This window comes from Mobula hypostoma, chromosome 5 (assembly GCF_963921235.1).
Source record: "Mobula hypostoma chromosome 5, sMobHyp1.1, whole genome shotgun sequence".
Classification (NCBI taxonomy): Eukaryota; Metazoa; Chordata; class Chondrichthyes; order Myliobatiformes; family Myliobatidae; genus Mobula; species Mobula hypostoma.
In genome coordinates, this window is record NC_086101.1 from 88,429,165 (window position 1) to 88,914,071 (window position 484,907).

At 41.1% G+C, this 484,907-nt stretch overlaps 2 protein-coding genes and 1 long non-coding RNA gene across 3 annotated transcripts; all 3 read left to right on the plus strand.

The window, feature by feature from the left end:
• The first annotated feature begins 24,282 nt into the window (after nucleotides 1–24,282).
• si:ch211-246m6.5 (von Willebrand factor D and EGF domain-containing protein) lies at nucleotides 24,283–352,041 on the plus strand. The gene is made up of 31 exons (XM_063049712.1): nucleotides 24,283–24,382; nucleotides 80,481–80,665; nucleotides 81,103–81,334; nucleotides 85,132–85,197; nucleotides 98,654–98,886; nucleotides 100,923–101,012; nucleotides 103,807–103,951; nucleotides 115,095–115,312; nucleotides 125,377–125,450; nucleotides 140,633–140,906; nucleotides 141,711–141,925; nucleotides 147,501–148,459; nucleotides 188,979–189,115; nucleotides 199,254–199,415; nucleotides 201,177–201,281; nucleotides 205,022–205,136; nucleotides 206,004–206,254; nucleotides 226,798–227,017; nucleotides 257,971–258,108; nucleotides 297,859–298,023; nucleotides 308,759–309,295; nucleotides 321,466–321,561; nucleotides 321,704–321,799; nucleotides 328,159–328,254; nucleotides 332,839–332,934; nucleotides 334,385–334,480; nucleotides 335,897–335,992; nucleotides 337,623–337,718; nucleotides 338,260–338,355; nucleotides 345,373–345,470; nucleotides 351,942–352,041. The coding sequence occupies exons 1-31, from the start codon at nucleotides 24,283–24,285 to the stop codon at nucleotides 351,960–351,962; spliced, it is 5,508 nt and encodes a 1,835-aa protein (XP_062905782.1). The 3' UTR covers nucleotides 351,963–352,041.
• A 47,009-nt stretch (nucleotides 352,042–399,050) lies between these two features.
• Nucleotides 399,051–417,515, plus strand: LOC134346230 (uncharacterized). Its single transcript, XR_010017877.1, has 3 exons — nucleotides 399,051–399,066; nucleotides 410,103–410,187; nucleotides 417,463–417,515. It is a non-coding gene; the product is annotated as an uncharacterized LOC134346230 (long non-coding RNA).
• Nucleotides 417,516–421,845: 4,330 nt separating this feature from the next.
• LOC134346231 (transcription factor 15-like) lies at nucleotides 421,846–424,229 on the plus strand. Its single transcript, XM_063047541.1, has 2 exons — nucleotides 421,846–422,425; nucleotides 422,722–424,229. The coding sequence occupies exons 1-2, from the start codon at nucleotides 421,979–421,981 to the stop codon at nucleotides 422,752–422,754; spliced, it is 480 nt and encodes a 159-aa protein (XP_062903611.1). The 5' UTR covers nucleotides 421,846–421,978; the 3' UTR covers nucleotides 422,755–424,229.
• Nucleotides 424,230–484,907: the final 60,678 nt, after the last annotated feature.

The window sequence follows — 484,907 nt, forward strand, 5'->3', positions numbered from 1 at the left end:
CCTATCAGATTTCTTCTTCCACCCCCACCCACTTTTTTGTTCTGGCATCATCCTCTTTCTTTCCAGTTCTGAATAAGTGTCTTGGCCTGAATTGTTGACTGTTTATTTATTTCCATTGATGCTACCTGACCTGCTGAGTTCCTCCAGCATTTTGTGTGCATTGCTGTTGATGGCAAAGTCTTGATTTGGAATAGTTCTTCAGAATCTGAAAGACAATTGCATAATACACTAAACTATCAATTTACTCCTTGCTGGTTTAGTTTGTTTCAAGCCAGCATGCTTAAATCCTCTGTCTATTCTATCTTTTCAATCCACCTCTAAATGAACTGCATTCCACACAGCATGTGTACAAGTGATGGATTAGTAAGATAAAGCTGTTGACAGCCGAGGCTAATTGACATGTGGATCAGAATACCCCACAAGTGTGCAGTAAGCACAATGTTTGGTCAAACGTTCTTTCAAAGTGACATCCCGGAGATGCCTAGTGTCCCAACTATTTTCTTTGTAATGGAAGTCTGGCTCAGCCACAGATGGGGAAGAAGATCAAGTAAAACAATAACCTGTATTTGTGGAACCTTAGTTGCACTAGTGAAAATGTCACAAATATTCAGCATTGTACAAAGCAATATCTAAATTAACTATGGGTTTAATTAGCTGCAAATACAAATATATCTTTAGGAATATTATTAAAAGCTGTCAGTGATTTTATAAGACCCCACAGCATAGGAACAGAACTATGTCATTCAGCCCATCAATTCTGTTCCACATTAAAATTAAACAATTATTGTTATGAGGATAGGAGAAATAGCTATATTAATATATTAAAGCATAATATCTGTGGGCCAATATTGAATTTTAAGATTACAACATATTTTTATTGTTTTACATTGGAAATCAACAAAAAAGAACATTTTTTGTTAAAAATAACTACAGTAATTTACAAATTAAGCTATCATATTTCTGCACATTTATCTCCCAGGAGATGGCATTTATATGTAATTAATTATTTATTATGTTATGAGGCAGATATCACAGGCAATTCTGGTACTGACTGTGCATTCCTAATTGTCTCTGAACCGAGGAGTCAGTCAAAGTGATAACATATAAGTTGCCCAGTTAGGGATAGTAGATTTCTTTTTCTGAAGAACATTTTAGAACCAGATACAGAGATTTGCTGATCTATTCTCTGATAGACTTTATCCACTACTGCATTGCCATTTTGATGCCTCATTCCTGACAATAAACTTACTAGTTCCCTAAAAATGTGGCATTTCATAACAGATTTCTGTAAACTCGTAGACTTCTGGGCTAAGAGATTTGATCTCCTTTTCTCCACCGCTTCAGCTAGGAATTCAGAGGACCATTTGAAAATTTAGGGCACTTAGACTTGTGTTTGCTCTGCCACAACATGATGCATGCAGCCTACCCAAGGATGCAACTCAATGAAGAGACTTCTAGTGAGTCATATCCAAGGGCATGTTCATCATTTTGATTGTTGTTCCTCATTTTGTCCAATTTATAAGCATATACTCTAGGCTGGCAGTTTTTAGAATCACAAATAGAAAGAAAACCATAACTTTTTCAGCTATTTGTTCATCCATCCAACTCAACCTCCCAACACTAACGCCCATGGCTCCTCAAGAAAACCTTCAAGAACTTTATCATTGTGATGAATATATCTGTTTTCAGAAAGGAGGTCCATCATGCTCTGAATGAATTATTTCCTTCATCTCACCTTTAGATATCATCATCGCATGAGTGATTTTATTTCCTTCGTCTGCTACTTGCTTTGAGACAATAATCTCTGTCTTTTAATACTTTTGCTAAAGGAAATACAACCTTTCTATTCACTCAGTCCAGAACCCTTATAATTTTGTCCATCATAATTAAGACTCCACACCGCCTCTTCTATTCCAATGAAAACAAAGCTAGATTATCTAAAGTTTTCTTCTGGCTGCAATTCCCTGCTCCGATCACCATCCACTGCCGATCTCCAGTGCAATCATATTTTTCCTACAATTTGCTGACCTGAACTTTTTGAAACATGCAATCTTACCCTTATTAATAATGTATACAAATCTAGCATAACTTCTCTGCTTTTATATTCTACTGCTCTGGTAATAAGAGAAAGCATCTTGTGTTCCTTTTTCAGTGCCATATTAGCTACTCCTGTTACACTTAAGAATCTGAAGACATGCACTCTTTGTGCATCCATCCCAGTCAATAGACTGTCTTTTGTTTTATATTCCCTGCCTTGTTGCAAATTCCCAAATGCATTATCTCAGTCCTGCACTTTTACTGCAACCATTATCTTTATTACACGGTACTACACTCATCAAAAATGTCACCCTTTAGTGAAGCCGATAAACCAAAGATCTATTTACACTACCAGTGCTTAAAGAAGATGGTAAATTCTGGTGCTGGTTAATGAAATGTGCTATTAACCAGACATTATCCCAGGAAGCAACTCAGCAATGTATTCATGCAATGTACAATGAACATTTACAAGGACAGGTGTGTAAAAAGGGCCCATAGGATCATTGGGGACCCAAGCTATCCCAATCACAATCTATTTCATATGCTATCATCCGGGAAGCAGTACCACAGCATAAAAGCCAGGACCAACAGGCTCCGGGACAGCTTCTTTCACCAGGCCATCAGACTGATGAACTCACGCTGATTTGAGTGTACTCTATATTACGTTGACAGTTCTATTTATTACAGATTACTATGATTGAACATGGCACATTTAGATGGAGATGTAACATAAAGAATTTTACTCCTTGTGTATGTGAAAGATGTAAGAAATAAAGTCAATTCAATTCGATTCAATTCATGTCACCGGAGGCAATACCTCAGCTCTGCCCTGATTTTACTCCTTACTGTGCTGTTCTGTTATCTGTCGGGATGCTCACTCATTGCTTTCTTCTATCAGCCTAGCAGCTGCATCTGATGTGCCAGTAACGTACCAAATAATCAAACTTTTATTGCATATAAAACTCCACTAAGTAAAACAATTGCAACTTTCCTCGTGGGGAAAGTGTAAGTGTATCATCAGTGCTTTGATGAGCTATTTCAAGATTTACAAAGAATATCACTTGGGTAATACCTCATTTAGATAACTGAAAATACAGTTTATTTCTGAATTCTGTTATAATATCTGGGAGAAACTAACAAATTCGAAATTCTTGTACAAATGCACTCATTTGAAACATGCTGCTTTTTGCCTAAGCTTCCGCACCAGCTTATAAAAATACTGATGAACACGAAATGTGCTAGGATTGGGCTTTTTAAAAATTTTGATTTAAAGATATCTCTTGGTATATGTAAGAGGTGATAAAGGTTGTAGGTTGATTAAAGTGTTCTGTGATTGTTTTAATCATAACATTTAAGCATTTAAAATCATTGCCCATCTATTATTCAACTATGAATAATACAATTACAAATTACCAAAAATATTTAAATGTTTCAAATTCAGAGATACAGTATGGTAACAGGAATTTCTGGCCCAACAGGCACTCACAGCCCAATTAAACCCATGTGACTAATTTGCCTACTAAATTGTACACCTTTGCAATGTGGGAGGAAACTGGAACACCCAGAGAAAATCCATACAGTCATGGTGGGGAGGTGTCATACAAACTCCTTATAGACTGTGCAGGAATTGAACCTGGGTCACTGGCGCTGTAAAGCATTACACTAACCACCTTGCTACCATGCCAACAATTTTCACGAAGATATCTTCAGTTTTCCAATTAACTTATCAATCATTCGTTCATTATGTGCCATGTCATATGACGTAGGTGATCATGGTCTTTCCACGATCATGAACGTTCTTGGCAAAATTTTCTATCTTCTTCTGGCAGTGACTTTAGAAGACAGGTAATCCCAGCCATTATCCATACTCTTCAGAGATTGTCTGCCTGACGCCAGTGGCCGCATAACCAGGACTTGTCAATACACCAGCTGTTCATAACGACCATCCACCACCCACACCCATGGCTTCACGTGACCCTGAACAGGGCTCTAAGCAGGTGCTATACCTTGCCCAAGGGTGACCTGCAGGTTAGTGGAGGGAAGGAGTGCCTTACACTTCCTATGGTAGAGGTGTATCTTCAACCCGCCACCTAGTTTATTAATGTTTCTTAAAATGGCTTAATATTTGAACAACCATGAATGGTTTCAAATACATCTGTCCAGTGTAATTGATTCGTTTTAAGCCAGTTTTCTGACTAGACCCTGCTACAAGAACAAAGTTTTAAAACTAATTGCATTCTACTTGTGGTAGTGAGCTACATACAGGTAAACAGTTTAAATAGTCTCTTCCTGAGACAGGCATACCAGTACATAGTTTCATGTACCATACCCCAACCCCCTCCCCTGGATTTTGCAATATAACAAAACCTCACTGGAGTTGGTATTCTGCCCGTTAGAAGATATAAGTGGAAACATCACTCAAGCATCAGATTTTGTAGTGTGACAAATCTGCAGAAATTGCTTCTGCATGTATTCCATTTCAAAGTCTCTGTGTAGTATAGCAAATGTACTACTTGACTGACACATTTGCAAAACAAGAACACTATATGACTGAGATATTGCTCATTCAGTAGTTAATGGAAACAATCCATTTATTGGCTCAATTTTTAATTTATTTATGATCGTTTTTGGCAGCTACCAGAAATACTGAAAAAGCCTTCTAGTTTTAATTTTGTTCTGGAAATGCAGCATGAAGTGTAAAGGTGACCATAACTGGTGATATTCACTGATAATGGACAGAAGTGGCAGGAAATCCAATCCACCTTCCCGATATTTTTAATCAGTTCTTGTCTTTCCTTGCAGATATTTCAGCCCATTGTGTGAAATATATCAATTTCCCTGCTTCCTTACTATTTCTCTGTCTACTTTCCCCTAACTTCTCACAATCTAGTTATGTACTGTCTTAACTATTGTTAACTTTGAAATTCTGGCTAAATTTATTCAGCATTTTCTCAACTTCTGATTTGTTGGATATGAAGTGGTATTAATAATGCACAGTTATAAACACAGAATAGTACCAATCAAGTGTGACAGTGGAAAAGTGTGTATAGAACTGGAGGAAATAGCAGAGGTACTTAATGAATACTTTGCTTCAGTATTCACTACAGAAAAGGATCTTGGCAATTGTATGGATGACTTGTAGTGGACTGATAAGCTTGAGCATGTAGATATTAAGGAAGAAGATGTTCTGGAGCTTTTGGAAAGCATCAAGTTGGATAAGTCACCAGGGACCAGAAGGGATGTACCCCAGGCCACTGTGGGAAGCGAGGGAGGAGATTGCTGAGCCTCTGGCAGTGATCTTTGCATCATCAATGAGGATGGGAGAGGTTCTGGAGGATTGGAGGGTTGCAGATGTTGTTCCTTTATTCAAGAAAGGGAGTGGGGATAGCCCAGGAAATTATAGGCCAGTGAGTCTTACTTCAGCAGTTGGTAAGTTGATGGAGAAGATCCTGAGAAGCAGGATTTATGAACATCTGGAGAGGCATAATGTGATTAGGAATAGTCAGCATGGTTTTGTCAAAGGTAGGTCGTGCCTTACGAGCCTGATTGAATTTTTTGAGGATGTGACTAAACACATGGATGAAGAAAGAGCCATAGATGCAGTGAACGTGGATTTTAGCAAGGCATTTGATAAGGTACCCCATGCAAGACTTATTGAGAAAGTAAGGAGTCATGGGATCCAAGGGGACATTGCTTTGTGGATCCAGAACTGGCTTGCCCACAAAAGGCAAAGAGTGGTTGTAGACAAGTCATATTCTGCATGGAGGCTGGTGACCAGAGGTGTGCCTCAGGGATCTGTTCTGGGACCCCTACTCTTTGTGTTTTTTATAAATGACCTGGATGAGGAAGTGGAGGGATGGGTTAGTAAATTTGCTGATGACACAAAGGTTGCGGGTGTTGTGGACAGTGTGGAGGGCTGTCAGAGGTTACAGCAGGACATCGATAGGATACAAAACTGGGCTGAGAAGTAGCAGATGGAGTTCAACCCAGATAAGTGGGAGGTGGTTCATTTTGGTCAGTGAAATATGATGGCAGATTATAGCATGAATGGTAAGACTCTTGGCAGTGTGGAGAATCAGAGGGACCTTGGGGTCCGAGTCTATAGGACACTCAAAACTGCTGTGCAGGTTGACTCTGTGGTTAAGAAGGCATACAGTGCATTGGCCTTCATCAATTGTGAAACTGAGTTTAAGAGCCTAGAGGTAATGTTGCAGCTATATAGGACCCTGGTCAGACTCCACTTGGAGTACTGTGCTCAGTTCTGGTCACCTCATTACAGGAGGGATGTGGAAACTATAGAAAGGGTGCAGAGGAGATCTACAAAGATATTGCCTGGATTGGGGAGCATGCCTTAAGAGGATAGGTTGAGTGACCTTGGCCTTTTCTCCTTGGAGCAATGGAGGATGAGCGATGCAACACCCACAAAAGTGCTGGTGAACGCAACAGGCCAGGCAGCATCTATAGGAAGAGTTACAGTCCATGTTTCGAGCCCAGACCCTTCGTCAGGGCTAACTGAAAGAAGAGATAGTAAGAGATTTGAAAGTGGGAAGGGGAGGGGGAGATCTGAAATGATAGGAGAAGACAGGAGGGGTAGGGATGGAGCTAAGAGTTGGAAAGTTGATTGGCAAAAGGGATATGAGGCTGGAGAAGGGAGAGGATCATGGGACGGGAGGCCTAGGGAAAAAGAAAGGGGGAAGGGGGAATCCCAGAGGATGGGTAAGGAGTATAGTGAGAGGGACAGAGGGAGAAAAAGTAACAGATGGGGTACGAAGGGGAGGTGGAGCATTAACAGAAGATAGAGAAGTCAATGTTCACGCCATCGGGTTGGAGGCTACCCAGACGGAATATAAGGTGTTGTTCTTCCAACCTGAGTGTGGCTTCATCTTGAAAGTAGAGGAGGCCGTGGATAGACATATCAGAATTGGAATGGGATGTGGAATTAAAATGTGTGGTCACTAGGAGATCCTGCTTTCCTTGGCGGGCAGAGCATAGGTGTTCAGCAAAATGGTCTCCCAGCCTGCGCCGGATCTCGCCAAAATATAGAAGGCTTCATTGGGAGCATCGGACGCAGTATATCACCCCAGCCGACTCACAGGTGAAGTGTCAGCCCACCTGAAAGGACTGCCTGGGGCCCTGAATAGTGGTGATGGAGGAAGTGTAAGGGCATGTGTAGCACTTGTTCCACTTACAAGGATAAGTGCCAGGAGGGAGATCGGTGGGAAGGGATGGGGGGGGATGAATGGACAAGGGAGTCGCGTTGGGAGCGATCCCTGCGGAAAGCAGAGGGGTGAGGGAAAGATGTGTTTAATGGTGAGATCCCGTTGGAGGTGGCGGAAGTTACGAAGAATTATATGTTGGACCCAGAGGCTGATGGGGTGGTAGGTGAGGACAAGGGGAACCCAATTCCAAGTGGGGTGGCGGGAGGATGTAGTGAGAGCAGATGTGCGTGAAATGGGGGATATGTGTTTGAGAGCAGAGTTGATGGTGGAGGAAGGGCAGCCCCTTTCTTTAAAAAAGGAGGACATCTCCTTCGTCCTGGAATGAAAAACCTTATCCTGAGAGCAGATGCGGCAGAGACGGAGGAATTGCGAGAAGGGGATGGCATTTTTTCAAGAGACAGGGTGAGATGAGGAATAGTCCAGGTAGCTGTGAGAGTCAGTAGGCTTATAGTAGACATCAGTAGATATGCTGTCTCCAGGGATAGAGACAGAAAGATCAAGAAAGGGGAGGGAGGTGTCAGAAATGGAACAGGTAAACTTGAGGGCAGGGTGAAAGTTGGAGGCAAAGTTAATGAAGTCAACGAGCTCAGCATGCATGCAGGAAGCAGCGCCAATGCAGTCATCGATGTAGCGAAGGAAAAGTGGGGGACAGATACCAGAATAGGTTTGGAACATTGATTGTTACACAAAGCCAACAAAAAGGCAGGCATAGCTAGGACCCATACGGGTGCCCATTGCTAAATCTTTAGTTTGGAGGAAGTGGGAGGAGCCAAAGGAGAACTTATTAAGAGTAAGGACTAATTCCACTAGATGGAGCAGAGTGGTGGTAGAGGGGAACCGATTAGGTCTGGAATCCAAAAAGAAGCGGAGAGCTTTGAGACCTTCCTGGTGGGGGATGGAGGTATATAGGGACTGGACATCCATGGTGAAAATAAAGCGGTGGGGGCCAGGGAACTTAAAATCATTGAAAAAATTCAGAACGTGAGAAGTGTCACGAACATAGGTAGGAAGGGGTTGAACAAGGGGGGATAAAACAGTGTCAAAGTATGCAGAAATGAGTTCCGTAGGGCAAGAGCAAGCTGAGACAATGGGTCTATCATTGAGGATGAGAGGCGTATAAAATGATGAGAGGCATTGGTCAACTGCACCTCTTCCTAGAGATGCTGCCTGGCCTGCTGCGTTCACCAGCAACTTTGATGTGTATTGCAGAGGCATTGATCATGTGGGTAGTCAGAGGCTTTCCTCCAGGGCTGAAATGGCTAGCACAAGAGGGCATAGTTTTAAGGTGCTTGGAAGTAGGTACAGAGAAGATGTCAGGGGTAAGTATTTTAGGCAGAGAGTGGTGAGTGTGTGGAATGGGTTGCTGGCGGTGGTGGTGGAGGCGGAACCAATAGGGTCTTTTAAGAGACTCCTGAATGGCTGCAAGGAGCTTAAAAAAATAGAGGGCCATGGGTAAAGCTTAGGTAGTTCTAAGGTAGGGACATGTTCGACACAGCTTTGTGGGCCGAAGGGCCTGTATTGTGCTGTATGTTTTTTATGTTTCTATGCTTCCATAGCTATAACATCTTTATAACATAGTTATAAAGAAGACAAGACAGTGGCTATACATCAGTTGGAGTTTGAAGAGATTTGGCACATCAACAAATACACTCAAAAACTTCTATAGATGTACCGTGGAGAGCATTCTGACAGGCTGCATCACTGGTATGGGGTGGGGTCTAGTCAGCTCCATCTTGGGTACTAGCCTACAAAGTACCCAGGGAATGGTGTCTCAGAAAGGCAGCATCCATTATTAAGGATCTCCAGCACCCAGGGCATGCCCTTTTCTCACTGTTACCATCAGGTAGGAGATACAGAAGCCTGAAGGCACACACTCAGCAATTCAGGAACAGCTTCTTCCCCTCTGCTATCTGATCCCTGAATGGACATTGAACCCTTGGACACTATCTCACTTTTTTTTAATATGCAGTATTTCTGTTTTTTGCATTTTTTAATCTATTCAATAGATGTATACTGTAATTGATTTATTTGTTTATTTATTATTATTATTATTTCTCTTCTAGATTATGTATTACATTGAACTGCTGCAGCTGTTAACAAATTCCCGTCACATGCCAGTGATAATAAACCTGATTCTGATTCTGATTCTAATGTGGTGCTTTGAGTGGCTGATGTTGAACGTCCTCCCTCTTGGACTCTAGCTGGGGATTTAAGGCATCTGATCCAAGAATAATAAAGGTATACTAATTAATCTCCAAGTCAATATGTTGTGTGACTTGGCGGGAAACTGAGAAATGATGATCTTTCAAACATTGCATTGTTTGTTCTTCCTGGTTGTGTGGATCATGGAATCAGGGACTCAATTAAATGTAACCTTGGGGAGTCACTCCAATTCATCCTTATTTTACAGCCACAATCATCGAGTTTTGGAGAGGATAGTGATCCTGGATTCAGTGCCAGAGCATGAATTGGTGTTAAAGGTGATTAATGGCATTAAGTTTCTTGAATGTTGTTGCAGTTGCATCTTCAATGTGGTTGATTAGTATCCTATTATATCCTGAAAAGAGCCTTATAGATGATAAAATGGCATTGACAAATTGGAACGTGAGCCAATTTTTGTAAATGAGCTTGTTTGTATAATTTCAATTTTTGACACTGTTAAAACAGATGTTTCTGAGTTTTACTTCATACTGTAGAGGGCGTTACTGAATGTTCTCTGCAATATGAAGGAAAACATTTTTTTAGGCAATCTGTGAGGACTTTGGATGAGTAGCTTCAACTATATTTATGTGGGTTCTGAGGTAACTAATGAAGTTTATGTGGGAATTGCAAACAGATTTGCTGATAAGGTAGATGTTAATCAAAAGAGCTGAATTTATTTAGAAATATTGTCTTAAATTACTGCCTTTTGAATCGCTCAGTATTATAAGTTATCAGACAGTACTGTGTCAAAGCACAAATGTAGGTACCACTGATATTGCATGACTTAGAAAGGACATAAGAGGAGTAAGTGGAAGCACGTAGACAGAATGTGTGTGGAAAGTGTATACAGTAATTCAGTATAAGTATAATTCCAGGTGAACTGCAACAGTATCAGCTCTTCAGAAATGGAGAAAGAAAATTGAGGCAACCTAAATAAAACCGAGAGGAAATGTTTCAGTTTGCATCTAAGTGTGAAAGAAACTTGTAGGGTTAGAATGTCACTTACCAGTGACCCAACCCAGAAGATGGCCTTAAATCCCTGAAGTGAGCTCTTTTGCATGCTGTTTCTAGATCTCCTCATTCATCAGAAAACTTTGCAATGATCTCCCTTCTTAAATGTTACCTATATTTTGAGGTGTATGGGGTGACTCGGGAAGGGTAGCACCTCTGTTGTGGGGGGCTGCCGTGCCCATTTTCACGGCAGCTCGTCCACCTTTGGTTGCCACCTGGCGCTCAGCTCTCACCTGTGGCTCCAAGTAGCTGTAACACGCGCAGCGACCACAACCTGGTAAACCGTCTCGGCAGATGGGCCAAACCAGGTGAGGGTAGCCAACGGGTCTTCGACCCTCGGTGAGGTAGGGGAACTGCCTATCCCAGTGTGTGAAGTCTGGCCATGGCGGATCAAGCGCAAGAGAGCGATTAATGGTCCAACAATCAAGAAGGCAGGCCAGCAGGTGTTGTGGAGCACTAGGAGCACGACAAGGTCATCCACGGCAGGAGGTGGTGATCTTTTTAAACTCACCTGGCAGAAAGCAAAGGCAAACCACCGCTGCAACCTGCCACAAACATGATTTCCTAATATGTCAGAGTGGCGTGGAGGGAAATCGTCCGCCAACTGGAAATTCCAGATGTGACCTAACAATATGACGATATTTTGAGATGCACCATGGGAACAGGCCCTTGCGATCCATCAAGCCTGTGCTGCCCATTTCCACCCACGTGACCAATTGATCTTTTGACCCGTACATTTTTGGAATGTGGGAGGCAGCCAGAGCACCTGGAGGAAAGGCACGTGGTCATGGGGAGAATATACAAACTCCTTACAGACAGTGTTGGCAATTGAACCCTGGTCGCTGGTACTGTTATGGCTTTACCCTATCTGCAATGCTAATGTGCTGACCCAAAATGAATATAGTTATTATTTTCCATAGACATTGTGCTACAAGTTATGGAAAAGGAAACCATGATCTGAGGCACTGAATTAAACATGAGAAACTAAACTCCAATTTCTTCTAATGAACTCCAAATTGTTGTAAGATTCTTATGGACAACTTAATGAGTGCTTTTTTGCTCCATTTTTTGATATAATCTGAATAGCCATCGAAGGCTTTTTTTCTGCCTTAACTGGCCAGCTACATAAAATACAAAATATTCAAAACATTTCCTTTGATACCTGCTGCTGTGTCAAGAACTACTTTACATGAAATGTGGGCATATTGCTGTTGGATTGTCACATAAATAGAACTACGTGATGTTGCACAGCAGCATAATGCCCAACAGATTGGTTATGTTACTTCTAAAGTGAAGCCAGTCAGTTGTTAAATTGGGAATCATCAGCCTTTTGTTAAATCTATACACAAACAGATTAGGTGAAGCTGGTTGGAAAGTGAATGGGGAAAGACAGCGAATAAAATATCAGATTGAACCACTTATATTATTTCATTGACTTTTTTTTTGAAAATACATAAACATTGGAAGATATAATACACTCAGTGGCCACTTTATTAGGTACACCTATACACTTGCTCATTAATGCACATATATAATCAGCTGATCATATGGCAGCAACTCAGTGAATGAAAGCATAAAGACGTGGTCAAGAGTTTCAGTTGTTGTTCCGGCTAAGCATAAGAATGGAGAAGAAATGTGGTCTAAGAAACTTTGACTGTGGAATGATTATTAGCGACAAACAGGTTGTTTTGAGTATCACAGAAACTGCTGATCTCCTGAGATTTCATGCACAACGGTCTTCAGAGATTGCAGTGAATGATGTGAAAAACAAAACAAAAAAACTCCAATGAGCAGTCGTACTGTGAGTGAAACAGCCTTTTAACACCTTGAGCCAGACTGGTTCAAGCTAACAGGAACTTGATACTAACTTAACTAATACACGAGGAAATCTGCAGATACTGGAATTTCAAGCAACACACATAAAAATTGCTGGTGAACGCAGCAGGCCAGGCAGCCTGTCTCGGAAGAGGTACAGTCGATGTTTCAGGCCGCGTCCCTTCATCAGGACTAACTGAAAGAAGAACTAGTAAGAGATTTGAAAGTGGGAGGGGGAGGGGGAGATCCGAAATGATAGGAGAAGACAGGAGCTAACTCAACTAACAATGCATTACAACGATGGTATGCAGAAGAGCATCTCTAAATACATAACATGTTGAGAGTTGAAGTGGATGGGCTATAGCATCAGAAGGCCACTTTATTATTATAGGAGGTACCTAATAAAGTGGACATTGAGAGTATATGCTATTTGCTGCACCTGTGCTATTTAGTAAAATTGCTGGAGGGCATCTGTTCTCAAAGCCTTTTGATCCTGTGAACAGTGAATCTGGTTATCAAGTCTCTCAACTGGTCGGCTGGTTTATCTGCTAACATTATTCTGGCAATTTAATTTTTTTTCCTTGAGGTGTGATTCCATAGAGGGGAATAGACTTTCCTGAAGACTTCGCCTTTTGTGCATTAGACCTATTGACGTATCTTCATATTTATCTGGCTAATGCATATTAGTGTGAAAAATAACTGAGTGTTAACATAGACAATGGCACTAGATTTGCAGACAACAGTGAGACACCCATGCTTATGTCCAAAAAGGGTTTAGACTTACTGTGCTTCCCTCAGTGGCAACTTTTGATTGGTTCTGTGGTGCATTGTGAGGCCATATGTGACAAAAGGGCTTTCTGCAATGGAATGAAAACATGTGGTGAGAGTAGGTGAGTCAGTGGGTGGGTTTGCAAATTAAACCTTGCACACAAAAATGATGCAAAACCCATGGGTTGTCAGTTAAGCCATTTCAAAGTGGGGGAAAACACAAAAATACATAAAAATGTGTATAATGTTAATTAGTTAATTAGACAAGAATGAAAAAAATGATGAAAAAACTTAAATCTCATGTTCGTATCTTCTGCTCTGATGCATGTTGTCTTACTTCTGGAGCTAAATCCTGACCAGATACATCCATACACATTCTTAACAATGTTGTTCACAAATACAATTCTAATGATGATTTTTTTTTCAGCCCCAGGACATGGGAATGAAGTGAAATATGGCAGATGCTCAGGCTGTGCAATGGGGAAAAACAGTTAATATTTCAGATTAATGAGCTTCCTTTAAAACAACACACATAAAAGTTGCTGGTGAACGCAGCAGGCCAGGCAGCATCTGTAGGAAGAGGTGCAGTTGACGTTTCAGGCCGAGACCCTTCGTCAGGACTAACTGAAGGAAGAGTGAGTAAGGGATTTGAAAGTTGGAGGGGGAGGGGGAGATCCAAAATGATAGGAAAAGACAGGAGCGGGAGGGATAGAGCCAAGAGCTGGATAGGTGATAGGCAAAAGGGGACACGAGAGGACCATGGAACAGGAGGTCCGGGAAGAAAGACGGGGGGGGCGGGGTCCTTGTCTTTCTTCCCGGACCTCCTGTCCCATGATCCTCTCGTATCCCCTTTTGCCTATCACCTGTCCAGCTCTTGGCTCTATCCCTCCCCCTCCTGTCTTCTCCTATCATTTTGGATCTCCCCCTCCCCCTCCAACTTTCAAATCCCTTACTCACTCTTCCTTCAGTTAGTCCTGACGAAGGGTCTCGGCCGGAAACGTCCACTGCACCTCTTCCTATAGATGCTGCCTGGCCTGCTGCGTTCACCAGCAACTTTTATGTGTGTTGCTTGAATTTCCAGCATCTGCAGAATTCCTGTTTGCGTTTTCCTTTAAAACCTTCCCCATTTCTAGTTGTCCTCAAAAGGCAGACATGGGCTTTCTTCTTATTCCACTGAAAGAAATTACATGCAAAGAACTTTGCTTGTCATTTCGTTTCAGATACTAAGTAATAATCAAATCAAATTCAAGTAGGAATGAGAAAGATTCTGATCTTCACTAGCCGAGCATATTGAACATTTTCTATTTTATTTCAGATTTCAGGTAAGCACTGTATTATAACTTCTGTCCTGGGAGTGTGAAATAGTGGGAAATAATATCAATCTTGCTCAAAGTAAAACTGTATTTTCAGTTAGCTAATTTGAAAGAATATTGCAGAGGCCCTAGTTGTGTTATCAACATCTGTGTTATTATTTTGGCAGAAGCTTTGTTTGTAACGTTCGTCTTAACGTGAAGATGCCTTCACTATCTGCAAAGCTCTTTGGAGTAAGACCAACAAATCTTTATTTCCTTGAATCCTCTTTTGGTTCTATTAATTTCTCCAATGATAATATTAAATTTGATTACTTCACTGTTATTAGAAACTTGGTTCCTAATTAGCATGAGTATAATTATTTGTATATCAGCTGTAAATATGTGTTTTGCATCTCACTGATCACCTTATTCTCCACTATAATTCCTTCCATTTCTCCCACTAAGGATTGCTCTTACTACTCTTTTCCTTTCTGCATCTTAATCTGTTTTTATATTTCTTGCTGGTTTACTCCCATTCTATTGAATTTGTCGGGCATGTGACCAAGTGGTTAAGGCGTTCGTCTAGTTACCTTGGGGTTGCTAGTTCGAGCCTCATCTGTGGCAGCATGTTTGTGCCCTTGACCAAGGCACTTAATCACACATTGCTCTAGTCTGTACGAGGAGTGACGCCCCACACAGATTTCCAATCTGCGCCTTGTACGGCATGAAAATGCCCAACGCAGGCCTCTCATGGTCTGAGTCGACATTCCCCCCCTCCATTGAATTGAGTTGAATTGAATTGACTTTACTTCTTACATCCTTCACATACAATCTTTGTTGCATCTCTGTCTGAATGTGCAATGTGCAAATTATAGTAATTTGTAATAGTTAGTATGTACAGGAAGATATATAGCAGAACAGAAAATATAGCTTAGAAATACAATTGTGTCGGCGTGAATTAATTAGTCTGATGGGCTGGTGGAAGAAGCTGTCCCAGAGCCTCTTGGTTCTGGCTTTAATGCTGCGGTACTTGCTTCCTCTGTATGTCAGAGTCCCAATTTGTTGGTATTTAATATACAACTAATCCTCTGACACTGTTTCTTTTAAACTAATCCTTAGCGCTTTCATTTATTTGCTCATGGGGAGTGGATATCCCTGGGAATGTGAGGATTTATTGTCCATCCCTAATTACTTCAAACTGAGGCAGTGAAGAGTAAATCACTGGGTCTGGAATTATATTTCAGCCAGACCAGATAAGGGTGATAGCCTTCCTTACATGAATGGCATTAAAGAACTAGGTCGAGCATTTTTTTTTGTAATCAGTATGTGATTTATTTACATTCCCCAGTCATGACTTATGGTTGGATTCAAGATGATGTCTCTGAATGATGTTAGGACTACTTATCCAATAACCTAAGCATTCTGCTACTTTGCAGAGGAACAGCTTCTTCCCCTCAGAATTTCTGAATGGACATTGAACCAACCTGCAAATTGTGATTTATAATTTTTAATGTATTTTCTGTATTGCTGCTGTAAAACAACAAATTTTCATGACCTGTGCTATAATAAACCTGATTGTGATTCTGATACTGATAGTCCCTTAGTTAGCATGAATCTACTTTTTTCTATGAGTTTTTAAGCTCTTAATGAAATGCAAATTCATTGAGAATCATATTTCTTTACAATTTTAATTAACATCAGACCTTTGAGTCTAAATTTTGAATTTCTGTATACCAAAGACTGTCTAATGCTTAAGTCATTGACTTTATTCAAGGTTAAGGCCCTCATTTTTGAATTATGTCATCCTCAGTGGAAAATCATCTCACTCTGATCACCATTCCCTGGAGACTGTTATATTATGGCATTACTAATAAACTTGTCCTTGCTGCATAAAACATAATGTATAGGTGCCTTTCCCTTGATTGATTCTTTGGCATGTTGGTCCAAGAAACAGTTTCAAATGCACTGTAAGCATCTGATCTTTAAACCAGTTTTGACAACTTTATTTCTCTTGTTACGTACCCCGTAACTGGGTTGCCAAACGAGCAGAAATGGACCATTAGTTGGAGTCTGGATTAATAGGAACTCATAAAGTTTTATTAAAGAAACAAATAACACAGTACTCTAATCGTAAGGATATAAATGCAACAGGTTAGCAATGATAAAACACACATGTACACAGAACTAGGGTAATAGGAATCAACCAAGCTCTATCGCCGTCTAGGGGTAAAATGATCAGTCTTAAGTGACGCAGAGTTCAGTTCAGCTTAGTACAGTTTGCAGTAATCGCTGTTGTGCCATTGGAGAGAGAGAGAGAGAGAGATGTAAATTTGATTCAGGCAGACCTTTGATGTTCACAGGTGGTTTCGGGCGGACCCTTTTATATCTTCTATCCCGCTGTGGTCACCGACTGTGACCCCTCCGTTCCGATTACAACCGTTCTTCCATGGTGAATCCGGCACACAGGCAAGGGCGGACACACACACCAGGTTCCCACCGATGGTACCTTTACACCCTGTGAGCCTATGGTTGGTTCCCACGAACCGGACCTCCAAACTCCCAACACTTGTGGGGGCACACCGCTCTTTCCAGGGGTCTCGTTATCCTGTGATCTCGTGGTGTGTGTCGTGCCTTAGCAAACCTGTTTTTTTTATCCCCCTGCTGGGGTATCGCCTGTCCATCAAACTTCAAACAGTTCAGGTTCAAAGCAACCGGTCTGTCAATATTCTGAATTGTGTTTCTTTTCCGTTATCTCTCTCTCCTCTCTCATTAACATTTTTAACATTTCTCCATTGTCTCCCTTATCTCTCTCATCAGCATCAATCGTCTGATAACTTGGTTTGGCATCACACCCCTATCCTTCAAAGGATTTTTACCGAAGTAAAAATTATGGGCATGAATGCATTATTAGATACACACTAATATACAGGGTCATCAGCTATTCGGCTAATACAGAGAACTTTAAGTTGTCAACACCTTGACAGACAGTCAGCAATCACATTTTCCATTCCTTTTATATGTTTTATTTTAATATCAAGTTCCTGTAAGACCAGGCTCCAACTTAGCAACCTTTTGTTTTTATCCTTCATAGTGGCTGAAAACACTAATGGGTTGGGATCAGTGCAAATTATCAATGGTTTCTGTGCTGGACAAATATAACAAAGGTCATCCCACACAAGCTTCGCATTCTTTTGCAGAGCTTAGTAAGAGGAAGGGTAATAGCCGCAAAGTTTTTGCAAAACTTCCGATAGTACCCCACCATCCCCAAGAACCTTCTCAGGGCTCTCTTGTCTGTCGGGGTGGGGACTTCAGAGATAGCCCACACCTTAGCCTGCATCAGAGCCAGCTGCCCCTGTCCTACCACAAATCGCATATAAGTGACCTTCGCGTGGCCGAATTCACTTTTTTCGAGGTTCACTGTTAGGCTGGCTTCAAACAGCCGTTTAAACAGATCCTCTACTGCCACAATGTGCCCCTCCCATGTGTCACTCCAGACCCCTAAATCGTCAATGTACACTTCTGTGTTCTTTAGCCCTTTTTTCACTGAATTAATCATCCTATAGGGGTGTTGCTTACTAGGTTGACCTGATGTGACAACAACACCATGTACCGGCTCTTTGCATCGCCTCGGGACATCCGGACATACGTCTGCGTGCTGGTTAATTAGCTTTCTCAGTGGCTTGCTCTGTTCGGGGGTTAAGGGAGAGACCTTATCAGCAAAGCTGGCCAAAACAATAGAGTTCTCCCCTCTGGTCGGCACCATACCTATCTTTTCAAAATGGGTTTTCCCCTTATCAGGTGGCACCCTAGCCTCATTAATTTTCGTGATAACACCGACTAGGTCTGCTCACTTATCGTGGCAAGCTGTTAACATATCAATAGCCTGTAACTGTGTTAGCTCACGTCTACAATAGTCAATAGCATCCTTCCTCCTGTGCAGCCAGTAAAACTCTTTCATAATTCTATCGACTGTTTTGCTCACCTCAAAATGTCCACCTAGGGATATCTTGTGGGCCAGGTTAAAAATCTTGCCCCTATAAATTTTCGCCACTACCACCTGGTACACCAACCCCCATTCCTCATCTGCGAGCACGGTACTTGGTCGCCATTTCCTCATTAGTACTCCCTCCTTCACATAATAGCCCACTGGCTCCTTTTTTAATTCTGCTTCGGAGAGAGCTGTCTCCGTCAAAACCATCAGCTCCTTGTCTCGTTTCTGTGCCTGTATAAATTCCTTCCTCGCTAATGATAAGTCTACCTCAATTCCCTCACTTCCTTCTGCTCCACTATGCTCCATCTTCTCACTTTTTAACCCCTCCTGGTACAAGGCTGGTAAAAACGTCTCAGCTAAATCTATATTCACTTCGGCAGCCTTTCTGGACATGCGCCAAGTCACTGCGCAAACGGAATAAACCTGTGAGTCCATGGGCGGGTCTTCAATCCTGGCAGGTTTGCTTGTCAATCTTTCTGCTAGGTACACCTCTCTGCCAGCAAGGTCATTACCGAGTAAGACCTCCACGTTTTCCATCGGTAGTTCGGGCCTCAGCCCTATCATGACCGGTCCGGAGACCAAGTCGCTTTTTAGGTGTATCTGGTGCAAAGGTACTGCTTCAGTCCCTTTCCTAATGCCTTTTATCAACCTGACCTCCCCAGTCTGGGTCTCTGAACTAAAGTCTAACACACTCTTTAAGATCAATGACTGACAAGTCCCAGTGTCTCTCCAGATCCGAACTGGAACCGGGTTTAACCCCTCCTTCACTGACACCAGTCCAGCCGAAATAAACTTCTCGCACCCTTCCTGAACTTTACCAGACCTCTTCTCCCCTAGCGGTTTGTCTGCCAGCTCAATACAGCCAGTCAGAATCGTCGTTTTTCCTTTTCCCATCTCCTTCTTTGGGGCAAAGCACCTGGACGCAAAGTGACCGGCTTTCCCACTATTATAGCATACGACCCCAGGAGGCTTTCGACTAAACAGCTCCCTGTCTTCCTTATCCTTCTCACTAGTCCCCAGCTTACTTTCTGGCTTTTCTGGCGGACTCTCTCCGCCCTCTTGATCTCTCCGCCCTCTTGACTACCCTTCTGGTAGCTTTTACTCAGCGTAAACTTCGCTTTGTGCATTAACGTGTATTCATCCACTAACTTGGCAGTTGCGGCTAAGGTTTCTGCCTCTCTCTCATCTAGATAGGGCCTCATACCTTCAGGGACACAACCTTTAAACTGCTCAATCAGTATTAGCTGTAGCAGTCTGTCATAATCCCCATTGACCTCTTTCAAGGCACACCAATGCTCATAATACATCTGCATCTCACGGGCAAACTCTAAATACGTGCGGCCCCACTGCTTCCTCATATTCCGGAACCTCTGCCGGTATGCCTCCTGGACTAACTCATAAATCCTGAGTATTGCCTCTTTCACCACATCATACCTCTGGGCATCTTCTGCGGACAATGCCGAGTAAGCTTGCTGAGCTTTTCCTTTAAGTACGCCCTGAAGCAAAACAGCCCACTTATCCCTCGACCAGTCCTGACTTGCAGCAACTTTTTCAAAATGTAAAAAGTACCGATCAACATCGGCCTCCTCAAATGGGGGAACCAGCCTAACCTCCTGGGTCACCCTGAACCCCCCACCTTGGTTCAGCATGGGCCCCTGCGCTAGCGTCATCCTTAACTTCTCCAGCTCAAATTCCCTTTCCCTCTGCTTCTCTCTCTCTTCTCGTTCTAACTGCCTGTCCCTCTCTTCTCGCTCCAGCTGTTTTACCCGGAACTTGTGCTCGAGTCTCAATTTTTCCATCTGCAGCTGTACTGCTTCTCCACCAGGTTTGCCCATAGATACCACCTCCAGCTCCCCTTGGGAAAACACACCTTTAGATACATAATGCTCAATGATAGCTCTGTGAATCTCCGCTCTCCTCATTGTCGACTTCCCCTTAAAAAGATTCAACCGTTTGGCAACAATCGCCAATTCTGATTTCCTGGCATCCTCTAATGCCTCCAAGGTTGACGCCTTTAGAAATTCCTCAATCTCCATTTCTGCTGTTTGCCCTTTCTTTTTTTCGGGAATTTTAACCCAGTCAATTTACCCAGTTCCAAATTTGGCATTCAAAATCGCGGACAAGATCCCCACTTATCCCCCCGTAACTGGGTTGCTAAACCAGCAGAAATGGACCACTAGTTGGAGTCTGGATTAATAGGAACTCATAAAGTTTTATTAAAGAAACAAGTAACACAGTACTCTAATCGTAAGGATATAAATGCAACAGGTTAGCAATGATAAAACACACATGTACACAGGACTAGGGTAATAGGAATCAACCAAGCTCTATCGCAGTCTAGGGGTAAAATGATCAGTCTTAAGTAACGCAGAGTTCAGTTCAGCTTAGTACAGTTTGCAGTAATCGCTGTTGTGCCATTGGAGAGAGAGAGAGAGAGAGATGCAAATTTGATTCAGGCAGACCTTTGATGGTCACAGGTGGTTTCAGGCGGACCCTGTTATGTCTTCTATTCTGCTGTGGTCAGTGACTGTGACCCCTCCGTTCCGAATACGACCGTTCTTCCTCGGTGAACCCAGCACCCAGGCAAGGGCGGACACACACACCAGGTTCCCACCGATCGTACCTTTACACCCTGTGAGCCTATGGTCGGTTCCCGTAAACCGGACCTCCAAACTCGCACCACTTGTGGGGGCACACCGCTCTTTCCAGGTGTCTCGTTATCTCGTGATCTCGTGGTGTGTGTCGTGCCTTAGCAAACCTGTTCTTTTTATCTCCCTGCTGGGGTATCGCCTGTCCATCAAACTTCAGACAGTTCAGGTTCAAAGCAACCGGTCTGTCAATATTCTGAATTGTGTTTCTTTTCCGTTATCTCTCTCTCCTCTCTCATTAACACTTTGAACATTTCTCCATTGTCTCCCTTATCTCTCTCTCATTTGCATCAATCATCTGATAACTTGGTTTGGCGGCACACTCTGAACTCTAGGTCTGCTGGCTTTCATCAGTCAGGGTATTGAGTTTAAGAGTAGTGACATTATATCACAGTTATACAAGTCATTGGAGAGGCCACAGAGTTTGATCACCCTGTTATAGGGATGACATTATCAAGCTGGAGCGGGTGCAGAAGAGACTTATCAGGATGTTGCCTAGATGAGAGGGCCTGAGTTATAGGCAGAGGTTGGCCATGCCAGATCTTTATTCTCTGAAGCACCGAAGAATGAAGTGACCTTATGAAAGTTTATGAAATTATGCGTGGCGTGGATACGGTGGATGGTCGTTGTCTTCTTCGTATGGTTGAGGAGTCCAAACATTAAGCGCACAGATAAAAGATAAGAGGGGAGAGATTTACCAGCATTTGGATAGATGGAGTCTGATTAAGAGGAGTCCACATGGTTTTTGTGTGAGAAGTCATGTTTGATAAATATTTTAGAGTTTTTTGAAAATGAAACCAAAAAGGTAGATGAGGGTAGGTTAGGGATGTTGTCTGTTTAGACTTTAGGAAGACCTTCAACAAAGTTTCATATACTGTAGTAGGCTGGTGTAGAAGATCCCACGGAATTTTTATTTTATTGAGATACAGCATGGAACAGGCCCTTCTGGCTCTTTGAGTCACGCTACCCTGCGACCCTTAGCTTAAAGACAGGAAAACTTAGACTGGCCAATTAACCTACTAACTGGTACGTCTGTGGACTATGGGAAGAAACTGAAGCACCCGGAGAAAACCTACGCATTCCATGGGGAGGATGTACAGACTCCTTGCAGATGATGTCAGAATTGAACTCCGAACATTGACACTTCGAGCTGTAATAGCATTGTGTTAACTGTTATGTTAGTGTACTGCAGAGAGCTGTTCAGATGAGGTCAGAGGTGGAAGGTGAGGGTGGTGGTTAATGGTTATTATTCAGAATGGAGGGCGATGATTAGTGGTGTGCTGCAGGAGTTGATATTGGGATCTTTTTTATTCATTATTCATATAACTGATTTGCATGCAAATCCACAAGGATTGACCTGCAAGTTTGCTGATTCCACAAAATTAGGAGATGTTATTGATAGTGAAAAAGGTTATCTTGATTACAAGGGGATCTTGATCAGTTCAGGAAGTGGACCAAGGAGTGGCATATGGATTTCAATATAGATAAGTGTGTGGTGATGAATTGAGAGAAGTTAAAGCAATATAGGATGTGTGCTATTAATGGCAGGGAGTGTAATTGAACAGAGGGATCTACAGACATCCCACCCTGCAAAAACTTATTTCAGGGAGGTAGCACCCCTGCCCGTCATAACCCCATATTCCCCCCACCCCCCCGGTTGACCTCCAAGGGTGTATGTAATACTTTGTTTAGTGATTTTGTCTGATCTGTAAACCAAGTTGGGCATATGCAGAAAATGTGACATTAAAATATGTACTTATATTATATTATGCTTATTCTATTACAACTTCAAGCAAGTCTACAGAGAATTTGGCCTCATCAATAGAGTAGTTCCTTAGCAGCTAGCCAGCTAGTTTAAATAACGTTAGCTATGCTAATGAACGAATGATACCTGTTAAACTCATCTCAACATGTCTTTTACATTTTAACCCACCATGGGCAATAGAAAAGTCACTGTTGCAAACAGTGCAGTGAGCAACACTGTCATTATTTTTGAGGTCGACTGTAAAGCCCGCCCACAGAGAAAACTGATAGGTCTACTTAGCACAAAGAGAGACCAATCAGGATGCTCACTCTCCCTCTCAAAGAAGTCGATTTCCGGGATATTGTATATAATCTCCATGTGTCAGCGAGCCACTATCAATATGCGGGAGACTCCCAGAACTTCCGGGAGAGGTGGGATGTCTGGATCTAGGAGTTTAATTTTGCTGTTTGTCGAAAGTGGAGGCAAATATAGGGAGGGGGAAGAAAAATGTGTTTACTATGTTGGCCTTCATTAATCAGGGTACTGGGTATAGGACTGGGAGGCAGAGTTGATGAGACATTGATATTGAAGTGCCTTGTCCCGTTTAGGTCACCATTTTTTAGGAAGCACATGATGGAACTGGGAAGATTTATGGGGATGTAGACAGGACTAGAGGGCCTGAGTTATAGGGAGCTTTTGACCAGGCTGGGTCTTCATATCATACCTTGCATTCCTTGCAGGATAAAGTGCTTTGAAACAGCCTTTTCCTAGAGGTAGGGGAGATCAAAACTACGGGGCATAGATTTAGGGTGAGAGGGGAAAGATTTACAAGGGACTTGAGGGCAACTTTTTCATGTGAAGATGGTAAATATATGGAATAAGTGAGTGGTTAAGTGGCATTTAAGAAGCACTTAGATTGGCATATGGAGTGGTGGGTCTTAAAGCGTTATTGGGCAAACATGGGAAATTGGGCCGAAGGTCCTCTATTGCACCATGACTATATTGCAGCGCTGTCTGAACAGTTAATAGTGATTTTTGTTCAGATTTTTCATTAATTAAGTTAACTAATAATTCAATATTCCAGTGCCATTTTGTCGTATTGTCAAGGAAAGTTGAAAAAAAGTATTGTCCACTTTGTGGAGTTTTAGGAAATCAGATAAAAAATCTTGTTGGGTAACAGAAATAGCAATAAATACTTTCCAACTCTAATTTATAATCATTATTGGGTTGAGATCTCTCGAGTTAACGAAAAGCTGCATGAAATATCCTTTGCATTTCAAATGGTAAATTGTTTTTTTTAACTTCATCTGTCATTGAAGATTTCAATGGATTGGATACCCGAGCATGCTTTTCCTGTGTCGGAAATGCTAATGTGGGAATGTTGTGAGCCCTCTGCAGGATTATTGCGATCTGACACCAGCCGGGATTGCATGGCGCCGACTGACTGCTCCCGCTGACTTTCTGCAGCCTTTTTTGATGGGATTCTGCTTGAAATCAGCAAGGACTCCGCGGTTCATAGGGAATAGCGTGGCGCAGATGAAACGTTGAATTCACCATGGATCCTCTGTCCCCTTTGCGTCTACAAGCATTATCTGGTCACTATCAACTCTTTGGGCTTTTTCTACTCATTGTGTATATATGTTCTGCACAGTTTGGTAAGAATAAGTTTGTATTTTTATATAAATGAATGTATCTTTTAATATAACTTTTTACATGATTGTTAAATATTCTAACACCTAAGTTATATGGCGAAAGAGCAATGTGTTTGTCAAAAAAAACATTCTGCTGATAATACATCTCCGTGTTTAATCAGTCTATTATTAGAGTTGGCAGCTGGATTCTACTTTAGCGGATAGGGAAAAAAAACACGAGCATGTCAGTGATAAGTTTTCCCCGTGAGGCATTTTTTATGGCTGCCTTTTGTTGTGCCTAAATTCTGGGAGGTCACGGGAGGAACTTGCAGACAACGGGAATGCGAAAGAAAAGTTGAAAAGACATCAAACGAGACTGCGGGTACTCCTTGCAATGAAAGGTGCTGGTTTCTACGCTGCTCTTTGGTAGGGGCACGTTGTCAGAGTTGCTTTTGTTTGAGAGAGGGTTGCACACATGCATTTGTAATCTTAGAAGAATGATCTGAGGGGAGGTGATGAATTTGTCCAGATTGCATACTGATTGAAAACAAATTTGGCGTGTTTCTGTAAGGTGTGGACCGGGCATAATATTAATCACCACAGACGCCCGTGTCTGATACTGACAACATTGTCAAAGTATTAAATCAAAAACTTGCCACCGCAAAGCTGACTTTTTAGTGGTTTTGTTTAATTGCAGGTACTTACCCCCAAAAATAGACAGATGCAACACATAGGTTCAAAGAGATGTTTACTGTGGTTGTTGAGACAAACTTTTGATCAACCTTCAAAGCTTGTCATGTAGTCAATCTCCTTGAGATATGAAATTGTGAAATTTAAAGAAAAAACATTTTTAATGTCTGTATTTGTTTTGTAAGAACTTGAATTTATTTCAAAACAACACTTCAGTTTTGTGGAATGTTGTTATAAGGATCTGCAAATGTCCTCTTGTCACAAATGGGGTTGTAACCTGCCAGGCCACTTTGATATATAACCATCGCTGTTAGCAGGTAAATGTGCTAATTCAGTGCCACTAAAGATAAACATGCTTATAAAGTAAGTAAGCGTCCCTCTTGTTTTAAAATAAAGTGACCAAATGCATGATAAATTTTCCAACTTAAACACAAAAATAAGAAATTTCTACTGACTCTTCTTCATACACAAGGAAGATATAAGTATATGATTATGTGAACAACTGCATAACTTATCTGATTATTCTAGCTCTAAATTGACAGCAACTTACATTTATATAAAATTTTAAATGCGACAAATTATTTGTTAATTTATTTGCGTAATATCACTTTATTTGTTAGGTGAGTTATATGTATTGTGTTGTGTATGTTGGTCAGAGGAACATTGTTTTATTTGACCATATACCTGTGTACAGCTGAATGTCAGAAAACTGAACTTGAACTTGAACCTGAACTTGAAATTCCCCCTGGTGCTTCAAAGAAATAATGGAAAAAAGAAATGGCCACTAGGATTACTATCAGAGATCAAGGCAGCATGGATTGCCAAATTCAAATTTCAAATAACTACAAACTAAAAAAAAGAGTGGTCAATAAAGTGAGAATTGGACGCATGAGTTTACAAAGGGGATTCCAGAGTTTGGGAATATAGAAACTAACATTGGAGAATAAATTAAATTTGGGAATTACCGAGAAGTGAGAATGAATGAGTTAACATATCTTAGAAAGTTTTAGGATGAAAATTAAAAACAAAACTTCAGCTGCTAGAGATCTGAAATAATAACGAAAAATGCTGGAAACACTCAGCATTGTGAAAATTTAATGTTTAAGGCGCTGAACACCAGGGCAAGAGCGATGACTGATTAAGGATGGATAAAACAATTGAGGGATTTGAAAACTGGGGAAGAATATTAAAATTATGGTTAAATAAATATGCTTTGCAGGGATCTAAAAATAAATATAATCTTAATACTTGTGGTGCCAGTGTAGCTGGAGAGTTTTGTTAAGGCAGTTTGATCTCCATGACTTATTTAACTTCCGAAACATAATAAATTAGGGCAGGTTGGGGTAAACACGATATGATAATTTAATTTTATCCTGTGGTAGAAGTGGCAGCATTTATTATTTGTTTTACAATTGCATTTGATTTCCATTGGAACAGTGAACAAGAATGACTTTAGGAAAGGCTATCTAAATGGAGTTAGAAAGATAATCAGTTATTAGTAAATGCTATAGCCGGCTGGTGGTGTAGTGGCATCAGCACTGGACTTTGGACCGAAGGCTCCCAAGTTCAAATCCAGCCGGCTCCCTTGCACGCTTTCTGTCCGTGCTGGGTTGAGCGTCGAGCTAGCAACTTGGTCTCGTAAAAATAAGAAAGCCTGCTAAAAAAAAAATGCCATCATGACGGTGTCCCGATGACTCCACTCAGAGTTAAGGGCTATCTTTTAATCAATAAAACAATAAACCACAATGGGATTTGGAATACATTAGGAGGATTCAAGCTTTACACTTTTAGTAGTAATTTTGGAAAGATTATGCTGTAATGAGAACTAATTTATCAGTAGGTAGAATTGTACTGTATAAAAAGATATACAGTATATGCTCTCCATCTACCTCCAGGAATTAAGGAAATTTAAATTAGTAGGTATAAATTACTTTGATAAACTCCTCCTTACAGTTTTGGATAACAGTATAATGACACAATCCAAATTTTCTTTTGAAGAATTCCAGATGTGAAGATATGACTTCCTGGATTAAAATCAGACCAAAGCAGTAGTAGTGGAAATCAATATGAATATTTGTTTTTATTCAATATTAAAGAAACATGGTCATGTGTTTGATGGAGGCACAATCAAATCATGGATTCGAAAAGTGAAGGAGAGAAAGTTTTGTGTGGTGAGAGATAGAAGTTGACTGTTTCTGAGATTAGATGGGAATTGGGAAGAACCATCCAAAATCCAAGCTGATACTGTGAAAGGGATGACCATTAACTCTTGGATGAAGAGAGGATAAGAACATGTCAAGAATTTTGTAGATGTCTGGGGAGATTAGTGAGAGAAAAATAATAGATACAGGCTGTGAAGAAAATAAAATATAGTGTTCTGATTCCTGTGTTTAATTTATTAGATTAAATTCAACTTTATTGTCATTGTGCCGAGTACAGATACAAAGCCAATGAAATGCAGTTAGCATCTAACCAGAAATGCAAATAATAGTGTTATTTACAAAATAACTGCGAATAAAAGGTAAGTACTACAGCACACAAATATAAAAGTACTGAGACAGTACAGTATGGGTGCAATACTGCTTAGTGCTGTGATGTGAGGTTCAGTAGGGTCACAGCCTCAGGGAAGAAGCTCTTCCTGTGCCTGCTGGTCTGGGAGCGGAGGCTCCTGCAGTGCCTACGAGACGGGAGGAGAGTAAAAAGTCCATGATTAGGATGAGATACATCCTTGATAATGCTTTTCACCCTGCCCAGGCAGCGTTTATGGTAGATGTTCTCAATGGTGGGCAATCGGGTGCCAATAATCCGCTGGGCAGTTTTCACCACACGCTGGAGTGCTTTGTGGTCCGATGCGGGACAATTGCCATACCACACTGAGATGCAGTTGGTGAGTATGCTCTCAATGGTACAGCGGTAAAAGTCCGTCAGTATCCTGGGCAGAGGTGAGCTTTTTTGATGCTCCGCAGGAAATAAAGGCACTGTTGCGCCTTTTTGATCAGGATGGAGGAGTTCAGGGACCAGGTGAGATCCTCGGAAATGTGGACACCAAGGAATTTGAAGCTTGATACACGCTCCACTACTGCTCTGTTGACGTAGATGGGGACGTGAGTGTGGCTCCTAGCATGCCTGAATTCCACAATGATCTCCTTGGTCTTCTGGGTGTTAAGGGCAACTGGGCGGAAGTTAATTTATTGTGGTACTGGGAATCAAAGTTGGTTAGTGAGGGGCCGTGTTAATTTACGTGGGGATTTTTTAAATCCACGAATGGGATGTGGAACAAAGGATCACAGTAATAATTGAATGTGGAAGTTCTGTACAAGTGCATGATACTGAGATACGTCCTACGATGTGCTGAAACACGTCATCAGCAATGGGGTCACTGGGTGTTTTGGGTCTTTCAATATCAGACACTCTTGCTCTGGTGACCCAGCCAGGGTTGATCAGGCCCCAGCTTGTGCTCCCAGCAGCATTGGTCCATGGGTCACACCTCTTGATCCATAGCCATTCGGATGCTCACTCAGCAGCCTCTGTGACACTCCTGATGGCTTTTATCTTTGCAGCCCCCCATAATGCCAAGGAGAGGGTGGATTCTGCACAGTGAGCACCCAGCAAATCCTCTACACCCAACTTCTAAAATGTTAGTCACAAGAGGTCAAATTAGGTGGTCTGTGGTAAAAAAGTTAATGTGATTGCATGCATATTCACATGCAAAATGTGAAGAGTCTAATTCTGTTTAACATGCTGTCTTGGGCTTGAGGATAGATTCAGTGTTGCATGCAAAAGTATTAGACAATGTCAAGTTCAGTGGCTTCAACCTTCTCACAATTTGACTGAAAGAAGTTCAGTTTCAACTGAGGTTGCATTGTACTTGGATGCAAAGGCAGTAGAACAACTACGAGAGGGAGAGACATGGAGAATCTCGAACTTTCTACATATGAAATTATTAAATGGTAACCTAGAGGTCAAGGACCAAAGGCTGAATCCTTGAAGGGTTTCAAAAATAAGACAGATTTCAGAGAAGGATGAATTGGAAAGTCTCTGCTTGCAAATGGAAAATTCAATTATGCTTAAGTTGGCAGGGTGGTGGAATGTTGGGGAAGATGGTTTGATGATCTATGCCAAAAGCTGCAAGGAAGATAAATATAATTGAGGTATAATAATATGAGGGGTGAAAACAAGAAGAATGAGTTGTGGGATGGGATTTGGAGTAGAAGAAGTTCAGTGGCAGATAGATATAAACCATTCCCACATTGAGTTGAGATTGGCTGAAGAGAGTTCTCCAACTGGGTTCAGTTTCCCTCTTCTTGGTGTGAAGTCTTGCTGGTTATGAAACATCAAACTCAGCTCTTGGTTTCTGACAATGTTTCATTGCCTTGTCAGAAAACTGACGGTATGAAGAGTCAGACTTTTCAACAGAAAAGCTAGCTGTATTTGATATCACAGGAGTTCCCAGATGTCCTTAAGACCAAAATAAATCTTAAGAAGTACACATGAGAGAGGATTGAAGAAACGTTTGTAATTAGGCTGTCAGCAGGCACAGTAAAAGTGGTGGTCAGCTGGGTTTACTGTATCAGTGAGAGAGCGAGTGAGTTTGCTCAGTACTCCCAGCTCTTCTTGCCTCAATCCATCACCCATTCGTTGCAGCACAGAGGAGGAGTTGGGATGAAGAGGTATGTACCCTCCTGGCAGAAGATGCCTGCAGGAAATGTCCATCCCCACCTGTCCTACCAGTCTCACAAATGCTCATTTTTAGACACTGAATGGCCACTTTATACACACAGTATACGAATAAGGTAGATGAACTTGCAGTACAGATGCAGATTGGCAGGTATGATGTTGTAGGCATCACGGATTCATGGCTGAAAGATTACACCTGGGAGATTAATGTCCAAGGATGCATAATGTATCGAAAGGATCGGCAGGAAGGCAGAGAGTTGGCGTTGCTGTGTTGGTAAAAAATAAAATCAGATCAATAGAAGGAGGTAGCATAGGGTTGGAAGGTGTTGAATCATTGTGGATAAAGCTAAGGAACTGCAAGGGCAAAAAGACCCTGATGGGAGTTGTATACAGACCCTCGAACAGTAGTAAGAAAGTGGCCCACAAATTACAATGGGAGATAGAAAATGTGTGCCAAAAGGGCAGTGTTACAATAGTCATGGGGGACTTCAATATGCAGGTAGATTGGGAACATCAGATTGGTGCTGGATTACAGGAAGGGGAATTTCTAGAGTGCCTACAAGGTGACTTTTTAGAGCAGCTCATGGTTGAGCCCACTAGGGAATCAGCTATTCAGGAGTGGGTGTTGTGTAGTTAACCAGAATTGATTAGAGAGCTTAAGGTAAAAGAACAAATAGGGGCCAGTGATCATAATATGATCTAATTCATCCTGAAATTTGAGAAGGAGAAGCTGAAGTCAGATATGTCAGTATTACAGTGGAGTAAAGGGAATTACAGGCATGAGAGAGGAGCTGGCTAGAATTGGTAGTTAATGAACACTGGCAGGGTTGGTGGCAGAGCTGCAATGGCTGGAAGTCAGGAAGCAATTGGGAAGAAATATACATTCCAAAGAGGAAGAAGTATTCTAAAGGAAAATGACACAACCATGGCTAACAAGAGAAATTAAAGCCAACATAAAAGCCAAAGAGAGCATATAATATAGAAAAGATTAATGGGATGTTAGAGGATTGAGAAGCTTTTAAAAACCGACAGAAAGCAACTGAAAAAGACTTTAAGAAGGTAGAGATGGAATACGAAAGTAAGCTAGACAGTAATATTAACCAGGATACCAAAAGTTTCTTCAGATACATAAGGTGTAAAATAGAGGTGAGAGTGGATATCGGACCACTGCAAAATGATGCTGGAGAGGTAGTAATGTGGGACAATGACATAGTGGATGAACTGAATAATTATTTCGCATCAGCCTTCACTGTGGAAGTCACTAGCAGTATGGTGGAAGTTCTAATTGTCGGGGCATGAAGTTTGTGAAATTACCATAACTAGAGAGAAGGTTCTTAGGAAACTGAAAGGTCTGAAGGTCGATAAGTCACCTGGACCAGATGGTGTACACCCCAGAGCTGGCTGAAGGCATCATGGAGGAATTAGTAATGATCTTTCAAGAATCACTCGATTCTGGAATGGTTCTAGAAGACAGGAAAATTACAAATGTCACTCCACTCTTCAAGAAGGGAGAGTGCCAGAAGAAAGGAAACTATAGGCCAGTTAGTCTGACCTCAATAGTTGGGAAAATGTTGGAGTCGATTATTAAGGATGCGGTCTCAGGGTACTTGGAGGTATATGATAAAATAGGCTGTTGTCAGCATGGTTTCCTTAAGAGAAAATCTTGCCTGACAAATCTATTGGAATCCTTTGAAGAAGTGACAAGCAGGATAGTCAAAGGAGATTTGGTTGATGTTGTGCACTTGGATTTTCAGAAGTTCTTTGACAAAGTGCGACACGAGGCTGCTTAACAAACTATGAGCCCATAGTATTACTGGAAAGATTCTAGCATGGACAAAGCAGTGACTGATTGGCAGCAGGTAAAGAGTGGGAATAAAGGGAGCTTTTTCTGTCAGGCAGCCAGTGACTAGTAGTGTTCCACGGGGGTCTGTGTTAGGACCAATTCTTTTTATGTTATATGTCAATGATTTGTATGCTGGAATTGATGGCTTTATTGGAAAATTTGCTGACGATATCAAGGTAGGTGGAGGGGCAGGTAGTTTTGAGGAAGTAGAGAGGCTGCAGAAGGACTCAGATTAGGAGAATGGGCAAAGAAACTGCAGATGGAATACTGTGTCTGGAAGTGTATGGTCGTGTACTTTGGTAGAAGAAATGAAAGGGTTGACTAGTTTCTAAATGGAGAGAAAATACAAAAAACTGAGTTGCAAAGGGACTTGGGAGTCCTTGTGCAGGATTCCCTAATGGTTAATTTGCAGCTTGAGTCTTTGGTGAGGGAAGCAATTGCAATGTTACCATTCACTTCAAGAGGACGAGAATATAAATCGAGAATGTAATGTTGAAACTTTATAAAGCACAGATCAGGCTTCATTTGAAGTGTTGTGAGTAGGTTTGGGCATCTTATTTTAGAAAGGATATGCTGAAACTGGAGAGGGTTCAAAAGAGGTTTGCGAAAATGATTCCAGGATTGAATGGCTTGTCATATGAAGAGCGTTCAATGGCTGTGTGCCTGTATTCAGTAAAATTCAGAAGAATGAGGGTTGAAATCTATTGAATGGTGAAAGGACTTGATAGAGTGGATGTGTATATGGACAGGATGTTTCCTATGGTGGGAAAATCTAAGACTAGAGCACACAGCCTGAGTTTAGAGGGGCATCCTTTTAGAATGGAGGTGAGGAATTTCTTAAGCCAGATGGTGGTGAATCTATAGAATTCTTTGTCACAGGCAGCAGTGGAGGCCAAGTCCTTATGTATATTCAAGGCAGAGGTTGATCGATTCTTGATTGGTTAAGAAATGATGGAATTCAGGAAGAAGACAGGAGATTAGGGCTGAGGAAAATTGAATCAGCCATGGTGGAATGGCGATGCAGACTCGATGGGCCAAGTGGCCTGTTTCTGCTCCTACATCTTCTGGTCTTATGGTCTTTATTAGGTACAGGAGATACCTAATAAAGTGGCCACTCACTGTATGTTCATGGTCTCCTGCTGTAGACCATCCATGTCAAGATTCAACATTCAGAGATGCTCCTCTTAATACCATTGTTATAATGTGGTTGCTTGAGTTACTGATGCCTTCCTGTCAGCTTGAACCAGTCTGGCCATTCTCCTCTGACCTCTCTCATTAACAAAGCTTTTTCACCCACAGAACTGCCACTCACTTTGCGTTATGGAAGCCATGGGTAAGTGCAAGTCCTTCAAAAAGATAAGAGGCTGGTAGAGAAAATAGTCCTGTACACCTCTGCCTTGTGAAAGTAGAGGCTGAAGAAATGGAACTGTGATAGCAGTAACATGTCTGAAGGTTTTAATACATATGACTGATGTATGTACATAGATTGCAAAATGAACTACAAAAAAAATTATAGTTTGTTTTGCGATAGGCTAAGATGTGTATCACGAATATCTTTGCCATTTTCCAGTGATGTCAACCAAGGTATTGTTGTGCATATTCTGAGGGGTCATTCTCAGAGTCATGGGTGATAAAGACTGGTCAGTATTGGTAGGTCAAGTTACCCTTTGTATGTTCTGGTCTATGAAGATACACTGGTAATCTGGGAGTGAATCGGATCAAGTTGCTCAGACTGTCTTATTCAGAGTTCTAGGGCATTGAGGGAATCCTGAAGCAAAACATTCTTTTGCCAGATGGACATTGATGGTGGAGAGTGGTCTCCAGTTAGCAGATGCTGGGTGTGAAAGTTTATAGGATGCTGCTTGACTGAGATAAAGCAGAGGAAGCAGTAAGAAATAAAGCAACTGAGAATGTGCAAAGCAGAAGCTGAAGGAGAGGAAGATGTATTACAGGAAATATGGCCAACAACTTACTGTCTTTGGCAGAAGAGCAGTCTTCCCTTCAGGCAAACTAAATTGAGCCATCTGGTTCATCTGGAATGTTCACAAAGCAATAACTGATCTTCAGTAAACGTCAGAGCTGTCATCAGCTTAGTAGGTTTCATATCATCATTCCAGCAGTGTGGGGCAACATACTGGTGCAGCTAGTACAGGTACTGCCTCATTGCTCTCGCACCCCAAGTGAAATTGTTATGTTTCGTCTGTTGTCTGTAAGGAGTTTCTGTTTTTCCTGTGACCAGGTGTGCATTTCCCCCTTAAGTATTCTGATTTCCCTTCCATTCCCCAAAGACATGTTGGTTGGCTAGTTGGCAAATGTATACTGACCTTTCTGTGCAGGTTCATGGTAGAATCTGCGATAATTAACTAAACCTGGGAAAAATGGATTACAGAGAAAATTAGTGGTGAATGGGGTTATTCTGTGAGCTGGCATAGGGTCAATCACTTCCAATGTTATTCGGAAATATAGAAATGAGATTTTTTATGTGTGCAATGCAATACTTTGGAGAAGAATGTTAAAATGAAAGAAACAAAAGTGTTAAACTTTCAAGCTACATAGCTAACCAGAGATAAACTGATGAAGGTGCACTTTGGGGAAGGTAACCTGAAAAATATGCACATGCAGGATGCTATTTTCAAAATGCTTCCAGGCAAAATGGAAAATGTCACTGATATTAAAATTTGTACCTCTCAAGTTGGCACAGAATCTTTGGGGGGTGGGAGTGGAAACAGAAATGAGATTTTCAACTTTCCAACATATACAGTTTTTTTTTGGCTTTTTGAGAATTCGGTGTGTTGCATTTATAGAATTTCAGAATGAAGTATCTGCAGTATCAGTAGTGTGCAGCAGAACAGCACAAGCCAAAACCACGTGCACGAACACCAAGACAATCTGACTAATCTCGGCTGGGAGCAGACCAAACATGCCATGTATTTTCAATATGAACGCAATGAAGAAAGCACAACTGGATCACCAAAGTTGAAGGAAAGATGAGAACATGATCACAATAGTTTACAGGTCAGTGAAGCTGCTGGAGATAATATGCCAGGATGAGGCCAATCTAAAGCCATCTAGATATGGGAGCAGTGTTGGTAGTATGTACACCCATGACAACAATAAACCTGAATTTGGAAGCGTGCCATGCAGTCAGGACTGGAGGGTAGTCTACACTTTGAAGCCTGAGTGTTCATAATAAAGGTGCAAGCAAGAGACATATGATTCGAAAACAAAGAAAGTCTGAAGAGAACATAGACTGTGGTGGGTATCTATCACACATGTCTGATCAACGTTGCCCAGAGAGTCAAAATGGAGAACACTTGCTCTACAGAAGAAGTGATAATCGTGCTTAAGGTAATCAGTTTCATTCACAGTTTGGGCAAAGGGTATTTGAGTTCCTGACAACTGTGTATAGGTCCTCTTGGTGTGCTGTCACTACAGCATAGCATTGTTGTGTGCGAAATGTCCTGAGGGCACAAGCTTTGAATTAGAAAAGAATGCCTACTGTCATAGACAAGGCTAAAAAGGCAATAACAAAAGAAAAGGGAAAAAGGATGAGCAAGATTAGGGAATGAGTGGAGAAGTCATCCTGAATTTAAACGCAAGAAGGTGGTGGGCGTTGAAAGATAACTGAAGCAGAGATTGTTACCAATTTATTCAACGTATTTAGTGGTGCTAGAAGCACTGTAAACTTGTATTTGATCCAGTTGTAATAATCATTATTGGATGTTTGTCAAAATCTGTACAAACAGTGCATCACATGGTGTGTTCAGTTATGGAGAAAATAATCTGACAGTTATAGACTTTTGAAGTGAACTCAGATAGTGTTAAGTTTGTGTTTGACTTTACATAATAAGTTTCTTACTTTTTTTTCTTAAAGGGGAAGCTGTGTAGCCTTTTTTCAGTACAGAATGTGACATGCTGTTTTCCCACGATGTACTGCAGTTCCCGATGTTTTTTAAATAATAAAATAAAAAGGCATTCTGCTGTTATCTCTGTGAGTGATTGAGTGATAGTGCAATAAAATCTCTGTTATATAGTATATACCAAACTTGACAAGTTGTAGTTAAGAAACCAGTTAGCCTGCTGTTGGCTTGTGTTATTCCTCATAACTGCCCTGGTGTTGGTCGAGGCTTCATTGACTCAGGGGATCACAGCATGTTTGTTCAGTTATTAGCAAACTCCTGCCTGAAATAAGCGAAGATTTTTCTGAGAGACAAGCAGATTCCAAATGGTCGAGCATTGGCCTGCCATTGTATGAGAAGTGATGCTTAACTTCATGCAACCACCCTTCCCTTGTCTGTGCTCCCACCACAATTATTCCCAGGGTTTAAGTCATTCTACATGGTCCTGGAGCCAGCAACTGGATGCAGCACATGTTGCTGCTCATGGGGAAAATGGCCTCTGTGGAATCAGCATAACCTATTATAGATAAGCATTTCTTCAGGGTTTGGGTAAGTAGTACAATTAATATAAATCAAACTGCCAAAACAAACCGCAAAGGAGAGAAGATTGTATCTTTATATTGATATGCGATTTATTTTCTGGATGAATGCTATATCCCTTAAGTTATGTTTTGTAATTTCAAAACATTAAACTAATTCAAGCGAAGACATGGGAGTCCAAAGCGCGGGTCCTACTTAAAGTTTACTTTAAGAAGGCATGCATATATCATGTGATGATGTATGCAATTAACATATGTCTACATACAACCTGTAATTAATTATTACAATGAACAAGAATGCTTAATCAATATATACATACAAGATTACTCAAATATTACTGAAATTTTAAATACAAGACACTCCTCCATGCTTAGCTATAAACTCCAACTCAATAGAGAATGTATCCCGACTATTTACACATATAGCATATGATACAACTCCTATATACAGACATCACAGCGTAGAAAGTTTTTTAAATTGACCCATTCATGACAAAAGATTTCATCACAGTAGAGGCTTTTTCACTCTTGTAGGATATTGCCTTTCCTGACAAGAAGAATCCCTCTGCTTGTCTGGTGACACTTGTGACTGTGAAAACAATCTCAGGTTCTGGGGCCTCCTCTGTGGTGGTGGTAGGAGTTGACCCTGAGACTGTAGGACGTGGTTCTGACAGCTCTGGAAACTTTTCTTCTCCTTTTCTCTCTCTGGATCTACTTTGATCCCTTTTTCTTTTTCACATTCCTTCTCTCTTTCGCACCATTCACTTTCTTCTTCACATTCTTTCCCCCCATCTCTTCTTTCCTTTTTCATTTCCTGGTTTGTGTATCTTGATCATGGTAAGGTCCACTTAGCTCACTGAAGTATTATCTTATTAATCCTTCTATTGCTTCCTTTCCTATCTGATCTCTTTTCTTGACTTCCTCATCCACAACATCATCTGACAAATCCTTTCCATATTTCCATTGACTCTTTTCTCTTTGCCCTTCCATTCATCCAGCTGGGCATTAGTTATTGCATTTATTTGAATAAGCAGCCTTTTGTCTTCCACTTGAAGCTCATGCGTTAACCTTAACGCACGCAGAGTAGATTCTGGTTCCTTATATTCACAATAGTCGAAAGCTTGCAACTTTCCTGAAGCTCCTTGAACACCCTTCCAGCTTAAAACCAAGCCACATTTTGCAATTAACTGTCTGATTAACATATCAGTAGCTTTCTCAGATATGTTGCCTACAAAAACTGTTGTAACCAGACTGCTGCTTTCGTCACTTTCACGATTCCTCTGAGCAGCAAGGTCCTTCCTTAGTCCAATATGCTTTTCAGTCAGATGCACAGAGGTTGGCACTAACACCTGTTTGTCCACTGTTGGGCAACAGTTCATAATGTACAGCATGGAGACAGTTTTGGCATCATCTAGTGCCTTCTTTAATTTGCTTTCAGTTGGCTTCATTGCAGGGGGTGTGGCATGCAAATTGTGGATGGATCTCCAATCAAGTGATACTTGCGTCAGCCAATCACACGTCAACATTGCTGGTCCTTCTGTTTTTACGACATACAAGCTCAATGTGGCTTGTTGGTTGTGGTACTTCACAGTTATCGGATACTTTTAAGAGACTCTTGGATAGGTACACGGAGCTTAGAAAAATAGAGGACTATGGGACTAGGTAATTTCTAAAGTAAATAAATGTTCGACGCAGCATTGTGGGCCAAAGGGCCTGTATTGTGCTGTAGCTTTTCTAAGTTTCTGTGTTACAGATGCCATTCCACACAGGAGTTATCTTTTCTCCAGCATAAGTTCTTAGTTGAGCATCTGCAAGCTTCAATTTGTTATCTTTGATATGTAAACTATTTTGTGGAGAGTATGTGGGTCCCTGCCACCGTGGTAACACAACCTGTTTGGCCAGGTGGTTTCTGTTCAGACACTGCAATTTTGTTCACGCTCACTTTCATTCCTGACTGCAACTCAGTTGAGTCTCTGTCTGTGGTTTCCATTAATACAGTGATTTCCATTGCTCTTTTAAATGTAAGTTGTACTTCAGTTAGGAACCATTTTTGAGTGCTTTCATGTAAAATTCCACAAACTAAGCAATCTCTTAGTGTATCATTAAGCCCTTTACGGAACCGACATTACTCAGACAACCTCTCCAATTCAGCCATGTACACTGACCTGGACTACCCTTCCTTCTGAGCCTGCTTATGAAACCTAAAGCATTCTGCAATCAACAATGGCTTTGGTTTTAAGTTTTCCTGAATTACATTGACAATATCAGCAAAGCTCATTTCTGCTTGTTTGGTTGGAGCAGTCAAACTTTGAAACAGACTGTATGCCTTTAAACCCAATGCACTTAGCAAAATTGGGACTCGGTTTTTGTTGGTTATTTCTTCAGAATACTGTTCTAATGGTTTGGTATACATGAGCCAGTTACTCATTGTGTAATCAAACTCGACGATCTTTCTGATTTTTTTAAATGATTATTATCATTCGGTACTCACTCTTTATGAACCCGTGAAATCATCTGTACACTGCGTTTCTTCCCTTCCAAAGAACGCGAGCTGCTTTGTTTTGCTGTTCTTCACTGTTTTTTTTAGCTTGAACATCTCACTGTGCTTGACTGGGTCCATAAGACCATAAGACATAGGAGCAGAATTAGGCCATTTGGCCCATCGTGTCTGCTGTGCCATTCAATCATGGCTGATCCTTTTTTCCACTTCTCAGCACCACTCCCTGGCCTTCTCCCCGTAACCTTTGATGGTATGTTCAATCAAGAACCTCAGTTTTAAATACACCCTGTGGCCTGGCTTCCACAGCTGCCTGTGGTACCAAATTCCATAAATTCACCACCCTCTGGCTAAAGAAAGTGCTGCGCATCTCTGTTTTAAATGGGCACCTCTCTATCCTGAGTGTGCCCTCTTGTCCTAGACTCCCCCACCATGGGAATCATCCTTTCCGCATCTACCTTGTCTAGGCCTTTCAACATTTGAAAGGTTTCAATTAGATACCACCCCACCATCCTTCTAATTTCTAGTGAGTACAGGCCCAGAGCTGTCAAACGTTCCATGTATGATAACCCTTTCATTTCCGGAATCATCTTTGCGAACTTCCTCTGTACCCTCTCCAATGCCAGCACATCTTTTATTAGATGAGGAGCTGAAAACTGTTCGTAATACTCAAGATGAGGCTTCACTAATGCCTTATAAAGCCTCAGCATCACATCCCTGCTCTTGTATTCTAGACATCTTAAAATGAATACTAACATTACATTTGCTTTCGTCACGACTGACTTAACCTGCAAGTTAACTTAACTTTCCTTCCTATCTACATCTGTGACCCTTCACACACTCTGGATCCTTTCAATGATTTCAGGTTCCCTAGCACTCATCATCTTACTTTTACTTCGGATGACCAGCCCTATGCACCTCCATCCCCTACCTGGAAGGCCTCAAATCTCTCCTTTTCATTCTGGCCACCAGCCCCAACCAGTTCCCCTCCATCACCAGTCTTCTTTCCCTAGCGGTACCAGTCCTCCTTCTGAGTAATTTCTCCTTTGGATCCTCCCACTTCCTTCAAACAAAAGGTGTAGCCATGGACACTCGCATGGATCCCAGCTATGCCTTCCTGTTTGTCGGCTACGTGGAACAGCCTATGTTCTAAGCCTACTCGGGTAACATTCTCACACTTTTCCTATGCTACATTGATGACTGACCTGGTGCTGCTTCCTGCTCCCATGCTGAACTCATCAACTTCATCTACTCTGTCTCCATTTTTCACCCTGCCCTCAAATTTACCTGGTCCATTTCTGAAACCTCCCTCCCCTTTCTTGGTCTCTCTGTCTCTACTGCTAGAGATAGTTTATCTACTATAATATGAGCTGCCTTAATGACTATTGCCTGATAGCACTCACATCGGCAGTGATGAAATACTTTGAGAGGTTGGTCATAACTAGACTGAACTGCTGCCAAAGCAAGGACCTGGACCCATTGCAATTTGCCTATCCCCACAAAAGGTCAACGGCAGACGCAATCTCAATGGCTCTCCACACAGCTTTAGACCACGTGGACAACACAGACACCTATGTCAGGATGCTGCTCATCGACTATAGCTCAGCATTTAATACCATCATTCCCACAATCCTGATTGAGAAGTGGCAGAACCTGGGACTATGTACCTCCCTCTGCAATTGGATCCTCGACTTCCTAACTAGAAGATCACAATCTGTGTGGATATATCCTCCTTGCTGATGATCAACACTGGCGCACCTCAGGGGTGTGCGCTTAACCCACCGCTCTACTCTCTATATACACATGACTGTGTGGCTAAGCATAGCTCAAATACCATCTAAAAATTTGCTGTTGATACTACTGTTGTTGGTAGGATCTCAGGTGGTGACGAGGCGGCGTACAGGAGTGAAATATGCCAACTAGTGGAGTGGTGTCACAACACTCAACGTCAGTAAGACTAAAGAGCTGATTGTGGACTTCAGGAAGGGAAGACGAAGGAACATATACCTCAGTGGGATCAGAAGTGGAGAGGGTGAGCAGTTTCAAGTTCCTGGGTGTCAAGTTCTCTCAGGATGTGACTGATCCCAACATACCAATGCAGCTATGAAGAAGGCAAGACAGCGGCTATACTTCATTGGGAGTTTGAAGAGATTTGGCATGTCAACAAATAAACTCAAAAACTTCTATAAATGTACTGTGGAGAGCATTCTGACAGGCTGCATCACTCTCTGATATGGCGGGGGTACTGCACAGGGCCGAAAGAAGCTGCAGAGGGTTGTAAATCTAGTCAGCTCCATCTTTAGCACTAGCCTAAAAAGTATCCAGAACACCTTCAGTGAGTGGTGTCTCAAAAAGGCAGCGTCCATTATTAAGGACCTCCAGCACCCAGGGCATGCCTTTTTCTCACTGTTAGCATCAGGTAGGAGGTACAGAAGCCTGAAGGCACACACTCAGTGATTCAGGAACAGCTTCTTTCCCTCTGCCATCCAATTCCTAAATGGACATTGAACCCATGAATACTACCTCACTTTTTAATATACAGTATTTCTGTTTTTTTTGCACAGTTTTTAATCTATTTATTTATTTATTTATTATTACTATATTTTATTTCATTATTATTTTTTCTTCTATATTAGGTGTTGCCTTGAAATGCTGCTGCTAAGTTAACAAATTTCACAACACATGCCGGTGATAATAAACTTGATTCTGATTCTGATATTGATACCTTTTTATAAACACACTGATTCTCACAGCCAGCTGGACTATACCTCCTCACACCCTGTTACTAGTAAAAATGCCATCCCCTTCGCTCAATTCCTCTGTCTCCACTGCATCTGCTCTCAGGAAGAGGCTTTTTATTCCAGTACAAGGGAGGTGTCCTCCTTTGTCAAAGAAAGAAGCTTCCCTTCCTCCACTATCAATGCAGCCCTCAAACGCATCTCTTCCATTTCATGCACATCTGCCCTCACCCCATCCTCCCGCCACCTTACCTGGGATTGGATTCCTCTTGTCCTCACCTACCACCCCACCCGCCTCCGCGTCCAGCACATAATTCTCTGCAAATTCTGCCATCTCTAACGGGATCCCACCACCATGCACATCTTTCCCTCCCCCCACTTCCTGCGTTTTGCAGGGATCGCTCCCTATGTGACATCATTGTCCATTTGTCTCTCGCCACAGATCTCCCTCCTGGCACTTATCCAGGCAAGCAGAACAAGTGCCACACCTGTCCCTACACCTGCTTCTTCACTACCATTCAGGGCCCCAAACAGTCCTTCTAGGGGAGGTAACACTTCAGCTGTGAGTCTGTTGGGGTCATATACTCTATCTAGTGCACCCGGTGGGGCCTCCTGTATATTGGTGAGATCCAATGTAGATTGGGAGACCGCTTCACTGAGCACCTACAAACAATCCACCAGAAAAAGCGGGATCTCACCAATTTTAATACCACTTCCCATTCCCATTTTGATATGTCTATCCATGGCTTCCTCTGCTGTCATGATGAGGCCACGATTACGTTGGAGGAACAACACCTTATATTCCGTCTGGGTAGCCTCCAACCTGATTGCATGGACGTCGATTTCTCAAACTTCTCTGGTAAAGCCTCCCCCCTTCACCATTCCCCATCCCCTTTTCCCTCTCTCACTTTACCTCCTTGCTTCCTCATCGCCTCCCTCTGGGGCTTCTCCCTCCTTTCTTCCATAGCCTTCTGTTCTCTTCTATCCAACTCCCCCTTCTCTAGCCCTGTATCTTTTTTCACCAATTAACTTCCTTGCTCTTTAATTCATCCCTCCCCCTTCAGGCTTCACCAGTCACTTCTGTGTTTCTCTCTCGCCTCCCCCACCTTCTCAATCTATTCTTCAGCTTTTTATCTCCAGTCCTGCTGAAGGGTCTCGGCCTGAAACGTCAACTGTAATCTTTTCCATAGATAACATATTTTTGTGTTATTTTTGCTTGAAGAATATATAATATTTCAGAAATGTTGCTTTAAATGTACACATCTCCTGCAGACATTATTAACCCCAGTGATCCATAGTTTTGCAATCCGTACTTATTAATCATTCATGGAATATCAGAGTGAAATCCGGTTTGATCATTTGCTTTCTACTATGTAAATTATCTAATGCAAAGAGTGTTTCAAATGAACAAGAATTGTAAGGAAACTTTAACTGTAAAATAAAATACAGATCTTGGACATTGAAGATACTTTGCACGATGGTGCCTTACCTTAATGTGTTGAGAATTGCATATCGTTAAAGATACTGATATTCAAAGTTTCTCTTCTGAAAGGGACTAATCATCTCCAGTGATGTTAGCCCAACAAAAGCTGCTTTGTAATGTATTGTAACATAAACTGTTATATTAAAAATTCCTTTGTTACTTACAAATATTGTCTCTTACTGTATAGAGATAAATGACACGACAGCACATACACGTGATACAAATTATTTACGTAACATTTTTAAAGATGCATTGTGATCTTTATTAAAATCGAGGAATGACTGCGCAGGTACGTGGATGTTAGCGAGTTAGACCGGCGGGAAGAGAATAAAAGGCGATCATTTTTTCTTTGGCGGTTTGATCAAGGAACGACGGCACAAGCGCGTGGACGTCAGCGAGTTAGACCGGCGGAAAGAGTTTAAAATCAAGACAGCATTATAGAGCAGGTGGTGGAGTAGAGGTAGATAGAGTTGGAGGGCTTTGGCAATAACAGGTTGAGGTGAGGTAGGTTACCTGTGTAGAGTAGGAGCGGGAAGTATGCGTGTGAGGCTGGTGTTCTGTATTGGGTGTCAGATGTGGGAAGTCCGGGAGACTCCCAGCCTCCCGGAAGGCCACATCTGCGTCAGGTGCATTGAGCTGCAACTCCTTAGGGACCTGGTTAGGGAACTGGAGATGCAGCTCAATGAACTTTGTCTGGTCAGGGAAAGTGAGGAGGTGATAGAGAGGAGCTATAGGCAAGTAGTCACACCAGGGCCTGGGGAAATGGATAAGTGGGTAACAGTCAGGAGAGGGAAGGACAAGGGTTAGATACTAGAGAGCACCCCTGTGGCTGTCCCCCTTAACAATAAGTACTCCTGTTTGAGTACGGCCTACCTGGGGGAAGCAACAGTGGTCACACCTCTGGCACAGAGTCTGGATCTCTGGCTCAGAAGGACAGGGAAAGGAAGAAGGCAGCAGTGACAGGGGACTATATAGTTAGGGGGTCTGACAGGCGATTCTGTGGATGCAGGAAAGAAACAGAGCTGGTAGTTTGCCTCCCAGGTGCCAGGGTCTGGGATGTTTCTGATTGCGTGCATGATGTCCTGAAGTGGGAAGGTGAACAACCGGAGGTTGTGGTACATATTGGTACCAATGACATAGGTAGGAAAAGGGAGGAGGTCCTGAAACCAGACTACAGGGAGTTAGGAAGGAAGTTGAGAAGCAAAACCTCAAAGGTAGTAATCTCGGCATTTATTCCTTGTGCCACGTGACAGTGAGTATAGGAATAGAGTGAGGAGTAGGCTAAATGCGTGGCTGAGGGATTGGAGCGGGGGTTAGATCTCTGGATCATTGGGACCTCTTCTGGGGCAGGCGTGACCTCTACAATAAGGATGGGTTGCACTTTCATCCGAGGGGGACCAATATCCTGGTAGAGAGGTTTGCTAAGGTTATTGGGGAGAATTTAAACTAGAATTGCTGGGGGGTGGCAACCGAACTGAAGAGTTGGAGAATGGGGCAGTTGACTCACAAATAGAGAAATCTTGGAGACAGTGCGAGAGAGAGGATTGGCAGGTGATAGAGAAGGGATGTGCTCAGACCAGTGGTTTGAGATGTGTCTATTTTAATGCAAGAAGGATCATGAACAAAGCAGATGAGCTTAGAGTGTGGATCAGTACTTGCAGCTATGATGTTGTGGCCATTACAAAGACTTGGATGGCTCAGGGGCAGGAATGATTACTTAGAGTGCCAGGCTTTAGATGTTTCAGAAAGGATAGGGAGTGAGGCAAAAGGAGTGGGGGCATGGCACTGCTGATCAGAGGTAATGTCACAGCTGTAGAAAAGGAGAAAGTCATGGAGGGATTGTCTGCTGAGTCTCTGTAGATGTAAGTTAGAAACAGGAAGGGGTCAATAACTCTACTCGGTGTTTTTCATAGACCATCCAGTAGTAACAGGAACAATAAGGAGCTTAACAATGAAATTAGGAGAGCTAGAAGGGGCCATGAGAAGGCCTTGGTGAGCACGATTAAGGAAAACCCTAAGGCATTCAACAAGTATGTGAAGAGCAAGAGGATAAGATGTGAGAGAATAGGACCAATCAAGTGTGACAGTGGAAAAGTTTGTATGGAACCAGAGGAGATAGCAGAGGTACTTGATGAATACATTGCTTCATAATTCACCATGGGAAGGATCTTGGCAATTGTAGGGATAACTTACAGTTGATTGAAAGGTTTGTGCATATAGACTTTAAGAAAGAGGATGTGCTGGAGCTTTTGGAAGGCATTAAGTTGGATAAGTCTCCAGGACCAGATGAGATGTACCCCAAGCTGCTGCGGGAGGCGAGGGAGGAGACCTCTGAGCCTCTGGCAATGATCTTTGCATCATCAATGGGGACTGGAGAGGTTCTGGAGGATTGGAGGGTTGCAGATGTTGTTCCCTTAATCAAGAAAGAGAGTAGAGATAGCCTAGGAAATGATAAACCAGTAAGTGTTAATTCAGTCATTGGTAAGTTGATGGAGAAGATCCCCAGAAGCAGGACTTGTGAACATTTGGAGAGGCATAATATGATTAGGAATAGTCAGCATAGCTTTGTCAAAGGCAGGTTTTGCCTTACGAGCCTGATTGAATTTTTTGATGATGTGTCTAAACACATTGATGAAGATAGAGCAGTAGATGTAGTGTATATGGATTTTAGCAAGGCATTTGATAAGGTACCCCATTCAAGGCTTATTGAGAAAGTAAGGAGGCATGGGATCCAAGGGGACCTTGCTTTGTGGATCCAGAATTGGCTTGCTCACAGAAAGCAAAGTGTTGTTTAAACAGGTGATATTCTGCATGAAAGTAGGTGTCCAGTGGTATGCCTCAGGGATCTGTTCAAGGACCCTTTCTCTTTGTGATTTTTATAAATGACCTGGATGAGGAAGTGGAGGGATGGGTTAGTAAATTTGCTGATGACTCAAAGATTGGGGGTGTTGTGGATAGTATGGAGGCCTGTCAGAGGTTACAGCAGGACATCGATAGGATGCAAAATTGGGCTGAGAAGTGGCACATGGAGTTTAACCCAGGTAAGTGTGAGGTGGTTGATTTTGGTAAGTCAAATGTGATGGCAGAATATAGTACTAATGGTAAGATTCTTGGCAGTGTGGAGGTTCAGAGGGATCTTGGGGTCCGAGTCCATAGGGCACTCAAAGTTGCTACGCCAGTTGACTCTGCGATTAAGAAGGCAGATGGTGCTTTAGCCTTCATCAACTGTAGGATTGAGTTCAAGAGCCGAATGGTAATGTTACAGCTATATAGGACATTGGTTCGACCCCACTTGGAGTCCTGCACTCAGGTCTGGTCGCCTCACTACAGGAAGGATGTGGAAACTATAAAAAGGGTGCCGAGTAGATTTACAAGGATGTTGCCTGGATTGAGGAGCATGTCTTATGAGAATAGATTGAATGAACTCGACCTTTTCTCCTTGGAGTGGCGGAGGATGAGAGGTGACCTAATAGAGGTGTATAAGATGATGAGAGCTATTGATATTTTGGATAGTCAGAGGCTTTTTCCCAGCGCAGAAATGACTAACACAAGAGGGCACAGTTTTAGGGTGCTTGGAAGTAGGTACAGAGGGGATGTCAGGGGTAAGTTTTTTATGGAGAGAGTAGTGACTGTATGGAATGGGTTGCCGGTAACTGTGGAGGAGGCATATATGATAGGGTCTTTTAAGAGACTCAAGGGATAGGTACACGGAGCTTAGAAAAATAGAGGTCTATAGGTAATCCAAGGTGATTTCTAAATTAAATACAAGTTCGGCTCAGCATTGTGGGCCAAAGGGCCTGTATTCTGGTGTAAGTTTTCTGTTTCTAAAATCAAATAATAAAAATTGTTGTTTTCAATAGAAATTCATTGCAATATACCCATTCCCATTAGATTTTTAAATCATTATAGGTCAATGGCCTTTGACTAAGATTTAGAGTCCACTGGAAATATTAATTTGTTTTTTAATCAGTCTATGATTGATAGTTTTGATGATGACCTGCCAGTCACCAAAATTAGTTTATTATAGTTCAAAAAATCATTTTGCTTGAAGTGGTTGGCAGCTGAAAATACATTTTATTTGTTGCTAAATATGCTGTATCACTCAAATCCCTGGAGAAGTAGTACCATAAAAACCTGTGGCTACATTGAATTTTCTGATGTTTAATAAAACACAATCCAGTTGTAATTTGCCTGTTGACAATTTCAAAGGAAGCTATGCATTCTGCAGGAAATGATGAATTATATAAACAAGCAAAGACTGCTAAGTTAAACTGTATATACAATATTACTCAGATATTACAGAAATATTAAATACATAACGGTCCTCCCTGCTTAGCTGTAAATTCCATCTCAATATAGAATGCAAGTCAATGCAAATATGTAATGTAATTCTCTCTAGTTATATATACAGTTAATTGCTGTGAAGGATCTTTTACTCTTGTGGGACAATGACTTTTCTGAGAAGAGGGTCACTCTGCTTGACATGGGAGACTTGTAGCTGTGAAACAATCTCAGTTTCTGGGGACCACCATCCTGGGAGTTGACCCTGGGACTGCAGGAAGTGTTCTGACATCTCTGGCCACCTTTGTTCTCTAATGATTGACTCTGCTCTCCTCAACTAATCGATGTATCGTCTCCAGAAGATATCGAACACAAAATCCACTGTGTAGGAGAATGATCCAGTTTGGTCCTTAATCTTTCCAAGTTCCCACTTTTGATCATCTCTGCTGTTCCCGGCCAGGACTCCTTGTCCAGGAGTGAAACATTGAGCCTCCTTGTTTGAGGAGTCTTCATTTAGTCTCATTTGTTTGTCTTGCTTACTCCTCTGAGATTGGATTTGAGGAGATCGAAGCGTGAACAAACGGGATGACCCAACATAACTGTTGAGTTGTTGGTCGTTGACTGTGTTGCCTTGCAATATGGAAGGAAGAAATTTGTGAGCTTCAGATTCAGTGTCAATGTAGTATGTTCTGCTGATGTTGCTCACAGTGCATTCTTTAGACGCTGGACAAACCTTTCCACCAAGTTTGCAGTGAGGTGCGACGGTGCAGATGTAATTTGTCTTATTCCATTTATTCTCAGGAATGACTGAAACTAGTGTGCATAAAATTATGGTCCATTGTCACTGACTAATTGTTCCAGAACACCAGTCCTTGAAAAGAGGCTTCTCAACACATCAACAGTGTGCAAGCCTGTAGAGGAGGCTATTGGGAACACTTCTGACCACTTTGTAGCTGCATTCACTACTACCAAGCCACTTGTGCCCATGAATGGTCCAGCAAAATCCAATGCAGGCCATTCCCTGCGATGGAGAGGCGCTGATCTTGGCATCCCCATAATCAACATTTCCATGATTAGTCGTCCTCTTGAATTCAGTCTTGTAATTGTGTCCTGAGGCAGTGTGGAATCTTTTCTGGTTTCCCTTTGGATCATCTCTGCTGTAGTAGAGAAACTTTAGATTTGCATTGGGGAGAATACGTCAGGATGAGTGTCCTCTTTTATAAAGTTTTCAAGTACTTTAATTTCCAAGAACAAACAGAACAATCCAACAGCATTTCCACGATTAGTTGTCCTCCTGAATTCGATCTTGTAAATGTCCCTTTCATGGAACAGAGCCCGTTTCTGCACTCATTCTTTTGCTGTTAATGGAACGCACTTCTGTGGATTGAAAATGGACACTGGTGGTTGATGATCAGTAACGAGGGTAAACTGTCTTCCATAAAAGTACTGGTTGAAACGTTTTACACTCCCAACCAGACTCAAGGGCTCTCTGTCAATCTGTGTGTAATTTTGCTCTGCAGCAGTAAGGGGGCATTCATTTCCATTACTCATAACATGTGACACAACTGCACCTATACCATAAGGTGAGTATCATAGGCAAGCTTCACTGGTCAAAATATATCATAATGTATGAGTACATTGTCTGTCGTCACCATTTCCTTTGTCTTTTGGAAAGTCAACTTATACTGCTTAGTTCATTGCCATTTCTTCCTGATCTGCAGTAATGATCTGAAGAGTTGAACACAATAGCCAGGTTTGGTAAGAACCTGTTATAGTAATTGGCAAATCCTAAAAGAGACTGGAGCTGTGACATATCCTTTAGCCTTGGGGTATCTGCAACTGCTTGAGTTTTCTCAGCACGCTTGTGTAATACTTATGCGTCAATGGTGTGAGAATAGTAAGTAATGCTTGGTTTAATGAATTTACACTTGTTGTCTTGAGCTCTCAGCCCATAATCTTCTAATATTTTCAACACTGTCATGATACTCCTTGTCAGTCTCACTGGTAACAATAATGGCATCCAGGTAACGTCAAGTGCTTGGGCAGCCTCGCATCACCTGGTCCATAGCTTTCTACCAGAGTGCGCGTGCACATGCTACTCCATAAATAAGCCTTTATAGTGATAAAGCCCTTTGTGAGTGTTTACGGTGAGAAACACATTGGACTCTTCTTCCATCTCCATTTGTATGTAAGCCTCAGCTCAGTTCACTTTGCTGAAGTGTTTTCCTCCAGAAGGTTTTGTAAAGATACCTATGTAGAAGGTATTGATCTACCTTAAGTACTGGGCTGATGGTGACCTTAAAATCTCCAGAGATCCTGACAGATCCTTCTTCATGGTACTGGGACTTTGCCCACAGGCTCTTCTCAACCTTGGAAAGAATTCTTTTAGCCTCTTTGTGATCTAGTTCACTGGCTACTTTATCGCGGATGATATAAGCAACCGGACAGGGTTTGTAAAACTTGGATATGACATTTTCTTGTAATACCCTTGATATGTTTGAGTTTTCTAAATCCATCCTTGTGCACTGCTGTGGCATCATCTAGTACCTTTCTTAGTTCACTTTCAGTTGACTCTATTGCAGGGGATGTGGCATATCAGTGGTGGATGGATCTCCAGTCAAATTATAGTTGTCCAAACCATTCATGGCCCCATAATGCGGCCCTCCTGTCTGTACCACATACAAGGCCAATCTGGTTGTTGGTTGTTTTATTTTATTGTTTCAAATGCCATTCCCACAGGAGTTATCTTTTCTCCAGATAAGTTCTTAGTTGGATATCTGCAGGCTTCATTTCAGTATTTTTGAAATCTCATTTAAACACATTTTGTGGAATGACTGAAACAGCCAAGCCAGTGAATTCCATTTTAATCAATTCTGGTGTAAGCCATATTGCTTGTCTCTTGTCAGTTTTCACATTATAAATCTCAAGGCTATTTAGTCCTTTGTCATTCTGATTATTGTCAGATTTTTCATCAATAGCATGGAAATTAGTGCTCTTTTTTGAAACTGCAACTTGACTTTTAATTTTTTTTTCCTTCCCTATGCAGACCATTTATTTTTCTCTGCCTGACATACTCTTTGTCTGTGGCATTTTCTGCAAGTTTCACCTGTAAATCTGTATTAGTCTGCTGTGTGTGAGCATCTGCCACAACGGTAACATAATCTTTTCAGCCTGGCAGGTTTCTGTTTAGATGTTGCAATTTTGTTTATACTCACTTTCATTCCTGACGCAGCTGAACTGTGTCTCTGGCTGCTGTTTCCATTGATAAAGAAATTTCAATTGCTCTTTTAAATGTGGCTTGTGCTTCAGTTAGGAGCTCTTTTTGTAAGATTCCATCATCTAAATGTTCTCTCAGTCCATCACTAAGCCAATCAATGAACTGACAATGCTTCAACAATTTCTTCAATTCAATCACGTAAGCTGAAATTTACTCCTCTTCCTTTCGATTCCGTTTATGAAACCTAAAGCATTCTGCAGTTAACAATGTTTTTGGTTCTAAATGTTCTGCATTAAGTTCATGGTATCAACAAAGCTTGTTTTTGGCTGGTTTGGTTGCAGCTGGTAAGCATTGCAGCAAACTATATGTTTTTGCATCTATTATGCTCAGCAAAACTGGTACTCATTTCTTATTGGCTATTTCATTTACTTTAAGATACTGCTAAATTTGTTCAGTGCACATCATCCAGTTATCAGTCATGCAATTGAGCACATCTGCCTTTCCAATGTAGCCAACCATTTGTGTTTTTTTAAAATCTTATTATCACCTTTACTCACTGTTTATGAACCCATGGATTTGTACATCTTCTGCCCTTTTTTAACTCAATTATCTCTCCCCCTTCCTGAAGAAAAGAATATGCTGCTCTTCAACAGGCAGGTAGTTGTCTCGGGTTCATTTTGAAACTTACTCATCGCCACTGTTATGTTCTGTAACCCCAGAAAATAATTGACAGGAAAACATGGTTGCCAGGATGTGTGTGTACTTAGTTTCTCTTTAGCGAGGCGCTCACATATATAGTACGTGATGTATGCCACATACTTTTACATATAACCCGTAATGAATTATGTAAACAAAGAATGCTTAATCAAACAATATATTTACAATATTACTCAAATATTAGTGAAATATTAAATACACAGTAATTTTCAGTTACTGGGCTAAAGGCCAGAACTTTGCTCTGAGTTTGAATCCAAACATGGTAGTACTTCTATAAAAGTAATTAAATGTGGAGTGCATGATTAGTATCAGTTATATTGATCTTCAAGCTACCAAATTGTTGTAAAGATACATAAATTTCACTAAAATTCTTTAAGGAAATGAAACTTGCTGTGCTTTCCAATTTTGACCAATATGTAATTCTCCTCTGAAATGGCCTAGCCTTTCCCAGGGAAGAAATGGCTAATACGAGGGGGCATAAATTTCAGGTGTTGGGAGGAAAGTACAGAGTGGATGTCAGAGGCAGAATTTTTTTTCACACAGAGCAGTAGGTGTTTAGAATGTGCTACCAAAGATGGTTGTCCAGTTAGATACATAAGCAAGATTTAATAGACTTAGATAGGCACATAGATGAAACAAAAGTGGAGGGCTATGTGGGAGGGAACGGTTAGGGTGATTTTAGAGTTGTCAAAGGGTTGGCACAACATTGTGGACTGAAGAGTCGATATTGTGCTATTCTGTTCTACGTTCTATGTTCTTAAAATGCTTTCGTAACTGCGTACATAATATGAACCTGGGTTCATTAACTTCCCTATTTTAGTAGAAATAGAGAGGCTGTATTCACAAATGTATCAGACGAATTTCAGAGCACTAATGAGTGAGGCTATGAGCAGATCACTTTCTGTCAATTGTGTTAGGTGTCTGTTCTTCAGAGTGTGAAAGAAAGAGGAGGAAGAGCAAGAAGAGGCTGCTACTTCACATTTTACATGTACAAAATTAACAGATTTACTATTCGCTAATCACTGTTACAATCTTTTAGTTCTTCATAGTGGTGTAATTTGATTAGTAGGGTATAATTGGAACAGGTTTGATGTGTGGGTTACCTCAGGGTTTTTATATATTGCAAGAATGCCGTGTGAATTTTAATGAGAGGTGCACAAATAGCAGTGTATCCTTTCAAGTTCTACATCTGAGTTCAGACAGTAAGCACTTCAGAGTAAAAGTAATGCTTTATTAAATATTCTTCACTTCCTTAGGAGATCACAAAATGTTCCACAGAGAATTAGAAGCTGAAGTGTGGTTATAGGCATTTGCAGGCAAGCATGTTGTACAACGTAAGGTACAATAAATAGCATTTTATGGATGTATTGGTTAGGTTGGATGAGGGCTAATTGTTATCCATATCTAACAAGAAAACTCTCTTGTATTTTTTTCAGATGTATTGTGATGCAGTTTTTTAAAAGATCTGAACAATCTTATCATGTGAGCCAGAGGATAATACCTTTGTTAGTAAAGTACACCATTGTTGCTGTGCTGAAGTGTCGATCTGGGCTGTGCATTCAGCCCCTGAAATAGGATCATTAGACATAGGAGCGGAATTAGGCCATTCGTTCCATTGAATCAGGTCTGTCATTCGAACATGGCTGATCTATTTTCCCTTTCAATCCCATTCTCTTGCTTTCTCCCAGTAATATTTGATGCCCTTACTAACAAGAACCTATATATCTCTGCTTTAAATAATAATCTGAAAAGTAATGGCCCCAACGCTGACCCTTGCGGAACACCACTTGTCTCCAGCAGTCAACAAGAGAAGGCCCCCTTTATTCCGACTCTTTGCTTCCTGTAGTCAGCCAGTCTTCTGCTACATGCTAGTATTTTTACTATAATACATGGGTTCTTATCTTGTTTACCAAGCTCATGTGTGGCGCATTGTTAAAAAGCCCTCTGAAAATCCAAGTAAACAACTTACTATCTATCATAGAAACATAGAAACATAGAAAATAGGTGCAGTAGTAGGCCATTCGGCCCTTCGAGCCTGCACCGCCATTCAGTATGATCATGGCTGATCATCCAACTCAGAACCCTGTACCAGCCTTCCCTCCATACCCCCGATCCCTTTAGCCACAAGGGCCATATCTAACTCTCTCTTAAATATAGCCAATGAACTGGCCTCAACTGTTTCCTGTGGCAGAGAATTCGACAGATTCACCACTCTCTGTGTGAAGAAGTTTTTCCTAATCTCGGTCCTAAAAGGCTTCCCCTTTATCCTCAAACTGTGACCCCTCGTTCTGGACTTACCCAACATCGGGAACAATCTTCCTGCATCTAGCCTGTCCAATCCCTTTAGAATTTTATACATTTCAATAAGATCCCCCCTCAGTCTTCTAAATTCCAGAGAGTATAAGCCTAGCCGATCCAATCTTTCATCATATGAAAGTCCTGCCATCCCAGGAATCAATCTGGTGAACCTTCTTTGTACTCCCTCTATGGCAAGGATGTCTTTCCTCAGATTACGGGACCAAAACTGCACACAATACTCCAGGTGTGGTCTCACCAAGGCCTTGTACAACTGCAGTAGTACCTCCCTGCTCCTGTACTCGAATCCTCTCGCTATGAATGCCAGCATACCATTCGCCTTTTTCACCGCCTGCTGTACCTCCATGCCCACTTTCAATGACTGGTGTATAATGACACCCAGGTCTCGTTGCACCTCCCCTTTTCCTAATCGGCCACCATTCAAATAATAATCTGTTTTCCTGATTTTGCCACCAAAGTGGATAACCTCACATTTATCCACATTAAATTGCATCTGCCATGAATTTGCCCACTCACCCAACCTATCCAAGTCACCCTGCATCATCTTAGCATCCTCCTCACAGCTAACACTGCCGCCCAGCTTCGTGTCATCCGCAAACTTGGAGATGCTGCATTTAATTCCCTCATCTAAGTCATTAATATATATTGTAAACAACTGGGGTCCCAGCACTGAGCCTTGCAGTACCCCACTAGTCACTGCCTGCCATTCTGAAAAGGTCCCGTTTATTCCCACTCTTTGCTTCCTGTCTGCCAACCAGTTCTCTATCCACATCAATACCTTACCCCCAATACCGTGTGCTTTAAGTTTGCACACGAATCTCCTGTGTGGGACCTTGTCAAAAGCCTTTTGAAAATCCAACTATACCACATCCACTGGTTCTCCCCTATCCACTCTACTAGTTACATCCTCAAAAAATTCTATGAGATTCGTCAGACATGACTTTCCTTTTACAAATCCATGCTGACTTTGTCCGATGAGTTCACCGCTTTCCAAATGTGCTGTTATCACATCTTTGATAACTGACTCTAGCATTTTCCCCACCACTGATGTTAGGCTAACTGGTCTATAATTCCCTGGTTTCTCTCTCCCTCCTTTTTTAAAAATTGGGGTTACATTAGCCACCCTCCAATCCTCAGGGACTAGTCCAGAATCTAAAGAGTTTTGAAAAATTATCACTAATGCATCCACTATTTCTTGGGCTACTTCCTTAAGCACTCTGGGATGCAGACCATCTGGCCTTGGCGATTTATCTGCCTTTAATCCCTTCAATTTACCTAACACCACTTCCCTATGAACATGTATTTCCCTCAGTTCCTCCATCTCACTGGACCCTCTGTCCCCTACTATTTCCGGAAGATTATTTATGTCCTCCTTAGTGAGGACAGAACCAAAGTACTTATTCAGTTGGTCTGTCATGTCCTTGCTCCCCATAATCAATTCACCTGTTTCTGTCTGTAGGGGACCTACATTTGTCTTAACCAATCTTTTTCTTTTCACATATCTATAAAAGCTTTTACAGTCAGTTTTTATGTTACCTGCCAGTTTTCTCTCATAATCTTTTTTTCCTTTCCTAATTAAGCCCTTTGTCCTCCTCTGCTGGACTCTGAATTTCTCCCAGTCCTCAGGTGAGCCACTTTTTCTGCTAATTTGTATGCTTCTTCTTTGGAATTGATACGATCCCTAATTTCCCTTGTCAGCCACGGGTGCACTACCTTCCTTGATTTATTCTTTTGCCAAACTGGGATGAAAAATTGTTGTAGTTCATCCATGCGATCTTTAAATGCTTTCCATTGCATATCCACCGTCAACCCTTTAAGTGTAATTTGCCAGTCTATCTTAGCTAATTCACGTCTCATACCTTCAAAGTTACCCTTCTTTAAGTTCAGAACCTTTGTTTCTGAATTAACTATGTCACTCTCCATCTTAATAAAAAATTCCACCAAATTATGGTCACTCTTATCCAAGGGGCCTCGCACGACAAGATTGTTAATTAACCCTTCCTCATTGCTCAATACCCAGTCTAGAATAGCCTGCTCTCTAGTTGGTTCTTCGACATGTTGGTTCAGAAAACCATCCCGCATACATTCCAAGAAATCCTCTTCCTCAGCACCCTTACCAATTTGGTTCACCCAATCTATGTGTAGATTGAAGTCACCCATTATAACTGCTGTTCCTTTATTGCATGCATTTCTAATTTCCTGTTTAATACCATCCCCAACCTCACTACTACTGTTAGGTGGCTTGTACACAACTCCCACCAGCGTTTTCTGCCCCTTAGTGTTATGCAGCTCTACCCATATCGATTCCACATCCTCCCGGCTAATGTCCTTCCTTTCTATTGCGTTCATCTCCTCTCTAACCAGCAATGCTACCCCACCTCCTTTTCTTTCATGTCTATCCCTCCTGAATATTGAATATCCCTGAATGTTGAGCTGCCATCCTTGGTCACCCTGGGGCCATGACTCTGTGATCCCAACTATATCATATTCATTAATAACAATCTGCACTTTTAATTCATCCACCTTGTTACGAATGCTCCTTGCATTGACACACAAAGCCTTCAGGCTCGCTTTTACAACACTCTTAGCCCTGAAACAATTATGTTGAAAAGTGGCCCTTTTTGATTTTTGCCCTGGATTTGCCGGCCTGCCACTTTTACTTTTCACCTTACTACTTTTTGCTTATCCTACCTGTTATTTCCTAAGTAAATCCAACAGCTTTTGTCAGGCATGATCTTCACTTAGGGAAGCCATGCTAATTTCAACCTATTTTATCACGTGCCTCCAAATACCCTGAAACCTCATTCTTAATAATGGAATCTAACATCTTGCCAACCACTGATGACAAGTTCACTGGCCAATATTTTCCTGTCTTTTGTCTCCCTCCCTTCTTAAAGAGTGGAGTGACATTGGTGAATTTTTTCAGTCCTCTGGAACAATTCCAGAATCTAGTGATTCCTGAAGGATCAAAATCACTTCAACTACGACTTTCAGAACAACTTGAACAAAGAGCCATAATTGCTGAGCAATGATCATTACCAGCAAGTTTAAGTGTTATCATCCACCCTTCTGCCCCACTGATATTCAAAGGCATTATGGTCCCCAAGTCAAACACACAAAGTACTGAAGGTCAGGCAGCACCTGTTAAAGAGAAATCAAGTTAATATTTCAGGCCTAAGACCTGTCATCAGTTTCAGCAGTTTTGTGTTTGTTAATAATTTCCACCATCTGCAGATTTTTTCTGATTTTCATGGTCTCCAAATCCTTGGGGATATCATATATTTAATGGGATTAGAAATGTAAATAGTGTTGCTCTATCTAGGCCAGGTCAGTGACTAGCTAGCACATAACATTTAACTCACCTTCTGACCTCTCACTACATCCTGATTGTTTTATTTATTTATTTAGTGGTATAATGCGGAATAGACCCTTCTAGCCCTTTGGGCTGCATCTCCCACGACAACCCGATTAACCCCAACCTAGTCACAGGACAATTTACAATGACTCAGTAACCTAGCTGGTCCATCTTTGGACTGTGGGAGGAAACCAAATCACCAGGGAAAGCCCATGCATTCCGCCGGGAGGATGTACAGACTCCTTACAGAATGGCACCGGAATTGAGCTCAAAACTCGGGATCACCCCAAGCTGAAGTAGCATTGCACTAACTGCTATGCTACGGGGCACAGATTAGGAGTGTGGTGAAATACCCACATTGCCTGAATAAGTGTAGCTCTAACATTGTTTAAAAAACCTCATATTATTTAGGAAAAGAACCCTCTTGATTTGTATCCTATCAACCACTTCAATTGCTCATTTCCTTCCCATCAGCTTGAAGAGGTGCTGTAGCAACACTTGGTAATAATAAATTTACTTTGAACTTTGAAGTGCATACCATCCAGATATAAATGTACAGCAGTTTTTTTGACCAGTAATTGTGGCTGAGCTAAAAGCCTGTAATTCCCTCCAAAGCACCATTACATGGAACATTTTGTACATGGGTAGTGGCAAATATACTCCGTTCCCCACCATGCCATCCATTTACAATTCATAGCTATATAGCTTCTACTGTTTCTCCTGCTTATTAACTGTCCTTGTCATGTGAAACAGAGCAGCAGGACACATTTTGGAATAGTTGATAATTTAAATAATTACAAATGATCAAAGTAAAACAATGTCTTTTCCAACCAACAAAATACTGGGCTTCATATGGCTTTGGGGTTGCTGCACTGCATTTGGAAAGGAATGAACAATTAAAGTAGTCGATACACCAAATATAGCCAGTGTGAAGCTGTGGAGGCGAGTTGTGAAGTGTATTCAGCCTCTTGCCTGGTATGGTGCTGCTGGAATCACTGTGGAGTACGGGAGTGGAGCAGGAGGTCGGGACTGCTACTATCTGATCGCCTGCACATTTTGTACTTCTGTGCCATGAACACAGGTTTATAGATCTGGACCATGTTGGTCTGTACACTCCTGCTGGCCAGGGCTTCTCTGGTTGAACTGCTGGCTTGTTGTCTGTGTGATCTGGTCCAGTGTGCCTTCAAAGTGTGCATCACATGCCTTAGGAAGATAGTTCAACATCAACTTCTCGGGCATTTGTTAAAGGGTGTTGATTGCTAGACTCTCACATTCAATAAAGGAGAGTGCAGTCATCGAATATCCAACCCACTCAGGCCATTGTGTCAGGGCTAGTCCTGTGAATGAAATCCACTCTGTCATTCAGTGCCCATGACGATACACATTTTGCCAGTTCCATTTGAGAAGGTGTGATGAATGCAAGATGTTGCAAGGTGAAAATTCTGTGGTATCCTACAATAAAAACTGGAAACAGATTATGTAGCAGCTATTTGTAGGTTTAATATCGAAATTCTTTTTCAATAGTTTTATTAGTTTCTATATTAAAGAATACAGAGTACAAGAAAGTATACATGAAGGGCAAAAAAAACTACCAATTAAAATATATCTGTTCCTAACAACAATCTCATTACCCCATATTCATGTAGGTTAGTCAAAGTTATATTGAAATATACTAATTCATTACAAAAAAAATTTAACCCCTACCAAGACCGAAGCTGTTTATTAAGGAGAAAAAAAGGTAAAATACCTTCTCGTATAATAAAAATTAACAACAGCCAACATCTAAATTTAAACAACAAATTGAGGGTTTTGAAAGTTTTGAAAATAATTCAGAAAGGGTCCCCACAATGTTTGAAAGTCTTGAGGAGATTCAGAAATAGAACAACGAATCTTCTCTAAATCTAAGCCTGACATAACATCACATAACCATTGAGAATGAAATATTGAAATTCAAAGATTCTATATGGTTTCCTTTATTGAATGCCTGATATTTCATTTTATTTTACCTTACTGTGAACAAACTGAGATTATGAGATGGAGAACGGAGGTTACAAAGCAGCTGATGTTCTCTCCCCTACTATTGTTTAAATTTCAGCTGGAAGGAGAAAAATCTTCAAACGCGAGTCATTTTTTTAGACATTTGAAATATGCTTTGGGGAATTTCATCTGATCAGCTTCCTATTGTGAGTTTGAATTTAAGATATTGCACTCTGTAAAACACAATTCAGTTTTGAAATATCGAAGTAGAAGTAGAAGTTTGTATCAATCATTGAAAAGTTATTTGACCCACAGTGCATGTCCTTTGCAAATTAATCAAACTGTCATTGCTTCTTATTTTTCTACAAGGTGTATGTTATCTGTAAAATTGTGGTCTGAGTAATTAAGGACTCTTGCAGATATTTCTGCTAATAATTTGCTGTGATGTGTGCTCTTACTAATATGAAACAGTGCAACATTTAGAAAGATACTGCATAACATGCAACCAAATGATTAACTTCTTATCAGCCTGTTACTGAAAATTACAGGTACCAAAATGAAAGATGTTAAAACTGAAATTGTATAGCAGATTAAATAGCCTATTTCAAAACTGCACAGGCTAGATCTGCCTCAATTCTAATTTAAGTTGTTGATAAGGGTTTTAGTGTGGAATTGTCATGTAGGGGAAATGTAGAGCCAGGATAACTTTGTTTTGATCGGGCAACACACATAATAGACTGGAGGCACACAACAGGTTAGGCAGCAATAGTCAGGATGGGAAACAGCTTCTTCACTCAGGCCATTGGGCTTCTGAACTGTCTGAGCAATCGCATTTGAAGTGTCACCGGTTAGTTTGTACTGTACTGTACCAAGTTTAATTTATGCAATTAACTTTGCTTATCTATGTGTAATTAATGTGTAGAATTAATTCTTACTTTCTTAAGTGAGTATGTGTTACATGTGTGTTATGTGTACTCCTGTGCTTTACACCCTGGTCCGGAGAAATGTCTCATTTGGTGTTATACGTGTATGTAGTTAAATGACAATAAACTGGACTTGACTTGTTCTATGGAGAGGAATAAACGAGGACATTTTGGGCCGTGATCCTTTATCAGGTCATCGAGACCCTTCACTTTGACAGCTAGCCCCAGTTTACCAATCACTTTTAACCAAAGTAAAGAGTTACAAAATACACATGGACTAAGATGTTTAACCAAAGTAAATGTTTATTGTCTTATACACAAGGACAGTATATGTGTAAGGTGCAATGGAAGATTTACTTGTAGCTGCATATTAACAACATTTGCAAGAAAATCATAAATTAAACATGAATTATATACATATTTTGTTACAAAAAAAACACAATTAGAACAATCAAGTACATCTTAGTGTTGAGTGGTTATAGTGTTCCTAAACAGCAGTCATTAGGATTTTGTTGATTAGTTCAAGAACTCAATGGTTGAAAAGAAGCAACTGTTTTTGAACCTGCTGATGTGTGACTTCAAGCTTTTGTACCTCCCGCCTCATGTTATCTGTGAAAAGATGGCATGGTCCCAGTCTTTGATGGTAGATATTGTCTCCTTGAGACAGCGTCTCTTGTAAATACTACCATTGGTGGAGAGAGATGTGCTTGTGATGTTTTGGGCAGAGTCTGCCATACTAATGGGGCAGCACGGTAGTGTAGTGGTTAGCACAACACTTTACAGTACCAGCAACATGTGTTCAATTCCCACCGCTGCCTGTAAGAAGTTTGTATGTTCTGCTCGTGACCATGTGGACTTCCTCTGGGTATTCCAAAGGTACACCGGTTGGTAGGTTAATTGGTCATTGTAAATTGTTTCGTGATGAGGTCAGGATTAAATTGGTGGATTAATGGGAGTATTGTGTGCAGTTTTGGTCTCCAAATTTGAGGAAAGACATTCTTGCTATGGAGGGAGTACAGCGTAGGTTCACTGGGTTAATTCCAGGGATGGTGGGAATGTCGTACGTTGAAAAATTGGAGCGACTGGGCTTGTATACTCAGGAATTTAGAAGGATGAGAGGGAATCTGATTGCAACATATAAGATTATTAAGGGATGGGACATGCTAGAGGCAGGAAACACGTTCCCGATGTTGGGAGAGTCCTGAACAAGAGGCCATCGTTTAAGAATAAGGGGTAGACCATTTAGAACGGAGTTGAGGAAAAGCTTTCACACAGAGGGTTGTGGATCTGTGGAATGCTCTGCCTCAGAAGGCAGTGGAGGTCAATTCTTTGGATTCTTTCAAGACAGAGTTAGATAGAGCTCTTAAAGATAGCGGAGTCAAGGGATATGGGGAGAAGGCAGGAATAGGGTACTGATTGTGGATGATCAGCCATGATCACAGTGAATGGTGGTGCTGGCTTGAAGGGCCAAATGGCCTACTGCTGAACCTATTGTCTATTGTCCATACTCTTCCTTGATAAATAAAATAAATAAATCGTCTTGTGTTCCTGCACATTTGATTTGTCATACCAGACCATAATGCAACCAGTCAGGATACTTTTCACAGTACATGACTTTATCTATGTGCTAGGCCCAGGACGAGTTATCCTATTATGTTAATACCCAGTAATTTAAAGCTGCTGACTCTCTCTACCACTGATCTCCCAAAGCAGATTGGTACATGTTTCCCCTCCCTTTCCTAAATCAGTTTTGCTGACATGAAGCAGGAGATGGTTTTTGCAGTACCACTTAACCAGGGTGATCAGTCTCACTCCGGTAAGCTAACTTATTGCCACCTGTGATTCATTCAATAATGATAGTGAATCGGCAAATCTGAGATGGCATTGGAGCTGTACTTAGCCACACAGCCTTGTGCTTAGAGAGCAGGGTAGGGGTGTAACTGCTCAGCCTTGAGGTGCTCCTGTGTTAATGGCCAAGCAGGGAAGAGATGTTATTAATCCTCAGTGACTGAGTTCTGCTGATGAGGAAGTTGAGAATCCTGCTGCAGAGGGAGGTACGGAGGCCCAAACCCTTGGAGCTCAAATTGAGTTTAGATGGGACGGAGCCACATTTTGCTGCAGTGTAGTTAGCTGTATGTGTGAACTGTGCTCACCCCTGCATCCTCCAAAGACAGCTGGCTTGTCACTTCCAGCACTTTACTCAGCTGCAAAGAATTTACTGAGAGTTTGGAGGGCTAACTAGCGAGACATATTTTGTTAGTGCTTTCTGGAAATCAGAATCAAGTTTATTGTCACTGACAGATGCCATGACATTTGTTATTCTGTGGCAGCAATACAATGCAAGACATTAAAGAATGTGATAGGTTATAATAAGGAATATAAAAACTGGATAGTGTTTAAAAAAAGAGCAAAATTGTGAGATAGAGTTGATGAGTTCAGAAATCTGATGCAGCGGGATAGAAGCTGTCCTAAAGCATTTAGTGTGCATCTTCAGTGTCCTGTACCTCCTCCTTGATAATAGTAATGAAAACAGGGCATGTCCTGGGTAGTGACAGTCCTTCGTCATCGATGCCATTTCTTGAGGCACTGCCTGTCGAAGATGACCTTGATGGTGAGGGCACTAGTTCCCATGGTGGAGATGGCCAGGTCTTCAACATCTGCAGCTTTTTACAGTCCTGTACATTGAGACTGCTGTACGAGGCTGCAAAAACAAGGTGAGGAGGTAATGGTAGCTGAAGGGGCTCAGGGTAGCATGTCATAACTCATTGCCATTTTCTGACTGATTCTGTGGAAGGGTTTGTTCACAGTGCATGGACTGGGAGCATTGCTGTATACACCTTGGAGATTTAGAAGCCAAACCTGCGTCTTGGAGTTATGAGCTATTATATGATCATGTTCACTGCTTATACTGTGTAGATTTGGACATTAGATGAAGGCTATGATAACCATTAGCGGCAGCGATGGTAGAAAATGTAACAACAGCCTGCTCACCTTGCACCACAAATATCCCGCTGCTCACTATCAAGAGATTCCAAGGGTGATGGGATCAGCACAGAGCACACAGGAGGTCATCCCTGGTACCTGGGGTCTGCAGAGAGTGGATGAGTTTAGTGTCTTTTGGGAGAATCGGTTAACACAATGAGTAGAAGCAAAATGCGTGACTTAAAATAGTATGCAAAATGTTTCCGATTTGTTTCCTGCACTGTAAAATGAGACCATTTGTGTTAGTTTATGATTGTCACGTCTGCTGATGTACTATGAAAAGTTTTGTTTTGTTTACCATTCTGACAATTATCCCATAATTACATTGTGGTGGTGAAAAGTAAACAAGATGCAGAATATAGTATTGCAGTACTGGTAGACAAACCCACCAGAAGCCTTTTGAACAACACATCACCTTCCATATGGACAGATTGCTCCTTCAGATTCATTATCAAATTCTCGAAAGTTAGATAACGTGCTCTTTTTTTTCCTTGTCAATATAAAAGCCATTTCTGCCTGCCATCCTTTATCTTCCTTTTCTCTGTGTAGTCTGCCTTGCTGGACATATCCCATTATGCAAAACCATATGAGCAACAAATAAACCTTCTCCCAGCTACCATATTGTAATTGTTCATTCTATTAAAGAAATTCCTTTTGGTTTCATTCACATTTTGCTGGATGAAGTTTTCCTCATCTGAAATACTGTTTTCCTTTCTATAAACATTACCTAACTTGCTCAGTATATTCATCATTTTCTATTTTCTGTTTTTATATCGTGTAGGCTCTCTTTTTCTCATCTAGTTTACCAGACAGGCACTACCACCTTAACACTGAAAACTTATTCCACAGACCAAGAAACTGAATGTGCTAGTAACTACACTGGTGAACCGTCTGAACCCATCCGAGCAGATCCTTTATTCTAAACCTTCATTTCCCACTTTGTCCCCTTATGAAACATAAGTTGCATATCTCTCTTTCTCAGCTCTGACAAAGGGTCAAGGCCCTAAATGTTGACTGTTTCTTTCCTTAGATGCTGCCTGAGTTGCTAAACTTTCTTGCACTTTCACTATTATTGCATTATTTCCCAACAGAATTGTTTGGCAAAACAAGGACTCTCCAAAGTTTCTGTTTTCGGTCCTAACCTTAATTCCATTCCCCAAGCATATTCCACTGTATTATTGTTGACAATTATGTTTTTTATAATTGTTTTTCTCATAATTGTGTGACATTCCCTGAAGAATAAGTGGAGTCGCTTAGTGAAGGCTCCTATATGTGGTACAATATCTCTTCCAGCTCGGTATTTGCTCACCATCGTCATTATGTGCTGTGTCATATGATGCAGACGATTATGGTCTTATCCATGACCATGATTATTCTTGGCAAATTTTCCTACAGAAGTGGTTTGCAAATGTCTTCTTCTGGGCAGCATCCCTACAAGATGTGTGACTCCAGCCATTGCCAATACTCTTCAGAGATTGTCTGCCTGGAATCAGTGGTCGCATAACTAGGATTTGTGATATGCACCAGCTGCTCAAACAACCATCCACCATCTTTTCCCATGGCGTCACATAACCCTGATTGGCAGGGTAAGCAGATGCTACACCTTACCCAAGGGTGACCTATGGGCTAGCGGAGAGGAAGGAATGCCTTACACCTCCTTTGGTAGTGATGTATATCCAAACTATATTTGATATTTTACTATTTTACCTTTCTCTTGCACCCATTTTTGTCCTAACTTGAGCGAACTAAGTTAAGTCTTAAAGGTAAGATGTAAAAACTGCCCATCCTTAGATAATCCTTGACTTCCACCAAGAAGAGAAGCTTCATTAACTTTCCATTGCATCTGCCATGGTCACTCGTCGTCATGGTGTTCATGTTCCCTATGTTATGATTCCCACATATAATTAAATCCTTAAACTTATGATGCAATTTTCCTCCTTCCTTTTCAGTCTTTAAAAATAATTTTAAATTTCAGTTTGAGGTATCATCCAAATGGGATTTTTTTTGGTGGCATGTCAAGTGTTATAGGTTACAAAACCTATTTGCAGTTTGTGTTGAGGATTTGTTCCATCACTTTCTATGTAGATGGGAGGTTCCAAACCTTTTTTATGTCATAGACTGAGGGGTCCATGGACTGCAGGGAAGGGGCCACTCTAGGCCTTGTATTGTGAAATGAGCCTGCCTCAGTGAATGAAATTTCAGTAAGCAGGAGCATTTTAGGAACATTAAACATTAATTCTGTAAGTTTGTAAGCAAACTGCTATGGTGGTGCCGTGTATGGCAGCTGTGTAGTGTACTCCGAATTGGCATTTTAATTTCCTGTTTATCTCTCTACTTCTTTCTGCATATCTCATACAAGAATCTGAAAGTCACATTAGGAATGGTCGATTGACTCTTTTGAACATCGGAAAGATTGCATTCAATCATAACGTGCCACCTTTCTACCACTGGAACCCCCTGCTCGCACGAACCATGGGAGGTTCATTCACCACACTGGCATTACCGAGGAAGGTTTGCCAGAGGCAAGGAGGAAGAGCCGGCATTTTGGTTAAGCTGAGACGGCACGCAAATCAGCCGCCATTCCCTGGCATACTCCTGGCCAACGTACAGTCCCTGGACAACGAGCCGTGTGGGTTGAAAGCCAGAATCTCCTACCAACAGCAAAGCAAAGCACTGTAACATCGTATGCTTTACCGGAAACTGATTGTCAGAGCAACTACCAGACCAAGCCATCGAACCCATCGGGTTCTCTGTGTTCTGAGCGGACAGGTCTAAAGACCTCGCCGGGAAATGTTTCTGAGTATGTTTCCTGGTGAACAATGGTTGGTGTGGCCCAGGCAGTGCGCACACCCTCAAATATTTTTGCTCCCCAGATCTGGAGTACCTTATGCTGCTGTGTTGACCTTTCTAGCTGCCCAGAGAACTGATGTCTGTTATTATAAACAGCGATGTATATCACACCACAGACCAATACCAACCTGGCTGTCAATGAACTTTATGAAACCATCAATATCCATGAAACCACACACCCAGAGGCTGCTTTCATCATCACTGGAGACTTTAATCAAGCATTGCTAACCAGAGCTTATCTGAAGTTCTGCCAACACATCGAGGTGAGCACATGAGGAGGAAACGTACTCGGCCACTGCTACTCTCCCTTCCGCAATGCCTACAAGGCACTTCTCCACCCTCCCTTTGGAAGGTCTGACCATTCCTCCATCTTGCTCCTATCCGCCTACAGGCAGAAATTGAAACAGGAAGTGACCATAGTGAAAACTTTCCACTGCTGGTCCAACCAATCTGATTCAATGTTGCAAGACTGCTTTGATAGCGTCACCTGGGAGGTATTTCGAGCCAAGAACATCTCCGAAAACACGGCGGCAATCACAAGCTTCATTCAGAAATGCATTGAAGGTATTCCCAAAAATTGGTTCAGGTCTGCCCAAACCAGAAGCCTTGGATAAAGAGTTTAGTGTGTGTTGCTCTCAGCCCAAGGGATAAAACCTTCACCTCCAGAGACCAAGGGAAGCTCAAGAGATGCCACTATGATTTGCATAGAGTCATCCAGGTGGCAAACGGCAACATGGACAAAATCCAGTCACAGCTCTGCGGCAATGACAATGGCAAGGACTGCACACCATTGTGGACTTCAAGAGGAAATGCAGCGGTACAGCAAACATTGCCGCCTCGCTCCCGGATGAGCTAATTGTCTTTTTACGCTCGATTCAAGGTTGACAGGACTGAACCCTCGGAGAGCCGCCAATGAGACCTGCACCTTGGTCATCTCCGAGGCTGAGATACATAGAACGTTCCAACGTGTCAACAGCTGCAAGACAGTGGGAACAGAATGCATTCCAGGGTGCATCCTCAAAGTGTGTGCTGAACAGCTGACTGATGTGTTTGCGGACATTTTTAATCTCTCCCTCCCCAGTGTGTAGTGCCTTCCTGCTTCAAATTGTCCATCATTGACCCTGTACCTAAGAAAACCAAGGTAGCATGCCTAAAAGATCAGCACCCTATTGCACTCACCTCAATTATAAGCGAATGTTTTGAGAGGCTGGTTAAAGCCTATGTCTATCACCCACATTGGACTCCCAACAATTTGCCTACCGATGGAACCGGCCTGTAGATGACACCAGAGCCACAGTACTACACACCATCCTCACTCACCTGGAGAAGGGGGATGCATATGTTAGAATGCTGTTCCTGGACTACAGTTCAGTATTCAACATCATAATTCCTTCCAGACTTGACAGGAAGCTCAGAAACCTGGGCCTGCACCCCACCTTGTGCAGCTGGATCTTAGACTTCCTGTCTGATCGCCGACAGGTGGTAAGGACAGGCTCCCTCACCTCTACACAGGTGCCCCCAGGGTTGTGTTCTGAGACCCCTTCTCCATTTGCTTTACGCCCACGACTGTACTGCCACTCACAGCTCCAATCTGCTGATCAAATTCGCCAATGACACAACTTTGATCGGCCTTATTTCTAGTGGTAATGAGACAGCCTACTGAGGAGAGGTTGACACCCTGACACAGTGGTGCCAGGATAACAACCTCTCCCTCAATGTCCAAAAAACAAAAGAGCTGATTGTGGACTACAGGAGGAACGGAGACAGCTTAGCATCAATGGGTCTGCAGTTTTGAGGGTGAGTAGTTTCAAATTCCTCGGTATACACAACGCCGATGATCTCACCTAAACTGTACACACTGGCTTTGTGGCAAAAAAAAACACAACAGTGTGTCTTCCACCTTGGGTGACTGAAGAAGTTCGGCATGGACCCCCAAATCCTCAAGACCTTCTACTGAGAGCATACTGACTGGCTGTCTCACCACTTGGTATGGGAACTGCACCAACCTTGATCGCTGGGTACTTCAGAGAGTGGTACAGAAAGCACAGTGCAACTGTGGATGTGAACTTCTCTCCACTGAGGACATTTACAACAGCAAGTGCAGAAAGAAGGGCTGGAAGATCATCAGGGACACCAGTCACCCCAACCATAAACTGTTTCAGCTGCTTCTGTCTGGCAAATGCTACCGTAACATTAAAGCCAGACCAACAGGTTATGAGACAGCTTCTTTCTACAAGCCATTAGACTTTTAAATTCACACGTCGGTACATTGCAACGGAGTCATAACGCAAGAAAATTTTACTCCCTCACGTTGTAGGATGGATGTAAGATTTAAATAAATTCTAAATTCTTAAAGATAGCTGAAATTATGGATAAGACTGGTCCTCGGGTGAAAATGCTAAACTGGTAATAAAAAATTAAAATAGGAACTGAGGAAAGTAGATTAGAAGCAGTTGAAGGACGTGTTTGTCTGTTGTACTCTTGTATCTTCTGTATGTTCCAATAAAGTAACAAGATTGGGTTTACTTAGAGCATATAGCTCTGATCCAGCCAGATGTCCTGGCATTCACAGCTGCCAGTCTCCTGTTGGAGATCCCGCATCCTGAGGGAAACTCCTTTCTGGAGCTATGCCCAGTAGATTTCAATTCCAATATAAACCTCTCTTCAAAATTTTATTTTAAGGGAACTGACTTTGGATTATAGAAGATTAAATTGATTCATATGAAAGGAAATAGTAGATCGTCACTCATGCCCACTGAATGTGAAGTCTCTCAAATCTTTATTGCTGTTATTAATGACTTTCTATTCTTATTCTTTGTGCTTACATGGGAATAATAGTTTTGTGTGGATAGTGAGTTACCAATAAAATCATTGCAGAATAGAAGCATTTTGAAATAATGCACTTTTATAGAAACATAGAAATATAGAAAGCCTACAGCACAATACAGGCCCTTCGGCCCACAAAGTTGTGCCGAACATGTCCCTACCTTAGATTACTAGGGTTATCCATAGCCCTCTATTTTTCTAAGCTCCATGTCCGTATCCAAAAGTCTTTTAAAAGACCCTATCGTATCCATCTCCACCACCATCACTGGCAGTCTATTCCATGCCCTCACCACTCTCTGCATGAAAAAACCTTACCCCTGACATCTCCTCTGTACCTACTCCCCAGCACCTGTGACCTCTTGTGGCAACCATTTCAGCCCTGGGAAAAAGCCTCTGACTATCCACATGATCAATGCCTCTCATCATCTTATACACCTCTATCAGGTCACCTCTCATCCTCCGTCGCTCCAAGGAGAAAAGGCCGAGTTCACTCAACCTGTTCTCATAAGGCATGCTCCCCAATCCAGGCAACATCCTAGTAAATCTCCTCTGCACGTTTTCTATGGTTTCCACATCCTTCCTGCAGTGAGGCGACCAGAACTGAGCACAGTACTCCAAGTGGGGTCTGACTAGGGCCCTATATAGCTGCAACATTACCTCTCGGCTCCTAAATTCAATTCCATGATCGATGAAAGCCAATACACCGTACACCTTCTTAACCACAGAGTCAACCTGCACAGCTGCTTTGTGCGTCCTATGTACTCAAACCCCCAAAATCCCTCTGGTCCTCCACACTACCAAGAGTCGTACCTTAATACTATATTCTGCCATCATATTTGACCTACCAAAATGAACCACTTCACAGTTATCTGGGTTGAACTCCATTTGCCACTTCTCAGCCCAGTTTTGCATCCTATCAATGTCCCGTTGTAACCTCTGACAGCCCTCCACACTATCCACAACACCTCCAGCCTTTGTGTCATCAGCAAACTTACTAGCCCATCCCTCCACTTCCTCATTCAGGTCATTTATAAAAATCATGAAGAGTAACGGTCCCAGAACAGATCCCTGAGGCACTCCACTGGTCACCGACCTCCATGTATAATATGACCCGTCTCCAACCACTCTTCGCCTTCTGTGGGCAAGCCAGTTCTGGATCCACAAAGCAATGTCCCCTTGGATCCCATGCCTCCTTACTTTCTCAATAAGCCTTGCATGGGATACTTTATCAAATGCCTTGCTGAAATCCATATACACTACACCTACTGCTCTTCCTTTATCAATGTGTTTAGTCACTTCCTCAAAAAATTCAATCAGGCTCGTAAAGCATGACCTGCCCTCGACAAAGCCATACTGCCAATTCCTAATCATATTATGTCTCTCCAAATGTTCATAAACCCTGCCTATCAGGATCTTCTCCATCAACTTACCAACCACTGAAGTAAGACTCACTGGTCTATAATTTCCTAGGCTATCTCTATTCCCTTTCTTGAATAAGGGAACAACATCCACAGCCCTCCAATCCTCCGGAACCTCTCCTGTCCCCATTGATGATACAAAGACCATCGCCAGAGGCTCAGCAATCTCCTCCCTCGACATCTCATCCAGCCATTTTTATGCCGCAGTAATTCAATTTTTCTTTCTGAGGTGAAAACTTTGTCCAGTAATAATAGTAATCAATCTTCAATGACCTCAGAAAATCTGTGAAATGATTTTTTTCTCTCTGACAGAACAGTTTCAAATCTGCTTCATATCTATCTCCTAAATTTAGGTACTAAGGTCCAGACCGTATGAAGTATATAATTTATTGGACTATCTTTCCGAAACAGAATCAAATGGTTAATATTAAGGTTGGATTTAAGACTTGTTCGCATATGATTTTTTAATTCATTTATTGATCAAGTCATATCTATATTGCAAACACGAGGAAACCTGCAGATGCTGGAATTTCAAGCAACACACATAAAAGTTGCTGGTGAACGTAGCAGGCCAGGCAGCATCTCTAGGAAGAGGTACAGTCGATGTTTCGGGCCGAGACCCTTTGTCAGGACTAACTGAAGAAGAGCTAGTAAGAGATTTGAAAGTGGCAGGGGGAGGGGGAGATCCAAAATGATAGGAGAAGACAGGAGGGGGAGGGATGGAGCCAAGAGCTGGACAGTTGTATGGCAAAAGGGGATACGAGAGGATCATGGGACAGGAGGCCTAGGGAGAAAGAAAAGGAGGAGGGGGGGAGCCAAGAGGATGGCAAGGGGTATAGTGAGAGGGACAGAGGGAGAAAAAGGAGAGAAAGAAAAAGAAAATGTGTATATAAATAAATAAATAAATAACAGATGGGGTACGAGGGGGAGGTGGGGCATTAGCGGAAGTTTGAGAAATCAATGTTCATGCCATCAGGTTGGAGGCTACCCAGACAGAATATAAGGTGTTGTTCCTCCAACCTGAGTATGGCTTCACCTTTACAGTAGAGGAGGCCGTGGATAGACATATCAGAATGGGAATGGGACGCAGAATTAAAATGTGTGGCTACTGGGAGATCCTGCTTTCTCTGGCGGACAGAGCGTAGGTGTTCAGTGAAACGATCTCCCAGTCTGTGTCGGGTCTCGCCAATATATAGAAGGCCACATCGGGAACACCGGACGCAGTATATCACCCCAGCCGACTCACAGGTGAAATGTTGCCTCACCTGGAAGGACTGTCTGGGGCCCTGAATGGTAGTGAGGGAGGAAGTGTAAGAGCATGTGTAGCACTTGTTCTGCTTACAAGGATAAGTGCCAGGAGGGAGATCGGTGGGGAGGGATGTGGGGGATGAATGGACAAGGAAGTTGCGTAGGGAGCAATCACTGCAGAAAGCGGGGGGGGGGGGGGGGAAAGATGTGCTTAGTGGTGGGATCCCGTTGGAGGTGGTGGAAGATACAGAGGCTGGTGGGGTGGTAGGTGAGGACCAGGGGAACCCTATTCTTAGTGGGGTGGCGGGAGGACGGAGTGAGAGCAGATGTGCGTGAAATGGGAGAGATGCGTTTGAGAGCAGAGTTGATGGTGGAGGAAGGGAAGCTCCTTTCTTTAAAAAAGGAGGACATCTCCTTCATCCTGGAATGAAAAACCTCATCCTGAGAGCAGATGCAGTGGAGACAGAGGAATTGGGAGAAGGGGATGGCATTTTTGCAAGAGACGGGGTGAGAAGAGGAATAGTCCAGATAGCTGTGAGAGTCCGTAGGCTTTAGTAGACATCAGTAGATAAGCTGTCTCCAGAGATACAGAAAGAAAGATCTAGAAAGGGGAGGGAGGTGTCGGAAATGGACCAAGTAAACTTGAGGGCAGGGTGAAAGTTGGAGGCAAAGTTAATGAAGTCAACGAGCTCAGCATGCGTGCAGGAAGCAGCGCCAATGTAGTCATCGATGTAGCGAAGGAAAAGTCGGGGACAGATACCAGAATAAGTTTGGAACATAGATTGTTGCACAAAGCCAACAAAAAAGCAGGCATAGCTGGGACCCATACGGGTGCCCTTGGCTACACCTTTAGTTTGGAGGAAGTGGGAGGAGCCAAAGGAGAAATTATTAAGAGTAAGGACTAATTCCGCTGGACGGAGCAGAGTGGTGGTAGAGGGGAACTGGTTAGGTCTGGAATCCAAAAAGAAGCGGAGAGCTTTGAGACCTTCCTGATGGGGGTTGGAAGTATATAGGGACTGGACATCCATGGTGAAAATAAAGCGGTGGGGGCCAGGGAACATAAAATCATCGAAAAATTTCAGAATGTGAGAAGTGTCACGAACATCGGTAGGAAGGGATTAAACAAGGGGTGATAAAACCGTGTCGAGGTATGCAGAAATGAGTTCGGTGGGGCAGGAGCAAGCTGAGACAATGGGTCTACCGGGACAGGCAGGTTTGTGGATCTTGGGTAGGAGATAGAAAGGGGAAGTGCCGGGTGTGAGAACTATAAGGTTGGTAGCAGTGGATGGGAGATCCTTGGTATCCGCAAGTTGTCGCTGTGCCTTGGCAAGATAGAGGTCAATGCGCCAGACTACAACAGCACCCCTTTATCAGCGGGTTTTATAGTAAGGTTAGGATTAGTGTGGAGGGAGTAGAGAGCAGAGCGTTCGGAAGGAATGAGGTTGCAATGGGAACAAGGTGCGGTGAAGTCGAGATGGTTGATGTCCCATTGGCAGTTTGCAGTAAAGAGATCCAGAGCAGGCTGAAGACCAAAGCCGGGTGTCCATGAAGAGGAGGAGGGTTGAAGACGGGAGAAGGGGTCATTGGTGGGGGTGGGAGAGTCCTTGCTGTCCCTCCCATCTTCTCCTATCATTTCTGATCTCCCCCCTCCCCTGCCCACTTTCAAATCTCTTACTAGCTCTTCTTTCAGTTAGTCCTGACGAAGGGTTTCAGCCCAAAACGTTGACTGTACCTCTTCCAATAGATGCTGCCTGGCCTGCTGCATTCACCAGCATTTTTTATATCTATATTGCACAAGCTAATCCTTTAGATGAGACACATGAAACATTGATCTGGAGAGAGCTGCCCAAATGACTGATAATTAAATAGTTTAAAAGATTTTTAAGTGATCACACTTCGAAAGTTATCCTGAACAGATAACATTTATACTTACTAGACAACGGGGTTACCCGTTAGGGCACCCTTTGAGAGAAGGGTAGTGCAGTCTGATGTGAACAGAATGAGCATTATATTTTCCTGAATGCTATTGGTATCGCTTTGCTTTGGAAATTGAAGAAGAAAACCTCAGTTTATTAAAGAAGAACGACGCATAGCAAGGCAAATATAGCTCCTCTTCGTTTAGCGAAGGACACTTTTGATGGCAGCATTTCTGGTTGATCTGCCACCCTTGTGCCTCTCGTTGACATTCTGGAGACGTGCAGTCCTTTCATCCGCTGTCTTTTCAACTCTTCTGTTGTTCATTCTTTGTCTCTGATCTTGGAGACGTGCATTCTGCTCCTTTGTCTCTTCCTCTGTCCTCCTCCTGTGCCTGTTTTTGTCATTCTGGAGACATGCAGCCCTTTCATCTCCCGTCTCTTCATCTCTTCTGCTGTTTATTGTTTGTCCCTGATCCTGGAGATGTGCATTTCTCTCCTCCTCTGTCTCTTCTTCTTCTCTCGTCTTTTTTATCCTGTCTCTTTGATCCTGGAGTCATGCGGCCCTGGCCTCATCCGATTATTGTTCTCTCCCTCTCCTTGTCGCTTCCCGACGATGTTTGACGTCATCTCCTGACCATAATATCCCCTTTCACTTTCCACACGGCACAATTAGGCTGACCATATTTTTTCTTACCCTAATGCTGGATAGAAGTTATGAAGCAGTAACACCAAAGCCTCCAGGATGCTGATTATTCTTGATGATGTGGTTGGCACTCTCCTAAATTGATGTGATATCGTCACCGCTGTCCTTTGACTGCAGCAAAGGGTTTGATGGGTATCTCGAAGTACTTCATTACAATAAGATTTAATTATCTCTTATTGGTGGGTCTCAGTTTCATCTATCCCAATCCTGCACATGCTGATGGTGATTAGCAGAATGTGACCACTCAAAATAGAGCTGCCCTGCCCTTTTGCTCCGGTTGGTGTCGCTGCTGTGAGCATCGTAAGTCGCTTCTGAGGCTGGCCATGCACGTGCGCCCTGGTGTCGCGTCGCGGTTTCCATCATGGCTGACATCGGCTCTCAGGTGAAAGCGGGGCTGTTGATTTTGGTGAGTGAGCAATTTTTAATGAATATATAACCCTGAACCTTGCCTGCATTCTGTAGGGCATTTTAAGTTGATTTAGCCAAAAATAGTGCTGCTGTAATGCACCGTTTGCGCTAATTGGAGGTCACAAACAGAAGAACAGAGCATGCGAGTTTTAGTAGTATATAGATAGATAGATGAATTGTTAAGAATGTGCCTTATGCCAGTTATCTGATTCCATGCAGTCAGGCCTCAGAATTATTGGCTTTTTAATCTAGCAAAATTCTTTCTCATAATCTATACTGTGCTTTAGATTGGACATTGTGTTTATAATTTTTGAATGTTAATCATCAGAAGTTTTTGCTGCTACGATGATAGTTGGCACGTCAGACAAAGAGACTGGTTATTGAATGGGCTCACCTGAATAGTTAATAAATGAGCTATTGAAACTGTTCTCCACAGCTATCTGGGAGAAGAGATTATCTGTTATCTCATTTCAGACATCCAGTCAATATTCACACCAGAGATTGGGAGAAAATGTGTTCTTGCATACAAATCATAGTGTGTTGTGTTCTGCTGACTCTTATCTGCATTGGTAGCACTCTTATTGCTTACACAGAGGTCGCGGGTTCAGATCCTGCTCCAGATTCTCATGCACAAGTGAGTGAGGCTGCCTCAGTGCAATACCTAAGGAATGCTGACATGTCAGAGGTGCAAGCATTTAGAAGAGCTTTTACAACGTGGCTTTATCAATTTTCCCAGATGGACATAAATATTTGGAAGAACAGAGGCAGTTGTGGTGATGTACTGACAAATATCTGTTTCTTAGTCAACATTACTAAAATTTTCTCTGTTAAATTGCTATCTGTGGGAATGTGTTGTGTGTAAATTGCCTGGTCTGTTTGTAATATTGCAGTACCATGACATGTTAAAGCTTTACATTTGCTTTAAGCTCTTTTGGACATTACAAAAGACGAGGAATTTGCATAAGAATTGTGACAGTCAAGTAAATTATCATCTTTGCAAAAAAAAATTGGCATAGACCCTTTGACCTTCATGAGTTTTTAATCAATGCATAATAGATAGCATTCTGTCTGGATGTATGACAACTTGGTATGGCAACGGTTTTGGCTGAGATCACTTGAAGCTGCAGAGTTGTGGATATAGCTCACCACATCACAGAAACCAGCCATTGTACCCTGCCTACACAACTTGCTTCCTCAATAAATCAGATAACATAATCAAAGACCCCATCAACCCCAGACAGTCTCTCTTTTCCCCCTACCATTGGAGAGAAGGAGCAAAAGCCTGAAAACATTTACCACTCTGCTCAAGGAGAACCTTTATCCCACTGTTGTAAGGTTATTGAATGGTCTCCTAGTATGATAAGATGGACTCTTAACCTCACAATCTACATTGTAATGGCCTGACACCTTATTGTCTGCTTGCACTCTACATTCCCTGTAATGGCGAAACTTTATTCTGCATTCTGTTATTGCTTTTACTTGTACTACCTCATTGTACTGTTGAAATGATCTGTCTGGATGATGAGAAGAACAATTTTCACTATACCTCAGTGCATGTGATGATATAAACCAATTTACCAATGTACTAATCAGCAATTATTTTTTACCCAAAAGATTAGACTCTGTGACCTGTTTGGCATGGGTGATCCGACCAAGGGCCAAATCATGAAGCCCTGACTCCAGCCAACATAGCTCTCCAGGTCTTTGAGGCACGCAAGCCTCCAAACCTTATGTGGCCCTCTTGGAGGTGTCCGCAATGAACACAGCTCTAATTTAAACACTTGCTTTGATTTCAACCATGGAACTAATAGAAAATTGTGGATATTGTCCACTCGTCGGGTTAGTGGTGCAGCAGTTTGTGCAGCTGCCTCAGCGTCGAGCTTCTAGACTCTCAGGTGTAGTCTGCATTGTATCAAAGTGCCTGCTTTGACTTCCTTCAGGTGGTTCTGTTTCCTCTCATATCCTGAAAGATGAGCTGGTAGTTGATTGGCTCTGTAAATTACTGTTTAATTAGTCAATAACAAACTGTCAGAAACAGACTTGATGTGTAGGTGTGGGAGAATAAGTTGTACATAGAACAGTGCAGCATTTTACAGGCCCTTCAGCCTACAATGTTATTCTAACCTTTTAACCTACGCCAAGATCGATCTGATGTTTGCCTTCCTCATAGCCGTTCATTTTTCTTTCAATTTTGTGCCCGTATAAGAGTTTCTGAAATCTCCCTCTACGACCACCCTTGGAGCTTGTCACGGTTTGATGGGCCAAATGATCATTTTTTTGTATTTTTATAATAAGGTGGCTTTGTATGTTATTGTTAGTTTTCACCTTGATTGTGTTTATGCTGCAGGCCAAGTTAACTTCTTGAATAAGAATGAGATAAGTTTGCAAGGAAATTTGACCTTCTTATTAACTTGTGGAAGGAGACCATTTGATCCATTGGGTTCATGCCGGCTTCCATTTGAAGAATCTGCAGAGAAATCATTCTGATAACTTGTGACCTATTCTTTCACACATGTTCGTCCACCCCTTAGAAATTTTCACCAGAATAGTAGCCAATTAACCTATCAGCATGTTCTTGGGATGTGGGACAGAACTAGAACACCCCTGGGAAATCCCTGCAATCACAGAGGAAAAATACAGACAGCACCAAGGTCAGGGTTGTAGCCCAGTTACTGGAACAGTGTAACAGCAACACTAACTGCTGCTGATTTGTGTGGTCATTGCTGGCATTTGAGGACTTTCACTCATGTATGTGCTGGCAATCTGAACTTGCTAACAACTACTTGATGGCAATTCTCCATCTCCACTCTGACACTGGCGTCCTAATGACATCCAACAGCTGAGCAGGATTTACACAGAGAACAGCCTCTAATTTAGAAGAGTCCAATTGTTCACGTGTCAAACTGTTAAATTAGTTTTGGTTAATGGTGTATTTAATAGAAGCATATATTCAAATTAACAACTATTTAGCTCCTTTGTTTCAAAATGCTTTCCCTAATAAATATATAAGAGGATGTCTTGTTGATTTGCTTTTGGGAAGTCCAGTTAAGCAAATTTTCTTCAAGTGCTTCAATTTTGCTGTAGTTATGGTTATAGGCTCTAGCTGCTTAGCTTGTGAAATTGAAGGTCTGGATATGTGTCACTGAAGGATAATATCAAAATAAGGAATGCTTTTCATGTAGTTTAAATTTACTTTGATGTTCTGCCTGAAATTATCCTCTTTTTGGCAACTCAGTTATGTTGTAAAAGTAATGCCAAATTGTCAAACCCTTTGCCCCTTAAAGATTAATCTAGGGGTCATTACCAAGGTGAATTTTGTTGAATTGTCCTAATAGCAAGTTTGCTAAATTTTTGGGTGGTGACCCAGTGTAGTAATATGGCTCATGACAACTCAGATCACTTTTCTATTTAAGATCTTAAAGCTGTATTACTGTCAGCATCCACCTTCCCGTGAACCCTCGTTAATTACTACAACTTTCCCTTCTCTTACTCCCCACCCCTCCACCTCACTGCTGTGTTTTCAATGCACATGTTGAAGCATTCAATGTGTGGGCTCCATATTACAGTCCAACTTGCAACTGTTTAGAAATTCTCTCGCATGATGCAATGCTAGTTGTGCACCATAAAACCAAGGCTCATCTAAAAACTAACCAGAGCCTGCTGGAATCCCTTTGGTGTGTTCTGTCTATCACTTCAAAGTACTGAATCTCTTATATGATTCAATATTGCTGTTTGATGGTTCGAGCTAAAATCTGGTGCATGCCCTCAATGTAAGACCACAGGGCATGGGAGCAGAATTAGACCATTCAGCTCATCAAATCGGCTCCACAATTTAATCATGGTTGATTTATTATCCCTCTCAACCCCATTCCTCTGCTTTCTCCCCTTAACCTTTCATACCCTTACCAATCAAGAACCTTTCAATCTCTGTTTTAAATATACTGAAAAACTTGGCCTCCACAGCAACCTGTTGCAGTGAATTCTACAGATTCACCACCCTCTGGCTAAAGAAATGTTACCTCATCTCTGTTCGAAAGGAATATCCTTCAATTCTGAAGACATCACCACTACTGGAAACATCCTCTCCACATTCTTTCTGTTTAGGCCTTTCAATATTCAATAGGTTTCAATGAGATCCCCCCTCATTCTTCTAAACTCCAGTGAGTACAGTCCCAGAGTCATCAAATGCTTCTCATTTATAAAAATCCCTTACTCACTCTTCCTTCAGTTAGTCCTGACGAAAGGTCTCGGCCTGAAACGTCGACTGCACCTCTTCCTACAGATGCTGCCTGGCCTGCTCCGTTCACCAGCAACTTCTATGTGTGTTGCTTGAATTTCCAGCATCTGCAGAATTCCTCATATGTTAACCTTTTTATTCCTGAGATCATTCTTGTGAACCTTCTCTGGACCCTGTCTAGCTAAGTGAGTGTGTAGGTGGTGACTGATCAGAAGAGGGAAAGTTAATGTCAGTGTAAGCCTATGTTTGTAGTGCAAGATGAGCTATGTTTGAAGATTCAATGGTTACCAATCAACTAACCACAGGAAACAAATTCTCATGCAGCTTTTGAGTGGCATTTTCAGATTTGCATCATTATATCCGTGGTCATGGGGTAATATCCAAGGAGGATTTTCAGGAGGAAAATTCAAAATACCATAGAGCTGTTATATATCACTTTTAAGTTCAAAGTAAGTTTATTACCAAAGTTCATATACGACAGCGGTCCCCAACCACCGGGCCGCGGACCGGTACCAGGCCGCAAGGCAAGCGCTACCGGGCCGCGAGGAAATGATATGATTTGGTGATATGAGTCAGCTGCACCTTTCCTCATTCCCTGTCACGCGCACTGTTGAGCTTGAACGCACGTGAGGTCATTACCCGTGCGTCGTCCATGTCAGCGTGAGAAGGAGATCAACTCCTCAAGTTTGCAAATGACGGCGGGCTGAAAACTATGTTTGCCATAACATCTCTGCCGGCATTCTGGATCAAAGTGAAGGGCGAATATCCTGAGATAGCCACGAAAGCACTGAAAACGTTGCTTCCATTTCCAACTTATCTCTGCGATGAATGTAACAAAAACTAAATTGTGGAATAGACTGGACATAAGGAACCCATTCGAGTATCGCTGTCTCCCATCACCCCTCGATGGGGCAGCCTTGTTGCAGGAAAACAAGCCCAGGGCTCCCACTGATTCAGCGATATTGGTGTGTTGCAATGATTTTATATGTTCATACGGGGAAAATATGCGCTGTGTGTTTAATATCCAAACGTTACTTAAAATGTTATGATGCTATTGACTTACTTACATAACCATATAACAATTACAGCAAGGAAACAGGCCATCTCTGCCCTTCTAGTCCATGCTGAACGCTACTCTTACCAAGTCCCACTGACCTGCACTCAGCCCATAACACTCCACTCCTTTCCTGTCTATATTCCTATCCAATTTAACTTTAAATGATAATATCGAACCTGCTTCCACCACTTCTACTGGAAGTTCGTTCAACACGTATTTCAAGCCCCCCTGTCCTCCCCTGATAATTGACTTATCACTATATTCATGCGAGGAAAATATGCGCTGTGTGTTAGATATTAAATACGTTAGATAAACCCTTTTAGAAACGAAATTGAGTGTATTAGCCACTTATCACCGATATTCCAGTTGTGATTAACAGCGCCCCCCTCCCGAACAGAATCGCCAAAAACGATTTGTAGCAAAAAACGGCACATGCACGCATATGCAAGTCACGCATGCGCACTGGTGCCCGCGCAAGGCTTCATGGTCATTGTAGTCTTTTCGTGGCAAACACAACGTATTTGACTGCTACTGTACTCTTGTCCGTTGGCAACCATCCCCCCCCCGGTCGGCCGGTCCGCAAGAATATTGTCAATATGAAACCGGTCCGCGCTGCAAAGAAGGTTGGGAACCCCTGATATATGACATCGTATACAACCCTGAGATTCATTTTCTTGTGGGTATATACAGTAAGTCCAAGAAACACAATAGAATCAATTGAAAACTGCAGCCAACAAGATGGACAAACAGCCAATGTTTAAAAGACAACAGAATGTGCAACTACAAAAGGAAAAAAAAATAATGAATAGATCAGCAATAAATATTGAGAACATGAGATGAAGAGTCCCTTGAAAGTGGTTATAGGAACTGTTCAGTGATGGGGCAATGAAGTTGAGTAAAGTTATCCTCTCTGGTTCAAGAGCCTGATGGTTGAGGTGTAATAGCTGTTCCTGAACCTGATGGTGTGAGTCCTGATACTCCTGTACCTTCATCCTGATGTCAGAAACGAGGAGAGTGCGTGTCTCGGGTGGTGGGGGTCATTGATGATGGATTTTGTTTTTTTGCGACAGCGCTCTGTGTAGATGTGCTCAATGGTGGGGAGGGCTTTAACTGAAAATATTAGCTGAAATCTTCAACATTCGTTACTAATGGAATGTCTATTGAGTATACTTCTTATGTTGCACTATCTTGTATTCTTATTGAATTAAATCAGTAATTACTAATTTCACTTGAGCTTTTAAACATAGTAACAAGGTTTTGCAAACTAAAGGTACGGTTGAGAATCAGTCGTCCTCTTAATTAATTGTAACTTTTGTTTCCTGTAGCCCCAGAATGCTACCCGGGAGGACATCAAGTTCTCCGGAACCCTTCCCGAAGCATTCACTTCGATTCTATTCAGCTCCAGCAGTTTGCAATCCAAGACCTCATATGTGATCATTCACTGACACCAGGATGGTATCGCTTCATGATTCGAGACAAGCCAGCAGAAATTCCAACAAACTGTATAGAAGTTAGTAATATATGCAACATTCGTATGTTTTAAATGTAACTCAACTTAATGAAACGAACTGAGTGCCAGAGCTATGAGCAATCTAGTCTCTTTGAGTCAGTTAAACTCTAAACATGTAAATTAACAGAATTTATAAGGGATGGCACAGTAGTGTAGCTGTCAGCATGAACCCCAGCAACTGGGGTTCGATTCTCACCACTGCCCACCACTGTTTGTACATTTTTCCCATGACCACGTGGGTTTCCTCCAGGTGCTTCGGTTTCCGAACACGTACGGATTGGTGGGTTAATCGTCACATGGGTATAACTGGGCAGTGTGGGCTCGCTGGACCTGAACAGCCTGTTAATATGCTGTGACTTTAAATGAAACAGAACTATTTATAAAGGATTTTATGGACTATTCATTCATATGACCTTTCTAATGATGTTTCTTCTCAGATGAATAAGTGTGGCACACAAGCTCCTGTTTGGCTTTCCCTTGACGGTTCCAACTCGTTGCCTCGCCGTGGTGAGATAAAGAAATTAACGGCCTGCGCTACATGGCAGTTCTCAGGCAGCACCCAAGACTGTTGCTTATTTCGGATCCCTGTCTCTCTAAGGAACTGTGGAGCCTTCTTTATCTATTACCTTCAACCTACTCAGGGATGCATGGGTTACTGTGCAACTGAAGGTTAGCAGATAAATTACCGAAATAAAGATCAGATAAATATCATATTAGAATGGAAAATTCCATGTTTGAGGACTTCACTTATTAGAATGCCAATGTTGTTAAAGGGATACCATTCAATGAACAGCTAACTAACTTATAAAGCAATGTTCTGTAAGTAAACCAAAGATTTGTTTCACAAAGCATACTTTTGTTGAAAGTGTGTAAGAATATTATGTTCGGTATTTAGTTAAGTAAATTCATCAAGACAAACTGCATCCACTAGATCAGGGATTCAAAACTTGGGGTCTACAGGCCCCTTGCTTAATGGTAGGAGTCCATAGGCTGGGAACTTGCACTAGATGGTATTAACTTAAGCTGCTGGCTCAAACTTTGTCTTCTTTAATTTAACATCAAATCAAGGGCATACCACTCATAGTCATAGTCATAGTCATAGTCATAGTCATAGTCGTAGTCATAGTCATAGTCATACTTTATTGATCCCGGGGGAAATTGGTTTTTGTTACAGTTGCACCATAAATAATAAATAGTAATAGAACCATAAATAGTTAAATAGTAATATGTAAATTATGCCAGTAAATTATGAAATAAGTCCAGGACCAGCCTATTGGCTCAGGGTGTCTGACCCTCCAAGGGAAGGGTTGTAAAGTTTGATGGCCACAGGCAGGAATAACTTCCTATGACGCTCTGTGCTGCATCTCGGTGGAATGAGTCTCTGGCTGAATGTACTCCTGTGCCCACCCAGTACATTATGTAGTGGATGGGAGACATTGACCAAGATGGCATGCAACTTAGACAGCATCCTCTTCAGACACCACCATCAGAGAGTCTAGTTCCATCCCCACAACATCACTGGCCTTAGGAATGAGTTTGTTGATTCTGTTGGTGTCTGATACCCTCAGCCTGCTGCCTCAGCACACAACAGCAAACATGATAGCACTGGCCACCACAGACTCGTAGAACATCCTCAGCATTTTCGGGCAGATGTTAAAGGACCTCAGTCTCCTCAGGAAATAGAGACGGCTCTGACCCTTCTTGTAGGCAGCTTCAATGTTCTTTAACAAGTCCAGTTTACTGTCAATTTGTATACTCAGGTATTTGTAATCCTCCACCATGTCCACACTGACCCCCTGGATGGAAACAGGGGTCACCGGTACCTTAGCTCTCCTCAGGTCTACCACCAGCTCCTTAGTCTTTTTCATATTAAGCTGCAGATAATTCTGCTCACACCATGTGACAAAGTTTCCTACCGTAGCCCTGTACTCAACCTCATCTCCCTTGCTGATGCATCCAACTATGGCAGAGTCATCCGAAAACTTCTGAAGATGACAAGACTCTGTGCAGTAGTTCAAGCCTGAGGTGTAAATGGTGAAGGGAAAGGGAGACAAGACAGTCACTTTATAGCAACAAATTATCCAAGTTTCATTTTGGCATATCAAAGCTATCTCATGTTATCTGTTCAGCAGTATACCAATATAAACTGAACTATTTACTCTGAGGTGCACAAAGTACTGAATGAATGATCTTCTGTCTTGGTGAATGTAAAATATCCACAGCCCTGTTGGATGAAGGCAATTAATTGAGTGAATTAATAAGCAACAAATGTTACAAAGGCAGTTAAGTTATATCACAGTAATTCAGCATTAGTGTTAAGCTAATTAGTAATGTATAGTTGAAATTGGTGCCTGAGGCTGATATAAGTTGGGGAGATTAATTTAGATTTAAACTCTGGAGGTAACCAATCTGTTGAACTGATTAAAGTTGAAGCATTTGGAGTAAGTAGTGCTGCGGGAACAGACTGACACCTTATTTCGTAGTTGGGATGTGTTCCCAAGAATGAGGGTGCTGGTGGAGTCAGTGGTAATAAGGGCCTTACACAAATACCCAGCAGAAGGCATGACTACACAAAGAATCTAATTTAAGTCTCAGTGTGCGCTTAAAAGCTCTCAGCAGATGAGTTTTCCATCTTTCTGAATGCAAAGTATCCAGCCTTTCTTTGCCGGTACTTCTCTCACTGGTTAAACTCACCCCTGCCAATGCAAGAAATAGTTGATATCCAAGTAGTGCAAACGTATCTGGTGGTGTATCTTTTTGTTGAGCTTGGAGTTGGCAAGTTTCAGTTGTAAAATTAGAAGGTTTACTTGATGTTGAGTCAATATTTCTGATCTTGTGAAAATATTGCATGGTACTAACATAATGATTTGGTAGTTAGTGCTGCTATTGCACAGTTCCAGTGACCTCAGGTGCTGCTTTTCTGGAGTCTGCATGTTTGCCACATGTACCGCTTAGTGTTGTAGCCAAAAATTTCCACTTTATCTGACCACAAGACTTTATTCCTCATCTTTGCAGTATCTTCTTAGTGATGCTTTGTAAAGATCTTACAGGCAAGGATATGCAATTTTTGAGGTATGTGTGGCGTAAATCTAATACTGAGCATCAGCCAGGTAACACCATCCCTACTGTAAAGTATGGTGGAGGTAGCATCATGCTATGGAGATGCTTCTCAGCAGCAGAGTCCAGAAATCTGGTCAGGATTGATGGGAAGATGAGTGCTGTTAAATAGAGAGGGATGTGGCATTAAAAACCTGCCAGCCTCTGCCAGAAAGCTTAAACTAGGGAGGAAGTTCATCCTTCAGCAGGACAATGATCCAAAGCACACTGCCAGAGCAACCATGGAGTGGTTTCAGTTGAAGAAAATCGATGTCCTTGAGTGGCCCAGTCAGAGTCCTGACCTTAACCCGATTGAACATCTCCGACAAGATCTCAAGCTTACTGTCCACTGTCGCTCCCCAACTAACCTGGCACATTTTGAGCAATTTTATAAAGAGAAACGGGCAAATCTTGCTCCATCACATTGTACAAAGCTAATAGAGACTTATCCAAAAAGACTGCTGGCTGTAATAGCTTCAAGAGGTGGTCCCACTAAGTACTGAGCAAAGGGGATAAATACTTTGGAACTGCTGATATTCCAGTTTTTGAATTTTTTTCATTGCTTTACAATTTTCCCTTTTTTGGGCTCTACTGTGGTAAAAGGCAGCATGTGATTGACAAATAAAAACTCTCAGTGAAATTAATTAAAATCCATGGTTGTAATAATCATTTATGTGAACAGAGAGATGGGGGCTGAATAATTTTTCATGACTCTGTACATCCTAGAAAAGGTTCTGAAGAAAGCCATTGGGTTACTTGGCCACTTTTGTGCTGTACAATTCTATAGTTTGAGAAATATTCACTGACTAATAATTGCTACCATCAGTAGGGTTATTCATAGTTATTAAAGTTCAGGCTGAAGGGGCATAAGTAAAGCTGGAGCATACACTAGTCCAAGGAGAGCGATCAGACAATATGATGAATAATGTTTGATCCAACATGTAGGAAGTAAAAGGGTAACAACCTTCATTTGTAAAGAACAATGTATTGAATTTAATTAAAATGTTCTAATTATTTGGTAAAATGCTACATAAAAATATTATCTTTCTGCTGTATATTGTACCTGCAAATGACTTCCATTTGTAGAAAAGAAAATACAAAGGACTGGAGAAATCTTTGGGAAAAAAAACTCAAAATTTAATTGCACGTGTCTTAGGCTGAACTCTTGTTATTCTGCTATAATAAATGATCTGAGTAACCTTTGGATTAATTGTACATGACCATGAAGAACATAAATTGCTAACAAAAAATTGTACCCTTGTTCTTCAAACAAGTTCTACTGCTTTGAAAATTAAATGTTTCTGGATGCAATTTGTCTCCTTGACAGTTATTCATCCTAATTAGTTCACTTTTCTTTCCATTTAAAATAGTCTTTGCAGAAACAAAGTCAGCACCCTGTGCTCCTGGAGAAGTGGAAATAAATGGGATTTGTCGAGGTAATGAAAACTTTTATAAAATTTACAGAATTTCATGACCATACAATAACCTTTTATGTTCACTCTGAATTTTCAGGTTCGTTCAGTTTTGGGATCTCTCACAGGTATTTTCTTGAAACATAAGTTTTGCAGTGTGCTGGGAAAGAATGTTGTAATATGTAATTCACATTCATTATTTTGTTCTTTCAAAGCTAAAGTGGCCTTTTAAAGCTAGGAAGTCTAATTTCTGCTCATAAACAAAGGATGAGATCATTCATACTTTAGTGGTTGTTGAGGGAAATTGCTGATTGTAAATTGTAAATTACAGGTTCTCATTTTAAAGATGAAAGCTCAGAAATTCTTTTTGCTCTTTTAAAGCTACCATGCATTTTCAACAAAATCCAGCAATTTGAAATGTTTTAGATCTGGATAGCAATAGGTTAAAGGCATACACAGGGTAACAGTTACAGTTTAGGTCTACACTGCCATGATCAGGGTACAAGATATCTGTATTCTTTGTATTAGAAAATCATTTGTAAATAATGGTACAAAGTGCAATTTGTGTTAAGTTAGGGGCATTTCAGTAATGTGAGTTCAGTAAACAACTTAATTGTGTAGAACAGAAAGCTTCTTAATTATAATTTATCATTTAGCATTAACAAGGTAGGGAAGTACAACAGCTGCATTACAAGGCTATTAATACAGGAGTCTCCACCAATGATTCCGAGGCAGTGGTTCAAATCTCTGCATGGCAGTTGGGAATGTATATTCAGTTAGTGAACTACTAACGCAGTTCATTTCTGCACAGCTACTGATTGACATGCTAAGTATTTCTAGCATTTTCTGATCTTATTTTTGAGCAAGTTTAAGCAACGTTAGAGGACAGAATGGTGACTAAATTAAAGAAGGGAATTGTTGAAAAAGAAAAGGGAGAAAGAAAGTGAGAAATTAATAGTAGGATGAAGAGAAGAAAGGTAGGAAAGACGTGAAAAGAAAGGAGATGATACAAATAGTGCTTAACTCGGAGCCAAGTTTTAGCATGAACTTCTGCTTCACTAATTGAGTGATCCGATTTTGCTTTGGATGGGCATGGCAGAATTTTTTTTGTCATTGGGAATTTTTACTTCGAGTTGTCACCTTAAATAAAATTTGGAATAATTATTTTGAGGAGCATTGTCTTGAACTATACTATTGACAGTACCTTGCACACAAAAAAACAGCCTATCAGGAGATCACAAACATATTAGTGCATTTTGTGTTACCTATTGCCATCACCTGTTGCAATAGTGGATTTCCTTAATATGCATGATGCATGAAAGATGTGGGGCCCTGAAGATTTATAGGTGTTATGTTTTGTAACTCCAAAAGAACACCCTTCTGTGGATTGAAAATGGACACCGCTGGTTGATGGTCAGTACTGAGGGTAAACTCTCTCCCGTACAAGTACTGATAGAAACATTTTGCACCCCAAACCAGACTCAAGCCCTCTCTGCCAATATGTGAGTATTGTTTTTTCCCTGCGTTCGTAAGGGAACGTGATGGAAAGGCTATTTGGGGCATTCACTTCCAGCACTAATTCCATGTGACATAACTGCACCTATACCATATGGCGAGGCATCACAGGCAAACTTCACTGGATGATGATGTTGCAGTATCTGAAAGTCATCGTTTCCTTTACATTTTTGAAAGCCACGTCACACTGTTCATTGTCATTTCTTCCTGACCTGTGGTAATGAGGTCAAGTGTTGAAGTGCAGTAGCCAGGATTGGCAGAAATCTGCATTAGTAATTGACAAATCCTAAAAAAGACCACATATGTGACATCTCCTTTGGTCTTCGGGCATTCACCACTGCGTGAGTTTTCTCAGCACGTTTGTGTAATCCTTTTTGCATCATTAATGTGACAACAGTAAGTGATGCTTGGGTTAAAGAATTCACAGTGATGTTATTTAGTTAACACTCTGCCTGGGCAACCTTGAAGCACCTGGTCCATCGCTTTCTGCCAGAGTACATGTGCAGGTGCTACCCCAAAAGAAACACTTCGGTCTCTTTTTTTCATCTCCATCTGTAGGTAGGCCTCAGCTCATTCTGCCTTGTTGAACTGTTTCCCTTCATAAAGGCTTTTCAAAGATATCCTCCTTCCTGGGCAGATGTTACTGATCTACTTTCAATAATAAGTGATGGTGACCTTAAAATCACCACAGATCCTGACAGACCCATCTTTATTGGCTACTAGGACCACTGCCATTGCCCATGGGCTTCACTCAACCTTGGAAAGAATTCCTTCAGCTACTCCTATCATGGATGGCATAAGGAAACGGATGGGCTTTCTAAAATTTGGGTGTGGCATTTTCATTTTACCCTTGCTGGTTGAGTTTTCCAATACCATCCTTGAGCACTGCCGTGACATCATCCAGTACCTTTCCTAATTCACTTTCACTTGACTCTATTGCAGGGGATGTGGCAAGCAAATGGTGGATGAATCTCCAATCAAGTTGTAGTTGCTCAGCCACTCACAACCCCACAATGCTGGCCCTCTTATTTTTATCACATAAAAGCCTGATGTAGCTTGTTGGTTGTTGTATTTCACTACTACAAATGTCATTCCCACAGGGGTTATCTTTTCTCCAGTATAAGTTCTTAGTTGGATATCTGCAGGCTTCATTTCAGCATCTTTGAAATGCCATTCAAACATGTTTTGTGGAATGACTGAAACAGATGAGTCTGTGTCTAATTCTATTTGAATTAATTTGCTGTTCACTTCCAGTATAAGCCATATTGCTTGTCTATTGTTAGTTTTCACATGGTAAATCTCAAGGCAATCTAATCTGAGTCACTATAATCACTATCAGATTTTTCTTCAACATCATGCAGATTAGTGCTCTTTTTGAAACTGTAACTTGCCTTATTATCTATTTTCTTACCTTGTGTTGTCTACTTTTTTCGGTTCAGCATGCTCTTTGTATGTGCCCTTTTTCATTGCATTTACTGCAAGTTTCAACTTCAAACCTTCATTGGCCCATGTCCCAGGCAAAGTAAGGCCCGGCCAGGTTTCATTCAGACATCTCAATTTTGTTCATGCCTAATTTGTTGCATAAATGAAATCACTGGAGAAAAGTACTGGTAGATATGAAGCAACTTTTTTATTTGACAAACAAAATACGTCAGGCATCATATGAATCCTGACGAAGGGTCTCGGCCTGAAACGTCGACTGCACCTCTTCCTAGAGATGCTGCCTGGCCTGCTGCATTCACCAGCAACTTTTATGTGTGTTGCAGGCATCATATGAAGGTGCTTTTGGTTGAAAGATCTGCCTATGCTCAGCACTAGAGATATTTTATATGCTAAAGATCAAAGAAAATTCAGAACGTTGAACAAATCCATATTTACCATCCTCCCACCATCACACCCAAAACAATTGTTAATCATTGTTGCATCCATGCAATGGAGTATTAATTGGACTCATGCATATGCAGACCATCAGCGAAGTGCCTATTTCCTGGTCTGTCTGGTATGTGAACCTATTGTTCAGAGCTGCATTGAAATCAAATCCACAATTCAGATCTGAACACTGACGGCTGAAGTTATCTGCTAAATGTGCTGGACCCAAAAATCGCTATAATACTGCAGCTCACTTGTATCTCTAGCCGCTGTTTCCAGTGATATGGCGATTTCCACTGTTCTTTTAAATATGAGATGTTCTTCAGTTAGGAGTTGTTTTTGAATGCATTCTTGTAAGATTCCACAAATAAACAATCTCTTAGTGGATCATTAAGGCCATCACTGAACTGGCAAAGCTTAGGCAATCTCTTCAATTCAGCCATGTATGCTGAAATGGATTCCAATTCCTTTTGATTCCACTTATGAAATCAAGAGCATACTGCAATCAAGAATGGTATTGGTTCTAAATACTCCTGCATTACTTTAATGATATCTGCAAAGCTGATTTCAGCTGGTTTAGTCATGGTCATAGTCATACTTTATTAATCCCGGGGGAAATTGGTTGAAGCAGTTAAACTTCTAAGCCAAATGTATGCCTTTCCACCAATGCACTCAGCAAAGTTGGCACTCGCTTTTCATTGGCTATTTGATTTACTTTAAAATGCTACTCAATTCGCTCAGTAAAAAAAAATCCGGTTATCTCTTGTGCAATTGAGTGCGTCTATCTTTCAAATGTAGCCAGCCATTTCTGCTTTTTTTTAAATTTAGGATTATTATTCCCTGTTAGGATTTAAGATTATTAACTCACTGATTATGGACCCGTGAATTTGTCCATTTTCTGCTTGTTAAAAATCTCGACCAAATCTGTCCCTTCTCGAAGAAGCACGTGCTGCGCTGTTTTATACTCGATGATTTCTCACTGTGCCTTTTTTTTTAACTCAAATGTCTCTTTGCACTTCAACAGGTATGTAGTCTTCTTGAGTTTGTTTAAAACTTCATTGTCATCAATGTTATGTTTTGTAACTCCAAAACATACAACTAATCGAAAGAAAAACACGTGAAGTCTGGAATGCTTGTGCTTAGTTTCATTTTTACTTTAGCGAGATGTGCACATATGATGTGGTGGCCTGATGACGTATGCTATTCACGCAGTTTTATATATAACCCATAATGAATTGTGTAAGCAACAAAGAATGCTTAATCAAATAATATATTTAGAATATTACTCAAATATTACTGAAATAGTAAATACATAATTTCAGCATATTCTTAAAAGTTATCTTCACTTATATTTGGACTTGGCAATGGTCAGTTTTTACTACATTAGTTGCAGAAAGACGAACTTCCTTCATAATTGGACAGTGGGGCAACCTTCACATTGCACTGTTGAAGTTTAGGAATTTGTGTCACTGCTATATTAGCCAAGGAAATTTAAAATAAGCAATAGTTCTGCCCATGTTAGTGACATCTATGTGTCATAAATAAAATTAAGCTTTAACATTTTAAGACAAACATTTAGAATTGTTGTTCATTAACAACTCCTTCAGAATATTAAGTAACCCAGATGGATTACAAGAGCTGATTAATTAACCTAGACAGAAAGGCTTTACAATGGGTAATCAAAACTGCCCAACATCACTGGCACCAGCCTACCAGCCATCAAGGAAATATACACAGAAAGGTGCTGGAAAAGATCCAGTAGCATCATGAAGAATACGACTCATGCAACACACCCAAAATGCTGGAGGAACTCAGCAGGCCAGGCAGCACCTATGAAAAAGAGTAAACAGTTGACATTTCGGGCCGATGTCCTTCATCAGCACTGGAAAAACAGATGAGAAGTTACCTTACTTGTGGACTGTTTGTCCCATTCCCCTCAAGGTGGAGGCTACGTAGCATCCATGCCAGGATCACTGTGCATCATTCCTAATGAAGATGGTAGAATTTGTCATCGAAATGTCAGTTAAAATTGATACCTGTACCCGGCTGGAAGCCTGAGAAGATGATTCATTATATTTATCGTGTCTTTTTATTATTGTGTTCTTTATCTTGTGGTGATGCATAGGAACTGGAAAACAAATATTTCATTGTCCATGTCATGTGTACAGGAAATGACATTAAACAATCATGAATCTCAAATTTTTCACGGTTTCTTTAAAGTTCAGACCTTATGCTTGCAACTTGTGGAATCAATTTTTTTGTTTTTTTTAAAAAAAGGTCCATGTCAACCAATATTATCATTAAGTGAATCATCTCATTGCAAGGGGAATCAAAATTAAACTGAAAAAATAGTTGAATTTGTTTCTGAGTTAAATAAATACTCTGCCAACTTTCTCAAGAGTGAGATTTTTAACACTCTTTAAATTCAGCATAAATTAGGCTCATTTACCTTTTAAGGAGGTATGGTCACTTGTAAGATTTGTCCTCATACTCATTCTCTTGCGAACCTTACATCACTACTAGTAGTGAATATACATGTAGTAGACACTGATCACTGTTGTTTTGCCTCTTTAAGCATAAGGTTGGGTCACAATTGGATGGTTACAGACATTTCAGAGCTTTTATGTACATATTCGTTCTATTCCTTGTGCTTAAAACCTTACACTTGTTCTAAAATTAAAGGGTGTCAACTCTGAACAGGTAATTTGCCTTGAATTTTTCAGGACAGTTTGCTTGTATTATTTAAGGAGTTGATAGAAATAGGCAGTGTAGATTTGGGGAGTGCACAGCTGGGGCCTGTGCAGGGAAGATTTCCAGAAAATTGATGACAGTCTGACATTGGCGGTATCATGGTCTAGATGGAAGTATGAGATGGTGTCAGAGAGATCATAATCAGCCTTTGTAAGGCCGATATCAGTTTGCTAAATAGTAAAAACACCACATTTACCTACAGGGATGTTGACAATGTTGGGACTGATTTGAGAGTTTAGCATGTTCAGACAGGAAATGTTTGGAATAAGTAAGTGGAGTGGAAAAATTGAGAAAGTCCATTTTACATCAGCAGTTGACAATGAATAATGCTGGTGAAGCAAGGGGCCAGATTGAGGATTGAGAATTTAGAAGATGGAAGACTGTCTTCAATGAACCTTCACAAACCTCCCTCACTGGCTCTACCACTACTTTTGTCTTTTTTTTTGTCTCTCTTCAGCCCCAGATCATCACAAATATCCCCCTTGTTCCCTTCACCCTACAAACCCGTCCCTCCTCTGCAACTTAATTTCTATCTTTGCTTTATTCTGATGAAAGTTCATCGATTTGACTCACCAGTCCATTTCTTGCTCTACAGATGCTGCCGGGCCTGTTTAGAGTTTGCAGTATTTACTGTAGGTGAACTTATACCCTGCTAACACAAGCTATTGTTCTCATTAGAGGTCACGTTAATGCCAGTTTCACTTGTTGATCAAATCTGAAAACAGTAAAACTTCAGGATTCAAAATTGTTTAATGTCATTTCAATTGCACAAATATAAAGGAGTACAAAATAATTGATACTCTGTAGTACGAAAAAAACATCATAATATATAAATATAAATACTTAAGATATACTAAAATTAGATTGATTATATGTCCGTAAGGCAATGCTCGGCACAGGAATGTATGTACATAAGGTGACTCTGACCGGAGATGATAAAGTAGCAGTGGTAGGGTGGCGGTGTTGCTCAGCCTTTCTGCTTGGGGAGAGTAATTGTTTCTGGTGGTTCCAGCATGGATGCTATGTAGTTTCCTTCCTGATGCAAGTGGGTCAAACAGTCCATGAGCAGGATGAATGGGATCTTTCATGATGTTGCTGGCCTTTTTCTGGCCCCTTTTCTGTACATATGTCCTTGATGGTGGATAGGCTGGCACTGGTGATGCCAAGCAACTTCAGCTTACAGAATGGAGAACTTAAACACGTTTCACAAAATGGCAACCTCCATCTTCAAGCGCATGGCAAGAACAAAGACAATAGATCTGCCTGTTTCCACTATCTTTAACCTTTTTGACTTCAGCATTTTCTTCCATATTTCCAATCTGCCATAGCCAACAACGTCATGAAGTTGTAGGGTTGGAGGAGTGACAAGGCCAGGAAAAGAATCGAAAACAAGGGCCCAAATCTTTGAATCAATGGATTGCTTAATCAGCAACAAACACAAAGCAACAGGACATGAAACGAATTAGGAACTGGCTGCTGCTTTGAAGAGTGTCTGGTTCACACATGATAACGTGAGAGAAACTGGCCAAATGTTCACCCAGAAGGTCTGATAAATAGTCAAAGGCTAAGTTCTGGAACATGCTGCTGCTCTCAAATTCATGCCTGTCTTTCTTGAATGTTTTTGTTGAAATCCTTTCAATCAGGCTTCTGCCACACAGCCAAAAAAAAGACTTGACAACATTCATGAGTAATATCCCAGGTGATCCTTAATAAATTGATCCCTTCTCATTTCTTCTTGGGCAGTCCAGAGTCTTTGATATGGTAATTGCACAATTCTCATCAGCATCAGGCAGCAAGGATGACTATGATACATGCTGTAGAGAAAACAGTCTCAGTCCAATAATTTTATACCTTCTTTGTGCTACTAATAAAATTAAAAGCTACCTTGGTATTTATTGTCGGCTATTATAAACATGTCAAAATAAGACACGCTATTTGCCTTTGAGGTATGAGCAATAAATATGGCAAAGTGCTGCATATGGAACACACAAAAGGCTGGATATAATGTTCTTGCGTAGAACTGGAAGCAGTATTTTTTATCTGCAAGATGATTAAGAACAGATAGGCTACAGGTAGTATTTTTATTTAATTCATTCAAGGGATATGGTCTTAACAGGCTGAGCCACCATTTAATTACCCATCCCTATTTGACCTTTAGAAGATGGTGGCGATCCCTTGTCTCTGAGATGAGGGTACACTCACAATGCTGTTCCAGAAGGAGAGTCAGGATTTTAACCCAGTGACTGTGAAGGAACTTGCTTTACACTGTTTCTGGGACATTAAAGCAATTTTATGGGTTACCCCATTGTTGTTTATAAAAATATCATAAATTGCCAATGAGTTCAGTTGCCAGCTGTTGGGCGCCCTGTGAAACTCTATGCTGATACTGACATAGTCGGTCACCAGATGTTCTCTGTGGATGTGTATGAGTTCTCATTGTGGTTATGATGAAACACAGCATATGTGAACTCACCAGGCAGCTCTAAAAGGGATCTCCAGCATGACAAGCAATATTTTTTTAATCACTGCAACTGAATTAATTGATGCACAATGATGGTGCAGCATGAGAGTGTTCTGCATATGTGGACAGTAAAGTCACTGCAAATCTTCCCTTCTTTTATGCATCATAACCCTAGCAGTAAAGGCCAGCATTCCATTAGCCTTTCTAATTACTTGTGGTACAAGCATTCCAACCCTCATTTTCATCAGCAGGATTCCCAGATTCCTTGTTTCACAGTAGTTTGAGTAAACTCGGTTTATTTCAATAATTATTCCTTTTTTTAAGTTATTTTTTTCAAAATGGATAACCTGATATTTTCTCCTCAGTATACTCCTTAGGCTATCAGTATCCCTTTGCAGGCTCTTTGTTGCCTTGCACTTTATTAATCTGCCCCTCTTTGTGTCATCAATTTGGTTGTAGTACACTTAGTCCTTCATCCAAATGGCAGCGTATATTGTAATCTCCTCTCTTGGTGGTGATCACGATTAGGGCATTTTGGTGATGCCTGGCATATTTTTCTTGGAATATCTTGCACCAGAAGTATATCTCCGCTATGACCAGATCATCAATAAAAGATGTAAGGAAGGCTTTAATATAAAAAAATAGTATTTATAGATTCCAGAGTAAGCAACATTTTAAAAACCAAAATCAATGATCCAAGCTGATGCGTGCCACTACATTTACTTTGCTTCTTTCCTGGAATGCAATCAGTCAGCCTCCAGACAATGTCATTGTTGATCTACACGTACTTATGTGGAATTGTCCGCTGTTCCGTGTTGCGTGTAAATTGCTCCTAACACTGTGTAAAGTCTTTCCCAAGTTGATGTTTGACTCCTCTATGTTATTAGACAATAAAAACAAATTCATATTCAAATTCGTAAGTCTTCTTCCTTAAACCATTTAATCAAAAGCGTAGTTGGTGTGACCTTCCCTTCTGCCACACAAGCTTTGCTCTTTGCTTTTGAAGCTGTGTGTTATTGCTCTTTCATTCATTAACTGCGTATCCTGTCTTACCACATCCTTTAAGATATGTGTAGTATAAACTCTTGACATGGTGCTTGTGAATTTGTGGGAAAGGTGTGCCCATTATCAGTGATTTCTTTATTTAAAAAGATCCAGTCTTAAGAGGAAAGGATAGAACAGTCATATTTTTACAGCAGTTTTGGCTTATATATTAGCAAAAGCTGTTCCAGATTGTTAACTATTCATCAATAGATCTAGGTTAGTCTATTCACTATGCAACACAGAGCAAGAGACTCTTGCTGTACATGGGGCTTTAAAAAATAGAGGGCTGTGCGGTAGGGTAACTCTAGGCAGTTTCTAGAGTAGCTTCATGGTCGGCATAACATTATGGGCTGAAGGGCCTGTAATGTGCTGTAGATGTCTATGTTCTATGTTCACTTAATTAATCAAAGCTCACTTTTTATTGCCTCTGTATAAACATCAATGTAAGTATGTTGACCCCAGGCCAACAGCTTAAAACATGATTTCTACTGTTCTCTCTGCACCAATATTCACTCAGAGCACCTCTATAGTTTATAACACTGACATAGAGGATCTCCTATATGGGCAAATGATCCTCCTCCTCCCAGCCTCTGGCATGGGGGAATCTTCTTTGCGATAGCTAGTCTTAGGAGTCCTCGCTCCTTTCCCTTTGTTCCCTACTTTTAAACACTTCTTATTGGTTCAAAAGTTGTGCTTCAATCTTGTTAGCTCAAGGTAATCCGACTGAACTCTGTCAGATTCCCATTGGATGTAGCCAAGGGCTACACAACTTGGTGCCTAGGGTGACTTCTTTTGGTCTACTAGACCTTGGCTCAAACCAGTCAAACTGCATCACCCAAACACTGGGCTGAGATGACAAAATTATTTCTGCAAACCTGCTGTTGTACACAATAAACAGCTTATCTGAGCATGATCTCAGATTTAGCAAATCAATAGCAGAAAACTCCTTGTGTCCATGTTCAATTGCTCTGATTAAGTTATCTCAGAGCAAAAATCAGTTCATCAGTTCACAAAATGGAGATTAAAGAGCAGCTTCACAAAATGGCAACCTCCATCCCTTCAAGCACATGGCAAGAACAAAGGCATTTGGTTTGTCTACTTCCATTGTCCTTGACCCATTTAAGTTTGTTCTACTTTAATCCTGTTCTTCCTCTTTCTCACATTCCTTCTCTTTCACACCATTCACATCCTTTCTCTCCATCTCTTCCCTCCTTTTTGTTCTAGTTTGTGCATCTTGATCTTGGGATATTGCATTAATCCTTCTATTGCGATCTTTACAATCTGATCTGTCTTCTTGGTTTCCTCATCAACAACATCATCTGACGAATCATCTGTTTTCATGTCTCCATTGCCTCCTTTCTCTTTGGCCTTCCAATCATGTAGCTGGGCTTTGGTCTTTGCATCTACTTTTACAAGCAGCTTTTTGTCTCGCACTTGAAGTTCATGCAATGATCTTAATGCCCTACATTCCTCCTTAAAACACCTGGCGAATAAAGACACATACGTAAGGCTCCTTTACATTGACAACAGCTCTGCCTTTAATACCATCATTCCAAATAAACTGATTCCTAAGCTCCGGAACCTGGGCCTTAGCACTCAGATCTGCAGCTGGATCTTCAACTTCCTCACAGACAGGACTCAAGAGCACCGGTGCCCCACAAGGCCGTGTCTCAGCCCCCTGCTGTACTCACTGTACACCCATGATTGTGTAGCCAAGTTACCATCAAACTCAATATATAAGTTTGCTGATGACACAACAATTGTAGGCCGTATCGTGGGTGATGATGAGTTTGAATACAGAGAGGAAATTAAGAACCTGGTGGCATGGTGCGAAGACAATAACCTATCCCTCAACGTCAGCAAAACAAAGGAATTGGTTGTTGACTTCAGAAAGAGTAGCGGACCGACCCAATTTACATCAGTGGTGCGCAAGTGGAACAGGTCAAAAGCTCTAAGTTCCTTGGGGTCAATATCACAAATGACCTGACTTGGTCCAACCAAGCAGAGTTCAATGCCAAGAAGGCCCACCAGCGCCTTTACTTCCTGAGAAAACTAAAGAAATTTGGCCTGTCCCCTAAAACCCTCACTAATTTTTATAGATGCACCGTAGAAAGCATTCTTCTAGGGTGCATCACAACCTGGTATGTAAGTTGTCCTGTCCAAGACTGAAAGAAGCTGCAGAAGATCGTGAACATGGCGCAACACATCACACAAATCAATCTTCCGTCCTTGGACTCACTTTGCTCCGCACGCTGTTGGAGCAGTGCTGCCAGGATAATCAAGGACACGACCCACCCAGCCAACACACTTTTTGTCCCTCTTCCCTCCGGGAAAGGCTCTGGAGCTTGAAGACTTGTACAGTCAGATTTGGGAACAGCTTCTTTCCAATTGTGATAAGACTGCTGAACGGATCCTGACCCGGATCTAGGCCGTACCCTCCAAATATCTGGACCTGCTTCTCGTTTTTTTTTTGCGCTATCTTACATTCCATTTTTTCTATTTTCTATTTATGATTTATAATTTAAATTTTTAATATTTACTATTTTTTTTTACTATTTTTAGTATTTAATATTTGTAATCCAGGGAGCAGGAAACACAGAAACCAGTGTCTAATTCCAGTTTAATTAATTTGCCATTCACTTCTGGTGTAAGCCACATTGCTTGTCTGTTGTTAATTTTCACATATTACATCTCAAGGCTACACAATCCTTTGTCACTCTCATCATTATCAGATTTTTCAACAGCAACATGCTCTTTTTGAAACTGCAACTTGACTTTTTATCTTTTTCTCTTCTGTCTGTAGCCCATTTATTTTTGTCTGCCCAACATGCTCTTTGTGTGTGTCTGACTTTGTTGCATTTTCTGCAAGTTGCACCTTTAAACCTGCATTTACTTGCTGTATGTGAGCCACAAATGTAACACAATTTGTTTGGCTAGAACGGTTTCTGTTTATACGACAAAATTTTGTTCATGCTTGCTTTCATTCCTGCCTGCAATTCAATGATACAGTGATGACCCCCATCACCCAGGGCATGCCCTCTTCTCTTTGTTACTGTCAGGAAGTAGGTACAAAAGTCATCACTTTCAGTGATTCAGGAACAGCTTCTTCCCCTCTGCCATACAATCCCTAAATGGACATTGAACCCAAGCGCACTAACTCACTTTTTTGTAATATATATTTGTTTTTGCATTATTTTAACCTATTCAATATACATTATATATACTTACTGTAATTGATCTGTAATTATTAATCTTTCTGACGTAGACAGCCATCTCTGTTTTTTTTAATGATTATTATCATCCAGCACTCTCTTTATGAACCTGTGACTTCTTCCAATTTTGGACTTCCTTTAAAAAAAGCTCGATTGTGTCTTCCCTTCCGAAGACTGTCTCTGCATGTGTTCGGCTGTTTTTTTTAACTTGCCGTTCTTCTTGCTGTGTTTTTTTTAGTTCAAATGTTTTGCTTTGCTTCAAAAGTTTGGTAGTCATCTCGGGTTTGTTTTAAAAATACCTCACTGCAAATGCTATGTTCTGTAACTTCAAAACATTAACTTAATTCAAAGGAAGACATGGAGTCCAAGAATGCAAGTGTAACTTTCTCTTAACTTTTAGTGAGGCGCAAGTGTATCTCATGGTTGTGTGATGATGTTTGCAATTGAAGTATTTATACATGTAGCTCACAATTAATTATTTAAATGAACAGGAATGCTTAATGAATCAATATATATACAAAAATACTCAAATATTATTGAAATATTAAATACGCAACTGAGCAAGTATGTATAAATTGTGGAATTTGTGACCACATCAGAAATAAGAATGCTTATGTCTTTTTTTCAGCCAGGCTTCCTAATTTGCCTACTAAGCCACTGATTACACCTGAGTTAGTAGGCACCAGTATCCATCTGAAGTGCGCTTATGTTAGCCCAGCGATAAATGGCAGTGTGGGATATGTGGTGGTATGGTCCCGGATTTCCTCACTTCACATGAAGGAAGAGCTAAAGAGAGACACGACCCGACAGATGTTCTCATTTGTGGAGATGGATGGTACTTCTTTAAGACTGGGGGACACGGTAATGATTTCTATATCAACTATGTCTAGAATTCATTTGTGTTCAAGCTCATTTTTAATCAAAAGGCTGAAAACTGCAGATATTAGAAATTTGAAATAAAGATAGAAGTTGTTGCAAACACATCTGTAGAGAAGGAAACTGTAAACATTTCTTCCAAAGGGTTATCAATTTATGTTTCCTTCTTCACGGAGTATCCCTAGCCTTTTCAGTGTTAGTCATTCTTGAATCTTGTTCTGGTATCTTTGAAAGACTTTGGGATCAGATATCAACAGTAAGGTTATCCTGTTCTGTCCTTGCTTGTTAGTAGCTCCAGTACTGTTTCAGTAAAGGTCAGTGTAAGCCTGAAGAACAAGACATTTGTTTTGACTGGGATTTTCAACATCTGTCGTTTTTATTTTGTTAGTTTTCATTCACAGAAGCCAGTTAGATCACATGAAGTGTTTTTTCTCAAATGTGCCTTGGGTTTCATTGGAACCATGTAGGTTGTCAAAGACAGACAGGTTATAGGTTGAAAAATTAAAGTGACAAATACAGGAAGCTTGAGATCTCATGTAGGAGTGAATGAAATGTTTTGCAGTGTCCAACAAACCTGCATGTGGTTTACCCCGCACAGAGGAGATCACTTTGTAGTGTGCATTCATATCCAATACGCTTCTGATTTAAAGAATAGGATAACTTGCTACTGTCATACTTAACATATTTTTGTAGGAAGTGGCTTGAGTTATATTTTTGGCTGATTTTCAGTTTATTTCAATTGCGGATTTTACATCTGCTCAGAAATCTACATTAGATTAAGGCACAGTGGAGACTTGACTGGATTGAAAATTGGCTTGGTCATACAAGGTGGGGTTAGTTTGGATTGATATCACAGACATCATGGGATGATGGACTTGTTCATATGCTTTACTGTTCTATATTCTGTGTGGCAGTTTATGGCAGAAGGTTTCCTTTCATGAAATATCTCTACCATAATTTGTTTAATTTATCATTTTCTCTCATCAAGCTGGAAAGCTGAATCACATAGATTGGAGGATGTCCTTCAACCAAACTATAATGCGGAAATTAGATAGTCACATGTAAATGATGTGTGGCTTAGAGAATCAGTGCTGCGGGACTATGACTGATTGATTTTCACTACAATCTGTCAAACCTATTGAATAGTTTCCCTGTGCTTCATGATCAAAGCATTAACATCGATATACTATGCTCTCTCCAGTATACGATAATGAGGTTGTTGTTTTATTGAAATATCGGCTGTACCAGATGTTTTGCATACAGGGTTTTTCGGTCCTCAGGGTGTCTAAGCTTGGCAATAGCAGCTATGTTTCATACAGAATGTGAATAAATATCTTTGGATAATAGCCCAGTTTGAGCATGGCTGCGCCATCTGGGAGTCCCAGCGGATGCCAAATGGTTGCAGATTATTTTATTTAGAGATACAGCGGCCTTAACAGGCCCTTCTGGCCCAATGAGCCCCGTGCTGCCAGATTGCATCCATATGACCCGTTGACCTACGAACCCATAAGTCTTTAGAATGTGGGAGGAAACCTGGGCACCGGGGGAAGCAGGGTCATGGGGAGAATGTACAAACTTCTTACTTAATTACTTTCTTAAGTCAATCACCCCGAATGAGGCAGAGGCTGCCTACAGAGTACACAGTCCTGGGCCAGTCTTTCAAGTTGTCCCCAGGTGAAGCAGATCTTTTTTTCCAATCCCGGGACGCAATCTTTGGAGTGTCTGTTGCTGTTCCTTTAGCACTGGGTTTTTATGAGATGGGATTGCTAGACGCATGCCCAACTTTCCTCCTTCCACAGCCGGGCTGGAGTTAAACTCCTTACTGACAGTGGTGGAATTGAACCTGGGCTATGCTAACCACTATGCTGCTGTGCCTCCCCTATGCTACAATGCAATAAGATACAGGCTGACTTCTTCTCTGCAGAATGGGAAATGTGCCTTGTGATAGCATCTAAAATAGTATCACTTTAAAATGTTTACAGGAAATCGGTGATTTCTATTAATTGCATTCTGATTCACAGGTATACTGCAGTGTATCAATTTTCTTGCGGGACTTTCCAGATATACACAGCTCATCCAAGAGTAGTGAACCATTCTTTGCTGGAATTAAGGTGAATGAAAATATTCTCTTTACTTCAATATCTCAATGCCTTTGTAGCACTTTGTGATAGTGTTTGTTGAAGTTCAAGTTAAAGTGGATTGAGAGGAAGTATCCTGTGATTTTTAGATCTGGACCTTAGTTGGAGATGATTTATCTCAACCAGTGATATGATCCATTGTATTCAATGCAACACACAGACAAAATGCTAGAGGAACTCAGTAGGTCAGGCAGCATCAGGGAAAAGAGATGTTTTGGGCCGAGACCCTTCTTCAGGAGTCATTCAATTATTGATGGAGAGCCTTTGAGATAAAATATTTCCATTTTCCAATCTGCTTCTTTTTACAGAGTGCCAATGTCAATAATAAAATTACAGTTGCATTAAAACACATCTTTTGATGTAAAGTTAAAGTTGGGTGGATTGTCAGATGAACAACTATGTGTACACATAGCTGTAATGTAAAGCTTACTTGCACATTTTCACTGGCACATAATGCCGGATATACAACATTCACTTGAAAAGTGTAAATTAAACATAAAATACAAAAAAAAATATTAAACTTTAAAAAAAAACATCCACTGAGGTGCAATGTGGTCAATGTGACCCTTGTGTTTTTATACTGAGGTATTGATTAGGATTATGTAGCTTGAAGAGAAGTAGCTGTCCTTGAATCTTGTGGTGTGGAACCTCAGGCATTTGTACATCCTGCCTGATGATGCTTTTGAGAAGATGGAATAGTCTAGATGGTGGGGATCTTTGATGATAAATGGTACCTTTTGGAGGCAGCACCTATAAAGTATATAAAAAGTATAAAGTATGTGCAGCACTGTGCAGAAGTCTTAGGCTCATGTATCTAGCTAGAGTGCCTAAGACTTCTGCACAGTACTGTAGTAATTTTATCTATTGCACTGTACTGCTACCATAACAAAACAAATTTCATGACATACGTAAGTGATGATAAACCTGATTCTGATGTGTGTCTCTATTGTGGACTGAGAGTGGGAAGGGAGCAGGGAAAGGGGAATCATGGTTGTGAAAAGGGGAAGGGAGAGGGGAGGGAGTGAGAAGCACCAGAATGATCAATAAACCAGTTGTTTGGAATCAAATTCCCTGGTGTCTCAGGGCTAGGTGTGTCTACACCTGCGCCACCCCTACCCCTGGCACTCCTTCTCTGCCACATTTCCCACACCCCTCCTGCAGTGCTCGACCCTCGTTATTCCCAACATGCTTTGCTCCTGCCAGATTTACAAACTCGCTGTCCACTCCACGTTGACAAATATGGTATTGTGCAGAAGTCCCAGGCACCCTCGCTACTGCATATATGTATGTGCCCAAGACTACTGCACAGTACTGTATATATTTCTGATGGTGAGGAGGGATGAGGTGGAGATGTATAGGGTTGAGTCCTCTATTCTCTTGAGCTTCCTATGTTCTTTGGTATTCAAATTGCGACACCAGGCTATGATGCAACCAGTTGGGATACTTTCAACAGTGCACCGATAGAAGTTTGTTAGTGTTCAGTGACATTCTGAACTTCTTTAACCTTCCAAGAAAGTAAAGATACTGGCGTGCCTTCCTTATTATATTTGGGCCCAGGACAGATCATCCAACGTGTTAATGCCCAGGAATTTAAAGCAGTTAGCTCTATCCACCATCGATCCACCAATGTATACTGACACTTGTTCATCCTCCTTCCTCTTCCTGAGGTATATATTAGTTCTTTAGTTTTATTGGCAGTGAATGAAAGGTTGTAGTTACAACACCCCTCAATCTGGTGCCCTGTCTCGCTCTTGTGTGCTGATTCACCACCACCTAAGTGTTCCAAGGCATTCCACTGAAGCAATATTGCAGCCCATAAATGAGGTAGAAGGCTAAAAGATGGAGTAAATATAAAAGATTCACAGAAGCAAGAAACGTTGACTCTTGAACATGAGATAGTCTGTAGATGCTGGAAATGAAGAAGGGTCTCGGCCCAAAATGTCAACTGCTTACTCCTTTCCACAGATGCTGCTTGACCTACTGAGTTCTTCCAGCATTTTGAGTGTGTAACATTGACTCTTCATTCCTCTTCATAGATACTGCTTGGCCTGCTTAGTTCCTCCAACATTTTCTATGTGAAGGTGGATTAAAAAATGGATTTTCAGAAACATTTTAAAGATTGGAAAATTCAGGAGGGAGGCTGAGGAGGAAATCCGAGCATAGAACCTTAACAGCTGATCGCAAGGGTATAGATGTCACAGCCAGATATAAGGATTGATGATTGAGGAGGAGAGAAGCCATGAAGAGATTTGAAAGCACTTTAAAAATGGTGTGTTCATTAGCAAGCATTGTGGGAAAAAAGACATAGTATGCTTTCAGCAATAATTTATTCTGTAACAGCACCCAAGTTCGAAGGATTGACCACCAGGATACTGGAAAATAATGCAGATCATACATAGGCAAAAAGGAATCTGCTTGATTTTTATTCCATTTGTCCACATTCACTGTAATCAGTTACCAGTATGCATAGTCACAGACAAAGAAGAAATTCTGCTTTTGTTTCTTAGAACTATAAAAAAACTACTGTATGGTTTTTTTTTAAAAAAGGCAGACTTTATAATTACAAGGTTGTGTTAATATATAGTGGTCTTTGATTAAAACTGAAAATAATTTTTTCATCGTAGCCCTATACAATAATTAATTGAAAATAATTAACTGGGATGTCATTTGATACGTGGACTTTGTTCTCCAGTGAGCTAATATTTTAAAACTAACTGTTTACTATAGTTGTAAAGTTTGCTGGTTGAAATTGATCTCTTTCACATAGTTTGAGCCAGAATCTTTGCACATCGCTGAAGATGAAAAGGAGCATCCTCTGTTGATCAAAAGTACTATTCCTATCCCTTGCCTGGAGAACAGCCAGAATCTAAACAATTGTAAATTAACTCTGCAGCTAACCATCAATGACTCAGGTAAGAATTAAGGTTGTGAGTGAATGCAACAACTTGAATGTTATGTAAATTGTGCTTTAGCAAATGATAAAATCGGTCATACTTTCATTGTTTGGTGTTAAGTCTTTTCATGAATTGAAACATTCTTGCATGTTGTACTTCATTTGTTTATTCCTATTAATGAGATCTTGTTTTATGCTGCACTTCTTAAAACTTAATTATTTGCTGAACATGGAATAGGCCTTTCTGACCCTTCAAGCTGTGCCACCCAGTGACCCCCAATTTAACCCTAACCTAATCACGCGACAATTTACAATGACCAATTAGCCTATCAACCCGTACACCTTTGGACTGTGGGAGGAAACCGGAGCACCTGGAAGAAACCCTCGCAGTTACAAGGTGAATGTACAATCTCGGTACAGACAGTGATGAGAATTGAACCTGGGTTGCTGTACTGTAAAGCGTTGTGCTAACCTTATCAAAATAGTTCACCTATTTCCTTTGATGATAAGGAGTTATCTGAATGTGAAAAAGATACCAAAATAATACATTGAACAGATTTTCTTTATCCACAAAATATGCACTTATATGCTGTATCAAATACTTGTAATCTCTATGTCAACAATTCAAATGTTAAGAGCATTTTTGCATACTCCAAAGATGTAAAAAATTATCTTGTATTTGCTGATGTCTATATGAAAGCCCATTTAAACAGTCTTTATTTTGATATTTACGTTGCCAAGTCTCTATGAAAATAATGTGATGTTCCACATAAGGATGTTGTGAACAAATTTACATTGGATTTACTGACTTACATATGAAAGCCAATTTAACCAGTCTTTACCTTTGCACTTGCATTGCGAAGGCTGTTTGAAAATATTGTGATATTTATCAACATGTATTGTCCATCTCTCTGATAATGAGAAAGAAACTGTAATGCTCTCTGCTCTGGACTACAAATTACCAACATGCAGCTGTCTAAATTAACACACTTTTATATAAATTGGTCTGAAAAGCATGACCAAATCAACTAGTTAAAATAATGAGCAATATTTATAGAAGAGCACTCGATGATTTCCAGTATTTTTTTTTTAGCAGGTCTTTTGCTCTGTAACCTTAATTGCAAAGTTAAAAATCAATCAGCAGATTTGGAAAACAAAAATAAAAATAACATTTCTGGAAATATCCAAGGATCAGACAGCCTTTGGTGAGAAAAGTAGTTTAACTGTTCAGGTTGATGACCTTTGTTGTTGGGTTCTGAGGAAAGATCATTGACCTGATACATTAATTCTTTTTCACTCTCCACAGATGTCGTCTGACCTGCCGAGTAGTTCCAGAATATTTATTTTTAAAAGAGTGTAAAATTATTTGAGCAAGACACTGAACAAGTAATCATTTACATAACCCCTGCTGGTGCATCTCTGAATCAGTCATTCATTTCAGATTCCTTTAAACTGATAAAATTACTTTGGCCATTTGTTTCTCCCTCTGGCGATCTTTCCAGTGTAAAACATGTTATAAAAATCAGTTATAGAGACCTGGGGTGTTTCAGCTAAAATATCTAATGGCAGAAAAATGTTTGTATAAGGCAGAATACAGACGTTAAAGTGTTATTGTAAATGTGAAGATTTTATTATAGATCACTAAGCAGTTTGGGAATGGGTATATTAGAATTGGATTGCCAAGGATGAAGTTTTTTTTTTGCAATACAATAATATGTTTCCACACGCTAGCTTATATCAAAAGAACATAACAAGTTTGAATTTTATTGAATCAACGTTAATAAAATGTATTTTGACAGCTGAACAACAAGCACAAGCAATCAGGGCTAAAGTGCAAAAATATAATTTTCCTGGAAAGGAAGGCATTTCGGATTGGTGTGTTCTTCATCTCCGGCAGACCTTGAACATTAGCTACTTCATGTACATACATTACAGAAAAAAGCCATTCACCCCACCAAGTCCATGCCAACACACAAAGCACAATGCCATTAGTACCCATTCCTTATTAATATTTCTCCGTATTACTGCAGCTTATTCTCTCTCACAAATGACCATCAACTACTATGGTTCTTCTTAGAATTCCTCTACAATGAGAGTAATTTACAGTAACCAATCAAGCTACCTGCATATTTTGAAATGTTGAAAGTAAGCAGGACAACTAGAGGAAGCCTATGTTTCTACAGGGGTCATTCAGGATCAAGTCATAGCTGGTCTTATTGTAACATCAACTCTCCATTCATAGAGTCATGGAAAATTACAGCACAGAAGCCCATCTAGTCTGTGCTGAACCATCTAAACTGCCTAGTCTCATTGACCTGCACCCAGACTATAGTCCTCCATACCCCTATATTTGTACATTTGGCAGACACTTCACCTCCTGCTTATTAAGAAACTTTCTCACTTAAAATATTTAAAGGAGAGAATTCCAAAGATATGTGATCCTCTACGAAAAAATTGAACTCATCTCATTTCTTCAATATTTTAAACAGTGATCCCCTCATTCTCCATTATCCCATGAAATGAAACATCCTCTCCATTTTTAGAAACTTTTGTATTTCACTCATTTATTTCTCATTCATATAAACTCCAGCTGGTCTCTTCAGTCTTTCCTCTGAAGACAAACAGCCATTCTAGGTGGGAAGACTCTGAACTGTTTCCAACACATTTACATTCTTCTTTAAGTAAAGAGACTGGTACTATACATAAATTTCAAAGTAAGTTTATTATCAAACTACATATATGTCACCATACACAACACTGGGATTTGTTTTCTTGTGGCATTCTCAATAAATCCATAATAGAGTAATAATCTTGACAGAATCAACGAGAGACTGTACCAACTTGGGCATTTACCCAGGGTGCAAAAGACAATAAACTGTGCAAATACAAAAAGAAAGAAAGAAATGATAATAAATAAATAACCAATAAATATCAAGAACATGTGCTGATGATAGTCATAGGCATAGTCATAGTCATACTTTATTGATCCTGGGGGAAATTGATTTTCGTTACAATTGCACCATAAAAAATTAAATAATAATAAAACCATAAATAATTAAATAGTAATATATAAATTATGCCAGAAAATATTGGACAGCAACTTGGACAGCATCCTCTTTTCAGACACCACCGTCAGAGAGTCCAGTTCCATCCCCGCAACATCACTGGCCTTATGAATAAGTTTGTTGATTCTGTTGGTGTCTGCTACCCTCAGCCTGCTGCCCCAGCACACAACAGCAAACATGATCGCACTGGCCACCAGAGACTCGTAGAACATCCTCAGCATCGTCCGACAGATGTTAAAGGACCTCAGTCCTTGAAAGTAAATCCATAGTTTGTGGGGACATTTCAATGATGGGGCAAGTGAAGTCGAGTGAAAATATTCTTTTGGTTCAGGTGTCTGATGGTTGAGGTGTAATAACTGTTCCTGAACCTGGTGGTGTGAGTCCTGAGGCTCCTGTACCTTCTTCCTGATGGAGGCAGAGAGAAATGAGCATGTCCAGGACCGTGGGGGGCTCTGATGATGGATGTTGCTTAACTGCAGTAGCGTTTCATGTAGATGTGCTCAATGGTGGGAAGGGCTTTACCTCCCCGGACTGGGCTGTATCAACTACTTTTTGTAGGATTTTCCATTTAGGGCCATTGGTGTTTCAATACCAGTTAGTGATGTAGCCAGTCAATATACTCTGCACCATACATCTGTGGAAATTTTTCAGAGTCTTAGATGTCATGCCGTATCTTCGCAAACTTCTCAGACAGTAGAAGTGCTGCCGTGCTTTCTGTCTAATTGCCCTTGCGTGCAGGACCCATGCAGGTCTTCCAAAATAATAAAACAAAGAAATTTAAAGTTGCTGGCCCGGATGCAGTCCACACGCAGATGGACCCTGGATGTAGTCTCACCAATGCCCTATATAACTGAAGCTCTATCTCCCTACTTGAGCATTCAATTCATTCATCAATAAACAATAATAATCTATTAGACCATAAGACATAGGAGCAGAATCAGGCTATTGGGCTGATTCATGGCTGATCCTTTTTTCCCCACCTCAACCCCATTCCTCAGCCTTCTCCCAATAACCTTTGATGCCGTGTCCAATTAGGAACCTATCAATCTCTTCTTTAAGTACAGCAACCTGGCCTCCACAGTTGCCTGTGGTAACAAATTCCACAAATTCACCACCCTCTGGTTAAAGAAATTTCTCCACATCTCTATTTTAAATAGATGCCCCTCTATTTTGAGGCTGTGCTGTCTTGTCCTGGACTCTCCCACCATGGGAAACATTCTTTCCACATCTGCTCTGTCTCAGCCTTTCAACATTCAGAAGCTTTCAATGAGATTCCCCCCCACAACCTTCTGAATTCCAGTGAATACAGACCCAGAGCCATCAAACGTTCCTCATATGATGACACTTTCATTGCCGTAACCATCCTTGTGAACTTCCTCTGCACCTTCTCCAATGCCAGCACATCTTTTCATAGGTGAGGGACCCAAAACTACTCACAATACTCAAGGTGAGGCCTCATCAGTGCCTTATAAAGCCTCAGCATCATATTCCTACTCTTGTATTAAAGACCTCTTGAAATGAATGCTAACATTGCATTTGCCTTCCTTACCACCGAATCGACCTACAAGTTAACCTTTAGGGTGTTCCGCACAAAGACTCCCAATTCACTTTGCACCTCAAGTATTTGGGTTTTCTCTCCATGTTGAAAATAGTCTGCACATTTATTTCTGCTAACAAAGTGCATGACCATGCATTTCCCAACATTGTATTTCATTTGCCATTTTCTTGCCCATTCTCCTAATCTGTCTTAAGTACTTCTGCAGCCTACCTGTCTCCTCAACACTACCTGTCCCTCCACCAATCTTCGTATCATCTGCAAACTTGGCAACAAAGCCATCTATTCAATAATTTAAATCCTTGATATACAACATAAAAAGCAACGGTCCCAACACTGACCCCTGCGGAACACCACTAGTCACTGGCAGCCAACCAGACAAAGATCCTTTTATTCCCCCTCACTGCCTCCTACCAATTAGCCAATGTTCTAACCATGCCAGTAACTTTCCTGTAATACCATGGGCTCCTAACCTGGTAAGCAGCCTTATGTATGGTACCTTGTCAAAGGTCTTATGAAAGTTCAATTATACAGCATCTACTGCATCCCCTTTATCTGTCTGACTTGTAATCTCCTCAAAGAATTCCAACAGGTTCATCGGGCAAGATTTTCCCTTAAGGAAACCATGCTGGCTTTGACCTATCTTGTCCTATGTCACCAAGTACTCTATCACCTCATCCTTAACAAATGACTCCAACATCTTCCCAACCACTGATATCAGGCTAATTGGTGTATAGTTTCCTTTCTGCTGCCGTGCTCCTTTCTAAAAGAGTGGAGTGACATTTGCAATTTTTCAGTCCTCTGGCACCATTCCAGAGTCCAATGATTTCTGAAAGATCATTGCTAATGCCTCCACAATCTCTGTGGCTACCTCTTTCAGAACCCTAAGGTGTAGTGGTGCAGTTCGTCTGGTTCAGGTGACTTATGTACCCTTAGGTCTTTCAGCTTTTTGAACAGCTTCTCCCTTGTAATAGGAACTGCACTCAATTCTCTTCCATCACACACTACAACATCTGGCACACTGCTGGTGTTTTCCACAATGAAGACGGATGCAAAATACTCATTTAGTTGACCTGCCATCTCCTTGTCTCCTGTTACTATTTCTCCGGCCACATTTTCTAGCAGTCCTATATCGTCCTATATCCACTCTCATCTCTCTTTTATATTTTGCATATTTGATAAAGCTTCTACTAGCCATGTTGATATTGTTTGCTAGCTTGCTTTCCTATTTCATCTTGTCCCTTCTAATGATTAAGTTAGTTGGTTTCTGCAGATTTTTAAAGGTTTCTCAATCCTCTATCTTCTCACTAATTTTTGCTTTGTTGTATTGTTTTTACATTAGCTTTGACTTCCCTTGTCAGCCATGGTTGTACTATTTTGCCATCTGAGTACTTCTTTGTTTTTGGAATACATCTGTCCTGCGGCTTCCTAATTTTTTACAGAAACTCACACCATTGCTGCTGTCCTGTCATCCCTGCCAGCATCTCCTTCCAATTTACTTTGGCCAACTCCTCTCTCATACCACTGTAATTTCCATTACTGAACTAAAATACCTCTACATTAGACTTTACTTGTTCCCTATCAAATTTCAAGTTGAACTTAATCATATTGTGATCACTGGCTCCTAAAGGCTCTTTTTAGCTTAAGCTCCTTAACCGCTGCTGCTTTATTACATAACACCCAATCCAGGATAGCTGATCCCCTAGTCGGCTCAATGACAAATTGCTCTAAAAAGCAATCTCATAGGCATTCAAAAGACTCACTCCCTTGAGATCCATTCCCAATCGACCTGCATGTTGAAATCTCCCATGACTATCATAACATCACCCTTTTGACATGCTTTTCAATTTCCTGTAATAATCTGTGGTCCATATTGCTGGGAGGCCTTATATAACTGCCATCCTGGTCCTGGTCCTTTTACACTTGCAGTTTCTTAACTCAATCCACATGGATTCAACATTTTCTGATCCTATGTCACAACTTTCCACTGATTTGATGCCATTCTTTACCAGCAGAGCCACACCATCCCCTCTGCCTACCTTCATATCACTCTGATGCAATGTGTAACCTTGGACATTCAGCTCCCAACTACAATCATCCTTCAGCCATGATTCAGTGATGGCCACAGCATCATACCTGACAAAATATAAGAGTGCAACAAGATAATTGACCTTATTTCTTATACTCCATATACTGAGGTACAACACTTTGAGTGCTGTCTTTGCGACCCTTTTTGATTGTTCATCCCCATTGCACTGATACTCACCCTGCAGGCTGTAATTTTGTCCTATCATCTGCCTGGCCTTCCTGACAGTTTGACTGCACGCTATCTTTGCTTTTTTACCATCTGTCCTATCCTGAATCTCTTCATTCCAGTTGCCACCCCCCTGCCAAATTAGTTCAGACCTTCCCCAACAGCTTTAACAAACCTGCCTGCAAGTATATTGGTCCCCCTCTGGTTCAGGTGCAACCTGTCACTTTTGAATAGATCATACCTCCCCCAGAAGAGATCCCAGTGATCCAAAAACCTGAAGCCCTGTCCCTGGCACCAGCTTCTCAGCCACGCATTTATCTGTCAAATTATCCTGTTTCTACTCTCACTAGCACATAGCACAGGCAGCCATCCAGACATTACTACCCGGGAGGTCCTGCTTCTCAGCTTTCTGCCTAGCTGTCTAAACTCTCTTCAGGACCTCATTGCTTTTCCCTCCTATGTCATTGGTACCAATTTGTACCAAGACGTCTGACTGCTCTTCCTTCCTCTATAAAATGCTGTGGACACGATCTGAGATGTCCCTGACCCTGGCACATGGGAGGTAACATACCATCTGGCTTACCTTCTTACTTGCTGTGCTTTTGTGCAAGTCCTTTGTGTTCAATTAGATAACATGTTTTTAGTTAGAGCACAGGACAATACTGCACAGGAACAGGCTATTTGGCCCACAGTGATTTGCTGAACCAGCTAAAAAGCAAATCAAAAAACACCCAAAAACTCATCTCTCCTACCTACACCATGTCCATATCCCTCTAACTTCCTTACGTCCAAGTGCCCACCCAAACGTCTCTTAAAAGCCTTCAATGTATTTGGCTCTACCACCCTTCCAGGCAGCATTTTCCAGGCACCTACGACTCTCTGAGTAAAAAACTTACTCCTCACATCCCTTTGAATTATCTGCCTCTCACTTTCAATGTATGCCTTCCGGTATTAGACACTTCAACTTTGGGAAACAGATACTCTCTGTCCACTCTATCTATGCCTCTCATAATCTTGAAAATCTCTACTAGATTTCCCCTCAGCCTCCGGCACTCCAGAGAAAACAACCCAAGTTTATCCAGCCTCTCATGATAGCACATGCTGTCTCAACCAGGCAGCATGCTGTAAACCTCTTCTGCACCCTCTCCAAACCTCAACATCCTTCCTTTTGTGGGGTGATGAGAACTGTATGCGGTACTTCAGATATGGCCTAACCAGAGTTTCTTTGCAACTTTATTTCATAGTTTTCCGACCAAAGGGATCAACTGCACATTTTTCCTTATACCCTATTAAATAAACTTTATCCATGCACTTAATCCATTCATCCCCTTGGTAATCCCCTTTTGTCCTCTACCCATCTTTGTCTCATTAGTAACAAACAAGGGAGAATCTGCAGATGCTGGTGTACTTTTTTCCATTGATTCTGCCTAGCCTGCTGAGTTCCTCCAGCATTTTGTGTGTGTTGCTTTGTCTCATTAGTAACCGTATCTTTGGTGCCTTCATCCAATAACTCGTGAGAAGGTGAGGCCTCAGGATGCCACCCAATACATCTTGGTTTCCTATTAGTTACCTGATCTTCTTTCCAGGCTAGTAAGTCACTTTCTCGACCATACGCTTTTCTTTATCACAATCACCTTTGATGTGGTCCAATATCAAAGGCCTTCTGGAAAACTAAGTATAAATTCTCCTTTATCCATTACTTCTTCAAACACATCCAACAAAGTGATCAGACAAGATTTTTTCTTCCCAAGCACTCGCTGACTTTGCCTGATTACTGTGAATGTTTCAAGGTGCTCGACTTTTGTAACTTCAGCTTCTAGAATTTTAATAGCAGATGTTATTAATTGTTATTTAATAACAGAGGCTTCTTGGCCAACAATTTCTGCTTTCAGTGTCCATCACGTTTTGAATAAAGGAATCTCATTTGCAATTTTCCAACCAAATAGAGCTTTCCCCATATCCAAGAAATCTCAAAAAATTTCAATCAAAGCATGAACTATCTCACCAGCCTTTTCTTTTAAAACTCTTCGCTGAAGCCTAATAGGACCTTGGGGTTTGTCAGTAAATGTGCCCAACAATTGCTCTGTACCATATCCATAGTTTTCATAATTTTCTTAAGTTTCTCCCTTCCTTCCAATTCCCAAACACTTGAGATCTATGTTACTGTGCCATCTTGTTATATACCAGATCTAATTGTGTTTTTCAAAAACAAAATTGTGAATAAGTTTTGCTATCTGATCTGGGACTACTAACCAAGACAACTTGTTATCTTAAATGTCAAATAGGCTGGAGGAACATTTGGAGTTTACAGTTTGCAGTACTGTATTGCTATTTGCCAGCTGCCGCTTATATAAATCTAAACATGCAATCTCACTGTATCAAAGCATTTTGCATAATCTCCACTGAGTCAAATTCCAGATTCAATAATAGAAATTAAGTTTAGAAGACTCCTTATGACTTGGACTGATCTCAAATTCTACTTCTAGTGCCTCGAGCGTTAAGTACAATAAATGATCTGTCTGTCTTTTCTGTTCTGAAATTGCAAGAAGTTATGCAGATGAATTTAGAGAACTGATTGTATTATTGTTTAGAGTGAATTGCCAAGTGGATGATTAGCTGGGCTCTGATACAAAGATTTAGAAGCAGTTGACACAAAACTGGATCCATGAATATTCATACAAGCAAAACATGTCTTGGCAATAAATGTAGTTCACCCACTCCTTCACCAAAAAAGGCTGAAAATCCAGTGTGAAATAGTGTAAAGCTGAAAGCCTATCAGCTATTATAGACAGAAAGTTCCAAGGCATTCAGCAATTTATGAGAGGACTGTATATAAACCTAAATGTCTTTGCAATTTTTTGGTGCATTACTCCACTTTCTCTTGGCCCTATTGGATAGGCCTACAACTAGGGGTCATGGGTTAAGAGTGAAAAGTGGAACATTTGAGGGGAACATGAGGGAAACTTCTTCACTCAGAGGGCCATGAGAGTGTGGAATGATCTGCCAATGCATATGAGCTCAATTTCAAAGTTTAAGAGAAGCTTGGAGAGGTACATGGATGGTAGGTGTACGCAGGGCTATGGTCCCCGTGCAGGTTAATGGGAGTAGGCAGTTTAAATGGTTTGTATGGACTAGATGGGCCCAAGGGCCCGTTTCTGTGCTGTATTTTTCTATTACTCTAAATGGATTAGAGGCGGTAGGGAATTGCATTGACATGCTAGAAATTCTATTCGCTCAAAAGAACAATTGCTGTATATTCAATGTTGGAAAGCTCATTTCACAGATTTAGAAAGATATGATCTTTTAGGACGTGCTTTTTTCTCATTACTATCATCAGAGATGAGATACAGGAGCCTGAAGACCCACACTCAATGATTTAGGAACAGCCTTTTCCCCTCCACCATCAGATTTATGAATGCTCCCTAAATCCATGAACACCAACTTGTTATTCCTTTCTTCACACTATTTATTTTTTGTGTGTCTTTGTACTTTACTGCTGCTGCAGAACAGCAAATGTCACACCGTATATCGGCGATAATGTATTTGATTCTGATTCTGGAGCTTGGAACAGATTAGGGTGAATGGCAGTGTAAAAAGAGCACAATATGTCAAACAATCTAAAGCAAAGACTTCATACGAAAGACATTTTGTCCAGCACAGGAGGGTATCAGAATGGAATCTTCTGCCACAAGTAATTCTTGAAGTGGAGTCCATTGGTTCATTTTGAAGAAATCTAATTAACCTGAGAAAGGTGAGCCTTAAAGTTTATGAGGAGCAACCAGCAGAATGGGATAAACCACTTGAGCAGGATGAAACACTCATGGTCTACTCTAAACAAACTGTTGCTGTTCAATGCACTTTTGTGCTTCCAGAAACAGTGTTCCTTTATGCAGTTATTGCTTTAAAAATGTCAAAATGCATACATATATTTCTTCTACTGCACTCAGATTACAGAAATAAGAGCTAAAATGTATGACGCTGTAGTGGTATTTATGGTTCCTATAATTTCCTCTTGTTGGAGATGAATACTGACAATTATTGTGATTCATGACACTTTTAGCCATCATCAATATACATATGAAAATGAAGAAACAATTACCAAGAACAAATTTAGGTCTGATGTCTCTGTTCCTATGCTGAATCGGAATTTTACATTTGTCTTTCAAATTAGGAATGATAACATCTCAGAATTAACTTTCTCCATGTTATGAGCTGATTCTCTGTATCTATGAAAAATGACACATGTTCGATATCTTTTTAATGATTTCATTTGCTGTTGTATTTCCAGACAGTCAGATTTCTTCACTCCTAAACGTAGCACTGTCCTCATGCCAGGTGGATTTAATATGGATGCCTTGTATGGCTGGGAGTTGTGCAAGAAGTACTCTGTTTGTGACAGCTGTGACAGACTTTGCTCGAGATGGAAATCGTGTCAGCAATATTAGGATTGAGCCTATTAAATCAAACAATTTCTTGTGGCATGGTTACACCCCAAAGGATATGAAGGTGAGTTTCTAATAAAGCATTTTAGCAGCATCAGCAGGTTACCTTGAATTTTAATTGCAAAAAGTGTTGATGGTTGTCATTAGGTATCAACCTTTGAAATTGTAAATCATATACCGCAGGGAAAATATACACAACTGAACGACTGAGAAACTTTGTACAGACTATTGAAACGATTTGTAGTCCCAGAAATTTATTACATAATGGTCCATTTGGTTTTCTCATCAGATTACAGGGATAATATATTATGATGCAGGGATAATGCAAGCAATTAGGGGCATCAAGCTAGTGTGGGTGTTTTCTTCCTTCTGAATTGTTTAATCTAATAGAATAATTCACTTTACTCCACTCCTGATATATTCAGCTTTGTTCTTTGTAACCACCTGAGTTCCATGATTTCAAAAAAACATCACTGGAATGCCAGTATTCAATGAATAATTATGATTGAACGTCTGCTTTTACCTTTGCTTTTTAAAAGTTTCACATTTTCAGTACATGGTTATAATTGCCATATTAATGGTTCTTGTTTTTAAACATTAGGTCATCAGCCGAAGTTAAATTCCACAACTGTTAAAGTGGGATTTGAATTGAGGTCTTTGGATGTACTGCTAGTCTGGTCATCTAACCTCTGCCTACCAACACTTAACTAATTATATTGGACTAAGTGTTTCCCAAATTCTCTCTCTCAACTTGCCTGCAAATTTTGTTATGTAACCAAGAACTGGTCCAAGCCGTATTGAAGCTAAAACTATCCAGGTTAAAGATTGGCTTTTTTAGCTTTATATACATCTAATCATTGAAACATACAATGAAATTTGTCACCTTGCTTTAAAAACAAGCACATTGTCGCCAACAGAGCATGCCCACAACTCGTTAACCCTAACCCTACCTTATGTCTTTGGAATGTGGGAGGAAACCTGAGCACACAGAGGAAATCCAAACAGTTACCAATCTCCTTCCAGACAGCTGCAGGAATTGAACCCTGTCGGTGACTGCTGGTGCACTAACCATTGTGCTACAGTGCCACTTTGTCCATCCACTGGCTCACATTCAATCTTCATCCTTTTTGCAATAACTATTTGAACATTTAATATCACCAAACTGTTGTGCAGATTTCGTTTTTTTTGTAATGTAACCATTATTGCTGTAATCTTATCTGAATTAAAAGGGATTACCAGTTTCCATTTCAAGCTTTGGTGTCATGTCAGTGTTTATAATTAATATCACAGCTTCGACAAGCTTCCTTTTCTCCATTTTTACTATGAAAATTTTATACCTTGAATTACATAACTTACAAGTCTGTTTTTTTCTGTGACTCCATTTAATTACAGTTACTATATCAGAATTCTGCACATTATTCAAAGCCCTGTCTCAGAGTCTTATTTCTACATTTTAATAAATAGAAGATTTAATCTGGTTCTGTTGGATTAGTAACTGAGGAATCTTTGGATTCAGAAAATCCTTTTTTCACTTTACCACATGAAGTGCCTGACCAAAGTGCATTTGACAGTATAGTTTGGAAGAAACTTGCTTCAGTGAAGATTTCTGAGCTTTGATCTGCAAGTCAGTGGATTGCATTTTAAGCAACAGACACACTATGCTGGAGAAACTCAGTAAGCCAGGCAACATCTGTGGAAATCAGTAAACAGTCTACATTTCGGGCTGAGATCCTACATCGGGACCTTTCTTGTGTTTGTGGTTGCATTTTAAGTCAGATTCCCAAAACAAGAATAATTGCAGGTAGACATTGCATTGTATACAGAGGAATTACAAGATCACAAGACAAAGGAGCAGAAGTAGGCCCATCGAGTCTGCTCCGCAGATCCCCCATGAGCTAAACTATTCACTATTCAATTAGCGGACTTTTCAATATACTGGCCTGGAAAATCTTAAGCATGCCCATATATTTTATGAGCTCTGCGTATGAATATTGGTTATTATTTGGGCTGCAAGAAAATTGTGCTGATTACCCAGTCAAATCCCACAATTCTGCAAGTCTGTTGGGATAACCCCAGCTGTGAATCATGCTTGCAACAGTGGGATAATTTCTTTGTCAGATGTGATGCGATTTCATTTTGAGCATAGTCAGGAAATTAGATCACCTTTTTTTGAGGTGCAGCTTTAATTAGGCATATTTTAAACAGCCATTTTTAATGGTGCTACTTTAGGAGCAGCTTCCGACTGGAACGCTAGAAGTCCACTCAGCTAAGTTTTCTTACCCACTTACGGCACACTCTGTTGGTACTAATGCCCCCCGCTTTCCCATCTCGCTGTTGGCTCTTAACTCTGGATTGCCCTTCCTTGATCTGCACTTCTTGAACTTGGACTTCATGTCAGCTTGATTCTTCCTTACTTCCCGATCCAAGCACTCCCCTTCCCCGTTCCACACCCAATTTTTGTTCTGACTATTCAACGTGCTAACTCTGTTCCTGATGGCATCCTGGATCCTCAGAGTAGTCCAGCTCTTAGGAAACGCCACAGCTACTCAACCATCTGAACTCCACAGAGGTCATTATTGAAACCTCAGCAATTCACACTCAATGTACAGTAGTCAGACTTGCTGTTAAAGAGGACATAAAGAATTCCAGAGCTCCATTTGAACTATACCTGGTCCTATTTCATATAGTTTAATTTCTTATTTTTTGTGCCTTAGTTAGCAATCAGCTCTCATTAAACAACATCAAAACAGAAATTTTGATAATTTTCTGTTGGACTTTGTATGCACGAATTGGTAGCCATATTGGCAGTGTGATCATAATGCAATCTCTCGAGTCGGGACAAGTGTGATGTTCTCCTAAAGGGTTGTCTATTGATGGGCTTCTCAGGTGGCTGTAGAGGCCAATCCAGGATCCACATATTCTGGTGCAGTGTGGGATAGAGTAAGTGGTGGCTCTGGATAGTGGTTGGGTCTTTTGGTTGTTCACTCTCTCCTTTCACAGTTGTGGCACAGCGGAGGTTGTGCTCATGTAGCACAGCTCCCTCTTGAATAGATTTCTTCCAGGTGTATCTATTGAGTTCAATGTATTCCCAGCGTTTAGATGTCATGTTGAATGTCTTCAGGCTGATTTTGATGTTATCTTTGAAGTGTGTCCACTGCCCACCAGAGGCTCACTGGCCTTCCTTCAACTGGGAGTAAAGGATCTCTTTGGGGAGACTTGAGTTAGGCAACTGGTTGGCCTAATCTATCCATTGGAATTGGTGTTGCTGTTCATGTTGGCCTCCTCCAGTATGCTGGTTGTTAGTGTGCCTGTCCTTCCAGATGATTCTAAAAACCTTTTGTCAGGCTCTTGGTGGAACTGTTCTAGGATTTTTAGTTGTATCTTGTAGGTGGTCCATGATTCAGTTCCATGCAGAAATGTAGGCAGGACATCTCCTCTATAGACCAAGAGTTTTGTTTGAACATGTAGGGTGCAGTCTTCAGAGACTCTTTTCCTTCACCTTGCACAGGCTTCATTAGCACTGCTCAGGTGGTGGATGATTTCTGTGTTGATGTCTGCTTTTAAGGAGAGAATGCTGCCAAGGTAGGGAAAGTGCTCTGCATCTTCAAGGGCAATATCGTCATTTTTTCTGGAGGGTTGAATAAATGGTAGTGGCTGATGTAGGACCTGTGTCTTTTTTATATTCAGAACAAGACACAAGGCACTATATGCCTTGGCAAAGGCATTCAGTTATTCTTCTGAGTGTGTTGTGATAGCATTGTCATCCAGATATGAACCTCTATAATGGTGATGATGCTGATATTGATCTTGTCCTTGATCTGCTTAAAGTTGAAAAGCCTCTATATATGACTGTGGCAGGTCTTGTGCAAGGAGGGGAAGGATGGCAGCAATAAAAATGGCAAATAGTGTGTGTGCAATGATACAATCCTGTTTGACTCGTGTTGACAGTGAAGGGTTCTGATTCAACACCATTATTGCTGAATACTGTGGCTGACATGCCATCATGGATTAGCCTTGGTATTTATAGGTACTTGTCTGGACAGCCATGTCTTGATAGTTTACACCAGAGAACTTGGCAGTCTACTTTTTCAAATGCCTTTGTCAAATCTTACTGTAAGGGCTGCCTTTGTTCATGGCATTTTTCCTGTAATTAACATGCTGTGAAGATCATGTCTGCGTACCTCTAGATGGGCAGAATCCACACTGCAATTCAGGGAGTACTTCAGATAGTAGAAGAAGTTGGTTGACAAGGATATGTGCAAGCACGTTACCTGTTGTTACTAGAAGGGAGATGTCTTTGTAAGTGTCCCAATCGACCCGGTTTCTCTTCTTGAATATGGTCACTACTACAGCATCCCTGAGCTCTGAGAGCAGTTCTTCCTTTTGCCAGATATTCATGAGTAGGGCATGTAAGTGGTGCAGGAGTGCTTGTCCATCTTCCTTCTAGGATCCTGTCAGGAATGGTGGGTTTGTTGCTTTACAGTCTCCTGATGGCTTCATGGACCTCTTTCATACTGGGAGGTTCTCACATATCTTCTCTCAAGGTCTCTGGAGGATTTGGTTATGAACCTTTGGTTCAGCAGAACTGTTGCGGTTAAGAAGTTCTTGAAAGTGCTCCCTCCATCGATTGTTGATATTCTTCCAATCCTTCAGCAACTTCTTTCCATCCTTTGAGCGTAGCAGGTTTAATCCACAGTAATTTGGACTATAGACTACTTTGGTGGCATTGAAGAAGCCTCTCTGGATTTCTACCAAGAATTCTTTAGCTCTCTCACCCTGTGCTGATATTTGCCTTGGCTCTGATATAAGCTTCTCTTTTGGTCTTACTGCCAATGTCATTCTGGCAGGCGCAAAAGGCTTTCATTTTCTTGGCGATGTGTCCAACTCCATGTTGTTTTCATTAAACCAATCCTGATGTTTCCTGGACTTGTTCTTACAGGTATTGAGGATGGTCGATTTAAACAGAGAACAAGAAACTGTTCTTTAGTTTCCTGCAGATATTCCTTTTGGAGGTTTTCCCCAAAAGAGGCCTGAAGATGCTATTGGGTGGCGGTGTCAAGCCGGCTTTCAAGGTTTATTCTTGGCTTGCTTTGCTTCTTTTCGGTGAGTCTGATGGACTTGGTGGAGTGGGTCAGGTGATGATCTGTCCAGCAATCATCTCTGCTAGTCATAGGAAAAGAAATTGCCTTTTAAACTCACGAGAGAGCATAGGCCATCAACTTTTTGCTGTTGATCTTTCTGTAGCAGGCAATTTCCTTTTTTATGAGGTCGAGTTGCTAGCTCGACGCTCAACCCAGCATGGATGGAAAGCGTGCCAGGGGAGCCGGCTGGGTTTGAACTCGGAAGTCTTCGCTCTGAAGTCTGGTTACAACACCACCAGCTGGCTTCGGCCAGTCATGGTCCTTGTGATATTTACATCACAGTGTTTCCTAGCTCGGTCAATGACAAAGACAAGGAGATACCACTGTTTAGATTGGGGGTGCTGCCAAGCTGCCTTGAATTTGTTTTTCTGATGGAAGAGAGTGTTCATAATAATGAGATGTGCTCAGTACACATGGGTTGATGTTGCCAATGTCTTCCTTTCTATGCTACCTTTCCTAAGGTTGAAGTTCAACCAACCCTGGCATTGAAGTCCCCTAAGAGAATTATCTTATCCTTGAAGGTGCTTGACAGTGTCAGCTCTAGACAAGCAGAAAAGGTCTCTTTTTCATTCAAGAGTTTATGCATAAGCACTCATAATGGCTGCCATTTGGTTGTTGGCAAGCACTATGTCATGGTCTCCATGGGAAGTTCAGAATGTTGACTGACAAGCTGGTTCTTTATTGAAAATCCAACACCAAGGATCCTGGGCTTGTCAGCTGCCTTCCCTTTCTAGAAGAAGGTGTAACAACCCTTCTCCTCCTTCAGTTGCCCTTCATGTGCCAAACAGGTTTCAGAAAGAGCAGCTAGGTCGATCTGGCATCTCCTCAGTTCTTTGGCGATATTCGCAGTTTTCCTCTCTGGTCAATCACTAGTTGCACTATCTTTAAGAGTGTGCACATTTCAGGCTCTGAAGATCGTGTTTCTTTCTTTCTGGTTATAAATATGGTGATTCCTCTGGACACAGTAATCCAGACAGGAGGTTTTGAGGTGGGCTATTTTTAGGGTATCTTTTCCAGCCCCTTCCCCAAGTTGGGTGAGCAGAGTGGATCCTTAATAGTGCTGATCAGTTGTGGCTGCAGCTGCTGAGGGGCTTCCAGACTTCACAATTCTGCCCCCTTCACCACTTGCTGATTGCCGTGGGACTTAATCTGGGATGTTAGGGTGGATTCCCTTAATGGAGAATGCTTGTGTCTGACTTTGTTTAAGGTGAGGAGACTGATGCACGGGCAGCCATCACATGGTCCTTGACAGATCTGGGTCAGGGTCCAGTGGCACGGAGTACAAGACAACTGGGGATGCTTCACTGCTGCAGCCTTCCTCCACCTTCGTTGCCATTGTGATGTGCCGTCACCTTCTGCCACCTTCACTGTTGACGTCTCAGTTGTTTTCTCTCAAGATCTCAGGAACTCACAAACCCCTCCCGTATAGCAGTGTGACGATCCTCAGAGAAGTTATCAGTCCAGAATGTCATACGTTGCTGGTCCGTGGACAGAGGTGAACTTCTACACAACGACTTTGAGTCATTAGGCTGGTTCACATTGAAAGACTCAGCAGCTAGCCTAGATGAGTATGCCACAGCTCTCACAGACTTAGTCAGCAAATGTATAGAGCACTGTGTACGAAAGAGGACAAAGCAAGGGTTCCCAAAATGGAAACCATGCATGAACTGGGATACCCACTCCCTTCTGAAGTATAGGACTGTGGAGTTCAAATCATAGAACAAAAAACTGAGACACGACCTTTGCCAGGCTATCAGGATGCCAAGAGACCATACCATTGGAGACTCGAGCTTTCAGTTGTAAATTACATGCTGCAATGGACTACAAAATGGTGTCAGTCGGTATTGCCAGCAACAACGCGTCCCTTCCCAATGAGCTTCACACATTCTTTACACATTTTTAACAGAAAGGAAAAGGAATGTCACCAGCTGCCCCACAAACTTTAGTGCACTTGTACCCACGGTCACTGTTGCAGACATCAGCTCATTCTTCCCCAGAAATCATCGGGCATTAATGGAGACCCCAATGGTATCCTTAGATCCTGTGCAGATCAGTTGGTGGGAGTATTTGTAGATACCTTAATATCTCCCTGCATCAATCCTAGGATCTCACCTGCTTTGAGAAGATCACTATCATCCTGGTACCTAATTCAAAAGAAGGTAACACTACCAGATTGATCACAATGTTACCAGTTTGATCCTGATGTTAAGGAATTAATCCTGACATTACCAGATTGATTCTGACATTACCAGATTGATCCTGATGTTACCAGATTGATCATGACATTACCAGATTGATCCTGACATTGCCGGATTAATCCTGATGTTAAGGGATTAATCCTGACATTACCAGATTGATCACAATGTTACCAGATTGATCCTGACATTACCAGATTGAATACAATGTTACCAGATTGATCCTGACGTTACCAGATTGATCCTGACATTACCAGATTGAATACAATGTTACCAGATTGATCTGACATTACCAGATTGATCCTGACATTACTGGATTAATCCTGACATTACCAGATTGATCCTGACGTTACCAGATTGATCCTGACATTACCAGAATGAACATGACTTTACTGGATCGATCCTGACATTACTGGATTTGTCATGACATTACCAGATTGGTCATGATATTACCAGATTGGTAATGACATTCAACAACTCCAGCCACTCAAACAATCTCAACCCACTGCAATTTGGCAGACACCATCTCCCCGGTTCTACACTCATCAATGGAACATCTAAACAAAAAGACACTGTTGTTGGATAATTGTTTATTGACTACAGCTCTGTCTTCAATACTATAATTTCAAGCAAACTCATCTCCAAACTCCTAGATTATAGACTCAGCACTTCCATTTACAATTGGATCCTTGACATTCTAACCAACAGACTACAATCAGTCAGGGCAGGCAGCAGCACCTCCATCATGATTATCCTCAACACTAGTGCTACAGAAGGCTGCATCGTCAACCCCCTAGTCTACTGTCTATAAACTCACAACTGTTCTAACTCCATCTACCAGTTGCAGATGTTACTACCAGAGTGGACCATATCCCCAATAACGATGATTCAGAGTACAGGAAGGAGATGAGGAGTTTCTGGTGTCATGTCAACAACCTCTCCCTCAATGTCAGCAAAATAAAAGAGCTGGTCATTGACTTCGGGAAGAGGAGCGGTGTGCACACTTCACTCTACATCAATAGTGTTGAGGTTGAGAGGATTGACAGCTTCATGTTACGAGGAGCAAACATGACAAATGCTCTGTCCTGGGTCATCCACATGGAAATTATGGGCAAGAAAGCTCACCTGAAGCTTACTTAGGAGCTAAAAGGAAATTGACATGTTCTCCTTGACCCTCACCAATTTTTATTGATAACACCATCCTATCTGGATGCATCATGGCTTGTGATGTCAATTGCTCTGCCCAAGACCACAAAAAAACTGCAGAGTTGTGGACGCATTTCTGTACATGATGGAAGCTAGTCTGCCTTGGTGTAACAGACAACAGAATCAAACACTTCATCCACCCTGGACTTTCTTTCTTCTCTCTCCCTTCCCTTCAGTATGAAGCCTTGAGCACAGCTTCTATCCCGCAGTGGTAAGTCTGTCTGCCCAACACTTTCTCTGTAACTACAGCTGCATTTTGTTATTGTTTTCCCTTGCACTTCCTTAGTGCACCGGTGAGTTGAAATCGTCTATAAGGACAGCAAGCAAAGTGAAGTTTTTCACCGTACCTCAGTTCATGTGACAGAAATAAAGCAATTTACCTATTTACAGTCCCTGTATTACTCTCATGATGATTGTTAAAGTGGAATGCTTAGATATTAACCAGTGTAGACATCCTGTGGATATGTAAGCTCAGCACGATCAATATGTCTTCCTCAATTTTGGTGACACAAGTCTGGAGAGACTTCAGATTAAGACACTCTGCAAATACCTGATCAGCAGTCAACTCAAAAATGGCAAGAAATGATTGACAGAAGCAGCATTTCAGGAAGCTGTAGTTAGAACAAAGGTGATCGTGGTCAGTGCCTAACCAAATTGGGGTGGTGGTGGATGGGTGGCTGGGTGTTTGCATCAAAATCGTGTTTATTATCACTGACATCTGCTGTGAAATGTGTAGTTTTATGGCAGCAGTACTTGCAGTACATTTAAAAATTACTATACGTTGCCATAAGAAATCTATAAAAATAACTAAGTAATGTGAAAAAGAGAGCTAAGTTGTGCGGACATGTTCAGGAACTGATCAATATCTGATGGTGGAGGGGAATACGCTGTTCTTCAAAATTTGAGTGTGGGTCCTTGAGCTCCTGTGCATTCTCCGTGATGGTAGTACTGAGAAGAGGGCATGTCCTGGCTGGTGAGGATTCTTACTGATTCCTAATTCAAAGCAAGCAGCAGTTAATTCTTAAAACTGAAGTTCTAAATATTTGAAGTGTAATGGAGTAAAATATTTTTTGTTGAATGTAACCAGCTGCTGCTAAATTTCATAACCCGACTTTGCTCAATGGTGCATGTTACATTTTAAAGAGCCACATTTTGAACTTTCACCTTAAGCACCGTTGGCCACAATGATGCTTATCATGAAATCTTAAACAGTGAAGCAACAGGGGAGCAAAATCTGAATTTACTTCACAGTGTAGCTGTGTACAATTTACATAGCTATGAAATAATATAATAAAAGCAGAATCGTTGAAACTTTAAAGGCACTTACTCTCAACACAAATTTAAAACAGGATGTTTTGATACATTCTACACTTTAACCAAAAAAAAAATTACATTGTAATGCTGGCAAAAGAACTGGAGGTAAGAAAACTACTCACCTTAAGCCAAGTGCACTCTTACATCTAATTGTCGATCTATTGTTGTATAGTTAGCAGACCATTTGTGCATATAATTGGTGAAGTTAAGTATTGAGTAAATTTTAATAGTTTCTTTATATAATAACTTTTTTTTTGTTTTTCTTCATATAGGTCACTGTACAGGACATTCCAACAGGAAATTGTTATTCGTTCACTGATCCCCATATTATTACATTTGATGGAAGGTCAGTTTTTAACCTTGTCAGTTTTGTAAATTGTTGTTAGCCCTAGAAATAATTGGTGATCCCACTGGAAGTGTTTTATGGATTGAACTAAGAATAAGGCTATGGTTCAGTGCAGAATTCACTTCTATTGCCTGCGTCCCAACACGTTTAAAATGGAACCACACCAACATTGATCACTGATACACTGGTCACCAAGCCATTTGTCAACTAAAGCTCATCCAAAACATAGTATAGTATCTCCTGACTTTGCATTTTGTTTCCAGCCTGCATGAATAGACTGATTTTCGAATCCTCTCACTGCCTTTCAAATCTCCATATGGAATCCCCTTGCTGTTTCTATAACCTTTTCCATCTTCGATTTTCTGAAGTATTTGCATTCCTCCAGCTCAGGGTTTGAATGTATTTTTGATTTCTATTCCAGTTGTGTCTTCAATTGCCTTGACACTTGTATCAGGAATTCTCATCACGAACTTCTCTGCCTCCTTGCCCCTCCTTCCTTATTTAAGATGCTCCATACCTCTTTGACCAAACTCTTGAATGCAAGTCATTCCCCCCTCCCCACGGTGAGTCAGTGTCTGATTTTATTTGATAATCTGCCTGAGACATGCCACAAGTTATTTTTCTAAATTAATGGTGCTGTGTAAAAGCAAGTAATGGACCTGAATGCTAAATTCAAACCAGATAATGAATGCTAGAACAACTGAAGCATTTTATTTATAACTTATAACTGAGCATCTAGTAGATGCTCATTAGTTTGCAGAAAGCCATAGGCACAGCAGGTAACTGATCATTTGTATTGGTGGCAAGCAATTGTACGCATGTACAATGATGTAACCACTAGTCTAAATGTTTAAGTAAGTCCTTGCAAGTTTGCAGAGCGAAGCGGACTTGATGCCAAGAAACAAAATAGAAGTAGGGAAGTGCCAGGTAATTCTTTGAGAATGCATTACATTGCAGTAAGATCCTTTACCTCTGTATCACTGCCTGATCACGTTAGTCTTCATTCATTAAAATTAGTCTGTCTTGAAAATGCACACTAACTAAGCATCCAGAGACGTGAGGTAGCAGATTCTCTTTATCTTCTCACCATACCCATAATGGCTCATACTTTGCACAGAAAGTCATCTATCTACTTTAGATTCTCCAACTAGAAGACACAGGCTATACTATTTTTTTCCTGTCAGTTCCTTTCATAGTCCAAGATGTTTGAGATGCAATGTCTCACATTCTGTTAAGTTCCAGTAAAGATAGGCTGATCCTACTTAACGTCTTCTCACAGAACTGTCAGCTCAAGAAGCAGTCTAGCACACCAGTACTGCACTGACTCAAAGTCAATTAGATCCTCCTTGGACAGAAGGGCAGAAACTGTGGTCACAGCAAAACTCAATACAAGCGCATCATGTCTTATTTACTGTTGCATTCCAACCCTACTGCATAAAAACCCAATGTGTCATTTTTCTTCCCGCATGTCTGCTGTAATAAAAGTTAATTTCTGGCTCACACAACAGGCACATCAGGATTTGAATGCACATGAACATTTCCTGGTGTTTTACTGTTTCAAAACAAATTTTTTTTTATTCTGCTTCCTAAAGCTCCTTCCATCTGCTTGCCTGCAGGTAACCCTTGGGCAAGGTGTAGCACCTGCTTAGCCTCCCCCTCCCCCAACCTTGATCAGGGTCATCCGAAGCCATGGGAGCAAGTGGTGGATGGTCTTATGAGCAGCTGGTGCGTAGCATAAGTCCGGGTTATGTGACCAGGCAGACAGCTCTGAAGAATATTGATACTGGCTGGGGTCACCCATCTTGTAAAGACACTGCCTAAAGGAAGGCAGGAGCAAACCTCTTCTGTAGAAAAATTTGCTACGAACAATTATGGTCATAAGACTGTGATGACTTATATCATACAACACGGCATATAATGATGATGATGACTAAAGTACATAATTTTATTTCCCCACATAACACGCCATCTACCAGCTTCTTATTTCTTTGCTTGATCTCTCCAAATCCTGTTAAATCTTCCTCTGTCCTTCTCACAGTTCACTTTCCTAGTGTGCAGACATGGCAATGATAGAAATTAGAAAGATGTTGTCACTCATTTTCCTACGTGATTGGATAACACTGCAGCTCATCCAGTGCTGAATGTTGGACAAGCAAGTCTGGGGAGTTGACGTTTAGTCCATTGTTAGGTCCTGAGTAGGTTAGAAAAGCAGCATCTTCAGGTCAGGTCAGACCGTTGTTGTTAGAGTTTACCACTCTTCTCTGTACCAGCATTTTTTGTTTTCTTGCATGGAAAGGACAAAATTTCAGCATTTTGTTAGTTGAGAGAGATGATTTTCAGCTTGGTAGTCCGCGAAGAACTGAGATCTAAATCAAGCAAGGAAACTTTACAAGCACATTGTGCAAACTAATCTTCCACATCCTTTATCGTTGTGGAGAGTTTGTGTGATCTTTTTAAAAAAAAGACTGAAGGTTACAGTGACTTTCCCAATTATAGACAATGGTGCTGCTATTAGTCAGTGTAACACCTTGCAGTGTGAAAGGGAGTGCTAAATTTTAAACACAATTTGTGACAGGAATACAGCAGTGTTGCTGACTTTAGGGTAGAGTTGTAGATTTGCAATGTGCTGAGTGTGTGCCAAATTACTTTCTTTTCTCAGTTGACAACTTACATAGTGTTCTATCTTATTTATGGGGACTATGAGCTAAGAAAACAAAGTGTGAACACATATGCACAGTGAAATCTGGCTGGCACACCTCCTGGCATTGGCAGTTTCCAAAATAATTACTCTTCAAAAAGGTACATAGATCTGCATAACATCAAACCAACTGTTTTATTACTATACTTGTCTTTTGGTTATAGTTAGATATTCATTGTGTTCAAGTGCATAAATATTGCAAAAAATGATTTTCATTTTTATGATAGCTTTATTATTAAGCAGTACTTTATATCAGTGGATGCTGGAATGTGAGACTGAGCAAAGCAGGAGTAGGTGAGACAACTGACCTTTATCCCACTTAGTGAAATAAATACCAATTAGATCATGCATTGTTATTTGGAAAATAATTTTAGAGAGAGAAGTTCATCTATGATCATTTGCATTCAACTTGGTGGCTGTGTGTAGTATTCCACTTTTGAATTTCTGCCCCGTTGAGTCAGTGTACCTTAAACAGGCCGACACATAGGCACTCCTATATAGTCTATTTTGTAAAAACAGCTGAGGATGACCTTTTACCCTTTATGTTCTTGCCTGACGTTCTCCAAAGCCAATTGTCCCATGGTGCTAGGATACCTTTATTAGTGCCTGGACTCATGGAAGTGGCAAATGGATGTTTGTGGGTGTTTTAAAGGCAGGAAGGTAACTAGTATCTTTAAATTTAAGGATTCACAGAAAAGTTAGTATTCAGCTTCTGTGAATTTATCACAACACTTTCTGTAGACATGAAAATCAAAGTTGGATATATTGAGTTAGTTCTTAAATATACCATTGTCCTTATTTCTTTGTTTTATGTGGTTGTGAAGAGACATTTGTTGCCTAAATTCTATCTTCTATATTCTAGATTCTTTCCCTGATTTAAACACCCACATACGGATAAAAACACATCTTCACATATCTACTTTATTCTATCTCTCCAAAAGAAGAACCTGTTTTGCGAGGGTTTCAAGCAGTAGGAAAACGAAAGAAGCACAGAAGAACCTTATGTTCAATATGAGTTTTGACCAATCACAATCAGAGAAAATCTACAAATGCTGCATATCCAGGCAACACACACAAAATGCTAGAGGAACTCAGCAGGCCAGGCAGCATTTATGGAAATGAGTACAGTTGATGTTTCGGGCTGAAACCCTTCAGAAGGTCTTGGCCCAAAACGTCAACTACTTTTTCCATAGATGCTGCCTAGCCTGCAGAGTTCCTCCAGCATTTTGTGTGTATTACTTTGTCTCATTAGTAACCGTATCTTTGGTACCTCCATCCAATAACTTGTGAAAAGGTGAGGCCTCAGCATGCCACTCATTACATCTTAGTTTCCTATTAGTTAGCTGATCTTCTTTCCAGGCTAGTAAGTTACTTTGTAGACCATACGCTTTTCTTTATCACAATCACCTTTGATGTGGTCCAATATCAAAGCCCTTCTGGAAAATTAAGTATAAGTTCCCCTTTATTCATCAAACACCTCCAACAAAGTGATCAGACAAGATTTTTCCTTCCCAAGCCCTCATTAACTTTGCCTGATTACTGTGAATGATTCAAGGTGCTTGACTGTTATAACTTCAGCTTTTAGAATTTTAATAACAGATGTTATTAATTATTATTTAATAACAGATGCTACTTGGCCAGCAATTTCAGCTTTCAGTGTCCAAAACGTTTTGAATAAAGGAATCTCATTTGCAATTTTCCAATCAAATAAAGCTTTCCTCATATCCAAGTAATCTCAAAAAATTTCAATCAAAGCATGAACTATCTCACCAGCTTTTCTTTTAAAACCCTTTGATGAAGCCTACTAGGACCTTGGGGTTTGTCAGCAAATGTGCCCAACAATTTGCTCTGTACCATATCCATAGTTTTCATAATTTTCTTAAGCTTCTCCCTTCCTTCCAATTCCCAAACACTTGAGATCCATCTTGTTATATACCAGATATTGTGTTTTTCATAAACAAAATTGTAACTAACTTTTACTATCTGATCTGGGACACTTGGAGTTTGCAGTATTGTATTGCTATTTTCCAGCTGCAGCTTGTGTAAATCTAAACATGCAATCTCACTGTACCAAAGCACTTTACATAATTTCCACTGAGTCAATTTCCAGGGGCATTATCATAAGTAGATTCCCCTTCTTCAGCCCTGTATCTCTTCTCTTTCACCAATCAACTTCCCAGCTTTTTACTTCAACCCCTACCAACCCCCCAATCTCATCTATCTCCTGTGTTTCTCCTTCCCCTCCCAAATCCCCACCTTTTAACTCTGACTTCTCACCTTTCTTTCTCCAGTCCTGCTGAAGGGTCTTGGCCGGAAACGTGGACTGTACTCATTTCCATAGATGCTGCCTGGCCTGCTGAGTTCCTGCAGCATTTTGTGTGTGTTGCATGAGATTTGACTAATCTAAGCCTCTAAACCCAAAATAACATGCCTGTTTTCTCAGCAACGGCTTTATTTCCCCTTTCACTAAAAGATTGATTTCATTATCGCTGTGCCATTATGATGCAATTGGGCCTAAATTGTAACAAAATGACATAGATGTTTCGATTTGCATTTAGATAGTGTTATTTGTTGCAGCTGTTTTGAATTTTCAACAGATGTTCAAAACTGCTGTGATAAGAGTTGCTGCTTTTGGCATTTTACAACATCAAAGTTTCGAAATAGGCACATTGTTAATTGAATAATTGGTCAGGATTTACTCCCATACACTGCACAGAGTTCATAGTGTATCCTGGGGTGGAGAAACATTTTGTTCTGAGTTGATCGTCAAGTTTTATTTGAAACTTTTACAAACTAAATGGTTTACAGGATTGCAATAAGTGTGATGTATGACTTTTTGAAAAGTTAAATCAAAGTAGGACTTTCACAGTGAGTGGTAGAGCCCTGGCGAGTGTTGTAGAACAGAGGTATCTTGGAGTTCAAGTAAATGATTTGCTGAAAGTGGAGTCACAGGTAGACAGGGTGGTGAAGGAGGCTTCATTAATCGGGGCATTGAGGTTGATATTTGGGAGTTCATGATTAGTTAGTGTAGGATACTGATGGCACAATGCTTCCGTTCAGTTTTGGTTGCTGTGAAAGATGAATGTAATTAAACTGGAGGGAGTGGAGAGGAGGTTTGCAGGGTTGTTGCTGGGACTCGAGAGACTGGGTTATGGAAGAGGTTGGACTGGATAGGACTTCATTTCTTTGAGAGTAGGGGCTGAGGATGATTGTTCATGACGGGCATAGATAGGGGTGCATGCTTTTTCTTTGTCTTTTTCCTGGAGTTGGGAAATCAAGAACTGGATGTCATGGGTTTGGAGTGAAAAAGGAAGGATTTAATAGAAACTTGTGGGGCAAATTTATTTTCACATGGAGGATGGTATGTGGGCTTAATGAGCTGCCAGAGCAGTTCTTAACAGAACTTTTTGAGAGATGGTTGGTTAGGTATGTTGATGGGAGAGATCTGAGGGATGCTAGCCATTGGAACTGGCTTGACTGGTACCTCTGTCATCATGATGATGAGCCGTTTCAAATCATCTATGATACTGTGATGTTAATTGCCATTATTATATACAGAGATACTCTTATTTGTTGCTTTTACATACACTATGAGAGCATGTGCTAAAGTTTAATCTCAACATGAAAAATTGTTAATGTACCTGAAATCAGTTTAGATCAGTTTAAGATAAATGGTCTTGAAACACAGTTCAGAATCCTTGAAACTATACATATTCAGTGACCAATGGTGTTCCGTAGGTTCGATGTTTGGACTGCTTCATTTCACATTATTATGTCAATGATGTATATGACAAAATTGATAGCCTTATGGCCAGGTTTACGCATAATACAAAGCTAGTTGGAGGGGAAGGTAGAGTTGAGGTAGCAGGGAGTTTTCAGAAGGACTTAGACAGATTAGGAGAATGGGCAAAGAAGTGGCAGATGGAATAGTGTAGGGAAATGTCTAGTCATGCACATGGTATAAGGAATAAATGTAGAGACAATTTTCTAAATGGGGAGAAAATTAAGAAATAAGAGATGCAAAGGGACCAGGTATCCTTAGGCAGGACTCGCTAAAGATTAACTTACAGGTTGAGTTGGTGGTGAGGAAATCTGGTTCATTACACAATACCCAATCCAGAATTCACTTTCCCCTAGTGGGCTTGACCACAAGCTGCTCTATTCTAAAAATTCCCCCTCTTCTGATCCAGCACCCACCTGATTTTCCTGATCTACCTGCATATTCAAATTTGCCACGATTATCGGAACATTCCCCTTATTACATGCCTTTTCCATCTCCTGTTGTAATTAATATCCCACATCCTGGCTACTGTTCAGGAACCTGTATGTAAGTCCCATCAGGGTCTTTTTACCCTTTCAGTTTCTTAACTCTACCCGCAATGATTCTACATCTTCTGATCCTATGTCGCCTCTTTCTAAGGATTTGATTTCATTTTTTTTTACCAACAACAACCCCACCCCTTCTGCTTACCTGTCTGTCCTTTCGATATAATGTGTATCCTTGAATGTTAAACCCACAACGAGAATCTTTTCTCAACCATGATTCAGCGATGCCCACAATTTCATACTTGCCAATCTCTAACTGTGCTACTTTGTTCCATATACTATATGTATACAGATATAATATCTTCAGTCCTATATTCGTCACTCCTTTTGATCTTCATCCCACGTTACTCTTCAACTCATCCGACTGACTGCATTTTTGCCCTATCATCTGCCCGTCCTACGTCACATTTACACTACACAATGCATCGACTTTTATAACAACTGCCCCATCCGCACTCCTGTGTCCCCCTCTCAAGTTACTTTAAACCCACCCAAACAGCTGTAGCAACCCTGCCCACAAGGATATGGGGCAACACACACAAAATGCTGGAGGATCTATGGAAAAAAGTACAGTTGACGTTTCAAGCCAGATTTCCAGCACCTTCAGGTTTTATCTTGTTTGTCACAAGGCTATTGGGTTCAGATGTAACCCGTAAAGTTCATAACTTCACCAGAAGAGATCTCAATGATCCAGAAGTCTGAGACCCCGACCCTGCTCCCTTTCCTCTGGCACTCAGTAATGCTACCCTGATTACACGTAGTACTGGGAGTAATCCAGAGATTACTGCCTTGGAGGTCCAGCTCTTCAGCTTCTTCCCTAACTCCCTATACTGACTGCGCAGGACCTCTTCCCCCTTTCTACCTATGTTATTGGTGTCATTGTGCAACATGACCTCTGGTTGTTCACCCTCCCTCTTGAGAGTGTTCTGCAGCTGCTCTGAGACATCCTGGTCCCTAGCACCTGGGAGGCAACTATCCCACACTATCCTGCCTTCTCTTCCCGCTGTCACAGAATTTGCAGTCCGCCCCCCCCCCCAACTATCGAGTCTCTTATCACTATCACTCTGCCTGACTTTACCTTTTCCTGCTAGGCCTCAGGGTCAGCCTCAGTGCTGCTGCTATGCCTGATAGCTCATCCTCCCCAGCAGTACCCAAAGGGTTACACTTGTTGCTGACTGGAACGGTCACAGGGGAACCCTGCACTGACTGCTTTCTCCCCTTACTTCTCCTAGTGGTCACCCATTAACTCTCTGATTCCTACACTCCGAGTGTGACCACCGCAGTAAAAATTTAATCTATGAGGTTTTCAGCCTCCTAGATAGTACTTTATACTTTATTGTCACCAAACAATTGATAGTAGAACGTACAATCATCACAGCGATATTTGATTCTGCGCTTCACGCTCCCTGGAGTACAAATCGATAGTAAATATTTAAAATTTAAATTATAAACCATAAATAGAAAATAGAAAAATGGAAAGTAAGGTAGTGCAAAAAAAATACTGAGAGGCAGGTCTGGATATTTGGAGGGTACAGCCCAGATCCGGGTTAGGATCTGTTCAGCAGTCTCATCACCATTGGAAAGAAGCTGTTCCCAAATCTGGCTGAACGAGTGTTCAAGCTCCTGAGCCTTCTCCCGGAGGGAAGAGGGACGAAGAGTGTGTTGGCTGGGTGGGTCGTGTCCTTGATTATCCTGACAGCACTGCTCCGACAGCGTGCGGTGTAAAGTGAGTCCAAGGACTGAGTGCATCCAGCTCCAGTTCCTTAACGTTGTCAGCCAGGGGCTGAAGTTGGGTGCATTTCCTGCAGATGTAGTCATCAGGGAGACCATTACGTAATCTGAAATCCCACATGTCATCGGAGGGGTGTTCCCTGCCTGAACTACCATCCTATCTACACTAGTCATACCTCTGACATCTCAAGCGGAAGTTCAAACCTGCACCTGTTCTCACTTAAGCCCATTGAGCCAAAGCCTGAGCACTTTAACACAGGCCCACAAGCACAAAGGCGCTCCGCTTACACCTTGCTTCTTTCTATTGGCCCCATCTGGGGGCCTAAGAGGTCATATTTATTTCACTGTCAGCATTTATTTCGAGAGCACCGGAATATAAAAGCAAGGATGTAATGTTGAGGCTGTATAAGGCTGCTCAGAGCAGTTTTGGGCCCTGTATGTGCGAAAGGAATGAAGGGGTTAATGTATGAGTAGTGTTTGATGGATTTGGGCCTGTATTTTCTGAAGGTTAGAAGAATGGAGGGGGGCGGGTGATCTCATTGTTACCCATCGAATATTGAAACACCTAGACAGAATGTATATGGTAAGGATGTTTCCTCTAATGAAGGAATCGAGGACTAGAGGGCACAGCATTAGAATAGGATGTCCCTTTAGAGCAGAGATGAGGAGAAATTTCTTAAGCCAGAGGATGATTAGATTATGAGAACACTCAGTCCTCTTTTATTGTCATTTGGAAATGCATACATGCATTGAGAAATGATACAATGTTTCTCCGGAGTGATATCACAGAAAACAGGACAAACCAAAGACTAACACTGACAGAACCACATAATTATAACATACAGTTACAGCAGTGCAAAGCAATACCATAATTTGATGAAGAACAAACTATGGGCATGGAAAAAAATGTCTCAAAAGTCCCTGAGTCGATTGACTCCCGAGTCCCCAATAGTACGCAGCAGAAGGGAGAAACTCCCTGCCATAAACCTCCAGACACCATCGACTTCCCGATGCCTTCGAAGCAGCCGACCACAGCTGACACTGAGTCCATTTGTCCGAAAACTTTGAGCTTCCGACCAGCCCCTCCGATACAGCCACCCGAGTGCCATCCTCTGCCGAGCGCCTTTGACCTCGCCCCGGCCGCTGAAACTAGCAAAGCCGAGGATTTCGGGACCTGCTGCTCCAGAAATTCCGGTTACCACACAGTAGTAGCAGCAGCGAAGCGGGCATTTCGGAAGTTTTTCAGATGTTCCTCCGTACTCTCACGTCCGTCTCCATCAAATCAAAATTGTGCACGGTCCACTACTTGACAGATAACAGATATTCATCATCAGAGAGGCCGCGCGCGCTGCCGTCGCGCCGCCATCTTCTCCTCCCCCATCTTCACCTGTAGAATTCATTGCCACAGATGACTGTGGAGGCTATCAACATGAAATGTTTATGCTGTAAAGCTAGAAACCACTGATTAACAGTGCAATAACTGTCTTTGTGTATTAAGAAGGAATTCCACAATATTACACCGGCTTAGAATTTGCAAGATGGTGCCGGCAACCAGTGGTGATGTTTTGTAGACAGCTCTCAAAACTACTAAGTACTCTAGAAGATAATATTTCTGAACTTCGATTGCTGCAGCTGCAGCCTGTAATTTCCCTTCTAAGGATGTACTTTTGGACCGACTAACCGATCTGACACTCTTGTGACTTCCTGGGAAATCTGGCGAACTAGACTCGGAAGAGCACAGGTATGGCCGGGGTGGCCGTCGCTGGGGGTGGATGCTGCATTTTGGCCCGATAGCGGACGACGAACCTGTGGTCGGCTCCATTGCTCTGTGCTGAATAAAGTGTCAAGAAAGATTAAAATTGTCAAAGGCGAGAGTGGAAAGCGAACAAGTGTTAGGGGCCATCTGCTCGCATTTGGCTGGTCTCACTACTACTGACGGGTGGGAGGTGCAGGAATCTTGGGTCCTATATTGGCAGATTCAGGGGCAGCTATTACCTTGTAGCCATCGGGATCCCGGACAGACTTCACTCACCTCAGCACTGAACGGGCTCTGCAGTCTTAGACTCATTTTTGGGGACTCTGCAGCTCTGTGTTTTTGTTTACTTCTTCTATTTGCGCAATTGTCCTGTATTGTAAATTCAATATGCGGCTGTCTCGTTTTGTGTTTTTTTTGGTGAATTCTGTAGTGTTTCTTTGTTTGCCTGCAAGAAGATGAATCTCAAGGTTGTATATGATATACATACTTAGATAATAAATTTGAACTTTGAACGGTTGTTTCTTTTCACAACCATAATTGCTGGAAATTTAAATATGTGCAGCAATCACCAAATGACTTTCTATGTTTGTGTGCTGGTATTTATCCAGTTAAATATTAAAGCATCTGATATTTCTGTCAATTCAGATAAGGAGGCTCTGCCAACAACTTCAAGTGAGTGAGAAACGTTGGGAATTTCTGCAGAGTTTGAGATCAGACAGCAGATACTCGTGGAGATTATATGCCAGATGTTACAAATCAAGTGGGGCCTGTTGGTACTTTCTACGGAGGATATGATCGTTTGAGTTACTCGGCATATGGCAAGGGCCAATGAAAAGAATTAGGTTTAAGTTGAATGGGCATTGTGGGAGAGGCCATTGTTGGAATTGAAGAGGGTTAGTGTGGGGAACTAAAACTTTGGCTCAAGAGGCTTTGACAAGGAGAAGCGGAGGTGAGAGTAAGATTCCTGTTAAGTTTCTCTTCCTTTATTTATTAGTGCCTAATTAGAGTAGCAATAATATATCCCAGGTCAGTGATGTGCTCTTCATGCAAGATGCTGAAGATCTGCAAGACCTTCAGTCTTCCTGACTGCTACATCTAGGTGAAGTGCGTCTTGTTGCAACCCCTTACAGACCGTGTTAGGGAGCTGGAGCTGGATTATTCAGAAGAATGAGGAGTTGATTTAAAAGAGCTATGGGGAGACTGTCACAACTTGGTTGCAGGAGGCAGGTAGCTTGGTGACTGACAGGAGAGGGAAAGGGAATATACAGACAGTACAGAGAGCCATTCCACTCAATAACAAGGATACAGCTTTGGATAATGTTGGGGGGTGGTTGACCTACCAGGGGAAAAATGCAGCAATCAAGTATCTGGCACTGAGTCTGGCTCTGTGACTCAGAAAGGAAGGGGGAGAGGAGGAGAACAGTGGTGATAGGAGATTCAATAGGTAGGGAACAAATAGAAGATTCTGCGGATGAGACAGATTCCCAGATAGTATGTTGTCATCCAATGTGCCAGGGTCAACGACATCTCACATCATAACCACCGCATTCTTCAGGGGGAGGGTAAGCAGCCAGAAGACATAATACATATTGATACCAATTGCATAGGTAGGAAATGGGAGGAGGTCCACGTGAAGGCCAAGAGTTGGACTTCTTTATCAGAGGCTTTCAGAGTCGCACACCATTTAGAGCACTAGTAGGAGCTTATCCACACTACCGCCCCTGGCTATCACAACCTTAGGGACCGAAAAGGAATAGGTGGGCAGAATTTGTTAGGTGCATCCAGAATGGATTCCTGACACAATATGTAGCTAATTGAAGGAGAGGCCATACTGGATCTGGTACTAGACAGTGAAGCTGGTCAAGTGCCTGATATCTTGGTGTATGAGAATTTTGGAGACAGTGATTACAACTCCCAGACCTTACCCATAGCCTTGGACAGGGATAAGAGCAGACAGTATGGGCAAGTATTTAATTGGGAGAGGGCAAATTATAACGCTATTAAGTAAAAACTTGGGAGCATGAATTGGGAACAGAGGTACTCAGCAAAATGGGTAACGGAAATGTGAAGGTTGTTTAGGGAGTACTTGTATGGAGAGTGCAGGAGCCATGAATCTACTTTCAATCTGCATTGTATTTTGTGTTGTGCATTTATTATGCTTATTATGGTAGTTAGTCATGTGGATGGGGGCATGATAGAAGTGATTTTTTAAAATTACGTATTCATGCTTTTGTCTTTGGAAGTTCCGTTAGATTCTAGCTAGAGACAGCTGGAAGTGATATCTTTTCAATTGACTGCTTAAAATCACTTAAACATCACTTAATTACACTTAAAATCAATTAGTCAGCTTAAGTTAGCTTAATTACCTTGAGGAAAGCTTAAGTACATCTGAAGTGCTAAGACTGTTTATTTTGTTATACCACTAGTTTTAGTTTCATTGCTTCAAGATTATTTTGCTGGTTTGTAGGAGTAGTACCAGATGATTGATAGATAGATACTTTATTGATCCCATAGGAAATTACAGTGTCACAGTGGCATTTGTACAGATATACAAATATACGAATATTAGAAGATATGTAAGAAAGCAAGAATAAAAAATAAGTTAACTCAAACAGTCTACCAGGAAGGGGTCATCACTTCCCCAGCTACAGGTTGACTCATTATAGAGCCTAATGGCCGAGGTTAAGAATGACCTCATATAGCGCTCTTTGGAGCAGCACAGATATCTTAGTCTGTTACTGAAAGTGCTCCTCCGTTCAGCCAAGGTGGCACCCTGAGCCAATAGGCTGGTCCTGGACTTATTTCATAATTTATTTCATAACTTATTTCATAATTTACATATTACTATTTAACTATTTCTTACTATCTTTCTATTACTATTCTATTACTATTTATTATTTCTATGACTATTACTATTTACTAATAGTAATATTACTATTACTATTTCTATTACTATTTATTATTTATGGTGCAACTGTAACAAAAACCAATTTCCCCTGGGATCAATAAAGTGTGACTATGACTATGCAGAGGGTGAGAATCATTGTCCAGAATTGCCAGGATTTTTTATAGGGTCCTTTGGCCTCTGGTATGTCCAGTTTGACTCCTATAACTGAGCCAGCCTTTTTAATCAGTTTATTGAGCCTGGTGGCATCACCCATGTTGATGCCATTGCCCCAGCACACCACCGTATAGAAGATTTTACTGGTGACAACAGACTGGTAGAACATGTGAAGGAGAGGCCTGCATACTCCAAAGGACCTCATTCTCCTCATGAAGTAGAGACAACTCTGGCCTTTCTTGTACACAACCTCTCAAATCTGTCATCCAGGTGCACCCCCAGGTACTTGTAGGTCCTCACCATTAATATTAACAAGGAGCAGTGCTGCCTTAGTCTTCTTAAGGTCCATTATCATCGCCTTTTGTCTTACTGATGTTGAGCTGCAGATGATTCAATTTGCACCATTTGACAAAGTCCACCACCAGGTCCCTGTATATTTATACACCCAACTATTGCTGAGTCATCAGAGAATTTCTGCAGATGACATGACTCAGTGTTGTATCTAATGATTGAGGTGTACAGGGTAAACAGGAGGGGAGCCAATACAGTCCCCAGTGGACCCCAGTGCTGCTTATAGCCATGCCTGACACACAGCTCTGAAGCCACACAAACTGTGGTCTGCCACAATACAATGGAAGTGCCAACCCTCATTGAATGGAGCTTCCCGCCCCCGGCCCCCCCAGCAATGAGGACTGTTTGGTATTGAAGGCACTTGAGAAATCAAAAAACATGATCCTCACAGTGCTGTCCTGCTTATCCAAATGGGTGTAGGCTCAGTTCAACAGGTAGATGACAGCATCATCGACGCCAATGTGCTCCTCATAGGCAAACTGCAGGGGATCAAGGGCGGATCTGACCAGGGGTCGGAGGTGAGCCAGGATCATCCTCTCTAAGCTCTTCGTGATGTGTGAGGTCAGGGCCACTGGATGGTAGTCATTCAAGACTTTCGGTTGATCCTTCTTGGGTCCTTCATGATGTTTTCCACACAGTTAGGAACCTTTCCAGGCTGAGACTCAGACTAAAAAGTGGCAAGTATTACTTCATTGTTCAAGAAAGGTAGCAGGGATAAATCTTGGGAATTAAGACTCACTGGTCTATATGTCAGTGATGGGCAAATTATTGGAGAGGATTCTTAGAGAAGAGTTTATGAACATTTTGAGTAGTATAATCTGATTGGGTATTGCTAGCATGGTTTTCTGAGGGACAGTTCATACCACACGTTCCTGATTGAATCAAGTTATGGTGAATCAGCACCTTTAGATGGTTCCTCTAAACTTGGGTATTTCATTTAGTATCTGTTGTGCTTCCTCTTTCAAACTTTTGTTCTGGAATTTCATGATCTTTTTACACTCACATTTAATTTAGCTGTCCATTCCATATATAAAGCATGTGATTCCATATACTTTCTTTCCAGCTTTAGTAATTTGTCTTCCCAATATTTTGAGCTTGGAAGTATTTCTGATTTTATATTTATTTCTATATTCTAGGAAACGTTGATAGAGTCTAGCAGGACTTTATTAGAGCAACTTCTTACTCACATCCATCTGTTAAATGTTATTTATACCAGGGATCTTCCAGTAAACTAAAAAATTGATGTTATTTTATTGCAGACGATATGACAACCATAAAACTGGGACTTTTGTGATGTATAAGAGCCTCTTGCGAGAATCTGAAGTTCACGTACGTCAATGGGACTGCGGCAGTCGCCATTATGCTGTGTCGTGTAACTGTGGAGTAGTTGCCAGAGAAGGTGATGATATCATTGCATTTGACATGTGCAATGGACACTTTCAGGAGACCAGGCCTCACCTGTCAGTCAAAAGCAGTGGATCAGAACCACATCATGTCAAAATAATGGATGCACACCATGGGAAGAAAATCACGGTAGGTTCTTCCTGAAATCATTGCCAACTGCCCATCATAACATTGCTTTATAATGATTGGAATGAGCTAATTTGTATTTTAAATCATAGCATTATATCAGTGTTTCTCTTTACATACAGTATGTCTGATAAGACGGAAGGTTATGATCCATTGTAACAAATACATTTGTGGACAGGAAAAATAAACATGATCTTAGTTTAAAGGGAAACTATAATATGATTTTTTTGTGCTGTTAACTGCCATCAGAAAGTGGCTAATATTTTCACAAACTAAGAAAAGTATCCTCATGTATATGCACTGACCACAAGGCAATGAATTTTAAATCAGTGTTTTTAGCTGTAAGATATTTCGAGATATGTACCTGTCTTACTTATCGTGGACTCTCCCTGCTCAACCTGTTCAAAATATTGACATACACGTAGTGAAGCAAGTGCTCTTGGGATTTAAACCATAGATAAGTGAATAATAAAAATTACCACCATTACTGGTTATTACTGTTCCAATGAAATCCATGTTCAATGCTGCAGATTTGGCATTATCAGAGATAAAGTTGATTGAATAAAAGTAATGTGAAAATTAAAAATTAGAACCCTTGCTCTGAAACCCCATTGATAGCAAAGTGAGTGAAAGACCACAGATCTGCATATGGAAAATCATTTGGGTTTTTAAATTGTGAAGTCTTTTATTCTTCTATATTTAATTGGTATTTTGAACTTTAATTAAAGCTAAGTAACACGATGTATTTAAAGCAGTGGATTACATTTTGTTATGGGTCTGGGCTTTTTCTGGTTCCTGTTTCCACAGATCCTGTTTCCATCAGGGGCATTTGTCCGTGCAGACGTAAGCGACTGGGGAATGAGCATAACAGTACGGGCTCCCAGTGTTGATTTCAACAACACTAGGGGGCTCTGTGGGATCTTTGATGGCAATAGTAATAATGACTTCCATGGTGCTGATGGGAAACCCATGGCAGCTGCACATTGGAATAATGACCCCACTGATTTCATTGAGGAATGGAGGTACATATTAGAACAAAATGTGCAATGTTTCTTTCATGCAAAAGATAAATTAAACATTACTTCAAACTGTGCAAAGTGATGGATCACAGAACTTATGTGATAACATCTCTGGTGATACATGTCTTCATTTTAACCACCACTGAAACTACTTTACCTCAGTTGCTTATGTTTGAGTTCCACCTGCTCCAGATAGTTCTTTTATTGTAGAACATTCTGATTAAACCTAGGGTTCCCAACCATTTTTTCTTCCATGGACTAATACCATTAAGCAAGGGGTCTATGGACCCCAGTTTGGAAAACCCTGGATTAAACTATAACACTGCATTTTAAGAACATGTATTTTTTTTCCCTCGGATTTTGACTAAATTGCAGAATGCACAATATATTGCTTCAGTAATAAGGTTGCCAAATTAATCTAAACCTTCAGTATGTATTACTTTTTGGAGCGACTGGGGTTGTATACACTGGAATTTAGAAGGATGAGAGGGGATCTGATTGAAACAAATAAGATTATTAAGGGATTGGACATGCTAGAGGCAGGAAACATGTTCCCAATGTTGGGGGAGTCCAGAACCAGAGGCCACAGTTTAAGAATAAGGGGTAGACAATTTAGAATGGAGTTAAGGAAAAACTTTTTCACACAGAGAGTTGTGGTTCTGTGGAATGCTCTGCCTCAGAAGGCAGTGGAGGCCAATTCTCTGGATTCTTTCAAGACAGAGTTAGATAGAGCTCTTAAGGATAGCGGAGTGAAGGGATATAGGGAGAAGGCAGGAAAAGGGTACTGATTGTGGATGATCAGCCATGATGACAGTGAATGGTGGTGCTGGCTCGAAGGGCTGAATGGCCTACTCCTGCACCTATTATCTATTGTCAAAGTCATTGGCATGTGCAATGGTATGCCTAGAAGACTTGTACAGAGTGCATGGGTCATGATATCATTCTGAGTTAGCTTACAGGCGTGCTGATTTGAAGTTCTAAGCTCCAGCTGACACCTACTATAAACTCGCACAGCTAAATGTAAGTTTATTTGCAAGAGGAGGAAATCTTCCAAACCCTAACACACCCATTGCCTTGCAATTTCTACATTTAATGAGATTGTTGATTTACTGCTTTCTGCAATGGCTGTTCAACAATAAGAGCCTAGGACAGGTATTTTTGGCCTTAGTCTCAAGTAAGTAGTGTGCACAGATGCTTAAGTTCCTTGTCTTGACTTCAGTCATTTGCTCAGACTGGCTTCTCCCAGGTACATGTGCATGGATATCCATTCCCTTTAAGGCACATGCTGGACTTCAGAATGAGGAAAAGGTAGGCACAGAAGGAAGTATTACCAGAAAATTCACTCCCTCTTTCCTAAGAGGATCATGTGAAGCAGGTAGACAGCATCATGAGGATTGTTAGGTGCAAGTGTCATTGACTACACGCAGTCAATTGGAGATTGCCACGGATAGAATGCATTTCTCTCACCTAGAGTCCAACTACTATGTGATCAACATCACCATCAGGCCATGTTCGTCGTCTAGGTTATTGCCCAGTATTCTGGTGGCAATGATAATCCCATCATTCAGAATCACATTTGTTATCACTGATATATGTTGTGAAATGTGTTGTTTTGTGGCAGTAGTACAATGCAAGGCATAAAAAATACTATAAATTACAATAAAAATAAAAGGTGAAAAAAATAACAAGGTAGTGTTCATGGATTCTTGGACCAATCAGGAATCTGATGGTGGAGGGTAAGAATCTGCTCTTGAAATGTTGAGTGTGTGTCTTCAGGCTCCTGTGCCTCCACACCAATGGTAGTAATGTGAAGACAGCATCCTTGAATGTTGAGGCTCTTTAATGATAGATGCCAACTCCTTGAGGCATTATATCCTGAAGAAGTCTTTAACGGTGAGAGAATTATGCCCTTGGCCCTTGATGGAACTGGTTAAGTCTACAACCCTCTGCGGCCTCTTGAAATTCCATGCATTCACTGCTCTATCACTGGACTGTTCCTACTTCATCTCAACGTCAGTAAGATGAAAGAGCTGATTGTGGACTTCAGGAAGGGTAAGACGAAGGAACACATAATGGTCCTCATAGAAGGATCAGAAGTGGTTGAGAGTGAGCAGTTTCAAGTTCCTGGGTGACAAGATCTCTGAGAATCTAACCTGGTCCTAACATATCGATGCAGTTATAAAGAAGACAAGACAGCTGCTATACTTCATTTGGTATGTCAACAAACATACTCAGAAACTTCTATAGATGTACCATGGAGAGCATTCTGACAGGCTGCATCACTGTCTGGTATGGGGGTGGAGGGGTGGGGGCTACTTCACAGGACTGGAAGAAGTGTAGCCACTGTCCTGCCTTCTTTATGACTACATCAGTATGTTGGGACCAGGTTAGATCCTCAGAGATCTTGACACCAAGGAACTTGAAGTTGCTCACCCTCTCCACTTCTGATCCGTCTATGAAGATTGGTATGTGTTCCTTCATCTTACCCTTCCTGAAGTCCACAATCAGCTCTTTCGTCTTACTGACATTGAGTGCAAGGTTGTTGCTGCGACTCCACTCCACTAGTTGGCATATCTCACTCCTGTATGCCCCCTTGTCACCACCTGAGATTCAACCAACATTGGTTGTATCATCAGCAAATTTATAGATGGTATTTGAGCTATGCCTAGCCACACCATCATGGGTATAGAGAGAGTAGAGCTTGTAAATGGAAGGTCCAACTTCTGGTGAATCAATATCCTGGCAGAAACTACACGATGAAGACAAAAGAACACTCATACAGAAGGCAGGACAGCGGCTATACCTTATTAGGAGTTTGAAGAGATTTGGCATGTCAACAAATACACTCAAAAACTTCTATAGTTGTACCATGGAGAGCAATCTGACAGGCTGCATCACTGTCTGGTATGGAGGGGCTACTGCACAGGACCGAAAGAAGCTGCGAAAGGTTGTAAATCTAGTCAGCTCCATCTTGGGCACGAGCTACAAAGTACCCCTGACATCTTTAGGGAGCAGTGTCTCAGAGATTATTAAGGACCTCTAGCACCCAGGGCATGCCCTTTTTTCACGGATACCATCAGGTAGGAAATAAAGAAACCTGAAGACACACACTCAGCAATTCAGGAACAGCTTCTTCCCCTCTGCCATCCAATTCCTAAATGGACATTGAACCCATGGACACTACCTCACTTTTTTTTAATATACAGTATTTTTATGCATATTTTTAAAAATCTATTCAGTATACGTAATTAATTTACTTGTTTATTTATTATTATGCTTTATTTTATTTGTTATTTTTTCTCTCTGCTAGATATTTGAACATTTTCCTTTTGCATATTGGTTGCTTGTCCATACTTTTGGATCTGGCCTTTTATTGATTCTATTATGTTTCTTGAATTTACTGAGTATGCTCGCGTGAAAACAAATCTCAGTGTTGCATATGGTGACATGTCTCTATGTGCTTTGATAATAAATTTACTTTGAACTTTGGTGGCTCCACACCATACCTGGATTTGATGCAACTAGTCAGAGTGCTCTCCATCGCATATCTATAGAAATTTGCAAGAGTCTTTGGTAACATACCAAATCTCCTCAAACTCCTAACGAAGTAAAGCTGAAGTGCTTTCTTCATGATTGCATCAATGTATTGGCTTCAAGATGGATGCTCTCAGATTCTGATGTCCTGGAACTTGAAGCTGCTCTCCCTTTCCATCACCATCCCCTGTGTTTTCCCAACTTTCCCTTCCTGAAGCTCACAATCAATTCCTTGGACTTGCTGACGTTGGGGTTGTTGTTTGATCTATCTCACTCCTGTACGCCTCCTCCTCACTACCTGAGAATCTGCCAACAACAATTGAGTCATTGGTGAATCCATAAATGTCATTTGAGCTGTCCCTAGCCATACAGTTGTGAGAGTGGAGCAGTGGGCTAACGATCCATCCTTGAGATGCACCTGTGTTGATTATCAGCGAGGAGGCAATGCTTTTACTGATCCACGCTGTCTGTGGTCTCCTGGTAAGGAAGTGAAGGATCCAGGTCTAGAGGGAGATACAGATTTTAAAGAGTATTGGTTGGTAGTGAGGGGCTGATGGTGTTTAACACTGAAATGTACTTGATAAGCAGCAGCCTGGTGTATGTTATGCTGTGAATGGGTGCTGCAAAACAAAGTGGAGAGCCAGTTAGATTACACCTGCTGTAGTCCTGTCATGGCGGTAGGCTGATTGCAACAGGTCCAGATCCTTGTCCAAATAGGAGTTAACTTTAGACATGGCCAACCTCTCAAAGTGCTGCCGACCTATAGTCATTGAGGCTGCTCATCTTGCTGTTTTGGGGCACTGGCAAGATTGATACTCTTTGAAGCAGGTGGGAAACTCACTGCAGCACTGAAAGGTTGAAGGTGTCCTTGAACACTCCAGCCAGTTGGTTGGCACAGATTTTTTATGCCCTGCCATGTACCCCATTGACGCCTGACACTTTTTATGGGTTCACCATCTTGAAGGATGATCTGACGTCAGCCTATGGGACAGAGATTACAAGATCGGCAGATGCTGTAGGGATTTGCACTGGGGTGGTGTTATTCTCCATTTCAAAGCATGAATAAAAGATGTTAAACTCATTAGGGAGTGGAGCATCACTGTCGTTTAGGCTGTTAGGTTTTTCTCTATAGGAAGGAATGGCATTTAAACCCTGCCATAACTGTTATGCATCTGATCTAGTCTCTGATTTTACACTTAGAGAGCGTTCTTGCTCTCACAATGGCATTAAAAAGCATTTCTGGATTTCTTGTAGGGTTCTGGATTACAGGTTCTGAATGCCACAGCTCTAGCCCCCAGCAAGTAGTGCATATCCTGGTTTATCCAGGGCTTCTGGTTTGGGTGGGACTTTTCCAAATGGGATTAGGCTGAGTGCCACTTCCTTGAAAGTACAATACTCAGTTTTTCACTATCAAGAGCTATTTAATGTTGAGTTGTGTTTTTTTTTACACTGCAGTTAAAACTGAAGCATCAGTCAATGGATGTAACCTGCTGGTTGACTCTTCTGAATGGGCAAATGGATTGTCTATCATTTCCATGCTGGAATGAATGAGTTCCAAGTTCATGTAAAGCATTTTGCAAGCACTCATGCCACCTTCTGGAATTTTATGGCTGACTTGCCTATATTCCAATTGTTTTCCTCTGGCATATGGTCAGAAGGACTTGACAGTCCAAAGGGCCAGTTTCTATGCTGTATACCTCCAAGACCCCTGCGCTGTGTTACTAATTATTAAAATAATATGTTTTTACAGTGCTCCTTTGTTTTCATTCCTTTTGCAATCAGACATTATAAATGATACTATATTTTAAGTATACAATGAGAAAGACAATGTAATAGTGAATTCTTTGTTGATAATTCATTTAGGCATTCAACATATTTACTTGCTTTCTACTCCCAGTAAATTATGGTGTAATCTAAAGTAACAAGACTAATCATGTTGCTGTATGATTGGAACATACATTCTCAAAGAAAATACTTGAACTTAATCAAAATAGAAGTTGGAAAATAATTTTTGTTATCTAACTTTTTGGTCTGCTTGCTTTAGAGTACATCCAGGGGAAAGTTTGTTTGACAAGACACCATCCCACTCTGTGAAAGAGAAAAGAAGAAATTACTGCAAGTGTCGGAAGAAATATACAATGCCCCTCCATTCCGTGAACAAGTTCACCACTGGCTATGGCCATTCTCACCTACTGTCTAGTTGCAATGCCTATGAAAATGTGGATTACACTTCATTAGTTCCTTATTTGGATATTACGGCAGAATACATAAACAACCCAGGGCAGTCCTTGTTCAGAAAGCGTGACATTGTCCAGTCTTCTGAGAGGTCAGATGGACATATGGCCCTGCTGAAATACATTCAATCACAAAGCGCCAAAGAATTCACCACCAAAGGCAAGTCACTTACATTTACTGATCACTTAGTGAGATATTCCAGATGGCCAGACGTAATGGATTTTTCTGAACCAGAGGTTATGCTGCACAGGATAAGAAATCAGCGTCCTTTTAAATTCTTACCAACATTCACATTCCAGAGCTTAAGCCAAACCGATCTGGAAAGCTTTACTTACTTTTTCCCAGAAGACCATCTGTCCAGGAATCGACCTGGTGTGCAACCAACATGGCCAACTCCAAGTGGACTGACATCAGTTAAGGCCCTAGAGGTATGCCAACAAACCCTGGGGAACTCTACCACTGGTGTAGTGTGTCATGACCTTCTTGGAAGAAGGCTTATTGAGGCTGTGGATATGTGTATCTCAGACATGCAGCTTAAAGATGATCTTGCTTGGGAGGAAGGGATGCGACCTTTCCTTGACAATGAATGCGAAAGAAAACTTTTGGAAAGTAAGGTTCAGTGGGCCCATGGAACAAATGATCCTCATGTTAAAGAGATTGTTAGAGCTCTCCGTTGTCCAAACTCATGCAGTAACAATGGACATTGCACAGCATGGGGTTGCCAGTGCTTTGTCAAATACAGCTCCTATGACTGCAGTATTTCCAATGGTAAGCATAAGAATATTTTTAATGATCGCAGTTTCTTGAACAAAATAATGTCCTTGAAAATACACTTTTTATGCCAGATGTTGAAGCTTCATAAAATCAAATTGCCTTAAAAGAACCTGCTCTTTCATTTGCCATTTTGGTGGGGAAAATATCAACTATAAGCAGTAATCCTTGGCAGATCACATTGTAGTTGACAGATGTTCAAGTCCTTGTGGACCTATCTATGAAGACTGCAAGAGGATCCAAGCCAAATCTGAGCTGCTAAAACTATTGAGTCTCAATGTCAGCTCTGTGGAATTGTAAAAAAAAAGCCTGTTTTGTTTTAATTAATTATTTTATCATGGAATATCCACCAAGATCAGCTTATTGCTTCATTTTGGTATTTTGCAAGTTCAGATCAGAGAAGAATTTCAGGCTTGATTATACCATTTATGTGTGATGAGTATTTTTATATTAAGCTGTGTATTTGTGGAGAAGTAGCTGCCTTTCGTCTCTGTCATTCCTCATGGTTCATTCATTGGCTCTGGCATTTTGTTTGGAGGGTCAAATGTAAACTTTCTGAAATCTGGTTGATCTAAACTTTGGCTGTAGTGAAAAGAGAGCTAATTAAAAAAATGATAATCAGACATTGGCATCAAATCATCTAAATTACGTCAAAGTTAAAGTATGTGTTTGTTTTCTCAAAGTTTAACTGGATGAAATTGAGTTTCATTTAAAACCAGATACCAGATAAATATAGCAGTCAGTAAAGGTGACTTACTCATACAGACAATTAAGACTTGCTGGAAATTTTCCTCGTCTTACATTGTTATATCCTCTCATGTAAGGGATGTTTTGTGTGACCTTTCAAAGTAACACTTGTTAAATTGTTCCCTTTGCACCTAAGTTATACTTTGTGGAGGCATGATCAGGTCCTGAAGACCATCGCTGAAGCAGTCAGCGCAGGAGTTGAGTGGGCGAAGTGGTCCCGACCCTCCAAGCAGACCATTGCCTTTGTCAGAGCTGGGGAGCAGCCAATACCTGCCAAAAGAACATCTGCAGGCATTCTGACCTCTGCAAGGGACTGGCAGCTGTTGGTGGATCTCGAAGGGCAGCTGAAGTTCCCCAACCATATCGCAGCCACCACCCTGCGACCAGACATTGTCCTAGTGTCTGAGTCGACTAAGCAAGTGGTGCTGCTGGAGCTGACAGTCCCATGGGAAGATAGCTTGGAGGAGGCCTTTGAAAGGAAGCTCTCCAAGTACGCAGGACTGGTCAGCAGCTGTCAGCAGGCTGGATGGAGAGCGAGGTGTCTCCCAGTGGAGGTTGGTTGTAGGGGATTCATAGCCCGTTCTTTAGTTAGAGCCTTCAGCATTTTGGGCATCGAGGGAGAGAGGAAGAGGAGAGCCATCTGCAGTACCACCGATGCAGCAGAGAGGGCCTCAAGATGGCTGTGGCTCAAAAGAGGGGAGCCATGGAGTCATAATTAGCTAGCCATCTGGACACAAGCTGGGGTCTGATCAGCCCCGGCTGGGTCACCCGGAGGAGGATGTATGATGTTGAATGACCCGAAACACCCAATGTTTCCAGGAACATCACTGAAGATGTGTCCAGAAGCATCACAGTCACCTATTATGGCCTGGATTATGCCAGAGAATTAAGTGATTATCAGGCGCTTTAGGACATTCATGTATGTCAGTGTGAAAGCAAATGTTTAAATTCACCATTAGCCACCATTTAGATGACCTTATTTTCCTGCTGGTCTCTGTTGTGGGGAGTTTGTCAGTGTGGAGGTGGCACAGTGGTGCTGCTCTTCTCATTTCAGTGGAATGGAGTAGCCAGGAGGGTGAAAAGTTCGTCTTAATTTATTTATTTTCTTCCACTGAAAGTAAGCATGCATGTACAGCAGGCAGTGAAGAAAGCTAATGGCATGTTGGCCTTCATAACAAGGGGAGTTGAGTATAGGAGCAAAGAGGTCCATCTGCAGTTGTGCAGGGTGCTGGTGAGACCACACCTGGAGTATTGTGTACAATTTTGGTCTCCAAATTTGAGGAAGGACATTCTAGCTATTGAGGGAGTGCAGCGCAGGTTCACGAGGTTAATTCCCGGGATGGCGGGACTGTCATATGTTGAAAGATTGGAGCGACTGGGCTTGTATACACTGGAATTTAGAGGGATGAGAGGGGATCTGATTGAAGCATATAAGATTATTAAGGGATTGGACACGCTAGAGGCAGGAAACATGTTCCCGATGTTGGGGGAGTCCAGAACCAGAGGCCACAGTTTAAGAATGAGGGGTAAGCCATGTAGAACGGAGTTGAGGAAAAACTTTTTCAAACAGAGGGTTGTGGAATGCTCTGCCTCAGAAGGCAGTGGAGGCCAATTCTCTGGATTCTTTCAAGAAAGAGTTAGATAGGGCTCTTAAAAATAGTGGAGTCAAGGGATATAGGGAGAAGGCAGGAAAAGAGTACTGATTGTGGATGATCAGCCATGATCACAGTGAATGGCAGTGCTGGCTCGAAGGGCTGAATAGCCTACTCCTGCACCTATTGTCTATTGTCTATCAAGTGTCTGAATGTTTTAGTTAATGCCAAGAACATCATGACATAGAAACTATGTCAAACAGTGCAACATTTTTAGTCATAATATAATGAAGAAATAATCATTGAATATATTGTGAATTTATTGACCTTGATTGCAAAATCTTCAATTCTCAACCCCGTTCTGACATTGACCTATCTCTTGTGGATTCCTGCATTGTTACGTCCATGTCCATTGCAGTTAGAGTGACAGAGTTAATATTTGAGTCAAAGAAAATCTTTGACTCGAAACATGAATTCTTTTTTTTTTCCTACTGATGGATATCGTCATTTTTATTTCAGAATTTTTGCATTTTAAAATTTTCTCTATTCTGGTACAACTCCTCCGAACTACTTCCACTGTATTAATATCTGATATAAGAGCAGATAAACTATGAGTAGGCATATTTTGATCCTACCCTTCCGTGCATTTGGATTTTCCAGTTTTATGCTACCACATCACTACACACATTTCTCTTGATTCCCTTCATAGCCAGGAATCTATTTGCTTTCTGTTTTTGAATGAAAAATCTAATTGATTTCTGTCTTGAAACACCGTTTTCTAAGTCGAGTGGCCATTGTGTGAGTGGGCCATTGTTGGAATGGGGAGTTAAGGCTTGCCTCATCAAAGCTTCAATGGGGAGTGGTGTAGACCACAGGTAGATTTTATTTTCATTATTTATTCTTTACTTCTTTCTTATTGCACATTTAGAACAGTGGGGATGCCAAACAGTATATTGGAATGCTCCTCTTACAGGATGTGGGAAGACAGGGAGAACAACAGTGTCCTTGACAACTACTCCCGCAAGAAGTGCATCAACTGCAGCTTCTAACAGACCATGTTAAGGAGTTCAAGGTGGAACTGGGTGAACTCCAGATCATTCAGAAGGCCGAGGAGTTGATAGACAGGTCAGATAGGGAACAGTTACACCAAAGGTGTAGGACACAGGTAACTGGGTGACTGTCAGGAGGTGGAATGGGGAAAGGCAGTCAGTGTATAGTACCCTGTGGCCATTCCCTTCAACAACAGGTATGCTGCTTTAGATAATGTTGGGTGGGGGAATGACCTAGTCGAGGAGGGCCACAGCTGTCAAGTCTCTGGCACTGAGTCTGGCTCTGTGGCACAAAAGGGAAGAGGGGAGAAGAGGTGAGCCATGGTGACAGGGAATTTGTTGGTTAGGGGAACACAAAGGAGGGTCTGTGGATGAGAATGTATTCTGGAAGTTCAAACTAAAGGGAGTGCGATACTAGATCTCCTATTAGAGAATGAGATAGGGCAGATGATGGAAGTTTGTATACGGGCATATGTTGCATCAAGTGAACATAATGACATTTGCTTCAAGGTAATTATGGAAAAGGATAGGTCTAGTCCTCAGGTTGAGGTTGCAAATTAAAGAAAGGCCATTTTGATGGTAACAGAAAGGTTTTGGCAGTTGTAGATTGGGATATGTTATTGTCTGGCAAAGGTGTACTTGTTAAGTGGAAGACCTTCAAAGGTGAAATATTAAAAGTACAAAGTTCACATGATTCTATCAGAATAAAAGGCTAGGATAATAAATTAATGGAACCTTGGTTTTCAAGAGATATTGAAGCACTGGTTAAGAAAAAGGAAGATGTTCCTGAGGACTGGAGAATTGCAAATGTCATTCCACTCTTCAAGAAGGGAAGTATGCAGAAGAAAGGAAATTATAGGCCAATTAGTCTGACCTCAGTGGTTGAGAAGATGTTGGGGTTGATTGTTAAGGATGTGGTTTCAGGGTACTTGGAGGCACATGAAAATATAGGCTAAAGTCAGCATCGCTTCCATAAGGGAAAATTTTGCCTGACAAATCTGTCAGAAATCTTTGAGTAAATAACAAGCAGGATATAGTCTTGGGATTGCTTCATCGGTCTCCCTGGTAACTGCTTGCCAAGACAGATGTCAAAGCAGAGTCATCTTATTGGGAATCTGCTCATAGCCATGAACCATCATAATGTGCACACGAGAGCTGCATTGTTTATATTTAAGTCTTAATACTGACGATGTTGGTTTACGAGAGGTTTCTGTCATTGGATGCCTGAACCTGCTGGAGGATTTGAAGGGTTCCTGTTCCATAATACCTTGTGACATGGGAGACAATCTGATTCACTTACACAATATGGGGTGGCACAGTAACGTAATGGTCAGGGTACCACTATTACAGCACCAGCGATCTGCGGGTGAGGTTCAATTCCCACTGTTGTGTGTGAGCAGTTTGCGTGTTCTCCCCATGGGTCACCTCGAGGAAAGATGTAAGCATGTGTAGAAAATTGGCTGATTGACAGGAGGCAAAGAGTGGGAATAAAGGGAGCCTTTTTTTGATTGGCTGCCGGTGACTAGTGGTGTTCCGCAGGGGATGGTGTTGGGATCGTTTCTTTTACATTTGTACCTCAGTGATTCGGATGATAGAATTGATGGCTTTGTGGTCAAATTTAGATTATGAAGGCACGTAGTCCCCTTTTATTGTCATTTAGTAATGCATGCATTAAGAAATGATACATTATTTCCTCCGGTGTGATATCACAAAACACAGGACAAACCAAGACTGAAGAAACTGACAAAACCACATAATTATACATATAGTTACAACAGTGCACAATACCATAACTTGATGAAGAAAGTCCGTGAGCACAGTAAAGTTCAAAGTTTCTCAAATGTCCTACATCTCTCGCAGACGGGATAGGGAAGAAATACTCTCCCTGCCATGCCGACCACAATCCGACTCTGAGTCATCTGAAAACTTCGAGCTCTGATCAGATCTCCGACACCGAGTACTGAGCGCCATCTCTGTCCGAGTGATTCGACCTCTTTCTCGGTCGCCAAAAGCAGGCAAGGCCGGGGATTTTGAGGCCTACCCTCCGAAAGATTCCCGACGACACGGTAACGACAGCCGCGGATGGGCGTTTCAGAAACTTCTTCAGATGTTCCTCTGTGATTTCACGTCCATTCTCCATCAAATCAGAATTGTCCACGGCCCCTATTTAACAGATACGACATCATTCTTAACCAGAGAGCTATGCACGCGTGGCGCGCTGCCATCTTCTCCTCCCACCAAAAAATTTGTGGACGATACAAAGATAGGTGGAGGGGCAGGTAGTATTGAGGAAGAAGAGAGGCTGCAGAACTAGAACATTTGGCCTATCGGGTCTGCTTCACCATTTTATCATGGCTGATCCAACTTTCCTCTCAGCCCTGATCTCCTGCCTTCTCCCCATATCCCTTCATGCCCTGACCAATTAAGAATCTATCAACGTCTGCCAAAATAAACATAAAGACTTGGCCTCCACCTCTGCTTATGGCAAAGAATTCCTCAGGATCAGCAGTCTCTGACTGAAGAAATTCTTTCTCCTTTCTAAAAGGACACTCCTCTATTCAGAGATCAAGTCCTCCGGTCTTAGACTCTGCTACCACGGTAAACATCCTCTCCATATTCACTCTGTCAAGGCCTTTCACCATTTGATAGGCTTCAATTATGTCACCTATCATTTCTCTGAATTCTAGTGAAAACAGGCTCATAGCCATCAAATGCTCTTCATATGACCGGCCATTCAATACTGGAATCAATTTTCTGAACCTCCTTTGAGCGTTCTCCAATTTCAACACATTATTTCTAAGATAAGGGGCCCACACTGCTCAGAGTACTCCAAGTGAGGCCTGAACAATACTTTATAAAGCCTCAACATTGCATCCTAAGGACTTGATGGATTAGGAGAATGGGCAAAAATGTGGCAAGTGGAAGTTTATGGTCATGCGCTTTGGTGGAAGGAATAGAAAGACAGAGAAAAATTAAAAATCTGATGTGAAAGGGGACTTGGGAGTCCTCGTGCAGGATTCTCTATAGGTTAATTTGACGGCTGAATCAGTGGGAGGAAGGTAAATGCAATGTTAGCATTCATTTTGAAAGAACTAGAATATATAAGCAAGGATTTATAAAGCTTTATAAAGCACTGCTGAAGCCCTCATTTGGAGTATTATGAGCAGTTTCCCATATTTACGGAAGGATGTGCTAACAATAGAGAGGGTTTAGCAGAGGTTCACGACAGTGATTCTGGGAATAAAAAGGCTTCTTTTATGAGGAGGAATTGATGGCTCTGAAATTTAGAAGAATTTAATTGCATTCCATCACATGTTGAAAGGCCTAGATCGATTGTTGTGGAGATGATGGGGGAGTCTAGGACCAGACTGCACAGTCACAGAATAGAAAGGAGATGAGGAGGAATTTCTTTCACCAGAGAGTTGTGAATCTGTGAAATTCATTTCACAGGTAGCTGTGGAGGCCAGGTCATTGGGTATATATTTAAGGCAGAAGTTGATAGTTTCTTGATTAATCAAGGTGTAAAAAGCTCCAGGGAGAAGGAGGAGAGTGGGGTTGAAAGGAAATAATAAATCAACCATGATGAAATGTCAGAGCAGACTCGATGAGCCAAATGGTCTAATTCTGCTCCTATGTCATACTATCATATGGACTTAAATATTCTTGTAATAAAAGCTAATATGTTATTTACCATTCCAATGGCTTGCTGCGTTTGTACATTTTATGGATCAATTATAAGCACATCCGAGTGTCTTCAAATGTCATTTCTTCCCAACTCCACACTTTCACATATTATACTCAGCATGCGTGATCTTTTCCAGACCGTTGCCCAGTCACTTACTCCATCTGCATTCATTTGGAGCATTCATTTGTCTTTACAACTTAATAGAAATTCATACAACATGGAAACAGGCCCTTTGGTTCAACCCATGCATGCCAACTAAGCTGTTAATCTTAGCTGGCTGCATTTACCTATGTGTGGCTCATATTTCCCCAGGACTCTTACATTTTGATTACATAGCATTGTGTTTTCAGTGCATTTAGCAACTTTACTTCAATACATTCATCTAAGACATTTATATAGACTGGAACCTGTTGAGGCTCCAGCTCTGTTTCTTCTGGTGGATAATTTGATAGATGTTGCCAAACAGTAAAGAACCCAATGATGCTACCCGTTAGTCAGCTTGTCATCCATCCACACCAGTATGTTACCTCCTATACTTTTGTCATCGTTAGGTTGCATCTGGAATTTCCAGTTGGCGAACGATTTCCCTCCACGCCACTCTGACACATTGGGAAATCATGTATGTGGCAGGTTACAGCAGTAGTTTGCCTTTGCCTACTGCTGGGTAAGTTTAAAGAGATCACCACCTCTTGTAGTGGATGACCAGGATGTCTAAGTGCCTTGTCGTGCTCTTAGCACTCCACAACACTTGCTCGGCCTGCCTTCTTGACCGCTGGACCATTAATCATTCTCTTCCGCTCGATCTGCCATGGCCAGACTTCACACGCTGGGATAGGCAAATCCCCTACATCAATGAGGGTTGAAGACCTGTTGGCTACCCTCACCTGGTTTGGCCCGTCTGCCGAGATGGTTTATCGGGGTGTGGCCGCTGCGCGTGCTACAGCTACTTGGAGCCACAGGTGAGAGCTGAGCACCAGGTGGGGACCAAAGGTGGACGAGCTGCCCTGAAAAAGGGCACAGCAGGCCCCCTCCACCAGAGGTGCTATCCCTCCCTGGACACCCCATACGTTACAATTTAATTTTTGGATCAACCTGTATGCAGCCCTTCACTATATGCCTCTGGGTATTTAAGTTTACTCTCTCCATTGCAACACATATAAAATCCTGGAGGAACTCAGCAGGTCAGGCAGCATCCATGGAAATTAATAAACAGTCAATGTTTCAGGCTGAGACCCTTCTTCAGGACTGTGAAGGAAGGGGAATGATGCCAGAATAAAAAGGTGGGGGGGAGGGGAAAGAGGCTAGCTGGAAGGTGACAGGTGAGCCAGATTGGTATGAAAGGTCAAGGGCTGGAGAAGAAAGAATCTGATAGGAGAGGAGAGTGGACAAAAGGAGAAGGGGTCCCAGATGGAAGTAATAGGCAAGAGAGAAGTTTATGCCACATATTACTTCTTCAAACAATTTCAGAGTAAAGTGGGACTAACTGCTATTGATAACAAGGCAGTACTCCATTGAGCGTGACATCTTTATCCCCTGGCAAACCCTGAAGACAGTGATCATTAAAGGGAAAATACTAATAATTGAAATAGTACCTCACTCGGGAAGAGGGTTGTGATTGTCAGAGGTCAGCCATCACCACCCTGGGACATTGCAACAACAGTTTTGTTTTAGATCCTACCATGTTAAACTTTTTCATCAATAGCCATCCTTTCATGATGAAGTCAGAAGTGTGGATTCTTGCTGGTGACTGCATAATCACCATCAAGAGGCCATCTTGGCATCAGAAAATGAAACTATCTATCCATGCATAGACCAAGACTTGTTCCAAGCTCAGTAGCCAAATAAGTTATCATTTTTAATAAGAGGATGTATCAGGCATTCAACAAGGTTACTAGCCACTGGTTATTGATCCTGGTTACTAGACTGGTTATTGATCCTGGGGAAATGGGTTTTCGTTACAGTTGCACCATAAATAATTAAATAGTAATAAAACCATAAATAATTAAATAGTAATATGTGAATTATGTCAGGAAATAAGTCCAGGACCAGCCTATTGGCTCAGGGTGTCTGGCCCTCCAAGGGAGGAGTTGTAAAGTTTGATGGCCAAGGCAGGAATGACTTCCTATGACGCTTTGTGTTGCATCTCGGTGGAATGAGTCTCTGGCTGAATGTACTCCTGTGCCCAACCAGTACATTATGTAGTGGATGGGAGACATTGACCAAGATGGCATGCAACTTGGACAGCATCCTCTTTTCAGACACCACTGTCAGAGAGCCCAGTTCCATCCCCACAACATCACTGGCAACAACATTCGCTCCCTTTATGATTGAATCATTATGGCTGCAGTGTATGCAGTTTACAAAATGCACTGTAATTATTCACATATGCCAACCTATCAGTTCCTTTCAAGACAGCAGCTTCTAGCATCCTGAATTAGATGCATTCTGTATTCTACCAGCATTTCAGGATCAAAATTGTGAAACTCTTTATTCAACAAAATGTTGTACTTTCATCAGAAGTCTGTGCAAATTCCAGGCAATAACAGTTAAGGAATAGGCAGTATAGTCCTCTAGTTTTGCCAGCAATCCCTCATGCCATAAATAGACGATAAGCCACCAAACATCAAATCTATCGTACTTCTTAGTCCACCAAAGTAATTCTTGCCCTGTTTTGGACAGTTACTATTAAATGAAGAAGCAGCTAGGCAGCCTGTAATTTTCACTTTTTTTTATGAAGTGGAACTTTTTAGATCACCGGGGTCCTAATTACTTGGCTTGGTTCAGGATCTCAACAAAGAGGTTGGGCTGAGCTATCCTGCAAGTTCCCATTGTGAGGATCCCACGCATTTATTTCAGAAGTCCAAGCAGGTGTCCAAGCTGATGATTCCAAGTCCTGCCAAATATATTTCATTAACAGATTTTTCAACTACACCTGTTTTGCCATGATAAGAAATATTGAAGGGACTAGCTAAAAAGTTGACACACAGGACTGGTAACAATTACTATTTACCACCTTTGCTGTCTACTAGTTTGGACAGTTTTTAAGTTTTTCTTTAAGCTGAGATTGTTTGATATAATTCATAATTTCCCTTTTGAGCAGCACCAGAACATTAAGCTTTGTGTAGATATTTGTAGCTTTTCAACAATAGCAGCTGGTGTTGGTTAAGGGTCTCTTAAGAAATGTTAATGGAAGGTTCAAATATGCCAGAAATCTGTCTCCCTTCTAACTGATGCAAATTGATTCTCTCTCAGTAGCATGCATTTGGGAAAACATTCCATACACTTTTGTACCTTTGAATGTTTTACATTCCAGTCATTGCTACAAGTATGGAACCTATCCAACCAGTTACACCTGCCACTTCCCTCTTGCCTTCTGGCAGAGCAGGCCAAATTTCTAACACTCCCAAAGCCCTGATGATAGTGGGCTTGCATTTATTTTACTTTCATCTGATTTCCCTCAAGCATGCTGTGAGGTTACCTGATTCATGAGGCAGTATTCCCAATTTCTTTAATCCCATTTCCACTGAACTCCTGATCACCCTTCTTCTCCTTGCGCTACCTGTATTAAGTGATAATATTTACAGTTCTCTCCAACCTGGCATTATGCCCTGTTAAAGTTTTGTAACTCCAAGACATAACAAAAACCAATAATTGCAAGAAAGAGATGGAAGCCCAGGAGAATGGATTGTAGTTTGTTCTTTACTTCAGCGATGCATGCACATATCACGTGATGGTGTGATGATGTATGCCATTTACAGGCTTTTATTTAAAACGCATAATGCATTATGTACACAACAAAGAATGCATATCAAACAATATATTTACCATATTACTCAACTATTATCAAAATATTAAATACACAACACTCCTCCCTGCTTACCTATAAACTCCAGCTCAATGTAGAATGCATCTGAAATATATACATGATATTATATAGTACAACCACTATACAGGCATCCACAGCTTAGTAAATTTTAAATAGTCCCATTTAGGCCAAAAGAATTAATTGCTTTGGAGGCTTTCTTACTGGGATAATGTCCTTCCTGATGGGTGAGACTTGTGGCTGAAGCAATCTCAGGTTTTAGAGCATGTGTATTGTTCATAGAAGTTAATTCTGAGACCATTGGAAGTAATTCTGACAGCTCAGAACACCTTTCTTTTACTTTCTCAGCTTTTCTCCTTTGTTATCCCGCTTTTTTCATGTTTTTTTCTCTCTTTCACACCTTTCTCTTTCTCCTTCATGTTTCCTCTCTCTATCTCTTCTCTCCTTTTCAATATCTCTTTTTTTACTTTTTCTTTTTCTTCTTTCTAGGAAGTACATTTTGATCTTGGGATGGTGCAGTTAGTTCACTGGAGTATTCTCTGATTAATTCTTCTATTGCTCCCTTTACGATCTAATCTTTCCTCTTGGTTCCTCATCTACAAAATCATCTGACAAATCCTTTGTTTTGTCTCTCCATTGACTCCTTTTGTTTTGACCTTCCACTCATCCAGCAGGGCTTTGGTCTTTGCATCTACTTTTACAAGCAGCTTTTTGTCTCCCACTTGAAGTTCATGCAATAATCTTAATGCATGCAGAGTCGATTCTGGTTCTTTATATGTACAAAAGCCAAATGCTTGTAACTTTCCCGAAGCTCTTTGAACTCTCCTCCAGCTTAAAACCAAGTCACATTTCACAAGTAGTGCCCAATTAACGTATCAGCTATATTGCCTACAAAATCTGTTGTAGTTTGACCACTGCTTTCATCACTTCCATGATTCCCCTAAGCAGCATGGGCCTTCCTTGGTCTAATACACTTTAGAGCCAGAGGCACAGAGATTGGCACCAACACCTGTTTGCCCTCTGTAGGGCAACAGTTTATGGTGTACAGCATGGAGGCAGCAGTGGCATCTTCCGGTATATTTCTTAATTCGCTTTCAGTTGACTTTATTACAGGGAACATGGCATGCAAATACTGGATGAATTTCCAATCAAATTGTAGTTGACTCAGCCAATGTTAGCCTAATGTTTCTACTACATTAAAACCCAATGTGGCTTATTTTTTGTTGTATTTCACTGTTATGAATATCATTCCTTTTTTTTATTTTTATTGAAGGAATGACACAATGCAGAATATATAATAGATTATATTTTCCTCCATTTTGCTTTAGTATTGTACCCCCAAAACAAACCTCCCCCCACCCACCCTCCCCGAACATATCATGGCAGCTAATATATTTACAACACAACAATTCACAAATACAAGTACGGACATTTCACAACCGTACCCCCACACTACTTCAATACGTCGGCTCATACACATCTGCAACATGTCAGATGATCCAAAATACACTCATATTTACAATTCATCAGCCACCCTGTGAGGTAAATTATAAGCGTGTTAAATGGGAGGCAACTTCCCAAGTACAATCAAATGCCCTCAGCTAGTAGGTAATTCCTCAAGACTCTCAAAATATGATAAGAAAGGTCCCCATTTCGAATAGAACTTTTTCACAGACCCCCTCAAAGTGAATTTAATCTTTTCTAATTTCAGAAAAAACATTACATCTTCTAACCAAGCAGCAGCAGTTGGGGGAGTGGCAGATTTCCAAACCAGCAAAATTCTCCTATGGGCTAATAGCGATGTAAATGCAATGATAACCGACTGGCTTGCATTTAAACCCAAATCATCACCTGCCACACCAAATACAGCTATAAGCGGGCAAGGTCTCAGTGTCACCCCCAAAACCTCACTGATAATTTTAAAAAACAGTGCCCAATAGTCATCAAGCCGAGGGCATGACCAAAATGCATGTACTAAACCAGCCGGAGAGAAGGAACACCTGTCACAGCCAGCCTCTGTCCCAGGGTATATGTCTGCCAGTCTGGCTTTACTTAAATGTACCCTGTGTAAAACTTTGAATTGTATGAGCCCCAGTCTAGCACATGATGATGAGAAATGAACCCTATTCAATACTTTTGCCCAATATTCCTCCGCAAGGTCCATACCGAGGTCGTCCTCCCACCTACTCTTAGTTTTGTTTAGACCTTGAACTCCCAAAGACATCAGCTGAGAGTATAGTTCAGAAATCAGCCCCTTATTGTTAAAGCTAAGAGTGAATTTTTCCCATAACATAGCAGGTGGTAGAACAGGAAAAGAGGGAAATTCTTCCTTGACAAAGTGGCGAATCTGCAGGTATTTAAAAAAATGATTATGTAGAAGGCCATACTTACCGCGCAGGTTATCAAAACTATCAAATATGCTATCAGTATACAAATCCTTAATGTGCATAAGACCGTTCAAGCCCCATTGTCTAAAAGCTGAATCGAATGTGGTGGGGAGGAAATAAATGGTTTTATGAATGGGGCCCAAAACTGAAGCTGATATGAACTTATAGTGGCAGCAAAATTGATTAAAAATTTTGAGGGTAGAGAGCACGACCGGGTTAAGTGTGAATTGAGAGGATTTCAATGGTAAGGAAGAATACACCAAAGCTGGGAGAGACGAGGAGTGGCAAGACCGTGACTCAAGCAGGCACCAGATTATATTTGGCCGGTGAAGCCAAAATAATACTTTTTGTATGTTCGATGCCCAGTAATAATGAATAAAGCTAGGAATACCCATTCCACCTACGTCACGACCTCTTTGAAGAGTGTGCTTATTAACCCTTGGGACCTTATTTTCCCAAATAAAGGAAGTTATAGCTTGATCAACTGATTTAAAAAATAACTTAGATAAGAAAACTGGCAGACACTGAAACAAATAGAGAAATCTAGGAAGTATAGTCATTTTCACTGACTGAATTCTCCCAGCTATAGTAAGGGGTAAACTGCGCCATCTCTCGAAATCAGCCTTCATTTGGCTAACCTGAGGCCTGTAGTTAGCTTCAAACAGAGATGTAAAAGAGCGAGTAATATGTATTCCTAGGTATACAAAACCATCTTGAGATAAAGGAAAGGGCAAGGATTCCTGTTGGATCTGTAGGGCCAAGTTATTAATGGGAAAGCATTTGCTTTTTTGAAAGTTCAGTTTATAGTCAGAGAAGGCTCCAAATTGACTTAATAATGACACAATAGCAGGACTACTACCTATAGGGTTGCTAACATAAAGTAAGAGGTCATCAGCATATAGGGAAACACGGTGTTCCATGTCCCCTCTTCTAACACCTTGAAATAATGTAGTTGACTTAAGTGCAATAGAAAGAGGCTCAATTGCAATTGCAAAAAGAAGAGGGGACAGTGGGCAGCCTTGGCGAGTGCCACGTGTTAATGGGAAATAGTCAGATCGAAAATAATTTGTCTGTATACATGCTAAAGGCGGGTGGTATAATAGCTTAACCCAAGCTATAAGTATTCTGCCAAATCCAAATTTCTCCAAAACACTAAACAAGTATACCCATTCCACTCTATCAAATGCCTTCTCCGCGTCCAAGGCGATAACAACCTCTGGACTTGGAGAATCACTGGGTGAATAAACCACATCAGCCAGTTGACGGATATTAAAAAAAGAATATCAATTTTTAATAAAACCTGTTTGATCATCTGAAATTATCTTGGGAAGGCGACGTTCTAAACAACATGCAAGCACTTTAGCCAAAATTTTCACATCTACATTCAAAAGTGAGATGGGGCGATATGATCCACATTGAGTCGGGTCCTTGTCCTTTTTAAGAAGTAGTGAAATAGCTGCCTGTGAAAGAGAAAGGGGTAAGGAGCCATTCTCCAAAGATTCCTGGAACACTTCTAGAAGGACCGGTATGAGCTTATCCTTAAATTTCTTATAAAATTCTATTGGATAACCATCAGGACCTGGGACTTACCACTCTGCATAGCCATAATGGCATTATTAATCTCTTCTTGCCCAAGAGCCCGATCTAGGTTCTCCACTTCCTCTGGTTCAAGAGTTGGTATTTCCAAATTATCTAAAAAACGTTCCATATTTGTTTTATCTGAGGGGAACTCTGAGGCATACAGAGAGGAATAAAAAGTTGCAAAGATGTTATTAATCTCTTTTGGAATGCTTGTCAAGTTCTGGTGCGTGTCTCTTATCTGGGGAATAAGTCGTGATGCAGCTTGACGTTTCAACTGATGAGCCATATGCCGGCTCGCCTTGTCACCATATTCATAATAGAGGCCACGTGTCTTAAGAATTAATTGTTCTGATAGGTTTGTAGATAGAAGATTAAACTTCGCTTGCAAATCAACCCGGCTTTTATATAATTCCGCAGTGGGTGCCTCAGAGTATTTTCTATCCAGGTCCCAAATAGATTGCAATAACACTTGCATTTCCTTCCTACGCTCTTTATTGGCATGTGAAGTATAAGATATTATTTGACCTCTCAAGTAAGCTTTCAAAGTTTCCCTAAGTAAAGAGTATGATACCGACTCAGTTTTGTTAGTCTCGAAGAATGTGTCAATGTTAGCCGATATATAACTACAAAATTTCTCATTAGAAAGCAAAAGGGGGCTTCACGGGCGAGTGATCAGATATAACGATAGCAGTGTATTCAATTTGTCTAATCATTGGTTTCAAGGAGTTATCTATAAAGAAATGTCTAGCCTGGAATAGGAGTGGTGAACATGAGAGAAGAAAGAGAATTGTCTAACTGATGGATTCAAAAATCTCCAAGGATCCATATAACCATTTTGTTGCATAAACATCGAGAAGGCCTTTGCCATACCAGAAAATGTTCCCCTAGGGCAAGACCTATCAAGCAGTGGGTCAATAGCACATTTCAAATCTCTGGAAAAGATTAGCTTATGTGTATTCAGGTTAGGTATTAATGACAAAACCTTATTTGCAAATTGGACATAGTCCCAATTAGGAGCATAAACATTTACCAAAATAACAGGTATCTGAAAGAGAGAGCCAGAGACTATAATAAAGCGACCATTAGGGTCACTGATTACATCAGATGGTGTGAGCTGCATTCTTTTGGTGATTAATATTGACACCCCCCTGGAACTACTATTAAATCTGGAATGAAAAACCTGACTAATCCATGCCTTACGAAGTCTATTATGGTCCTCCACTCTTAAATGTGTCTCTTGTAGAAATAGTATATCTGCTTTTAATTGTTTCAGATGAGAGAAAACTTTAACCGGACTTTTAACCGGACCATTGAGCCCCTTTACATTCCAAGAAATAAACCTCACAGGGTGGCATCCACCAGCAGCACTCACGTTAACCATATCAAAAGGCACACAGGGCCTGCAATCCAAACCAGTGTGAGGGCATAAGTTGCACACAATAACACACAATGAAAAGAAAGTCTGATCAATCCGTAACACACAAAAGAATAAACTGCCATGGTAATCCCCAAAACACTCCCCCCACCCCTTTACGCAAACAAAAAAACCCAATTAACCCCCGAAACCTAGATCTACCTCCCCAACTGAGGATGATCGCAGGCAGTACCCAACAAAAAACTTCCAAGGCGTTTCCCATACAACCCAACTTTCAATCTAATCTAGGGTGGCTCCCCTCCTTAACATTTATCCTATCACTTATACTACCTTTAATATAACATATAGGCTAAAGATGACACAGGTCAAGCTAAGCATTAAAAACAAAAAAAAACTGGGCAACTTAAACACCCGAGATATAAATCCCAAATATTTACATTTTGCTGGTTGAAAGTTTTTGTTAATCAGTTTCAGCAGCATAGCAGTTCGACCTGATCGCATTCCACAAATTAAACTGGAAAAAATGAACAAAGAAGTGGATTGTGAAAATTAACGGTTTGCCTCGGCATGAGGCCCCTTCCATGCTGCATGAATAACCTTAAAAAAAATGTCATTGCTCTTCTCGTTCTTCTTCTCCCCAGCGCGAATGGTAAAACTCTTTGGCCGCCTCTGGTATATCAAAATAATGCTTTTTACCTTCATGCATGACCCAGAGCTGGGCAGGATACAAGAGGCCAAACCTGACCCCTTTCTCGTAAAGCAGAGATTTCACCTCCTTGAAAGCTGCCCGTTTTTTACCCAGCTCCTCACTAAGATCTTCATAAAAAAACACGTGGTGTCCTCGGAAATACAGCTCCTGCTTCTGTCTGTTTATGATGTGTTGCTTATCTTGAAAGGAGTGAAAGCAAACCAGGAACATTCTTGGTCTTGTTTGCTTGACTCCAGAAACACCGGATGGTTTACATCTGACTCGGTGAGCACGCGAAAGCACGAGAGGACTTGGGAAAAGATTTGTTCCCAGTACTTCGTCAAAAAACTCGGTCATAAATTTAACAGGGGCCGAACCTTCCAAATTTTCAGGAATGCCGACCACTCTCAAACTGGATCTCCGCGACCGATTTTCGAGGTCATCAAGCTTTCCCTTCAGAACTGCGTTTCCACTCTGCAATGCTGCAATGGCGGCTTTGACGCTCACCGGTCGGTCACTGTAATCATTCAGGCCATCCTCAACCTCACGAATGCGTTCGGCGTGTGACTCGTAAGCAGACATAATTTGTTCCATGGCAGCAGTCACTGGTGATAAAGCATCTTCAAGTTCTCTTTTTAAGGCAGAATGCACCGCTTGCGTCATGTCAGTAATAAGTACTAAACGAAGCCTCTCCAAGTCATCGGGTAGCGCAGGTCTGGGTCCAGTTCCAGCAGCGTGCAACGGCGCCATTACTGTAACATCCGCCTTCTTGCTCGAGGCTTCGCTATCTTTTGCCCCAGTTTTACTTCGAAGGTACATTCTACTTGCCATTTCAATGTCCAGCTATGTCCTGCGTTGTTCACAATGGTAAATATTCAGCTATGTCGAGCATACGGCAAAGATAAACAGGTAGATTTTCAATAAAAATCGGGAGCCACACTCACACGAACCAACTCACTCCATACTCGACCCCGGAAGTCATGAATATCATTCCTATGGGAGTTATCTTTTCTCCAGTATAAGTTCTTAGCTAGAGGTCTGCAGGCTTGAGTTTAGCATCTTTAAAATGCCCTTCAAACTCATTTCGTGGAATGACTGAAACAGGCGAGCCGGTGTCCAATTCGATTCTGGTGTAAGCCTTATTGCTGGTCTATTGTTAGTTTTCATATTGTAATTCTCAAGGGTACCCAATCTTGTTTTATTCTCATCATTAGATTTTTTTCATCAGTAGCATGCTGATTAGTGCTCTTTTTGAAATTTCAACTTGACTTTTTATCTGCTTCTCTTCCCTGTGCAGTCCCTGTGAAGATTCCACAAACTAAGCAATCTGCCAATGAATCATTAAGCCCATTACTGAAGTAACAATGCTTCGACAATCTCTTCAGACTCCCCTTCATTTTGATTCCACTCATGAAACCTAAAGCATTCTGCAATCAACAATGGTTTTGGTTCTAAATATTCCTGCATTACTTTCACAATATCAGCAAAGCTCATTTAGGCCGGTTTTGTTGGAGCAATTAAATTTCTAAGCAAAATGAATAAATACATGTACTCAGCAAAATTGGCACTCACTCTCATTGGCTATTTTATTTGCTTCAAAATACTGTTCAATTAGCTCATATGCTCTTTTTTATGATTATTATTGCCCGGTTATGAGCCGATGAGTTCTTCTGCTTCCTGCCTTTTTTAAAACTTGATCATGTTTCCCTTTGTGAAGAAAAATGTGCTGCTCCAAAAAAAAATGTGATGTACTTTTTTTAACTGGACCATTTTATACTGCACTTTTTTAACATCTTGCTGTGCTTCAATAGATCAGGTTTGATTTAAAAATACCTCATTGTCACTGGTATGTTTTGGAACTCCAAAACATAAGCAACTAATTACAAGAAAAATATGGAAGCCCAGGAGAATGGGTCTTAGTTTGTTCTTTACTTTAGTGAGACGCGCACATATCATGTGGTGGCGTGATGACGTATGTTATTTACGTACTTTTACATATAATCTGCACTGCATTATGTAAGCAACAAGGGATGCTTAATCAAGCAATATATTTACAATATCACTGAAATAATAAAACATGCCCTTTCTTTACATTTGTCATCATTGCATATCTCCTCAAAAGCGTTTGAACCAATATACAGTCTACCACTCATCTCTAAATTGCCTTCTTTCTCCAAAATTCTTGAATGTTTTGTTTCCTGTAGGACTCTGGGCTTGAACTCAGTTTACTTTTAGAACTTCGTACCTTTTTTCTTGGATGAGTCCAAGATGAGCTTTTTAACAGTGAGAGATTAGAGGTGAATGCATTCACACGTCAGTTTCTTAATTAGATGACTGAGTTAAGAAGATCTATAATGCATTGAGGATTGTTGATGATTGGTCGGTAAGCTTATTCATAGAGTCATCAGTGATTGGATGTACTATGGCAGAGTTTCTTCTAATTCATGCTGTGATAATCTAGTAAACAAAATATTAGCAAGAGATTTTTTTTCCAGCTCAGCGAATAACAGGAATTTACCAAAGTATGTCTAAATTGAATGGTTTGTATCAAAGTAGTTCCATGTCGTCTGATTTCTTCATGTTTGCTGTGAGCTCATTTTATTCATGAGGCAGTGCTCCTGTTTCTTTAACCCTATTTCCACTGAACCCTTGATCATCCATCTTCTCTTCTGGCACTTGTATTATGTGAGGTTCTTAATATCCTCCATCTTTTGATGTGTCCAATGTGATTTTGTAGGGAGAGTGTATATGCTCAATATTTGACAGATCAGATTATACTTACAATGATCTAATTTGTTTAGTTTGAAAACGTTAAAGGATGGTGATGAGTTTTCATGTGTCAGACGTCCCTTTGACCAAAACAAATGCAAAGTCAATTACTGTAGTAGCAGATACTGTCACAGTGAGAATTTTACAATAAACAGTAATCCATCATACTTGTTGCAGGTCATAAACTACGGAGAAGCATGATGTGGACAAGTTTTATTAATCACAATGAGTGTTTAAGTAGTTTTCAGGGAACCCAGAATCTCAAAACACATCATAAATATTTATGTTGAATGTACTAATAATATTAAATATGCTTCAAAGGAATATTTCAATCCTTAAATATTTATTTCTAGCTTGTAAAGACATTTGGACTATGATCAGTGTACAAGGAAATCCAACAGAAATTAAAATTGGCTGAGGTGGAAAGGTTGTGGCTTATCCTATTAAATTCCATCAAGCAAGTTCAGTTGAAATTGCTCCCTTATGGGATATAATGTCAGTTTGTAAATATGGTGTCATACAACACAGACTTTGGCTCATTATGTCCATATCAACCATATCCATATGAATCACATATGAGTCTATCCATATGAATCACATTCATTAGCCGTTTATGCCTTCGTGATTCTAGCTCTCGTCCAGATACTTAAATGTTTTGAGAGTGCTTGTTTCCTCCAGCTATTTGGGCCATTCGTTCCAATTTCCATCTATCCACTGGATGAAAAATTTCTTCCTCAAACTTCCTCAACATTTTGCTCCCTTTCAGTAAAAATTAGTATCTAGATTTAGGTAGCTGTGTCACGGGGAATGTCCTTTTCATCCACCCTTTCTACACCTCTTAGAGTTTTGTAGAGACAGTCAGTCACCCCTTAGCCTCCTCTTCTTTAAGAGAATGAACTCCAACCTATTCAAAGTTCAAAGTAAATGTTATTATTTTACATATTTGTCACTGTATACAACCCTGAGTTTAATTTTCTGTGGGCATACTCTATAAATCTATAGAATAATAACTATTACAGAATTAATGAAAGACCACCCTACCAGGGTGTTCAACCAGAGGGCAGAAGACAACAAGTTGTGCAAATATGAAAATAAATAATAATAATAATATTAATAATAAATTGCAATAAATATCGAGAACATGAGGTGAAGAGTCATTGAAAGTGAGTCCATTGGTTGTGGGAATATTTCAATGCTGGGGCAAGTGAAGTTAGGTGAAGTTATCCCCTCTGGGTCAAGAGCCTGATGGTTGAGGAGTAGTAACTGTCCCTGAAACTGGTGGTGTGGGTCCTGCGGCTCCTGTACCTTCTTTCTGATGATAGTAGTGAGAAGAGAGCTTGGCCTGGCTGGTGAGATCCCTGATGATGGATGCTGCTTTCCTGCGACAGTGTTTCAGTAAATAATTACCTCTCATTGAATCTCCTCAGTGCCTCTGCATTGTAATGAATTCCTTCTTATTGTATGAACTGTACCTAACCATTTGATAACTTCTCTTCTCTTATATCCTGTGCAAAGGCTAATAAAGGCATATGCTTTTTCTCTACTTTTAAGTGTGATGTCAACTCATTGAGGACACTACCTACCCTGCAAACTGCCTTTTCCAAAAGCTCTCTTCTGGAAAGCACTGTAGAGCTATTAAAACACAAACTTCACACCATTTTCAAAGATTTTTCTGCCAGACAGATAATCTGATCAACCACTGTAGTTAGCCCGCACACCCTCTATTACTTCAGGCACTGTAATGCACTGTCAAGATTTTTAAACTATGTTTCATAATGCTGTTTACATTGCAAATACATGTTGGTTTTTATGCACATTTTATTCAATATCCATGCTTTAACTTGTAACCATATAATTCTTTATTCTTTACAATTATTGAATGTTATTGCTTTTCCTGCATGTCTTGCCAAAACACCAAAGCAAATTCCTCATACATGTAAATGTATATGGCAGATATCCTTCTTCTGCTATCCCTGGACTTCTACAGTAAAATCCCTCTGTTCACCAATATTTTGTAAGGCCCTATTGTTCATTGTGTTTTATGTAATGTGCATTACAAACAATATTTAATGATGAATTAGGCAATTTAGACATAAGATGCTTAACAAAAGTATATTTTGTAGCCATGATTGACCTTCTAAAATTCTTTGCTATTTCCATGTGAAAATATGACTGACAGTTGATTCATTGCATTTGTCCAATACAATGCATCTACCTGGACAGATATCTCTAATAGGATTAAATGAGGTATCAACAATGAGTTATGTACACTGGTTCCTCTTTCCATGTAGACCTGTATGAAATTGGAAAATATTGTTCCTAATATTTTGACGTATATTTGTTTCAAGGGCAAATATATGTAGAATGAAACATTGTGGGATTTACTATGATTGTATGTTATTTTTCAAAGCCAAGAAAATAAAACCACAAATTCTGCCGAAAAGATTGAATGAGATCAAAAAACATTAATTATAGTTCTTGTAGTGAGGAGAGGAATGAAGTGAAAATGCTGAACGACTGGTATTTCCCTCATCCTTATTCATTTATATTCTCTCAGCGATTTCTAGGTGCAGTAGTCTTGAGTGGAGAATTAAACAAAATGTGACAGACTGTAAATCCTTATCATTATAGACCCATGGCTTTGCCTTCACAGAGGCTGCTTGAACTGTTGTGTTTTTGGTAGTTTACTGTTGTTTAATCTAGCTCCAAAATCCTCCAAGGTTGGGTACATGTTTCCCTTTCTGTCTGCCATTCTGCCCTTACAACTTCACCATTCACCAGAGACCTGGTTTAAACATTAAGACCTGGTTGAATATTAAACCTGATCAATTTCTATGTCTGAGTACTGCAAACTGTCCTTTACCCATCCACCTACCCATGTAGCCAGCAAATCCAGCTGCTGTTAACCACTTTTCCTGTAGGCATTGCTACAGCATGTAATAAGAATGCTTAGATCAGGAATTTGTCTGCTGTTCTGACATGAACTGTCAAGTCCTTCTCTTGGCAATTGCATCTGGTTTACACTGGCATAATTAACATCGAAAATGAGTAATGTCTTCAGGCTGACCACCATTGCTGTATCATAAAGTGTTTCTGATTACAAAATAGCAAATGTTTGTCCCCCTATGCAGAATAAGCTAATTTTAGGGAAATGAAAACTAAAATCCTCTGTAAGTACACTTGTAGGTAAACAGCACCTATGGAGAGAGAAATAGAGTGTATGCTCTATTAATTGATGATCTTTTATCGGGTCTAAGAAATTTAGAAGACAGGGATGAGAGTGTGGGTTTGGTGCAGAGGACCAGGAGAATGTATGTGTCAGGGTGGAAACTGAGAGGAAATGGATAACACAGTTTGATCTACCCTGAGAAAGGACGGTGAAGGCTTGTTCACAGGAGCTAATCTGTCTGGAGAAGGTGAAACTAAAGGGAGAATACAGGAGCAAATAGTGTCAAGTAATACTGAACAGTGAGGTTGTTAAATATCTAAAATAAATGGGCATTTTGGATATGAAGGCAGGTCAAGCAGCACAAAATCAAATTACATCAGAAGTGGCCTGAGATTGAAAAGCAAACCAAAAATCTGTTGATTCCCGAATTTTGAAACCAAAACATAAACACAAGAGATTCTGCAAATGGAGATTCTGGAAACCTTAAGCAACATTCACAAAATGCTGGAGGATCTCAGCAAGTCATACATCATCTCTAGAGGAGAATAAATATTTGATGATTTGGGCTGAAGCTCTTCATCAGGACTGGAAAGAAATGGGGCAAAATCTGGAATAAGAAGATGGGGGAGCAGGAAGAATATGAGCTGACAGGTGTAGTTGAGACCAGGTGATGGGGAAGGTGGGTGGAAGGGGAGGGAGTATGAAGCTAAGAAGCTGTAAAGGGATAGGTGGAAGATATAAAGGGCTGAAGAAGAAGGAATCTAATATGAGAGTATGGTAGACCATGTACAAAACAGAACAGTCATCAGGCCACAATCACAACAGCTATCCTGCACCTCTTCCCACAAACACCACCTACCAATCTTTGCTCTCGCAAGGGAACTGCCTAGTTCTGACACAAACTGGAAGGGCTCGTTATCCGAAATTGCTGAGTTCAGTATTGTTTCTTGAGGGTTATTTCATGCTTAGATGAAAGTTATGTTGCTATTCCTCAAATATACGTTGCTTTTGATGGATTTGTGTAAAAGACCATATGTGTTGAGGTCATGGTGGGAGTAGAATGGGCATAAAAGCAACAGGCTGCTACCAGCTCAGCATTACTTTTATGGGTGGAATGGAAGTTTTCTGTGAAACTAGTGTCTAATGTACATTTGGTTTCTCAAATACATCTCCCACAATTTCTTGGGATGGTGCTGTGAGATATTAGTCACTTCTGCATTCCCTGAGATGGAGATATACAGTAGGTTGAGAAATGGTTGGGAAGTTTCAAAGATGGACAATGTGAAATGAGAGCATGGTAGTCTCTTGTTCTTCACATTGTCACAGATATTCCTTTTGTTTCCCCCTTTGTTCTCCTTTCTCTGCAACTCAAAACCTTTTCCCAATTTTCTGTCGAAAGGCTATCAACCTGAAATGCAACTATTTTTTGCTCTACAGACGCTGCCAGACTTGCTGAGATTTTCAGATTTACTTCATTTAGAATGTTATCTTTTCAAAGCTTGCACTTGACATGGAGTATATGAGCAATTTGATTAGGATTGGATGAGTACTAAAGAAGGGAGGAGAGAACGTTCAGCCTTGTCAGAATTATTACTGGACCAGCAATTGAAAGGTTCCAATCGCCAAATTTAACCCAGCTGTTTTCCTTTCTTCCTTCTCTTCCTGAAGATGTAACTTGCATAGTGGTTATTGGAACTAAGGTTAGATTTTAAAAGATCACAATGTAAACCAATGTGGTGATAAAAATGTCAGTTTATTTAGTTGATGTAATAGGTACATTAAATCAAGTCTAACATCAGTCAAAATGCTCGACTGTTGTTCTATATGCCTTCCACAACCTCTCTACCCTGAACTTTCTGTAATTCTGAATAGAAGTCGTCTACAATTCTGTGGGGACATACCTTCATCCATTTATTGTTGCAGTTCAACTGTGTGCAATCTTTTTTTTTGGATCTTTTTGAGTGTGGAGCAGAAGGCCACTAAAGCCTCAAAATTTATGCTTGTCTATTCAACAATCTGCATTTAATTCTCCATGCTTTTCAGCACCTGCAAAATTTGTTATTTAATTTTTATTGTGGAATTTCCATGTTAAACGAAACCCACCTTGGAACCATTTCTTGTGACTGACTATGCAGAACTTCCAGGCATCCTTCGCCACACCAGTTTGCCATCCGTTATGATAATATGACCAAAACCAAGGCGATGATCATCGATTTCAGGTGGTCTCAGCCTGTGCACACACCCCTCAGCATCAGCGGCTCCACAGAGAGAGTGGAAAACATCAAGTTCCTTGGGGTGCAGATCTCGGACAATCTCACCTGGTCCAGGAACACCACTGGGATTGTGAAACGGGCCCAGCGGAGATTGCACTTTCCGAGGAAGCTTAAACAAGCATCACTCCCCACTAACATCTTAACTACATTCTACAGGGGCGTGGTTGAGAGTGTGCTGACCTTTTGCATCACGACCTGGTACTCCAGCTGCAGTGCTGTCGACAAAAAAGCCTTGCAGAGGGTGGTTAGGGGAACAGAGAAGGTTATTGGGGTCTCCCTACCTTCTGTCCAAGACCTCTTTCAGAGTCGATGCCTCCAGAAGACACGGTACATCATTAAAGACCCCTCACACCCTCTCCATGAACTGTTTGTTCTTCTGCCATCAGGCAAACGTTACAGGAGCATCAAAACTAAACAGCTTCCTCCCACAGGCAGTCAGACTGCTAAATAGCTGCTCCACCTGACTCTGCTTTGGACACTTTTAACTAGCACTGGACACTTATAGCTGATTTAACTGACATGTGGCTGTTGTGTTTTACTATTTATTGTTATGTTTATTATTTAGTGTTGCATTTGTTATGTTATGATTGCACTGCCCCTGAGGAACGCTGTCTCATTCTGTCCTGTAGAGCTGATGTATGGTTAGAATGACAATAAAGTTTTTTGAATCTTGAATCTAACCTTCTATGTATTTGGACTTCTCTTAATCAGCTCGTTTCATGGATTTTCTTGCAAACTTGTTGTCTCTTTCTCTCTACCATGTATTTAATTACGTCCTGACAGGGAACGGAAATATACACCATGGGGATTTGTGATCTTGTTAATTGTTTCTTTCCCAAGGCTGGAATATTATTTAAAGATCTCTTATCTTGTTAATGGCTCCATATTTTAGGTCCGTGCATTGTAAGATCCGGATTAGTTGAAATTTTTTAAACCCATCATTGCATTGTCTTTAATTTTACAGTGCTTTGTAGCCTGGATATTCAGATAAGAAACCTATTACTTTACAACTGAATACATTATATATCTTGCTGCATTGTTCACAAGTAATACATTGCTTCCTTTACATTCAATCACTTTACCATCAGAGATGTTGATCTTACTGAAGCAGGATCAGATATATTATCACTGACATTCAGTCCTATGCAAAAGTTGTAGGCACATGTAAAAAATCCTATAAAACAAAGATGCTTTCAAAAATAATGGAATGGAAAGTTGCTAAATATAAAAAAGATTATGCTAAAGACTAGTAAACAGTAAAGTACTGAATCAAGCAATATTTGGTGTGACTACCCTTTGCTTTTGAAACCTCATCAGTTCTCTGAGGTGCACTGTTGTACAATTTTATAGGAAAATTGACTGGTAGGTTGTTCCAAACATCATGCAGTACTTTCCACAGTTCTCCTGCAGACTTTGGCAGTCTTGCTTGCTTCTGTCTCTCTAGGTAATCCCAGACAGCCTCAATGATATTGCCTCTAGTGGAGGCCATACTATCTAAAACTGTATAGAAAATCTAGAGTGCGTAAGACTTTTGCACAGTACAATATGTTGCAAAGTTTGTTGTTTTGTGGCTGAGTATAGTTCAAGACATAAAATTCCTATAAATTACAACGAAAAATAAATAACGCAAAAGAGGAATTGTGAGGTAGTGTTCATGGGTTCATGGACCTTTCAGAAATCTAATGGTTGAGTGCAGATCTTCACCCTTCTGTACCTCCTCCCTGATGGTAGTAATGAGAAGAGGGAACATCCCAAATGGTGAGTGTATTTAATGTTGGGTGCCAGTTTCCTGAGTTATGGTCTTTTGAAGATGTCATCACTGGTGGAGAGCCTTGTGCCTGTAATGGAATGGCTAAGTCTGCAACATCCTGCAGCCTCTTTTCATCCTGTGCATTGGATCCTCCATATGAGTTGCTGATGCAACCAATCAGAATGTTCTCCATGGTATATCTGTAGAAACTTGCTCCAGTCTTTGGTGACATACAATTTTCTTCAAACCCCTAATGGAGTAGAGCTGCTGCTGTGCTGTCTTCATGATTGCATCGATATGTTGGGCCCAGGGTAGATCCTTTGAGATGTTGATGCCCAAGAAATTGGTCACTCTTTCCACTGCTGATCCCTCCATCAGGGCTGGTATGTTTTCTCCTGACTTTCTCTTCCTGAAGTCCACAATCAGTTCCTTGGACTTGCTGACATTGAGTCATTGAGCTTGTTGCTGTTGCTAATTGTTCCATTGCTTTCTGTTTGCTGTTGAGACCCACTTGACATAATAAGAATTTTTATTCCCTCTTAGTGCCTTCAGTTTAGGAGTAATCCCTGATGATTTACACATCACATCAAATAATCCTGTTAAATTTTATTTTGCCACCAACTAATTAACAACCAAGCAATAAAGAAAAGGTTACTCCAACACTCGGTTGCTCATTTAACTAGGTACTCTTCATTAAAATCTGGGTTACAAATTTGGCAGATTACACCACCAACAGTAATTTAGGGCAGATGAGTTTAATTCAGTGTTGAATAAGCACAAACCCATCAGACACCATTGAAACTGGACTCCTGGCTGGTGATTTTCCTTTCAGATACTATGGATTTTGATCACCTAATTGTCTCCTGCCAGTAGTCCAAAAACTAGACGGAACAAGGACAATGCTCTTCATTCATGAGTGAAACAGGAAGGTATATTGTTGATTAGATTAGATTATTGTCATTTAGAAATGCATGCATTAAAAAATGATATAATGTTCCTCCAGAGCGATATCATAGAAACACAAGACAAACCAAGACTAAAACTGACTAAACCATATAATTATAACATATAGTTACAACAGTGCAAAGCAGTACCGTAATTTGATGAAGAGCAGACAATGGGCACGGTAAAAAAAAGTCTCAAAGTCCCAGTAGCCTCATCATCTCACACAGGCGGCAGAAGGGAGAAACTCTCTCTGCCATGAACCTCCAAGCGCCGCAAACTTGCCAATGCAGCACCATTGGAAGCACCCGACTGCAGCGCACTCTGAGTCTGTCCGAAAACTTGGAGCATCCGACCGGCCCCTCTTACACAGCCTCTCCGAGCACCATCCTCCACCGAGCGCTTTGACACCGCCCCAGCTGCCGAGCAACAAGCAAAGCCGAGGACTCGAGGCCTTCCCTTCCGGAGGTTCTCTGGACCACACAGTAGCAGCAGCAGCGAAGCAAGCATTTCAGAAGTTTCACCAGATGTTCCACTGTGCTCTCACGTCCGTCTCCATCAAATCAGGATTGTGCACGGCACCCTACTTGACAAGTAACAAACATCACCACCGGGGTGGCCGCTGCGAGCTGTGTCACGCCGCCATCTTCTCCTCCTCGTTTGACTGAGTGTCCTCATAATCTAATCTAATCTAATCAACAATATAGATTAATTTCTATTTGTATAAACTTGATGAAAAAGCACAGTTTTGATATTGATATTTGTAAGTGCCTCCTTTCATTTAATTATGGTCTGCCTCTATATGATCTGTATATTATTCCAATGGTTTTGACATGCTCTAAGAGGCTATTATGTTCTGTGCTTCTCCATAAGAGTGTTGACTGTGGTCTTTCTCCTCCATGAACCATTTGTTATTGGAATTTAGTTCATTTGGCTCTTTTTTTAAAACATAGTGCATAACCTAAAGTTGTGCACTTGGAGTACTGTGTCCAGTTCTGGTCACCTCACTTTAGGAAGGATGTGGAAGCATTGGAAAGGATACAGAGGAGATTTACCAGGATGCTGCCTGGTTTAGAGAGTATGCATTATGATCAGAGATTAAGGGAGCTAGGGCTTTACTCTTTGGAGAGAAGGAGGATGAGAGAGGTGTACAAGATAATAAGAGGAATAGATAGAGTGGATAACCAGCGCCTCTTACCCAGCACACCACTGCTCAATATAAGAGGACATGGCTTTAAGCTAAGGGGTGGGAAGTTCAAGGGGGATATTAGAGGAAGGTTTTTTACTCAGACAGTGGTTGGTGCGTGGAATGCACTGCCTGAGTCAGTGGTAGAAGCAGATATACTAGTGAAGTTTAAGAGACTACTAGACAGGTATGTGGAGGAATTTAAGGTGGAGGACTTATATGGGAGGCAGGGTTTGAGGGTTGGCACAACATTGTGGGCCGAAGGGCCTGTACTGTGCTGCACTATTCTATGTTCTATGTATGTACAAAGATTTCTCCTGACACGGCCACAATGACTTACTATAACTTGTAAATCCAGTTAGCAGCAGCTCTCCATTAAAGAAACATGTCAGACATTATCATAATTATGGAGTCAAAAATGTTGTTGAGCATATAACACAGCGATCTCCATCTCTTGTCTGTCTTCTTGCAGCAGTACAGTCAATAACAATGACATGAAAATATCAACGTGATTGGCATCTCAACACTCACAAAATGCTGGAGGAACTCAGCTGGTCAGGCAGCATCTATGGAAATTAATAAACAATGGATGTTTTTGGTTGAGACACTTCTTCAGGACTGTCTCAATATTCAGTAAACTTAAAAAAAACCATCATCACTTTCTTAAAGCAACTGAGAGGGAATAAAAATCCTTATTATGTCAAGTGGGTCCCAGCAACAAACAGAAAGCAATGGAACAATGAATTTCTCATACATATTAGTGAAGGAATTTCATTAAATACCATTATACTGTGCTGCCCTTTATTCCTAATTTTTTTTTGCTTAATGTGACCTTTCTGTACTAAGAAAGTGGAAATGAACCTGCAATTTCCTGGTAACAATATCAGCAATGAGGTGAGGGTATAGCTGCAAGGGCCAGTCTTCTTCTTCATGTGCTTTGCGCATTACACGCTTGAGCAATCATGGCTTTCCACATCGAATGATCCCACACAGCGTCAATGATATCTCGCACACTTAGACCTGTTAGTTCTTTCGCAGTGTCTATATATTTTCTTCTTTGCCTTCCTCTTCTGCATTTCCCAGACATAGGGCCTTGTAATGTAAGGCATTCTATTTCTCTCTTTCTGATGACATGGCCCAGGAATTTAAGTTTCCTCATTTAATGTTCTCATTAAAGATCTTTTTGTATGGGCACGTTGGAGTACTGTCTCATTAGTTACCCTATCTCTATATGATATTTTCAGCATTCTTCTAAGATAGTGGTCCCCAACCACCGGGCCACGAGCATGTGCTACTGGTCTGCGAGAAAACAATATGATTTGGCGATATGAACTGATATGAGTCAGCTGCACCTTTCCTCATTCCCTGTCATGCCCACTGTTGAACTTGAATGCACGCGAGGTCCGCAAGAATATTGTCAATATTAAACCGGTCCGCGGTGCACAAAAGGTTGCGGACCCCTGTTTTAAGAAACCACATTTCTGTTGCTTCTAAGTTTCTTTGGAGTTCTGGTGTTATAGTTCATGTTTTGGGAGCGAACAGCAAGATTGACCAGATGTAATATTTTAGTAGCCGAAGCCTTGTTGTTATAGAGATGTGTCTGTTGGTAAAAATGGGTTTCATTTTTTGGAAGTTGGTTTTGGCAATGGCAATTATTCTTTTTATTTCCACTTTAATTCTTGCATCTTGTAATATAAAGCTACCAAGGTAATTAAAGCTGGTCTTTTGTTCAATCTCTTGGTTACCGATGTACAATTGGCAGTTGGGAGTATCCTGCTGTTTTGATATTACCATACATTTGGTTTCTTTGCAGTTGATGGTTAGACCAAAATCTGCACTTGTTTGTACTACTTTGTCTCAGAGGATTTGTAGGTCTTCTGTAGCACTTGCTATTAGGGTGGTATCATCTGCATATCTATTGTTGATGTTAACACCTCCAATTTTTATCCCATCTAGGTCTTCTATTTCTCTGAAAATCATTTCACTATAGATATTAAACAATTCCGGTGAGGCAACACATCCCTGTCTAACTCCTCTTTGAATAATGTTTATATTATCATCAATTTTTACTACCGTCGTTTGGTTCCAATATAAATCTTGAAGCAGTTATTGGTCCCTTCCGTCAATGTTTAGTTCAGTGAGAATCTGAAATAATTTTTCATGTTGCAATTTGTCGAATGCTTTAGTGAAATCAATAAAGCATAAAAAGGCATCATTTTGATATTCAATTGCGCTTTCTGAAAGCATTCGTAGTATGAAAATTGTGTTCCTAGTTCTTCTATCCTCAATAAAATCATATTGCAGTTTAGAAGTTTCTGGTCTTAACTTGTTTTTAATTTGACTCAGAACAATTCTCAACAAAATCTTTATTATGTGACTCATAAGACTGATTGTTCTATAATTTTTGCAGTCAATCGTTCCAGGAATTTTTGACAGAGTTATAAATACTGATTTCAGGAGATCGTCAGGCAATACACCACACTCATATATGCCATTAAACCGTTCAAAAAGAATATCTATGTCCAGATCTTCTAGGGCTTATATCATTTCCACTGAAATTTCATCAGTTCCAGTGGCTTTACCATGTTTCATGCTTTTCATTGCTTTAGTTATTTCTTCTTTGGTAATAGGTGGGCCAGAATTAGGATGTTTAATATCTGGGGGTTCCCCTCTATTATCCTCAAACAGCTGCTCTACATACTGAATCCACCTCTCACATATCTTATCTGGATCCATTAGTATGGATCCGTCTGCTGATCTTACGCATTTTGTAGAGGTTTTCTTAATTCCTTAATTTTCTTGTGCATTTTTTTGCTGCTGTTAATATGGCCTTCTACATTACATGTTTTATTCAGCCATTCTTCCCTTGCAATATTGTACAATTGTCTGGTCCGTCTGTCTAGCTCTCTGTATTGCACTTCATTATTCTTCATTAACCTTCTTTGTTCCATCAGATCTAAAAATTCTTGGGTTACCCACCCCTTGTTGGTGTGTTGGATTTCTTGTACTGGGATTATCTCCTCTGCTGATTGCTGTATAGCATATTTAAATCTGTCCCAAATAGGTGTTGTTTCATTTTCGTTGAGGTGTTCTTCTACAGCTGTTTTGAATTGTTGCTTAAGTATGCTATCATTTTTAAGTTATATACTTCTTTCTCTTTTTTCCATCTTTCAGTTTCTTTAATTTTGTTTTAATGGTAGCTATTACTGGATGGTGATCTGAATCACAGTCTGCTCCTGTGTAGGCTTTAGAATTTGTGATATTATTTCTAAAGCATTCATTGCTGGTAATGAAATCTTTTTGATTCCTTGTTCTCTCTCCAGGGCTAATCCAAGTACACAATCTATGTGGATGATTTTTATACCAAATATTGGTGATCACTTGGTTGTTTCTGACACACCAATCAGTAAACCTTTCTCCGTTTTCATTTTTCTCCCCTAATCCAACTGGTCCTATCATGTTATCAACCTTTCCCTGTCCAACTTTGGCGTTAAAATCTCCCATGACTAGTTTTATATCCTGAGATTTGCATTGCTCATAAACACTGTCGAGATCTTCATAAAACTTGTTGATATCCTCTTCATCTGCATCATTTGTTGGCGCTTAGGCTTGGATTATGCTAATGTTTCCCCTTAATTTAACTAAAAGCAGCTGATCGGATATCACCCAATATCCCATAAGACATTTTAATACTTGTTTGTTTAAAATAATCCCAACTCCATACATTTGCTGTTAACCTCCAGATTACATCATCAGAGAACTAGTCTTAGTGAATTTGCCACTGTCGGTCCATCTAATTTCTGACAGGCCTAAGATATCAACTTAATGTGTTGTCCAACTTTCCTTTCTGGTAAAATGTACGGATATTCCATGTTGCTACCCCTAGCCTTTCCCAATTGCTTACAGTCTGGTGTCACCTGCAGCACATGGCTACCCCTACCGAGCGAGGTGTTGTTGTGTCGATTAGAATCAACCCCATTCACGCTGTTGTCTGGTTTCCTTCTTTTGTTTCTTTCCATGATTGACTAGGCAGAAATTTCAACAGTGGTTTGCTGTTGCCTTCTGTTGCCGCAGTGCTCATCTAACGAGAGCATTTGACCTCCATTGGTGTTCCCAATTGGGAATCATACACTAGACATCACCCAACCTTTGCTGTTGTTGTACAAAGACAATCCTCCACCAAAGCTTGGAATCCATCTCCCTGCTGCCGGAGACCTCAATGATTTTAGGTGACACCACTACCATTGGTCTGGTTAATTTTCTGGCGCCAAACACTGGCCATAGACAGAGCTCCTTCAGTGAGACAGGGTGCACCCGGACCCAAGTCCTACGTGAAGGTGGAGTTGTCTTGGGTGGGAGAAGCTATATAATTGCTATTGCCATTTCCTGGTATTTAGTCAGGACCCAGCCAGCCCATAGACCCCGAAGGGCCAGTATCAGAGCAATACCAGAGATCGGCCTTGAACATACAATGCTGGGATATTTTCCTCAAGACCTGGGGGGCCAATAATACACACTTTAGGGTGCAGTTTGACAAGTGCAGCACACAGCTTGAGAATGGCTCCCTTAGACTTTTGCTGTTTTGTATTGGCACTCTGCATTAGTTGGCTTTATTGAGCGCAAGGTCAATTTAAGCACTTTGCCCTCAACCTACTTCAACAATGTATATGGAATATTTAATTTGTCCTTTGTCCTCATTTAGGTGTGGTGCTTCACATTATCAATAATGTTCTGCTATTTTACCCAACTCATTCAACGATTTCTGGTCAGCTTTTTCCCTAATAGTTAATTCCATCATGACACACAGTATCAGCATTACCGAGTTTTAGTTACATGTTTGATTTACAGTCAGTTTCTGTTTTTGTACATTAGCTGTTTTCAATGTAGAGTTATTTGCACCACAGCTAGGGTTGCACTCGGTGATGCTTTACAATCACAGACCTCCTCAGTAGTCACTTCCAGCAGTCGGATTAGCATACAACTTGTTAATAATTTATTATTTTTGAACTATTTTAGTTTAAATATGTACTCCACCTTACATATATCAAAAGTCACTGATCTCTGCAAATTGCTGTGGGGGAGGCCATTTTGCTTTATGTTCTGCCTAGTGAATGCTTGGATAAAGTAATTATTCAGTGTTTACTGTATTGTGCTGACCTGCTAGGTTGAACCTGTTATTATCTTTTATGTTTATTACTCCTTTTCTGACTGCTGTTTTACTAATGAAGTATAATATAATGCCTTAGTTATAATTTATTCCTTACAGGTTGAACTCTGCCCTCCTAATCAACATTTTGAAGTGGTTGTGCATATATTTGTATTCTAAATCCATCTCTTCCTGCACAATTTTATGAAGTGCTTTTTATTCCTTTATTTGATGTTGACTTATTTATTAAGTTAATAAACTAATCTCAGCCAAGTCTGTTTTTCTATTTCTACTTAAACTACCATTTGTAAATAAAGTGTGAACCATATACTGAAGTGTGGTGGAACAGTTTCCAGTCTTTGCAAAGTTAAATGTGCCTAATTTCTAGTCTTTGGGAAACTGCAGTTCAAATCCCTCGGGTGTGCTGTCACGACAAAACAGAACTGTAGCTTTACAAAAGCATCCTCTGACAGCAATGTGAACTTTTCCATTTCCAAAATTAAAGGCTCAATGAGATGTGCAATTTATGACAAATTATAGAAAGCTTGTCACTGAATACTTGCCCTCTAGGATTTGGCTTAAAGAATCTTAATTTGTTTTATGTAAAGCCGTGGCTCCAAAGTGATACTTGATGTAATAACCCATTATGCATCAGAACTCTTCTGCAATAGAATGAACACTGCACTGAGCTGGAAAGAGTCTCTGCATTGTAATTGGTAGTTTATGAACCAAAGAAGCAATACTGCCTTCAAACTACAAGATTTGTTTTGCTTTTAACTATGCAAAATAGGATGTTTTGTTTGAGCAGTTTACTATTCCCATCTGCGGAGATCTTTTGAGAAGAATTTTGGAGCACATTATCTCTACGATGAGTATTCTACCTTTGGTTGAATTTTCATCTGTTACCTCATCACTGAAATGTGACAATTTTGGCAGACTCCTGATCTTTTTGTATAGTTCAACACTGTAAACTCGAGGTTATCCAAAATTCTTATGCACCGATACCAAATGCCATTCAATCATCATCCCTACATTTTTGAAGTAACAGTTTGCTCTCCCTCACTGTTCTGATAAGGGACATTCAACCTAGAACTTGTCTCTTTCTCTAGCCACACAGCTGGCCTACATTTGCCTATTTAAAGAACATCTCAACTTTAAAGTGTGCATCCTAGTTTTTAGATAGCTCTGGACCTTTCTCTCTTCCTAATCTCCTCTAGCACAGGAATTGTCCAGGATCTCTGACCTCTTCCAAAACATTTATTAAAAGTCATTTCAAGAAATGAGTAATGAACAGGTCAGATATCTTGAGATGTTTTATAATGGCTGTCAACAGCATTGTTTCTGAAAAAAAGCATTTTTTACAATTCAAGGCATTCTCATACTTTGATAAATTGTGTTTATGTTAAATTTGAAACATTGATAAAAATACACACTTAAGTAAGACAGATGCTTGAAAACTCCCAGCAAATCGTAAATTAACACTATTGCACTTTACATTTTGAAAAGTGGTGCATGAATGTGGATTTCACTGTATTAGTATTTGAATATTGTTCATGGTGCAAGTTTCAGTTTCTTCCACATGTTCGTCTATTAGTAATTAGAAGCATTAAATCCATTTTAAACAAATCTTTGTTTTGTGTGAATCTTAATATACATCAGTGTTGGGGCGTGGCCAAGTGGTTAAGGCGTTCGTCTAGTGATCTGAAAGTTGCTTGTTCAAGCCTTGGCTGAGGCAGCATGTTGTGTCCTTGAGCAAGGCACTTAACCACACATTGCTCTGCGGCAGCACCGGTGCCAAGCTGTATGGGTCCTAATGCCCTTCCCTTGGACAACATTGGTGGCATGGAGAGGGGAGATTGCAGGATGGGCAACTGCCGGTTTTCCATAAAAACTTACCCAGGTCTATGGCCTGGAAACCTTTGGGAAATTGGGAAATGCAGTGTATTTGATAGTAACTTTCTTAATCTTATTGTATTCACCAGAAAAGCCTTGTTCTTTTTGAAAATAGCTAACTAACAAGAGTTACTGTTGGAATATACTTAGAAAAATTATTTGTATCTTATAATTAATCTGATAGCACATAGACAACACTTGATGGATTGCTTTCTATAAATATAGAATCTACCATTTTCAAACCAAGGTTTATTCCTTCCTAAATTACATACGAGCAGTGGCTATACATTAATTAAATCAATATTTTAAAATTAATATCAAGAGAGAGTTGAGAGCTTTCAAGTCAAGTCCAGTCAAGTGTACTGTATTGTCATTTAACTATAGCCATGTATACCATCAAATGGGACAATGTTTCTCTGAACCAGAGTGTAAAGTACTGTGGTACACATAACACACATGTAACACACAATAACTGCGGAAGGTAAGGACAAACTCTACAGATGAATTGTACATAAATAAACAAAGTAAAGTGCATAAATTAAATATTGTAAGATACAGAACAGATGAACCAGTGAAACTTAGAATGCGATGCACAGGGAGTTCAGAAGCCTAACGGCCTGAGGGAAGAAACCGTTTCCCATCCTGACCATTCTTGTTTTTATTTTTATACTTCAGGGTCTCCTGCCTGATGGTAGGAAGTCAAGGAGGATGCTGGATGGATGGGTGGGATCTTTAATAATACTAAGGGCCCTGCATGTGCAGCACTCCTGATAGATGTCCCCGATGGATGGTAGGGAGACCCCTATGTTCTTCTCAGTTGTTCTCACAGTCTTTCGTAGGGACTTCCAATCCAATGCTCAACTGTTCCAGACTAGATGGAGATGCAACTTGTCAGGACGCTGTCAATGGTACTCCTGTAAAACACAGTTAAGATGGGGGACGGGATCCTTACTTGCCTCTATCTCCTTAGGACGTGGAGGTACTGCTGTGCCTTCCCATTGAAGGACCAGGTGAGGTCGTTTGTCATGTAAACTCCCAGGAACCAGATGCACATAACTCTCTCTACGGAAGAGCCATGTATTTGCAGAGGGAGATGATTCATCTGCACCTTCCTGAAGTCCACAGTGATCTCCTTGGTCTCCTCCATGTTCTGACTTAGGTTGTTCTTCTCATACCAGTCACCCAGCTGCTCCACTTCCTGTCTGTCCTCTGCCTCATCATTGTTGATGAGGCCAACCACTGTTGTGTCATCCGCAAACTCGATGACATGGCTTGTGTCCGCAATGTGAGCACACAGCCCTGGGGAGCGTCAGTGCTCAGCATAATGGGACAAGAGACATTGCTGCCCACAGTGACTGACTGTGGCTTTTCTGTTATTAAGTTTATTAAGTTTCTAGGAGTGAGTATCACCAGTATCCTATCATGGACCAACTGCACTGACAGCATGGTAAATAAAGCTCACCAACACATCTACCTCCTCGGTAGGCTAAGGAAATTTGACGTGATCACTGTGACTCTCACCACATTTATTGACGCACCACGGAAAGCATCCAGTCTGGAATCATTGCGGCTTGGTATAGCAACTGCTCAGTCCTTGACTGCAAGAAACTGCAAAGGATTGTGAGCTCAGCACAATGTATCACGTCACAGAAGCAGGCTTCCCTTCATGCTCACTGCCCACATTTCTCAGCTGCCTGAGTATCCAGTATAATCTAATTTAACCCTAGCCTAATCGTGGGACAATTTGCAATAACCTCCCAAATGGTATATCTTTGGACTGTGGGAGGAAGCCAGAGCACCTAGAGGAAACCCAGGCGGTCACGGGAAGAACATACAAACTGCTTACAGTCAGCGACATGAATTGTATCTGGGTCACCGGTACTGTAAAGCGTTGTGCTAACGACTGTGCTACCGTGCCATTATAAGTCTACTGAACGATTCCCTTGTATGATAAAATGGACTCAATCTCTCAATCTTGCAATGGGCTGGGTTGATAACACCCAAAAGACCCAAACCAATTCCGGTGTCCAGGAAATGTGGTATTAAGTGTACAAGCACAACAGAGTAATTTAAGCTTAATTTATTATCATAGAACGGAAAGGAAAATAAACCACTCTAAATACTACAGTCAGTTACAAAGATTTCGGGGCTCACAATTCTTAGTCATCACTTGATTGTTGCCATCATTGGAGGAACTCCGAATTCTGACTCGTGAAATCACCCTGGGTCTGTACTAGGCACCGATCGCTTGTGATTCCCCAGTCTAGGTGAAGTGTCAAGAACCAAGTGGAAGGTGACTCAGTGAAAAAGAGTTCAACCCACAAACACAGTGAGACACGCAGAAACAGATAAACTCTTTGGTCTTTTGCTCTCATGCCACTGGTGCCTTGAGGCTAAATAATCCAGTGGCTATTAGCAAACATTTTGCAAACCTGTAGTGTAAGAATATAGCCACTAGTAACAAACTTTTAACAAACCTACAGTGTTCAACTTGTACAGACTCCTAACATGCTACAAGCTCACAAAGAGCTAAAATATCACTTGGAATTGTTCAGATTTTCATCCAATATAAAGTTTAATACATCACAACACAAATCTTCCTCGTTTTGATCTTACACTTTACTGTTTACTGCACTGCACCATCTCTGTAGTTGTCACACTTTATTCTTCACTCTGTTATTGTTTTACCTCGTACTACCTCAATGCACTGTTGGAATGAGTTGTTCAAGGCAAGTTGTCCAGTTGAAAACTTGTCTTGTATTCAAGATAAGTTTTTCACTTTACACTGGTACATGTGACAATAATAAACCAGTTTACTAACATTTATAGAGTCATATGCAAGATTTTGGTAAAGTTGTTAGTAATTCGGATAGATGAATGCTAAATGTAAGCTGAGCAGTTACAGATTTTTAACATGAATATCTAGAGTAGAAGAAATGCAAGTTGGTAAACTGGCTGGCAGTAGTGATCGCATGATTAACATCAATCTCTTTCTCCTGTGGAGGCTGTTGCCTACTCATTAATGTGATTGTAGCATCCAGCCACTGCCAAACATGCTGTTAAATTAATTAGCACTTCAGTCGGTGGTCCCAACCTGAAGAGTGTCAGTACCAGTAGCAACCAGCCGATGTTTATTAGAGCCAGCCAAGGGGAGGAAGACTGGGTCTTCAGAACTGGTGCAAGTGAATGTAGGGTAAATGTAATTTGATCCAACAATAATGACTCAAAATGAGAGTGGGCCTTATATTTTTTTCTAGTGTTGCATAGACTCTTCAAGGGAGTTAGTAAAGAGGTTGATCTCTGAAAAGTGATAAGTCGGGAGGTGCATACCTGGAACCAAGATTTATAGCATTTGGGCATTTCTTAATGGATGCTAGTGTACCCAGTTAAGATTTTCCCTATTACATTTGAAGCCTCTGCTTCAGAAAGTCTACATTTTTATCTGTCTCTCATTAGCAATGTATGTTTTATAGTATGAATTAAACTGAGGAATGTCATTACACTGTACATGCTGTACTTTGCTGTCCAATATGATCGAGTGCAATAAAATAATGTTCGTTCATTGTCACATTAATTTACGTGGGCAAATTATGTTCGACTGTTAATGATGTTAAACTTTTGTTATGCTATTTCCCCTTGCCAATTCTAAATACTAAATCTTTCTTTTTCTGTATCTGGTTTTAGTACTTAGCTGATAACGTCTACAGGATTTGGGCGGCATCCTTCGATTTCATGATAGATGCTGTCTCCTCAGTGCAGCTGACATTTTTCACAAATTCTGTGTTTGCTGTCCCAGCCATTATAAGAGACCTTGGAATTTTCCATACACGTTAACAAAAATTGCTGTCTCCAAAGTTTTGTGAGGAATAGCTCCTGTCAGGAGATTGCATTCAGCAATGGATAATGTTGAGTACTGAACAGTTGGATTTGGCAGTTAACAGAATTGCAACTACCTAATGAGATAACATGACATTATGTGTCCAAGGAATCTGGGACAGAATATCAAAGTTGCAGCATGGGGTTACTCAATGTTACCTGCTTGAAATGTGTTATTCTTCCATTTTGTGTTTTATTTATTTTGGGCTTTAATACTGTGTCAGCAATTGTAACAGTATTTGCCAAGGCTGAATGCCGGTAACATTTGCACTACAAAAGAGGTGACATTACTTTAGATTCATTGGTAGGAATCGTCTTTCCAGAAAACATTGATCTTGCAAACTTACTTTAATTTCTGATTGACATAGAAATCTTCCTGACAACTATGAATGGTTAGCTATGTTTAGTTGCAATGCATTTAAAATTGAAGTAATTAAAACGGTTATATTTGCCTTATATCTGTGTTTGCATTGAAATTAACTATATTTTTAATTGATATCAGTATTTCTTCATCATTAGAATGATTTTTCTGCATGACTACTTAATGCAGTGCAAATTTATTGTGGACATTTTTCCATTTTTAAGATTGGCCTCCTGAGATGACTGATCTGGAGAATAGTGGCTTCTGTGATATGCGAATCTATGAATGCAACAGAATCAGAGTATTTGGCCTGCGCTTCAGGGACTCCCCTCACCTCCGGTGTGAAGTTATCAGCCTGACGGTAAGGGCTTTCTTGTGTAATGATTTGAAAGCATGTGTCCCTTTAGACTTCTTTCATCCATAGAGCAGATCAAACTATAAATAAAATTGAACTGCAACAAAAAAAAATTGCATTAACAACATGAACTGTCAATTTAGTGAATAGTTATGCAATGGCAATCATTTGTGGGAAAATAAGTGATATATCTATAAGTAAAATTCTGATTTACGTTTAAGGTAGGAATAAAAGAAGATGAGGAGTCAAAGTTAGAAGGGTGCCCCCACCTTCTAACTCTGACTCCTCATCTCTTTTTTCTACAGCCCTGACGAAGGGTCTCAGCCTGAAATGCCGACTAGGCTCTTTTTCATAGACGTTGCCTAGCCTGCTGAGTTACTCCAGCATTGTGTGTGTGTGTGTGTTGCTTGGATTTACAACATCTGCAGATTTTCTCTTGTTTGTAATTTTAAAAAAGTGGGTTGTTATCTCATTATACTGACAATAAGATTCTCTGATATGAATAAAATTATAATTCTTTTTATGCTAGTGTGGTAACATGAACAAAGTCAACGGAGAGTCGCTGCTGGTAGATGTAAAGTAGACTTTTATTATTTTATTCGGGGCAGACACACACACAAACTGATAGCCTTTTGAGTCTTTATATATGGGGGGAGGGAGAGAGGGAGGGGGAGAGGGACAGGAAAATTTCTATAGTTACAATGCCCTCATAATACTTCTTTACAGTTAGATGTAGCTTTCAATTGGATCTTCCCAACAATACACCCAACATAAGTGTGGGTTACTGTGGTCTCTGAGTCCTATTCATGCAATGGAGTGTTGATTGCATTCATGCATAAGTGGGTGTTTCCTGGTCGGCAATTTACTGTTCCACTCTGCATTTTGAATTCAATCCACAATCCATATTCAGGGCTGAAAATTGGTTGCTGAAGCTAATAATTTATACTTCTGCATCAACGCGTCGCCGTAAGGTCTGCATCACCGCAAACCCTACACAAGAGCTCGCATTGCTGCGACGCGCACCTCTCCCAAAATGTAACCGCGCGTTGCGGCAACACAGACTGCAGCAGCTGTGATTGTTCCGCTTGGTAGCATCACATGTCATCCTACGCTTCAATAGCTTCCCATTGGGCGACTGAAGGGCAGGGAAGGAACTCTGGCTGTAATGCTTTCCATAAAGCTTTACAGACCTCCGAAAGTATGGAGGACACATTTTGCATGAAAAAGACGCTCGCGTCTTGTTTTCCCCGAGACTACCATGACCATGAAGCCTTGCGCGGGCAGGTGAGTGCGCATGCGTGACGTGCGCGAATTGCCGAGCAACGCAGACACACCAGCGCACAAGCATAAATGCTCACAACGTGCGTAGGCCACTTACGTAGGTTACGGCATCCAGTTAACGCAGAAGTATAAACCAGGCTTTTGCTGCATACCAAACTCCAGAATACACTCTAAAATATGTCACTTCTTGCAATCAAAGCCAAAATGTCTGAAAATCATATGTAGATTCTTTTTTGCCAGCTCAGTAACATAAAACTGTCCATTGCCAACTAAAATCATTTAACTCAACATGTACAAGCTAAAAGCAAATCCTTACTGGTCAGAATAATGTTGATTATGGACCAATAGCATACACCAATGATCATGTGAATAGGTTGGATTCAGTTGTTTGGATTCAGGAACTGTGGTTTTGAAAGGATTATAGCTTTCTACAGTGAAATGATCGTATTTTGAGATACACTGTCCCCACTCATACAGACCACTGATCTGGTAGACTTGAGAGACACAAGATTTATATATCTCTTGGATACTGAGTATCTAGGCTTATAGAGAGCAATTCCAACAGAAGGGTTAATGATAATTTGTGTTTTATCATGGACAGTGTGAGAGGTTACAACCTGGTATGAAAATGATCACACATAAGGGTAGGTATTGTAGTCAAAATACAGTTGTGGTACACCAGACCATTATACATGGAACTTAATGGTGGCCGATCTGACAAGAAGTGTTACTTAGGCTGAAAGGACAACTGAACAATTGAAAGCAAAATTTGCCTGGAAAGAGGTGACCTATCAGTTTGACCAAAGAATACCAAACGACTAAAACCATTGATAAATGAACTTGTGATATCGAGCCAAAGTTACCTGGCAGTTAATGGAAATGTGATATATCCAGAGGGGAGTTTGCAATAACACTGGCCAACATCTGGATTTAATAGATCCTATTGGATATAAATACTGAAGGCATTATTTGAGAGGTATTGATCTTCAAGGCTGATTGTCTTGCTGTCTGCTGGTATTCAAGGCCAGTGTAGTGTCATAAAACATAGAACAGTACAACTCAGGAACAGACCCTTTGGAGCTGGATGTAGTTAAATTAGTAATCAAATGGCCAACTAAACAAACGCCTTCTCCCTACAAAGGTCCATACTTCCTGCACATTCATTTGCCTATTTAACTGCCTGTCGTATTTGCCCTTACCACCAGGCAACGCATTCCAGGTACCCAACACCTTCTGTGTAAAAACAACACTAAACTTTTCCCACACGTCCCTCGAAATTAAATCCTCTTGTCTTTAATATGTACCCCTCTGGTGTTAGATATTTCCACTTTGGAAAAAGATACTGGCTGTCTGCTCTATCTATGCCTCTCAAAATCTTATGAATCTCTTTAATATCTCTTCCCAGCCTCTGCTGTCTCAGAGAAAACATACCGAGTTTATCTGGCCTCCTCTTCTGGGACACATCCTTTCATTGTGTCAGCATCCTGATAAACCTCTTCTGCACCCTCTCTAAAGCCCTGATATTCTTCTGATAAAGGGGTGAGCAGAATTGAATCCAGTACTCCGGATATGGCCTAACTAAAGCTGCAACATAATTTCCGAACTCTCTAACTCACTTCAAAGTTCAAGTAAATGTTTTATCAAAATACATATATGTCACCAAGAACAACCCTGAGATTCATTTCTTGAAGGCATACTCAATAAATCCATAGAATAATAACCATAACAGAATCAACAAAAGACCTCACCAACTTGGATGTTCAACCAGAGTACAAATACAAAAGAGAAATAATAATAATAATAGTAAACAGTAAATATCAAGAACATGAGATGAAGAGCCCTTGAAAGTGAGTCCATTGGTTGTGGGAACATTTCAATGATGGGGCAAGTGAAGCTGAGCAAAATTATCTCCTTTGGTTCAAGAGCCTGATGGTTGAGGGGTATAACTGTTCCTGAACAGTGAGTCCTGGTGCCTCTGTACCTTCTTACTGATGACAGCAGTGAACATGTCCTGGTTGACGGAGGTCCTTGATGATGGATGTCGCTTTCCTGTGACAGTGTTCCATGTAGATGCGCTCCCTGGTGGGGAGTGCTTTAACCTTAATGGACTAGGCCACATCTACTACCTTTTGTGGGGTTTTTCCTTCAAAGACATTGATTTATTAGTCAATTCCTTGACTAATAAAGGCATGCATGCCATGTGCCTTCTTAACACACACACACCCACCCCACAACGGGCAGAGGACACAGTACGGATCCCTGTAGAACCACACTAGTGCTGACCTCCAACCTGATTAATTACCATCGACCACTACCCTCCATCTTCTAAGGGGAAACCAATACTGGATCCATCAGCCAATTCACCGTACGCCCACGCATCTCAATGTTGGGATCCAGTACTGGTTTAGTTCTGTTAATGTTGCTGCTTACTGAGGAAATAGCAGGGATTGAATCACCAACAGGTCAGTTCTTATTGAAGGCAGTACATTTACAACTGACAACATTTCTGATATATCAATCATTATGCCCTATGGATACAGTGCGGGATGAAATTGTCAACACAGTCTCTATGTTTTAATTATTCATGGGAAAGCTCATTGAGCACTAGGAACTGAAAATTGCGAACTTTGTTCCCACACTGTGCACAGTGACTTCATTTAATCCTGCCAGTTGTTAATATCCCTTTGCAGTGTGCCTGTTTGCTATTAGACCGTAGGACATAGGAGCGGAGTTAGGCCATTTGACCCATCAAATCCTTCTGCCATTTGAGTATGGCTGATTTATTTTCCCTCTCAGTCCCATTCTCCTGCCTTCTCCCAAAATCTTTGATGCTCTTACTAATTAAGAACCCATCAACCTCTGTTTTAAATGTACCCAATGACTTAGCCTCCTCAGCTGCCTGTGGCAATGAATTCCACAGATTCACCACTTTCTGACTAAAGAAATTCCTCCTCATCTCTGTTCTAAAGGGTTGTCCTTCTATTCTGAGACTACACTCTAGACTTAGACTCTTCTACTATTGGAACCATCCTCTCCATGTCCACTCTAACTTGGCCTTTCAATGTTCGTTAGGTTTCAATGAAATCCCAGCTTATTCTTCTAAACACTGGTGAGCGCAGGTGCAGGGCTTTCAAACACTCCTCATGTGTTAACCTTTTGGTTCCTGGGATCATGCTTCATATCCTCCTCTGGACCATCTCCAGCACCAGCACTTACATATTGGACCCCAAACTGCTCAGATTACTTCAAATGTGGTCTGACCAATGCTTTGTTTAGCCTCAGCATTATATCCTTGCATTAAATCAAGCCGTCACTGCCAGAAGGCTGCACAACTCAAGTGTTCCTGCAACACTTAATGCTTCCAGAATAGACAATGACTACCATGGCAATCTTATTGAGGATAATACATAGAAACAAAGAAACATAGAAAATAGGTGCAGGAGTAGGCCATTCGGCCCTTCGAGCCTGCACCGCCATTTATTATGATCATGGCTGATCATCCAACTCAGAACCCCGCCCCAGCCTTCCCTCCATACCCCCTGACAAGGGCCATATCTAACTCCCTCTTAAACATAGCCAATGAACTGGCCTCAACGGTTTGCTGTGGCAGAGAATTCCACAGATTCACCACTCTCTGTGTGAAGAAGTTTTTCCTAATCTCAGTCCTAAAAGGCTTCCCCTCTATCCTCAAACTGTGACCCCTCGTTCTGGACTTCCCCAACATCGGGAACAATCTTCCTGCATCTAGCCTGTACAATCCCTTTAGGATCTTATACGTTTCAATCAGATCCCCCTTCAATCTTCTAAATTCCAACGAGTACAAGCCCAGTTCATCCAGTCTTTCTTCATATGAAAGTCCTGCCATCCCAGGAATCAATCTGGTGAACCATCTTTGTACTCCCTCTATGGCAAAGATGTCTCTCCTCAGATTAGGGGACCAAAACTGCACACAATACTCCAGGTGTGGTCTCACCAAGGCCTTGTACAACTGCAGTAGTACGTCCCTGCTCCTGTACTCGAATCCTCTCGCTATAAATGCCAGCATACCATTCGCCTTTTTCACCGCCTGCTGTACCTGCATGCCCACTTTCAATGACTGGTGTATAATGACACACAGGTTTCGTTGCACCTCCCCTTTTCCTAATCGGCCACCATTCAGATAATAATCTGTTTTCCTATTTTTGCCACCAAAGTGGATAACTTCACATTTATCCACATTAAATTGCATCTGCCATGAGTTTGCCCACTCACCCAACCTATCCAAGTCACCCTACATCCTCCTAGCATCCTCCTCACTGCTAACACTGCCACCCAGCTTCGTGTCATCCGCAAACTTGGAGATGCTGCATTTAATTCCCTCATCCAAGTCATTAATATATATTGGAAACAGCTGGGGTCCCAGCACTGAGCCTTGCGGTACCCCACTAGTCACCGCCTGCCATTCTGAAAAGGTCCCGTTTATTCCCACTCTTTGCTTCCTGTCTGCTAAGCAATTCTCCACCCACACCAATACCTTACCCCCAATACCGTGTGCTTTAAGTTTGCACACTAATCTCCTGTGTGGGACCTTGTCAAAAGCCTTTTGAAAATCCAAATATACCACATCCACTGGTTCTCCCCTATCCACTCTACTAGTTACATCCTCAAAAAATTCTATGAGATTCGTCAGACATGATTTTCCTTTCACAAATCCAGGCTGACTTTGTCCGATCATTTCACCGCTTTCCAAATGTGCTGTTGTCACATCCTTGATAACTAACTCCAGCAGTTTCCCCACCACCAACGTTAGGCTAACCGGTCTATAATTCCCCGGTTTCTCTCTCCCTCCTTTTTTAAAAAGTGGGGTTACATTAGCCACCCTCCAATCCTCAGGAACTAGTCCAGAATCTAACGAGTTTTGAAAAATTAACACTAATGCATCCACTATTTCTTGGGCTACTTCCTTAAGCACTCTAGGATGCAGACCATCTGGTCCTGGGGATTTATCTGCCTTCAATCCCTTCAATTTACCTAACACCACTTCCCTACTAACATGTATTTCACTCAGTTCCTCCATCCCACTGGACCCTCTGTCCCTTACTATTTCAGGAAGATTATTTATGTCCTCCTTGGTGAAGACAGAACCAAAGTAATTATTCAATTGGTCTGCCATGTCCTTGCTCCCCATAATCAATTCACCTGTTTCTGTCTGCAGGGGACCTACATTTGTCTTTACCAGTCTTTTCCTTTTTACATATCTATAAAAGCTTTTACAGTCCGTTTTTATGTTCCCCGCCAGTTTTCTCTCATAATCTTTTTTCCCCTTCCTAATTAAGCCCTTTTTCCTCCTCTGTTGAACTCTGAATTTCTCCCAGTCCTCAGGTGAGCCACTTTCTCTGGCTAATTTGTATGCTACTTCTTTGGAATTGATACTATCCCTAATTTCTCTTGTCAGCCACGGGTGCACTACCTTCCTTGATTTATTCTTTTGCCAAACTGGGATGAACAATTGTTGTAGTTCATCCATGCGATCTTTAAATGCTTGCCATTGCATATCCACCGTCAATCCTTTAAGTGTCATTTGCCAGTCTATCTTAGCTAATTCACGTCTCATACCTTCAAAGTTACCCCTCTTTAAGTTCAGAACCTTTGTTTCTGAATTAACTATGTCACTCTCCATGTTAATGAAGAATTCCACCATATTATGGTCACTCTTACCCAAGGGGCCTCTCACGACAAGATCGCTAATTAACCCTTCCTCATTGCTCAAAACCCAGTCCAGAATAGCCTGCTCTCTAATGGGGCAGGGAATTGGTTGCAATGGCAAAAACGGATGGTATGGTGATGAAAATTCTTGAAAAAGTTAGCAAAAATATGAACAGAAATTTTGATTTCTACAATTCATAAAATTTTAGAGAAGTGGGTCACCAAGCTCATGCTCATGTAAAGAAGGGTATCCTTCTGAAGTTTCTGTGTTGTGGAAGAATGGAATATCTTGTTTGATGATGTAGGAACAGTATCCTTACTTGCCAAAGTTAAAACTGAAAATAAATAACCATATATTTATTTTATTAAATCATATTGACTGGTTTATACATTTTGCTGAACTTATGTTGTAAGGCTGACAGATGATATCACTTGTAAATAGTGATTCGTCATGGTAGATGTTTTATTATTGCTTTGATCTGCTAAGGATTTTCACTGATTCACGAGCTTCTTTACAAAGCTGGAGTATACTGGCAGCAAGTGCAGAAATCAAGGGATTTATCATGGAAAGTTGAGTGCTGTAATTCATTTGTCCCAGTCAAAGAGAATACAGCAAGCCTATTTATCCTTGTAACCCATGTGGAACCTCATTTGCACCGTACCTTGTTGCCCAGTATGTAGTACCATAACAAGACAAAATAAAATCCTTTAGTTCACACTTTTGATTCTGTCTGTAACCTGTTAAAAACATTCTGTTAAGTGACATAGCCCTCAAGGCTTCATGTACTTAATAGTGAAACCATATCTAGTTTCAGATCATGATTTTCCAATGGTCCCTTGCAGCCAGAATAGTCAGGAAACTCAGATCTTCTTATAACTTTGAATTATTATTTATTTGTATTTTTGACATTAAACTTTGCTCCCTCTATTCCTTAAATGGATATTAAATCCTTTGTAATATTATAGATGCCTTAAACAGTAGGATTGTGTATTCTGGCTCCCTCTGCCTGCTCTGCTATTCAAGAAGACCATGGTTAAATATTTATTTTATTGCCACTCTCCAGAATTAAATTCCATATGTATGATCCCTTAATATGTAAAACTCTACCCATCATGTCTTAGGCAACATTGATCCCCAAATGTAAATGCAACACTGTTGGTAGCTCTGCCTTCACCTACAAATATCCTTGGCTCTGGAATTATCTCCCAAGATCTCTCTACTTTGCTACTGCTTGAAACCATCTATTAAATCCTGATTTGTCTTCTTGTTTAATGATATTCTTATGAAGTGCCTTGTTATGCTGAGAGTGATATACAATGCAAATTGCTTTGGTTACCTCTCAACAACCATGAAAAACAGAATATTTCAACGTTGTCTCTTGCTCTGGGCAAACTAATTGGTATGCTTCATCTATTCTAATAGTGATTGCACTTCAAAAGGTAGTACATGGGTTATTAGACACTGTGACACTTTGACTAAATGATAGGCACCGCAGGAATCAAAGCACTTTTTTTTCACTGACATGCATTTACAATATGGATACAGGTTAAAAACTTACATTGCTCAGTTCTTTAGGTGATTAACTGATGTGTCTTCAAATGCATTTATAAATTAGTAATAACTGAGTAAAATGTTATGATGGTGGGACATTTTACACATTGTTGGAAGCAGGCATTTCAGATGATCAGAGATAGTATTTAATAAAAAAACAAGTACAATGGAATTTAGTCAGGTAATATTTGTACGGTTACTTTAGTATTTTATCATGAAATGAGAAAAAGTATCTTTATCCCTTTTGGGCATTTCATATGCATGCATCATTTTACTGTTTAAATAAGGTTCATTACAGGAGTTTCTTATTTCAGAAGTGGAGGAGCTGGAATAAATTTGAAGGCCTACAGATCATCAGGTCCAATTAGCACCATGACTCAAATAGGCAACTCTTTTTTTTGGTTATTCGCCTTTGGAATCTATGTGTTGTTGAGAAATCCATCATTTATTGTACATTCCTAATTTCCTTTGAGAAGGTGGTCAAGTGCCACCAATCACTGTAACCTCACCTCTGCAATTCGGCTCTGTGGTCTTTAGTGTTTGTTTGGACCAGGATTGTGGTGAGTTCTGATGCTAAGTGGCCCAAATGAAATCCAAGCTTTGCATCATGAACAGATTATTGGTTAAGTGTCGTTGCTACTTGATAGTATTGTTGATTGCACTATCATTTTGTTGATGTTAGAGAGTAGACTAATTGGGCTATAGTTAGCCAAATTGGACGTCATTTTTTGTGAACAGGCAATTGCCTTTATTGTTGGGTAGATGCACTTTTGCAACTATACTGACACTATTTGGGCAGAGGTACAGATAGATCAGGAACTCAGATCTTCAGTTCTACAGCTGGGATGATATTTGGCCAGAGCACTTTTTTCACATCCAGTGCTCCCAGCCATTTTAATATCATTGGCTGCTGCTGGTGGATATCTCTGGAGGAAACTAAGAGGAGTCACCCACTTGGCTAAAAGATGTTGTGACTAATTCATCCTTTCATTTAGTATACATACCTGGGCTCTTTTTTTTGAAGATAGGGCTCTTTTCAGAGCCTCCTGCAATCATCCATCATTTGGCTATCCTTTCCATTCACAAAGGGATATGGCTAGATAGTAGAGCTTTGGTTTGATCCATTGCTTGTGAAATGACTTAACTTTGTCTGTTACATGGTGCTATATAGAGATTCTGCAGTACTACGGCTGGTGTACAACGTTCCTCTGCACCCTCAGAAAATATTTAAACCTCCTTTTATTCCTCTTTGGACAGGTTAACCATAACACTGGTTAGAGATTGCATTTGTCATTTTGCACACCCTCAAGACCCTAATTTTCATAATTAAAAGGGACTTTCAAGCTGATAAAGGCAGGTTCTTTGATTATCTAGCAGTACATAAATAATTAATAACTGATGAGACCAATGCAAGAGTGTTAACAGGGGCAGAGGTCACAACTTCAAACGATGTCACTGCTAGTCCAGTTTTTGTTTCCAATTGAAGAATGGTCAGTACTTTTGTTAGAAATTATTTATGTTCAAAATTAATATTTATGGTTAAATGTTTCATTCTACATATGGAGCCAACACAATTACCACATGGACACTCATTTTGTTTGTCTCTCCTTTTAATGTTGATCACAGTTTATAAATAATCAGTGGGTTCCAGGAGCTAAGCATACTACAAAGGCAGAGTTTCTCAGCACCAAAGCTGTTGATTGCCCAATTCCAGCATCACAAAGTACTGAAACTGAGACAGTGGACTTCATGTTTTCAGATAAACCTTTTGCCAGATGGCAAGTAAAGGTATGATATTTCCAAAAAAAATTGGTGTCATATTAATACTGAAAATTCAAATATAATTTATTTATACTGCATATTGACTGAAATACTTCAAATGTTTGCACTACATAAGGCTTGAGGGTCTGTGTGATCTGCTTGGTTGCTCTTCCTTCCACACTTTGCTGATGCATGTGAAAATAAATCTAAGTATCTCATTCATAAGGAATGTTCTGTGCAATAAGGCATAAAGTCAAAACTATTCTGAAACAATAGTTCATTGAGCATGTTTATGAATTTTCATTCCATAAAGTAGGCTTACAAGGAAGAATATGGAACAAATAATGTTTTTAAAATATAGAAGTTCTTTTTTCAAATGTTAGGTGGATTTCCTTTAAAATATAAACATTATTATCCAATGTATAAACTATTCGCAACATGACATGGCTAGTAATCTTGGAAGATGTCACTCAGACATGGACATAGAACATGTTTTGTGAAAAGTTCTCAATAATTCTCAATTACATGAAGTTTTCTGCCATTGTATCTGGATTTGTTTTAGTCAGTTTGGCAAAGGTCACTTGGTCATCAACTCCATTATTAATTTACACAAATTAGATAATCTTTCTTTTCCTGGGAATTCTTGTGCTTTTACTCAAATTTGTTTTCATCTGATCATATACATTTTCAAGTAGTAATAAATAGAAATATTTTGCTGCTTCATTGAGGGAAAACTAATTAATAAATGACCATGGTAATGGAGGTAGGAACAATAATGACGTTTAAGGGGCACCTGATGGAAGCTTGTAGGAGCAGGGTGTAGAGCAGAGGTTCCTAACCTTTTTTGTACCATGGACCCCGACCATTAACTGAGGGGGCTATGAACCACAGGTTGGGAACCCCTGGTATAGAGAGACATAGAATTAATTCAGGGAAGTGGGATTAGTATAGATAGGCAAGATGGTCAGCAGTGATGCAATGAACCGAAGGGCCTGTCTTTGTGTTGCACAGCTCAATGAGTCTGTGATCACTGTCCAAACATGTTAATGTCCCAGGCTTCCATGTTCCACAGCATAAGCAGAAATCCAGAACGTGTTTCTGTTTCAGTATCCTTGGTGGTTCAGATCAGGGCTGCCACTAAAGGTCAGCACTGTCTAGGGCAGGGCTGCCCAGTTAATGATAAGGGTCCATGGCATACAAAAACATTGGGAACCCCTGGTCTAGTGGAATGTATATTTCTGGTGTACCAAATAATATCACTGTTTCAGAGTTTTTCTTTTGTTTGGGAAGTTATTTCCATCATTATAGTTATTTACTCTTTCTTTATGCCTTCACTCTCCATCTCCCATATTCATTGTAAACTATTCAGGGTCAATATAAGTTGTAAAGGTTGAAACTCATGCCATGAGAGATGGTACAAAAATGAGCATACAACAGCTGGGAAGCAAATGGAGTGAGGCTGAGCAAGGAAGTGGGAAACAGAAAGCTGATTTTAATTCCATGCTACATTCTGTCTGCATCTTCTTCCCGAAACAGCTCTTTGATTCTCAGATTTTGTATCAGCTTTGCACACAATCTTTAGTTATTGAAGATATTGGAAAGCAGCCTCTGCAAGCAATCACCATTATTTGTCACCTGTGAATTCAATCCCAGGTTTGAGTATATTATCCATGGCACTTAACAAGGAATTGAGACATGTCCCAAACAGAATCTCTGAAGTATTGATAATTGAAGATGAAGTAATATAAAATGTTTTGCTGAATGTTGTTATTTTTCTGTACTCGGCAGATTACAAATGATGGATCTTTGTTCAGTAATTCAAAGATTTTGACAATTTATGATGGCATTTGCCAGCTCTGTGATAATGTTCCAACTGGACTTTGTAAGTTGAAGGTAATTTAAGATTCTTGACTATTGAAAAATATGATGTCTGAATTCAAAGTTGTAACTTTAAAGGTTGAAAAGAATGCCAACAAAGGACTTGCTTATAAAAATTGAGTTGGTATTCTGTTGATATCTAGTGAGGAGTTGTGTTACTATAGCTGAGATCATCAAATCAGGTTTTGTTGAAATGCAATAAAAAAGAGATCATAGCTCAGCAGTTCATTTGACCACATGCACACAACCATGAACTGTTTCACTACTGAGCATATACAAGTGCTCAGATTGTAAATTTTAGATCACGGGTTCCCAACCCTTTCTACGCCATGGACCCCTACCATTAACTGAGAGGTCAGTGGACCCCATGTTGGGAACTCCTGTTCTAGATCTACCCTAATGAGAGCAAAAGACTATAAAGTGCCTGCTCAACGTCATCAGGAAATGTGACAATCATAAAGATTTCAATTTTGGGCTATGACATCAGGGGAAAAAATCGATTAAGTGTTAATGGTGGGAGGAGAAGGTGATCAGGAAAGTGAGGTGAGAGCACTCGGAAGAAGGCACAATTAAAAAAAATTTTGGAATTGTTTAGGAATAGATGAACATTGGCAGAGGTAAGGAAGCAAAAGTAGGGAATTAAGTTGGTTGTACTGGGTTAGTATATCTTGAACTGTGACAGAAAGAGGAGTGGAAGTTCTTAGGAGGAAGCATGTGTGGAAATAAGCAGGTGGTGGATGCTGGTATGAACCTGGTTGATTAAAAATACTTAGCAATGCTCAATAGACTTGAATAGGGACACTTGAGAAATAAAACTTAAAATATTCAAATACTGTTAATTGATTTCATGTGAGAATTTTGGAATTCTTTATTATATTGAGATGTGTCCATGCTGAAAGAATTAGTTTAATGAACTGCCTGATTTGCTTCTAACTACCTCAGAAGGAAGTCAGGACTATATAATCCAACATAAATTTTTAAAATTGTTTCATTTAAATCATCCAGAATTTCTTAAAAAATGTTAACTTTGTCACTTTTATTAAACAATCAGTAAGAATTAAATATTTAACTGTCAATTTGCTATAGGAACAAGTCCACGCATGTTAAGATTTTGATGTTTGCCAGTTTCTGTTCTGTGACAGAAGTGGTGTGATTTTTGACTTGACAGAAGGCATGACACTTTTGACCTGCTTTTATTTCCACTTGGTTAACCTAACAAAATCTGGCATCTGTTCTTATGTTTAACCACTTAATCTCAGCTACCTCAAGCTTCGCTCCGCCTTTCCTTTTAGGGCATTTTATCAGACAATGACTGAGGCCCATCACAAGTCTCCTCTAATTAAGTGTCGCCTTCAGGATGTTTATCATGTCCATGCCATTGTCTTATTTATTTGTTTATTGAGATACAGAGTGGAATAGACCCTTCCAGCCCTTTGAGCCGTGCCACCCAGCAACCCCTGGATTTAATCCTAGCCTAATCATGGGACAATTTACAATGACCAGCTAACCTACCAACCTGTACGTCTTTGGGCTGTGGGAGGGAACTGGAGCACCTGGAAACCCATGTGGTTGAACGGACAAACTCTTTACAGGCAGCGGAGGGAGTTGAACCCAGGTCGCCTGTACTGTAAAACACTGTGCTAATCACTATGCTACCGTGCTGCCCTATTCCAGCATCTGTGAAGCAGGGCTGAATGTAGTATTGTTCGCCCTAGTTTCGCATTTAGTACTGCAAGGGCTACATTTTACATGTAGGTTAATAAATATATAATTATTGGTGTCTGACAAAATGATAACCAATGGATATGAACCAATGAACTTGGATCTCTTTTGTTTTATGTTTTAATGATCAGATACCTCATGAACAAATGATACAGTTCACTTAGTTTCAAGGAGTTAATTATATGTACACTGGAATGACTACATCAAGAAAGGTCAGGAGCTACATCAATAAAAAAAATGTAGTGTTTGTCACTGGTCGTGAAATACAGCAGAACAGGACCTGTTGAAAAAAATGGCTGAAAAATGGCAATTGGTATTTAATACGGAAAGTGTGAGGTGTTGCACTTCGGGAGGACAAACTAGGGTAGGACTTACACAGTGAGTGGGAGGGCTGTGACAAGTGTGGTAGAACAGAGGTATCTGGGAATACAGATCTGTAATTCCTTAAAGGTGATGTCACAGGTAGAGAGGATCATAAAGAGAGCTTTTGGCACATTGGACTTCATAAATCAAAGTGTTCACTACAGCAGTTGGGATGTTATGTACAGTTGTATAAGACATTGGTGAAACCTACCTGGAGTCTTATGTGCCAGTAGTAAAGCTATCGGCCAGCTGGTGGCATAGTAACATCAGCGCCGGACTCCGGAGAGAAAGATCCCCAGTTCGAACCCAGTCGGGCCGCTCCCAGGCATGCTTCCATCTGTGCCGGGTTGAGTGTCGAGCTCGCAGCTCGGCCTCGTAAAAGAAAAAATCTGCGCTGTGAGAAGGACATGGGGGACCACTCACAGAATCTTTCCTCCAAGACAACCGCTTGAAAGAGTGGTCGCCGAGGCTCTGGCAGTGTATGGCACACACAAAAAAAAGTAAAGGTATCAATAAGATTGAAAGAATGCAGAAATTTACAAGGATGTTGCTTGGACTTGAGGACCTGAGTTATACGAAATGGTTGAATGGGTTAGGATATTATCCCCAGGAATGTAGGAGAATGAGAGGAGATTTGATAGAGGTATACAAAGAGAGGGTAAAGATACCTAGAGAGGGTAAATGCAAGCAGGCTTTCTCCTCTGAGGTTGGGTGAGACTAGACTGGAGGGTGAAAGGTGAAATGTTTAAGGGAATGTGAAGGGGATCTTCTTCACTCAGAGAGTGTGAGAGTGTGGAATGAGCTGCCAGCAGAAGTGGTGGATGCGGGTTCGATTTTAACATTTAAATCCACGCCACGGAAACTGGCATAAGCATCGGCCTGATGAGTCATAATGCTCGTGACAGACTTTAATCAGTTCCGTCCAGGCATATCATGCCCGATATAAGTAACTTGAGGAAGTACAAAGAAAATGCAGAATCTAGTTTCAATTACAGAAAAGTGCAATGTAAGTAATCAAACTGAAATGCACAGGCCTTGGTGAGATAGATTGAAGAGATCTTTTTTTTAGCATATTAGAGGCATGGTCAAGTATCTGTTAATAGTTGGGTAGAAGCCCTCCTTCAGTCTAGTGATATGTTTCTTCAGGCTGTTGTACCTTCTGCCTGATAGTTGAGGGGGAAAGAGAGAATGTCTGGGGTTGGTGCAGTCCTTGATTGTGTTGGTTGCTATCTCCGAGACTGAGAGAAGTATAGGCAGAATCAATGAAAGGGAGGCTGGGTCAGTGATGGATTGAACTGCATTCTCTACTCTGCAAATCCTTGCAGTCATTAAATTTACAAGAAAAGCCTTATTCCCTGGAGAAGATTGACACAACGAGCATAAATTTATATACATGATTGGATCAAGGAAAAATGAATCTTCAGTCACTTGCATAAAAGCAGGTTAGACTATTGGCTTCCAGCTAGCTGTCACGTTTAGTTAAGTGTAATGCTAGTATCCAGTAATGAATTTTCCCCTTAATACATTTGATAGATTTTAATTAGTAATAGCATTATTTTAGTAATATAATTTAATATTACAATTATTAATTGCTTTAACCTTAATCAAATGTTGAAGTGTATTTTTCAATGTCCCTTTTTGAATCAGATGTGATGGATTTCTTTTCTTAGGAAAAAACATGCAATATAAATGGACTTTGTTATAGTGAAGGAGACCCAAATCCAACAAGTCTTTGTTTGCTGTGCAACCCAGACATGTCCAAGATCACCTGGTCCATTAATGAAAGTAAGATTTCATTCAAAACCTTTGAATTTAATTAAGGAAGTCTCACCTAGAAATCAGTTTGATTAACACTGCATATTTCAGTACTACACAAATGAATGTTTTTTTTTGCTGTATGATAGTGTATAAAGACTAATTTCTAGGTAATTTTGCATTGTTTCAGATATTCCACTATGCATTTCCTGGCATGTAAATAGGCCTGCATTTGTGATATGATCACCATGTCAAGGGCATACCTGAAGTTCTATGTAGGGCCTGTTTAGGAACATTGTGGATGAAATTAGCCCATGTCCCTGGATTGAATGCCAACGGCTATTTTGGTTGTGAAGCATCAAGCTGTATTTCCATTAAGTCTCTTATTTGCCCATTATTCTTAAACTTTCACATCTCAAAATACCAATACTGCTATCCACCAGTTCCCTGACTCTCCAATTGGCTCAGACTCTGAACTAACATTCTCCAGAGACCTTTCACCTAATGAACTTTGAAGACCCAACCAACCGATTACACAATGCATTCCCATTTCATTCACAGCCTCATAGCTGTTCTCCTGCTCTGTCCTGTCAAGCCAGCTCTAAGTTCCAGTCGGGCATCTGACCAATGGCCCTCTCTTTCCTCTGTTCCTTGTCATGAAGGGCAAGCTCACAAATTTGAAAAGATTTGTTCAACAACTGGGTCACAAGTGTAATTTGTAGTGACGAGCCCATGACCAAAGCAGATTTTTGCTGTTCGGGCCAATAACAATGCAGAACACACATTAGGACATTAGAATTTCTTCTCATTTCCTATTTTTTATGAGAAAAAAATTGGAATGAGTAAATGAGTTATTTGAATTTATTACTAACGGCTTTGTTTTGTGTTCCTACTAAGACAATCGGCCACCTATTTACCAAGAGTCTCCAACTAAGCTCCAGACATTTTTGGGTGAAAATTTTGTTTACCAGTTCACAGCAGTGGATCCTGAAGGATCGGCTGTGCTGTTCTCACTGGAGTCTGCTCCTGAGAATGTCAGCCTATCACCTGCCGGCCTTCTGATTTGGAAAGTGAATTCCCAAAATTCAGCCAGCTTTGGCTTTACCGTCTCGGATGAGTGCAATGCACAAAGCACATATTCGGTTCAGGTGAGTGCAATGAATTCCACTTAAATTAAAAAGTCAGGCATATTTTTGTTTAAGCAACACACATGAAAGTTGCTGGTGAGCGCAGCAAGCCAGGCAGCATCTCTAGGAAGAGGTACAGTCGGCGTTTCAGGCCGAGACCCTTCATCAGGACTTCACCAGTTAGTCCTGACGAAGGGTCTCGGCCTGAAACGTCGACTGTACCTCTTCCTAGAGATGCTGCCTGGCTTGCTGCGTTCACCAGCAACTTTCATGTGTGTTGCTTGAATTTCCGGCATCTGCAGAATTCCTCTTGTTTGCATATTTTTGTTTATTGTTCAATAAATTCTATACAGAATATGAAATAGCACAGCAAATTATTATGATGACAAATACTTGAGAAACTTGGAAGTATATCTTCTGAAAACCCATTGAAATAGCAGATAAACACCGATTAAATTCTGACATTGTGAACTGGAGTTCCACGTGTATCCCTTTGCCTCACCATTTTTATATCTATTTGTGCAAATGTATTTGTTGAAAATTTGTGGCTTTATATACAAGTAGAATATTTCATATTTCCAAATTTCAGATGGACCTTCAACCTAAAACTTGACTTTCTCTCGCCATTGATGCTTCTTGATCTGTTAAGTGTTTTGCTATTGTATATTTCCACTGAAGTCACAGTTTTGATACAATGACTTGATGAAGTATTCAGCCCCTGCCCCCCAACAACTACTTTCACATTTTACTGTCTCATTTTCAAAATTTAAAATATATAGAAGTACGATTTTTTGAGCTAATCTACAAAACATTGTGTATCATGTCAAATCAAAAGAAAAATTCCCAAACTTTCAACAACTTATGAAAAATTACTGGAAATCCAGAAAATGCTAGAGGAACCCAACAGGTCAGGCAGCATCTGTGGAAAAGATTAGACTTTTGATGTTTTGACTGAGGCGCTTCTTCTCGGCCTAAAACATCAACTCTCTACTCCTTTTCATAGAGGAACCTAGCATCATTAGAGTAGTATTGTTGGACCACTACCTTTGCCTACTATAGTTGTGAACTTCTCTCCACCATGTCAACAGTAGGATGTTTGCTAATGATCAGATATCGGATATCCTGCATGATTATCTTTGTACATTCTCACCTGAACTGTGTGGGTTTCCTCTCTTCCTCCTCTATTCCAAAGATGGATGGTTAATGTTAGTGGGTTATGTTAGCGCCAAAAGGATGGCGACATTTGTGGCCTGCCCAGCATAATCCTCGCTGATTTGTGAAGACACAAAGAATCAATGCATTTCATTGTATGTTCCAATGTACATATGAAAATAAAGTCAATCCTAAGTCAATGTTCAAAGCCTTCAATGCATTAATCGGGAAAGTGGGAGAATTTTTTCAATTTGCTTGGATAATTGTGAGGAGTTTTATATGAACCAGAACAAATGGCCTATGTTATCATCACTCTATCGACAGTAGTAGGCTCAGTACCTCTATCACTTGATATTGTGCCTCCAGTATGTACTACCTGCTGCAGCAATTCACCAAGCCTCTTTAAAAGCACCACAAAAACTCTCTCCCTGTCACCAAGGAGGACAAGGGCAGCATGGTCTGCGGTTTTAGGCTTGTATTCCATTCAACTAGATTTAAAATATATCAGAGAAGGACAAGAGACTGTAGATGCTGGAATCTGAATCAGACAAACTGCTAGAGGAACTTAAAGTTCTAAGTAAATATTATCATCTAAGTACACATATGTCACTATATACAGCCCTGAAATTCATTTTCCTCTGGGCATGCTTAGCAAATCAATGGAATAGTAACTATAACAGGATCAACGACAGATCAACCAGAGTACAGAAGACAACAAACTATGCCAATGCAAATATAAATAGCAAAAATAGGGAAAACATGTAGATAATGAGATAAAAAGACCTTAAAGTGAGATCATTGGTTATGGGAACACCTCAAACGTTGGGGCACGTGAGCATAGTTATCCCCTTTTATTCAAGAGCCTGATGGTTGAGGAGTAGTAACTGTTCTTGAACCTGGTGGTGCAAGTCCTGAGGCTCTTGTACAGGTCGACCTTCTATAATCCGACACTATTGGGACCTGAGGAGTGCCGGATTAGTGAAAATGCCGAATTACAGAAGGACCACATTAAGCAATAGCTAACTGCCTCATTATACCTTTAAAATATCAAAGGATTCAAAGGTTCATTTAATGTCAGAGAAATGTATACAATATACATCCTGAAATGCTTTTTCTTCGCAACCATCGACGAAAACAGGAGTGCCCCAAAGAATGAATGACAGTTAAATGTTAGAACCCCTAAGTCCCACCCACCCGCTCCCCTCCCTTCTGCGTGTAAGCGGTAGCAAGCAACAATTCCCCTCTACCCACTGGCAAAAAATAAAGCGCACTCACTACCAGCACTCAAGCGTGAGCTAAGTGATAACAAAGACACAGACTTGCAGTTATCCCAAAGACTACATTGCACTTGCAGTTACTAAGGGAATGCTCATTAGTTTCTTTTCCTCCACTTATTAATATGCTTAAATTCAGCGGGTCATCACGTCTGATCCGAAGTCGTAGGCAGAAGAGAACGGAGCGTTGGCCGGGCAACACCAGAGAGCAATGCGCGACTGCCGGCAGGTGTGCGAGAAGGCGGACCGACCCAGCGCGTGCCAGCTCCCCTGCCGCTGGCGGGTGAGATGGGCAGGTGCCGGGCGGCTGCCCCTCATGCAAATGATATTAATAAATGCAGGAAAACAAGCAGGAATCGGCTGTCTGCGCTTACAAGAGCGCCCCAGCACGTGAACAGGCCTAGCGCAACCAAAACAATGCGCAGCAGTTTCGTATGGTGGCCTGGAAAATTTGAAATTACAGTTGCGCGGAAAATTTGAAATCAGTGCAGATTATCGAAGAAACCGGATTACAGGTAGTCAGATTAGTGAAGGTCGACCTGCACTTTCTACCCGACGGTAGCAGTGAAGAGAGACCATAGCCTACATCATTGGGATCTTTGATGATGGATGCTGCTTTCTTACGACAGAGTTTCATGTAAATGTACTTAATGGTAGGGAGGCCTTCACCTCTGGTGTACTGGGCTGAATCCACTACCTTTTGTAGGATTTTTCATTCAAAAGCATTGTTGTTTCCATACCAGGCCTTGATATAGCCAGTCAATACACTCTCTTCTACACATCTATAGAAGTTTGTCAATGTTTTAGATGTTGTGCTGAATCTCTGCAGACACCTAAGGAAGTAGAGACGCTGCTGTGCTTTCTTCGCCATTGCACTTACTTGCTGGGTCCAGCAGCAAATATGAAGGCAAAGAAATGGTCTATGTGTCGGGTGAAACCCCTGCAAGAGGACTGAGATTGTGGAGGGCAGATGGCCAGTTTTAAAGCCGTGTGGTAGATGGGTGAGAGCAACTGGATTGCTACAAATCAATAAGGCAGTTCACTACAAATTTTTCAAGAGTAATTAAGGGTGACCACCAAGTTCAGTCCTTCACAAAGATGTATACAACCTGCGTCTAAATGAAAGAAAAACTTAAACCTAATCGAACTCAAGTGATCAGCCAATTCATCTTGCCATTGATTGCAGACCCACCTTTTCTAGATGTGTGATGTCTCCTTGTGTGTGTGTGTATATATATATATATATATATATATATATATATATATATATACACACAGCAATAGTATCACATGGGATGGTGGGTAGAAGGGAGAGTATGTAGACATAGGGGCACCACTGTAGCATAGCATGGTGGTTAGTGTGATGCTATTACAGTTCAGGGCATTGGAGTTTGGAGTTCAATTCTGATATCTGTTCTAAGAAAGTTTGTACGTCCTTCCATATGCGCGTAGGTTTCCTCTGGGTGCTCTAGTTTCCTCCCACAGTCCAAAGACTTACCGGTTGGTAGATTAATTGGTCATTAAATTGTCCTGTACTCAGGCCAGGATTAAATATGTGTGCTTCTGGGTGGCGCATAGGGCCTGTTCCACATTGTATCTCTAAATAAAAGAATAAAATAAAAAACAACCCCTCCCTCCATGAAAAAGTAACTTTGACAGCCAATTAAATAGCACTCAAGTTTGATAATCGAAAACTTAGAATGTTTCAAAAAACCCTTTGATATTTAGAGGCACTCAGAATCTTAAAAAAGGTCAATTGAAATATTAACTTTGTAAAATTATTAATGAATTCAAAATTAAATCTAATTTAAGTCACTTAAGCCACTGTGAATATTTAAAATCATTAGAGCAAACTTAATTAATTCCAAAAATCATACATTACCTTATATTTCTCCTTCACAGCTGTTTCTCTCCATTAAAATAAATGAGTTTGCTGCCCTTGTGTCAGGTCTAAGGTGATGTGGATTCAGTAAGAACCATTCCAGTAGAACTGCTGGGGATTGCCCAGTGTTGACTGCCTGAAGTTGGTGCGATGTCACTGTACTTCAAGAGGGATCCAGCTTTCAAGTACAGCAGGGAAACGACTGCTGAGTTCAGGAATTCCTGCTTGTATAGATTTCAAGAACTTCATGGGGGATAAATTCAGCATGTAGCTGCTGGCATTTCCCAGTGAGTTTCATTCCAATAAATTGTTCATTTTTTTGTTTTTTGTGTACTTAAACAAAATTTGCAATATGATGGAACATAAAACTATCTGTGACATATTTAGTTATGTTGATCTCTAGACCTTGGATTAAATTAGCTATAATTTAACCTAATCTGTTAGGAGGGTAACACGCACAAAATGCTGGTGGAACGCAGCAGGCCAGACAGCATCCATAGGAAGAAGCACAGTCAACGTTTCAGGCCGAGACCCTTCATCAGGACTAACTGAAAGAAGAGGCAGTAAGAGATTTGAAAGTGGGAGGGGGAGGGGGAGATCTGAAATGATAGGAGAAGACAGGAGGGGGAGGGATGGAGCCAAGAGCTGGACAGGTGATTGGCAAAAGGGAGACAAGGCTGGAGAAGGGAGAGGATCATGGGATGGGAGGTCTAGGGAGAAAGAAAGGGGGAGGGAGCGCCAGAGGAAGATGGAGAGCAGGCAAGGAGTCATTGTGAGATGGACAGAGAGAAAGAAATAAAAGAATAAATAAATAAATAAATAAATAAATAACGGATGGGGTGAGAACGGGAGGAGGGGCCTTAACGGAAGTTAGAGAAATCAATGTTCATGCCATCAGGTTGGAGGCTACCCAGACGGAATATAAGGTGTTGTTCCTCCAACCTGAGTGTGGTTTCATCTTGACAGTAGGGGAGGCTGTGGATAGACATATCAGAATGGGAATGGGATGTGGAATGAAAATGTGTGGCCACTGGGAGATCCTGCTTTCTCTGGCGGACAAAGTGTAGGTGTTCAGCGAAACGGTCTCCCAGTCTGCGTCGGGTCTCGCCAATATATAGATGGCTGCACCAGGAGAAACAAACGCAGTGTATCACACCAGCCGACTCACAGGTGAAGTGTCGCCTCACCAGGAAGGACTGTCTGGGGCACTGAATGGTGGCGAGGGAGGAAGTGTAAGGGCATGTGCAGCACTTGTTCTACTTACAAGGATAAGTGCCGGGAGGGAGATTGGTGGGAAGGGATGGGGGGGATGAATGGACAAGGGAGTCGCATAGGGAACGATCCCTGCGGAAAGCAGAGAGAGGGGGGGAGGGAAAGATGTGCTTGGTGGTGGGATCCCGTTGGAGGTGCCGAAGGTTACGGAGGCTGGTGGGGTGGTAGGTGAGGAAAAGCAGAAACCTATCCCTAGTGAGGTGGTGGGAGGATGGGGTGAAAGCAGATGTGTGTGAAATGGGAGAGATGTGTTTGAGAGCAGAGTTGATGGTGGAGGAAGGGCAGCCTCTTTCTTTAAAAAAGGAAGACATCTCCTTTGTCCTGGAATGAAAGGCCTCATCCTGAGAGCAGATGCGGCGGAGACGGAGGAATTGTGAGAAGGGGATGGCATTTTTGCAAGAGACAGGATGGGAAGAGGAATAGTCCAGGTAGCTGTGAGAGTCCATAGGCTTATAGTAGACATCAGTAGATAAGCTGTTTCCAGAGATAGGGACAGAAAGCAGTGGCCACACATTTTAACACCACATCCCATTCCCATTCTAATGTCTTTCCACGGCCTCCTCTACTGGCAAGATGAAGCCTCACTCAGGTTGGAGGAACAACACCTTACATTCCGTCTGGGTAGCCTCCAACCTGATGACATGAACTTCTGTTAATAGCCCTCCTCCCATTCTCACCCCATCCCTTATTTATTTATTTATTAGTTTTTTTTCTTTTTTCTCTCTCTGTCCCTCTCACAATTACTCCTTGCCTGCTCTCCATCTTCCTCTGGTGCTCCCCTCCCCCTTTCTCTCTCCCTAGGCCTCCCATCTGATGATCCTCTCCCTTCTCCAGCCTTGTCTCCCTTTTGCCAATCAACTTTCCAGCTCCTAGCTCTATCCCTCCCCCTCCTGTCTTCTCCTATCATTTCCAATCTCCTCCTCCCCCTCCCACTTTTAAATCTCTTACTGCCTCTTCTTTCAATTAGTCCTGACGAAGGGTCTCGGCCTAAAACGTCGACTGTGCTTCTTCCTATGGATGTTATCTGGCCTGCTGTGTTCCACCAGCATTTTGTGCGTGTTGCTTGAGTTTCCTGCATCTGCATATTTCCTTGTGTTTACACTGTTAGGAGGGTAACAAGTTTGTATGTCTGGCTTTGTGGTCCCTTCAATTTGAGTAAAGATTATTTTCATATGGACAAATACATGCATGCATAGGTGCGATGAAAACCTTACTTGCAGCAGTATATTAGGCTTCAAATACTTATCACATGTACTTTCTATTTTAAGTTTAACTGTCATTCAACCATACATGAATACCCATAAATACAGACAACCGAAACAGTGTTACTCGGGGGATAATTTGCAGATCACAGTACCAACAGCCGTACACAGCCCAAGACACATAGAGCATATATAAGATAGCAAACAAATATAAGATATCAGTAAAATATAGTCACACACAGACCCCAAGTCTCATGAATGTTTCAGTAGTCTGTAGTCACCCACATTACAACCTGTCTTTTGCTGAGCGATTACTGGAGGCAGCACCAACTCCCGCTTGGACGCCACGCCACACAGCACCTCTGGTGGAGTGCTCAGACTCCAGTGCCTCTCTCCTGGGCAGCAGTGAACAGTCAACACTGAGATTTGAGGCCTAGTCCTTGCTATGACGAAGGCCATGCCGCTCCCCTGCTGTCCACCAATAAACCAGTGAATCGGACATGCAGCAGTCCACAATGTCCAACAGGGTCTTGCGATCACAAGAAAAGCAACTAAGACAGTCACTCACTGTTAAAACTGTGCACCACCATCAGGCACCAACTCCTCCGATGCCTCTGACGCAGGCAACAGTGAGTCCACACCAAGTCCAGCTCCTTCATTTCCGCCGCCAATGAGCAAGTCGCTGATGGGTAGGCCTGCAGTACTTAAAGTTCTTAATGTCCAGCTGGGTCTTGCGTTGGTAAAAAAGTTTGCTTAAAAAGGACAGAAACACCTTTGGCTGGTCCTGCAGAACATACAGTGAAATGCACTGTTTGCATTAGCAATAAACGTTACCTAGGGATCTGCTGGGGCCAGCCCACAGGTGTCACCACACATTCCAGCACCAACACAGCATGTCCACCATATAGCATGCACACAAGCGACAACAACAGAACAACAGCAACAAGACAAGAACAGCAAAACAACCCCCTTCCTCCCTCCCACCCACCAGCATGCAGATTCATACAGCAATCACAAGAAAAATCTAAATTAAACATAAATTATACACAATTTTTACAACAGAAAACACAATTAGAATTTTTTTAAAAACTGTATTTTATTGCAAAGTGATCAGTGTTGCTAAATGGTAGTGGTGATTAGGATTTTGTCGGTTGATTCAAGAACCAAATGATTAAAGTGAAGTAACTGCTCTTGACTCTGGTGGGGAACTTCAGACTTCTGTACCTCCCTTTGAATGGTAGCTACAAAAAGATGGTATGGCCCAGATGGTGGGGATTTTTGATGAAAGATCTTGCCTTTTTGAGGTGGCACCTCCTGTAGATATCACCAGTGGCGGGGAAGAATGTCTGTGATGTATTGTGCAGTGTTCACTACTCTCTGCAGATTCTTAAAGTCCTGTGCATTTGAATTGTTGTAGCATTGCACAATGAAACCAGTCAGGACCCTTTCAGCACTTAATCTGTAGCAGTTTTTAAGGTGTTTGGTGACAAGCTGAATGTCCTTAACCTCTTAAGAAAGTAAAGATGTTGGTGCACTTTCCTTATGACTGCATCTCTGGACTGGGCCCAGGACAGGTCATCTGATATGTTTAAAGCTGCTGAATCTCTCCACTATTGTTCCTCCAATGTAGAGAGATGCATGGTTGCACTTGTTCCCCTTCCTGAAGTGAACAATCAGGTCCTTAGTTTTGCTGACATTGAGTGAGAGGTTGTTTTTGCAGCACCACTCAACCAGAAGTCCTGTTTCACTCCAATAAGCTGACTTCACCACCTATGATTTGCTTGTTAGTGAATTTGAAGATGGCATTGGAGCTGTGCTTAGTCACATGGACATGTGTGCAGAGAGCAGAATGAGCAAATAAGCACACAGTCTTGAGGTGCCCCTTTGTTGTTGATGGTCAGTGAGGAAGATGTGTTGTAACCATTATTCATCAATTGAGCTTTGCTGATGAGGAAGTTGAGTTTCCAGTTGTGAAGGGAGATACAGAGACACAGGTCTTGAAGTTTGCTGATGAATTTAGATGAGATTATTATGTTCAGCCGCGAGCTGTGGTTGATGACAGCAGCCTGATGTGTGAGTTCTTGTTCTCCAGAGCAGAGTGAAGAACCAGAAAAATTGCATCTGCTGTTTACCTTTTGTGGTGGTACATAAATTGGAGCAGATCTATGTCATCTCTGAGGAAAGAGTTTATTTGCAACATAACCAACCTCTTGAAGCACATCATTATGGTTGATGTAACTTCTAGGTGTTAGAACATGAAGCAGGCCATTATGACCTTTTCAGGCAGAATGTCTTAAGGTTACACAGTCGTTTTACTTCCACAAAAACCTGAACCTGCCAATCCTTTGCTGAATGTGTTGCTCTTTATGTTAAATTCTTTCATGGGAGGTTTTTTTTGATTTGGCTTACTTAGGTTTGTTTGAACATTGGAGATATCATTTAGGAACATATACTTATAGGGAGCAGTTGTTTAGCAATTATACAGCATTATAATGAGTTAGTAGCCTGGAGATGAATGTTAATATTCAATCATGGTCACTGTAAATTTAAGTTAATTAAATATTATGGAATAAAAAGCTGATACCAATAGTGATAGTCATGAACCTATTGGTAATTGCTGTAAAACCCATCTGATTCTCTGATGTTCTTCATAATATTATTCAGCTTGGGGTAAATGTTATTTCAAACCAAAACTGATATTCTTGTTTCATAATTGTTCTCTGAAATAGTCCAGCAATTCAGCTTGTTGCATCAAACTGCATCATGTGAGAATGAAATCAAGCAGATCACCCAAGGGTGATCTAGATTTGGATTTGAAAATACCAAGCTCTGTTGACAAGGCCAAATTTACGATACCACCATCTGCACAACCATCTGTGCCTGTTCATCTGAAATTAGAACACCAGTTGTACTGATAAACAAAGCAGCAACCTAGCACAAGTCAAAATTACAAGCACTTTAAGTCTGATATCTGAGTTGTGTTCCCATTAGCAGGACAAACCAATCAAAGGTAATGTAATTCTTCAGCATTATCTCCAATCCTCATGAAATCACATGGCATTCAGTCAAATATAAGCGAGGAAGCTTCTTGCTGCTATCATTGACTACTTTTCCTTAGCCGATGAACCAATTGCCCAGGTGCACCTGACCATAAGAAGAAAAAAAAGGGTAACTCCACTAAGACTGGCCAATGCCCCATCATTCTGTGCTCAGTCACCAACAAAACGATGGAAGATGTTTTGAACAGGACTCTGTGAAGAAGCACATGGTCACCAATGTTAATTGTCTTCATATGTACTAAGAATTGCCAGTAACATGTTCCACTGCAAGTCGAACACTATCCTGACTTTGAAGTGTATTGATGACCCTTTCCCAGCACTGGGTCAAAATCTCAGAAGTACTTGTTGTATATCAGATGGGTTGTGGAATTACTAATAAACTTTAACAGGAAGCTGGAAGTTAGAGGAATTTGAAGAGATTTGGTATGTCACCAAAAGCCCTCACAAATTTCTACAGATGTACCATGAAAAGCATTCCATCTGGTATGGGGGGAGGTGAGGGCTACTGCACAGGATCGAAGTAAGCTGCAGAGAGTTGTAAAATTAGTCAGCTCAATCATGGGTATTAGTCTTTATAGTATCCTGGACATTTTCAAGGAATGGTGTCACAAAAAGGCGGATCCATCATTAAGGACCCCCATCATATAGGCCATGTCCCCTTCTCATTGCTACCTTCAGGAAGGATGTACAGGAGCCTGAAGGCACACACTTTTTATATATATATGATTTTTATTGAGTTTTCAAAGTAAATACGTGGGAAAATAATAACTACCTCCCCCCTCCCCTTAACACTCCCCCCCCGATATATACTCCTACTTAAAAAGAAAAGAAAAAAAAGAAGAAAAAAAGGAACCACCTGAGTATTGGAAGGTTTGCACATGCTCCATGGGATTAAAAATAAATTTAATATATATTTGTTACTTTCCCCAAGGAACCAAGATCTTTATCATCGGAACTGTAAATAAGGGTTCCAAATATTCAAAAAAGTTTCATATTTATCTCTTAAAATCTAAAACATTACTTAGCTTCTCAACTCTCATAGTTCCCTGGGGAATCTCTTGAACTTCACCATGTTGCTATGTGTTTCCCTCCCAATCATCCAGGCAAAAATAAAAAAAAGATAGATAAGATACAAAAAAAAGAAAAAAAATACCCCCCCACTAATGTTGTGACTGAAAAGGTACACAACACTACCCCCCTCCATTGTGCGGGTTGTGGCTATTGCCATGTTTGCACACATGAATAACGTCAGTGTTTCTTCCAGCTCCCCCGTAACAAAAAATTGTATATATATAAGAAAAATTAATATCATTATTCCCAGCTAATATTCCTCAAATTTTAACCTTTCTTCCCCTCCCTCATATAATTAATAATATATTTATATATTCATCTGCCTAAAGATCCAACAGGCCTAATCCTTGATCCAGTCTTCATCTTCAATCCATCTCGCTCCCCTAGGTTTGTTCTTGTATCTGGTGACTATTCAAAGAATCTCGCACAAACTCCTCGGCTTTCCGGTAATCGTCAAAAAATCATTTTTCTCCACCAGCCAAAAAAATCTTCAAGGTTGCAGGATAACGCAATATAAATTGATAACCGTGATCCCATAGGGCTTTTTTCACTGGATTAAATTTCTTCCTTCTCTTCAAAAGTTCATAACTTATATCAGGGTAGAAAAAATTTTCTTCCCTTCTATCACCAGTGGCCCTTTTCTCTTCTTGGCAGCTTGGACAGCCGCCTGTAGAATCCTTTCTTTGTCTTGAAATCTTAAGAATTTTATTAAAATTGATCATGGATATTGGTCATCTTGTGGTTTTGGTCTTAGAGCTCTATGTACCCGCTCAATTTCAATTGATCAGTCTTCCTCTTTCATTTGCAAGGTTTTCGGGATCCATTTTTGAAAAAAACCATATTGGATTATCTCCCTCTATACCTTCTTTAAGACCAACAATTTTAATATTATTACGTCTACTAAAATTTTCCAACACGTCCACTTTCTCCAAGGGTCGATTTCTTTCCGTGTTCCAGACAATCACATCATTTTCTGTTTTTTCTACTCTGTCGTTAATATGCTCCATTGTTCTTCTGAAGTTTCTTATCCATTTTATCCTGTCTTTTCATAGCTTTATCATAGCACATCTTCACGTCTCTAAGCTCTGTTCTTAATTTTCTTAGTTCAGCCGTTAATTGCAATAAAGCCTCTCTTATGTCTCTGTCGTCTCCTTTACTTCCAGTCTTTTCCAGTTCTTCCTCCTCTTCTTCATCTGTATTCTCTACGGAATCCAATTCTGACTTTGAGTCACTTTCAGTTGCAGTGGCCGTCGGTTCTTGTAGTTTAAATTGGGTCGATTTGCGCATGTGTACTACTTTGCACATGCGCATTTCCGGCATCTTCTTCCGAGCGACCGCTACCGCCGCCATTGCTCCCTGTTCTTCTATGCCAGACATAAAATGCGTCTCCTCCGAAGGAGATCCAACCTGAATCCGAGGCTCCATCGCTACAGTAGGCCCTTTTTTCTTCCCATCTCGCAGCGACTTCGCAACAACAGACTTCTTCTGTTGCGGTTTACAAGGCATATTGTAGAGTTGTCTTACAAAGTTTATAAGTAGTTTTCGGAAAGTATTTATTAACTTTACTTTGTTTAAACTGTACTTTGCTGATTTTTTACGGGAGAGCTGGAATTACACATCTCAATCCCACATCATCACGTGACGCCCCCCCCCTCCCCCCAAGGCACACACTTAATGATTCAGGACCAACTTCTTTCCCTCTGCCATCCGAATTTCTGATTGGACATTGAACCCATGAACACTACCTCACTACTTTTAATTTTTTTTTACTATTTATTTAGTTTAACATTTATTCATACTGTAATTCAGTTTTTTTCTCTCTTATCATGTATTGCATTGTATTGCTGCTGCCAAGTTAACAAATTTCACCGGGTATGCTGGTGATATTAAACCTGATTCTGATTCTGATTCTAAATTGAGAGCTGAAAAATAAATGTAAATACCTGTTTTGGTGTTTTGGTAATCAATAATACATTTGGCATATGAATAAAAAATATAGGCTGCGTTCAGTTTAGGTAATGGTAACAAAGGAGAGTGTCAGGGTGATCCCTGCAATGAACAATGAACTTATCCATAACAATTTGGCCAAAACTCGATAGTTAATAATATAAAGATAATAAGAAAAAGAAATGAAGTTCTGAAAGAAACATAGAAATCTACAGCACATTACGGGCCCTTCGGCCGACAATGTTGTGCTGACCATGTAACCTACTCTAGAAACTGCCTAGAATTTCCCTACCGTATAGCCCTCTATTTTTCTAAGCTCTATGTTCCTATCTAAGAGTCTCTTAAAAGACCCTGTTGTATCTGCCTCTACCACCTTCACAGGCTGTGCATTCTACACACTCACCACTCTCTATATGAAAACTTACCCCTGACATTCCCTCCGTACCTACTTCCAAGCACCTTAAAACTATGCCCCCTCGTATTTGTCATTTGAGCACTGGGAAAAAGCCTCTGACTATCCACGTGATCAATGCCTCTCATCATCTTATCCACCTCTTTTGGGTCACCTCTCATCCTCAGTCGCTCCAAGGAGAAAAGGGCAAGTTCACTCAACCTATTCTCATAATGCATGCTCACCAATACAGGCAACACCCTTGTAAATCTCCTCTGCACTCTCTCTATAGTATTCACATCCTTCCTGTAATGAGGTGACCAGAACTGAACACAGTACTCCAAGTGAGGTCTAACTAAGGTCTTATATAGTTGTAACATTACCTCACGGCTGTTAAACTGAATCCCATGGTTGATGAAGGCCTACACACCATATGCCTCCTTAACAACGCTGTCAACCTGCGCAGAAGCTTTGAGTGTCTTATGAACACGGACCCCAAGATCTTGCTGATCCTCCACACTGCCAAGAGTCTTATTATTAATATGATATTCTGTCTTCAAATTTGACCTACTTTACACTTATCTGGGTTGAACTCCATCTGCCACTTCTCAGCCCAGTTCTACATCTTATCAATGTCGCGCTGTAACCTCTGACAACCCTCCAGGCCAGCCACAACAGCCCCAACTTTTGTGTCATCAGCAAACTTACTAACCCACCCTTCTACTTCCTCATCCAGGCCATTTATAAAAATCACAAAGAAGAGGGGTCCCAGAACAGATCCTTGCGGAACACCACTGGTCACCAACCTCCATGCAGAATATGAACCATCTACAGCCTTCTGTGGGCAAGCCAATTCTGGATCCACAAAGCAAGGTCTCCTTGGATCCCATGCCTCATTACTTTCTGAATATGCATCAGATGCGGAACCTTATCAAATGCCTTACTGAAATCCATATACACTACATCTATTGCTCTACCTTCATCAATATGTTTTGTTACATCCTCAAAGAATTCAATCAAGGTTTCAAGGGATGACCTGCCCTTGACAAAGCCATGCTGACTATCCCTAATCAGATTATGTCTCTCCAAATGCTCATAAATCCTACCTGTCAAGATCTTCTCCAACAACTTGCCCACCACTGAAATAAGGCCCGCTGGTCTGTAATTTCCTGGTTATCTTTACTCCTTTCTTGAACAAGGGAACAACATTTGCAATCTTTCAATCCTCTGGTACCTCTCCTGTCCCTATTGATGAAGCAAAGGATCATCGCTATAGGTTCAGCAATCTTCTCCCTCACTTCCCACAGTAGCCTGGGGTATATCTCGTCCAGTCACAGTGACCTATCTAACTTAATACCTTTCAAAACCTCCAGCACATCCTCTTTCTTAATGTCTATACACTCAAGCGATTCAGTCTGCTGTAAGTCATCCCCATAATTGCCTAGGTCCTTTTTCCTGGTGAATACTGAAGCTAAGTATTCATTAAGTATCTCTGCTAACTCCTCCAACTCTGTGCACATGTTCCCACTCTTGCTCCTAACTGGTCCTATTCTCATATCGCTATCCTCTTGCTCTTCACATACTTGTAGAATGCCTTGGGGTTTTTATTAATCCTGCCCACCAAGGCCTTCTCATGGCCCCTTCTAGCTCTCTTAATTTCATTCTTGAGCTCGTTCCTGGCACCCTTGTAATTTTCTAGAGCTCGAACAGTATCTAGTTTCTTGAACCTTTCATAACCTTTTCTTCATCCTTTGTACACCATTGTTCTTCTACCCAATCATCCTTTTCCTGCGTCAATGGAACATACTTATGCAGAACACTATGCAAATGTTCCCTGAACATTTTCCCTATTTCTACCATACGTTTCCCTGACAATATCTTCTCCCAATTTATGCTCCCAAGTTCCTGCCTAATAGCATCATATTTCCCCCTACTCCAATTAAATGTTTTCCCAAATTGTCTGCTCCTATCCCTGTCTAGCGCTATGGTAAAGGAAACTGAGTTGTGATCACTAACTCCAAAATGCTCTCCCACTGAAGGATCTGACACATGATCAGGTTCACTTCCCAATATCAGATCAAGTACTGCCTCTCCTCTAGTTGGCTTATCTACATATTGCATCAAAAAATCTTCCTGAACACACCTAACAAACTCCACCCCATCTGAACTCCTTGGTCTAAGGACATGCTGCCAGTCAATATTAGGAAACTTAAAATCACCCATCACATCAACCCTATTATTATTGCCCTGTTCCAGAGTATGCCTCCCTATCTGCTTCTCGATATCTCTGTTACTTTGGGGGGTCTATAAAGAACACCCAGTAGAGTTATAGCCCCCTTTCCTGTTTCCGGCTTCCACTCACAATGACTCAGTAGACTATCCCTCTATGACTTCCTCCTTTTCTGCAGCTGTGATACTGTCCTTGATTAGCAGTTCCACTCTTGGATCTCATTTGCCTCCCTCCCTTCTGGAACATCTAAAGCCCAGCGCACTCAGGAACCATTCCTGCCCCTGAGTCATCCAAGTCTATGTAATGGCCACATCAGCATAGTTCCACGTATTGATCCATGATCTAAGTTCATCCATCTTGCTTATGATACACCTTGCATTAAAATAGACACATCTCAAACCATCTGGCTGAGTGCTTCTTTGCTGTATCATCTGCTTATCCTTCCTCATAAGCTCCCTACAAGCTGTCACTACTTGTGCGCCAACTACCCTATCCTCTGCCTCTTCACTTCGATTCCCACCCCACTGCAAATCTAGTTTAAACCCTCCCCATTTGCATTAGCAAACCTCCCTCCCAGGATATTGGTTCCCCTCTAGTTCAGGTGCATCTGTCACTGATGAACTGATTTCTTAATGCCTCTCTGAAGGCTGAACTTGAAAACAGTTTCTCTATCTTCAGTTTCCACAAGGTCACATTGTATATTTCAATGTAATTCAGCACATTTTGATGAATGATCACGGCACTTTAATCCAAATTGCTTTTAGCGCATCTCAAATCTATTTGTTACAATAAAGCTTTTGAAATTTCATGCTTGTTCGACCAATTTTCCAGTTCTAATAGTTTAAAGAAGCTCTAAAAATTAAATCCAAAGAACAGTAATAAGAGAATTTTGAAGGACTATGTGGCCATAAGACAGGGCAGAAGGAAGCCATTCAGCCCATTGAGTCTGTTCTGCCTGATTTTTTTTACCTCTCAACTCCATTCTTCTGCCTTCTCCCATAGCCTTTGACACTCTCACTAATCAAGAACCTATCAAACTTAGCTTTAAATATACCCAATGACTTGCCCTCACAGTCATCTGTGCCAATTAATTCCACAGGTTCACCACCTTCTGGCTGAAAGTATTCCTCCTCAGCTCCTTTCTAAAGGGACTTCGTTATATTCTGAGCGCTGTGGCCAGTGGTTCTAGCCACTCCAACTATAGTATTGGAAACATTCTCTCCAATTCCATTCTGCCTACAAATATCAATATTCACTAAGTGTTAATGAAAACCCCATCATTCTTCTGAACTCCAGCGAGTGTAGCTCAGAGCCATTGAATGCTTACCTTTCATTCCTGAGATCACTTTGGCAAACCTCCTCTGGACCTACTCCAATGCCAACACATCTTTTCTCAGATAAGGGGCCTAAAACTGCTCACAGTACTCCAGATGCGGTCTGACTAAATGCCTTATAAAGCCTCAGCATTACGTCCTTGCTTTTATATCCTCGTCCTCTTGAAATGATTGCAACATTGCATTTTCCTGCCTTACTACCAACCCAACATGCAAGTTAACCTTTTGGGAAACCTACAATAGGACTCCCAAGTATCTCTGCACCTCTGATTTCTGAATTCACTCCCCATTTAGAAAATCATCTGTGCCTTTATTCCCTCTACCAAAATGCATGACCATAAACTTCCTTAGACTGCATTCCATCTGCCACTTCTTTGCTCATTCTCTGAATCTGTCCGTCCTTTTGCAGTCTTCCTTCTTCTTCAACACTACTTTCCCCTCCTCCTATCTTTGTATAATCCACAAACTTAATCACAAAATCATCAATTACATTATCCAGATCATTGACAAACAATATGAAAAGTAGCAGATCCAACACTGACCCCTGCGGAACACCACTAGTCGCTGACAGCCACTGCCTATTTTATTCTGTTCCCCAAAACCTTATTCTTAATAATGGAATCTAACATCCTGCTGACTGATGAATTCAGGCTAACTGCCCTGTAATTTCCTGTCTTCTGCCTCCCTCCCTTCTTAAAGAGTTCAGGAGCATTTACAATTTTTCAGTCCTCTGGAACCATGCCAGAATCTAGTGATTCTTGAATGATCTCTAATAATGCCTCCACAATCTCTTTAGCTAACATTTTAAGAACAATGGGGTGCAGTACATCTGGTTCAAGTGACTTATCTAGCTTAAGACCTTTCAACTTCCCTAGAACCTTCTCAGAAATGGCAGCTACACTCACCTCTTCCATTTGACACTGTCAGATTTCTGGCACGTTGCTGGTGTCTTCCACAGTGATGACTGACACTAAATACTTACTGAGTTCATCTATCATTTCTTTCTTCCCCTTTACTACGTCTCCTGCATCACTTCCAGTGGTGTGATTTACTGCCTTTCCCATCTTATACTCTATATATCAGAATACCTCCTCTTTTCTCCCCTTATTTCTTTTTAATTGCATTTTGTTGATTTTTAAAAACTTCCCAATCCTCTAACTTCCCACTGTCTTACTCTATTGTGTGTCCACTCTTATGCTTTTATGTTGTCTTTGACTTTCCTTGTCAGTTACAGTGGCCTCATCCATCCTTTACAGTTTCTGTTCTTCTTTGGGTTGAACCGATCCTGTGCCTTCCAAGTTACTCCCAAAAACCCTAGCCATTGTTGCTCTACTGGCATCCCTCCCTGTGTCCTCTTCCAGTCAACTTTGGCCAGCTCCTCTCTCACTTCTCTATACTCAGTTGTAATACCAATGCATCTAGTTTTAGCTCTGCCTCTCAAACTGCAGGGTGACTTCTGTCCTGTTGTGATCACTGCCTCCTAAGAATTCCTTTGCCTTAAGCCCTCTATCAAATCTGGTTCATAACACGACACCCAATCCAGAATTGCCTTTTCAACCAAAAGCTGGTCTAACATGCCATCTTGAAGATATTTTACAAATTCCTTGTCTCGGTATCCAGTACCAACTTGATTTTTCAAATTCACCTTGATATTGAAATCGCCCATGACCATCGTAACATTGCCCTTTTTAGATGTCTTTTCTACCCCACATCCTGGCTTCAATTTGGAGTTCCATAAATAATTCCCATCAGAGTCTTTTTACTCTTGCAATTTCTTTACTTACAAGATTTCTACATCTATGAGCGGGCATCATTTTAAGGTGATTGGAGGAAAGCACGTCAGGATGTCAGATATAATTTTTGACATAGAGTGTGGTAGGTACGTAGGCCACACTACCAAAAGTGGTAGAGGCAGATACATTAGGATCAGCTAAGAGACACATATAGGTGGACAGATGGGAAAACAATGGAGAGCTATGTGTCAGGGAAGGGCTAGATTGATCTTAGAGTAGGGTATAAGGACAGCAGTTCATCATGGGCTGAAAGGCCTGTACTGTGCTGTACTGTTTGAGGTTCTATCTTCTGATCCTATGTCACTTCTTTCTAGGGACTTGATTTAATTTTTGCCAGCAAATTCACTCCACCCCCTCTACCCGCATGCCTGTCCTTTCAATATGATGTGTATCCTTGGATGTTGAGCTTCCAGCTGTGACCTCTTTTCAACCATGACTGTGATGCCCACTATGTCATACCTGCCTATTTCTATTTGCAAAACAAGATCATCTACCTTATTTCAAATGCTGAATGCGTTCACACCATAGAAGAGGAGAAGGTAGGAGAATGGGGTTGAGAGGAATAAAAAATCAGCCAAAATCGAAAGGCGGAACAGGTTCCATGGCCTAATTGTGCTCCAATGTCTTCTGGTATTATAGTCTTAAATATAATACCTTTAGTCCCGTATCACTACCCTTCTTTTCAATTTTGTCTCCAATTTAGCCTGAAGTTAAATTCTTCCTTTCTAAACTTTTGGTCTTATTCTTTATTCTGGAGACTTTAGTGACCTTTCCTGCACTCTTCTTCCCTTTTAGTTTATCTAAATTTTTCAAGCTGCTGAAACCCTCCTCCCTCCTATTATTTAGTTTAAACCCATATCCACAGCGCCAGTTATACGCTTTTCAGCATCTCATCAGAGCAGCTCCCTCCTTCCCCAGTACTGGTGCTAATGTCCCACAAATTCAAACCTACTTCTACACTAATCCTCGAGCCACTCATTTAACTCTCTGATCTTATTAACTCTTTACCAATTTGTATGTGGCTCAGGTGCTAATCCAGAGTTTATATCTTTTTTGGTCTGTGTTTTAATTTAGGCCCTAGCTGCTCAAATTCCCTCGGTAGAATCTCTTTCCTTGTAGATCAGATAATACATCCTGAAGCTGGGCATCAGTCAGACAACACAAAAGCTTCTAAGTGAAAGAAAAACTTACTTTTCTGCAGCATCTTTCACATCTTTTGATCATTCCAACACAATCTTTACATTGATTATGTTCAAAACCTGTCCATCTTGTTCTAGTATTAACTATTGCATCCAGAGTGAAAACTCCAACCTCCAGTTTTAGTGCACATATTATCTTTACGTCATTTGGCTTCAAAGGGGAAAAATGGGTTAGGATGGCAAGATTTAGCTTGCATTACACTTACAAGGTTTGTCTCTGAAGAAGATTATATCTTGATATTGAAGGTGCCAATTATTTCAATAGTTAATTTCATTATGTGGGATAAAGCACCAATCATAATTAAGCATGCAGTCTTTTCTGTATTCATGCTGTTTTACTGGTTCTTGTGGAGGGACTAATGGACATGCCCCTTGCTGTACAGAAGAAATTGTGCATACTGCAGTGTGGAGAGTAGATCTCCTGGGGGGTAAAAATTGAACAGTACCAGAGGATTAGAATAGAGTTAATTAGTTGTAATATGGAAAATAAAGCTTTAATTATTATTATAGTCAGCAAAGCTTGCACCTTTTTGATCTGAATTTGTAAAATTGCTTTTCTATTTGGTTTGAGTAATATAATATGTAAAATAGCCTAAGGCCATGGGATCTCTGAGAAGAAAAATACACTCGACAGTAAATTCACAGAAATCATCTAAAATCTTCTTATATGTATATTAGTAAGTACAGAACATCACTTTACATTTGTGATCTTCGTTCATCGCACTGCTAAATCACGTGTTTCTCATTTTCCTTTACAGGTTGCCGTAAAGCCATGTGGCTGCATAAATGGTGGAACATGTGTTACAAATATCAATTTCCCCCCAGGAAGTGGTGAATACCTCTGTGTGTGTCCTGCCGGATTTGAAGGGGAGTTTTGTCAAGAAAATGTAGATGAATGCAACTCAAAACCATGTGGTGTGGGCACTTGTCTGGATGGTATCAACAACTACTCATGCAGATGTCCAACGGGCCTCACAGGTAGCAAGGCATATTTACCTTTACAAACAAAATTATTGGTAGAAGTGTTAGTTGAAATAAGAGTAAATGTGATCCTGTATACCTGTTTTAGCTCTATGTGTTGCAGAACAAGAATATTTACCCTTTGGAATTATCATGATTACAGCATTGCTACAACATTGCATGACCTTGTTCCCCCCTACTGTTTTATTCTGACATCTTCACCCTTCCTTTTCAGTCCTGATGAAGGGTCTCGGCTTGAAATGTCAACTGTTTATTCATTTCCATAGATGCTGCCTGACCTGCTGAGTTCCTCCATTATGTTCTGTGTATTCCTTTGGATTCCCAGCATCTACAGACTTTCTCATATTTGTGAATTGCTATAGTTATATGGTTTCTGAGTCTGGTTGTTGGTCATATAAACAATTTTAAATAATTCACTACATATGAGTGGATTTCCTTAAAGCTTCAATTATCAGTTTGTCTGAACGCTGTTCACCATCTTTTCACTTAAGTTCCCCTTTCTACAGAGAGAATGCAAAACGATTAGCAGAGTGGATGGAATTTCAGGCTTGCACTTTGTATTTGTAATGAAGAAGCTGTTTATTAAGTTAGGAGGTCACACTGAGGAGAATGCTATATTCTGGTTTGGATTAGTGCTGCTGCTTGTGTTACCATTGATTCAAAAGGAGTTCAGGTAATAGGGTTTTCAAGGATTGTTATTTTTAAATGAAATATTATCAAAGGTTTAGAGATTAATAATGTCAAAAACAATTTAAAAAGACTGCAAACAATAGGAATTCTGCAGATGCTGGAAATTCAAGCAACACGCATAAAAGTTGCTGGTGAACGCAGCAGGCCAGGCAGCATCTCTAGGAAGAGGTGCAGTCGACGTTTCAGGCCAAGACTTCGTTAATCCTGACGAAGGGTCTCGGCCTGAAACGCCGACTGCACCTCTTCCTAGAGATGCTGCCTGGCCTGCTGCGTTCACCAGCAACTTTAATGTGTGTTGCTTAAAAAGACTGCAGATGGGGGAAATCTGAAATAAAAATGAAGATTGCCAGAAACTCTTAGAATTTTAGGCAGGATATATGGAAAGAAAAACAGTTTGCTTCAGGACAACGATCATCCATCAGGACTGGGAAAAAGAGAAAATAAGTTAGTGCGAAGTTGTTGAGAGTTGGGAAAGGCTAGAAAAGCAAGAGGCATTTTTCTGATATAATAAGAAAAATAACTCTTGCCTATCTAGCCTTTCCCCTCTCGACAACTTAATGCTAACTTGTTCTCTGTCCTTCCCAATTCTAAGGTTACCATGTTGATAAGCTGTTGGTGAATCCATTTGCTTTACAGGTTAATGAGAGAAGGAATATGAAATAGCTATGCCAGAATTGTAGGGAACATCATAGGGGTTCCCAACCCGAGGTCCATAGTTAAATAGTAGAGGTCCCTGGCATAAAAAAGGTTGGGACCCCCTGGTCTAGCAGATCACTGATTCTATTGTGTTTCTTTGTATTTACTAAGAAAATGAAAATGAATCTCAACAGTAGTATGTGCTGGCTTATAATGTATATATTGTGATAACAAATTTTACTTTGAACTTTGAAGAAACATAACTGGCCAGTTCTGATATAAACAGAGAAAATGAGTTACCTGAAAGTGTTGAATTCATTATTGACTCCAGCCAACTGCAATGTGCTGAGATGGAAGGTGATGTGATATTCGTCAAGCTTACTTTGAGCATCACTTGAGCAACAGTATAAGAGGTCACAAACAGGAATTATATAAAAATACAGATGTAATTTTGGCCCTTGCTTATTCTCATAGCTAGACCTTAGATCTCAAGCAAGTGGAGTTGTAGGAAACGATGTTCATTATGAACTGAGTGTGTTGACGGTGAACTGGTTGGTTGTTAGTTAAAAGAAGAAATGAAATTGCCCTCAGATTATCCTGTGGTGGGACGAAGTTGTAAACGGATTGTAGTCCCTTGGAAAAGATAAGCTGGTTGAGACCAAAACACTCAGTTACCTTGTCCTCAATATTTCCTTCAAATCCAGATGAAGCAGTGATTCACCCACACTTCTTGCATACTAGTAAACTGTATTCAGGTCTTACAGTGTGGGTGAACCCTTACATTGGAGAAGTCCCATACAGATTGGTGACTGCTTTGCAGGGGACCTGATTGACCTACAGGAGCCACGTTGAGCTTCCAGTTGTCTGTCACATTACTTCTGCATCCAATTCTACTCTAACTTATCTATGATCTTCTACACTGTTCCAGTGAGGCACAGGTCACCTTGATTAAGTACTGCCTTACCATCAAAAGGATCCATCCTCTCATCACAATAAGCTACAAATTTTCACTTGACCCCAACCTATCAAAAATATTCCCTTTGGCCTCTTCATCACTCCCTCATCTTCTTTGCAACTAAACCTAATTTACTTTCTTTCTTTTTCGGTGTGATAAAGTGTTTTTGACCTGAAGCATAAACTTTTTCTCTTTCCACAGATGTTATCTTCCTTCACCTTTCCACCTTTACTTGCATAATGTGCCCTGCTTTTATTCACGTTTATATGTTTTCTGCATCAAAGATGATAGAGACCATTCTTGTTAGCATCTCAGTTCTCTATGGAAACCTGTGAAGGACAATGTCTGAATGTGGTCTCTTCTCAATCATAGCTCAAAAAACACCAATGTAATTGATCATAACTGTGAGGCCCTTCATTGGTCGAGGTTGACCATGGACTTTGCATCCTAGCTATCTACATGATGCACAAGCTGGGGCAGTATGAAATGGAGAGCAAGCTGTTTCCCTTTGCAGCAGGCTCCCCCTTTCCACACAGCTGAAGAATCCAAAGGAACAGCAGAGACTGATACAGTTTGGCATCACTAGCTTCGCATGAGTTGCTAGTCAGCATTGAACTCAACGTAGGACTGCCTTAGGGATTGCAGCTCAGGAATTTTTCTTGGAGTTTACTCAAGCCTTCACCATGAGTTGATACAAGGCAGTGGAGGTTTGGAGTCAGAGTTTTACTCCTCCTACATGAGTTGCCAACCACAGCTGACGAGCCCCATCTATCCGAAGTGACTGGTTTCTTTTCACCTGTAACCTGTCTTTGCCCCTTCTCCTATCAGTAGAAATGGTTTCACTGGGCTTAGTACCTAAGCCAAGTGTGAAGGCCAGGAGCTGAACTTGGTTGTCAGAGGCCATTTGAGATGCACAGCATTGGGAGCATTTAATAGATAGTGGGACCTTACCCCCACTGCCTCCCCTAACTATGACAACCCTGAGGAACCAGTTGTGGTCATAACTACATCAATGGCAAATATTCAATAAAACCCGAATCCAACAGTAGGTATGGAAGTATATTTCTTCCACATCTAAATCACAGTAAAATGCTCTGCTATTGAATTTATGTGATATCTCACATATTTTGTCCAGTAGTCATTTAACAAAAGCTACCTAGACTCAGAGAGATATAGCAGCAATTACAGCTTTTCCTACTTTTAATTCCACTTTTAATAGTCCTAAATTCTGACAGATGTTGAAGGACTAACAATGTCATTTATAACTATGCCCAGTCATGGTTCATTAATTTCTAAAATGTATTCTTAAAGGTGTTCCAGTGAGAATAATGCGAGCCAGTTGAATTTATTTTATTTTCAAAACACCAGAATTTCATTATCAGTTTGTGCTCACAATAGACAGTAAGTGTAAATTACATTCAAGTCATTGCAGTAGTTTGACATATACAGGAAACTAACTTCTTTGAGGATCAGGTGGGATCTGTGTTTTGGAAAATTGTAGAATTCCTGCCAGATAACATAGAAACATAGAAACACAGAAAATAGGTGCAGGAGTAGGCCATTCGGCCCTTCGAGCCTGCACCGCCATTCAGTATGATCATGGCTGATCATCCAACTCAGAACCCTGTACCAGCCTTCCCTCCGTACCCCCCGATCCCTTTAGCCACAAGGGCCATATCTAACTCCCTCTTAAATATAGCCAATGAGCTGGCTTCAACTGTTTCCTGTGGCAGAAAATTCCACAGATTCACCACTCTCTGTGTGAAGAAGTTTTTCCTCATCTCGGTCCTAAAAGGCTTCCCCTTTATCTCAAACTGTGACCCCTCGTTCTGGACTTCTCCAACATCGGGAACAATCTTCCTGCATCTAGCCTGTCCAATCCCTTCAGGATTTGATACGTTTCAATCAGATCCCCCCTTCAATCTTCTAAATTCCAACGAGTATAAGCCTAGTTCATCCAGTCTTTCATCATATGAAAGTCCTGCCATCCCAGGAATCAATCTGCTGAACCTTCTTTGTACTCCCTCTATGGCAAGGATGTCTTTCCTCAGATTAGGGGACCAAAACTGCACACAATACTCCAGGTGTGGTCTCACTAAGGCCTTGTACAACTGCAGTAGTACCTCCCTGCTCCTGTACTCGAATCCTCTTGTTATAAATGCCAGCATACCATTCGCCTTTTTCACCGCCTGCTGTACCTGCATGCCCACTTTCAATGACTGGTGTATAATGACACCTAGGTCTCGTTGCACCTCCCCTTTTCCTAATTGGCCACCATTCAGATAATAATCTGTTTTCCTGTTTTTGCCACCAAAGTGGATAACTTCACATTTATCCACATTAAATTGCATCTGCCATGAATTTGCCCACTCACCTAACCTATCCAAGTCACCCTGCATCCTCTTAGCATCCTCCTCACAGCTAACACTGCCGCCCAGCTTCGTGTCATCCGCAAACTTGGAGATGCTGCATTTAATTCCCTCATCCAAGTCATTAATACATATTATAAACAACTGGGGTCCCAGCACTGAGCCTTGCGGTATCCCACTAGTCACTGCCTGCCATTCCGAAAAGATTTAGCCTTGTGGGATAAGAGGTTATAAATTTACAGAGATGGATCAGTTGTTGTTTAATTACCTCATCAGAAAGCAAAAAAATAACTATGGATATCCTATTAAGTATTCTGAGATGACACATTCTTTAGACTTGTGTTGGTGGTTCTGTTTAGGAGTAATAGGTCTCCAGTGAAAAAACATTGACTTTCACTGATAAACGGTGCTTCCAGGACTTTAATCATCTAGGACCATGTAGAGCTCCACCAGAGTTTCCTCTGGCATCACCATGCTCTTGGGCTAAGCCCAATTTAACTAGCAAAAGTCCCACAAATATTCTTACATGTTTGATGTTGGTAGGGTAATAGTTCTCCAAGGAGGTGACAGGCCTTCAAGTTTAGTAGACAGCAATAAAATTCTTTAGCTTTCAAGTTTTACTGAGCTAGGTTTTAGGAATCTCAATAACACAAATCTAAACCTTCAAGAATTGTAAGCTTTGGTTAATAGTCTTTACTCTCACTGAGTCTATTATTCATTTGAGGGATGGGAGTGCCACTGATGAGGGTGGCATTATTGTCCATCCATAATTGTTCGTAAATTTTGCAGCTTGCTACGTCAGGGGACAGATAAGACTCTGCCACAACAGTTTGGGTTTGGAGTCACACAGCAGCAGATCTGGCTCAGGATGGCATATTTTATTTTGAAGAACGAGTGTGAACAAGATGGATTTTTATAACAATCAAGTAGTTATACACTTGATAATACTGATAATCGATTTGATTCCAGATTTACTTAATAACATGAATGAAAATTTCCATGCTGCCTTAGTGGAAGTTGAATTTGGATCAGTGCATCTAACACCCAAGCTGTTCCTGGCAGCAGAGTGCAAAACTATCACCAGGTCACCTTTCAGAATATAGTTGCCACAGCACTGGTCCCGAAGGAGCGGTAAAAAAATTCTGAAAGCATCCACAAAATGGAGTAACTTGATCTGGTTTCTTATATCAACCAACAAAACCTCATCTACCCTCCCCCATCATCGACTACTGCCACCACGTTATCTGCAATCCATTGGGACTGTTGTGTGGAAGGAATTATAAATCAACCAAATCAATTTACTGGCCCTAGGCATATCATTCCTGCCTAGTGATGTTTTATCTTCACTAATCAAAATTCGTGCTGCAAGCATATAGGCCTAATTTAAAAGTTTGACCAGAAATAAGAAAGATCAGATTTTCATTTCAAAATCTCTGTGCGGAAGCCTTGCAGGTAGCTCACCAGAGCCATGATAGAAGTCTTCGAGCCGCCATGGCCTTCCACTCCTAATCAGCATTGGCTTACAATTCTCTCAACTGCACCTACCTTGAGCTATGGCTTTGATATCATTCACATATTCTCTGACACCAGGTTAGGTTGAATTTTAAACTTTTCACTGAAGAATTATCTCCAGTGATTAAATGAAAGAAAAATCAGTTCTTAAAGAGGCGCTAATTATTTTTATGTCAGTTCCAGAATGAATCTACAGGGAATAGTTTCTGAGAATTTACCATTACACCTAATTTGGCAGAGAGCCCTTTTGGTTCTACAGGAATATCTTTCTTTGATTCTAGGTCAAACCTGTCCAGAGATGTCTGAGTGAAATGTAACAGCTCAGCCTGACATTATGTTTCAGAGATGAATTCATTGGAAGAGCGTTTGAGTCTTCCTGACATTTTTACCAGGAAAAGGGAGCCTGTTCATTTTGAAATCTTTGTGTAACTTGCAGAAAGTTGTGGCTTGCTGGCAAGGTTAGCATGTATTTTTCATCACAAACTATGTGACTTGCAAGGCTAGTTCAGTTATGTTTCCGTGGATCAGGAAAGGTGTGTGAAAGTGACAGATTGCCTTCTGTAAAGCATATTTCTATAAAATCTATAAAATTCCATGAAGTTGGGACTTTATGACAGCTCTGGCTGACTCCTGACAGTGTATCAGTGGCATCACATGGCCTTCTTCAGGTGGGTGATTTTGGTTTTGGATTTGGATTATTACAAAGATACATTAAAAAGCTAGCAACAGGAATTCTGCAGATGCTGGAAATTCAAGCAACACACATCAAAGTTGCTGGTGAACGCAGCAGGCCAAGCAGCATCTGTAGGAAGAGGTGCAGTCGACATTTCAGGCCGAGACCCTTCGTCAGGACTAACTGAAGGAAGAGTGAGTAAGGGATTTGAAAGTTGGAGGGGGAGGGGGAGATACAAAATGATAGGAGAAGACAGGAGGGGGAGGGATAGAGCCGAGAGCTGGACAGGTGATAGGCAAAAGGGGATACGAGAGGATCATGGGACAGGAGGTCCGGGAAGAAAGACAGGTGGGGGGGGACCCAGAGGATGGGCAAGAGGTATATTCAGAGGGACAGAGGGAGAAAAAGGAGAGTGAGAGAAAGAATGTGTGCATAAAAATGAGTAACAGATGGGGTACGAGGGGGAGGTGGGGCCTTAGCGGAAGTTAGAGAAGTCGATGTTGATGCCATCAGGTTGGAGGCTACCCAGACGGAATATAAGGTGTTGTTCCTCCAACCTGAGTGTGGCTTCATCTTTACAGTAGAGGAGGCCGTGGATAGACATGTCAGAATGGGAATGGGATGTGGAATTAAAATGTGTGGCAACTGGGAGATCCTGCTCTCTCTGGCGGACAGAGCATAGATGTTCAGCAAAGCAGTCTCCCAGTCTGTGTCGGGTCTCGCCAATATATAAAAGGCCACATCGGGAGCACCGGACGCAGTATATCACCCCAGTCGACTCACAGGTGAAGTGATGCCTCACCTGGAAGGACTGTTTGGGGCCCTGAATGGTGGTAAGGGAGGAAGTGTAAGGGCATGTGTAGCACTTGTTCCGCTTACATGGATAAGTGCCAGGAGGGAGATCAGTGGGGAGGGGTGGGGGGGACGAATGGACAAGGGAGTTGTGTAGGGAGTGATCCCTGCGGAATGCAGGGGGGGGGGAGGGAAAGATGTGCTTAGTGGTGGGATCCCGTTGGAGGTGGCGGAAGTTACGGAGAATAATATGTTGGACCCGGAGGCTGGTGGGGTGGTAGGTGAGGACCAGGGGAACCCTATTCCTAGTGGGGTGGCGAGAAGATGGAATGAGAGCAGATGTACGTGAAATGGGGGAGATGTGTTTAAGAGCAGAGTTGATAGTGGAGGAAGGGAAGCCCCTTTCTTTAAAAAAGGAAGACATCTCCCTCGTCCTAGAATGAAAAGCCTCATCCTGAGAGCAGATGCGGCAGAGACGGAGGAATTGCGAGAAGGGGATGGCGTTTTTGCAAGATGCGAGAAGGGGATGGTGTTCTTCCCGGACCTCCTGTCCCATGATCCTCTCGTATCCCCTTTTGCCTATCACCTGTCCAGCTCTTGGCTCTATCCCTCCCCCTCCTGTCTTCTCCTATCATTTTGGATCTCCCCCTCCCCCTCCAACTTTCAAATCCCTTACTCACTCTTCCTTCAGTTAGTCCTGACGAAGGGTCTGGGCCTAAAACGTCGACTGCACCTCTTCCTACAGATGCTGCTTGGCCTGCTGCGTTCACCATTAAAAAGCTAGGTTCACATACTGTTTATGCATATCAAATCATTACATAGTGTATTGAAGTAAACCAATACTGATGCAGAATAAACTATAAAAGCTACAGGGAAAGTGTAGTGCAGGTAAATGATAAAGTGCAAGATCATATCAGGATAGATTATGAGGTGAAGTTTCAATAGGTTTCAATAGGTACACTTAATGTCAGAGCAATGTATACAATATACATCCTGAAATTCTTATCCATCTTATGGTACAAAAGTTCCATTCAATAGTCTTATAACAGTGGGATAGAAGCTGTCTTTGAGCCTGGTGTTTTAATTTTTTCAGGCTTTTGTATCATCTGCCCAATAGGAGAGGGGAGAAGAGAAATGCCCGGGTGGGTGAGGTCTTTGATAATGTTGGTTGCTTTACTGAGGCAACGAGATCCTGATGACAAGAAGAACATTAACTGGAAATCTGGAAGACTACTCACTTGCATGGTCAGAAAGAGTGATATACTTTGGCACCTTATAACAGCCACAGATTTCATCTGATGAAAATCTAGAAAGGGATTGCAAAGTGTATCTCTGTGCCTGGTCTTCAGCAAGAAACCTTGGGTGCAGGTAGCCCAACTTTCAACTTTATCTTTTACTTGCTTATGTAGTTCAGAAACTGAGTCTGGGCTCACTTACTTGTTCTCATGCCTGCCCTCTTGTTGGATTGTATGCATAACCAGCCAACTTACATGCCTTCCCTCTGCTGGCTTGGCTGCTTGTCTCAGTACAGCTAGTGGAGCTGCTGTCACACAGTGCTAAAGACTGGCGAGAAGGCTGAGGAAGGGATAAAAGGATCAGCAATGATTGAATGGTGGAGCAGACTCAATGGTCTAAATGGCCTAATTCAGCTCCTATGTCTTATGATCTTATGGACTGGGGTTCAATCCTGATCTTGGGTGATGTCTGCTTGTAAGTTCTCCCTGCATCCCCTGGGATTTCTCCAAATTAATGTTGGATTAGTATAAAAGGATGGCCGATAGTAACCATGGACTTGATGGGATGAAGGGCTTGTTTCTGTCTTGATCAATATTGAAAATGCTCAGCTGGTTGGACACATCTATGGAAAGCAAATTGGAATTAAACTTTCCAGTCAATGGTCTTTCATTGAGCTCAGCATTTTAATCCAAATAATTACATAAACATAATTTTCCCAGTTGCTCTGGTGGTATTTGATTTCGTGACCCTGATGACTCTGATGCAGTGGGCATTTTATCGTCAGAGATGTCCCCAACTCTACAACAATGCCACTTTCCTGCACCATCTCCATATCATTTGACTCCACTGATATCCTCTAAAATCTAACAATCGCTGTTCAGGATGAAGGTAATTGTCGGGCCTCTAGAGCCCTCTGGAGCAGAATATTCTAAAAATTACCACCTTCTGTGTGAAGTAACTTTCTTCCAGTTGGAAATTGTCTCTGTCTTATCCTGAAACTGTGCCCACTCGTTCAAGTCTCCTTAGCCAGAGCCAACATTCTCCCTGGCTCCAGTCTTTTGAGCTCAATACATTTTGATCAGATCTCCTCTCATGCTTTTAAACTAGTATCGTGGGGAAGCTACTGCACAGAATCAAAGTGAGCTGCAGGGAGTTGTAAACTTAGTCAGCTCCATCACGGGCAGTAGCCTCTGTAGCATCCAGGATATCTTCAAGTAGATATGCCTCAAAAAAGTGGCATCTATCATTAAGAATCCCCATCTCCTAGGTCATGTCTTGTTCTTATTGCTACCATAAGGAAGGAGGTACAGGAGACTGAAGACACACACTCAATGATTCAGGAATAGCTCTGTCATTCAATTTCTGAATGGACATTGAACCCATGAGCACTAACTCATTACTTTTTATTTTATTTTTGCACTACTTATTTAATTTAACTATTAATGTATACCATAATTAACACTTTTTAATTATTATGTGATGCTTTAATGCTGTTGTAGAGACAACAAATTTCACAATATATGCTGGTGATATTAAACCTGATTCTGAACTGTATGGAACTACAGGTCTAGTGTACTCAATCTCACTGCATACTGTCAGCCTTTTCTTCATTGCACACCCACTATGCCAAGTATATCCAATTTTAGTTAAGGAAGCCAAAACTGTACACGCCACTCCAGATGTGGTCTCACTTAATTGCATTAAGATATTCTTACTTAGGTGCTACAAAGCTATTTTATTTTATAATGGAATTTGTTACAAGTTAGGACTGCAATAACAGAGTTGTGGATTACGTGAAGTTTACAGGGGATAGAATGTGTCACTATCCGGTATTACAATGAAATCTTCAAGTCTGAAAAACGTACTTGTAAATGGTGATTTCAAAGCTAGCACTGGTAAACTCAGGGAAGTTTATAGATATAGAAATAAACATTTTTTTTAGTATTTGTAAGGATAGGTAGTCCAAAATTTTCGCAGATGCAATCCTGCAGAAGGAACTGATTCTTGATCTTTTTGTATGTTACTCAATAATAAAGAAAAACAAATTTCTGATGACAGATGTCCCATTAAGTTTCTGTGCTAATCATTTAAGATTAAGGCAATGATTTTATTATTATTGTCTCAGACTCTTAGTCATTGAAGCAAGGGTGACATTGAGCTTCAAGTCACCTGTCCCTCTAATTCTCCACCTCACTTGCACTCTGACCCACTATGATTACTGTTGCAACAATGCCAATATACTTTGAAGTAGCAAGTGTGAGAGGTAGAGAGAGGGGGACTGCTGCAGAGAGGAAGCCATTTCAAAAGAACAAGTCTTGCTGGGATTGAGTTTTATTTCAGCCAATAGAAGAAAGTGAGGTGTAAATGGGGAGACCATTGTTTGAGTGGGCTGGTGTTATAGTGGGAGGCTTTGAATCAACAGGCTTGAGCAAGCACAAGCCGAGGTTCTAAGTAAGTCTTTTCTTTCTCTTTCTTTGTCTAATACTACAAAGCTAGTCTGCTAAGAATGGGTCACGAGTTAGTGGTATGTTCTTTGTGAGAGATATGGGAACTCTGGGAGCCCTGCAGGCTCCCTGATAACTACATCTGTTTGAAATGCAACAAACAGCAATTCCTTGGAGAACATGTTAAGCAACTGGAACTGCAGTTTGATTACCTTCAGCACATATGGGAGAATGAGGAGGTAATTGATAGGAGCTACAGGGTGATAGTCACTCCTAAGTTACAGGAGGCAAAATCCTGGGTGACTATCAGGAGAGATAAAAAATACTGTCATTGCAGAGTTACCCCTGTAGCATTCCCTCAAGAATAAGTATACCGCTTTGGGTACTGTAGGGGCAACCTACCAGGGGAAGCCTGGCTCTGTGGCTCAGAGGAGAAGTAGGTAGAAGATGAGTACATAGGTGATAGGAGATTTCATAGTTAGAGGAGCATAGAAGAAATTCTGTGGACATGAAGGAGACACCCAGATAGTATGTTGCATCCTAGGAGCCAGGGTCGGGGATGTCTCGGATCGGGTCCACAGTATTCTAAAGGGGAAGGGAGAACAGCCAGAAGCTGTAGTACGTTTTGGTAACAATGACAGAGGTAGGGGCAGGGGGAGGAGGTTGTGAAGAGAGAAGACAGGGAGTTAGGTAGAAAGCTGAAAAGCAGGACCTCTGGTGTAGTAACCTCTGGAGTGCTGCCTATGCCATGCACCAGTAAGAGTAAGAATGGATAATTTTGCAGTTGAATTGGTGCAGTGGGTAGGGTTTCAGATTTCTGGATCATTGGGATCACTTCTATGGAAGGTATGACCTATAGAAAAGGAGGGATTACATCTGAACCTGAAGGGGACCAATATCCTTGTGGGCAGATTTGTTAGAGATGTTGGGGAGGGTTTGAACTAATCCTTCGGGGGGGGGGGATAGGGTCAGAGTCAAGCATGGGGCAGTTGCTATACAAGTAAATGCAGTGTGTAGCGAGATAGTGAGGAAGGACAGGCAGATGACTGGGCAAAATTGCAGTCAGTGGGAAGAGCTGAACTGTAACATGGATCCAAAATTGAAAAAGGTGATGAAGACAGGACTGAAGGTGTTGTATTTGAATACACACAGTGTATGGAATAAGGCTGATGATCGTTTCACACAGTTAGGGGTTGGGAGGTATGAGGTTTAGAGCATTACTGAGTCCAGGCTGGGAAAAAGATCATAGTTGTGAGCTTAACACCCAAGGATACAAATTGTCTCGAAAGTGCTGGCAAATAGGCTGAGGGGTGGGGTGCCACTGTTAGTAAAAATGAAATGAAGTCAAAGGGATGATATAGGGTTGGATGATGTAGAATCCTTGTGGGTAGAGTTAACCAACTGTAAAGGTAAAAAAAAACCTGAAGGAAATTATATACAGGGTTCTGAACAGTATCCAGGTTGAGGGATACAAATTACAATGGGAGATAGAAAAGACATGTAAAAAGGGCAATGCTACGATAGTCAAGAGGGATTTCAATATGTACGTCGATTGGGAAAATCAAGCTGGTCCTGGATCCCAAAAGAGGGAATTTATAGAGTGCCTACAAGATGCCATTTTAGAGCAGCCATTGATTGAGCTTACTAGAGAAGGGCAATTCTGGATTGGGTGTTGTGTAATGAACTAGATCTAATTAGAAAGCTTAAGGTAAAGGAACCCTTAGGAGGAAAGTGATCATAATATGATAGACTTCACTCTGCAGATCGAGAAGAAAAAGATAATGTCAGATGTATCAGTATTACAATGGAGTAAACAGAATTACAGAGGCATGAGAGGGGAGCTGGCCAAAGCTGATTGGAATGTGATACAGGCAGGGATGACAACAGAACAGCAATGGGTAGAGTTTCTGAGGGCATTTTGGAAGGTTCAGGACAGATATATTGCAAAGATAAAGAAGTGTTCCAAAGGGAGGTTGCGGCAACCATGGCTGCTAAGTGAATTCAAAGAAAATAGAGGATTGGGAAGCTTTAAAAAAACAACAAAAGGCAAACAAAAAGACCACAAGGAAAGAAACGATGAAATATGAAGGTAAGCTAGCCAATAATATAAAACAGGTTTTTACAGATTTATGAAGAGTAAAATAGATGTGAATGGATGAGGTAGTAATGGGGGACAAAGAACCGGTGGGTGAATTTATTAAGTATTTTGTGTCAGTCTTCACTGTGGAAGACACTAGCAGTATGTCAGAAGTTGGAGAGTCAGGGGGTGGAAGTGAGTGTCGTTGCTATTACTAAGGAGAAGGTGCTTGGGAAGCAGAAAGCCACCTGGACCAGATAGATTACATCCCAGGATTCTGAAAGAGGGAGCCGAAGAGACTGTGAGGCTTTAGTAATGATCTTCCAAGAATCACTAGGTTATGGAATGGTTCCAGAGGACTAGAATGCAAATCCCAATCCACTCTTTAAGAAGTGAGGGAGGCAGAAGAAAGGAAATTAAAGGCTAGTTAGTCTGACTTCAGTGGTTGGAAAGAATTTTGAGTCTATTATTAAGTATGAGGTCTCAGGGTACTTGGAGGCAAATTATAAAGTAGGCCAAAATCAGTATTGTTTCTTTCAAGGGAAATCTCGCCTGACAAATCTTTTGGAATTCTTTGAGGAAATAACAGGGAGAATAGACAAAACAGAGTAAGTGGATACAACAGGAATTCTGCAGATGCTGAAAATTCAAGCAACACACATCAAAGTTGCTGGTGGACGCAGCAGGCCAGGCAGCATCTCTAGGAAGAGGTACAGTCGACGTTTTGGGGCGGGACCCTGATGAAGGGTCTCGGCCTGAAACGTCGACTGTACCTCTTCCTAGAATAAGTGGATGTTGTTTTGCTTAGATTTTCAGATGGCCTTTGACAAAGTGCCACACGTGAGTCTGCTTAACAAAGTAAGAGACCATGATACTACAGAAAATACACTAGTATGGATAGAAGTTTGGATGACTGGTAGGAGACAAAGAGTGGGAATAAACAGGGGCTTTCTCTCATTGGCTGCCAGTGACTAATGGTGTTCTGCAGGGATTGGTGCTGGGATCTTTTCTTTTCATGTTATATGCCAATGACTTGGATTTTTGAATTGATGATTTTTGTGGTTGATTGCCGATGATACAAAGATAGGTGGAGGAGCAGATAGTGTTGAGGAGGCAGGTAGAAGGACAAACAGTTTGGGAGAATGGACAAAGAAGTGGCAGATGGAATATAGTGTCGGGAGGTGTATTGTCATGCTCTTTGGTAGAAGGAATAAAGTTTCAAGCTTGTTTAAACAAGGAGAAAATTCAATAATCAGAGCTGCAAGGGGACTTGGGCAACCTTCTACATGACTCCCTAAAGATTAATGTGCAGTTTGAGTTGGTGGTGAGGTAGGCAAATACAATTTTGCATTTATTTCAGGGGAACTAGAATATGAGCAGGAATGCAGTGCTGAGGATTTATAAGGCATTGATCATACCATATTTGCAGTATTGTGAACAGTTTTGGGCCCCTTATTTAAGAAAAGATGAGCGGGCATTGGTGAGGGTCCAGAGGAGGTTCATGAGAATGATTCCGGGAATGAGAGCATTAACATATGAGGAGCCTTTGAATTCTCTGACCCTGTTCTTATTGGAGATTAGAAGAATGAAGGGCAATCTCATGGAAACCTATTCAGTATTGAAAGTCCTGGATAGAGTGGATGTGGTGAGGATGTTTTCTATAGTGGGTGAGTCTAGAACCAGAGGGCACAGCCTCAGAATAGAGGAACTTCTTTAGCCAGAGGGTGCTGAATCTATGGAATTCATTGCCTCAGACGGCTGTCACTGAATATATTTAAAGTGGAAGTTGATAGGTGCTTGATAAGTCAAGACGCCAAAAGTTAAAGGAAAAAGGCAGGAGAATAGGGTTGAGTGGGATAATAAATCAGCTATGATACAATGGTGGAACATACTTAATGGACTAAATCGCCTAATTCTGCTCCTATGTCTTAACGTTTTAAGATCAGTTGAAAGAAATTTATTGGCACATTGCAACTTTTCTTGATTTTGTTAAAGTTATTCATTTCTGGTCTAAGATCAACCATCTATAATAAATGGTTCAAATGGTTCTGCTTTTTTAAATCAGAGAATGTGCACTGCATACAACCTGAATACTTGTTTTTGCAGACAACCACTGAAAACAGAAGAACCCCAAAAGAACAAATGACAGAAAAGCGTTAGAACCCCAAAGTCCCCTCTCCCCCTCCCCCACACAAGCAGCAGCAAGCATCAACCTTCCGCCTCCCCCACACCCATTTCAGCAAAAAAGTGTCAGTGCCCACCACCCACCCAGCAACAGCAAAGCACTTAAAGAGCGACCATGATCTGCAATCAACAAAAAACTGTTGTTTACCCGACAGTTTGACATGCCACAGGGACTAGCAAACCTTTCTGCAAAGGATATTAGTTCCCCTTCAGATCAGGTGCCAACTGTTCCTTCTGTACAGGTCCCATCTTTCCCGGAAGAGAGCTCAATGATCCAAAGATCTAAAGCCCTTCCTCCTGCACAGTTTCCTTAGCCACGTGGTAAGTTGTGTGCTCCTCATATTTCTGGCCACACTATGACGTAGCATGGGTAGCAATCCTGAGATCACAACCTGGAGGTCCTGTCCTTTAACTTTGCACCTAACTCCCTGAATTCACTTTGTAGGACCTTGTCACCCTTCTTGCCAAAGTCATTGTTAGCAAAGTGGGCCATGACCTCTTCTTGCTCACCCTCCCTCATAAGAATGCTGTTGAGTCATTCTGAACTGTTCCTTACCCCGGTACCTGTGAGAGAACATATCATCTGGGAATTTTGTTCTTGTGCACAGAACCTCCTGTCTGTTTCCCCATACAATGAATCCCCTGTCTCTGTAGCTCACCTCTTCATGAATCTGTCTAAGTACTGCTTAAACTTGGCTATTGTTATTCCTTTCATCACTTCCCCCTGTAGTGCAAACCAGGCATCGACCACTGGGTTAAATAAAAATTGCCTTGTAAATCCCCTTGTAAACTTTTCCTCTCTCACCGTAAAGCTATGAAGAAAGAAGATGCTATATATCCTGTCAATGTCTCACATATATTTATATACTCTTATCAGGTCACCTCTCAGCATCTTAGACTCCCAATCAAAGTTTGACAAACAGTCAAAGTTTGTCCAATGACTCTTATATCTAATACTCTCTCATCCTGGGAACATCCTGGTTGCGTTGAGTTATTCAGCTGATTGATAAATATATAAAGGCCAAGTATTTGGAGCATACTCCACAAATTAACAATGCACTGATGATATCTCCTTGTACGGTGATGAAACATTTGCAAATGAATTGCCAAGATCGGAGAACAACTTAACCCAACCTACACATTTTCTGAGTTATTTCCAGCTAACGTCCTCTTCTACACCTTCACCAAAGATTCTGCATTCTTCCTGACTGGAACTGCACTCCAAATGTGGCCTAACCAAGATTTTGTATATCTGCAAACAGACTTCCTGTTTTTATATTCAACACCCCAACCAATACAGACAAGTATTCTATACTCACTCCTTACCAACTTACTATTACTTGATATTGTTCTATCCTAGAAATTAGAGAGGTATTCTTCTCTACTAGGAATACTTCACCAAACTGAACCAGCCTTTAACTTTATTAGCCATTTTGATGAATTACAGCAACATTAAAATCTGTATTTTTGAGTGTCATCCCTTACCACTTGCAATAAGCCAAGCTGTTGCTTATAGAGAAATATTGTCCGCCCATGAAGCCTGTGATTGAAGCCTTTTAAAATAAGTACGACCATAAAGAGAGCACTGGGCAATGCATTACCTCCATAAGTATTTGGATACAGCTTGGTGATGGTTTGTCTTAGTGAACCTGTACTGTTAGAGCTTCAACTTGAAATTATCTTAACTGTAACCAAAATAAAACGGTTGAGTTGACAAGAGTGAAAGGTGTTGGGTAATATTTGCGAGAAGCTGTTATTGGATTGAAACTGTTCTTTATTAAAACGTGCAATAACTTTTGGCAGAAGACTAGAGGAAAGAAATCCAGAGAATTACAGCAACAAAGACAGCTGAGAATTCATTCATATTCTGCAGAAAATAATAACATCTGCTCAGGCTGTTCTCAACTGGCCAGCATGGCTGATTTTAATTACCCTCACTTGCCAAAGTTCTAGAGTGTTTTCTTCTAATTTATGTGGCCAGATTGCAATACTTATTCCCCTCTTGGCACAACAGTGTTCAGGAAAACACCATAGATTAGAACGGATTTGGATCGTCCGGTTAATCCTTCCATTGGAACACAGAACACCCATCACAACATCTGATAGATTCTTGAATAATTCCATGTACTTCCCCAGCTAAAATCCATTCCAATGCATGAGTTTCTTTTGTGTGACATGCTTCCTCACAGCAGCGGTGAACCCACATCTCTTACCAGTTTGTGTCAGCAAGCTCATGGCCTTAGTTGTTGTTCAGCCTAGTAACAGGTTTGACCATGACCAAATTGACCGTTTTGCCTATTGGCCCTAATCCAATTTGCTTACATTAGGAACATACCCTTCTATGTCTTTTCTATTTAATTCTCTGTGAAATGCCTCTTAAACTTATGGTTGTGTCTGATTCCACCAGATTCTCTGGTAATGTGTTCCAGATACCAAGCACCACCAGAGTTAAAAAAATAATCCCTGGATCCCCCATAAAAGTCTAACTTCTCATTTTAAAACCATACCTTCTTGTTTTGATACCCCTAACATGGGAAAACTTTCTGACAATCTAACCTATCTATGCCTTTCATTAGTCTTATTCATTCCAGAGAAAGCAATCCCAGCCTATCTAATCTCTCCCTGTAATCCAATCCTCCAATCAGGTCAATATCTTGCTAAACACTTCTGCACTCTGTCCAGCACAATAACATTCTTCCTATAGTCTAGTGACCAGAACTGCACACAATACACCAGGTGTAATCTAAACAGTGTAGTTTAAATTTGCAACATAATACTCTAACTATTCAATACCCTGTGAGACATGCCATATACTTTCTTGATCAAACTATATTACCACCTTTAGGGAGCTATGTACCTGAATTTCTATGTGTACTGGGATATGTATTACAAACAAGCAGCAATAGTCCCAGCAACAATCTCTGTGGCACAACGCTAGTCACAGATTTCCATTCAGTGTAGCACCCTTACACCACTACTGCCTGCCTCCTTTCACCAAGCCATTTGGACTCAATTGACCAGCTTGCCTTAGATCCAAGCACCTTGACCTTCTGGAGTCTACAATGTGTCAAATGCCTTACTAAAGACCATAGATATAGGAGCAGAATTAGTCCGTTTGGCCTTCTGTGTCTGGTCCACCATTTGATCACGGCTGGTTTATTATCCTTCCCCATTCGCCTGCCTTCTCCCCATAACCGTTGATGTCCTTGTGACTGTTGAGAGGGATAATACATCAGCCCTAATAAAATGGTGGAGCAAAATCAATGGGCTAAATGGTTTAATTCTGCTCCTCTGTCTTATGGTCTTACAGTCTTTATTCCTTCAAGCAAATGCATGACCATACACTTGCCTATGCTGTCGATCATCTAGTACTTCTTTGCCCGTTTGTTGGAGGTGTACCAAGCTGTAACTATTGGCAGTCTGGTGGGGTGAATGCAGCTGGAACTTACAGACATTGCATGGAATCTCTGCCTTGGATAGGATTGTTTACAGTGCTCTCTGATCTCTCTCCCTCTCTCTCTCTCTCTCTATCTCTCTCATAGTGTGGGTCAGTTTGCAAGCCTAAAGTCTGCAGTTCAAAAGAAAGCTAAATGTGTATCAGCTTCCTATTGTTTAGACTAGGGTCTGGTCCAAGAACATCTCCTTTACATATACTAGCAAATAACAGCATGAGAGATTGGTTGTTCCAAGAATGGCCAACGTTAGGCTCTCCACAGAATGATGCAACCTTAATTCCCAGGCAAAATTCCAAATGACTATTGCACAAGCATGGAAAAACTGTGTGTGATAGACATGGAAATTGGATCAAAAGTGTTTTTTGAACCACAAGTGTTGCATTGAATTGTGTGACTGGTGTGATTCTTCCTGGAAATGGACGTAATCACATTCTGCTTCGCAAATAAGTGATTTTCAGGAGCATAATATTGAAAAGGAAATGCTGTGCAACTTAATTTATAGCCAATTATGCTTCATAAAGTTCTTAAGTAGCTTTCCAGCTAAGTATACAGTATGTTCCAGCAGTTATGGATCACAAAGCATACATGGACCCCTTACACCACTTATTAGCTTAATTTCTCCTTTCCATTTACATTCACTTTCCCTTTTCCAACAGCAACTTCTCAAACCACGAATTAGAATGTAAAGCAGTGTTGTATTCACGTTAGCTCAATATGAGCAAAGTCGGCAAAGGGTTAAAATTGCTGGAGACACTACACACCCAAAAGGGTCTAAAAGTAGAATTTGACATGTTTGACCATTTGACTACCTTGAACTGGGGTTCCCAATATTTTATGACATGGACCCTTACCATTAACTGAGGGGTCCGTGGACCACAGGTTGGGAACAAATCATGGCAGACCCCCAGAAACAAACCTGCTCCTTATCTGATTTGATAGACCTCCATTAGGAGTAATCTCTCAACATTTTTGCCTTTAGATTCCACCAGGACTCTATTAAAGATAGATCCAGGATCTCCCCATTAGCTGAGCTTTTTGTATTGCTTCCTAGGGCTGATGGTTATCTTCTGGGTTTCTACTCTGCCAGAATGGGCTGATGCTCAAAGATTTCCACCAGGTTAAGAGTGTCATTAATTATAGACGAGGCAATATGTGCATTACAGATTAACCAAGTATTTTCATAAATCACAGGGATTCAAGTATGCCTGAATAGATGGGAACTTCAGTTTTGTAATCACTGTTTGGGATTTCACCAATGACAGTGCTCAGTAGCAAGAGGGTAGAATTTGTTGCTGCGGGCAGCTCTGGAGACTAAGGCACTGGGTATATTTAAGGCAGAGGTTGATAGATTCTTGATTGGTCAGGGCATGAAGGGATACGGGGTGAAGGCAGGAAATTTGAAGCTGAGAGGGAAGATGGATCAGCCATGATGAAATGGCGAAGCAGACTCAATGAACCAAATGGCCTAATCCTGCTCCTACATCTTATGTTCTTAAGACTGGAGCTGCAGAAAGAATGCATATTGAGTGTATATTGTGCACAGCTCCAGGAGGGATGGATAGAAACAGAGAGGAATTAAGGCTTGCGGCAGAGCTGCCATAATCATATCGAATAGCAGGGCAGGTTTGAAGGGCAAGGTGACATACTCTTCCTTCTATATTCTCATATTCTCAGTAGAAGGGGACAATATATTAACTGCATTGTTTGCTGCATTGATTTCCATCAACACAGTAAAATTCAATCAGTAACATCATCTAAAACAATACAAGTAGCATGCACAACAGCTAGGATCTGATTTATTACCAGCGACTCTCATGACATGAAATATGTTGTTTTGTGACAGCATTACAGTGCAAAGACATAAAAACTACTATACATTACAAAAATAAATGATTAGATAAGAAGGTAGTGTTTGTTTATGGACTGTTTAGAAATCTGATGGTGGAAGGAAAGACAGTGTTTCTGAATTGTTGAGTCTGAGTCTTCAGGCTCCTGTACCTCCTCTCCGCCCCCCCCCCCCCCAGAAGTAGTGAAAATTGAAGAAAGCATCTTCCAGCTGGCAATCCAGGGGTTCCCAACCTGGAGTCCACAGACCCCTTGCTTAGTGGTATTGCTTTATGCCCCATGACATTAAAAAGGTTTGGAAACCCTGCCTTAGTCCAATATCTGCCTGAAAGTATTTTTGACACAGCCATCCTGCAATTATCCAACCATTGCATATCCCCGTGTTGATCCTAATCAAATACTGTAACATCTTTCCGGTTCAAAAACGAACATCCTACTCAGTAATCAAGAACACGTAACACTGATATTGATACAATTGAATGTGTTCTATGCGATTCTAAGAAAAATCAGAAACATAACATTTTGTTGGACACCGGTGATCGAGTCCATGTTGAATTACAAAACTCTTCTCTTCCTTTTGATGCTGTTCTTATAATTAAACCACTGCTTTCATCTCAGTGAGTGTCAGATCTGTACTGAGATGCTCTTGGCTGACAACAACTGGATTTTAAGCAGAGACTGTCCAAGTCCATCAGCAGAGCATATCTTCAAGCATTGGGCCTTGAGCCAGTTTGTCATGAGATTACATATGGAAATGAGATTAGAAATGGAAGCACGAGATGGAATCTTGATTTCCAAGTCATCTCTTAACATCATCATTCACAATTAGCTCCTCCCACTTTGCAAAGGAGCACTCTACTCCAAATAAATTATGCCCTGTGACAGTGAGACTAAGGCATCTCTATCCTTTAATGTGGATAGATTGGCATGTAGGATCTGTATGTCTCACACTGTGGACTCCTTTGATTCTACAGCTGATGTTACACGTCCACTTCATTCACAGAAGAAATTTTACCGACATTCACCTGTCAATATCCTACATCATCTCTGTAATATTGGACAGAGTGAATGTAAATATTCTTCTGCTTCACATACTTCTTGCCACCTCTTAAAGATTATCATTCTTATCATTGCAAGAACCATTCTTACACCATTAGAATCTGTAAATTGTGCTATAAACACTGCATATGACACAATGGTTTTTATTGACAGACTAGCAAGAAAATGCCTGCATACTTTTAAACTGGCCTCAAATAGCATCTGTAAAGTGGTTAGAGATTTCCACTCTGCTTGAGTAAGTGACTATTTTGTGGTGCAAAAGCTGAGGTGAGTTAACTCATTTCTCTTCAAGGAGTCCTTCCTGGTGAGGTGACCTCTCTCCTACAAGTCCTTTGGGGTCATGTACTGTATCTGGTGCTCCTGGTGCAGCCTCTGTATATCAATCAGATTGGGGAATTGCTTTGTCAAGCACCTAAGCTCTGTCCACCCACAAAAGGCAGGATCTCCTGCTAGTCTCCCCACTTTGGTTTCTGACCTCTTCTCCTCACCTGCTTATCTCCTCCCCCTGGTGGCCCTCCTCCTTCTCTTTCTCCCATGGTTCGCTCTTCCCTCCTATCAGAATCCTTCCTTGAAAGTGCTTTGCCTTTTTCTACCTATCACCTCCCAACTTTTCACTTCATTCCCCCTTCCCCACCCACCTGGCTTCACCTATAACCTAATGTCCTCCTTCCCCTTCTCCTACCTTCTTATACTTCCTCTTCTCCCTTCCTTTCTAGCCCTGAAGGGCTGACTTCCTGAGTCCTCCAGCATTTTCTGTATTGTTCAAAATCTTCCAGTGGCTACCCATTTCAATTTGACTTCTCATTCCCATTCTGACATGTCTATCCATGGCCTCCTCTATGGCCAAATTCAGGTTGGAGGAGTAATCTCTCATATTCCATCTGAGTAGACATGAACATCGATTTCTGCAACTTCCTGTAATTTTGTCCCCTCCCTCATTCCCTCATGGAATACATGGAATGCACTGCCAGGGATGGTGGCAGAGGCAGATACATTAGCGTCATTTAGAAACTCTTAGATAAGGCATGGATGATAGAAAAAAAAAGTAGAGTTATATAGGAGGGAAGGATTAGATTGATTTTGTAGCAGGTGAAAGAGTCACCACAACATTATAACATAAAAGGCCTGTACTCTGCTGCAATGTTTTATGTTCTTCTGTGTTTTCCATTCCCCATTCTGGTTACTCTCTTACCCCCTTCCCTTCTCTCCTGCCTTCTGGTTCCCCTCCTCCTTCCATGGTCCACTCTCCTCTCCTATCCGATTCTTTCTTCTTCAGCTCTTTACCTTATGCCTATCCTCTTCCAGCGTCTTACTTCATTCCTCCTCCCCCACCCATGCACCTTCCCTCTCATCTGGTCTCACTTATCACTTGCCAGCTTCTACTCCTTCCCATCCCCCACCTTATTCAGATTTCTGCTCCCTTCTTCGCCAGTCCTGCCTGAAAGGTCTCAGCCCAAAAAGTCAACCATTTTCTGTCCATAGAAGCTACCTGACTCATTGAGTTCCTCTAAGCATTTTAAGTTGAAGTTCAAGGTTATGGTCATCTGACTGTGCATATAATGTATATAACCAAATGAAGTAACCTTTCTCCTCACCACAGTGCACCCACAAAGACCATGTCATACACAGCACATGAAACAAAATATTAACACAAATAGTTGATAAAAGGTAATTCACAGTGCATGCAGTGGACAGCACAAGTAAAAAAGGTACAATACACAGCTCGCTGTCCTCGTGATGAAACCTCGGCGGAGGCAGGTATTCATTAGTCTCACAGACTGAGCTTGTGTTTACAACTCATTTCTTTTGGGAGATTATGTAATACGTATGTTAAAACCTAACTCCGCATTAGATCATTTTGGGTAGGAATGTAAAAGTGAGTTAAATAATAGTGAGAATACATGTTGGAAAATTTACATGGAAATGAAACTACAGTCCTCACTACTTAATCTGCATATAAGCAGCTCAAAAGATTTAATTAACAGTTGTTATCAGTTATAGTGCCACCAAGTTCTTTTGAGCAGAAATATCTGTTAAATTAGTAGTTGAACATTCTTAATGTGTAATTTTTGGTTACAAAGTAATACTAAACATTCGGCTTAAGCAAAGCTGAGTGAAATTGATTGATCACTTCTAACAGCATCAATATCAGAAAGAGAAGTTCTTTGTTCTTTGCCAAACCCCATTAGGTTAAAAATGTTATATGATAACTATGGTGCAAATGCACCAGGGCTAAGTTTGAGTAGGTCTGTATAAAGTAGTGCTGTGTTTCCAGAAATGGTATTGGTTTACTATTGTCACATGTACTGAGATACTGTGAAAAGCTTATCCTGCGTACTGTTCATGTAAATCAAGTTATTGCACAGTGCATTGAGGAAGAACAAGGTTAAAAAAATAGCAATGCAGAATAAACTGTATCAGCAACAGAGCAGTCCAGTACAGGAAAACAATGAGGTGAAGGATTATAATGAGGTAGATTGTGAGGTCAATAGTCCATCTTATCATACCAGGGTACCATTAAATAGTCTTATAACAGCATGGTAGCATCTGTCCTTGAGCCTTTTGGTGTGGGCTTTTAGACTTTCATATCTTCTGTCCATTTGAAGAGGGAAGAAGAGAGAACGTAAAATGGATTGGGTCTTGGATTAGGCTGGCTGCTTCACTGAGTGAGAAGTATAGATGGAATTCATGGAGGAGAATCTGGTATCCATGTTTTGCTGCCCTACAGTACGTCCACAACTCTGCCGATTCTTGGAGTCATGTGCAGAACAGTTGCTATATGGATCTAGTTTCCTAGATTAGATTCTTTCTATAGTTCATTGATAAAATTGGTAAGGTTCGATGGGGACATGACAAATTTTCTCACACCTCACACAAGTATTACAGGACAATTCTTTGTATATGCTTGGAATCTACAATTATAAACCTCTGAGTTCTTTCCAAATTGCTCGTTTTAAGTTTCAGGTTCTATTATAGGTTAAATTGGAACACTTTGGTTGCTGTTCTTTTAGAAAAGTTATTTCACTAAGTTAAATACCAACCTTAAGTTAGAAACATTTAAGTTAATCCTAATAAATTTACTTCTTTAAATCTACAAGATTTGAGGAACCACTTGCTTCTTTCTATAGCAGTCAAACTAGAATTTATATATTAAGACTAACATGAAGACATTTTAAGATGCTCAAAGACTAGAAAAAGAGTTAGGAGAGCTAATTGCAAACAGAACTGTCTTTTTTGAAGGGAGCAAAATAATCAGAGTAGTCTAATGAACAGCTTTAAAAGCTTACAGCTAACTTTGTTAATGATTCAGCCAAGGATATAGAACCAGTTGCACAAAAGGCCAGAGCAGTAAGATTAAGGAGCACAAGTATGGTATTGAATGAGGCTGTACTGCTGAATAATCAGTTAGACAAGTAACAGAAGTTAGAAGCACATTTTATGACAAAAAGCTGGTTAGGATAAGAAGCAATAAGGAACAAACATAGGAAGAAAGCAATTGATGAAGATCAAGGGCTTGATTCCCACTGGCTAATGTTATACATACATATATATGAATTTGGCTTTTTTTGACACTGATCAACAGAAAAAGATTCTATCATGTCAAAGTGAAAACAGACCTCTACAAAGTGATCTAAATTAATTACAAATGTGAAGCACAAAGTAATTGATTGCACAGGTATTCACTCCCTTTAATATGACACACCAAGTCTGCACGATTGCAGCCAATTGGTTTTAGAAGTCACATGATTAGTTAAATAGAGATCTGTTTTTGGAGAACTGTGTGCCGTCAAGATGTTTCAATTGACTGTAGTAAAAACACAGAATCAGAATCAGAATCAGGTTTATTATCCCCAGCATATGATGTGAATAACTTAGCACAGTGGTCCCCAACCTCCGGACCGCGGACCGACACCGATCCACGAAGCATGCAGGGGTGCCGTGGTAGCTGGGACGCACCCAGCACATCTTTAAGAAAAAAGCCGAAATAAACAAGCTAATTAATTAGGTGCCGCCCGGCATGTAAATGTCGGCCCAGATCAGAGGCGATATCGCACCTAATTAGCTTGTTTATTTCAGCTTTTTTCTTAAAGACATACTGGGTGTGTCCCGGCTACCGTGGCACCCCTACATGCTTCGCAGATCGGTATCAGTCTGTGGCCCGGAGATTGGGGACCACTGACTTAGCAGCAGCAGTTTTATGCAATACATAATATAGAAAAAAAAACAAAATAAATTACTACTAATAATAAATAAATAAGTAAATCAATTACAGTATACATATATTGAAGTTATAGCAGAACGTGTCAAGTTTAAAAAAGTTATGGTGGTGCTATACAGCCAAAATGTTAAGCCTTCTCTTCATTTTCCGGCTCAACTGAGAATCACAATGGAAGATGGATCATTTAAGTGGCTTTGTACAAAGGAGCAGGCATAATAATTCTTAGACTCAAAAAATGACTGTGTACACATATTGAATAGATTAAATATCTTGCAAAAACAGAAATACCCTATATTAAAAAATGACGAATATTTTTCAGTATGAATAATTGCTCTTTCTGGTTTGATAAACCAGTCTAAGCTTGTTTTTTTTTTACTATATATTATTTAGTCTTGGTTGGAACAGTAAATAACCTTGAATTCTTTGGAGCGGTTCTAACAGGCTTTCTAAGAGGATGTTTTCAGTGGGGGTAGATAGCAGTTGTTATTTGACCAATTTTCTCTCTTTGAGAGGAGGGAGAGGGATGGGGAGTTCTTTTTCCTTGAAGCTGCTTTGGGAATCTAGTCAATTCTGTTGCTTAGCTAATATATCTCAAGGTTTATTATTTGGATGTAATATACATTTCTCTGATTGCTACTTTAATCTTTCTTATAAATAGTTTTAAAATGGATCAAAGTATTAATTTACTTAGTTTTAATGTGAAAGGGCTAAATCACCCCGTGAAAAGAAATAAGATTTTTGCCTATATTAAAAAACTTAAGGTACCAATTGTTTTTCTTCAAGAAACTCATGTACGTAAGTGCGACAATTCATGCCTTTTTAATCGATGGAGAGGGTCTCATTTCCATTCCTCATTTCAGGCCAAACCCAGAGACGTTTCAATCCTTATAGATAATAAAGTTCCCTTTTTTCAACATAAAGTAATTTCTGATACTAATGGGCATTTTGTTATAGTATCAGGGAAACTAAATAACAAACTAATGGTATTTGCCAATGTGTATGCTCCAAATATAGATGACCCAGGTTTCTTTGAGCATTTTTTTTCATTTTTGCCAGATTTAAGTCTGTACTCATTGGTGATGGGTGGAGACATTAGTTGTCGCTTAGATCCAGCTTTACATCATTCATCTTCTAAACTAATAATACCAAATTAATCAGCTGTGTTTATTAAATCTTTTTCAATGAAATGTGGTATTGTAGATGCTTGGCGTTTCTTTCTTCCAGTAGACAAGGAATATTCGTTTTTCTCTCATGTCCATCATACATATTCCAGGATTGATTTTTTTTTATTGATAGCCAAATGATTCCATCAGTTCGATCCTGTGCATATAATAAGATTGCTGTCTCAGGTCATGCTCCTGTGCTCCTATCTTTAAATCTCCCTGGTCTTCTTCAAACAAACAGGTTTTTGCGATTTAATTTAACTTTGTTATCTGATAAAGATTTTTTTAAGTTTATGGAGAGACAAATTACTCTGTTTTTGAAGAGAATATGTTAGAGGAGACTTCTAGTCTTATCAGATGGGATGCCTTTAAGGCATATATTAGAGGACAAATTATTTCTTATACAGCACGTATTAAGTAAAAAGCTAATAAAGAGAGAAGTGATTTAGCTGCAACAATTAGACAAACAGTATGCCTTGACTGCCTTATATAAAACTATAAGGTTGAAACTAAAACTAAATATGATCTCCTTTTACCTATCCAATTGAAACCCAACTCCTAAAAGATAAAAGTCAATTTTATATTCATGGGGATAAAACAGGGAAATTATTGGCTGATCAAATTAAAAGCTTTACAGCTAAACAGCAGATTGAAGAAATATGCAAAGCTAATGGTGGTATGACAACTGATTATTTAGAAATAAATGATACTTTTAGAGAATTTTATTCTAAACTCTATAGTTCTGAATCTTCTAAGGGTAATACTGTAATGAACAATTTTTTTAGACCAACTAAACATTCCTACAATTTCTGCCGACAACAGAAAGTTGTTGGAATAACCTATTTCTTTTGAGGAAATTGTTGAGGCTGTGTGCTCAGTACATTTGAGGAAAGCTCCAGGTCAAGATGGATTTTCTGGAGAGTTTTGCAAGATCTTTTCCTCACTGCCTATACCTCACTTATGCTCAGTTTTTTGGATTCATTCAAGTCAGGCAGACTTCCTCAATCTTTTTATGAGGCTTCCATTTTGCAGATCCTTAAAAAGAATAAGGATCCAACTGAATACTCTTCTTATAGACCAATTTCTTTACTTAATGTTGATACTAAGATCCTATGTAAAGTTTTGGCCCATAGGATTAAAAATGTTTTACCATCTGTCATTTCTGATAACCGAACTGGATTTATCAAAAATCGATATTCTCACTTTAATATTCGTCGGTTATTAAATGTTATTTATTCTCCTTCTAACATGATATCAGAATGTGTGGTATCCTTAGATGCTGAGAAGATGCTGACTAAATTTACAACCCTCTGCAGCTTCTTTCAGTCCTGTGCAGTAGTCCCCCATAACCTGACAGTGATGCAGCCTGTCAGAATGCTCTCTACAGTATATCTGTAGACGTTTCTGAATATGTTTGTTGACTTACCAAATCTCTTCAAACTCCTAATGAAGTATAGCCACGTTCTTGCCTTGATATGTTGGGACCAGGGTAGATCCTCAGAGATCTTGACGCCCAGGAACTTGAAACTGCACACTGTCTCCACTTCTGATCCCTCTATGAGGATTGATATATGTTCCTTCGTCTTACCCTTCCGGAAGTCCACAAAGAGCTCTTTCGTCTTACTGACATTGAGTACAAGGTTGTTGTTGCGACACCACTCCACTAGTTGGCATATCTCGCTCCTGTATGACCTCATGTCACCACCTGAAATTCTACTAACAATGTTTGTATCATCAGCAAATTTATAGATGGTATTTGAGCTATGCTTAGCCACACAGTCAGGGGTATAGAGAGAGTAAAGCTTGTATCTGGAAGGTCCAACTTCTGGTGAATCAATATCCTGGCAGAATCCACACCATGAAGACAAATGAACACTCCAAGCAACTCCACGAAAAGGTTACCAAAAACCACAAGTCAGGAGATGGTACAAGAAAACTTCCAAGTCATTGAATATCCCTTAGGTCAATCAACAAAAAATGGAAAGAATATGGTACAGCTGTAAATCTGCCTAGAGCGGGCCATCCTCAAAAATGGAGTGAACATGCAAGAAGGGGACCAGTGAGGGGGGCCACCAAGAGACCTGTGACAACTCTGGAAGACTTACAAGCTTCAGTGGCTGAGATGGGAGAGACTGCACATACAACAGCTATTGTCCGGGTGCTTCACCAGTCCAGCTTTATGGGAGAGTGGCAAAGAGAAAGCTGCTGTTGAGAAAACTCACATGAATCTCAGCTAGAGTTTGCCTAAAGCATGTGAGAGACACATGCTGGAAGAAGGTTCTATTGTCTGATGAAACCAAAATTGAGCTTTTAGGCTATCAGACTAAATGTTTGGTGCAAGCCAAAGACAGCACATCATCAAAAACAACCCAACCCTACCGTGAAGCATAGTGCTGGCTACATTGTGCTGTGGGGATGCTTCACTGTTGCAGGCACTGGAAGGCTTGTGATGGTAGAGGGTAAAATGAATGCAGCAAGATATAGGGACATGCCGGAGGAAAACCTGATGTAGTCTGCCAGAGAACTGCAACTTGGGAGAAGGTTTGTTTTCCGGCAAGACAATGACCCGAAGCATAAAACCAAAGCTACACAAGAATGGCTTAAAAACAACAAAGTTTATGTACTGGAGTGGTCAAGTCAGAGTCCAGACCTCAATCCAATTGAGAATTTGTGGCTAGACTTGAAAATGTCTGTTCATTCATGATCCCCATGCAATCTGACAGAGCTGGGGTAGTTCTGTAAAGAAAAATGAGGGAAAATTGCAGTGTCCAGATATGCAAAGCTGATAGAGACCTATCCACACAGATCCAAGGCTGTAATTGCTGCCAAAGGTGCATCTACTAAATACTGACTTGAAGGGGGTGAATCCGTACGCAATGAATTATTTTCATTTTATATTTGTAATTAATTTAGATCACTTTATAGAGATCTGTTTTCACTTTAACGTGAAAGAGTTTTTCTGTTGACCAGTGTCAAAAAAAGCAAATTAAATCCACTGTGATTCAATGTTGTAAAACAATAAATCATGAAAACTTCCAAGGTGGGTGAATACTTTATATAAGCTTCTGCTGTTCTAACCCATCCATTTGAAGATTTAATGTGTTGTGCATTCAGAGATGTTCTGCACAACACTGTTGAAATGCTTGGTTATTCGAGCTACTATTGCCTTCCTGTCAGCTTGAACCAGTCTGGCCATTCTCATCTGACCTCTATCATTAACAAGGCATTTTCACTCTCAGAACACCATGCACTGAATGTTTTTTACGTTGTTTTTCGCACCATTCTCTGTAAACTCTAGAGATTGTTGTGTGTGAAAATCCCAAGAGATCAGCAATTTCTGAGATACTCAAACTACCCCATAGTCAAAGTCAGTTAGATCACATTTCTTCCCCATTCTGATGTTTGGTCTGAACAACTGAACCAAACATCATGTGTGCATGCTTTTATGCATTGAATTGCTGCCCCATGATTAGCCAATTAGATATTTGTATTAATGAATAGGAGTACAGGTGTACTTAATAAAGTGTCTACTGAGTCAATCTATAAAGGCAAGATTTTCCTGGTGGGAGAGGATTAGTTTTGAATCCATATGTTATTTTGTGAAATATTCATTTCCCCATCTGCTCCCTGTTGTATTTCAGGACACACATGCCAAGAAGATGTTAATGAATGTGAAAAAGTGCCGTGTTTTCCTGGAGTCCCTTGTTTCAATAGCTTTGGATCATACCAATGTGGAAGCTGTCCCGGAAAGCTGAAGGGTGATGGCCGATCTTGCAAAGGTGTGTAGTATAGGTCTTGCTTGAATGAAGTTCACAGTAAGTTTACATTTCTATAGAAAAATGCCATCTTTTGGTTTCTGCTATCAGATTGATGATCTAAATATGATCATTCAGATTGCCTGCTGTTTCTCTTTAGCCTATGAAATGTTAAACATCTGCACAGCATCTGCTCAGAACCTTGAAAGGCTGTTCTGTGCAGAATTAAGCAAATAGTTTTAAATTAAACTCTTCCTACAAAATTGGCTTATTTTTTAAATCTAAGAGGGTGATTTGCATAAGAGAGCCAATAATGCCAAGTCCCAGATCTGCCATTGGATTGAGGAAACTTATTTGTAAAAAATATTAGAACACCTCTCCTGAGTCTTAAATGATTTCTGTTCATCACCTTTGAAGGACATGGCTGAAAAGTTTGCAGGTATTGTTGGATACATTTTAAAGTACATCAGAACGTGTATACTCTTAATGGATTTGGAAATACAATCTTTGCAAACCATGCAAAGGGTGATGTCTCAAATTTTGGGCCTTTTGCCTTTTTAAATATTATTTAATTTTTATATCAAGCACTTCAATTTTATGGTTTTGAAATGTCTCTGAATGCATTTTGTTGTTATATTCAAATCTTCACAAGTATTGGTTAATGGAGGGAATCCAAATGGAACAAAGAGACTAGGACTAGAATCTAGAGCACTAGGTAATGAAGAAAACTTGCCTAACCCAGACTTTATTCTTTGAAAAGAAAAGGAGATTTGTTTGTGAACTTTCATATTTTCAAAATACACTATGTTTAGAAAAAGTTTTGTCAAATCCAGAATTAAGAAAAAAGGCTTTGATTTAATTCAGGACAAGATAACAAAACAAGAAATACTGGAGTCTTTTACCTCTTCTTTGAATGTGTAAAATTGGTTTCCAGTGCAGGTTAACCAGATTATTTAAGAAAGAAAAAACTAAATAAAGATCAAAAAGTCCTTGGGATTAGAAGAATTCTAAAAGGAATATGGAAGGACAAAATCCATTCCCTATTTCCCTCATTGTATCCAAAGTGTACAACATTGTTTCTGTAATGTATGGATTTATTTCTTATAGAGCAATGTTCCTGCCCCCCCCCCCACACTCTTTAGCACTACCTATTGATCTGTTCTCTACACATGTGCATTGTTCTCTCTCTCTCTGCAATGTGAATTCACCAGTTAAAGCCATCTCCCACATGCGTGCCTTTATTTAATTGATATGTAGTTATGTATAGACAGAGCAGTTTCACTAATCAAACACAAGAAATCTGAACATCTTTCCCAAAAGTGTGGTAAAACAGATTTACAACCCCAGTGGCACTGGTGCTTGAACTTTCAAATGAGCTATTTCATGGTTCCTTATTTCAGCGGAAACCACCAATCAGTTGTTTCATTTAGGCTGAAGCATCATTTGTATCTATGATGAGAATGGATCAGAGTCTAACTTTGTCTAGTACTAGCTGATCGTTTTACTGGCAGCTGCTTACAGCATAAGAAATCTGATATAAAGCCAATGAGGCAGGGACTGGGAGGAGTAACTTGTCCGTGAAAAGCATATGAGAAAATAGGAGTGGTTGTAAGTCTCTTGGCCTCTGAGGCCTGACCTACCATTTAATATGATCTTGGCTGTACGCTGTATGCGTCAACTCTTCTTCTCTGACGGTTTTCCGTAGACCTCAATTCTCTGGAGACTCAAATGCTTGCAAATGCTGACATCTGGAGCAACAAACAACCTGTTGCAAGAACTCAATGAGAACTCAATAGTATCTATAGGAAGATAGGACTGATGCAGCATTTCAACCTGAAATGTTGACAGCCCCTTTCCCCCACAGATGCTAGTTACTGTGAATACCAGTGAGAAAATGAATGATTGGATTGTAAATGATGACATGTATGTATTTTGATAATAAATTAACTGTGAACTTCCTGAGTTCCTCTAGCAGATTATTTGCTAACGTCATTCTCTGATCGTTCAAAAATTAATCTACCTCCTCTTTAAGTATCTCCTGTGATCAAGCCTCCAAGTAGAGGATTCCAGAAAATCACCACCTTAATATTTCAATTTTCAATTATCAAGCCTTTATTTTGAAAACTTATCCCCTTGTTCAAGTGGATGTGGCCTAGGGGCAGGATGCTTCCTTCATGAGATAAACTACAAAATGCCTTGCATTCATCTCATACAAGCCCAATTATTAGGTGATGCACAGTGGCCACTAGTAGAACTGCTATCTCACAGTGTGAGGTTCAGTCCACACTCCAGGTGCTGCCTATGTGGAGTTTGCTTGTTTGGGTTTTGGAGTTTGGATTTTCTGCTAGTTGTTCCGGTTTCCTCCTCCATTCGGTCCGGCAGATCCATATGCTAACTGGCCACTGAAATGGCGCAAGGCGAGTGGTATAGCTATGGGAGTTGATGTGAATATGGGGAGAGGACTGTGAATGAGCGCTTGATGATCCATCCAGACTTGGTGGACTCATTTCTATATTGTGTATCACTGTGATCTATGAAGATTCTCCCACTAGGAATTCACTTGTTTCAATAGCATCATCCCTCATTTCTCTAAACTCCAAAGAAAGCATTTCCATGTTCTTTAGCTGTTTGTGATAAGATAGCCTTCTTAGCACAACAGACAAGTTTAAGTTTATAGTCATCCGACTATACATATATACAATCAAATGAAACAGTGTTCCTCCGGACCACAGTGCACCCACAAAACATACAGTATATCACACACAGCACATAAATATTACTGTAAATAAGTTAATAAAATATAATTCAAAATGCATGTAGTGTGTGGCACAGGTAAACAGTACAGTAAGCAGTAAGCAGCCCGCTGTACTAGTGACGAGACCTCGGTGATAACAGGGTATTCATTATTCTCTCAGCCTGTGGCAAGAAGCTGTTATCCAGCCTGCTAGTCCTAGCGTTAATGCTCCTGTACCGCCTTCCTCATGGTAGTGGGTCAAAGAGATTATGAGATAGGTGGTAGGGATCTTCAATAATTCTTCGGGCCCTTCATATACAATTCTCCTGGTAATTGTCACAGATGGGGGGAGGGAGACCTCTGTGATCATCTTGGCAGTTTATACCTCTGCAGAGTCGTGCTGTCTGATCTTCTTTTGAAAAGCATCAAATCCCATCTTTCAAAGCAAGCCATTCATTTCTAGTTCTGACACGTTAAAAGGACATCTGTCTCTTTAATACTGTTAATCTTTTTCTTAGTTTTGCCATGTAAAACATTGAGTCACTTCTTATGTTAGAAGTGCGATATGAAAATAACTTGTCTCATAGACTTAGGGTTCTTCTTTATCTCATTTGCAATAGTGCAGCCAAAGAGTTTGTAAAGAGAAAGACAGCTGATTAACATACTTTTGTACGTTTTGTTGGAATATATATCTACTAGGGCAGAGATAATTCTCTGCTTTCTGAATAATAAGATATTGAATGAATTCATTAGAAGGAATAATTTACAATAATTTATATCTCATTCCATATGGTATAAAATCTGTTTGATTCTCAATACTGAAAAGAAAAGTAAGATCTGTGTAATCTGATGACACATATCACAGGCTGGACAGAATTGCTAACAAAGCTTCTTAATTTATGTCTGTAAATTAGCAGTCAAGCCATTTATGTTCAGTATCTACCCAGTGAGAAGCCTTTCTTGTTGTTTGTCAGAGACTGCCAGAAGCATCATTTCTGGAAGGAAGTTAATCTCTGGTGGATTGATTCTATTTTCATTGTTTTTTAATTAAAAGGTTATAAAAGAAGGTGCACATTTTATGTTGCATATTATGATCTCATAACATCCCAGTAACTTTACAGTCACTGTTGTAGCACTGAAAGCATTACATCATATAAACATACTTCATGATTCAAGATTGTTTAATGTCATGTCTTGTACATAAGTGTAAGGAGAACTAAATAATTGTTACTTCGGATATGATGCTACACACAAAAAACCCACAAAGGATAAAGAACACAGTAATAATAATCAAAATCTTGCGTTAAAATACAAACTCAAAAAATAAACCATACCTTACTTTAAATACAAGACTGATGCACTTTTAGAGTCAGAGTCCCACAAATTATATGACGACCGATTCATTATTACGGAAAGGACAATCCGTAATAACCATCTGGATATAATAATACGGGATAATCAAGCAATAGCAACTTAGTTAATAGATAGTGCCATTCCGAACACACATAACATACAGAAATCAGTAAGTAAAAAACACCAGAAATATGCTGAATTAAAAGAGGAAGATGAAAGACTATGGAACATGAACAGGGTATACATTGTCCCGAGAATAGTATCTACAACTGGTATCATCCCAAAGTCACTACACAGTAACATTAAACAATTAGGCCTACACAGCAATATCTATGTAAATCAATCTCTAGAAAGCCACAACACTAAGCACCACTAGAATAGTCTGAGAATTCCTAGCAATTGAGAAATGAGTGTGCTTGGCAATACCTGTACCTCTGGTTTCATCAGCTTGAGCTGAGAAAAAATATGAACACACAGTAAACATAAACACAGAAGATAGCTGCTATACATAGATTGATTATATGTCCCTAAAGTGCTAGGCACAGGAGTGTCTGTACATAAGGTGACTGATGGAGAATAATAATGTAGTGGTGGAGTTAGTGAGTGAAGGTGTTGATCAGTCTTACTGCTTGGGGAAGTAATTGTTTGAGTCTGTTTATCCTGGTGTAGATGCTATGTGGCCTCCTCCCTGATGGGAATGGAACAAACAGTCCATGAACAGGGTGGATAGGATCCTTTATAATTTGACTGGTCCCTTTTTGGCACTTTTCTGTTTGTATGTCCTTAATGGTGGGTAGGCTGGTGCCAATGATACATTGGGCTGTTTCAACTACCCACTGTGGAGCCTTCCTGCCTGCCACGGTGCAGTTTCTGTACCAAACAGTAATGCATTTTGTTAGGATGCTCCCTACTGTGATCTGTAGAATGACATAAGTCCAGCCCTCTTCAGCCTCCTCAGAAAGTAAAGATGTTGGTGAGCTTTCTTGACTATGTAGGATGTGTTTTGGGACCATGAGAGGTTGTGTGTGATGTACACTCCCAGGATTTTGAGACTGTTTGCAGTTGCCACTGCCTTGCCATTGATGTAAAGTTCTTACGTAGATGATTACTATCTCCTTTGTCCTTCTGTCATTAAGGAAGAGGTTATTTACCTGCTACCAGGCCTCACACTGTTCCACCACCTCTCTGTGGGCCATTTCATTGTTATTGGTGATGAGTCCACCATTGTCACGTCATCAGTGTATTTGACGATGTGATGGCTCGGGTGTTTGGCTGTGCTGTCATGTGTGAGCAGAGTGTACTGCAATGGGTTCAACACACAGCCCTGGGGGCACCCATTTTGAAGATGATGGGAAGGGATGAGTGACTGTGACTATCTGGGATCTGTTGGTTAGGAAGTCCAATACTCAGTTGCACAGTGGCGTTATTTAGGGAAAAAACACATCTTTGCCAGCATTGATTGGAAGATAAATAGTGGGTAAAGTTTGTTTTAAGATTTTACCAGAAAAACTAGACCAGTATCAGCCTTGATATTATTCCCAAGGTCTTGGAGTTGGCCTTGAACTCAAAATGTTCCCATTAAGGGTAGAGATCCATTGAGTAAATATTGACATAATTGTCATACTGATGAGTATGTAGCTCCATTTTAAAATCAAATTTGCAACCTAGATTAAATAATACTTAAATTCCCTCAAGTCAAGTTATTTCTTGCCTTCGGACTGAACACCAAAGTATAGTGGGTACCTCGTGTTAACTAATGAGATATGTCCTGCAGATGTAAATTAAACATTGCAACTCTGTGGTATTGAGTTGTGCACCAAGGCGAGAGTTGTCAGTAATTAAACCATGTTTACATCTAGACCACAGCCAGATGTTCATGCATTGTCCTAAGGCAACATATCGCATATCACTTCCGATACCAGTAGAACTCACCCTCAAGTAGGTTTGTCCCTTAAAGTTCTACCACTGAAATCCATGAGCAAAATTAATTGTCATTTGTTTGTTGCACGGTTGCTGCAAAATTTGCTATTTCCCAAATGTTCGCTCAGTGACATGTTAGGTCAAGCTTGAAACTAATTGACTTTTAGAAGTTGCTTCTATTTAAGACCATAAGACTTTGGAGAAAAATTAGCCTATTCATTCCATCAAGTCTCCTATCTAAAAACTGAAAGTTGAAATAACATTTTTAATTGGTTCCTATCTCTGTTGCAAACAGTTGAGGCTCAATTCAAGTTCGTGGTCAAACTTTTGAATCATATCTTACAATCCCTTTTACAAATAAGGTATGTAGTATTATACATGTCATTCTTTGTGAGATCATTTTGAAAGACTGATTCAGATTATTTACTTTTATAATATAGACTATTGACTTATCTAACCATTCATTCCTCGGTGGAAGTTTTCCTTCTTAGTATTTACAGATGTGGAACTCCATACACCAGACAGCAATACATTTGAAGCTCATTCTTATTCTATGCCTGGTATGGTAACTGTTTGGTTTATAGTAACATTTGAGACTTGTCTTTTTATTGTTATTGAATGCACCACTTTATCTTTAGTTCAAGGATAATGTTCTTCCAAAATATTATTATGTACGATTCCTGAGGAGCAGATTGCAGATAAAAGAAATGATGTGGAATTGGCAGACTTGTAGAATTTCGGATGAATTATATGTAAATTAATATTTTATTCTTACTATGAGCAACCCTACAAATCTTGAAGAAAAGGATGTCAATTTGACACCCCATCTATGGCAATTTGGTGTCTAAATATATGCTGAAATTCTTCAGAGTCAGTGGAAATTTCCCCCTGAAATTTGGATAAAATTGTAATTTTAAAGCTATTCAGTCATTGCTTCCCCCCCAAAATACATCTTTTTGAAGATGTATTTTTCTTGACAATTACTATTCTCTACTGTTGTTAAGGTATAGATTCATTTCAGTCTAAGTATTTAGGAGTCCATGAGCACACATCCTTAAAACCTGAGAACAGGCCACTAGAATAATTAAAACTGCATATCAGATATCTTCCTTTAATAGCCAAAACAGAAAAAAAGAATATAAAGGAAGTGAAAATATGCTGGAACTGTGTTCATGATCAGTCATGGCACTGTACTGCACACTGTTCTGATCACCACATTGAAGGAAAGAAACGGACGCACCAAACAAGTTACAAAAGAAACTTGTGAAAATGTTGCTGGGAACGAATTAGCTGTAAGGAAGGATAGGGAAAGCTAGAGTTGTTTTCTTTGAGGCAGATGAGGCTGACAGGAGACTTAATAGAGGTAATTAGAGTATAAAGGGCTTACATGTAATATATAACTAAAAACATAATTTTCAAGTAATTTGTAGGAGGATTGGAAGGCAGGTGAAATTTCTTTTCATTCAAAAGTTGGTAAGGGTATGCAATTCACTGTCAAAAAGGATCATTCATTCATTATGTGCCATGTCGTTTGATGTTGGTAATTATGGTCTATGACCATGATTGTTCTTGGCAAATTTTTCTACAGCAGTGGTTTGCCATTGCCATCTTCCTGGTAGTGTTTTTACAAGACGGGTGGCCCCAGCCATTGTCAATACTCTTAAGAGACTGACTGCCTGGAATCATAACCAGGACTTGTGATATGCACCATCTGCTCATATGACCACTCACCACCTGCTTCCTTGGCTTTCGGTGACCCTGATCGGCGGTAGGGAGCTAAGCAGGTGCTACACCTTGCCCAAGGGTGACCTTAAGGCTAGCGGAGAGAAGGAGCACCTTACACCTCCTTTGGTAGAGATGTATCTCCACCCCACCAACCTGTCAGAAAGGATAGAATCAAATACAGCACAATTATCATATTTTAACAGTACTCGGTTATACAATGGAAAAGACATGACCCATAGAGCTATGGGTGAAAGTGAAATTATGCTGAGTTATGCTTTCTTGACTGTCACGGATGCAATAGACTGAATATCTTCATTCTAAGTTATAAGTGCTTCTATGATTCTATTTAATGTGATTTGCACCTGATTTGGGCAATATTAATTGTAGTTTTGGTTGAGTGCATTCTCTTTCACTGGCATTGAATGTGTGAGCATTAATGTCTGTTCAGTTTTATGAGACCATTAGTGCACTTAGGTAATCAGTGAGATGGGCTAATTCCTTGCCAATAGGGAGATAGATGCAGGAGAGCTGCCAATTACAATCTGTAGAGATGATTAGGTTGGTGACTGTAATTGAAGGTCTGGTTTAGCATGTGACCAACACACACAAAATGCTGGAGAAACTCAGCAGTATGTGATTTTTTTTTTTGTTTTATTTATTGGCTGATTGATGATTCATCCCCTGCCGAAGGGTTTCGGCCCGAAAAGTGGACTGTACTCTTCTCCTTAGCTGCTGCCTGGCCTGCTGAGTTCCTCCAGGATTTTGTGTGTGTTGCTTCATCCCCTGCAATGGGTACTGAAACAATCTTTACAAATACTTCACAAATGTGTTCATTTACATAAGATGGAGATCCCCAGCAAGGCCATCATTGCCTGTTATTCCCGCATAGTCTGATCTGAGGAAGTAGTTAAAGGTCAGTTTGTTAATAGAACTAGAATCACAGATAGTCAAGACTTGGGAAAATGGAAAATTTGCATTCTTGAAGATTATTAATGAAACAGAGAGATTTTTACATTAATCTGAGCATTTTATCATCTGTGCTACTGAGATTTATCTTCTCTTAAATTCCAGATTTTTTAAGTATCCCATTTATCCTTGGAGGGATTCACAGACTTATCTCTGGTCCAGTATTTTAACTGTAATGATACTCTTTCCACTTTCTCAGAATTGAATTACCAAAATAAGGGAGGATTTCTCAAAGGGGTATTTACTTCCTGAGAAAAACAATGTCCAAACTTTATTTGGGAAGGTAATGACCACCAAAAGCAAGTATATTTTTCTTATGTTATAAGTCCTTCCTAGTATTCATTAGCAATTTTAATAAAAATGTGACAGCTGTTTTATGCCTGGCATTAATATGGTTTGGTTTGTTCCATTAGAAAAGTAGGTTCAATTTTAATTTTACCTATCGAGTGTAAAGAGGATAATATTGGCTGAGAATTGGTATTGGTGTATTTATTGCATTATTTACTCAGGCACTTCAGCCACTTTTTCATGGATAAAGTTCATGGCCATTCAGGCAGATGACTGTAATATGCCAGTAAGGGTTGTCTGACATGTGTAGAACTGACTGCAATTGTGTGTTTAAGGTATATGTGGGCAGAATCTGCTCTGCCTACATTCTTCCAATTTGTGTTTGTTGTAGTTAACCAGACCAGTGATTCCTGCGGGGGAAAACTACTAGAGGCTCGTTAAAAGAGAAAGTGAAGGAAATTGGTCCTTTTATTCTCTTGAGGCTGTCCTAGACTTGGAATACCAGTCAGTCCATCAAAAGTCAGAATCTGAATCTGAATCTGAATCAGATTTAATTTGTTAACCTTACACAGCAGTACAATGCAGTACATGATAAATAAATGTAGAGAAAAAATCGGAGTTACGCTAGGTATATATATAAGTTACATTAAGTAAAGTTCACTGCAGCCTTTAAGGGTTTTCCTATTTTCATTTCAATGCACTGTCTTCATCGTCACTCTTCATCCTCCTCTCATTCTCTAGTTCTGTGTCATATGCAAAATTACATCTTATTTATTTAGATACAGCGTGGAATAGGCCAAATCTAGCTGCACCATTCAGCAACTCCTAATTATGGGATAATTTATAATGACCACCTGTGTTGGCGCGTGGCCAAGTGGTTAAGGCGTCGGCCTAGTGATCTGAAGGTCGCAAGTTCGAGCCCCAGCCGAGGCAGTGTGTTGTGTCCTTGAGCAAGGCACTTAACCACACATTGCTCTGTGGTGACCCGGTGCCAAGCTGTATTTGCTCTAGTGCCCTTCCCTTGAACAACATCGGTTGCGTGGAGAGGGGAGACTTGCAGCATGGGCAACTGCCGGTCTTCCATACAACCTTGCCCAGGCCTACGCTCTGGAAACCTTCCAAGGCGCAAACCCATGGTCTCACGAGACTAACGGATGCCTATATTATAATGACCAATTAACGTACCAACCGGCGCATCTTTATTCTGTGGGAGGAAACCAGGGCACCCAGAGGAAACCCTCACAGTCATGGGGAGAGCCTAAAAACTTTTTCCAGGCAGCAGTGGGAATTGAACCTGGATTGCTGGTACCGTAAAGTATCACACTAACAACTACACTGCCACTGCCATGTCTATGTACAGGTGCAATGAAAAACTGACTTGAAACGGCATCACAGGTACATACAGTACCATCATATAAGCAGCATTCACATGAAAAATATAAATTAAACATTTTTACAAGAAAATATTACGGCAAAAAAATCACAAGGTCCGTTTTAGTTCAGAGTGATCTAAGTGGTCATAATCTTGCTGAACTGTAGTGATCTGGATTACACTGCATGGTTCAAAAACTAAGGAAGTAGCTGGCCTCGAACCTGCTGGTGTGGAATTTCAGGCTACTGTACCTCCTGCCCAAAGGTAGCTGTGAATAAATGGCATGACTCAGTCTGTGGGGATCTTTGTTGATTATTTGGTGAAGATTTACCTGTGAAGACATCAGACAGTCCCTAGCACATTTCATCCCAATGTCAGTAAGTACCTTGCACCATGCTTAGATAGCATAACAGCTTGGTAGAATTGTAACTTCCAACGTTATGGTAGCCAGTTTCAATGTTCAGTTCGTGCCTTATACATCTGTGCTTCTTGTGCCGAAGAGGGACAGAATCTACAAAGCATCTGGCTTTAATGAGCTGAAATTTTCACTGGAAGCCTAGAATTAATGAGGATGTTTCACAATGTAAGGAGTTAAAGATGGATAACTGATTATGATAGTTCCTTGTGTATTGTGATGTCTGTCCATAAACCATCTGTCGATACCAGGAAATAAGGTTGCTGTGTCCTGGAGACCCATTCAGCATTACAAAAGCAGCTGTGACTATCTTCTGTACTACATTTTGCCATTAATCACTGATTTTCACTGCACCTTACATATGTTCACAGTTGTCAACACTAAATTTCAGCAGTGTAGTTATCAGCTGGAATCTCAGTTTATATCCCCACAGTGCAGAATTCCAGCTGCACTATATAATCTAAGTCCAAGTTTCTATTAAGTTCATTTAAAAATAAACTCAACTTATAAAGATTAAATTTTCTTCTTAGCGCAGCTCACAAGAAATATTGATAACATTAAAAAGCAAAAGATGGGAGTCTTTGATATTGTTATGCAGTTATTGCTGGAAGAGTTATTCAAATGCAAATCTTTGATCAAATATTGTTGTACATTTTAGTGATGATGAATAAATTGGTTCTACCGTCACATACTTAGAAATTATAACTGGGTTTTAGCTGATAATTTTGCTTTTAGCCCTTTGCTGCTCCTCCTCACCAGCCTATCACCTCCCTCTGGTTCACATCATCCTTCTCTTCTCCCACTCTCCTCTCTATTAGATTCCTTCTTCTTCAACCCTTTACCTCTTCCATCTATCACCTCCCAGCTTCTCACTTCATCCCCACTTCCCCCACACACCTACCTTCCCTCTCATCTGCTTTCATTTATCACTTGCCCATTTATGTTTGCTTGCCATACCTCCCCCTCCCCACCTTCTTATTCTGGCTTCTTCCTACTTCTATTCCAGTCCCGATGAATGGTCTTGGCCCGAAATGTTGACTGTCTTTTCATCTTCATAGACGTTGTCTAAACTGCCGGTTTCCTTCAGCATGTAAATCTTGCCACTGATAATTCCTGTGTGAAATTGCACCCTTTGGAACACTGGAGACTGGCCACATCGCTATGCAATCTACGTCAACATTTCTCACCTTCTCCTGATACAAATCTATATCAGGAAATGCCACCTTTTTGCACAATGCTCATTACTGGCCATCCTGCTATAAATTGCAGGTGTAAATATATGTGATTAAATGGAATCTTGACCTCACAATCTACCTGGTTATGATCTTGCACTTTACTGTTTACCTGCTCAGTGTGTGCTCTGTGCTTTTAGGGTTTATTCTGCATTGTTATTACTTTACCTTGTCCTAGCTCAATGCACTGTTTAACGATTTGACCTGTATGAACAGTACGCAAGATAAGCTTTTCAGTGTATCTTGGTACATGTGACAATAATAAACCAATATCAAACTGCAAACTGTAACCAATGTGAACCAGGCTGGTATAAGCAGAGGCACATTGTAACAGTTTGTTGTCTTTCTAGCTTTTTAAAAGGATATTCTACTAAATCCGGAGACTATAAGACCATTAAAATTCAAGTTAAGTCAAGTTTATTGTCATTTAATCTCATACACGTATATAACGTATGTAGAAATGAACAATGTTTCTTCGAACCAGGGTGTAAAGCACATAACATACATAACACATGATAGCATATGAAGGTAAGAATAAAATCGACAGATGAATCACCCATAAATAACAAACTAGAATGCATCAATATTAAATATTGTAAGGTACAGAACAGATTAACTAGTGACACTTCGAATACGATGCAGCTGGGAGTTCAGAAGCCTAATGGCCTGAGGGAAGAAACTGTTTCCCATCCTGACCGTTCTTGTTTTTATGCATTGGAGTCTCCTGCCTGATGGTAGAAAGTCAAAGAGGATACTGGATGGATGGGTGGGATCCTTAATAATACTAAGGGCCCAACATATACAGTGCTCCTGATAAATGTCCCCGATGGATGTTAGGGAGACCCCTATGATCCTCTCAGCTGTTCTCACAGTTGTAGGGACTTCCAGTCCGATGCTTGACTGCTGCTACATCAGATGGAGATGCAACTTGTCAGGATGCTGTCAATGGTGCTCCTGTAAAACACAGTTAAGGTGGGGGTAGGAGACTTGCTTGCTTCAATTTCCTTAGGAAATGGAGGCACTGCTGTGCCTTGTTGCTCAATGAGGTGATATTAAGGGATCAGGTGACGCCATTAGTGATATGAACTCCCAGGAACTTGGTCCACTTAATTCCCTCTACGAAGGAGCCATGTATTTGCAGAGAGAGATGATTTGTCTGCACCTTTCTGAAGACTATATTGATTTCCTTTTTCTTCTCCACATTCAGGCTTAGGTTGTTCCTCTAACACCAATCCACCAGCTGCTCCACTTCCTCTCTATATTCCATCCCATCATGATTCTTGATAAGGCCAGCCACTGTTGTGTCATCCACAAACTAGATGACACAGTTTGAGCAGGATCCTGCGACACAGTCATGCGGCAGCAATCTGAACAGCAGCGGGCTGAGCACAAGCCTTGGGGGAGGGTGGAACTGTGGCCTTGCTGTTAAGAAGTCCAGTATCCAATTGTAAAGGGAGGTGTTGAGACACAGCAAGGAAAATTTCCCCATTAGTTTCTGGGATACGATTGTGTTGAACCCTGAACTAAAGACTATAAACAGCAGTCTGACATATGAGACCATATTTTCCAATTGGGAGTAAAATTAGGCCATTTGGCCTATCGAGTCTGCTATGCCATTTCATCATGGCTGATTCGTTCACCCTCTCAGCCCCAATCTCCTGCCTTCTCCCTGCATCCTTTCATGCCTTGACAAATCCAGACTGTATCAACCTCTGTCTTAAATATACCCAATGACTTGGCTTCCCCCAGCCACCTGTGGCAATGGATCCCACAGATTCACCAGTTTCTGGCTGAAGAAATTCTCCTCATCTCCATTATAAAAGGAGCCCCTCTATTCTGAGGCTCCCCCACTGTTGGAGACATCCTCTTCATGTTCACTCTGTCTCAGCTTTTCAACATTCCATAGGTTTCAATGAAGTCATTTCTCATTCTTCTGAATTCCAGTGAGTACAGGCTCAGATCCATCAAATGCTCCTCATGTGATATGCCTTTCAGTCTCAGAATCAATTTCATGAACCTCTTTGAACCCTCTCCAATGTCATTCTTTCTTAGATAAGGGGCCCAAGACTGCCCACAGTACTCCATGTGAAGCATCACCAGTGCTTTATAAAGCCTCAACAGTACATCCTTTCTTTTACATTCCAGACCTCTTAAAATGAATGCAAGCATCACATTTGCCTTCCTCACCACTGACTCAATCTTCCAATTAATCTTTAGGGATTCCTGCACAAGAACTCCCAAGTCTCTTTGCATCTCAGATTTTTGAATCTTCTCCGATTTAGAAAGCAGTCTATGTTTTTATTTCTTCTACCAAAGTGCATGACCATACACTTTGTGACTTTGTGTTCCATCTGCCACTTCTTTGCCCATTCTCCTAACCTGTCTAAATCCTTCTATATCCTCTCTGCTTCTTCAACACTACCTGCCCCTCCACCTATCTTTGTATCACCCACAAACTTGGCCACAAAGTCATCATTTGCGCCATCCAAGTCATTGACATATAACGTAAAGAGGAGCAGTCCCAGCACAGACCCCAGTGGAACACCTCTAGTCACTGGCTGCCAGCCAGAAAAGGCTCCTTTATTCTCACTCTTTGCCTCCTTCCAAATAGCTAATGCTGTATTTGTGCTAGTATCTTTTCTGTAATACCATGAGCTTTTTACTTCTTAAGCAGCCTCATGTGTAGCACCTTGTCAAATACCTTCTGAAAAGCCAAGTATACTGCATCCACCAATTCTCCTTTTGTCTGTCCTGCTTGATATTTCTTCAAAGAATTCCAACAGATTTTTCAGGCAAGATTTCCCTTAAGGAAACCATGTTGACTGTGGTCTATTTTACCATGTGCCTCCAAATACACCAGAACCACATCCTTAACAATTAACTCCAACATCTTCTCAACCACTGAGATCTAACTGGCCTATAATTTCCTTTCTTCTGCCTCTCTCCCTTCTTGAAGAGTGGAGTGACATTTGCAATTTTCCATTCCTCTGGAACCATGTCAGAATCTAGTGATTCTTGAAAGATCATTACTAATGCCTCCACAATCTCTTCAGTCACCTCTTTCAGAACTCTGAGGTGTACACAATCTGGTCCAGGTGACTTATCTATCTTCAGAACTTTCAGTATCCCAAGAACCTTCTCCCTGGTTTCTGAGGACTCCTTTGGTCAGAATTGACCATGAATACTGTGTCCTAGCTGCCTAGATATGCAAGCCTGGGTGGTACGATATGGAGAGCAAGCTGTTGCCCATGTAGCAAGCTCCCCCTTTCCACGTATCTGATGGACCCAAAAGAACGACAGAGACCGATACAGTTCAGTACCAGCAGCGTTGCAGGAATTCCCAGTCAGCATTGAAGTCAATGTAGGACTACCTTAGGGACTCCAGCTCTGGATTTTTCACTCAGGGTTCACTCCTAAAGCCTTCCCCATGAGTGAGTATAGCTGCAAGGCAGTGGAGGTTTGAGATCAGAGTTTTCCTTCTCCTAGGTGAGCTGCCAATGAAGACTGATGAGCCCCATCTGCCTGAAGCAACTGGTTTTAAGGTGCCAGTAAGCTGCCTTTGTCCCTCCTACTACCAGTAGAAACGGGTTCTTCCAGGCTTAGTAGCTAAGCTACACGTGAAGATCAGGATCTGGGCTTGATTATCAGAAGCTATTTGAGATGCACACCATTGGGAGCATTTAATAGGCCGTGGGAGCTTGTCCCCATTCCCACGCCCAGCTATAACAAACTTAAGGAACCTAGTAATGGCAACTTTACGTACTTCTGCCCTCTGACCCTGTCAAACTCCCAGCATACTGCTAGTGGTCTTCTATTGTGAAAACTGATGCAAAGTGCTTACTTAGTTCATCTAGCATTTCCCTGTTCCCAATTAAAACCTCTCCAGCATAATTTTCCAGAAGACCGATATCTACTCTTACCGCTCTTTTACACTTCTTGAATCTGAAGAATCTTCTGGTATCCTCATTAATATTATTGGCTAGCTTACCTTCATGTTCCATCTTTTCCTTCTTTATGACTTTCTTCGTTGTCTTCAGTTGGTTTTTAAAAGCTTCCTAATCCTCTAACTTCCCACAGATTCATTATACGCCCTCTCTTTGGCTTTTATGTTGGCTTTGACTTCTCTTGTCGGACATAGCTGCATCAGCCTACCTTTATAATGCTTCTTCTTTGGGATGTATCTATCCCATGCCTTCCGAATTGCTTCCAGAACTTCCAGCTATTGCAGCTCTGCTGTCATTCCTGCTAGTGTTCTTTTCCAATCAATTCTGGCCAACTCCTCTCTCATGCCCCTGTAATTCCTTTTACTCCACTGTAATACTGATGTATCTGACTTCAGCTTCTCCTCAAAATGCAGGGTGAATTGTTTCATGTTATGATCACTGGCTGCTAAGGGTTCCTTTACCTTAAGCTCTCAAAATTAATTCAAATTCATTGCACAACCCCCAATCCAGATTAGCTGATCCCTTAGTGGGCTCAACCATGAGCTACAAAACCCATTTCGTAGGCACTCTAGAAATCCCCCCTTTTGGAATCCTGCACCAACTGATTTTCTCAATCTACCTGTATATTGAAATTCCCCCATGACTATCGTACCTTTGGCATGCACTTGGTATCTCCCATTGTAATTTGTAGACCAAATCTTTACTGTTGTTGGGAAGGTCTGTATATAACTCTGATCAGGGTCTTTTTACCCTTTCAGTTCCTTAGCTCTACCCACAACTACCCTTCCGACTCTATGTCACTTCTTTCTCATGATATGATTTCATATTTTACCAACAGAGCCACGCCACCCCCTCTGCCTATCTTTGATACAATGTGCATCTTTGGATATTAAGCTCCCAGCTTTAACCTTCTTTCAGCTACAGTTCAGGAATACTCACAGCATCATAAATGCCATTCTGTAACTGTGCCACAAGTTTGTCTACCTTATTCCGTATACTGCGTGCACTCAAATATAATACCTTTAATCCTGTGTTCACCCTTTTCAATTTTGTCCACCTTTTACATTGCAGATCATCCTTTTCATTGCAATTTTGCCCTATCATCAACCCTTCCTTGCTGGCAGTTGCACTTTAGACTGCCTCTTTTGGTAAACCAACTGTCTCATCCTCAGCACTACTATACCACTCTGGTTCACAACCCCCCCCCCCCGCCCCCCGCCAAATTAATTTAAACCCTCCTGAACAGCTCCAGCAAATCTGCCCACAAGGATATTGGTCCACCTCTGGTTCAGGTGTAGCCCTTCCCTTTTGTACCTTCCCCGAAAGAGATCGCAATGATCCAGAACCCCTGCACGAATTCCTCAGCCACGTACTCATCTGCCAAATCATACTATTCTTATCCTCATTGGAGCATGGCACAGGCTGAAATCCAGAGATTACTACCCTAAGGGATGGGAACCAGACTGCCAGATCAGAGAGTGGAGTGCTTGTGGGGAGAGATATTGTTAAGTCTACATAGAAAGTAAAGTATCAGAAGGTTAAGCATAGCAGAACTAATGTTATGAGTTGTGTATATTTCAATGCAAGAAATATTGTAGGAAAGGTGGATGAGCTTAGGGCATGAATCAGCATGTGGAACTATGACATTGTAGCCATCGGTGAGAAATGGTTGCAGAAAGGGCAGGACTGGCAGCCCAGTTTTCCAGGGTTTAGGGTAAGGGGAATTAAAGAGGGAGGGATGACATTACTAGTTAGGGAAAATATCATGGCAGTGCTCATTCAGGATAGACTGGAGAGCTCATCTAGTGAGGCTTTATGAGTAGAACTGAGGAATAAGAAATGGATGACCATGTTCATGGGATGATATTGTGGACCACCAAACAGTCTGTGGCATTTAGAGGAACAAATATGTAGAGAGATCACAGACTGTTGAAAGAAACACAAGGTTGTGATAGTAGGTAATTTTAAATTCCCACATATGGACTGGGTTTCCCATACAGTAAAAGGGCTGGGTGGGATAGAGTTTGTCAAATGTGTTCAGGAAAGTTTCCTTAAACAGTACATAGTGATCCCAACTTGAGAGAGTGTGATACTAAATCTCCTATTTCAGAATGACACAAGGTAGATGACCCAGTTTGGGTAGGGGAATGTTTTGTATCTACTGATCATAATGTCATTAGTTTCAAGATAATTATGGAGCAGAATAGGTCTGGTCCTTGGGATGAGATTCTAAATTGGAGGAAGTCCAATTTTGATGGTAACAGAAAGGATCTGATATGTGAATTGGGATAGTTTGTTTTCTGGCAAAGGTGTATTTGATACATTGAAGGCTTTCAAAAGTGAAGTGTTGACAGTACAAAATTTGTATGTTCCTATTGAAATAAAAGGTAAGGGTAAAAGTTTTAGGGAATCTTAGTTTTTGAAAGATATTGAGGCCCTGCTTAATTAGAAAGTAGGAGATGCATAGCAGATGTAGGTAGGAAGGAACAACTGAGATACTTGAGTATAAGAAATGCAAGAGAACACTTGAGAAGGAAATCGAGGTGCATGACAAGATAGGCCGAAGCCAGCATGGTTTCATGAAGGGAAGATCCTGTCTCACCAACCTATTGGAAGTTTTTGAGGTAATCTCGAATAAGATTGACAAGGGAGAGGCTGTGCATGTTGTGTATTTAGATTTTCATAAGGCCTTCGATAAGGTGCCGCATATGAGACTGCTTAATAAGATGAGAGCCCATGGAATTATAGGAAAGATATTGGCATGTGTGGAGCTTTGGCTGATAGGCAGAAAGCAAAGGGTGGGAATAAAGGGATCCTATTCTGATTGGTTGCCTGTTACTAGTGGTGTTCCACAGGAGTCAGTGTTGGGGCCGCTTCTTTTTACGATGTATATCGATGATTTGGATTATGGATTAAATGGTTTTGTGGCTAAATTTACGGATGACACCAAGGTAGGTGGAGGAGCAGGAAATGTTGAAGAAACGGAAAGGTTGCAGAGAGACTTAGTCAGTTTAGGAGAGTGGGCAAAGAAATGGCAGATGAGATACAACAGTTGACAAATGTACGGTTGTACATTTTGGAAGAAGAAATAATCGGGCAGATTATTATTTAGATGGGGAGAAAATTCAAAAATCGGAAGTTCAAAGGGACTTGGAAGTCCTCGTGCAGGATACCCTAAAGGATAACCACCAAGTTGAATGGGCGGTAAGGAAAGCGAATGCTATGTTGGCATTCATTTCAAGAGGAATAGTGTATAAGAGTAAGGAGGTGTTGATGAGGCTCTATGGGGCATTAGTGAGACCTCATTTGGAATACTGCGTGCAGTTTTGGGCCCCCTATCTTAGAAAGGATGTACTGATGTTGGAGAGAGTTCAGAGAAGATTTACGAGGATGATTCCTGGAATGCAGGGGCTAACATACGAGGAGTGTTTGTAGGCTCTTGGACTGTATTCATTAGAGTATAGAAGAAAGAGAGGGGATCTCATAGAAACATTTCGAATGTTGAAAGGGTTGGACAGAGTAGATGTGGAAAGGTTGTTTCCCTTGGTGGGTGAGTCCAGGACAAGAGGCCATAGTCTTAGAATTAGAGGGTACCCAGTTAAAACAGAGATGAGGAGAAATTTTTTTAGCCAGAGAGTCGTGGATTTGTGGAATTTATTGCCACATACAGCTGTGGAGGCCTGATCATTGAGGGTGTTTGAGGAGGAGATTGACAGGTATCTAATTAGTCAGGGTATCAAGGGATATGGGGAAAAAGCTGGAAATTGGAACTAGATGGGTGAATAGTTTAGCTCATGGGGGGAGCTGTGGAGCAGACTCGATGGGCCGAATGGCCTACTTCTGCTCCTTTGTCTTGCCTTGTGAGGAGGGCTAAACGAAGGCATGAGGATGCTCTAGCAGACAAGGTGAAGAAAAATCCAAAGGGCTTCTGTAGATATATTAAGAGCAAAAGCATAGCAAGGGACAAAATTCTTCCTCTGGAAGATCAGAGTGGTCAACTATGCATGGAGACGAAGGAGATGGGGCAGATCTTAAATGGATTTTTTTTTGCATCTGTATTTGCTTGGGGACAGACACAGTGTCTATAGAAGTGAGGCAAAGCAACAATAAACATCCTTAGCCACTGGTGAGGTTCTGGAGAATTGGAGGACAGGTAATGTTGTTCCGTTGTTTAAGAAAGGCTGTAAGAATAAGCCAGGAGACAATAGGTTATGAGCCTGACATCAGTCATGGGAAAGTTATTGAAAGGTATTCTAAGGGAGCAGATATATGAGTATTTGGATAGACAGACTAATGAGGTGTAGTCAACATGGCTTTTTCAGGGTAGGTCATATCTATCCTAACATAGAGATTTCTGAGGAGATTAGCAGGAAAGTTGATGAAGGGTAGACAGTGGATGGTGTCGACATAGAGTTTAGCAAGGCCTTTGACAAGGTCCCGGAGGGGAGGTTGATGAAGAAGGTTCAGTCGTTTGGCATTCAAGATCAGGTAGTAAATTGGATTAGACATTGGCTTCACAGGAGAAGCCAGAGAATGGCAGTTGATGGCTGCTTCTCTGACTGGATACCTGTGATTAGTGGTGTGCCACAGAGATCGGGGCTGGGTCCATTGTTGTTTGTCATCTATATCAATTATCTGGATGATAATGTAAATAGGATCAGCAAATTAGCAGATGACACCAAGACTGGGGGTATAGTGAACAGTGAGGAAGGCTATCAAAGCTTGCAGTGGGATCTGAACCAGCTGGGAAAATGGGTTGAAAGATAGCTGATGGAATTTAGTGCAGTTATGTGTGAGGTGTTGCACTTTGGGAGGTCAAACCTGAGCAGGACTTATCTGGTGTCTGGTAGGACACCAAGGAGTGTAGTAGAACAGAGGGATCTGGGAATACAGATCCATAATTCCTGGAAAGTGGCATCACAAGTAGATAGGGTTGTAAGGAAAGCTTTTGGCATGTTGAGCTTCATAAATCAAAGTATTGAGTACCAGAGTTTGGATGTTATATTGAAATTGTTTTTAAGACTTTATTGATCCTAATTTGGAATATTGTAAACAGATTTGGTCACCTACCTGCAGGAAAGATGTAAATAAGATTGAAGGAGTGGGTAGAAAATTTACAAGGATGTTGCCAAGTCTTGAGGACCTGAATTATAGGGGAAGGTTGAATAGGTTAGGGCTTTATTTCTTAGACCTTAGGAGAATTAAAGGAGATTTGATAGAGGTATACAAAATTATGAGGGTTATAGAGAGGGTAAATGCTGGAAGGCTTTTTCCACTGAAGTTAGGTGAAACTACAGCTAGAGGTCATGTGTTAAGGGTGAAAGGGGAGCATGAAGGGGAACTTCTTCACAGAGAGTGTTGACAGCGTGGAAGAGCTGCCAGCGGAAGTAGTGGATGTGGGTTTGATTTCAACATTTTAGAGCAACTTGGATAGGTACATCATTGGGAGGTGTAAGGAGTGCTATGTTCTGGTTGCAGATTGATGCGCGCCTTGGCAGATTAATAGTTCAGCATGGATTAGATGTGCCAAAGGGCCTGTTTCTATGTGGCAGTGTTCTATGATTCTATGACTAATCAGCCAGGAGAGCCAGATGACACATCCTTTTAATCCTCCGAAGTGTGGCTGCCTGTGCTGTTTGCAATAAGTTAATGAATATTTGCATAATCTTATAATTTACATGGATTCCTCTAAAATCTTTTTGTCTTGAAATGTCTCAACATCTGCAGAATGTAGTTGAGGTCAAAGTTTGTTTGAAATATTGACCACTTTGAACAGCTGCATATCATCAGTAAGTGGTACACCACAAGAGTTGAAAGACTTCACATGTGCCATACTGTCAAGATTGAGGGCTAGCAATTCAAGCCACTGAGGTTCACAATATTTCAGCAATGGGAAATCTCCCATAACACTCCAGATTCATCTTAACCATCGTGCTAATTGTCCATTTCAAATAACTCTATGAGTTATGACTAATGGACTTACAGTGTTAAAAGTGCAATGCTTCATTCAAATTGAAACAATTGGATATCCTTTTCATATTGTCATGCTTCTCTGCACAAGCAATCACTTTTCACAAATTCTCTTTCGGCTATTCCTGTCACTTTCAATCACCCATATAAAGAGATGCTCTCAGAGTGTGAGCAACATGTAGCAAAGTTTTAATCTCAATCGTGCCACCTCACTCTAATCACTGCTTCTATTCAGAGACCATTCCTTAGAGGTGTATGTGACATGCATTATAAGAGCTGAACAAAAAGAGTATGATCTGTGAGCAACACACACAAAATGCTGGAGGAATTCAGTAGGTCACGTAGTATCTATGGAAATGAATAAACAGTCAACGTTTCGGGACAAGCTCCTTCATTGGGACTGGAAGTGAAGGGGGAAGAAGGCAGAAAAGGAAGGGAGAAGATTATGCAAATATTCTTTAATTTATTGCAAACAGTACAGGCAACTAAAAAAGCTCTAAGAAGGGAAAAGATGAAATATGAGGGCAAGCTAGCCAATAGTATAAAGTAGGATACTGAAAGTTTCTTTCATCATATAAAGAGTAAAGCGGAGGTGAGTTGATATTGGACCACTGTAAAATGATGCAGGTGAGATAGTAAAGGGGAACAAAGAAAAGGCAAATGAACTTAATGGGTACTTTGCATCAGACTTCACTGTGGAAACCACTGGCAGTCCATGAGTTCAGGGAGCAAAAGTGAGTGTCATTGTTATTACAAAGGCAAAAGTGCTGAGGAAACTCAAAGGTCTTATGGTGGGTCAGTCACCAGAGTCCTGAGAGAGGTTGCTGAAGAGATAATGGATGCATTTGGTCATGATGTTTCAAGAATCATTTGATTCTGGCATGGTCCTGAAGGCATGGAAAATTTTAAGTGTCACTCCACTCTTTAAGAAGGGAGGAAGACAAAAGAGAGCAAATTAGAGGCCAGTTAGCCTAACCACAGTGGCTGGGTGTGTTGGAGTCTATTATTAAGGATGAGGTTTTGTGGTACATGGAGACTACTCACAAAATAAGTGAAAGTCAGCATTGTTTCTTTAAAGGATCTCGGGGTCTGAGTACTTAAATCCCTCAAAGTTGCCATGCAAGTTCGTAGTGTGGTTAGGAAGATTTTTTGGTATGTTGGTCTTTGCTTCTTAGGAGACTGAGTTCATGAGCCACAATGTAAAATCTGGTCTGTTAAAAAACCCTGGTGTGTTCAGTTCTGCTCACCACTTTACAAGTAGGATGTGGAAGCTTTCAGGAAAGTGCAGATACTGCCTGGATTAGAGAACATGCCTTATGAGGAAGGGTTGATTGAGCTAGAGCCTTTCTCCTTGGAGCAAAAGAGGATGAGAGCAGACTTGATAGATGTATATATACAATAATAAGAGGCATTGATAGAACGGACAGACAGAACCTTTTCCCCAGGGTGGTGATGGGTAATACAAGAGGACAGTTTTAAGGTAATTGGAAGATTGTATAGGAGCAATGTTAGAGGTAGGATTTTTACAGAGTGACAAGTACATAGAATGCTCTGCCAAAGGTGATGGTAGAGGCAGATATATCAGGGACATTTAAGAGACTTTGAACCTACACACCAAATGATATTTCAGTGGATTAGATAGTAAATGATACAACAAACTGTTGGCATCCTAAACACTTCACCGTTGTTTCAATTTCCCGACCTGAAGATGAGGGACACAAATTCACAGGTTTCTGGCCCTCACACTACTATTTGGGATGAACGCTCTGTGAAATCTGAGTAGGCCACCATTTATTGTAAGCATTTCTATGAATTGATGGGAGGATATGTCAATATTTCTGCAGAAGAGATAGATCTGACAGCATTCTTTGGTTGCTGAAGGGATAATGCAGGAGAGATAGCTGCTGAAGTACTGATCTCATTGTTTGTGTAAAACTGTAGGCTCCTTATGGGTCATATCTGTTATGGTTTGTAACTCCAGAGGTTAACCAAAAGAAAAACATGAGAGACTGGGAACACATGTCTATGTCGTTTTCCTTCAGTGAGGCGTTCAAATGTGATGTGGTGGTGTAATGGTGTATACCAGTCATGTAATTTCACATATAACCCATAATGAATTTTGTAAACCAACATAAAATGCTTGATCAAACAATATATTTACGTTACTCAAATATTACTGAAATATAAAATACACCACACTCGTCCTTGTTTAGCTATAAACTCCAACCTAGTAATGAAGCCATCTCATCTCAAATATGTAACATATTGCTCTCCAATCATCTACATATACAGTACGGTGCAAAGGTCTTTTTTTGTTGTGTGCCGTCGAATAAACTTTGAACTTTGATATGTTTGAGTTTTCTAAATCCATCCTTGAACACATCATCTAGTACTTTTCTTAATTCACTTTCAGTTGACTCTATTTCGGGGATGGGGCATGCAGAAGGTGAATGGATCTCCAATCAAGTTGTAGTTGTCTCAGCCAGTCATGGCCCCATAATGCTGGCTCTCCTGTTTTTACCACATATAAGCCCAGTTCAGCTTGTTGGTTGTTTTACTGCACTGTTACAAATACCATTCCCACAAGAGTTTTCTTTTCTTCAGTATAAGTTCTTAGTTGTATATCTTTCGGCTTCAGTTCAGTATCTTTGAAATGCTGTTCAAACTCGTTTTGTGGAATGACTGATACAGCTGAACCAGTGTCTAATTTCATTTTAATTCTATTCACTTCCAGTACACGTCATATTACTTGTCTATTATTAGTTTTCACATTGTAAATCTCAAGGTTATCTAGTCCTGTGCCATTCCTAGATTTCTCATCAATAGCATACTGATTAGTGCTCTTTCTGAAACTAAAACATGACTTTTATTCTTTTCTCTTCCCTCTGCAGTTAATTTAATTTCGTTAGCCTGACATGCTCTTTGTATGTGTCTTAATTTCTTGCACTTTTTGCAAGTTTCAGCTTTAATCCTGCATTGGTCTGGTGTACGTGAGCAATTTTATTCATGCTCACTTTCATTCCTGACTGTACTTCAGTTGTGCCTCTGTCTGCTGTTTCCATTGAAACAGTGATTTCATCTGTTCTTTTAAATGTGAGTTGTGCTTCAATTAGGATTCATTTTTGAATGCTTTCTTGTAATATTCCAGAAATTAAATAATCTCTCAGTGCATCATTAAACCCATCGCTGAATTTACAATTCTCAGATAATTTCTTAAATTCAGCTGTGTGAGCTGAAATGGACTTCCCTTCCTTTTGATTCTGCTTATGAAACCTGAAGTGTTCTGCAATCAACAATGGATTTGGTTCAAGATGTCCCTGCATTGCTTTCCACAAAATCAGCAAAGCTCGTTTTAACTGGTTGGAGTAGTTAAACTTCTAAGCAAGCTACATGCTCTTCCACCAATTGCACTCAGCGAAACTGGCACTCGTTTAATATCAGCTATTTTATTTTCTTTAAAATATTGCTCAATTCATTCTGTATACATCAACCAGTTATCTATTATGCAATCAGATGTGTCTATCTTTCTGGTGAAGTCAGCCACTTTTGCTTGCCTTTAAAAAATTATTATTATCACCCGATACTCACAGTTTATGAACCCATGAATTTCGTCCATTTTCTGTTTTTTTAACTTGATCTCTCAATGATGTATGCCATTCATGTACGTTTACATATAACCTGTAATAAATTATGTAAACAACAAATGCTTTATCAAACAATATATTTACAATATTACTCAAGTATTACTGAAATATTGAAAACACTACAACATCCATGTCCAGTGAAAGCAGCAGTCAGCTTGCGAGTGGAATTTCAAAGATTTCAAAGGTACATTTAGTGTCAGAGAAACATATACAATATACATACTGAAATTCTTTTTTTTTGCAATCATCCACGAATACAGAGGAGTGCCCTAAAGAATGAATGACAGTTAAATGTTAGAACCCCAAAGCCCCCTCTAGCTCCCCATCCCACACGTAAGCAGCAACAAAGCAACAATCCCCCCTCCCCCACCAGCAAAAAAGACATCATCACCCCCCCCCACCGAGCACTCACACGTGTAGCAAAGCATCAATAAAGACACAGACTTGCAGTACCCCGAAGACTACTCGTTCACCTGGTAATTTGACATACCACAGGCTCTCTCTCTCCCAAATAAGGGAAGAAGTGATGTCTCTGTTTCACAGTGAGAAGAGAGACATAACAAACAACTTGCTAATTTACAATGTTAAAAGTCCATTGTGTTGCTTTCTCTGAGCTCTGTGACCAAAGAACTTGGGTCTCTAGGCATACCGCTAGAGATCTCCCGTCTCCCACAACACACTGATTTCCTGCAGGAGCACTGACCTCGAGTCTGCCCATCTCCAGAGCCACGAAATCCCGAAAATCCGAAGGCGAACTAATCTTCTAGGTCATGTCCTTGAGATAACGAATAACCATTAGTCGTGAGACTCCGAAAGCAGAACCGAAGTCAGCATGTAAGTCCAGGTCAGGGTCTTCAAAAGAACCCTGAAAGGGAAAAATAGAGATATTAAAGATAGAAATAGAGCTGCTTCTGAAGATGCAAGCAGAGGAGTCACTGTTCGGGGCCATTTTTTCCTAAGCTCCACCCAAATTGTCCTCCTCACAAGTAGCATCCATCTGTTCATTGAGGACATCAATATTCTTGGTGGCACATTACTGTTTCTTCACAGCTTCAATTGTGTCAGTGAGCAGATCACTTGTTGGACTGTGGTTAGATTGCTCAGTGGGAGCAAGTATTCATGTGGCTTCCATATGTGCTTCAACACCAGCTATGCCCCAAATGGGGAGGCCAAAGCAGGAGGCATTGTGGACTGAGGAAGCTGGGAGAAAATACACCAGTTTCAATGAAGATTCATTTGTTGAAATGGTGAGGAATGTTGAGTTCCTGGATCAACATCTTGGAGGGTCTATCCTGACCCAAGAAAGCAAGGAAGCCATGCTGGCATTTCCACTTCTTAAGGAGCTTGAGAAGATTTTGTATATCATTATGGATTTTTGCATATTTACTGTATGTAGTTATACAATGGAAAGCATTCTGACTGATTGCATCATATCTTGATGAAATCCTTAGCTTTTATGTTAATATATGCAGATAAGCCTCTGGATTATTTTTGTATGTGCTCTATGCTACTAGTCTGGTAACTTATGTCCACTATGCCACATATGCACAATGTCTGCTTGACTTCATTTTTATTTTTGTTTATGTACCAGAATGTTTAATGCAGAAAATATTGCTTAAATTGACAGTTTCATTCATAACCCTGTTTTATCACATACTGAAATTTGTAACAGCTGGAAAATAGAAGCCGCCAAGTTTGCTGAGATTCTCTGCAGTTAATATTACTTGGAAGCACATTAAATCATACCTGTGACAGTGTAATATGTTTTAAATTAACTACTGGTAGCAGTGGTGTAATGCTGGCATGCATTTTACAGAAAAAAAACACTTGAATAATTTTATGCAATGTTGGAAAGATGAAAATATTTCAATATTTAAATGTGTGGAATATGACATCGATTTCGCATTTGAGTAAGTTTTCCTCAAAAACTGGAAATTGTAACTAGGAATGGTATCCCGCACTATGTCTCTCTCGCGCATGTTGATCATGTCCCTCCTTCTGCTTTTCCTGCTTTCTCTTCACTTTTGCCTTCATATCTGGGCACAGCAGATCCAATCTTGACTTGGGCCTACTCCCCATCAGCATCACTGCTGGAGTGCGGGCAGTCATAGTCTGTGGTGTGAGGCGGTATTTAAACAGGAAACATGAAAGCTGCATGCTAGGAGAACCCCCTTTCATCTGCTTCAGGCCTTCCTTCACTGTCTGAACAGCCCGCTCAGCCAATCCATTGGAGGCTGGGTGGAAAGGGGCCGTCCGAATGTGATGAATGCCATTCTGCTGCATGAACTCACTGAACAGCTCACTGGTGAATGTCAGGCCATTATCAGTGACCAGAGTGTCAAGCAACCCGTGGACTGCAAGCACTTGCCTGAGTTTATCTATGGTTGAGGGGGCTGTGATGTTGCTCATGATGTGAGCTTCGATCCATTTAGCATGCACATCTACCACTACAAGAAATATCTGCCCCATAAAAGGGCCAGCAAAGTCCAAGTGTAGCCTAGACCAGGGGTGGTCTGGTCACTCCCATGGGTGCAAAGGAGCTGGTGGTGGCATATTCTGATTAGTCTGACATTGCGTGTATGATTTTACCTTGTCCTCCAGATCCTGATCTATTCTTGGCCACCAAACGTAGGATCCTGCAAGGCTTTTCATTCGAGACACTCCTGGGTGAGTCTCATGAATTTCCTCCACAATCCGTGAATGACCAGGGGAGGCACGATGACCCTCACACTCCGCCCCCCAGAAAATGCAGCCATCCTGCAGACTGAGTTCTGTCTTGTGTTTGGCATAAGGCCTCAGTTCCTCTCCTTCCACGACACTGGGCCAACCTTGTAAAAGAAAAGTCTTGACTTGGTACAGGACTGGGTCCCTCTCTGTCCACTGCTTAATCTGGGTCACCTTTACAGGTGTCTCTGACAATCTCTTCAATGAAAACACAGTCTCTGGAGGCACATATGTAGTAACAGGTGACTCAGGTAAAGGTAGCCGACTCAGTGCATCGGCGTTTGTATTATTCCCACCCGCTCTGTACACTATAGTATACTGGTAGGCTGACAATGTAAGAGCCCAATGCCGTATCCTGGCTGAGGCTAGCGGTGGGATGCATCTAGTCTCACTGAACAGGCTCATCAGTGGTTTATGGTCCGTATAAATTGTAAACACACATCCATAAAGGTACTGATGAAAACGTTTGACTGCAAAAACAATGGCCAGACCTTCTTTGTCTAGCTGTGAATATCCCTTCTCAGCAGCTGTCGGGGTACGTGAAGCAAAACCAATAGGCTCTCTGAACAGTCCTCCATTACATGTGAGAGAACTGCCCTGACTCCACAGGGCGAGGCATTGCATGCAAGGGTAATCTCCTTGTCTGGGTCATAGTGAACAAGCAGCTTTGCTGAGTGGAGGAGTTTGTTCACTTCCTTGAAAACTTTCTCCTGTTCCTCACCCCAGTGCCACTTAGTGCCATTGTGAAGCAGCTTATACAGTGGGGTCCAAACCCCTGAGAGATCAGGGAGAAACTTGCCATAATAATTCACCGTGCCCAGAAATGATCCGAGTTCCGTGACGGTCTTGGGGCTTGGGGCCACCTTAATACCTCGCACTTTGTCCTCCACAGGGCAAAGCCCCTCAGCTGTGATCTTGTATCCCAGGTAAGTCACACTCGATGCCAGGAACACACATTTGCTGTATTTCAATCACAGCCCTGTGTCTGAGAGCCTCTTCAGTATCTGTTCTAAGTTAGCCAGATGCTCCACCTCCGTAGCCCCTGTGATCAAAATATCATCAAGGTACACTGCTACGTGTGGAATCCCCTGCAGCAAAGTGTCCATTGTCCTTTGGAAAATGGCTGGGCTGGATGCCACTCCAAACACCAAGCGATTGTACTTGAACAATCCATTCTGTGTATTAATTGTGATGTACTCCTTTGAATCCTCATCGAGCAGCAGCTGTTGGTAAGCATGGCTCATGTCCAGGTGGTGAACAGCTTACCCCCTGACAGGGTCACAAACAGGTCATCCACCCATGGCAATGGGTACTCCTCCAGCCGAGAGACCTGATTCACTGTAACCTTATAATCCCCACATATCCTCACCGTTTTGTCTGCCTTCAAAACTGGAACAATGGGAGCTGCCTACCTTGAAAACTGGACAGGCTCAATAATGCCCAGCCTCTGTAAACGTTCCAGCTCCTCCTCGACTTTGCCTTTCATGGCATAGGGCACCGACCTGGGCTTTAAAAAACGTGATGTGGCCTCAGGGTCGACATGGAGTTTCACTGTCCCTGAAAAAGTCACTATACCACTGCAGAATATCCTCCGTCGTGTGTGCATACTTATTTCATGCCAGTTGAGCCGGATTTTGTGAAGCCAATCGTGACCCAAAAGACTGGGTCCTCTGCCCTTAGCTATCACTAGCCTGGCTTCAGCCTTCTGACCCCCAGCTGAAATGTCCACATATAACACCCCTAAATGAGGTATGGCCTGCCCCGTATAGGCCCTAAGTTTGAGCTTTGATGGTCTGATGGGAGGCAGGTTCGACCCCCATGTCCTCCTGAAGGTCTCTTCACTAATGACTGAAGCAGTAGCCCCTGAATCAATCTCAAACTTCATGTCCTTTCCCCTGACAGTGACTGTGGCATGATATGGTTCAGGTGGTTCCTCATCTGTTTCCACTCCAAACATGTTGTAGGCACCCACTGCCTCTTCATCTGCATCTTCTAGCTGGTGTGTGGCTGCCTGAGCCTGTTGAGCATTCCCCTGCCCAGACTTAATCTCACCCTTTGAACTTCTGCACTTTTTAGCTAAGTGTCCCTTTTTGCTACAAGCATGGCAGACAGTGCCTTTGCATCTGCAATCATTTGCGTAGCGCGTCCCTCCACACCGGAAACATTCCACCCGCATTGCCTGTTTACCAGTCTCCCTCCTGACCTGGTGCACTGCCGCCGACTGCGACCCCCAATGTCCTTTCTGGATATCCTTGACATTATTAGCAGCCATCTCCATGCCTTGGGCAATCTCTAAGGCTTTCTTGAAAGTCAATGGTGGGGTTTCCCCTAACTGGCGGCTTGTATAATGTCAATATTAATGCTGCATACCAATCTATCACGGAGCATGTCATCCAACACTGCTCCGAAATCACAATGCTCTGACAGCTGCCGAAGCTCGGCCACAAAATTGGCCACAGACTGACCTGGCTTCATAAAACAGCTGTGAAATTTAAACCGTTGGACTATCACAGAAGGTTTCGGATTGTAGTGGTTCCCCACGAGCTTGACCAGTTGGTCGTATGGAATGTCCCCCAGTTTCCGCGGTGTGGCTAAATTCCTTACCAGCTTGTAAGTCTTCACCCCACACACACAGGAGAACAGAGCATTTTTTTAGCCTCCTCAGTCATTCCATTAGCACAGAAAAAGTGTCCCAACTTTTCCTCATACTCCGGCCAGTCCTCGGTTCCCTCCACAAATTCACTGATAGTCCCAAACGTAGCCATCTGGGCGTAAAGCTCCTTAACGGCACTGCTGCTCCTGTTCGAAACGTGCCGACATGTTCACTTCATTGCCAAAAATATGTGGTAACTTCTTCTACTTTGGAAAGGACCACTCGACAATTTCATGCCCAAAAGAACGATTTTATCCAGAACCTATATATATATATATATATATTTATATATATTTATATATATATATATACACAGAACGGGAGTAAACCCCTACCCCCATTATCCTAATTTAGTATTAACTTACTTTTAATAATGTTCACATTACAACAACTACCCTCTGCTTTCTTCCTTTAAGCCAATCTTTTATCCAAACAGCCAAGGTTCCACTGATCCCATGCCTCATGACTTTCTGGATGAGTTTCTCATGAGGGACCTTGTCAAATGCCTTGCTAAAATCCGTGTAGACCACATTACCCTCATCAATTTCTTTTGTTACCTCTTCAAAAAACTTAATTAGGCTCGTGAGGCACGACCTTCCCTTCACAAAGCCATGTTGACGATCCTTGAGTAGACTGTACTTCTCCAAGTGCTCATAGATCCTATTCTTAAGAATCCTTTCCAGTAGTTTGCAGACCATTGACGTAAGACTCACTGGTCTATAGTCACCAGGATTCTCCCTATTATCTTTTTTAAGCAAGGGAACTACATTTGCCGTTCTCCAATCCTCCGGCACCTCCCCTGCAGCCGAAGAGGATTCAAAGATCATAACTACTGCTCCAGTGATCTCTTCTCTCACTTCCCACAGCAGCCTGGGGTATATCACGTCCGGTCCTGGGGACTTACCAATCTTGATGTTTTTAAGAAGATCCAACTCTTCTTCTTCCTTAATCTTCACATTGTCCAGCACACAGGCCTGTTCTATTTCGATCTCACACTGATCAAGGTCCTTTTCACTTGTGAATACTGAAGCAAAGTATTCATTTAGGACCTCCCCAACCTCCCCTGCCTCCAGGCACATGTTGCCTTCTTCCACTGGAAGAGAATCAATATCAAATCAACAAAATCAGCACCAGCTTCCTCTGCCAGGCCAACATCTCCAACACTGGGGTCTTCATCCTACACATTCAGCTCTTTTGGGCAGACGATGTTACATCACACCAGACTCCTGAAACAGGCATTCTACTTCCAACTCTGTCACAGAAAGTCATTGCTGGGTTTATAGAAGAAAAGATTTAAGGATGGTGTCAAGACCTCAGAAGAGTGAAGCACAGGAACGGGCCCTTTGGCCCATAATGCTGCACTGAACCAATTAAATTAGTCATCAAGTGGACAACTAAACTGATCCCCTGTTCGTGCACAATTTCAATATCCTTCCATTTTCATCACATTCATGAGATTATCTACACATCTCTAATGTATCTGCCTCTACCACCACATCAGGCAACACATTTCAGGCGTGCACCTCTCTCTGTGTAAAAAAAAAACTTGCCCTCACACACCTACATGTACCTGGATGACAGATGGGAGTGGAGTTGTGTACAAGAAGGCCCAGAGTTGCCTCTACTTCCTGAGGAGACTGAGGTCCTGTGGAGTATGCAGGCCTCTCCTTCACATGTTCTACCAGTCTGTTGTCACCAGTACAATCTTCTATGCGGTGGTGTGCTGGGGCAGTGGCATCAACACGGGTGATGCCAACAGGCTCAATAAACTGATCAGAAAGGCTGGCTCTGTTATAGGAGTCAAACTGGACATACTGGAGTCGATGGTAGAACAAAGAACCCGACAGAAAATCCTGACAATTGTGAACACCCTCACCCTTGGCATGTCACCTTGGCCGAACAGAGGAGCACTTTTCGTAATGGACTATGACAACTGTGCTGCTCTAAAGAGTGCTGTATGAGGTCATTCTTACCCTCGGCCATTAGGCTCTATAATGGGTCAATCTATAGCTGGGGAAGTGATGACCTCCTCCTGTTAGATTGTTTAAGGCAACTTTTTTTTAATTCTTTCTTTCTTCTCTTCCCAAGTTTATGTATCTGTGCACTTGTAATGCTACCGTGACATTGTAATTTTCTTTGGAATCAATAAAGTATCTAAAAATTTATCTTTAAAATTACCCTTCAATTTCAACTTTATTGTCATCTGCCGTACATATATACAACCAAATGAAACAACGTTCCTCTGGACCATGGTGCACCTACACAACATATATCACATACAGCTCTTAAACCAAAATAACATACTTTTAATAAAATGTAATTCAAAATGCATGTTGTAAAGCACAGCACAGGTAAACAATAAACAGCTTGCTGTCTCGTGGTGAGACGTCAGTGACAGGGTATTCATTAGTCTCACAGCCTGAGGGAAGAAGCTGTTACCAGGCTGGCAGTCCTAGTCCTGATGCTTCTGTACCTCTTTCCTGATGGTAGTGAGTCAAATAGATTGTGGGATGGGTGGAAGGGATCCTCAACAATGCCTTGGGCCCTTCATCTGCCACACTCACTGTAAATGCAGCAAATAGAGGGGAGGGAGACCCCAGTGATCCTCTTGGTGGTTTTTACTGTCCTCTGTAGGCTCTTGTAGTTCAATGCCTTGCAGCTTCTGTACAACACAATGATGCAGTCAGACGGACACTCTCGATGGTGGTCCACTGGAAAGGTGTTAGAGTAGGGACAGGAAGCTTTGCATACCTCCATCTCCTCAGAATGTATAGACACTGCTGTGCCTTCTTGACTACTGAGGAGGTACTGTCAGTCCAGGTTAGATTATCCGTTATGTGCACACCAAGGAACTTTGTGCTCTTCCCCTTCTCCATGGGAGAACCATTGATGTTCAATTAATAACCTGTCACCTTAAATGCATGCCTTTTGTATCAGATATTTCAACCTAGGGAAAAGATACTCTCTATCCATCTATGTCTCCCATAATCTTAGACATCTCTATCAGATTTTCCCTCTGATATTTGTCTAGGTTAAGCTCCATCTGCCATTTCTCTGCCCATATCTACAACTGCTCTACATCCCGCTGTATTCTTTGCCAGTCATCTATGCTATCCACAACACCACCAATCCTGGCATCATCTGCGAACTTACTAACCTGCCCCACCATCTACATTTTCATCCAGGTCATTTATATACATCGCAAATAGCAGAGGTTCCAGTACGGATCCCTGCAGAACACCATCAATCACAGAACTCCAGCTAGAATAAGGCCCTTCAACCATGGCCCTCTGTCTTCTATGAGCAAGCCTTGTTAAAAAAAAATACAACATCCCCTGACATATGATGGCTTAGATGGTGCAAGAGCATTTAGGGTTACACTGAGAGCTTCTCCAGCCCATGCACTGAGAGTATACAGAAGCCCAGAATAAATGGTGAAAGATCAACCACGCCATGTGTTCTAGATTTCATCATTGCTCTCATCAGACACTACAGAACCCAGAGACAGTGGGAAATCAAATTTATATGTTGAGTAATCAAAATAGGTTAACTAGGCGCTTTACAAATAGAACTGGCTTTCACATATTATAGAATGATTATAGGACCAAGACACTAAATAGAAGGTGTTTGAATTATACAATTTACATTTTTAAAAAATCAACCTTCACTTACTTAGCATGTTTTGTTGCCCAAGATACTCTATGAGAGTATAATAATGCAAGTCATATTAAAAACGCAAGTTATTCATCAGAAGGTTTGGCTAAAGGAGCGTTTTAAAGATGAAGCAGAGAAGTTTAGGAAGGAAATCCCATATTAGAGACCCACTGTGGCTGAAAGCATTGTTACCATTGATAGAACAAGTAGACAGGGATGAGTTGTTGGCCAACGCTGGAGGAACACTGGTATAATTTTAAGGCTGGAGGAGATCACAAAAATAGAGAAGGGTGGAGTTGCGATGCCTTTTCAGAGGTGCAACCACATTTTCTGTTCTTAACCATTATGGTTGCTTACGCTGTTGAAAAGTGGAGGCATTATTGTCTGGGAGATGGGAATCTTTACAGGATGAGCAAAATTGAATTATTTGGGATAAAAGAAGGTAATGACAATGAACGCAGAACCACAGAACTTGTGAGTTATAAGATTCTATCTCTTTACTGGTACCCAAGGGTGGGACAATTAATTGGTATACACCCAAAAACACTTGTAGTACAAGTTATGTATGCAACCTGACAATTGAATAGCTGTTTTAAGTGTAAGAGCTGATTTTCTGGAAACCAATCTCAACTCATATTAGTCATACTCTTCCTAACTTTATATTATCAATTTGTCTTCATAATTCATTTTTGAATACTAATAAATATATAAAATTATCTTATATTACAAGTTAGAAATTTTAAGGTAAAAATTAGGTGTATTTTGATCACCAGTCATTCTCATTACATGATTCTGTATATAAGCTGCAGCTATTTCTACAAACTTTGTTAGATAAATCAACAACATGTGGTCAAGAAGCAATCCCTTTCCATATGTGCAGCCGCAAAATGGTTAATAGATTGCTAATGAAAAACAGCCACTCTGCCATTTCATAGTCCTGGTGTATGCTTTCATTTAACTTACAGTAACCATGACTAGATAAATGTAATAATGGAATCCATCCTGACTGAACCTTGGTTTATATTGGTCATTAGTTCCTGGCACCAGACCAAATTTTATTAAAAGCAACATGATCATTCTTAATTCAGCATGAGTTGCACATGATTCACTTCACTTATTGCAAAATTATTTCCTCTATTACAAGCTGACATACTTTGACCATTTTCTGAAAGGTGTTATAAACAGCTTGATATTCTGAACCCTGTATTGTTGATTTAAAACAAAGTTCATAAAACTGTTGGTTTTTCACAACTACTATATTAGTCTTAAGTTACTTGACAAAATAATAGGGAAGGTTGAGCAAGATTCTGCTATAGGTACATATGTGTATAGGCTTTCAATGTTACTCGATATATTACAAAACTAATTAATTTGGAAAATAGACCATGGATAGTATGAGCAAGTTGGGCCGAATATCCTGTTTCCGTACTGTATAAGTCTGTGACTCAGTGAGTTCAAAGTACATTTATTATCATGGTGTATATGCATTATACAATTTTGAAATTCACTTCCTTACAGGCAGCCGCAAAGCAAAGAAACTTGAAAAGAACCCATTAAATTTTTAAAAAGGACAGTCAATCACTCAATGCGCAGAGAGAAAAAAAAACAAATTGTGCAAGCAATAGGAGCATTAAAGGGATAACAGCATGTTAGATACATAGTTTAAAGAATAGGAGAGGGGCCGACCTTTGCTTAATACTCACACCATTGAGTACAAAAAGCATAATGTGCAAGCTTTGGCAGAGATCAAAAGGACATAATAAGACTGGTAAAATGACAGATATAATTTATTCAGATAGCTGTCAACTGTTGCATGTTGAAAGAGGAAACATGGAGGGTCAGTATTATCATTTTAACAGAGGTGAAGAAGCAGAAGAACCTCATAAGTCAGGAAAGTACAAGACATTTTGTCAGAACAGTCGCAGAGGGAAAGGGATAGGGATAGTTATCTTTGTAAATACATAGATGAAGAAATCTTTATAAATGAATGGTTAGAAAACCACTCCGTTGGAAGTTTTCCTGGCATTGAAGAATGAGAACTAGTGGCTCTGAGAATGATATTGAGGCTGAGAATTAAATTATCGGAGTTTTGCAGAACTTAGAATTATTCTTTTAATGAGAAGGAAAAGTTATTGAAATTTCAAAAAATTGTGTAAAATTTTTTTACAACTATAGGAAGAAAATAATTGGTAAAAGATTTACAGCTGAAATGCAAGGGATGTTTTCACCTGGGAGAGTGTTGAGGTAAACAAAACAGAAAATGCTAAATATAGATGAGATTTTCAACTGCAGATAGGAGGAGGAAGACAGATGCTATAACAGAGATGGAAATAAGCAACTTTTGTGCCAAAGTGGATTAAAGTCCTATGTTCAGTTCGCTGTTGAGCAGAATGCTAATGCTATATTGAACTGGCTCGGCTTGAGTCAGGGAAAGCACCATAGCTGGTGGTGACACATAAAGGGTGTAGTCAGAGTCTGAATATGATGGCTTCAGTCCTTTACCTTTATTTAGCCTTTATCTTTATTTAGATCACACATGAACATGCATTTTAGCAACATGGAAAAGTAGTGGCAATAGATCTGTAGTGTTCTCGTGCAGTGTGTTGAAACTCTGACTAAACACCAAGTTAAACCGGAGCCAATGAAGACAGAGTCGTAGTAAAGTTAACTATTTACTGTTCACTCTTCCACATTAACATCGCATGATGAAAACTGTTGATAAAAATATACAAACATATAGTGTTTGTTTCATTCTGGAGACCACACGCGCTCTCTTCTTTTAGCGAGTGTCTCCAGCTGCCCCGAGTAGGGAGTGAGGGGGTTGCATCAAACCGCCATTGGGCTTGAGCCAACCCCGCGTTTGAAATTGAACAGCCGACACGCACGCCACCCAAACCGCCGCTTCCTTAACAGAAACCACGTTAATATTTTTACTTCAAATACATTCTTATGAACTTACGGCGTTGCTTCTATAATGTTTCTTTGTGGGTAGAAACGGAGCTCTTCACGATCATGCTGCATGCATGGCACCCACCTTCACACCTTCCCGAACCGGAGGTTACCCATAAAACGTGGCGAAACCGGAGGTGATGTCATCACATGTCGCGATATACCATAGATAATGAATTTACCTTTGCTATACTGTAACTTAACTATCAACCTTTATCTTTAACTAGAAAATAGTTACAAACAAATCATTTAGAGCATAGACGCAACAAAGTCAAATAAAGGCCTTAAGGGCAACACAAGATCTAGCATTCATGTGCTTCTGAAAACCAATCGTTTAATTTCAACAGACGGTTGTGGGTGAGGACAGAGTTATATACATTGACATTGTTAGCTATGGTATGGATGTGATTTCCCATGTAAGAAGGAAGCCAATCTACAGAAACAGCATCATGAATTTGAAATCAGAGCAGAGGCATTTGTTGAGTATTGTGAGATCAGGCAGGCCTGAAGATACTAAAAAAATTATGAAGGGCAATGAGAATGTACGATAATATAAGCCAGTTACAGACAATTTCATTTGAGGTTACTTTGCATTTGTGGAATAACATTTCAGCGGAATCAGAGGGTTGTAGAGAAGGTGTGTACAGGTTTAGAAATCAAAAGTGCAATAAAGGTGTTGGAAGAGCAAAAAGGAGTGATACTCACCAAAGACAAGCATCAAGGAAGGAATTTTTGAAGATCACAACCATAAATGTGTGGTTGCTTGGAAAAATTAAGCATTTGGATGATAACGATGGGGTAGGAGGGAAAATAATCACATTCATAGTCACAGATGGTGTATTGAGCAAGCTGAATTGATGGTAAAGAAAAAAAGGACAGGTGATTCCTTGTTTGCCTATCATTTGGTGTGATTTTAGAGCAGTGTGTATTAGACAAATGGAGGTCAGTAGAGGGTGACCTGATAAACCAGATCCATTGTTTGATCATTAAGTCAGATGTGCGCTCCACCTCCTAAATGTCAACTTGCATGTGAGCAATTGCAGATTGACATCATTCAAGGAACAGCAAATAGCAAGGAACTGAAGAGAATAAGAGATAGTAAAAGTCATGAAGATTTTAACTAGTATGATATTGTTATTGAGCACTCAATAGACTTCATTGTAGGGAACTACTGTTTTCTAGATCAGTGGTCCCCAGCCACCAGGCCGCGGACTGGTACCGGGCCACAAAGCATGTGCTACCGGGCTGCAAGGAAACAATATGAGTCAGCTGCACCTTTCCTCATTCTCTGTCACGCACTTCTAAACTTGAACATAGGGTTGTCAACTGTCCCGTATTTGCCGGGACATCCTGTATATTGGGCTAAATTGGTTTGTCCCATATGGGACTGCCCTTGTCCCGTATTTCCCCCGCTAAGGTAGAGCGTTCCTATGAAACCATTCGTAAGCGGAAATGGCGTAAAGCAAAGAAGCAATTGCCATTAATTTATATGAGAAAATTTTGAGCGTTCCCAGACCCAAAAAATAAACTACCAAATCATACCAAGTAACATATAAAACCTAACATAACACTAACATATAGTAAAAGCAGGAATGATATGATAAATACACAGCCTATATAAAGTAGAAATAATGTACGTACAGTGTAGTTTCACTTAACAGAATTGGGAAGATTAAACCAAAACCGACTTGTAGAAAAAAATCAGCATGTACACACATGCACGCGTCACACAGGCACACACAGGTGCCCTGCCCAGGCTTCATGGTCACAGTAGGCTTTCTCAGGGTAAACACAAGTGTCCCGTATTTGACTGCTACTTTCGTCCCTTATTTGGGAGTGAGAAAGTTGGCAACCCTCACTGTAAAAGACATGTTGAGGTGAGTCTAACCCTACTTGAACACCCCACCCCCCACCCCCACCTCCGGTCAGCCAGTCCGCAAGAATATTGTCAATATTAAACCGGTCTGCCGTGCAGAAAAGGTTGGGGACCCCTGTTCTAAATTATATTTTCCATTATTGTCTCAATAGACAGACGCTAGTTAAAATGCTAAAGTAAATTTGTAATGCTGGGTGAAAAAGTTTTTCCATTCAAAAGTAACAAATAGAAGCTTTTTCAAAAAAAAATTAATCCTCTTGTTTGTACTGTATATTTTTTGGCTTGGTTACTAATGCATTTCCACTTAATGAGCTGTTCTTAATTCTGACCCAGCCTTCTGTGTTTTTATATACAGGTTTAACCACTGTTCCACGGAGCACGAGTACTTGTGCAAATAAACCCTGCTTCCCAGGAGTTCAGTGTTTTGATCGAAAACCACCTAATGTTGGCTTTCTATGTGGCCGTTGTCCTGTAGGATTCTTTGGCACTGGGAAGACATGCATGAAGATTCCACGATTTGGTGAGTTATATTTTAGCACCGAAAAAGCATGAAACCATGAATGCAGAATAAGTGCAGGCCAGTACGCTTAACAAGATACTGTTTTTGTAATCGAAATACATGTGCTGCAGCTAATTCATTTGATTATCCTAATCCTAAAACATTGTTACTTTGTTTTTTTAAATAAGACAATAAGAAGATGTTCTAGCTTGACCTGATCAACTTGAAACAGTAACTCTTATTTCAATCTCTCAGGATGCCACATCACCTCCTGAATCTGGAATTCATTGCCACAGCTGGCTGTGGAGGCCAAGTCATTGGGTACATTTAAAACAAAGTCTAACAGGCTCTTGATTAGTAAGATTGTCAAAAGTTACAGGGAGAAGGCAGGAGAATGGGATTGAGAAGAATAATAAATCAGCCATGATGGAATGGCAGAGTCAACTTAGTGGGCCGAATAGCTTAATTCTGCTTCAGATCTATTTCAGCATTTTCACTTTTTAATCAAAATTCCAATATATAAAATGTTTTCCTTTCTAACCAGGAATATGTTATTTGTTTAATGTATCAGATTATCATAATCAAGAAATCTGAGTATATCTTGAATAGGCTAGATTTCACTACAATGGAACTCTCCAAAAGTAATTAGCTATCAAAGTTTCCCATTTTTTAAGTTAATAAATATTAAAATTAAATCAGGATCTGGTCTGATCCAATATCTAAACACAAATCTATATTTCATTGTTGCCTGATGAAAAGAGTAAACTCCCACTGTTTTTTAAAGGAAATCTGGGAACTATCATTAAGTGGCTGTCTTGTCAGTAATACCCACAACCTTCAGTTAAAAATAGTTAAGAGTTAATGTAGATTAACTGGTACATAGAAAGATATCCAGAGCCTGAACAATCCAGATTCATAAATCCATAATGCAGATAAAGCAATTAGTAATGATACTTTATAACGTAGGCATTTTGAATGAAAATGCCATTGTAAAATCATAACCCTGAAAATCAATGGACCTGTTGAAGATATTTCATAACAAATTGTTTCCAGGTGCTTCCCATCTGCACCTTGAATTCACACTGTGGTAAATTGATCTATTTTTCTTGTTTCTGTAGGCTACCTATTCTTTTTTCCCCATTGTTATCAATAAAATTTATTGTCATGCAATGATTTACTTCCATTACATTAAAATTAGCTTTGAATGATCTGCTGATGAAAAAGGCTGCTTGGGTTTTTAGTTATTCTAAACTGAGTTCTCTCCAATTAAACACCATTGGGTTAAATAACTGTTTTAGCAGAAAATGATAATGTTTTTAAATAATTGTGGGTGTTGCACCTGAATTTCTGAATTCAACTCCTTAATCAAATCCTGGGCTGAATTGTATTACTTCTGGTGGAGTTCCAGCACCAATCACATTTCTGGAGCTACCCCTTTTCCCCTCCTATTTCTCAATGTCATGTCTATAGCTCAAGAAATAGCCCTTACTATCTGGATGTTGATTTTGGAGTTCATTTTCTTTCCCCCATTCTTTGCATCCTCTTGATTAATATTGGTCTTACATATTTAAAAACATCTGAAGTGTCTGCTTAAGGACAGAGTCGATTATTTCAAAGAAACTAACAATCTTTAACAAAACATAAGTGGCACAAATGCTACAGATCTTTTTAATGAAAGCTTTAGGGTTTAAGGTTTTTTTCTCTTTGATGTAAAATTGAAGAAACTTCGTTCAATATATTGAAATGAAATTGCAAAACATACCATTGAAATTATAATTTTGTGAACTGTAATAATTAATAACACAGCCCACGATAGCCACTGAAAATAATCCTTTAGTATGTTTCAAGCAGCAAGCCCACTTAACTAATGTGAAATGTCAGGCTTTGATTTGTGTGTGATATGTTCTGCTTTATTTTATGGAAATTAGCTGAACTTTAAGCAGATTTGAAAGTTCTAGTAACCTCTGTATCACTGACTTCTGGTGGAGGATGGCCATACATGTGAAAGTGGCAACAAATCTACTCATAAGTCAGTCGAATTGAAGGGAATTAATTGGAGGCAAGATATAACATAACTATTACCATGAAATATCAGCAAAATGTTACATGAACCAGTGTACTAAAATCATGATCAAAACATTCTAATGGCACCAAAGTTAATTCACAGGCAGGGTAGTGGGTAAATGACATGAAGGAAAACAGAGTGTATGCACTAAATATCTCACCTTGTCTCAGTTCTTTAATGCTTTGAAAAGCCAAGTCATACAAAGCATTAGGGCAAAGTTGGAGTTAACATGAAAGAACTCACTACACGTGAAGCAGCAATGACTGATTAATAGCTGCATTGAGTAACAGCATTTTCCCCAGTCAGAGTGTGATTGCCTTGCCAATCTAACCTAGTTACAGTATTGCTATATGAACTAGAAAAGGATCTTACGCATGTAATCTATACATAACTGCAATGCCCTGGCTAAGAATATGTTTTATTGTAATGCTACTGTTGTGAATTGAATTTAATTGAATTGACTTTATTTCTTACATCCTTCACATAAATGAGGAGTAATGATCTTTATGTTACGTTTCCATCTAAATGTGCAATGTGCAATCATAGTAATTTATAATTATTTACAATAAATAAAACAGTCAAAGTAACATAGAATACACTCAAATCAGCGTGAGTTAATCAGTCTGATGGCCTGGTGGAAGAAGCTGTCCCGAAGCCTGTTGGTCCTGGCTTTTATGCTGTGGTACCGCTTCCCGGATGGTAGCAGATGGAACAGTTTGTGGTTAGGGTGACTCGGGTCTCCAATGATCCTGCGGGCCCTTTTTACACACCTGTCTTTGTACATGGCCTGAATAATGGGAAGTTTACAACCACAGATGCATTGGGCTGTCCGCACCACTCTCTGCAGAGTCCTGCGATTGAAAGAGGTACAGTTCCCATACCAGGCAGTGATGCAGTCAGGATGCTCTCAATTGTGCACCTGTCAGAAGTTCTTAGGATTTGGGGCCCATACCAAACTTTTTCAACCGTCTGAGGTGAAAGAGGTGCTGTTGTGCCTTTTTCACAACACAGCTGGTGTGTACAGACCACGTGAGGTCCTCAGTGATGTGGATGCTGAGGAACTTAAGGCTGTGTACTCTCTCAACTACAGATCCATTGATGTCAATAGGGGCTAGCCTGCCTCCATCCCTCCTGTAATCCACAACCAGCTCCTTTGATTTTGTGACATTGAGGGAGAGGTTGTTTCTTGACACCACTGTGTCAGAGAGATGACTTCTTCCCTGTAGATCACCTTGTTATTGTTTGAGATAAGGCCAATCAATGTAAAGTCGTCGGCAAATTTAATTAGCAGGTTAGAGCTGTGGGTGGCGACACAGTCACAGTGCTGTTAAGTGTTTTTTTTTGCAGCTTTTCTGTAAAACGCAGTGTGTACGGTTACTTAAGCTTCACAGTTCAGTATTTTGGTTTCTGCGAAGATAAGGAGTCATTTGCTCAGTTTAGGAATGTTGCGTCAACCATTTGGCTTCATTTTGATAACAGTCTGTCCAGTGCCATGGAGCATTTGAGAGAGCTTGGTGGCATCAGATTTCTAGGAGACAGTCGGTTGGATTTGGGTTTTTGTTGGCAGGGGTTGGAGGAAGGAGGAGGTGTGGAGAAGAGCACAAGAGAAGATGTTGACAGAACCCCCCCCCTCCCCCCACCCCCCGAAGGAGAGACCCTGTTGTAAGAAGTGCTCTCTGCAGATGAATGGCTCCAAGGTGGAAGTGCCAATACTTTGTTAGCCAGGTGAGGTCACTCGAGATGGTCTTGGAGGGAAGTTCGAACTGTGACTGGAGTCTTTCACGCAGAACTTGGGTTCAGCATGTGAGTAATTAAAGCGAAGCACTCAACTACCCAGAAATGAATCCAATGGTTATGTGCACATTTAAACTGGTTTAACTGTAATAGGCCCTTTTCTTTTTCTGTTAACTGTTTGTTAAAGTTGAAATACCTGTAAATATTCTTCCACTTTAAGTTTATGCCATTGTAAGTTCCATTATTTCCTGGTGAATAATAACTTTGCAGGGGGCAATATTCACACAGCATTCACCATGATTTCCGTTCCGTTATCGGAACGTTCTAATTTTCCTGTTTGGTTGAATCCGAATCAGACCGACGCAAGGCTTGTGTTGTTTGTCGGAGGTGGCCTTGCAATGCTGAGTCACATGGTTGTTAGCCAGAGTTAGCTAATGAGCCTAGTTTGCTCCGAGCCACGATGAGCGGGTTACATAACCAGCTCCACTTAATGTGTTTATATGTAGAAAGTATCCTGTTTATAGCCTCCTGATAAGCCTCGGGCTCGCTCAGCTTGCTTTGTCTAGGGGGAACAGCCTTCGGCCCCGCCAAACTGGGTAATCAAGTTTGTGTAGATGCTGTGTGATGTACCCCACCACACCAAATAACAGACAGTACACCATATGCAATTAAATGACTGCATGTCATAACTCTTACTTTGACTATGTAGATAGTAAAGGAGCAAAGTAAGAACTCCTTAACTGTTTCTAAAAAAAAGAAAAAGGCGCCATTATTATTAACCAGTTTGTGCACACACCGTTGGAGCTCTTACAGAACCGGGTCCCCCTTCCTCCAGTCAATATCCCCCAAACTCCGCTGACCCATGAATGGGACCACCTTTGGTGGTCGATCAAACGCTCCACACGAGTCTGTCCTTGTCTCCTCTCCTCGCCGAAGACCGTGGGCCTCGGACTCCCACTCGGGGTCCGTTCCATCGCCCAGCTTACAGCATCGCATCTCCTCTCTCTGTCCCCATCGCACCTTCTGCCCCAAAGCCCGCGTAAACAATAGCTTACAGACACACAAGAAAGAATAACATCTATCCCAATTGGTTAGCAAATGAATACAATTCTCATTATCAGTAACTATAACCCAAACATGCTGCTATAGAGAACCACTGTCTCAGCAGTTAACAGTAGAGAAGCCATTTTATTATAACATGACAAAGAAGCCATTTTATTAGGCTTAGCAGTAACATAAAAGAAGAAACCCCTTACTTGTTTATACTGGTAGAAATTGTGATTGTTTTTATTATTTATTTCCCTGTGCTCTTGAAATAAGTTATTATTTTGGTAAATTAAGTTGGTTGTTATGCATTAAGCTAACTACCATGAATCCAGGCATATTCCCAATCCTGAGCTCAACTCATGAACTGACAGACTATTGTCACTGTGCACTCAATGGTTTATTTGACAGAGTGACTTCAGATGACACTGCCATACTTAAGTTTGGAATGCTCTGCAGAACTGACAACTGTGAACTATATTAATCTTGTATTCTGTTATTTTCAACAATCTTCCGTATAACCCTAATGTGTCTGGCCACAAAATGGGCTTCAGGGTTATTGGAAGTATTGCGGCTCGGTGTTCAGTTAGGATGAAGATCTTTCCCTATTTAAAGCTGTTTTATAATTATATTCTTTCATTGTTCACAAGTTCATACAAAGTTAAATATTTCTGTGCAGAAGAGAAGTATATGGGAAACTTGTGCAGGTGCAGCCTATAATTTTCCTAAAGAAAACAATGCATTGTGTGCACAGATTCAGTTGTGCAACTCAGGAATAATATTCATTACTTGGTATCAGCTATCCTCAATCTCACTCTGGACAGGAGCTTCCCAACCCAGGCTCCATGGCCTCCTCAGTTAATGGGAAGGTCCATGGGAACTCTTGCTCTAGACAGACGTCAATACAGATCTGCACACAATGGCTAAAGGCATAACGGAATGTAGCCCCTGGTAAGCCTCAGTTTCGCTCAACTCGCTTTCGTCTAGCGGAAGCAGCCTTAGGCCCTACCAAACCAGGTAACTAAGTTTGAGTGGATGCCGTGTCATGTACCCCACCCCGCCAAATAACAGACAATACACCATATACGATTAAATGATTACAATTTATAGATGTTACTGGAACTATGTAATTAATAGAGATAAAACATAAAAGGAAAGTAAAAGGCATCAAACTTATCAAAGTTCAACCTCTTTGTGCACAAACAGTTGGAGCTCTAGTAACGATCCTCTTTTCACCATTCGATCCCCTCTGACCACCTCGACCCGCCGCCTGGGACCAACCACGGTGGTCGACCAGATGCTCCACATGAGTCTGTCTTCGTCTCCTCTCCTCGTCGAAGACCCTGCACCTCAGACTCTGGCTCGGGGTCCGCCCCGTCGGCCAGCTCACAGCATCGTGTCCACTCTCTCTCTCCCCATCGTGCCTTCTGCCCAAAAACCCGCGAATCACAATAGCTTACTGACACCCAAGAAAGAATAACATCTATCCCAATTGGTTTGTTTTTCTCTCTTATCAATAATATAACCCAAACAAGCTGCTGATGAGAGAACTTTCTCAGCAGTTAACATAACAAAGAAGCCATTTTAATAGCCTACGCAGTAACATAAAAGAAGAAACCCCTTACGCTCTCCCCTCACCAAATAATGTCATGTCCTCATGACTTCTAAGTAACTTGCCAACCATTCCTGCAGACACAAAAACCCAATCCAGGTACACACAGTGACATTGCTCCCCAAACAGTGGACCTTACGCCCGGACCCACGGGTGCTACATAGGCCAACTTATCTGGGAGATTCCTAATCCTCCGAGACCTCTGTACCCCCTCACCTAAACTCTTCAGGCTCGGACACTACTGGGGATACCTCGGGTCTGCTTGCCAACTTCTCTCTCAATCTCTCACTTATGCCTCCACTGCAACTTGTAGCCCCCTGTCCCGTGTCCGGGGCCCCGCTTCTTTTCCTTACGGATCCTGCTGTAACCCAGGCTGCCCACAGCTAGCCCTCCCCACTACACCTGACTCAGTGGGGAAAGGCCCAAAAGTCTCTTCCTCAATCAAGGGGAAGTTAGCGAAAGGCAGCATGTACCACACATCCAGCACATCATCCTTCGAATCCGTATTCTTCCTGTTACGTACCCCGTAACTGGGTTGCCAAACCAGCAGAAATGGATCACTCAGTTGGAGTCTGGAGTACTAGAACTAAGAAAGTTTTATTACAGAAACAAGCAACACAGTAATCGAAAGGATAATAAATGCAACAGTTCAGTGATGATAAACACACATGTGCACAGAATTAAGATAACAGCATCAATCAAGCTCTATCGTTGTCTAGGGGTAAATGACCAATTTCAAAATGACTCAAAGTTCAGTCCAGTTTAGTAGTTCAGTTCGCAGTAATCATTGCCATGGCGGTGGACAACGTGGGGGAAGAGAGAGATAGAATAGGAACAACTCATCATTCAGAACGGCTTCACTCACAGACCAGCAAGATGGCTCACAGACCAGCGAGATGGCTCACAAACAGCTTTTGGGCGGGTCCTTGGTGATGTCACCTGAGGTCACCGACTGTGACCCCTCCTCCAGATGCGGTCGATCCTCTGCAGTGAACCCGGCACCCAGGCAAGGGCGGACACACACCGGGTTCCCGCTGATCGTACCTTTCCACCCTGTGCGTTGTCCGATACTTCTCACCACTCGTGAGAGGCGCACCGCTTCCAGGGTCTCGTTACCTCGGGTGGCGTGTGTCTGTCTTAGCGAACCTGTCCCTTTTTATCCCCCTGCTGGGGTATCGCCTGTCCATCACTTCAAACAGTTCAGGGTTCAAAGGGGGGAGCCGCTCCAGACAGCTCTTCCTCCCACATCCCTTCATTACACATCTCCAGACGCTGCTCCATTGTTCCTTATCTCTCCTTCCCCTGAGGGCAGGTGGCAGACCAACTGCTGATGCCACTGATGCTAGCCCAGGCCAGCAAACATCTTAATTTTATGTGTATTCTCGTAACATTCCTCATTCCCTTGATGGGTAGCTGCTGTTTGATTTTCTTCAAACTGAAGCAATTAGCCTGGGCTGCCTCTGCAGCCTCTTCAGCCTCCTGCAATCGAGACGTCAGCTTCTTCTCTGACTCCTCCAACTCTCGCCACAGTCTCAGCAGTTCTGACTCGCGCTTCGTGTCCGTCTCCATCGGGGACGCAATTACACCACCAGCTTTTCCAATTTGTTCTGGATCGATGTCTTGAGTTTCTGCTGATCCTTTCGAAGGTTGGACATTGTTTCGTCTCTCTGGATTAATTCATCAGTACATGACCACAGTTTCAGCTCGGAATTCCGTTTCTCCGTCTCCACTTTGACGAGTGTAAACTCCAAGTCTTCAGTGGTTGTCCCAGGCTCCAGCACTCGCCTCACATCATCGTCCCCCAAGGCAAATCCAAACCCTAGGCAATCATCCACATATGCCAAAACTCCAAACACCTCCACCTCCACATTCCCCTGGTCTTCCTCATGCCCCGCGGGAAGGTTGCAGGGGCTCTGGATATACCCTGTGGCATCTTTTTGGATCGAAAGAACTCTAGGGAACCTATAATGGGCATCTTCTGCTGGTTGGCGTCACTCAGCGGGATCTGGCAACATCCACTCCTCAGATCCAGCACATTAAACCATGTTGCACCATACAAACAGACCATAGCATCTTCGGCCCTCAGGGCCGTATTCTGGTCAATGACAGTGTGCCTGTTCAGAGTCCTATAATCCACACACACGCTGCCTACGTCTTCTACGGCTACAGGGTCCAGTCGCCGCGACCTGTCTCTCACCGAGGTGTCTTCAGCGGTCAACTCCCCTCCCTCATGGTATTTTGGAGCATCTACTAAGAGGGTCTCACCCTCAGATACTTCCCCCAGGCCGTATCACAATCGGGTCTTGTTTAAATTTGGTACTGGCCCAAGGCTGCTACACACGTCCTCACAAGCAGCTGGAAACACTGGGTGCACAGACAATGCCCCATGAACTCCAGGTTCACTAACCAATCATCATCTTCGGGATGATCACTGGCAATAGTACCCCAAATCTCCATTGCCCTTAATGTTGTCAAGTGTAAATGCTTCAGACACCATTTGTAAAATGAACTGAACAACAACTTGACCTGTGCCCTGGTGTCGAGGATGGCTTTTCCATAGCTTCCATCTATCTGTAATGACACACTGGGGCGTGGTCCCTCTAGGTCTTCAGGAATAGGGTCTTTTCCTTTCGGAAGTTCCTTGGTACATTGCTGGGAATGTGCTCCCCCAGAGACCTCAGGCCATTCCCCCATTGGGCCTCCACTAAGTTTCCTGACACCTCTCTGATCAGCAGAACTACTGACGGAGGGGCTGATCCCCTGAAATGATCTCCCTTGCATTGCAAGCAATTTAGCTAATTTAGCTACCCAGAGAAGATGCACTGAAAGCTTTTCCACCTCTTTCAGATAACTGGCAGCTGTCACTATGGGGTAATTGAACCTGACAGTTCTTACACCATCAACAGCCCGCCTACTCAAACTTTCAACCAATCCCTGTCACTCACCCTCAACCGAGCACTGCCACTCATCTAACAACTGAGAGATCTGCTCCACCCACGTCTCGTACGCCTCCGCCCCTTTAGGGGTGGACAATATCCCAAAATCCAGGTGGAGCCTGCCGTAGCTGGAACATTTATTCGCAGACACTATTTCCGAATCAGACCACTCTTTCCTCTCTCTCCTAACAGTATGGACAAACCCTGGTCCCACCACGAACACACATGCAGTAATCCCACAGAGGTACACATTACTAACCACAATCCCACAGAGACACGGCAGCACTGATTTAAACAGGGCAATCATACAGCACACCACTGAATTCAATCCCGGACGAGCCCCCAAATGTAGCCCCCTGGTAAGCCTCAGGTTCGCTCAACTCGCTTTCGTCTAGGGGAAGTAGCCTTCGGCCCTGCCAGACTGGGTAACTAAGTTTGAGTGGATGCTGTGTGATGTACCCCACCCCGCCAAATAACAGACAATGCACCATATAGGATTAAATGATTACAATTTATAGATATAACTGGAACTATGTAATTAATAGAGATAAACTATAAAAGGAAAGTAAAAGGCACCAAACTTAACAAAGTTCAACCTCTTTGTGCACAAACAGCTGGAGCTCTAGTAACGATCCTCTTTTCATCATTCGACCCCTGTGACCATCTCGACCCATTGCCTGGGACCAACCACGGTGGTCAAACAGATGGTCCACACGAGATTGGCTTCGTCTCCTCTCCTTGTTGAAGACCCTGATCCTCAGACTCTGGCTCGGGGTCCGCCCTGTCGGCCAGCTCACAGCATCGCGTCCACTCTCTCTTTCCCCATCACGCCCTCTGCCTAAAAACCCGCGCATCACAATAGCTTACAGATACACGAGAAAGAATTACATCTATCCCAATTGGTTTGTTTTTCTCTCTTATCAATAATATAACCCAAACAAGCTGCTAGCGAGAGAACTTTCTCAGCAGTTAACATAACAAAGAAGCCATTTTAATTAGCCTACACAGTAACATAACAGAAGAAACCCCTTACAGGAGTTATGGATAACAGGATAGGCAGGCAGAAGGAGATAGTGAACATAGAGGGTTTGATGAGTTCTTTTGAGATGTTTGGTAACCGGGGGTTGAAATTTTCACAAGCAGTATTTCCGATATTAAATATATATTTTATAACAGTTATCTAGAAATGTGTATCTTTACATCTGTACATGATATTGATAAGGCTTCTAAAACTCAGTGTTAAACAATTGAAACTTTATTGTGAAGGCAATCTGCTACATAGTCAATAGATGAAATGTTAATTGTGAAGACTTCAGAATATTTCTACAAGTATTCATGACCTTAACTTTGTCCCTGTTCCTCTAGTTTCCCCACATGTTGCATCAAAACTTCATCAACGGTGGGGCCCCACCAGAAGACCAAGCAACCTGCCAGGTGGTAACCAGAAAACTATGCTGGGGCACTTTTCCATGTCTGGCAGAGCCACAATGGAAAAAGCAGTTACAAAAGCCAAACCACCTCCAGTTCTCAAGACGGATAATCCCTATGCAGCACTGAGTTTCTCTCCTTCCATTGCCTCCTTGTCACAGGACACTGGTACTGCTGTCACTGGCACAGCTGCCATGAGCTCTAGAACTGTATCTCAGCTGGCTGTTCACCCCAAACCTCTTCAAAGGACAGTCATTTTTGGGCGGCCTGCCACGTCAGCACTGCGGGCTGTAACTGCCTCTCAAGCTGTTTCCATTACTCGCTTCGCTAATGAGTTGGTTCCTAGGGAAACAAAGGTCACCTGTGCTGACATGCCTTGTTTTAATGGAGTCCCCTGTGAGCCCACGCAGCCTGGAGGCTTTAAATGTGGCCGATGTCCTTTCGGATACACTGGTGATGGTGTAACATGTAAAGGTAATACAGTCAGTGCAATGTTTGCAGAAAGCGTCTGTATGGATCACAATTTTAATGAAAGTATAAATTGTAAAGCTAATTTTATAGAGTAATAGCCATAGATAGGGTCAGAAACTCACCCTTTGCCAGCAAGTTACAATAACACGATGGGTGCAGTGACCGATATTCTGGGCCATTGATCCAGTAACTGAATTTTAATCTCTCCATGTTAGCTGGGCTACTTAAAATTCATTTAATTGAAGAAATTGTTTTTTTTTCAGTAAAAGAAAAGGTTAACTTATCTCAGTATTGATATCTATAAAGCTACAGGATTGTTATTAAAAGACATTTATTTAATTAATGGTCTTTGAAGAGGGAAATAAGTGACTCTATCCAGTCTAGCATATGTGTAACTCCAGTACGAGTAATAGGTTTGAAACTAATAACTCCCTCTTTAATTTTGGGCCAGACTAAATATGCTGGCTTTATTGGCAACGTCCATATTCCGTGAATGAAGAAAACATCTGTAAGCGAGATATAACTTTGGTTGTCCTTTCTGATATTGACTTCAGTGGAATTAGATATAAGGAGGGCAGACAATGTTACCATGCATATTTAAAACTAATGCCTGAAGATGAATCATCTGATCATCTTCAGTTATATGCCTCTGCTCAATTTGCTTCACACTGCTTTCTAGTAATTTCACTCATGGTTTCTTTCTCAATTTCCTCTTTCAGCAACTGTGCCTTCAAACACCATTCAGTGCTTTTCTCAATAACTATGCTTTTGGTCTCATCATTCTTCATTCTTCCACTTTAAGAATATTATCAAATAGGAACAGAAGTACACTGACAATATGATCACTGTTAATGTACCCTCTGTTCCACTTCCACAGACCTTTCAATCTTGTGCAAAAAATCTACTTATTTCCCTTTTAAACCACAAATATCAAGCCTCCGTACAACTTTGGGGTATAGAGTTCCAGAGATTCACCACTTTTGTTTTGAGAAGCTGATTCTAAGCACCTCAATTTAAATGATTATCCCCTCATCTTGTAATGATGTCCCCTAGTTTGAGATTTTCCGACTGAGAAAACATTTTAGAATTTACCTTGCCATGTCCCCTAAGGATGTGACTATATGTGTTTCATTAAGATCATCCTTCACTTTTCTAAAATCCAAAAAAATAGGTAATTGCTCATAATAGGGTTACACTCTCATTTCAGGCATTTGTTAAGGAATTCCTTCTTATGTAAGGAGACCACAATTCCACATGGTACTCCAGATGTAGCCTCCCCAATACCATGTACAATTGCCATCGAAGTTCCTTATTTCTAAGCTGCAGCTTTCTTGCATTAAAGATCAATATGCCATTAATATAAATTGTAAATAACTAAGGGCCATGAACTGATCCTTGTGTATTTAGACCGTAAGTCCGTAAGATACAGGAGCAGAATTAGGCCATTCAGCTCATGGAATCTTCCCATTCTGTCATGGCTAATCCTGGATCCCACTCAACCCTGTACGCCTGCCTTCTTTCCATATCCGTTGATGCCCTAACCAGTCAGGAAACTATCAGCTTCTGCTTTAAATATATCGATGGACTTGACCTCCACTGCAGTTTGTGGTAGGGCATTCCACAGATTCACTACTCTGTGGCTAAAAAATTCTTCCTTGTATCTGTTCTAAAAGGGTGCCCCTCAATTTTGAAACTGTGCTCTTTATTTCTGAATACCCCCACCATAGGAAACATCCTCTCCACATCCACCTTATCTAATCCTTTCAACATTTGGTCGCTTTCAATGGGATCCCTGCACATTCTTCTAAATTCCAATGAGTACAGGCCCAAAGCTACCAATGTTAATCATATGTTAACCTCTTCATTCCCAGAATCATCCTTGTGTAGATCTTCTGGACTCTCTCCAATGACAACACATCCCTTCTGAGATATGGGACCCAAATTGTTGACGATTCTCCAAGTGTGGCCTGACTAGTGTCTTATAAAGCCTTAGCGTTATCTCCTTGCCTTTATATTCTATTCCCCTTGAAATAAATGCCAACATTGCATTTGCCTTCTTTACCACAGACTCAACGTGTAAATTCATCTTCTTGGTGTCTTGCATGAGGACTCTGAAGTCTCTTTACACCTCTGATGTTTGAATTTTCTCCCTATTTAGATAATAGTCTGCACTATAGTTTCTTTTACCAAGATTCATTATTATACATTTCCCAACACTGTATTCTATCTGCCACTTTTTTGCCCATTCTTTCAACTTGTCTAAGTCCTGCTACAACCGCATTGCTTCTTCAGCACTACCTACCCCTCCCCCTAACTTCATATAATCCACAAACTTTGCCGCAAAGCCATCAATTCCACTATCTAAGTCATTGACAAACAATGTGAAAAGCAACGGTTCCAACACTGAGCCCTGAGGAACATCAGTAGCCAACCAGACTGGACCCCCTTTTTTCCCACTCACTGCCTCCTGCCTGTCAGCCATTCTGCTATCTATGCCAGTATCTTTCCTATAACGCCATAGGATTTTATGTTGTTAAGCAGCCTCATGTATGGCATCTTAGTAAACACCTTCTGAAGACCCAAGTAAATGACATCCACTTCCTCTCCTTTGTCTACCCAGCTTGTTACTTCCACAAAGTACTCTAAACAGATTTGTCAGGCAACATTTACCTTTACAGAACCCATGCTAACTTTGACTTATTTTATCATTGGTCTCCAGTACTCCGAAACCTCTGAGGTTAGGCTAACTGGCCTATAATTTCCTTTCTTTTGCCTCCCTTCCTTTTTAAAGAGTGGAGTGACATTTGCATTCTGCCACTCCTCCGAGCCCATGCCAGAATCAAGTGATTCTTGAAAGATCATGACCAATGCATCCATTATCTCTTCAGCAACCTTTCTCAGGACTCTGGGATGTAGTCCATCTGATCCTGGTGACTTATCCATCGTAAGACCTTTGAGTTTGCCTAGCAATTTTTCCTTTATAATAGCATTGTCACTCACTCCTGCTCCCTGACATTCATGGACCTCTGGCCCACTACTAGTGTCTTCTACTAAAGGAGCCATGAAGTTCATCTGCCATTTCTTTGTCCCCCATTACTACTACACCAGCATTATTACTAACACTACCACATCAGCTTCCCAATCATCTAACTTCCCACTCAATTTTGCTACCTGTATGCCATTTCCTTGGTTTTTATGTAGCCCTTAATTTCTGTTGTCAGTCACGGTTGCCAACCCCTGCCTTTTGAGAACTTCTGTGGAACATATCTGTCCTGCGCTTTGTGAACTATTCCCAGAAACCTAAGCCATCCCTGCTCTGTCGTCATCTCTCATGCCTCTGTAATTCCCTTTATTCCATTGCGATACTAATACATGTGAGTTATGTTTCTCCCTCTCAAACTGCAGTATGAATTCAATCATATTATGATCACTGCCTCCTATGGGTTCATCTACATTGAGCTCCCTGATAAGATCTGAGTTATTACACAACACCCAATCTAAGATAACTTTTCCCTGAGTAGGCTCAAGCATGAGCTGCTCTAAAAAGCCATTTCATAGGGATTCAACAAATTCCCTCTCTTGTGATTCAACACCAAACTGATTTTCCCAATCCCCTTATATATTGAAGTCCTCCATTACAATTATGACATTACCCTCATTACATGCCTTTTCCAGCTCCCTTTGCGATCTCAGCCCCATACGTTGGCTACTATTTGGAGGCCTACATATGATTCCCATCATGGATTTTTTACCTTTGCAGTATCTTAACTCCACCCACAAGCATTCAACATGTTCTTTAGCAAGAGTATTCGAGTACAGGTGCAGGGAGGTACTACTGCAGTTGTACAAGGCCTTGGTGAGACCACACCTGGAGTATTGTGTGCAGTTTTGGTCCCCTAATCTGAAGAAAGACATCTTTGCCATAGAGGGAGTACAAAGAAGGTTCGCCAGATTGATTCCTGGGATGGCAGGACTTTCATATGATAAAAGACTGGATCGATTAGGCTTATACTCGTTGGAATTTAGAAGACTGAGGGAGGATCTTATCCTAAAGGGATTGGACAGGCTAGATGCAGGAAGACTGTTCCGGATGTTGGGGAAGGCCAGAACGAGGGGTCACAGTTTGAGGATAGAGGGGAAGCCTTTTAGGACTGAGATTAGGAAAAACTTCTTCACACAGAGAGTGGTGAATCTGTGGAATTCTCTGCCACAGGAAACAGTTGAGGCCAGTTCATTGGCTATATTTAAGAGGGGGTTAGATATGGCCCTTGTGGCTAAAGGGATCAGGGGGTACGGAGAGAAGGCAGGTACAGGGTTCTGAGTTGGATGATCAGCCACGATCATACTGAATGGCGGTGCAGGCTCGAAGGGCCGAATGGCCTACTCCTGCACCTATTTTCTATGTTTCTATGTTTTACCCTATGTCACCTCTTCCTAAAGATGTACGTCCATCTCTTACCAACAGAGCCACACCACCTCCTCTGCCTTCCTGCCTGATCTTTTGATACAAAGTATATTCCTTGATGTACACTCACCTATGGCCTTCCTTCAGCCACGATTCAGTGAGGCCCACCACGTCATACCAACCAACCTCTAACTGCGCTGCAAGTTCATCCTCCTTATTCCGAATGCTCTGCGTGTTTAAAGATAGCACCTTCTGTCCTTCATTTTTCACCCTTTTGAATTTTGCCTCTGTGGTTCAATTTAACTCTTTGCCTTGTTTGCACTTGTACCCAATCATTGGCTTGCCCTTCCTTACATTCATGTTACACCCATCATCTACTTATAAATCTGCTGGCTCGTCCTCAGCTCTATCATCCTGGTTCCCAACCCCATGCCATATTAGTTTAAAACACTCCTTACAGTTCTAGTAAACCTGCCCGCAAGGATATTGGTCCCCCTCAGATTCAAGTGCAACCCGTCCCTTTTGTACAGGTCACACCTGCCCCAGAAGAGGACCCAATTATCCAGTAATCTGAATCCCTGCCCCCTGCTCCCTTTCTTCAGCCACACATTTATCTACCACCTCATTCTATTCGTATCCTGCTTCTCAGCTTCCTTCCAAACTCCCTGTATTCTGTTCTCAGGACCTCCTCTCTTTTTCTGCCTATGTTGTTGGTACCAATATGTACAGTGATTTCTGGCTGCTTACCGTCCCTTTTCAGGATAATGTGGACACATTCAGGCACATATTGTACCCCGGTACCTGGGAGGCAAACTACCATCTGTATTTCTATTTCACAGACACAGAATCACCTATCTGTCCCCCCTGACTATAGAGTCCCCAATTACTGCTGCCAGCTTCCTCAGTTCTCTGCCCATCTGAGTCACAGGGCACACTCAGTGCCAGAGGCATGGCCACTGCTGCTTTCCCCAGGTAGGTCATCTGCTCCAGCAGTACTCAAAATGGAGTAGTTATTGTTGAAGGGGACAGCCACAGGGGTGCTCTCCTCTATCTGAAGTTCTCCCTTCCCTTTCCCAGCAGTCACTCATTTCATTAGTATTTGGTAATTGGTTTATTACTGAAAAAGGATCTAGTGCTTTCCCAAACTATACAACAAATAAACTCTTCCAGAGCTTCCAGCCAGCTGCAGATATCGATTTTAACTGATGTTTTGATGACAAACTCTGACATCAGGGATGATGCCTGGGCATGTCTAGTCCAGTGGTATTTATACCCCTGTCCTCTGTCCTTCCTGATTGGTTAGTCCTGATCCAATCAGGTTTCTGCTGTCCCACCTTGTTTACAATCGAATTCCAGTTTATGTTTTCTAGAAGGATCGTCAAGATCCTGAAAAAGTACCAGATTAATACCATCCACAAACCAGTAAGGAAGCTCAAATCACAGCTTATGTGGGTCAAAGGTGACCTGGGACACAGGACGACTGGCCTTTATAGGATTTCCTGTGAATGCGGAGCAGCATATATCGGCCAGACAGGACACACGGTGGAAACCTGCATCAAGGAGCACAGGAACTGTATCCATTTGGGTAACCCAGAGAAATTGGCGGTAGCAGAACATTGCATTAGCGATGGCCATAGGATTGACTTCAACAGCACAAAACTACTGTGCTGTACCAATGGTTTTTGGGACCACCTGGTGATGAAAGCCTTTGAAATAAAACTTGAGGTAAAGAATTTCAGCAAAGATGAAGGTCGCACTCTGAGTAGGAATTGGAATTTGATTGTAAACTAGGTGGCAGTGCGAAAACCTGATTGGATGAGGATTAACCTGTGAGGAGGGATGGATGATAAGGGTATAAATACCACTGGACTAGACACACCAGGCAATATCCCTGATGAAGATGGCAAAGTTTGTCATCAAAATGTTAGTTAAAATTAATATCTGTACCTGGCTAGAAGCCCAAGAAGAATTTGTTTTTGGTTTAAGATTGTTAACGTGAAAAACTTTGTTTCACATACCAGCTATACACATCATTTCAAATCTACCAGGTAGTACAAAGGGAATAGACAATAACAGAAAGCTGAATTTCGTGTAACAGATACAGAGAAAGTGCAGTGCAGGCGTAATAAAAATAAGGTGTAAGGCCCACGCCAAGGTCGTTTGTGAGATATAGCATTCATCTTTGTGATACAAGAGGTACATTTAAGAACCTGATAACAATGGGATAGAATCTGTCTTTGAACCTAATGGGGCATGTTTTCAATCTTTTGGACTTTCTGCTTGATGGAAGGTGGGCAGGAGAAGAACAAATGTCAGGAGTGGAAAGGGTCTTCAGTTACATTGGCTGTTACATCCTTCCAGCCTGAAAGGGATCTTTATTCTGTTCTGCACCAGTCATTATCCATCACTTTGCAAACTGGTTTGAGACGACTCTTGTGAATCAGAGTAGTGCTACAGAAATAAAAATATCTGTACACATCTTAAATCACCATGGTTTTCAAGAGATATTGAGACCCCGGATAAGGAAGAAAAAAGAGGCGCAGAGGAGGTATAGGCATTAAGGAACAAATGAGATGCTTATTGGGTATAAGAAATGCAAGAGAATGCTTAAAAATCAGGTGGGCTAAAAGAAAGCATGAAGTTGCCCTAGCAGACAGGGTGAAGGAGAATTCTAAGGAATTCCACAGACATGTTAAGAACAAAGGATTGCAAGGTACAAAATTGGTCCTCTGGAAGATAAGAACGGTAATCCATGTGTGGAGCCAAAAGAGAAGAGGAGATTTAATTTTTTTTCCCTGACATCGTGTTCCCTCAGCCCCTGTGTAGGCAAGTACAGAAATTGCTGGGGGCCTAGCAGAGATATTTAAGTCATCCTTAGCAACAGGTGAAATACCAGAGGATTGGAGGATAGCCAATTATGTTCTGCTGTTTAAGAAAGGCTCTGAAAATAAACCAGGAAATTATCAGCCAGTGAGTCTGACATCAGTAGAGGGAAAGTTATTGGAAGGTATTCTAAAGGACTGGATATACAGTATGAGTATTTGGATTTTATGGGCTGATTAGGGATAGTCAGCATGATTTGTCCCTGGTAGTTCGTGTATGTCCAATCTTACAGAGTTTTTCAAGGATGTTACCAGGAATGTTGATGAAGGCAAGGTAGTGGATGTTGTCTACATGGAGTTTAGCAAGGCACTTGACAAGGTCCCTCATGGGAGGTTGATGAAGAAGGTTCAGTCACTTGGCATTCAAGATAAGGTAGTAAATTGATTTAGACGTTGGCTTTGTAGGAGAAGCCAGGGAGTAGTAGAGGGTTACCTTCCTGACTGGAGGCCTGTGACTAGTGGTGTGCCGCAGGGATCGGTGCTGAGTCCAGTGTTGTTTGTCATCTATATCAATAATCTGGATGTTAATGTGGTTAACTGGATCAGCAAATTTGCGGATGACACCAAGATTGGGGGTGTAGTGGACAGTGACGGAGACTATCATGGCTTGCAGCAGGATCTGAACCAGCTGGACAAATGGACTGAAAAATGGCAGGTGGAATTTAATCCAGGCTAGTGCAAGGTATTGCACTTTGGTAAGACGAACCAAAAAAGGTTTTACGCAGTGAACGGTAGGATCTGGGAATACAGATCCATAATTCATTGATAGTGGTATCACAAGTAGATAGGATACATAAGACATAGGAGTAGAATTAGGCCATTCAGCCCATCAAGTCTGCTCCACCATTCCATCATGGCTGATCCCAGATCCCACCCAACCCCATACGCCTGCCTTCTTGTCATATTCTTTGATGCCATGACCAACCAGGATACAAGCAACTTCCGCATTAAATATACGCACAGTCTTGGCCTCTGCCGCAGCCTGTGGCAGAGCATTCCATAGATTTTCTACTCTTTGGCTAGAAAAATTGCTCCTTACCTCTGTTCTAAAAAGTTGCCCCTCAATTTTGAGTCTGTGCCCTCTCATTCTGGATACCCCCACCATATGAAACATCCTATCCACATCCACCCTATCTAGTCCTTTCAACATACGATAGGTTTCAATGAGATACCCCCTCCCCCACCACATTCTTCAAATTTCCAGTGAGTATTAGCCAAACCTGCCAAAGGCTCCTCATTTGTTAACCCCTTCATTCCCAGAATCATCTTATTGAACCTCCTCTGGACTCTCACCAATGACAACACGTCCTTTCTGAGATATGGAGCCTAAAACTGTTAACAATACTCTAAGTAGGGCCTGACTAGTATCGTATGAAGGCTCAGCATTATTTCCCTTGAAATAAATGCCAACGTTGCATTTGCCTCCTTTACCACTGACCAAATCTGTAAATTCATCTTCTGGGAGTCTTGCACGAGGACTCCTAAATCCCTCTGCACCTCTAATTTTGAACCTTCTCCCCATTTAGATAATAGTCTGCACTACTGTTCCTTCTACTAAAATGCATTATCATATATTTCCCAACATTGTATGTGATCTGCCACTTTTTTGCCCATTCTTCCAATTTGTCTAAGTCCTGCTGCAATTGCATTGCTTCCTCAGCACTACCTACCCTTCCATCTATCTTCGTATAATCCACAAACTTTGCCACAAAGCCATCAATTCCATTATGGAAATCATTGACAAACAATGCAAAAAGCAGAAGTCCCGATACTGACCCCTGAGGAGCACCACTGGTCACTGGCAGCCAACCAGAAAATGTCCCTTTTATTCCCACTCACTGCCTCCTGTCTGTCAGCCATTCTGCTATCCATGCCAGTATCTTTCCTGTAATGCCTTAGGATTTTATGTTGTTAAGCAGCCTCATGTGTGGCAACTTATCAAACGCCTTCTGAAAATCCAGGTAAATGACATCCACTACCTCTCCTTTGTCCACCCTGTTTATTACTTCCTCTAACAAATTTGTTAGACAAGATTTCCCTTTACAGAAACTATGCTGACTTTGACTTATTTTATCATTAGTGTCCAAGTACCTTGAAACTTCATCCTTAATAATAGACTCCAACACTTTCCTAACCACGGAGGTTAGACTAACTGGCCTCTAATTTCCTTTCTTTTGCCTTCCTCTCTTCTTAAAGAGTGGAGTGACATTTGCAATCTTCCAGTCCTCTGCGACCATGCCAGAATCAAATGATTCTTGAAAGATCATGACCAATGCATCCACTATCTCATCAGCAACCTCTCTCAGGACTCTGGGATGTACTCCATCTGATCCTGGTGACTTATCAACCTTAGGACCTTTGAGTTTGCCTAGCACCTTTTACTTTGTAATAGCAGTGGCACTCACTCTTGCTCCCTGACATTCACGGACCTCTGGCCCACTGTTAGTGTCTTCCACTAAAGTACTCATTAAGTTCATCTACCATTTCTTTGCTCCCCCCCCCCCATTACTACCACACCAGCATCATTTTTCAGTGGTCCAATATCAACTGTCACCTCCTTTTTACTCTTTATATAACTGAAAAAACCTTTGGATTCCTACTTTATGTTATTGGCTATTCTGCCCTGATATCCCTGATATTTCATCTTTTCCCTTTTTATAAGCTTTTTTAGGTGCCTTTTGTTGGATTTTAAAAGCTTCACAATCATCAACTTCCCACTCACTTTTGCTACCTTACCTTGGCTTTTATGCTGTCCTTAACTTCCTTTGTCAGTCTTGCCACTTGAGAACTTCTTCCTCTGTGGGACATATCTGTCTGCGCCTTGTGAGCTACTCCCAGAAACATCATCCATTTCTGCTCTGCCATCATCTCTGCCAGTATCCTCCTCCAATCCACCTGGGGAAGCTCCTGTCTCATGCCTTTGTAATTCCCTTTATTCCATTGTGATACTGATACATAACTTATGCTTCTCCCTCTCAAACTGCAGTATGAATTCAATCAGATTATGATCACTGTTTCCAAAGGTTTCCTTACGTTAAGCTCCCTAATAAGATTTGGGTTATTACAAAACACCCAATCTAAGACATCCTTTCCCCGAGTAGGCTAAAGCACAAGTTGCTCTAAAAAGCCATCTTGTAGGCATTCAACAAATTCCCACTCTTGCGATTCAACACCAACCTGATTTTCCAATCCCCTTGCATGTTGAAATCCCCCATTACAATTATGTCATTACCCTTATTACATGTCTTTTACAGCTCCCTTTGCAATCTCAACCCCACATCTTGGCTACTTTTTGGAGTCCTATATTTGATTCCCATAATGTTTTTTTTATCCTTGCAATTCCTTTACTCCACCCAGAAAGACTCAACATTCTCTGAGTCACCTCTTTCTAAAGAAAGGGCTGTAAAGTTGTAAAAGACATGGGGGAGACCCAATCTGGAGTATCGTGTGCATTTTTCTCAGGTAGCCACAAGAAAGATGTAACTAAGTTTGAATGTGTTCAGAGAAAATTTAAATGAATGTTTCCAGGACTGGAGGACCTGAGTTATACGGAAAGATTGAATAGATTAGGAGTTTATTCCTTGAAATGTAAAAGATTGAGGGAAGATTTGATAGAGGTTTACAAAATTATGAGGGGTACAGATAGGGTGAATGCAAGAAGGCTTTTTCATTGAGTTTGGGGGGGACTACAACTAGAGGTCATGGGTTAAGGGTGATAGGCGAAAAGGTTAAGGGGAACATGGGGGGAAACTTCTTCACTCAGATAGCTTTGAGAGTGTGGAACATCCTGTCAGCACAAGTGGTGCATGCAAGCTTGATTTCAATGTTTAAGAGAAGTTTAGATAAACACATAGATGTTAGCGGTATGGAGGGCTGTGGTCCCAGTGCAGGTTGATCAGAGTAGGCAGTTTTAATAGTTTGGAATGTCTTGGTGAGTCAAAGGGCCAGTTTCTGTGCTGTATTTTTCTGTGACTCTATCACCAGAATCATTAAAATTACAGAATAATTTTAATCTGCCTATAATGGTTGTTATTTTGGGCATTCTTGATATAAGGCTAATAGGTCTAATTTTTGCATATCTTTATCTCAAATAATTGTCCACTATATGTTGGTAGTATCTTTTATGCCCATTACCCATCCCATCACCGCCGTGCCACCCATATCCCATCACCGCCATGCCACCCATATCCCAGAATATGCTGCTCTGTTATGTCTACTTAATCTTGACTATTCAGTAACAAGAGAAAATCTGCAGATGTTGGTAATCCAAGCAACACACACAAAATGCTGGAGGGACTCAGCGGGCCAGATTTGAAAGGTGGGGAGAGGGGAGAGAGAAACGCCAGGCGATAGGTGAAACTTGAAGAGGGAAGGATGGAGCAAAAAGCTGGGAAGTTGATTGGTGAAAGAGACTGAAGGCCATGGAAGAAAGAAGAAAGGTGGAGGGGAACACCAGAGAGAGGCAATAAGCAGGCAAGGAGATAACATGACAGAGGGACAAGGGGTTGGGAAATGGTGAAGGCATTAAACATTCCAGTGAACATCAATTTCTCAAGCTTCCAGTAATGCCTCCATTCCCCCCTTCACCATTTCCCATCTCCTTGTCCCTCTCTCATGTTATCTCCTTGCCCACCCATCACTTCCATCTGGTACTCTGCCCCACCCCTTCTGTCCCCTCCCCCACACTTTTCAAATCTACTCCTCAGCTTTTTTTCTCCAGTCCTGCTGAAGAGTTTCAGCCTGAAACGTCAACTGTACTTTTTACCATAGATGCTGCCTGGCCTGCTGAGTTCCTCCAGCGTTTTGTGAGTGTTGACTATTCAGTCACATGTTCTGGGCAGCAACTACTTTTGCTAACAAAAACCAACAACTGTGATATTTATTAGCTATATGCAGGTATCCCTGTGGGAAGAATATGGAATGTGCAGCTCCCAACACGTGTCGCTGTAAGCCTGGCTACACTGGGTATAACTGTCATATAGGTAGGGAACACTGCTTAACAAAAACCTATCAAAATTCTCATCATTTGAGAATGATGATTGCTGTTAATTTTGCTGTTATTTTCTATGACTGATTGCTTGCAAAATGTGTTAATGCTGTTTATTTCGGCTGTACCTTTTTAAGCAATCTGCCGACCAGACTGCCAAAACAAGGGAAAATGTGTCAAACCTGATAAGTGTGAGTGTCCTCCAGGATACCATGGCCTGACCTGTGAAGATGGTAGGAACAACTTGTTTCTTCTCCCTGTTCGTCTCTGCACACGGATCTATGACACATTGATCCTGTACTGTAATATAATACTGTTTTTCATGAATAGGTAAAAGTATCATTGAAATTCTGACTGTTCTGAAATAGGACATTGCCCATTTAAGAGCAATGAGGCAAATCTTTTTTATGTTGGAATCGTGTTCCTTGAACCTCTCTTCCTCAAAGGGCAATAGAAGCGGAGTCTGAGCATTTTTAAGACAGATGCAAGTGGCCGTAAGGAAATTGCAATTACATCAGATGTGATCCTGTTAAGTGGCAGTGCAGGTTTAAATAGCTGCTTTCCTTCTAATTTAGATGCTTGTGTTAAGTTTATTTATCTACTGCTGTTTCTTCATGCTGTGAGTGGCATTTGAAGCAAGGGCAGCTTTAACTATTTCCATATTGCCAATCACTTCTTACCATTACAGAGTGGATGAGGATGCAGTTAATGTGGAGCAACACATTTATCTGTGGTCTGGCATTAAAATCCAATAGATGCCAACTTTAAATATGCAGATCACATCCAAGTAATGCTATCCCACTGTGAATGCAATTCTAACCCCAATTTAAAATTTTAAGGGAAGTCTCTTTGTATCACTCCCATCAGCTTTAATTGGTCTTTGAAGTAGCATGGTGAGTTGTCCATCATGTCTGGCGATGATAGGAAACATGTACAGGAGAATTCTTAAAGTGGAAAAACTGTTGCACTGGGGAAGTTCCACTCTCTCGACCTCAGAAGTCCGGGTCCAGTGGTACAAACAGGTGTCACGTACTGGGGTCAGTGGGTGACCATGATGTCTTTTGTGCCTTGTCATGCCCTTCGTTCTGTACAGAGCGTTGCAGTAGTGCCTTCTTAGCTGTTCGATCTCACTGTGGATCTCATCTGCCCAGACCGCTGGAGCTGAATTTGTATGCTAGGACAGGCATGTGCCTATCTCACTAGAGTATGAGGCTGCTGGCTACCCTCACCTGCTTTAGCCCCCCTGTCGAAGCAGTGTACAGGTGCGTGACCACTGTCACATGCAAACAGCTACTTGGAGCTACAGGCGAGAGCTGAAGAGGCCAGTTTAAGTCTTGTTAATAGTTTACTTCCCCTACCAATATAACATCCACCTCCGGACCCATTTTGTAACAAACCAGTAGCAATATTGGGCTTCATTCTCTTGGAATCCAATAGAATTACCACCAAATTGTACACAGAGCAACACACACAAAATACTGGAGGAACTCAGCAGGTCAGGCAGCATCTAAGGAAATGAATGAACGGTCGATATTCCGGACCAAGACCCTGCTTCAGGACCAGGCAGCTTTTCTGCTGGGCTCAGCTGATTATATAAATGAAGTCTTGGACTTGTACTTCTCTAGGTTAAAGGTGGCACATGCTGACAGCTTTCCTTTCCTTCTGTTACCCTAAGCACATTCACCAGCAAAAATTGTTTCTGGTGAGTCACTGCACTGCCTTTTCACCCCATGACCTATGCAGCCACCAGTAATGCAAAACAAATTTGTTCAGTCACAAGTGATTTGGAATGTCCAGCTTCACATTGGGATACCTGTAATTGATGAAACTGCAAAACTATTTACTTTGAACATTAAACACTACACAGTTTTAGAATAAGGATTTATTGTCAATTAAAAGTGCAACTATGCTCTCCTCATAACAATAATTATTTCATTTTAATGTGGAACAGACTCGATGGGCCAAATAGCCAAATTCTGCTCCAATGCTTTATGGTCACATAGAATTACTGATACAATAATGATTAGATGTTAATCCAGTGATGAAGACAATATTTTTTATTCAGTAAATGGCTCATATACAATTACAAAAGTCCCTGCTGCACAGGCTCAATTAGTTTCCTATTAATTAAGGTCTCTTGCATAACCAGTAAACTGTTCAATTAATTATCAATGAAGAACTCTGCACAAGGACTTCATTATCATTTCTAAGATATTCTTCAACCAAATATCATCATTTACCCCACAATCTGCCAGCTGTGGTTGCTGCACATTTTTAATAGGTAAGATTTTCAGAGCAATGTTAAAAATTGATGAATAGAAATATTCTGTACTTACATTACCATTCTTATAGTTACGAATTACCAATGTAAATTCAGAGATACTTGTTAAGAGCTTTTAGGAATAATGGAATCATCCATACAAATAGACCACATTGAGGTGGTAAGAGTCATATGACCCATTCTCTTTCACTTCCACCTTATTAATAATGGTTTACGTTGCGGGAAATTAAGACTATCTAACATACCATGACAATCATCAGTTGATGTCAATCCGTGTCAAAGCTTGTAGGTCTTCCTAAACGCAACAGATTTCTTATAGCATAGTACAGCACAGTACAGGCCCTTCAGCCCACAGTGTTGTGCTGACCCTCAAACCCTGCCTCCCATATAACCCTCCACCTTAAATTCCTTCATATACCTGTCTAGCAGTCTCTTAAATTTCACTACTGTATCTGCCTCCACCACTGACTCAGGCAGTGCATTCCACACACCAACCACTCTCTGATTAAAAAACCTTCCTCTAATATCTCCCTTGAACTTCCCACCCCTTACCTTAAAGCCATGTCCTCTTGTATTGAGCAGTGATGCCCTTGGGAAGAGGTGCTGACTGTCCACTCTATCTATTGTTTTAATATCTTGTATACCTCTATCATGTCTCCTCTCATCCTCCTTCTCTCCAAAGAGTAAAGCCCTAGCTCCCTTAATTTCTGATCATAATGCATACTCTCTAAACCAGGCAGCATCCTGGTAAATCTCCTCTGTACCCTTTCCAATGCTTCCACATCCTTCCCATAGTGAGGCGACCAGAACTGGACACAGTACTTCGTGTGGCCTAACCAGAGTTTTATAGAGCTGCATCATTACCTTGCGACTCTTAAACTTTATCCCTCAACTTATAAAAGCTAACACCCCATAAGCTTTCTTAACTACCCAATCCACCTGTGAGGCAACTTTCAGGGATCTGTGGACATGTACCCCCAGATCCCTCTGCTCCTCCACACTACCAAGTATCCTGCCATTTACTTTGTACTCTGCCTTGGAGTTTGTCCTTTCAAAGTGTACAACCTCACACTTCTCCCGGTTGAACTCCATCTGCCACTTCTCAGCCCACTTCTGCATCCTATCAATGTCTTCCTACAATCTTCGACAATCCTTGACACTATCTACAACACCACCAACCTTTGTGTCATCTGCCAACTTGCCAACCCACCCTTCTACTCCCACATCCAGGTCGTTAATAAAAATCACGAAAAGTAGAGGTTCCAGAACAGATCCTTGTGGGACACCACTAGTCACAATCCTCCAGTCTGAATGTACTCCCTCCACCATGACCCTCTGCCTTCTGCAGACAAGCCAATTCTGAATCCACCTGACCAAACTTCCCTGGATCCCATGCCTTCTGACTTTCTGAATAAGTCTACTGTGTTGAACCTTGTCAAATGCCTTACTAAAATCCATGTAGATCACATCCACTACACTACCCTCATCTATATGCCTAGTCACCTCCTCAAAGAACTCTACCAGGCTTGTTAGACACGATCTGCCTTTCACAAAGCCATGCTGACTATCCCTGATCAGACCATGATTCTCTAAATGCCTATAGATCCTATCTCTAAGAATCTTTTCCAGCAGCTGTCCCACTACAGACGTAAGGCTCACTGGTCTATAATTACCCAGACTATCCCTACTACCTTTTTTTGAGCAAGGGGACAACATTCGCCTCCCTCCAATCTTCCGGTACCATTCCCGTGGACAACAAGGACATAAAGATCCTAGCCAGAGGCTCAGCAATCTCTTCCCTCGCCTCGTGGAGCAGCCTGGGGAATATTCCGTCAGGCCCTGGGGACTTATCCGTCCTAATGTATTTTAACAACCCCAACACCTCCTCTCCTTTAATATCAACATGCTCCAGAACATCCACTTCACTCATATTGTCCTCACCATCATCAAGTTCCCTCTCATTGGTGAATACCGAAGAGAAGTATTCATTGAGGACCTCGCTCACTTCCGCCGCCTCCAGGCACATCTTCCCACCTTTATCTCTAATCGGTCCTACCTTCACTCCTGTCATCCTTTTGTACTTCACATAATTGAAGAATGCCTTGGGGTTTTCCTTTACCCTACTCACCAAGGCCTTCTCATGCCCTCTTCTTGCTCTTCTCAGCCCTTTCTTAAGCTCCTTTCTTGCTTCCCTATATTCCTCAATAGACCCATCTGATCCTTGCTTCCTAAACCCCATGTATGCTGCCTGCTTCCACCTGACTAGATTTTCCACCTCACTTGTCACCCATGGTTCCTTCACCCTACCATTCTTTATCTTCCTCACCGGGACTCCTTTTTGACTTCTCTGCCTGCATAATAGTATACATGTCAGAAACAAAATGCTGTAGGAACTCAGCAGGTAGAAGTTCAAATTAAATTTATTTTCAAAGTGCATGTATGTCACCATATACAACCCTGAGATTCATTTTCTTGCGAGTAATCACATTAAGTACAAGAAACACAACCGAACCAGTGAAAGACTGGACGGACAACAAACTGTGCGCCTGCAAAAAACAGAAATAATAATAAAAATAAAAAATATATAAGCAATAAATAGAGAACATGAGATGAAGTGTCCTTGAAAGTGAGTTTATTATTTGTGGTAACAGTTCAGTGATGGGGTGAGTGAAGTTGAGTGAAGCTTACCCCCTCTGGTTCAAGAGCCTGATAGTTGAGGGGTAATTACTATTCCTGAAGTTGGTGATGTGAGTCTTGAGGCTTCTGTACCTTCTTCCTGATGGTAGCAGTGAGCAGAAAGAACCACCTGTGTGGTGGGAGTCCTTGATGATGGATGCTGCTTTCCTGCGACAGCGCTCCACGCAGTGCTAAGTGGTGGGGAGGGTCTGGGCAGCATCCACTGCTTTTTGTAGATTCTTCCATTCACACCATTGGTGTTTCTATACAAGGCCTTGATGGCACCAGTCAATATTGTCTCCACCACACATGTATAGAATGTGAATGTCAGAGTTTTAGATGATGTGCCAAATCTACACAAACTTCTAAAATCAGGCATTTTCTACAATTAAACTGTTGATGTTTTGGACCATGACCCTTCATTAGGAAAATGCCTGCATGATCTGATAAATTAGATTAGATTATGAGGACACGCAGTCCTCCTTTATTGTCATTTAGTAATGCATGCCTTAAGAAAGGATACAATGTTTTTCCAGAATGATATCACAGAAACACAAGACAAACCAAGACTGAAAAACTGGCAAAAACCACATAATTATAACATATAGTTACAACAGTGCAAAGCAATACTGTAATTTGATAAGAAAAGACCATGGGCACGGTACAGTCTCAGAGTCTCTCGAAAGTCCCATCATCTCACGCAGACGGTAAACCTCCAGCACCGCAAACTTGCCGATGCAGCATCCCGGAAGCATCCAACCACAGTCCGACTCCGAGTCCGCCCGAAAACTCTGAGCCTCTGACCAGCTCCCCGACACCAATGCACCGAGCACCATCTCCGCCGAGCGCTTCGACCCCGGCCCCGGCAACAGGCAATAGGCAAAGCCGAAGATTTGGGGCCTTCCCTCCAGAGATTCTCAATCGCACAGTAGCAGCGGCAGCAGAGCAAGCAGTTCAGAAGTTCCTCCAGGTGTTCCTCCGTGCTTCTTCACGTCTGTCTCTATCAAATCAGGATTGTGCACAGCATCCTACTTCACAGATACGATATCAATTTGGAACGGCTGCACACACTGCGTCGCGCCGCCATCTTCTCCTCCCTCCTTTTATATCACCAGTTCAGTCTCTCTCCGGTGACTCAGAACACAGTCACAACAATCCTACCATACACTGACTGAGTCCAGTGGACTGGGCTGCTGCAAACTCTATGCCACAGGAGAATCCTCATGACCATCCCCTGTGCACTGATGATATGTAATGTTTGGTCTTCCCGGGTGAAACCGACACTGGCACAGGAGAACATGGCAACTTCACACAGAGACCACCAAGTCACGGGAGCTGTGAGAAACTGTTGCAGCATCATACTAATATTAAATTCCCTCTGACCCATCAAACACACCCTGTTAAGGCCCTTCTGTAATCCCTTTGTGCTCCAATCTGAGTCGGGACCCTCTACATCCCAGGTCTCGCTCAGCCTGAGGTATCTCACCACCCAATGATCTGGATGCAGTAAATTTTCTCAGCAGAGCTTGAACTACTGCCTGAAGACATGCCAGCATGCAAGATGGGAGATGCAGAGGTATTTAATACAGGTCAAAGATCCTCCATGGTATTAATGGTTTGTGCTTCTCTGTCTAGCCCACTGCATCCCAGCTTGTGAACATGGCGGATCGTGTACAGCCAGAAATACTTGCTCCTGCCACTACGGGTTTGTTGGGCCGAGATGTGAAACAAGTGAGTGCACTCTTGTTCTCAGCATTGTCTCATGTCAGCTTGTTTTTATTTAGGTTCCAGTAATTCCCTCTCTCCCTCAAATCAGGATCTAATCAGCCATTCAATTTCACTTAGACTGATCAAATGACTCAAAACCACCAGCTGATGAAGTAATATTGGCCTCTTAAATGAAACTTGATTCCACTAACAAGATCAGTTATCTTGAACGCAGAAAATTCTGCAGATGCTAGAAATCCAAAGCAACACACTCTAAGTGCTGGAGGAATCTAGCAGGTCAGACAGCTTCTGTGGAAATGAATAAGCAGTTGATTTTTTTTAAGAAGTGGAAAGGAAGGGGGGAGACGCCAGAATAAAAAGGTGGAGTGAAGGGAAGGAGGGTAGCTAGAAGGTTATAGGTGAAGCCAGGTGAGTAGGAAAGGTAAAGGGCTGGAGACATAGGAATCTGATAGGAGAGGAGAGTGGACCATAGGAGAAAGGGAAGGAGGTGGGGACCCAGGGAGAGGTGATAGGCAGGTGAGAAGAGGTAAGGGGCCAGAGTGGGGAATAGAAGGAGAGGAGAGGGAGAGCTATTTTTTTTACTGGAAGGAAAAATTGATATTTGTGCTATCAGGTTGGAGGCTACCCATACGAAATGCAAGGTGTTGGCCTCATGGTGGCCCAAGTGTAGGCCATGGACTGATGTATCTGAAAGGAAATGGGAATCAGAATAAAAGTGTTTGGTCACTGGAAAGTTCTGCTTTTTCTGGATGACGCAGTCCCTCAACTTATGACGGGTCTCACCAGAGTAGAGGATGCCACTTCGAGAGCACCAGGCACAACAGGTGACCCCAGCAGATTCACAGGTGAAGTGTTGTCTCACTGTTTGGGGCACTGAATGGAAATGAGGGACAAGGTAAATGAGCGGGTGTAGCATTGTGGCCGCTTGCAGGGTTAAGTGCTGAGAGGGAGATTAGTGGGGATGGACAAATAGACAAGGTAACCACAGAGGGAGCAATCCCTGCAGGAAGCAGAGAGAGGGAAATAGGTAAAGATATTTTTAATGGTAGGATCCCTTTGGAGATGGAGGAAGTTACTGAGAACGATGTGTTGGTTGCAGAGGCTGATAGGGTCGTGGGTAAGAACAAGGGGAACTCTATCACCGTTCAGGCGGTGGGAAGATGGGGTAAGCACGGACATTCGGGAAATGGAAGAGATGCAGGTGAAGACAGCATCAATAGTGGAGGAAAGGAAATCCCATTAATTGAAGAAGGAGGACATCTATGATATTTTGGATAGAAATGCCGTATCCTGCGAACAGATGCGGCAGAATCAAAGGAACTGAGAAAAAGTAATAGCATTTTTACAGGAGACAGTGTGGGAAGAGGGATAGTTAAGATAACCATCGGAGTCGATAGGTTTATAAAAGGTGACGGTCAACAGTTTGTCTCCAGAGGTAGAGACAGAGAGACTGAGAAAGGGGAGGGAGGTGTCAGAAATGGACTAAGTGAATTTAAGGGCACAGTAATGTTGGAGGCAAAGTTGATGAAATTGAAGATCTCAGAATGGGTGTATGAAGCAGTACCAATGCAGTCATCAATGTAGTGGAGAAAGAGTTGGGGAGAATTACTGGGGAATATTTGGAACGTAGCTAATGAAAGCTAGGTATAGCTGGGGTGCTTGTGGGTGCCCATGGCTACTCCTCGAGTCGGTAGAAAGTAGGAATAGCCAAAGGAAAAAAAATGGATGTTTTCATATGTTTTTCTGCTCTTTTTGAATATAAATTTATTTTGTGCATGATTGAGCTCACATTCATTAGCAGGTTTTGCAGGTCAATTATCAACCATTTTGGCATGACTCATCGTGACATGAGTGACATTTTCTCAGGAGATACACATCCAATGACATCACCTGATGCACAAAGGCCATTTATTAATAGAAAAGGCAATTACAAACACAACGTATTCCTTACTTTTCCATTTGTGGTACATCAAGTCGTCAACCTCACAGTCAGCTCAGAGCAATTTATTGGGACATTGATTTTTAAAAGGCAGCAACTTCCAGCCTCATTTTTATATGCTGTATATTGTCTATCAACATTACTAACACGAATTGCATCATCTTCACCTTATGCAGCTCAGTGAAATATATTGTGATAATGACCCCTTGATCAGCCTAAAAGCTACAGTGGCTTGGAGCCACTGATGGCATTGTCTGTTTGTCGAGCAGGGTATATCTAGAAGCACAGGAGAGTGTCATGTCTGTCTCTGCAGCCACTTCTCTTACGCTGCCATAATCTGGCTGCATTAGAGTCCTCTTTACGATTCACTTCCCAGCCGTCAGCCTGGCAATGATGTAGCAAATGCAAACTATGCAAATTGCTGCTTAAGTGCTGGTAAAGTTCTTGCTTGTTTCACTTTGAACACCGGTTTGATCATTTTTAAATTTGGATTTCTGTCAGTTTCTTGACACCTTAACAATCACCACCTTGGATGATAGTGCTGCACATTATCTATTCAGAGCACCAAGAAAGGGTGAATTCTGATCTGTAGGCAAGACAATTTAATGTCCCAACACCAAGTTCCATAGAATAAACCACCAGACAAGAGTAATACATTTGAGGTCTTAAAAAGGGAAATAGATAAGCAAAGAGGTTGAAGGATAGAAAAGTATTGCTTAATCCATTTGATTTAAATGGGAATTATAAGCATTTAAAGATTTTGCTTGGGGGTGGGGAGGATTTCCTGAGCCGAATGAGCAACAACTTCCTCGGTCACTAGAAGTGTCATACCCAGAGGCCTTTGTGCCTTTCACTTCTAATTAATTTAGTAGTCACTTTTTGTTGTTATCTGTTAAAACAAGTTCACTCCGGTGTCCCCTCTCCCCTGTCTTGTTTGTCTGCTGCCTAAAACCCTTTGCGGAAGCCATCAGGAGAGATGAGGGCATAAGAGGGGTGACGCTGCCAGGCAGTGGAGGGACCCAAGTGAAAACCTCCCTGTACATGGACGACGTCACCATCTTCTGCTCTGATCCGAGGTCAGTTTGCAGGTTGATTGGCATCTGCAAACAGTTCGAGCTAGTGTCGGGGGCCAGGGTCAACTGAACGAAGAGCGAAGCCATGCTCTTCGGCAACTGGCCCGACCGATCCAGTGTCCCCTTCACCATCAGGTCTGACCACGTGAAGGTGTTGGGGATCTGGTTCGGAGAGGCCGAGGCGTGTGACAAGAACTGGCAGGAGCGGACTGCCAAGGTGAGACAGAAACTGGGACCGTGGGGAGGGCGCTCCCTGTCGATAACGGGCAACAACCTGGTCATCAGGTGTGAGGTGCTTCAGGGCTGCTGTACTTGGCGCAGGTGTGGCCTGTCCCCCGCTCCTACAGCTCGGAAATCACCCGAACCGTCTTCAGATTCGTCTGGGGATCCAAGATGGAGCAGGTGAGACGGACCGTCATGCACAAGTCCCTGGACAACTGGGGCAAGAACGTCCCCAATGTCGCCCTCACCCTGATGGCCAGCTTCGTATGTGGCTGCATCAAGTTGTGTGTAGAACCCAGGTATGTGGGCACCAAGTACCACTACGTGCCCAGGTTCTACCTGTCGCCCTGGCTACGAAGGATGGGTCTGGCCCCACTCCCGCGCAACACCCCAGTCAGCTGGTCGTTGCCGCCATACCTGTCCTTCGTAGAAAAGTTCTTCCGGGAGAACCCCTTTGACCATAGGGCCATTAGGCAGTGGTCGGCACATAACGTCCTGCAGGCACTGCAGGAAAAGGACGTGATGGACACAGTGGGGTGGTTCCCTGAGCAGACTGTCCAGTTCATCTGGCAAAATGCCTCATCGCCAGACCTCACCAACAGGCACCAGGACCTCGCCTGGCTGGCGATGAGAGGGGCCCTCCCAGTCAGTTCCCTTCTGGACGCCCGGAACATCGTCTCCGCACCCCACTGCCCATGGGAGGACTGCAGTGAGGAGGAGTCTGTGACCCACCTCTTCGCACACTGTCAGTTCGCAAAGTGGGTGTGGAGGAGGATGGACGGGCTAGTGTCACGTTTCATCCCCAGCAGCTGCGTAACAGAGGACTCTCTGATCTACGGGCTGTTCCCGGGGACGCACACGGAGACCAACATCCGGTGCTGCTGGCAGATCATCAACTCGGTGAAAGACGCTCTTTGGTCGGCCCGAAACTTGATGATCTACCAGCACATGGAGATGTCCGTGGGAGAATGCTGCCGACTGGCTCATTCTCGGCTGCAGGAGCACATGCTGAGGGGCGCACTGAAACTCGGTGCAGCCACCACAAGGGCCCAGTGGGGAAGGACCACAGTATAGGTTTCTCCACCCGTGGGAGTGGGAGGGGTCGGGTGGTGGGGAGTATACCCCTCAATGATGATGTGGTAAGGTGAACAACTGGAGTGCCACGTGGGTGGCCACAAGTACGGATATGTACAGACTATGATGGAAACGTACGTAAAGGATGGAAAGTTATTGAATGGTTTATTGTATATATTTATTTTTGAATTAAGTATATTTTGAAATTTTAAAAAATCTTCATCCTGTCAATGTGCTGTGTTGAATACAGTTGAAACTGATACTACTTTATATTTTTAGTGGTTTGCAATAGACACTGTCAAAATGGTGGAAAGTGCACTTCCCCTGATGTGTGCAAGTGCAAAGCTGGGTGGACAGGCCCCTCATGTGAAACAGGTAAATAGATTAGAACTTTGAATGTTAAGCTGAAGATGTACATTTTTACAATTTGGTTTATTTGTCATATGTGCATTGAAACATCCAAAGGTAGTATGAAATGCGTTGTTTGTGTCAATGACCTGCACAGTCTGCGGATATGCTGGGGGCAGCCCACGAGCGTCTCCATGCTTTCAGTGCCAAAATAGTATGCCTACAGCTTACTAACCCTAACCCGTACATCTTTGAAATATGGGTTGAAACTGGAGCACCCAAAGGAAACCTACACAGTCATGGGGAAAACGTGCAAACTCCTTACTGTCAATGCAGGAAATGGGCACCTGACCATTATAATTGTAAATGTTACACTAACCACTACACCACTAGAACACTCTAGATACTGTTTTCTCCTCAGGTGAACGTCAGGTGTTAACATGCATTGTCCAAAGAATAATAGAGCATCATCTGTGGGGAGGGCTGGTAGCAACTCTTCTCCTGTCTGGACATATTGTAATAATCAGGATATGATATTAAAGTTATTTATTTCAATTTGTTTCTTTTTCCCTTTTGCTTCTCAATGCTGAATTTTAGATTATTGTTATTGCACCCTGTCATAGAGTGTTGCCTTGACAATTTTAGTCTGCACCCCATCACAGATTGTTATCTCAAAAACTTCGGCCCATACTTTATTTTCCCCACTACCCTCTTCCCTGCAAATTAAAACTCACTTCTGTTCTGTCTTCTCCCTCCCTGATGAAGGGTCCCATTTTCCTTCACCGTTGTGCTGCCTGTGCTGTTGTGTGCCCCCAGCACTGTTTTTGTTTTGCATTTCCAGCAACTGCACTCCTCTGCTCCTAAGAATGTGTGATGTTTAGTTAAGCAACATATTCTCAATCTTGGCAAGTAACTAAATTTCCCTGACCTCATCGCATCATCACTGAGGCCTGATGCGGTTGTTCTGTCAGAAACCGTGAAGCAGATGGTCATGGTAGCACTGAGAGTACATTGGGAAGATTAGATTGAGGAGGTATTTAAGTGTAAGAAGTCCAATTACCAGGAGCTGGTAGAGCAGGGCCAGAGGCAGGAGCTGGAGGACACGATGTGAGCCTATAGGGGTGAAGATTAGAAGTATTCCTGGCTGCTCTCACTGCAGAACTTACTCTCTCTTTGGCATTATGGAGGCTACAAAGAGGAGGACCGTCAGGACCGTCACAGAGGCTGCCGAATGTGCTTCCAGGTGGCTGTGGACCCATGCACCAATGCTCATGGACACAAGCCTGGGCCTGATTAACCCTGGCGAGGATATCTGATGTTGAAAGTCCCCAAACACCTGATGACCCCAGGTTACATCACTGATGATGTGTCCCAACGTGTCCTGGGATGTATCTCATCAGCATTCTAAAAAATGTGGTGTATATTCTCTTAACTCTTAAATGGTACGCTGATTAACTGTCTTCCTCGCTTTGTGCAGCTGTTTGTACCCCTGTGTGTCTCAATGGTGGCATCTGTATTCGACAGAACGTCTGTATCTGTCCTCGTGGATTCTATGGACTTCAGTGTCAAAATGGTAAGTTCTCTCCCTATTAATTATTCAGTGGTTAATGCATTAATACTTACTATTGAGATGCAATCTGGAATTACAGATATGTTCCAAATAAATTGTACAAGAGAAGCACAGAAGTGAATTTTTCTTTCAACAACACGATGGAGATCAGAAACCACATTCTAGGGGTGTTATTTTTAATAGTAACAGAAATGTTGGAAGATTGTCATTACTAAATGGAACAAAAGCATACTCTTGTGAGCCACTCTTCAATCTTTGCCACGGAAATTCCAGCCAGTTTGTGCACACGAGAGTGAGAAGTTCTGGCTTGGAGCCTGATTTTTATTTAATTATTGAGATACAGCGTGGAATAGGCCTTTTGGCTCCTTTGAGCTGCACCACCCAGCAACCACAATTTCACACTAGACTAATCACAGGACAATTTACAATGATCAATTAGCCTACCAACCAATATGTCTTTGAACTGTGGGAGGAAACCAGAGCACCCGGAGAAAACCCACATGGTCATGGGGAGAACGTAGAAACTCCTTACAGGCAGCAGTGGGAATTGAACCCAGGTAGCTGGTACTGTAAAGCGTTGTGTAAACCACTATGTTATCATGTCACCCATGCTTATCAAACCCATCATTTTGTGATATGTATAAGAAATATTGCTTTAAAATGTGAATAAGTTTATCTTTGTGATTGCGTCTTTTCCTTGTATCAGCAGATTTCAAAAATATTAAATTAGTACAGCACTGTAAAAACGCTGAGAACAGTGGGAATTAAAATACAGATAAATCATGAAGTAATTAATGTGATTATTAAGCACAAGAGATTCTGTAGGTGTTGGAAATCCATAGTAACACACAAAATGCTGGAGGAACTCAGCAAGTCAGGGCAGCAACTATGGAAAGGAATAAAGAATTGATGTCTTAGGTCAAGATGCTTCATCTGAGACGTCAACTCTTAATGCTTTCCATAGATGCAGCCTGACCTGCTGAGTTCCTCCAGCACTTTGTGTTGTTAATATAAATGTTATTTTATTAATTAGATACATTTAATCTTTTCAGAAAGTTGGATATTTACTTAAAATAACTACTTAAAGTTCAGTAATAAGGAAGCATGCATGAAAACTTGGTAAAATTTAGCCTTACTTCATTCCACAACAGTTTTTCAGAATAGCAAACCCAGGCTGGTGAAAACTCCAGCTATCAAAACTTGGAATTGGAACACTTGAACAACGCTAGTCCAGTTGTGAACCACAGAATTATTCCTCCCAGCTCTGCAATGAAACAAATAGAGAGTTTGTATTTTTAAGATACATAAATAATGATTTATAAAAACATGGTTTTGTCAGAACTAAATATACTGTTGCAAAGAAAAAAATTGAATGGAAGTATTTTTGGGTAAAGTGAAAACCAGTTTATTCCTTTACAGCTGTTTGCAATCCTCCCTGTAAGAATGGTGGCCAGTGTATGAGAAACAATTTGTGCTCCTGTCCTGAAGGCTATACAGGCAGAAGGTGTCAGCAGAGTAAGTTCTACTTGTGTTTAATTTTTTTTATATTTGGTTAGAGATACAGCACAGTAACAAGACTTTTTGGCCCAACAAGCCCTTGCTGGCTAATTAGATAGATAGATACTTTATTGATCCCAAAGGAAATTACGGTGTCACAATAGCATTACAAGTTCACAGATATACAAATATTAGAGGAGATGTAAGAAAGAAGAAAAAAATAAGTTACCTCAAGCAGTCTAACAGAAGTGGGGTCATCACTTCCCCGGCTACAGGTTGACTCATTATTGAGCCTAAAGGCTGGGGGTAAGAATGACCTCATATTGCGCTCTTTGGAGCAACACAGTTGTCTTAGTCTACTGAAAGTGCTCCTCTGTTCAGCCAAAGTGGCATGCAGAGAGTGAGAAACGTTGTCCAGATTTGCCAGGATTTTCCGTAGGGTTCTTTGCTCTACCACAGCCTCTAGTGTGTCCAGTTTGGCTCCTATAACTGAGCCAGCCTTTCTAATCAGTTTATTGAGCTGTTGACATCACGCATGTTGATGCCGTTGCCCCAGCACGCCACCGCATAGAAGATTGTACTGGTGACAACAGACTGGTAGAATGTGTGAAGGAGAGGCCAGATACTCCAAAGTGTATTCATCCACCCGTCCTCCCTCTATACACCCAACTATTGCTGAGTCATCAGAGCATTTCTGCAGATGATATGACTCAGTGTTGTATCTATAGACTGAGGTATACAGGGTAAACAGGAAGGGAGCCAGTGCAGTCCCCGGTGGGGCCCCAGTGCTGCTTATAGCCACGTCTGACACACAGCTCTGAAGCCACGCAAACTGTGGTCTGCTAGTCAGATAGTCCATTATCCAGGATACAACCCTCATTGAACGGAGCTTTTCTCCAGCAATGAGGACTGTTTGGTATTGAAGGCACTTGAGAAATCAAAAAACACGATCCTCCCAGTGCTGTCCTGCTTATCCAAATGGGAGTAGGCTCCGTTCAGCAGGTAGATGACAGCATTGTTGACTCCAAAATACCTGAAGTCCAAGGTATACAGAGTAAACAGGAAGGGAGCCAATACAGTCCCCTATGAGGCCCCTGTGCTGCTTACACCCATTGGGCAAATTCCCAACTAACCCATGAATCTTTGGAATGTGGGAGGAAACCAGAGCACCCGGAGGAAACCCATGCGGTCACAGGCAGAACAACATACACTCCACATAAGGAGAGCAGCAGAACTGAATCAGGGTAGCTGGTGCTTAGTGCTAACTGCTAGGTCACACTGCCTTGCACTAGGTTACCATGCTGCACTAAGTATTCTGCCAAATATTTTACCCAATCAGTTTACATATTAAGTAATTTAAGTATTACTGTGGAAGCTCTGCTCTTCTTGAAACAAAAAGAAAGATGACCCTAATAAATTGTTAATAAAAACTGGATGCATGAAATTACTTGTCTGCCTCTTTCTGACACTGGCTAGATCATCCCTTTTACAGTATCAAATTATCTTCATAAATGTCAGTTTAACCGATGAACATAGAGTTCCATGGGAAAGTGTGGAGGATCTAAATAGACCAAACAAAAATGCCAGATTTGTGAAGGAAAGCCAATGATTTTTTCAGACTTGATTTACTGATTTTCTTCTGCTGCAGGTGTCTGTGAGCCAGTGTGTATGAACGGAGGCAAGTGCGTGAGCCCTGACATTTGTGACTGTCCATCAGGGTGGAAAGGGAAGCGATGTAATCAGCGTAAGTACACTTTGCAATAGGTAGGAGCATAAATAACAGATATTTAGCTGTGAAATTCAACTGACCACAGGAAAAGACATCAAGCCAAAAACAAAAATGCCTTTGTCTCTTTCTGCAGGAGTTATTTAATGTTACTTGACATAATGGTTCCCTCTGCCAAACATTTCACGTGCTTCATCTTTTGCCTTTCAAAATCGTTAATAAACTCCACCTTGGCAAATACTTTGTACTGATTATTCCATATCTTGGCCATCTTCTGTGTGTTCATCTATTTAATTGTTTTTCTGTGGTTTTTAATTTCTTTGCTTCAGACTAAGGTCTCACCAAGCAATATGTTGTGTAATTTATTATAGCTTCGAAAAGCTTTAATTGTAACTGAACTAATTTCTGAACTTTAGTAGAATTGAAACCCATCTTCTTAATAATACTTCCAAGCAATTTCTTACTTCAGATATTAATTTTATTTTATAATACCCGATGCACACCGAGTTTATATTTTAGTCTGCATTAAATAGATTTTCTGTTTTATTTGTGTATACAGCAATTTGTCTGCAAAAATGCCAGAATGATGGAGAATGTGTGGGACCAAGTACCTGTCACTGTCAGGCGGGCTGGGAAGGAATGCTGTGTCAGATCCGTAAGTAGCTGATGCTGGCCCACAATCATGTAATTATATATTGTGTCACTATTGTTGGCCATTTTTCAATGCACTAGCACTTTAACTTGTTGCCTTTAATACCTTTGTGCTGTGAAAAATTGTTCTTTAGCCTTTATAAACTGCCTGCCTGACCCTTGTGCTTCCCTGCATTTAATCAGATTGGCAGCTACCTAAACTCGTCAGTCTTTGTGGTTCAGTAAATGTAAGGAACATTCATGCTTACAACACAAAAGAAGGGACCTTAGACTATCTTTCTGAACTTTGTTCTTTGTGTTTGGTGACATGTATTTCCTATTTATGTAATTGTTCCTGGAATTAAAAAAACGACTGTTTTCACTGAAGAGTATTATAGTGAGGCATCTCTTATAAATTTCTCAGGATCCATGTGAGCATTTCAGTCCAATAATCTCCTTTTTGCTCTATCATTATCAAAACTTTGTTTTTCATTTTAAAATCTTCATTCATTTTCTCACATCTCCAGTGGTTGGAACAGTCTCACCATTTCATACATCTCTGACTATGGAGGTCATTATTTCCCTGCAGAGTCCGTCTATCCAGAATGTGATGGAATATGTTAATAGGGAAAAAATGGATCCCACAAGCTGACATAGCAGAAATGGGAGCAGGGGTGGAAAACGGGTACTCAGATTGGCAAATCGTGGCAACAGATGCTCCACTTCAACCATTGTTGTTTCCTCATGTAGATAAAGGATTTGGACAGAAATCAGACACACGGTTTTAAAAATTTGCAGATCACTGTGTTGCTGGAGCTGTTGAAAAGTAGCGGTGTTGTTCAGATGTCACACAGGACCTTGATTGGATCATACTTCAAGTGATGAGACAGTCCAGGTCTTCATTTTTTTTAAAGTTAATCAAGGCCCTAGAAAAGGTGCAGAAGAGGTTTATTAGAATGAAAGTAGAACTGTGAGATTGTACCTATCAGGAACTATCAAAGAGGTTAAATTTCTGTTCTCTAGATAAGGCTGATGGCAAGGCATGACAGAGGTCTTTAAGATTTAGAAAATGTTTGATAGTATAGAAAACTTGTTTCAAGTTGTGGGAAAGCAGGAATTGGAGCCATAAATTAAAAAGTGTCTAATAAATCTAAGAGGGAATTCAGGAACATCTTTCCCCTGTGAACTCTCGCAATGTAGAACTCAATACACAAGAAATACTTCAGAGAAAGAGCACAGATGCTAAGGGAAAGTGAATAAGCTAACTAGTCCATGCTGGTATTAATGCTCCTCAAAAGTCTTCACCAGACTTTTTCTTCAAATAAGTCAATAAGTACAACCTTCTGTTATTGTTCTCCCCATGAAATGCATCTAACTATGGGGTGCATGGTAGCACAGTGGTTAGTGCTATTGCTTTCAATTGTGCTGCTGTTTTAAGGAGCTTTTACATTCTTTCCATTACCGTATGGGTTCCCTCCAGTTGCTCCAGTTTCCAACCACATTCTAAAGATGCACGGGTCAGTAAGTCATGGGCAGACTAGGTTGACAGGCAAAGGCTACACAGGCAGAAAGGGAATGGGTGACCACTAGACAGCCAAGCAGTAGGCAGGTAGTACAGGAGTTCCCTGAGGTCATCTCCCTCCTAAACAGATGTACTGTTGGGGGAGATGTCTCATCAGGGGAAGGCGGCAGCAGCCGAGTTCATGGCACCATGGGTGGCTCTGTGGCACAGGAGGGAAGGAAAAGGACTGGGAGAGCTACAGTAATAGGGGATTGGATTGTAAGGGGAATAGATAGACATTTCTACGGGCGCAAGCGAGACTCCAGGAGGATATGTTGCCTCCCTGGTGCAAGGGTCAAGGACATCTCTGAGCAGCTGCAGGACATTCTGGAGTGGGAGGGTGAACAGACAGTGGTCGTGGTGCACATAGGTACCAACAATATAGGTAAAAAATGGGATGAGGTCCTACAAAGTGAATTTAGGGAGTTAGGAGATAAACTAAAAAGTAGGACCACAAAGTAATAATCTCTGGATTACTACCAATGTCACGTGCTAGTCAGAGTAGAAATAGGAGGATATATCTGATGAATACATGGCTTGAAAACTGATGCAAGGGGGAGGGATTCAAATTTCTGGGGCATTGGAACCAGTTCTGGAAGAGCTGGGACCAGTACAAACAGGACGGTCTGCACCTGGGCTGGACTGGAACTAATGTTCTAGAGGGAGCGTTTGCTGCTGTTGTTCAGGAGGATTTAAACTAATGCAGCAGGGGGAAGAGAACAAGTGCAGAGAGACAGAGGAGTGTAAAATGAGGGTAGAAGCAAAAAGTAGTAAGGTGAAAAGTAAAAGTGGCAGGCAGGCAAATCCAGGGCAAAAATCAGAAAGGGCTACTTCTCAACATAATTGTATAAGGGCTAAGAGTGTTGTAAAAACAAGTCTGAAGGCTTTGTGTGTCAATACAAGGAGCATTCGTAACAAGGTGGATGGGGGGTTATATGGGAGGCAGGGTTTGAGGGTCGGCACAACATTGTGAGCCGAAGGGCCTGTAATGTGCTGTATTATTCTATGTTCTATGTTCTATGAATTGAATGTGCAGATAGTTAGTAATGAATATGATATAGTTGGGATCACAGAGACATGGCTCCAGGGTGACCAAGGATGGGAGCTCAACATTCAGGGATAGTCAATATTCAGGAGGGATAGACATGAATGAAAAGGAGGTGGGGTGCCATTGCTCGTTAGAGAGGAGATTAACACAATAAAAAGGAAGAACATTAGCCTGGAGGATGTAGAATCGATATGGGTAGAGCTGCATAACACTAAGGGGCAGAAAACACTGGTGGGAGTTGTGTACAGGCCACCTAACAGTAGTAGTGAGGTTGGGGATGGCATTAAACAGGAAATTAGAAATGCATGCAATAAAGGAACAGCAGTTATAACGGGTGACTTCAATCAACATATAGATTGAGTGAACCAAATTGGTAAGGGTGCTGAGGAAGAGGATTTCTTGGAATGTATGCGGGATGGTTTTCTGAACCAACATGTCGAGGAACCAACAAGACAGCAGGCCATTCTAGACTGGGTATTGAGCAATGAGGAAGGGTTAATTAGCAATCTTGTCGTGCGAGGCCCCTTGGGTAAGAGTGACCATAATATGGTGGAATTCTTCATTAAGATGGAGAGTGACATAATTAATTCAGAAACAAAGGTTTTGAACTGAAAGAAGGGTAACTTTGAAGGTATGAGATGTGAATTAACTAAGATAAACTGGCAAATGATACTTAAAGGGTTGACGGTGGTTATGCAATGGCAAGCATTTAAAGATTGCATGGATGAACTACAACGATTGTGCATCCCCGTTTGGCAAAAGAATAAACCAGGGAAGGTAGTGTACCCATGGCTAACAAGGGAAATTAGGGATAGTATCAATTCCAAAGAAGAAATATACAAATTAGCCAGAACAGCTGGCATACCTGAGGACTGGGAGAAATTCAGAGTCCAGCAGAGGAGGACAAAGGGCTTAATTAGGAAAGGGAAAAAAGATTATGAGAGAAAGCTGGCAGGGAACATAAAAACTCACTGTAAAAGCTTTTATAGATATGTGAAAAGAAAAAGATTGGTTAAGACAAATGTAGGTCCCCTACAGACAGAAACAGGTGAATTGATTATGGGGAACAAGGACATGGCAGACCAAGTGAATAACTACTTTGGTTCTGTCTTCACTAAGGAGAGCATAAATAATCTTATGGAAATAGTAGGGGACCAAGGGTCTAGTGAGATGGAGGAACTGAGGGAAATACATGTTAGTAGGGAAGTGGTGTTAGGTAAATTGAAGGGATTAAAGACAGATAATTCCCCAGGGCCAGCTGGTCTGCATCCCAGAGTGCTTAAGGAAGTAGCCCAAGAAATATTGGATGCATGAGTGATAATTTTTCAAAACTCTTTAGATTCTGGATTAGTTCCTGAGGATTGGTGGGTGGCTAATGTAACCCCGCTTTTTAAAAAAAGGAGTGAGAGAGAAACTGGGGAATTATAGACCGGTTAGCCTGACATCGGTGGTGGGGAAAATGCTAGAGTCAGTTATCAAAGATGTGATAACAGCACATTTGGAAAGCGGTGAAATCATCGGACAACGTCAGCATGGATTTGTGAAAGGAAAATCATGTCTGACGAATCTTACAGAATTTTTTGAGGACGTAACTAGTAGAGTGGATAGGGGAGAACCAGTGGATGTGGTATATTTGGATTTTCAAAAGGCTTTTGACAAGATCCCACACAGGAGATTAGTGTGCAAACTTAAAGCACACGGTATTGGGGGTATGGTATTGATGTGGATAGAGAATTGGTTGGCAGACAGGAAGCAAAGAGTGGGAATAAACGGGACCTTCTTAGAATGGCAGGTAGTGACTAGTGGGGTACCGCAAGGCTCAGTGCTGGGACCAGAGTTGTTTACAAAATATTAATGATTTAGACGAGGGAATTAAATGCAGCATCTCCAAGTTTGCAGATGATACGAAGCTGGGTGGCAGTGTTAGCTGTGAGGAGGATGCTAAGAGGATTCAGGGTGACTTGGATAGGTTAGGTGAGTGGGCCAATTCATGGCGGATGCAATTTAATGTGGATAAATGTGAGGTTATCCACTTTGATGGTAAGAACAGGAAAACAGATTATTATCTGATTGGCGGCCGATTAGGAAAAGGGGAGGTGCAACGAGACCTGGGTGTCATTGTACACCAGTCATTGAAAGTGGGCATGCAGGTACAGCAGATAGTGAAAAAGGCAAATGGTATGCTGGCATTCACAGCAAGAGGATTCGAGTACAGGAGCAGGGAGGTTCTACTGCAGTTGTACTACAGGTGAGACCACACCTGGAGTATTGTGTGCAGTTTTGGTCCCTAATCTGAGGAAAGACATTCTTGCCATAGAAGGAGTACAAAGAAGGTTCACCAGATTGATTCCTGGGATGGCAGGACTTTTATATGATGAAAGACTGGATCAACTAGGTTTATACTCTCTGGAATTTAGAAGATTGAGTGGGGATCTTATTGAAACATATAAAATTCTTGAGGGATTGGGCAGGCTAGATGCAGGAAGATTGTTCCCGATGTTGGGGAAGTCCAGAACGAGGGGTCACAGTTTAAGGATAAAGGGGAAGCCTTTTAGAACCAAGATGAGGAAAAACTTCTTCACACAGAGAGTGGTAAATCTGTGGAATTCTCTGCCACAGGAGGAAGTTGAGGCCAGTTCATTGGCTATACTTAAGAGGGAGTTAGATATGGCCCTTGTGGCTAAATGGATCGGGGGTATGGGGGGAAGGCAGGTACAGGGTTCTGAGTTGGATGATCAGCCATGAACATACTCAATGGAGGTGCAGGCTCGAAAGGCCAAATGGCATACTCCTGCATCTATTTTCTATGTTTCTATGACACCAGAGTGTGATGACACTTACAGGCTTCCCCTAGCACAAACTACTCATTTGATTTGTTGCAAAATGAGGGATTTCACTCAATGTTTGGATGTACATGGGTCAAATAAAGTTAATCTCTGCAATCTCTTCTTAAACTATTTACCTGCAACAACTTCATGTATTAGCAAGCTTCATATTCTCACTACTCTTTGAGTAAAGAAGTTTATTTTGAATTCCCTGTTGGATTTCTTGGAGACTATCTTATATTAATGGCTTTTACACTAGAAAATGTGGAACCTTTTGTCTCCATCCCCACTAGAGTTGACAATCACCCATTATGAGTTGCATTACCACATTTGAAGCCATTGTAAATCAGCATACATGGGTTTCCTGTTTCAGAATGATCATTAACTGAAGCACCTTGGCGTGAGAGGGGATTTCTGTGAGCATTCTCTCTTATGACCTTAGACTATCATAATTGCAGTAAGTGCACGTGTTGGCTGAGACTCAGTTGTGATCTTGTTCAGAATTAATGGACACCTTAAGACATTCTGCCACAGGTGTACAATAGAAGCTCAAAAGAGTTTGTGGAGTGCAAATCACTTCTGTTTATCCATATGGATTTATAGTGACATGTGTCGAGGAAGCCATTACAGGCATGTGATTACCAGCAATGTAATTAAGTGAAACAATTGAGTCCACTAAAGCATCCCTGTCATGACTGTTGAGGGCCAGGTCAGCAGTATTTAGGTCTGGCGACCAAGTTAAGTACAAGAGGACAGGTATGATCTGCCGAAATCCATCTCATGTGGCTATTCTGGACCAAACTTGAATCGCTGAAGGATGTTCAACATCTGTGACAGGGCTTGAATGTTTTCACCTCCAACAAAGTGAAACCAAGTGACATAGGTGATAACAAGGCTTCTCTCCCAGATGAGCTCAATGCCTTTTACGCTTGCATGGATCATCAAAACATGGAGGAACCTTCACGAATTCCTAGTCTTTCTTTTTATTTTTGGCGTTTGCTATTTTTTTCCACATTGTTTTTTTTTTGTTTACCCTGTTGGGTGTTGTCTTTCATTGATTCCATCATCTTTCTTGTATTTACTGTTAGTACGCACAAGAAAACGAATCTCAGGGTTGAATAACGACATATACAGTTTGTACTTTGACAATATATGTACTTCAAACTTAAGAACTTTGTTAATTGAGCCAAGGTTGAAGACTGAGGCACTGACTGAACCAGGAGATACCAGATCAAATTTAAATAACAATCCTGAGTACCGATGAAAGGTCTCGGCCCGAAACATCGACTGTTTATTCCTCTCCCTAAGTGCTGTCTGACCGGCTGAGTTCCTTCAGCATTTTATGTGTGTTGCTCTGAATTTCCAGCATCTGCAGAATCTCGTGTTTACAACTAGTAATAGACTGAACATGAAGTGCCACCCATGTTAGACAACAATTTATGTCTTAATTCTGAATTTGCATGTCATAAATAAATTTTGGTGAGAATGGCCCCCGTGCATTTGGACACTTTCTTGAATGCGCTCTTCTTTGGCTTCAGGTCTTACAATATAAACAATCAGCCCCTATTTGAAACGTTGCCTTATATTTATTTCTGATTATGTTTCCAGCTATCTGTGAGCAGAAATGTTTGTTTGGAAGTAAGTGCATCAGGCCGAATGTGTGTGCTTGCAGGAGAGGATACATGGGATTGGCCTGTGCAAAAAAGGTAAAGCTGGAAATCATAAATAAAGACTGTTTTAGATATAACTAAGTTTGGAGTGGAACCTCTACCACATTGATCTATTAAGATGTTTGTGATCTTCCTAAAAGCAAAGCCTTCTTTATTTATCATAAATTTTAATAATCCCATTTATTCTTCTGTAACTTTTTAAAGATGTGTTACCTTTAGCCTGTGTTCCATGTTACACAACACTCATAGGCTCTGTTTACCAAAATCAGAACCAAATTTATTATCACTGACTTATATCAGAATGAAAATCAGGTTTAATATCACCAGCATATGAAATTTGGTGACTTTGCAGCAACAGTACAATGCGATACACACTAATAGAGAAAAAAACTGAATTACTGTACATTATATAATATATATATCACACACACACACACACACACACACACACACATACATATATATATATATATATATATATAAATAGTTTAATTAAATAAGTAGTGCAAATACAAAAATAAAAACTGTAGTTAGGTAGTGTTCATGGGCTTAATGTCCATTCAGAAATCAGATGGCAGATGGAAAGAAGCTATTCCTGAATCATTGAGTGTGTGCCTTCACACTTCTGTACCTCCTTTCTGATGGTATGACCTAGGTGATGGTGACTCCACCATTTTGAGGCATCACTCCTTGTCCTGGATTCTACAGAGGCTAGTGCCTATGATGGAGCTAACTATGTTGATCACATGAAATTTGTTGTTTTTGCTGCTGGAATACAGTGCAAAGACATAGTTACTTTAAATTAACAATGGAATAACAAAGTACTATTCATACACTGTTCAGAAATCTGATGGCAGAGGAGAAGAAACTGTCCTGAATCACTGTACATATCCTCCTCCCTGATGGTAGTAATGAGAAGTCATATCCCCAAGGAGGAGGTTCCTTAGTAATGAATGCCACCTCCTTGAGCCACCACCTCTTGAAGATGTCCTTGAGAGTGGCAAAAGGTTGTAGGTGTCATGTAGCTGCCTGAATCTATAACCCTCTGCAGCCGTTTGAAGTCTTGTGCATTAGAACCTCAGTGCCTGGCTCTGATGCAACCAGTCAAATTGCTCTCCACTGTACATCTACAGAGATTTGTAAGAGTCTTTGGTAACATACCAAATCTCCTCAAGCTCCAAATGAAGTAAGGTGTAGAGTGACCAATTAGTGGGGTTCCGGAGGACTGCAGACATCCCAGAGTCATTTGTTCATACAGTCTGCTGACTTTAGTGAAGGGGGAAGCAAATTGTTTTTTGTTTAATGTTAATCTACTGAGAATATTCTGAACTCCAGGAGATACCAGATCTTCTGTGAGTAAGAGTAGCATGTGTGACGAGAATACACATAAATTAAGATGTTTGCTGGCCTGGGCTAGCATCAGTGGCATCAGCAGTTGGTCTGCCACCTGTCCTCAGGGGAAGGAGAGATAAGGAACAATGAAGCAGCATCTGGAGATGTGTAATGAAGGGACGGGAGAGAGAGCTGTCTAGAGCGGCTCCCCCTTTGAACCCTGAACTGTTTGAAATGATGGACAGGCGATACCCCAGCAGGGGGATAAAAAGGGACAGGTTGGCTAAGGCAGGACACACACGACACCCAAGGTAACGAGACCCTGGAAGCGGAGCGCCTCTCACGAGTCGGTGGGAAGTATCGGGCCTTAAACGCACAGGGTGGAAAGGTACGATCAGCGGGAACCCGGTGTGTGTCCACCCTCGCTTGGGTGCCGGGTTCACTGCAGAGGATCGACCGCATCTGGAGGAGGGGTCACAGTCGGTGACCTCAGGTGACATCACAAAGGAACCGCCCGAAAGCTACTTGTGAGCAATATCGCCAGTCTGTGAGTGGAAGCCGTTTCTGAATGATCAGTCGTTCTCGTTCTCTCTCTCCTTCCCCCCACAATGTCCATCGCCCTGGCAACGATTACTGCGAACTGAACTAAATTGGACCGAACTTTGTGTCACTTTGAAATTGGTCATTTACCCCTAGACAACGATAGAGCTTGATTGATGCTGTTATCTTAATTCTGTGCACATGTATGTTTATCATTGCTGAACTGTTGCATTTATTATCCTTTTGATTATTGTGTTGCTTGTTTCTTTAATAAAACTTTCTTAGTTCTAGTAATGTAGACTCCAACTGAGTGATCCATTTCTGCTGGTTTGGCAACCCAGTTACGGGGTACGTAACACATGTTAAAGAAATCCCCACCAACCTGATTATCAGGCAAAGGCTATACATTATCAGGAGTTTAAATCATATTAAAATATATATTTTTTAAAGTTCTTAAGAGATTATGAATGCAGCTTTTAATTCTGTTGTCTGCCAAACTGAAATTAATTTTTTTCTGAATATTGTTTTGCAAATCTTTAGTTAGGTTTTTGTTGTTTTATTAGAAAAAGATCACAACAGAACTATAACTGTTTATATGCTACCAGCAGCAAGGTGTCAGGATTATAGCCATTAAAGTGTGAACTATTTAACTTGTTTCACTTAGCTAGACATTCATAAGCAGTTCCGAAGTATTGCTTAGCACTGTGCAGTTGAAAAGTTGCTTAACCCAGCATGGAGCAGTTTTATAATGTCCATGCTTTTAGTACCTGTTGGGAAATTTCTCACTTCATTTTTCAACAGGATATGTGTTTCCCCTTAGCAATTTTTAATGGTATGATCTTTGCCAACTGATCTTATTCACAGAATAGGCAGGCTATTTTTCTAACTCCTGTCCACTATGTGTATTTTTAAAGGGGGCGATGCTTTGACCTCATTGAGGTTTCTTACCTCTTACAGCTTTAGGCATAAACATCCATGCTCCACGTTCAGGGAGAACATAGTTCATCTATATCTTCTTCAGCTCAATGGAGCATGTAATGTAGGCATGGTTACCTCACGGTACTGCAGGCTTCCCTAAAATAGCAGGACTCAGAAAAGGCATTCTTATCTCCTAAGGGGTTCTTCTGGAAATGTATACCAGAAGTGTTCAGCTATAACATACAGTGTCACTGTGTCACCAATGTATAATGAACTTAACTCCTGCTACACCTTGGTAAACTAGACTGCTCAGTCAATGTGAACTCCTGGAATGGATGAACGTGTCCCCCTATTATTGTAGTATCCTTATATGTATTAGGAACAGTGTTCAGTGAATCATAGCTGCCACAGCACAGAAACAAACCCTTCGGCCCATCTAGTCCATTTCAAACTTGGTCCCATAGCCCACCATACCACTCCCATCCACGTACTTATCCAAACTACACTTAATTTTTACAGTTAAACTTACATCCAGCACTTGGTCTGGCAGTCATTGCACACTCTGAGTGAAGTCGTTCCCCCTCAGGCTCCCCTTCAATATTTCAACTTTCAACCTTAAACTCTATCTCTTCCCTAACCCAGCCTCTGTGGCAATAGTCTGATTTCATTTGCCCTATCGATACCATTCTCTGTACTCTTTCAATCTTATTGATACCTTTCCTGAGAGTAGATGACCAGAACAGCACACAATACTCCAAATATGGCATCACCAACATCTTATACAACTCAACATAACACCCCAACTCCTATATCCACTACGATGGTCTATGAAGCCAGAGTACCAAAACCTCCCTTATGGCCCTCTCTACCTGTGCAACCACTTTCAAGGAATTATGGCTCTGTATTCCCAGATCCTTCGGTCTTACCACACTCTTCAGTGCCCTACCATTCACTGTGCAAGTCCAACCCTAGTTTGTCCCCCTAAAGTGCAACACCCACCACTTTTCTATATTAAATTCCATCCGCCTGTGTGGAAAGATCACACCCCCTGTGTTACTTCGTAATAATTGTGAGAATTGCTGCATTTCCCTTCTAAAAGAAAGTCACTTTCAAATGTATGACACATGTGAAACATTGACAATGAATTTCACAATAGCAGTTGTTGTACTGATTGCAACTTTAAAGAAGAGCTTCAGGGCAACCCACGATAATATTATAATCCGAAGGAGAAAGTGTAGAGCAATTTCCAAGCTAGTGTGTAACATCGCTGTTTTCAAGAAATGTGCAGAATGAACTCAAACAGAACTTGGCAAGGTTGCCACTTACAAACTAGTATTATGTATTTTTATCGCTATGTTGTCCATTCTAGCAGATATGATAATGCATGTATTTAAAGCTACTATCTAGTAATTGTTTTTTAAACTCTCATGAGATGCTCAAAACTGACACTGCCTTTAGGAATAAAAGATATATGTATTTTTCTGCAAAAAAACACAGGGTTGCAGTGAGTTTAAAGGGGATGGAGGATATGTCACCAGTGAGCCAAATGCCAAGCCATTAGAATTTCTAAACAATGAGACAGCACTTAACATGTTTTAAATGAATATTGTTCTCTGCAAAATATCCTTGGGTGATTTCTTTTGATGCTATGGTGAGCATCAAATGATTCTTTCCTTTGGTGATGAAAGTGAGGCTACATCAACACTACGCTGGATAATTTTGAAAACGAAGATTTTTCTCTTCGTTTTGACCCTCCGTCCACATTGAAATGGCGTTTTCATCCCTGGAAAACGGAGCTTTTCTAAAACACATGCCCGAGTGTGTAAATTTGAAAATGATTGTTGCGTGTTGTAGTGTGGACAGGGTTAACGGAGATATTTTAAAACACTGTCATGACAACACCACAACAACAATGCTTTTTCTGCTTCTGCTTGGTACTGCGCAAGCACTGCCGGACAGTTGTTATAACGTGCAGTCGGTGTGAACGGCGTGAGAGTTAAACTGTAAAGTGAGCTTTTTTGACTAGGTCCCCTAAATTGATTTGATTGAGTCTATCTTTAAAAATATTGATGTCAGAAATATGGCGCAGGTCTGGCGGCAGAGGATTCCACTCTGCTGTTGATCTAGGGTAGAGGATGGCTTCATGTGTGTGTTGTTTACTTTATTGTCTACATTAATAGCTTGTTTGGAGTTAAACATCTCCACATTCTCCACTGCTCTGCTGACTTTGGAGTCGTTTGTAACTCGCAGAAACAGCTCGACTTCATTGTCTAAACGAAGAAGTCCGGTCTGCTTTTTCCAGCATTGGTTTTCTTTGTATTCCTCGAAGACATTGTTGAAAACTTTCTTTCTCTGTTGTTGTTGGTACTCTAGTTTTTGACCAATGGAAATAGCACAACGCCGCCGCAGAAATGAAAATCTTATACCTTTTCCTTTTCGCTTGTTTTCTGTAGATGTGTCTGTGCATGCCCAGTAGGAGTAGGTTCGCCCAAATATCCGTTTTAATGTGGACAGAGATGTTTTGAAAAACGCCTCATCTGGGCACCTGTCGTTTTTACTCAAAACCAGCTTTTTCAAAATTATCCGGTCTAGTGTGGATGTAGCCTGAGACTTAATATAACCTCAGTCTTCACCACAAGAGCAGTCGAAGTACAAGAGTATAAGTTTCAAATAGACTTGCAGACCATGGAAAGAACTACAATAGTCTATATTTAGTTCTCAGGCTGGGCAGTTAGATTCCTGGTGTCAGAGGATTATTTATGTAAATAATGGATAAACCAACACATTCGCACAGAACGGTCCTTATTTTCGTACAGCATATTAACAAAGGTTAGATGCTATACATAAAGCTTCCAATTTTTGGTAGCAAGGAACTGAAATTTTCATTTGTAAATACTGATCCCATTAGGTACACATCAGACTGCAGAAAAATGTCAGAATGTGCTAACATGGATTAGCCCTGTCCCATTTTCTAATTGGTGCAGAGTCACCAAGATTTTATTACCAAAGGATCCTACTCCTGGATAATTCCATTTGTGTTCAATTTTCTAGCTAGCTTTCTAGGCAATTTTCCAGTGATAGGCAGTCATTAACTAGCTCAAATGTTACGTCTCTGAAAATGTATCCTAGTGATCAACATGCTGCTCTCTAATTTGAAACTCCCCAAACTCATTTGTGTCAGTTCAATAGCAGCGAAGCTAATGTGGACTCAGACCAATCTGCTGCAGTGCTGTTGTGTGCCAGCACCAAAGGCAGGCAGCTGACTCCATCCAGATTAAGTCAATCATGCATAAAATAAACATTGTTAAAAATTCACCCTTACGAAAGAAATTGTAAAATACTCTGTGATTTTATGACTAAACATGTAGTTTAATCCAGTCTTTAAAATATGCAAAATAACACGTTATCCCTTGGTTTCTCTCCAGCCCAGTGAAAAACGTCAACTGGCACGGTGTCCTGCATTTTAGGCATAAGATAATCTAATAATATGATGATGAGGGAACCACTTTCCCGGCATCCTCTGTATTTAGCAACCCATTTGATTTTAGGGTTTGTACTTTTACCATGCCAGTTATGAAAATTGAGTCTCTTTTAAGAACATTCAACCATCTAAGCTCATTCTCAAGAATGGTTACCATGTAAGCTAACATGTTGCTTCCATGTTATTATCAAATAGAAACAATAATTTGATCTGTTCCATGGTATTTTCTATCATAGCTTCCTGTTGGACGTGGATAAGCTGGAAATGTTGCAGCTGGTTATTCTGAGGAGTGAGCAGTTACAGCAATGGAGCACAGATTTATAGAGCTACACGGTGAAATGATGTGAGGAAGGCATCATGGTGTATGTCTTTGGACATCAGTACATCTTAAAGAAGTGATCTTAAACTTCCACAAATATTTATGTTGCCACATATCTGAAACATTAGTTGCAGGAAGCAAAAATGTTTGCCTGTGAATTGTTGTATAATTTATATGTAATCAATTAAATATAATTTTTGAGGTCATGTTACAGGATGGTAGATGGTATATTTCTGGTCCCAGTATTGCCCTGTAGTCTGACTACCTCATATAGATACTTGTTTTCTCATGGAGCCTGTGCCCTCAACTTCACATGCCAGTGTTTGCAAGATGACCACTGATCTGCGTTATATTTATGTAGTGTAACATCATGATGTGCTCTGCTTTTATTGCAATGTTGTTGACATTTTAGACCCCCTTCCCTTGGTGACGTTTATTCCAATGAAAACCTATTAATATTGCCATAAACATCCTTTTGTCATTCTTCTTGCATGTACTGCTAACTTAAAATTTAATGGATGTCAATTCTCTCACAAAATCCCATCTATGACAATCATAGAAGAAACTGCAATGTCAGTCTGCATTAAAAAGAGTGGTGGGAGTAAGATTAACAGATTCTCGCACGGCTCTGCATCTTTCCCTTGTCTTAGTTGGTTCAGAAGTTCTCAGCTACAATGGAAAATTCTCCTCTCCCTACTATTGACATTCTTCAGTTTGCCATGAGCAAAAAATATTTATAAAAACCGAGACCTCCTCCTCAGTGATTGCAGTTCATTCCTTGGAGAAAACAATTTTTATGTTTTTTCGCCTTACTTGACAAAGCAAGTAAGGTGAAGAAACACCCAATGGAGCCTTGAAATCTTCTTGAGGTGTAAGGCTGAGTATTTGTATCAGATTAGAATCTATTTCTGACAAGCATAACACACTCCTGAATTTACAAGACCATCATAAGACAAAGAAGCAAAATTAGGCCATTTGGCCTGTAGAGTTTGCTCTGCCACTCCATCATGGCTGACTTGTTATACCTCTCAACACAATTCTCCTGCCTTTTCCCTGTAAACTTTGATACCCCTACTAATCAAAAACCTATCAATCTATGCTTTAAATTTACCTAATGACTTGGTCTCCACAGCCATTTGTGGCAATGAATTTCACAGATTCACCACCCTCTGGCTAAAGAAATTTCTCCTCATCTGTCCTGAAGGGATATCCCTCCATTCTAAGGCAGTGCCCTTTGGTCCTAGACTGGCTCACTCGAGGAAACATCTTCTCCATGTTTTCTCTGTCTAGGTCTTACGATATTCAATAGGTTCCAATGAAATTCCACACACCTGCCATCGCGTTCTTCTAAAATCCAGTGAGTACAGGCCCAGAGCCATCAAACCAAACAAACATCACTTGCAGAATTCTACCTCTTTTAAAATGTCAAAACTATTCCATTGACACATATCTGGTAGAAAAATAACAAGAAAAATACAGCAGTGGACCCAGTTGAGTTTAAGTCTTTTGAAGAGCCAGCATAGGCATAGTACGCTTACATGTGGTAATATTCTGTGAATCTTTACTCTGGATGAATATCTAAATATTCTGGGCAGTGTCACATAGGGTAGAGTGAAAACAGTATCTAATTTAAGATGAATTAATAATTTCATTTAATCATATTCTCACAAGCAGAGAGTTTACTTCAAGTAGCTTTTAAATTTCAGTATGACTGTTATCCAGTCATATGAAACTTGATCTGCAATTCCCAGCTTTTGCAGGTTCCTTAGATTGTGTTCACTCTTTCATTAAACATTTGACCAAATCGTTTCATGAGCAGCTCATTACCATGACACACATTTATGTGTTATCCCTGTATTCCCTCCATCCAATCCACCTTCTCTCTGTAACATGAAACTAACTTGCTTTCTCTTTTTGGCAGTTCTGTCTTTCACAGTCTTCAATCTGACAGCCATATTTGTCTTTCCATTGAAGTTTTCCTCAATGAAAATAAGCTATTAATTTTTAGGTCAACCCACACAGATTGCTGGAGGAACTCAGCAGGTCAAGCAGAATCTATGGAAAGGAATGAAGATCTGACATTTTGGGCAGAGAACTTCCATCGGCCTGAAACATTGGTTCTTTATTCATCTCCATAGATGCTGCCTATTCTGCAAAATTCCTCTAGCATTTTGTGTGGGTTGCTCTGGATTTCCAACCTCTTCAGAATCTCTTGGGTTATTAATTTTTAGGCTTTGTATCGAGGTTGTCTATGTAGTCTGTTGCACAAGGAGATTTGTAAACAAGATGATATTGCATCCTAGTGTTTAGCATACATTTACATGAAAATCGGACAATCTTGTTCTGTAGATTTGAAAATTCCTCCTTCAATCTTCAACAGCAACTGTGCAACTAAGACAATTCTTGGACATTTTTTCCACATTTTCCACTCTTTTGTAATGAACTAACTTATTGATTTAATGAAAATATTAGTTTTATGAAAATGTTTTTGTACAATTTGCTTATGTATATAAAAATGAAATTGAGTATATCCATATCATAATGTTTAAGACCATATTTGTAATATTTTTTATTCATTTGTGAAAACTAATTTTAAGTCGTGATGTATATAGACAGTGACATATTGGATTATATCATACATATAATATAATAAAATGTTTTGAAAAACAGCTTTAAAAATTCTTTGATTCATGTATTGCCTTCAAAAAGGTTTTGTTGAATAGACAGGTATTCTTCTAAGGCAATCAAGCGGGGCTCCAGGAAATGACAATAGCCTATTCTTCATCACTGCCTGTGCTAACCAACAATTTAGCTCTGTATAATTGGAATTACCCTGTCACTCAGGAGCTTGTTAAAGGACCGCAGCAAATCCATTTCCACCACAATGTGGTATTCTGTTCCAGCAGCAATAACCACTTCAATACTCTCCCAATTACAATTTGAGGAGAAAAATGGATGTGAATGACAAGCAGATATATTGTGTCCTTGAAGACAGAACTGCTAAATCCACCAATTTGTTTTCCAGAATGCAGGGTAAAGTTCATGGTTTATCAGGACAGCAGCCTTCAGTTCCTAACTATTCCAAAATTAATGTGCTGAAATATTAGTTAGAAATCAATTGATTTGTAGCAAGTGCAATATCAGTAATATTTCTGAAATCCATAATTTTGCACTGAGCTAAAATTGGTGAGAATGCTAATTTCTGACAACCTATACATGCTGTGCAGAAGAGATAGGATTGAAAACTGAGCTGGGCTGAAAATAAAGCTTATGTACTCATATTAAGGTTTTGGGTGCTGTTTTTTGCTTACTGCAGGAATAGCAGAATTCTCTGCTCTACAAAAAAAACAAAGAGCTGAGTCCAAATTTTCAATAATACTGACTTTGCAAATGTAATCGGTTGCATTGGAGTTAGTGATGAATGGGCTAAGGAAAATCTAAATGGACATGAAAACAAACTGCCCTGCACTCAGAACAACTCCACATTACTAAATTACACTTTACCTTTAGACTCGAATGTTGAAGTGTTCAAATATGATCAAATAGCTTTGTCTATTACCCAGTAATGTACCTTATTAGATTACAGTCTTAAGTCAATGACATTGTAAGTGACAGATCATCATTTATTCTCTGCCCTGATAGTTTCTCTAATTGTAACCTAAAGGGTTCAAAGCTGATAGATTATCACACTAACACAAATCTTCAGAGTACAGTGTAGCACATATTAATAAATATATTTCAGACTGAAGAAAGAGGCAATACCAGCTAGATAACAAAATGAAATTTCAAGTCTACAAAAATCACAGCTTCTATCTTTAGCCAGAACATACACTTGTACTTCTGTTCAGCACAATGTACAGTATGTGACTTAGCTTAGCGACTTAGTTGCCTTGCCATAAGGATTGATCGCCGAACTCCACAATGGCACTCAGTACACTATCGAGAACATCAGAGGTGCCATCTTTTGGGTGGTATTGCAAAGTTTTCCTACTCCCTCCTTTCTTCCTAATTCCAAAAGGAATATTCAGCTTATTCTTCAGCACTAATCGTGCCAATTCTACCTCTTGAATCATTGTTAAGGTGAGTCACCTCCTTGGCAACAGACTAACAGCATTACCTCAGTCACAGATCCCTACAGGTCTTTAGTAAAGTCAGTAGATTTTCATATAGAAGTTAAAATATTCTAGATTAATTAAATGAATATATAGTCCCCTGCCATCGGGATTTTAAATCCAATAATTAGACTACACCTTTGGATTCCAAAGCCAATAACCTGATTTCATGCAGACAATTTCCTACTCATTCCATTCAGTAGAAATGCTTCATAAAAGTCAACAACCAAACAATTGTAAGGACAGAGAATCACAATCTATAACAGTTTCCAGCATCGATGCCTCTCTCCCAGACAAGCTAAATCTTTTTTTACGCTTGATTCAATGTCGCCAATACTGAGCCCCTGGGGAGACCTGTAGATAATGTGACCGGCAGCTTGGTCATCTCTGAGGCCGAAGTGCGCAGGTGTTTCCAACGGGTGGACAGTTGCAAGGCTGTGGGACCGGACAGTATCCCAAGGCGAGTACTCAGGATGTGCGAGGCACAACTGGCAGGTGTATTTACAGACATTTTTAAGCTCTCCCTCTCCCAGTGTGGAGTGTCCTCCTGCTTCAAAACATCCTGCGCTGTCCCTGTACCAAAAAAGACCAAGGTAACATGTCTGAACAACTGGCGTCCTGTCGCTCTCGCCTCAATAATGAGCAAATGCTTTGAGAGGCTGGTCAAGGACTACATCTGCAGCATGTTGCCACCCACACTAGATCCCCTACAATTCGCCTGTTGACACAACCAATCAACAGGCAATGCAATAGCCACTGCTCTACACACTGTCCTCACACATCTGCAGAAGAGGGATGCTTATGTGAGAATGCTGTTCTTGGACTACAGTTCAGCATTCAACACCATAATTCCCCCCAGGCTCGACAAGAAGCTCCGAGACCTCGACCTTCATCCTGCCTTGTGTAGCTGAATCCTGGACTTTCTGTCAGATTGCTGGCAGGTGGTAAGAGTGGGCTCCCTCACCTCTGCCCTCTGACCCTCAACACAGGCACTCCTCAGGGCTGTGTACTAAGCCCCCTTCTTTACTCCCTGTACACCCATAACTGTATCGCCACCCACAGCTCCAAACTGCTAATTAAATTTGCTGATGACACTAAATTGATTGGCCTAATCTCAAACAATAATGAGGCAGCCTACAGAGAGGAAGTCAATACCCTGACACAGTGGTGTCAAGAAAACAACCTCTCCCTCAACGTTGCAAAAACAAAGGAACTGGTTGTAGACTATAGGAGGAATGGAGGCAGGCTAACCCCTATAGACATAATTGGATCTGGGGTTGAGAGGATGAATAGCTTTATTCCTTGGCATAAACATCACTGAGGATCTCATGTGGTCTGTACATATCGGCTGTGTGATGAAAAAGGCACAACAATGCCTCATTCACCTCAGACAGTTGAAGAAGTTTGGTATGGCCCCCCAAATTCCAAGAACTTTCTATAGGGGCACTGTTGAGAGCATCCTGACTGGCTGCATCACTGCTTGGTATGGTAACTGTACTTTCCTCATTCGCAGGACTCTGCAGAGAGTGGTGTGGACAGCCCAACACATCTGTAGATGTGAACTTCCCACTATTCAGGACATTTAAAAAGAGGTGTGTAAAAAGGCCCCGAAGGATCATTGGAGACCCGAGTCACCCCAACCACAATCTATTCCAGCTGCTACCATCCGGGAAACGGTACCACAGCATAAAAGCCAGGACCAACAGGCTCCGGGACAGCTTCTTCCACCAGACCATGACTGCTTAATTCATGTTGATGCAACTGTATTTCTATGTTATATTAACTATCCTGTTGTTCATAATATTTACTATAAATTACTAAAATTGCACATTGCACATTTAGCCAGAGATGTAACGTAAAGATTTTTACTCCTCATGTACATGACGGGATTACTGCCTGTGCCACGCGACAGTGAGAGTAGGAATGCGATGAGGTGGAGGATAAATGCATGGCTGAGGGATTGGAGCAGGGGGCAAGGATTCAAGTTTTTGGATCATTGGGACCTCTTTTGGCGCAGGCGTGACCTGTACATAAAGGACGGGTTACACTTGAATCCTAGGGGGACCAATGTCCTGGCAGGGAGATTGGCGGGGGCTACTGAAGTGACTTTAAAGTAGAATGGTTGGGGGGTGGGAATCAAATTAAAGAGGCTAGGCGTGAGGAGGTTAGTTCACAACAGAAGGATGGGAACCAGTGCAGAGAGACAGAGGGGTGTAAAATGAGCGTAGAAGCAAAAAGTACAAAGGAGAAAAGTAAAAGTGGCAGGCCGACAAATCCAGGGCAAGCATTAAAAAGGGCCACTTTTCAACATAATTGTATAAGGGCTAAGAGAGTTGTAAAAGAGCGCCTGAAGGCTTTATGTGTCAATGCAAGGAACATTCGTAATAAGGTGGATGAATTGAAAGTGCAGATTGTTATTAATGATTATGATATAGTTGGGATCACAGAGACATGGCTCCAGGGTGACCAGGGATGGGAGCTCAACGTTCAGGGATATTCAATATTCAGGACGGATAGACATGAAGGAAGGGGAGGTGGGGTGGTGTTTCTGGTTAAAGAAGAGATTAACACAATAGAAAGGAAGGACATAAGCCGGGAAGATTTGGAATCGATATGGGTAGAGCTGCGTAACACTAAGGGGCAGAAGACGCTGGTGGGAGTTGTGTACAGGCCACCTAACAGTAGTAGTGAGGTCGGAGATGGTATTAAACAGGAAATTAGAAATGTGTGCAATAAAGGAACAGCAGTTATAATGGGTGACTTCAATCTACATGTAGACTGGGTGAACCAAATTGGTAAAGGTGCTGAGGAAGAGGATTTCTTGGAATGTATGCGGGATGGTTTTTTGAACCAACATGTCGAGGAACCAACTAGAGAGCAGGCTATTCTGGATTGGGTTTTGAGCAATGAGGAAGGGTTAATTAGCGATCTTGTCGTGAGAGGCCCTTTGGGTAAGAGTGACCATAATATGGTGGAATTCTTCATTAAGATGGAGAGTGACATAGTTAATTCAGAAGCAAAGGTTCTGAACTTAAAGAGGGGTAACTTTGAAGGTATGAGATGTGAATTAGCTAAGATAGACTGGCAAATGACACTTAAAGGATTGACGGTGGATATGCAATGGCAAGCATTTAAAGGTTGCATGGATGAACTACAACAATTGTTCATCCCAGTTTGGCAAAAGAATAAATCAAGGAAGGTAGTGCACCCGTGGCTGACAAGAGAAATTAGGGATAGTATCAATTCCAAAGAAGTAGCATACAAATTAGCCAGAGAAAGTGGCTCACCTGAGGACTGGGAGAAATTCAGTTTTCAGCAGATGAGGACAAAGGGCTTAATTAGGAAGGGGAAAAAAGATTATGAGAGAAAACTGGCGGGGAACATAAAAACGGACTGTAAAAGCTTTTATAGATATGTAAAAAGGAAAAGACTGGTAAAGACAAATGTAGGTCCCCTGCAGACAGAAACAGGTGAATTGATTATGGGGAGCAAGGACATGGCAGACCAATTGAATAATTACTTTGGTTCTGTCTTCACTAAGGAGGACATAAATAATCTTCCAGAAATAGTAAGGGACAGAGGGTCCAGTGAGATGGAGGAACTGAGTGAAATACATGTTAGTAGGGAAGTGTTGTTAGGTAAATTGAAGGGATTGAAGGCAGATAAATCCCCAGGGCCAGGTGGTCTGCATCCTAGAGTGCTTAAGGAAGTAGCCCAAGAAATAGTGGATGCATTAGTGTTAATTTTTCAAAACTCGTTAAATTCTGGACTAGTTCCTGAGGATTGGAGGGTGGCTAATGTAACCCCACTTTTTAAAAAAGGAGGGAGAGAGAAACCGGGGAATTATAGACCGGTTAGCCTAACGTCGGTGGTGGGGAAACTGCTGGAGTCAGTTATCAAGGATGTGATAACAGCACAGTTGGAAAGCGGTGAAATGATCGGACAAAGTCAGCATGGATTTGTGAAAGGAAAATCATGTCTGACGAATCTCATAGAATTTTTTGAGGATGTAACTAGTAGAGTGGATAGGGGAGAACCAGTGGATGTGGTATATTTGGATTTTCAAAAGGCTTTTGACAAGGTCCCACACAGGAGATTAGTGTGAAAACTTAAAGCACACGGTATTGGGGGTAAGGTATTGGTGTGGGTGGAGAAGTGATTAGCAGACAGGAAGCAAAGAGTGGGAATAAACGGGACCTTTTCAGAATGGCAGGCGGTGACTAGTGGGGTACCGCAAGGCTCAGTGCTGGGACCCCAGTTGTTTACAATATATATTAATGACTTGGATGAGGGAATTAAATGCAGCATCTCCAAGTTTGCGGATGACACGAAGCTGGGTGGCAGTGTTAACAGTGAGGAGGATGCTAAGAGGATGCAGGGTGACTTGGGTAGGTTGGGTGAGTGGGCAAACTCATGGCAGATGCAATTTAATGTGGATAAATGTGAAGTTATCCACTTTGGTGGCAAAAATAGAAAAACAGATTATTATCTGAATGGTGGCCGATTAGGAAAAGGGGAGGTGCAACGAGACCTGGGTGTCATTATACACCAGTCATTTAAAGTGGGCATGCAGGTACAGCAGGCGGTGAAAAAGGCAAATGGTATGCTGGCACTTATAGCGAGAGGATTCGAGTACAGGAGCAGGGAGGTACTACTGCAGTTGTACAAGGCCTTGGTGAGACCACACCTGGAGTATTGTGTGCAGTTTTGGTCCCCTAATCTGAGGAAAGACATCTTTGCCATAGAGGGAGTACAACGAAGGTTCACCAGATTGATTCCTGGGATGGCAGGACTTTCATATGAAGAAAGACTGGATGAACTGGGCTTGTACTCGTTGGAATTTAGAAGATTGAGGGGGGATCTGATTGAAACGTATAAGATCCTGAAGGGATTGGACAGGCTAGATGCAGGAAGATTGTTCCCGATGTTGGGGAAGTCCAGAACGAGGGGTCACAGTTTGAGGATAGAGGGGAAGCCTTTTAGGACCGAGATTAGGAAAAACTTCTTCACACAGAGAGTGGTGAATCTGTGGAATTCTCTGCCACAGGAAACTGTTGAGGCCAGTTCATTGGCTATGTTTAAGAGGGAGTTGGATATGGCCCTTGTGGCTACAGGGGTCAGGGGGTATGGAGGGAAGGCTGGGGCGGGGTTCTGAGTTGGATGATCAGCCATGATCATAATAAATGGCGGTGCAGGCTCGAAGGGCCGAATGGCCTACTCCTGCACCTATTTTCTATGTTTCTATGTTTCTATGAAGGATGTAAGTAATAAAGTCACTTCAATTGCATTCAGCTATGGCTGAGTTCTCCATCACTGGGACAAAAAGTTACCCAAATTCATTGATATTTAGAACATACTCCATCAAGGCTATGTACCCTAAAAACATAATGTGATTTGAAAGACACAAAGTAATAAAATTGTAAAATACTTGGCTAAAAGACCAAAGTAATTAGTTTGCTTTGAGAATGAGAGCTCAGTGGAACTTATCTACTATAACTGTACAGCATTCACATTATCCATGGAAAGAGGTATTATTGCCCCTCAATATAATTAGAGCAAGGGATGACAGAGGCTACCTACCACCCCTCCCTAATATTTTTCCAGCTTGTACACTTCTGTGGCATCCATGCAAGATCATCTCATCATCACTTGCAATATTTGGGCTTGTGTCAGTCAATGGCCTCAAGAATACTAGACTTTCCAAGGGAGGCAGTCTCACTCCATATATTATCTCAAGCCACTAGTTTCAAAAATTTTCAATTCTTTCAACTGTTAAAAGCAACTTGACTCATCTCCTTGGAGAAAATTTTATTCAATTTTTAAAGCAATTAATGGAGAAAGCTGCACTTTCAGACGAAGAAGGAAAAACTATGTTATGGTGTACGGCGAGAAAGTAGAGCAGCTGGTGGACTGGTGTGCGAAGTGTTAGAGTGATTTTGGGGGTTAGGTCATTTGCATTTAGCAAATGGCTTTGGCTACCAGTCTTCTGTTCTTTGATAATGTATTGTAGATTTAATTTGGAACAATGGATTCCTAAAAGCTATGAATCCCAGTCCAGACGATGCTGGCATCTGTGGGATGGATGCAAATCAGATGGTGTGACGTTTGTATGTCGTTTCAAAAGAAAGCATTGCATATACTTTGTAAATATAGAAGTGTCCTTTGTGTTTAACTAATAAATATCGAGCCCCAGGTTGGGCCAGCAGACCTTTCCACCGAAAACATCTTCATATGATGCCTCCTGTACCTTTTTTAAAAAAATATATATTTTATTCACAATAAATTATTTACAATAAAGCATTTAATAACTCTGAGCAGTGGTCCCCAACCACCAGGCCATGGGTTGGTAGGGGGCTGCAAAGCATGTTCTACTGGGCTGCGAGGAAACAATATGATTTGGCAATATGAGACGACATGAGTCAGCTGCACCTTTCCTCATTCCCTGCCAAGCACTGTTGAAGCTGAACACCACCCCCTCCACCCCCGTCGGCCGGTCCACAAGAATATTGTCAATATTAAACCGGTCTGCAGTGCAAAATAAGTTGGGGTCCCCTGCTTCACAGACATTACCATTACATTCTGTACAGTTCAACAATTTCAGTCACTCATGTGGCACTCTGATGGTTTATATTGTACCAACATTGTTGAGGGGTATATTCCCCACCACCCAACCAACGACCAGCTGACCGGGACATTGTGCGGTCATAACCAGGGTGACAGGTAGAACCTGGGCACGTGGTGGTACTTGGTGCCCACGTACTTGAGTTCCACACATAGCCTGGTGCAGCCACTCATGAAGCTGGTCATCAGGATGAGGGCGACATTGGAGACGTTTTTGTCCCCATTGTCCAGGGACTTGTGCATGGTGACCCATCTGACCCGCTCCATCCTCAATCCCCAGATGAATCTGATGACGGCTCAGGTGATTTCCGAGCTGCAAGAGCCGGGGACAGGCCACACTTGCGCCAAGTACAGCAGCCCTGACAGCACCTTACACCTGATGACCAGGTTCTTGCCCGTTATTGATAGGGAGCGCCCTCCCCACAGTCCCAGTTTCTGTTTCACCTTCCAGTCCACTCCAGCCAGTTCTTATTTTTCACCTCGCACCCCTCCCCTCGAACCAGATCCCCAACACCTTCACGTGGTCAGACCTGATGGCGAAGGGGACACTGGATTGGTCAGGTTACAGTTGCCGAAGAGCATGGCTTCGTTCCTCGTGCGGTTGACCTTGGCCCCTGACGCCAACTCAAACTGGTTGCATATGCTAATCAGCCTGCGAACTGACCTCAGATCAGAGCAGAAGATGGTGACGTCGTCCATGTACAGGGAGGTTTTCACTTGGGCCCCTCCACTGCCTGGCAGCGTCACCCCCCTTATGCCCTCTTCCCTCCTGATGGCTTTGGCAAAGGGTTCTATGCAGCAGACAAACAAGACAGGGGAGAGGGGACTGCCCTGCCTAACTCCAGACTTGATGGGGAAGCTGTCTGTTTCCCACCCGTTGACCTGAACTGCACTACAAACGTCCGTGTAGAGCAGTTTGATTCAATTCCTGTTTCCTTCCCCAAATCCCATTTTGGAGAGCACGTCCATCATGTACATGTGTAATATCCTGTTGAAGGCTTTCTCCTGGTCCAAGCTGACATGGACAAGTCAAGGGCAGCGAACGCGTACAACCAACAGAATACGTAACCTGGCCAGCATAGTCGCAGCTGCCCCAATCACCAGAGAATGGAGTCAGGATGGTGTCTATGGGTTACTTTGTCAGCAGTTCCCAGCTGTGTAGGCTAGACACAAGCAAGATTGTGGTCAAGTAAAGATGAACCCAGTTAACATAGATGGGGACTTGCATAAACCCCATAAGCAATACCCAATAAAAACTGACACACTAACTGCTGTCCAGGGTATAGTGAAGGAACAAAAACACCAGGGGGTACTCAGAGAGACTGCGCCCACTACTAACTTGCCTATATGGCCAGTAAAGCCCAGTGGATCATGTCCATGAACAACAGGCTATATCGCCCTTAAGACCATGCCGAGATTGCATCCCATAGTGGCGGGCCGTGCAACAATCCTGAATGGCTTGTCTTCAGAACGTAAAGACTTTTCAGTCCCTCTGAGGGCAGACATTACTGCGAATAAGGCAGCAGAGGAACAAGAGGCAATTGAAGTTGCAAGTGTGCAGGAAGAAAGGACAGGAAACAGGTTAGTAAAATTATATGAAGAGGTGGATGCAGAAGAGGAGAGGTGGTGGAGAAGGGGAACAAATGAGGGATCAGATGGGAGCTGGGCACATGGCGATGAAAGAGTCACGGTGGCCCCAACATGTATTAGGCAGATACTACTGAAGTTATATCATCGGGTAATTATGGGTTGCAGGGAGCCTGGGGCTTACAGGGATAGAATGACACAGTATGTGAAAGACTTTTGTAATCAACTTCAAGTGTTGAAGAACCGATTGAAACAACAGCAGTGAATCTCTGATCAGAGAGAGCCAGAGAGAAAGAGAATAGTCTTTCCACAGCTCAGTGAGCAAGTCATGGTGAGGGTGTTTCAGGAAAGGCCTGGGTTTGTCCCCAAGTGGATAGGACCACAGGTGGTATTCTTAACCAATGATACATGTGTCTGTGTGCAGACTCGACGAGGCAGCCAGTGGAAACACTGGACGCAGGTTAAAGCATACAACTCGCCCTCTTGTTGTTCCCACAGACAGAGCGGGGAACCAAGTGTACTCAGTAACCATGTAATTACAGAGAACCTAAGAGAGGAACACCAGCCGGCCATTCCCGACCTGACCACAGCTGCGGAAAACATACCCGGAGGAAACACAAAGGCAGAAGACCCCGAGAGTACGGCAGAAGACGCAGAGAGCATGACGGAAAGCTGAATGGCATTCTAAAGTGTGATGATGATGGTACTTTGTAATGAAGACTGGTTGCTGAAGGTAGACAATTAGCAGAGAATAGAGAAGATATTGGAAGATAGACGGGGAGGGATTTTTAAGTTAAAGCAGGGACACCAAGTTCCACCACTTTGATGACATTTCAGACCTAGAAAGATTGCACACGGCATCTGAAGGTAGTCACCCCCAGTCTGAATGAGGAGTAAACCAAACGAGCTGGGCCCATTCAATAGTCGGGCCAGTGATCAACCGAAAAGGGTGCCACTGGGGAGAGGTCCTTGCAGACATTTACATAGAGACCAGCCCAACCCCTGCCTTTACATCGATGAGAGGGTCTGTGGGTGCTCCTGGAAAGAGAGTTTCAATGACTAGAGAATGAAGGAGTGATGACAAGCAGTGTGATTAAGCTGCAATCAGCCTGCAGGGAAAGAACCAACAGGCACATGAAAGAAGGCACATTTCTAAAGACTTGTTCAAATTTCTGGAACAGCCATTTCCAGAAATGGCTTAACATTTGGTAGGTAGTGATTAGGGAATACTAGGGTAGATATCGAAGAGCACAAAATTGGAGGGGGGATTTTGAGGCAGGGTGACTTCGCTGCCCTATTTGAGTAGATCCTCCTAGGTTGGCCTTTCCTGGTACAAATTTATTTTGTTTAGGTGGGCCAAGAGGAAGGACTGTTAGAGTGCTTTTTGGGTTTAAGTTATTTACATTTAGCAAATGGCTTTGGCTACCAGTCTTCTGTTCCTTGATAATGTATTGTGGACTTAATTTGGAACAATAGATTTCTGAAAGTTATTAATCCCAGTCCAGACGATGCTGGCGTCTGTGGGATGGATGCGAATCTGGTGTGAAGTTTGTATGTAGTTTCAAAAGAAAGCATTGTATATACTTTGTAAATATAGATCTGTCCTTTGTGTTTAACACATAAATAGTGAGCCCAATGTTGGGCCAGCAGACCTTTCCACCAAAAGCATCTCCATATGATGGCTGCTTTACCTTGTTTTGTTGAATAAAGAAGTTGCTTTGTATCTACCAATAACTCTCCAGCGATTTCATTCACACAACAACATGAAAACAACCCAAGTTTGAACATGAAGGCTAAGGAAATTATTGTCGACTTCAGGAAGGTGCAGATGGACCATCCTCCTCTCCAAAAACAAGGCTCCTCCATAGAGAGAATTAAGTGCACCAAGTTCCTGGGAGTTCACATCACGGGTGACCTCACCTGGTCTCTCCCTGAACAAGGCAGCACAGTAGTGCCACCATTTGCTCAGAAGATTGAGGCAAGCAAACCCCCCTTCCTAACTACATTTTATAGGGTCATCGCTGAGAGCGTCCTGACAAGTTGCATCTCCATCTGGTATGGGAGCAGTCAAGCATCAGACCAGAAGTCTCTGCAAAGGACTGTGAGAACAGCTCAGAAGATCATAGGGGTCTCCCTACCATCCATTGGGGACATTTACAAGGAGTGCTGCATGCACAGTTCTCTTTGTATTGAAACCCCACAGGTTTCCTTGGCTGCTTAAGTCTATGGAATACAACTCCCGACCCACCAGACTCGTGAGATTGAGATGGCTCTCCCAAGCCAAATGGCACTTTGTGTGATGTTATGTAGTTTGCTACCCTGTTACAACTCAGTGCCAAGAAACAACAGACAGCACACTGCAATCGATTAAAGGAATTATATTTATGAATCTTAACTAAGGGGTTAGTAAAGTAAAGAAAGAAAAAAACAAAAAGGCCCATTATAATTAAACAGTCAAATGTGCACAAGTTGGAGCACAAATCTTCCCAAAATTCATATTCACCCATCTTCAAACTCTGCACCTGGCTCCATCGAATCACGGTCCCCCACCGGGTCGAATCCCTATGACCAGTTCTCTCCAGTGTCTTCTCTCTTCATTTCTCTCTGAACAAAAAAAAACCAAGATCAACCTTCTTAATTGGAAGGCACACATTCCTCAGCAACCCTTATCTTCAACAATAACCCAAACAGGCTGAAAGCAGAACAGCCCTTACAGAACTGCTAAATGAAATACAGCGTAACAGTAAAAACGTCAAGGAACCAACTAGAGAGCAGGCTATTCTAGACTGGGTATTGAGCAATGAGGAAGGGTTAATTAGCAACCTTGTCATGAGAGGCCCCTTGGGTAAGAGTGACCATAAAATGGTGGAATTCTTCATTAAGATGGAGAGTGACATAGTTAATTCAGAAACAAAGGTTCTGAACTTAAAGAAGGGTAACTTTGAAGGTATGAGACGTGAATTAGCTAAGATGGACTGGCAAATGACACTTAAAGGATTGACAGTGGATATACAATGGCAAGCATTTAAAGATCGCATGGATGAACTACAACAATTGTTCATCCCAGTTTGGCAAAAGAATAAATCAAGGAAGATAGTGCACCCGTGGCTGACAAGGGAAATTAGGGATACTATCAAATCCAAAGAAGAAGCATACAAATTAGCCAGAAAAAGTGGCTCACCTGAGGACTGGGAGAAATTCAGAGTTCAGCAGAGGAGGACAAAGGGCTCAATTAGGAAGGGGAAAAAAGATTATGAGAGAAAACTGGCAAAGAACATAAAAACTGACTGTAAGAGCTTTTATAGATATGTGAAAAGAAAAAGATTGGTTAAGACAAATGTAGGTCCCCTACAGACAGAAACAGGTGAATTGATTATGGGGAGCAAGGACATGGCAGACCAATTGAATAATTACTTTGGTTCTGTCTTCACTAAGGAGGACATAAATAATCTTCCGGAAATAGTAGGGGACAGAGATCCAGTGAGATGGAGGAACTGAGGGAAATACATGTTAGTAGGGAAGTAGTGTTAGGTAAATTGAAGTGATTAAAGGCAGATAAATCCCTAGGGCCAGATAGTCTGCATCCCAGAGTGCTTAAGGAAGTAACCCAAGAAATAGTGGATGCATTAGTGATAATTTTTCAAAACTCTTTAGATTCTGGACTAGTTCCTGAGGATTGGAGGGTGGCTAATGTAACCCCACTTTTTAAAAAAGGAGGGAGAGAGAAACCAGGGAATTATAGTCCGGTTAGCCTAACGTTGGTGGTGGGGAAACTGCTAGAGTCAGTTATCAAAGATGTGATAACAGCACATTTGGAAAGCGGTGAAATGATCGGACAAAGTCAGCATGGATTTGTGAAAGGAAAATCATGTCTGACGAATCTCATAGAATTTTTTGAGGATGTAACTAATAGAGTGGATAGGGGAGAACCAGTGGATGTGGTATATTTGGATTTTCAAAAGGCTTTTGACAAGGTCCCACACAGGAGATTAGTGTGCAAACTTAAAGCACACGGTATTGGGGGTAAGGTATTGATGTGGATAGAGAACTGGTTGGCAGACAGGAAGCAAAGAGTGGGAATAAACGGGACCTTTACAGAATGGCAGGCAGTGACTAGTGGGGAACCGCAAGGCTCAGTGCTGGGACCCCAGTTGTTTACAATATATATTAAAGACTTAGATGAGGGAATTAAATGCAGCATCTCCATGTTTGTGGATGACACGAAGCTAGGCGGCAGTGTTAGCTGTGAGGAGGATGCTAAGAGGATGCAGGATGACTTGGATAGGTTAGGTGAGTGGGCAAATTCATGGCAGATGCAATTTAATGTGGATAAATGTGAAGTTATCCACTTTGGTGGCAAAAATAGGAAAACAGATTATTATCTGAATGGTGGCTGATTAGGAAAAGGGGAGGTGCAACGAGACCTGGGTGTCATTATACACCAGTCATTGAAAGTGGGCATGCAGGTACAGCAGGCGGTGAAAAAGGCGAATGGTATGCTGGCATTTATAGCGAGAGGATTCGATTACAGGAGCAGGGAGGTACTACTGCAGTTGTACAAGGCCTTGGTGAGACCACACCTGGAGTATTGTGTGCAGTTTTGGTCCCCTAATCTGAAGAAAGACATCCTTGCCATGGAGGGAGTACAAAGAATGTTCACCAGATTGATTCCTGGGATGGCAGGACTTTCATATGATGAATGAATGGATGAACTAGGCTTATACTCGTTGGAATTTAGAAGATTGAGGGGGATATAATTGAAACATATAAAATCCTAAAGGGATTGGACAGGCTAGATGTAGGAAGATTGTTCCCAATGTTGGGGAAGTCCAGAACGAGGGGTCACAGTCTGAGGATAAAGGGGAAGCCTTTTAGGACCGAGATTAGGAAAAACTTCTTCACACAGAGAGTGGTGAATCTGTGGAATTCTCTGCCACAGGAAACAGTTGAGGCCAGTTCATTGGCTATACTTAAGAGGGAGTTAGATATGGCCCTTGTGGCTAAAGGGATCAGGGGGTATGGAGGGAAGGCTGGTACAGGGTTCTGAGTTGGATGATCAGCCATGATCATACTGAATGGCGGTGCAGGCTCGAAGGGCCGAATGGCCTACTCCTACACCTATTTTTTTCTATGTTTCTATGAAGGATCCCATCCACCCATCCAGCATCCTATGGCTTTCTACCATCAGGCAGGAGAGTCCAATGCACTGCCTTCAAAGGCTCACTGGTTAATCTGATCCATACCTTACAATATTTAATTTATGCACTTTAGTTTATTATTCATGTGTGATTCATCTGTAGATTTTATCCTTACCTTTGTAAGTTATTGTGTTATGTATACTGCCATGCATTACACCCTGGTTCGCAGAAACGTCGTCTCATTTCTATACATATCATATGGTTCTATACGTTCTATAAATGTATAAATAACAATAAACTTGGAATTCTTGATGATTTGCTGCACAGGGGCTTCCTTGATTTAAACCAAGAGGATTTGGATTATTGAGAGTGTTTCAGATTTAAATGTGGTTTTGCACAAATACATTCTATTGTCTGACAGTTTGCAGATCTTTGTGAATCTGAGTGCAGTGCCACACAGGTTCAAAACATTGAGATCAACATCCCACAGACAGTTTTCTCTGTGGCAAAAAGCCAATGCTTCCTGACTGCTGAGATTCAGTGCTCAATCATCAGCTAGCTTAGTGTTTGGGCTGCCTGACATTTAGTATTGATGGTATTCAAGCACATATATTCATAAATGTGTCAATATTTCATAGTAATTTGAGTATGTATTTAGAAGCAGACCATCAACACCGTCATTAATAAAGCAGCAATTACGCACAAGACAAGATCAAATTTAAAGCCTATTTGACATAGCCAATAATATATTTTTCCTATTGACTTGTCTTGAAATGCATGAGGGTCCTGCAATGTAGGAAGGATTAAAGAATAGATCATGAATGCAAATTGTCATTTATCAAGTTCAATGGTATCCAATTGAGTCTGATGTCTATTGCTTGATTTAATGCTTAAGTTTCATCTTGTCCAATATCAGTCTCAAGAGAAACAGCTATTATCAACTTCGGTCAATGTTCAGGCATAGTTGGCCATCTCCAATGAGTTCTACTGTGCACCTAAGCTTAGTAAATATCTGGGTAAAATGATATTCACAAGATACTTCAGCCTTGATTGGCCAACAACAGTCTAACAATAAAAGATGATAGGTCGATAATATTTTGGCAACAACTAACCAAAGCTGCCATCAACTGAAATTCTATCACCTGTTTCTCAGTATATAATGTGTTAATTAATAAGTGCTTGAAAAATTCGTTAAAGAATCCACCTTCGTATCATCAGGATCAACTGGCATTGACATTTTTTACTTAAGCAATCCCTCAAGATTCCGCTTTAACTTCATAGGTTCTGAGTTGGCTGATGAAAGCCGCTGTAGGAAGTGCAGTCTCTTCTAGAAATGGGGCAGGAGATCATTGATAGGATGGACAGACTAATAGATTTTAAAGTGTTGTTTTCCCAGCGGCTCAATGTGTTCTCCTAGTCCGTGGCTTCAATGTTTGCAAAGGTGCAAAGCTTCATTTATTATCAAAGTATGTATGCAATATACAACCTTGATTCTTCTTCGCCAGATAGCAATGACACAAAGAAAAACCATAGAAGCAAGTTCAGAAAGAAACAGCAAACACACCCCCCCCCACAAATACCACCCCCTTGAACAAAAGTAATGAGAAAGAATGGTGAAAGCACAGAATATAAAAACTACAAAATTGAAGAAAAGGACCGTAGTCCATAGTCTAAAATTCATACTCAATAACCTGGGTAGCATTTACCAGCATCATCAAAAGAGAGACTGTGGAACAACAATAGGCCACTCAGGCTTCCTCTTCGGCAGCAAGGCGACCCTATCGGTGATCAAAAGGCCATCGGTGCTTGTCCTTCACATTCGCCTCGATGTTTCTATCTTCCTCAGCTCTTTAATCTGCAAATAATAGAAACTTTCATCAGTGAAATGGAGTTGAACATCAGCTTGGGCCCCGTCTCATAGTTTCTTCGCCTCGAAGCTCGCACTTGCTGCTTCTCGAAGACAGCAAAGTACCAGATTACTTAATCAATCCCCAAGCTGGCAATCACAGGTCTCAATACCATCCAAAATATTCTGTTACCACTTGAGTAATCATGGGCTACAAATTTCCAAGAATCAGGCTTTTCAAGGGAATTTTGAGCATATCCTTCAATCTTTTTCTCTATCTATCAGGCATCCCTTCCTACTACAGAGCTCTCAACAGAAATCTGATGTTGGACATCTGGGTGATGTGGCTTGCACAATAAAGACAACTGGGAGTAACTCAGACTTCACAATGGGTTTGCTTGCCTGGGAAAGAATGTTGATATTAGTTCTCTTAACCTTGCAGCGAATTTGGAAAATTTTGAGGAAACAGTATTGGTAGTGTTTTTTTCACAGCCATGGGATACCTGCAGTAATAATCTAGGACTCAGAAGTATACAGGAAGACAGAGATCGCTGTTGCCTTGTAACCCAGGTGTTTTACATCATGTATGAGGTTCTCTTCTCCAGGAACCCTTCTCCTTAATCAGACAAAGGCTGTGCTTGGCACTGAAGGTGGTGGTGAATTTCATCATCAATATCTATATTTGTTGAGAGGTAGTTCCCAAGATATGATAAAACATCCATGAAGTTTTATTGTAAAGGGGCAGTGCATTACAACAGAGGACCTTGGTTTTGTAGAAGTTGAGTGTAAGGGACAGTTTTGTATAGCATGCTGATGCATGAAACTCCTAACACCAGTCTCGTTTATGCTGGTCTATCCATTAACGCAAATCTGATTGGATCAGTAAAGTGAATTTGATGTGTTTTAGGAGAAATATTTACCTAATTTGCATTATATACTTTGGAATATTTCTTCAAGAGTTCTGTAAATTTTCACTGTTGTTAAAATTATAACAAATTAGAGTACAAGAATTAATTGAAATTACTTGAATTCAGAGGCCAGATTTTCTGTTCTTGGTGTTTAACAATGGTGAAAGAGATATATCTCATATTTGGTAAGTGTAATAGTCACTTTTTGAATATAAACATACCTTCTAATAACCTGGACAGACTCCATACTAAATCGGATAAAGAATGGAAACCTAGCACATAAAGCAGCCTCTGTGGGCTGACACCATGCTGAATGTCAGCTTGCTGGAAGGAAAACTCAAAGTGCAAGGATTTTGCCTCTGACTTAGCCGGCTTTTGATTTCAAAAGAGGTGTAAATACACAAGATACAGTAAAAGCACGGAACATTTTCCCCATGAAGACAAGTTGCTTTTTCTCCATACTTTTTAATGCAGACTCATCTATTTATCTTCTGTTTTAGCTGTTTGTTCATTCACTGCTGATCATTTAAAGAATATTTAAACTTATTTGCATAAATCCACAAACCTTAGTTCCCTATAGCCCTCTGTGATAAAACAGGAAAAGAATACGTTCAATTTTAATCCCATGTGTAAACAGCTACATAAAATAGAGTTTAAATGAGTTTTGCAATCAGGATATGATCTACAAATGCTTGATTAGAGTTGGTAATACTGAGAAACAGCCTTAACTAAACATCAGCAGTTCTCATATCTTTCAAAGTATAATTCCATATAAACACACGTAGCTTAACATTAATGAAGGCAGCAAAATAGCTGACAAATATAGAAAAAAAATCTACCATTTTTGAATTCCACCATGTTTATAAAACCTGAAGGAGATTCTAAGTAAAAATGTCAATTACCCGGGATTTACACAGCATTCGTTCTTATGTACACATCTGCTGGGCAGTATCTAACTATACAGCTGATTCATGGTTTGAGAAATAGGAAAATGGTGAGATTTAAATCCACGGATAGCCGTCTTTGCACTGAAGAAATTTTTAAACCAAAGGAGGCTTTGCTTGCGGTTATTCTTATCAAACTAATTAACTCAACATTACACTGTTATATCAGATTCTGTCGCTCTGCTGTGGACATCTGAATATAATCTTTTATTATTAAATCTGGTCTCTTTCAATTATTTAACAATTGAACTATGTTACAATGCAGCCTTTTGCCTACAAGGAAATAGAGTATCATGGTTGGTGATAAGAACAGCTTGATACGGTTATCGAGGTTTGATTCCCACCTCTGACTGCAAGAAGTCTGTATGTTCTCCCTGTGACCATGTAGGGTTTTCTCCAGGTGCTCTGGTTTCCTCCCACATTCCAAAGGTGTACCGATAGGGTTAGCAAGCTATGGCATGCTAGTTTGGTGCATTTCATTCTATGTTTTGAAGTGCAAAGTAAAGCAAATCTTTCTTTATCGCCATGATATTGATAGAATTAGCTCAAGAATTCTCAGACCTCATTCTATGCATATAAAGGTTTCAACTAGAGTAGCTACTATCAATGGGAGATTAAAAGGTTCAATATCTGCAGGATTACTCCCGCAATTACCAGGACAATGACATTGAAAAAACATTGGAAATCCACATCATCATGACTACATTCACATCACCCAGCATTTCTTAAAGTACATTCAATTGGTCTATGCATATAACAGTTACTTGTACACTTCTCTTAAAAACAGAATTGGCTTTATATTTACAGTTTCTTTCTTTGCCAGCCTTCGACCTTTCCCACCCTCCTGGCTTCAGCTATCACCTTTCACCTAGCCTCAGTAACCTCCCCCCGCCACCACCACCTTTTAATTGAGGAATCTGCCCCCTTCCCTCTCAGTCATGATGAAGGGTCCTGGCCTGAAATGTCGACTGTTTACTCTTTTCCACAGATTCTGCTTGGCCTGATGAGATCCATTAGCATTTTGCGTGTGTTGCTTTCAATATCCAGCATCTCATGTTTATATTTACAGCATATTTGTGTTAAGTTTATTATGTTCTTTATGCTTGTTGGGTTTTTATATGCTACATTGGATCCAGAGTAACAATCATCTTGTTCTCCTTTTTGCTCATGTACTGAAGAATGACAAGAGACAATCTTGAAACTTTTAATGAAGTTGTCATTCCCCTCTTCTAGTTTAGGAACAGCTATGTCCAGGATTTCCACTCATTTTCAATTGTGGAAAATATCAGGACTATTACAAAGATCTGGCGTCTTTGTTTAACAGTAGAAATTGGAAACAGAACCGCTGTCATCTAGTAGCGTAACAATATGGAGAAAGGAAGGAGAAAACATCTGCACATAAATGCTATTACATTACAGTTAAAGTGCTGTCCTTAACAAGTTTTAACCTTTATCATCCCTCTTCAAACACTGATACACCATCCCTGACTGTGTGAAGGTGAACTTCATTATTTCAGTTTCAGATTGTGACAGTGGAACCTCTTCAGAATTTTAAAATATATAGATTAAAATGTCCATTTACTGTGACAAAAAAAGAACTCTCATTTGCACAATTACCCAATCCATGAAAAATACTGTCTGTGGTGAACTAGTGATCTTTGGTGGAGATTTGGCTTCATACAGCAGCATCATACACTCAGTGGCCACTTTATTAGAAACTCCTGTACACCTGATGGTTAAGGCAATGTAATTGATAAATTAAAGTTAATCTAGATGGAAAAAGAAGGCCAAGATAAATATAACTCAAAATGTTTTGCTTCAAGTGAAGAATGAGAAATGCTTATGGAATAGAAATAAAATCTGTGGAACCATTTTAATGCTGCCAGAATAGGTCAGGTGCACAAACTAAAATAATTTGATTTCCTCACTGTTAACTGTAATCTGACTATATCAATGTATCCACTATTTCATCATCTTGCTAATCCTTTCAACAGCATCTTAAGATTCTCTCAACAAAATTAAAAAAGGAACCCAGTCAGATCATCTGCTAAATTCTGAGCAAAACAGTCAGTTGCCACTTTATTAGATACACCTGTATACCTACTCAGAAATTCAAATATCTAACAGCCAATCATGTGGCAGTGACTCAGTGCATAAAAGCACACAAACATGGTAAAGGTGTTCAGTTGCTGTCCATGGTGAATTTAGAGATCTTTGGTGGGGATTTGGCTTCATACACTCAGTGGCCACTTTATTAGATACACCTGTTCACCTGCTGGTTACACCTTTACTAGATCCACCTGCTCACCTGCTGGTTACATATTTATTAGATGCACCTGTTCATCTGCTGGTTACACCTTTATTAGATACACCTGTTCACCTGCTGATTACACCTTTACTAGGTACACCTGCTCACCTGCTGGTTACACCTTTACCAGATACACCTGCTCACCTGCTTGTTACACCGTTACTAGATGCACCTGTTCACCTGCTGGTTACACCTTTATTAGATACACCTGTTCACCTGCTGGTTACATCTTTATTAGATGCGTCCGTTCACCTGCTGGTCATACTTTTATTAGATACACCTGTTCACCTGCTGATTAAAGTAAATATCTAATCAGCCAATCATGTGGCAGCAATTGCATAAAAGCATGCAGACATGGTCAAGAGATTCAGTTGTTGCTCAGACCAATCAGAACAGGGAAGAAGTGTGATCTAAGTGACTTTATCTATGAAATGTTGGTGCCCAATGGGGTTGTTTGATAGCTCAGAAACAGTCAATCTCCTAGGATTTTCACACAAAACAGTCTCTAGAGTTTACCGAGAATGGTGCAAAAAACAAAAAAACATTCAGAGAGTGACAGCTCTGTGGCCAAAAACACCCCGTTGATGAGAAAGGTCAGAGGAGACTGGCTAGTCTGGCTCAAGCTGACAGGAAGATGACAGTAACTCCGATAAACACGCGTTACAACAGTGGTGTGCAGAAGAGCATACACTTAGTGGCCACTTTATAAAATACGAAGCTGGGTGGCAGTGTTAGCAGTGAGGAGGATGCTAAGAGGATGCAGGGTGACTTGGATAGGTTGGGTGAGTGGGCAAATTCATGGCAGATGCAATTTAATGTGGATAAGTGTGAAGTTATCCACTTTGGTGGCAAAAATAGGAAAACAGATTATTATCTGAATGGTGGCTGATTAGGAAAAGGGGAGGTGCAACGAGACCTGGGTGTCATTATACACCAGTCATTGAAAGTGGGCATGCAGGTACAGCAGGCGGTGAAAAAGGCAAATGGTATGCTGGCATTTATAGCGAGAGGATTCGAGTACAGGAGCAGGGAGGTACTACTGCAGTTGTACAAGGCCTTGGTGAGACCACACCTGGAGTATTGTGTGCAGTTTTGGTCCCCTAATCTGAGGAAAGACATCTTTGCCATAGAGGGAGTACAAAGAAGGTTCACCAGATTGATTCCTGGGATGGCAGGACTTTCATATGAAGAAAGACTGGATGAACTGGGCTTGTATTTGTTGGAATTTAGAAGATTGAGGGGGGATCTGATTGAAACGTATAAAATCCTAAAGGGATTGGACAGGCTCGATGCAGGAAGATTGTTCCCGATGTTGGAGAAGTCCAGAACGAGGGGTCACAGTTTGAGGATAGAGGGGAAGCCTTTTAGGACCGAGATTAGGAAAAACTTCTTCACACAGAGAATGGTGAATCTGTGGAATTCTCTGCCACAGCAAACTGTTGAGGCCAGTTCATTGGCTATGTTTAAGAGGGAGTTAGATATGGCCCTTGTGGCTACGGGGATCAGAGGGTATGGAGGGGAGGCTGGTGCAGGGTTCTGAGTTGGATGATCAGCCATGATCATAATAAATGGCAGTGCAGGCTCGAAGGGCCGAATGGCCTACTCCTGCACCTATTTTCTATGTTTCTATGTTTCTATATGGGAGGTACCTAATAAAGTGACCAGTGAGAGTAACTTTAGATAATTGTAAATTTACATGTTGGCAATTCATCTCTTCAAGGAAGTAGCCTGAACCATTTTCATCGGTAAAGCAACCTGCAGTCTTCATGTAGTTTTTCTGATAAGAGATTGTTGGAATCCTCATGCACGTGTTGTAAGCAATTAAAAATATCCATTTTTTAGAGTATATCCATTGTTCTCCTGTCAAAGTTAATGCAAGAGATTGGGATAACCCTAGCACAGAATTTCTAAAGCTCCATCTTATGTTTTAATCTAATGCTACTGAACAAGTTATTGTAAGAACAGTTGGTACTACATGGGAATTGAAACATCAGTCAGCCAGTGTACAATTCAAGTCATCTAAAACACTTCTGAGATTGTACCTGCCACTTAAAAAAATGATTCAAAATTGTTTGAACTCTACAGGACTAGTAACAGTACCAGGATCATCTAAAGTATTTAGAAGGAATAAGACCATAATTTTAACAGGAGGTTAATTATAGGAGGTGGTCCTGGGAGGCTGAGGAATAGTTACAGTATTGCCTTGAGCCATTGGACTGGGTTGTGTTCAACAACTCATCTGATGACCTGAATGATTACACTAGGGCCGTTATAAACTTTATTAAAACATCTGTGGGTGAGTGTGTCCCCACAAAATTGTTCAGGGGTTTTCCCCAGTCAGAAGCCCTGGATGAACAGTCTGCTGAGAGCCAGATCAGAGGCTTTGAAATCTGGAGATCAAGAATTCTACAAGAGGTGCAGGTCTGATCTCCGAAAAGCTATCTCTTGGGCGAAATGGAGGTTCTGGGCTAGACTGGAATCAACAAGGGATGCTCGACAGCTGTTGCAGGGTTTGATACCATGACCTCCTACAAAGTTAAATCTTGTGACATGGGGGAATGCAGAGCTTTGCTCCCAGATGAGCTTAATGCCTTCTATGCTCAATTTGACCACCAGAACTGGGAGCAACCATCACACATCCCCGTATTTCCCAATGATCCTTTTTTCTCAGTATTTGAGGATAATGTGCTGGCTGCCATCAAGAGAAGCATCCAAGGAAAGCATTTGGTCCTGGCTGAGTACTGAAGACCTGTGCTGACCAAATGGGTGGTATATTCATGGATATCTTTAATCTCTCACTCCGGCAGTGTGTGGTACCCACCTGCTTCAAGCAGGCTTAAGTCATACCTTTGGCCTAGAAGAGCATGGTAACCTGTCTAAATGACTATCACCCAGTGGCACTTACATCCATAGCGATGAAGTGTTTTAAGAGGCTGGTGTTGAAGCATATCAGCCTCTGTATGAATGGTGACTTGGATCAGAATCAGAATCAGGTTTTGTTATCACCAGTATGTGTTGAGAAATCTGTTAACTTAGCAGCAGCAGTACAATACAGTACATGATAATATAGAAAGAAGAAAAAAAAGTAGATCAATAACAGTAAGTATATATATATATGTATATTGACTCGAATAAAAAAGTGCAAAAAAAGTAGTATATATTCTAAAATGTGAGGTAGTGTTCATGGGTTCAATGTCCATTTAGGAATTGGACGGCAGAGGAGAAGAAGCTGTTCCTGACTCACTGAGTGTGTGCCTTCAGGCTTCTGTACCTCCTACCTGATGGTAACAGTGAGAAGAGGGCATGACCTGGGTGGTGTAGGCCCTTAACGGATGTCGCCTTTCTGAGGCACCGCTCTTTGAAGATGTCTTGGGTACTATGGAGACTAGTACTCGATGAAACTGACTCATTTTAAGACTATCTGTAGATTCTTTCAGTCCTGTGCAGTAGCTTCAACCCCACCACCCCATACCGGACAGTGATGCTGCCTAAAGGAGGGAGATTGAAAATTTGGCTGAGTGGTATAATGACAACAACCTCTCACTCAATGTCAGTAAGACCAAGGAACTGACTGTAGACTTCAGGAGAAGGGATTCAGAGGTCCATGAGCCTTTGCATTTTATTTGCATTTGCACAGTTTGTTTATAGTTTACGGTTCCTGATGTTTACAATTACTGTTCTATAGTTTTGCTACGTATGCCCACAGAAAAAGAATCTCAGGGTGTATGTGGTGACATGTATGTACTCCGATAATAAATTTTACTTTGTACTTCGTTATTCCCTCTGACACTTTTTTAAATCTCTGTATAGAAAGTTTGATATTGTATGGCAGAAATTTAAAATGTGAAATGAAGTTTAATCATGAAATAAATGTTGGCAGCCTCGACTGAGGAAGATTACTTACCTGTCAGCACCTCCTCACAATCAAAACTAGCTATAAACTTTGCAGATCTTCACAATTATGTAAGTTACCTTATCTGTCACTGCAGTGCCCGATCTTTCAGAAACCTTACAAAGAGTTGCATTACTTATCTGGAATCTAAATGTAGCCGTGGGTGATTTAAACATCCTCCACAAGGTCTTCACTCACTTCACTGGATAATTGAGCAGCACTTGTGCATATTTTGTTAAGCTGTTCAAATTATACATTTAGATGGTTATTTCTTTGTATGCAAAAATTTGAAGCTGAAGTATTAATATTAAAATCATATTTGGATTCAGTATCTTCCACTATGTAAACTCAACAATAGTCTGCATACTTTCCACTTAATATGCATCTGAATTGCCCCGTAGTGAGCTTTCAACAAACTATCAGCATCAAGAGCTGATTATATTTGGAGAAATATAAGGTGAAATACAAATCATCAAGTAAACCTCTACAAAAAATCAACATGTTTAGCATTCTGACAATATTCATATGTTTAGACTGTCCTGCATCAATTGTTGGGTACATAAGGAACCATTTTTTAACTGTGAACATAAAATGGTAGATCATCAGCTTCTGTGATTAACAAAATATTTTATGAATTAAAACAAAAAGTTTAATAGAGCAACAGTAATTTTCATCATTCAATTTCAATATTTTATTTGCATCAAAATTTAACATAGAGTTTCACTTGTGCATCTGTTTTGAGCAATCTTTCAAGCAGTTATCAGCTAGAAATGACAAAAAGTTAACACCTTAGCAATAAGCTGTTCCATTTTCTCTTTAATCCCCAACCACTTCTCTCAATCCATCAAAGGTGTTGATTCTCTATGGGCCATGATTCCATTGTAGGCACTCCGATGATCCTTTCAAGAAGATGTTTTTAGAAATGATACTAAATCATTGGATTTGAAAGCTATAACATCCAAATTGAGGTTCCTCCTCAAACTGATATCAATGTTTGTGGAATATCAAGAAAAGGTTAGAATCTTGGCAAACTTTGTACCCCCATAAATTGATGCAGAACTTCTTGACAGCAATAGTAGTAGTCATAGTTTTCTCTCATCAGAACTGCCAGCTTAGTATAGATTCTTGATCTTACTGGCATATTCCCAAATTTAATGGAAGGGCACAGATATTTCTCATCATATATTCATTGCCAGTCTTTACTTTAGTCAAGTGTTGCAAAATTACTCACAAATCTAACACCACTGCAATATTTGCCGAAAGCAAGTCAGTATGGTAAACAGTAGCGAGTATTCATTTTATAAATATGATGAAACTTTGGGTTTATCACTGATAAAAGTCATTGACCTAAAACATTAACTAGATTACTCTCTCTAGATTAATCTGAAAATTAATAAAAAGATTTAAAAATAAAGATTACTCTCTCTGCAAGGTTTGTCTGAGCGCATTTTCCGTTTCTATTTCTGTTCATTTTATTGCCTTAAAATTGTTTTTAAAAAATAAAATAGCTTGATAAAAAAGTTTTAAGAAAGCTTAGGACTTGCTATCACTAGAGGTGCAACATTATGGAAACTCAAAATCAATCCGAACATTCTTCAAATAAAATGGGAACAACCTTAGAGTAAGAAACAAAGTGTGCATTAATGCTATTCTGATAAATGCTTTAAAATCTGTGTTTAGCACAAAGAAGTGACTTGAAAAGTCTGGCTGTATTCATTACTGTTAAAATACATTAAAAATAATCGAAGAAACTGAGTTTGTATAAGGGGTAAGTAAGCACTTTGAACAAAGGCAGTTCTTCCAAAAATGGGAATGTTTGCAGGAGCACGTAAACATCTGGGTTCTCTCTGAATTCCCTCCAAGTCACACAGCATTTCCACCTTTGAATCTGGCTTCTGCTCCTCTTCCTATCCAGCTGAAATCTCAACTGTTTATTCCCTTCTATATATGCTGCCTGATTTGCATTTTATGTGTGCTGTTTAAGATTTACAGCAGAATCTCGTGTTTATGATTTGAAAATATATTGTTTTACCTTTACATCCTAAAGCTACCTATCCAAAAGCCCTGTTAGAGCATATTTGCCAGAATGAGGGGAGATTTGATAGGGATATGCAAAATTATTTAGGTTAGAGATAAAGTTAATGTAAGCAGGCCTTTTCTAGTTGGTTGAAACTGGAACTAGAGGTCTCAGGTTTAGAGTAGGGTGAAAGGGGAAACCAGAGGAGGAACCTCTTCACTCAGAGGGTGGTGTGAGTGTAGATAAGCTGCCAGAGGGAGTGGTGGATGTGGGCTCAATTTCAACATTTAAGGGAAGTACAAGTACAGGAGGGGTATGGAGGGTTTTGGCCCAGTTGCGGGTCAATGGGGCTAGGCAGGTAACAGTTTGGTACGGACTACTTAGGCCAAAAGGCCTGGATTGGTGCTGTAGACCTTTATGACCCTATGATTCCACAGTGTTTCATCACCGTTCAAGGACAATTAGGGATGAATAATAAATTGCAGCATGCAGAGTCTACAACGGAACAAAATTATTGCCATTTTCAAGAAGGGTAAGAATTTTTAAAAATTTATTTGTAAGTTTAGCTTTAACAAACTTTTTACGTTTAGAAGATACGAAAGACTGCAGTTGCTTGAATCTAGAGTAAAAATAAAATGGTAGAGGAACTAAAACGATCTGTGGGGGCAAAGGGATGGTTTATACTGTATCTTGGGTGTGGGCCCTGCATCAGGACTGAGAGTGTAGAGGGAACTCATTCCACTCAACACACCAAACTTGACCTTGTCATCAAACCCACAACAAGGGTATTGCTGCTGAGGTCAGACAGATTATCTTACCTTTTAGAGGCCAGTCAGCAATCAAATAACTCCTACACCTCTCTCTGGACTGTGAACCTAATCAACATCCAAACTGATAGAAGAGGACAGGGCAGGGTTGGGGCATTATCTCTTATCAAAGATCTATTACTCTGTCCTGTCAACCTTTGTCCAGTCCTTTCCCACTTACATCTAAGACACTTTGCATTTTGACAACTTCCAGGCACAACCTCCTCATCATCACCATGGATGTCCATTCTGTATACACCTCCATTCCTCATCGGGAATGTCTTAGGGTCCTCGACTTCTTCCAGGAGCAAAGACTTAAACGGTTGCTCTCCACTACACTCATATCTACCTGGCAGTTCTTGTTGTAATCCTCAATGACTTCTTATTGATTCTTCACAAATCAAGGATGCTAACCATGGACAATTGTCTGAGTTGCCTCCAGATTTTGTATATCTCTATCCAGTCACCCCTCAATCTCTCGTGTTTGAAGGAATAAAGTCTGCTGAACTCTTTCTCTGCTGCATTGATGTCGCTTCCCACACTTACATGGAACTCATTATTTTTATCCCCTTTCCACCTAATCCTTCAATTCACTTCGACCATTTCTGACACGTGTCTTCCTTTTCTGGCTCCTTCTGTCTCCAGGAGACAAACTGTCGACCAAATGTTAATATAAACCCCTGACTTCCACTGCTACCTCGACTGCACCTTCTTCCATCTTGTTTTCTGTAAGGATGTAACCCCTTTCACCCACTTTCCTCTGTCTCCACTGCAAATACTCAAGGTTTCACCTATTTTTCATGTGCTATACACCACTCTGCTGAGTATCACAACATTACATCTCTAAAAAAAGACAGAAAATTAGAGTAACACACACAAAATACTGGAGGAATTCAGAAGGCCAGGCAACATCCATGGAAAAGAGTACATTTGACATTTTGGGCTGTGACCCTTCGACCCTTCTCTTGTTTGTGAGGAAAATTAGTGAATGCCCTGGGTAAGATTTTTACTGCTATGCAGTAGGTATTTCTTTTTAGCAGTTCTGTAAGAGCAGTCTGTTCTGCTTTTAGCCTGTTTGGGTTTAAGTTAAAGATAAGGGGCTTTGTTGCTCAACTTAGGAATGTTGTGTCAGCCGATCAGGATGGTGGAGTTGGGAGAAGGTTCTAGAGAATGCTGGGCAGAGAGGTTTTTGTTTCGGACACTGGTGTGTGTCAAGGTCTTTTTGGTGGGAGCTGAGAGCAGAAGGAAGGGAAGATGGCTGAAGATGCCATGCCCTGTTGCACAAGGTGCTCTGTGCAGGTGAATGGCTGCAAGGAGGAAGGACCAAAACTACCATGAGGAGTCCATTTGTTTGAGATGGATATCGAGAACTTTCAGAAGGCAATGTCTGCTTTCATGTAGACTGGTTCCAGTGCATGAATTAAAGGCAACGTCAAGATGATCTCTAACTTATGTGTACATTTGGATTGAGGTAACTGTAATGAGCACTTTTTATTTATTTTTTTCTTTTCTTTTTCCTACTAACTGTTCGATAAAGCTGAGATTTGTAAATATACTTTCTTTATAATTGTATGCAGTGTACGATCTGTTATTTCTTGCTAATGGGCAATTGCAAGGAGGCAGTATTTACATAGTATTCGCACAGATCTGGGTTTGGGTGGTTGAGACATCCCAACTTCTCGGTTCTGGTGGAACCCAAATCATACAGAACCTAGACTTACGGAGTTTGAGAAAGGGTGGTTTTCTCACTGCTGAGTCCAGTGGCCATTAGCAAGGGGCTAATGAGCTGCAACTCTAGAGATGCCCAGTAAAAAAGGTGCTTCATTAGTCAAAAAGGTGTTTGAAATAATGTTAGGTTGAATTTACTCTCAGAATTATAAATTAAAACAGGATCTACATGATTCCCTTTGGAGTCAAGCTCAACTGAAAGCAGGTTTTAATACTTTGCTATAATGCGAGCAGTAGGTTGGGAGCCAATATAAAAATCTGCTACAGCAGTTCTGGTGAGGAAAGTTAGAGTTAATGTGACCTTGATCTCTATGGGTGAGCTGTCCAGGTATGAAGACTTTTCATAACATATCAGATACATGAGTGATGACAGCAATGGGAAATCTGAGTTTATGAATCTGTTGCTCAGCAGGGTAGTCCAGATATGATGTGGTGCCTTTGAAGACTTTCTGGAAGTAGGTTCTTTGATGATGGTTATTTCTTTGCATTCTGGCCTGTGGATGCTTTCCCTGCCTCTCCATGACTCCTTAAGTAATGGAAGGTTGCCTAAAGTTATGTTCAATATTTCTCCATTGAACAAAGCATTAACTAGACATTCTAATCACTAACAATTATTAAATGTTTCCTTGTACAGTATCAGTCACTGCATTTAAAATTAATACATTCTATACTCAATCAGAATGTAATCTATGAAATGTTAGCACATTTAGAGGCAGCTTTATCCACATTACTCTGCAGTGGTGGGAAGGATGGTCAAGGTGACAAATTAGCTGAGTAATTTTATCACATGGCATTACATGTTCAGTAATCAATTTTGCCTGAAGCAGATTATGCCAGTGACTGTTTCTGGGAGAAATTATTCCAGGCAATAAACTGGAATGGGTACTAGGGTGTGCAAAGCCATGAATGGTGTGATCTTTTCTCAGCATTAGGTGAGAAAATAATGGTATCTTTATTCATACAATGTCCATTTGCAAATTTACTTAGATAAACTCAAGCTTAGAGCTTTACAGCGCCGAACAGCAGTGACTGAACATGCATTTGGAAAGGCATAGATTTATTAGGGATAGTCGGCAGAAGAGGCCATTTCTTACAAATTATTGAACTCTCTGAGGAGGTAACAAAGATAAGTAATGAAAGTAGGATAGTGAATGTTGTCTAATGGATTTCAGTAAAGAATTTACTGGTAAATCAATTGGTAAACCTCTTGGTAAACCAATTTAGCAGATAAAGGTTTATTGAATACATAGTGACTTGGTAGATTGGATTCAAAACTAGCTGTGCTAGAGAAGGTAGAGGGTAGTTGTGGAGTGGTGATATTTTGTCGGGAGGTGTGTGATCAGTGATATTTGACAAGGATCAGGGCTGTGACCGCTGCTGTTTATGATATGATTTTGACAAATATGTAGGTGAGCTTAAAGTAAATTTGGAGAAGTCATAAAGATTGATATGATTATTTTATTTGCTGCATGCAATATTGGTACTGTGTTGGACACCTTGGTTCCTGGGGAACATTGTTCCATTTCACTGTATGCGGTTGAATGGCAATAAGCTTGAACTTGATGGAAATGTGAATAGCGAGGAAGGTTATCAAAGGATACAACAGAATGTAGATCAATTGGAAACATGGGCAGAGAAATGACAGAAGGAGTTTAATCAAACAAGTGTGAGGTGTTGCACTTTGGTAGGTCAAATCCAAGAGAAAAGTACACAGTAAAAGGCAGGACCCTTAGGTGCATTGATGTGCAAAGAGATCTTGGACTGCAAGTCCTTAGCTCCTTGAAAGTGCAACTGAAGTTGTTAGGGTGGTAAAGAAGGCTTACATCATATTTGTTTTCATCATTTGTGGAGCTGACATTCCCTACAAATGTCAGGAAATGATATTATGGTTGTAGTCTTTTGTTAGATCACATTTTGATTATTGTCTGTAATTCTGGTCACCACATTAAAGAGAGGAAATGAAGGCATTAGAGTATGTGCAGAAGAAGTTCACCAGGGTGTTGCCTCATTTGGAGTCTTTTCTCTGAAGACTGAGGAGTAACCCAACAAAAGTATATACAATTTTTGAGAGGACTAGTTAAACTAAACTAACACACTATTGGATGGTTCTCCACACCTGTAGTGTGAAATCAAGTTAGGAGTCAAACCAATGATGAGAACTAATGCTGAGGGTAGGTTTTAGTGTGGGATTCTTTTGCTATTCCAATGTGGTACCGAGAGAAGAAAGTATTGCCAAATAAATGCTGAATTGAGTCTCTGACTCCATTTCTGGATGGATGCAAAACTTCATTGGGAATTTTTACACAGCAAACTTCAGTAATGTTGACTAAATGATACTTATCCTTTGATCAACATCACTGAATAGGTTATTTCATTATAACGCCATTGCTGATTTTGGGAGATGCCAAATTTTCTACAGTACAATAGAAAATGTGCATTAAAAGCAGTTTGTTGGGGTGAAAAAGATTGATGGGTCGAGGATGTGAAAAGCATTTTGTAATTGTAATTTTTTTCAAACCTGTTATTCATTCATGCATGTTCACAAAATGAGCAAACCTTTTCATCTATTATAGCAGGATGATCTGACTAGATTTCAGTTTTGCTCTGGCCTTAGAACAATATTGCACATTGTGTAAGCTTGGCATCTTGGAAAAACTGATAAGTCATTCAGGTTTACAGGTCACTTTGGAATCAGCTTCAGGAAGCCTAGGTCAGTTGGTCATGAGTGGTGGAGTTACTCAGCACAGAAAGAGGTATTTTACCCTAACTCATCTATGCTGACCAAGGTGCCTTTCTGATCTAGTCCCACTTGCCCACATCCCTCAAAACTGTTTCTAAGAATGAATCAATCCAAATACCTTTAAAACACTGTAATTGCATCAATGTCTATTACTTCTAGCAGTTTATTCCATATTTCCAATTCCCTCTATTTATAAGTTGCTCCTCATGTTCACTTTAAATCCCCATTAGGAATACAAAGGCATAGTTCATTGAAAATGGCATCCTAAGCCAATAGGGCGGTAAAGAAGACATTTGGCATGTTGGCTTTCATTGATCAGGGCATCGAGGATAGAAGTTGGGCAGTTATGATGCAGTTGTTAGTGAAGTTGCATGTACTATTGTGTACAATTCTGGTCACCTTATCATACACAAATGGGTGGTGGGATGTCTCCACGAAAGGAGTTGTATAAGGTGTTTATTCCCTCCACTATCCTGCAAGTTACCCTTGGGCAAGGTGTAACATCAACTTAACCCCCCCCCCAACCCATCCCAATCAGAGTCACGTGAAGCCGTGCTGGATGGCCATATGAGCAGCAGCTGGTGCACATCACAAGTCCTGGCTATGCAAATAATGATGCCAGCTATATAATTTCTGAAGAGTATCAATAATGGCTGGGATCACTCATCTTGTAGAGACACTGCCCAGTAGAAAGATTTGTCAAAACAATCATGGTCATGGAAAGACCATGATCATCCAAGTCATATGACATGACACATAACAAATGAGCAAACAAATTATGACATTATTAATTAGGTGAAAATGTAGAAAAGATTTGCCATGATGTTGCCTGGACTTAGGGGCTTTGAGTTACAAGAAAGGGATGTGTAGACTAGAACTTTATTCCTCCAAACATGGGAGATTGGGGAGTGACCTGATAGAGATATACAAGATCTGGAAAGGCATAGACAGAGTGAAAAAAACTGTAGATTTTTTTTCCCCAAGGAGTGTGTGCTAAAAACAAGAGGGCATAGGTTTAAGGTCAAAAGTGAGAGATGTAAAAGAGGCACTGGGGCAACTTCTTCAGACAAAGGACAGTGCATATTTGGACTGGACTTCCAAAAGCAGAGGTTGAAGCGGGCCCATTAGCAATATTTAAAAGCCATCTAGACAAACCATCATGGATTGGAGAAGCTTGGACAGCAACAGGAGAAACAGAGACAGGTGAGAATAGCTAGCTGCGTGAAACAGTCATCATGTAGAAAATGGGCCTTAGTGTTTTCTTTCCAATGCTGTATGACTAACATACAAGAATAATTGCTTTGGCGTACTGCTGTATTTTTTGGAGGCGCATATGACACCTTCATCTGCAGGAAGTCTACACTGAAGGACATTTTCAGTGCCCAGCAATGCCTGAAGGGATGAATCCTGGGAAACAAGACTACACTCCATCCCCTGACTCTTCACATTATACTCCTCTGGAAAGATAGCAATAGAGCATAGAATCAACAATGCACAGGTCATGGAGACAGAAAATATGCTTACTTTCCTCATGATGAGATTTTATTGCCTGAACCATTCAGTGAGAACTCCCTTGAATGCACAGATGCTGGGCTTTGTTGTGCAGTTCAAGTTACTAACAGAACCAATGGCTGATTTCACTTGAGCACAAGGTGATCTGGAACCTAAGGGCAATAAGGCAGATCCAGAAGAACAGAAGCAGGATAATGAGGAAACCAAGGTGTTCATCTCCCATAGCCTCACCTGCTGAAATGGCAAATGGGGAATAGATTGTTGACGTTGGATATAAGGTGTGATGAACCACTTATAAACAAATCATCCCAGTGTTCTCTTCATCATTATTACATACATTGTACACTAATAATCAGGCAGAAGGGTCCAGAGGACTTGTAAAAACTCCTCACACCCTGCTTTGCGGGGCCACCCACAGAAATTATAATCTCTGAATTTCTAATCTGTTTTGGTTACTTTAATGACATAGTACAACATCTTTCTATTTCCTGAAGGGTGGTACCTTGCTTAAAAGCACTCAGACCTTTCCTGTGTAGATCCCCACTTTGCAAGTGTAACATCAGTGCACAGAACACCTTGACATCATTCAGCAGTGCTCTATTATATTCAGAGAGGGCATTGCAGCCAGTATCACTTAATTTTTCTTTAATCTGGTAGGTCTTCTGATACTTATCTGGGGCATCTTATCTTTGATAAGATGTGTTAATGTTGAATCAGTTTCCTTCTCACCTGCGGTCTCTGATCCCTTTGTACCAGCCTGCATGGCTTTGGGGACATGGACCACAGTCGCAGGCACTTTATATTGAAGGGATTGGCTCTGTGTAACATCCTCTCAAACACTTCACTAAATCAGTGTTGAAGGGATGAAACATCAGTCGCATTGATGCATTTAAAGGATAGAGTTGAATTGTTTGGGCCTGCGAATGAAGAAATTGCCATGTTTTGATTCTTTTTACTGCATGTATTATGGATGAAGTATATTCTTGGAGACTGTGTTGTTGTATGGCTCCTGGGGGAGTTTGCTAAGAGCTTATTATTACACAGCAAAGTGTCAGGTCCTGTGCTAAATTGAGTGAAGTCTTGATGGGAACTACACAAGTTTCATTTCAGCAGTTGTTTCTAGACATGAACTGCCCCTAATAATGTTTCAAAGTGGATTTTGGCCAATTTGGTGTTTTTTTAATATGCCAGGAACCTTGACTTCAGGGCTGGTATGCCACAAGTAAGTGCAATCCAATATCTAGTCATACATTCCCTGCTTGAGTTTAGTTCCTCTTCATACTTTGGTTTCTGTGTCCAAACATTAATCCAGTAGAGATTAGATTTCTTTTAAAAAATGTCCACACTGCAGTGAAGTACAATTACAGCAGCTAAGTGACAAAGTGAGACCCAAAGCAGCGTGAAAGCTGTTCTTTAAATAGAGAAGCTAGCTCGATTAATTTTATAGAAACCTGGAGATTAGAAATCGAATTTTCCTTTATGTTTTATTTTCCTCACTTTTGACAAAGTAGGATGGATTAGGTGGAGATTAATTTCACAACAGATTTGAAATATTTGAAGATTGCTCTCAAGGGTGTTACCATCATTCCTCTTTACAAATGCTGATGTACTGAATATAGATTTGCGGTATGAACTGAAACAAGATTACTCACACAAATTTCTTCAGGATCCTAGACTTGATTTTTGTAAACAAAACTGAACGCTGTATATATAAATTGCACATTAGATTGCATGATAATACATCATTTTCATTATATATTGCCTGCCTTCCTTGACACTTAGATAAACGAAGTTGATTGTAACATTCAGAAACATGGATGTAAAAGCCAAGCTAATGACCAGAGATATCTTCAGGAAACATTTACACATCTTGCAGAGAGGGTGTTGAGATCTGAAAATCCTTTTTTTTTCGAAAAGCAAACTGTCATTATGATGTTTCACAATTTGTTACAATTGACTGGATCTTCTGAACTGCCTGCCTTTACTGCCATCTTGTGGTGTGTAAGAAACAATGCTCATGGGTTGATGTGAGCAAGAATTTGGTTTCCTTAGAACATATCTTCATTGTGATTTAACAGCCTTGACCCAGATGAAATGTGGTGCAATAGCAATACACACTAGAAATTTCAACACACTAACAGATAACAGTAGAAAGAGCTTAGGAGAATTAATGGTGCCTAACTGCAACTCCTTTGCTTGCATCTTTGCTTTGCTCTATTTCCATCTTTAGTATCTCTATTTTTCCCTTTCAGGATTCTTTTGAAGACCCTGACCTGGAGTTACATACTGACTTCGGTTCTTCATGGGAATGGGACCTGCTCTCGGGGTTTCACAACTGGCCGTTGTTCAGCACGCCAAGTGCTCAGCCTAAGACATCAGCTCAGATTCAGAAGCCTAGGATCTCGGGGCTCTGGAGACAGGCAGATCGAGAGTCGGTGTCATGACAGGAGACCCGTGTGTCATGGGAGATGCAAGATCTATGGCTGTGTTCCCAGAGACCCAAGATCATTGGGTGCAAAGCTCAAAAAAAGCGATGCAACGGACTTGGAACATCATTAACCAGCAAATTGTTTGTTATGTCTCCCCTCTCGCTGTGAAACGGAGACACTTCTTTCTCCTTTATTAGGGAGAGAGAGAGCCTGTGGTATGTCGAATACAGAGTGAACGAGTAGTCTTTGGAGTACTGCAAGTCTGTGCCTTTGCTGTTGCTTTGCTCACGCTTGAGTGCTCGGTGGTGGGTGCTGATGGGTTTTTTTGCCGGTGGGGGGAGGGGAGTATCCTTGCTTGCTGCCGCTTATGCGTGGGAGGGTGGGGAGCTGGGAGTGACTTTGGGGTTCTAACATTTAACTGTCATCCATTCTTTGGGGACACTCCTATTTTCTCATGGTTGGTGGCAAAGAAAAAGCATTTCAGATATATATTGCACACTGTACATTTCTCTGACATTAAATGTACCTTTGAAACCTTTGAAACTTTTGAGAAGTATACGAGATGCTCAAATCAACTTTTAGAGTGTGAGGATTAATTTTCTATTGTGTGTTCTGGAAGGTACTGATGATTTGCTCAAAAGCAAAATTTTTTTTTTTGTAAAACGTCAGTGTCCATCTTAACAGATATCAAGGGACATATAAGATTGCCCTGCATACAGTAAAATGGTTAGGTGTAATTGTTGGAGCCCGAGGACAGCTTTTCTCTCTCCACATTTAAAGGAAATTAACCATTATTCTGGAACTGTGCTGCCAAAGTGAATGAGCTTCAGGTCAGGAAGCTACCATATCTTGGCGAAGAAATGTAAATTTAAGAAAAAACTTCAGATACTTGACTTCTGAAACGTTAATAGAAAATACTGCAAACACAGTACATCAGCTAGCATCTGTGAAGAGAAAATCAGAGCCAATGTCTAGGGCGCTTCATCAGAAGAAGTGAGAAGTGAAAAGAATTTCAATTTAATTTGAATTATTAACTTTGAGTCCAGTGGAGATGGCCAGTTGCACTAAATGAGCAGAATTCCAAGTATCACCTTCATTTGCCACTTTATTTTCAGTTTGATTGGAGTCAATGGAACTTACAATAGACAATGGAAGCCCTCCCCTCTATTGAGCACACCTACAGGAAATGCAGTCGCAGTAAAGCAGCATCCATCATCTGGGATTCCCGCACCCAGGACATGCTCTCTTCTCACTGCTGCCATCAGGAAGACGGTACAGGAGCCCCAAGACTTGCACCACCAGGTTCAGGAACACGTATAACCTCTCAACCATCAGGATCTTCAACAAAAGGGGATATCTTCACTCAACTTCACTTGCTCCATCATTGAAATGTTCCCACAACCAATGGACTCACTTTCAAGGACTCATCTCATATTCTTGATATTTATTATTATTATTATTTCTTTTTGTATTTGCACAGTTGTCTTTTGCAATCTGGTTGAATGTCCAGGCTGCTACAGTCTTTCATTGATTCTGTTATGGGTATTATTCTATAGATTTATTAAGTCTGCCCACAAAATAGATCTCAGCGTTGCATATGATGACATATATGTACTTTGATAATAAACTTCATTTGAACTTTGAGTCAGTGAAAGGTTGCCTATTTAAGGAATTTATTTTGGTGTAACTCTCACCCCAGACACAAGGTGATTTTTTTTTGTCACTGATGGAAGTTCAGTTGCAGAGCTCAAGCTGTTTGACATGGGATGAAAGGACAGAGAAGGAAAGGAGGAATTTTTAATTCTGATATCCACTTTTAAGGTAAAACCACATCCTGCAGACTTCTGTTTAGCGTGTAGATAAAGTCAGTATAATTCAAAGAGACATTTCTTGCTTTTTTAAAAGTTTCAGCTGGTAAGAAGTCCAGGAACTTGCCCTTCTAGTGTTTACATAGAAACTGGGAATTTTTGCAAAGAAGATATCAAGCAGTAAAAATAAAATAGAAAATAAAAGCAGAAAATACAGGAAGCATTTAGTGAGTTGGCAGCACTCATGGAGAAATCAATAATTAATGCTGTTAGAGTTGTGGAGAATAAGTGAGGCATACAACACAGGAATATGTCATTCCACCTACTGAGTCCATGACAACTATCAAGCACCCATTTCCACTAATCTTATAGTAATCCCACTCAAAGGTTCAAAGTATATTTATTATCAAAGTATGTATGCAGTATACAACCCCAAGATTCATTTCCCCCCACGCGCAAAGAAGTTCCGCAAATGTTAGCATTCATTTTAAGTCTAGAATATAAGAGAAAGGATATGATGCTAAGGCTTTATAAGGCACTGGTGAGGCCTCACCTTGAGTATTGTGAACAGTTTAGGGCCCCATATCTTAAAAAAGATGTGCTGGTATTGGAGAGGGTCCAGAGGAGGTTCACAAGGATGATTCCAGGAGTGAAAGGGCTATCATACGAGGAATGTTTGATGGCTCTAGGTTTGTACTCATTGGAATTCAGTAGGAATGGGGGGTGTAGATCTCATTGAAACCTTCAAATATTGAAAGGTCTAGAAAGAGTAGATGTGGAAAGGAAGTTTCCCATGGTGGGAGAGTCTAGGACAAGAGGGCACAGCCTCAGGATAAAGGGGCACATTTTCAAAACAGAGATGCGGAGAAATTTCTTTAGCCAAAGGGTGGTGAATTTGAGTAATTTGCTGCCATATGCAGCTGTGGAGGCCAGGTTGTTGGGGGTATTTAAGGCAGAGATTGATAGGTTCTTGACTGGACATGGCATCAAGGGTTACAGGGAGAAGGCTGGGCTCTGGGGTTGAGGAGGAGATAGAAAATAAAGGATCAGCGATGATTGAATGGTGGAGCAGACTCGATGGGCCAGATGGCATAATGCTGCTCCTATGTCTATGGTCTTATGATCAAACAAAAACAAATCTTAGAAACGGCAAAAAAGAAAAACGAGCGAAAAGCACAAAATATAAAACACAAAATTGAAAGAGTCCAGGCATATTCAGTTCAGAGTTCATTTCAATCTAGCTCTTTGTCATTTGTTATCCTTCTCACATTCCCATCAATTCCACTACTCACCTTCATATCAGCAACTAGATGCAAACAGCTATTAATCAACCAACCTGCATAATCTTGGGATGTGGGAAAAACTGGAACAGCCAGAGGAAACTTACTGGGTTACAAAGAGAAAGTTGTAAGTCCACATAGTCAGAACCAGTGGTCAGGATTGAACATGGCTCACCGGCGCTGTGAGACAGTAACTCCATTGGCTGCACCACTCTTTCATTTTTTGATCAATGTCCTCTCAGGTTAGAGAGAAATCTTTTTATCATTAAATACAGTAGGATAAAAAAAATTAGCAGCAATGAACAAAGGAGATGATATATTTGCGATAGAGTGGAAGGCAAAAAATAATTCCATTCAAAGGGGAAACATGGTATTATGCAGAAGGTGATGCTAAAAGACAGAATGAGTGAAGGGGTAAATGTTCATTGAGGAACCAATAACTGAACTTGAGATGTAAAAATATTGGAACAATAGTTACAGTCTAAAACTGTTAAAGTCAAAGTTAAGGCCAAAAACATACAGAAGTGTCAAAAATGAGAAGCTTAACCTTACATTGGAAGAGTGTAGGATTTTGATGACATAGCGATCAGAATAAGGATGAGACAGAGCTACAATGGTAAAAATTGTAAGTTCAGGACCGAATATAGATGTTCAGAAAAGTATCACCCTATTCATGTTGAATCTCTGCAGCACATAAGCAATTGTGTCATGTACGAAGTTGAAACACTAAAATTTGCATCACTGCTTTAGTTGTGAAGAACAAGTGTGATTGCCTTTTTTTAAACTGCTTTTATGGTGCTGCCGTGCCGGTCTAGAGACACTGGTTTCTGTTGCATAGCAACACAGAAATTGAGGCTGCAACATACAGCAAGGTTAGTAGTTAGGAAGAATCTCTTTCCAGATGGCTTCAAGTGAAGATGCTGCTTGCTTTGGAATTACAGTGAACTGTACATGATCCACAGTGTTTGTGATCGGTGGTAATGCGAAAGCAATTTCCAAAAGTAAGGCCACGTTAGTATATGGCTCATATGAGGCTTTCTTCTTTCAGTATAACTTACTGGAAAATAAAATAATGAATGTTGAAAAGGCATGTCCACACTAGCATATAAAGTGTATATTTTTGTCCTTTCTGTCCGAAAAGCAAAAGTTATGGACTATCTCATCTTTTTTCTCCAGTCCTGATAAAGGATCTTGCCCCAAAATATTGACTGTTTACCCTTTTCCACTGATGCTGCCTGGCCAGGTGAGTTCCTCTAGCATTTTGTGTGAGTCGCTCTGATTTCCAGCATTTGCAGATTTTCTCTTGTTTGTGTTATGGTGCTTACCTGGAATGATAATGGCTGAGTTTCCTTTGAAGTGAGTTGAGCCTTCTTTATACATCCTCCAACTTGTAGTATCCCATCAGAATCAAGAAAGAGACAGAGTTTACTAAGGGGTCCTTGTTTTGGGAGAGGTTCCTACTGCTCTTCCAATGCATAAACCTACCTTTGAACTCGGATTCTAACCTATGCCTGATTTAGTTGCTCTGCACTGAAAGGTTCATTACAGTTGTGCAAAGGCTGTCTTTGGCTACATCTGTAAAGGAATGAACAATGTGTGAAAGCAGGCAACTTCTATGGACAATTGCTCTAGTAATCAATGGCCAGCTTGAAAAAATGCTCATTGTGCACACTGGAAAGTTGGATTAGTGTTGGTCGACACTTGACGACATATTTCTACATCTGTCTTGGGGTTGGCTAAGTCAAAAATTTCCTGCCGACTATGTTCCTATTGAGGATCAGCATGAAATGCTCAGCCAGTTAACCATGAAGTGTGGGCAACCTGATTAGTTTGGAGCATGCTTATAGCATGATCACCCGTGTTGAAAACATAGTGGGATCAGTTGGCTCTTCTGGGTTGATCGCCTGATATGTTGGATCCTATAGTGTACATAGACATAGAACCTCCTTGCTTCATTAAATATACAGTGTAACAGACTGAAACTCTTGTCTGGTTCCTCAGTTATCATCTCTGTCACCTCAGTTCCTAGAACAATCAAATGGAAGCTCATTAGAGTCAAAATTTCAGAGACGCTTGGTCATTACTTAAAAGAAGACAAAAGAAGCTTGTAATGATATCGGGGGGTGGCTGGGGGGATATCTCTGACGAGGTAAAACCAGAGTGACCACAGAAGTAAGCTGGGGTGTCCACAGGGATAAGCTGTAAGCACAGTCTTCCAGTCAATGAGTGAACAGGAGCAGTTAGCGAGTGAGAACACAGGCAGGAGAATCTAGATATTAGAATTTGGGAAGTTATGAAATGCAGAGAGGGAGGATAGACACAAGGGGTCAAGCTAAGTATTTTCTCCACCCCCAGAGAGAACAAAAAACAAAGGCAACAAAACAAGCTGAGCTGGTATTACTGATGAATGACTGATACACACTGGGAAATCAAGTTCCTTGAAATTATAAAGTCAACATTGAATTTGGAAGGCTGAAATCTGTATAGATGGAAAATGATGTGATGTTCCTCAGGTTTCATTGGGCCTTACTGTGACAGTACAGGAGGCCACAGCCTGATAGGACAGATGGGAAAGGGATGAGGAATTAATGTGGCAGGCAACATAAAGCCTAGGTTCATCACTGTGTGTATCAGGTGTTCCATGAAGTGATTCCCTGACCTCTGTATGGTTGGAGAAGAGACCACATGGAGAACATCAAGTGCATGGGACTAGATTGGAAGAAATGCAGGTTAATCGCTGTTTCATCTGAAAAGACCTCCTTGGACCCTAGTTGGTGCGAAGCGAAGAAGTGAATAGAGTGCTGCTTCAGGACTGGAAAGGAAGTGGGGAGATGCCAGAATAAAAAGGTGGGGAGGAAGGGAAGAGGGACTAGCTAGAAGGTGATAGCGAAGCTAGGTGAGTGAGAAAGATAAAGAACTGGAGAAGAAAAAATCTGATAGGATAGGAGACTGGACCATGGAAGAAAGAGAAGGAGGGACACCAGGGAGAGGTGCCTGGCAAGAGAAGAGATAACAGGCCAGAGTAGGGAATTGAAGAAGAGGGAAGGGGGAGGGAAAAAAATTACCAGAAGGAGAAATCGATGTTTATACTGTCAGATTGGATGATACCTAGACAGAATATGGGGTATTGCTCTTCCACCCTGAGAGTGGCCTCAGCATGGCAAAAGAGGAGGCCATGGAACAATACATTGGATCAGGAATGGGAAGAGGAATTAAAATGGTTGGCCATCAGGAAATTCCACTTTTGGTGGATGGAGAATGGAGAATGGTGAGACTCAATGTAAATTGGTGGACTGCTTTATCAAGCACCTCTGCTCCATCCGCCAAAAACATAATTTATCAGTGGCCATCCATATTCCATCTAGCTGGCATTCAACCTGATGGCATGAATTTCAATTTCTCCTTCTGGTAATTTTTTTCCCTACCCCTTCCCTCTTCTTCTCGTCCCAACTCTGACCTCCTAACTCTTCTCCTCACCTGCTTACCACCTCCCTCTGGTGCCCCTCCTTCTCTTTTTCCCATGGTCTACTCTCCTCATCTATCAGATTCCTTCTTCAACAACCCTTTACCTTTCCCACCCACCTGGCTTCACTTATCACCTTCTAGCTAGTCCTCTTAACCTTCCCGCACCTTTTTATTCTGACATCTTCCCCTTCCTTTCCTGCCCTGAAGAAGGGTCTCAGCCCAAAACAGCAACATTTTCATAGATGCTGCCTGATCTGCTGAGTTCCTCCAGCATTTTGTGTGTGTGTTACAATAAATTAGGGCTGATTGCTGACATATCCCAAAAATAAATGAATTTACATGAACAAAATCGGAATATTGCTGTTACTCCAAGGCTAGAACAGCAAGATCTAGAGAAATGTCTGATCAAACAACTAGAACTTCAATAATGGAGCTCTTCGAAGGGGTTGCAGCTGAGGCCTGTTCACAATGTACATTAATGGTTTGGAAGAGGGAACAAAGTGTAGCGTATTGACATTTGCTGATGACATTAATTTAAGTGAAAAGCAAGTTGTTCAGAGAATGCAGAGTGTCTGCAGAGAGGTATAGAGGAAGCAAGTGTGGCAGATGGAGTACAATATTGGGAAATGTGAGGTCATCCAATTTGGAAGGAAAAATAGACGACCAAATTATTATTTAAATGATGAAAGATTGCAACATACTGTTTTGTAGATGGATTGGCAGTGCTTGTGCATGCATAACAAAAGGTTGCCTTTTTAGATGCAACAGCTATGAAGAAAACAAATGGAAAGCTGGTCTTCATGGCTAGGGGGATTAAGTTTAAGACCCAGGAGGTCATGCTGCAACTGCACAGGGTACAGGTGAGGTCATATCTGGAGTACTGCATGCAGTTTTGGTCTCCTTACTTGAGGAAAGATATAAGGAAAGCTTTGGAGGTTTACCAGGATAATTCCAGAGCTGAGGGATTTAGCCTATGAGGAGAGATGGAGTCACCTAGGACTACACTCACTGGAATTCAGAAGAAACGCAGGAGATCTTATAGAAACATAAAAATATCAAAGGGCTAGAAAAAGGGATAGAAGAAGAAAGTTATTTCCACTGTTGGAGACTAGAACTAGGGGACATAGTCTCAAGATTTTTGGGAATAAGTTTTGGAAGAGTATAGGAGAAACTGTTTCTCCCAGAGAATAGTGAATCTGTAAAATCTTTTGCCTACAGAAGCAGTAGAGACTACCTCATTAAACATATTTAAGACAGTTAGATAGATTTTTGCAGGCCAGGGGAGTTAATAGTTACAGGGAAAAGGCAAGTTGGTGGAGCCAAGTCCATGACCAGCTTAGTGATGATCTCATTGAATGTTGGAGCAAGCTCAGTGGGCTGGATAGCCTACTCCTGCTCCTGTTTCTTATGCTCCTTTGTGATGAATTCGGCGTCAGGGATCCAAGTTTACAAAAATACTTGGTTCTCAGAGAAGTACCTGAAAATGTTCCTAATAGAAATGAACAACTGAATGTGGGTTTCTTTCCTTTCTGCTAAACCAACTATAATTGAAAGGAAATCAGAAATTACCAATAATATTTAGTGAATCAGGCAGTGTCTGTGCAAAGCGACATTTCTAGTTCTCACAAAAGATCCACTCCCAACATATTCTGAGCATTCCAGTATTTTATGTTTTTTTTTAATTTCAGATTTCCAACATGTGTAATTTTGTTTTCCTTTTTATAATTAATACTTGCCTCCTTATTTACTATTCAAGCATGCACTAGAGAAGAGAAGAAAACATCTCCACCATATTGAGATAAGCAACATGTGATGGAGAAAGTGAGCTGCATTGTTATGGATGCAGATGGAGAGGACAAGATTATGAGAGGAAGGCAGGTTCTAGAAGCAACAGTGTTGGGGTAAGTATAAGTCTACCAAGACTCCCCTTCATTAACTTCGACATGTTGAATGGTCCACTCATTGAAAAGAAAGTTAAAATTGGTAATTTTTTTTATTATTGTCACATGTACTGAGGTACAGTGGAAAGTTTTGTTTTGCATGCCATCCATATAGATTATTTCATCACATCAGTGCATTGAAGTAGTACAAGGGAAAACAAGAACTAAATACAGATTGAAGTGTTACAGTTGTAGCACAGAATTTAGATTTTAAAGAGTCGAAGGTGACAGGTAGATCTGCAGAGAACAGCCTGCAATGAGTCACTGGCATCTTGCATCAAGGTACCTCATGGTAGCACTATAAACATAACATGTAATGTGGTCTTGGGGCTTTAATATTTCAGGTAGGAAAAAAATAGAAAACCTTACAAAGAAAATATGGAAAGCAAACAGTGATGCATTTGCAGACATGAAAAGATCTAGGGAATTCAGAAATGGGATTGTGAGCATTCAAAGCATGAATTATTCATTAATTAAACGAATGGAAGGGACAGAGTCTTATTTACATTTCAGTAATGGACAGAAAGATATAGAGGAGTGGATGCAGCTTATTTAATGCTGCTCAACCCTCAACCTTCTCCTCTTTCTCCTCCACCACCTCCTCCTCTTGTAGTCCCTTGGGACTGCCAACATTCATCAACAACACTTGCCCACATCATCCAAAAGGAGTTAATAATTAGCCTTTTCAATATTTGGAATAAAGTGGGCATGGATGAGCAAGAATATATTTTAGTATGTTTTTGTGTTATTACTTCAAATTTGTAGGAACCATGTATCTATTTTCTGTCTAACCATTGTAATTTGTGTTGCGCGTTTATTATGGGTAATCTGTCGCTTGGGTTGGGGTGTCGTAGAAGTGAAAATTGTAGTTACATATTCATGCTTTAAATTTGGTTCAGTCTTTAAGTCTGGTTAGAGCCTGAGGCAGCCAGGAATGACAGCCCAAACAGTTGCAGGAGCAGGTCACAGCGACAAGGTTCTCACAGGTCGGTGACACTTGTTTAAAAGTACAGAAGGGACAGGCGGTGTGGCCATTGTTGAGTGTAGGTCAGAGGTGATGTAGGAGTGTCAGGCTTTGGCTCAAAGGAGGCATTGGCTCTGGGTAAGCTTTTTCCCTCTTACTGTACCTAGTGTCGTAAATGACCATTATGTGCTCTTCATGCTGGATGTTGGGGTCCTGGGAGACCCAGAGTTACCCAGGGAACTACATCTTCATGAAGGGTATCCAGCAGCAACTCCTTGAAGGCCATTTTAGGGATCTGGAGCAGCTTTTATGACTTTCGGCTTGTACAAGAGAGTGAGGAGATAATCAATCAGAGTTCCAGGGAAGTAGTCACGCAGAAGTTGCAGGAGGCAAGTACATGGTGACAGTTAGGAGAAATGGAAATGTGAATAGGAAAACAGCACAAAGCACCCCTATGGCTATTCCCCTCAATAATAAGTACACAGGTTTTGATACTGTTGAGGAGTTAACCTCCCAGAAGAACGCCATGGAGAACAGGTTACTGCCACTTAGCATGGGTCTGTGGTGCAGAAAGGAAAGAGGAAGAAGAGGGGAGTGGTAGTGATAGGGGACTCAATAGTCAGGGGAACAGACAGGAGGTTTTGTGGATGTGAACGGGACACCCGAATGGTATGCTGCCTCCCAGGAATCAGGGTCAGGGTTGTCTCAGATCACATCCCAACATTTTGGAGAGGGAAAGAGAGCAGCCAGATGTTCTGGTACATATTGGTACAAATGACATAGGAAGGAAAAACAAAGAGGTCCTGAAAAGAGAATTTAGAGAGCTAGGTAGGAAGCTGAGAAACAGGACTTCCTCGGTAGTAATTTTTGGATTGCTACCTGTGCCATGCGCCAGTGAGGGTAGAAACAGGATGATTTGGCAGATTAATGTGTGGCTGAGAAGCTGGTGCAGGGGGCAGGGCTTCAGGCTGTTGGATCACTGGGATTTCTTCTGGGGGAGGTATGACCTGTTTACAAATAATGGGTTGCACCTGAACCCAAGGGGGACCAATATTCTCGCGGGCAAGTTTGTTAGAGCTGTTGGGGAGGGTTTAAACTAATTTGGTAGGGGGATGGGAACTAGAGTGAAGGGAATCAGGATAGGACAGATGGTAAAAAAATAAAGATAGTGTGCAGTCAGACTGGCAGATGGGCAGGCAGCTGATAGGACTTAGTTGCAGCCGACAGGCTGAGTACCAAATCATTAGAGATGCAGAATCAGAAAGGATAGCAAATGCAGTACTCAAGGTGTATCTAAATGCGCATAGTATAAGAAATAAGGTGGATAATCTTATTGCAATACTATAGATTGCCAAGTTTGATGTGTGGCCATCATTGAATTGTGGCTAAAGGATGGTTGTAGTTGGGAGCTGAATGTCCAAGATTACACATTATATTGGAGGGATAGGAAGGTAGGCAGAGGGGGTGGTGTGGCTCTACTGGTAAAGAATAGCATCAAATCAGTAGAAAAATGTGACATAGGATCGGAAGATGTTGAATCCTTGTGGGTTGAGTTAAGAAACCGCAAGGGTGAAAGGATGTTGATGGCAGTTATATACAGGCCTCCTAACAGTGGCTGGGAGGAGGACCACAGGTTACAACAGGAAATAGAAAAGGTGACTCAAAAGGGCAATACTATGGTTGTCATGGGAGACTTTAACATGCAGGTCAATTGGGAAGATCAGGTTGGTAATGGATCTCAAGAGAGTGAGTATGTTGAATACCTAAGAGATATCTTTTCAGAGCAGTTTGTCATTGAGCCTACTAGGGGATCAGCTATACTGGATTGGGTGTTATGTAATAAACCAGAGGAGATTAGGGAGCTTGATGTAAAAGAACTGTCCGGAAGCAGTTATCACAATATGATTGAGTTCAACTTGGAACTTGATAGGGAGAAGGTAAAGTCTGACATAGCAGTATTTCAGCGCAGTAAAGGGAATTACATTGGTATGAGAGAGGAGTTGGCCAAAGTAAATAGAAAGGAGATGCTGGCAATGATCAACAGAAAAATAATCTTTTGTGTCAAAGTGGAAACAGATCTCTACAAAGTGATCTAAATTAATTACAAATATAAAACACAAAATAAATTATTATAAATATTCACCCCCTTCAAGTCAGTATTTAGTAGGTGCATCACTGGCAGTAATTACAGCCTTGAGTCTGTGTGGATAGGTCTCTACCAGCTTCGCACATTTGGACACTGCAATTTTTCCCCATTCTTTTTTACAAAACTGCTGAAGTTCTGTCAGATTGCATGGGGATCATGAGTGAACAGCCCTTTTCAAGCCCAGTCATAAATACTCAATTGGATTGAGGTCCAGACTTGACTTGGCCAGTCCAGGATATTAACTTTATTGTATTTATGCCATTAATGTGTAGCTTTGGCTTTATGGCATGGGTCATTGTCATGCTGGAAAACAAATCAGGTTTTCCTCCAGCATTTCCCTGTATTTTTCTGCATTTATTTTTCCTCTACCTTCACAAGCCTTTCAGGGCCTGCTGCAGTGAAGCATTCCCGCAGCATGATGCAGCCACCACCAGGCTTCATGGTAGGTATGGTGTGTTTTGAGATGTGCAGTGCTAGCATTTATTCTGATGGCTAAAAAGGTCAATTTTGCTTTCATCAGACAGTAGTGTCGCGTTGGACGGAGGAAACGGATGAGGTCCTCCGTGACTGCTTTGAATCGGTGGACTGGTTAGTATTCAAGGACTGGGCAGCTAACCTCGATGAGTATGCCTCAGCTGTCACAGACTTCATTTGGAAATGCATGGAGGACTGTGTGTCTCACAAGACAGTCCGGGTTTTCCCTAATCGGAAACCTTGGATGAATTATGAGGTCAAGTCGCTTTTAAAGGCTAGAACTGCGGCTTTTAGGTCCGGGGATACCAGTCACTACACGGAATGCAGGCGTGAACTCCAGAAAGCCACTAAGGGCGCCAAGAGGCAATATCGAGCCAAGTTGGAAGCCCAGGCTAACCAGAGGGATGCCAGTAGACTATGGCAGGGTCTAAATGAGATCACTGGGTATAAAGAAAAGGCTGGGAATATCAATAACTGTGGCGCTTCTCTTCCTGATGAACTTAACATATTCTACGCAAGATTCAAACAGAAGAGGAGCGTCCCGCTCCCTCCGGATGAACCAGACCTGGTGGCATGAAGATTCATCGTCACCAAGGAGGACGTTAGAAGGGCCTTCCTGAAGATAAATCCAAGGAAGGCGATGGGCCCAGATGGCGTCCCGGGACGGACCTGTGCAAGTGAGCTAGCTGGAGTGTTTGCTGACATCGTCAACTGCTCCTTGCTTCAGTCTAAGATCCCCTTGTGTCTTAAGAAGGCAACGATAATCCCAGTGCCAAAGAAGAGCAAGGTGGCATGCCTGAATGACTATCGACCTGTGGCTCTGACATCAATTGCTATGAAGTGCTTCGAGAGATTGGTTATGGCACGCATCAACCACAGCCTACCGGTCAACCCTGACACTTTGCAATTCGCCTACCGGAGCAACAAGTCAACAGCAGATGCCATCTCTCTGGTCCTACATTCCTCCTTAGAACACCTGGAGAATAAAGACACATACATAAGGCTGCTTTTCATTGACTACAGCTCTGCCTTTAATACTATCACTCCAAATAAACTGATTCCTAAGCTCTGGAACCTGGGCCTTAGCACTCAGATCTGCAGCTGGATCTTCAACTTCCTCACAGACAGGACCCAGGCTGTAAAAATAGGGGACAAACTCTCCTCTACAATCACTCTGAGCACCGGTACCCCACAAGGCTGCATACTAAGCTCCCTGCTGTACTCACTGTACACCCATGATTGCGTAGCCAAGTTTCCATCAAACTCAATATATAAGTTTGCTGATGACACAACAATTGTAGGCTGTATCTCGGGTAATGATGAGTGTGAGTACAGAGAGGAAATTAAGAACCTGGTGGCATGATGCGAAGACAATAACCTATCCCTCAACGTCAGCAAGACGAAGGAATTTGTTGTTGACTTCAGAAGGAGTAGCGGACCGCATAACCCAATTTATATTGGTGGTGCGCAAGTGGAACAGGTCAAAAGCTTTAAGTTCCTCGGGGCCAATATCACAAATGACCTGACTTGGTCCAACCAAGCAGAGCTCACTGCCAAGAAGGCCCACCAGCGCCTTTACTTCCGGAGAAAACTAAAGAAATTTGGCCTGTCCCCTAAAACCCTCACTAATTTTTATAGATGCACCGTAGAAAGCATTCTTCTAGGGTGCATCACAACCTGGTATGGAAGTTGTCCTGTCCAATACTGAAAGAAGCTGCAGAAGATTGTGAACACAGCGCAGCACATCACACAAACCAATCTTCCGTCCATGGACTCACTTTACACCGCACGCTGTCAGAGCAGTGCTGCCAGGATAATCAAGGACACGGCCCACCCAGCCAACACACTTTTCGTCCCTCTTCCCTCCGGGAGAAAGCTCAGGAGCTTGAAGACTTGTACGGCCAGATTTGGGAACAGCTTCTTTCCAACTGTGATAAAGCTGCTGAACGGATCCTGACCTGGATCTGGGCCATACCCTCCAAATATCCAGACATGCCTCTCGGTTTTTTTGCACTACCTTACTTCCTATTTTTCTATTTTCTATTTATAATTTAAAATTTTTAATATTTACTAATTTTAACTATCTTTAATACTTAATATTTGTAATCCAGGGAGTGTGAAGCGCAGAATCAAATATCGCTGTGAAGATTGTACGTTCTAGTACTAATTGTTTGCTGACAATAAATTATAAAGTATAAAGTATGGAACCCTCTTCCAGCTGACTTCAGAGAATCCCACATGCCTTCTGGGAAACTCTAGCCAAGATTTCATGTGAGCTTTTTTGTCAACAGTGGTGAGGCAGGTTAGGTTGGCAATGCTATTCTCCCGCTAACCTTGCACCTTTGCGTGGTTAGTCACTCACCTTGTTCTGTCCCTGGTCTAGTTTCCCCAGTAGTTCACACACTTTGCCCTCCTGTTCTGCAGTTTGCCATTTACACACCCCAAATATAAAACAATTGCTAGCTTGGCTGATCAAGTCCCTTCAGTTAACATGCTCTACTGGATTATATCTCATAATAATAAGGATTCTAGACACAGGCATTCCAAACAGTTTCATTTATTTTCACCTACACTGTTACATCAGTTTGTGGACAGCTGAATGGCCCCAAAAGACCCAAGGGACACTTTGAGGAGTCCTAAAATAATGCCTGAGTCAGTGGGAGCAGGCACACTACACCCTATGCAGGCAGATTTAAACCCTCAGTTTGGCTTTGCTGGAGAGGCGCGTAGGTTGGACCTGACAGCTGGTGAATAGTTACATTGGCAAGTTAACAAGATGTGTTGTGGAGAGAGCCTTTGTACATTTGTAAATTTTTGTATGCTCATGTTTGTTTACATGTGTCTATTTGTAAAGACTTTTTATCTTTACAACTTCTGGGCAGCTTTTGCTGTCTTTTCACCCAGCACTAAATAAAACCCCTTGCATTAATGTGCTGTTATGGCTTCCCATCTTTTTTTTTCCAACTGATGACCCTCATCAGGTACGCTTACTCACACCTGATAGTGTGGTGTGACAAGTGGCTTTCTCTTTCCCACTCTCCAATAAAGCTGCAACTGGTGAAGCATCTGGGCAACAGTTCTGTGCACAGCGTCTCCCATTTCAGCCACTGAAGCTCGTAACTGCTCCAAAGTTGTCATAGGTCTCTTGGTGGCCTTTCTCACTGGTCCCTATCTTGCACTGTCATTTAGTTTTTGAAGACAGCCTGCCCTAGGCAGATTTACAGCTGTGCATATTCTTTCCATTTCTTGATGGTTGACTTAATTGTATTCCAAAGGATATTCAGTTGGAAACTTGGAAATTTTATTGTATCCATCTCCTGACTTGTGCTTTTCAATAATCTTCTGTGGAATTGCGTGGAGCGTTCTTTTGTTTTCATAGTGTAGTTTTTGCCAGGATACTGACTCACCAGCAGTTGGACTTTCCAGATATGGGTGTATTTTTAAACAATCAATTGAAACACTTTGACTGCACACAGATCTTCGAAAATAAATCTCCATTTAACTAATTACAGTGGCATGCAAAGATTTGGGCACCCCTGGTCAAAATTTCTGTACTGTGAATAGTTAAGTGAGTAGAAGATGAACTGATCTCCAAAAGTCATGCAGTTGAAGATGAAACATTCTTTTCAAATTTTTAAGCAAGATTGGTGTATTATTTTTTGTTTTGTACAATTCTAGAGGAAAAGAAGGAAAGGATCACCATGTAAAAGTTTAGTCACCCCAAGAAATTTGAGCTCTCAGATAACTTTTACCAGGTTCTCAGACCTTAATTACCTTGTTAAGGCTATGGCTTGTTCACAGTCATTGTTAGGAAAGGCCAAGTGATGCAAATTTCAAAGGTTTATAAACAGCCTGACTCCTCAAACCTTGTCCCAACAATCAACAGCCATGGGCTCCACTAAGCAGCTGCCTAGCACACTGAAAACTAAAATAAGTGATGCCCACAAAGCAGGAGAAGGCTATAAGAAGATAACAAAGCATTTTCAGGTAGCCGTTTCCTCAGCTTGTAATGTAATTAAGAAATGGCTATTAACAGGAATGGTGGAGGTCAAGTTGATGTCTGGAAGACCAAGAAAACTTGCCAAGAGAACTGCTCCTAGGATTTCTAGAAAGGCAAATCAAAATCCGTGTTTGACTGCAAAAGACCTTCAGGAAAATTTAGCAGACTCTGAAGTGGTGGTGCACTGTTCTACTGTGCAGCGACACCTGCACAAATATGACCTTCATGGAAGAGTCATCAGAAGAAAACCTTTCCTGCGTTCTCACCACAAAATTCAGCATCAGAAGATTGCAAAGGAACATCTAAACAAGCCTGATGCATTTTGGAAACAAGTCCTGTGGACTGATGAAGTTAAAATAGAACTTTTTGGCTGCAATGAGCAAAGGTATGTTTGGAGGAAAATAGGTTGCAGAATTTCATGAAAATAACCCCTCTCCAACTGTTAAGCATGGGGGTGGATCGATCATGCTTTGGGCTTGTGTTGCAACCAGTGGCACGGGGAACATTTCAGTGGTAGAGGGAAGAATGAATTCAATTAAATACCAACAAATTCTAGAAACAAACATCACATCATCTGTAAAAAAGCCGAAGATGAAAAGAGGATGGCTTCTACAACAGGATAATGATCCTAAACACACCTCAAAATTCACAATGGACTACCTCAAGAGGCGCAAACTAAAAGTTTTGCCATGGCCCTCACAGTCCCCTGACCTAAACATCATCGAAAATCTGTGGATAGACCTCAAAAGAGCAGTGCATGCAAGACGGCCAAAGAATCTCACAGAACTAGAAGCCTTTTGCAAGAAGAATGAGCAAAAATCCCCCAAACAAGAATTGAAAGACTCTTAGCTGGCTACAGAAAGCATTTACAAGCTTTGATATTTGCCAAAAGGGGTGTTACTAAATACAGACCATACAGGGTGCACAAACTTTTGCTTCAGGCTTTTTTCCTTTTTTGTTATCTTGAAACTGTAAAAGATAGAAATAAAAAAAAGTAATTTTGCTTAAAATATTGAAGAAATATGTCATCTTTTACTTCATACCTTTTGGGAACCAGGTCATCTTTTACTTGCTTATCTATTCACAGTAACAGGAATTTTGACCAGGGGTTCCCAAACTTTTGCATGCCACTGTATGTGACTTCTAAAACTATTTGGCTGCACCAGTGTCAATTTGGTGTGTCAAGTTAAAGGTGAGGTGTGAATACTTATGCAATCAATGATTTTGTGTTTTATATTTGTAATTAATTTAGATCACTTTGTAGAGATCTGTTTTCATTTCAACACCGAAGAGTCTTTATCCGTTGATCAGTGTCAACAAAGCCAAATTAAATTCACTGTGATTCAATGTTGTAAAACAATAAAACATGAGAACTTTCAAAGTGGGGGTGATTACTTTTTATACGTATTGTACATTAAAAGACTTGGCAAGGTGCTACAACTGTCACAATGGTGGGGCATTGGGAGCAAGGGTGGACCCAAATGCAAGACACATCTTGTGAGGTTAATTACATTGAGTTTATTGTTTGATACCAGGAGAGCAAAGCAGAAGCAGGAATAGCGACCTGGACAAGGACTCAGGACTACGACTGGGCTGGGACTCAGAATTGGATCCCAGAACTAGTGGTGACATGAAGAGGCTACGGTATGGACTCCGAGCCAGAGACTGGGCAAGGACCCAGTACCTGGGTTGTGACCCGGGCTCGGACCCCAGAACCAGGCATGGACATGACGTGGGCTAGAAAGAGGAGGATCATGGAAAAACAGAGCCTCAGTCTCGGGGGAGCAGGTACATGGAACCATGGACACATACACAGAACACAGAGCTGGGACCCCTCCTTGGGTACAGGACATAGGGTCGGGACTCATGACCCCCCCCCCCAGGGTAACGGCAAGACGGCCTGACTTACCCCACGGAGGCGAGGACAAGACAAGACCAACACGAATGAACACCAGACAGTGCCTATCTAGCTCCAGCGATAGAACTAGACTGGAGTGCAGGCGAGGGCTGCAGACAAGGGCTAGAGACGAGAGGGGCGGAGAAGGGATTCAGACAGTGGGGTAGGACAGGAATCACAGACCACCAGGGCCAGGACTTGACTCGGAACTTGGATGCCACCAGGGCCAGGACTTGACTCGGAACTTGGATATCGCCAGATAGTGGCGAGCTCTCGGCTTGGCCCGGGAACAGTAGGCAGCGGTTCCTGATTTCCTCCGGCGGGTTAACTGACCTCAGTGAGGAAACTTTGCAGGCTCGCTTTGGCGAGGTAACTTGAAAGGTTTGCTCCAGTGAGGAAAGGCGAATTACCGGAACTCGCTTCAGGCAGAGACAAGGCTTGCTCCGGCCAGATGACATTGGCACGCCGTACCTTTGGTGAATTTGAAGACACACTCCCCCCCCCGAACAGCTGAAAGCCGGAGACTATAAACTACTGGTTCAGCCAAGAGTAAATTGCCTCTAATCACCAAGGCCGAGGGACACGGGAAAACAGGGAACCAAAAGGAAACAGGGAGTCAACGGTCCGGATCGTAACATAAACAAAGTAAATTTAAAGAGACCCCGACCGGACAACTTTACAATACTCAAGATGAAGTAATCCTTTATCATCTATATGTGTTTTAAATCTAGACAGATATTTTTAACATGGGCCAAACAGGGTGTATTGGTAGCAACTGGATTAATGCAGGCAAGTATGATTAATAAATACACCTGCATTGCTCATTCATAAGCTTGCTTTAAGTGTTCTCTGACCTTTCCTTAGAAGTCCAATTGCTGTGTGGGTTTTCCATTATGTTTATCATTGAATAAAATAATTTATTACAGATTATACATTGGACTGCATGGAGGGAATCATTTCACAGTTTTATATTAGAAAAGCTATTATTCCAGCTATTAGTGGGTGGTGGGGTGGAGGTACGTCTTTACCCAAGGAAGTATAAGTCACTCCTTCCCTCCACGAGCCTGTAGGTCACCCTTGACCAAGATGTAGCATCTTCTTAGCATCGCCCCCCCCCCCACCAGATCTAGGGTCTCGTGAAGCCATGGGAGCGGGTGGTGGATGGTCACATGAGCAGCTGGTGAATATCACAACTTCTAGTTATCTGGTTGTGCGACCACTGACGCCAGGCAGACAATCCCTGAAGAGTATTCATATTGAATGGCCTCACCCATCTTGTAAAGACACTGTCCAGAAGAAGGCAATGGCAAACCACTTTTGTTGAAAAACTTGCCAAGAGCAATCATGGTCAATAGACCTTGATCATCCACATCATACGACGGAGAGCATAATGATGATGATGATGACTATTGCAGAAATATAAAACAATGATGAATGTTTGTTAATTGCAGTGTACATGAAATGATACTCCATGGGATGGTCCTAGCTTTGATCACAGATTTGTTTTTTTTTTCAGTGGAGGAGGTGACGGATTTTAAAAATTCACCAAAACATTGTACAGCACATGAAGGAAGGATGAAACTTCAAGAGATAACGGACAGGTGATCAAGTGTCAGATGGAAATTAAGGCCTAAAAATGAAAAGCGTTACATTTTTGTAGGAATAATGAGGAGACAAAATGTAACCTTATAATGGGTGGCAAATCAAATCTGAATGGAAAATTAGGCACAGATTTGGCTAATTAACTTTAATCTCAATCAGTGTGAGGTGATGCAATTTAGGTAGTCAAGTAAGGATAGAATATCTAAAGTAAATAGTAGGCCATTGATTGAATATTGGGGAACAGAGGGAGCTTGCATAGTTGGGTAGGTAGGGTGATAATGAAAATATATGGCATGCTTGACTTCATAGGTGGTGACAAAGAACTTAGAAGTTGTTACAACTTTACGAAACACCTGTTAGATCACACTTTGAATACTTTGCATTTCTGATTGCCACACTATAGGTGTGGTCTAGTTGCATTAGAAAGAGTGCAGAGGAGATTCACAGAGAGTTTTACATACAGAGTGCATGACATCTGGAACTTGATGTCAGAGGAGGAGGTGGAATCAGATAATCACCATGTTTAAAAGATATTTAGACAGATACTTAAATTGGCAGGGCACAGAAGAATATGGACCTAGTGCAAGCAAATAGGATTAGAGTAGATGGCAAAGAGGTTAACATGAATGTGATCTCTCAAATGGCTCATTCCTATGTTGTAGTACTCTTTTATTCTGTAATTTTAAGATTTTGGTTTGTCTACATTTTAGGAAAGATTTGCAAATTATGGAGGGAATGAGAAGGAATTTACTCATATGATTCCAGTATGAGCAAATTCAGTTACATGAATATGCTATAGAAATCAAGATGGTCTCCTTGAGACAGAGGTGGTTGAGAGGTGATCTGCTGGATGCAGTTAAAATAATTTACAATCTGGGCAGAGCAGAGACAGAGGAAGGTGAATGAAAGTGATTTGCAGAAAGACCCAATAATAAACAAAAATCCAGCAAAAAAAAAAGATTTAATTGTAACATTCAAAAGAGAACTGGGTAAATAATTGAAAGGGAAAAATATTACAAGGCTATGAGTACAGCATATGTCTGTTTTATGATATTGGTTTGTGGACTTCAATTGCTATTTTAACGTTGTTTCACCAATTTAAAGATTGAGTTTTGTAACTAACTGCTTTCTGAGCTTTAACAATGTGTATTAAAAGTTTCAGACAGTCTATTTGGAAAGAAACCACAATATGAATGTGCTTGGCACAGTAATCTCTTTAACTAATAAAGAGCTGACAGTGGATGTAGTGGAGGGGCAGATACAATTAATGGTTTAAGAAATATTTGGACTGATCCTTAGGTAGGAAAGATATGGAAAGATACAGACTTAATGTGGGCTAATACGATTGGCAAAGATGGAGATCATGGTCAGCATGGATGGCTACGTTTCTACATGACTACAGAAAGCTACATTTCTATGCTTAATATTTCTATGATTCCACGTTAATAGATTGAATTTTCTAGAAATGTAGAGGGTGAATGAGACAGGAATATAGCAATGGGAGGAAGCAAGGAAATAAGGCCAGCTTGCACGAATTCTATAATCACCAAAGTCTGAACAAGATCTAGTTGTGGAAGTCCTGACAATCAACAAAAACCCCAGCATCTGTGTGTGTAGCATCTGCTGAATCTCTTATGTTTATGCATGCAAATACTGCCCACTTTGGATGGCTCTTGCACCCATAGCACAATGCACTGCTGCAAAAAAAAACAAGAAAATCTGAGGGATTTTGGCATGTGCAATGAACAATGGTGGTAGAAAGCAGTGGAAATAAAATAGTGGGGACTTTGTTATTCACATAGAACACTTGTACAAACAGCACCTTCAGAGCAGTCTAAACTTAGAGACTGGACCTTAGTTTAATTTTACATACGTCATTAGTTCTTTTTTTGATATAACAAACTTCAAAAGAAATTTCAAAAGACATCGAGAAAGGTGAGAGAGGAAATAGTCGAAGTGAATTTGAAGGCAGGGTGGAAGTTGGTAGTAAATTTGATGGAACTGACGAGTTCTATGAAGTTGTGAGAGGGAGCACCAATCCGGTCATTAATGAACAGGAGGAAAGATTGGAAACTGGTGCCAGAGTTGCTTTGGAGCATAGACTCCTCGATATAGTCAATAAAGGGATAGCCATAATTAGTGCCAGTGTAATTTCCTATGGCTAACCTTTGATTTGGAGAAAGTGAGAAGAGTCAAAAAGTGAAGATGTCTATAGTAAGAACCAGTCCTACCAGGCAGAGGAGGGTGTTAGTAGAAGGGGATGGGTTGGATCTAATTTCTGGAAAGGGACAGAGTCCTTCCCTTGGAGCTTATTGGCAACAACTTGCTTATTGAATGCACTCACTTTCTTGCTTGTCCACATACTTCCTTCGATGCAAGTCAGTAACTGGGACATGAGTACACAGGGCATAACTTCAAAGCTGTCAGATGGCATATGAATAAAGGATGTCATAGATAATGAGGAAGATACTCATTGACTTCAGGAAAGCTTGGAAAGGACTGATAAAGGGGCAGATAAAATTTAACATTGAGATATTAGAACATGAAAATGTAACATAAATTAATAGATACAATTTTAAAAGGAATAAAAGAATTGGAGAGCATTGGAGATCAAAGTAAATGAACCTTTAAATATGGCAGGCCGAGGTGAGGCTCAAGAGGGCTATAGCAGGCTGTGTGGCCAAAGATCTAATACATGGACCGTGATATTATTCATTTTGATTGTGATTGCAAGCATTTAAAATCACTGGTTAGAGCATAAGAGACAGGAGCAGAATTAGGCCATTTTCCCATTGAGTCTCCTCCACCATTTCATCATGGCTGATCCATTTTCCCTCTCAGCCCCAGTCTCCTGCCTTTTCCCCATATCCCTTCATGCCCTGACCAATGAAAGACTGATCAACCTCTGTCTTAAATATACCCATTGACTTGGCCTCCATAACTGCCTGTGGCAACAAATTCCACAGATTCACCACTGTGGTTAAAGAAATTCCTCATCGTCTCCATTCAAAAAGGATGCCCCTCTATTCTGAGGCTGTGTGGTTGGGTTGGAGAAATGTGTACACCTGTGTGCATCATATTTTATAAAAGATGCTGGTCCTTTCAAAAGGATGTAAAAGAGAACTAAAATTTGCTGTGAAAAGGCACTGGAAAAGCTTAGAGTAATTTTCTTAAAGCAAAATGATTGAACAGGAAAATTGGTGGAAGTGATCAGATCTTGAATAGTTTTAAGTAAAAAGAAATCTTTCAATGGCAAAGTGTCAGTAAATAGAAGACTTGGATGTGATATGGTCTGCACAGGAGGTAAGGTAACTTACGAATAAATTCTACTTTTGACACTGCAGGCTGAGGTGCTATCTCCAAAGGGATGGCGGAAACAGATTCATTACAACATTCAAAAAGGAACTGAATAAATAACTGCAGTGAAAATAAAAATACAGGACTTTGAAGAGAAAGCAAGAGAGTGAGATTAATTGAATAGATACTGTATACCAAAGTGCTAGGATGTTCTTAATGAGCTGAATAGTTTTCCCTGTGCTTCAGCCTTGTGATTTCATTTTACCTTGGGCTATTGTTTTATGTGGAAACATGAAACCTTTTCTTCTCCTTTCTAACAAAAATTAGACAGATTTGTCAGAAACTCAATGAAATAAAACAAAAGTACAGTATTTAGAAACAGAGATAATAGGTAATCCTTAGATGGGCTACAATGGGGAGATTTGCCTTAGTGAAAAATTGGAATGGAGGAATATTATGGAGAAAGTTGAATGAATGCTCTCATTCTTTGTGAGCAGAGCATCAAAAACAGACACGAAGAAGTGACTGAGTAAATTATCAGTGAATGACAAGCAGAGGAAGTAAATTTAAAATTTTGGAGTGTGTATATGCTCAGTAAGTGACAGTGCATAGAAGTGGTGTTGCAAATGGAAAGGGGCTGTCATTGATGAAGTACAGAGGGAAGAAGACAATCTTTTTATTACATTGGGATTGGAGAGGTTTCAGATTTGATAATTAACATGGATCTGGGAGCATTTGAATACTAAGGAGAGAAAGGGAGGCAGGAAACAGGAGAGCAAGTCTAAAGTAAAATATTGGATTGCAAAGACAAAGGAAAAGGAGGAACGTGAGGTCATCTTGTTGAGAAAATTGTAATGGAATTGAGGTGGGCAGTGAAGAAAAAGAATGATAATGCACAGGTGATAAAGTGGCTCCAAGGGGAAATAACCAAAGAAAAAGATCAATAGAAAAATAGAATCAGGTGGACAGGCCAATGTGATATGTTGTTGCATGTGCTATAGCTTGGGAAAGCACTTAAAGGGAGATATAGGCAGTTAGGAACCTTCTTTTCCTTTGGACATTTCACCTTGGAGCATCTTTGTCACCTGTGAATTAACATCCTTTTTCTTCACTGCTTGCCTCAATTCTATAGATTAGGAGAGCTTAGTAAATGAGATCAGTGCTGAGTACAGAAATAAGTTAGGGCATTTAGAGGTCAAGGAGGAGGAAGTGTCGTGTCTCCTAATGAGTATTAAGGTAGATAACACCCTTAAAAAGTGTCAAGATTGCTGGGGCCTTGATGAGCATCTTCATGTCCTCTCTTGGCACAGGTGTGGTCCCAGAGGACCAGTGAGTAGCTAATGTTGTACCTCAATTTAAGAAGGGAACAAAGGAAAATCCTGGGAACTATAGACCAGTGAGTCTCACATCGGATGTCAGGAAATTGCTGGAGAATATTCTTAGGGATAGCATATATGAGCATTTAGAAACCCATTGTCACCTGGTGCAGACATGGCCCAAGTGCAGAGTGAGAGACACTGAAGCAGGTCGATAGTTCACAGACTTTAATACGAACAATGTTAAAGAGAAAAGAAAACAATAAATGCTAGGCCAAACAGGGCCGTTAACTAAAATCCTCAAATGGAAAACAAAACCTACACTGCGGCTGAAAAGAACAACTAAGAATAAAACAAATACTGCTAGTCTTCAGAGTCAGTTGACTCGACAGTCCAATTTCTCAGGCAAGGCAGAATGCAAACAGGCAGTGAAGCGTTGTTGTGTCCAAGTCTCAACAAAAACTGCGATGGAATGAATGGAGTTAAATACTATCACAATGAAATAATAATTAGCTGACACATGCATATTCACGAGCGCAATTGCCTTATCTACTGCACTGCTGAATACGTGGTTGTGACACCCATAACCTAGTTAGGGGCAGCCAGCAAGGCTTTGTGCAGGGCAAGTCATGTCTTACCAACTTGACTGAGTTTTCAACAAGGTGTCGAGAGAGATTGATGAAGGTAGAGCAGTGGATGTTGTCTACATGGATTTTAGTAAGAAGTTTGACAAGGTCCCTCATGGGAGGCTCATCCAGAAGGTTAGGATGATGGGGTTTGTGGTGAATTGGGTGTTTGGATTCAGAACTGGCTTGTGCATAGGAGACAAAGGGACTCACTTGAGCTGGAGGTCTGGAATTAATGGTGTTCCACAAAGATCTCTGCTAGGACCTCTGCTCTTTTCGATGTATATAAATGACCTGGATGAAAATGTAGATGGGTGGGTTTGTACATTTGCATATGATACCAAGATTGGTGGAGTGGTGGATAATGTAGAAGACTGGCAAAGAATACAGTGCAATATAGATCAGTTGTATATATGGGCAGTGGAATGGCAGATGGAGTTTAATCCAGATCAATATGAGTTGCTGTACTTTAGTAGGGAAAATGCAAGGAGACAGTACACTGAAAAAAAGACTAGTGCTTTTTAGTATAAATGACAAATAAACTCTTCTATGGCTTCCAGCCGGGAACAGGTATTGATTGTAACCAACGTTTTGATGACTAACTTTGCATCTTCAACCCTATGGCCAATGCGAATGTAATGTTCTGCTGCCATGAATTTCTCCAAGTAACCCAAATGGATACACCTCCTGTGCTCCTTGAGGTGTGTCTCATCTGTCAGATATGAACTGCTCAGCATTCACAGGGAATCCAGTAAATGCCAGCCGACCAGAGTCCCAAGTCATCTATGACCCACATAAGCTGTGATTTGAGCTTCCTTATGGGTTTGTAGATGGTATTAGTCTGGTATTTCTTCAGAATCCTGGTGATCCTTCTAGAAACTGTGGAACTATAGGGAAGGCGAGAGGTAGTGACAGGTGAGACCCTTAACAGTGTAACAGTGTTGCTGAGTAAGAGACCTTGGAATCCAAATTCATAGCTCCTTGATAGAGACTACAAGGTCAATAGGGTGGTTAAGAGGCTTATGGAATGTTTGCTTTTATTTATCGAGTCTTTGAGTTCAAAATTGAGAAGGTTATATTGCAAATTTAATAAACTCTGGTTAGTCTGTGTCTGGAGTATTGCATACACGTATGGTCACCCCACTATAGGAAAGATATTGAGGCTTTGGAGAGGGTGCAGAGGAGGTTTGCCAGAATGCTACCTGATGTCGAGGGCATGTGCTATCATGAGAGCCTGGATAAACTTGGGTTGTTTTCTGTGGAGTGGCAGAGTCTGAGGGGAGATCTGACAAAGGTTTATAAGATTATGAGAGGCATAGATTAGACGGGGTATCTTTTTCTCATGATAGAAATATCATACCTGATGGCTTGCATTGAAGAGGGGGTAGGTTCAACGAGGCTGAGAGGGCTAAGTTTTTTACTCAGAGTGGTGGTTGCCTGGAATGTGCTACCTGGTATGGTGGTAGAGGCAAAGACATTAGAGGTTTTTAAGAGGCATTTAGATTGGCACATGAATATGAGAAAGATGGCGAAATATGGACATTGTGCAGATAGGAGGGATTAGTTTTTGTTTTTTTTAACTTACTTTTTAGCTGGTTCAGCACAACATTTTGGGCCAAAGGACCTTTTCCTGTGCTGTACTGCTCTATGTTCTATGTTTCTTAAATCCACATTGACCTTACTCCACAAAGCACTCTGAGAGAAGTGGTTAGCAAACAGGTCATTATAGTTCATCTGGTAGGACGATCAAACTACCATAAAATAGTTGCCGTGGAAGTGTGGAACTGGCCTTAAACTGGAGCTCATTTCAAAAGCTCAGATCAAAAATCAAATGATTTGTCAGCCTGTTATATTAAGAGATACCAGCACCAAGCTTAGGCAGTTACCATGCAGTCATGAGCTTATTCAAAGGTGGATAGGAAAAGAGATGAATGGCCTCCTTTCCTATATCTGCTGGAATCATGTTACTGCAACACCTTTAGAAGTTGATGTGAGCAAACAGAAAGCCTATACATAACCACAGTCTTTTTCCCAGGTGGAGGGGTCTAAACCAGGAGGCACAAGAGATTCTGCAAATGCTGAAAATCCAGAGCAACACATACAAAATGCTGAAGGAACTCTTGTCAGTGAGTCAAGATATCATGGTCTGGTCCGTGAAGTCCATATTCCAGTTCATGGTCCGGTCCATCGTTCCTTATTCCAGGTTTCCCGGTTTTCCATTGTTCTGTTGGGTGCCCTAATTGAGGCACCTGATTCTCATTTTGGGTTGGCTACATAAATAGCTCCTGGGTTCAGCTTCATTTGCTGGACTATTCCCTTCCCTTCCCTTCCCCTTCCCCTTCCCTTCCCCTTCCCCTTCCCCTTCCCCTTCCCCTTCCCCTTCCCCTTCCCCTTCCCCTTCCCCCTCCCCCTCCCCCTCCCCCTGAAGCCTTTGCCTGAAGCCTTGCCTGCAACCTCTGCCTGAAGCCTCGGCCTGAAGACTTGCTTGCAACCTCGCCTGTGTCCTTGCCTGTATCGCTGTCAAGTTCTACCGCTGGAGCAAGACTGGAGCCTTGCTGTGTCTAGATAAGGAACTGTCTCTCTGTGTCCACGCCTTCGCTATGGTAGGTCCAACCGTTTGCCGCTACCTTGAGTTGGGAACTGTCTCTGTGTCCATGCCTTTGCTAGGTAGGTCCAGCTGCTTGCCGCTACGTTGTGTTGGGAACTGCCTCTGTGTCCACCCCTTCGCTAGGTAGGTCCAGCTGTTTGCCGCTACCTTGTGTTGGGAACCATCTCTGTGTTCACGCCTTCGCTAGGTAGGTCCGGCTGTTTGTCGCTACCTAGTGTTGGGAACCGTCTCTCTGTGTACTGTGTACGAGTCCCGGCCTTACGTCCTTCTCCCTAGGAGGGGTCCTGGCTCTGTGTAGAGCCCCGGCCCCAAGTCCTGTTCCTAAAGAGGAGTCTCGGCTCTGTGTTCCTGTTCTGTCAAGACTAAGTCTCTGTGTTTTCCTGGTCTTCCAAGACCAAGTCAAGGCTTCAGGTTCTCATTCTGTCCATGGGCCTCGTCCTGTGCAGGAGTACCTCATCCTGCCCAGGAAAGCCTTGAAGAATCCAAGCCTCGTCCAGTCCTGTAGCCACGTCATGTCTTCGCCTAGTTCTGGAGTCCGAACCCGAGTCAAGACCCAGGTTCTGGGTCTTTGCCCAGTCTCAGGCTCGGAGTCCATACCCAAGCCTCGAAGAACCCAAGCCTCATCATGTCCTCGCCTATTTCCAGGGTCTGAGCCCGAGTCAAGACCCAGATTCTGGGTCCTTGTCCAGTCTCTGGCTCGGAGTCCAAGCCCAGTCTCCTAGTTCCAAGTTCCTTGTCCTGGTCCTGCTTTCCTAGTCAAGTTCTAGCCCAGGCCCTGTATCTTAGTCTTGCCCAGGGCCTGTGTCAATGTCCAGCATCATTTCTTCCCTACTTCCCTTGCTTTCTTGACAAACCTAGTCCTGTTCCTTGTACTTCAGTGTCTGTGTCCTGCATTTGGGTCTGCAATGAACATCCCCCTATGACATAAGATGGGTTTCATTCTTCATCTTCCGTTCTGAAATAAGAGCGAGAAGCTTGAATCTTTGTTTTCTTACCTTAAAGAGAATCTGAGAGGCAAGTTTTCCCACAGAGAGTGTGGTGTGTAAATGCAACAGACTCCAGATGAGATGGTGGAAGTAAGTACAATTACAATGATTAAAAGACATTTGGACAAGATTATAAAAAAAGTAGGAACTGGAAGGAAGTTGCAACCAGTCTACAATGCCCCCTCTCCACAAGCTTTGTGCTCAACTCATATCCCTGTCTTGTCTCCTTTCAATGCTCCATCCAAACTGAACAGTTACGCTGCTGTGCCACTCCAAGATTTATACCGGGACGGCGCAGTTAGTGTAAAACTATTACAGTGCCCGCAACCTGGGTTCATTTTCTTACAGGGGCACAACTGAGAGCATCCTGGCTGGCTGTATCATTGTCTGGTATGGGAATTGTATTTCCCTCAATCACAGGACTTTGCCGAGAGTGGTGCAGACAACCCAGAGCATCTGTGGATGTGAATTTCCCACTATTCAGGACAATTACAGTGACAGGTGCGTAAAAAAAGGCCTAAAGGATCATTAGAGACCCGAGCCACCACAACCACAAACTGTACCAGCTGCTACCATCCAGGAAACAATACCGCAGCATAAAAGCCAGGATCGACAGGCTCCAGGACAGCTTCTTCCACCAGGCCCATGCTGACACAATTGTATTTCTAAGCTATATTTACTATTCTGTTGTATATCTTACTGTACGTACTATTTATTGCAAATTACCATAATTTTCACATTGCACATTCAGACGGAGATGTAACGTAAAGATTTTACTCTTCATGTATGTGAAGGATGTAAGAAATAAAGTCAATTCAATTCAATTCAAAGCTATGAATGATAGAGGTTTTCTTCACCACTTAATGGACATTCTGCAAAGAGAATACAAAAAATTCTGTTAAAACATATACAATAGCTTTCCTTTTGAATAAAATCAATGGGGAGTCTGTGTATACGTTTTCATGAATCTGGATATAATTCACTGCAAACCCATTCACATTCTACTGCTGCTCATTAATGGCTTCTGTCCTTTATTGTACCCGGGTTTAAGATCTAGAACATCCTACCCAAAGTACCTTCATCAGCAGAAATGACAAAGGTCACTCACTACCATTCTCTGAAGAATAATTATGTATATGTAAAAGTTTTTTGTCTTGTCAGTGGACATATTTCTTTCTTGCATCCAACTTATTCCTTTCTCCTCATCCTCAATATAATATAACTTTTGTTTAAGCCGTACTGTTCGTAAATAAATTAAGATGTTGAATATCAGAATGTGACATTCAGTGATTGCATAATGTGTGGTATATAGAGACTGCTATTTAAGATGACTATGTGAATTTGCCTGCATTGGTCAGGCCAAGGAAACCATTCTTAATCATATAGTACTCATAATCATAAGCATCCTACTTTAATTTTCATTTGCTTCATTTCATTTTTAAATTGGAAACAAGTAGATTAGGCTAGATTACAAAGTTTGTAGATTATGAGGACATGCAGTCCTCTTTTATTGTCATTTAGTAATGCATACATTAAGAAATGATACAATATTTTTCCAGAATGATATCACAGAGCCACATGACAAACCAAGACTGAAAAACTGACAAAAACAACATAATTATAACATATAGTTACAACAGTGCAAAGCAATACAGTAATGTGATAAGAACAGACTATGGGCACGATAAAGTCACAGAGTCTCTCGAAAGTCCCATCATCTCACGCAGACAGTAAATCTCCAGCGCCACAAACTTGCCGATGCAGCATCCCGGAAGCATCTGACCACAGTCCGACTCCGAGTCTGTCTGAAAACTCCGAGCCTCCGACCATCTCCCTGACACCGATGCAGCCAGCACCATCTCTGCCGAGCGCTTCGACCCCAGCCCCGGCAACAGGTGATAGGCAAGGCCGAGGAGTTGGACCCTTCCCTCCAGAGATTCTCGATCGCGCAGTAGCAGCGGCAGCGAAGCAGGCATTTCAGAAGTTATTCCAGATGTTCCTCCGTGCTTCTTCACAATTTAAGAAAAGCTCTAAATAAAATTGTTAATGTTCAGGATACTGCAACTTATTGTAATCTATAATAATAATACATCATTAAACAACTGAAAGGTGAATTCTGAACATCCTACCACAGCGATGTATCTGATAGATACATCCAGATGAAGAGCCCCTTGTATTGCACAGGCTGATTGACATTTTATTAATATGAACTATTATATCTCACGGTATTTGAATGCTAAAATAAAGACTTCATTTTTCAAATTTCTGGCATCTGCTTTATTTTGATGTGGCATTTGAATACTGCTTACATCCACCTTGTAGACAATCTTCATAGCAGGTTTTAATTTGACGTTGGTGCAAGATCATGCGATCATATTGTGAAACTTACTTTTGTGCCTTATGATCATTAAGTCAACTTTATGTTAGCTCATTCCACAGTGATGAGGTGTATGATATTGATTCGATTAGTGAGCACTACACATGTGGAAATCATCCTTTATATATGTGCAGTGTTTCCCTTAGAACAACACTGCATTTATTAGAGGGCAACAGCGGTGAAAAAATGTTAGCAGCAGAAAGTAAACACAAGGATGCATATTTTAATATAATATACTGTATCCGAGACTTAACTACTTAAACATCAATTGTCTTTTTTCCAAAATAATCACATTTGTAGAATCAATTATTTGTGATTTTGGAATGGTTAAACTCATTGCTACAGCTTTAATTTGAAGGTAGTCAGTACTCTGAAGAGTAAGAGCTCCACCCTTCTTACCTTATAGAGAAGCCACATGGTTCTGACTATTTGTAGTAATCATTCAGAAAATGGCCTGCTAACTGCCAGGGGATAAAATGGACACTGATGTTGTCAGCTTTTCTGTGTCGAAATACTGGGTACTTCTATCACAGGAAATGGTTGTGCACAATTTACAGCTTCTTCCTGTAGTAGATGCATAATGAAGTCTACAGGGAATGTTCAAACCTGCCAGCCAGAAATTATTGCTTCTGATATTGAGGAACTTGAAAGTGGGAGTGAGAGCAGTCAGATTGATGGCACTGCAAAAAAGAAGAGGAAGACCTTTTCAACTGGCATAACCAAGCAACGGCAAGCAGCAAATGCAAGAGAGCGGGACAGAACCCACAGTGTGAACACAGCATTCACAGCTCTCAGGAATCTCATTCCAACCGAGCCAGCAGACCGCAAACTATCGAAGATAGAGACCCTACGCTTGGCCTCCAGTTATATTTCCCATCTGGCGAATGTCCTCCTCCTGGGAGAGGACTGTCTGGACGGGCAGCCCTGCTTAAAATATCGAGCTGTCAGGCAAGGCAGCAATAACGACATAAATACTGCAGCTCCCAGACCTATATGCACCTTCTGTCTTAGCAATCAGAGAAAAATGGTGAGATTTATCAACATACATATTATTAATTATTTTACAACTTTTAAAACAAACTTATGAACATCCTATCGGCATTACTTTCATGTAATCTAATTATTGAAAATATTTGAAGTTGACAGCCCACTTCTCTGATTGATGCAAACTTTAAAACAAATTTAAGTTTTCATGTAAGATGATGAATTGAAAGAATATCTACCAAAAGAATCAGCGATGCAATTGCCTTAGATATCAATTATTGAAATTGTTGTTTAGTAGAACTTACTTTATATAATTGTTTCATGTGTATATATTTTCAGCTTAGAGAAGGAGAAAAGCACCTCCCTGTCTGATGTTTATGAGGACATCCCTCTAAATGAGATACACAACTACTACTGCACTGACTGAAAAATACAAAGACAATTTACTGTACTAATAGGTTTACATGATACAGTATATTATTTATTGAAAAGAAATGTTTTATGTTTTAATATGTCTATAAGAGATATATCTATTCGCACTTTCTGTTTACAATATGAGTTTTCAAGTCAGGGTGTTCTATCAATGAAACCTAACACCATGAGCAAGGTTGCACCTGGTATTGCAGCTATTTTTAGGAATAGAAATGTTAAACCTCAGCATCTTCAATCTAAGGGAAGGCTGTGGGACTCAGACCAATGTCACATGATGTAATTTAAGCAGACGCACCCTGTGCTTTCTGTCAGTGTGGTCTTCACAACTATCATCACCAGCTTCCAGGAGCCAATGGCTGACAACATCATTCAGTGTTAAAATAACAGGGGAAATATCTGTCTGTGACGAATGTGTTGCTTACCTCAATAACATTTGAAAATAAATCTGAACTAATATTAAAAGAAGAATGTTTGCTACAAATCCAAAAAATCCTACTTTTTTATTATCTACAGTTGTTTTTTATTATAAAATAATTCTAAGCACTGTGCATTTTGTATGGCTAAACTGGTCTAAAGTGCTTTGAGAATTAGTGATGTAATAAAAGTTTCCTTCTAACGGTGTGTATAATGTTACTACAGTATGATAATTGATGGTTTCATATTGATTAAATGTTATTATTAACTTGGGACAAATTCATATAGATATCGCTTAATGGGTTGACCCCAAAAGGTTCAATTGCACACTTTGGCAATATTGCCGAGAGATGCAAAACAACTAGCTAATTGTAAATGTTGACTGCCTTATCCTGCATATTCCTCAGTAGGTGTGCATCCATTATTCATCAAAATTTTAATGAATTTTGAACTTGGCTTCTTCAATGAAACAAGATCGAATGTTGTGCTGTAATCTCTCATCCCATAAAGGCAGAATCATTTTTTTCAAACAATGTATGTTATGATATAGTATTATAGGCTTAAGCTGGTTGTCTATCTCAACATACTTGAATGGTAAACTGACTGAATGAGAGAATAATGAGTGCCAGGTTACATTCTTCTCCAATGCTTATTGCAACAAATGATAAAATAACAATAATCACTTTATTTTGACAAGAACATGCAAACAACTTTGGTGGATGAAGTGAATTGTTTCCAGTTTAATTTGGTTTGATGTTCATGATCAATATAAAACAATTTTGTTGAGATGAAAACAATTTCTGTATTGATTATGCATCATGCAACAATTTTTGTCTTTATGCAAAAGAGTCAGTTTACTTGCCAATATGTTTATCATATCTCAGGTAAATGTGTTTTAAATTATCTGTTTGGTACAAAAAATAGCATGCAGCCATTCTCTAAAGATAAGGTTATTTTCATAAATGTTATTTATTTAAAAATTATGCAAATAAAGTATTTAAAACCAGATTGATTTTATATATTCATTATCTTCACTTGTTTTACTTTATGGTATGTCAGTGAACTAATCATTATGAATACGTTATTAACAATGTTACTTCAATACTATTCTAATCTTACGTACAGACTGCTGACTTTAATCTTTCTGCACAGTACCCCAGATTTCATACCTTGAACAAAGACTGCTTTAATCTTCACACAGCTACCGTAATTATGACTTTCTTGAAATTAGCTAAGATATAATTCAGCATCCACTGAGTAAAATGGCAGAATTTACGTCTACAGATGCAGTCTGCATTTTTAAGTTGAATTATTGCATTATTAATATAACTGTACCAGTGGATCACAAATGAGCCTGATTATTTAATGAACCTTAATAACAAGCAAAGGCATGATAGAGTGCATTTAAAACTTGTTGATTGACAGAGGCAACAGTCTTGCCAGCTTCATACCATCAATAAGCTGAAATTTTCTCAACGTACTTCTCAGTCTGCACACCATACATTTTATACACGATTTTATAATTCATTCCCAACGCCTGTTGGTTGGAATAAACACCAGTTAATGTCAGGCTTTTGTTTAGTAACTACTCATTATATGAAATAGAAATTATTTTTTGAACAACAATGTTCACATTAGGTTTAATCAAATCGAAATTAAGAAGTAAGCATGGATTGAAAACTTATTAAATTGCCTTACAAAAATGGCATTAAGATGAATTGTTGTCAGAGCATTTAAATTTAAATTATACTACTACCATTCTTTTATTTAAACATAATGCAGTGACTTAAATAATGTTTCTAAGGAATGTACCAATTCGAAAAGTGTTCCTGGTATGACTCAGATGCATTTGCTTTAATTTTACTCACTTAGATGTATCAAGCTGTTTTGGAAGCTTTAGTTGTTATTGCTGAAAAAAAAACAATGGTGTTGGAATCACATTCTATTACAGTGGTTCAAGAGAATCTACCCTGTCCAGAGGATCTATGTTCCAAAGTGAAGGCAGGTTGGAATGAACGATCAATTCTTCAAGTCTCTGTGCTGATGCAAGTTGGCAGCACCTCCTAAAAGCCTGTATCAAACTTCATTCTATGTCACATAAGGAATTATAGTCATATGAATGAAAGAAAGGTTATCATTTAACATGCCTTTCCAGGATATCCAAACTTGTTTTGTATCTTTCTAGATATTAGCTTAGCTGTTACAACCATTGTGCAAGAAATGTGGCAGCAAATATGCATATATTAAATGTCTACTGAAATGAAGTGTTAATAACAGGATAGTATGTCTAATTATGTCGATTGAGAGATACATATTGTCCACAACACCAGAGAAAATACTTCATTTCTTGAAGAAGTACATTTGTATCTTGCAGAATCACCTGAGAGAATATTTATGATTTAATATTTTATCTGGTGGCACGATACAGAAATACCCCCAGAAATTATTTTAACATCATCCTTGAGTTTTCTGCTCTGGTTTTTTGATTTGAACTTGATTTGATATTATACTGCCTTAGATGAGAGAGAACTATCTACTGAGCTTCCGCCAAATGTCACTTGTCTCTCTTACTTCTCGCTAACATCCTTCACCTGGTTGATCTCTCTAGATGACTCAACAACTACCAATTTTGTCATACACTACATACTGTATAATTTAACAGAAATGAAAACATAGAATCATGTAAACATAGAATGGTTACAGCAATGAAGGATGCCATTTTCCCCGTCATGTCAGCTCTCATCACTAGTTCTATCTGGAGCCCCTTTGTGTTGGTTTTGCAAACAGCTTTTCAGCATATGTGTACCCAATACACTCTTGATGGAACCTGCTTCCACCATACCTACAGACAGTGCATCCCATGTGCTGCAAAAATGTCTTTACTCCCCTTTAATTCTCTTCTCCTTTACTTATACCAGCCACCGCTAGCCCTTGAGCCAATGACTATTGAAGACAGTCAATCCATGGCACTCATATTGCAATGTCCAGGTGAGTCAAGGCCAAGTGGAGAGACAGTGAGATTGCATCCGTTGTAGACCTATTGCGCGACAGGCAACTTGCTGTGGATCCAGGTCCTTGCTTAGGCAGGAGTCAATTCTTGCTATGACCAACCTCTCAAAGCTCTTATCACAGTAGACGTGAGTGCCACTGGGTGATAGTTGTTGTAGCAGCTTATCCTGCTCTTCTTGGGCATTGGTGTGATTGTCACCCTTTTGAAGCAGATGGGAACTTCCAACTGCAACAATGGGAGATCGAAGATGTTCTTAAGCACTCCCACCAGTTGCTTGGCACAGGTTTTCAGTGTGTTACCAAAGTTCAAAGTACATTTATTATCAAAAAAGGCACTGTATATGTTATACAAATGAAATTTGTCTCCTCCCAGGCAGCCAAAGACAATGAAACACAAAAGAACCCATATAAAACAGATTGACCAACACTCAATGTGCAGACAGTTTCAGCCGCAGGTCACTGCAGAGCTGAGTAAACATCATGGAGCCCACAGCCAGGTAGTCCACGGCAGGTCACAGCCTCAGCCTTAGTTCAGTGCAGAACCAAATATATGTCGAGGATCATCGAGTAGAACCAGCTCCAACCTCCCCTCTGGTCCCAACACCCTGCCTTTTCAATCCATCTAGCCTGGCATTTAAATCATCCAAACGTCACACTAGGACCTGGGGCCTGTAGCATCAATATGCTCTGGGCCTGGACCCCGCCACATTTTGGCCTTTACCCAATATTTCCCAACTAGCCTGGTGCTTTGATTGATCAGACCTCGCTCTTGGTTTAGGTGGATGGGCCTCTCCTCTCCTCTGTTCCAAATTTGCTCCACTCTGCATGTCCCAACTTTTCCTTAAATATGCCTTGGCCTCACCTCGACTTCACCTCACACTTACACGCTTTGACCTTCAACTCAGCCTCACACTTGCTCGCCTCTCCATTGTTACCATTAATGTTTATAGAAATAAAAATTAATAAAGTATTTAGTTGTATACTTTAGATAAGTGGTCACTGGGCTTCACCAGTGCTGTCTTAAATCAGGTGCACCATCAGGACCTGATGCCTGTTGGAAAGGTGCCCTGATATCAGCCTCTGAGACAGAGATCACAGGGTCAACAGATGCAGCAGGAATTTGCACAGATGTAGTTCTATTCTTTCTTTTAAAGTATGCATGAAGAACTTTGAGCTCATCTGGGGGTGAAGTGTCGCAGCCTTTCATGATGTTGGAGTTTGTCTACTAGGAAGAAAAGGCCTGCAAACCCTGCCAGAGCGGATGTGCATTTGACTCCACCTTTAACTTCAACTTCAATTGGAATCAATTTATTACTCTTAAGAAAGCCTTCCGTGGGTTTTACCTGGACTTTTTGTTTGGTTCTGGATCACCATAGAAAAAGAAACATATAATATTTTGTGTCAAAGACCCTTCATCAAAATTGAGAAAGAGAGAAAGCAAATCAGTCTAGGTAGCAGAGAAATGCGTGGAACATAGGGTATGTCTGAAATAGGGGGAAGGGACATAGACATTGAATGGACAGTTAAGCTTCCAGGAATGCCAAACATAAAAATGTTCTCAACTCTTCAGTGTGATTTGCGCCTATCTCTTTTGCCTTGTTTTCCACCAATGGCTTCTCTTTCCCTTGAAGTTTAACTGTCTATACAATGACCCCATTATTTGCCCAATTACAGATATTCCCTTTGTTCCAGCATTATCCTCCCCACCCTCTCTGCTACCTTGACTAACACACTTCTTCTCTTTCTCAGTTTTGATGAAGAGTTATTGAACTGAATTGTTAACTGTTTCTTTTTCCACAGATGCTGCCTGAGCTGCTGATGTTCTTTAGCATTTTCTGTTCCTTAAGGTTGTCACAGCTGGGATTGGTAGGGAAGATAAGTTCCCACTACCTATTAAACATTCCTAATGGTAAGCATCTCAAATAGCCTCTGACAATCAAGTACAACTCCTGGCCTTCACATGTGGCTTTGCTACTAAGCCTAACAGAAATGCTTCTACTGAAAGGAGAAGGAGAAAAGGCAGGTTACTGTTGCCTTAAAGCAGTCACTGCAGACAAATGGGGTTTGTCAGCCATGCTAGGAGAAGGAAACCTTTGATCACAAATCTCTGCTGCCTTACGGTTTTACTCATTCACGGCGAAGGCTTCGAGGGTAAAAACCCTGGAGAAAAATCCAAAGCTGGAGTTCCTAAGGCAGTCCTACATTTAGTTTAACTCTGACTGGCATCTTCTGCTATGCTACTGGCACCAAATGGTATACATCTCTACTGTTTCTCTGAATTGATCAGCTGCATGCAGAGGGGGAGCCTGCTACATAGAAACATAGAAAATAGGTGCAGGAGTAGGCCATTCGGCCTTTCGAGCCTGCACCGCCATTTATTATGATCATGGCTGATCATCCAACTCAGAACCCCGCCCCAGCCTTCCCTCCATACCCCCTGACCCTCGTAGCCACAAGGGCCATATCTAACTCCCTCTTAAATATAGCCAATGAACTGGCCTCAACTGTTTCCTGTGGCAGAGAATTCCACAGATTCACCACTCTCTGTGTGAAGAAGTTTTTCCTAATCTCGGTCCTAAAAGGCTTCCCCTCTATCCTCAAACTGTGACCCCTCGTTCTGGACTTCCCCAACATCGGGAACAATCTTCTTGCATCTAGCCTGTCCAATCCCTTTAGGATCTTATACGTTTCAATCAGATCCCCCCTCAATCTTCTAAATTCCAACGAGTACAAGCCCAGTTCATCCAGACTTTCTTCATATGAAAGTCCTGCCATCCCAGGAATCAATCTGGTGAACCTTCTTTGTACTCCCTCTTTGGCAAAGATGTCTTTCCTCAGATTAGGGGACCAAAACTGCACACAATACTCCAGGTGTGGTCTCACCAAGGCCTTGTACAACTGCAGTAGTACCTCCCTGCTCCTGTACTCGAATCCTCTCACTATAAATGCCAGCATACCATTCGCCTTTCTCACCGCCTGCTGTACCTGCATGCCCACTTTCAATGACTGGTGTATAATGACACCCAGGTCTCGTTGCACCTCCCCCTTTCCTAATCAGCCACCATTCAGATAATAATCTGTTTTCCTATTTTTGCCACCAAAGTGGATAACTTCACATTTATCCACATTAAATTGCATCTGCCATGAATTTGCCCACTCACCCAACCTATCCAAGTCACCCTGCATCCTCTTAGCATCCTCCTCACTGCTAACACTGCCACCCAGCTTCGTGTCATCCGCAAACTTAGAGATGCTGCATTTAATTCCCTCATCCAAGTCATTAATATATATTGTAAACAACTGGGGTCCCAGCACTGAGCCTTGCGGTACCCCACTAGTCACCGCCTGCCATTCTGAAAAGGTCCCGTTTATTCCCACTCTTTGCTTCCTGTCTGCTAACCAATTCTCCACCCACACCAATACCTTACCCCCAATACCGTGTGCTTTAAGTTTGCACACTAATCTCCTGTGTGGGACCTTGTCAAAAGCCTTTTGAAAATCCAAATATACCACATCCACTGGTTCTCTCCTATCCACTCTACTAGTTACATCCTCAAAAAATTCTATGAGATTCGTCAGACATGATTTTCCTTTCACAAATCCATGCTGACTTTGTCCGATCATTTCACCGCTTTCCAAATGTGCTGTTATCACATCTTTGATAACTGACTCTAGCAGTTTCCCCACCACCGACGTTAGGCTAACCGGTCTATAATTCCCCGGTTTCTCTCTCCCTCCTTTTTTAAAAAGTGGGGTTACATTAGCCACCCTCCAATCCTCAGGAACTAGTCCAGAATCTAACGAGTTTTGAAAAATTATCACTAATGCATCCACTATTTCTTGGGCTACTTCCTTAAGCACTCTAGGATGCAGACCATCTGGCCCTGGGGATTTATCTGCCTTCAATCCTTTCAATTTACCTAACACCACTTCCCTACTAACATGTATTTCGCTCAGTTCCTCCATCTCACTGGACCCTCTGTCCCTTACTATTTCTGGAAGATTATTTATGTCCTCCTTAGTGAAGACAGAACCAAAGTAATTATTCAATTGGTCTGCCATGTCCTTGCTCCCCATAATCAATTCACCTGCTTCTGTCTGCAGGGGACCTACATTTGTCTTTACCAGTCTTTTCCTTTTTACATATCTATAAAAGCTTTTACAGTCCGTTTTTATGTTCCCTGCCAGTTTTCTCTCATAATCTTTTTTCCCCTTCCTAATTAAGCCCTTTGTCCTCCTCTGCTGAACTCTGAATTTCTCCCAGTCCTCAGGTGAGCCACTTTCTCTGGCTAATTTGTATGCTTCTTCTTTGGAATTGATACTATCCCTAATTTCTCTTGTCAGCCACGGGTGCACTACCTTCCTTGATTTATTCTTTTGCCAAACTGGGATGAACAATTGTTGTAGTTCATCCATGCAACCTTTAAATGCTTGCCATTGCATATCCACCGTCAATCCTTTAAGTGTCATTTGCCAGTCTATCTTAGCTAATTCACGTCTCATACCTTCAAAGTTACCCCTCTTTAAGTTCAGAACCTTTGTTTCTGAATTAACTATGTCACTCTCCATCTTAATGAAGAATTCCACCATATTATGGTCACTCTTACCCAAGGGGCCTCTCACGACAAGATTGCTAATTAACCCTCCTCATTGCTCAAAACCCAGTCCAGAATAGCCTGCTCTCTAGTTGGTTCCTCGACATGTTGGTTCAAAAAACCATCCCGCATACATTCCAAGAAATCCTCTTCCTCAGCACCTTTACCAATTTGGTTCACCCAGTCTACATGTAGATTGAAGTCACCCATTATAACTGCTGTTCCTTTATTGCACACATTTCTAATTTCCTGTTTAATACCATCTCCGACCTCACTACTACTGTTAGGTGGCCTGTACACAACTCCCACCAGCGTCTTCTGCCCCTTAGTGTTACGCAGCTCTACCCATATCGATTCCACATCTTCCCGGCTTATGTCCTTCCTTTCTATTGCGTTAATCTCTTCTTTAACCAGCAACGCCACCCCACCTCCCCTTCCTTCATGTCTATCCCTCCTGAATATTGAATTCAGGAGGGGCAACAGCTTGCTCTCATATCGCACTGCCCTGGCTTGTGCATTGGTTTGCGTATCACGCAGACATCTGGGATGCAACATCCATGGTTGACCCCGACCAGCAGAGGGCCTCAAGTTTAAATTCCAGAAATGAAGTCAAGACTCTGCAGAGCAGTCCTGTGTTGTCTTGTTGCCTCACCAATCCAGTGAACTCAACGTACATCTTGATTTCATGTGCTGTAGTGCATGGACTTTACCCATTGCTGCAGTATATAAGAACACAAGGAAACAGGAGCAGGACTCAGCCGCTTAGCCCCTCAAGTCTCATCCCAGGTAGTTGCCCAGTGAATCTCTTTAGGACTATCTCCAGTGGGTGTCTGCCATTTCTCAAGTTAGGGACCATAATTGTGCAATTGTGACCTCAGTAGAACCCAGCCCATTGCAACATAACTTGCTTAGTTTCAAACTCCTACTCTCTTGCAATAAAGACAAATATGTCTTTTATATTCTAAATCACTTATTGTATGTGTCTGCTGCTAGTATGCAATTTGCACAAATGAACATCTAGATCACTTTGCACATTTGCAACCCTTCTCCATTTAAATGTTTGCTTGCCGTTAGATTCCTTAACCAATGTGCACAGCCACACACTTCCCACATTAACTCCATTTGCCAAGCTTGCTCCTATTCAAATTCATTCTAATATTAATCCAGTTACAGAGTCTGATTATTCTTATCACAACATGCCCTCCCAACTATTTTCATTCCATCAGCAAACTTATGCTGCGGATCCCCCTCCAGGTCATTAATATAAATAGCAAATAAAGGAGAACCAAGAACTGAATTAAAGGAGAAAGATTAAAGGTTAGCTTTATGTGTCACGTGTACATTGAATCATACAGTGAAATGCATCGTTTTGCGCCAACAACCAACACGGTCCAAGGATTGTGCTGGGGACAGCCAAGAAGTGTTGCCATGTTTCTGGCAGCAACATAGCATGCCCACTTCTCACTAACCCTCACCCTAGCTATATGTCTTTGGAATGTGGGAGGAATCCCACATGGTTATGAGGAAAACATACAAACTGCTTACAGACAACGCCGTGAATTGAATCCCAATTGACGATCGCTTTTGCTGCAAAGTGATGCACTAAATGCGACACAACCATGTTGCCCTAACTGATGCTTGAGCAGAACAAGCTGCGAAGATTCTGCCTACAGAATCTGAGATCAGACCACCAAGTCTATCATTTTTCATATTCAAAGATAATGTGTTCTACTGAACTTTGTTTGAATGTTTGAATGAGTAAAACTGGATTGAACACTATGTCTGGCAAGAACTGCTTTCCGTTCAGGTTGCCAGTAGTCTGTTGCTATCCAAGGAGACATAAACAAAGTGCAGTCTTTCAGTCCCTGACTGTGAATGATGGGATGAATCAACATTAGATCCAACATTCTGACACAGGACTTTCACATTTCTCTGTCCAATCTTGCATCTCAGCAGAGAAGTTATTGATGTAAAAATTATGTGCAATTTTATGCTCTTTATTATATCAGCAATAATTACTAAATGCATTGACAGCATTTTGCAGAAAAGCATCCACTTTTTGATAGTCTACTAATTTTTTATCTGCATAATTACACTCATCTAGTTTTATCCCCATTAAATGCTATATATATTTATATCTGAAACTATGCTTCTTTATTATCTGCCGTCACTGAAAGCTGAATGTTCTCTTTCAAGTTTCATCATCATCATTATTTGCTGTATTGTACGACATCGGCAATTATGCTCCATGACTGTTCTTGGCAAATTTTTCTACAGATATAGCTTGCCATTCCCTTCTTTTGGGCAGTGTCTTTACAAGACAGGTGACCCCAGTCATTATCAATACTCTTCACGGATTGGCTGCCTGGCATCAGTGGCCACATAGCCAGTTTTTGCGATATGCTCCACATGCTCATACGACCATCGACCACCTGCTTCCATGACTTCTCATAACCCCGATCAGAGCGCCTTATATCTGCTTTGTTAGAAATATTCTGCCACCCGTTCTCCACCCCGCCACATGCTCTTCACCCCACAACCATTCTCCACCCTGCCACCCAAGTAAATTCAAGTTTACTTCTGATTTTCTCATCTGAAATTATGACATGTTAAACGTATAAGTAAACAACTTTCTAACTGCATATAAAAGGTATATAAAAACCAGTTTGATATGCATTCATGTTCTTTTCCTGCAGGGTTTCAGGACATGAACCTTGGCTGTGCTTTCCCTGTATAACACATGGATGTGAACCTTGGCTGTGCTTTCCCTGTATAACACATGGATGTGAACCTTGGCTCTGCTTTCCCTGTATAACACATGGATGTGAACCTTGGCTCTGCTTTCCCTGTATAACACATGGATGTGAACCTTGGCTCTGCTTTCCCTGTATAACACATGGATGTAAACCTTGGCTCTGCTTTCCCTGTATAACACATGGATGTGAACCTTGGCTCTGCTTTCCCTGTATAACACATGGATGTGAACCTTGGCTCTGCTTTCCCTGTATAACACATGGATGTGAACCTTGGCTCTGCTTTCCCTGTATAACACATGGATGTGAACCTTGGCTCTGCTTTCCCTGTATGACAGATGGATGTGAACCTTGGCTCTGCTTTCCCTGTATAACACATGGATGTGAACCTTGGCTCTGCTTTCCCTGTATAACACATGGATGTGAAACTTGGCTCTGCTTTCCCTGTATAACACATGGATGTGAACCTTGGCTCTGCTTTCCCTGTATAACACATGGATGTGAACCTTGGCTCTGCTTTCCCTGTATGACAGATGGATGTGAACCTTGGCTCTGCTTTCCCTGTATAACACATGGATGTGAACCTTGGCTCTGCTTTCCCTGTATAACACATGGATGTGAACCTTGGCTCTGCTTTCCCTGTATGACAGATGGATGTGAACCTTGGCTCTGCTTTCCCTGTATGACACATGGATGTGAACCTTGGCTCTGCTTTCCCTGTATGACAGATGGATGTGAACCTTGGCTCTGCATTCCCTGTATGACACATGGATGTGAACCTTGGCTCTGCTTTCCCTGTATGACAGATGGATGTACTTAAGCATGACCAGGTACAATGAATATACTTTAGCGAAGATCAGAGTGTGTTCTTCCAGCATTTACATTTATCCATTGATCATATCCTAATGGTGGAAGGTTTTAAAAGCTCAGAAACATTATGCATATTAAAATTGCCAATATTTTTCAGTATTGACCAAACTAAAAGAATGATTTAAATAGGCTTAGAGGAACAGGGGTTGAAAATAAAGCAAACAAAATGCTAGACATCTGAAATAAAACAATAAAGTGCCAGAAATACTGAGCAGGTCAGGAAGCATCTATGCTGAGAGTAACACAATTGATGTTTTATCTCAATGAATCTTCGTTAAAACTTGACCTAGCTTTCTGTTTTGGATTTGAAGATATAAACATCCATGGCCTTAGCTCCCTCAAAGTTGCTGCGCAAGTTAATAGGATAGTGTGTGGCGTGTTGTCCTTCATTAGGCAGAAGATTGAGTCAAGAGCCATAAGGATAATGTTTCAGCTTTATAAAACACTGGTTAGACCACACTTGGAGTATTGTGATCAACTGTGGTTCAGCTGAATTTACCAGGATAATGCCTGGATTAGAGAGCATGTCTTATGAGGAAAAGTTGAGCGAGCTAGGGCTTTACACTTGCAAAAGAGGATAATAAGTGATTTAATAGAGGTGTATAAGATGATAAGAGGCATAGGTCAAGTGGAGAACCAGAGACATTTTCCCACAATGGAAATGGCTAATATGAGGGGGCACATTTTATGGTGTTTGGAGGAAAATATAAGGGGTTGTCAGAGGTAAGTTTTTTATTCAGAGAATGATGAGTGGGTAGAATGTGCTGCTAGGGGTGGTGCTAGAGACAGATACGTTAAGGGCATCTAAGAGATTCTTAGATAGGAAAATGGGTGAAAGGAAAATGGAAGGCAATAAGGGAGGGAAAGGTTAGATTCATGGCTTGGAGGACCTGTACTGTGCTGTAGTAGACCAGAGATCATAAGACATACAAGCAGAATTAGGCCATTGTGTCCACTGGCTCTGCTCCACCATTCCACCATGGCTGATTTATTGTCCCTCTCAACCCCACTTCTGCCTTATCCCTGTAACCTTTGACATCTTTACTAATCAAGAAACCTATCAACCTTTTCTTTAATTATTCCCACTGATATGGCCTCCACAGCCAAATGCGGCAATTAATTCTACAGTAGTCGTCGCCACCCTTTTTAAGCCCAAGATCCCCTACTTCGGCCTTAGTGAAAGGCAAGATCGATCTACTAAATCGTTTAGTCACACGTATGTGCACCGGGAAGAAAAGACCGGAAGTAAAACCCCACAGCCCGGAAACAACCTCTCTTTACAAACAGCTTTCTGTAGTGGGAGTATTGCTATATTACCATTATCTTAATTAGTATTACTTATTTTTATAATGCTCACATTACAACACCTTTAATTCTATGTTTCATTATTTAATTTTATTTCAGCACGAAAAATAAATGAATAAAAATTGACTGTTGCACTGAGTGTGATGACTGGGGCTGAATACTTCCTGCTAGTTCCCTGAAATTTGGCTCATAACTACAGACAGCCAGTCTGAGACAGTCTGTGAAGTGTCTGTCAGTAAGACAGCTCCTGTACTTAGATTTAATAATTTTCATCTGTTGCAGCACAGCGCCCTCACAAACCTCCTGACAGACTGAATATTTGAATGGACAGTTTCCTTTCTTAGACTGAATGTTGAATCTGCCACGTTTTTCAAGTGTTTTGTATTGGTAAGCTGTTACTGAGACACTGGTATAAGTTTCAGAGGTACGCAAGATAATGACACCACTGTGTTTTGTTTCCCAGTTACTTACATTTGGGGAATGTTGGAATTTAAAGGGGGAGAAGTGTTGCAATGTGAGCATTATAAAGATAAGTTAATACAAACTAGGATAATGGTAATATAACAATACTCCCGCTATGGAAAGTGTTTATAAAGAGAGATTGCTTCTGGGTTGCGGGGTTTTACTTCTGGTTTTTCTACCATGGTGCATGGCGAGGGAGCTATGTGCACTGGCCAGAAAGAACGGAACTAAAACCCCGCAACCCGGAAACAATCTCTCTTTACAAACAGCTTTCAGTAGCGCGAGTCTTGCTGTATTACCATTATCCTAATTAGTATTACTTATTTTTATAATGCTCACATTACAACAGTATTTGTATATTTATTTTTCATCTTTTTCGGGATCTACTGGGAAAGTCTCAAAGATCGACCGGTTGTTCTCGATCAACTGGTTGGCGACCACTATTCTACAGATTCGCCACCCTCTGACTAAAGGGATTCCTTCTCAAACAACAGGAATTCTGCAGATGCTGGAAATTCAAGCAACACACGTCAAAGTTGCTGGTGAATGCAGCAGGCCAGGCAGCATCTCTAGGAAGAGGTACAGTCGACGTTTCAGGCCGAGACCCTTCATCAGGACTAACTGAAGGAAGAGTGAGTAAGGGATTTGAAAGTTGGAGCGGGAGGGGGAGATCCAAAATGATAGGAGAAGACAGGAGGGGGAGGGATGGAGCCGAGAGCTGGACAGGTGATAGGCAAAAGGGATACGAGAGGATCATGGGACAGGAGGTCCGGGAAGAAAGACAAGGTGGGGGGGGGAACCCAGAGGATGGGCAAGGGATATAGTCAGAGGGACAGAGGGAGAAAAAGGAGAGTGAGAGAAAGAATGTGTGTATAAAAATAAATAACAGATGGGGTACGAGGGGGAGGTGGGGCATTAGCAGAAGTTAGAGAAGTCGATGTTCATGCCATCAGATTGGAGGCTACCCAGACGGAATATAAGGTGTTGTTCCTCCAACCTGAGTGTGGCTTCCCAGTGGCCATATATTTTAATTCCACATCCCATTCCCATTCTGACATGTCTATCCACGGCCTCCTCTACTGTAAAGATGAATCCACACTCAGGCTAATGCCCCACCTCCCCCCCGTACTCCATCTGTTATTTATTTTTATACACACATTCTTTCTCTCACTCTCCTTTTTCTCCCTCTGTCCCTCTGAATATGCCCCTTGCCCATCCTCTGGGTTCCCCCCCACACCCCCCCCCCGTCTTTCTTCCCGGACCTCCTGTCCCATGATCCTCTCGTATCCCTTTTGCCAATCACCTGTCCAACTCTTGGCTCCATCCCCGCCCGTCCAGTCTTCTCCTATCATTTTGGATCTCCCCCTCCCCCTCCCACTTTCAAATCCCTTACTCACTCTTCCTTCAGTTAGTCCTGACGAAGGGTCTCGGCCCGAAACGTCGACTGTACCTCTTCCTAGAGATGCTGCCTGGCCTGCTGAATTCCATCTCATCTCAGTTTTAAATTAATATTCCTCTGTTTTGAAGCTGTGCCCTCTGGTCCTAGGCTCACCCATGATAGGAAACATCCTCTCCATATCCATTCTCTCTGGGCCATTCAATGGGAGCCCCCCTCATTCTTCAAAACTCCAGAGAGTACAGACCCAGAGCCATCAAACACGCCTCATATGTTAATCCTTTCATTTTTGGAATCATCCTCGTGAACCTCTGGACCCTCTTCAAAGATTTTCTTCACCACTGAATGGACATTCTGTAAGGACAATTAGAAAAATAAAGAATTTGTAAAAATATATACAATAGTTTTCCTTTTGAATGAAATTAATAGGGAATCTGTGTGTATGTTTTTTATGAATCTAGATATAATTCACTGCGAACTAGGTAATCATTCACATTCTACTGTTGTTCATTAATGGCATCTGTCCTTTATTGTACCTGGGTTTAAGATCTAGAACACCCTACCCAAAGTACCTTCATCAGAAGGAATGACAAAGGTCACTCACTACCATCCTCTGAAGAATAATTATGTATATGTAAAATGCTAAAAGGAAGATATAGCCAGTTAGTTCAGCTTAATAAATGAGAAGGTTACATTAACCTTTCGATGAGTAATAATAATATTACAATTATCTGCATCAAAGCTATGAATGATAAAGACCATAAGACATATGAGCAGAATAAGGCCACCTGGCCCATCAAGACTTCACTCCATCATCACTGATTTATTATTCCTCTCAATACCATTCTCCTTCCTTCTCCCAATAATCTTTGACACTCTGACTAATCAAGAACCTATCAACTTTCATTTTAAATATACTCAATGACTTGACCTTCATAGCCTTCCATGGCAATTAATTCCACTGATTCAACATCCACAAGTTAACAAATATTCTTCTCATATCTGTTCTAAAGGGATGTCCTTCTATTCTGAGGCTGTGCCCTCTGGTCCTAGACACCCATAATACAGGAAATATCTTCTCCAATTCCACTCCATCGAGGCCTTTTAAAATTTCATAGAAAACATAGAAAACATAGAAAATAGGTGCAGGAGTAGACCATTCGGCCCTTCGAGCCTGCACTGCCATTTATTATGATCATGGCTGATCATCCAACTCAGAACCCTGCACCAGCCTCCCCTCCATACCCTCTGATCCCCGTAGCCACAAGGGCCATATCTAACTCCCTCTTAAATATAGCCAATGAACTGGCCTCAACTGTTTCCTGTGGCAGAGAATTCCACAGATTCACCACTCTCTGTGTGAAGAAGTTTTTCCTAATCTCAGTCCTAAAAGGCTTCCCCTTTATCCTCAAATTGTGACCCCTCGTTCTGGACTTCCCCAACATCGGGAACAATCGTCCTGCATCTAGCCTGTCCAATCCCTTTAGGATTTTATACGTTTCAATCAGATCCCCCCTCAATCTTCTAAATTTCAACGAGTACAAGCCTAGTTCATCCAGTCTTTCTTCATATGAAAGTCCTGCCATCCCAGGAATCAATCTGGTGAACCTTCTTTGTACTCCCTCTATGGCAAGGATGTCCTTCCTCAGATTAGGGGACCAAAACTGCACACAATACTCCAGGTGTGGTCTCACCAAGGCCTTGTACAACTGCAGTAGTACCTCCCTGCTCCTGTACTCGAATCCTCTCGCTAGGTTTCAGAAAGATCTTTCTGAACTCGTTCTTCTAAACTGCAATGAATACAGGCCCAGCGCCATGAAGTGCCTCTCTTACATTAACCTTTTCATTTGCAGAATTATTCTCGTGAACCTCCTCTGGACCCTCTCCAATTCCTGCACATCTTTTCTTCGATAAGAGGCCCCAAACTGCTCACAATACTCCAAATACAGCCTGACCAATACCTTATAAAACCTCAGCATTACATCCTTGCTTTTATATTCTGGTCATCTAGAAGTGAATACTATCTTTGCATTTGTCTTCTATACCACTGACTCAGCCTTAATCTTTAGGGATCCTGCACGAGGACTCCCAAGTACCTTTACACCTCGGATTTCTGATTTTTACCCCCATTTAGAAAATAGTCTATGCCTTTATTTGTCCTACCAAAGTGCATGACCATACACTTTCCTACATTACATTCCATCTGCCACTTCTTTGCCCATTCTCCAAATCTGTCCAAGTCCTTCTGCAGACCATCTGCTTCCTCAGCAGTACCTGCCCCTTCACTTATATTCATATCATCTGCAAGCTTGTCCCCCAAAACAGCAAGTCCATCATCTAAATCATTGACATGTAAGGTGAAGAGAAGTAGTTCCAACACCAATCCCTTTCGAACACACTTGTCACCAGCAGCCAGCCAGAAAGGCTCCCTTTATTCCCACTCTTTGCCTCATGCCAGGCAGCCAATCTTCTATCCCTGCTAGTATCTTTTCTGTAATACCATGGTGTCTTACCATGTTTAGCAGCCTCATGTGTGGCACCTTGTCAAAGACCTTCTGAAAATCCAAGTAAACAACATCCATTGACTCTCCTTTGTCTATCCTGCCTGTTATTTCCTCAAAGAATTTCAACAGATTTGTCAGGCAAGATTTCCTCTTAAGGAAACCATATTGACTTTGGCTTATTTTGTCATGTGTCTCAAGTACCCTGAAACCTTATCCATAATAATGGACTGCAACATCTTCCCAACCACTGAATTCAGGAAAACCTGGCATATAATTTTATTTCTTTTCCCACCCTCTCTTCTCAGAGTGGAGTGACATTTGCAACTGTTCTATATTCCATATACTAAATAAGATTTTCTTCCCTCAAATGAGGAACAGATATTGTCAAAATTAAATATGTTTTAAAATATTCTATCAATACAAGTAAAAACAAGAATAACATTAATCTCTTTACAACATTAATTAAATCATGTTTTTCTGGTAAAATAAAACCTGTAATTGTTCACGATTAGAAGAAACTTCTGGTAGCTAGAATGAACAACCTTGGCCAGGGTATGAGGAAACGTCCCTAAATTTTGAAAATTGCCTTCCACTCTTTTATGTATGTCTTTGGTAATTGATTGGTCTTGCTGAGAAACAATGCCCAATTATATTTTGAAAATGCTGTATACTTTGATGAAATACGCCAAATACTTCTAGCGTATGCATATGTAAACACAAATTACAAAAACTTCATCTATTTCCCTCCTGCAATTTTCAACCACTTGAGGGCACTAGTTAGTTGATTCTTAACTCTAATACAGAATCTGATGCTACAGTTCTCTCTCTCAGGTTGATGGTAGTTTCTGACAGGAGAGCATGTCAAAGCAGAAGAACTGCATTGCATGATGTTTTTCTATTGAAAGAAAAGTGAGATTCTGTCTGATCTTGGTTTTTTTCCAACTCATTCTGATTCAAGTAGAAATCTTGCCACACTTACATACAGTTCACATTATTTAAACAGAGATTGGAGTTCAACAATAATTGGTTTTGTCTCTTCCCTACTCAAACAATGTGGGTACCTCGACTTATTCACCTGCTCTTACTCAGTGTCCATTGGAAATCAAATTTCTTACTAGGAGATGCTGTGGTTAAACTGTAATGTTGGTTACAAGCAGTTGGATGAGAATGATGTGTGTGACTTGCATAAAAAAAATAAGAATGAAAGAAGTAGGAACAGAAATAAGCCATTTAGCCTCTCAATTCTGCTCTTCCATTTAAGTTATACTTCTCTCCCAACATCATTTCCGTAAAACCATAAGACATAGGAGCAGAGTTAGGTTATTTAACCCATTGAGTCTGCTCTGCCATTCAATCATGGCTGGTCCTTTTTCTCATCTCCTCAGTCCCACTCCCCAGACTTCTCCCTGTAACCTTGGATGCCATGTCCAATCAAGTACTTGACAAGCTCTGCCTTAAATACATCCAATGTCTTGGCCTGTACAGTTGCCTGTGGTAATAAATTCAACAAATTCACCATCCTCTGGCTAAAGAAATCTCTCCATATCTTTGTTTTAAATGGACATCCCTCTATCCTGAGGTTGTGCCCTCTTGTCCTAGACTCTCCCACCATGGGATGCACCTTTTCCACATCTGCTCTGTCTAGGCCTTTCAACATTCAAAAGGTTTCAATGAGATACCCCCCATCCTTCTAAATTCCAATGAGTACAGGCCCAGAGCCACCAAACATTCCTTGTATGTTAACCCATTCATTCCCGGAATCATCTTTGTGAACATCCCCTGAACCCCCTCCAATGCCAGCACATCTTTTCTTAGATGAGGAGCCCAAAACTGTTCATAATACTCAAGATGAGACCTCACCAGTGAAGTCTCAGCATCACATCCCTGCTCTTGTATTCTAGAACCCTTGAACTGAATGCTAATATTGCAATTGCCTTCATCATCACCGACTCTAACTGTAAGTTAATCTTTAGGGTGCTCTGCATAAGAACTCCCAAGTCCTTTTCCATCTCAGATTTTTGGATTTTCTCCCTGTTTAGAAAATACATTTCTAGTACGAAAGTGCATGACCATGCATTTCCCAATATTGTATTTCATTTGCCACTCTTTAAGCCCATTCTCCTAATCAAGTCCTTTTGCAGCATAACTGTTTCCTCAACACTACCTGCCCCTCCACCAATCTTCATATCATCTGTAAACTTGGCAAGAAATCCATCTATTCCATCATCAAAATCATTGATTTCCAGCTTAAAAAGAAGTGGTCCCAACACCGACACCTGCGGAACATCACTAGTCAATGGCAGTCAACCAGAAAAGGATCTTTTTTTTCCCCACTCACTGTGTTCTACTAATCAGCCAATACTCTAACCGTGCCAGTAACTTTCCTGTAATCCCATGAGCTCTTAACTTGGTAAGCAGACTCATGTGTGGCACCTTGTCAAAGACTTCCTGAAAGTCCGGATATATAACATCCACTATATCCCCTTTATCTATCCTGCATGTAATTTCCTCAAAGAATTACAATTGATTTGCCAGGCAAGATTTTCCCTTAAGGAACCATGCTGACTTTATCCTACCTTGTTCTGTGTCATCAAGTACTCCATAACCTCTTCCTTAACAATTGATTCCAACATCTTCCCAACCACTGATGTCAGGCTGACTGGTCTATAATTTCCTTGCTGCTGCCTTCCTCCTTTCTTAAAGAGTGAAGTGACATTTGCAATTTTCCAGTCTTCTGGCAGAGTCCAATGATTTTCGAAAGATCATTACTAATGCCTCCACAATCTCCACTGCTACCTCTTTCAGAACTCTTGGGTGCAGTTCGTGTGGCCTAGGTAACTTATGTACCCTTAGGTCTTTCAGCTTTTTGAGTACTTTCTCCCTTGTAATAGTAACTGTACAGTCGTCCCTCAGTATCCATGGGGAATTGGTTCCGGGACCCCCCGCGGATACCAAAATCCGCGGATGCTCAAGTCCCTTATATAAAATGGCGTAGTATTTGCATATAACCTATGCACATCCTCCCATGTACTTTAAGTCATCTCTAGATTACTTATAATACCTAATACAATGTAAATGCTGTGTAAATAGTTGTTATACTGTATTGTTTAGGGAATAATGACAAGAAAAAAAAAGTTTGTACATGTTCAGTACAGATGCAATCTTCGTAGCTCTTCTGGGAATGCTGATGCTGCCTCATTATCAGCCAATGCCGATTCTCCCGTGATCTTTAAGGTCTTGAAGCTCTAGCACTTTACATAGCTAGCCAGCCATCCCTTACTAGCCTTAAACTCCTTCCTCTCGCTCACAACACAAGTAGCGAACAAATGAGACACAAGGCGAACAATGCTCAAACAACGAATGCTGGAGAGAGACTGAGGATCTGTGAAATGGCGGGAGGCTACAGCAGGGTATGCCTACACATCACTTCATTCGCGTGGATTCAGCATAGTGCTCTGCGCACGGCAAATTCAAGTTTTGCTGTTTGGAACTTTCTGGAATATTTTTTCGAATATATTCGATCCGCGGATGCGGAACCTGCCGATACAGAGGGCCGACTGTACTCACTTCTCTTCTCTCACACCCTTCAACATCTGGTACACTGTTAGTGTCTTCCACAAAGAATTCTGATGCAAAATACTAATTTAGTTCATCTGCCATCTCCTTGTCCCCCGTTATTATTTCTCCAGCCTCATTTTCTAGTGGTCCTATATTCACTCTCATCTCTCTTTTTTTTTACATATCTGAAAGCGCCTCTACTCACCACTTTTATATTGTTTGCTAGCTTGCTTTTATATTTCATCTTTTCCCTCCTAATGATTCTTTTAGTTGCTCTCTGTAGGGTTTTTGAAAGGTTTTCATTCCTCTGTCTTCCCACTAATTTTTGCTTTGTTGTATGCCCTCTCTTTTGCTAATAATTAGTTTTGACTTCCCTAGTCTGCCATGATTGTACTATTTTGCCTTTTGAGTAATTCTTTGTTTTTGGAATACATCTATCCTGCATCTTCTTCATTTTCTCAGAAACACATGCCATTGCTGCTCTGCTGTCATCCCTGCCAGCATCTGCTTCCAATTCACTTTGGCCAACTCCTCTTTCACACCACTGTAATTTCCTTTACACCACTGAAATACTGCTATGTCAGACTTTACTTTCTCCCTATCAAATTCCAAGTTGAACTCAATTATATTGTGATCACTGTCTCCTAAGGGTTCTTTTACCTTAAGCTCCCTAATCATCTCCAGTTCGTTACATTACACCCAATCCAGTATAGCTGAGACCCTAGTATGCCAAATGAAAAACCACTCTAAAAAGCCATCTTGTAGACATTCAACAATTTCACATTCTTAGGATCCATTTCCAACCTGCTTTTCCAATTAACCTGCATGTTGAAATCTCCCATGACTATCATAACATTGCCCTTTTGACTCACCTTTTCTATTTCCCATTGTATTTGTGGGCCATATCCCAGCTACTGTTGGGAGGCCTGTATATGACTGCTATCAGGGACCTTTTACTCTTCCAGTTTCTTAACTCAACCCACAAGGATTCAACATCTTCCAATCCAATGTCACATCTTTCTACCGATTTAATGACATTGTTTATCAGCAGAGCCACGCCACCCCCTCTGCAGACCTTCCTATCCCTCTGAGATAATGTGTAACCTTTGATGTTCAGCTCCCAACTACAACCATCCTTCAGCCACGATTCAGTGATGGCCACAAAATCATATCTGACAATCGTGTAATCGTGCAACAAGATCATCCACCTTATGTCTTATACTCCATGCATTGAGATATAACACTTTGAGTGCTGAATTGGATCTCTTTTTGATTCTGCATCCCTAATGCTCTGATACTCACTCTGCTGGCTACAATTATGTCCTATCGTCTGCCTGCCCTTCCTGACAGTCTGACTGCACACTATCTTTGCTTTTCTACTAACCGTCCTATCCTTAGTCTCTTCACCCTGGTTTCCAGCCCTACCTCTTGGTTCCTCCTATATAAAAAAAATCTATCATAAACATGAACACCGACAGAAGCTGGAAATCCAATGCAATCCACACAGCGTTGATGGAAATGAATAAACAGTCGATATTTCAGACCAAGAGTCTTCCATTGTCAATCTGTTTTGAATGCTTTCCATGGCTGATCCTTGGCAGCTCTGTTGAGTTGAGAAATTCAAAGATTGACCAATCTCTGAATAAAGAAATTTCTCCTCACCTCATCATAAATAGCCGAGTTTTTTTTATTTCATGACCATGACTGGTATTTCTAGACAGCTTAGTCATCTCCTGGCGACACCCATGCCCCTTACCACACCACCTCCAGCCCATGCTCATCCACACTTTTGATTCCTATTCTTTATTACGTATGCCGTTTGCATTCTGTACTTTGTATTTTGCTCTAATTACATCTAGTGGGATTATGAATGACCCATACTAGCTAGAGTAATACTTAAAACAGATGAATCACCACATATTTAATTCTGCACAACATGGGAAAATTATTTCTGCATAGTATGTAATATCATACACATTTTTTTCTGTTTTATTGCTTTAACAATTATTTATGATTAGGCATTGTAGCAGCCTAATAGCACTTGTTCTTCCTTCCAGAAACAAGCAGGAACTGATTTTTTTTTTGAAATTGTTAACTTTGAGAATGTTAGTTTGAGCACTGGTGGGCTAGTGAGAGAACAAAAAACCTAAGTTTGAATGTGGAGAACACCAAAGAAATGATTGTGGACTTCAGAAAGGTGCAGATGAATCATCCTCTCTGCACATATTGGCTTCTCTGTAGAGAGAGTTAAGTGCACTAAGTTCCTGGGAGTTCACATCACAGACAACTTCACCTTGTCGCTCAATATGGTCTCCATCAATAAGAAGGCAGAGCAGCATCTCCATTTGCTGAGGAGATTGAGGAGATTGAGGCCCCCCCACCATCTTAACAGAATTTTACAGGAGCACCATTGAGAATGTCCTGACAAACTGCATCTCCATCTCATATGGGAGCAGCACAGCATCGGACTAGAAATCCCTACAAAGGAATGTGAGAGCAGCCGAGAGCATTATAGTGGTCTCCCTGCTATCCATTGGGGACATTTATCAATAGCTTTGCATACACAGGGCTCTTAGTATTATCCAGGATTTCACCCATCTATCCAGTGTCCTCTTTAACATTTTACCATCAGACTTTGATGCATAAAGACAAGTATGATCAGAATGGAAAACAGCTTTTTCCCTCAGGCCATTAGGCTTCGGAGCTCTCTGCTACATTGCATTCAAAGTGTCGCCTGATAATTTGTATTGGACCCTGCAATATTTAATTTTGCACTTTATTTATCTATGTGTAGTTCATTTGTAGGTTTTATTCTTACTTTCTTAAGTTATAGTATGTTATACGTGTGTTATGTATACTACTGTGTTTTAAACCCTGGTCCAGAGAAATATTTTCTTATTTGGCAGCATATACGTATATTGTTAAATGACAATAAACTTGACTTGACTTGACTTTCTCTGTCTTGCGTGTGGATTTCAGAGGTAAATACAGGGCTTGTCCAAACAGAATATTTGCGGCATGGTATGCTTTACAGTACAGGCGGCCAAGGTTCAATTCCTGTCGCTGCCTGTAAGGGGTTTGTAGGTTCTTCCCGTGACCATGTGGGTTTCCTCCAGGTGCCTTGGTTTCCTGCCACAGACCAAAGGCCTACCAATTGGTAAGTTAATTGGTCATTGTAAATTGTCTCGTGATTAGACTGGGATTAAATCGTGGGATTGTTGAGTGGTGGAAGGGCATATTCTATGCATATCTCAATAAATAAACTAAAAAATGTTGTGAGTCTTGGAAGGTGACCTGTAGGTGGTGATGTTGACATATATGTGCTGCCTTTGGCCTTCCTATGGCACAGGTTTGGGAGATGGTATCCTAAGTAGTTTAGACCAGTGATTGAGAGCTGAAACATGCTGCAGCTAAGGAGTAATGATGATGGAGTGAATTAATGTTTACATTGGTACCAATCAAGCAAGTTACTTCGTCTGACATGTTATGGAATTTCTGGAGTATTACCAAAGTTGCATGCATTCATAGGTGTGGACTGTTCCATCAGAATGTCCCAACTTGTGCCTCGTAGATGGTGAAACGACTTTGGTGTCAGGAGATGAGCTACTCAATGCAGGATACCCATTTTCTGACCTTCTTGATGCTGCAACGCAACTTAAATTTTCTGAGCTGGCTAGTTCATCTGACCCACGTGACCTGAACTGTTCTGTAAATGAAATGGTTGATTCTTTCAACAATAATTTGACAATTATATTAAACACAGTGTCCATGGTTAAATAATTCAGTTCGCAAGCTCAAGAGATCATGCAGAGTAGTTGGGAGAAAATGGAGGAAGCACAGGCTAGAAGTCCACTGTAATATTTTCAAGGAAAAACTAGACTCTTTTAATGCTGCTATACATTCTGCAAGAAGAGCCCATTTTTCCAATATTATTACAGAGAATAGCGGTGATTCAAGAATATTGTTCTCAATTATAAACTGATTGTTGAACACTGCTCCAACCAATAGTGTCCTCAGTCAAGCATCTGCCACAAAATGTGAGGGATTTGCGACAAAATTACTTCCATTAGGCAGAGCGTAACTACTGCTGCTGATAACCTCTACAGCAAATCTCATAAAAAGATGGCAACCATGTCAAAATTTACAAACATTTCTGATTCAGAACTTTATAAGATTTTAACTAAGAGTAAGCCATCTACTTGCTTCTCAGTCCTGTCCCTACAATATTTTTAAGTATCTTTTATCAGTGTTTTTAATTCTGTTAGAAAAAATATTAACACATCCCTTGAAACTGGAGTTTTTTTTCCCAGATGCCTTCAAAAGTGCAGCTGTTGAAAACCTACTTAAAAAACCAAACTTTGATAGTGAGGTTCTAGTTAACGACGGGCCTATGTCAAATCTTCCCTTCTGGAGCAATATTCTTGTGAAAGTCACTTTCAACCACCTCAACAACTCTCTGAATGAGAACAATATTCTAGAAATGTTTCAGTCAGGTTTTACAGCAAGCCACAACACAAAATTTTCAGGGTCTTATGCTCAGCACTGATGACAACAGGGTTCTAATTCTCCTAGATCTAAATGCTGCCTTCGACATTATTGACCACAGCATTCTCCTAGATTGCCTTGAGAACTGAGTTGGTCTCTCTGTAAGTGCCCCTAATTGGTTTTGCTCATATGTCTTAGAGAGAATTTTTTTTGTCTGTCTTAGAGACCAATTTTCTAAGATGTACCTTTTGGCTTTACTCAAATAAGCTCTCTTGGTCCCCTACTCCACTCCTTATACATGCTTCCCTTAGGAGACATCATCAGAGATCATAAATTTGATTTCCACAGTTAGACAGATGGCACACAATTGTCTATCTCAGTTGAGCCTAATGATAACACTCTATCTTCTCTGACTCCTGGTTTGGCTGTAATAAACAAATGGATGAGCAATTATTTCCCAAAACTAAATGAAGATAAAACTGAAACGGTCCCAAAGCCAAAAGGGATAAACTTCTTGATAAACTTGGGAACTTGTAAAATAGAAGTAACAACACTGGGTGTTATTGTTGATTCAGATTTGAATGTTAAATCCCACATAAAGAAAGTTACCAGAATCAGCATTTCTACACATAAGAAATATTGCAAAGGTATATCCATTTCTGTCACGTAACAATGCTGAAAAACTAATTTGTGCCTTAAATTGAATAGCCTAGATTACTGCAGTGCACTTTTTTACTGGTCCTCCAAACCAATCTATTGACAAATTTCAACTTATTCAGAATGTCACCACTAGATTGTTAACCAAAGCCAGGATGATTACTCTCATACTAGCTACCCTGCATTGAACTCCTGTATCCTTTAGAGCTGATAGCAACATTCTCTTATTTGGGACCAGGGAACCTCAGAGAATCACTTTCATTTTATAATCCTGCTTCAGCTCTCAGGTCTTCTTCCACAGGTCTCTCAAATTTAAACAATCTTCCAAAAAAAGCAGGTCAGCTTTTTTGAACTATGCTCCTAAACTGTGAAACTCAATACTTAAAAGTATAAGGGATGCAGACTCAATCGACAGTTTTAAACATCAGCTCAAACTTAGACTTGCTTTTAACTAGCATCCTTTTTGTCTTTTATTTTCAAATTTGCACTTTATCCCTTTGTAAAGCACTTTGAGTTTGTATGAAGAGTGCTGTATAGATAAATTTATTAATAGTAGAATTCTATTGTAGCCATAGTATTTAATAGCTGATGCAGTATTCTTTCTGGATAATGGTGACTCCAAAAATATTGACGGTGGACAAATCAGCAGTTTCAATACCATGGAATGTCAAAAGAATGTTAAAATGAATTTTCTTCTTCGCAATGGATATTTTTTGCTGTTTTTTTTGACTGCAGATGTCACCATGCTGGAATATTGTTTGGATCTTACAGGCATGGATTGCTTCATTTGGTGAGGAACTGTAAATCTGGTTGATCATTATGTGATCAGCAGTGAAATCCTTATTTCTGAACTTATAAAGGAAGGAAAGTCAGTGGTGTAGCAACTCAAGATGATTGGGCATAGTACATTGCCCCGAAGAACTCCTGCAGCAATGTCCAATGATTGGGATGAATTATCTCCAATAATTACTGCCATCCTTGTTTTTTTTTATCAGCGATTGACTCCAGTCATTGGCGCATTATCTTCTTTGACTTTAGTGGTACCATGATTCCTTAATGCAACACTGCATCACTCTTACCAAACTTCTGAAACTGAGCTCTTTGATCCAAGTTTGGAAAAAGGCTGCGATATTCCCATTAGGTCCAGAGAAAAACCCAAAGTGGCCAACTGTGAGCAGATAATGCGTGAGTAAGGTATGCTGGTAACACTGGCAATAACACTTTGCTGATGACTGGGAAAACACTACTTCGGCAGTAGTCAACCGGAACGGGATTTTTCTGTTAAAGTGTTAAAGTCTAGGACATCATTATGTGTCACCTGTTGTTACAGTGAGCATAGTAATAAATTTGTCAAGCATTTATCAGTTTGACAACAATATTTTCCAGATGTTCTCGCCAACTAGTACAGGCTAAGTAATTTAATTGATCTGCTTTTCCTAGTATGAATCCAAACATTATGGTAGTCACCTCACTGAAGATATATTGAAGTTTTTAAATGGTCATTCATTTTTGTGCACTAACCTAGACACAAGGATGGGGGAGGGGAGAGAAATATGAGGTGATTTTTTTTTTCTCTCAGGGGGTCATGATTGAACATGTTTAGTTAGTCAATTTCAGTATCACCACTGCCAGCTCAGAAGGGGATGTGTACATAAAGATCAATGAATTAGATTGGATGTTCTCTGAACAAATTTGCACATGGGCATCCTAATCATTTTCGAAAATTATTGATAGGCAGGTTAGTTAGATTTATTCAAATGCTCAGCACTTCTGAATTCTCTATCTGTTGTAGATAACTTTAGTTGATTGCTAAATATCGAAATTATCACCACTCAAATCTGACTTCATGGGCTGTGATGTGGAGTAAACATTAACTTCCTAATCTGTGGGTTTTCAAGCTCAATCAGCCAAATATTATTCAAATAAAGGGTCAGCCATTCAGTACTGAATCAGAAAATATGTCTTTGTGAAGTGGTGGGTGAATCACAGGGCATCTCTACTCAAAAGGGGTGAGGAAGATTGGTTGCTGTCTATATTTAAGAAAGGGATCAGTAGATTTTTGAACATGAACAGAATCAAGGTACATAGAGTAACTCTAAGAATGTAATGCTGAGGTAAAAGACCAGCTATATACTTACTGAATGGCTGAGCAGACATTAAAGTCTAAATGGCCTATTTCTGTTTTTACTTACTATATTCTTATGTTATGTTCTTAGATCCCAGGGGTCTACATTTCAAATTATTTAGGCATTTTTACCTCACTTTTGACTTGTTTCTCCTTGTTATTGTATGTTAGACTGCAGTCTAAAATTGAACCAAGACTAAGGTGGGACTTAGATCTTGATATACTGTAGCACATACAGCAAATCTGTGAATTGGCAAGAGCACTGGAAAACAGACAGCTGGGCTTATTCATTTATAAAATGTGAGCTGCTTAAACCAGGTGAAACCAGATTTAACCGGCCCCAAATAAAATGAGGATTTTACACTGGAAAAAGTTGAGGGAGGGCTGCTGCATCCCAAGCATTGGCTGCTGACGTTCACTGCTACATTTAGTTTGAATAATAGATATTCTTTATTCAAACTGGAAAGAGTTATTTTTCACAAGCAATCATTCAAGACCTGATGTTAAAATGCTATTCAAGACTCAAGATTGTTTAGTGTCATTTCCAGTTCACAAGTGTGAAAAAGAATGGAATAATTGTTACTCCAGATCCGATGCAGCACAATAAAGAACACAATAAGATAAAGAAAACATTAATAATAAAAAACATAATAAATATAAATTCATGAGATAACTTATATACATAGATGATGTCAGCTCATCTCTTCATCTTCTGTTCTTGATATCTATTCCGTACTTCTTTTCAATTTGTTTTTTCTTCTGTGTTTGCACAGTTTATTGTCTTGTGCACTTTGGTTGTTTGCCCATCCTGTTGTGCGGTCTTCCATTGATTCTATTGCGTTCCTTCGATTCACTGTGTATGCCCACAAGAAAAAGAATCTCAGGGTTGTATATGGTGGCGTAGTTTGATAACATTGGACAACAAAAAGTTTGCTTCCTGGATACTTTTGGGTGTATCTTATGCTGATCGTGAAAATTATCATGAAACTTCCCTATCACGTACCATGTTTTTGAAATCACCTATATTTGTTATTTCAATTCATAATTCACATAAATTAAAATGTTGCCCACAATGTAAGCTGAAAAGTTTTCTATCTTGTCCAGGAATGTTTGGGTATGCTTAGGCAGGGTGAATGCTGCATGGTGGGACAGGTTTTAGGAAGGCTACAAAAGCATCACACACACACCATTCTATGCATTGTGTTCACATGTATAGCAGTTTGCCATCACGTGGATGCGCATGCTTTATCTGCATAGCAAATTGTGTATAACTCATTATAATAAAGTAGCTGTACTTTCAGGAGTATTTGTGATAGCAAAATGTCTTGTCAATGCTGCAACAGCTGTGATTCTTTCTGTTATATTTGTTATGATTGAATATAGACTTAAATCTTAAAGAGCATAACTCCTTATATTAAGAAAGCCTATGAGCTCTACATTGGGGGTTAAATTGGTGACCAAGACAAAGCCTAAGCTCCTCACAGCACAACGTGGGCTGTCGATCTTAGAACTCGGCTCAGTGGTACTCGGAAGTCAATATCATTCGCTGCCCCAATGACGTGGTGGGTGCAGAAGAGTCATGAGAGACTGTTACTTCAGTCTGACCCGTATGTCTGGTTTCTCTGTTAAAAACAAGAAATCCATTGAATACCCCAAATTCCCTTCAGCCATGAGGCCTGTACAATACATGACAACCATCTTCCAGTACTGAAGCCACCAGAGACATGGAATCCAGAGGAGGCAGATGAAGATGCCATGATGCACGAGCCAGAAATGGAAAACAATATGGATACTGATACAGATTTTGAACCCGTTAGGATGAGTGAGCCTCATCTGATAACTCAGTCTAAGTTCAATGACCTGGTCAGAGCCTTGAGTTTGTCAAAGGCAAAAGCAGAATTACTGGGTTCAAGACTGAAAGGATGGAATCATCATCATCAGGTGCCATGCCCAGTTTGAGCTTTGACTGCCATGGCCCACACACTCCTGTTTCGGGTCAAGTGGATCAATTCATTGGTATTCATTTCCAATTCTCTGGCTGCTGTCTCCATCATCATTTGTCTTTGTCTTCCTCTTGCTTTCTTCCCTTCAATCTTTCCCATAACTACCATATATTCTAACTCCTCTTTGCTAATCACATATCCAATGAAGTTACGTTGCCTCTTCATGATCTCATACATTATTTCTCTTTTTGTGTTTGCTCTGTTCATGACATCCTCATTAGATATTCCTTTCATCTATGATATTCTTTGCATCCTCCTCAAAAACCACATTTCTGCTGCTTCCTCATGTTACTAGATATTGTCCAGCATTCTGAGCCATATAACATAACTGGATAAACATAACAATTCAGTACTCTGAGGTGGATTGTCATTCCTATTTTAGTATTGGTCAGTATACTCTTCATTCTCGTAAAGTTGTCTTTTGCCATCCCTATTCTTCTCTTGATGTCCAAGTCGCACCTGCCATGTCTTCCCCATTTATTCTCAGCCTGCAGATAGGATTCTCCTTCTTTTTGGATATCACCATACATTCTATCTTTTTGTAATTGATAGATAGACCCATTTTTGCACTTTCTTCAACAATTATATCAATTAAGTTTTGTAGTTCTTCCTCCGTACTTGCAATTAACACAGTGTCATCTGCATATCTAAAATTATTGAGGTTTTCACCACCAACTTTGATTCCCAATATGTCTCTTATTTTTTGTAATATTATTTCACTGTACACATTAAATAAATCAGGGGAGAAAACACACCCTTGTCTAACACCTCTCTTGATTTTTGTAAACTGACTCACTTCTCCATCTATTCTTACAGCGGCAGTTTGTTCCCAGTACAGATTTCTGATTAGGCGGGGGTCTTTTGAATCTAGATCTAGAGTTTTCTGTAATATTTCAAATAACTTATTGTGCTTCACTTTATCAAATGCTTTTGTGTAGTCGATAAAACAAACTAACAATTTTTTTTGCTCTTGAATAGCTCGTTCTGATAGCATCCCTAACATCAATATTGCGCTTCTTGTACCTCTGTCTTTCACAAAACCCCATTGTTGTTTGCCTATTTCAGTTTGTATCTTACTTTTAGCTCTTGTCATCAAAGTTCTTAGAAGTATCTTGGTGATATGACTCATTAAACTTATGGTCCTATGTAATTCACATTCTAATGCTCCAGCTTTCTTAGGAAAAGTGATAAATACTGATTTTTTCATCTCTTCTGGTATTATTCCGGTCTCATAAATGTCATTGATTAAATCAGTAAGTTTTTCAATTCCATAATCTTCAAGGGCAATAATTTGTTCTATTATTAATTCATCAGGACCTGCTGCCTTTCCTTTCTTCATCTTATTTACTTCATTATGAACTTCAGATTTTAAAATACTTGGACCTTCAATGTTTTTCTTAATTTCTGGTTTTTTGCCTCGATCATCTTCAAACAATTCCTGAATATACTCGGTCCATCTGTTTATAATCTCATCTTTTTCCATGATAATGGTACCATCCTTTGCTTTCAAACATCTACCTCTCTGAAGGCTTTCAATATTTGAGACAGATGTTTCCCAGAATAACTGAGGCAAAGATTAAAGAAGGCATTTTTTGTTGATCCACAAATCAAACAAGCAATTCGAAGTTCTAGTGGGACCAGAGAAAATTGCAAGGAAGGCATTCAAGGATGTTCTTGAAATTTTTATTGGCAACCACAGAGCACCAAACTACATGCGTCTGGTGACAACATGCTTCAAGTATAGAAAACCATGAAATGCAACATGTCACTAAAGATACATTTTCTGGATTCTTATTTAGACTTCTTCCCTGCAAATCTGTCAGTGATGAGCATGGAGAAAGGTTTCGCCAGGACATTATGGTAATGGAGAAATGGTATCAGGACGACTGGAATCCATCAATACTGATTATTGTTGGACAATGAAGTGGGAAGCCTCAGACACTGAGTACAAACAAAAGTCATCAACAAAACATTTTTAGTTTAGTTGAATGATTACAGAGCATCAGCATCATTATGTTATTAAACACATTATATTCAATAAATGTCAATTTCTTGCTTCTACAAGTTCCTCCATGTTACAAGTAGTCTGAAATTATACTTGTGTTCAGCCGCAAGTGGTCTACCATACCCAAAAAAAAATCCAGAGGAAGAAACACTTCCAAAAAAATTTGCTGTCTAGTGTAATAAATTTACTTTAAACTTTCTCTGTGAAGTGACTGACAGGAAATGATAAAGTAGTGTTGCATGGGGGTGTCGCGTGATGGGTTAGTGGGTGGAGGTCTTGATTAGCTTTACTGCTTGGGAATGTAACTGCTTTTGAATCTGGTGGTCCTGGCAATGTATGCTATTTGCCTCCATCCTGATGGGAGTGGGACAAGCAGTTCATTAGCAGGTGAGTGGGATCCTTTATGATGTTACTGGCTCTTTTCTGGCACCTTTCTGTATATATGTCCTTGAAGGCAGGTAGGCTGATGCCAATGTTGCATTGGGCAGTTTTGACTACTCATTATAGAGGCTTCCTGTCTGCTGCAATGCAGTTTCTGTATCATGCAGTGATGTAGCTTAGGATGCTCTCTACTCCACATCTGTAGAATGATGTGCATATTGATGTACAACTGCATTTGTAACGTTTTATCCTTCGGTCTCTCCCATTTAATCAGGAGTTAAATAGTACTTATCTTCTTTCCACATACACACATACTGAGTGTAGATTTTTTCAATTGCATAGAGTTTCGGGAAACAGATATAATTTAATTCTGGCAACAAAATGGCAGACAGAACTTGTGAAGTTTAAAATTGCGAAGATGTTTTGATTTTGTTATTTGCTATCCTATTTTACTTGGCTCTGTATTTAAATGGGAAGATGTTATAAACAGTCTTTAATGAATCTCATAGAACATTGAAAGGTTCATCTATTTCTTAGGGTTTTCTTATATCTCTATAATGACAACAACTCTTTCTACCTATCACTGAAACATCATCTGCAGCATAAATTTGTTATTTTAGCTGTGATTATTCCAATGAAAACTTGGTCAGTTTCCCACACTCCACCCTCCATAAACTTAAAGTCATTCATATTGCCACTGTTTTGTTGTACCAAACGCATCATGCATCAAGTATGTGCTCACTAACCAGCATTATCTTCCAATTAACCAATATTTTAACTTAAAAGCTTCCATCCATATTTAGAAATTCCTGTAAATTTGTTCAAACCTTGATATCAGTACTTATCCAATAGAGTACACTTGTTCATTACAGTAAACTTATCCAATACAGTACATTATTCATTACAGTACACTTATCCAATACCGTGCACTTGTTCATTACGTACACTTATCCACTTGTTCATTACGTACACTTATCCAATACAGGTTTTTTTTGAAGCAATTCCTTTGATGAAGCTTTGAGTCCTTCCTCTAATACACTCTTATATACAGTAGCTCTGTGACAAATATATTTGATAATTTTCCTATGAATAGCTCTGGAATGTTTAAATACTTTAGAGTTGGTGTTGTATCAAAGTGGATTCAAAATATTGAATGAATACTTCCATATATTTCAGATGCTGCTTGGCATTTCAAGAGTTGAACTTTAATTGTATTTTATATATTGGGTTATCGAGATAGTTGAATTACTTTTCCATTACATTCAGAAAAACAAGTCTTTAGGGTACTGTGATCAAGCCTCCAGAGATTGTGAGCACTAGACTAATTCAATATCGTAGACAAGACAAAATCTGCAGACGCCAGAAATCCAAGCAACACACACAAAATGCTGGGGGAACGCAGCAGGCCAGGCAGTATCTATGGAAAAAAGTACAGTTAACGTTTTGGGCTGAGACCCTTTTGTTGCTTCAATATCACAGTCCAGACCTTCACAGGTAAAGGCCTCCCCTCCACTGAGCACATCTACAAAGAATGCTGCCACAAGAAAGCAGCGCCCATCATCAAAGACCACCACCATCCAGGCCAAGCTCTCTTCCCACTGCTGCCATTGGGAGGGAGGTACAGGAGCCTTAAGTCCCACACCAGCAAATGGTTATCACCCTTCAACAATCAGGCTTCCTGATTGTGGATACCAATCCATTCCCAGTCAGTGTAGATAACATTGAACTGATTCCACAACCTATGGTCCTAATGAGGGGCATCTGCTCTAAACCTTGACCATTTATTCCATTGCATAGACGCTGTCTGACCTGCTGAGCTCCTCCAGCACTTTGTATGCGTTACCCCACAACCTCACTTCCATGGATGCCACAAATCATGTTCTTCATATTATTTAATTTCTCATATATTTGTTACTATTTTTATTTGTTTTTTTTAAATTGTACAGTTTGCCTTCTTTCGCATATTGGTTGGTCACCCGGCTTTGTATGTAATTTTTCAGAGATTCTATTGTACTTCTTTATTCCACTGTGAATGCCTGCAAGGAAAAGAATCTCAAGGCAGTATATGGGGACGCGTAGGTACTTTGATAATAAATTTGCTTTGAACTTACTTTGAACGTTCATGTAATAGTCAAAATGAACACCATAAACATAGAGTTAACACATTCAGTAATCAAGGAGGTAGCCGCACAGGAAATGAAATACAGCTAACATAAATAATCTCAGTATTATAAACTAACTTCTAAAAATTTAATATTATAATGAATTCGATTAAGTGTAGCATTGATAACAATGGTGAAAGACCTAGATAGTTGTGTAAGAGAAGCAGATAGAAAAACAAGCAGACTTGATCTCTTATTTGACAGTTTAGTTTTGGCATTGTGCCATGTGCAAATGGCTTTTGACATCTTGGTTGAAGGGTGACAAACAATCTGTCATGTTTCCAAACAACATGCACAAAATGTACCAAAAAGGCATGCCTGTGGAAGGAGGATGAAGATAGGTCCTTATCAAATTATGCTGAACCACCTTGAAGAGCCTACCAGTGTTCCCTGACCAGCCTTGTTCAGCCAATAACATGGGAGGGGGTGCCGTGGTGATGTATAGGCATCAACTATTTCCACTAACTTTCACTACACTCCACTCCAATCCCACAGCCTCACTCAAACCACTGCCCTTCCCTCCATTCACCCAAAGGAATAAAAAAAACAACATTAGGCCCTGATAGCAATTTGTAACAGGGGTAGCAAGGTTCCAGATGCTGTTTTACACTTCAAAGACCTAGAAAGAATAGGCCCTCCCTCTACATTTAACTTCAGAGCCAGATTAAAATATTTTATCTATTCCAACACAGGAGGCAATGAGATTAGAAGGATGGCTAGTGACACTAATGGCACCAAGCGGCAGGCCAGGCAGAAAGGAGAAAATGGATTCAAAGGCCCAGAATTAAATAATGCTTTGGGGGCATCGTAGGAGGAACAATTATGAGCATTGGAGAAGGGCAGAATCAAACTGGTAGGGGAAGCAGGAGTTCCCTTTTCCGTTATCTTTCTACCTGCACATTTCCAACATGCCCAATATGATGTCACCATCAGACACATCTTCCCTTCTCTTAACCTTTCCGGGTTCAGTCTCAACCACTTACATCACCCCTTCCCATACAGTCACATGAAATCCCACATCGGTCTTTTTTATTTCCTTCTTTCCTACCAACCAGTGTCTCAAACATTCTCTTCAAGTGAAGCAATGATTCCTTTTTGTTTGTTTGAGATTATGGAGATATTCGTCATAATCCTTCAAGAATCACTGGAGTCAGGAATGGTTGCACAGTTCTGAAAGATCACAAATGTCACTGCTCTCTTTAAGAGAATGAGGCAAAAAACTGAGAAATTATAGGCCAGTTAGTCAGACTTCAGTGGTTGATAGGATGTTGGAGTCCATTATTAAGATGAAGTTTCGGGGTTCTTGGAGCCACATGATAAAATAGGCTGAAGTTACACAGAAGTGTAAGGAGAATGAAATAATTGCTGCTCCGGATCTGATGTATCACTACAAAAACACACACACACAAAGGATAAAGAACAGAATAATGATAATTTTAAAACACACCATAAATATAAATATATAGGATAACTTATATACATAGATTGATTATATGTCCAAAAAGCTAAGCTAGGTAGAGATAAATAGGAAATAATAAATTAGTTAAAGCGCTAGTGGGTAGTGGTGTGGATCTGCCTTCCTGCTTAGGGAAAGTAACTGTTTTTGAGTCTGGTGGTCTTGACATGGATGCGATCCTGCTTGACGGGCATGGGACAAACAGACCATAAGCAGCGTGTGTGGGATCCTTTATGATGCTTCTGGCCCTTTCCCATCACCTTTCTGTATATACATCCTCGATGGCAGCTAGGCATGTGCCAGAGATGTGCTGGGAAATTCTGACTATCTGTTGTAGAGCTTTCCTGTCCACTGCAGAGCAGGTTCAGTACCAAGCAGTGATGCAACTTGTCAGGATGCTCTCTGCTGTGCATCTGTACAGTGACCTGAGTATGGATGTGCGCAAAGTCTAGCTCTCTTCAGCCTCCTCAGAAAGTAAAGTTATCAGTAAGCTTTCTGAATTGTGTAGGATGCGTTCCGGGACCATGAGAGGTTGTGTGTTTGAGCACATCCAGAGGTTTGAAATTGCCTGCAGTTTTCACTGCTGTGCCGCCAATTTAAAGGCGGTGAGAGTTCTCCTGAAGTTAGTAACCATCTCCTTTGTCTTGTTTAGAAGAATGAGGAGGAAATCTCAGTGAAACCAACAGAATATTAAAAGGCCTATGTGGATGTGGTGAGGATGTTTCCTATTGTGGGGGAATCTAGGACCAAAGGGTAAAACCTCAGAATAGAGGGGTGTCCCTTTAGAGCAGAGATTAAGAGGAGCTTCTTTAGCCAAAATATGGTGAATCTATGAAATTTACTGCCACAGAGAGTGGTGGAGGCCAAGTTATTGGGTATATTTAAAGTGGAGATTGATATGTTCTTGATAAGTAAGGGTGTCAAAGGTTACGGGGAGAACGCAGGAGAATGGGGTTGAGAGGGAAAATAAATCAGCCATGATTGAATGGTGGAGCAGATTCATGGGCCAAATAGCCTAATTCTGCTCCCATGTCTTGTGGTCTTATCTAAGATATGTTATTTGTTGTTTATAACATAATCTCCTTAACAATGGGAACACAAAATATAGAGTGGAAGATTGCTTTGCAGAAAATTTCATTCAGTTTGTAAGGACAACCCAGAGCTTCCTGTCTCCTGTTACTCATTGTTCTTTGTGGAGTAAATCTGCCAAGCTTCACCTGACTGCAGACCCCCAAAATGGTTGACTCTAAACTGGTCTAACAAGCCCATCATTTCATGGACAACAAATAAAATCTTGGCAGTGATATAGAAATTCTGAAAAATTATTAATAAAAGAACATAGAAAGGAAAACAATTTCCCTCTCTGCTTCCCAAAATGTTTTAGTGTACAGTTAAAAAAACTAATCCCTCCTTGTTTGAGTACTGCTTGAGCCTAATCTACATAATGATTATTGTACACTCTCCAAGGTAATGACATACTTATTAAATCAATTACAGCAGTAAATTTCAATTTTGAACAGATGACTTGATATGTGACCTATTATTTGGTCCATTTATAAAGTAAGCTCCATCAAACATTGTTTCCTCAGTCTGAGTTAATTGTATTAGAGGACCTGATAGAATCTGAAAAATTGTTGTTTACTATAAAGTTGATAAACATGATGTGTGCATGTAGTTTAACTCCAACAGTTATACTGTCACAGTAACTCTGAGAGATGAGGACTAAGGAAACCTCTTAGATGGGATACTTTTTCTTTGTGAAGAATGTTCTGCAGGACTGTTGTAGTTTTAAAATCTAAGGATATCTTCTCCCTGCCACACTTCTCAGATAAAGGACACTTAGGGATTATCTTTGGAAATGTAATGTGATGTTGGAAGATGCAGAAAACCTTCCTGAAAATAAAGGGAAAAATCACTCAAGGCAGAATCACTATTTACATTCCCAATGCAGAAAGAATGTATGATCACCTTATGCATATTCAATCTCCACATTCCCATTGTGGATGCATTGGTGTAATTGCCCAGATACATTGAGGGAGCAAGAAACTCAATGTCAACAATTTCTTTTGGATCTGGAAGAGTAAGAACCAAGTCAAATTCACATGGAAAGTTACTGAGATGAGACCATCTTCTTTCCACTCAACGCTTTCACATTTGGAGGAAAATGTGGCTGCATTGTTAATTTAGGATGACTCAGACTGTATCATAGAAATATAAAAGATTGCAGATGTTGGAATATGTAACAAAAAAGAACAGACTGCTTGTAGAACTCACTGGATCAAGCAGAAAAGGGGCAGTTGATACTTCAGGTTGAGAGCCTGCATCAGGAGAGGGTTTCTGAGAGTGCAACAGGCTTGGCAGGAGATAAGTTGGGATGATGGGCAGATGGAGCCAGATGGTGGAAGGAGAAGGAAATTAGAGACAGGCTAGCGGAGATAAGTAGAAACAGATAAGGAATGGAATGATGGGCAAATAGAACCAGATGTGGGACAGGGGTTATCTGAAAGACAAGCCAAAGAAGAAACTCAAAGTGCGCCATAACTGCAGTAAACCTGGGCAAGGGGCATTCTGATGCAGTACGCTCATCTGGAAAAATTGTGAGCAGAAATGCCCTCACGCCAAACAATGCATTGACATTAGGTGTTGCAAGCTGTGGGGAACTGGCTCAGACATTCCTGAAGTTACTCCAAACTAATCCTCCATGAAAAGGAACACTTCTTCTTTCCACAGTGAGTTCCAGATCAGAATATTCCCGAGGAAATGAAGAAATGTCCAATACTGACAAACTGAGAAACCCCTGCTATCAGTGCCCAGCCTCCTCCCTGAAGACAGAATCAGTGAAGGAGAAGACCACAGGGGAACAAGTGATGAAATGGTAGGTGGGGTGGTGAAGAGAAAGAAATTGCAGCAAGCAACTTCCAGAAGGCAAGTGACCCTTAGAGAACATCAAAGTGAGTAGAAAATCCAAGAGGTCAGCAATTTCTACTTGCCTATGGATGAAGCCTCACTAGCAGATAAACACTACAGACAGAAATGTCTGAACAGATTAGATGGAACTTAGAAAGCCAAGAACATGTGAGGGATGGATTCTGCCCAGTGATCGCAAGCTGTGGGAGATCAGAAGTAGTACTGTACCTAATACCACCCAGGTCTCAGGTAGACCAAGAATGCCATCAAAGAGCAGAGACAGATTAAGTGTCAATGGTGATGGTCTCTCCTTAACCAGAGTGGAACCCAATCCCAGTAGGAGATCAGAACCTATATCTTATCCTGGAACACGTGCTACAGTTTAGACAAACCTTGGGCATGTCCAGAACATTTGATCAAGGAAATACAACTTTAGGCTGTACTGCATTAAATAGGATATGAGGCAGACCACAAGTATCACTGTGCGCTGAGGTTCTATTGGTACCTGGGGTTATAAAGAAAGAGCCTGACTGTTCCGTTCTGTGGATCTTGTTGGACTTCCCGTCCTTTGTAAAAATGGTTCTGTGAGGAACCACATTTGACCTTATGCTCACCAAGTGCGGCTCAGCACGGAATGTTCTGGAGGCACTGGGGAGAAGACAGAGGATCCTGTAGGATGATTTCCGAGCAGACTGTCCAAATAATTTATCACAATGCCTCTTCACCATAGATCATAAACAAGCACCGAGACCCTGCCTGTGCAGTCTGAACCTCAGTCTCACCACTTGCTGACCTCAGCATGTTTGTCTCACAGATTGTGTGTTAGGCCAAGCAGGCCGAGAAGTGGTGTTGACACATTGTACGAGAATATTTTGATTTGCCGGCACAATAAATATAAAAAAGGCATGTCACAGTTATTTTTAACTTTAGACATTACGAATAAGGTGTATTTTGTGGGAAAAAATAACTCATCAATTTGTTGCTGAATCAAACACTAACATGAAATAACAGAAAATCTATTACACAACGTTAAGTTTTTGGTGCTATTGATTTATCTGCTCATAAATTTTACTTTTAGTATTTTTAGTCATTAACGGTGTGGTGACCACTATCAATGCCAAAATCTAATATCCTTCTTTCTTTCCTCCTTGACTGTGTCTCACTAAGGCTTCTTGTCACTACATTTGGCAAACTACCTCATGTTGGGGTAACTATTCTCACAGCACCTCTGGAATTCAACTCTTTTGTCCCTATGAAACCACAAGGGAAGCCCCAATGACAATGGTTCTTGTAGAACCTATTAGCTCTGGATAATTGTTATTATAACCATAATGTTACTACTAACAGAAATAGAGAGACATGGCAAGTTATTGGATATTGAGTTGTTTGTCATTAACTCCAACATGATAATCTTCCACGTTATTAAGCCGAAATAAACTAATTGTATTTTTTTCTTCATTCAAAAGTTTTCAATTCACTAATCCATTAATTTATCTCATTTGCCACTCACAGTTAATATAATACCAACCCAGCTCATAATTTACACCAATGCTGTTTGCCTTTTGAAAGAAAGCAATGTCAATAGATAGCAACCAGTCATCTACCTGTATTCCTACAATGTCACTGTGCAATTATTATCTCCCAAGCTCAGGACTACACTCATGCCTATGGCTGGCCCCTCACATCCCAAAAATTCTCACTCAGTTCTTTCTATCCCTCACTAGCCTTCATATCCCAACATGGAATATAAAGGATTCATATATTTCAAAAGACATTATGGAAACTTAGAATATTTACAAGATAACTGATAGTTTAATTGATCCTATTTGTCTCTTGGGCTTCTGTTTCAGGTCAGTATTTGATAGCCCAGTTTCTAGACATTCTCTTAAGTAATGCATGGATGTTGCTCCAGGTGCAATGAAGATTTCTCATATTTTCTTTAGACACAGAAAGAGGTTATTTGGTCTATCAAGCCTGTGGCAAATCATAAACTCACTCTCACACTGCTATTGGCTTACACTTTTTTTACATGTCAGACTATCTGTGGGCATCTTTTGTATATATTTTCTGCCCCTTTTTTGCCTTTCCTGTAATCGTGCTGGGTGCTATTCTTGACTCGTGTTTGGTTTGTAGTTACTTGCTACCTGGCTCCTTTTCTCATTTTCTCTGCCAGCTCTTCCTTACTGTCAGTCAACCCTGGCCCAAGCATGGTTTTGTCAATCATTTCAATGCAGCAACATAAATTAAGGAAACAAATAACAGCAGCAAATCACATCCAGAGGATATATAATCTGCTGACCTTAATCCGGTCTACAGAAATTCTCAAAGAATATATTTCCATAGACCTGGAAATGCTAACATGTTATAGCTTTCCATTAGATTTATTTCCATTAGCAAATCATTACAATATTTGTACCCGTTTAAAACATACTGACTGCTTTTATGTTATCTTCATATTTCTAGATTGAAGATACAGTTAAGATGACCACATGATAAAATGAAGTGGCCAAGCCTATTAGTTTTTCTACCCTTGTTAGTTTAACTATTTACATGCATTGGTCATGCTCTGGCCTTCCTGTCAAAGCATTAAATTATCACCTTTGTGTTCGAAATACATCTATCTTAAAAACAATCTACAGATTACCTAAAAAGAAGGATGATTGTTCTTTCTTTGCTTGCCCTCCCCTTCCCTCTACAACTGGAGCCATTATCTCAATCTTCCCCAAAACAACTAAAACTATGATGAATTGGTATTTTGTTGTGGAACTGAGTTACTACATTTAACTGTCTAATAAAAGTGAAAATATTTCATTGAACAGAGAGCATTTTGATATCTCATAGGTGAAGTTGCTAAATATGCAGTAACATTTCTGTCTCCGTCAAACATAGAAAATGGAAAATAGGTGCAGGAGTAGGCCATTTGGCCCTTCAAACCTGCACCGCCATTCAGTATGATCATGGCTGATCATCCAACTCAGAACCCTGTACCAGCCTTCCCTCCATACCCCCTGATCCCTTTAGCCACAAGGGCCATATCTAACTCCCTCTTAAATATAGCCAATGAACTGGCCTCAACTGTTTCCTGTGGCAGAGAATTCCACAGATTCACCACTCTCTGTGTGAATTAATTTCCTTCCTTCTCAAGAGAATGACACCTACTCCACAAACTTCAGTACAAAAGAAATCGGATTTTCATGAAAATATAATTCAAACAATAATCTTCAACAAAAAATTCTCAATGAAATAAAACCAATTGAGCTGAATGTTATGGATGATGTTGCAGATAGAAGTTCTTTAACCTTTCAAGATAAAATTTATTCATTGGATAATACTTTTGGTACAATCTGATGCTATGATAAGGTACTGAATGAATGTAAGACTTCCTTTCTTTAAGAATAATCTTATTTCCCTCAATCACCATATTAAATAAAAAAAATTCCCAGATTTCTCCTGCAGTTCAGCACAAATCAAATGAAACATTATTGAAATGAAATAGCGCATGTTTTTATTTTGCATATTATTTTCAGCACCACACATTTTTTGGTAATTCCTGAAGAAATATGTAGTTGGTAGTGTTAACTCAATTTTCCAGTTGAAAATAGCAGATAAATATTTATTTGGTGAAAAATAAGCATGATAAATAAATTGCGAGCTAGTCATCTTCACCTAGAATTTCCAATTTATGCTTTGGGTAGGGTTAATACTTAAAAATCATCAGTGAAAGTTATTCACTGCATTGCTGGACATTTCAATATATTTTGTCATCTTATTCAAAATTTTCTGATTTTTTTTCAATTTTATCTCCTATTCAATATATTCAAGTAACAATGTAAATTATAAATCATCCAAAACTACAAATTACAATATGTCATGAATAATATAATAGGTCTTAAATGATAACCATTTTATTGTCAATTAATATACCCATTATATTGTATCCCAAGGGTGATATTCTGTTCAATACCACTTAATATCCATTGACAGCTGGTTGAAAGCAAGTGTTAATTTAACTAATATTTTGGGAACAGTAGCTTGAATTACTACCATTTTGCAAAAATATGAATACATTACTTGAGGAAAATGCAATGCTTTTCATTTCAGAAAAGCTCTTCTTTGTCTTGGATAAAATCTTGCTTATTAATTTCCTTCCTTCTCAAGAGAATGACACCTACTCCACAAACTTCAGTACAAAAGAAATCGGATTTTCATGAAAATATAATTCAAACAATAATCTTCAACAAAAACTTCTCAATAAAATAAAACCAATTGAGCTGAATGTTATGGATGATGTTGCAGATAGAAGTTCTTTAACCTTTTGGTGTAATATTTAATTACAATCTCTTGAAATATTTAATTAGAATCTGTTCATTATATTGCACTCTAGTAAAGTGTCTCTATTCTCTATTTTTCCCCAATGGTTAGGCACATATTCACACTGACAACGACCTAAGATTAATATCTAGCACGTAGCACTGCAGTTGGAAAGTACCTGCATTAATCTGAAATCACCATTAATATGATAGAACACCAGTGGTGATGCATTTATTCCTTAACATTTTTTCCCTTTAAAAGCTTGGTGCTTAAGTTGAAGGATGTGAACATAGGGAACTGCACGCTCTTTTCAGTGTCTTGTAGCAGTCTCAGCATCAAACACTCTGTGAAGTTTACACAAAAATAGAAAATAGTGAAGGACTCAGCAGGTCAGACAACATCAGAGGGAAATAAAACAGTCAATATTTCAGGTCAAGGACCCTTTCTCAGATATGGTGAAGTGAGAATTCATGCTTTTTTTAAGTTGCAGAGAGGGAAAAAATGGAGAAAATAAAGGGAATATCTGTGATAGGGTGGTGGACAGAAGTTGTCAGTGTAGCAATTACTTTTAAAACTGGCAGTTAGAGACAATTTGAAACAGAAACAAGTTAAAATAGAAGGGAACTACAGCCAGGTCCATAGAGAGAGTGGGAAATAAGTGGCTACCTGAAATTGCTACATTCAATATTACGTCCTGAGGGCTTCAACAACTCTCAAAAGAGGTGCAATTGGGCAACACTGGAGAAACATGTGAGGTCAAAGATAGAACGTAAGAACAGGTGATTATATTTTCTTGACTTACTTTGCACTGTGGCTCAAAACCTCCACCAACTCCTCCTCCAAACCGATCTTCCAGGAATGTTGAAATTTATAAACTTTGGCCCAGAGATAGAATGTAGCAATTCCTAACCAAAGTAACTAGCTGAAACTCCAAAGAATCTCAATTGCCCTTCTCATGCCACTGTTTTCTCTGTGAAGACCCCTGAAGCAGAAGGGTGAAATGGTTATTTTAGTGATTATGTTAGTCGTATTGTTCATTTCCACTGCCGAAATATTAATTGCATTCTAGAGTACAGATGACCACGTAAGTGTATTGAAGGATATTTCTTCCACTATGCTGAAACTAACCTTGGTCATTATGACACGACTTGAAAATAATTTACAGCCTTATAAATGATATTTTCCTCACAATTGTATCCATTTTCTATCAGTCAACTTGCCAGAGGCAACAAATACTAAAACTATCCCAAGTATTCTATCATTGTAATTATTGCACATTATTTTCAGAACTGCACTTGGATGTCTAAATGTCACCCAAAACCAACAGTTATTGTAACATTTAAGATGGTGACGGTAGATTTTTTATTGTCCTTAACTTAAACCGCTGGTCCCACACAGAACCCACTTTCTTGTCAACCTTTCAGTTTTTCTCTTCCCTTTCTGAACTGGGTTACAGAGGTCACATTTCAGTCTGGACAGGTTCCTGAAGGCCTTGCTCAGACATCATCTCTTAACTGAGATGTGTTACTGGTGTCTTCTCACTTAAGCAGTAAGTCATTGAATCATCAAATTCAAACTTCATGACTGCCATTTTTCATAAGTCCATCTTAATTCAGTGTTCTCTTTTCACTCCATCCTGAATGTTCATGCATACCAACTACACTGCCAGTGTCATGCAGAAATATATACTGTAATGATAGCAAAAACCACCTCACTATTTCTGCTGCTATCATTTCCAGTAGAGTGCCACAAAGCACACCATGAATTGCCAAGAATAAATGAAGCAATTACATGCAGCAATCAATAATCTAACCTATTTTCTAGATAGACCCTGACAGGTTCACTGTGATTAGCTGTTTGGGAACCTCTTGCTTAGAAAATCTCATGACCTGGGCCCTGAACCACTAAATGCAGACAAGAACAAGAGTGATAAAATAGAAGCATAATATATTCGAAACACTCAGAAGATCTGCATTATGAATAGAGAGAGAAAAACAGAGTTCAAGTTAAATTTCTTTATATCAGATTAAATAATAGTTCCTCACAAAAGCTAGAAATATATTAATTTATGTTTATAATGACTAGACAAACTTTGCAAAATGTGTTCCCCCAAACAACTTTCAAAGATGAAGTGACACAGAGAATTCTGGAGAAACTCAACACGGCAGGCTGTATCTATGGAAGCAAATGGATAGTCGATGCTTTGCATTGAGATTGATTCTTTATCAGGACCTTACATTTCTAAAATGTTCTCTAAGAACTAAGATTCTTAGTACTTCAACCTTACGACTATAAAGCTGAGTATCTTACAAAGAGGTCAAAAGTGAAAGAGTCTCTGAGCCTGCAAGACAAAAGGGAGAAGGCCTGTTGAAAATAAAAAAAAAATCTTCAGAGAAGCATTCATGATATTTTTAGTAGCATAGAGATGATGATATGAAAAAAAAATCAAGATTTCAACAAAATTGGAGAAGAAATCCTTATCCATTAATTGGAGTTAGGATTTGAGCTGACGACCAGTTTGGGGGTGAAATCTGCGGATGTACAGTGGAGCCACAAAGGGGAAAGGAAAAGTTTGGATGACAAGTATTGGATTTATCTTACTGCAGACACAGCTTAGGACTGTACCAGTTGTCGTTGTCGTTGGTAGGGTTATGTGGGCGTCACTTGACCTGCCACCAAAATCTTATCACTGACGACTGAATTTCCAGACTGACACAAAAATGAGTCAGAAATAGTCACCTACTACATTTTAATCCATCCAAAGTGTCTTTTCAATTGTGCTGTGTTGACAGAAACAGGACTGCATGATCTGATTTCTAGGTCACACACATTTAACCAAATTCTGATCAGATTTCCAATGGACTTAAGCACATGCAAACAAAAGTTACACAGAAGATGCATGGCATAGGAGTTTACATTCTATATTTTTGTATGACACAAAGGTAACTTTTTGTAAGAGTGGGAGTTGAGCCACTGTATGAAGCCATTTATCATTTTAATCCTGCAACTGATGAAATGGCATTGCTGCTTCTTTATATGGTGGTTGCAGACACACAATATCACCTACATTTTATTAAGCAATTGAATTAAACTGGTGAACTTACGGGAAATGTAGGGGAGGAAAAGCACAAGTCTACAGCCCCACCAGTAAACAGAGAAGGAACAGACAGAAAATGTGAGTCAGGAGGCTTTCATTGATCAGAGTCGACGATGAATGTTGTGGCCTAGCTGACTAGAAACACAATATGGAGAGCAAGCTGTTGCCAATGTAGCAAGCTCCCCTTCTCCACACATCTGCTGAACCCAAACGAACGTCAGAGACAGATAGAGCTTGGCACCAGCAGTATGGCAGGAGTTGCCAGTCAGTGTTGAACTCAATGTAGGAGTTCCTTAGGGACTCCAGTTCTGGACTTTTCCTTGGGGGATTTATTCTCGAAGCACTCTCCATGAGTGGGTATAGCTGCAAGGCAGTGGAGGTTTGAGACCAGGGTTTTCCTTCTCCTAGATGAGCTGCCAACCATGGCTGACAAGTTCCATCTGCCCAAAGTGATTGGTTTTAAGGCATTTCCCCTTCCCCTGTCAGTAGAATCTGTTTGCCGGGATTAGTAGCTAAGCCACACGTGAAAGCCTGGAGCTGGACTAAAATGTCAGAGGCTATTTGAGGTGAATGCTATTGGGAGCATTTAATAGGTAGTGGGAGCTTGTCCCCATTATCATCCCCCAGCTATAACAACTTTAAGGTATCTGAGTCACATGATACTGTGACAAACAGCATGCAGACACTTCAACCATGTCAGCACAAAGAAAATTCCACTACTTAAAAGAACATACAGAAAAATTTTGAAATTAAACTAAAATAGAATACCATCTCACAAACAGTACTAGAGAAACATACGGACGAGATAGAAATTGATACGATCTTTCAAATCTGCAACTGTCTGGAGGTACATTCATGAAATGCTGAAGGAACTCAGCAAGTCAGGCAGTATCTATGGAGGGAAATAAAGAGTCAGGCTGAGACCAGAAGTCAGAATAAGAGGGTGGGGGAGGTGGGAGTACAAATTCAGAATCAGAATCAGGCATGTGTCATGAAATTTGTTAAGTTAGCAGCAGCAGTTCAATGCAATACATAATATAGAAGGGGAAAAAAAATCAGTAAATCAATTACAGTATATGTATATTGAATAAATTAAAAATCATGCAAAAGCAGAAGTAACATATATTTAAAAAGTGAGGTACTGTTCATGGGTTCAATGTCCATTTAGGAATCAGATAGCAGAGGGGAAGAAGCTGTTCCTGAATTGCTCAGTGTGTGCCTTCAGGCTTCTGTACCTCCTACCTGATGGTAACAGTGAGAAAAGACATGCCTCCCCGATCTCTTCCTTAATAATGGACACTTTCTTTCCGAGACACCGCTCTTTGAAGATGTCCTGGGTACTTTGTAGGCTAGTACCCAAGATGGAGCCAACTAAACTTATGACCCCCTGCAGCTCGTGGCTTGCAGTTGGTAGATACAAATCAGATCAGGAGAGAAGAAAGGTTGTTGGGTGGAAGAATGGAGAAGTGAGAAGCTGGGTGGAAGAGGTAAAGGGCTAAAGCGAAAGGAATCTAATGAGTGAGGGAAAAGGAAGGAGGAGGAGATGCAGAGGGAGGTAATGGACATGTAAGGAGAAGGGGTGAGAGTACAACCAGAACAGGGAATGGAAAAAGAGAGGAGTAATTTCTGGAAATTATATAAATTGATGCTCATACCATCCGATTGGAGGCTACGTTGACAGTAAAAGAGGCATTGGACAGGCATGTAGGAATGGGAATGGCAAGTGAAATTGAAATGGGTAGCTTCTGCCAGACAGAGTGAAGAGGCTCAATGAAATGGTCCCTTAATCTCTGTTGGGTCTCCTGGATGTAGAGGAAGCAGCTCTGGAAGAACTGGATCCAATAGATGACCCCAGCAGACTCATGGGTGAAGAGGTGCCTCACTTGAAAAGACTGTTTTTGACCCTGAGTGGTGGTGAGGGTGGAGATGTAGGGGCAGATGTAGCACACGCCACACTCGCAGAGGTAAGTTCCTCCAGCATTTTGTGTGTGTTACTCAAGAATTCCAGCACCTGCAGAATCTCTTGTGTTTAGGAATTTATATTGTTGAAGTTGATGTCTATTGCTTTGGAAGATGGTGACAGTTTAGTTGCTGCTCCAGTCTGTACTTAAGAAGTGGCATGAGTCTCAGGAATATAGTTTCTGGATGGATCACCAGCATTAATAAACTCATAGCAATTCCTAGAATGCAAGGTGTTTCTGACTTCACATCACAATTTCTATACCCCATCAGGTGTATATGTCCCAACAGTCCAATTATCTCAGTCAGGTTCTTTCATCTAAACTTTGCTGTGGTTAAAGTACTCAAACATACCTGGTGGAATAATACTGCTGACATTGCTTCATGTCAGCAAATACCCTATTGTCTTCTGTGATCAAATATCAAAGGTATAGAGAATAATGGCTTGCATTCTAGGAGATTTAGACAGGTCAAGACTGGTACCTCCACTTTCATTCAACACCATATTTCAATCTAATAACGCCAGAGGCTTCTGCTGACTGGGCTTGCAAAGGATCTTTTCATGACATTAATGGGATTCTTGGATTTGCTACAGGATTCCAGTTGTGCAAAAATGTTGTTATGAAATCTCCATTTCTTGCCAAGCCCTACGTACATAAGCCATATACCACCTGGCATCACTGGAATGCATTGCAACCATTTCCAGTGGTAAATGAATTGACAGTACTAATTTGACAATTACCACAGGAGTGACACAGAACGAACAGGAAGCAGTAATTTTGGTCAGTGAGAATCACCAAAACGAAGAAAACTTTGTGTCCCAGAAATCTAGGAAACTGCAGAGAAAACTACCACACCTTGTGAAGCCTTACTGTGAAAATCTTGGACAAATGGTGGTTGTTGCAAACTCTATAGACGCAATCTTTTTAACCAATGCATGCAGAATGAGCCGTTGATGTTAACTCCTCATGCAATACAGCTGGTACCACAAGTTGCTGTCCCTTGTTTACAAAATCCCCTTGGACAGTTCATTCAGTGAGGTGGAGAGATTCAGGTACCTCTGCCTTGATCCTGGACCAGCCTAGATGAATGATTAAATGCAGCTGCTCCTAAACCAGATGATCAGCTGTAACATAATTAAATTGTTGCCACTGGGGTTCTTCAACAAGAAGTGATTTGCTTTGATTAATTTCTTTCTCATGTGTAAAACTATAGATATTTGACAGATGTTCTCTGCTGAATGTATCTGCCAGGACCGCTTCTCCCTTTTTATATGAAACTCTCAGATTGGATATTTTAACCACATATTAGAGGGGAAATTTCACGCTGGAATAGTATAAAAACCCTAGCTCGGTCTCAACTCGAGTACTAGAAACACTTCTGGTCATTGTAACACAGAGAAGATGCAATTTCAATGAAGAGGCTGCAGAAAAGATTCATAAGAAAGTTGCTAAGTTTGCAGAATAATAGATTTACCAGGGTAGGGTTATTTTCTTCATAACAGAGAAGATTGGAAGGAGATCTAATTAAGATGTACAACGTTGTGAGAGCTCTGACCGGGATAAATAGGAAGGATGCATTCTCCTCAGCAGTGAGTTTTATAACTTTAGAGTCCCAGATTTTCATTAATTGGTGGAGGGTTCAGAGGGTAGTAAAATTGAGGAGAGGAGAAGATGGCAGCACGATGCAGCTCGCAGCAGCCACTCTGGTGGTGATGTCTGTCATTTGTCAAGTAGTGCGCCATGCACAATCCTGATTTGATGGAGACAGACGTGAGAGCACGGAGGAGCACCTGGTGAAACTTCTGAAATGCCTGGTTCACTGCTGCTGCTACTGTGTGGTCCGAAATCTCCGGAGGGGAAGGCCCCGAGTCCTCGACTTTGCTTGTTGCTCGGGGCAGGGTCGAAGCGCTCGGCAGAGGATAGTGCTCAGTGCTCGGTGTTGAAGGGCTGGTTGGAGGCTCGAAATTTTCGGACGGACTCAGAGTCCGCTGCGGTCGGGTGCTTCCAATGCTGCTGTATCGGCAAGTTTGTGGCACTTGGAGGTGCATGGCAGGGAGAGTTTCTCCCTTCTACCTTCTACATGAGATGATGAGGCTATCGGGACTGGAGACTTTTTTTTACCGTGCCCATGGACTGCTCTTTATCAAATTACGGTATTGCTTTGCACTGTTGTAACTATATGTTATAATTATGTCATTTTGTCAGTTTTAGTCTTGGTTTGTCCTGTGTTTCTTGTGATATCATTCTGGAGGAACATTGTATCATTTTTTAATGCATGCATTTCTAAATGACAATAAATGAGGATTGAGTGTCCTCATAATCTAATCTAAGAAAGGAAAAAAAATCACCTAAAATGTTGATAGTCTCTAAAAATCACTCCCAGAAAGGGTGGAAGAGCCAGAAATCCTCTATACATTTATAAAATGCTTCGATGAACATTTGAAGGCAAATAACCTGCAAGGCAAATGCCATTTTTAGCCAACAGCAACTGAATGGTTTTCCATTGAGTGCATCCACAATGAGAGCTGCCACAAGTAAGCAACATCCATCATCGAGATCCCCAGCATCCTGGCCATGCTCGCTTCTTGCTGCTGCCATCAGGAAGCGGGGAGAGGAGCCTTAGGTCCCACATCACCAGGTTCAGAATCAGTTATTACTCCTCAGCAATCAGGCTTCAGAACCAGCATGGGCAACTTTACTCATCTTAACTCTGAACGGATTCCACAAACTATTGGACTCACAACTCATGTCCATTGATTGATTGATCGATCGATTCAACTATTTATTTATTTATTTGCACAGCTTGTCTTCTTTGTTCAGTCTTTATGTTTAATTTTCATTGATTCTATTGTATATCTCTGTTCTACAGAGAATGCCTGCAAGAAAACTAATCTCAGTGTAGTAAATCTAGTGGGTTTTTTCCCTCTGAATATCGAACAAATCTGATGTGTTTTTTTCCTGAAATACTTCTTCTTTTGTGATAAATTTATGAGTGGTTTGCTATGTTTGACAGATACAGGAAAGTGTACTCAGTGCTGAGTAATCTAATCACATGCACTGTCTTGAATCAATCAGCTCATGGTGGCTTCTTCAACATTGCTTTAACTTGGGCTAGATCCACACAATGACAACATATTAGAAAACATACGTTTCTTCCTGTGTCCATCATCCTTTAGACTAGAAACATTGCATCAATGAAAAAAAAAGCTCTTTTACGTTTGTCATGGTTTCAATTTGTTACTTAAAGACCTATTTTCTTCCCAAAACTAAGCATTAAAAAAAGCATGACCTCTAATCATTTAAGTTCTGGGGAAGGTACGATCTGTATAAAAGGGATGGGTTACACCTGAACTCAAGGGGGACCAATATCCTTGCGGGTAGTTTTCCTACAGCTGTTCAGAAGGGTTTAAACTTATTTAGCAGGGGGATGGGAACTGGAGTGATAGGGCTGAGAATGGGGCAGTTTGTTTACAAACAGGGGCAGTGTGTAGTGAGACTGCTAGCAAGAAGAGGCTGATGAAAGGGCAAAATTGCAGTCAATAGGATGAGTTGCAATGTAAAAAGGGGACAACATTAAAAAGGGTGATGTATACAGGACTGAAGGTGTTATATTTGAATGCACGCAGTCTAAGTAATAAAGTTGATGGACCTGTAGCACTGTTACAAACTGGCATGTATGACATTGTGGGTATAACTGAATCATGGCTGAAAGAAGATTATAGCTGGGAGCTTAATGACCAAGGAGGTACTTTGTACCAAAAGTGCAGGCAAGTAGGCAGAGGATTGAAGTAGTTCTGTTGGTAAAAAATGAAATCAAATCAGTAGAAAGAGGTGATATAGAATTGGAAGCTGTTGAATCATTGTGGGTAGAACTAAGAATCTGCTCGGGTAAAATATCCCTAATGAATTTATATATAGACCTTTGAACAGTAGCAAAGATGTGGTCTACAAATTACAACAGAAGCTAGAAATGCATGTCAAAAGGGCAATGTTATGATAGTCCTGAGGCATTTCAATATGAAGATAGAGAGGAAATCCAGATTGCTGCTGGATCCCAAGAGCGGGAAGTAGTAGAAGGCCTATGAGATGGTCTTTAGAGCAGATCATGGTAGGGCCTACAAGGAAATCAGCTATTCTGAATTGGGTATTGTGTAGTGAATCAGAATTGATTAGAGAGCTTAAGGTAAAGGAACCCTTAGGGTGAGTGATCACAATAAGTCACCCTGCAATTTGAAAAGGAAAAGCTTAAGTCAAATGTATCAGTACTACAGTGGAGCAAATGGAATTTAGAGGCATGAGAGAGGAGCTGGGTAAAATTGGTTGGAAGAGAAGACTAGCAGGGATGATGGCAGAACAGCAGTGGCTGGAGTTTCTGGAAGCAACTCATGAGGGCACAGGATAGATACATCAAAAATGAAGAAGTATTCTAAAGGCAGGATGAGTCAACCGTGGCTGATAAGAGAAATTAAAGCCAACATAAAAACTAAAGAGCAGGCATATAATAGAGCAAAAAATAGTGGTGAATTAGAGAATAGTGAAAGGCATAAAGAAGGAAAAGATAGAATATGAAGGTAAGTTAGACAATAATACTAAAGAGGATACCAAATTTCTTCAGATATATAAAGTGTAAACGAGATGCAAGAGGAGATATCGGACCACTGGAAAATGACACTGGAGAGGTAGTAATGGGGGACAAGGAAATGGCAGATGAGCTCAATAAGTATTTTTCATCAGTCTTCACTGTAGAAGACATGAGCAGTATGACAGGGTATCACTTATAAGACATAAGACCATAAGACATAGGAGCAGAATTAGGCCATCTGGCCCTTTGAGTCTGCTCTGCCTTTCAATCATGGTTGATCCATTTTTTTTTTCCTCCTCAACTCCAGTTCCCAGCCTTCTCCCCATAACCTTTGATGCCATGTCCATTCAAGAACCTATCAATCTCTGCCTTAAATACACCCAACGATCTGGCCTCCACAGCAGCATGTGGCAACAAATTCCATGAATTCACCACCCTTTGGCCAAAGAAATTTCACTGCATCTCTGTTTTGAAAGGGTGCTCCTCTATCTTGAGGCTGTGCCTTCTTTTCCTAGACTCTCCCACCATGGGAAACATCTTTTCCACATCTACACTGTCTAGGCCTTTCAACATTTGAAAGGTTTCAATCAGATCCCCCCTCATCTTTTTGAATACCAGCGAGTACAGACCCCGAGCCATCAAAAGAACCTTGTATGATAACCCTTTCATTCCTGGAATCATTCTTGTGAACCTCCTCTGGATCCTCTCCAATGCCAACACATTTTTTCTAAGATGAGTGTCCCAAAAGTGTTCACAATACTCAAAGTGAAGCCTCATCAGTGCCTTATAAGGCCTCATCATCACATCCTTGCTGTTGTATTCTAGACCTCTTGAAATAAATGCTAACATGGCATTTGCCTTCCTCACCACCAACTCAACCTGCAAGTTAACCTTTCGGGTGTTCTGCACAAGGACTCCCAAGACCCTTTGCATCTCAGATTTTTGGATTTTCTCCCCATTTAGAAAATAGTCTGCACATTTATTTCTACTACCAAAGTGCATGACCATGCATTTTCTTGTCCATTCTCCTAATCTGTTTAAGTCCTTCTGCATCCTACCTGTTTCCTCAACACTATCTGGCCCTCCATCAATCTTCATATCATCTGCGGAACTTGTCAACAAGGCCATCTATTCCATCATCAAAATCATTTATATACAACATTTGAGAAAAAAAGCGGTCCCAACACCAAACCCTGCGGAACTCCACTAGTCACTGGCAACCAACCAGAAAAGGATTCCTTTATTCCCACTCACTGCCTCCTACCAATCAGCCAATGCTCTAACCATGTTAGTAACTTTCTTGTAATACCATGGGCTCTTAACTTGGTAAGAAGCCTCATGTGTGGCACCTTGTCAAAGGCCTTCTGAAAGTCCAAATATACAACATCTACTGCATCCCCTTTATCTATCCTATTTGTAATCTCCTCAAAGAATTCCAACAGGCTCATCCCTGAAGGAAATCATGCTGACTTCATACTATCTTGTCCTGTGTCACCAAGTACTTCATCACCTCAACCTTAACAATTGATTCCAACATCTTCCCAAACACTGAGGTTGGGCTAACTGGTCTATAATTTCCTTTCTGCTGCCTTCCTTCTTTCTTAAAGAGAGGAGTAACATTTGCAATTTTCCAGTCCTCTGGAACCATGCCAGAGTCCAATGATTTTTGAAAGATCATTTCTATTCCCACCACAATCTCTAATGCGACGTATTTCAGAATCCTGGGGTGCAGTTCATTTGGTCTGGATGACTTAATGTACCTTTAGGTCTTTCATCTTTTTGAGCACCTTCTCTCTTGTAATAGTTACTGCACCCACTTCTCTTCCTTCACACACTACAACATCAGGCATACTGCTAGTGTCTTCCACAGTGAAGGCTGATGCAAAATACTCATTTAGTTCATCAGCCATCTCCTTGTCTCCTATTATTATTTCTCTGCCTCCTTCTAATGATTTTTAGTTGCTCTCTGTAGGTTTTTAAAAAACTTCCCAATCCCCCCAATCCTCTTATCTTCCCACTATTTTTCATTTTGTTGTATGCCCTTGCTTTTGCACCCACAATAGCTTTGACATGTGGGCATGTGGCCAAGTGGACAAGGCATTGGACTAGCGACCTGAAGGTCATGAGTTCGAGCCCCAGCCGAGGCAACGTGTTGTGTTCTTGAGCAAGGCACTTAATCACACGTTGCTCTGCAACGACACTGGTGCCAAGCTGTATGGGCCCTAATGCCCTTCCCTTGGACAACATTGGTGTCATGGAGAGGGGAGACTTGCAGCATGGGCAACTGCTGGTCTTCCATGCAACCTTGCCCAGGTCTGCACCCTGGAGAGTGAAGACTTTCCAGGCACAGATCCATGGTCTTGCAAGACTAATGGATGCCTTTATTATTATTACTAGCTTTGATTTCCATTGTCATTGTACTATTTTACCATTTGAGTATTTCTTCATTTTTGGAATACACACATCCTGCACCTTCCTCATTTTTCCCAGAAATGCACATCATTGCTGCTCTGTTGACAGCAGCTTCTCCCAATTTACTTTGGCCAGCTCCTCTCTCATACCACTGTAATTTCCCTTACTCCACTGAAATACTGCTATATCAGACTTTACTTTCTCGCTATCAAATTTCAAGTTAAACTCAATCATATCGTGCTCACTGGTTCCTAAGGGTTCTTTTACCTTAAGTTCACAAATCCCCTCTGGTTCATTACATAGCACCCAATCCAGTATAGCTGATCCCCTAGTAGGTTCAACGACAAACTGCTCTAAAAAGCCATCTCTTCAACAAACTCTTGATATCCAATACTAACCTGATTTTCCCAATCGACCTGCATGTTAACATCTCCCATGACTACCTGTCACAATGGCAGGGCATTGGGAGCAAGGGTGGACCCAAATGCAAGACACATCTTGTGAGGTTAATTAAATTTAGTTTACTGTTTGATATCAGGAGAGCTAGGCAGGAGCAGGAGTAGCGAACTGAACGAGGACTGAGGACTATAACTAGGCTAGGACCAAGGGTCTGGGCTAGGACTCGGAATCGGCTCCCAGAACTAGAGGAGAAATGAAGAGGCTAGGGTATGGACATGACATGGGCTAGGGAGAGGAGGAACATGGGAACACAGAGCCTCAGTCTGGGGACAGCAGGTATATGGAACCATGGACACATACACAGAACACAGAGTCGGGACCCCTCCTTGGGTACAGGACATAGGGCCGGGACTCATGACACTCCGCGGGGCAACGGCAAGACGGCCTGACTTACCCCTCGGAGGCGAGGACAGGCCGAGACAAGACATGACCCCCCGCGGGGCAACAGCAAGATGGCCTGACTTACTCCACGGAGGCGAGGACAAGACAAGACAAGACCAACACGAATGAACACCAGACAGTACCTATCTAGCTCCGGCAATGGAACTAGACCGAAGTGCAGGCGGGGACTGCAGACAAGGGCTAGAGACGAGAGGGACAGAGAAGGGATTCAGACAAGGGGGTAGGACAGGAATCACAGACCGCCAGGGCCAGGACTTGATTCAGAACTGGGAAGCCGCCAGGGTCAGGACTTGACATGGTACTTGAACGCCGCCGGGGCCAGGACTTGACATGGTACTTGAACGCTGCCGGGGCCAGAACTTGACATGGTACTTGAACGCCGCCCAGAGCCAGGACTTGACATGGTACTTGAACGCTGCCGGGGCCAGAACTTGACTTGGAGCTTCCAGGTAGTGGCGAGCTCTTGGCTCGGCCCAGGAACAGTAGACAGCTGTTCTTGATTCCCTCCGGCCGGTTAACTGATGGACCCACCTCGGTAAGGAAACTCTGCAGGTTCTCTTTGGCGAGGTAACTTGACAAGGTTGCTCCAGTGAGGACAGGCGAGTTCCCGGCACTTGCTTTGGGCGGAGACTGGGCTTGCTCTGGCCAGATGACATTGGCACGCCGTACCTTGGTGACTTTGCAAATGCTCCCGCACCGAACGGCTGAAAGCCGGAAACTATAAACTACCGGTTCAGCCGAGTGTTAATTGCCTCTAATCACCAAAGTTGAGGGACACGGGAAAACAGGGAATCAACGGTCCGAATCATAACATAAACAAGCTAAATTTAAAGGGACCCCGATCCGGACCATGACAGTACCCCCCTCCCAATGGGAGCCTCCAGGCGACCAACAGATTTGCCTGTATTATCGATGACCTGGGTGGGTGGGGGGGATTTGGCCGGCGGGCTAAGCAGAACACCACCTTGATTTTCAGGCTGACAAGAGTTTGGAAAAACAGTTTGTGTCTGCTGGGTCCATGTTTGGCGAGAGCGTTCTGTCACAATGGTGGGGCTTTGGGAGCAAGGGTGGACCCAAATGCAAGACACATCTTGTGAGGTTAATTAAATTTAGTTTATTGTTTGATATCAGGAGAGCTAGGCAGGAGCAGGAGTAGCGAACTGGACGAGGACTGAGGACTACGACTAGGCTGGGACCAAGGGTCTGGGCTAGAACTCGGAATCGGCTCCCAGAACTAGAGGAGACATGAAGAGGCTCGGGTATGGACTCCGAGCCTGAGACTGGGCAAGGACCCAGTACCTGGGTCTTGCCTCGAGCTCAGACCCCAAACCAGGCATGGACATGACATTGGCTAGGGAGAGGAGGAACATGGGAACACAGAGCCTCGGTCTCAGGAGAGCAGGTACGCATAACCATGGACACATACACAGAACACAGAGTCGGGACCCCTCCTTGGGTACAGGACATAGGGCCGGGACTCTCATACAGAACAGAGAGCTGGGACCCCTCCTTGGGTACAGGACATAGGGCCGGGACTCATGACCCTCCACGGGGCAACGGCAAGACGGCCTGACTTACCCCACAGAGGCAAGGACAAGATAAGACAAGACACGACTCCCCACAGGGCAACGGCAAGATGGCCTGACTTACCCCCATGGAGGCGAGGACCAGACAAGACAAGACATGACCCCCCGCGGGGCAATGGCAAGACGGCCTGACTTACCCCACGGAGATGAGGACAAGACAAGACCAACACGAATGAACACCAGACAGTGCCTATATAGCTCTGGCAATGGAACTAGACTGAAGTGCAGGCGGGGGCTGCAGACGAGGCCTAGAGGCGAGAGAGGCAGAGAAGGGATTCAGACAAGGGGGTAGGACAGGAATCACAGACCGCCAGGGCCAGGATTTGACTCAGAACTGGGAAGACGCCAGGGCCAGGACTTGACATGGTACTTGAATGCCGCCAGGGTCAGGACTTGACATGGTACTTGAACGCCGCCAGGGCCAGGACTTGACATGGTACTTGAATGCCGCCAGGGTCAGGACTTGACATGGTACTTGAATGCCGCCAGGGCCAGGACTTGACATGGTACTTGAATGCCTCCAGGGCCAGGACTTGACATGGTACTTGAATGCCACCCGGAGCAAGGACTTGACTTGGAGCCTCCGGGTAGTGGCGAGTTCTCGACTCGGCCCGGGAACAGTAGACAGCGGTTCTTGATTCCCTCTGGCGGGTTAACTGACAGACCAACCTCGGTAAGGAAACTCTGCAGGCTCTCTTTGGCTAGGTAACTTGACAAGTTTGCTCCAGTGAGGCAAGGCGAATTACTGGCACTCACTTCGGGCAGAGACTGGGCTTGCTCTGGCCAGATGACATTGGCACGTCGTACCTTGGTGACTTTGCAAATGCTCCCGCATTGATTGGCTGAAAGCCGGAGACTATAAACTACTGGTTCAGCCGAGTGTTAATTGCCTCTAATCACCAAAGTCGAGGGACACGGGAAAACAGGGAATCAATGGTCCGGATCATAACATAAACAAGCTAAATTTAAAGGGACACCGATCCGGACTATCACACTACCATGAAATTGAAAGCGGTGAGCAGGAGAAGACATGAGCAGTATGCTAGAGGTTCGAGAGTGTTGGGGGCAGTCGTAAGTGAATTTAACCTTCTAGGGTTCTGAAAGAGGTGGCTGAAGAGATTGTGGAGGCATTAGTAATGTTCTTTCCAGAATCAATGGATTCTGGCATGGTTCTGAAGGCTGCTTAGCAGGATAAGAGCCCATGGTATTACAGAAAAGATAGTGCATTGGCTGATAGGCAGGAGGAAAAGACTGGGAATAAATTGAGCCTTTTCTTGTTGGCTGCCAGTGACTAGTGGTGTTCCACACACAGGCTGTGTTGGGGCCATGTTGTATATCAATGAGTTGGATGATGGATGCTTTGTGGTCATGTGAGGATGATACAAAGATAGGTGGAAGGGCAGGTAGTTTTAAGGAAGCAGAGAGGCTACAGAAGGATTTTGACAGATTAAGAGAATAAGCTATGAAGTGGCAGAAGGAATACAGTGTCGGGAAGTATATGGTCATGCACGTTGGTAGATGAAATAAAGGTGTAGACTATTTTTTTTAAAGCAAGGAAATTCAAAATTTGAGGTGCAAAGGGACGTGGGTGTCCTTATGTAGGATTCCCCGAAGGTTAATTTGCAGGTTGAGACAGTGATGAGGAAGGCAAGTGCAATGTTAGCATTCATTTCAAGCGGACTACTCTATAAAAGCAAGAATGTAATGTTATCAACACACATCAAAGTTGCTGGTGAATGCAGCAGGCCAGGCAGCATCTCTAGGAAGAGGTACAGTCAACGTTTTGGGTCGAGACCCTTAGTCAGGACTAACTGAAGGAAGAGCTCTTGCTCTTCCTGTCTCTTGCAAAAATGCCATCCTCTTCTCGCAATTCTTCCGTCTCCGCCGCATCTGCTCTCAGGATGGGGCTTTTCATTCCAGGACGAGGGAGATGTCCTCCTTTTTTAAAGAAAGGGGCTTCCCTTCCTCCACCGTCAACTCTGCTCTCAAACGCATCTCTCCCATTTCACGCACATCTGCTCTCACTCCATCCTCCCGCCACCCCACTAGGAATAGGGTTCCCTTTGTCCTCATCTACCACCCCACCAGCCTCCGGGTCCAACATTTATTCTCCTTGACATCCGCCACCTCCAACGGGATCCCACCACTAAGCACATCTTTCTCTCCCCCCCCGCCTCATGCTTTCTGCAGGGATCACTCCCTACACAACTCCCTTGTCCATTTGTCCCCCCCATCCCTCCCCACTGATCTCCCTCCTGGCACTTATCCGTGTAAGCGGAACAAGTGCTACACATGCCCTTACACTTCCTCCCTTACCACCATTCAGGGCCCCAAACAGTCCTTCCAGGTGAGGCGACACTTCACCTGTGAGTCGACTGGGGTGATATACTGCGTCCGGTGCTCCCAATGTGGCCTTCTATATATTGGCGAGACCCGACGCAGACTGGGAGATCATTTTGCTGAACACCTACGCTCTGTCCGCCAGAGAAAGCAGGATCTCCCAGTGGCCACACATTTTAATTCCACATCCCATTCCCATTCTGATATGTATATCCACGGCCTCCTCTACTGTAAAGATGAAGCCACACTCAGGTTGGAGGAACAACACCTTATATTCCGTCTGGGTAGCCTCCAACCTGATGGCATGAATATTGACTTCTCTAACTTCCGCTAATGCCCCACCTCCCCCTCGTACCCCATCAGTTATTTATTTATATACACGCATTCTTTTTCTCTCTCTCCTTTTTCTCCCTCTGTCCCTCTGACTATACCCCTTGCCCATCCTCTGGGTTTCCCCCCCCCTCCTTTTCCTTCTCCCTGGGCCTCCTGTCCCATGATCCTCTCATATCGCTTTTGCCAATCACCTGTCCGCTCTTGGCTCTATCCCTCCCCCTCCTGTCTTCTCCTATCATTTTGGATCTCCCCCTCCCCCTCCCACTTTCAAATCTCTTACTAGCTCTTCCTTCAGTTAGTCCTGACGAAGGGTCTTGGCCCGAAATGTCAACTGTACCTCTTCCTAGAGATGCTGCCTGGCCTGCTGCGTTCACCAGCAACTTTGATGTGTGTTGCTTGAATTTCCAGCATCTGCAGAATTCCTCGTGTTAATGTTATGTTCACTTTTGACTTCAGGAGGACACAGAACGATCACTCTCCACTGAACATCGACGACTCCTCCGTAGAGATCATTAAGAGCACCAAATTTCTTGGTGTTCACCTGGCGGAGAATCTCACCTGGTCCCTCAACACCAGCTCCATAGCAAAGAAAGCCCAGCAGCATCTCTACTTTATGCGAAGGCTGAGAAAAGTCCATCTCCCACTCCCCATCCTTACCACATTCTACAGAGGTTGTATTGAGAGCATCCTGAGCAGCTGCATCACTGTCTGGTTCGGAAATTGCACCATCTCAGATTCCAAGACTCTGCAGTAGATAGTGCGGTCAGCTGAGAAGATCATCAGGGTCTCTCCTCCTGCCATTAGAGACATTTACACCACATGCTGCATTGGTAAAGCAAGCAGCATTTTGAAGGACCCAATGCACCCCTCATATGAACTCTTCTCCCTCCTGCCATCTGGCAAAAGACACCGAAGTACTTGGGCTCTCACGACCAGACTATGTAACAGTTTCTTCCCCCAAGTCATCAGACTCCTCAATACCCAGAGCCTAGACTGACACCAACCTACTGCTCTCTACTGTGCCTATTGTCTTGTTTATTATTTATTGTAATGCCTGCACTGTTTTGTGCACTGTATGCAGTCCTGGGTAGGTCTGTAGTCTAGTGTAGGTTTGTGTTTTTTACATAGTTCAGTGTAGTTTTTGTATTGTTCATGTAGCACCATGGTCCTGAAAAATGTTGTCTCGTTTTCACTGTGTACTGTACTAGCAGTTATGGTCGAAATGACAATAAAACGTGACTTGACTTGACTTTATAAGGTACTGGAAGAGGCCTCACTTGGATTATTGTGAGCAGGTTTGGGCCCCTTATCTAAGAAAGGATGTGTTGATATTGGAAAGGGTCGAAAGAACAGTCACAAAAATGATTCTGGGATTGAAAGGCTTACCATATGAGGAACGTTTGATGACTCTGGGCCTGTACTCACTGGAATTCAGAAGAATGGGAGGTGGGGGTGGGATCTAATTGAAACCTGTTGAATGTTGAAAGACTTTGATAGAGTGGATGTGGAGAAGATGTTTCCCATGGTGGAGGAGTCTAAGACCAGAGCTTCAGAATGGAGGGA

What these genes read in the sequence shown, in the direction of transcription:
- si:ch211-246m6.5 (XM_063049712.1), top strand. Translation starts at nt 24,283, where the DNA reads ATGGATCCTCTGTCCCCTTTGCGTCTACAAGCATTATCTGGTCACTAT. An exon ending in CATTCTTTGCTGGAATTAAG is followed by an intron (nt 101,013 to 103,806) that starts GTGAATGAAAAT and finishes TCTTTCACATAG; the next exon opens with TTTGAGCCAGAATCTTTGCA. An exon ending in TGATGGTGTAACATGTAAAG is followed by an intron (nt 309,296 to 321,465) that starts GTAATACAGTCA and finishes GATATTTATTAG; the next exon opens with CTATATGCAGGTATCCCTGT.
- LOC134346231 (XM_063047541.1), top strand. Translation starts at nt 421,979, where the DNA reads ATGAAGTCTACAGGGAATGTTCAAACCTGCCAGCCAGAAATTATTGCT. An exon ending in TTAGCAATCAGAGAAAAATG is followed by an intron (nt 422,426 to 422,721) that starts GTGAGATTTATC and finishes ATATATTTTCAG; the next exon opens with CTTAGAGAAGGAGAAAAGCA.